The sequence below is a fragment of the Myodes glareolus genome, chromosome 9 (genome assembly GCF_982192425.1).
Source record: "Myodes glareolus chromosome 9, mMyoGla1.1, whole genome shotgun sequence".
NCBI lineage: Eukaryota > Metazoa > Chordata > Mammalia > Rodentia > Cricetidae > Myodes > Myodes glareolus.
In genome coordinates, this window is record NC_142034.1 from 90,371,901 (window position 1) to 90,948,616 (window position 576,716).

Sequence of the window (576,716 nt, forward strand, 5' to 3'; positions counted from 1 at the left end):
CTGGATTCCCTGACAAGATTTATTCTTGAAAATTAAAAAATTAAAGGAGAATGAAATGGTTTCATTCTGATATCTACCCAATAGAATCGGAACCAAAATGGAGTAGGATGCGCTATTTAGCTTAAACCAATCAAGACGCGTCCCTAAGACCAGCAAAGGAACCACACCCATTCATACCAGGCTGGAAAGGAAAGGGTCACACTCCACAAAGTCTAACTACAGATGTTCCAAGGATGAACGAGGCCCTCAGAATGCACAAATAACCACTGTCGAGTGCACTAGCGAGTGTATATGCTCAGGGTTGACCAACCATTATTAGATGCACAATATGCCTGTGAAAGCAATGGACTGTACAGTAGCTGCCCCCAGAGAGCTAGGGCTGTGCCAGGAGCCGGGGCCTCTTCCTCCTCATCCAGTACTCACCCTAATGAGTATCTGGACATTTAGTGATATTGCTTCCCATCTGTGGGAAGCTTTAAGAAGACATATGGGCTGGTGTCAAAAGTTAATGAGCTTCTAGTATCTACATCACCGAACATGAAGCACAAGTTACAAAGATAGCTGTGGACTGGTGTTTGGAGAGCCATTCTTCATACTAGCCAAAGGAGAGAAGCAATCCAGGGGCCAGTTTTGTATACAAATAGATAAACAGAATATAGAGTACACATACAAGGGACTATCGTTCAGTCTTGAAGAGGAGGTCATTGGTACAGGCTACAGTGTAGAAAGAAATAAACCAGACACAGAAAAACAAATAGGTGACCCCACTGATAAGATGCACCCACAACAATCAGATCCCTAGAGACAGGAAGCAGAAGGTGGGTGCCAGGAGTTGGGCAGAGGAAGGAGAGGCGGAGTTCCAGATGAGAAGATGAGAAGGCTCTGTGCGGGGGAATGCTGACTGTCACACAAGTGAATGGACTTCAGGAGGCTGCATTTTACACCTCAAATGGTCAGAGGTGGTAAATTCTATGTTATGCATGATCCCTCCATACTGGCTAATTTATGTCACCTGGGGGACATAAGCTAGAGTTATCTAAGAGGAGGAAACCTCATTTAAGAAAACACCTCCAGAAGACTAGGCTGTACACAGAAAAATCTAAGGACATTTTCTTAATTAGTGATTGATGGGAGAGGGCCCAGCCCATTGTGGGCGGTGCTATCCCTGGGCAAGTCCTGGGTTCTATTAAAAAGCAGGCTGAGTAAACCATGGAGTACAAGCCAGTAAGCAGCACCCCTCCATGGCCTCTGCATCAGCTCCTGCATCTGGGTTCCTGCCCTGCTTGGGATCCTGCCCTGACCTCCCTCAGTGATGGACTGTGATGTAGAAGTGGGAGCAGAATCAACTCTTTCCTCCTCCAGTTGCTTTTGATCATGATGTTTCAACAACAGTAGCCTACCTAAGACACCCCACCTCTCTGTGTCCTGTGCTTCAATCTCTGTCTCTCTTACACACTCACACACACACAATGATGTACCGTCGGTGAACATGAGCCTAGCTCAGCCAGACCAAGAGCCTGTTCAGCACATCTGGATCCCAACAAGAGGGACCCTGAGAACACTGTGGTCTTAGCACATCAAACAAACCCATGTAGAAAATGGTGACCTTCATAATGGCATCCTGACTCACATACTTTGTATTATGTACTCTCACCCTGCTTCCCACCATTACCCTCTCCTGCTCCTCCTCTGACTAGTCCCCTTTCTCTCCCCAAGTATCTCCCATCTTCCTTCAGGTCATACATATGTATGTTATATGTACGGATAACCTCGTTTCTATCAGTGATAAAAAGTGCTTGATATTTGTCTGAACCTGGTTTGTCTCACTCAGCATAATGATCACCAGTTCCACCCATTTCCTGCAAATGGCATGATTTCATGCTTCTTTACGACCGAATAAAACTCCATTATGTCTATAGGCCACACTTTCTGCACCCATTCACCTGGTGAAGGACATGGAGGTAGATTTCACAGCCTGGCTCTCGTGAATCATCCTGCAGTAAACATGGATGTGCAGGAACCTCCTGTGGTGTGCTGACTCACAGGGCTTTGTGTATATTGTTAGCAGTGGTCAGCTGGGTCGGAAGGTGGCTTCAACTCACAGGGCTTTGTGTACATTGCTAGCAGTGGTCAGCTGTCAGATGGTGGCTTCGGTCTTAGAGTTTGGAGGAACTTCCATTCTGATTTCCGCGGTAGTTGTATACCACCAGTGTATACAAGGGTTCCTTCACACCGTCTTTGCCAGCATGTGTCATTTATTGCCGATTTGCATTTCTCTGGTGGCTAAGGATGTCGAATTGTTGTTGTTGTTCTTGTTGTTGTTCTTGTTCTCGTTTACCATATGTTCATTGATCATTTGACTTTATTCTTGCTGGGCAGGGGTGGCACACAACTTTAATCCCAGCACTTGGGAGGCAGAAGCAGCGAATCTCTGTGAATTTGAGGCTAGCTTCATCTACAAAGTGAGTTTCAGGACAGTCAGGGTTACACAGAGAAACCCTGTCATGAAAAGGGGGGGGGGCAAGAGGGAAAGAGAGAGAGAGAGAAAGAAAGAGAGACAGAACTTTCTCTACTTCGTTCTTGGGATGTGTCAGTTCATTTCTTCATTGGATGAAGTGTTGATGTTTAATTATTTTGAGTTGTTTAATATATTCCTGATGCTGACCCCAACAGATAAACAGCTGCCAAGGATTTTGCTCCATTCTGTAGGCTGTCTCTTCACTCTCTGTTTTTCTTTGATGGTATAAAGTTGATGGATGTTAAAATTGGTCTCACGTGTTCAGAACTGGGTTATAGAATCGGGATTTTTCTTTTCTTTATTTGGCAGTATCAGAGCTGGTATCAAATTTGCAGTGGTAAACAAAAGGGGAAGAGAGAACTTTTTCCTACAGTTTAGTTATATGCCAAACAAGAAACACCCAACCGTGGAAACCAACACCCTAGAATTACCGGGCTGAGGTTTATGTACAATACCTTGGTGAATAAGCCCTGATGGGAACTCACTGGGCTCCTCCGCCTTGACAGCTGCCTGTTGTCCCTCCCCAGAGTCTTTTGATCTTCAGGGAAGGGGAACTCCACGTAGGACCCTGGGAAAGGCAAACAAGCTTTAGAGATTTTCTAATTTAACCCTCTTGTCCTTATAAGGGACACGTGGCGGAAGTGACTGGCCCAAGGCCACATCCTTTAGTTCAGGTCACATCAGAACTTGTCTGAATCAATGTCCTAACTATCCAGCTGGACTTTCTTCTTTCCATTTCTCCAATTCAAGTCATTCTCTTAGGGATTCTGTCATCTAGACAGAATTAAGTGACCCTCCCTTCCATGTGTCCCAAAGACTTCAGTTCTATCATTCAAATTTCTAGATTTCTCTTTTGTTAACCTAAGGGTTCTGTGGCCTCATTTTCTCACATCCTCCTTTCTCATGTGTCTATGGTCACAAAACTGCAGTTTTTAAAACACAGGAGGATGAAGTGGTTGTGTGTATAAAACAGTTGTAGCTGACAAACTGTGGCCAGTGGTCCATGCCTGACCACTGCCTGCTTTTGTCAATAAAGTGTGATTGACATGCAGTCTTGCCCGTGTGTTCATGTGTCACCTATGACTGCTTTTACAATTCAGTGGCAGCATTGAGAACTGTAAGGCTGTGTGACCCACAAAGCTGAAAAAACAACCTGACTCTTCTCAAAAAATGTTTGCTGATCTGGAAGTTCAGAGAGGTGAGTGTAGGGAAAAGGGGCCAGCCCCAACCCTGAAACCAGAGCTAAAGAAACACATTTTGACCCTGGAACCATAACCAGTGAAAGAAATACACTCTGGCTTGAAGTTAGAGCCAAAAGGCTAAAAAGAGCCAGTGAAAGAAACACACTTTGGTCCTGAAACCAGAACCAAATCTATCCCTGACCAATTTAGCAGAAAATCAACCAATCCCTGAGCAGGAAAATGAACCAGTCCCTGAGGAGAAAAACCAACCAATCCCTGAGCACAATATCTAACCCATCTGAGCTCAAGAGACTGAAATCTGACCAATTCTCGCCCTGAAAATCTTCTCCTTGTCAAAACTCTGCCCCTAAGAAATCCTACATAAGCCCTGTGCTTGTTCAGTTTGGTGCTGTCTTCTACCCTGGCAGAAGCAGCTGCTCTTCTGGATTCTTCCTTCACAATAAGTCTCTTGAATGAGGTTTGGCCAAGACCATCTTTCCCTGGAATAGAGCCAGAGCAGGAGGGGAGCAGAGGGAGCAAGACTGTCAACACGTTCACCCGGAAACCATACCTTTGCACAGTGGAGTTGTTACACTCAGGGGGACTGAAGCAGAAATGTAACAACTTTACTAGGAAAACTTTCCCCTGCCTGGGCATAGCTGTTACATTGGGGAAAACTCTCTCGGGAGCAGGGTTGTAAGCTGCTAGCTTACTGTGATCTGTGGTATTCCTTGGTTCCTGATTGCCAGAATGCTTTTTCACCTGAGCTGTAACGCTTAGCATTCCTTGGCTCCCGACTGCCAGGACCCCTTTCTATCCAAGCTGCAATGTTGACATATCTGCTTTATACTTGGACCCTAAGAGGCATCCATTAATTAATTCTGAATGGAGGAGAAGGGAGAGAGAGAGAGAGAAGAAAGGAGGGAGGAATAAATGTTCCTCCAGCAGAAATGAGATTTAAAACTGAAGAAAGGATGGTGTGAAAGCAGAACAGAGCTCTGGATGCGGATTTCCAGAAAGGTGCTGCCAGGATTGGAAGCACTCGCTGTCAGGATGGAGACCATTATCAGCCCCAAGATGTAGTTCAGTCTCTGATGCTTGTCTGGTGTGATAATTAATCTGCACTATCAACGTGACTAAATTTGGAATTACCCAGGATACACATGTCTGTGAGGATGCTTCCAGAGAGGTTTAGCTGAGGAAGGAAGACACACCCTGAATAGGGCAGCACCTTCTCACATACTGGAGTCCTGAACTGAATAATAAAGGAGAAAGGCTGCTGTGTGCCAGCTTTCGGGTGTGAACAAACTCTAGTGGCCACAGCTGCTACCCACTGCTGCCAACAAGCATATACCACCATGATAGACTGTACCCTCCAAAACCAGCATCCAAAATACACCCTTCCTCTAAGTTTCTCTTAGTCAGTTATCTGGCCCAAGGATAGTTGCTAACACATCTGACCTCAAAAAGGAACTGTGTCTCCATCTAGTTAAGAAGGGAGTAATGCCTCCTCATTACCTAAAGCAGATTTGGGGAGACAATCAATTTGGGGTGGGAAAAGAAATAGAAGCTAACTTGTAGGGCCCAGAAACTCCTAATTTTTCTCTTGTCCTGGAGCACCTGGGCTTGTCTGTAACCCAGCCATGCACATATTTGTCTCCAGAGGTCTGAACCCAAGCCAGGCCTTGAGTATTCCCAGGCACTGGGAACACTGTTTAGGCTGCACCTTGAAAACACTGAAAGGTTAACCACATTGCTACACACACATTACATCGAAACCAACTCCCGCCCTGAGCCAAATTCCTGCCTCAGTCAGAATGACATGTCCCGCCCCCTTGTAGGCACAGCAAAGTAGAAAAATCTCCCTTGTCTTTCTATCCATCCCAACAGCCACTGCAGGGCTGAAAGTGTATGGTCCCCTTACAAGTGCTTGAGGGTCATCTCTGGCCTGGGTGTACCTTTCTTTAGGACCCCGACTGATCCCTTTCAGGAATCCTTCTGCCACCATTTTGGGGTCAATGAGTAAAACAAGCCAGCAAGAACTTATCAATCTATCCATCAATCTCTCTATCACATATAGTTTTAGATAGATAGATAGATAGATAGATAGATAGATAGATAGATATGCACACATATATGTATGCATATATGTGTGCGTATATATGCATATGTGTGTGCATATATATATGCACATTGTATATTATGTATGCTATGGAAATAAAAAGAAGAAGTGAGTGTTTCTTTGATGTGGAAAGTTATAGAAACCTGTCATGTTCAAAGCACTGAACTTGAAAATGGCAGATGACCACAACGGCTCTAGGCACATGCTCAGGTCTGTGAGTCATTAGCAGTCTCTAGCAGAGGTCAGAAAACTGCAGGTGTGAGCCAAAGCCTGCTCAAGGCCTGGTTGTACAAGTAAAACGTAATGAAAACGGTCTCACCTGTTCACTTGCATACAGCCTATGTCTGTTTGCATACTACAGCAGAGAGACCACAAGGCCCCAAAATCTGAACTACTTATTTTCTGGCCCTTAATAGCAAACATTACTAAACATTACTGGAACTTGATTTAGAGCCATGCAGGCAAAGTCTGACCTAAGCCAAATGTGTCCGAATGATGGGAAGCACCTGAATAAATGGTCTCTGGGTTCAGAGCATGACCAGACACCAGACAGCCTGGCCTCTAGGTTTCAGTCAACATGGTAAATCAAATAAATGCCAGCCAGAAAACTCAAGTTCAATAGAGCCACCCCATGTATTTAAGGCCACATGTAGGAAATTCCGAAGTCATGTCTGGACTGGAGCCAGCATGATCAGGCGAAATGGCCCTGTAGACCTGGGGTCAGGGAATACTGTAGAGCGGCCTGCAAGTCAGCCCTGCTGGCTGACTGGATGGCTATTAAGGTGTGGACAACTGGAAGTTGCAGCCGATTTCAAGTTGGCGACCTCAGAGAGATGTCTAGGTGTCTAGGCGAGAGACCTGAGTCGGCTGAGAGAAGTTGAATCAGGCAGCAGCTGCGTGACCTCTGCTGCGAAGGAATGTTGGGAAAGGTGACAGTAAGCATGGACCAGAAGAGAAAAAGAGAATTAACATCCAAAGGGAACTCCAAACGGCAGTAAGGAGACAGAGCATTGAAAAAAGGGAAACAAATCCTGTTTTCTCACTTGGAAGCTAAGCCTGTACTAGATAAGGCTCAGTAAGGAGACAGAGAACAAAGAGAATCCAGTTTTTCCTTTGTTTGTCAATTCATTTAGCACTCTGTATCTAATTCTGTGCTGTGCATTAAAGATGGGTGAAACTGAGCACAAGCTGTGCATGGTATAGTTTATCCTATGACAAATACTAAGAGATGTCAACACGGTGTGTGTGTGTGTGTGTGTGTGTGTGTGTGTGTGTACTAGGAAGGATCCTGAGAGTCCTGCTGGAGTTGGCCTGGCCAATAAGAGGAAGACAAAGAGTATTCCTGGCAGGAGAACAGTGTGTTGAAGGAAGGCAAAGATGTAGAAAGGAGGGATGGGGAGCTTTGAAGGGGCAGGCAATCAGCAAGTGTTCATAGCTACAGGCCCCAACACACACACACACACACATACAATACACACCCATATGCACATGCACATATGCATGCACTCATACACACACATGCACATATGCATGCACTCATACACACACACACACACACACACACACACACACACGAGATAAAAGAGAAGAAAATGACCCATCAAAGGACTTTAAGGAGGAAGGAGCTCTGCTGGGAGGGTTTCAGAAAGCTTGCTGGCAGGAGGAGAAAGAGACTGGGAGAAGCAGACAGAAGCAGGACCCCACCCATGCCTTGGGGGCCTCCCGATTATGTCACATCTTCAAAAAGACATTCTGATTTCCGCCTCTCTAACAGAACACCCCACCCCCCATCTCCCACCCTTCATTAGCTTAACATTTCTCCACCGCGTGTGTTCTTTCCCAACACTGCATCTCTGGATTTACTATGTTTATAACCTGTCTGTCTGCACTCACCAGAAGCCTTGCTTTTGCAGCTGTGACCGAAGAAGAACATCTGACACACAGGAGAATTTCAATTTTTGTTGACAAGGCAAAAAGAATAACAAAATTCCTATCTTTTTAAGAAACGGGAGCCTGGGGCTGGAGAGATGACTCAGGGGTTTAGCGCACTGATTACTCTTGCGGGGGAAACCAGGTTCGATTCCCAGCACTCACATGGTGGATCACAGTCATCAGTAACTCATGTTCCGGTGGAGCCAACACCCTCTCTGACTTCGGCAGGCACCAGACACACACATGGTGCACAGATAGACATACAGGAAAAGTACTCATATGTACAAAATAAAATCTATCTAAGCAAAAGACAAACAGTAAATAGGAAGCTTGGTGCCGGGCTGTCATTCTGAAGCGGTGAGCGGAATGGAGTTGAGCTTCTCGCAGCAAGCACTTGGGAGTCAGTGTTTAAACTTGGTGTAGCCTAGTGTAGCAGGTGGACAGAGCTCTTTTCTGGGGAGGCACGGCCAAGGGTTCGAGGGTTCACCCTCAAAAACCACTCAGTGGGCTTCCAGGTTGGTACAGCCCACCTTCATTCCCTGGCCCTGTGATTCACAGATTACATTTGGGGTTTATGGGTGATCTGTGAGGCCTGTGGTGCAGAAGGAAATAAAAAGACACCCTGGGCAGATCCCAGGGGAACACGCATGGTTTGCCAGCATTTGGTGGCATTGGTATGAAAAGCGAGTTCACCATCCGCTGGTTCTTTTTCTCTAGTCCCTTAAGTATATAGATTCAGATTATTTATGTTTGGTACTGAAGGTATTTACAGAAAGGCATATATATATACATATATATGTATATATACATATATACAATCATTATTATTAATTAGACTTAGTTGTAGCTATATAGCTCAGTGGTACCATCTCAAAGGCTGAGTTCAAATGAATTATCAAAAGGGAGAAGAAAAGTAAGAAGTAGAGGGAGATGAGGAGGAGGGAGGAAAGAAGGAAGGAATAAGCAAATAAATTAGGCAAAACTATAAATATCAAATAATACTCTACTATTGCCCAGGTTCACTTGCATAGCTTGACTACATTCATTCATTGCTTCACTGGCTCTGTAGACTGGTTGGTTGACTGGTTGGTTGGTTGGTCAGTGCTACTGGGAATTGAACCCAGAGCCTTGCCAGGCAAATGTTCTACCACTGAGATACATCCCCAGTCTTCAGCTTAATGACTCACATATGGCCAAGGGGTTAACTTCAGGATTAGAGACATACCAGTTAGTAATATCTAACCTCAAACAGCACTCAGTTTGATAATAGAGATGAGAAAGTAATAGAGATGGGCAAACCTGTGACTGTTGAGTTCAACCATTGCTGGCAGGAGCAATCGGCATATTAATAATGCAGTTGGTTCAAACCCAAAGACCAAGTTCCAGACAGTTCTGGCTGTCTCTACCCAGTCCGTAGCTGGGTGGCTGTGATCCACAAAATGAGAATAAAGAAATAAATTAGGGCTGGCAAAATGGCTAAATGGGTAAGGGCATTTGCTACCAAGCATGATGGTCTGAATTTAATTCCTGGAGCCCACATGGTGGAAAGAGGTTGTCCTCTTACCTCCACATACTCACTGTAACACACATGCCACCCTGCCCCCACACGCAAAACGAATCAAAATGTAATTTGAAAGAAGGAAACAAAGCCCACGTGCCTCGCAAAACTATGACACCACTCAAGAAAGATGATGTGTGCGGAGTGAAAGCCCTGAGAATAGCAGCGATCCATCCGAATGCACGGTATGCGGGTGAGTTCTCAGTGTTCTGAATGCATGTGGGTACCAAGTTCACAAGATACAGGCTGACTCACCCCGCCCTTTGTTTTTCTGGGACACATTCTAGGAGGGTGTGTGGCCTCGAGGAATGGGAGGTGGGTACTGAGAACTGGAACCTGTGAGCAGTCAGTCTGCATAGCTGGCCATCCTGAAATACCACTGATCTCAGGGATCCTGAGACTGGAGGTCACAGTCAGAACTAGGTGGCTATCAAGGGTTCTAGGGACCCAGGAACAAGGTTGCCTGTCTGGGACCGCTGGAAATCAATGTAATTTCCCTGCAAGCTCCACCCATTTCTTCAGTCAATCTAAAGGAAACCCAAGGTGAAGTTGACACTACGCTGAAACTTTTTTGAAACTGAAGATTAGATTTTATCTTATCACGCCCACTTTATTAACTTCAAACCGGATTTTCCTTGGCTCCCAGGTAGAATCAGTTCATTAATATACTTGCTGATTATTTTCATATACACTGCAAAACTAAGCAATGAAAGCATCAACAACCCGATTGGAAGATTGGTCATTAGACAAACGATAAGCAGATAGATAATAAATGATTAGATAACAGATAGCAGGAAGATGCTAAAGCTACATCCACAGATACATACAAACACACACAGACAGCAACACACGGGATGCAGGGGTAGATGTAAGCTTGAATGGTTAAGTGCTAAGCAGGATGGCGTTTATTGTCAATTTGATGTAACATAGAGTCACCTAGAAAGAAGGAACATCAATTGAAGGACTGCTCAGACTATATATTTGTGAGGAGCTGTCGTTATTATTGACTGATGGGAGAGAACCCAGCCCACTGTGGGTAGATCTATTCCTTAGGCAGGTGGTCCTGGGCTATACAAAAAGGGCTAGGTAGGCTAGAGAAGAAGCTTGTAAACATTGCTCCTCCAAAGTCCGTGTTCCCGCTTCCTGCTTTGGCTTCCCTCAATGGTGGACTGTGATCTGTAAACAGAGACAAACCTTTTCCTCCCCAAGTAGCTCTTGGTCATGGTGTTTACCACAGCAACAGAAGGCGAAAGAGGGCAAGCACAAACGGAGAAGGCCCGGTCAGAGAAGACGAGTTTACTGAGCACCTCATGCGCATGCGCCAGGGCTTCAGAGCCCGAGACTTTCCGATGCCGCGCCACAGTTGTCGCTGCACAGCTCTTCCTGCAACCCCGAGGATGGACTCTACTTCCCACCTAAGATGCAGCTCCAGAGAGATGAAGCAACTGGCCCAAAGCTGTACACTAGCCAGACAGGTTATTTCATCAAACCCTTGTTCCCAGTTACCCCCACTCCCACAATGTCTCCCAGCTCTGAGCTGTCTTTGTGATTCTCAGGCCTCTGGTTATGTGAGAACTTCTTAGAAGTTCTGAGAATTAGCCCCAGAACCACGGGTCATGCAGGTAGAACTTGAAATCCCTGTTCAGTCAATTCTTTTCTGGCCACCTTAAGGCTGCCAGGTGAAAGTGGGGTCACCCTGGAGATGTGAAAGGGCTTTCTCTTCAGCATCCACTCCCTCCCTGCCAGCACAGAGATATTTGGGGGGCTGGCCAGACTCCAGAGGAGCGCTAAGCAAATTGGTCAAGGGCCAAAGGTATCTATGGTACATTGTACCCTAAGATCCGCCCCTCCTGTCCACTTCCTTCTGCTTCCCGCAGCACAGCTCAGCTAGCTCCTGCACCCTGTGAACGGTCCTCCCTCTCTCTGTTTATCTTAACTTTCAGCTCCAGACTGGGCAGGGTCTGCAGAGCAGGTTGACCCAGGGTGACCTTGACTTTAACAAGAAGGAAGAAGGTACCTCTGAACATTCTGCTACACCTCAGCTCTCCCCCTGCCCCTGCCTCTGGCTCCCAGCCCTCTGAGGGTACCAGACCAACTGCCAGAGATTTCTCCCTTGAGAACAGATCCAAAAGCGATATCCTTGACCATTGGCTACAATATGGAGAGAAACTGAGGAACAGTGTGAAAACATTCATGTTCACAAGCTCAGCTGGACTTGGAAGAGGAAAACCTCGGTGGTCTCTGCAAGTTCTCTAAGCAAATTTGCTGGAGACTTAAAGGATACCCTGTAAGGATTTGGGAGACAGGAAGGGAGAGAAAAAAGCCCCGGAATGGCTCCCACCTCTTCTGAGCTTCACTTCCCCAATCTTTTGTAATTTTGTGTCTTTGCAATTGGACAGTTTGGATAGTCTCTATCAACACAGACCCGAGTCTCTGTCAATTCCAAACAAACTCAGTCAGAGCCAGGACTATGGCTTTCAGACATGAATTGAGTTGTTTTGCAGATGTGAACCTGGCAATCAGAATCAAGTGGAATGCCCAAGTCAAATAATTTCCATCCCTTTGCACCATAATGGAGGGCTGTCCTCTGAAAGCAGAGCTTGTGTAGGGGTTGGGCACCCACTGATCTCTCCAGGTGTCTTTCTTAGCTGAGGTTTGGATCATGGCTGAAACGTGAACTCAGAATCAAACTTCTGGTATCCAGTAGCAAGAGCTGGCTGATTCTCACAAACTACTGAGGACCAATCAGAGTTCCACCAAGGGAGGAGCTGGAGGAGTCCCCGCCCACCTATACCTGGTTCAGCAGCTCTGTCTTCTCCAGAGAGAGAGAGAGTCACTCCATCAGAGAGTGGATGCACACCTACATCTAAGGGGTCAGGGTTGAGATGCAAAGGACCCAGTGGACCCAAAAGAATATGCCTTGCATGAGAATCCTGCTTGGGATCCTGAAGCGCCTGCCATAACAGAGCCACAACAGCTGTCTGGTAAGTGAACTGCTGCCCCTGGTACTGGGAGAGAGGGCAGGAAGGATCTCCAGATGTGAGTCCTGATGGGATGAATAGGGGAGGGAGAGGCAGACCTGGAATTTTCTGAGCCCTAACTCTGCCTCAGGTCTTACAGTGTGATACTCTCTGTTAGAGTGCAGGAAGGAATAAAACCACCCAGGAACAAGCGAGGGACCCAGATTAGAGCTCCCCCTGCCTGGCACTGAGGCTGCCATTGTTTGCCTCTCTGCTGCCAGGTCAGACCAACAGGCACAGTGATTTTCTTGGGGAGGACCCAGGACACTATGACCTTTCCTTACCTCACGCATGCCTCCCTGCACATGACTCTTAAGCATGCTGAAGTGACTGAGGGAGAAGGAGCACTGTGATTGTGGAGGAGGCTAAGGGGTGACACACTCGGGCTTCACGGTGTTCATGGAATGGAGGTGGGAATCCCCATCAGTCTCATCTCTGCTTCTCAGAGCCAGTCCAGAAAAAATGTCATGGGCCTCCCAGGTGACACCTGAGTGGTGCCAACCAGGTCACTTTCAGGGATGGGAACAAGAGCTTCAGACAGGCATTGTTTTCATCCTGGCGATATTACCAGATCTCCAATGGGAGACATAGAACAGAGGGGCATGGGAAGCAGGGTTTATTATTTGTGTCCATCCCCCTTTGTCAGGTGAGAAAACTGAGGCTGAGAAGTTAGCTATGACTAGCTTCTGTCCAACTCCAAGGCCCAGACTCTCCTCTACAAATGGAGATGAGGTTTCAACCAGAGAGGTCCAGTTAGTGCAAGAGTACATAGGCTGTCCCAACTCAAGCAACTCCCACCCACTTCCTGGGTGCTACTGATGAAGGCTGGAGGGGGCCCTGCTCAGAAGCTCCAGCTGCCCTCTAATGGTCTATGAGCACCTCTAAGTGCAGGCTCCAGTATCTGTATTCAAGAGGAAGGCCTTAGCCTCCTCCAAGACAAGAAGACACACAGAGCAACACGAAGATTGGCTCATCAGCCACGTGGGCTAGTATCCCCCACTAGACTTTCAGCACCCCATCCCCAAAGTGGGTTTGACGTAAGGAGCAGAGTCACATGTGATCCCATTCCGTCTGGGGAACTGGGGACTTGCTTCCTCCTAAAGTGTGCCCAAGCGTGTCACACCCTAGCCTCCTTCCAACTCACTCCTGCTTTCTTGGGTTCGGTTCTTTCAGTGAATTCTGAGCTCTCTGTGTCAGGTTGACATGAGCAAAAGTGTCAGCGGTGTGCACCCTCCTCCAGAACACCATGACAGTAAAGTGGTGCCACATGTGACCGTGGTAAAGACTGAATGCTTGAGAAGTGCTGGTTCAAACAGTGCCCACTTAAATGCAGTGTGATCTAAGACAAATTTCGTTATAAATCTGAGACGCCTCTCCTGAACCAGATATGACTGGGTGACACGTGTGGCTTGTCACTGCTCTTCCATTCTATAATGAGGCATGCTCAGCCCCTAGCAGAGCCAGCAGACAGAATGTAGACACACTCAAGGCTGTGACCCTTTGATACAGTTCCTCATGTTGTGGGGACCCCCAACCGTAAAATTATTTTCATCGCTACTTTATAACTGTTTTTGAATTTTGTAATTTATGGTTACGACCATAAGGTAAATATCTTTTAGATAGATGGTTACCAAAGGGGTCACAACCCACAGGTTGAGAATCACTGCCTTAGGCCCCTGATTCCTCTGAAGAAAGGGTAGCCGCAGTTCTAGGACCTCTGCCTTGGTCATTCCTTGAAGAAGATTCAGAGGCCCGTGCTGCAAATATTGTCTTCCTAATAGAGGACTGGCCACTAGGAGATCGCTATTTCAAAGCAAGCTTGAAACCAACAACTACTTGGTTCCCAGATATACTTGATCAAAGGTGGTTTCTTATAGAAGGTAGGGGGAACAAATGAAGAATCTCCCTAAATGAGAACAGGGCCAGTTCAGGCCACACTAGGAAAAACCTGCAGATACCAAGGGCTTGGGGAAAAGGTCAAGTTCAAGTGGTTTCCAGTGGTCATGGGCAAACCTCCGTTTCTTTAACAGCTTCTAGAGGCCACAGTCTCCAAAGTCCACACTCTGCCAGAATCAAATGAATGTCTGCAATCCTCACCCTGGCCCTGCACCATCCCCTCGAGGGGAGTCGGTGACTCACTTTCTTGTTACACCAGACATTCTGCTGCCTGGACTCCTGATGTGGGTAGTGACAGGACAGGATTTATAACTTGCACGCCTCTGATGGACCTGCACGTTTTCTGCTGGCGCACCTCTATCCCCTCCAGGCAGAACCTCTGCTGGTCATGGGTTTGGCTTGTAAGAGGAGCCCATTCACCCTTTAAAATGTTTGATAAAGACATTGGAAGGTGTGTGAGCCAGTCCATGGACCCTCTTAAACTTGATACCGGGAGCATGGAGAGAAATAGGAACCAGAGAGAAACACTAGAGAAAGAACGAATATCATCACAGAAATTTAATAACATTTGATTTTTATAGCTGGCAATTTTGATGAGGGAGTAGGTTCCAATGGTCACGAACAAGCCTCCACTCCTTTATCAGCCTTTAGAGCCCCTGTCCCCAGCCTCCTACATTCCACTGTGAAAAGGAAGAAGATAGAGTCTCTAAGAACTTATCTATGCCAAAGCAGTCAGTGTCGACTTTATAGCAGCAAAAACTTGGAAATAACTTGATATTCATAGGTAGAACACATGGTGTGCCAATGTTTGTACATTCAGGGTTTGAGCCACCTTGCATCTTAAGGGCTGGGGAGGCGGGGCTACAGAAGCTGTCATGGAAAGGTGTGGCTGACAAAGAGACAAGCACATCTCATGCTGCTGTGGTTAAGGGAAGGAGTTGGGTCAGTTATTTACATTCAAGCTGACCCTAACTTGCTGTATCACTCCTTCGCAAGTGAGACTAATCTTAATTACTTCAAAGACCTGTGAGGACTGCAGAGGTGCTTATTTAGCTCAGGCAAATTAGTAGTAAGTAATCAATGGATAGCAGCTATTACACTTCTATGGGGAAAAACAATATCAAAAGAACAAAAGCACCCCAATTTCCCCTTTTAAATTTTTATGCAAAAACAATGTGTGCATTTGTAAATATAGGTATATGTGGGGATAAAAACAATTAATAATGGAGACATCTGATGTATAAGACTAATAAGAAGAAACAACAGAGGGACTAAATATTTCCTTGGTTTTTTGAAATAGTTTTTTTTAATCCACTTTATTTTTTTAAATAGCAGTTTTAGGTTTATAGTATGATTGAGCCTCCTACACATAAACAACTACCCTGACTCTCAACATCCCTCACCAAAGGGGCACATCTGTTCCCATCTATAAATCTGCACTGGGGCTGAGGTGGGGCTCAGTGGTTGAGAGCACTGACGGCTCTTCCAGAGGTCCTGGGCTACATTCCCAACACCCACATACAGCTAACAGTCAACTCCAACTCCAGTTCCGAGATGATTCCATCCCTTCTTCTGGCCTCCACAGGCACTGTGTGCCCATGGTGCATAGACACACATGAAGGCAAAACACCCCTACACATAAAACAAAAGCAAACTTCATAAAACTGTAAATCTGCACTGGCGTAGGCTGCGACATGCACTTGTGACTCAGTGAACTTCTGTCCATTTTCATTTCTCTAATAAGGGGATACTGCTTGGTAAACAGCATGTTATTTAATAAACAAATAGCTGACGCTGACCCACAGTTCTAAATTGCTTAGGTTCTAGAAAGTGGGAAGGCTCACCACGGTTAACACTAAGTAGGTAGCCCACTCTGGGAAGGGGCCTGAACTTGAGGCCACCACTCTGCCATGTCACCAGCATGGCAGGTCCGAGGCTGCTTTACTAGCTGTCCCTGACCTCTGAGAGATGTCTGACTGCAGCTCCCCCACCCGAGGAAATGAGGCCTCTGGAGCAGGCTGTCCAATAGCCCTCTTGCGAACACCGGCACAGAGAAGCTTCAGAGCTCTGTGATCGGGTGTGGGAGATGAGGAGGATGGTGAGCGTCTTCAGGCCAATGAAAGCATAAGCTGTTGCTAGTCTTGGAGGAACGAGATGAGGCAGCCAGCTCCAGCTCAAACTCACCTCTGGAGTTCACAAGTACTGTGTGCTTTCCCACAAAGTTGTTTCCTCATTATAAGACAGGGATAGGCCTGCCCAATACAGATGGGAAAGATTAGGCAAGAACACAACCTGGGCCCTGAACTAAATAGGACAATGTCTGCTTTGGTCAGCATGAATGTAGAGCTGGAGGGGTCAGGACAAGGACACAATAAGGACAGCCTGGGGCTCCTCAAATATACAGACAAATGTGCAGCCCAGACTATGGGCACTAGTTCTTCTGAAAAACCACTGTATAAACAAGGACTCTACCAATATCTGGGGTGGATTAAAAATATTAGTTCCCAAATGACAATGTACCCAGATGACGCTCGAGGAGCCGGTGCTAGAAGAAAAGAGGTACAAAGAGGCTGCTCCTCGTGCATGCTGGGAAAATACTGGGTCTGGAGACCCCCAAAGACAGTGGGACTGGAGGTAAGTGAACCTTTGGACTGTCCCCTCACCTTGCTCCTTGTCTCCCCAGGTCATTCCTCCTTCGGTCTCTCTCTGTGTGTGAATAGCTCCTTCAACATGAGCCACAACCTCTACCTGGCCTTTGTGTGTCTGAGTCTCCTCTCTCAAAGGTGAGTTGTGCTACCCTGGAACAGCCCAGTGAGGGCTACTCTGATATGGCCGTGATAGAAGGGCTTGCAGCAGTTTTTATTTAACTTATGGCAAGCCAAAACCCAGTCCCTTCATCTCCCTGAAACACCAGAACAGGGACATTTCTGTGGCTCATTCTATTTTAGAGAACAGAAGTTTCCGAAATGGTCACAGACCAGTGGACTTGGGTTTTTTGTTTGTTTGTTTGTTCTTTGACTTGGGTTTTTCATAAGACTCTTGGTGAAAGAAAGCTGGGGAAATGGCTCAGTGGTTAACAATGCTTACTGTGTAACCACAAGGACCATAGTCCCACAACTGCGAATAAATTTTGGAGCTGTCTAGTGGGAAGGAGATAAGAAGATCTATGAGGATTTCTTGAGCCCCAAGTTCAGAGAGAGACCCTGCCTCAAAGGAATAGAAAGAGAGAAACAGAGGAAGACATTTGATGCACAGGTGCACACGCCTGTGCATACACATACAACACACACAATCAATCATTCAATCAATCAATAAAAAAGAAAAGATGCTTTGAGGGTAGCCAAATTATCATGACACTTTTACCTATAGCAAGTGGGTAAGAAAATGGAAAGGCTAACTCAATAGCTAGAAAGTAAGAGATGTCTCCTTAGGAAAGCCACTGTGTGTGTGTGTGTGTGTGTGTGTGTGTGTGTGTGTGTGTGTACAACATGTACACGTGCACATACACAAACACACACACACAGGGGATGTCAATCAAATTCATGTCTAACTATAGTCATCAATTTTTGGACATAGCCACAAAAGCAATTCTCCCTTCCAGGGCGTGCATCCAGGGGAACCAGTTCAATGTCGAGGTCAGCAGAAGTGACAAGCTTTCCTTGCCTGGCTTTGAGAACCTCACCGCGGGATATAACAAATTTCTCAGGCCCAATTTTGGTGGTAGGTTCTCCTTTGTGGACAAGGACATCAGTTCAAGAGGATAGGAACAGAGGCAAAATGCAGCTTCAGGAGGCTTTGATGACTCCACCCTCGACTGGCAGTTGCTTTAGGAACCGGGAAAGATGGATAAGAACACAGGCTGGTGATTTTTTTTGTACTACCTCAGTGAAAGCCCTCTGCTTCTCCGCTTGCAGGTTAAAGTTGTTATCTCCACCACTGTGGAGTGCAGTGGTGGATGCAGGAGCCTCTGGCAACCTCTGCCACACACTCTTCCTTCTCCCTACCTCTGTGGTCACTATGCCAGGAACTCGCAGTGTGCCGTCAGCACTACTCCATTCTGCCTGTAGTCTGCCACCTACAACGGTCGCCCCTCATTTCCACCCGGATCACCTCCTGGGCCTTCTGCCTGCTCAGAACATAGGCAGGTGACCCAGTAGCCTAACCTGAAGTCCAGGCATTTCAAGCCCTTGTCAGTCCGGCCTCTGTCTGCCTGTCATTCTCACCCTTCCACAGTGTCCCACATTATGGCCCCCAAACGCCCCAGCAGCATCCTTAGCCTCTGGTTTCCGTGACAACGCAGAGGCTGCTCATCTGCCTTGAGTTACTCCACCAACTCTCCTCTCTAGGAACACAATTTCCCATCATGTCTCTGAGAAAGGCTGCCCTCCTCTGAAAGACTCTCCCTGATTTCTCCACAGCCCACCCCTGAATCATCGCATTTCCTGTAATACCATAACTAGCTAACGTTATGTCCTTGTCCTTCCTGCTTCTAGCTTGTGATGGTGACAGTCTCTAGTTAGATCTAGAACAGCGAGTTAGTACAGCTCCACTGGTGGTCAGACACCAGGCTGGGGCGCGGGGGTGGGAAACTTTGCCTTTTCAAGGTATTTATTGGACTGCAAAGAGTGAGAGCAGAGAGAGAAGTTGGAAGGGCCCTCAGGCCATGAGGTGAGGAGAGAAAGGCAAGGAAGTCTAGACAGAGGTGTCTAGACAGAAGCACTGATGGAAACATGGAAGGGAGTGCCGCTGGGGAGTCCCAGAGCAAAGTCACCCAGCAGAGGAGGCCTCTGCCTCCGCTCATTTTGGATCCCTCCTGCCGTAGCGTGCTGTTACGCGCAGGTTTCTGGGCGACTGACGTCCATACTGTCACTGATCTATAGAGCATTAGAGTAAGGCTGCTGACAGTAGCTCCCAGGACCCCCAGGCAGTCTCGCCGGCTCAGCTGAAGATCTGGGCAATGTCTGGTCCCGTGGTTAGGCTCTGTTCTTCATGTCGAGGGCCTAGCAAACCACCACAGGCTCTGGGTATCCAGGCTTTACCACACACTAGCAATAAGCACGTGACTCTGAAGAGCTTGTTTACATCCATTTGTCTTGCCTCCCAAATCTCACACAACTAAGTCAGGACATTACTCTTCAAGTTTGCACAGTGATGGGCCAACCAGAAGCAGGAATGTTGAGCAGGGAGGTTGTTCAGAGAGCAGAGCACCGAGGGTGGGATTAAGGGAGTGTGAGGCCCGGTTCTACTTTGCTTAAAAGGAGAGGAAACACAATACCGGGCCTAGTGACTTTATGCACTCCATCTCCTCAAGGAACCTGTCCTGCTGGGCACCCTGTGGGTCAGTGGATGCACCCTTGCTTCCTGTCGCGCTTTTTCTTGGCCACCGAGGTCCTTGAAAGATAAAAACCTCCATAGTATTTTCCAGGGCCTAAGCTGGGTAAAGCAAAGGTTTTCAAGTGGGCACTACAGACACTGCCCACGCCGTCTACCTTTTTCCTAGGAGAGAGGTGCCCTCTGGTGGCACAGCTCACTTGTATAGTTTCAGGACACGATAGCAAGTTCCGGTCCATAAAACAGTCAAGATCCGACTGGCTGGGCTGCACTAGATAGCGGGGAAACTAAGCAAAGCCCATGGTGGGACTACAGTTCGCGTGTGCGCTCCACTTTGCGCTCCCCAGCGAGGCAGAGCGAGGGGACCCACCGCTTCGCATGCTCTCCCACCCAGTCCTCTGTGCTGGCGCTTGTCTCAGCCTGTCTTCTGCAGCTATCACATAATGCCTGGCCCTGGGCAACCTATAACAAACCCAAACTCACGGGCTTAGAGTTCAGTATTGCTACGCCGGCACTTTGCTATGCCCCCACCACCCCGCTATCTTGTCATCACGTGGTAGAGGGGGAAGGGTTGAGGGAGATAAGGGAGGGCTGGACTCGCCTTTTCCTAGCTGCACCCACCTGGCTCATGAGGCTGGAACCCTCATGGCCTAGTCCCTTCTGAAAGCCCCCACCTCTTAGTACTGTCACATCTATTTCCACATGAGTTTGGGAGGGCACAGACATTGGGAATTGTGACAGCGGGTTGCACACCATTTAACACGGGAGGAAGCAGCACAGAGAAGTTTAGCAATGAACTTGAGGTCACACCGCTGCATGACATGCAACCATCACTCTCTGACTCCAGACTCTTCTCGCAGCCACCTAGCACCATGCCCTTCCACTCTGTCCTCAAAGATTTCCCACCAACCATTAACTCTTACCTTTCCTTCGCACTGTCTCGAAAATGCCATTCCCAATTTCCTCCCTACATTCTGTAGCTTGGTTTCCCTGGATTACCAACCCTTTAATTGTTAGGTTGCTTTGACTAATTCTGACCAATCAGATGATTAGATATTTTTCTAATTTCTTTAGAATTCCATCTCTTCTCTTCCTGGTTCATTGCCACAGTTCCCTGAGGCTATCTCAGCTCTTTAATGCAAGTGAGACCTGCTTTATCCATCACACTGGTGAGCAAAATTGTTCCTTCCCCCAACATTAGCTAGGATCACGGAAGAGAGTGAGGAAGAATGGGGACCCTATGGATGGGGCATGTGCCAAAGCACGGCGGGTATGATACCGGAAGCGGTGTGCAGGGAACCATCTCTGAGATTCTCAGAAGGAATAGGTGGGCACTTTGCATACTTTCCCTCTTGCTGCCCCTGGCACCTCTAATGTCGCTGAGCCTCCGTCTCGATTCCATAATTTATCCCTGATGACAGAGCGAGGGGAGTTCAGAGCTGAGATCTGAATTCACAGGGCTCACACTCCAGATCCCTTCTTCCCCATCTCCAGTCTAAAGAGATGGGCCTGGCCTGGTTGGGTTCTGAAAATAATGGCCCTTACACTCCAGTCTTCAGAACAAAACACGATTCATGGAATCTTTCAAACTCCAGGACTGAGGCTTACGTAAGATCAACCATGGTGACACGCTTCTGACATTGTAAAACTTTAGAGTTCCAAAGAGTAAAGGAAGAAAGTGTCTGGGGTCAGCAGGAGCTTGGCCGCCCTCAGTCTTTGATGTCATCTTTTGGTAAATTTCCTTAATCAATGAAAAAGGAAAGTAAATTGTGTACAATCATGTGAGCAAATCTTTGCCCACCCTACACAATTAGCCCCCTGCAGGCCCCACAGGAAGAACCTCCCACATAAGAATGGACAGGTGCTTTGCCAATCAGCCTCTTTAAAATACACATTATGGGCCAGGGAGATGGCTCAGCAGGGAAAAGTTCTTGCCACACACAGCCTGACTATCTGAGTTCTGTTCCTTGACTCAACATAAAAGCTGGATCTAGTGACACCCACCTGCAATCCTAGCATTTCTATGGCAAGATGGGAGGTGGAGGTAGACGAATGCGCAGGAACCCTCAGACCAGACAGCCTTAAAAGCAGAGATGAGCACCAATTCCCACAGAGTGGGTGGCACACGTCTCCCCCTCTCTCTCTCCCTCCCTCTCTCTTTCTCTCTCTCTTCCTCTCTCCCTTCCTCTCTGTCTTTCTCTCTCTCTCCCTCTCTCTCCTGGGCTCTCTCTCTCTCTCTTTCTCTCTTTCTCACACACACCAAAATAAGTAAATTAATCTTAAAATATTTTTAAATACCCATTAATTAATAACCGTGTGGCCTCTCTTATGAATCATGATGTCCCTGTGTATTCATGTATATTTTTCATACTGAATGGTTGCTCCTGGGAAGATAAAATTAATTTTCTTATTTTTATAGTTCAGATTATTTAAATATTTCTAATACATGAATATTGCTTTTATAATTTTTAATAGTTTTGTTTCCAACCTACGAAGTAGGGCAGGGGGTGGAAACGGGTGGTTGGAAGGGGGATTTGTGTTTGTGTTTCTATGTAAGTTTCTCTGGTTTTTCTTCATTCTCAGGTGACCCAGTTCGGATAGCACTGACTCTGGACATCGCAAGCATCTCTAGCATTTCAGAGAGTAACATGGTAATTGTTACCCAGTGGCATCCCACCATGGGCCCTCTCCTTGCTTTCAATGATGATGTCCTATCTATCAAATTGCTCAGAAACAGAGTGGCAGATGCCAGAGTTCTGACTCCTAAGTGGAGACAGCAGAAGACGTTTCTCCCATGGGTATTCTGGGTATCAGGAAGGAAACAGACTCAAAGGCTAGAAAGAGAGAAAATAGAAAAAGAAGTGAATGCATTTACTGAGAAAGAAAAATTGAGGAACAGAAGAGAAAACATGGTTCAGAGACCTGGCCTTCACATGGTCTTTCAGAGAAAGGACGACTGCTGAAAACCAATGATCTAATGGCCACCTTGAGAGGACCAGAAAGATGAAGCCAGGAGGAAGGCAGTTTTCCAAGAGGGCTCTCAACGCATGATGGGTAAATCCTGGGTAACCCAGGCATTTTGCCCAACAAAACCTTCATTAGTTCAAGGCAACTGTGTTCTTAGGCAGTGTGATCTTTTATGTCAATTAGGCCAAAGCCCTGAAAGTGGGCTTTGGCAGTAGGAGTTATTATCTAAAATACATAATGCACTTGGTTCTTTCATTGCTGAGGATAAGTACCATACCAATAATCTAAATACACACACACACACACATACATACATACATACATACTATCATATAAGTGAGAGAAGGGAGTAAAACTTAACACCCTTTCTTCTGTTTTTTGGGGGGGGTCTTCCTTCCTGCTTCTCTCCTGCCTATCATTTCCATTTCTGGCTTTCTTCTTAGGACTACACAGCCACCATATACCTACGGCAGCGCTGGACAGACCCACGGCTGGTGTTCGAAGGCAACAAGAGCTTCACTCTAGATGCCCGGCTTGTGGAGTTCCTCTGGGTACCGGACACTTACATTGTGGAGTCCAAGAAGTCCTTCCTCCATGAAGTCACGGTGGGAAACAGGCTCATCCGCCTCTTCTCCAATGGCACGGTCCTGTATGCACTCAGGTGAGCAAGCATCTGGGACCCTGGGGTTGGAGGAAAAGACACATATATCCTGGGTACTTCGGACCAGTACTAAAGGGTCAGTCTGAGCCCCTATTCATTGCAAATTCCTCTGTTTTAAACCCCACAACCATTCAGAAGGGCTTCTCTCAGTATAGCCTGGTACTCGTCACATCTTCTGAGCAACTGCTGCATGCCAGGTCTCACGCAGTATGCTAAGAAAAACTGAGCAAGCTCCCAGGTTCAATGAGAGACCAAGTCTCAAAAGAAAAGACTAATAGGATGAGGTCCAATGGCTTCCTGAAGAAAAGGCTTGCTGCCCAGGTGTAAAGATTAGAGTTCTAAGCCCTACCACTCACTAACGCAGGGAGAGCATGGCAGCCCGCCTGTGCATTTGGCCTTTGAGAGATGGACATCTCCAGGGAAAGATGTCTGGCTACACTACCCAACCCCATGAAGACCAGGTTCACTAAGAGACCCCGCCTCAATGTTTAAGGTGGAGAGTGATTGAAGAAGTCGCTCCACCTCTGGCCTTTATGTGTACACAGCACATACAGGTGCCTGCACACCCTCACACATGTGCACCCACACATGTGAATATAAACACAAACAAATAGACAGATACATATAGACAAATAAATAAGGTGGAAAAGTCACCGAGGAAGGTATCCCAATACTAGCCCCTGGTCTCCACACTAATCAGATGGGCAAGGACACCTGGCATGCACACAAACACACATACCACACACGCACACACACACAAACACGGGGGGGGGGGAGGAAGGAGAAGAGGAGGAAAGGAGGACAAGGAAGAGTAAAGACATGAACAAACAAAGATCTATGTAAGGAATTTGTCTTTCACGGGGCTCAGTGGAGCAGGGCTATCTCTACATCTCTGTTTGTCTGAGACATGTTTCTACAAACAGGCAAGGCATGTGTCCCAAAGACTACCTGCAGCTACAAGCCACCACCCCAAATTGCCAGGGCCTAAAGTTCCTTCTGTTTCATGCAGTCCTCTCAGTGATTGGAAAGGAAGGGAGATTCCTGAGTGCTGGGTAAGGCAGCCTACATGGAGGTTTACCCTGTGCAAGGGCTGTGCACACTTGAGCTCCCTGAGTGCTGCATGAGGCAGCCTACACAGAGGTTTTTTTTTTTTCCTGTGTAAGGGCTGTGCACACTTGGACTCCCTGAGTCCAAGATCAACTCCCAGGTCAACTAGTAAATATGATTAGACTAACCTTTCATCATAAGAAAGGCCTGAAGTTATAAAGCAAGAACTGAACCAACCAATAAATTGCATTTCTGGGCATGCCTCTGCAACACTAAGTTTTACTGAGACCAGTACAAATCCTAACTCCTCTTTTAAGAAATCTAACTCTCCGTTGATTCCCATTCTGCATATTTCCATGCTTCCATGGGAACCTGTTCACACAGGTGTGTTCATGTACACTTGTGTACCTGGGGGTGTGCATCTATTCTGTGTTACAGCATGCAGTGCCATCAGCCTGGGTAAGAATGTAAGAATTACCAATGAATCATAGTTTATGAATAATTTGCCACTAAGCTCCTTTTTATTATTGTTTTGTTTTGTTTTTCAAGACAGGGCTTCTCTGTGTTCATTCTAATTCATTTTTTTTTCATACACTCTATTGTATGACAGCCCTGGCTATCCTGGAACTCTATCTGTAGACCAGGCTGGCCTCAAACTCACAGAGATCCACCTGCTTCTGCCTCCCAGGTGCTGGGATTAAAGGGGTGCGCCATCACCACCATCTGCTACTAGACTCTTGTCCTAAACAGTTCTGTGAACTTGAGCAAGTTACTAGACCCTCTGAGCCTCAGTTTCCTCAAAAACAAAATAAAAATAGTAGAAGTTCTTATATCACAGAGCTATTCAAAGGGTTAATGTATGTGACATCCTTAGCGCAGAAACTGATTTGCAGTAAGCAACCAGCAACCAGTAAGAGGTTGTTTTTCTCTGTCTCCCTTAAGGAGATGTAAAGCTCTGTTAAGTTGGACACTATGCCATGAACAAACACATCTCCCTCCTAGGTGTACCCAGCACTGTACTTCATAAATGAGGGACGTAGTAAAAAATGTGTGAATGTAAGAAAGAAAGATAAAGGCCTGGCTTTTAAAATCTTTACTGTGAGGACTTCACTGATATCTTGTTGAGCATCCTTGGGTGAACCCAAGAGCTGTGTGAGTTGTAGTACCTGGTACCCTCTGCGTTCTCTACATCCTGAGCCCAGGACACCTGTACCAACTGTGCCGCTCAGGGCCTTGTGAACCTAAGCAAGTCCAGGGATCACTGTTCCAGGCCTACAAGGGGTGGTCACTGAAAACCTAAGTGCAAAAGCATCTCCAGAAAGAGGAAGTGGGCACAAAGTCCCACCCCTAACCAGGGTGCTGTTTGTGATTGATAGCTGCTGGAGGGGGGAAAATCACTTTTCTCTAAATGAAGTGACATTATATCAGCCATATTCAGGAATAGCTGGCCCATACAAAACAGGTTCCATGGGTTTTTGTTTTGTTTTGTTCTGCATGCTTTGCTATTGTTATTTTGGTTTGGGATTTGGGCATTTGTTTATTTGTGAGATTTTTTTTGAGAGAGAGAACGTGAAGTTGAGTGGGTAGGAAGTAAGGATTGTCTGGGAACAGTTGGGGTAAAGGAAAGAATATGATCAAAATAAATTGCATGAAAAATGAATTATAATTTTTAAAAAGCATCTCCAGAGGCTGGAGAGATGACTCAGCTCTTAAGAGTACTTGCTGCTCTTGCAGAGGACCTGGGTTTGGTTCCCAGCACCCAAATGGTAACTCACAACCATTCCTGACTCCAGTTCCAAAGGACCCAATGCCCTTAAACACTTAAAAGAAGTTGAATGAAGTTTAAAATATGTTTCTAAGACGTCTTCAACACACTGGAGAATGCGTCTGTTCTGTAATAATGTGGATGTTTGCCTCTGAGGTGCCAGCATTCCAGCTTCTTCCAACTGGATCCAGCTTTAACTGGGTCTGATGAGTGTCACTGAGCCCAGAAAACCTCAGGAATGCTTGGGTGGAGGCTACAAGCCACACGTACCCATAAGAGTCTGAGAAAAAGTCCTCTTGGAGCAGTCCTCGGGAAGAAATGCCATCTCTTCCTCACAGCACTCTTTCTGAGTCCATTTCTTTTCTCCCACCGCCCCCCCCCCCCCCGCCTTTTCTTTTTAGGATCACGACAACTGTTACATGTAACATGGACCTGTCCAAATACCCCATGGACACACAGACCTGCAAGCTGCAGCTCGAGAGCTGTGAGTACACATCTTCAGGGGCCCCGGTGACTTTTCTGGAAGACCTCCATCTTTTTTTGCAGAGTACCCCATGTCCTCGGACCCTTCTTCCTTTATGTTGATTCACAATAGATCCACAATGGGTTGAGCTATTCAGCCTAACTTCCAGATAGATTCAGCTGCTTCTCAAGGGCAAACTGTGTAACATTGTATTTTTGGGGAAGGACCATTCTACATTAGCACCAAATACCTTCACCCATGCGCAGAGAGATGGCTGAAGAAAATACTTTAACACAGCTGATGTCTAGACTATGGCCAGCAAACCACATTTATCTGCCAAGTCTGGCCCATCATCCGTTTCTGGAAGCAGTGATGTTATAGCAGAGTGACGGCCACTCACTTGCAGATTGTCTATGGTTATACTGTAATAACAGGATGGAGTATTTATGATTGAGACTGTATTGTCCACACAGCCTAAAATAATAACATTCTCCATTGCTACAAACTTTTAGGAGCCTCCAAGAGCTGATTCCATAAATTCCAAGGAGTGTATCCTTTCCCAGACTTATATAACCATGGAATCTTGCTTCATGAGTATTTCTGGTTTATAGAAAACATCTTGACGAAAGTAGACGTAAGCTAGCTCCTGATTCTTAGAACTTAACGTATTTTCTTTATGCCGGCTCTTGGGCTCCTCATCCTCAGGGGTCTGTGATTCCAGATGAGCTCTTGGTAATCATTCTATGGCTATGACCTTTATCCACCCATCCACTCTTGCTCTACCAAAACCAAATCAACCCCAGATGCAAACAGCCTGGGCTTGATCAACCCCACTTCCATTTGTTACTAAACATGCCTCAGGCTACCCTCTGAAGCCCAGAAGTCCTCAAAAGGTTTCTTTTTCTTTTCCTAATAGAAATGCACTGGCTTCTAGCCAAACCTTGCTATGCAACTACAGAGGAAGGAGGGAAGCTTGTTGGAAAATGACTATAGGAGGGGCAGTGAACAATATGATCTCAATCTGCCTTTGCCGTGGTCACCTTGCCCAAACCATTTTTCCACTGGCAACCATGAAAATAATAATTAATAGTAAAGCTCTTTTCTAATAAATAGTGTTGCATCCATGTACCACACTCTCAGAGACCTTCCAAACAACCCATAAATGTTGTTCTCCCCACCTTATGATGATAGAAATTGAGGTTCATTGCAATTTAGCATTTTTCTAAAGGGACCTGGGAAGCAGGAGCAGTGGAACTGGAGCCCAGGAAGAGGGGCCAACAGTTCCAAGAGCTCTTTCACTGGCCAGGAGGCCCATGAAGATTCCCCCCCCCCAAGTGGCTTGCTTGTATGTGGTCTGGGCTATCCATTTCTCCCTAGCATACTATAATAAGGTTTTAAGCAAGTGTATGGGATTTCTAGATTCTCTAGCATCAACTGATATTCACCACTTTTCCCCAAACCGAGAGACCACATCATGCTTGTGGGATTCCCAAATCCTGCCAAATGTTAAGCCGAAATCCAGCACGACTATCAGGCGGCAGTCTGAAGCTTCTTTCATGCCAGCTCCTTTCGGTTACTTAGGAGCAAGGCCAGTGTTTTTCCTTTCCCCTGCGTCTTAAGGAAAATATTTTGACTTAGTCTAATACTTCAGTTCTACATATTTTCCCCCCAAAGCCTCCAGCTAGTCTGGCTGGCTGGTTGGGTTCCATCTGCCTACCCCTCCGTCAGTTCACCCATTCAACAACTACAAGCCTGTTCTGTTAGACGCTGTGGCAAATGTTTGCACTGCAAAAATAAAACGATTTGCCAGTCTTCAAGAGGTGTCCCACCTAACAGAGAGCACAGGACTTAAAACAATTATGAAAGAATAAAAGACAAGCAATAAAAAGTATTGGCACCATGAAAGCCTGTTAGGGGGTCAGGGGTGTCCAGAGGGAATTGCCGCCTGAAATCAGAGGAGGGACCGGTTCCAATTGGCTAAGTGGACAAAAAAAAGCAGGGCACAGTACCACAGAAACAAGAAGGAACAGAGCAAAGGTTAAAGGTTAGTAAGGAGCAATGGGGGAGGGGGCGTGTGGTGGGTGGGGAGTACACAATGCTTGCCCAGCATGGGAAAGGCCTTGGATACTCAAATCGCTCACTGCTGTTTATGATGCAGCTGCCTCCAACACATAAAGGATCTTATTTGGTATACGGAAAGCTCCATATAGTGCTGTGGGTAACCGAGGATCTAAATTATAACCTGGGAATTTCCTAGGATGGAAAATGAGGGTTCGCTCTAAATGGATGTAGGTCAAATCAGTTCCTTGGGATGGTTAAACAATCTCCCATTGTTCCTTGGTATGCATCTCTGAACATCTCCAAATTTGGGCACCTGTGATAGGGAAATAATGCCACAGATATGAGTCATTATGGCATCAAAGTGGAAAATAACTATAGACAAGCCTTGGGGACCACTGGGGACTCTATACTTAAGGGCACAAGTGGGCAAAGCCAGGAGAGAGGAACCATTGTGAGGAGAAGCCATTTTTAGAAGTACACATTTAGTTACAGACTTAAGCAGATTAATTATCCTATTGATTCAGTGCATGCAAATCCTTCTTGAAGCAATGCAGCTGTTTGGTAGCAGAATGCAACTTGGGGTTATCAAACAGAGAAGCAATTCGAGTGTAGCACAACAGAAATAATTGCCCTACGTGTGTCATGGCTGGGCTCATCCCAAATCCCAGGAGCAAGATTCACCAAGAAACTTCAGCACTCTGTATGCACAGACACCATCCCCAAGGGGCAGAGGGAGCTTCCACAGAATGCTTATTAGCAGGCATTCAGGTAATAAAACCCCACTAAGGTTTGGGTTTTTTCCAAATATGAATTAAAATATCATTAAAAAGGAATTGATATTATCTTAATCACCCACATTCACCCAGGGACAGGGGACAGTAGCAAATAAAAACTGTGAGCCAGCCTCTACTAGGGCTGAAACCAAGTACCCAGGTAGAAACTTGCTCTCCTCATTTTCATAGAGATGTCTTCTTTACTAGTTTCGATGGCCGACTTCCACTCACTTTTGAAGGATTCCAAAGGAACACCCACAGCGTTATCTGAAGCTCAAGAAGCTCAGGAATCATAAGATGAAGCCTACTAGATATTGGCTTCCATAATTATGCTTCATAGCACAATATCGGTCCTAACATCAGCACCACAGTCTCAGCAACCTCTGAAGCAGTGAGAAGATTACGCCCACAGGGGCTGGAATCATGTGGCAACATCACTATCTGGATGACTTTGGCTAACAAACCTCTCTGAGTCTCAGTTTCCTACCCCTTGAAATGGAAAAAGTAACCATACCAGGCTCAATGAGCTGCCTTCTCTATAAGTTGGGTTTATTGAGCTATAGTGTATGAACCAGAAAATTCATCCATTTTTAAGTATGTGTTTCAATGGTGTTTGTAGCCATTGTCAGGTTGTATTGTTGGAATATTCCCATCACCTCCCCCCAAAGAGATCCCCTGTGCTTATGGTCATCACCCCAGTTTCCTGCCACAAACTCCCAGGTGCCCCTAACTTCCTTTCTGCCGCTGTAAATTTGTCTCTCCCGAACATTTTATGTAAGAAAGATCAATATGATCTGTTCCCTTCTGCATCTGGCTTTTTCCACAGAACACTGTGGCATGTTATCAGGACTTCATTCCTTCTGATTGTTCAGGACTATTCTTTCCAGCTTTTCTGAAAGGTTAATGGGCTTTTGGTTTAGCTTCTCGTCTGGCCACTGTACATAAAGCTGCTGCGGGTATTTCTATACAAGTCTTTCTGTGACTAGCGCTCATTCCTCTTAAGTAAATACCTCGGCATAGAATTCTGATTCAAATGATACATTTATTATTTAGATTTTTAGTTAGTCATTTTGGTTCCAAACGTGGTTGTATATTAGCATTCCCACCAGTGAAGTTCCAGTTTGTCAATATCTTTATTGTTTTTCTCATCTCGTCCTTATTATTACTATCTTAACAAGTATGAAGTAGTGTGTGGTTTTGCTTTGCATTTTCCTAGTGACTGATGAAACTGTATCTGTTGCCTGGGCTTATTAACTATGAACACATCGTCTCTGAAAAGATTGGAGGGGATGATGTTGTAAGGCACTTAGAAATTGCCTACTAAGTAATAGATGCTCCATTATTATCAACACCATTCACAAGCTTTGAGATTAAATTTTCCAGAGAGAGGCACAGGGCAGACTTTTGTCTCTTGCTTACCTAAAACCTGAGATGGTTAAGAAACCCTTTAGAATCTCAGGGTTTTCACATATAATGGGCAAATAATTCCTCAAGTCTAAGGTACAGTACCTAGTGAATAAGCACATTTTAGAGGAAAATGCTACTTCACCTATGTAAATCAATGGTGAGATCCATCACAATTTCAGAAATGTAAAGACAAAAGTCAACCTTAAAATCGAAGAAACACAGAAATGTCTACTTCCTAGGCCTATGAGAGCATTAGAGATATGTATTGTGTAAAGGACAACATAAAAGGTTCATAAAAGGTCATTGTTTTTTGTTTTTTTTTTAATTTTTAAAATTTACTTAAAGCCTACAGTACCCGGTATTCCCAGGCGGTCTCCCATCCAAGTACTAACCAGGCCCGACCCTGCTTAGCTTCCGAGATCAGACGAGATTGGGCATGTTCAGGATGGTATGGCTGTAGACGTAAAAGGTCATTGTTATCACTACCTTCAACTGATATTAGTAAAGCTAATGTTTATCAAAAGCACATATTGACAGAAAGTCATAAAGAGGCTAGTTAAAGGATTTTTTATTTTTGCATTTACACCAATGAGAAATATGAATAGATCCCTTCCAAAATCTCAGACAACATCATCCAAGCTTAGACTGCTTGGAAAAACATAATCCGGCATGGGGCCCTTTGTGGCAGCATACTTAATAAATGCCATTCAGTAGTGAAGAAAGCCATTTTTATCATCTATCAGGCTTGGACAATGCTTAGCATAGAACTACTTCTCAACCAGTCAAACCTGGTCCTAGCAAAAGATTTCATTCTGCTGCACTTGAGAAACCTAGCCAACTTTTGCGTGGCGTACCTCTTTAGGCTTAATACCATCAGGATAGAGCCCTTGCTGCGCTCTGTAACATTTCCCAAACCAGCTACGTCTGCAATATCCTTGCACTGACCAAGACTCGCTTTCGTTTGCCAGGGGGATACGATGGCAATGATGTGGAGTTCACCTGGCTGAGAGGAAACGATTCTGTACGTGGGCTTGAAAGCCTGCGCCTTGCTCAGTACACCATCCAACAGTATTTCACCTTGGTAACCGTATCCCAGCAGGAGACAGGTAACTCTTGTGACCCATCCCACAGAATAAAAATACTTAAAGGAAAGGTCGCAACCTGAATCATAAGCAGCATGGCCTCCACCTCTACTCCCGTGGAGTGCAAGCATTCTGTAGTGGTGTGGAGTAGGGGAAGGGAGACAGGCACAGAACCTGGGCTTCTATGCACTCTGCACTCAGGTGGACATGGTCAGCTGGAAAGCAACCCTCTGGGCCAACCACTGAATCTTAGTTGGTCCCTTCCGGGGTTCGCTAATGACTGTTCAAATGCAGCACTCTCTTGTGCACGAAAAGCCACTCATGTTTCTAGTGAGCACAGTGGTGGAAGAATGAAGTTTAAAAGATGCTCACAGGTAAAGAAGACAGTAGCAATACTACATGATCACCTTGTTAATGAAATTATCCAATTGTCATGTACAGAGCTAGATCTCTGGGAGCTGGTGGTTTTAAACTGTTTTAAGGTTTTGTTGTTATGTTGGTTTGGTTTTGGTGTTTCAAGATAGGGTTTCTCTGTATAGCCTTGGCTGACCTGGAATTTGCTCTGTAGACAAGCTGGCCTCAAATTCATGTAGATCTGTCCACCTCTGCCTTCTTAGTGTTGGGACTAAAGGTGTGTGCCACCATGCCTGGCTTAAATAGACATTTCCAAAACGGCATGATTTTACATACAAACAATGATATTTCCTTCTCAGTTCCTTATGACCAAGTTAAGAATGCTTCATCTCATCAAAATTTAAACTCTTTAAAACCTTCTCATGTAGTTTAGTTGAATCTGGATGACTTTAAAATATTAAGTGTATACCTAGGAAAAAAGAAAGAAGATGACAGCTTTCTCTTGTTGATATGCCCCATAGATAACATGTGTGCTTGGGGAATTCCCTAAGCATGATCCTGAAGTGATACCTCTGAAATCAACAATAAATAAACTATTGAACCTGAATGGATAACTCAGTCAATAAAATGTTTATCTTGTGAGCATGAGGACTTGGCTTCAATCCCCAGAACTCATCGGGAGAAAAAAAAATCGGGGCATGCCACTTGTAATTCCAGTGCCAGAAAGGCAAACAGAGTGGAACTCTGAGGCTCTTTGGTCAGCACCTAGCCTACTTCGCAAGCTCCAAGCCAGTAAGAAATCCTGTCTCAAACAAAAAGGTAGATGAGTCCTGAACAACCACTTCTAAGACTGCACTCTGGTCCCCACAAACATTTGCACACAAGTACAGAAATACACACACACACACACACACACACACACACACACACACACACATGCATATACACAAAAATTAAATTACATTAAATAGGCCTATTCTACAGTAATCTTGAAAACAATGGGCTGTCTTGAGCAATCTTTATTAGATGGGTATTTATTAACAGCTTACTGTGTGAGTGCAAGATTGAGAGACACAGATTTTGCCCCCTTGTGGTTCACAGTTTGGCGAGCTAGAGTTTCAGAATACTGGTGGTCACAACACTGAAGCAATGCCTTGATAAAGGAAGGCATAAAAAGAAAACACGAGTGTGGGGCTTAGGTAAGAGCACCCCTGTGTATCCCATGCTAGGCAACACTGAGGTAACTCTGTGGTAACCAGAGTGCAGATCATAGCTGACTAAAGTATGTAACAGAAGGCTTAACATGATTGTGGTTCATGGGGCAACTCCTCTCCTGTGTGAGCAGACAGTTTCTTACCTCATGTTTGCACTCTCAGGAAACTATACACGACTGGTTTTGCAATTTGAGCTTCGGAGGAACGTCCTGTATTTCATTCTGGAAACCTACGTTCCTTCCACCTTCCTGGTGGTGTTATCCTGGGTTTCGTTTTGGATCTCTCTTGATTCGGTTCCTGCGAGAACCTGCATTGGTAAGAAGCTCCCCTGGACAAGTTCTGAGAACTAGGTGTTCACTGATATTTGCAGGGTTATTGTAAGAGTTGGTATCTTGATAAATTCCTTCACACAGAGAGAGAAGTGGGTGCAGAGACGGAGAGAAAGATAGCATCAGAAGGACTGTATTTTTTTTTAATTGGTTTTATGGTGACAGATGAGGTGAGCTTGTGTAAACAGTCCACTGCCCATGACTTTATTACTCACTGTCCATCTCTAAAAGAAGACAGAAGATGACCTATTTAGAAAACTATGTCACTTACATCTGTTGGAGATGAATAAAACAACCGTATTCCAGAAGGTCATAGCCTCTTTGAAATAGATCTGTATGTTTGTGAGTCCTGTCCTTATCTTGTGACCTCCTGAATGGAGTCACCCAGCCAGATGATAGAGAGTGATAGGGTGGGTGAGGACAGCGCATGGAACAGCTCCTGCTTGTTCCCCCAGGAGTGACAACCGTGTTGTCCATGACCACACTGATGATCGGCTCCCGCACATCCCTACCCAACACCAACTGCTTCATCAAGGCCATTGATGTGTACCTGGGGATCTGCTTCAGCTTCGTGTTTGGGGCCTTACTGGAGTATGCAGTTGCTCACTACAGCTCCTTACAGCAGATGGCAGTCAAAGATAGGGTAAGGATTTGGAGGGGTTGTCTACCATCCGTCACCTGGGCCATGCCCCACTCTGAAGAGGGGATCAGGGCTTGGTTCCCATCCCCAGAGTAATCCACTTTGTTCTAATGCATCGTACCCCTACTAAGGTGGGCATACTTGGAAGTCATGGTGCCCCTTAGCCAGTGCTGTTCTTTTCACCGGATAAAACAGAATATCAAAATTGAATTTTCTAGCAAAAAAAAAAAAACTATTGTTCATCTGCAACATGAAGGTGTAATCATAAGAACAAGCATCTAAGAAAAAGGCCAATGTCAAACTAGACAGGCTTAGCTGTTCACACAGTTCAGATTAATTTGTGGTTATTACTTAATTTTGATGCAATTTTATATTCTTAAATTATACAAGTAACAATTTATCCAAAAATAATGTATAGAAAATATTAACTTGTAACAAAATCTTTGGGATTCTAACTTAAAACATTTTTGCTCGAGTGTGATGCATTGTTTTCCCTTCACACAGTCCTCTTTACAGCCCCATTGAACCCCAAGGTTATTTGAAAACTAAATTTGATGGGCATTAGCACACTGAAGCTCAAACAAACAAATGATAAGGATCTGATTCAGGAAGTGCTGCCCTAAGAGGTGTGCTGTCAGACCACAGGGACCTAATAGTGAGGAGATGGGAAACCAGAAGAGCCAGTGCCTTCATCATTGTGTTTGGTTGTTGTGGTCAATCCAAGCACTAAAGTCAAAAGAGCATGGTGTGCCAGCCAGAGGAGAATATGAATTTCATGTGTTTTCTTCCATGAAGGCTTCTCTAATAACACACACAAATTCATATTTGTTAGAATGATAGACGAGGGGGGGGCTGAAGAGATGGCTCAGAGGTTAAGAGCATTGCCTGCTCTTCCAAAGGTCCTGAGTTCAATTCCCAGCAACCACATGGTGGCTCACAACCATCTGTAATGGGGTCTGGTGCCCTCTTCTGGCCTGCAGGCATACACACAGACAGAATATTGTATACATACTAAATAAATAAATAAATATAAAAAAAATGATAGACGAGGGTTGGAGAATTCCCAAGGCCTTCTACCGAAGACTCCAGTACTCACCTCCACACCATGCACACAACGAGAGATGCACTGTGGAGTGTATGCTGTGTCCTCTACATGTCTCGGGGTACCCCAAAACTCAGTGAAATCGCGCCATCCTCCTCCTTATCTTATTTACTGAGAAATTTGCCCTCCAAGTGGTGAAGCAACTCAGCCAAGACCCCACTTTCTGTGCCATCAGCACCTTGTTGGATAGTGGAAAGTCCCTGGATCTGCAGAGAGCACAGTTCTGTTCCTATGTTTATAGCAAAGACCACACAACACAATGGGTTTTCTTAATTTATTCTCCCCGGAACAGACTAGAACTTTACTAAATATCTACTAGGTGCTTTACTCTAGTAATTTATGGCACTTAATCTTCCCCTTAGTCTCGTGAAGAAACAATTACTGTCATTACCGTGTTGCAGACAAGGAAATCAAGACAAGGGATTTAAATAACAAGTTTCCAGTAGTAACAGACCGGTCATTTGAGATCTAAGCCCAGGTCTGGTACCATCACAGCACCCTGCTCTTCACAGTATCACCCGTGGACGTTACTGTGCCCTGTCTTCCAAGCTAACTTATTTTCTATGAACCAGGGGACAGCAAAGGAACCAGAAGATGTCAATATCACCAACATCATCAACAGCTCCATCTCCAGCTTTAGACGGAAGATCAGCTTCGCCAGCATTGAAATCTCTGGTGACAACGTCAACTACAGTGACTTGACAATGAGAGCCAGTGACAAGTTCAAGTTTGTCTTCCGAGAAAAGATTGGCAGAATTATTGACTATTTCACCATTCAAAATCCCAGCAACGTGGATCGATATTCCAAACTAGTATTTCCTTTGATTTTTATGCTAGCCAATGTATTTTACTGGGCATACTACATGTATTTTTGAGATGACATTGAACTTTTGCATGCTATGTCTTTAACAGAACGACATAATAATGTTAGAGATATTCTAGGACCTGTGTACACACTTCAGCCCAGAAAGCTACAAATGGGCTAAATAGTGGTTATTCTAAGTTGTGTAGAAGTCCTAGCCTGGCAGGTTCTGCTATGGAATCATTTAAAAAGCAAACTTTTTCTTCTTCAGTTTTAGACAGACATCCCTACGGAGCTCAAGATCACAGACCTACTTAGGGCTCTCTGCTCTCCAGTTCCCTGGTCTGCATTCACTGAATAAAAATATGCATTAAGGGATGATTTTTAGAGAATTTATAGTAACATTTCTAAATCTCTGAAGATACTTATAAGATGAATGCTTGCCAATTTAGCGAACAACATTTTCTAATTTTTGTTTTTCCTTGAAATGAAATGTGGGTTTATGACAATTCACTGGTGGTCAGCATACTGCGCCAACTCAATGCCAGTATTACTTAATACCACAGAAGAATTCTCCCCAAATTCCAATAAGTCCTATTATTGAGAAATCAAATGTTAATGAATAAAATTACTGGATCAATAAACTAAGACATAAATCCTTTAGTATGGTTCCCAGGCTTGAGGGGGCTCCTGGGATTTATGCCACTGTTACACACACTGTGTTATTTTATTGTTATACACCTTTCGTCCTAAACTGTATAAAAAGCTCCTTTCCCCGGCTCTTTTCCCACGCCAGGAAAACAGGAGGCAGCTTTGGAACTTATTTTAGGATTCTCAATACAGAATGCTGCCGTGAAGACTTGCTGGGTCAAGTCTCTCTTCTGACCACCTTTGCTCATATACTGGTGAGGTGCCGAGTAGACCAGGGAGCGCTCTGTTGACCTGTCATTTGTGTTGACCTCACATCGGGGAACATTTTTGTCAGTGGCAGATCCCCTGTATCCTTCCTGGAGGAGCTCTCTTCCCCGTGCTCCAGTGACCAGGCAGGAGTGAGACCTATGAGACAATACGACCTATGAGTCATATTACCCAGATACCAGTAGCTTCTTTGCCCCAATCTTTTGAGCTGGATGTTTTTTTTTTTATTTGTTGTCCATGTATCTTTACTTGCGCATGTTCATTGTAAAGAGTCGTTGGTCTGGTTTGAGGCCTCTGGGTTCTGCTGCACTGTGGATACTGAGCCCTCACTGGGCCTCCTCTTGGATATCTTGTTGTTGCCCTGTATCATGGAGATCCTGTAGCTTTGGATCTGCAGAACCAGTTCCGACACGTGCTCCAGCAGATCACAGTCAGCCACAGATGGGGCGGATATCGGGGTGGGTCAAACCATACCCCTGGTTCTGAGCCTGGGGAGTTGCAGGGTTGGCCATCCGGCCAGCTCCTCACCCCTCAGCCAACCCCATCGCCATTACCACCAGGGTGAGCTCTCCAGTAGCTGGACTACTTAGTGGCTTATCTTGCATGCTCAGGAGACCCCTGAGTCTTGAATACTTCGAGCGATGGTAAGACGTGTTGCATAGTCCTCATGAGTTGTCCTTTCTGAGTTCAGGCAGTGATACCCTGACCTAGAAACTCATGTGTGCCTCTCCCTCTGCTCCTGGGGACTCAGCTATACCTGGTTCTGGTTCAGTCTCAATTATTCCAAAGACTCTCACCATCTTCAGCCCTTTAGCGCCCCCACCCCGCTTTCTAATGAACGTAGAGCTTTAACTGTCCTTTCTCAAACCAGAACTCCAGTTGGTCTTTCTTTCCACTTCCTGTACCCATGGGCTCTCCTTTTTATCGTCATGGTATTTCTCATGATTCAGTTCCTACAAGCTTGATTGCCTGGCCCTTAACCAATGTGTCTTCTTTAGAACTCTCTTTGCTCACTGGAATAGACTTTGAAACTATATAGCTGCACTATCAGAGTTCTTAGTAAAATTTCTTCATATCTTATACCTGTCATACACATCTTTAAGGGGAGGGGTTAGGAGACAGGAAACGTGGTTGAAGGACTCGATCATATTGGTGATTTTTTTATAAAAATGTTTAAAATATAAGTTCACTAAGGACTCATGTCAACTGTTGAATAATGACAATTGTAAATATATGAAGCTATAAAATAAATGCATCATATGAACCACAGAGTGGTAATTGATGAGTAACGTTAATGCATCCTACATACAAAAGATGTGTATTAAAGTGTTGACTCAGGAGCCTCACACTCCTCCATGGTCGTGGCCCCTTCCACCCCAGATAGCACATGTACACAGTCACACACGAGGAGAAGAATTTCTATAGTGAGTATAGTGAGGGTTCACTTTGGAAGAGAAAGAACCTTTAGATTTTAGAACCACAGTGCCCTTTGGGTAGTAGGTGACAACATTCAAATCCCTAATAAAAACTGCTAATTCCTTACTTCTGTCCCAGATATTCTGCCTGTCCTGAGTATTACCCATACAGACTTTATTCAAAATACTTAGTTTTAGATGAAAATATTAAGAAGAATTTCATCAAATATCCAGCTGAATGCTAACTAGATGGGATAATAAAATATTCTAAGTCATGGAAATACTGTCTTTTACTGTCTTGTTATGGAGACTATCAAAAGTCTCCAAGAACAATGTTCTGTAAATATAGGAAGGCATTCAATAGCAAGTAAATGCCATAAGGTTCATTTCAGATGGAGGTAGAGAGAAATGAGGACACAAGACAGCAGAACAGAGCTGGAGGATGCTGCAGACCACAAGCTGAAAAGGAGCAGCCTTGCAGGGGAGTGCAAGGAAAACAGTGTAGTGTGGGCCTTCAGTACCAGGCAAGGACTGTGACCTAGCATCAGGGACGGTTTGATGTCTAGGGTTGAGAGGTAACCTTTCTTCAATGCTGGGCATTAGTCCTTTCAGGGTTGTTCTCAGCTGCTGGTCCATAGTGAATTTCCATTAGTTCATGGTACATTTTGCTGCAAAAGATCTTTAATTCTTAAAGCATACTTGTTTTTGGAAGGGGGATTGTTTTGGTTTTTTGTTTTGTTTTGTTTGTTTGTTTGTTTGTTGAGACAGGGTTTCTCTGTGTAGCTTTGGGGCCTATCCTGGAACTCTCTCTCTCTCTGTAGACTAGACTGGCCTCAAACTCACTTGCTTCTGCCTCCAAAGTGCTGGGATTAAAGGCATGCACCACCACCACCCAGCTAAAACATACATTTTTAAAATTGACTTTTAAGGTACAGGTAACATGATTGTCTTAGTTGGGGTTTCTATTGCTGTGACCTAACACTATGACCAAAAGCAAGTTGTGGCGGGGAGGAGAGTTTACTTGACTTACTCTTCCATATTGCCACCCATCATTGAAGGAAGTCCGGGCAGGACTCTAACAGAGCAGGAACCTGGAGGCAGGAACTGATGCAGAGGTCATGGAAGGGTGCTTTTTACTGGCTAACTTCCCATGGCTTGCTCAGCCTGCCTTCTTATAGAACCCAGGACCATCAGCCCAGGGATTGCATCACCCACCATTGGCTGGTCCCTCCCTCACTGATCCCTTAATGAGAAAGTGCCTTCGAGCTGAATCTCAAGCAGGTACTTCCTCGACTAAGGCTCCTTCCTCTGATGACTCTAACTTGTGTCAAGTTGACACACAAGACCAGCCAGTACAACGATCCAACATATGGTCGATATGATTTCTGCACCATACCAAGGACTTAAAAAGAAAAACTTAAAATGAATAAGTTTCAACTATTATTAATTAAAAAATACAGATAATAAGGAGTTGGAGAGATGGTTTCTTAATTAAAAGCACTTGTTGATCTTACAGAGGATTCAGTTCCCACCGTACACATGGTGACCCACAACTGGCTGTAAATCCCAGTTCTAGGGCATCTGATGCCTTTTCCTGGCCTCCACAAGCACTATAGAAATGTGATGCACACTTACACACTCGCAAAACACCCATATACATCAAATAAAAATAATTTTAAAGCCGGAAGTAGTGGCACACGCCCTTAATCCCAGCACTCAGGAGGCAGAGATAGGCGAGTCTCTGAGTTTGAAGCCAGCCTGGTCTACAGAGTGATTTTCAGGCCAGTCAGGGCTACACAGAAAAACACTGTCTCAAAAATAATGTTTTTTTTCTATGTTGCCTTGGCTGTCCTGGAACTTTCTCTGTAGACCAGTCTGGCCTCAAACTCACAGAGAATCTGCCTGCGTCTGCCTCTGGAGTGCTGGGACTAAAGGTGTTCACCACCACCACCTGGCAATAGTAATAATTTTTTAAAATATGTATATTAGGGTCTTGAGAGATGGCTCAACTGTTAAGAGCACTTGCTGTTCTTGCAGAGGACCTAGGATTGGGTGCCAGCACCAACATGGTGCCTTTAACTGTCTGAAACTCCAGTTTCGGGGGATCTGATGCTTGCTTATGACCCCTGGAAGAACCATGCACCACGTGGTACACATGGACACATGCAGGCAAAACTCTCATACATATAAAATGAAAATAAATCTTAATAAAAACATACGCATATTAAGCCAAGCATAGTGGTGTATGCTGGATCTCAGTAAGCTGGAGGCCAACCTGGTCTATACTGCAAGTTCCATTTTAACCAGGGCCATATAATGTACATAATGAGACCCTGTCTCAAAAAATGGATATCAATTTTTTGTAAAGAATATATATATATATATATATATATAGTATGTATATGTAAAGATAATATGTATCAGATATGTTTGTGTGTGTGTGTGTTTGGTTTAAAAATCATTGAGTCCAATTCTGGCCCACACTTTTAAAAACAATGTATAGGGGCTGGAGAGATGGCTCAGTGGCTAAGAGCACTGGCTGCTCTTCCAGAGGACCCAGGTTTAATTCCCAGCATTCACATGGCAGCTCACAACTGTCTGTAACTCTAGTTCCAGGGGATCCAACATCCTCATACAGACATACATGCAGACAAAACACCAATGCACGTTAAATAAAAATAGATAATTTTTTAAGATGTATAGGACTAAGAAAAGTAAAAAAAAAAAAAGAAAGAAAGAAAGAAATGTCAGAGGTGATTAAAATTGTGAAAAGCAAGCCCGGGGACTTTGCCCCTTGAAATGCAAGGAGGAGTGGTTGTGTCTGTCATGCTTAGGTTTTCTAGAGTGGTGTTGTAAGGGACAGGCTACGCTACGGTTCACCTGAGTCAGTGAACTAGATACAAACAAATAGGCATAAATGAATGTATGAGAAAGTCTAATTGTTTAGAAGGAAGAAAACTTGCTAGTTAGATAACAAAATACTCAGACTCTCCATCTGGAAACTTCTTTGGGAATAAACAATAAATAATAATAAACAATCATCTCTTCCCTTTGACTTTGCCATCAGCCTGCCATAAGCAGATGGCTTACTCTACCAGGTAATCTTGGGAGGTTTGTAGATGCAGAAAGATACTTCTCGGTGGTGAAGATTAAAGTCTCAAAGCATGACTAACACAGAAGCAAATACTTATGAATATTCATGGCAGCCCAAGAGGTTGAGCATCACAACTCTAGTTTATTTGGGCAAGCTTCAAGTGTAGTGGCGTGGCTCACAGCTTTCAACGACCATCCATCTAGTCTATTTATAACGGTGCCTTTCCAGAAACTAGAGAAAGGACTACTCTACTTGAAAAATTGAAAAGAAAAAAAATTTTTTAAAAAAGTCTGTATAGCTGAATGTTCACCTACATCCCTATCACCATCGAGAGCATATGAATTTGTAAGCATGCTGAAGAACATATAGAAGAACAGATTCTTCTGTAAGTGAAGACAAGAAGTCTTGGAGGTTGGGAGTTCACATCTTTCTTTCGTGGCCTGCTTCCTTTTCAAATGCGGGCAGGTGGATGTTGTTTTTAAGATCCTCAAGAAGGTCTATCTAGAGAAATGTTTTACCATGCAGACATAAGGATGCATACTCAATCCCCAGAACCCCCACAAAAGGCCTGGCATGGCCACATGCTCTTACAACCCCACCTCTGTAAAGAGTAGTGTAGAAATAAGATTTCTGGAGCTACCAGCCAGCTCCTAGTTAAGTGAAAGACCGTGTTTCAAGGGACTAAGACAAAATGGCAGAGCAGGACATTACACATGCACACATGTGCACACACACATGCATACACACTATATACCATACACACATACACTACAATTACACATTGACACTCACCTACATGTACACACACACACACACACACACACACACACACACACACACACACACACACACCAAGAGGGGTGGCTGTAATCCTAGCACTGGGCAAGGGGAGACAGAAGCCAGTCTAGCTGAATCAGCAAACTCTGGGTTTGTGAGAGATCCTGTCCAGGCTCAGTGAGAGATCCTGTCTCAAAAAAAGTAAGGTCTTTGGATGGAGGGGGGAGGACCTTGGACTTCCCACAGGGCAGGGAACACTGACTGCTCTTTGGACTGGAGAGGGAGAGGGGGGATGGAAGGAAGGGGAGGAAAGTGGGAGGAGGTGAAAATTTTTAATAATAATAATAAAAATAAAAGTAAAAAAAAAGTAAGGTCTTGGAGAACAATTGAGTGAGACTCCCAACATTGACTCTCTGGCCTACACGTGTACACATGCAAACATATTTACACTCCTACACAAATGCATGCACATATACACATACAAACCAAAAAAATCCCAAAGAAATAAGATTTCATATTTCATTGCTAGAATCTCCTTCATCTAGTCTCTCTTTCTACTTTTTAAGGTTTGAATCTGAAATGTTTCCCCCAAAGGCTCATGTTTTGAACATTTTTTCCTACTTTGAGAGGCTGGGAAACCTTTAGGAAGTGGGACTTAACTGGAAGAAGTAGGGCCCTAGGGGTGGCCTTTTGAAGGTTATAATTGCCCCAATTGCAGCCTGCTATCTGATTTTTGTTTTGGAGGTTTTTTTTTAAATGTGTTTGGATGTTTTCCGTGTGTGCGCGTGTGTGTGTGTGCGTGCGTGCATGCGTGCGCGTGTGCGTGCGTGTGTGTGTGTGTGTGTGCCACAGAGGCCAGAAGAGGTCATCATATCCCCCAGAGCTGGAGTTACAGACAGGTGTGAGCTTCCACAAAGATGCTGAGAATTGAACCTAGGTCCTCTGAAGAGCAGCTAATGTTCTCTTCTGCTAAGACAGCCTCCAGCCCCTGCGCTCCACTCCTTGGTGCCCTGTTGTACTCAGAGCTCTGGCACATGCACTGATCACCATCCCCTCCGCCTCGCCTTCTTGACCATGGACCCTCTAAAACCATGAACAAAAAACAATCCTTTCCCTCTTAAATGGTTTCAGTTAGTTATTATAGACTCGGCCACACCAAAGCAACTAATATACTACCATTAGTTAACATACTTGGAAACTTTCTTTTATCTCTTTTCTATATTGCATAGAAAAAAGTGTGGCAAGTTGGCCCTGCTATCCTGAGAATGCTGTTTGTAGCCCTTGACTGACATTGGAGAATCTGGGTTTGGGGAAGTTTCCATCATCCTCTAGGTGATGATGCAGTTTAAAGAACCTAAGTCATCTGCCAAAGCCTTGAGTTGCTCTCAGGAGTCCAGAATGTTGGTGCATGGTAGGTAGAAGTGCTATGTGGCTAACATCTGGCACAAGTCAGGGACACTAAGTCTAATGAGCATCACAGGGGACACCATCTCCTAGTTGCCAGAATTCTTCACCAGAGGAATTAAGCAGGTATTGGCTGAATCTACTGGGGTGTGTGTGTGTGTGTGTGTGTGTGTGTGTGTGTGTGTGTGTGTACGTGTGTGGTATGTTCCTGTTTCCTCCAAATTGTGCTCCATGGTCCTGTATCCTTTGCTGGCTTTCCCGTGAATCCTCTTGCTTAAAAAAAAATTATATCCATGTATGCAACCATATGCTGAGTCTTATGGGTCCTCCTCGAAAATCCTTCACCCTGCAGGTGGTGTTGAGGACTTGGGCACACATGCTTTGATGCTATGCTTCCCAAATTTGACTAACTGTAAAGCCCACCAGTGCAGTTTTATATGCAACAGATCCCAGATTCTTAACCTAGACCCACTGGCTCAAGACCTATACAGTTCAAAGTTTTCAGAATGTGTGTGTGTGTGTGTGTGTGTGTGTGTGTGTGTGTGTGTGTGTGTGTGTAAACAGCTACCAAATGCCTCTGTATGAAAGGAAGGCAGCTGGAAGAGAAATATTTCCAGAGAACTTTTCAGGGAAGGATCATGCAGTCTGTCTGTTACATAGAAGCATCTAGCTGAATATATGAATAATGTATAGAGCAGGTGGGAAGCAGGGTGTTGTTTTCCTTTGTCTCACTGAATCTTCTATGTCAGTGTCAAGAAGGAGCAGGTAAATATCTGTTTCTGAAAAGGCAACAATCTGACAAAATGGCATTCAATGACAAAACTGTGTGAAGAGTGAAGCAGGTAGGTATACAGGGTGGAGCCGCTGTTCATTGCAATCTCCAGTGTTTGAGGCACTGAGATGGAAGTCAAGCGAAGGAACAGACAAACATCCCAGGTGAGCAGAAGTCAGACTCCATGCAGCCAGAGTTTGGCTCTTGCAGTGGGTGGGAACGGCAGTTAAGCAAGGATACCTTGTAGATCCCTCTTGAGGTCAAGTGTACGAGTCCAGAGCCGCCTTTGAAAAGAAAATGACAGGGGGGTTACTAACTGTGAAGAAGGAGTGTGGCTGAGAAACATGCATCCTTCAGATCTGTGACAGAAGAGGGAATCTCCAAACACTGATTCCTTTCTCATTCTTATGGCGTCTGACAGTCTAACCTCAGTTCATTCTGTACTTCACCAAAGGCAAAGGCCTCGCCATCTGGATTGTATTGTGTAGGTCACCTTGCGAACTTAGACATTTGTTTAATCTCTCAGATATCACAGGATGCTTTGAAGCTGGTCTTTGGTTGAAAACTTTCACAGACAACTTTAACAAACAAAAAGCATGGATCCGTCCTCACAACACCCAGGGCTGAGATACTGATGATGAATAAACAGATTCTAAGAGAGAGTTCTTCGAGAAGTAGGCAGATACGCCCCTGATGGATTTTGCTTTTCAATAACAAGTTATTGAACCAATTCGCCAAAATGTATCTTGAAGTATCAAAACAGCCCTCATTCATAAATCAAATCGCGTCTATGGAGCAGAACAAAGGAAGCAGAGAGGATGACAGTGGAAACTGATAACCACAGGTGTCACCAATAACAGTTAGACTCAGATGCCATGGCATTTAAAGCCACAATCTTTAGAATGCAATAATAAAGTGAATTTTCCGAACGTAAAGAAGTCCCGGGAGAAATTATCCATTTAGAAGGATATGAGATGTGTACCTTTTCTGGATTTGTACATTGCTTACATCCTAACAAAACGTTCTAATCCATTTCACAGTGGGATTCAAAGGCAAATTCTCCACAAGGGAAATAGAAGCTTGTTTTTTATCTACTGTAGTAATTTAATATAATTTATCAAGTTATTTTTTTTCCACAAAGAATTCAGCTGCGTACCCTTTCACACTTATCCCAAAAGACTAATCCAAGCTTAATTTAGTATAGAAGCCCAGAAATGAGAGTCAGGAGACCTGGACTCTGCCATTAACTTAATCTCTATTTGCCTAAGTTTCCTAATACATCAAATGAGACAAAAGCATTCCCCCGTCCTATTTCACAGGTTTGTGGTAGGGTGAAAAACGAGATTAAAAATATGAAGGTGTTTTGGAAACGTGGCATAAATCATATAAATTGGTCCTAATTAATTGAACATGTGATCACACACATTATACATCTCTAGAAAGTTAGACTTCAGAGATAGCTTGGACATCATGAAGTTCAGCTTATTGGCCATAGGAATAAACAAGGGTCTGAGGTCACAAGAAACATCCCAGATCAAACGCCACACAACCAGGTTAAGAACCAGTGTCACGTAAACCCAGAGTTCTTCCTATTAATTCCCATCACCTCCCCCAAACAATCCTGTGCATGCAACTCAGGCTCTGCCTACAAAGAACCAGGGTTGTAAGACTGGCTGCAGTATATCAGTGTGAGGAAGAGCTACAACCCCATGGAGACTGTGCAATTGTCCATTACCTGTGGCTCCACAGTCCCTCCAGATCTGCCAGAGCCATCCTACCCCAGAAACCAGAGGTATCTCTGGACTCTCTGCTATCAAACACGTCATTCTTCTTCCCAAGGGAATTTTAAAGACATTTTTCTTTCTTAGCATAGAGGAGTCAGCTTTTCACCCTTTGCCCCTAAAAGAACCTGGACAGAGATCACAAAGATATCTTAGGCCTGGCTCCAAAAACACAGTTTGCAAGAACATCCTATTTCATTACCACAGAGGGAAAAGCCCAAGAATGTTCAGCACCATGCAGGTGATTGTTTCAAAGATGTGTTTGTTGTCTACGCAACACCAGCAATGAATCGTTTGCATTCTTAAAGGTAAGTTGCATGTTCTGACACCGCAAATGCTGGCAAAGGTATTTCAAATTATCTCCCATTTGCTTACTGTATTAAACAAGAGAGCACATAAAAGGCAATAAAGTTATATCTTTATCAGAAAAAGCATATGGTGCTTTGGCAAGCCCTGTACTAACATGCCATTGTCTGCTCAAAGTTTTATAATGTTTTCCAGATAGAACACAGGCATAAAACAACCCGGATGCAGTTTGCTGAGGGAAAATATTAAGAATGATCACCATAATGCAGTCCATCAGTGGTTTCTCATTTTGCTTCTTCTCCAATATTTTAGATAGACTTGATGTTATGAGTTACATAAAACAACAGTCCAGGGTACAAAGGCACTAGTCAACAACAATTTATTAAAAGTCAACCACATACCAGATGCCTCCTCTGCCCTGCCCTATCTCTTGTTCTGACTCTAACCCCCTAAGATAGACACCATTAACCCATTTTGCAAACAAGGAAGCAGGAGCAGAAGGTTATATATGTGGGAAGTGACCATGCTGGGATTAGAACCTCGTCTGTTAGGACTAGGATTCTATCCAGCACGTTTATGTACCTAATTCTTGAGAGTTGTTAGAAGTCTCCCAAATATGCATCTGAGTTAGACAATAATAAGAATGGAAAGGAGGCAAACAATAGGAGCACATCTCCTTCTCCTCCCCCTCCTTCTTCGACATGCTCGCTGAACTTAAAGGACCCAAGCAGTAGTTCATCAGGTTGACATGGAAAAACAAAGAGACTGAGGAACTCAAGCCGTGGACTGGAGCCATTGATCTGAGTCCACTTGGGTTTAAATCCGGGTCCTGCCCTTCATCACAAAGTTATGCGGCTGATTTAACCTCTTTTAGCTTTATTTCCTTCTCTGTAAAGAAGGGGACACACCCTCATGGGCTTCAGTGATACGACGTGTCTTATGTGAAATGTTTGGGACACTCCGAGCTTGCTGCTGCTGCTCTGCGGCTCCCAGCATGCTGCTGGGTGCGGTAAATGATGGCTCTTTTATTGGGACTTTTGCTGTATAAAAATAAAAGACACATTATCGATAAAACAAAACAAAGCTCACAGGTTCCAGTTTAACTGGTTTTTTGTTGGCATCTAAGGGCTCCACTCCTCTTGATTTAAGAGCATCTTAAAAACAAAAAGTGGGTATCAAGCACCAGGTTCCTATTTTCAAAAACAGATGCTCCCTGTTTTTGAGGCTCAGCAAACACTAAAGTCAGTCTGACGACTTAAAATAAAACCCATTTGCTTTCTCTTGACAGCTGAAGTAGAAAATTAGTGCCACTCGCAGTGAGAAGAGTTCCCAGAATTTCTAATTAGCATGTCAGTCTAGAAACTGCACATCCCACGCCTTTGTATTTTTACATAATAATCTTTTAACCCTCATTCACAGCATTCCCAAACTCTTCTAAAACAAACAGATGACATCAACACCACCAACAAAAGTACTTACTAGATCTACTGAAAATAAAACACCAGCCTGGCTACGTGCAAAGTTGAAATGGGGACCAATTCACATGACCTTTTTGCCCAAGGCACTCAAGGAGACATATAACATTTCTTGTTTGATTTTTGTTTTTTAAGACAGGGTCTCTCTATGTAGTCCTGACTGTCCTAGAACTTGCTATGTAGGCCAGTCTAGGCTTAAACTCACAGAGGTCCTCCTGCCTCTGCCACACAAGTGATGGGATTAAAAACATGCTTAACTATATCTGTCCAGTTTTTCTGCTTACACCTTGCTGCAGGAGAAAAATGCAGATGTCCTTAGAAAGAATGCACTTATGTTAGTTTGTTTTTGGATTACTGTAGTAAAATACCCAAAGCAGGCAAGCATTCTGGAGAAATGAGGTTTATAATCAAGGGTTCTGGAAGTCCTCACAGCAAGGTGAGGCTCTGGCAAGGTCCCCACCTTGGATGTATCACAACGTGATAGATGGCTAAGGTGGGGGCACCTTTTAGGAACTAGATCACATTACAAAGCAGAAAGCTCCAGGCTGTGGTGGCACAGGCCTTTAATCCCAGCACTCAGGAGGCAGAGGCAGGAGGATCTCTGTGAGTTCAAGGCCAACCTGATTTACAGAGCTAGTTCCAGACAGTCAAGGCTATACAAAGAAATCCTATATCAAAACAAAACAAAGCAAAAAACAAAACAAAGCAAAACAAAAACATCAACCAAACAACAAAAACAAAGCAGTAAACAAGAGGATGACTTTGCTTGGCCTTACTCTTATTAAAACCTGTTCTCATTCCAGCATAAGACTCCTTAATAGTCTCCAAGAGCAGTTTCCCCAGTTAATCCAAGGACTTCCCGTCAGGTTCTCTTCTATGCAAAGATCCCACCTTCCAACACAGTCACGCTGAGGTCTTGCTTCCAATACATGGTCTTTATGTAGGGTCAAAGGGTCAACTGGAGCAGGGAGCCAACCAATCACTGAGCACCCTGACTCTGGACCCAGAGCCAGTGAAAGAAATACACCCTGGATCTGAGACCTGAGCCAGGGAAAGAAACATCTTTATCCCTGAACCCAGAACCAAAAACACATATCTTGACTCTGAAACCAGTGGCAAAGACACACACACTTTGTCCTTAGAATCAGAGCCAGTGAAAGAAACACACCCTAGCCCTTAAGATTAGAGTCAAAAAGGCTAAAAAAAGACCAGTGAAAGAAACACAGTTTGGCTCTGAAATCAGAGCCATCTCTGCTTCTGACCAACTAAACTAACCAATTCTTGAGCAGGGAAAACTAACCAATCCCTCTTCTCCCTGGGAAAACTCTGCCCCTAAGAGGCCCTCCATAAGCCTCTCTGTTCAGTTGGAGGTTGTCTTTTCTCCCTCTGGCAGAGGCAGCCACTCTACTGGACTCCTCCTTCCCAAATAAATCTCTTTCTCAAAAGAATCTTGGGTGACAATCTTCTCTCTATTGGCCACACTTAACCCATACACAAACCATAGCACTTTAAAATACCCTGTGTAAATAAAGAAGGGATAACATTTGGGCAGGGAGGTAGGAAAAGGAAATGAGGCTGCTGGCTGACAAGAACCAACGTAAAGTTTTGCACTGAATGTTAAAACCTGTAGTTTACAATGAGCCAAACAGAAATCGTTATGAAAGGTTTTGTTAAATATCACCCACCAAGCTGGGTCCTGAGACAATTAGTTTTTGCTCAATTTTCAGTTTTCAGGAAGACCTTTTTATATGTCCTTGCAGTTCATGTCTTCTGGTTCATAAACCACAGTGATGTAAGAGCACAAGAGAATTCTGCTAGAACCACCTTGGTACTGTATGAAACATGCTTTGGTAGTACTGAAACACAGTCTTTGCTGAAAAATGCATTTGTAACCAATCTTTTTTGAATGACTAGATGCTAAAGAAATACTGATAAGTAAGTCTTTCTTAAAATGTATTAAGACAAAAGGTACATGAAAGCTACAGTCTAACTTTAAGTCTTTAAAGTCACCTGGGGTGAGGTGCTGGACTTGGTAGCATCAGAAGATGGAGCTTGTAGGTGACCCTGATGCAGCCTGTAGAAGAATCCAAGCCCAAGACATGGTAGGGCTGGACACCTAGTTCTGCTTTGACAAGTGGTACCATGGAATGGAGAGATGCTCAGTTCCCAGCACTTACATCAGACTGCTCAGAAGCGACCTATAACTCCCATTCCAAGAAGGTCTAACTCTTCTGACCCCCATAGGCACCCGCACTCAGAGGCACATGGTGCCTCCCAACACACACATACACATTACCTAAAAATAAATCTTTCTTTAAGAGGAACCACCTGTATTTGGTGACTTGCACAGTTGTAAATTAGACTCTCCCCTTCTTCCTCCAAATGACATTGGAGTTTGCTAGCACCGCCATAACAAAGTTCCAAAAAAATAGATGGCACAAAGAATAGAAATCTATTGTCTCACAATTAGTTCATCAGTTATGATGGTTAACAATTATCAACTTGATAAGGACCTAAGATTACCTAGGAGACAAGCCTCTGGGTATGGCCCTGGGACATTTTCTGCATTAGGTTAGTCTCTGGGTCTCTGTGTGTGAGGGTTTATCCAAATGATGTGAACTGAGGCGGGAACTTCTGAATGTGGGCACAGCAGCATCTTGTGGTCTGGTCTCTAGGGTCCTGGACTAAATAAAAAGGAGAAACCCAGGAACTTCCTAGCCACAGATTGCACTATGACAGACTACCTCAAACTCTGCTTGCCTCAATTGTGAACCCAAATAAACCCTTCCTTCCTTAAGTTGGCTCTGTCAGGCATTTTGCTACATCCACAAAACAAGTGTCTAATACAGTAAGGTAGAAGTCCATGATCCAAGGTGTTGACAGGGTGGGTTTCCTCTGAAATCCCTGTTCTTGGCTTGTAGGTGATGGAGTGTGGTAGTTTGAATGTATTTGATCCTCTTATGCTCATAGGGAGTGGCACTATTGAGAGATGTGTCCTTGTTGAAGGAAGTGTGTCACTGGGGGAGGGCTTTTACTTAAGTTTCCTCAGCGTCACAGTCTCCTTCCTATTGTTCAGTGATGAAGATGTAGCCAGCACCATGTCTGCCTGTGCACTGCCATGTCCCACTATGATGATAATGGACTGAACCTCTGAACTGTAAGCCGCCGCCTCAATCAAATGTCTTCTAATAGAAACCCTAAGACACTGTCCTTTTCCTGTGTCTTCGCCCAAGCTTTTTCTTATAAATTTGTTCTATGTCTAAATTTTTTTTGGATTTGGACCCATTAGAATAGTCTCATTTCCATTTAATCAGCCCTCTGCAGGTCTTCTCTCCGAACACAGAGTCTGAGGTTGTAGTGGTCAGGACTTCAGCACCAGTTCCGAATATAACTTCTCTCAATGATCTCAAATTGGGTGAGCAGTTGCCTCTGGGTCCTGTTTAATTTTCTGTGTTACAAAAATAAGAAGGAAAACTCTTGGGCCCCCTGCTAAATTATCTGCTCCCCTTCCTACAAGCCAGGTTTTGATTTGTTTGTTTGTTGTTGTCGTTTACTGTCTGACCATTTATTTAGATCTTGCTGTGTTTTCCCCAGCTCAGAAAGTCTCTATTTCTCAGCCTTTCACACTACTCCCCTCCTTTCCAGAGAGCAACTTCTCTACAGATTCCCAGGGTCCATTTTGAAGAGTCTTTGCCCACTGAGAAACCTGCCTGACTCCATTTTGAAGGCATTAGCCATAATGATGTATTGTTAAAAATAAGTTTCTGTCTCTGTTTCATGGAACCTGACTTACCCCAACCCATGACCTTGATTTGTTTTGGGAAGCCTCCAAACCCTTCTTAACCCATAGTGATAACTGGTTTTTGGTGTTGTTGTTGTTTGTTTGTTTCTTTGGTTGGTTGGTTTTTGTTGTTATTGTTGTTTGGTTTTTGGTTTTTTGAGACAAGGTTTCTCAGTGTATCCCTGGCTGTCCTGGAACATGTTTTGTAGACCAGGCTGGCCTCGAATTCACAGAGATCTACCTACCTCTGCCTCCTAAATTCTGGGATTAAAGGCTCAGATCACCACATCTGACTGGCTGTTTTTGGTTGGTTGGTTGGTTGGTTGGTTGGTTGGTTGGTTGGTTGGTTGGTTGGTTGGTTGGTTTTGAGAAATTTTTGTTTCTTTTTTCATTTTTTTCTTACTGCCTTGTTGCTCCATTTCTTCTGCAAACTGTTTTTGCAATTACTCACAACTTTTCTCCTTAAAAAGGCCCTAAGAAATGGGCTCAGGGCTGCTTTCTTTAACCCAACTTAGAGGGCAATCACTAGTCAGCTCTCGGGGCCACTCCAATAAAAGGCAACTTGCTTCAAATTTGGCTCTAAACTGTGCTAGTGGCCGTACTCTCCCAGGTAGGATTAACACCTTTCATTAACATCTTTCGTTTTCCAGTACCAGCAGTTGCCTCTCCCATCATATTGCAGATTGAAAACCCACAGCATCCCAATACTGTTGAATAGGATAAGCTCTCAGAGCTGTAACAAAGAAGAGGCCGTTGGAAGTGAAATGGTTGTTGTGATAGTTTGAATGTAATTGGCCCTCATAATCTCATAGGGAGAGGCACTATTAGGAGGCGTGGCTTTGTTGGAGTGGGTATGACCTTGTTGGAGGAAGTGTGTCACTGTGGGGGCGGGCTTTGAGGTTTCCTCGTCTCAGGATACCGCTCAACTTTTCAGTCAACTTCCTCTTGCCTCCAAAATGTAGGACTTTCAGCTACTCCATCATACCTGCCTGCATGCCACCATGCTCCCCGCCGTGATGGCAATGGACTGAACCTCTGAAACTGTAAGTGAGCCACTCCAAAAGTGAGCCACCACAATTAAAGACTTTCTTTATAAGAGTTGCTGTGGTCATGTGTCTTTTTTTCACAGAAAAAAAAGTTCCTAGCTAAGACAAAAATGTCAGCCAATCAGGGGTCCTGAACCTTAGAAATCCCTCACCCCAACCTTTACTACTATAAAAACCCAACTCTAACTAGCTCGGGGCTCTCCGATTATTCCAGTACGTTGGGCACACAGAGAGACCAAGTTTGAAAACTTGAATAAAATAAAGGTTCTTTGCTTTTAGACACGGGACTCGGTTTCCTAGTTGGTTTTGTGGGGTACTTTATAGATCTGGACATAACAGTCCTCAGGGGTAGGGCAGTATTGATCAGCAGAGGCCTCGTACCTAACACAGCCAGGGCTATTGTCCTTAAACTATGATTAATGCACTTTGGCAGCCGCTTCCCTCGGAACTGGGTCCTAGCTGGAGGGTCCAGTAAGGCACTCAGTTTCTATGAGAAAAAGCAAGAGACTTTCCCCTGCCTTTTAAATTACCTGGTTATGGGATAGAAATCGTAAGGTTAAAAAAAGTGTGGAAAGTTGCTCTTTTATGGATCTGACCTTCTTGGAGCCTTCTTGTGTTTTAGGGACAGACAACTTCCCAATGAGACCTTTTATAATAGAGCTTTCATTGCTTTCAAAAGTATTAACTTTCACCGTCCTTCCGGGTAAATCTGAAGGACCCTGCAGTTACAGTTACAATATCCTAAAGATTTAGCTTCTCCATAATAATAGGTAAGAGTCTTAGCATTGCCATGGGCCAAAACTATATTATTTGAAATGAAAGCTCTCATAAATATCCAACTATGAAGTCACTATCTATCAACTGCTGTTATATAAACAGGATGGAGCTATGTCTCCCATGAGTCAATATTGGAGCTGCCACAAAGAATGGTTTTGTGTCCAAAACTCACAAATGAAACAAGCCCATGCTCCATCAGCCAGTTTTGGGAAGCCAAGTTTGGTTTGGATAGTCACAGAGTAAGAAGATCCAAGTAAGGAGGCCTGGTAGGACCCAAATTCTTCGCACATTTCCATTTTGCCAAAATGGTGGACCTTTGTTGGCTTCCATAGCAATAGACTAAAATCCTTCGAAAGAGCAATGCAGTATCCTGCAGCCCACTGCTTCCTTCTGCTTTCTGAGTTTTCTCCGTATACCTGGACAGAGAAAAGTCCGGGATGTCCAGGGCCAAACATGCTTGCCTTCCCTGAGCAGACTTTTTGGAGCCGCTGTCACAGCACAGACACTTCTCCGAGCACTCAGGGGCTTGGTGTAACAGCTTTGCTCAGAGCAGAAATGCCAGTTGGAGATAGGTGAAGCATTCTTCAAGGAACACTGCTCCAAGCAGCGGGAAAACACCAACAGACGCACTTCTAGGAACAATGGTTATAATAATAATAACTTCTCCCATTTCCCATTCCGGATCCTGGAACACAACAGCCATATGTGTGTGATAATCTGTGCTCAAATCATAATTTTCTTTTTTCAAGTCTGAGATTTTTAAGTAGGGAGGTACCAGGATATTGACTTTAGAAGTGAAAGCTTCTCTGTGAGTGGGAAAAAGGGGTGAAAAGGAAGAACATGATTGCTTCTAGGTATGGCGGAGGCAAAGGTTTACTGTTGATCACAACCAGGGATGACGAGGACATCCAGGAGAGTCCAGAGTGAGCACAAGCTTTAGCAAGACTGTATAGGGGCTGGACAGGGGGCGGGGCTGGGCAGGGGGCGGGGGAGAGGAGAGCCAGAAGAGTAAAGGGTAAACGATAGGGCTGGGTTACCAAAATTGCTTACAATAATGAAGAGCAACACCAGCAAGAGCAGCCCAGCCACGGGGCTGGGGAAGTTTAGGGTAGGGAGTAGGGTATTCGGGCAGCTGTACCCGGTAACTCTTACAGTGTAACAGGCAGAGACTGAAGAATACTGGGAGAACCTAGCGGTCAGATCCACTTGGATCTGTTAACTAGGCACCTCAGCTGTTTGCCCTGGGTTTGAGACCTAAGCCTCTGAAAGATATGTTACAAGACTTGCAGAAGATGCCTGGAATCATGGTTAAGGCTAAACCTATATAAACTATTTTCTTCCAATACAAACCTGTGACAAAACTGATTTTACAAGTTAAGTTTAAGAATAACAACAATAAAATGGATCATTATCGTTGGCATTGCGGCGTGGATGGAAAGGTATCCTGGCAGTCAGGAGGCAAGGCATCCTACAGTCACTGGAAGTACGCTGGCCTGGCGGAAATGCTACAGCTCTGTTGGGCCCTGGGATGGGGGATGGGTAGGATGGGGGTGGGGTGCAGGAGTGGGGGTTGTGCCTCAAGGCAACTCTGCTCAGGCCTGTTCCTCCGGGTTAGGGGAGGTTTTCCCCAGTGAAAGTGAAGAGGACAGACAGTTCATACAGAGGCAAAGGTGTGATTTGTCTTGAGCATGGCTGGACTGAGTGTGCAAGGAGTGGGGGAAGGGAGGGGCACATGGTGGAGTCTGGAAGGGGTGGGTCATTGTTCTTCAGATGTAGTCATCTTTATTTCCTTAAATGGAGGTATTATTTATTTCCTTAAGTGGATGTATCTGCCGTTATTTGGCTACATGTTCATTTTCCTATGGTTGGTCTTCTTGATGGCAAGACCTGCTCAGAGAGTCTCCAAATAAAGGAAAGGTGCCAAAATGTCCAGTTCCGAATTCTTGGTGAGTATTGCAACTTCCTCCCCTGATGCCGCCAGTCACCCAAGTCCCCTGCCTAAGCCCTCAGCTTTTGACCATACTTGGGCACAAACCCAGCTTGTGGTGGATACATCATCACCCCTCAACTACAATCTATAAAACCTTCCTGCCTTGGCTCACACAACTTCTCTGGCCTCGTTCTCTGAGACCAGTGGACCTGCCCAGGAGTTGCTTTGTTCAATAAACCGACTGTTAGACTTTTTTCAGTTCGGCTTGATCTGGCTTACTGCCTTGGCAGAGAAACTTACCTGGGGTGGGGGGCGCAGAAAAATTTATAACTCATGTGAAGAGAAGATCTAGACAAAGACCCACACAGTGGAAAGATCAAACAGAGACACAAGGAAAAGACAGTCATCTGAAAGTCGGGAAGGAAGCCTCAGAAGAGCCTTGGTCTTGGGCTCTTCAGTCTCCAGAGTTGTGACAGTGACTTTCTGTCAAGTCACCTGACCTGTGCTACATTATTAAGGCAAGCCTCGTGAGCTAATATGCTTAACATCCTCCATAAGTCTTGGTGATGGACTTCTCCCTGGGCCCAAGTCAAATAACACCTTTCTCCTTTGCATCTCTGTCCCTCTCATGTGAAGCTCAAGGCTGAGCCTCCAGTATCGCCTCAATATGTTTGCTGAATGACTGGAGGAATGAATGAACCATTTACTCCCCTCATGCAGAGGGCATCTTCTAGACATTACTTCCAGAAACTGGAAAGCAGGCTGGGACAGAGTAACTGTGCCAGGGGGAGTTTAGCGCTAGCCAAGGGAAAAGAAAGGGGAACCCATAGTACAGTTCCCTCTGCAGCAATCAGGATTTAGAAAAACTGAAGCAGTTCCCCTTAGCACGGATCTGTGGTTCTTTCAAATACATTTAATTCTGCACATGGAAAATAATGGCATCATTATTTAATCCAGAGTACAATAACCACAATAGATTGCTCATGCGGGTGCACGAGTTCCCTGCAGAGAATTTAATGTGCATGTTGCCTTTACCCACATGTACAGCCAAGACAGTGTGAGTGGGGGGCAGCCCGTTTGTGTGGCCTGCAAAGAGAATGTGGACGCCGTTGGTTGTTATAACAGCAAAAGGGGGAAACAAAGGAAGCCCAGGGGTATTGCCGTAACTCCACCTAAAATGAATGCAGACCTGTATCCTTGCCCTCTGCAATCATCCAAAGAAATATCTGATATCGCCGAAAGACTGCTGCCATCCCTGGTAGATACCCATCAATTATTATTAAGTATTGCATGGTTCAGGTCAAGATATAATATGTCTGGGAAAAACCATGGCACCTCCTTTTAATCTTGCGTAGAAAACAATTAAAGTATATAAAGCACATTATTAAAATATGTAAAATTTATAATTTAATTATAAGATTGCATGGCTTTATGATCTAATAGTTCTGCTGTATTTTGCATATTAGTGAACAATTGCTTTCTTAAAGCACACAGTAGAATCATTTACTTGATGCTGGAGAATAAGTTAATTATGGATTCCCAGTATATGACTAATGGATTTAATAATCACTTTACTGTAGAATTAACTTATACTTCCCTGTGCTTATAGCGCTAATGATGATATTCATAAAAGTTATATTTTTTTAAAATGTAAGATTGGCACAAAAAGGGAAACCAGCGTAGAACTTGGCTGTAGATGGAGCAGTTCTAAATAGGTAGTTCCGAGGCGTCAAGGCCCCCTCCTCGCCCTGACATAAATCATCCCTGTCCTCTTTACCCCTCACCCCCGCCACCAACTCTGCCTCCATTGACTTTATTAAGGGAATTTATTTTATTTAAGGGAAGACGAAATGCTTGCCAGATGCAGTCAGTGAAACTCCTGGGTGTTTTTGCAACCTCAGTTGTGAGTTGCAATGTGGATTCTTCCCTTCCGTCCCCTGTATGGCACACTAAGGAGACCCAAAGACGCCAAGAGCACATTGGGATGACCCAGGCCCTCTCTTTGTCCTAGCTTTATTGGTTGAAGTCACTCAGTCTTCTCCTTCCTCCAGAACAAATGACTCTAGTGAAAAAGAGAGCAGGAGTAGGCTTTGTTTAGGGGAGAAAGTCCCTACTCTGTCTTTCCCATCTTTTATTCTTTGTTATTGTCAGCACCCGCGGTGCCATCATTGCCCTCAGGACCACCCTTACCACCACCATAGTGCCATCATGATCCTCTGATTACTCTCCCTCACAGAACTTAGCTGATTTACTTCCTAGCTCTGCCAGCTTACTAGCTGGGTAACCTTAGGTGCGTCACTGAACCTCTCCAACCCATTTCCACACTTCTAAAATAAGAAAAATGATTCCTCCACGCCCCACCCCAGCTCTGAATAGAAGTGTCCGCTGTGAAGCTCTCATTGCAGGCATTGCTACGATGCTTTCTCCTACCCCAGAAATGGAGGAGCCTCACAGTTCCTCCATATAATATCTTACTGTCCCTGGCATTTACTTTCCCTTCAGATTTTAAAGATCCTGAAAGCAATGTAATTAAGGCTTGCATTTTGCTTTATTGCACAGGACAATTCACAAAGCACATATTTGCTAAACACAAGGTGATAGGTTGATCGAAAAGGGTAGCTTCCTAATTTTACAGCAGAAGGGTTTGTTCTTGCTGTGGGATGGCTCAGGATCAGATAGGCTTTAGCCAGGAGCTTGCTGGAAATGCACAATCGATGCTTACCTGAGCCAGGATGGGCCTTGACGGTGGCTCTTTGGGTGATGTGCATGCATGCTGTGTCTCACCTGGTTGTAGGCTATTAATAAAAAAAAAAAAAAGCTGAAGGTTGCAGAGAAGAGAAAAGGACATGAAGTTGTGTTGTCGTGGTAAAAGCTAAGGCGGTATCTGGGACACTTAGTTTGAAACTAAGAAAAATCATGCTATGCTCATACAATTTTGTAATGGAGAAAACAAATGTTTAAAACCAACATTTTCTAGTGCCAAAAAAGAATATTACTATTATGCTTTTCTCTTGAAATACCGAGACTCACCACCTCCCATTTGTCTCCACCTCTCTCCACTCCAGCCCCACATTCCCTTTGTCTGCCCAACCTGTCCCACCAGCAAAGAGCAAACTAAATGCATTTAGTGTTGCCCGACTTTCACTGCTTCTCTGACTTCTGGGTGTCTTTTGGTTTTCAAATGTGAAATAATACCTAAAATGTCTTAGATTTATACACTCCATTATGCCTTACAAAAGATTGCATGCACTTATTTCATAAAGATGAATCATGTCCTGGGAAAGAGAGAGTGAAAGAACAGGAAAAGGAGATGGACTCAGAACTGAGGTTCACCTGGGCACAAATCTTGGCTCTGCTAAGATTTCAACCACGGGCAAATGATTATTTAGCCTCTCTGCTTGTATTTCCTCATTTGTCAAATGAGGCCTTTAAACAGCCACATCGTAAGCCAGCTATTTGGGTTAGGGTTGGAGCTGTGAGGCATTGAAGGAAACTGACTAGCCAGGGCTTGGATGTCGGTGCACGTCCTCAACTGCTCCCATCCTAATTCATTCTGCACCCCAGTGTGTCACAGCTGTTCTCCAGGCTGGTCAACGGGTGGCAAGAGCAACCTCTTCCTTTCCTCCCTATCTCTGAACCTTTCAAATCCCTCTGCAAAACCTGCTACTTTTATGAAGTATGCAGTGGTATTTGATACCTAGATCCCGAGTGATCAAACAAGACATGATGCCAAATCTAAGAAAAATGACACTCACCCTCTGAAGAAAACCAAAGTCAATTCTCCTCCCTCCCGCTTCCTGAGCGTCCCTCTTTTTCTCTCTATTATCTTACCTCATCTATCACACTTAGGCAGAAATCCATATGTCTAGCTTAAATCACTGTTTCTCAGGCAACAGCTAGGCCACTTAGCAAGAGTCTAAAGCAAGCCAATATAATATTCTCAGAGTAATATTCGGCCAAAGGTTACTGGGCCAGAGTAACTTAATTATTCCAAGAGGACTCACTTTTACTATAATTATCTATTGCCATGAACTATGAAAAAAAAAGATGCTATTTATTAAGTGTCTCTAACTCCCTTAGAAGCTTTTACATATGCATCTCATTTCATCTTCATCACAACTCTGTAATCAGTTTTCTAATTTAAAGGAAATTTTAAGATCAGATTGGTGAGATTGCCTGAGGTCACCTGCTGGGGCCGTCAGAGTCACGCTTCAAACAAAGCCAGAAATGATTGTGTTTTCTTGCTATTACCGGCAGTGTAAAATTTATGTTGAACTAGGTGATGTGTGTGCTACCTGAAGGTTGTAGGTTCCAGATAGGTCAGTGTTTCCAGAGAAGGAGCCCTCACTTTGCTACTCAGGAGTTGAAACTTGACCACCTGCCTCCTGGGATTGTAGAAAGAAAATGAGGCTGAGTGGGCCCTGCTTAGGACCCTCAAACTTTTGATATATTCTGCTGAAATGGCACTTTATCCTGAAACACCTCCAACTTTTTGTTTTTCCTCCTTTTTATCTCAGGATGTGCTAGCTGCAAAAAGGGTTCTGATTTGTCTGTATTGTCATTTTCAAAACATCTACTTCGTCTCATATCATAATCCTATCTCAAGATAGTCACATCATTTTCAAGTCTTTTTATTCAGGTAAAATAATAAATCTAAACATCTGGTGTATTTATTTATCTGTCCCTTTAACAAACTGTGTGTGTGTGTGTGTGTGTGTGTGTGTGTGTGTGTGTGTGTGAGTTTATTCATCTACCTGGTAGCTTTTAGACGTCTATGGTACAGTGTGGCTGGCCTCATGGCATAGCCCTCCCAAGATTTATGCATTTGTGTGTCCCCATCCCTCCTTCTCAGCTGCTGCTTGGTTTGATGTTGCTTCCCTGTTCCAGCGCTGCGCGAGTTCTCCCATTTGCGATGGAATGGACCTGTCACCTCTTCTCTTTGTCCTTGCTAGTTTTCCTTCGGTGTCATTTTCATGGGGTTTGAGGAGAGAACAGAAAGGCATGTGTGAACTCTTTTTATCAAAATCCTAATATTTTATTGTTTAGCAGCTCACTGAGCACCATAGTGTGTTCAATAATGTCCCAGGACCTCAGACTGAACAGAGGCCAATTAGGCAGGACCATAGATAGACTCTGGTATTTCATAAGATATATTTTATATGCTAGCCTTTTGGCTAAGACAGAGGGAAGGAGGGAAGGAAGGAGGAAAAATGGAAATTCATTCCCTAAAATAATTTTTTAATCATATATGATAATAAACTTTATACTTTAAGTAATTTTACTTCATTAATATGTCCAAGGCTTCACTATTAGGTGGTAAAGCACTTCTATTCTCATACAATAACTGTCTTGGGATTTGGTTTCCAAAGCCACCCAGGAGGCAAAATTCACAATTGCACTGTCAAGAGCATAGTCTGTTTTAAACCCAAATGCTGTCCCTATGAAATTTGCATCCCAGAAGAGCGTTTGTAAATTTTTAAGTATCCGATTTTTCTTCCCGAGACTTGGAATCTGATACCAACCTTGGCTTCAGTGCAACTGTGTCAGATCTGTAAACGTGTTAGAGGGAAAGGGGGCGGCAGAAGAACACGTGTGGGAGTCTTTTTTCTCTGAGAAACGGAGATTCAGGGCTGTCATCCTTGGAAAAGAAGGCCGTGGCGAGGCAGTGGAGTTCAAAGCCTGGGGATGAGCTTTGTGAAGTCTCTGCTGCGAACACCGGCTGAGATTATTTGGGGTAGGGGTGGGGGGTGATGACTTGTAAAGTATGATTTAGAATTCTTTTCTGGCCTCCAAACTCTGTCTGAAGTGTGCTCAGGAAACATCTGTGCCCATCCTACCTCCACCAAAACAACAACAGCAGCAGCAGCAGCAGAAGCAGCAACAACAACACAAAAACCTGTGAGAACATTCGTCCCATCAAGAAAGCAGGCATGCAGGTGAACACTAGCAGGAGGATGAAACACAGAGACTCTGGGAGTCAACTACACACAGGACCCTCATCATTAAACACAAGTACAGAGATCTTTCCTATGTTCCTAACATCAACCATGAGTATTGGAGAGATAAAAGCCCACTACCAGCTGGGCTGTGGGGGAGCATACCTTTAATTCCAGCACTCGGGAGACAGACGCAGGCGGATCTCTGTGAGTTTGATGCCAGCCTGGTCTACAGAGTGAGTTCCAGGACAGCCAGAACTGTTACACAGAGAAACCCTGTCTATAAAACTAAAACCACCACCAAAAAAAAAAAAAAACAAAAAAAACCCTGAAGACATAGTATGTAATTAAATGGATGAAAGTTGGCTTTGGTGCTGATAGCTGGAAATGTATATCCTTTGAAATAAGCATGTGTATGTAGGTTGTGAATACTCTTTGCTTGATAGCATACACAGGGGAATCCCACATCAGATAAATGAGTAGAAGAGAGATCATACATCAATGAGAAATCATTTACACTAATTTGCGACCACTAAAACGTCTTAAGGAGACCAAACAAAGTTCTCCATGAGGCCAGATTTTCCTTAAAAGGATACAGAAGGGAAAGCAAACATAAACTTCAAAACTCATCAGGAAGGATGAAGAAAAACAAAGCGATTACAGCAGCAAATTTCACAGAGAGGCTTTTATAGCCCTGTTATAGTATAATTCAGTCTTCAGAACCAAGGCGCTCCAATCTGCTTCAGGTTCTCCAGTGTCCTAGCACTTACCCTGTGCCATTCTAAAGAGCTCACCAAATACTTCAGCATGGAGTTCTGGAGACAACTGGTAACAAAATGGAGCAAAGTCTACACCTGGGATCCACGGGTTATCTCTCTCTCTCTGTTCCCCCTTCCTCTTGCTCTCTCCTCTCTCCCCTCTCCTCCCCTCTCTGTGGTTTGGTGTCTCTATTTCTCTGTCTCTCTCTGCTTCTCTCTCTCCCTCCCTCCTTCCCTCCCTCTTCCCCTTCTCTGTCACTGTTGTTGTGACATTTGAATCCACTGGGAGAAACCGAAGACTTAGGTTCAATTTAAATTTAGGGCAAATGAATCATTCTGACTGTTACCAGAAGGCCATCAGTCTTAGAGCCAAAGAGCATGCCCTGCAGAAAGAGGCTTAAGGTTAGGTGTTTTTGCTCTTCCTTCCTTCCTTTCTTTCTTTCTTTCTTTCTTTCTTTCTTTCTTTCTTTCTTTCTTTCTTTCTTCCTTCCTTCCTTCCTTCCTTCCTTCCTTCCTTCCTTCCTTCTTTCTTTCCTTCTTTTCTTTTCTTTTCTTTTTTATCTTATCTTATCTTATCTTTCTTTTTTCTCTTTTTTTTTGAGACAGAGTTTCTCTTTGTAGTGGAACTCACCCTGTAGAACAGACTTGCCTGGAGTTCACAGAGATCCTCCTGTGAGGACTGGGATTAAAGGCAGGAACACCGACCAACATAATAAGCAGGTTTTATAGAAACAAAGGCAACTGCTGCTACTTCACAGTCCACTATCCTGTCCTTATCTCACCCTCAGGCCACTAGGCTCTCTCCAAGCATTCCAGAGCAAAAGGCCAGCAGTCCTTAAGGGGTGGCTGGCTCCATATTGTCTCTATAGTCATCACAGGAGACCTTCGTAAATTATTACTCAGATATGAGCACTCTAACGACTAGGATGGGCTAGAGCAGCTCATTTCTTAGCAGGCCAAAGCCCAGTGCCCTCAGGTTAGGGCTGGCGATCACATTCCTACACTCTAACAAACACATGTCTTATGACATGGTCATTTCACTTCATTTTCCAAAGTTGGCTTCATGTGCCATTTCCCCTTCTTACATTTCTTTCTGATAAGGGAACATTCAAAGTTACAAAAAGCAGATTCTCAGAACGAAATAAGACTTCATCAGCTCCCTTTCCTGAGCAGTAAGACCAGCCTATCCTAACACAGCCTCAGGACACAGGGCTCGCAGGGCGTCTCAGAGAAGGTGCTAGAAATCAAAGCTTCCAGAGAATTACATGGTTTGCATAGTTTGGGTGAGGAGAATGCTTTTGCTAGTGATCTACACGTTCAACATAAAATCTTGAATTAGCCCTAACTTGTTATTGTGAATGTGTTCTGTTGAAAGAAGCAAGAGTCACATTGTCCGCAGGGACGGAACCACAGCGACACATGTGGTTCCATGGCCCCTGACAACAGTGGCATGTTTATCACTAATGACTGCTCAGGAGGCTATGTTGTCCTTGCAGGATCCACTTTTTAATTAGTTAACTCACTAGAGTTTACCGATGAAGCTCAGCAAGTCAGTTTATGGAAATTGTCTACATTCTTCCTCTTCCTTTATCCATAACTTTTCCAGGTGACTTGTGAATTCCTCAGACTAAGAAGGGTCTGAAAGACAGCATATATGTTAATATATGTTTTATATAGATAGGGCATTTACAAAGATGCTAGTGATACCAATACAGTGGGCAGAAAGAGTGCTGAATGACAGACACCACAAGGATTCAGTTTTCCGAAGATGAAACTTAGGATGTTTGAGTAGTGTATTTATTTCTCCAAAAGATGCATTTGTCTATTGTCAAAGGAAGTAAGACCATGAGGAAAACTTGATATGAATTGAGAGAGACTTGAAAATCATCATCCAATGTAATATGTGGGCTTGCTTGGCTCTTGATTCAAACAAACCAGGTAAATATGAACTAATTGGAGAAATTTGAGCACTGCCTGCTATTAGATGATCTTGCAGAAAGTTTTAAGGCCTACAGCACAATATATATATATATATATATATATATATATATATATATATATATATGCCTTAGAAAATCCTTAACTTTTAAAAACATACATTAAAGTATTTTAAATGCCCAGGAATTGCTTGATGATAAACAAACAGTGGATAAATTTGGATGTGTTAGCTCTCAGTCACTAGGACAAAATACCTGAGGGAATAAAGAAGGAAAAGTTTATTTGGGCTCCTAGGCTAAGAGCTTTTGGTTCATGGCTGCTTTAGGCCTGTGAGGGCATAGTTCATCATGGAATGGGTATGGTCTTGAGGAAGCTGCTTACATGGAAGATGGAGGATAGAGCAATGGGGGAGAGATAGAGGGGAGGGATTAGGGTCCTAGTATCCCCTTCAAGAGGAAGGTCTCATAGAATTGAAAGACTTTCAGTGAGCTTCATTTAATAGTTCCACCCCCACCCCGAATCATGCTGATGCTCAAACATTTAACACATGCTTAAATGGATATGTCCCAACTGCACAGTCCCAAATAATCACAGAGAAACTTATAGCAATTATAAGCTGTTTGGCTTATAGTTCAGGCTTGTTACTAACTAGCTCTTTTGTCTAAATTAACCCATTTCTATTAATCTATATATTGCCACATGGCTGTAATTTTTTTCTGGTCTGTTGGCATATTGTTTCATACGTGGTTGCTCTCATCTCTCTTGTTCCTTCTCATCTGAGTCCTCAGTTTGATTGTTCCACTTAACCCTATCCTGCCTGACTATTGGTCAAACAGCTTTTATTATTAACCAATGGGAACAACACACATCTATAGTGTACAGAAGCATACCATTTTACTTCCACCTTTCTATCTAACCAAAAAGGAAAATTTTGACTTTAACATAGTAAATTACATATAACAAAACATTTAACAAGAATAACAGTTACAATATCTTATCTGTTTGTATTTGACAAAATTAGAGAAAATATTCTATCTTATCTTGTTGAGTCTAAAGCTTTAGATCTAATTTACCTCTTTATCATAACTAAGAAAAGCTATAACTATCTAACCTTCAGTTATATCCAATCCTGAGAAGGAAATAATATTACCTGAGTAAGAAGGACGTACAAGCAAGTGACTTCCAAAAATGTAAGAAATGACAGAAAGAGCTGGCTACCTGGACAGTCACCCAAGTTTCCTCTGCAATGTTGGGGCATCATCTTTGACCTATAGGCCTAGCATATCTGACAGAGTTTCCTATGAAGCAGAAAATTTTGAAGGACTTTCCTATCTTGTCTTGGCTAAGCTGGACAATCACCTTTCTTGGTGTCCTGCTGGTCCAGTCTGGGCAGTAACAGTTAGCAACTGAGGCAAGAGAGATTCTTTGTCCATGTGGCTTGCTTTCGCCATAAAGAGAACAAACTCCATATGGAGTTTCTATAATGCCTATCATCTTCTCTGGAGTACATTGGTGCTACCAGGAGCAAACATGTCTCATTGTCATGAAAGGTCTCAGTTATTGAAACATTTTAAATGTCATATTCTATAGGATTTGAAATGTTTGAAGAATACCTATCTATCTGAAATATATCTTTGTATGTCTAGAAAGCCTAACTAACATGACTATAAGTTTGACTATTACAGATGACTAATTGTATTTTTGTAAATCTATATTTCTTAATTATATATTACATTTTAATTGAGCTGTATAAACACAATATCTTAAGAGTAGAAATATACATACAGTATAACAAAGTTAACCTTAAATTTATATAAATAAACTAAAATCTATATCAATGCAAAATACTTTGAGAAAATGGATGTTTTCTAGATTAAAGTAGATCCAATAATCTACCTTTTTATCCATCATTTTTATGTCATATCCCCCCCCTTTTTTCTTTTAGAAGGAGATTAACTATGACCAAAACCAATTCATTACCAACCCCCCTTAAATGAAAACAAACATTCATATTTTTGGAATTATATTTCATTCATATTTGGGCATGGTTCTCTAGACTACTTGCAGTTTGGTGGATGCTGGTAATCTTTAAGGGACCTTGAGAAAATTTAGAATTTTTGTTAAATCTTGGCTGTAGTTGTCTGGGAGGCTGCATTATCTCAGTCAGTTGTCTTGAAGCTTTTCCAGATGTTGGATCACCTGGACCATTGCTCCCATGGGAGTGCTCTCAGGAGAGGCTCTTCCTTGATCAAGTCATATCAGACTGGAAGAAATTCACAGCTTCTCATCTTCTGAGGAAACAAAAGCAGAACCTCTTTTCCAAAGCAACATATCCTTAGACCCAAATTTCAAAGTCAAGATTTTTAAAAATATTTAGGTTGGTTTAACTTAACAGCCCCAACAATCAAATGTCTCTCAGTGGTTATCTTATTAATAGTAAAAAAAAAAAAGAGAGAAAAAAAAAACCAAAGGAAACACAATAATATACATAATTCAGATTCTCTGTGTAGTTTCCATCTCTCTGTGGCTTATTACATATTTTTTATTTCTCTGTTCCCTTACAGAGTTTACTACTTTTAAATCATTATTTTTAAAATCTGTCACTGTTTCTACCCTTTCTCCTCTTTTTCCCGAGCCTACATACATTTGAAACATACTGTGACCCATTTAGAGGCTTTTATGTCTGACTCTGTCTTTATTGTGTATTTCTAACCCTTTTTGTCTGTATGAATAAAGCAAGCTGATGCTCACAGCTCAAGTTCAAATGCAGCAGCTGAGAGAGGCTGTACCACAGCCTGTTTAAGAGTCTGCGGGAACCCGCCATGCAGTTTAGCTTAAGCTCCCATGCTCCAGCTAGGGGAAAGCATTTTTTTTGTGTCATGGATTGTTTGAGAGACATGAACTATGAAGTTACTCTTGACTTTGTTTTGGTATGAATAGAATTGCCCCTTTTAAAAGCTCTTTTAAAAAGGTCTATGTAGACCCATGCCAGATGGTGGGTGTTATGTGTAAACGAAGGTAGAGCTTTTGTGTCCCAACTGCGTGGTCCCAAATAATCACACAGAAACTTACATTAACTACAAACTGTTTGGTCTATAGTTCAGTGGTGTGGGAGGTCCTTCTGTCTATGTGCTGCTTTTATTGGTTAATTAATAAAGAACTGGCTTGGCCTATATCATGGGAGGAGGAAGGCAGAGTCAGATAGAATTCATGGAGATCCAGAGACAGACATGCTAAAACTTTGCTGATCAGTCATGACCTATTGGTGATATACATAAATTAATATTTAATTATTAAATTAATATGTAAGTGTTAGCTAATAAGAAGCTAGAGCTAATGGGTCAAGCAGTGATTTAATTAATACAGTTTCTGTGTGATTATTTCAGGTCTAAGCTAGCTGGGCGGCTGGAAAAAACAAGTGCCCCTCCCACAAATTGGTGCTCACATGGCCAACTAAAATCCACGTTAAAACTGAGAAAGCTTGAAAAGGAATTCTAGACACAAAAATACAAAGTTTAACACAGCTTCGTGCTGTTTGCTGTCAGCTTGCCACAGCTCCTTTAAGAGAAGTTTTCCTGCTTTAGTGGTAGCAATAGAAAAAGAAAGTTGTGCTATTTTGAAATGCCAGCTTTCTGGGCCTCATTGGCAGCATGACATCTGGCTCTTATGGGAGACAGAGCATTTGGATGGGGTTTGTGAGCAAACTGCTACAGCTTGCTTAATGGTGACATAGACTGGCTGTGTGCCTGAGAATGGGGCTGTATGCATGACTCTCTGAGGCGTGAGCAGCTCCATCATGCTGGACTGGATGAGCAAGCAGGACATACTGTATTATCACAGTAATGGTGCAGCTTAAGTTTTAGACTGGGCAGGCAAGCAGGAAGTACCATTTATACCATAGTAATGCCATAGCTTAGATTTTAAGAAGTGCTTAGCATTTTAAGAATGTTCCTGGACAGTAAAGAATTACAAATACACAATAAAGACAAATTCAGATGGAAAAGACCTCTAAATAGGTCACAATGTTGGATAAATGTATATAGGCTTGGGAGAAAAAAGAAAAAGAGTATAGAGAGTCATAAAAGAAAGTTAGTGATTTAAAAAAAGGTAAAGTCTTTAAAGAGACAGAGTACAGATAGTCATAGATTAAAAAGAGTAAAGAAAAATAAGCCACATAAAAATGGAAAATTCACAGTGTCTGGATTTTATTTATTATTGTGTTATATTTGAACTTTTTGACTGTGAATGAGCTAGGTACAGAGAGATATTTCATTGTATTGGCTGCTAAGTTAAACCAGGATATATATTACAAAGGTATCATGACTTCCAAATTTGGATCTAAGGCTATGTTGCTTTGGAAAAGAGGTTCTTCTCTTGTTTCCACAGAGGATGAGAACCTGTGGATTGCATCTAGACTGGTGTGGTTTGATGAAACACAACCCCCTGATAGATCGCTGTGAACACCCCCCAAAATTACTTCACCCAACTGCAGATTGAGATGAACCTAGCACATAGGATACATCATGAAAGACCTGATTAATAGTGCTCCCAAACAGCAGGAAGCAGTTTGGATAAAACTACGCTCACATTCCTAAATATTGTCTATAAATGTTTGTTTACATTTAAAGGGGAATATGCTATAGAGATTTGCATTGGTATGGATGTTGGTTTACTGATACAAATTTAAGGTCAACTTTGTTATATGTATATTTCTGCTCTTGATTAAGGTATTATGTTTGTGCAGCTCATTTAAAAATGTAATGTATAATTAAGAAATATAAGTTAATAGATGATCATCTATAATAGTCAAGCTGTAGTCATGATAGTTAGATTTTCTAGATGTATAGAGATATATTTCAGTTAGATAGATATTCTTCAAATACCTTCAGAATGCCTTCAGAATGGCATTTAAAATGTTTAAGAACTTAAGACTTTTCGTGACAGTGAGACACATCTACTCCTGGAAGCACCAATTACTTCAAGAGGAAGATGAGCCTCAAAGAAGCTCCTTATGGAGTTTGCTAGCCATTTGGGCAAGAAACTGCTCTTGCTTGGACTGCTTAACTGAACATGCAGAACCCACAGAGAAATGACTGCCAAACTTGCCTAAAGGTGAGGTGGTCCTTTGGAGTTCCTGCTACATGAGTCTGCTAGACATTCTGCAGGACACAGAAGAAAGTAACTGACAAACTTCTTCTGCTAATATAGGCAGAATTGTCTTTGAAATTTCCTTCTTCATGGAAAAGTCTGTTGGATACTATGGGCCTGTAGGCTGAAGATGGATGCCCCAACCATACTGAAGAACTTTGGGTGCCTGTTCAGGCAGTCAGATGTCTCTGTCAATTCTAGAGTTTTGAAAGTTGCTTACAATGTACTTCCTGTTTACTTAGATAATATCATATCCTTCTGGAGTCTGTGATGGAGTTGAAGAATTTACAATTATAGTTATAGTTTTCCTTAGTTATTATAAAAGATAAAGTGGATATAAATATTGTAACTGTTATTCTTATTTGATACCTGTTTTGTTATATGTAATTTTACTATGTTAAAGTCTTCCTTTTTCTTTAAACAGAAAAGGGGAAATGATGTGAGAGGTCCTTCTGTCTATGTGTTGCTTTTATTGGTTAATGAATAAAGAACTGGCTTGGTCTATAGCATGGGAAGAGGAAGGCAGAGTCAGAAAGAAGCCATGTAACTCCAGAGATAGACATGCTGAAACTTTGCTGGTAGGCCACGACCTTGTGGTGATATATAGTTTAATAGAAATGGGTTAAATTAATATGTAAGTGTTAGTCAATAAGAAGCTAGAGCTAATGGGATAAGCAGTAATTTGACTAATACAGTTTCTGTGTGGTTATTTAGGGTCTAAGCTAACTGGGTGGCCAGGGAGAACAAGCATCCTCCTCTTACAGTTCAGGCTTATTACTAACTAGCTTTTGCACCTAAATTAACTTATTTCTATTAATCTATGTATTGCTCCATAGCCATGGCTTTTACTGGACTGCTGCTGGCCTGTTGTTTCATAGACAGCTGCTTATCTTCCATTCTCTCTCTCTCTCTCTTTCTCTCTCTCTCTCTCTCTTTCTCTGTTCCATCCTTCCTCATCTGAGTCCTCATTTTGATTGTTCTGGCTAATCCTGTATTGCCTGACTATTGGTCAAGCAACTTTTATCATTAACCAATGGAAACAATACATACTTAAAGTATAGAGAAACAGTTCATAGCACACATGGACCTTTGGGTGTATTTATCCAAATAGGTCCTTAATATGTAACCAACTTACCAATTCCATTGTCAAGTCATTCCCTATAGGGACATCTCATCCTCCTTGGACCCTGAAACCCATTGTTAGAGTTTCTTCCACACAAACACCTCCTGCATGCTATAGTCTCTGAAACCCTAAGACCAGTTAGCTTCTTTTCTTTCTAGCATAGATGCTCTTCTCTTACCTATTGGGCATCAGAATTCTCTTCTACATTTTTATCCAAGTTCCTGGGCTCTGTAGGCACACTGGGTTTATACCTTGACAAGAATACCCACTAAATAGGTCAAAACACTCATTAACACTCTCTTCCCTCACTTAGCCTCTGATACCCCAAAAGGACTACACTCATGTGTAGGTATATTCCTTGCTCTGTTGAAACCTTTTTTTGAATGTTTGTGACCCAGCTCACTTAAATAGTCACGTAAATAGACGTCTCTTCTATGACTGGGCCACAAGGTGAACTTTTTCTACCACTGCTGTCGTCCTTGCTTCCTCCTATCTTGGGGCTTCAGAAGTAGCCTGAGTGAGGTGTCTATAATCCAACAACTTTACCACCAATCATGTTCTTGGTGAACAAGAAACTATATGCTCAACCCATGTATAAGCCTAACTTGGTGAGCCTTTTTAGAAAGCTTTTCAGTCAGGCAGTCCATCTTGTGAGGGGAAAACTGGGAGAAAGAAGACAAGAGAAAGAAATGCTGAGGATTTGGCTTTCTTGGGCTCTGTCTTAGTTAAGGTTTCTATTGCTATGAAGAGACACTATGGCCACAGTAACTCTTATAAAGGAAATCATTTAACTGGGGTGGATTACAGTTCAGAAACTTAGCCATTATCATCATGGTGGAAGGTGGCGGTGTGCAGGCAGGCTTGGTACTGGAGCTGAAAGCCCTACATCTTGACCTGCAGGCAACAGGACGTATTCTGAACTAGGAATAGCTTGAACATAGGATACCTCAAAGCTCACCCCATAGTCACACACTTACTACTTTCAACAAGGTCATACTTCCTAGTGGTGTCACTCCTTATGATCTTACGGGGGCGTTGATTACATTCAAAGTACCACAGGCACCCTTATTTTTCCTTATCATAAGACTTTCCTGGTTAGCTGGGTATTCTCACAGTAGATTTGAGACATCACTGCACTGGGGGAAAGTGTTGGTCTTCGTTTCTAAGAAATGTTGTATCTTTGCCTATTCAAGGACTATTGCTATGCAAAGTAATTTATTTTATATAATATATAATATAAAAATTTAGCTATTGCTATTAGGTATGTAGTTTAACATAATTAAATATATGCTTTATTTACATTAAAACAATTATTGTTGTTATGTATTGATATAATCTAAATTAATCTCATAACCTTTTAAAATAGGGACTTGTAATGTCTATTCCTAGGAGGAAACATTTGTGCATAAAAATAGGCTTTTTCTATCATAACCTTTTCTCTAAACTATTCTATCCTTGAATTTATATATTTTATGTACTCCATTTTACTTTAAAGACACATTAGTTCTTAAAAGTGTGTGTGCACGTATGCATGAGTGTGTATGTGTGCATGTATGCTATGGCTTAATCAAAACCATTGTGTAATAACAATAAGGGGTTTTGTTCATCTCTTCTGATTGGCCTTTCCCCCAGTTTCACATAGTTCCCATCTTTACTAAGACTATGAATGAGACATAATCAGATCACATGGGAAATTTTCATTACAATATGCACTTTTCTCATTATAAAAATGAATGACACTGTGCAGGCTCCATCACTTAGCTGGTTAAATTGCCTGTCATGTAAAAATGAATGACATACATTTACTGACTTTTGTTTTATGCTGTACTAGGAACTGCACCTAGGGCCTTGTGTGCAATAGGCAAATGCTGTGTGTTAAATCCCCCTCCCCTCCTTTTGATTTTGGCACGTGTACCACTATGTTATCAGGTGTTTAGCTATAGTTATGAGAAAAGTAATTAATGCATGCAGTCAGCGTGTGAATCTATCCACATTTTGGTTCTACAGTTCTGGTGCGGGAGAATTATCTGTATTCTGTCAATCATATTTTAATAAAACGCTGATTGGCCAGGCAGGCAGTATAGGCAGGAAAGCCAGACAGGAAGTAGGGGTGGAGCAAAGAGACTGGGAGTATTCTGGAAGCAGAAGCTCTCTCTCAGCCACTCCTGCGCAGACCACCGAAGAGGCAACATGTAAGCTGTCACACTGAGAAAGGTACTGAGCCCATGTGGCTAACATAGATAAGGATAATGGGGTAATATATGTTATAAGAGTTAACAAGAAGCCTGACCTAATGGGCCAATCAGTTTATAACCTTATGGAGTCCTGTGTGTAATTTTTCTTTGTTGCTTGCCGGCTGTTGGGGTACTGGGAAGGACAGAAACCCCAACAAGCCAGCCCTCATACTACATATGGCGCCCAGACGTGGATAACTAAATCCACAGAAAGCTTAAAAAAGCTTGGGAAAGAATAGAGTAAATCATGCCTTCTTGGTAACAGCAATATCTCAGGTCTGCTCTGCTTGCTAGAGGCAAGCAAGTGCTCTCATCTAAGAGAGGCTTCCTGACTCAGCTTTAGCTGCAAAACCTTGCAGCTCATTAAGAGGTCCTGCCACGAAACACTTAAATGGTGTTGGTGAAAAGCTGAATGCATGCTTTTCGGTTTTAAGCTGTAGCAGGAAAAAAGCTGTGCTGTTTTAAAATGTCGGCTTTATGGGCTGTCCTGCCAGGGCAAACTCTGACTCTTTCAGGCAGGCAGTCCAACTGAGTGTGGTCTGTGAGCAGGATGATGCTGCTTGCTTGCTAGCAAGGACCTTGAAACGTCATAGAGTTGTGGCAGTGAACCACAGCTCTGGCTGGTACCTCAGCCTTGAGGCTGAAAAGCTAAGGAATGAGCTGGATCTAGCCGTCAAAGCCACAGCTCTCCATATTGCTTAGTAAATTAAAGACTCATATGGTCAGAAAAAGAAAAATATACAGTAAAGAGAGATTCAAAGAGGAAGAAAACCTCTAAATATTTTACAGTGTGTTAAAATATATGCAGGCTAAAAGTTAAAGTTCTTAATGTAAAAAAAGGAAGAAAGAGAGTAGTTGGGTGTGGTGGTACACACCTTAAATCCCAATGCCTGGGAGGCAGAGGCATATTGACCTCTGTGACTTCAAGGGACAGAGGTAGAGATTGACCTCTGTGACTTCAAGGTGTGGTAGTACACACCTTTAATCCCAATGCCTGGGAGGCAGAGACAGACAGATCTCTGTGAGTTCAAGGTGTGGTAGCATACACCTTTAATCCCAGCACTGGGGAGGCAGAGACAGGAGGATCTCTGTGAGTTCAAGGACAGCCTGGTCTACAGAGTTATTCCAGGACAAAGATATACAAAGAGCCTGTCTCAAAAAGTAAAAGTAAAAATAAAAGAAATAGAAGTAAAATAAAGCCGCATAAAGATGGAAATTACACAGAGAATCTTGATACTGTGTGTTATTATGCTCTCTTTTAATTGTTTGAATGCTGAGGAAGGAGCAACAGTCACCAAAAGACATTTGTTTATAAATGCTGCTGAACTAACCCAAGATAGACATTTTGAAAATACCTTGGCTTCAAAACTGAAGTCAAAAGGTATGCTACTTTGGAGAAGAGATTCTGCTTTTGTTTCCACAGAAAATGAGAGGCTATGGATTTATTCAGAGTTAAGAAAAATCACCTTTGACCAAGGGAGGCCACCTGAAAAATCTCCGATAGGAACAGATGACCCAGATGACAGAGGTCTACATCCAGAACTGATCCAAGACTGCTGCCTGAGATGATCGAGACTCACAGGATACTCCAGTCATGACTTGATTATAACTCTAAATTTTCTTTAGGTCCCCTTAAGACTATCAGCGCCCCCAACCAGCAGGAAGTAGCCTGAAATACTATGCCCACATTCCCAACAAATGGATTATGGGTATTTTCCTTTGTTTAAAAAAAAAAGAGGGAAATGGTGCGGGAGAATTATCTGTATTCTGTCAATCATATTTTAATAAAACGCTGATTGGCCAGGCAGGCAGTATAGGCAGGAAAGCCAGACAGGAAGTAGGGGTGGAGCAAAGAGACTGGGAGTATTCTGGAAGCAGAAGCTCTCTCTCAGCCACTCCTGCGCAGACCACCGAAGAGGCAACATGTAAGCTGTCACACTGAGAAAGGTACTGAGCCCATGTGGCTAACATAGATAAGGATAATGGGGTAATATATGTTATAAGAGTTAACAAGAAGCCTGACCTAATGGGCCAATCAGTTTATAACCTTATGGAGTCCTGTGTGTAATTTTTCTTTGTTGCTTGCCGGCTGTTGGGGTACTGGGAAGGACAGAAACCCCAACAAGCCAGCCCTCATACTACACAGTTCCTTTTTCCAAACACTGTCCTCTACTGCTTCAATTCATGTCATCATTTACAGCAATTTGATATTGATTATTAAAGTCTTTGTATTGTAGGCTTGTCGTCTTGATCTCAGAAATAACAGGTCAGAACTTAGAGACACCGGGTGAATTTCCTAAGGGGTCAGAAGTATGCTACTCTGACAAAGTATGCTCCCTGACAGACCACCAAGATCAAAACCCACGGCTAACTTGCATAACAGAAGATAATTCTGTAATTACTAAATGTTTTAATGTTTCTCCTTTAATTGGATTTTGTGGTAGAAATGAATTATCTGACATCCTGGAACATCTTCTGTGCTAATGTTAATGGCTTCAGTGACATAATTCTACCTTAAATTTTGTGCACGACAAAAAGACACTGAGGTAAATGCGTATTTTGTTGACTGACAATCATAGAAAGGAGAGTTCATTGAAACAGTAATCTTAAGCAGTCTCTCATATTTAAAGGTAAAAAAATGATTTGGTTTCTGTTACTAGACTTTCTGGTGAACTCACAAGAGAGCCAGCACTCTCTGCTGTTTGTTTTACAAGCCTATATTTATGTCCTTTCTCCTCTGGAGATGAGAAAAAAACAGGAAATACCCCAAACTCACATAATCATTTCTCTGTGAAGGGCCGCATCCACATGCTCCATTACAAGATGGCGCTGGCATCCGGTTTCACCGCCAGGTGAACGCACATGTGCTCGGTAACTTTCCACTGCTGTCCCCGCCTACTCTCGAGGCTTCACCTGGGCTAATGGGCAGCGGGCCAATCCAAGGGTGACACGTCCGAAGCAAGGACTGTTTCCTATATAAAGGAGGGGTTCCCTCATTTAGGGGTCCCCGGCCATGTTAGCTGATGCTCTCTCTCTCAGGATGCATTAAAGCTTTTCTGCAGAAGAATCCTAGTGTCCCGCGTGGTTCTTGCTGGCGAGACGATAGCGTGGGACATTTTTTCTTCCAGAGCCTAAAACTGGAGCTGGCAGAAATATGACTTTAAACAAGAATTTTCAAAGGTGTTTGGGATCAACAAGTCAGATAGTAGATAATTAGAATGGGATATTGTATAGCTTATGTGTTAGGAAGGTAAGAAAAAAAACATTGGTGTCTGGGATATGGAGCTAAGTGTTAGAATGGGGGACTCACAGCTAAGGTTGGTATGAAAAACCTCAGACATGAACATGGAACTTAGGAAACAAAAGTAAGAGACTTGGAGAAACAAGAATGAAAACTAGAAAAAGAAAGAGGAATCTCTAGCAAGCTCATACACTGAGTTCCGAAACTCAGCAGATACTCTGAAACATGCTTCAAAAGAAAAATAGGGCAAGAAGTGACTCCTGAGAAGTTGTCCTCTGACCTACACACACACACACACACACACACACACACACACACACACACACACACACCATGGCATGTGCATGTTCTCCTTGCCACAAATAAGTCTTTAAAAAAACAGCAGAAGGATAAGCATACCAAAAATTTCAAGATTTAGAAGTGGAGTGGCAGGTATGAGGATTCATGGACCACAGGAAAACTATGTAAACCCAGGGTCAAGAGTGGATGTCGCGACAGTCTAGTAATAATGATGTGCCTTGGATTAGATCTGTCACTGAAAACAATTCCTGAAATGGGATAGTTATGCATTAGGGCAAATTGGGCATAGTTTGTTTTATATGCTAAATAGACAAATATGCACATATATTTAACAATTATAACACATCTACATGTACACATACTATACCAGATTATATTTACCTACTTAAGACACTAGGGAACCACCAATGAAAACAGAGTTTATTTGGCCACAATCTTGGAGAGAATAAATGCATCGTTCTTGTCTCTCCCCTGAGCATTATCTAAGTCGGAGCAAGAAGCAACAGAGGCAAATAGCAAGCAGTCGTGCCAATACACTAATGGTAGATAGATGTTGGAACTGGGGAACAAATGCCTCTGGGATTTGAGGCACAAAATTCTAGAGAGAAGAAAAGTGAAGAAATGTGAACTTCAAAATCTGTTTACAAAGTCCCTGCCAATCATCAGTTAACTCCCAAGACACACAAGCAAAGAAAGAGACTTCAGGAAAGCCACCGTAGTTGTAGTACCTGAAGAATGGAAGGAAGCTTTTAGCAGCTGCACAATGCTATTTCCTAAAGCGTGGGAGGAAGCTTTTAGCAATTGCTTAGTGCCTGGAGATTGATCATGTCCAGGCTCTACAAGGTAAATAGCTCACAACATTAGCTATAAGACCTGGCAAAGATCATAACCTAGGAGTAAGGACAAGGTGAAGCAACCCAGGCTCAGAATGCCTAAAAGCAAGAATTTTTAGGGAGAAGGTGAGATCTACTCTTGCCTAGTAACATAAAAACAGGAGAATGCAGCCAGGCGGTGGTGGCACACACCTTTAATCCCGGCACTCAGGAGACAAAAGAAGGTGGATCTCTGTGAATTCAAGGCCAGTCTGGTCCACAGAGCAAGTTCCAGGGCAGTCAGAACTACACAGATAAACCCTGTCTCAAAAAAAAAAAAATCAAAATAAATAAAATAGAGAAAAGCAAAAGGATTTGATCAGAGCCTTGGAACTTATTTAAAAAGTAGAAGGACCCAAAGGAAAGCTTTGGGCTTGAAAGTGTGGCCAGTGATGGTGGTAAAGGGTCACACAGGAGTTCAGGCACAGAGGGATTAAGTTTCCACCGAGGGGGCAGCAGGTCAGTAGAAAATACTAAGCTTTAAGCTTGTGTGTATACACACACACACAAGAAATACAGACAAGAGTGCAAGAGGCATGAGTAACACATCAAAATTTTTAACATACATGGACTTGAACTTACACAATGCAAGAAGGGAGAACAGGACAGTATTTAAATACTGGTCATACTGGTCAATGTTTTTCTTTTCTTCCTGAGACAGGGTTATGCTGTAGCTTTGGAGCCTGTTCTGGAACTTGATCTGTAGACCAGGCTGGCCTCAAACTCACAGAGATCTGCCCACCTCTGCTTCTTGAGTGCTGGGATTAAAGACAAACGCCACCAACCACCTCTTGGCATTTGTCAATATTTTTCAGAAGCTGATGAAAAATGTCAGATCACATGAGAAAAACCATGAAATTTTAAGCAGAATGAATATAACACATAGACTCAGTGACGAAGTCAAACTGGTTGAGAGCAAAGAGAAGGAAAAAAAAAACCTTTTAAGTATTAGAGCATATTTTATCTTCAAAGGTGTAATAATCAGATTGATGGCTGACTTCTGAACTGGAATAATGACAACCAGAAGACAATGGAAGGTCATCTTTAAAATGTCAAAAGCTTAAAAAATTAAAAGACTAACATGGGATTTTATACCCAGCAAAACTCCCTTTAAAATTGATGAGATAAAAATGCTTTCAAATTAACAAAAAGTGAGAGAATTTGTTGTCAGTATACCTAAACTGTAAGAAATATTAAAGGAAAATTTCCTCTTAAATACAAAAGGGAAGTGTTGAACTCTGGAGAAATGAAGAGTGACCAGGAATGAGTGACTCTGATCCCATCTCTATTCTAATAACCCCCCATCCCAGTGGGATAACTTGGTGTAAAATATAAGTTCATATAAAATTGTAGACGAGGCACAGGCAAGCTAGAATTTTACATTAATCCCACATGTACACTGTTAGTTTAACTCAGTAAAGTCTAAAAATTTTAAAAGAAAAAATGAGAGTTGGGCATTGAGGGACAGAAATTAAGGCAGCAGTTGTATATAGGGGTCAAAGGCTGTCATTGTATTAGAAGACGAGAATATCCGTGGAGATGTGGGACTAGGGACCCATGGATGATGTATTTTCACAGTCCTGTCAGGCAGCAAGATGGGCTGTGGTAGATTCAAGATGTAATTATATGTAAGTGGTGCAGGACTCTCCTAAACCATTTGGATCTCCACAAGCTGGAGCTGTAGGCAGAATTGTGAGCTTGTGGGTGCTCTCCACTGTTGAGCGGTCGCTTGGGTTCGGCTATGGTAGACTTAAGGGTTAGCCAAAACAAATATGGAGGTGAAGATAGCTGCAAGTTCGAAGCCAGCCTGGTCCACAATAGTTACCGACCGGGCAGGTGAGGTCGTGTGTTCAAAAGAAAAAAAAATTATGGTGGCTGCCGTGGCAGGCAGTTGGTCGTGTGGTGGGTTAAAGGGCAGAGGTCAGAGGCTCAGACCTGAGGAGGCAGCGGTTGCAACAGGAGCGCACGGGCGGTTGGGCGTGGGTGCCCCGAGGACACGCCCCCTCCGTCCCGCCGGCCCCGCCCACTGCCGCTCGGGGCTCCGAGCGGAGCGCGCCGATCACAGGGAGCGAGCAGCGTGGGGATCCCGCGGCGGTCGGGCTCGCGCGGCGCCCTCGTTCCCCCTCCCCTCGGCCCTAGGGCCGCGCGGCCCGCGCCGCTCCGAGAAGATGGCGCTGCACTTTCAGGTCAGTGCGCCGGGCTGCGGGCCTGGAGCTCCGGCGGTAGCGGGTGGTGGGGGGGTCCCAGGCCGCGACCCCGAGCGAGCACAGCCCCTTGCCCGGGGACGGCGAGTCGGCGGCGGGCTGCGCTCGCCCACCCGAGTCCGCCCTCGTCGGCGTGGGCTGCAGCGACGTCCGGACAGGTGGGAGCGGGAGCGGAGGGGCCGCCAGGCAGCCCCCACGCCCAGCCTGCGGTCGGCGCCCTCCTGGGAAGCCTGGACTCGGAGGCCGGGGCGGCGGGAGCGCGGGAGCGCGGGAGCGCGGCTAGAGGACTGTCATTGGCCGGAGGCGGGCGGGCGGGTCGGGGCCCGGCGCGGCCGGGAGCACGCAGCCTCATTGGAGGAGCCTCGGGGCAGGGCGCGGGCTGCGCTGGAGGGGTGCGTCTGCCTGGTGGCTCAGGCGCTCAGAGGGTCTTCGTCCCACCGGCGTCTACGGAGCCTCCCCACTGGTGTCTGTACGGTGGCGGAACGTTCTGGGACTGCAGGGCGACATCAGCTACCACCCTTATCCTTTTAGAGCGCGCGGTAATTACTGCACACGTGAAAACTGTTATGGTAGTATTAGTCACGGGATATCGCGGGAGCACCAAAAGCGGGCAGGCAATCGAGTCTGCAGAGTGGAGCCTCCACTTGTTACTTGGTTCCTACTGCTGGCACATATGCCTCTGAGCAAACTCCAAGGAACGCGGGGATTGTCGGAACTGTAGATGACCAGGCAAAGAGGAAAGGAAGACCACAGAGGTGGAAAGACGGTGTGGGCAAAGCAAAGAATTGTGGAAGTCCTTAACATCCTCTTAAAGCCTGTTTCTGGATCCTAAGACTAATTGGAAAAGAAAGAGCTCAGAGGAGGTTGTGCCTGGCAGATGACCTTAGAGAAGTAGGCAGAGTCTTAACTTGGTGGCAGTGTGTCTGAGTGTCACATTCCCCTTGTAGACTTATACAGATCCTCTGGTCACACAACTTAGTGCTTTATTGCTTCTTCTAAGGGGTGTTTCCAAGCCGGAAATAGACCCACACATTATGTTTTGACTTACCCTTTTTCTTTTGTTGTTTGCTTGTTTAAGTGTCCCTAGGTCAGAACTACATATTTATTATCACTTAAGTAAATATGCTCTGTGGGGAATTTTTACAGGGAGAACTAACTTACTGTGAATCATAAACAGATAATCAGATGTACATAGGGCAGGTATGTCTTAATTAAATTAAAAGGTATGGAAGAACTTTGGGACTTCTTTAAACTTGGAAAGATGGTGCCTGGTAAATTGCCAAGTCCTGGAAGCCTTCATACCCAAGTGCAATATTAGAAAAAGTTAGATGTTGATGCCCAAAGTGGTCATATGATTCCCAGAAATATACATTAAAGTGACATTTTTTAGGGCATTGCTTCAGTGTCTTTTTCACACTTGGTAATTGACATAAATGTTCGCAGGGCAATGCTGCCTGGGTGGACTGGCCATGCTGTGCTTTTAACCCTTGAATCCATGTCCTGACTTCCTGCAAGTCAGAGGAAGGCATCATTCCTACAGTCAGTTCAGTCACAAGCATCCTAGTGAGTTAGGGTGTATTCTTGTCTCCAAAGAAGAAATGGATCTGGATTATCTTTGAGGAGGAGGTCCAGGTGGGGGAGCTCAACGAGGAATGACAGAATCAGGAATAAGTAGCCTAGCAATGAATGGCGAAAGCTTAGTGGACTTGTGTGGTTTGCCCTCTGAATGGTTCTGGAATCAGAGACTGCTAGTTAGTCTTCTAATCCGCACTTCGGCTGGGGATTGACTCTAGATGTGAGTGAGGGATGCAGAGCGTTAGCGTGATGAGCAGTGGTTTCGGGAAAGCGATCATTCTCTGAAGTGTGGCAGTCGCTGGGATACGCGCCCTTCCTACCTTACCCTTCACGGTGGTTTCTGATGTTTTCTGTGTAGTTTCCCCGAGTGGTGAGACTCGGGGAAAGCTTTGATCACTCAGTAAGGGAGCTTCAGATCACAAAGCTGGTGTCCTCTGTTTACTCTGGCACTTTCCTCTCTTTCCTAAGCAGCCTCTGGAGAAGTCCAGGGCGTTGGAAGCCATATTGAAATGGTTCCTTAATTGCCCCAGTGTTTGGGTATTAGTGGAATCTTCACAGAGAAGCGGTTGGTAGAGCTGGATGAGGATAAGGAAATTGCTGTGCACCTGGAGTTGGCCAGACTGTGGTTTATGGCACAGTCCGTAAAAGTCCTCCTGGCACCACCGGCCAATTCAGGGATTTCCCACAGCCACCCAGAGGTCTGTCAGTTCCCCAGCAGGGCTCACTGAGTTCATCAAAATGATCAGTTATCAGAATTATCGAATTCATAATTGTGGTTCTTTGTAGGGAAAGAAGATTGGCTAAAGGGAGATACATAAAGGATAATCAGAAGATTCTAAAATACAACTTTTGTCCACAGGATAGGTATTCTCCTGGCATCCATGTTGTGTGTACCACTGTAAAGTGGGAAGGCTCACCTACTCTCTAGTACCCACAGTGTTTATTGAAGCTTCATTACTTAGACATGACTGATAATTTCTAGTTCCACTGGTAACCTGTGATCCCAAATCATCACCCTAAGCCAAAACCCTGAACCTGTGACTAGGTATGGTCAGTGCTTGTACTAAAAATATAACTGCTGTCATTATCTACCAGAAATTGAGGGTAAAGGCCAGATGCTTTTTGGGCAAAACTTCTGTCTTAGGGTTTCTTTTGCTGTGAAGAGACACCACGACCATGGCAACACTTATAAAGGAAAAAACATTTAATTGGGGTGGCTTACATTTTCAGAGATTTAGTCCATTATCATGGTGACATGGTGGTGTGCAGACAGACACGGTACTGGAGAAGGAGCTGAGTGTACTACTTCTTGACGTGCAGGCAACAGGAAGTGGTCTAAGATACTGGATGGTATCTTGAGCATATATGAGACCCACAGTGACACACTTCCTCCAACAAGGCCATACCTCCTAATAGTATCACTCCCTTTGGAGGACATTTCCTTTCAAACCACCACAATCACTTTTTAAAAATTTTTTTGTTCTCTCATATTCTAACTACAGTTTCCCTTCCAACCTCTCTTCCCAGTCCCCTTTCACCTTACCCACCCCCCCACCCCACCCACTCCGCTTCCATTTTCCTTCCAAAAAGGGCAGGCTTCCCAGAGATATCATCCAAACATGGGTTATCGAGTTCCAATAAGACTAGGCATGTCTCCTCATTAAGGCTGGATGAGGCCACCCAGGAGGAGGAACAGGTCCCAAAAGCAGCCTAAAGAATCAGAGACAGCCCCAGCCCCTACTCCCTCTGTTAGGAGTCCCCCAAGAACTCTAAGTTACACAACTATAACATATATGCACAGGGCCTAGGTTAGTCCCAAGCAAGCTCCCTGGCTATTGGTTCAGTCTCTGAGCCCTGATTAATTGATTTTGTGTATGTAGGTTTGTGAGTGTGTGTGTGTGTGTGTGTGTGTGTGTGTGTGTGTGTGTGTGTGTAGTCCTTGACCATCTATAATCCTTCCTCCCCATCTTCCACAGGATTCTCTGAGCTCCACCTATCTTTGGCTGTGGGCCTCTGCATCTGCTCCCATCAGTTGCTGGAGGAAGCCTCTCTGATGACGAATATGCTAGACTCTGGTCTATGAGTAGAGCAGAGTATCATTAGGAATCATTTCATTGGTTCATTCCTAGGGCTTTGGGCTATCCATCCTCTGGGTCTTGGCACTTCCCAGACAGTGTCAGGTGTGGGCTCCCTTTTGTGGCATGGATCTTAAAGCTGGACCAGTCTTTGGTTAACCACTTGTACAAGGTCTACACTGCCTTCATCCTAGCACATTTTACAGGCAGAACAAATTGTAGGTGGAAAGTATTGTGGCTGAGTTTGTGCTTCAGTCCCTCCACCTGAGGCCTTGCCTGGTTACAGAAGATGGCTGCTTCAGGCTCCATGTCTCGCATTACTAGGAATCTTAGCTAGTGTCACCCTTGTAGATTCCTGGGAGTTTACATTGCTCTAGTGGCTACCTCACCCCAATTGCAAGAGGATCAAAGGAGAGGGAAAACAGAAGATAGTATGAAGCTTGTGAATCTAGGTCCTGGCTGGAACTCCAGCACCACTGGAAAGGGACACTTGGAGTAGAAATCTGCTGGAGACATGTTTAGTTTGGTTTCTGCTGGTTGGCTGTAATTTTTAGTACCTTCCTGGAAAGTTTGTGTGTGTGTGTGTATGTGTGTGTGTATGTGTGTATATATGTGTGTGTGTGTGTGTGTGTATATATATATATATATATGTAGGTTAAAAGTAGGAATTAGACATTGGTGGCAGGTAGACAGTGACTGAAGAATGGCAGATGGTGAGGGAGGTGCCTGTTACACGTAGACTTGTCATTGACTTAGTTTTGCCTGTTTACTAAATGACTCTTGTGCAGCCTACATGCACATGCCCTCTCAACTTCAGTTTTTCTATCTGTGAGAGGCTACACTAAAATTAAGTAGTTTGTAGGAGTCTGGTTTTCAGAATTGACTTAAGAAAAGATGAGAATACTCTGGTAAACTGTGAGGCACCTAAAGAACTATTTGGTTGTTGCAGAAGTACTATAGTTTTGTGGAAATATGTCATTTGTATTCTTAACACGTGTGGTTATTTTGTAAATCATTTTAATATGCATTTCTCACTGTATGCTTTTTGCTTGTGACATTACTGTTTATTTTTGATTTATAGTATGAAAATGATGAAGACAAAAAGCAAATTTGAGTGATTTTAAAAAATTTTTAGTTGTTTATTACTGCCTTAGGGTTGCTATCGCTGTGAGAGACACCAAGACCATGGCAGCTCCTACAAAGAGGGAACATTTAATTGGGGCTGGCTTACAGTTCAGAGGTTTAGTTCATTGTTCTCACTGTAGAAAATGTTGACATGCAGATAGACATGGTGCTAGAAAAGTAGCTGAGAATTCTACATCTTGATCAGTAAACAAAAGGAAATGAACTGAGACACTGGTATGACTTGAGCATATAAGACCTCAAAGCCCGCCTCCACAGTGACATAACCCTACAAAAAGGCCACACCTTATACTATTGTCACTCCCTATGAACTTATGGGAGCACTTACATACAAACCACCACAGTTACTGTGTGTGCGCTATGGCACATGTGAGGAGGTTAAACTACAGCTTTGTGGAGTAGGAACTCTTTTTCATGAGTTCCAGCTACCTGCTAAGCCATCTTGTGAACAATTTTTTGTTCAAGTATAAAATGGCTCAATGGCAGCAGAGACAATTTCCACAGAGCATTTGACCCACAATGGTGGTTCAATATGGTTTGCAAAGGGATTGAGAGTCCTGAAGTGGAGGAGTAGTGTGTTTGGTCATCAGAAATTGACAGTGATCCACGGAAAGCAGTCATTGAAGCTGAACCTCTTTAGGAGAAGCTGCCAGAGAAGTCAGTGCGGACCATTCATGGTCATTTGACATTTGAAGCAAATTGGAAAGGCAAAAAACTTGGTAAATGGATTTCTCATGAGCTGGTTGAACATTTTTTTTAGAAAAATGTTTTGGATTGGTGCACCTCTTTTTCTTCCCAACAATGATGAACCATTGGTGAGGGAGAATTGTCTGTATTCTGTCAATCTGTTTATTTTGAATAAATGCTGATTGGCCAGGCAGGAAATATAGGTGGGTCAACCAGACAGGAAGTAGAGGTGGGGCAATGAGAACAGGAGAATGCTAGGAAGGAGGAAGCCCATTCCCCCCACTTCTGCCCAGATCACAGAAGAAGCAAGGTGTAACCTGCCCAGCTGAAAAGGTACCGAGCCATGTGACTAACGTAGATAAGAACAATGGGTTAATATAAGCTATAAGAGTTAACAAGAAGCCTGAGTTAATGGGCCAGTCAGTTTTATAACTTATGGAGATCTCTGTGTGATTTTCTTTGGGACTTGCCGGCTGTGGGGTACCAGGCGGGACAGAAACCCCAACAAGCCGGCCTCCATGTTACAAACCATTTCTTGATCAGATTGTGACATGTGACAGAAAAATGAATTAAATATGACAATTGTTGATGACCAGCTCAGTGGTTAGACTGAGGAAAATCCAAAGTACTTTCCAGAGCCAAACTTGCACCATAAGAAGGTCATGGTCAAAGTTGAGTGGTCTGCTGCTTGTCTGATCTACTACATGATCAATGAGTTCTGATCAAACCATGACATCTGAGAAGCGTGCTCAGCAAGTCCATGACATGCGTACCAAAAGGCTGCAGCACCCACAGCTGGCATTGGTCAGTGTTGATAAAGGACCCGCTTCTCCAGGACAAACCTGAACTGCATGCTGCACAATCAGTGCTCCAATAGTTGAATTCACTGGGCTTTGTACTTTTGCCTCATCTACCATGTTCACCATGTTCACCTGACCTTTTACTATCTGCCTACCAGTTCTACAAGTACCTTGACAGTGTTTAACAATGAAAAAACACTTCTATAACCCACAGAATGTGGAAATTGCTTTCTAAGAATTTGTCTAATTTCAAAGCATGGATCTAAAGGAATAAATAAAGCTATTTCTCATTAGCAAAAATATGTTGATTTTTAATACTTTGTATTTTGATTAATAAAATTGTGCTTTAAGCCTGTTATAGTTATTTAAAATTCACAATCCAAACCTGCAACTCATTTTGCACCAACGTAATATCCTACTCATTGTTGAGTTCCAAGAGGCCCAAGAATAAGCCTTCAGGGATGCTCAACTAACAGAAGAAGGGAGGGACAGTTTGTAGGAAACAAGTAACCTCAAAATGAAGGCAGTGTATATTAGTGACAGCCATGAAGTTTGATTCCAGAAGGCAGGAAAGATATAGGGAAGTACTTTAGAGTACTTTAGAAATGAACTTTAGAGTCTTGCAGTGGGATATTTGAGGTTTATCTCTTTAAAGATTATTAGCAGTTTTTTGTTTTGTTTTCTGGAGCAAAAGCTTTTTTAGTGAAATATAATGGCACTAATAATACATGTGCTTAAGCTGCAATAGGGTGAATTTTGGCATACGCATACATCTATGAAATTGTCACCAAAATATGAAAATAGCCATTGTTCATGTGTGTTTCCTTATGCTCTTATGCTTGTTTGCTGTCCTCGTTGGCTGCCGCCTTCTTCCCCTTCCTTACTCCCTTGCTGTCCCTTCCACGCAGCCAAGAAACCAGTGACCTGCTTTCTAGTAACAAAGCACCTTGAAAGCATATTTTTGTTACGTGACTTTTGCTTAGTATGCATCTGTTGATAGAGACTAGGCAAGACTTTCTATATAGAATGAAATCACATTTAAGGGCCAATAATTGCATGTCAGATACAAAGAAATAAGTCCATAAAATTGCAACGATCTTGCCTTTTTTCTTTGTTTGTTTTTTGGCTTTTTTGGGGGACAGGGTTTCACTGTTTAGCCCTGTCTGGCCTGAAATTCACAATGTAGACCAGCTGGCCTCAAGTTCAATGCCTGTCTGTCCCTGCCTTTTGAGTGCCGGAATTAAAGGCTGGTACTCCCATGCCTGGCTAGGAAGATTTGTATTTAATCTGAAGGCAAGATCCTATTATTGTCCACTAGGGTCTTACAGTGGGTCTTTCATATTTGCTAGTCACTTTTGGAGGTTTTCCTGGTCCTGTTCTTTTCATTGTACTTATTATTTACGTGTGTATCTAATGTTGACACTATACCTTAGAAACTTTAATAATCCAAACGTGTCAGTAAATTGGGACAGCATGCCTTTCTGAGCCATTCTCACCATATTCTCAGACACCAGTTTATAGAAACTAAGATGAAAATTTATCAGTCTACTGTGAAAGATAAAAGACTGTAGACAGGTTCTCTGGGAAACCAAGTGCTAGTCAGAAGATTGGTTGGTTAGCAGTGTCTGGATCATACCTTCCTACCAGAGCAAGAATTTTTGTCTGGAAAGGTTTAATGTTTAACATACCAGAATTTTTTTTAAACCATTACAGTAACAGAAAACTTGGTGTACCCTTCATATCTTTTATAAAAGTTCAAACTTTCCCCTTTTAATTTTTTACTACTTTTCATTTGTTAATTTAAAATATTGGCCAGGAGAGGTGGCTCAGTGGTTAAGAGCACTGGCTGCTCTTCCAGAGGACTTGGGCTTGATTCCTAGCACCCAGAAAGATGACTAGCTGTCTGTATCTCCAGTTCCAGGGGATCCAATGTTCTCTTCTGAAGGCAGTGCATGCATCTGATGCACAGACGTATGCAAATAAAACACCCATATACATAACAATAAATGTTAAAACACTCATAAAATAATTTAAAAGTTTTTTTAAAAAGTAATTTGAAGCATCTTTGAAAAAAGGGTGATTGATAATGTCAACTGAACACTAACTATATACCTATCTTTCTGCCTTAAAGTTTATTAAATCAGTATAGCAAGGCAAATGCGATCTGAACCTTTCCACAATGTTTCTTAATTATTCAAATAGGCTTATTTGAATAATTAGATATCATTGATTTGACTAATATTAACATTTATTTATTTTAAATATTGGTTTTCTAGATCCTTTGTAACAAGTGCCACAGTGGGGTGGCTTAAAACTCAAATTTATTCTCAGTTCTGAAGGCCAGAAGACTGGGGTAAATGGGGTTGGTTCTTTCTGAAGGTTTTACCCTAGCTTCTCACTGCTTTTGGAAGCTTTGGTACTTCCTGGCTTTAGATGTGACTTTCCAGTCTCTGCCTGTCTTCCTATGGCTCTCTCCTCTGTATCTCGCTGCATCTGAAATCTCACTCTCCCTTTCTTTTTCCATAAAATTACTCCTTTTTAAAGAGAGAGTAGTGATAATGACCATTAAAAGTATGGCCAATTTCCATGTTCATGAGAGTTACCTTTGCAAGTAGTTTTATGAGGGTGCAAATGATATTTTTTTCATTTTCAATTGCAAAAAGGTTTTATTATTCCAAGTGTTCTGTTTTTCTCTATCCTCCAATGAAAACATGTTTACAATCTGAAAAGAAGGCAATATTTTACTGACTTAATGTTTCAACATATCAATTTAGGGAAGTGAACATTGGTACCTCCAAGAACATTTGGTGTTTTGGGCCATGTCTTACTGTCACAGATCATGATGCTGTAAGAGTCCCAGGCAGGCACTCATGTGTCCCCACCTGTGTTAGTGCTTTGATAGACAGAATGTCCTAGCTTTGTGATCAATCTTTTTATTTCATACATTTCTGGGGAACGTTCTGCTATACAGTGAAGGGGTCCAAGGCCTCCCATCTATGAGAGAAGACTTTTTTATTTTGTTTGGAAATTTCCTATGAAACCCAGGATGGCCTTGAATTTTCAGTCTTCCTGTGTCAGCCTCCTGAATGCTGGGATTATAGAAATGTACAACTGTGGCCTTCCATATAAGGATGCCAGTAATTGAATTTAGAGTTAGATTTAGTGCCCACTCCATATCTAGGATGATTTCATCAAATTTCTTAACTAAAGGTTTATAAAGACCCTATTTCTAATGAAGATTTTCCTCATAGGCTCTGAGGGTTAGGAATTAGACCTGTCTTTTAGGGGTATAGTTCTTTACCCTACAGTGGTATAAAGTGTGCAATGTGTGTACATCTTGGCCTCATTTAACTCTAAGTGAAGTGATGGACATAGGGCAGTACTCCTGTCTCCTCCTAGATGGTGGGAGTACAGGTATGTGCCATTGTGTTTGGTGGGGTCCTTATTTTAGTGAATCAATATGAAACTTTAGTTTTGGAAAATTCTTGAGTCTTCGCTACTGGGTTGTGGCACAGATTGGGAAGTGGGAAATGTGAAGGATCTACAAAGAGAGAAGTGGGAACAAGGATGGGAGCCATGGTGTCTCCTTTTAGTGCTGCTTGGGTATTCGAGGGGTGGGAAGCCTACTGCAGCTGTAAGCTGGGCATACAAATTCAGGCCAGAATCCGGGCCGAGGTGGAGCACGTCTTTAATCCCAGTACTCAGGAGGTAGAGGCAGGCAGATCTCGGTGAGTTTGAGACCAGCCTGGTCTACAAGAGCTATTTCCAGGACAGCTAGGGCTGTTACACAGAGAAAGTCTGTCTCAAAATAAGAAAACAAATAAACAAACAAAAAACCAAACCAAAACAAAAAAAATTTCAGATCAGAGCAAAATTGGCATTTCTTTTGGCATAACCCATTATGTTTATTTGACTACCTGTTTTTGAAATCTCTGCCAATATTTTTTGTCAAGTATATAATTCAAGTTCCAAGTGAAACCTTTTGTTTTAGTGAACGGTTTTAACAAGATTCTTTGAAACTGAACTCACTTGGTAGTTCAGTTTCCGTGTATTCTATATCATCAGATGACATTGTGTTTGTAGACAGAATGGATTAGTCTTTGTGCTTATAAGATAAAAACCTGTGCAATAATTAGAATGTTGTTAGAAATATTGTAGGATCAAAAATTATGACCTGAAGCACTCTTGAGTTCAGAAGGTCCAGATCGGCATACATATAATTATCATTAATTCTTTTGTTACAGGTTGCAGTAGGATTGGAAACAACAGAAGAGCATAAATTAATCTTTGGGCAGCTTGTGTGTGCTCATTCTAGCCTCTAGCTTCATTGGGCATCTCCTGGCTGTTTACTGGCCACTGTTTAATGCCTTGAAATGAGTACATTAATTTTATTTCAAGACCTTGTAAATATTATTTCTTTGCCTCTACTACCTTCTAATCTTTTCTTCGTCTGGTTTGCCCTTTAAGTTTGAGGCATTCTTGGTTTTGAACGTTTTAGCATATATGTCATTCTTCTTCAGGCATAGCCTTGCTAACTCCTTAAGAAGAGAATCTTCCCTATTAAGTTGTATTGCATAACTCAGTTTTTAAATTAGTAATTTGGGAAATAGGAGATGTGCCTCTTTTTTTTTTTACTATATCTAAGTGAGTCATTGCTGCTCAATAACTATATATTGAATGAATATATGTAAGTATTATTTCTGCATCTCGTTTTCTGTGCCTAATATATTTATTTTTTTAATTTAAGTCAAATGTCTTTTTTTTTCTCCCTCTGAAGAATTTGGCTGAATTGGAAGCATTGTGTACTCAACTCTACGTAGGGACTGATCTCACAGAAAGAATAGAGGCCGAGAAAGCACTCTTGGAACTGATTGACAGCCCAGAATGTCTCAGCAAGTGTCAACTTTTATTAGAACAAGGAACAGTAAGTATGTGATAAGTGATTAACCTTGCAAGGCCAGTATTAACGGTAATAGCAAGCAGTGTTAGCAGTGATACTCACAGCTTTTGCCACATCTATTTATTATAATTTCCTGTCAGAGGGGTTAAGCAGGAAAGAAGTAGAAAGCCTGGGAAACGGCCACAAAGTAGAAGAATGTGTTGGAATAGTTTCTTGGTTCTTGACCTGCTTTTATGTCACATTTTATATGTTTATTTTCATAATGCTAGGGAATGAACGAGGACCTTTTACATGTTAAACAAGCTTTCTACTGCCAAGTTACATCTCCAGTCCTAACAATTATATTTCAGAAATAACTTAAAAAATCCAAATGTTGTAGGTAGTTATGATTAACTCTAGAAAAATCAAAGGATTGTTCAGAAGAGTGCTCACTACCTCTTTATACCTTCATTCTAGACATTCATAGCTGTCTGTCTGTCTATCTATCTATCGATCGATCGATCAATCAAGAGAAGAACACTGACTCAGCAGTCAGCACATACTGAAACATAACCAATACCATACAGCTTACTTGGCCTATTTACATGAATTAAAGTAGTTCACTGTTTAGTTAAAGAGGCACAGATCTATAAATAAAGAGGTATGAAATGATATGGAAAACACCACAGAAAGAGACTTATGTTTTACAGAAAAGGTGACAAACTTTCCATAAAGGGCCATGTAGTATTTTAGGCTTTGTGAGTCAAAATTGGCATTTCATAATTATAATAATAGAGAAAACAAATCCTCAAAGTTTTGTTGTAAAATTCAAAATATAATCACCAAATGTAGTTTTTTATGTCATGCAGGTTGACTGATAAAATATTGGGAATTAATTGGAGTTTAAAGTTGGTGTTTCCTGTTATTGGACTTGATTGCAGATGTTCATATTTCATGCAGACTTATAATGAAATGATGCATTTTTTTTTTGTTTTTTCTCAATGGGATCTCACTGTGTGAGAACCTTGGCTGACCTAGAACTCCCTCTGTAGACCAGGCAGGCCTTGAATTCACAGAAATCCACCTGCTTTTGCTTTTAAAGTGCTGGTATTCAAGGTGTATCCTGCCATGCTGGCTAAGATTGTATACCTTTGAAAATAACTTCACAAACTTAGATGCTGCCAAATGTTATACCAGCTTTGGCGTCTCATCTGCATTACGTATACTTTCACTTAGAAGGCATTTCTGTGTCTTGAAATCCTCCTGATATTTGCCATTTTGCCTGTCATTGTGTTGCAGATTAATAGTTTCCAATTAAAAATTAGGTAGAAGGTCTTCAGTTGCACAGCAAAATAGATTTTCTAATATGGAAATTTTCATTATACTTGCATACTGGGACTGTAGTTGAAAATGAGAAAACGTGTTGGGAGTGGCGCTTCCACTATGTATTTTAGCTTCTCTCGATCTGGGCTGTGTGAAGTGACCTGGCGGTCCTTGTGACGCACACAATGCTAATTGTTTCCTAGTGACTTGAGTCTCACTCATCCTGCCATCCCCTGTATAAGTGCTGCACCCTGCACATTAGGCACTAGGTTGTTCTCATTGAGAGAACAAGTTTGTTGTATGAACTAACTTCTAAAGCCATTTAATAGTGAAAAATGTTGGCTTTGCTTTATCTGTAAACTTTCACTGTCAGACCTGAGCTTAAAAAAAGAAAAAAAATCCAATTTATCTCTGACAAGCTATTAGTCTACCTTGTTGGGGGCAACTCAGGGTATTCAGCATCTTGATCTGGCAGAAATCTATGCAGTGGAAGATGAGCTCACAAAAGTAAACGAGGACTCCTGGTTCATTAAGTTAGGAGAAATTTAGATATCCACTCCAGAATAAACGCTAATAATAAAGTGAATGATTCAGACTTCAAAATTATTACTATTATAATTATTTACAAACTTTTGACCAGTCCTTTTCTGCTTCATGTACTGTTGTCACACGTGTATAGCAGATTCTACCTAAGGTTTATATTTAATTAATGCTTCCTCAGCTCCTTTGACAATATTCTGTCTGTAGTTCCACAGATTCTTTGTAAAAAGAAACAGTTCTTTAATTGCTTCCCATTCTTCCTTGACTTCTAGAATAAGAAGCTGGCAAGTGTCTGTAGCATTAATAGGATGAACAGTTATTAGTAACCTCAACCCATTCACTGAAAGCTGATGCTAATCTCTGCAGTTTACTAGCCCTGCCTGTAAACTGGCTTCTCGTATTGCTTTAGTGTCCTCCTCTGAGCGTTTGTTCTCACTGAAAGGCTAGTGAAGTTTATTTTCTCTATGCCAACTTCAGCTGCTACAGTAAGATAATGGTGACTAACTCATCATTAATAAGGAACTTCCTTTACTTGACTTAAATAATGAGCCACTTGTAAACTTTCTTTGAGGGTAGAGGGGGACAGGGTTTCTCTGTGTAGCCCTGACTGTTCTGGAACTCATTCTGTATTCTGGGCTGGCCTCGAACTCACAGAGATCTACCTGCCTTTGCCTCCTGTGTGCTGGGATTAAAGGTGTGCACCACTGCCTAGCTGTTACTTGTAAACTTAACTTTGATTTGTAACTTCATTTTTTTACATCTTTTTAAAAAAGAAACTGCTGTTCTGACATAATCTGTTTTAAATTTTAGAAAGACTACTGACTTTCTTAAGTTGAACTCTTGTTATGCCTGCTTAGTTTGAAATTGTTAACATTAATTCTTTTACTACAAGGTAGCTGTAGCACCATTAGGGAAAACTCACTGATCTGCTACTAATTGAACACTATGCCTTGACATTTAGGCATTTTCTTCTTGACATGATGGGTCTTATTTATCATACATGTACAGCTTTGGAGAACCTGACAAATTACTGTTTTTGCTTAGAAAAAATTCTTATATTTTGACTATTCTGTTTTTGTGATGATAATAAAAATTACTGTTCTTTACAGACATCCTATGCTCAGCTCCTTGCAGCAACATGTCTTTCAAAACTTGTTACCCGAATCAATCCTTTACCTGTAGAACAGAGGATAGACATCAGTAAGTGATTCATTAATTTTTTTTAACAAATTATATTTTAAAAATAAAAATTTCCTTTTAAATTTGCTGAGCTTGTATTAGTCTTGTAACTTAGTTTTATTATTATTTTAAGATTGGTAATTAAGCCTTATTCATGCAGTGATGATGACATGAAAGATAAGGCAATATGTAATTATAAAATTTTGTTAATTTAATAATTATATTGTATATGTGGTATTTGTTAAGATTTTCACCATCATATTTTATCCTCCAAATAAATTAATGAATTATCTTTGTTTTACAAATTAGTAAATTATTGATGGGTTCTGACTGGCTTAGACTTACATGGCTTACATAGAGTTGTCATTTAAATCCCCTAAATCTGCATAGAGTTCATGCTGTTACTTGATAGGCAACTGAATGCCCAGAAAGAAACCAGCTCTGTAATATTGCTCAGGTTGTTACCCCAGAGTTAGTTGGGATACATTTAAAACCAATAGCTGATTCCTACTTGCAGTAAGAACAACATTGAGTAGTTAATTGTATGTTTTGGGAGTAATACACTTTATATTTTTATATATGTGTAAGTTTGCATTTCATATGGACAAGCCTAATAATTCGGGTATGAGATTACTTTATCTTTGTAATAGAAACAGATTATTGTCTCATTTCTGCTCTTTAGATTCAATATTGTTTATATTTCTGTATTAGAAAAATGAAAATATCTGATGTGTTATGAATCTTTAAGATCAGAATTCACTGGTTAGAATCATACAGTGATGTGGTTTGCCGCATTTCCTAACAGTCTTCAGAAAGTTCTTCAGTCTCTAGAAAGTTGTACACGTAAGAGAGCATCATAAAAAACAGTGATTCAAATAGTGTAAGCATGAGTCATGAAACTTAGGACATATTTTAAATAGACTTAATTTTTTTTTAGAGCACTTCTGGGTTCTTAGAAAAACTGAACAGAAGCTATAGAGTGCCCTTATACCCCCCCACTTCCCTCATAGATAACCTCTCCTGTTACCAACATCAGGATTGTATATTCTGTAGATTTGGGCAACATACAATAACATGTGTTGCTATTATAACAGTGTATGAAGTAAGTGCACTATCCTAAAAACCCTGTGCTCTGCCAACTCTTCCCTCCTTACCTCATCTCTGGGCTCTGAATAACCTCCATTTTTCCTTCCAGATTAGCGTGTTGGGAGAATCATATAGTGTGTAGTTTTCTCAAAGTTCCTTCTTTCATTTATAATAGTAATGTGTGCTTAAGATTCTTCCATGTCTACTCTTGACTTCTTAATAATCTCATTTCTCTTTAGTTATGATTAATAATTCTTCATTGTCTGAATGTACCTAAGTGATAGTTGTTTCTAAGTTTTGAAAAATTGTAAGTTACTCTTGGCACCCATAAACAGATGTACATGGTGGCTTGTAATCCTAGCACATGGGAGCCTGGAGTAGGAGGTTCCCACATTTAAGGCCAGCCATGGTGAAATTGTGAGTTTAAGATTATCCTTTTTTGGGGTTGGGGTGGGGAAAGCGCACAAACAAACGGAACTTGAGGTAATGGAGAGAAGACCTCTTGTTCTGTTCCTGATCTCAGTGGGAGACTGTTTTAAACATCTTACTAAACATGGCATCATTGTAGATTTTACTTTCCAGTATTCCAGATCAAGTTGAGAAAGTTTCTCTTTATTCTTAGTTGAGGTTTTTCTTGTTCTTTTTTCTTCTGAGATAGGGTTTCTCCTTGTAGCATGGCCATCTTTGAACTTGCTCTGTAGATCAGGCTGGCCTCAAACTCAGAGATCTGCCATCTCTGAGTGTTGGGATTAAAGGTGTGCACCACCACTGCCCAGCTCTTGGTTGAGTTTTTTTTTTAATCATAAATGGATATTACATTTGTTAAATGTTTTTTTATATATGTTGATATTATCATGTGGTTTTCATTCTGTATGCTGTTGATGGTTTTATATGTTGAGCCAGCCTTGCATACCCAAGGTAAATCCTTCTTTGTCCTGCTCTTTAGTTCTTTATGCATCATTAGATTCCATTTGCTGAAATGCTGAGAGGTTTTACAGCTCTGTTCCTGAGAGATGATTGGTTTCTAGGTTTGTGTTCTTGAAATGTTTTCAGTTTGTACATTAAGATAATTTGGGGACAGGGCTTGTAGTTAGGGATGAAACGCTTGCCTAGCATGCACGAAGACCTGGGATGCATTTCTGGATGTATAATAAAAGAAATAAAAGATAATTTTAGACTGAAATAAGTTGGGTAGGTTTCTTTCCACTCCTTTCTTTTTTGTTTTTGTTTCTGTTTTTTGAGACAGGGTTTTTCTGTGTAGTTTTGGCTGTCTTGAAACGCACTCTGCAGATCAGGCTGGCCTCCACCTCAGAGATGTGCCCACTTCTGCCTCCCAAGTGCTGGGATTAAAGGCATGTGCCACCATCTCCCGGATGTTTGCTGTGCTCTCAACCTATTTTTATTGATAGGTATTTCCTAACTGTCTGGTACTGTTCACAGGTTGACTCATCTGGGTCTGGTGCTTTTGTTTTGAAAGATTATTGTATTATTTACTGTTGTGTTACTGTGACCACAAACATGAGAGGATGATTTAAAGGAGGGTGGCTTAATTTGACTCATGGTTTCAGAGTCTTCATTTCATGTTTGTTTGGCCCCATGTACTTTGACATAGTTGGCAGTCCGGACTGTGGCAAAGGCTGGTGCTCTTTATTTCTTTGTGGATGAGGAGGGCAGAGGAATAATGCCAACACTCACCAGGCTTTCTCCTCCCACCCCTTTTATTCTGTTAAGATCTCAGGTCCGTAGGATGAAGTTGCTGATATTCAAGGTAGTTCTTCCTATCTTGGTTAATCTCTCTAGAAACCCTGTTACAGACACATCCAGAGGTGTGTTTCACCAGTCTGAAGTGATTCCAAATCAGTCAAGTGGACAAAAAAATTGTCCAACTGTACTTAATAATTACTATACATATTTCTTTAATAGTTACAAGTATTTAGGTTATATATATGACTTATATTGTGAAAATAGAATTTTTTTAAGAGTAAGGAGTACAGATATACAGTGATTTGACTTCTGATTTTTTAATAATACTTTGATTCTATGTAAACGATACTCAAGAATATGAATTTTAATCTTGTGTTGGTGATATAAGGTATCACACTCTTGTGATACTAGACAGTGGCAATAAGCTGTAGATTTTGTTATCTACAAGGGTAAACGGTTGATATTGTATACTGTGTTGCTATACTATAATGTTTGTAGTTAGATGTAGTAAGTGCGTTTTCAACTTATGATGGTTTGCTGGACTTTTACTTTATTAAAGGTTGAGCAAGGCTGGGATGTAGTTCAGTTGGTAGAGTTTCTGCCTAGCATCAGTCACCATCACTGCACAAACTGGGCATGGTGGTGCAAGGCAGGCTGTCATCCCAGGACGTAGAAGGTAGAGAGACATGAGAATCAGAAATTTAGTTCATCCTTGACTGCATAGCAAGTTCAAGGCCAGCCTGGACACTTGGCCCTGTCTCTCTCATGTATATACAAAAAGTCTCATACACACATACAAAAAATCGAGTCACTCTTTTTTTTTTTCTTAAAAAAAAAGTGGTGAATAAAATTCGGGGAGAAAAGAAAGTGGACATGTACAAGAAAATTTCACATAAGAAATGGTGAGTTTTCTTTTAGTTTCTTTAGTTTGACTAAAGAGTTCTTGTTTCTGTCAGTAGATTAGAATTTTTGCCATGATATGATGTCTAATAGGCATGTATAATAGCAGACATGTGAGTTAAAATGAAAAATGTATAGAATGGTCTTTCCAGTCACATTGTTTTTTCAGATCAAAATAAATCCTCAGTCTTGGATGATCCACTTCTGGTAACCTCATTTTTTCCTCATAAACACCATTATCAGGTTCTGTGCCCACCACACTATTTTCTACCATTACTAACTGTTGCAATACAAAAGATTTCCACACTAGCCCAGAATGGAGTATAATAAAGGTTTATTTATTAGGGATAAACTCACAGAAAGAGAAGGGATCTGCAGTCCTCTGCGTGCTCTGGGAATTGGAACTGAATCCAGCAGCCAAAAGACTTGTGCATGCCTTTTGTCTGCAAATATAGTACATGAGACCATGCCAAAAGTGGGCCAGTATCTTAAAGCCTATTGGCTGAAGGAGTTCTCACAGCACCCTCTCTTTTGTCTAAATAAGAGTTCTAAGCCTACTACAAAACTATATAGAGTAAGAACAAATATCGGGTATAAAAATTAGAATTGCAACCAGCATAAACATCAAGTAAGAAACATATGTTAAATGCTTCAATAGTTATTCTATCTGAAAGCGTCTAAGTCTTATATTAGAAATGACTAAGTCATGAGAGGAAAATAACTACAACTATCTAGTCTTTAACTCCATCAAAGACCTAAGAAGGGAAATAATATCACTTGAGTAAACAGGAAGTGCAATCAAACAGCTTCTAAAAGGAGCAAGAAATGACAGAGACAGCTACCTACCTGGATAATCATCCAAAGTCTCATTTACAATGTTAGGGCAATCAACTTTGGCTAAGGCCTATAGTGACAGACCATTTCCAGAGGCAGGAAAATTTTCAAAACTCTCTTACCCTGTCTTGGCAAGGTTTGGCAGTCTTTTTGTTTGTATCTGGCTTGTCCAGTCTGGACACCATGCATTTTGTCAGTGGTCAAGGCATGGGCAGTTCTTTGCCCAGAGGCCAATTTTGCCAAGAAAAAAACACGCTCCAAGTGGAGTTTCTTTGGTGCCCAACATTCTCTTGGTAATAGATATGTGCTACCAGGAGCAATTGTATCTCAGTCAACAGAATCCTAAGTTATTTAAATGCCATATTCTGTAGTTCTTTGAAGTAGTTGAAGATTACCTATCTATGTGGAATACAGTCTCTGTGCATCTAAGAACCTGATTAGTTAACCATAAGTATGACAAACATGGATAACTATTGACCTATAATTCTTAATACCTATATAGCTTAAAGACTAGGCCTTCATATTAAAATATTAAACAATCTTTAAACAACTGTGCAGCAAATGAGGACAATGACCTCAAAATGTAAACAGTGTATAAGTATCTTGACAGAGGGAGAAATGTATAATACAATATGATGAATATATCCTAAAATTGCATCAATATGCAAAATATCTTAAGCAGAGATAGAAATATGCATGCATACAATATGACAAAATAACTTTGCATATGTGCACAAATATTGTACACAGAAATATGAGCATATTCAATATAACAAAGATAATTTGAATTTGTATCAATATACAAGAATCTATACCAGTATAAATTGTCTATAGATAATAGTTTACAAGTATTCTCACTATTACTCCTATTATTATTAGTGTGAGTAAGCTTACAGTAGTTTACCTATTATCCCATCCACCCCACCCCTTCTTTTAAAGAGATCCCTGAGCCTACTTAATTTCCAGCCCCAACCCTATACCACTTTTAACCAACTCATAATAGATGTCCTTGACCCTGAGGACAAACTTTGTTGGGAGAGGGGACATGTCTTTTAGAATTACTTTTAGCTGTCATGGGTGCGATGTTATTTCTATGGGATCCTGTAAACACTAAAATGATGATTAAGTTTCAAGATTACTGTCTGGTACAATTGTAGATAGCCTCTAAGTAGTCTGTTTTTTTTTTTTTTAAGTTTTTATTTGAAGTTCTGGCCAGAGCGTTGTAAGAAGGTGCACCATCTCAGCTAGCGAGGTTGGAATTATTTTGAGCAGTTTGTAACCCAAAACCGATCTTAAAGTGGTGCTATCAGCATCGTGACATCTATCAACCAAGTGGAATCGTTGTGGGGCCCCATCTTCTTCCTGGAAACTTTAAATATTAGTGCAGGAAAATTTATCGTTTGTTGTGAAAACATAAACATATTCATATAGACATATGCTTAATGAAAGGTGCCATAGAGACAAAGTAGGTATGGGGAGAAATAAAAGTTTCTCTATTTTTTTTTCCTTTTGTCCCATACCAGGTGGCTCCTGATATGAGACAGAGCTCTGAATTTTTCTATTAACAACATGCTTGGCTTTAGAGAAGGATAGCCACTGTCTAGCTCCAAAGCCAGATTTGATTTTGAAGTGAGTTGTGACTATCATTATACTGAGAAGTAGGGAGCTATGTATGTTTAGATAGCGAAATTTTACTCTCCAGAGGATATGGGTATCATAAGTCAGATTTCTCTTTGCTTGGTGATTCTTTCTGGATAGCTATCTCTTCTTCTTTAGGGATCTAGATGGCCAAGTTCTCTTGACTTTCTGAAGATGGGTGTATCCTGCAAAGGCAAGAACAGAACCCTGCCCCAACCCTTATGAGATTTCCTCACCACCTATAGGATTGTCATTTCTGTGGATGAGCTGTCATTTCTCTTTATCAAGAGGAGTCTCTTTTTCAAACTGAATCTTTATTAATTTTAATGATATCCATAGCTTTTCTTCTTCTGTGGAAACAAGAGCAAAACCTCTTTCCCAACGTAGCACTTCTCCTGGTTTCCATTCTGAGGTCAACACATCCTTGAAATATACTGGCTGGCTTAATTGAGGTTTTTTTTTTTTGTTGTTTTTTAAATTGTCCAGTGTCTCTCTGGGGCTGTTGTTCTCTCTCATTAGCATTAAGAAAATTAAGACTAATAAAGCATTATGTAATCTATTAATCTATTTCTGGTGGTATTTTCCATCCCTTTTTGTTTGTTTAACATATCCTTTGTAGTTTGATTTGATCTTTCTATATTATCTGACCTGTAGGATTATGTGACATACCTGTAATATGCTTTATATTACAATAAGCAAAAAACGGTTTCATTTTCTTAGGCACATATGCAGGACCATTGTCTCTATTTATTTGAGCAGGTATACCCATGATGGCCATAATTTCTAATAAATGCTTGATTACTGAACCAGCCTTTTCTGAACTCAAAGCAGTAGCCCATTGAAAACCTAAATAGGTGTCAGTGGTTTGGTGTACATACTTTAATTTTCCAAAATCTGCAAAGTGGAACACATCCATCTGCCAGATTTCATTCCTTTGAGTACCCTTTGGGTTACTTCCTGCGGGTAGCGGTGTTTGGTTATATTAAAAAAAACAAGTAGGACATCTTATAATCTCCTTAGCTTGTTGTCATGCAATAGAAAACTCCTTTTTTAAACCTTTGCTATTGACATGCTGGTTTTTTTTTTTTTATGAAGTTTTGAAGCCTTTAGCACATTTTCAATCAGTAATTGATCAATCTCTGCATTACCTGTGCTAAAGGGCCTGGCAGATCCATATGGGATTTGATGATGTGCGTTATCTGTATGGGACAAAGCCTATTCCTGATTATGTCTTGAACATAATGAAGTCAATTTTGTATCATCTGGTATAAGCTTAGTGGTTTTAATATGCAAAACAACTCTTTTGAATATTGCAAATCAGTAACTATAGTGAGAGGTTCTTTAAAATCCCTTAGTACCATGAGAATAGCATGTAATTTTGACTTTTGGGCAGACTTATAAGTGCTTTGTTTTATTTTACTTTATCTTAAGGACTATTTCTGTATTTTCTGTATCTTAAAGGTTATTGGCTAAAGGAATTTCCACAGCAACTAGTTTAATTAACAATAGCTTTCTGTTGATTATCAGTCAGATACCATTTGCCTAGCCTAGTTCTGAAGTATCGTCATGAGCTTGTCTGAAGAGCCATCCTTGTTTAGGCGATCTTATATTTCTGTCAGCATCATCAAGTGTCTTCTGTTAGAAGGTCTTCCTCTCATACCAACGTATTTCTGCCTCAGTACCTGCTCTTACGTGGTTTCAGTGGACTGGAATTCTATTCTTTTCATATTCAGACAAATGTGTAGTTTAGGTTTGCTTGCTTTTATAAATCAGCCCTCTTTCCTTTCTTCCCTTCTTCCTGCTTTTTATCTTAACAAAGCATATACACATTACATCATAAAAACAGTTCAGTGCTGGCAAAAAAGTCACCATGGCAGAATCACTCTGTTACAAGCCATTAGTAGAAAGCTTCATTTTAGTAAATTTATGGGTGTATAAACATTCTCTAACATTTGGTGTTAGAACATTTTCATCCCCCTAGAAAGATCCTTTGGAAGCTGTCTCTGCCCCCAACCCCTAACATGCTTTCTGCTTTCCATAAATGACTTTTTTGTAGATGTTTCACAGAAATCAGATCATAGCATATGTAGTTCTTTTGCACAAATGTGGTACCTTTCACTAAGCAAAACGGTGAGTCTCATCATGCTGTCACATCAGTATGTCATTCCTGTTTATTACATTCCTTATGTATATATGACTTTTAAAACATGGCCTTGTTGGCCATTTGAGTTTCACCTCTTTATCACCACAAGCAGTCATACTTCAAACATTCACTTATGAACCTTTGTATGGTCCAGTTTTCCTCATTTTTCTATGTAGACCCTAGGAATGAAGTTTCTGAGTTATAAGGTAAGTTTGTGCAAACATCTAAGAAGTCCTCCAACTATTTCCCCAAATGCCTGTGGTCTTAACAGTGTATAAAGATTCAGATTGTTCCTACCTCCATTTTCTTTTTTTTCCCTTTTGTGTGTTCATGTGTGCAAATATTTTAATCCAGAGCCATCTCTCCAGCCTCTATAATTCCTGATCTTTTTCTCCTTGTATTTTTACCTCCAGTAATTCCTAAGCTCCTCAAGGCAGAGGTGATCACGCATTTCTGAAGGTGTTGATGGAATTGTTTCTGCAGAAGCAATTTTAGTTGGGTAGCTTGTGATTGACTTTGCTGTGTTAACTCTTTTGTAAGCACTACTTTATTTTCATACTTTAAAAATACTTTGTTTTCTGGCTATCAATGTTATAAGCTATTATATTTTTATGTCACATGCCTAAGATCAGGTTTTAAAAATATGACTATAGACTTTTAGCCTTAAATAAGCATTTGTTTATTTGTTTCAAGCTATTGAACATTAAGCACACTGCCTCCTGCAACCACTCTACCACTGAGCCATGTCCCCGTACTTAGAGCACAAATAATAAAAACCCAGAGACAGATATTGGGGTTCAACCTGAAGTTCAGAAAAGCAAAGCAGCGATGCCACTAGAGAACTCTTACCTCTGTGAAATCTTCAGACTGAAAGAGAGCGAGTTTCTGTCTCATCCCACCTTATATTCCTCTCTAGTGCTGGGATTAAAGTCATGCACCACCACTACCAGGCCATTATTGTTAATAAATGTGACTGCTGGGATTAAAGGTGTGTGTAACCACTGCCTAGTCTGTATGGCTGACTAGTGTGACTGTTTTGTATTCTGATCTTCAGGCAAGCTTTATTTATTAAAATATAAATGAAATACCAGTATATTTCCCCTTTTTGTCTAAAATAAAAAAGCTATAACTAATATAAGAAAAACTAGATACAGTAAGTATAACTGTATACAATATATACAAGCAGTAAATACATCAACAATATCTAGTCCATTTATATTTTACAAATTCAAAGAAAAAATTCCATATCTATCCTGTCTTGATGAGTCCAAAGTCTTGTACCTAATTTACTTTCTTTTATAACTTTCTGCATCTGGAAAACAAGGAAAACAATAATTATCTAGTCTTCAACTCCCTCAGAGACCCAAGAATGAAATAATATTAACTGAATAAGCAGGAAGTGCAGGCAAGCAACTTTCAAAAAATGTGATAAATGACAGAAACAGCTAGCTGCCTGGACAGTCACCCAAAGTTCCTCTGCAACGTTAAGAACATCCATCTTCAACCTACAGGCCTGTCGTATCTGACAGACCTTTCTGTGAAGCAGGATATTCTGAAGAGCTGTCCTGCCTTGTCTTGACAGTGTTTAGCAGACACTCTCTTTTGTGTCCTGCTTGTCCAATTAGGACATATTGTTAGCAGTTGAGACACGGATGTTTTCTTGTCCAGTTACTTAATTTTGCCACAAAGGAAGTAAATTCCATGTGAAGTTTCTTCAGTTCCCATTATCTTCTCTGAAGTAGATTGGTGCTACCAGGAGCACACATGTCTCATTGTTATGAAAAAAAGAGCCTATGTTATTAAAACATCTTAAATGCCTTATTCTATAGATTGCTGAAGTGTTTGAAGATGACATGTCTATCTAAAATAAATCTGTTTGATCTTGAAAACATACCTTGTATGACTACCAGAAAGATTATAATAGATTTTAACTACTAATCTGCATTTTTTATCCTAAATAGTTGGTAATAATAATTTTTAAGGACTAGAAATTTGCATACATTGTTAAATGAGCCGTATAGGTGCAATACCTTGAACAAGAGTAAAAATATATGTAACAGTATGTTCTAATAAAACAATCTCAGATTTGTATCAATATACAAAATTTGTATACAATATACAAAAATCCAATCCAGTGTAAAACCTTTAAAACTTTTAGTTGCTATTTAAAAGGAAATTCAGTAATCTTTTTATCTATGTCCTCCCTGTTTTCTTTTCAGAGTAGATTCAATAATATACCCTTTTATCCTATCATATCTGTATCCCCCTTTTTCTTCTCAAACAAGAATCCTGAATCTAATCTCCTTTGTTCAACTCTCCTCCTGAATGTAACTAGTAACAACTGGTAATTTCCCCTACCCAAACAATGACAAATATCCATAACCCATTGAACGACCAAAACTCCCCCATCCTACTTCTCGGGAATGTGGGCATTGTATTCTTAAATTTACTTTCTGCTGTCTGAGGGTCTTCGATATCTTTAAGAGATCCTGAAAAGAAAAATTGGGTTTAATTTTCAAGTCCTGGAAGAGGTAGTTTTATCATTTGTTGTCTAATATCTGCATAATGGGAAAAGGTAAGACTTACCTCAAGTCCTGGGTAAAGTAGTCTGTGAGACTGGATCATCTCAGCTAGACACCTCAAAATTGCTCTGAGCAGTTTTTAATCCAACACTGGTGGTATTTTTCAACTTAGTGGTGTTTTCTTGGTCTTGAAGGAATCATTGTGGGGCACAGTCCTCCTTTTAGAGACTTCAAAGGTCATTGTTAGGCATCCTCATGGTTCACTGCCGAAAACTGACAGAGACTAGGCATAAACCTTTAATCCCAGCACTCGGCAGGCAGAGGCAGGTGGATCTCTGAGTTCAAGGCCAGTCTGGTCTACAAGAGCTAGTTCCAGGGTTCCAAGACAGGCTCCAAGACAGGGGAAACCCTCTCTTGAAAAAACAAACAAAAAGATAAATAAATAAAAAACTGAAAGAGACTCAGACCCGAAATCATGTACAGGAAGATAGATTTCTTAGCTGGGTGCCTTTATTCTCCTGAAAAGACAGAAACAAACCCTTCCCCAACCCTAATTTTGGGGAGATTCTCTTTTGGCAAATTATATTTGATCAAATGGAAAACATTTGTTTTATACATTAGTTTAGATTAAATGATCATGCTGTTTGATAAACTTTCCTCTCCTAATTAAGAGGTGTCTCGTGTTCAAATTGAACACTGTATGATTTTCTTTGGGTTCACCTTCTTATTTAGCTTCTCTAGGATCATGAATTATAGGCCCAATGTCCGTTATTTATGGCTAGAATCCACTAATGAGTGAGTACATACCATATTCATCTTTGTGGGTCTGGGTTATCTCACTCAGGATAGTGTTTTCTATTTCCATCCATTTGTATGCAAAATTCAAGATGTCATTGTTTTTTTACCGCTGAGTAAAACTCTAAAGTGTATATGTTCCACACCTTCTTTATCCATTCTTCTATTGAGGGGAACCTAGGTTGTTTCCAGGTTCTGGCTATTACAAATAGTGCTACTATGAACATAGTTGAACAAATGCTTTTGTAGTATGATTGGGCATCTCTTGGGTATATTCTCAAGAGTGGAGTTGCTGGATCCTGAGGTAGGTTGACTCCCAGTTTCCTGAGAAACCGCCACACTGATTTCCAAAGTGGTTGCACAAGTTTGCATTCCCACCAGCAATGGATGAGTGTTCTCCTTACTCCACATCCTCTCCAGCAAAGGCTGTCATTGGTGTTTTTGATTTTAGCTATTTTAACAGGTGTAAGATGGTATCTCAAAGTTGTTTTGATTTGCATTTCCTTGATCGCTAAGACCTTAAGTGTCTTTTGGCCATTTGAATTTCTTCTGTTGAGGATTCTCTGTTCAGTTCAGTGTCCCATTTTTTAATGGGGTTAATTAGAGTTTTAATGTCTAGTTTCTTGAGTTCTTTATATATTTTGGAGATCAGACCTTTGTCTGATGCGAGGTTGGTGAAGATCTCCCAATCAATTGGTTGCCTTTTTGTGTTAATGAGAGTGTCCTTTGCTTTACAGAAGTTTTTCAGTTTCAGGAGGTCCCATTTATTCATTGTTGCTCTTATTGTCTGTGCTACTGGGGTTCTATGTAGGAAGTGGTCTCTTGTGCCCATGTGTTGCAGACTACTTCCCGCTTTCTCTTTTATCAGGTTCAGTGTGGTCAGATTAATACTGAAGTCTTTAATCCATTTGGACTTGAGTTTTGTGCATGGTGATAGATGTGGATCTATTTTCTTTCTTCTACAGGTTGACATCCAGTTATGCCAGCACCATTTGTTAAAGATGCTTTCTTTCTTCCATTGTATAATTTTAGCTCCTTTGTCAAAAATCAGGTGTTCATAGATTTGTGGATTAATATCTTGGCCTTTGATTCGATTCCATTGGTCAACATCTCTGTTTTTGTGCCAATACCAAGCAGTTTTCATTACTGTAGCTCTGTAATAGAGCTTGAAGTCAGGGGTGGTAATGCCTCCGGAAGTACTTTTATTGTATAGGATGGTTTTGGCTATCCTGGGTTTTTTGATTTTCCATATAAAGTTGATTATTGGTCTCTCAAGGTCTGTGAAGAATTTTGTTGAGATTTTGATGGAGATTGCATTGAATCTATAGATTGCTTTTGGTAGAATTGCCATTTTTACTATGTTGATCCTCCCAATCCAAGAGCATGGGAGATCCTTCCATTTTCTGGTATCCTCTTCAATTTCTTTCTTAAAAGCCTCAAAGTTCTTGTCAAATAGATCTTTCACTTCCTTGGTTAGAATTACCCCAAGATACTTTATGCTGTTTGTGGCTATCGTGAAAGGTGATGTTTCTCTGATTTCCCTCTCTGCTTCTTTGTTCTGTGTGTTCTTCAGTTTATTTATATGATGGATTACGTTGATAGATTTTCGTATATTGAACCAGCCCTGCCTCACTGGGGTGAAGCTTACTTGATCATAATGTATACTTTTTTGGATGTGTTCTTGGATATGGTTTGCTAGAATTTTACTGGAATTTTTGCATCGATGTTCATGAATGAGATTGGTCTGTAATTCTCTTTCTTGGTTAAGTCTTTCTGTGGTTTTGGTATCAGGGTGACTGTAGGTAGCTTCATGAAAGGAGTTAGGCAATGACTCCTCTGTTTCTATTTTGTTAAACACATTAAGGAGTATAGGTATTAACTCTTCTTGAAAGTTCTGGTAGAATTCTGCATTGAAACCATTTGGTCCAGGGCTTTTTTTTATAGGGAGGTTTCTTATGACAGCTTTTATTTCCTCATGACTTACAGGTCTATTTAAACTGCTTACCTGGTCTTGACTTAATTTTGGTATATGGTATTTATCTTAAAAAGTGTCCATTTCTTTCACATTTTCCATTTTTGTGGCATACAGGCTTTTGTAATAAGATCTAATGATTCTCTGAATTTCCTCTGTGTCTGTGGTTATGTTCCCCTTTTAATTTCTGATCCTGCTAATTTGCGTGTTCTCTCTCTGGCCTTTGATTAGTTTGGATAGGTGTTCGTCAATCTTGTTGATTTTTCTCCAGGAACCAGCTTTTTGTTTCATTAATTCTTTGGATTGTTTTCTGTGTTTCAATTTTGTTGATTTCAGCCCTCAGTTTGATTATTTCCAGTCTTCTACTCCTTCTGGGTGAATCTGCTTTTTTTTTTTTCTAGAGCTTTCAGGTGTGCTGTTAAGTCTCTAATGTGTGCTTTCTCCGTTTTCTTTATGTGGGCACTTAGTGCTATGAACTTTCCTCTTAGCACTGCTTTCATACTGTCCCATAGGTTTGGGTATGTTGTGTCTTTATTTTCGTTGAATTCAAGGAAGACTTTAATTTCTTTCTTTCTTTCTTCCTTGACCTAGGGTTGGTTCAGTAGTTGACTGTTGAGTTTCCATGAGTTTCTAGGCTTTCTGGGGTTAGAATTGTCATTGAATTCTAACTTTATTTCATGGTGATCCGATAGTACACAGGTGGTTACTACAATTTCTTTGTATCTATGGATGTTTGCTTTGTTACCAATTATGTGATCAATTTTTGAGAAGGTTCCATGAGATGCTGAGAAGAAGGTATAATCTTTTCTGTTTGCGTGGAATGTTCTATAGATGACTGTTAGGTCCATTTGGTTCATTATATCTGTTAGTTCTTTTATTTTTCTGTTAAGTTTCTGTCTGATTGACCTCTCCATTGGTGAGAGAGGAGTGTTGAAATCACCCACTGTTAGAGTGTGGGGTTTGATGTATGCTTTGAGTTCTAGTAATGTTTCTTTTACAAAAGTGGGTGCTTTTATATTAGGGGCATAAATATTCAGGATTGAGACTTCCTCCTGACAAATTGTTCCTGTTGTGAGTATAAAGTGTCCAATTCCATCTCTCCCGATTGATTTTAGTTTGAAACCAATTTTGTTAGATATTAGTATAGCCACACCTGCTTGTTTCTTTGGTCCATTTGATTGGAAAACCTTTTCCCAACCCTTTACTCTGAGGTAGTGTCTGTCTTTGAGTTTGAGGTATGTTTCTGGTAAGCAGCAGAATGTTGGATCCTGATTTCGTATCCATTCTCTTAACCTGTGCCTTTTTATTGGTGAATTGAGTCCATTGATATTAAGTGATATTAATGACCAGTGGTTGTTAACTCTGGTTATTTTTTTCTGGTGGTAGTGTTTGTGTGTTTCCCTTCTTTGAGTTGTGCTGGTGGAGGGTTGTCAGATGCTTGTGTTATTATGGGTGTTGTTGGCTTCCTTGGTTTGTGATTTTCCTTCTAGTATTTTATGTAAGGCTGGGTTTGTGACTGCGTATTGTTTAAATCTGTTTTTGTCCTGAAATATCTTGTTTTCTCCATCGATGGTGAATGCAGGCTTTGCTGGGTATAATGGTCTGGGCTTTCATCCATGGTCTCTTAGTGTCTGCAGCACACCTATCCAAGACCTTCTGACTTTCATGGTTTCCATTGAGAAGTCAGGTGTAATTATGATAGGTTTCCCTTTATATGTTACTTGACCTTTTTCTCTTGCAACTCTTCATATTCATTCTTTATTCTGTATGTTTTGTGTTTTGATTATTATATGGTGAGGGGATGCTGTTTTTTTTGTTTGTTTGTTTGGTTTTTTTTTTTTTGATCCAGTCTATTTGGTGTTCTGTATGCTTCTTGTACCTTCATAGGAATATCCTTCTTTAGCTTGGGAAAGTTTTCTTCTATAAGTATGTTGAATATATTTTCTGAGCCTTTGAGCTGTAAATCTCCTTCTTCTACTCCTATTGTTCTTAGTTTTGGTCTTTTCAAGGTGTCCCAGATCTCCTGTATGTTTTGTGTCAAGAATTTGTTGGATTTGTTTTGTTCTTTAATCAGTGAGTTTATTTCCTCTATAGTATCTTCAGTGTCTCAGATTCTTTCTTCTATCTCTTGTATTCTGTTGGTAATACTTGTCTCTGTAGTTCCTGTTCATTTACCCAAATTTTCCATATACAGCCTTCCCTCGGTTTGTGTTTTCTTCATTACCTCCATTTCATTTTTTACGTCTTGAACTGTTTCCCTTACCTGTTTGATTGCTTTTTCTTGGTTTTCTTGGTTATCTTTGAGAGATTTATTCATTTCCTCTACCTTTTTGTTTGTCATCTCCATTTCTTTACGGCAGTTTTCCATCTCCTGTTTAAGTTCCTCTATTATTTTCATAAAGGTCCGTTTAAAGTCAATTTCTTGTATTTCTTATGGAGTGGGGTCTTCAGTTCTTCTTGTTGCGTGATCCCTGGATTCTGGAGATGTCATGTTGCCTTTCAGGTTGTTGGAAGAATTCTTGCATTGGCGCCTGCCCATCTCTTCCTTCAAATGCAGCCAAGAGAGTCTTGGTGTCTTGGTCCAATCTTTGCTGTTACTGACTCTCTGGGTGGAGCTCCTCAGTGCAGGTACAGGAACTGTTCCTGTCTGGATGGAACTTCTCAGCACCGAAACAGGGACTCCTGGTAGTCCAAGGACCCTGCAGACAAAGGGCGGCTGCATGGTTGGGTAGGGTCCAGTGGAACACAGAAGACCCTGCAGCGGAGGCTGAAGGTGCCCTGCACTCCCTTGCAGGGACCTTCCGGCTGCCTGACCTGCAGACACTCACTCCTCTGGGTGGGTCGCCTTAGTGCAGGAGCAGGAACTGTTCCTGGGCCAAGGACTTTGCAGACCATAGGGCAGGTTTGGGGGAGGCAGGGTCGTGTGTAACAGTGAAGCCCCTGCAGCAGGGGCTGGGGGGAGGCTGTTCTCGATTCTGGGACAGTCTGCCCCAGGGATGGCTCACACTCAGCCGTCTGGATGGAACTCCTCAGCACAGAAACAGGGATGCCTGGTAGTTCCAGGACTCCACAGCCAAATGGGCAGTCGTGGAAGGTGGGCAGGGTCGAGAGGAACACAGAAGACCCTGCAGCAGAAGCTCTATATCAGTTGTTCTAAAGCCTGAAGTTTCTCTGTTGTTAAAGGCCATTGCACAACCCATGTTTTTCTGTCAAACATGTTAAAGATAGGGCTCTTGGGGCCTTTGAAAGATCAGCTGCTGTTGTGCCTTCTTTTCTATTGTTGTTGTTGTTTCCTTTTCTTCTCTCTCTGTTTTTTTTTGTTTGATTTTTAAAGATTTATTTATTTATTAAGCATACAATGTACTACTGGCATTGAAGGCAGCAGGTCTCATCACAGATGGTTGTGAGCCACCATGTGGTTCCTGGGAATTGAACTCAGGACCTCTGGAAGAACAGCCAGTGCTCTTAACCTCTGAGCCGTCTCTCCAGCCCTGTGCCTTGTTCTTATACAATTTGAATGGTCAGTAACTGTTCTTTACAAAACATTCTAATATTTTTTTTCCAGAAACATACATTAATTTATGTTTTGTTTCCAAGATTGGGAGAATGTTAATCTAAGTATTCCGTTGCTGTAACAAATCACGACCTGAAAATTCATTGCTGTTAGCCACGTATGGTTTTAATATTCATCTCTGTCCTTCTGGCCCTGTACATTTGACTTTTCTCATTCTCTGCTTTACCTGAGGTAAAGTTCTGATCCCTAAACACTGAACATTTGCATCCTGAAGAGGCCAATTTGGATGCCAAGATTCTGATGAAATTATTTTTACATCTGCTCCCATGTCTACCAGACCTTCAATGATAACGTCATTTATTCATATTTTTAATTTTGGTCTTTGTTCATTCATAGAAGTTTGTCAGAATGCTTGATTTAGGGTTTATTCTGAATTTTTTGTTCTCTCTATAGCTGTTCTATTATCTAGAGCAGTATGGTTTCTTACAATAGGCATTAGGTTCTTTAATTGCTCCAGGAAGAAGTTTCCTCTGTGATGGCAGGAAATGACTGAACCAGAATTGGCACAGGGGCTTGCAAGAGATCCCTCAAGGAGTTTTCTGATGACAGAGGATTACCTTGAATATTCCTTGTTGACCTGCATTGCTAGTTATATGTCTGCCTTTGGTACATTTTCCTCATAATCCAGAAGGATTATTCTTTTTTAAAAAAAAAATTGTTTCTAGGAACACCCTGTCTACAGTCCCTTTTAAACTGACCTTGTTTGCCACAGTTATAACACTTGACATTTTGGTTTTTCCTCAAACCTCTGAAAATCACTTTTCCTATCCTTGTATCATCATGGTCATGAGATTCAATATTACTTGTATCTTGAATCCATTCCTCCAAAGATTTTGACCTTACTTTTAACAGCCTAATTATTTTTTTCCCAGAGGTTTAATTATTGTTTGCCTAGCTTCTGAATTTGGTATCATTCTATTTACTGCTGAAGTCAATCTATGTACAGAATCTGTAAAGACTTCCTTTGGGCCCTGTTTAACTTTTGTAAATGACTCAATTTTCTTTCCTATTTCTCCAATTCTCTTCCAAGCATCCAAAGCTGCCGTGTGGCATAAATCCAGGGTGTGGTCATCATATACAGCTTGCCTTTATGATATGACTATTATCATAATCTCCAAGAATTTGATCGGGAGATTTCCATACTTTTAGCTTTAATATGTTTTTCAATAATTGTAACCTCTTCTCTGAACCCGGTAATCCATTATAATTGTGGACCAGGCTCTAAAACACCTGTGTCCAATTCTATCCAGTCTTTAGGGATAATTCTATTACAAACTGATCATAAATTCAACATCTGCTTCACAAAAGGAGAATGCATGCTATATGAGACTATTGCTTCCTTGAATCTCCTTAAAGCTAACATTGGCACGGTAGTCCACTTAGCTGTAACAGAGTCTCTGCCCTTTGGCAGTTCCTATTAGGTTACTGGATATATTAAGGTTGGTTGTTTTAAAACCTTAGTCTGTTTCTCTCTGTTCTTACAATGCAGCACTGAAATTGGTTCTCCATTAAAGTCCTCTGTCTGTATATGAATATATCTGTGATCTGTTTTATTAGGTTTTTCTAAGATCTGTATCTTAGTACTCTTATTAACCAAGACTTTTAGTAATAAGACAAAAATGATGAAACTGATAATATTTACAGTTGACATTATATAAATCCCCATCTAAATTAGATATTCTCTCATTTTATTCTTTCATTTTCAAATTGTCTAACATATTATCATACAGAGACCCAAATTCCTCCATTGTAATTATTTTTCCCATTTTCTGACATGGATAAAAAACTCTCTTTTAAGTAATTTCTCTGTTTAAGAATTCCCAATTGTCTTATTAAATCTGCCAACGATGTTGATGAAGATGTGGGGCTTATTTCTGCTGCATAGAACAGCAAAAGCCTGACTGGATTTCAGGGCAGCTACCTTGTTTGGCAGCAGCCTGAGAGGGGGGTTCAGGGAGAGCCCACAGTCCAAGGTGGGGAGAGAGAGGGAGAGAGCACTGGCTGTCTGAAAAGCGATCGGGGATTGCTTGGAAAAAGCACCTGTGGTGGGGTACTTGCTGAAGGCAGAACCGACTAGTCTAGGGTGCATGAGTACTGTGGTGTTTTTAACCCAGGTGCTTCTGGAGTTTGAGTGGCATCTGGAGATTGTTTCAGAGCGACTACAATAGGAAAATCCCAAGAGGCTTGGGGAAAAAAGAAAAGAAAGCCTAAATTGGTGGGACTGGAGCCATCTGAGGCAGCTCCAATGGGAGCCCCACATGCAGCTCTGGCCAGTGCTGTGGCTAGAAAGCCACAAGCAAAGGGCTTTTTTTGTGATTCTTACTCCAAATGTTGGGTGCCAAAATGTAGCACAAATAATAAAAACCCAGAGACAGATATTGGAGTTCTACCTGAAGATCAGAGAAGCAAAGCAGCCAAGCCACTAGAGAACTCTTACCTCTCTGTAAAAACTACAGACTGAAAGAGAGCAAGTTCCTGTCTCATCCTGCCTTATATTCCTCTCTAGTGCAGGATTAAAGGTGTGAACCAAAAGTGCCAGGCTTATATTGCTACCAAGTGTGGCTACTTGGATATAAGATGTGTGCCACCACTGCCTAGTCTGTATGGCTGACTAGTGTGACTGTCTTGCATTCTGATCTTCAGACAAGCTTTATTTATTAAAATATACATGAAATATCACTACTCATCTTGGCCTACTTTGTTCCTCTGTAACAAGATATATATGTCTTTCTAAAAGTGACTTGCTACACAATACCACATGGGGCTTATGAGACATGAGAGATTATTGTAACAATTTTTTTCAAACAGGTTTTATTTTTTTGGATAGAATTCCAAGAAATGTCTGGTAGAGTTGTACAGACTAGAAACACCCGAGAGGTTTAGCAAATGTGTACTTTTGTCTGGAAAAGATGTGTGGTTTCTCGGACTTGTGAAAGTTGTAATTTGTGAGGTCCTGTAATGTGATGGTAGGATGGAAATTACAGTGCCAGATAAGCATGGGTGTGGGGACAACAGACAGTGCAGCCCAGTGGTTAGCAGATACCTGAGGCTTATGCGTTCCTGTGTTTTATTATCTTGTACTAATGTATTTTTGTGCCACTTAAACAGCTTGGTGCATTTTGCTTGCAGTTTTTTTGCATTTACCTATCAGGTTTTGCATGTGACATCTACAAATAGAAAACTGACAATCATATTATACTTAAATTACCCCAAGATTTATCAGAATGTAGAGGAACAAGTTCATTCCTTGTTCATTATAAAATCTAAAAACAGATTTTATAGAATCTACTGTATAGTAAGTACACATTTTGAAGGTAGGGATGAGCTCATTTATCAGAGAGCATGTCATTGCCTGCCTTTTCTTCACAAGATTCACATTACATTTCTCAGAAGTTCAAATGATCGCTGATATTGTTTTTATAGGAAACTACATTCTGAATTATGTGGCATCACAACCTAAGCTGGCTCCCTTTGCCATTCAAGCTCTTATTCAAGTCATTGCTAAAATCACTAAGCTGGGGTGGTTTGAAGTTCAGAAAGACGAGTTTGTTTTCAGAGACATAATTGCTGATGTGAAGAGATTCCTTCAGGTAAGATGGTCCTGGTTATCACCGTAATACAATGTTGCAACTTGCTTTGGTTGTGTAAAATACTGCTTAGAGCTACTTGGTTTCCTTTGTAGTGACATTCTTGTCATTTATTATTTGTCATTTGGAACCTTTATTATGTATTGTTATGAATCGTGCTGTACCAGAAGAATAAAAATAATTATTGCTTTTAAATATGTTATGTTTGTGTATACATATGCAAACAACATGTATATGTGTGTTTATATTATATAAGCATTTTATATGATATATATTTGATATATATGATATATGATATCATATAAAATGCTTGTATTATATATATGATATGTGTATCATATATATATCTGTCCTGGAACTCACTTTGTAGAGCAGGCTGGCCCTGAACTCAGAAATCCACCTGCCTCTGCTTCTTGAGGGCTGGTATTAAAGACATGTGATGCCATCGCCTGGCTTATAATGCTTATAATAATAGTTACCTGGTTCTCATAATAGTCCTAGAAAGTGGGTTTCATTGTACAAATGAAAAAAACCTGATTTTGTAAAGCATAACTGGTACTCCAACAAATCTTTTGACAGTATTTTTATTACACATCACATCAACTATAATATTTTTCTGAGGAATGTTTTCAAGTGAATCAGTAAATCATAGCACATGATGTAAATATAAGTAATAGGTAAATCATATATTTCATCCCTGTTTACACCAGTTCAGATATTTATAGTTCAAGAAAGAAGAACAAAAACCATCAGAAGACAGTTTACATCCCATTCCACATGGTAATTACAGGTTTCCAGACAATAAATGAATCAGGAATTTGTCCTTGGTTCTATTTTGCCTCATTCTTAAAATAATTTAGGTATTTAATGATACATTTTTTATACTAGTGCCATTTCTAATTGCACAGTTAATGGTTTAGTGGGTAAAAGGGCTTGATGTGCCAAGTCTGATGATTGGGGTTTGAATCTCTAGAATCCATGTAAAAGCTAGAACCCAAGTCCCTGTGATCCCAGGTGTTTAAGATGATAAAGAATGAAAAATTTCAGGCTGTCAGTTGATTAGAGAGCCACATTATACAATTTTGCAACTTTATTGAGCTAATATACACAGAGTAGCCATGATTTCAGTGAATAGGAAATTAGGAGGTCTATAAAAATTTAAAATGCATTGTTTGATGCTCCCAGAGTTAATCTTTGGTGGTTCTGAAATAATATGAACTTAATTATACCTAGAATTCAGTGTTGCTAAGTTTCTGTGCAGGTTAGAGGGATGACCAACTGTGAAATGAAGCTGTAGAAAGCACATCTGTGCATACTTTTGTATTACTGCAGTGTAATTTGATGCTACATTATTTCCACACTTTCCTGTATGATTCTGTAATAGAGTAATTTGTTAGTAATGTGAACATGAAGTCTGAATTGAAGGAAGTTTTGCAATTAAATTGGAAGCTAATTAGAAACATCATGGAAACTATACCATATTGATAGTCATATATTTACTTTGCTACATTGGATACTCTAGATGTCTTCATTAAGGTCCCTAACGACTCTGTACACGTGCACTGTTCAGTAATATTAAAAGAGCCTAAGTGATCTTTTCTGATATTAGATCAAGAGATTTAAATTAGTTTCTAAGGTACTTATTAATTATTGACTGCAGCTATCACAGTAGGCTTCAAGCAAATATCTAGAACAAAAACCATTTACCCCCATTCTTAAGATTGTATAAAAAGTACTAAATTGAATGTTATTTTGAAGCTTAGTTGTTATGAGCTGTAAATGTTGGGAAATAATATATAGAGTGGTATGCATTTCTAAGGTTCATTTTCATTCATTTTCTCCTTAACTCTATGTACCGAAATTTTTCCTTAAAAAATGAGCTCTTGTGGTTGTAGAAATAACAATACTTTTTTCTTTTTTTTTTTTTAGATACTTTTAAGGGCTATTAACTAGCCCTTAAATGTGATGCTTTGGTATTTAATTTTTAAAGGTTAAGAATTAATTGTGTCTCTACTTGGTTATTTTTCCAAAGGGTACTGTGGAACACTGCATAATAGGAGTGATAATCCTTTCTGAACTGACTCAGGAGATGAACCTGGTAAGCTTCTCCATGGAATTGGATGTGGAATTTGCTTGGGTAATATTGTTTCTTTGGTACTTTTATTTGTGGTAAAATATGTAGTTGTTTTGCAGCATGAAACTCATCATTTTTTTGTGATTGTTTTAATAGTTGGAAAATTAAATGAAAATACATTACTGAAAATCATACCATAGTATAAAACCCAAAATAAAAATAGAGGGAAATAGGATGTAGTACTTGTTCTATGGGTACTTGGAGAATTGCCTTTCCGTTCTTGTATATATGTTAAACATAAAATGAATTGTATGTAAAAGAAAGACAGACTTTTATGCGTTTATAAATAAAGGGCAAATAGTTTAGAAGATTGAGTCTTAACTATTCTTAACTATATGGCAGGACTCATCCAGGTATAGACCCTAGCTATTAGTCCTTTCTGACTTGAATTTTCACCCTGCACAAGGAGCATTTTCAGAAGCTACAGCTCCCCCAACAGGGCTTTCTAAGCCCAGCAGCCGAGGATATGTCATATGTTCCTGTTCCCCTTTGCTGTCAGCATGGTTTTCAACAGGACAGAAACAGAAGTTGTGTTCTACATAGGATCATTTTATGAAGGGGATTGTAGAGTTTGACTCGAGAAACTGGCATCTTCCTGAGTGGTGATTGTGTGTCGAATGTGAACGTGAGCATAAGGAGAGCTGATTGTGTGTATGTAATGTGAACGTGCACATGAGAGCTGGTTATGTGCATGTAATGTGAATGTGCACATGAGGAGATCTGGTTGTGTGCATATAATGTGAACGTGCACATGAGGAGATCTGGTTGTGTGCATATAATGTGAACGTGCACATAAGGAGAGCTGGTTGTGTATGGAATGTGAACATGCACATAAGGAGAGCTGATTGTGTATGGAATGTGAACGTGCACATAAGGAGAGCTGGTTGTATATGGAATGTGAACGTGCACATAAGGAGAGTGTGTATGGAATGTGAACGTGCACATAAGGAGAGCTGGTTGTGTGTATGGAATGTGAATGTGCACATGAGTAGAGCTGGTTGTATATGGAATGTGAACGTGCACATTAGGAGAGCTGGTTGTTTATGGAATGTGAATGTGCACATGAGGAGAGCTGGTTGTGTATATGGAATGTGAACGTGCACATGAGAAGAGCTGGCATCCGTCCTTTGTAGTCACAGGATTTTACAGTTGAAATAACCAATTTTATTGCTGTTCAGTGATGAATTAAAACAAATTTTATAGAATTTTCACATTTGAAAGTCACCTTCATTTCCATGTCTGTCCATTCTTTCTTCTCTTACAGAGGATGTGAGGATTATCTGCCTTGCCAGTTTTTCCTCTTCATTTCAGGAATAGCTATTTTGTTGGCAGGGATATGATGAGAGGGACCTTGACTAATCATAGTCAGACTCTGAATGACTTTAAAGAACTGGAGCTCTTGTAAAGTTTAAAAAGTAATTTTTTATGTTTTTGTAAGTTTCCTTTATGAAAGTGAGAGACTAGTATAGTAACCATAGGTACCTACTTGCTAACCTTAAAGCTGATTGAGTCATTTTCCACTTTACAACAAGAAGCAATATAGGCTACCCTGAAACGGAGGGTTCTGAGGTTTCTTTAGTTCCTAATTTCTTACTTAGTTTCTTAGTAACTTATAATGTGGATTTTTTTTTTTTAGTGGATTTTTCAGGCATGGTTTCTTTGTATATCAACTCTGAATATCCTGGAACTCACTTGACCTTGAACGCCCAGAGGTTCATCTGCCAGCCTCTGTGTCCCTAGTGCTGTGATTAAACTCTTGAGCTTTCTTCTATTGGTAATGTGTATTCTAATAAAAGTGTATCTTGGAAGGCCGGGCGGTGGTGGTGCATGCCTTAAATCCCAGCACTCGGGAGGCAGAGGCAGGTGGATCTCTGTGAGTTCGAGGCCAGCCTGGTCTACAAGAGCTAGTTCCAGGACGGACAGGCTCCAAAGCTACACAGAGAAATCCTGTGTCGAAAAAACAAAAACAAACAAAAAAAAAGTATCTTGGAGAGCAACTAAGTATCTTTTAAAATATACAAACTTTCAGTAATGTTTGGAGGGTAGGACAAAGTTCTTTTTTGCCCATTTGGTGAGTTGATGCTTCCCCCCCCACCCCATTCCTGCAGCCCCAGGGAATACTTTACATTTCCTTCTACAAAGGCATTCTTTCTTCTGGTGGTCATGATACCACCAGTGGGTTTTTTTTTTTTAATTTTTCTTTTAAAGTTATATGTTGCTATTTAGTTCTGCTTCTTTATTCAGCCCCAGCATGTCCTTAGAGCAGATGCCTGCTTAGAATCATGTCTCATGTTTGCTTCTCACATTGTATTAGTATTCTTCAGTTTGGGAGAATTAGTTAATCTCTGCACATTACAGTCTGTTTTAGTCAGGGTTGCAGTTGCTGTGATGAAATAACATGACCAAAAGCAACTTGGAAGAAAGGGTTTATTTCACTCACAGTCTATCTTCAATGCAGTGAGGGCAGGAACCCAAGCAAGGGAGGACCCTGGAGCCAGGAGCTGATACTGAGGCCTGGAGGGGGCTGCTTGCTGGCTTACTCCTCATGACTTGCTCAGTCAGCTTGCTTTCTAATAGAACCCAGGACCACCGGCACAGGGACAGTACCTCTCACAATGGGATGAGAAATTGCCATACTGATATGGCTGTACCAACTTGTACTCCCACCAGCAATGCAGAAGTGTTCCCTTTCCCTCACAACCTCTCCAGCATAAGTTGTCATCAGTGTTTTTGATCTTGGCCATTCTTACAGGTGTAAGATGGGATCTCAAAGTGGTTTTTAAAGAAAAAAAATCTAAACTAGGTTTTCCTAAAAGTTAAAAGAGATCGCAAACATTGTCCCACATTTTTAGAAGCCACTCTGCTGTTGTTGATTATATTTGTTATGCAATCATCAAGTAAACTACATACACCAGTACAGTAGGGGCATGCATATACATATCAGATACCTATGTATAGTCAGGGCATACATGTGTAATATCAGATGCATATGCCCATACAGTAGGAGCATACATGTACAATATGAAATAATTGTACAGTCTCTCTCAAAATACAGTATTTATATGAATATCCTGACTGGAATAAGCATGCAAGTTTTGAGGAAAGCACAGATAAAGGCAGATTTGTCTTTAGATCTATGAACAGTTGCGTTGTACAGATTTTTCCTTTTCAGAATTAAAAGTTTCATATAGTGTGTTTTTGATCGTGTTCATTCTTTCTTCTCCCAACTCTTCCCAGATCCACTTACCATTCCTACTTACACACAAATGTCTTATTTTTTTTTAATCCTGCATGTTTTCTTTGAAGAGAGATAATTATACCCTCTATATAGATTTTACAAAGAGTAGGTAAACTAGCCTGAAGGTGGGTGGTTGGGGCAAGCCTTTGATCCCAGACCTTGGGAGATAGAGGCGGACCGATCTCTCAGGTTCTAGGCCAGCTTCAAACAAACAAACAAGCAAAAAACTGTCAGCATAGGACCTAGTATGTAGAAGGCACTCCATCAACTTAAGTTTCTTCTCTTCATGTTATGGACAGTATACATTTTAAAGATTGTTTCAAGGAGTAAGTGGACTAATACATTAAGAATATTTTCTAAACAGGACTAGTGATGCTGTCTGCTCTTAATGATTTTTATGAAAAAGAAAGGTTTTGATGTTTTTAGCATGAGAGGATTTAAAGTCTGGTTTAGTAAGGGAAGGCTGGGGAGTTGACTCAGCGGGTATAGCATATGACAAGCAAACACAAAACCCACTTTGCATCCCCAGAACTTGTGGCAGAACTTCCTGGGTGTGCAGTCGACCCTTAATCCCAGTGTGTGGGATGCAGAAACAAGAACTCCTAGCTACCTGGCTAGATGAGTCAAAATAGTATGCTCCAGATTTCATCAGGAACCCCCATACACACATGCACACCATACGTACATGCATACATACATGCATGTACAGCATACAAACATATACACAGAGTTTGATTTACAGCAGAATGTTGCAAATGCTAATTAATGTAGCATTTAGGGATAGTCTGAATTGTACCCTGTAGTTAAGAAAGTATCAGATAATCAGTTCTTAGCTCACCTTTTTTTTTAAAAAAAATTCTTTAAACAGTAGCAGGACAAATGGTTTCCTTCTGTCTTTCAATTGTAAAAGAAATAAATAGTAAATCAATAACTTTAGGCCACTGTGTTAATGAATATTGGACTATCAGAACCTGTTTGTTCCTTTTTGATAAATGGAAATATGTAGCATATGTGTGTGTGTGTGTGTGTGTGTGTGTGTGTGTGTGTGTGTGTGTGTGTGTGCGCGTGCGTGCGTGCGAGCGGGTATGCGCTATATAGATTTGCATAGATATATTTATTAGGAGGAGTTCTGGAGATGTGCTAAGCAAGTGTTCCCAGCCCCACTGTGTAAAACCAGTTGTACATTTTAGGTTATGGACTCAAGAGCTAGTAGTCTTAGTAATTTGTTCTTAAAAACTTAATTTTATTAGCTAAAATTTCAGAGATTGCACGTTGTGTACATAGTCAAATTCTTGAGTATCATGTCTACTTTTATTTCCAGAAATTCAATTGCATAAATCAATGACATATCAAAATACTTTCATATATGATATTTTATAACTGATTCTTTTAGCTGGTTTACATATTAGAATTTGAGGAGTGTTTTAGAGGTTTCTCCTTTTATAGGTAGCGTTTAAGAGTTAGGAAAATTATTTACATTCTATACATTATAGGTTAGAGTTCAGGAGTCCGTGATCTCAGTGTCTGTTACTTTTATTATCTGTATTATTTTATTATATTGGCACTGAAAGTACAATGGATACCCTGATAGTTTTTGGGTAGGTTCTAGTACTGTCTCTGTCAGTGAGTAATCTCAAGCAGGTCACCTTGAAATCTTTTGGAAGCTCTGTATTTATGATTCTCTGATTACTACTGCCATTATATTACATAGTTAATGTTTGCCTTATTTTCCTATAGCTTTGGTTAAACTAATTCATCTTGATGTTTTAGGTTGATTATTCCAGACCTTCAGCAAAACATAGGAAGGTAGCTACCTCATTCCGTGATACTTCACTAAAAGACATCCTAGTGTTAGCATGTTCCCTCCTGAAGCAGGTAAGTCAGCAGGAGAACTATGGGAATCTTAATTTCAAATTAAATGCTTGAAATGAATTTCAAGTGGATTGTTTACCTCTGATTTTGCCTTTAAAAGACTTGTTGTGGTCAATCTTAAAAGTAGTAAATCTGTATATACTTTTTTACGCCCCAGGCTTGGAAGATGAAATCCATAGAGAATTCAGTGTTTGTGTTATAAGCAATAGTACTTTTTAACCCTCCTATTATAGATTGTTTTATGTTTTATTTTATTTATTTATTTTAGCTTAGTTTAGTTTTGTTTTTGTTTTTTGTTCTTCAAGACAGGGTTTCTCTGTGTAGCTTTGGAGCCTGTTCTGGAACTAGCTCTTGTAGACCAGGCTCTCCTTGAACTCACAGACATCCGCCTGCCTCTGCCTTCCAAGTGCTGGGGCTAAAGGCATGCTTACCACCATCCAGCCCTACTGTAGATTTTAAATTGGACAGGCTCATTGAGTTTTACTTTTTTTATATGCCTGCCCATGTTTTGATGGGGATACAGTTTCCATTTTTTCATAGTTTTCCCAGAATTATTCTAATAGTTTCTTTGGGAAATAAGAATTTCCTACTTGTTTCTTAGTGCATGGTGGAGCATGCATGATTTTGGTGTGCATGATATTCAGCTCTGTTGTATAATGAAGGGTTCCTTCACACTACTCAAACTTGTTTCTTTGGTGATGTAAAGCATTTTCCAGAACACCTCACTAAGCTCTGTTTCCTGTCTGTTCAGTTTTATAGGCTGAGTGTTTTTTATAAATATTGGGGACCAGAAGTGTCCCAGATTTTGGAGTGTTTTGAATCTTAGGATATTTTAAGTTGAAAAAATATTTATGAGTTGAAAAATTTCAAAATCTGAAATTTGAAATTTACCAAAATTCAAATTTTGAGTGCTCAAGAAGTTTTAGATTTGCAGGTCGTTTTAGATTTTAATTTTTGGATTAGAATTGTTAACTTGTGTGTTAGCATTCCAGTCAGTGTAGTAGGTCTGATTTAATGACTATTATTTTAAAGATATTCTTGTAGTGTAGAAAAAAATCATCTACAAAGGTAGATAAAATAGCAAAATTGATGGTCTTGAACTTATCAACTGATTTAGTAACCACTCACAGTTAATCTTGTTTCATGTATGTTCCTGTCTTTCTATCTGATTTCTCTTTGTATTATTCTCTGAGAAGTCTAGGCTTCTCTACAAATACTTCATAATGTCTAGGATCTACTTTTCAGACTGTGTAGGAATGGACCTTATCTAAAGACATCAGGACTGGACTCCAGAAGCTAATGTTCTATACCCAACTAGGACATATCCTAGGCCTAACAGCCACATGGCCTTTGTCAGTTGAATTCATCTCTTTTATACAAGAAGTTATCCCAGATTTTCTTGAAGAAAATTAAGTCTCAATTCAAGCTGGTGAATTCTATGCTTTCTTTATACAGTTTGCTATGTAAAGTATTTGGTCTAAAACCTCATATATTTTTCCTTTGAGACAGGGTATTACTATGTAACCCTGGCTCGCCTGAACTCACCATGTAGACAAGACTTGCCTTGAACTTACAGAGTCTTGCTTGCCTCTACCTACCACGTACTGGGATTAAAAGTGTGTGCCACTATACCTGGCCTAGGTTACCTCTTAGAACTTTAGAAGGCGATCTGCAATATGTAGTTAAGTATATTTTTTTTCTCATTTTACAAGATGAAATTTGAAAGTCATCTACTATTGTAGAAATTTGTGGACAAAGATTTTTCCTTTTTTTTTTAACTAATTTTCATTTCACACTGAAGAAGTATTTAAATTTATGAAGTTGAAACTTATTTGCTCATAATGTTTTGTTTCTAAATTTGAAGGTGTTGGCCAAACCTTTAAATCTTCAGGATCAAGATCAACAAAATCTGGTGATGCAAGTCTTAAAACTGGTCCTCAACTGCCTGAGTTTTGACTTCATTGGAAGTTCAGCAGATGAGTCCGCAGATGATCTTTGCACAGTGCAGATCCCAACAACCTGGAGAACAAGTAAGAAAAGAGATGTTTAACATGAGAGATGGTCAACATACATGGTACAGAATTAAGCAACTCAGCTGACCTGCTCATAAGTTGTTAGTTCTGCTTTTTTTAAAAATGGTCTAATAGGAGAATTGTAGTTCAGAAAAGCCACTGACAGTCAATATTGAATGCTTTGTCTAGTTCATAACTGCTATATTTTGATTTAAACAGTAGAAAATAGACTTGGGGAAATGTTAAGATTTTTGTTTGGAAACTTCTACATAAGTAGTGAGAAAGTCTAACAGTTATCCAGTGGTATTTTTCAGAATTAAAGGTGAACAGATCAGAGTAAGTGACCCAGGAGAGCAGAGTTGTGATTTACTTCCTGACGGGTACACCAAGAAGAAAACAAGGTGTCCCTCATGGAGCAGACCGTGCCACTAGGGAGCCTTAGGTGGGGAGGCTGGAGAGCCTTTGTTAAGGAGGCATTATTCTCAGTTGGGTCTTTCCCACCTGTGCAGCAGGGAGACTGGCCAACTTTGCCTCTGGTTGAATCTCTCCCTCCCGTAACTATTTTCCTTGAAATGTTAAACTAGAAAAGCTTCAGATTTGGGGATATCAGGTAGAGGATCAACATGTAAAAAAAATTTTTAATGACTTCCAACTTAGGAATCAAAGATTAATAAACAAGGTTAAATAAACATTCCACATCTTAGTTGTGGTGATGAATTTGTAAACCAACACATGCAATAGAAATGCACAGACTAAAAATATGTACACACACCTGAGTAAACATAAAACTGGACTCAGTACGACTGGGAGATTGTGTTGGACTTCCTGACTGTGGAGTTGTAGTGTTGGTTTTTATAAGAGATCCCTAGTAGGGGAAAGTGGGCAAAACATGGTATAGGTCTGTATACTGTATGTGAATCAATAATTTATTAGCTTAGAAAGTTTTAATTTTTTTAAAGAGTTGGAGAACTAATATATAAGGTGGCGAATAGAAATAAACTTTAAAAGGGTGTGGTTGACATCTCTTATTATAAAAAATATAAAAACATATAAAGAGCTATAAAAAGGGTAAAACATTCCTGTGACAAGAATGAACTCTTGCCACATAATTTAACAATTTAATAAACAACTTAGAAGAGAAAGTTAATGAAACTTACAAAGTAGAATTAAAAAAAGCAAGATGTTTTGATAGGAGAGAAAAATATCTGTAAGGAAATAAGGTGAAGCCAGGAGGTTGAGATTTGACTATTGGAAGTTCTAGAAAGGGAGACAGAAGGAAAGAACAGAAGGAAATTCGAAAACCCAGAAAGGTTCTCAGCATTAAAGGATGAGTTTGTGCATTGAAAGTTGTACCAGGAAAACAGAATGTGAGCGAAAAGATATGCACTAAGCTTCGTGTTCATGATGTCCCAGAACAAAGGCTTGCTGTGTATGAGAAAGGAAAAATAAGTCACTACTGGGTAGTGATACTGCTGCACACCTTTAATTGTAACACTCAGGGGGCAGAGGCACACAGATCTCTGAGGCCAGTCTGGTTTATAAAGCGAATTCCAGGACAGTCAGGACTACACAGAGAAACCCTGTCTTAAAAGTCAAGAATAAATTGAAGAAGAAGAAGAAAAAACCCAACTGCAGCAAGTGGCCATGTTGTATGTAGAGGTCTTGACATTCTTACTTGTGTGGTGTTTTAGTGAAAGTAATGGTGTTGGAAAAATCATCTTTTTTTCCAGTTATCCTGGAACCAGAAACATTGGATCTTTTCTTCAATTTGTATCACTCGCTCCCACCACTACTGTCTCAGTTAGTAAGTACAAGTTATCCATTATTCCTTAAAGATAAAATACCCTGATAGTTTGTTGTTACTGTTCTGTACTACTGGGGAATTGAACCTAGGGCCTCACATCTTCAGTGTCAGTGTGTAACTGGGCTGCATGTCTAGATTCTGTGTAGTGTTTTGGACAGGGTTGTGCTGTACAGCCCATACTGCCTTTAAACTTGTCTTCCATCCTCAGCCTCCTTAGTGCCAAGCTCAACCTCGAACCTGTGATTCTTTTTCTAATCTGAAGTGTAAGTAAGGGTAATGTATATTTACACTTATATTCTGAATTACTTAAGAAATTCTTCTGCATTAATTATGTTTCTCAAGTAGCTCTTTCATTTCTGAGTGTATTTTGTTACATTACCCATCAGAATTTGTTAATAGTTCATTCTGCTTTCTGATTAAGCTCAGTGCTAGTAACTTACCTTGCTCCTCCCACAGGCAGGACAGCCTGCCAACCTCTGCCTTTGTCTCACTCCCTCATCAGGGCTGACCTTGCTCAAGTTCTTCCTTCTTCTAACCTTCTGACTGTTCTTCAACCGGACTGGTTATATGTCTTACGTGTGGCAGGGAGTCTCCATCAGAAATCTCTCAGAAGCAAAGCTGACCCACTCACTTAATTTTGTTCTCCTCACTCTTACATACTCAATTTTATGTTGAAATTTTCTTTGCTACATAGAACTTTGAGACTATGAGCAACATCTTTGTTGAGTATTAAAGATCTAGCAATGTTGGGGAAAATGTAAGTTTAATAAAAATGTCTAAGGTGCTAGTAGTTGGAGACTTGTGTCTCTGGAAAAATGTTCAAGATTTAAAGTGTATTTGTTTAAATATCACATAAAAGAAAGAGTATTACCAAGTGCTCTACTGTTGAGCTTCATCTCTAACCCAACAAGTCTCTTCTTGCATCTCTAGTGTAAGGTTTAATCTGAGTGTCACAGGTGCTTATCTGTGGCTGGGTTTCATCCTTTTCTTTCAACCAGGAGAATTGCTTTTAGTTGTTAAACAAGCATGAAGTCATATGATTATATTTTAGTATAAAGCAAAAAAAGTACCCGTGATTGAAAAATGTGGGAGAAAACATCTGCTTTGTGATAAGTAGCGTGATGCCTGGTTATGTGTGCTTATCTTACGTCATCCTCATGATGACCCTGCAAGATGGATGTCACTGGCCTTGCTAGGCTGACCTGACAAACAGAAAACAGACCCAGAGTGGCTAATTGGCTCTCCCCAAGGCAGCAGAATAGACACAGATCAAAGCTCAGGTCTCTTTATCCCCCAAACTATGTATTGGTATTTGCTTTTAATACACTGATGGTTCCCAGTCCTGAGTATCAGAGTTGCCTAAGGAGGGCCGTTTTTGTTTTTTAACAATAGAGGCAGTGGGGAAACCAGAGCACGGCCCGAACAGAAAGATTCCATGCTCGTGCTTTTTTTCACCATTATCACAGACATTTTGTATGAAATCTCCTATTAGAAATATTTCAATATTGGCAGCTAATGGTGATTTTTTTTTAAGTTGGCAAGTAAATATGTGAACTCAGATAAAGCTTGCAGAGACCAGCTTGTCCGTTGGGTTAATGTGAAGACAGACTGCAGTAACTGCTGTTGAAGTTAGGAACCTAAGTGATGAAGTAGCCTGGGAATTTAGGATGATAGTTAGGTCACAGAGACCTGCTTGGGAACGTTCAGAAAGTTACTAAATGTCCCAGCAGCATTTTCCAGCCCTGTAAGATACATGAATGGTATAGGATATATTTCATAACCAAATAAATTAGTTATGTGCCCGATTCAGTCAAGGATATTTTTTTCCTCCTTTGCAGGATCCATAATATATAATTTATAACAATCTGTACTTAGAACACCAAGTTCATTGGTTCACAGACAGAATGGGTATCTTAACAGTTGGGAACCTTCTGAATGTATCCAAATCTAGTGCCTGTTTTGGCAGATTTGGCCTATAAAAAATACAAGAGAAGATATATATAATCAGAATGAGGAATCCAGGTATCCAGCAAGACAAAGAGGTGGAATAGGATGTAAATAAAATAAGAACACTGGTGTATTGACATCCTCCCCGCCCCCATGAGAACGACATAATGAAGCCCTCCTTTTTTCCTTTTTAAAATTTCTTTAGTGTGAGCTGAGTGGTGGTGGCGCATGCGTTTAAGCCCAATACTTGGAAGGTAGAGACAGGTGGATCTCTGTGAGTTTGAGGCCAGCCTGGTCTACAGAGCAAGTTCCAGGGCAGGCTCCAAAAGCTACAGAGATCCTGTCTTGAAAAAAAAATTCTTTTTTGTGCACGTGGAGTGCATGTTTATGTGTACGTGTCTGTGTGTGCGTGCACGTGTATGTGTGTATGCAGCAATGGACTAGCATGTGGAAGCCAGAAGAACTTGTTGTCTTTCTCTGTAGCTGTTAATTTTGGTCCCGTGGAACAGGTTCCTGAACCTGAAGCTTCCCTCTTTTGGCAAGCTGCTGGGGTCTGTCTCTCTCACCCCAGCACTGATGTTACAGGCATGTGTGGCTATGTCCAGCTTCATCTTCAGGTGTTTAGGAAAGTGCCATCATCCACAGAACCATCTCCCCAGCCCGCGAGTTCCCTTCCTTTGTAAAATTGAAATAAAAAACTAAACCAAAAATGTCAGGGTTTTGAAAGTCAGAGAAGAATGTAGTATCCAAGCAGAAGAGACTGAGAGTTTGAAAATAACCCAAGTGATGCCTACAGGTGCCGTTCTAGTATGGCACAGAGGCTTGTGGGAGGTCTTAAAATTGAAATGAAAAAAGAATTTTTGTTGTTTTCTTTTTTAGGCACTTTCATGCTTAGTTCAGCTTGCTTCTACAAGAAGATCCTTATTTAGCAGCCCTGAACGTGCCAAATACCTTGGTAACTTAATTAAAGGAGTAAAAAGGATACTTGAAAACCCCCAGGTATTTATGAAGTAATTTAATTCATGCTTAGCATATAGAAATTATATTTCTGCTTATTGATATGTAATAAAGTTTTTAATTTATTGTGTTTCTGGAAAAAATAGTATTGTACTCATTTTCCTGAGGTCACATTTGCTGTAGTTAGTTCTTAGAAAATATTACAATATTTTTGATGTCGACTTGGTGCTCTTTCTCTCTGGTTTAAGTGACTGAATAAAAGCCAAACGTTGTTATCACTGTACTTTTTTTCTCTGTTTGCATGTGTAAACTGCTGAAGTGGTTGAGGCTTATGTCTGCTTTTTGAAGTAGGAGACAACTTAAATTTAACTGTTAGTGTTGAAGTAAGTTGCCTCAATTATGAAATAATGTCTTTTGCCCTCTTGTGGACTCCTCAGTTTGTAGCTTTAGAAGTGGACCCCGCATTAGCTTCAGAGCTCCAGCGTCAGTGCACACTTGCAGAGGCGCTCGTGAGAGGTTTGGAGTGCTTAACAAGTAATTGTGTCACTTTTAGTTTTGTTTTTCTGGCTTATAGCATTCTGTAAAAGCATAAACAATAGCTTATAAATGATAACTTAAGAGTTTTATATATGCTTCTTGGTCACTGGCAATTTTGGAAGCATCTTTGTATAGAAGTAAAGTTTTATCATTTTACAGAGACATTTGGGTTTGTTTTTTTTTTTTCCCCTGCTCTTGAAGAGATTTTCTTGTTTGTTTGTTTGTTTGTTTGTTTTTGATTTTTCAAGACAGGTTTTCTCTGTAGCTTTGGGAGTCCTGGAACTTGCTTTGTAGACCAGGCTGGCCTCAAACTCAGAGATCTACCTGCCTCTGCCTCCTGAGTGCCAGGATCAAAGGTGTGTGCCACCATGCCCTGTGAGATTTTTTTGTTGTTGTTAATTTTAATTTTTTACAATATTTTTTATTTACTCTTAACAATTTTGTCTGTGTATATAACATATCTTGCTCATGTGTAAACCAAATACCCCTTGCTCACATCTTCTTTACCCCAGTACTTCCTGGGTGGAATCTATAACATATGCATTTGTTTTTATCTTTTTCATTTTAATTCAGGTCTTGTATTTACTCATTTTACTGATAGGTGGGCTTTTATTTTAAAATCATAAGTTATCTGTGTAGCTTACTGTTACGAGCTTTATTATGGGAGATACTTGGCCAATGTCAGCTGTTTCTCGTAAGCTGTTTTCCTTCTCATGCTAGTATTTCACTGAAAAGTCATTCTGGAATTTTAGTATGCAATGGTATATTTAATACACAAGTGTGTATTAAAAGGCCTTGTTGTAAGGTATATTTTTTGAATTTGTCCTAGATAATAGATACTATTTTTCTTTCCTAGAACCCCCATTAGTATAGATTCTTTAAGTAATATTATTGTGCCAGTTCATTTTTAAATTTATATGCCAGCGAAGGGTTTAAATATAGAGGTAACATTTGTACTGTATTCAAACCAGTCACAGTTGCCTGAAAAGGCCTTTTTTTGGTCTGTTCCTTTACCTTTCCTTCTAAAGGTCCCCTGCATGCTGTGGAGAGGTTCTGTTAAACTTTGTTCCTTTAATGCAGTTATTTGTTTGAATACCTTTTTTAGAGGCAGGAAATTAACTTGGAGCCATAGAGCCTATAGATACTCAGTAAGTGTCAAATTCAAAGAATTTTCTGTGTTTTGTGCACTTGTAGGACACACACACACACACACACATCACACCACATTGCATATTTTTTTGTGTGTAATAAGTTCCCAGACCTTTTAATTTAATCATCTTAGTGAGATGCTGCTTCTAAAAGCTCCACTTTAGATTCCTTACTGTTAATTGACACTAACACTAAATCTAGCAGGTATCATTTGTGTTCTAATATTGTTATCTACCCAACCGCCACAAAGTCAGTACCCATGAAAACCAGGGGACTTAATAAAAATACTTGGAGATTTTTTTTATCAGTTTTCTTGAAGAGCCTTTCTTTTGCATCTTAATTTAGGGTTTGTCTGATCCTGGTAATTATCATGAATTTTGTCGATTTTTGGCTCGTTTAAAGACAAACTATCAGCTGGGAGAATTAGTTTTGGTGAAGGAGTATGCTGAAGTTATTGGATTGATTGCTAATTTTACTATTACTAGCCTACAGGTAAGTACAAATGTATAATTGAGATTAAACTGTAATTGTAAAAACAATTTTACTGGTATAGGTTTGGTGGAGGTAGTTTCTTTTTAAATATTTGAGTACTTTATAATTATTCTTTACAAAGTTTTTAGGTAAAATAGTCATTGCAACACATAAAATAATAAAAATTGCTATTCTGCTTAATATCTAGTCATCGATAAGAATCTATAGTCAAATCTATATAAAGAAATAAAAGGATAGATTGCATTATGGGAGAATTGCAGATTGTATTATGGGAAAAGTTCTTTGTAAGTTAATGGGAAGCTCTGTTTCCACTTAGTTTTAGTGCTTATAAAATATTAGTGGAATTGGATCCTAAGGAAATGTGTTATTATTTTAGCAGTCATTATTGTAAGTGGCACAATGAAAGATGTTAGTTTTTGAATACTTCTTGATTTGTGAAATTTGTGTGGTCCTTAGTTATATAATCAGAATAAAAGTTAATTTTATCAGGGCCAGAGATAAATCTCAGCTGACAGAATGCTTGCCTAACATCCACGAGAACCCCAGGTTCTATCCATACCGTCATGTAAACTGGGTATGGTTGTGTGTATCTGTAACAGCAGCACTCAGGATGTGGAGAATCACAAGTTAAAGGTCCTTCTCAGATACATTATGCATTCAGGGCTAGCTGAGGCTACCACAAGGACCTTGTTCAAAACAGAAAACCACAAACTAATACTAGAACAACAACAAAAACCCAGTTAATTTTATCTGTAGTAATTTTACTCTATGATTTTTAGTCTAGAAAGTTATAATGTCATTTTGAATAACATTTGCTGTGTTTCTTTGTAGCACTGGGAGTTTGCCCCCAACAGTGTTCACTACTTACTAACTCTGTGGCAGAGAATGGTAGCATCGGTTCCTTTTGTGAAATCAGCTGAACCCCACTTGTTAGACACTTACGCACCTGAAATCACCAAGGCTTTTATCACTTCCCGTTTGGAATCTGTTGCCATTGTTGTGAGGTATTAAAATATTAAATGTCTTAATGTTTATCTATCTTGGAATTATTAAAGATTGAAGTAAAATGTTAAGGTTCACCATTGTTGGTGTAGTTTTATGAGTGCTGACAAACATGTACAGTTGTGTAACCACCACCGTACGCATGATAGTAAGCGTAGTGCCATCACCCTCGAGATACTTTTGTTCCCTTTTTAATGAGCACACAGATCTGGCAATAACTAATCTGTTTTCCTATTGTTTTTGCTATTTCTAGAATATTGTGCAGGTATAGCCATCAGTATTCGCTTTTGAAATCTGGTGTTTTTCATTTGGCACATGTGTTTGGAATCCCTCCATGTTGTATCAGGGGTTCCTTCTTTTTCATTCCGGGTAGAAGCCCATCTGTGAATGTGTCAGTGTTCCCATTGACTGTTCGTGGATACTTGGGTTGCCCACTTCTTTAGCAATGGGGAAAACTGCTGGCTTCATTCCTGTGCACAGTTTCATATGAACATAAGTTTCCATTTTGTTGTGTAAAATACCTACACAAGAGGGTTTCCTGGTAGCATGGTAAGTACATATTTTCCTTATAAAAGCTACCAAACCATTTTCCAAAGTGGCTCTCACATCTGTACATACACTTACCTACATTATATGAAAATTTGATTGCTGCCCATTGATGATTTTTTTTTTTTTTTAGTTTTATAGTGAGTCTAGTAGTTATGTAGTGGTACCTCTTTGTGGTTTTAATTTGTATTTTGTCTTTATTCTTTGTCAACTATGTTGCCGTGGGGCTGGATAGATAGCTGTGTAACTAAGCATTGGCTTCTTTTTCAGAGGACTCGGGTTCAATTCCCAGCACCCATCTGGTGGTTCACAGCCATCTGTCTCTTAACTCCAACCCTGAGAATTTAAAACTCTCTTCTGGCTTCCATGTGCACCAGGCACACACGTAGTTCACAGACATACACACAGGCGAAGCACCCATACATATAAATGAAAATGATTTAAAAAAATTTAGCTAGTTCCCTTTAAATCTGGACTATTTCCTTAAATCGAGAGTTTAGAAGTTTGTATATTCTGTTCACATTTCGTTTGTTAAAATCGTAGAGACTGTTTTCTCTCTCACTGCGTGTTATTTTCCTTTCTACTTTCTGAGTCTAGGAGATTGTACGTTTTACATTCCCTGAGCTCCTGCTTATTAGTTTTGTTCTCTGTATCTTGTTTGGTGCCCTGTCTAAGGGGTTTTTGCTTCATTCCAAGTCAGAGCTTTCCTTTGCATTTTTATAGTGTTAGGATTTTGTATACCTTTAATCCCAGCACTCAGGAGCCAAAGGCAGGTGGATCTCTGAGTTTGAGACCCAGCCTAGTCTACAGAGAGTTCCAAAACATCCAGGAATATATAGAGAAACACAAAACCAAACCCAACAAAATGTACACTTAATGTATGAAATCCATTTGCAGTTAATTTTTGTTCTGAGTGTGGAAACATGTCTACTCTGAGCACATGAAATACTGAGGCTGCATAGTTACAAGCTCAGTGTAGTGCATGGAAGGCCAGCTTGGGTTCCAAAGACAGTCTGTCTCAGAAACAAACAAACAAAAAGTAAACGAACAAAAAAGCCAGGCTTTCTATATTATATGTATAGTGTTTGTACATATGTATATTATATTAACATTGCATAAAGTCCAGGTTCTTCTGGTCTCCATCATGTTTACTTTGGATGATCAGTTAGGTACCCAGTGCAATTGTAGATAAAGACTGTCCTTTCCAATTGAATTTCATTCATACTGTTGTTAAAAATTAATCCACCGTATGTATTTGGTTTCATTTTGAGACCCTGTTCTTACTATCCACATATCTTTCCAGTGCCCTGTCTTAGTCACTATAGGTAAAACTTTGAAACCAGGCAGTATGAGTGTATTTTGGCTACTGTACCTCATTTCTTTTTCTTTTTTCCCTCCAGTTTATTCATGGTTGAGTGCTCTACCTGAATGTACACCTTTACGCCAGAAGAGAGCACCAGATACCCCTAGAGATGGTTGTGAGCCGCCACGTGGTTGCTGGGAATTGACCTCAGGTCCTCTGGAAGAGCAATCATTGCTCTTAACAGGCCATCTCCATCCCATCATTTCTTTCTTCATGTAAAATTTAGCATACATTTGGCAGTCTTTTTATTTCATTTAAAAAGTATTATTCTGTGTGGGAGAATATATGCCTAGCACCTGTGTCCAGGTCAGAGGGAAGCTTTGTGGAGTTGTCTCTGTCCTTCCTTCCGTCTCTATATACATGGTTCCAGGTGTTCAGGTCAGGTCCACAGACTTGTCAGCAAGCACTGTGCTCGTTGGTCTCTCTGACCCAGTCTGTGAATTTCTACAAGGAAATTCCTGTGTTTATGGAATGTTATTGAATCCCAGATGTTAATTTTGGAGAGGCTGAGACACTGCAGCATTATCAGATCCTTGGTCAGCAGACATGGTCCATCTGCCCTTTGGTTCCTGTAGCTGTTCGGCTTCTTCTGTCAGTACTTTGTAATTTCAGCTTTTAGATTTTAGTATACTTAAGTTAGATTTAGTTAGCATCTTTGCATTAAATTGTTATTTATTTTTGAGAACAGTGTCTTAAATTTACATCTAACTGAGGCTGGTCTTAAACTCCTGATCCTTCTGTCGTGCTTGAATTATAGGCATGTGCCCCCTCCCTAGCTTACCATGCTTTTTAAATCATATAACACTGGACACTGTTGTTTAATATTCCATTTTTATTTCTTCTTTGCCCTTGTAGAGTAGCACAACTGGTTTTGTATTTTGAGCTCATTTGTTATGATCTCGGTAAATTCACTTCTTAATTCTAGTAACTTTTTTTGTGTGGAGGATCTTTTGATAATTTGTGTGTGCATAATCATGTCAGCTTCATAAATGGGATTTTATTTTTTTTTTACCTTCTAATCCATTTGTCTTTTATTTTTTGGTTCATCATAGCACTTTTACATTACAAAATTTCAATGTTGTAATTAATATGTACCAAATTATAAGGGAATGTCCTCTGTGTTTCAGAGATAACTTAGATGACCCCCTGGATGATACTGCTACCGTGTTCCAGCAGCTGGAGCAGCTGTGCACAGTCAGCAGATGTGAATATGAAAAGACATGTACTCTTCTTGTGCAGCTGTTTGACCAAAATGCGCAGAATTATCAAAAGCTCCTGCATTCAGCTTCTGGGCTCGCTGTGGATATGGCAATTCAAGAAGGTCAGTCTGTGTCACAGTTGTGAGCAGCAGTGTGCTGTAGTGAGTATTGAGTAGAGTCAGTGTCAGAGCCTGCTGGGAGCTGGGTGGCATACCTCTTTAATACCCACACTAGGTTAGAGAGGCAGAGGCAGGCAGATCCGTGAGTTCAAGGCTAGTCTGTCCTGATGTAAATGGTTCTGTTTTCCCCAGTGTCCCTGAGTAAGCAAACCATTGATTTTATTAAAGTTATTGGGTATTTTCGTGACTTTATTTATTGTTAATATTTTTCTGAGACACAGAGGAGACAACTCAACATGGACTCTGTAGAGCTGCTGTTAATAACCCTCAAGCAGACAGTGTGATATCATTGTCTTTGCCAGTCTGTTCCCATCTTTCCTATAGTGGATTGCAAACTCGGCCAAAGTCAGCCAGTAAAAGAGACCTCATCAGATTTTACTATTATTCGGGTATCTGTCTTCACCATGTTTTTTATTTTTATGTCTCACTTTCCTTATTATTTTGTCTTTAACCTTACTGAAGGGGGGTATACTTATTTCTTTATATCTCATTAAATACTTTCAGGTAGATAGCAGGAACTTTTTTTTCAAATTTTTAAAATGCAATAGAAAGATGAAAGAATTTGTAGTTTTGCTATTTGTCAGGTTAGTATACAAAATAGTGGATTTCACTGGCATAGCTAAATGTTTGTGTTATTATACCGTTTTCTTACTCATTCCCTTTCCCCTCTTCCTCCACACACCCTCTGCTCCTCTCTGGCTGTCTCTGCTCCCTTTCTTCCTAAAGAGAGTCATTTCCTGTTTCTATATCTCATACATTCTGTGACCTCCCTTCCCCTCTCCTCCTGTGTCTAGTTTCATAACATACACACACCCACAGATTTTTTTTGATACAGACTCTAGAGCTTTCACTTCTATTTTTTTTCTCTTAGGCATTACTTTTATCACATAAATTTTGATGTTTTCGTTTCCTTTCTGTTCAAAAACATTTTCTAATCAAGGTATGTCTTTGTTAACTCTCTTTGTTAGACTGATGCTTTTCATTTATAGGTATTTGAGCTTTTCCTGGCTCAGCTTACTGCTTTCTGATTCCTCCCCAGGTCAAGTGCCACATTGTCTGATCTTACCCTTCTGAATTACTGGGACTTGTTATATGACTCCACGTGTCGTCTGTACTACTTTATATCTTTCAGTTTTTGTTTCATGTAGACATTGGTAGTGATATATCTTTTTTATTTTTATTTTTTTTATTAAAAATTTCCACCTCCTCCCCTCCTCCCACTTCCCTTCCTCTCCCCCCACCCTCCCCCTCCTTCTCAAGGCCAAAGAGCAATCAGGTTTCCCTACCCTATGGGAAGTCCAAGGTCCTACCCACTCCCCCCAGGTCCAGGAAGGTGAGCATCCAAACAGACAAGGCTCCCACAAAGCCTGTCCATGCAGTAGAATCAAAGCCCAGTACCATTGTCCTTGGCTTCTCAGTCAGCCTCCACCGTCAGCCACATTCAGAGAGTCCGGTTTGATCACATGCTCCCTCAGTCCCATTCCAGCTGGCCTTGGTGAGCTCCCATTAGATCTGTCCCACCATCTCAGTGGGTGAATGCACCCCTCGCAGTCCTGACTTCCTTGCTCATGTTCTCCCTCCTTCTGCTCCTCATTTGGACCTTGGGAGCTCAGTCTAGTGCTCCAATGTGGGTCTCTGTCTCTATATCCATCCATCACCAGATGAAGGTTCTATGGTGATATGCAAGATATTCATCAGTGTGGCTATGGGACAAGGCAAGTTCAGGCACCCTTTCCTCTGCTGCTCAAGGAACAATCTGGGGACATCTCCTTGGACACCTGGGAACCCCTCTAGAGTCAAGTCTCTTGCCAACCCTAAAATAGCTCCCTTAATTAAGATATATACTTCCCTGCTCCCACATCCACCCCTCCTTCGTCCCAACCATTCCATTCCCTCAAGCTCTCCCCATCCTCCCCTTCTCCCTTCTCTCCCCCCATCTCCCCTTATTCCCCACCTTACCCTCACCCCTGTGCTCCCAACACCTGCCTGGCAATTTTGTCAACTTCCAATATCCAGAAGGATAACTATATGTTTTCCTTTATGATAGGGGAGTTTAGCCAATCACATTCTGTTCGTGGGGCGTGTCGCCTTAAGGCAATAGTTTACCTTTAAACTTGGCAGGTGAAAGCCCCTGTGCTCTCTCTCTCCCTCTCGATCTGGCTTGGATCCAGCGTTCCAGCAGGGTGAGAGTCTGTGTAAGTTTTCCCTTCTGTTTTTATTAGAGCTGTATCTTTTGTAAGATAGTCTGGGGACTTTTCATTACTGATCGCCCTACGACATCACCTTTAGGTTCACTTTCTTATTTAGCTTCTCTAGGATCATGAATTATAGGCCTAATGCCCTTTATTTATGGCTAGAATCCATTTATGAGTGAGTACATATCATATTCCTCTCTTTGGGTCTGGGTTACCTCACTCAGTAAAGTGTTTTCTATTTCCATCCATTTGCATGCAAAATTCAAGATGCCATTGTTTTTTACCGCTGAGTAGAACTCTAAAGTGTATATGTGCCACACCTTCTTTAACCATTCTTCTATTGAGGGGCACCTAGGTTGTTTCCAGGTTCTGGCTATTACAAATAGTGCTGCTATGAACGTAGTTGAACAAAATGCTTTTGTAGTATGATAGGGCATCTCTTGGGTATATTCCCAAGAGTGGAATTGCTGGGTCCTGAGGGAGGTTGACTCCCAGTTTCCTGAGAAACTGAGAAACACTGATTTCCAAAAGTGGCTATACAAGTTTACATTCCCACCAACAGTGGATGAGTGTTCCCCTTACTCCACATCCTATCCAGCATAGGCTATCATTGGTGTTTTTGATTTTAGCTATTCTGACAGGTGTAAGATGGTATCTCAAAGTTGTTTTGATTTGCATTTCCCTGATCGCTAAGGAGGTTGAGCATGACCTTAAGTGTCTTTTGGCCATTTGAAGTTCTTCTGTTGAGAATTCTCTGTTCAGTTCAGTGTCCCATTTTTTTAATTGGGTTAATTAGAGTTTTAATGTTCAGTTTCTTGAGTTCTTTATATATTTTGGAGATCAGAGTTTTGTCTGACACGGGGTTGGTGAAGATCTTCTCCCAGTCAGTAGATTGCCTTTTTGTGTTAATGACAGTGTCCTTTGCTTTACAGAAACTTCTCAGTTTCAGGAGGTCCCATTTATTCATTGTTGCTCTTATTGTCTGTGCTATTGGGGTTCTATGTAGGAAGAGGTCTCCTGTGCCCATGTATTGTAAACTACTTCCCACTTTCTATCAGATTCAATGTGGTCAGATTAATATTGAGGTCTTTAATCCATTTGGACTTGAACTTTGTGCATGGTGATAGAAATCGATGATAAAGGTCTTGGAGAGATTAGGGTAACAAGGTTCATTCCTAAATATAATAAAAGCTATATACAGCAAGCCGACAGCTAACATTAAATTAAATGAGAGAAACTCAAAGCCATCCCACTGAAATCAGGAACAAGACAAGGCTGTCCAATCTCTCCATATTTGTTCAATATAGTGCTTGAAGTTCTAGCAATAGCAATAAGACAGCATAAGGAGATCAAGGGGATTCGAATTGGAAAGGAAGAGTCAAACTTTCGTTATTTGCAGATGACATGATAGTATACATAAGCGACCCCAAAAACTCTACCAAAGAACTCCTACAGCTGATCAACACCTTTAGCAATGTGGCAGGATACAAGATCAACTCCAAAACATCAGTTGCCCTCCTATACACAAAGAACAAACATACTGAGAGGGAAATCAGAGAAACATCACCTTTCACGATAGCCACAAATAGTATAAAGTATCTTGGGGTGACTATAACCAAGGAAGTGAAAGATCGATTTGACTAGAACTTTAAGTCTTTGAAGAACGAAATTGAAGAGGATACCAGAAAATAGAAGGATCTCCCTTGCTCTTGGATTGGGAGGATCAATATAGTAAAATTGGCAATTCTACCAAAAGCAATCTATAGATTCAATGCAATCCTCATAAAAATCTCAACAAAATTCTTCACAGACCTTGAGAGAACATTAATCAACTTTATATGGAAAAACAAAAAACCCAGGGTAACCAAAACCATCCTATACAATAAAAGTACTTCCGGAGGCATTACCATCCCTGACTTCAAACTCTATTACAGAGCTACAGTAATGAAAGCAGCTTGGTATTGGCACAAAAACAGGGATGTTGACCAATGGAATCGAATCGAGGACCCAGATATTAATCCACAAACCTATGAACACCTGATTTTCGACAAAGGAGCTAAAATTATACAATGGAAGAAAGAAAGCATCTTTAACAAATGGTGCTGGCATAACTGGATGTCAGCCTGTAGAAGAAAGAAGGTAGTGATATATCTTATTGGCTGGCATTTTCCTGTTGGATCTGTCGTATCAGTGTGACAGCTCTCTCCTGATTCCTCACATTTCCTCTCACCTCCAATCTGCTTATGGCTTTGGGTTGTTGGTGTTTTTTCTAACAGTTTTTGAAGACAGGGTTTTTCTGTGTAGCCCTGGCTGTCCTGCAATTCACTCTGTAGATCGTGCTGACCTCAAACTCAGAGATCCGCCTGCCTCTGCCTCCCTAGTGCTGAGATTAAAGACATGTACCTCCATATCCTGGCTTGTTAATGTTTTTATTTTTAAAGCATCTCTTGTAAACTGGGTGGTGGTTGCGCATGCCTGTAATCTCAGCACTCACGAGGCAGAGGCAGGGGGAGCTCTGTGAGTTTCAGGCCAGCCTGATCTATGAAGTAAGTTCCAGGACAGCAAGTTTCCTGTCTTGAAAACAAAATGAACAAATAAAAACAGAAAAAGTATCTTTTGTCAATAGTATATAGTTCTCTCTTTTTGTCTGCAGTGTTTCCCATACTAAATGGTGAGTGAGGGCATTATCAGTTTAATGTTGTCAGAATAGTTTCCTTAGAGCAAGGCTTCTTAATGTGCTAGGTGAGTAGCACTCACTGTACCATTGACCCATGTCCTCAGGGTTGGAATGAGCTTTCTCCTGTCTCTGGGGATATGTGCGTAAGCTGACTTGGGGTTGTTGCATTGTTTCCCCCTCCACCTAGCACTGAAGTTCCTTGCAGCTTTTTGTACTGCTTTCTCTGTTTGGACCAGATTTCCCCCTTAGTTTACATTTTCACTGAAGATCTCGCTCTGTGTCTGCCTTCTGCATGGAACTCTTGCTGTACCTCTCCTCTGGCCTTTAGAACTGGTTAGGTGCCTGTTGTCTCAGAACCCATGTTGTGATGTCTGGCCCACAAGTTATTTCTGACCAATGAGGCTCTGTTTTATCTTCTTGCACTCAGTAGGAGGTTGGGTGCTGTGTAAATGACAGAAAGGCCCCTCTTTGGATGCTTCAGTGCCAGGTTATATGTACCTGTGCTGAGTACAGAGTGGATTTTAGTTCCTTCGTAACTTGGACGGTTTTTCCTTTGTAGATATATGATAACCCTGTACTTAATGTGATGTAGTACTTTTGTCTGGTGACACAAAGATGACATTTTTAGTATTTTTTTTAGGAGTACATTCTGTGTATACATACTTGGACTTACAGAACAAGGTTTCTCAGCTTCTGTCTTGTCACTGTGTCTCAGCCGGTGTGTCCTTTGCTTTCCAGCTGCTGTGTGTTTTATGTTGTGTCTGGTAGCTGCTGTGTAACCCAGACTGACCTAGAGCTCTTGACAGTCCCCCTGCCTCAGTGTCCTAAGCATATAGGAATGATCCACCATGTCTGGCTAGCAAATGTTTCTTTAAAGAACAAGATAAACCAAGAGCATTTTCAGACAGATGCAAGCAGAGTGTTCTGCCTTGCGTTCCTAGCAGTGATAAACTCTTGTAAGTAATTTAGACAAGACAAGAGAGAAGTTTAAAAGACGCTGTATAGTGGAGTAAGTAGAATGATATGCTGAGTGACTGTAGCCATAGCTCAGGAAGTTCAGCACCGCAGCCTTGGATGATTGAAGCACAGGTTGAGGAACTCAGGATGCCCTTATCACTATGTGAGAGCAGTGGTGAAACCACAGCAGATCTGTATGGAGCCTTTTGGAAGAGCCCTGCAGCCATAGTCACATGACATGATTGATGAACTTGGTGGTGGGAGTAGTAACAGTTGACTTTTCTGAGTCTGATGACAAATGGCCAAAAAGCTAAGAAAACAGAGATAAAAAAAGGAACTAGAGAAGAATTTCATGTATCCAGGGAAGGATGCAGTTGTTGTGTTAGCACAGCAGACATTTGACCTGTGACGGCGAAGTGAGCAGGTGAAGAGTCGATGAAATGCTCGCTGGGTCCAGCAGCCAGGAGCGTTGACAAGCTGTACAAGTGATGACAGCAAGGGGAGAGGGGAATGGTTTGATTTCTTGTATGATCTTATCCTTTCTTTGTCATCTGTAAAAGGTTCCATACTGTCCGAAAATGTGCCTGTAGAATTAATAGAAGTTTAACCTTCTGTATTTTCTTCCCTTGTCTTTGTATACTGTATTCAAATTTTATTTTAGGAAAGTTGATCAAGTAACATGCATACAAATTACTGTGGTTTTTATCTACTGCCTTCTATGCATCTGAACTTAGGTGGAGTTTGTCAGATATGAGAAGATTTGGGCTATGCCCCCTTAAAAGTTGTTTTCTTTTGTAACTGTTAGCAGGTTGTAAAGTATGGAAATTTTACTCCATATGAACTGTGGATGGTCAGCAGTGTGTGTTTAAAAGCACCATTGCAGACCAGTCCAGTTCTGTAAGTTGGATACAGCATTCATTCCCATTGTCTTGGAGATAGATAATATAGTTAAGTAATATAATTCATCGTAAAGTTACTTAGGAGAATATTATAGAGTGATAAAAATAAACAACAGACATACTTAATGATGAATGTCAGAGGTTTGGTAAAGAGAAGTAACTCAGGAAGCTACATATAGCATGAAATCTTTAATAAAACTTTTAAATATGTGTGACAAGTGAGAAATTCATTATCTAAGAATATATGCAAAAGTGGTAAAACTGAAATGCAATAAGAATAATAAGCACCAGGTATAGGATCAAGGTCATCTCTAGGGTGAGTGGTAGCTGACAAGCATAGGAAGGGTTTGGAAGTAGACATGACAGTGTCTGAGGCCTCCTAAATTAGATATATGCCTTTTACTTAATGTATATTACATATTTGATTTGCATGAATATCAAATATTACATTAAAATGTAGCAAGTCAAGCGTAGCAAGGTGGCTCAGTGGATTAAGGTGCTTGCACAATGCCTAATGACCTGAGTTTGATCCTTTAAACTCACATGGGGAAAGGAGAGAACTCACTCCTGCAAGTTTTCCTCCACACATGTTCTGTGGTATGTGCTTGTATGCATGTGTGTACATACACACACACACACACACACACACACACACACACACTTGTAAAAATCAGATGCTTTTCTCCAGAAGAAAATTTAATGAAACTATAGCTATTCAAAGACTTGGATAAGATTAACTTAAAATGAATAATTGGTGGTTATATATATATATTAAAATATCATATTATATTAAGTCACACCCAATTCGTGATGTATACAAGTAGAACTTTTTATAGTTGGACTACTATGTAATAATATTTGAAGATATGTCTGGTACATAGAAAAATTTTAATACATGTTTGTTTTTCATTTTTGTAGTCAAAGTCAATGAAAAGAAATTTGTCTACCTTTTAAAGATACCTATAGTATGTTCAAAAGTAATTGTTACAATATTACAGAGCACACCAAGCATTGCTCTAGCTTGTACATTGTCTGCAGTAGTATTCAATTTCTTTTGTGCAGACTCAACAGTTCAGTTAATGTTGAACAAAGAAAATTATATGCTTTAGTTATGTGTGCTTTAATTTAGATGCTTAATGGCTTTTAATGTTACAAAATAAGTTTATTATTATATTATGGTCTCATTTGTATTATATTGTCTTGCTCTCTCATATCTGTGGTGATGTGGTCATGGTTTACAAAAACAATAATCCCTAAGAAATAGGTCATTAACAGTAGTTAACGATTGCTTGTGATCTGTGGTAATGACTGATTTCTTTTGGATTATTGCAGTTATAAACCATAATTACAGATTATTACAGCAATAATTATTTTGTTAAAGAAAAATGTTCTATGCTTGAACAGCTGCTTAAACAAGTGCCTTGAATATTTCAGAATAAAGAGAAAAATGGAAAATTAAAATGAAAATTTAGTCTTATAAAATGAGATTCTAAGAGATTTATAGATATGAAACTTGTGTACCAGACCTTTACTTCTAAATTCAGTTTAGATACGTTTGTTGACATGGTATTTTGAACTTCCTGATGTAGTTTTGTGGTGAAAATAATGTTTTGGTATTGTCCTTGAGGTGTCCAGCATGACGTTTTGATGGACATTTAGGTAATGAAGAGCTTGCTGTAGTCAGGAATGTTACCGTCTCCCACCTCCTTCTTTTGTGTTGTGTGCTTGTGAGCAAGAGCTGAGGACACCTGCTGCCACGCGAGGCACATGCTGTCATGTGTGTGTGTGATTGTTCTTCACTGTAGTTCCCATGTGTCTTCAGTCTTGTGTGTCATTGTCCTGTGACTACACGTTTGTACCCTTTGGCCTACTTCTTCCCATTTCTGGCCATTGATGGGTATCCACTATTCACTGTATAGAGCAAACTCTTGTTTAGATTCTGCTGATAAGTGAGAACATGCATTATTTTTCCTCCTATGTCTAGTTGACTTCTCAGTGTGACTTTTCAGTGTGTTTTTTGTTGAAGACTGAATTTTAAATAGAAGTTTGGGAGAATGGTTTGATATTTATATGAGAACTGTAATCTCATCTTTAGCTGAATGTGTCTAAGGGCTTTCTGATAGCACCTCATTGTTTCTTGCTGACATTTCCTCCTCCTCATCAACCAAAGTCCCTAGAGACTGTGACTTCTCAGTCCAGGACAGGGCACATGAGCACCTTATTTCTCAAATAAATCAGTGAACTTGCATTTAATGTTTTAGAAAAATGCCTATAACTTGTCACATGATACATATAAGTGTTATTATTTGATATCCAAGGTGTCATTTTGAGGTCATAATGAACTAAAGTAAATTTTTTGAGTGTTGAGATGTCTCATGTATGGCTTCATTAGTTTACTGTTAGACAGAAATCACCCTGGTTTAGGAAGCTGAGCCTGCTGGTTCACCTCTCAAACATAGAGTACTTCAATGCTCCCTCAGACCTTTACATACTGAGTTACACCTTCCAAAAACTTGCCAGAAACTCGTCAGTGTTTTCTGAATGTCTCTTCTTGAAGAATTTTTTTAATTGATTTTTATTGAGCTCTACATTTTTCTCTGCTCCCCTCCCTCCTTCTCCCCTTTAACCCTCCCCTAAGGTCCTCATGTTCCCAATTTACTCAGGAGATCTTGTCTTTTTCTACTTCCCATGTAGATTAATTCTATCTAAGTCTCTCTTAATGTCCTCATTGTTGTCTCAGTTCTCTGGGATTGTGGTTTGTAGGTTGGCTTTCTTTGCTTTATGTTTAAAAACCACCTATGAGTGAGTACATGTGGTAATTGTCTTTCTGTGTCTGGGTTACCTCACTCAAAATTATGTTTTCTAGATCCATCCATTTTCCTGCAAAATTCAAGCTGTCGTTATTTTTTTCTGCTATGTAGTACTCCATTGTGTAAATGTACCACATTTTCCCTATCCATTCTTTGGTCGAGGGCATTTAGGTTGTTTCCAGATTCTGGCTCTGACAAATAAAGCTGCTATGAACATAGTTGAGCACATGTCCTTGTGGCACGATTGAGCATCCTTTGGATATGTACCCAAAAGTAGTATTGCTGGGCCTTGATTAAGGTTGTTTCCTAATTTTCTGAGAAATCACCACACTGACATCCAAAGGGGCTGTACCAGCTTGCATTCCCACCAGCAATGCAGTAGTGTTTCCTTTCCCCCACAACCTCTCCAGCATAAGTTATCATCAGTGTTTTTGATCTTGGCCATTCTTACGGGTGTAAAATGGAATCTCAGAGCTGTTTTGATTTGCATTTCTCTGATGACTAAGAATTTTTTTTCAGTCTGAAATGTTTATTTTGTTTATCGTATAATCAACATTGAGGAAGTAGATGTGATCAGTTATATCTAACCTTTATGAAAGCAAAACTCTTTGTCAAAGAGGAAACAATTCAAAATTCTTAAGTAATATGTGATTTCATTTTCTGGTATGGCTTTTGAAGACAGAATAAAAATGTAAATGTTAGTATATTTTTATGGTTTTTTTTTGAGACTGATATACCGTTAAAGGGGTATTATTCAACAATAATAGTAATAATAGTCAAAACAGGCAGAGTGAGTACTTCCAACACTGCCATGTGTGCGTTATGGAAGCAGTTAAATCACTAGTGTAATAAATACCAGACATAAGACTTGAAGCTAGCCTTTGCTCTAGGCGGCTGATGTATTGCTTAGCATGCTGCTTTTTCCTGTCCCTGCCTCTCTTGAGACAGCCTCCCTATGTAGTTAATAGACCTGCATCATCATTCCTAGCAACCTCTACTTTTTTGTTGTTGGTTTTTGTTTTTGTTTTTGTTTCGAAACAGGAATTCTTTGTGTAGCTCTAGCTGTCTTAGAATTAGCCTTAGAATGTAGAGGAGGCTGACCTTGAACTCAGAGATCTGCCTGTTACCACCTTCTGACAGACTTCTGCTTTTTAAAATAAATACTTATCATTAAATGGAGAAATATGAAAATTACATACACGGAAAAAGTTTTGTCTTTTAATTAGGCTTCTTAAATAAGAACTAAGTAGCATATGGTTCAATTCACATTAGTGGAAAGCCTCCATATTCAGTTTTTAAGCAGTACTAGTATATGGTGGGGTATTTAGTCCTGCATTCTCAGCACTAAAGAGGTCGAGGCAGTAGATTGTGAATCTGAGGTCAGCTTGGCCTACATACATAATGTGTTCAAAGATTGACTACATTATGTAGTAAGACCATATCTCACACAGCATCAAGCCCCCAAGGAATAGGGACATAGTTCAGTAACACAGTGTATGCATAGCATATTTAAAAAAAGAACAACAGCAGTAATTATTATCTAAATAGTATCTAAATATCTAAAGTGACAAAGTGTGAGGGAGGTAATTGGTCATTATTTACTTTTAAATTTATGCTTTGCTGTGAGAAATAGTGTTATTCGGAGTGGGAGTGGGGCACACAGGGTCTTGCTGTGTAGCCTGATCTGGCTCCTAAACTCAAGGCAGTATTTCTGTCTTAGTCTTCTCGGGTCATGGGTCTGTAGACTGAGTTTTATAGCAGAGTGTTTTAAAATAGTAACTCCCTTAGGGCAGGTAAAATGTTACATTCAATAAAAATTATACCTGCAGTATTTCAGAATTACTTTTATTTTAGAAGTGAGTAATAATTCACACACAGTGCAACCGTTAGTCTGTTCACTGGTTGGAGTCACTGTTAAGAGCCTCATGATTGCTGGGATTCTAAGAGATACAGCTGATTCTTGTTATTTGGTGATAATGGTCTATATAATCAGAACACCATATTGACAAATATCAGATCATTGTTTCTATTGTTCCTATTGGGCTGTAGCATTTCCATCAAACATATAACCATTTTTCATGTATAAGTCTTAATAAGGGCTCTTTTTTTAAAAAAAAAATATATTGTTGATTCATTAACATTGAACGCAGACCCAACAGCACTATTGACTCATACCTGCACACAGCTTATCTAGCACATAGCATGTTACATAGAAGGTACATGTCTTAGTTACTTTTCTGTTGTCATGAAAAAAAAAATCCATGACCAAGGCAGCTTAGAGAAGGAAGCATTTAATTGGATCTTACAGTTCCTCACCATTGTGGCCATAGCACGACAGCAGGCATGGTGGTGGAATGGCAGCTGAGAGCTCATATTCCCTTTCATAAACAGAAAAGAGAGTATTGGGGATGGCTGGAGGCGCCCTCCCCAAGTGACCTTCTTCCTTATCCTTCCCAAATGGTTACCAAGTGCCTTACAGGACATTTTAGAACACTTTAGGACATAATACCCCACCCCACCCCATTCAGGAACACAACATAGCATTTCGTATAACACCTGGGCTATCTCAAGGATTGAAATCACTAATGGTGTAAAAATGGTGGGGGGGGGCAATAGAAAAAAAGAGACTAAAGAGACTAACAGAATGCTGGTTAGAGCTGAAATCGTGTACACCAGACAACCTTTAATGTTCTACAATCTATGTGAATTATGTGAGTACCAATTTAGAGTTACAAATAAGTTTTAACAAAAAGGTAAATTTAAAAAATCAGGGAATTCACTGGGCAGAGGATCTCTGAGTTCAAGGCCAGCCTGGTCCACAGAGTCAGTTTCAGGACAGTCAGGGATACACAAAGACATCCTGTCTAGGAGTGGGGGAAGGGGAAGAGTCAGGGAATCTATAAATAAGAGTTAGTTGTAGCACATCTTGTGTAGAATGTGCAACTTAAGAAGTATAATTACAGTTTATATTTATTTTTGGTGAGTGTGTGTTTCAGTGTTCAATAAATTGCAATGTTAAACCAATAAAACATGCCAGGCCATGATTTAGACTGTGAAGTTGATTAGAGAACTGAGCAGACAAAAGGACCTGTTCTCGTGCAGTTTACAGTCTGCTGGAGTTGGCAGAGATGGACCATGTTAGAAGTCCTTATGTGCTAAAATAGAAGGCTGTGAAGCGGGGGGACTGTGTTCTACATAATTGTTACCAAAGCCTCTTGATTTATCAATTAACAATTGCTTTATTATCTCAATTTTCTGAGATAATGGGCTCTTTGAGTCATTGTAGTTAGCTGATAGCCAGGGCTCGAGTTGCCTGTGTTCATCTTTCTCATCAGTCTGCTTTTTATGCTATAATTCTTGGACCTAAACATAAGAGTCAGGAAAGTCTCAGGAGAATATGTAGGTATAAATGGGTTAGGCATATCTTTCTTAGCAAACATCTTCAAACAAACAATAACAACAGTAGGTAGTTGGAGTATATCAGAAGTAAAGATTTTTCACTGAAGAACATCATCAAGAAGGTGAAAATAAAACCTAAAGACAATGCAATTAAGAACTTTTACAACTCAATAGTGACAAATCTTAAATAGCTAAAGGATTTCAATAGACTTTTCTCTATAGAAGGCATAAAAGTAGCCAGTAAACACATGAAAATATGCTAAAAACCATTAGTCATGAGGGAAAGAATTTCAAGGTAACATTAAGACACCATCTCACAACCACTAGGGTAAATGTAAAGAAAGAAGACAATTACAGGTGTTAGTAATGACATTTGTGAGCATAGGATTTCATACTTCATTAGCAGGTTTGCCAAAGGGAGAGTGATGAAAACAGTGTGAAGGCTCCTTAGCACCGGAGTGGCTCCCAGTGACACAGTAGTAGTTTCTCCTAGGTGTGTACACAGTGTCCATCACAGTGTTCTGTAATAGCCATGAGACGAAAATATCCCAACGCCCAGAAACTGAAGGAGTTTGTCCTTAAAATGCGACTTCTCCAAACAGTGGCATGCTTGTTCCTTCAGAGAGGAAACGCCACCACCACACCTATCTTTATCAAGTTTAATTTTAGCACACTTAATCATTGTGAGATTTAATTTTGTTAGTAGGAAAACACTTAAATTTTGTAGTGTTGATTGCGCAACCCTGTTTGTTTGCTTTTAAGCCTGAGTTGTTTGGTATATGAGTTTTTATTTCAGCAGACCTGAAAGTATAATAAATCCATGGATTAGGTGGTCCCTGGGAGAACACAGTATTGTCATGGTTATAGGATTTGTCTTTATCAGTATTGAAATTGGCAACTATTGTGATAAAAATATTGTTGGAAAAACTGTCAGTGAGCAAGGGTCTAGTTTTTAGAATAAGGAGAAATAACCTATAGGAAAGTATAAAAGTACATCATCCTGTCTCAAAAAAACAAACAAAATTGATGTAAGGGGTAAGGATGAGTACTTTTATGATTAAGAGAATATTCTAGAAGTAAAAATGAGTATTATGAATATTTACTCCATACTCAAGTTGCAAGATTCAACAGACTTAGTATAAAAAGCCACAATAAATGTTAGCATGCTTACCAGGGGAGATTATATGTTGTCTAGACTTTGTTGTTGAGCTGGAAACACTTTTGAAGCAGAAACATGAGTTTGGCTTCTTACATGGGCTTTGTGCTGGTATCTTTCTTAATACATGCTGTGGTACTTGTCTGTTTTGTGATGTGTTTCTTGATCACATTAGTTATTCAGCTTTAACTGGTTCATGTTGTTGATGGATAGGCCACAACATTGGCAGTTTCTGATTTGTTCAAGTTTTTGTGATAGACAAAAGAGTGTGTATTTGCCAAAATGTATTTCTTATTTATAGGGTGTTTGTATGAAGCAGGTTGAGTATCCCCTGCTCTCCAAAGGGAATGGTTTGTTGATTGCTGCAGTATAATCATGAATGCTAATATCTGCAGGAAAAGCACTGTTGAAAATGTGTTTGTTCTTCCCAAGTCCTTTAACAAGCACAAACATTTTCTTAACTACATCATATTTAAATAAATACAAAGGCCACATGACTGTTTTATTTTTTAAAGATTTGCTTTCTTTTGTGTGTATGAGTACTTTGCCTGCATGCTTGTATTTGCACCAGATGCATGTCTTGTGCCTACAGAAATCAGAAGTGGGCATTGTATCTTCTGGAACTAGAGTTATAGGCAATTGTGAGCCACTGTGTGGGTGCCTTAACCACTGAGCCATCACCCTAGCCACCATTATTTAATAAAAGAAATATAATTAATTTTGGGTGAAATAGTTTGCTTATTTTTAAAAAATCAGTTTTCAAAAATGACACACAATTTCTTTGTGAAATGACATTTTTATGTTGTTAAATATTCTTACAGATCTCAAAAGTTTTTAGAGATCTTAGTACTTGTATTGATAAATCCAGAGGCCTAACATAATATTCCTTAAAGCGCATCTAGCCAGTAATTCCATTCCTAAAGTTACTAACTTTGGCTTCTTTAAAGTAAAACTTGTGAAAACTATAGATATTTCCACTTTGGTGGATGAGTGTATGTGTGTGTGTGTTTGTGTGTGTGTGTGTGTGTGTGTGTTCATTTATGTACATGCACATATGTATATTTATGTGGAACCATAATCCAACCTCAGATGTTGCTCCTCTCTGCTGTTTGCTCTTTTGAGTCAGGATCTCACAACTAGCCGCCAGCGTTACCATGCAGGCTAGACTGCTGGCTTGCCAGGGAGCCCCAGTAGTCCGCTTATCTCTGGTTCCTGATGCTGGGCTTATCAGTGGGTGCCACCACACCCAGCTTATTTGATGTGGGTTCTGAAGACCAAACTGAGGTGCTTATGAAACAGATACTTTACTAAGTTAATTCCCTAGCTCTTTGTTCCATTATGTAAAGCAGCATAATCTTTGATATTTTTAGACATTAAGGTAACTCAATAATCAGTGAAATGCATAGAAAAAAATCTGGATTTTAAAATATGAAAAAATCTTAAGAGAGACAGTTCATTATTATCTGTATTTTATAAGCAAAGTAGTTTCAAAATGAAAATGGGTAGACAGACACCATCATAAAATTGACCATTCAGAACAGTGGTGATAAGAGGATTTGTTGTGTGTAGACTTGATATGTACCTGAGTGGCCAAGAAGTCCACTGTGAAGTGTAACCTAACTTCAAACTTGCCATCCTTATACCTGACACTTCCAAGTTTGTCATTAGTATGTATACTATCATACCCAGCCCACAAGAATACTCTTTTGGGGGCCGGAAAGGAGACAGAATGTCATTGTTGAGCCCAAGCTAGCCTGGAATTCATGGAGATCCTGCTGTCCTGCTCTAGCACCCCACTTTTCCTCAGGGCTGGATTACCTCTACTGTGACCACATAATTGTGCTTTTTTACTGGATAACAGGACTGGCCATGCACAATACATTTATTTATTTATTTTTGTTATTTGGTTTTTGGGACTGAGTCTCTATTCTGTAACTCTGTTGGAAATCACTAAGTAGACCAGGCTGGCCTCAACTCAGAGATCTACCTGCCTTTGCCTACCTACTGCTGGGATTAAAGGTGTGTATCACCATGACCAAATATGTTAAATTTAACTTTAATCACATCTTACTTTTCCCCATTTGCAAATGAAAACCTTAAGACTTAAAGAGGTAAGTAACTCATAAATTGAAACAGATTGGCAGAACTGGGATTCATACATACACTTTTTTTTTTCTTGCTGGAAGACCTGCTAATATCAGTGCTTTGATAAACATCAAAGCCCAGTGTTCTACTGTCTGTTGAAAACCAACTTTATAATAGTTAATTATTTGTTTAGAAGAGTATGATTTTGCTCATTTAGGATTTTCTGAAAAATAAACTTCTTTATAATTGATACTTCTCATCTTTTTTCTTTCTTGTAAGGACGTCTTGCATGGCTGATATACTTAGTTGGCACAGTTGTAGGGGGGAGATTAACATACACCAGTACAGATGAGCACGATGCTATGGATGGAGAATTGTCCTGCCGGTGAGTAATAGTTATTTACTATAGTTAAGAAATTTAGACTTTGAATTAGCTTTATATGGCCTGATATAAAGTGATACCCTTGGTCTTTGGGTATTAGTTCCCTTTTTCACAAAAAAAAAAAACCAACCAGCACACAGAGATTATTTGATTCTTCAACAAATAGATTCAAATTTACTTGATTTTTACCCCCTAGTGCTAGTGATCAGAGCCGTAATAAGCTATTGGATGACTCTCAACACTTCTAAATTGAGGGACATTCTTGTGAATAATGTCAACAACTTGGTTTTCCACAGATCTTTCTTGATCAAATATCATATTTTCTGCACAATCACTCAATTTTTGTTTCGTTTTGTTTTGGTTGAAGACTTAAAATTCCAATGAAAATAAAGACCATGCAAATGTTTAGAGTGCTATTGTAAAGAGCCTTTGGGTAGTGTGAATGTGTGGGGTGTGTATACTCTGCTTGTGTGTTTGCAACTGTTTTAAAAGCAGAAAATGCTCCAGCATAGTTTTGTAACAAGAGAAATGAAAACAGTATCTAATCTATGGCTGTTTAAGGCTCAGATGAGTTAACTTTCTAATGCTTAGAACAATGTCTGGTAAATATTGATGGATTACAAACACATACCTGTTTAAATAAAACACAATTTGTGGACATTTAATTTAAAAGTTAAGTAACCTGAAATATACTATGGATTTAAAGTTGATTTTCAAATTTTATGTTGATTTTCAATTTTTCTTTATTATAAATTGCCTCCAAGCAAAGATTGGTTTTTATAGCTTGAAAGAATTTCATTAGACTTAATTTCTTAAAGCTGACTAGATCATCAAAGTGTCTATAACAGTTTAAGGACTCATAGTAAGTATTACCAATTGGCCTCTGGAAGAGTTGTATTTGTCAGCATCCGTAATCTGAAAGCCTAAAATTCACAGTGCTTTAAAATATGAAACTAAATTCCAACCCAACTAGAAAATCTTCTAAAATCTAAAAGCCCTGAAATCTGAAATACTTAGATACTCATATATACCAATTTATCTTCCAAACCCAGAGCCTGTCGACGTCACCATTTCTCAAAGATTATTATAGTTTATAGGCTAGTATAACAAATACCTTAGGTTAATTTGTATGTTTGATTCTGTAAGCATTTAGCATTCTTTTTAATTCTAATTTTTATGATTTTATTTTTTATTATTGGTATTTATATGTATCATATATCTTTCTTTTTTGCATGTGTAGTATATGTATGTGTGTATGCTCATTCCTGTGAGTAGAGGCAGATGTTTGTGGCTACGGTACAGATGTGTACATGTGGAGGCCCAAAAGACATTAGGGGTCTTCTGTCACTCTCCGATTACTTACTGCAGTCAGATCTGTCATTGATTTTAGTTCATCTGGCCAGCCAGTTTGCCACAGGGATCACCATTTCCTACCTCCTGAGTGTGAGGATTACAGCTGACCACTATACCTGCTCACGTTTTTTTATGGGTTCTGGGGATTCCAACTCTAGTCTTCTCACTTGCACAACAAGCTCTTTGCTGCTAAGCCATCTCATTGGTCCCTACCTTACTTTTTTGTGATTTTCTTTTTAAACTTACTTATAATAAATCAGTTTATATTAAAGTTCTTAATATTTTACTATTCAAACTATTAACCAAGGCCACCTCCATATTTTAATGGCTTGGAATGCCACTCATACAGAATTCTTATGTCTTTTCTTAGGTCTTTCATGTTTCCCTTGATCCAGAATTAGTCTGTTGTTCCAATACTATTTATTACTCCGGTAAAATCCTTAAAAATAATATTTAGTTGTTGCATTATTTTTAAATAGATTCTCTCTCTCTTCTCTTTCTCAGTGTGTGTATGAGAGAGAGAGAGAGAGAGAGAGAGAGAGAGAGAGAGAGAGAGAGAGAGAGAGAGAAAGAGAGAGGATGGGAGTAATGTGTGGGTGTCTTAGTTAGGATTTCTGGGGCTGTGAAGAGACACCATGACTGCAACGACTCTTATAAAGGAAAGCATTTAATTGGGGTGGCTCACTTACAGTTTCACAGGTTAGTTATTTCCATCATGGTGGAACATGGCAGTGTGCAGGCAGACATGGTGTTGGAGAAGGAGCTAAGTGTCCTACATCTTGCAGTTGTCTGAAATACTAGCCAGTATCTTGAGCATATATGAGACCTCAAAGCCCCATCTCTACAGTGACACACTTCTCCAACAAGGCCACACCTACTCCAACTACAAAGCCACACCTCTTAATATTGCCATTCCCTTTTTCTTTCAAACCACCACAATGGGCAAATGTGTGTGCGTGCCTGTCAGACCAGAGGAGGTGGTTGGGAGTCTTCTGCTATATTCCACCTTATTTTTGACACAGTCTGTCATTGAACCTAAGACTCACGGTTTGATTATGCTAGCTGACCCACAAGCTTCTGGGATCTGTCTAGCTTTGCCCTGCAATTTTGGGAGTTAACAAGCATATGTGGCCATACATGGCTTTTGTGTCTTTGCTTGGGGATTTGAACTCAAGTCCTCTTGCTTGCATACCATCCACTCTTACCCGACTGAGCCATCTCATTAGCCTTAAATATGTTCTTAAGGTTTTGACAAATGTGTTGTAATTGTGAATAGAATTGTTTTCATTTCATATCCTTTCATCCTTTGTACCATCTTTTTAATAAGATTGAACCTCTAATTATATTTTAATTAAGATACATAGTTTGATTTCTTGAGACAGGGTTTTTCTGTGTAGTTTTGGAGCCTGTGCTGGACCTCACTTGGTAAACCAGGCTGGCCTCAACCACACAGAGATCCACCTGCCACCTGAGTGCTGGGATTAAAGGCGTGAGCCACTACCACCCAGCAAGATAATTTTTTTTTAAGAAAAGATAAAGCTTGAATATATAAAAATACATTTACTTTTACCAAGACTTACTATTTCTTGTAGCAATTTTAGTTGCTTGAAATGTGAATATCAACTGTTTAGGGTCTTTGTAAAATGCTCTTATAATTTTTAAGTACATAAATAAAGCCTGTATCATCTTTTAAGTAATACTGCATATTTTATAAAGTGGAAATGAGGTGCTTCTGCTGTTGTTTGTTTGATATTTTAAAGTTTTCATTATTAAGCAATACTGGCACTATTTCTAGAAAAGTAATATGTCATAGGACATAGAACAGATATCTATCTGCTAATTAGAAGAAAATCCATTTTTTATTTAAACAATGAAACTATTTAACTTTAAATAGAATTTATCTTTTTACTAACCTACATTCCCTAGAAAATTGGATTAAGTGGAACTCATGAGCTGATATTTTATAAGAATATTGTGATAAATTATATTTTTCAGAGAAGTGAGGATAGGAGAAAATAAGAGATGATACTTGTCAACTCTTACTGCTCTGGTTGCTGTTTTTTGCGACTCATCTTTATGATAAATTTGTTTATGAACATCAAATCAGTTCTCATGGAGCTTTTGGTCCAATATGCAGATGTACATAAGGGTAAAAACAAAAACAGCAAAAAGTCCTGACTTCTTGTTGCTCAGTTTCTCAGCTGAGTTTAAAAGACAGCTTCCTGCTTTCTGGTTTCCCTGCCCACAGTATAAACCCACAAGCCTTCGCGGGCTCCTCTGCCACATTTGTCGTGCGTTTGTTCTTTTTTCCTCTGCTCACCATGGCCCGACTATAGTGCTGAAGTACTGTTCAGTGTTTCTACACAAGAAGTCTGTCATGAGTCTCGGAGAAAACATGGGAACAGACACAGTCTTGTTCCTGGGAGTTCTGTGCTAACAAATTAATGATGTACATTAAGTACTATGTCTTTGAGTAGAAGTAGACAGAACAAAAAGTTAATGTGTTGACAGAATGTGACCAGAGGCTGATGGGAGCTGCCCATGTATTTCCAGTGTTCTCAATGCCTGCAGAACAACACTGCTGTAAATATGAGAACCAGCATGCACCGTAGTGTACTACTGAGCAACTTGTACATTCAGCCGCTCTTCCTCACTACTGCGGGAAGGCTTATTAAGGGCAAGCAACTTGTCTGTTGTCTTCTTTCTGTGCCCTGCTTCTTATTGGTTGAACTCTATGCCTGGGGTCTTTAACTCCCTTCCCCTCCTTTAGTGTGCTTAAAGGGGAGGTGGAGAAGTTAGAGCTTTCTGTTGATCTGACCTGTTGAGTTGCCTGAAGATACAATGAATCTTGACTTTTGTTTCCCTGGTGTGGAGTTGTAGCTTTAGGAATTATGTGACTCCCTCCTGGAACGTCAAGACAAGTAGAGGATATCAGAAGCCAAGTGAGGTCGATGGGTGTGCAAGCCAGGCAATGCATATTCAAAGTGGGTATGTATCAGGGACCTCTGAGTGCCAGCCTCAGTGTCCCCTCAGGATTCAGAAGAAGGTTCACAGCAAGTGAAGGAACTTAGAAAGATCTGAGGGCAAGATGAACTCTCCACTATGTACTTTTCTGCATCAGTTTGTTTATTCTTCTCCTGCTGTTCTCCTCAGTTAGTAAAGTTTTCAGCTTACATACACATGCAAAACAAAGGCAATTCTCTGGGCTCGGACATCCTTTTATCTTTGAAGGTCCCAAATGTGGTCTGTATGAAAGACTGCTTTCCTGAGTACATGTCCTGCCAAAATAGTTGCAGGGAGGTGACTCCTAATGTATCTCAGGGAACAGAATGGAGATAGGACCGTGGGAACCAAGGTTTCTGGCTACATGATTAGATTCTCTCATTGGAGTTCTCATCAAGTAAGCAAAAGAAGAAGGCAAGTTTTTAAATGTCCACAGTCCTTGTGCGACAAATAGATCCAGTTATAAAGCATGTCCCAGTAAATATTCTGTATATCAGAACTATATAGCTAAATGAAAAGTCTTCTACTTGACCACCCACGGATACATGTGCCCATAAGATTGAGATGCAATCATGATATTACATATACACATAACATGTGATTGCATACTGCAATGTAGATATGGGAGACACCAAGCTGCTTAAGCAAAAGTGAGAAATAGCTTTTAGAGTTGATGGTCCAGTGGACCTTGTCTCTGATGGGGTGACATCTGAACACTAATTACCACCTGCTTCTCATGGCCCATGACAGGTACATGGTAAAATTTGCATCTTGCTTGTAAACAACATTGATCTTGTATGTGCTTTAGAATATTGGGATTCTAAACTTTAAATAGTCATCTTATGTACGATTGTGAAATAACAGTTACATATGCAGAAGTTCCTGTAATTGGAAGTGGATCACCATTGTCTCTATATTGTAGGAATTTGGATATCTTCTCTTCCTCTCTGACCACCCTATCCAAATAGACCATATCCTATTTTAGCTTTTGTTGTAGTTCTTATACATGGTTGTGCGTTATACTAAAATAATGGAAGGAGTAAGTGTTAACACTTTTGTTCATTGATATATTTTTTGTTCCTCTGCTTGGCAACCCAAGAGAGTGTAGGATTGTCTCTAACTCACTGATAAAAGATACCGTGTACATTTGTAGCTTGATCACAGCAGTGCCAGCTGTGATGCCTTCTCAATGTTGCCCACAGTTTCTCGTTTCGGCAATTCTTGTCTTCCAACTTTCAAGGATCTACTAAATTGTTTATTGAGAATGCTTCACCCTGTATGTATCTGCAATTCAATGACTAGAATTAAATTTCTGTCTTCTGCCTTCTTTAGCTCTAAGTCTTCATATGTCTAATCTCTGACCACTCAGTTGCCCAAGCCTGTGTCAATCTTATCATTCCCTTCATTTTATTTTCCAACGTCCACATCCTCAAGTGCTGTCTGAGCCGCTTTGTAGTTACTCTGTTTTTGGTGCTTTTATCTTTTACCTGGACCAGTGTTATTGCCTTTAGAATGAACTGTTTGCTTCCTCTCTGCAGCCAAACAGCCATTCGAAAATCCAGACCTGATTATTTCATTCTTCTGTTTATGTTCAGGAATTAGTATTTTCCTAAGGTTTAAGATATGTTTTAATCAGGTTGATGCTGCATAACTGCTCCATTTCTCAGAGAAAAACCCTCCAAATTTAAACTATCAAGGACAAATAAAACATAGTACCTGTGCCTGTTGTAGTCTGAATGTAATTCGTCCCCATAAGCTCATAGGGAGCAGCACTTTTATTAACTGTGGCTTTTTTGGAGTAGGTGTTGCTTTGTTGGAAGAAGTGTGTCACTCTTGGGGTGGGCTTTGAGGTTTCCTATGCTCAAGATATACCCAGTGTCTCAATTCACTTCCTGTTGCCTTTGGATCATGATGTAGGACTCCTTCTCCAGCACCATGTCTGCCTGCATACCACCATGTCCTGACATGATGGTAATTGACTGAACCTTTGAAACTGTAAGCCACCCAATTAAATGTTTTCCTTTATAAGAGTTGCTGCTGTCAAGGTGCTCTTCACAGCAATAGAAACCCTAACTATGACAGTACCCAAATAACAAATGCACTATGAAGCTGTACAAGGTAGAAAAGGGTAAGAGGTACAGTTAGTATGTAGCAGCCCTGTTCCTAAAATTGTAGAAGCCTATCATGTAAAGTTGGGAAAGGTGACATAGACCTAAAAGGTCATTCTAAGTTGTCCTTAACCAAAAAAAAAAAAAGAATGCATGTTAACACAAGACATTTAAAAGGTATACTAAAATAATAGTCTGTAACAGAAAATGTCTTCCTTAAGAAATGAAGGGGTAATGTTAGTCTGGAATTTAGCATAATTGTATATGCACTTGCTGCGACCTCATAGATATTTCTTAAATTTTTATCTGAAAGTGAATGGAAGAATAGATTTGGGTCATTTGATGTTTAAGTTTTGTGGTGTGTGTTGTGTGTCTCTGGTGTTGAGGAGTGTAAGGATAAGAAAACAAAATATGATGGACAAAAACGATCAAGAGTAATACGATGAACTGAACCTGTTTTGTTATGGTTTCTCAGCTTCTTTTTTATTTTTTCAGTACCAAATGTTTTCTTCAAAGAGTAGCAATGACGAAATAATACATTAAAAAACAATAAAAACAAACAATAAACAACCAAGATCCAAGTAATAAAAGTAGAGACATAGAGAGATTACAAATTTAAATTTGCAATGTTTTAAACATTTGTCAGTCTAATAAAACATTGATACTATAATCAATTGTTCCTGGGCTTTGGCTCTATGACATTCTAAGACCATGATTGATGAATGATGCTTTTACAGTTTTGATGAAAATATGCCTTCGTGGATCTTTCAGAAGTAAAGCCTCCTTAAATCCATTTAATACTGTAGGAGTCCTTCTTCCCCCAGGTCATTCTAACAGTGGACCCAGAGACTGAATTGTTATGTTTGACTCTTCTCTTTGCTTCCAGCATACTTCCTAGAGCAGGAGAATTCTGCTAGTTCCAAAAGATCCCTCCTGAAGGCTTTGGGGAACTAATCACTACAGTTTTATTATTGGCAATGTTTGTAGCAAATTGCTCTTGCATATTCCAGGCAGGAGGAACTCCTGCTGCCCTGTTTCCTTCCTTTGCAGCAACATGGACATTCATTCCATCTGGCATCGTAGTGGTAGATTCTAGGGTGAATGACACTTCTGCAGCATCTCCCATATCTCTGTGCCCCATCCATGTTTCTTGTTCTCATGTATCAGAGGTTTGTTGACAGAGATTTCTGTCCGTCTGGGTCCTGCAGCCGTTCAGTCCCAAAGAAACACCCAGAGGTCTACATTAGTCATAAACTGATTGACCTATTAGCTCAGACTTCTTATTAACTCTTTCTTACATCTTGTATTAGCCCATTATTCTTGTCTGTTTGCCACATGATTTGGTACCTTTTTCGGTGAGGCATTCTCATCTTGCTTTCTTTGCGTCTGGGTGATGACTGCAGACTGACTCTTTCCTCTTCCCGAAATTTTCCTGTTCTTGTTGTCGCACCTCTACTTCCTGCCTGGTCACCCCACCTATACTTCCTGCCTGGCTGCTGGCCATTCAGCGTTTTATTAAAATAGAAGTGACTGGGTACAGACCATTGTCCCACAGCAGAGGTTTGCTAAAATCCATACTGCTGTGCACTACAAAATTTCTTTTTGTTCCTGTCACATTTCTTCCAAACTCTCTATTTGACCTAAACTCCAGTTGTTTGAGGTTTTTATATCTCTTTGTTGTACATCTGCTCTGTGTCGTTCTTGGAGCCACAGCAGCCTCTGTGTCATTGGCATGATCTGGTGCTCCTGATGAGCGGTCTCCATAACCACTTTTGCCTTTTATGAGCCTGTGATGTTGGGGTCCATCTGGTCTTCCTGCTGCTTCTCTGTTCAGAGTATCTTCCAGAACACAGCACACTCAGCTTCAGTAGAGCCAGATGGTAGACGTCAGAGTGACCACTCATTCAGTGATTAGCAGGAGTAGGCCTTCATGTCTGTCCAGAGCTTTTGGAGCATCTGGCTTCCCTGAGAACTCAACAGTGTCTTCCTGAGGGTCTTCTTTAGTCTTCCACAGTGACTGTAGTTGTGTCCACCTGGCCACACAAAAGCGGTTTCCTCAGATTGAGGTAGTTTGGGGCATAAGGATAAGATGTGCACTAGCATTTGGAGCACAAAGGCAGTTGCGTTCCCCAAAGTGACACGTTGTCCAGTTCCTCTTTGGCAGTCTGTCTGCTCTAGGTTTAGCATCTGTTAGTGAAAACATTTCTGCCTTTTCTGTATTCCTCTTAGCTTTGTCATTTTCTCCCTCACAGAGGGTCACAGAGGTGATTGGGTAGAGTGAAGGTCTTCTCTCCTAGTTTTCTGAAAAGTTTTATATTAGTAGCAGGCCATCACTGGTGGCTATCCATTTGCCCATTTGCAATTATTGGCAGGATTGCCGCTGATAATGCTTCCTTGGACTGTAGTTCTCGACACTAAAGGCTTTATTGCTCTGCACTTTTACACCTTCCTGCTGACAGTTCTCTCCTCAGAATAAAGGTAACCTCTGTTGCATTTCATGCTTTGGATTCTTTTCATGGATTTTTGTTATTGTTATCAACATGATTTATCTGGCTCTCCCTAACCTGATTTGACATATATGTGCTTGCTTGCCTGCCTCTTTCTCTCTTTTTCTTTTTCCTTCTTTCTTTTTTGTTTTTGGAGACAGGATTTCTCTACATAACTCTAGACTCACAAAGATTTGCCTGCCTCAGCCTCCCGAAGGCTGGGCCTAAAGGTTTGCACCACCATGCCTGACTTCCTGCCTTTCTTACTACTTTTGTCTCTTGCCTCTGATTCTTGCATACCTATATAGAACACTTTTTAAAAATTCTAGAACTTTTATTTTGTTTATGGGTGTTTTGTCTTCATACATGTGTGGTGCCTTTGGAGACCAAAAGGTGACTGACTCTCCTTGAACTGAACTTATAGGCAGTTGCTGCCACGTGGTTTCTAGAAATGGAACCTGGCTCCTCTGGAAGAGAAGTTAGTGTTTTTAACTACTGAGCCATCTTTTCAGCCTCCACTTAAAAATACTTAAATGTGCAATTTTTTGTTCTCTTTCTAAATGTTTATGCCCTCTTTTTATATTTTCTCCTTACACTGTTATATTCCAGGATAATAGGAATTCTTGTTAATTCTTTATAGCATTTCTTATATTATACAACTTGGCATTCATTATTATTATTTGTGAATTTCTGTAGGGTGGGTCTGTATCTTTCTCATTTTTATATTTAACATAGTTCGTATTGGTTTGATGGATATTTATTAATTTGGGTTCCCAAGGGAATCCATAACAATTTTCTAGAATCCATTTCTTGGAACAACTTGGATTTAAGTTTTTTAATGAATGCCTGGTGTGATAGTATATACCTTTAATCTGCACTCAAGAGGCAGAGACAAATAGATCTGTAAGTTCCAGACCATTCTGTATAGTGAGTTCCAGGCCAGCCAGGGCTACAGAGTGAGACACTATCTCAATAAAACAAAGCACTAAAAATTATTTAGTGAGGTGACTTTCTTAATGAAGTTATTTGAACTTACTTAAGTTCTTCCATACTTTTTGCTAAAATTAATTTAAAATATAATATAGGTGTAGGACAGTAAGTTGAACCTGGGGATGAATATTACATGTATCTTTGTGTAGGTGTATATGTATAAAATAAATTTTTATGTAGTCGAGTGCATTGCCTACATAGAATGAACAACATGGATCAGGGCTAGGCAAGGCCTCAATCATTTCATCTTGTAAAAATAAATATTCATATACTTTACTAGGCTGGACTTGGTGGTGAACATCTATAGTACTTGCACTGGGGAGGCTGAGGTAGGAATGCTATAAGTATAAAGCCAGTTTAGGCTATACAATGGAACCTGCCACAACCATGCCAAACCAAGTACTACCCCTCCCCTCACTGATATAATGTATTGTTGTTAATGCAAGGTACTTAAAATCTTCCACCAGGAAATTTTCATAAAATATATATAGTGTTCAAGGATGTTTTCATTCTGAGGATTATATATTATATTATAGAGAAGTAAGAGTTAAAAAATTTGCCCTAATCTTCCTTTCACTTGAAATTAGCTGATAATAATATTTAAAATAATAATGAAAATTATCATTTTTGTAATAATTAGTAATAGTTATTAATAATTTGATATTGAAAATGGTTGGAGTGGGCCTGGTAATACAGTTCTATAATCCTAGCTACTGAGGAAGGTCATAAGGTGGAGGCCTGCTTAGGCAACAGAGTGAATTCAAACCAACTTGGGCAGCTTAGTGAGACTGCTTCAAAATGCAAAGCAAAAAGGGGGACTATAGATTGTGGAATGTTTGTCTAGTGTGTGCAGAGACCTAGGTTCAAACTCTAGCACTGTATCTTTTGCTCACACAGCTTGATTTTCTTAAAAAGTTTTTATCAATATTTTCATGTTTTAGGTAAAATTTTAATGGTTCATCAATAGAGTATTGAATGTAACTTCATAGATATGATTCTCAGTTTTAAAGAATTAAGTCATTATTTTGACATGTTTAGGAATACAAAGTAAATATAAGAATACATTTAATATGCTTTTACTAAAGACACAAGAATGTTTACTTTTATGTCTGTGTGTGTGTGTATATATATATATATATATGTCATACATCTACATGTAACCTTTAGTGGATTATATACTTGCCTATAGGAGTTTCATATTCATACATAAAGACTTGGAGGCTCTAGACCAGTTGTGTCTTATAGAGGCAGGATTTCAGGCGGTTTAAGAAACATTTTCTGGACATGCTTTTATATTTTCTCACTTTTTAGAGTGATTGATTATATGTTTGTAATAAATATCTCAGTATTGTTTCTTTAAGAATTTGTATTAAAGCTTTTTTTTTTCTTCATGGAAAGCGTTTTTCAGCTTATATCTTTAATGGATACCAGATTGCCTCGCCACGCCAATGAAAAAATTGAGCTTGCGATTCTCTGGTTTTTGGATCAGTTTCGTAAAACATATGTTGGTGATCAGCTTCAAAGAACCTCAAAGGTAGGTTTTTACTATCAGAAAGCTTTAGCGTGTTATTGGGGATGAATGTGGGTGGATACACATAGCAGGTGGGAGTTGAGTGACAGATACATCCTGTGACTCTCAGCCACAGACGTGTAATTGTCAGTTAAATCCATCTGTGGAGCTGGTATTGAAACACATGAAAATTTAATTTTTTATACATTTATTATTTTCTCTAAAGGAATAATAAATATTTTTATGTGGATAGTCATGAAATACTTTGGATTAAAAAAACACCTTAATAGATAATGTCTTTTATATTTAAAGATTAGAAACAAGATTTGCTGTTTTAATAGTTCTGAGGTTTGGGAGGGGTCTAACATTTAAGTGATTTCCTATGCATTCCAGTCATTCCTTGGCATTTTTACATGTTAAATCCTGTGGACTAGGAGAGTTTATATGTATACTAAATAGACAGCAGTTAAATCACCATAATGTTGGGAGACTTCTAATATGATAATTGAAAGGTTAGCATCAGAAAGTTTTAAATAAATTGATTTAGAAACATAATAAAAATTATTGAGGGTATTTATTTGAGTCCTGAGGGAATACTTAGGAGTATACATGTCCTATATTTATAGATTCTGCATCCACAGTTCAACCAACTGTGCATTGAAAGCAACATTACATTTGTGTTAAATGTGTTTTGACTTTTTCCCTTTTCAATCTTTCCTAAAAACATGCTGAAATTGCTACAACATTTGTTGTACACATTGTATGTGATCTAAAGAAGATTTAAAATATCAGGAAAGATCTGATTATATGCAAATACAACAAAATATTTGTTTGTTGTAAAACATAGTTTTCCTCTAAGACTGTTTCATGGGGTTAGGAACATACTATAGGGGTAAAGCACTTGGCTTTGCATAGGGCTCTGGCTTCAATCCATGATACTGAATGGGGGTAGGGTAGAAAGGTGGGGAGGAGAGAGGGCAGGAAAGAAAGACTAGCTGATGATTCTTTATGTTAGCATTTCAGGTAAAATTTTTTTACCTTTTAAGGAAGTGATACAATTTGATGTTTTCTTGCTTGAATATATATGGCATTTTATTTACATTTAGATATTATTTTGGAATTCAACTATCATCAAATGACATAGGAAGAACAAAAGAGTAACTGTTTAAAGTAGTCACTAAGACAAAATGTATCTTAAGCTTAGGTGTACTGCTTTAAGATCAAATGTAAAGCAAATTTTGGTAATTGTCTCATATACTGTCCCCAAAGAATTTTTAGTTTGGTTTTGGAACAGTGGATAGTAATCACACTATTACCAGGGTCGTGTTTCTTTGGAATCATAGTGTGGAGAGGAGAAGCTTTCCAATGGTTCTCTTTTAAATGCTTAGGGGAAATTGTAAATGAAACTAATTGTTTTAGATAGATGAGATTTGAGTTTTCTTCAAAGTGTTTGCTTGAGATATAAAACTTACACATACAAACACATATACGTAAGCTTTTAATGTAATATCCTCATGAAAAGCATGAGTGATGGATTAACTTTGTTCACATGTCATCTGACTGATAAAAGGAAGCACTGCTTCTTTTCGTTTAATTTAGTATTTTTGGTACCTGCATTTTAATCTCTTTATCAGAAGCATTTAATCCTATGATGATTTTAATTCAAGGTATTTGTGTAAGGCACTTTCCAATGAAAACAGCTTCAAGAATATTTGGGCTCGTAGTTGCAGAGGTTTCAGATTTTGTGCACTGAGCCCTTTTTTTGGATCTGTTGTGAGGAGCATTGTGGCATCAAGGGAGCCTAGTAGACTCATCTTAAGAAAAGTCCAGTGTAAGCTGTTCCTTTCAGAGAATCCCCACTTTCAAAGCAACTTCTTCCAACCAGGCCTGAACCTCTAATAGTGTATTCAACTATGAATTAATAATTGTATCAATCCATTGTAAAGTTAGAAGTCTTTATGATCCTATCACCTCTCAAAAGACTATAAGCTGTCAATCAAACCCCCATATGGAAGCCTTAGAGAGACAGTTTTAGACCCAAACCAGTAAATTCCTCTTGACTAATACCAAAGTGAGGCCGAACTTCCGTGTTTCAATTTGCCTGACTTGCCGCTGATGGGTCTTGGTGAAGTTCTCAGTTTATGGCTTATGCTTCTTTTCAAAATTGTTTGCACTGTTATGCTAACAGACCAGGAAGACTTGTGCTGCTAATGCAGTAGAGCTTGTGACATTTGATAAGTGCTGTGTTTGACCAGCCCTTGATTTTCCTGACTTTTGCAGCTGAATTCAACCAATCATAGATCAGAAATTTCTAGAACAGAGCTGGGGAAATAGCTCAAAGGTAAAATTTTTTGATGAGCAAGCATAATGACCTGATTTTTGATCCTCAGCACCTCTGTAGAAACTGAGTATGACAGCATATGCTTGTCACCCTAAAAATGTAGGAAGCTTCTAAGCAGAGACAGGTAGTTCTTGGGGGCTTGCTGGCCAGGCATTCAAATCAAAATGGGCAAGCAGCTCCAGGTCCACTGAGACCCTGTCTCAGAAAAGTAAGTAGATAGATAGTGCCTTGTCTTTAAGAAGTCCCTATCTGTCACAGCAGATATCTTAGGCTTACATTACCTTCTTAGTGCCCTAATTGCAATTTTGTTTATATCTGTCTCCTATTTTAGCATTATGTTATTATGTTATGTATTTAGTATTATATACTTGCTAGCAAAATATAAACTGTAATTTGGATTAGTTCTATTTCTGCCTTAATTATTACCAGAACCCCTATGGTCTTGGCATATAACTTACATACTTTCTACTAAAATATGTTCCTTTTGTAGAATTTTACAGAATATGGGCTATAACTCAAGTCTAGTATGTTCAGGTTACAATTTTGGTATCAACAAAGGTAACAGTGTCTTCTGAGTGAAAAAGAAGCTGTAAATCAAGCTGGTCACTTATTGAACAGTTAGTTCCTCTTAGGTTCTTTGCTCAGAACCTAACAAGGGTTATCTAGTTGATTCTCATAAAGCCACTATGGAAATAGTTTTTTATTAACCGTTTTTTTATAAATATTGAAACTGAGACTTTGGATGTTTGAATAACTATGTTTTTGTGTTTGGAATCCATATTTGATGGGATGCTTTAGCCAAAGCCTGTGCTGCCATCGACTTTGTCTAGTCTGTGCTGTGCTGTCTCGCTGGGACACTAAACAGGCTCTCTCATACAGGAACTCCGTTGTAAAGCTCTCTTTGTCTTTCTAATATTTAGGAAGAATTAGACTGAGCCCAGGATGTTTCCATTGTTCTTCTTGTATTTGCTCTGCCTCCTGATTTTACTGGTTTATTTTCTGCTTTTCTCCTGCCTCTTTTCTTTCATCTGCATTGCCATTGCTTCTTACTGATTTTAAAGGATTTTTTTTTTAAATTACACTCCTTGTTTCTGTCCCCCTACCCCACTATGTTCATTATCCACACTGCTACTTTATAATCTTCATAGAAAATGAGAGGGAAATGTGGTGAACTACCCCATGCCTGTTACCCATCTTGGTTCAGTCTCAATGCTTTGTTTCCTTGGATTCATACTTCTATATTTTAAAGTAAACATTGATGACCCTGTTGCTATTTTCATTGTTATTTTTAATCACATTTTGCTCAAAAGTAACAGCTCTCATCAATTTTGTTTTATTGTCATTCATGAGTCTATTCTTTGTTCACATTTCTGTGTATTTGTATAAAAATACAATGTGATTAACTTTATATGAAAGTAGTCTGCCATTGGGATCTTTAGTAACTTGCCTGCTTTGATAAGTCTCTTTTTGAGATTTATCCACGAGCATTCAGATTTATTTATTGTACTTGAATGGTAATACAGTGCATTATTGTGACATTATATAATCATTTATTCCTGTTGATAATGTGCACCGTTTCTAGCTTTTCAATTCTGTAAAACATCCTGTAGTAAATATCCTTGTTCTTCTCTCTTCTTGCTTATATACGAGTTTAAAAAATAATGGAAGTAATTCTAGATTGTAGAATGCATATGTCTCTAGCTTTATTAGGTTGTGCAGTTGTCTTCATAAGTGTTATGACAATTTATTTGCCTCTCGCAATAAGTTAGGTATATTTCATCATTCCTCTTGCAGGCTATATAGTTTGCCAGTCTCTGGGAAATGCAATTTCCCCTATGCTTAAATTTCTTTAGTAGTTCTCACTATTTACAAGGATGAATTTCTCCAGGGGTCGAACCTTGTCCACTTTACAACCTCTTTGGACAATTTATTCAACTCTATGACATATTTTCTGCTGGTAATATTGCTGTTCTTTTTCCTTGCCTATTTATAATCAATATGAAGTAGCTACAAATACATACCCACTGTGTATTAAGGCCAAGTATATGAAGGACATTAGAATGGTCTCTTTCTTTAGTAAATTTTGTTGTTTTTGTTGTTGCTGCTGCTGCTGCAGGTGGTGGTGTGTGTGTACAGGCGTACATCCATGTGTATATGCAATCTTGTGGAAGCCAGAGATCCACCTCAGGAATCATTCCTCATTTGCTACCACCTTGCTTTTGGATACAAAGTCTATCACTTAGCCTGGAACTCACTCACTAGGTTAGATGGGCTCGCTGACTAGGCCCAGGTATCACCCTGGCACCACCTCCCCAGTGCTAGGATTACATATAAATGCACACCTTTTTTCTGTGGTTTCTGGGGATCAAAGTCAGGTCCTTTGTGTCTGTGAGGCAAACACTTGACTGAATGAACTGTTTCCCCAGTCCTTCAGTAAACTTTTAATTGAAAGAGGGTACAGGAAAGTATAATAATTATAGCATATCTGTGTATGTGTTCAAGTAGAATATAAGCAATGAACTTTCTTTTATATATTTCTAACTACTGGAAAATCCAGCATCAAGGACATAATAGCACATTCAGTAATAGAACAAAATAGCTCACTTGAATACCAGTAAAACTGTGCCAGAAGACATCTCTAGACTATTCTATTCCTACATACCAGAATAGACATTCTTCTGAAGTACCCACATGATATACTATGCCATTTAAAAAAGAAAAAATGTGTTGGGCCGTGGTGGCTCACGCCTTTAATCCCAGCACTCGGGAGACAGAGATGTGCAGAACTCTGTGAGTTCAGGGCTAGTCTGGTCTACAAGAGCTATTTCCAGGACAGGCTCCAAAGCTACAGCAAAACCCTATCTCAAAAAAAAAAAAAAAACCCAAAAGACAAACAAACAACCAAAACAAAAAAGAAGAAAAAACATTATACATTTGAAGTGACTAAAATAAACAAAGAATGTTCACCAAGCACAAAGGAATTTGTTTGTTTATGTATGTTGCTGAGGCTCAAACTCAAGGCCCGCTGTGGTTCAGCCATTAAAGAAATATCGAAAAAATACTTTCTGATGAATTCAAATGAAAATGCAACATAACAAAATGTATAAAATACAATTAAAATGGTAATGAAAACTAGTTTATAGCTGTAAGTACCTACATTAAAAAGCCAGAGCTCTAGATTTTGGAGCACACCTTTAATCCCAGTAATTGGGAGGCAGAGCCAGACAGAACCAAGCAGATAACTATGATTTCCAGATAAGCCTGATCTACTTAGCAAGTTCCAGATCAGCCATGGCTACATAGTGAGGTCCTGTCTCTATAAATGAATGAATGAATGAATGAATGAGTAAATAAATGAAATAAGTAAAAGAAAGAAATAAAAAGAAAAGAGCTGGATGTTGTGGTGAAAGTTTGTAATCCTGATTGTAGGGAACCTAAGGATACGTGGGCTAAGTTCCAGTATCTCGGAAAGAAAAGAAAGATCACAGATCTGCTGCCCTATCACATTAGGAAAAGCTAGAAGAAATTAAATTGAAAGAAGAAAGGAACTAATCAAGACAAATAAAGAAAAGAATGAAATGTATATTTTAAAACAAGAGTAAAATATTCAAAGCCCCAAATAGTAGTAGCAGCAGCAGTTTTTAGGACCAACAAACTTTCAGGTGGTTTGGCAAGAGGAAGAGAGAAAGGAGGGGCCTCAGAGCTCTGAAATGAAGAGTGAAATAGTTGCCGTCACTGCTGACCTTAAGGAAATGAGTTTATTCTGGAGGACTGTGAACAGCTGATCACAGATGAATGAAAACGCTTGGGTGACGTGTCCCAGTTCTTTAACGAGACAGATTTCTGAAGGTGACTCACGTGACAGCGACTCCTGAGACTGTGTTAGGAATCAAAGGCAGACTACAAAGAACAGTCAGATGGCCCCGTAATGAACTGTACTAAACAGTGAACTATCAAAGCTACTTTGAGGAAGAACAGTCTTGAAAAGCTCACATTCCTATATGAATGTGGAAAAAAATAGTAATTTTTTTAAAAAAATAAAATCAGGCAAAAGAATCCAACACTTTATAAGATGAAGAACAAGACCATGATGGCTTCTATTTAGACTTCTCTTAAATGTGATGCCACTTTTGGCCAGGGAAATTAAGAAATAATAGAAATAAAAGACATATGGGCTATAAAGAACTATCCCTGTTAGTAAATCGCATGTCCTTATATATTAAAAATATTCATAAGTACCTATTGAAACTAATTACACCAGTAAGCATGTGGTATATAATAATATCAGTAACTATACAAAAGAGATTTCAAGAAAAACTTGAGCCCAGCATAGTGTGCTTTTTATGCCTGTGATTCTATCTTTTAGGAGTCTGAGACAGGAGGATCACAAATTTGAGGCCAGCTTGTACTTCATAGCAAATTCTGTGTTGGACTGCACACCCAGAAAAATACTACTACCTTAGAAAGAAAAAAGTTTTCAATTTGTATATATTTATACGAACCAAAGCAAACTAAAAAGACCAAAAATCCTATTTTAAGATATCAAAACTATAATATGTGTATAACAAAAGGAGTGTAAAGTTTATAATCTGAAAACCAAAAGAATGTTAAGAATAAGTTAAAGAAGATCCATTGATCTTGAATTAGAAAACTTAATGTTGGTAAGAAGGCGCATCTACAAGCTGATCCATGCATTGAGGATATTGTATACCAAAATCACAGTTGCCTTGTTTGCAGAAATTGACATGCATAGTCTAGCATTCATGAGGTTAAAAGTATCCAGAATAACCACACCACTCCATACTTAAATTTGAAACTTTGTACAAAGCAATACTGAAGACGGTGGCTCATACACAGGAACAGGCATATATGTAAAGTGGGTGTTTATGTAAACCTCCCGGGTTTTGACAAGAATGCCAAAGACAATTAATGGAAAGAGAGTGTGAATAGGGTAGGACAGAAGAATTTCTCTTGACTTTTTTAGAAGGTTGTCAAGGGAAGGTCTGGTTCCAGAGGGAGAAAAGACAAGTTACTGGTTTATAAATTGGATGGTACCATACACTCAAAACCCATCAGAGATTTACATCCTGACACTTGCTAACATTGCTAATAGCTTCATTTTCTGTTCTCATATGTCACTCCTATTCGGAAGATAAATTATATCATCATTTTGTGTTTAGATCGCATTCATAGACAGGTTATCAGATCTTAAAATAACTCTTTTAAGACTAGGCAAGCATTCTGCTCTTTTTTGGACTCTGGTTTTTTAGTATTTGAGTAAAAACTATTTTTGTAAACATAAATTAGTGGTCAGTAAGTATATCATTATAAATCTGTGGAATAACTTAGAATTTGCATTAACAAAATAGTGCTCATTGATACAGTTTCAAATTGGCTGAAATGAAAACAGAAATCATGCTTTTTTGTGTATGGCTCTCTGAAGGGTTTGGAGCGTCGCTGTTTTCCTTGTCCGGTGTTCTACTGTTGAGTACACGTGCGGAGCAGCAGATGGCATTCTCTCCCTGCAGTTGTCAGGCCTCTCGCCCTATGCTGCCAACAGCTACTGTTAAATTGAGTAGGAAAATACTTGACTAATGAAGTAGAAAAGCACAATAGTAACATAGAGACTATTACACATGCATGCAATCCAGTGTGGAAATAGGAAATTCACTACTGTTTCTAGGTACTGTCATATAATTTGATTGTTAGTAAAATTTATGTTTCGGTTTGTCACATAATTTTTAGGAAAATAGAATTTTCATTTTTGGTTAAAAAATAAGTAGCAATTTTACAACATTTTAAACAAAAAGTATTTTAAACATTCTAGTGTAGCAAGCACACTGTGCAGATCATAGAGGCAGAGTGCCTATGACAATTAAATTACAGTTTGAAGCTTGTTATTAGCGAATAGTGCTGGATGGCTTTGGGGAACTTTTAAGTGTTTTAAAACTTAAGGTTGCTCAAATTCTTTAAATGTATTATATTATTTTTTGTATATTATCTTATCTATTAGTCTTTCCTTCTTGGTAGGTATTAGTATTTGTAATCCATTGGCTTGCTGAATTGCTTTATTCCTCAGGGATTTGTATTTCAGTAGTCATATATTCATTCCAGAACCTTCAAAATATTTAGGAAGACAAGCTAAAGGCCTACATTGTTTGTTTTTAAAATATCTTTAGTGTATAAATGGAAACTAAGTTAAACATTGAAGTATCAACTCCATAAGTGCATATAAATGTTGATCGAAGGAAGAACATTGAGCATTAGACAAGAAAGTGTAAGGAAAAAGCCCATAGTTGAAGTTTTAGAAGCCATGAGTGACTGAGATTATTAAGATGCAAATTGAAAAAACAGATTCTTTTTTATAAGTTGAATTTTACTGTTTGTAATGCCATTAAATGTGCCATCATCTGACACCCAGTGCTTTGTGAATCATATAGTCTTATCCCGTGGAAATGCTTCCACTCCAACAGATTCTGATACAATTTGGCTATTCATAATATTTTAAATCCATGTTTTGTTCTCATTTAAAATTCATTTTTAATGATTAAGGTGTAAAATATTCATAATTTTTGAGAATAATGGATAAATTATAAAAACTATATAGTATATATATGTCTGGGTGTTATATATATAAAATTTTATATTACAAATATCTTTTTGTATTCTTTCAGGTATTTAAACTTTGCTGATGGTTAATTTTTCAAAGTAAGGTAGAAATGACAATTTCTTCTGCAGTGGACCCCTAAGTGTCCTGTTTTCTATTTATCATAACTTAGGATGTTACAATTTTTTCAATGGTTCTCAGAAATTGAAGTAGTAAAAATAATAAATGAAGTATCAGATATTCTATTAACTGAGATGTATTTTTAAATCATTTTCAGCACTAAAAATCATATATATAAAAGAGATAGTTAACAAATTTTATATTCCTTAATTATTCCCCAACATTGGTTGTCGTTATTTTAAACCTTGTTTGATCGTATAGAAATTATGCTGAGGAGGACCTTTCCTTCCCTCAGTCAGATGAGATGCAGTGTGGTCTTTCCCTAAGAAAACTCCACCATTGAAATCACGTCCACAGTTCATGATCTTTCCGTTTATTTCATAGTCCTTTTGATGGGGCAGTAATAGGTACTGTCTAAAATTCAGAGACTGCTAAATACATTGTGGACCAGTTGTAAGATGGCAATAGGAAACTTTCAGTTTTGCAGTTTTGGGTTAGAGTCTGCGCTTTAAAATATTCTAGTTGCTTAATGCAACGTCAAATGAGAATTCACCTCTAGTTTTGTTTTCTCCATGATAGAGCCATAGGCAGATCTGAATACCTGCTAGAAATGTGTCCGACTATGAGTGCTGCGTCTCTGGATGTATTTGTTCTCTTTTGGTTGTAGTCCTCTCAAGTGGACCGCTGAAGAGAACCCAGGTAAGAATGGGTCCTGTGTGGCATAGACACCCTGAAGCTGCCATCTGTAAGACTCATGTCACAACTTTGTTTATTCTTTGAATCTTGAGCCCCTGATACAAATTATAATGAATTTATTCTTACTTAATTGATGAGATAAGGAAAGTTAGATTAACTATTAATTTGCAAATAATATTTTCCAAAAGGAATCTACACTTGAAGACAGCGATCACATAGTGTCAAATGTTCCCTACACACCTTAGCAAGAAGTGTTATGCATCATTTCACTTTAGATATAGTTTTTTAATAATTAGAAGCTCTGATATTAGCTACTTAATGTTTCTATACTAATGCCTGATAGTTTTGGACAGGGTGTTTGTGTGGGATACTAAGTCTGATTCATTATTCTTTGAATGATGAGCATGCTTAGTACAACAGTTTGATATTAAGTAAACATCTTAATGACGTATTTGGGGTTGTGTTTTTTTCTTCCTCAACTACATGTGATGTTTATTTCTAATTCATGCTTTTATCCAGCATACAAAAATAAAAGCTAACAAATCCAGCTTCTTGAGAGCTATGTGCGAAGATTGAGCCCAGTTGCAGGAGATTCACGTACATGTATTTGGTGGCGTTAAATGCTACAAATAATAAAAGCTAAAAGACAGTCAGGTGATAGTGCTGATTTGCTGTTTCCAGTATTAGAGCGGTGAGTTTTTCTCACATCACCCTTCTGTTATGGTCTTTTTAAAAATTTTACCTTCTACTTACGTATTTCTAGAAAATTCAGTAAAGTGCAGCTGAAATTCTAAAAGTGATTGTCTAAATCTGAAGAATTCTGACTTTGTTCAGCTGATACAATTTAATTTGCAATATGGTGGTCAGCTTATTAAATAAATTTTTAAAATATTGTCAGTATTTATTCCCCATGTATTCAATATTCAGAGTCTTACAAATGTAGCTTCTATATCACATAAATGGCTACAATGTACAGTTATTAATTCCTACTGATTTCAGGAAAATATGCTTTTTATTTCATAATATGAGCTATCTCTACATTATGAAATACTTCTTACTACTGAAGTAGCAAACCAGATAAATGCAAACTTCAGTAGAGTGAAAGAGAATACTCAATTTTTAAAGTCTGTTACATTTAATTTTCTTTTTTTTCCTGTGACTAGACTAAATTTTTGTTTTGCTTAAACAAAAGATAGATGAGCATTCTGAAAATTGTTTTTACTGTCCTAATGATTAATGATCACCGAACACTTTTGAAAGATTAGCATTTTTCAAAGCTGCTAAAAAATATACTGTTTTATTTGATTATAAGAAAGTAAAGGCTTTTCACACTGACAGGTGGTGGAAATTAGCAGGCAGTTTTGAAATTGTGCTGTGCACGAGAAATTAGATCTCATTTTAATTCTGCTTTTCTCAACTAGCAAATGAGGTTAATGCCATACATATTCAGCTGATATGGATGAAGAAATTGATATAAAGTAGATCAACATAGCTACAGGGCTAGATTAATTTATAGGTAAAGAGGCAGTGATAAATGAAAGTAATGTAGTAGTGGTCACTAAACCCCTCTGCCATGAGGGATTCAATAGCGTTAGTTCCTCATTAAAGCCGTTGTCGGGGTGCATCAAATAGAAATTTGAAAAGGAATAGCCAACTAACCCCTAATTATCAAAATACAGAAAATACTAATTATACCTTAATTAGCTTTTCTTTTAATGTACTGAAATTTGTTACTTTTTGTGTGGCACAAATGGATAGTTATATCAACAATAAATAGGTTGTTTTAATAACTTTCTTTTACCTCTGGGAAAACTACACTCCAATTTTTAATATGCAATAATGCTTCTCTCTAGCCTGTAGGAGATGAAAATTATTAAGTAGCTTTATTTTTTTGAAGATTTTACAGCAGCTTTGGGAAGAATTATTTCACCATGCATCAATTACTTTTAATTGAACTGAATATTTTTCAGATTGCACCAAATGTCTTTCATTTAAGTTTAGCAGTTAGAGTTTAGGAAAGCAGCATAATGAGGATCGCAGATAACCTCTGTCATATATTGTAATAAATAAGGATGATTATTTGTTTTGCTTGGTTGTAGAAAGAACTCAAGGTTGCAGTTGTAAAATGTAGTCAGTCACCTTATCTAGTGCTAGTCAGCGTGGAGTAATAAAGGCAATGTATTCTAGACACTTCACTTAGGAGTCTTTCTCTTACCCCAAATAAGGTAGTTTTCAACGGTCTAGTTAAGAAAGGATTTGCATATTTAAAATAAAGATTCAGTATTACAGTGGGGAAATCAGCTAGGGTTTTAGTGTGATAGACCTCAGGGTAGCTCTAAGCCCATAGTAGCTTTTGCTACTCTGGGGGAATTTATTGCTTTGCCTGCATATTCACTGCCTTGCCCATAAGTTGCAGTGATGCTTGATGTTGTGATGATTAAGTAAAATAGGGCAGGTCCCTAGCATAACATTTAGTGCAGTGCAGAAGCTCAAAAATTAAAATTTGTTGGTATTGGTAATAAGAAAAGTCTTAAGGAAATTCTGTCTCTGAAAATTTAAATTATTATGTAATTGTCTTTCAAGGGATTGAGTGTAATCTCATCTTCAGGACATTTAATATAATTATCAAATTTTGCTGAATATTATTTAACTTACCATAAAGTTTTTTCCCCTATGTTTGACAAAGAATTGGGAATAGTATGTCTTTGGGTACGGGGTGGTAGTGGAGTTCTTGTTGTCTCCCTGTGTCACATAGAATTGTGAATTAAAGCCAGATAATCATATTCTAAAGCCAAATAGAAAAAGATAGAAATGTGACTTATGACCTCATTAAATTTATAGTTTTTAGATCGGTATATCTTCTCTCTTCTTTTGACTTTTTGAGACAGGGCTTCTTTGTGTAACAGCCCTAGGTGTCCTAGAACTTGTGCTGTAGACCAAGCTGGCCTTAAACTTACAGGGATCCACCTTCTTTTGCCTCCCAAGTGCTGGGACCAGAGACTTGTGCCACCACACCCAGTCCATCTTCTCATTTTTGATGCTTAGATTTAATTTGTGTTCATCTTGTTCATCCTTTTGGCTTTTCTGATTGTTTTTTGATGGGCAGTAATGATGAAATACAGTTTTCATCAGCCGTATCTGTCAATATAACTCTCTAACTTTGTTTTCCTCATCAGTAAAATAACACTGCTATGTGTAGCTCTTCCTGGTGATTGCATTGAGTTTTGCCTCTTTTCTCTCATCAGTTTTTACAACAAAACAAACTAACATTTTGGAAGGACAAAAAAAGAAATGAGTCACTCAAAGAAGAGAGTAGGAAAGTATTTTTAATCATTGAAAACATTACTGTCTTCAAAATAATCCCTTCCCACTGCTTTCAATAAATAACTGCATGGTGGAAGAAAGTTGTAAACTAGTGTTGTGTACATCTCCATCCTGCCTTTCACCTCGTCACTAAGTTAGAGATGACCAGGTCCCTGGAATAGTTGAACACAGATTCTGATGTCCTGCTGCAGACAGATCTAGTGGCTCAGAGGGTCTGAGCGTGTGTGTTGATCATGCCAGCCACGCAGGATCCTCTGGTCTCCACTAAAGTTTGAAAACTTTTGACTCCCGTACTTGAAGACTGGTGACAGGTTCTGTCTTTTTCCTTTTGACCATCACTTGGGAGTTAGGGCTGAATATGGATTAACTGCCTCTAACCCTTTTTAGTTAGAATGTTGTAATCTTCTAACCTAAACTTTTGAAAAAGGAAGTGGAGGAAAATGCCACTTGCCTAGTACACCTAGATTCCCTAAAGGAATATTTAGGTCAGTAGGATTTGTGTTTTTCTGGCCAAGGAACTAAAATGCCTATGAGTATACAATGTGTAAATCAATAGAAATTACAATCTGAACCAATACTTGAATTCTCAAATGTTGTCTTTTCTGTTCTCAGCGTTTTATGTGTACTTCACTATATTTCAGATTCTGTAGCAAGAATCAGATTATATGGGTATTGTTAGCCATCTCATTAGCCAGGTTGTCCCAGGCTAGTGTGTAAATTACTCCAATTATTCTTTTTGTTTTGTTTTGTTTTTAAATGTAGCAAATAGCAGCGATAGTGTTAGGAAGGTTGAAGAGTCAGTGGACCTGTATGTCAGATACTTGGCACACTGCCTGACCTGCCAGTGTTGAGGGCACTAACTGTTCTGATGCTGATGACATGGCCTTTGCTTTTGTACTTCAGTTTAACCAGGGCCAGCACTGGTTTTAGGGTTACAAAATGTTAGACTAGCTCTAAATCAACATGAGCTATGCTCATATGATCTCACAGCGTGTGCATAGATCTGCACCAGGTTCTCTGCACTTATCTTATGGCTCCCCTTTTAGTGCTCTTGTGGGGTTTCTGAATGTGCAAATGATTTGGTCTCTGATTCTTGTGACTTTTCTTAGACTCCTTTCCTCCTGTTGGTTTGTCTTACCCAGCTTAAACATGACAGGTTTTGCTTTTATTATACTTTATTTATTTTTATTTGTTTGTTTTCTGAGATAGAATCTCTCTGTGTAGCCCTGGATGTCCTAGAACTCACTCTGTAGACAAGGCTGGCTTCTGCCTCCCACCACTGTGCGCCACCACTGCCTAGCTTGGTTTTTTTTTTTATTGTTATTGTGTTTTGTTTTAAATGAATGAAAGCTAGGGTAAAGATTAAGAACTGCACTGTCACTTTTTCCTATTGGGAGAGGGAAAATCATTTTTTTTTCAATAGAGTGACACTGGGCATATCAACCAACTCCAGGATAGGCCTTGTGTTCAGTAGTTGATCATCATATAATTACATTGCACAGTTTTTGTGTGTGCATTTTTACGTGGTTACAGTTTGGTGTCTTTTGTTTTTGGTTTTACTATTTGGATGTGATTTTATTTTGTTTTCTTGTTTTTGGGGGTAGAAATTATATTGGACTTTTGTTTCATTTTTGAGAAAGAAATTTAATTGGGTGGGCAGGGAGGGGAAGAGGATCTGGAGGGGTTTGGGGGAGGGGAAGAATGAGATAAAATAATTTGAATTTGAAAATTGTTTTAAATAATGAAAAAAGTAATAAACACATACACAAAAACCCTAAAAATGTTAGCCTATAACAGACTGTGGCTAGAATGTAAATAAGCATTTTCAAACTATTTACTATAGACAAGGTATCTGTGAGTAGAATTTAATAAATTTATAGTACTTTTTAAAGGTTGTTTTATTTAGATTTACTGATTTTACTTTATGTAGATGTTTTCCCTACGTGTATATATGTGCACCACATGTCTGCCTGTTGGATCCCCTGGAACTGGAGTTACAGATGGTTGTGGCAGCTGGGACTGAATCCCAGCTGCTTCTCCATAAGCAGCAAGTGCTCTAACTGCTGAGCCATCCATCCATCTCTCCAATCCCTGTTTATGAGGTTTTTTTTGTTTTTTTTTTTCCTCTCCATGAAATGAAGTTGAAAAACTAGCACTAGTATTTAGCATGTTTCTCTCTTGGAAATTTATAGAGGAAATCCTTCTTGAAATATTCTATGTCATTTCAAGATAAGATGCCAGTAATTTAAACTTAAATCTAGGTATTTTATGTCAGAAAGCATTAAAGAATTTATAACTGATATTTTGTCATCCCCCCAACCAAAATAAAACCACATCAAAAGAAGAAGAAGAAGAAGAAGAAGAAGAAGAAGAAGAAGAAGAAGAAGAAGAAGAAGAAGAAGAAGAAGAAGAAGAAGAGTTATTTATAGCTGGAAACATTTGATAGTATTTGTTAAGAATCACACACCTTTGTCACTGCTGCCTGTGTAAGTCATAGCAGTGAGGTGTTGGAGGTGTGCTCATGGCAAAGCACTTACCTAGTTCAAACAAGGGCATGGGTTCTGTCTCCATCATAGACAAAATGGCAAGGTGGGAAAATTTTTTAAATAAAATAACAGTTGTATCCGGTACATGTGATGATGTCTACTTTAAAATAAATATTGTTAATCAATGCATTTAATTACAAATCACCATTTGGGAGAAGAAACACATTCAAATGTCTACTGTCATGAAGGTTTTTTTAAAAATCTGTCATCTTTATAATTTAAACATTTCCAAAATTTACTTTATATGTAACTTTAAGTCCTTTGAATTTATGGCTAAGCTACCATTAGCCTAAAAAGCAGCTCAGTCTCTGCAGAAGTTTACTGGGGAGTGATGGAAGATTATCGTGGAGAATCAGGATTGAGGGCCATAGGCATACTTTGGGAAGTGAGGGAAAATGGGATTTGGGGATAAAAATGAGAATTATGTAAATTATTCTGAGATAACAAGAAACTTGTTTCCAGTGACTAATGAAAGAGCTGATTATGAGTTCATCAGAGGAGCTGGTATTGTCAGTGGGTGTTCTCCAGTATCAGCTACTGTGTTCCAAACTGTGGGGTGTCCTGCCAGGGTTTCCATTATCAGGTAAATTGTGCCTAGAGGCCATCATTTCATAGCCTCCTGGCTTTTTTAATTAGAGATTTACAAAGAGGAGTCCAGTTTAATGTTAGTCACTTTCATGATTGATACACGTGTTTTTCCATGTTGTCCAATAGAATGCATTCTGTAAGAATCAGGCTGAAGGGATGTTGGCATAATTTTGATTTTCAGAGTTCTACACTTTTGTTCTCCAACTTTTTTTCCAATCCTCCTTTCCTGTATGTCTTAACTGCAAAGATATCAAATGAGTCAGGGTTAAATGATCTCTCCTCAAGCATTTATTGTTTCTTTGTGGTAATAACATTAATACTCCTTTCTTACTAGTTTTACAGAAATATACAAGATTATCTGTAGTCACCGTACTATGCGGTATAACCTCAGAACTTATCACCTGTCTTAACTATACCATAGTGTTGTTAGCCAGTGCTTCCCCACCCTTCCTCCCTTGTCTATACTCCCAGCCTGTTGTGCCCCATGTCTACTGTCAGCTTCTAACACTGCCCATCTGAATGAGATTGTAAATGGTTGAGTTTCTGTGGCTGAGTAGTTTTGTTTTGAGAGTAGCTTGTTTAGCAAGTGTGACCTCTAGCAACCTAAAGATCTGGAAGACTGCTTGAACCAAGACTCGGCAGCACTTAGTTGTTACTGAATCTTAATCATGGTGAAATAATGTTTTTCTTAAAGCAAAAAATAAGACAATGAATGAGATAGTAAGGGCATCAGCTGATAGCAATATTAATGAAATAAATGATCAAAGGAATGTAAAATTGTTTCAGGAAATCTGAGATGGAGGGAGTGATTGCAATAATACTTGGGATGTACCCGAGGTGTCAGAAGTGGTCTTTTGTCATAAGCTTGCTTAATTTAGTTATTTGAAGTTGGGAATTTGGTTCTTTCAAACTCTGGTTAGCATCTTTAGATCCATGAGACTAGGTGACTGTGAAACACACTTTCTAGATAATTATTTCATCATCACAACACGCCTGGAAGTTTTCAGACATAACAGTGAAGACAGTATTTAAAAGGGTTAGTCATGTGTAGAACACTTGGTCTGTATGTGCAGCATATTTAGGTTTCTAGTCTTTGCCTAAAATCTATTTTTTTATTATGAAGATTAAAAATGTATCTAAGCTAAATTGTCAATCATGACTTTTTGTTTTGTTTTGGTTTGTTTTTTGTTTTCAAGACAGGATTTCTCTGTGTATCTTTGGTGCCTGTTTTGGAACTAGTTCCTATAGACCAGAGTAGCCTCAAACTCACAGAGATTCCCCTGCCTCTTCCTCCCGAGTGCTGGGATTAAAGGTGTGCACCACCACCCACCAAGCTCATAACTTCTTTTTAACAAAGGAGAATTCTCTAATTTTACAAAGGGAGTAAGAGTTTTATTGTATAAATAGTGAAGTAGATCACTAACTAAAAATGAAGCAGGAAAATGAATACCAAGGTGAGGGAGAGATTGTTGAATGTTGGTTTCTGTAACTCAGAAATTCTTAGAGATATAGGGAGATGAAAGTCTATATCAAAAAAGCATTGTTTTCTCTAAGTGACTGTTGAAATATACTTGAATCACGAACTCAGAAGTTCTGTCTTCCAGTTCACTTAGTAAACATCAATCAAGGCCAGCTCTATGTTTTATAAATGTATTTCTAGCTTAATTGATTAAGGTGGTTGTTTGCTTATTTAGCTGTGTACCCATTCTTTTGTTAGCTGAATATCACTTGGTTAAATGATTATTTGGCATCCATGTCATTGTACCTTTTATTCCAAGCAAACAACAAAATAAGATGTGCAGCAAACATTAACCACAATAACGTGTACATCCAAGCATGATGTGTTATACGTAGCACTGTGGATGTGAAAACAGGATAACCAGGAGTTCAAGGCCACCCTCTGCTATATAGCATATTCAAAGCCAGCCTAGCCTGCGTGGGACCTTGTCTTTTGTATCCTCTGATCCAGTGATAACAGACCAAGGAATCTCCTGCTGGGAAATTGTCACTCCTTCTTGCATTATATTTAATAGTAGTAAATCTAGTATAAACAGACTCATAGCTATCATTATGGCAATTCAGGAAATTACTTGCAAGAAGTGTTTTGATATGATGTAAATAGAAAGTAGTACACAATATTAAATATGTAGTAAGATCTCAATTATATGAAAAAAGAGCAAAGGAATCTAAGTAAATGAGCCGAAATCTTCACTTTTTTTAACCCTCAAGATAGAGTTTTCCCCCTGTGTTCTTTACTATTATTTCTCATATAAAGAACATTAATTTTAAAAAAATATGCCTTTTTAATCTTCACAGTTTGATTATTAGATGAAACTCTGAGCATTTAATATTAACTTTTAAAATCATACTTGGTTTGGTCGTATGTGGTGACATCTGTCGTGTGTGCATTTCTCACCGATTTGGTGAATTTTATTTTTATGTGCATACCTTTTCAGTTAATGACATTTTGGGTTATGATAGTTATTATGTTGGATTTATAATAGTTATGTTGGGGAAACTGCCACTTCAAATAATTAGGAACAGTCAGACTGTTTTTGGAGTTTAGATTTCTGTGAAAACACATAGAAGCTCATGTATGTAATCTTGTTTTTTAATTTTTTTTATTCTTAAGCATATATACTATATATATATATTGCCTTAATAGCTCACATTATTTAAATGTATACAATATCAAAAATATATAATCATATAAAAGTAGTACAGTGAAACTATCAGTACTTGGGAGACTGAGGCAGGAGAGTCCCAAGTTCAGGCCTACCTGGACTACAAAGTGAGTTCAAGGCCAGGATGGACAACAAAGTGAGACCCTGTCTCAAGATCTAAAACTAAAAAGAGGCCCAGAGGTAGAGCTTAGTGGTAGAGCACTTCTTAGCATGGACAAAGGCCTAGGTTTAACTCCCAGTACTGCCAAAACAAAATAATAAAAAAAAGATACTAAAATGAGAGGGTTTTGATAGCATAGATCTTTCTCACCTGATGGCCTATCTGTCTTGCTGTGTGAGGTTCCTGGGGTATTTTAACCACTACTGATTAAAACCAGTCCTAGTGATGCACCTGTTTTGCTTCACTTCAGTCTTGGGTGTCTTTCTGGATCCTCGCTGTTGAGAAAATGAAATCAGCTATTGGAATCGCAAAACAACAACACCAAAAACAAACAAAAAAACCGTGTTAAAGGGTTGCAGGTTCAGGTCTTTAATTTTAAATTTCTGTATAATAGTTTCTAAGCTAAGTCTTAGATTTTTTAAAAATCATTTATGTTTCTTCTAGACAGAAAGCTAACATTCATAAATCTAGATGAATTGGCATTTAGGTAATTTTTTTCAACCTTTTATTAATGTTATGGGCTATAATGGCATTGTGTAGTTTTGAGAGCATATCAAAAAGTCATCAGGCTTTCTGTCCCAGGCTTGGTGACTGACCCGTTGAAACCAGTTCCCATTACCCAGGACCCACCTCATGCGCAGGGTAAAAACTGCAAATTAGAAACTAGTGAACTGAGCCGGGTGACGGTGGTGCACACCTTTAACCCAGCATTTGGGAGGCCAGTTACAGGACAGGCTCCAAAGCTACAGAGAAACCCTGTCTCAAAAAACCAAAAAGAAAAAAGAAAGAAAGAAACTAGTGACCTGAATTCCTTGAATTTGGGTTCCAAGTAGAGAAAAGCCTTCGAGGTGAAGTAGTCTTACATGTCGTTACCAGGTTTCTGTGTGCCTTGCTTTAGGATCAGAGCAGCAGGGTGGTGCGTCAGATTCAGTGTTAATTACTTTGTTGCTGAGATAGGTGCTGATCTCCCATTTTACAGAGGAAGAAATAAGGGCCACATGTGATTACCACCCTATGAATAAGCCTTGTAGTAATTGATGGCACTGAAATTAGTCTCCCAAAATTTCTGTCAGCATGTTAGAGATTTTTAAGGTGTGAGTAAAGGGATTTAATGGACATTTGTGCTAGATCATTAGAATATGTTCCTACTGAAGGTGGTCAGAGAAGTTCTGTTGTAGGAAGTACAGCAGGTGCTTGTTGCCATCTCCATGATAGGACAGGTTCCTTGCTAGTGACTCTTTCTACACCCTGCGATCCAGATGACATTTAACTTGTGTGTCAGCTGCATATCTTAAGGACTTTTCTTGTGTTAATTCCAAAACGAAAAAGAAAATAAATCATCAGCTATGAAAAGGCAGTTTAAAAACATTTAAAAAGATAGAAATGTAGTTCACTCAGCAGAGTGCGTATCTAGACTCTGAAAGGCTCAGGTCTGACTCCCGGCTCTGCAAGTATTCCTTACAACAGTTACAACACAAGCACCAGAGGTCTGCCCAGAGCCTCATAGCAGAACACTCACTTCTCCTTTTCTAGTACAGTGATTTTACCTAGTTACTGTTTATTAAACCATTGCATTAATCCATTTTTCATAGATAGAACGTAATTAGCTTTCTAAGAAAATTCTATATTTGTAACTAGAAATCTGATGCAAGCTACCAGGGAATTTTTTTTTAGCCACTTTATCATTTTCACGATGAAAATTAAGCATTTGTAATAATAAATAAAAGTTTTTCAGTTGTTGTGACTGTGGTCTGGTTTTATTTCATGCTACTAATAAAATCACATTGTGTTCAAACATTGCAATTATCACTGAAGTGCACATCTATTAACTAAAACGTTAGGCTGAGTGTAATTACTGTCTAGAGCCAGTATCTCTGAAACTGTATATACAATGCTATTAAACTATAAGCAATATTGTGACTATTTAATTGAATATTTAAATGATTCAGAGTTTATACTATCTTTAACAATGAGAAAGAATAGTATATACATTGATTTGGTTGGTTTTTATGTTTTTAGAAAAATACAGAAGTTTTCAGTATGATTGAAATATGTACCTGGAGATACAGAAACTAGAATGTCATTGCTATAATATAATATTTATTAATCTTTATGAAATCATTTTTACCAGAGCATTTTACTGTGGTAAAATATAAATCATTTTTGGTTTTAGTTTTGTTTTGGTTTGTTTTTGAGACCGGGTTTAGCTGTATAGCTCTGGCTGTCCTGGACCTCACTAAGTAGATCAGACTGGACTTGAACTCACAGAGATCCACCAGCCCCTGCCTCCCATGTGCTGGGATTAAAGAGGTGCCTGACTGCCTGTCAACTTTCTTTTAAGTGTGAGAGTCTGTGAGATAAACTCACAAACTGCGGCCGTCACCCGCATTTCATTTCTAGGCACCTTCCTTTCTGTAAAGCTAAATCTGTGTAACCAGTGAACACTAACTTCAATTCTTCCTCTATCTTTGGAACCCCCGGCAGCTGCCTTACTTCTTTGTCCTCATGGTTTTATTGCTTTAGGATCTTCACATAAGTATAGTCATATAATATTTGGTGGTCTTTTCCCATCTCATAGCATATGCCACAATTCCCTTTTAAGGCAGATTGTATTCATTAACTCTAGTTGGATTGTTTCCATGGTTTGGGTATTTTTGATAATACTGATACGGACATAGATGTACAAATATCTCTTTGAGACCCTGCTTTTATTAGCCAAAAGTACATTGCTGCATCATATAGGGGGTTCTATATTCAAGGTTTTTTTGTTGTTTTTCAAGACAGGGTTTCTCCGTGTAGTCCTGTCTGTCCTGAAACTCAACTCTGTAGACCAGGCTGGCCTTGAACTTACAGGGATCCATCTGCCTCTGTCTCCTGAATGCTGGCATTAAAGACCTGTGCCACCACCTCCAGGACTGTATGTTCAAGGTTTTGGACACAGTTTGCCCATTTATGAGTTGCAATGTGACATTTCAGTATGTATATGTTGTGTTTAATGATCAAATCAGGCTATTAGGCATATCCATCAATTCAAACATTTGTTATTTCTTCATGCTGGGAGTATTTAAAATCCTCCCTACTGGCAGTTTTGAAATACACAATTAATTGTTGTCAAAATTAGGTAACCTCCTGTGCTATAGAACAGGATTTATTCCTCCTGTGCTGTTAGGATCCTCTCGCCGTCTTCCATTCTCAGCTGTCTGCAGTCTGTAAGAACCGCTGTTCTCAGCTTCCACAAGATCAGTGCTTTTGCTTTCCCATTTGTCTCTCTGTGGCTGATTTTATTTCACTTAGTATAATGACTTATGCATCTTTAGGCAAATGACAGGAATTCATACATTTTATGGGTAAATTGCATTTTATGGTACATATATACCACATTTTCTATATTTGTTCATTTGTTAATGCTTACCTAACCTTACTTTCTATCTTGGCTCTTTTAAGTTTAATATTTGAGGAAAAACTATGTTTATAGAATCTCAACAAAAATTTTGTTTTCGTTTATTGAAGTCCTTTATGCATGAAAACATACATCACATTCATGGTACATTAGAATGTTTGTAATCAACTCTTTTGACTTAGAAGGCCTCTGGGCTTTTCAGATATGGACTATCACAATTGCTTGTCTCCATAGTAGTCACATTGTGTTTCGATAGCTACTGTATGGAGATGACTTGAGGTTCCTCTAGCGTTCCTTCCTAACCTATATAACTTATGGTGCACAGTGGGTTGTCACTACTTCAGTTCTGTGGGATTGCTAACCGCATGTTTTGTGTGTGGCCAGGTAGGCATGCTCATAGCTGCAATGATGAAGATACTCGTAAGCCTCTCTGCTCCTTAGAAGCATACTGAATTTTGTTAGAGAAAACATTTTAAATTTAGAGTCAAATGGGCATGATATCAATAAGTAGGACTAGTGCCTTAGGCAATTTATTTTCCTCTGTTTTTCCAAGTAAAACCACTTCACCAATTATTTGAAGATCTAGAAGTAGTAAGAATAAAGAGCTTTATGTAGAATTAGCATTCTCTAAATGTTAGCTATTCGATTGCATTAGTTATACAACCTTGGGTAAGTTTTGACTTATCTCATGTATAATGAAAGAACTCAACTGGAATAGGAGAAATAAATCTTTGGATACTTGAAATAATATGCAGATATTTTTATTTTTTGCACATTTTGGAGAAACTATGTTGTCTTTAACAGATTTGTAAAATGACTTACTTGTCTTCAGTAAGGGTAGTCTAAGGATGGTTGTATCCAAGTTCTTTGCTAATGATAAAAGGCCATAATTATTATACTTCATCTCAATGTAGCCAGAGTTAGGAAAATTTGTTATGAAAAAAAAAGATTTTCAATATAAATGCTTACTAGTCACAAAGGTAATCATAGTTTTTTGGCTAATGGCAGTGATGGGATAGTTTGTAATCAGCATCAAATGACCATTTTTCTGGGAAAAAATGATATCTTTAGTTAAAGACATTAGCAAAATAGCTTATGTCAGTCTGTTGAAATGTATGTGGCCTCTTTTTTGAGATCCTTTTATCCCTCGTCTGTTTTTAGAATTCCTTTGTCTTCTACACCGATAGCTTTGTGAAAATGAGTTACTTTCATTAATGTTTATTTTGAAATTTCTCAGTCAATTTTAAAGAATAAAGTTGGTAGGTAAAGGTATTGAAGGGCACCACACACACACACACACACACACACACACACACACACACACACACACACACCCTGCAAAGCCTCAGAGACTCCCTCCTGGATCCCAGTTAGGCACAAACCACACCCAAACACCTGTTTTTTATAGAGAGATCTTTATTAAGCAGTGAAGAAAAGTTAAAGTGGTTGCTTTCTGACTTTGGCAGAAAACAGCAAATGACCTCACAGGTGTCATTTTTAAAAGAAGAAGGGGAGGTCTGTGTTAGAATGGACTGGGGTGCTGCGGTAAAGGAGGAGAGGAAGAGGACAAGGGAAACAGGAAAGGGGTACTTGTCCCAGAGGGACAAAGGAGACAGATGTGCCACATAGGCAAGGGGCTGTTTATGAAGATACAAGAGAAGCTCGGTGTTAGGATGAGGTGTTTAATTTTAATTGGGCATGTTAATTAGTGTGAGCCAAAGGAAACTTCTGATTGCTGGACCTTGGTAGTCATCCTCAGGAGGAGGGAGTGGCCAAATAAGGGAATAGACCTTAATGGCTAGCTTTAGGAATATAATCTAATGGTTTTTAGCAAGGCAGGGGGAATGGGGGACAAGGACAGTGCCTGCCAGAGCCTCATGCTCCAGTAGGCAAGTGTTCCTTCAGGTATAGCAGAGTTTGACAGTCATTTAATTTCAGGGCTTGAAATAATCATGCTTTCCTGTCTTTTAGGTTTTCTGTTTAGAGGTTTAATATTATGTTGATGTGTTTCTTTTTGTATGGAGCTAATATTTTTGTCATAATAATTGTTTGTTTTGTTATTAGATCAGTTAGGTGTGATTGTAAGTTCTTTCCTAGTTGTGCCTGTGTTATAGTCCAGATATCCCTGTATTCAGATGTCCATTTCTTTCTGTAGATTTGAGGGAGTTCTCTACAGTCATTCTACTGACTAGATTTTCTTTGCCTTTAGTACTTTATCTTAGCTCTTTCTTCTACCTCAGAGATTCTTAGATTTGATCTCTTGATCACATTGTTGAAAGTTGTGATTGTATTTATTTATTATTCTGTATTGATGTTTGCAGTATTTCCAACCTCATTCTCTATACCAGGTATTCTTTTTCCTGCTTGGTCTAGACTTGTTATACTTTCCTTCATTGCAGCTTTTCATTTCTAACATTCTCAGTAACTTACCTTTCAGACTTTCTCATCCATGTTGCTGATTTTCTCCTTCATGTTGTTATTGGCTTTATTCTCCAGGTCCTGAATTGACTTCTTTACTGTACTAATAATCTGCTTTTCTGTGTCTTCTTTGAAGCTATCCTTTTTGCAAGGAAGTATTTCAATTCTCTATTCACTATTTTGCTCATTTTAGTATTTTTGGATTCAGTAGTTGAGGAATTAAAATCATTTGGAGGAGTTATGAATTGTCTTAATTTGCATTTTTCTTGAAATATACTTGATTTGTCAGTTTTGAAAGATAACTAACTGCTGGGTATAACATTCTTGTTTCACTGTTATTTTTTGGTTTTGCTTTTGGTTTGTTTTTTGTTTTGTGTTGTGTTGTTTTGTTTTTCTTTCTGCTCATGAAAGGACTTGGTTATTCCGATGCTACTGTCATTTATGTGATTTGATGTCCCTGAAAAATAATTTCTTTCACGTGGACTTGTTTGATGATAATTTTTGATGTGGATTTTATTTGACTATTTCATTTTGTCAGTGTTTCAGTCTCCTTGCTGAGTGCTTCCTCCATATATTAGATTTGCCTCTCTAATTTGCTAATTGTTTCTGTTTACTTTGGAGACTCTCTTTTGAGGGCTTAGATTTTCTTAGTCCATGCATCTATTTGAATCTTCTTTGTAATAATTACTTATTTTTAAAAGTAAGACTCTGAATTCTTTCTCAGAATTTTTTGCTGTCTCTGATTTTAGGTTCCTTTTCAGGGGAATTGGTCAGTTGGGGATGAGTCAGGGATGGTGGTTGTGCCGCATTCATTGTCGTGTGTGCTCGTGTGTGTAGACGGTTTTGTCTTTCAGTTATGTCTTCCTTTCTACTGGTTTGGACGTTTTTAGGAATCTTAGATGTCTGCATGAAGTTCAGCTCTGGAGGCTGGTGAAACTTGGTGATGATCTTAAAGTATGGTAGTTGAGGTAATCCTCTCTTGGCTAAATTCCAACAGGACCAAGGGTATAGCACTGACTAGCCAGGAACTCATTATGCAGAACAGAGTGTTCTTGAATTCACAGAGATCTGCTTGCCTCTGCCTTCCAAGTGCTGTACCTAAAGGTATGTGCCAGCACACCCAGCCTAGGGAGATAATTTTTTACATTTATAAACATGTACTATTTAACAATATTCTTTGTGTGTATCTATATTTCTGTGTATTATTTTTATTGTCATTTGAAAACTTTATTTTTTTCCTTATTTATTTATTTATAAGAATTTCCACTTCCTCCCCTCTTCCCAATACCCTCCCGCTCCCCCCACTCCCTCTCCTCCTCCCTCTCCAGTCCCAAGAGCATTCAGGGTTTCCTGCCCTGTGGGAAGTCCAAGTTCCTCTTCCAGGTCCAGGAAGGTGAGCATCCAAACAGACCAGGATCCCAAAAAGCCAGTTCATGCAGACGAAACCAGACCCATTGCCATTATCAATGGCTTCTCAGTCAGCCCCCATGTCAGCCACATTCAGAGAATCTGGTTTGATCACATGCTCGTTCAGTCCCAGTCCAGCTGGCCTTGGTGAGCTCTCATTCAATGAGTCCCCTTGTATCAGTGGGTGAACGCACCCCTCGCGGTCCTGACTTCTTTTTTCATGTTCTTCATCCTTCTGCTCTTCATTTGAACCTTGGGGGCTCAGTCCAGTGCTCCAATGTGGGTCTCCCTCTCTATCTCCATCCATCGTCAGATGAAGGTTCCCTCTGGTTCTGCCTTCCTTGCTCACAGAAAACTTTCTTTAACTTACTTTGTATTACATATCTTAGAAAATTGATTCTGTCAGCTGTTTTATTTCTAGTTAAAAAGGTATTTTGTTCTTATCTTTTCATTATTTGTATAGTGGGTATAAAATTCTAGCTTTGTATTTCCTTTCTTTCAGCTATCTGAAAGGTATTCTGTTGCCTTTGGGTTGTCATGGTTAGTTCTTTCACTAACTTTCAAACCTGTGACAGTTCTGGAATTTGTTCAGGAAGTTCAAGTCTCCTAAAACTGTTGTGATGTTCCCAAATAGGTGAGAGTACTGTGCTTTCCATTGTAAAGCTGGACCATACTTCACACTCTGTTTCCCCCTCTGCAATTTCAAATGCTTGTCTCATTTTTTCAAAGGATTCCATTGCTGTACCGTAACCTATTTTCCTTGTCCTATTGTCCACTGTAGATTCATATATTTAATTGATGTTCTCATTGTGTAACTGAAAAAAAACTGGGTTTATTGCTCAAGATTAAAAAAGCAATGCATTCTTTCAGAAATGAAGGTTCATTGTGCATACTACCTTTGAGGCTGGTGATTTAAAATGAGCATTTGTACAGCCTGCATCTCTGTTTTTGTAAACTTTACATTACAAAGGAAGAAGAAATTTAATAACTAAATCAAAAAGATAATTTAAGAGATGAAGTGTGAAGATTAAATGATGGAGCAATGAGGTAAACACATTTACAGGAGCACGCAGGCCTCACAGCGGTGATAGCAGTTGGCCCGAGACTTGTTACAGGAAATAGAAGTCACAGTCTGTCTGGTGCAGCCTCCCCCATTCTTTGACATATTATCTGTAGTTGTTTTTCACAGAATTGAGTCTTTGACTTACAAGAATAATAGAATTGTCATTTGGTCTTTTTTTTCCCCCAGACTTTCTGTGTATATTTTATCTTTACATGGCTTATGTTTGTTACTCTATTACTTTTTTTTTACAAAGTTTAATATTTATTTTATTACCTTTACTCCTTTAATCAATGATTGTCTGTACTCTGACTCTTTAAAGGCCTGTTTTTTATTTTATTTATTTAGAATTTCCACCTCTTCCCCGCCTCCCTTTTCCCTCCCCCTCCCCACCTCCCCTTTCCTCTCTAGTCCTAAGAGCAGTCAGGGTTCCCCCCGTCCATCCAGGTCTATAAAGGTGAGCATCCAAAGAAACCAGGCTCCCACAAATTCAGTCCATGAAGTAGAATCCAAACCCAGTGCCATTGTCCTTGGCTTCTCAGTTAGCCTTCATTGCCAGCCACGTTCAGAGTGTCCAGTTTGATCATATTCTCCATCACTCCCAGTCCAGCTGGCCTTGGTGAGCTCCCATTAGATCAGTCCCACCATCTCAGTGAGTGGATGCACCCCTCGCAGTCCTGACTTCCTTGCTCATGTTCTCCCTCCTTCTGCTCCTCATTAGGACCTTGGGAGCTCGGTCTACTGCTCCAGTGTGGGTCTCTGTCTCTATCTCCATCCATCGCCAGATGAAGGTTCTATAGTGATATGCAAATTATTCATCAGTGTGGCTATGGGACAAGGCCAATTCAGGCACTCTCTCCTCTGCTGCCCAAGGAACAATCTGGGGACATCTCCTTGAACCTGGGAACCTCTCTAGAGTCAAGCCTCTTGCCAACCCTAAAATGGCTCCCTTAATTAAGTTATTTACTTCCCTGCTCCCATATCCACCCTTCCTCCATCCCACCTATCCCATTTCCCCAAGCTCTCCCGAATCCTTCCCTTCTCCCTACTCGCTACCCATCTCCCCCTACATCCACCCCACCCCCACCCCCGTCCACCCAACTTTTGCCTGGCAATCTTGTCTACTTCCAATATCCAGGAGGATAACTATATGATTTCTTCGAACTCACCTTCTTATTTAGCTTCTCTAGGATCACAAATTATAGGTTCAATATCCTTTAATTATGGCTAGAATTCACTTATGAGTGAGTACATACCATGTTCATCTCTTTGGGTCTGGGTTACCTCACTCAGTAAAGTGTTTTCTGTTTCCATCTGTTTGCATGCAAAATTCAAGATGTCGTTGTTTTTTACCGCTTAGTAAAATTCCAATGTGTGTATGTTCCACACCTTTAACCATTCTTCTATTGAGGGGAACCTAGGTTGTTTCCAGGTTCTGGCTATTACAAATAGTGCTGCTATGAACATGGTTGAACAAATGTTTTTGTAGTATGATTGGGCATCTCTTGGGTATATTCCCAAGAGTGGAATTGCTGGGTCCTGAGGGAGGTTGACTCCCAGTTTCCTGAGAAACCGCCACACTGATTTCCAAAGTGTCTGCACAAGTTTGAGTTCCCACCAGCAATGGATGAGTGTTCTCCTTACTCCACATCCTCTCCAGCAAAGGCTGTCATTGGTGTTTTTGATTTTAGCTATTCTGACAGGTGTAAGATGGTATCTCAAAGTTGTTTTGATTTGCATTTCCCTGATTGTTAAGGAGGTTGAGCATGACCTTAAGTGTCTTTTGACCATTTGAATTTCTTCTGTTGAGAATTCTCTGTTCAGTTCAGTACCCCATTTTTAATTGGGTTAATTAGAGTTTCAGTGTCTAGTTTCTTGAGTTCTTTATATATTTTGGAGATCAGACTGAGGAGTTGGTAAAAATCTTCTCCCAATCAGTATGTTGCCTTTTTGTGTTAATGACAGTGTCCTTTGCTTTACAGAAGCTTCTTAGTTTCAGGAGGTCCCATTTATTCATTGTTGATCTTATTGTCTGTGCTACTGGGGTTCTACTTAGGAACTGGTCTCCTGTGCCCATGTCTTGTAGACTACTTCGTACTTTCTCTTCTATCTGGTTCAGTGTGGTCAGATTAATGTTGATGTCTTTAATCCATTTGGACTTTAGTTTTGTGCATGGTGATAGATATGGATCTACTTTCATTCTTCTACAGGTTGACATCCAGTTATGCCAGCACCATTTGTTAAAGATGCTTTCTTTCTTCCATTGTATAATTTTAGCTCCTTTGTCGAAAATCAGGTGTTCATAGATTTGTGGATTAATATCTTGGCCTTTGATTCGATTCCATTGGTCAACATCTCTATTTTTGTGCCAATACCAAGCAGTTTTCATTACTGTAGCTCTGTAATAGAGTTTGAAGTCAGGGATGTTAATGCCTCCATAAGTACTTTTATTGTATAGGATTGTTTTGGTTATCCTGGGTTTTTCGTTATGCCATATAAACTTGATTATTGTTCTTTCAAGGTCTGTGAAGAAATTTGATGGGATTTTGATGGGGATTGCATTGAATCTATAGATTGCTTTTGGTAGAATTGCCATTTTTACTCTGTTGATCCTCCCAATCCAAGAGCATGGGAGATTCTTCCATTTTCTGGTAATCTCTTCAGTTTATTTCTTCAAAACCTTTAAGTTCTTGTCAAATAGGTCTTTCACTTTCTTGGTTAGAAATACCCCAAGATACTTTATGCTGTTTGTGGCTTTCGTGAAAGGTGATGTTTCTCTGATTTCCCTCTCAGTATGTTTGTTCTTTGTGTATAGGAGGGCAACTGATTTTTTTGGAGTTGATCTTGTATCCTGCCACATTACTAAAGGTGTTTATCAGCTGTAGGAGTTCTTTGGTAGAGTTTTTGGGGTCGCTTATGTACACTATCATATCATCTGCAAATAATGAACGTTTGACTTCTTCCTTTCCAATTTGAATCCCGTTAATCTCCTTATGCTGTCTTATTGCTATTGCTAGAATTTCAAGCATTATATTGAAAAGATATGGAGAGAGTGGTCAGCCTTGTCTTGTTCCTGATTTTAGTGGGATGGCTTTGAGTTTCTCTCCATTTAATTTAATGTTAGCTGTCGGCTTGTTGTATATTGCTTTTATTATATTTAGGAATGAACCTTGTATCCTTAATCTCTCCAAGACCTTTATCATAAAGGGGTGTTGAATTTTGTCAAATGCTTTTTCAGCATCTAATCATATGGTTTTTTCCCTTCAGTTTATTTATATGATGGATTATGTTGATATATTTTTGTATGTTGAACCAGCCCTGCCTCTGGGATGAAGCCTACTTGATCATAAGGTATAATTTTTTGGATGTGTTCTTGGATTCAGTTTGCCAGAATTTTATTGGAATTTTTTGCATCGATGTTCATGAGTGAGATTGGTCTGTAATTCTCTTTCTTGGTTAAGTCTTTGTGTTGTTTTGGTATCAGAGTGACTGTAGCTTCATAAAAGGAGTTAGGCAATGACTCTTCTGTTTGTGTTTTGTTAAACACATTAAGGAGTATAGGTATTAACTCTTCTTGGAAGTTCTGGTAGAATTCTGCATTGAAACCATCTGGTCTTGGGCTTTTTATGGTAGGGAGATTTCTGATGACAGCTTCTGTTTCCTCGTGACTTACAGGTCTATTTAAACTGCTCGCCTGGTCTTGACTTAAGTTTGGTATATGGTATTTATCTAAAAAAGTGTCCATTTCTTTCACATTTTCCAATTTTGTGGCATACAGGCTCTTTTTCTTTTTTTTTTTTTATTCAAGTATCTGAAAACACTCTTTCCACTTCCTCCCCTCCTCCCAATACCCTCCCGCTTCCCCCACTTCCTCTCCTCCTCCCTCACCATTCCCAAGAGCATTCAGAGTTTCCTGTCCTGTGGGGAATCCAAGTTCCTCCCCCCTCCCTCCGGGTCCAGGAAGATGGGCATCCAAACAGGCCAGGATCCCAAAAAGCCAGTCCATGCAGACGAAACAAGACCTAGTGCCATTGTCAATAGCTTCTCAGTCTTCATTTGGACCTCCGGGGCTCAGTCAGCCCCCATGTCAGCCACATTCAGAGAATCCAGTTTGATCAAATGCTCGTTCAGTCCCAGTCCAGCTGGCCTTGGTGAGCTCTCATTCGATCAGTCCCCTTGTATCAGTGGGTGAACGCACCCTTCGCGGTCCTGACTTCCAGTGCTCCAATGTGGGTCTCTGTCTCTATCTCCATCCATCGTCGGATGAAGGCCCCCTCTGATTTTGCTTTCCTTGCTCACGATCTCCCTCCCTCTGCTTCTCATTTGGACCTAGGGAGTTAAGTCCAGTGTTCCAATATGTGTCTCTGTCTCTATCTCCATCCATCGCCAGATGAAGGTTCTATGGTGATATGCAAAATATTCATCAGTATGGTTAAGAGCCAAGGCCAGTTCAGGCACCCTCTCCTTGCTGCCCAGAGTACAATCTGGGGACCTCTCCTTGGGCCTGGGAACCCCTCCAGAATCAAGTCTCTTGCAAACCCTAAAATGGCTCCCTTAGTTGAGATATAAACTTCCCTGCTCCCAGAACCATCCTTCCTCCCTCCCCCCCCATTCCCCCAAGCCATCCCCAATCCTCCCCCTCTCCCCTCTCCCTAACCATCTTCCCCTACTTCCACCCCCCTACCACCCATGCACCCGTGTTTGCCTGGCAATCTTGCCTAGTTCTAATATCCAGGAGGATAACTATATGATTTTCTTCAGTTTCACCTTCTTATTTAGCTTCTCTAGGATCACAAATTATAGACTCACAGACCTTTAACTATGGCTAGAATCCACTTATGAGTGAGTACATACCATATTCCTCTTTTTGGGTCTGGGTTACCTAACTCAGTAAAGCGTTTTCTATTTCCATCCATATGCATGCAAAATTCAAGATGTCGTTGTTTTTTTACCACTGAGTAGAACTCTAATGTGTATATGTTCCACAACTTTTTAAACCATTCTTCTTTTGAGGGGCACCTAGGTTGTTTCCAGGTTCTGGCTATTACAAATAGTGCAGCTATGAACATAGTTGAGCAAATACTTTTGTAGTATGATAGGGCATCTCTTGGGTATATTCCCAAGAGTGGAATTGCTGGGTCCTGAGGGAGGTTGACTCCCAGTTTCCTGAGAAACCGCCACACTGATTTCCACAGCGGCTGTACAAGATTGCATTCCCACCAACAATGGATGAGTGTTCCCCTCACTCCACATCCTCTCCAGCGTAGGCTATCATTGGTGTTTTTGAGTTTAGCTATTCTGACAGGTGTAGGATGGTATCTCAAAGTTGTTTTGATTTGCATTTCCCTGATCGCTAAGGAGGTTGAGCATGTCCTTAAGTGTCTTCTGGCCATTCGAAGTTCATCTGTTGTGAATTCTTTGTTCAGTTCAGTACCCCATTTTTTAATTGGGTTAATTAGAGATTTAGTGTCTAGTTTCTTGAGTTCTTTGTATATTTTGGAGATCAGACCTTTGTCTGATGAGGGGTTGGTGAAGATCTTCTCCCAGTCCGAAGGTAGCCTTTTTGTCTTACTGACAGTGTCCTTTGCTTTACAGAAGCTTCTCAGTTTCATCAGGTCCCATTTATTCATTGTTTCTCTTATTGTCTGTGCTACTGGGGTTCTACTTAGGAAGTGGCCTCCTGTGCCTATATCTTGTAGACTATTTCCCATTTTCTCTTTATCAGGTTCAGTGTGGTCAGATTAATGTTGATATCTTTAATCCATTTGTACTTGAGTTTTGTGCATGGTGATAGATATGGATCTACTTTCATTCTTCTACAGGTTGACATCCAGTTATGCCAGCACCATTTGTTAAAGATGCTTTCCTTCTTCCAGTGTATACCTTTAGCTCCCTTGTCAAATATTAGGTGCTCGTAGGTTTGTGGGTTAATATCTGGGTCTTCTATTCGATTCCATAGGTCGACTTCTCTGTTCTTATGCCAATACCAAGCTGTTTTCAATACTGTAGCTCTGTAATAGAGTTTGAAGTCAGGGTTGGTAATGCCTCCAGAAGTTCCTTTATTGTATAAGATTGTTTTGGCTATCCTGGGTTTTTTGTTTTACCATATAAACTTGATTATTGTTCTTTCAAGGTCTGTGAAGAAGTTTGATGGGATTTTGTTGGGGATTGCATTGAATCTATAGATTGCTTTTGGTAGAATTGCCATTTTTACTCTGTTGATCCTCCCAATCCAAGAGCAGGGGAGGTCTTTCCATTTTCTGGTATCCTCCTCAATTTCTTTCTTCAAAGACTTAAAGTTCTTGTCAAATACGTCTTTCACTTCCTTGGTTAGAGTAACCCCAAGATATTTTATGCTATTTGTGGCTATCGTGAAAGGTGATGTTTCTCTGATTTCCCTCTCTACTTCTTTATCCTTTGTGTATAGGAGGGCAACTGAGTTTTTGGAGTTGATCTTGTATCCTGCCACATTACTAAAGGTGTTTATCAGCTGTAGGAGTTCTTTGGTAGAGTTTTTGGGGTCGCTTATGTACACTATCATATCATCTGCAAATAATGAACGTTTGACTTCTTCCTTTCCAATTCGAATCCCCTTGATCTCCTTATGTTGTCTTATTGCTATTGCTAGAACTTCAAGCACTATATTGAAGAGTTATGGAGAGAGTGGACAGCCTTGTCGTGTTCCTGATTTTAGTGGAAAGGCTTTGAGTTTTTCTCCATTCAATTTGATGTTAGCTGTCGGCTTGCTGTATATTACTTTTATTATATTTTGGTATGATCCTTGTATCCCCAGTCTCTCCAACACCTTTATCATAAATGGGTGTTGAATCTTGTCAAATGCTTTTTTAGCATCCAATGAAATGATCATATGGTTTTTTTTCTTTCAGTTTATTTATATGATGGATTACATTGATAGATTTGCGTATGTTGAACCAGCCCTGCATCTCTGGGATGAAGCCTACTTGATCATAATGGATAATTTTTCTAATGTGTTCTTGGATTTGGTTTGCCAGTATTTTATTGAGAATTTTCGCGTCGATGTTCATGAGTGAGATTGGCCTGTAATTCTCTTTCTTGGTTGTGTCTTTGTTTGGTTTTGGTATCAGGGTAACTGTAGCTTCATAAAAGGAGTTTGGCAATGACTCTTCTGTTTTTATATTGTGGAATACATTAAGGAGTATAGGTATTAACTCTTCCTGGAAGTTCTGGTAGAATTCTGCATTGAAACCATCTGTTCCTGGGCTTTTTTTTGGTAGGGAGATTTTTGATAACAGCTTCTAGTTCTTCACAACTAACAGGTCTATTTGATTGTTCACCTGTTCTTGGTTCAACTTTGGTATATGGTACTTATCTAAAAAGATGTCCATTTCTTTTACATTTTCCAGCTTTGTGGCATATAAACTTTCATAGTAAGATCTAATGATTCTCTGAATTTCCTCTGTGTCTGTGGTTATGTCCCCTTTTTCATTTCTGATCTTATTAATTTGCATGTTCTCTCTCTGCCGTTTGATTAGTTTGGATAGGGGTTTGTCGATCTTGTTGATTTTCTCCAAGAACCAGCTTTTTGTTTGATTGATTCTTTGGATTGTTTTCTGTATTTCAATTTTGTTAATTTCTGCCCTCAGTTTGATTATTTCCAGTCTTCTACTCCTCCTGGGTGAATCAGCTTCTTTTTTTTCCCTAGAGCTTTCAAGTGTGCTGTTAAGTCTCCAATGTGTGCTTTCTCCGTTTTCTTTAATTGGGCACTCAGTGCTATGAACTTTCCTATTAGAACTGCTTTCATAGTGTCCCATAGGTTTGAGTATGTTGTGTCTTTATTTTCTTTAAATTCAAGGAAGACTTTAATTTCTCTCTTTATTTCTTCCTTGACCCAGGGGTGCTTTAATAGTTGACAGTTCAACTTCCATGAGTTTGATGGCTTCCTGGGGGTAGCATTGTTGTTGAATACTAACTTTAAACCATGGTGATCTGACAGGACACAGGTGGTTACTAATATTTTTTTGTATTTGTGAAAGTTTGCTTTGTTACCAAGTATGTGATCAATTTTTGAGAAGGTTCCATGGGCAGCAGAGAAGAAGGTATATTCTTTCCTATTTGGGTAGAATGTTCTATAGATATCTGTTAAGTCCATTTGATTCAGTACCTCCAATAATTCTCTTATTTCTTTGTTAGGTTTCTGTCTGATTGACCTGTCCATTGGTGAGAGAGGTGTGTTGAAGTCTCCTACTATTAGTGTGTATGGTTTGATGGCTGTCTTGAGTTCTAGAAGTGTTTCTTTTACATAAGTGGGTGCCTTTATATTAGGGGCACAGATATTCAGGATTGAGACTTCCTCCTGATGAATTGTTCCTGTTATGTGTATAAAGTGTCCATCTCTATCTCTTCTGATAGATTTTAGTTTGAAGTCAACTTTGTTAGATATTAGAATGGCCACACCTGCTTGTTTCTTAGATCCGTTTGCTTGGAAAACCTTTTCCCAGCCCTTTACTCTGAGTAGATGTCTATCTTTGTGGTTGAGGTGTGTTTCTTGTAAACAGCAGAATGTTGGATCCTGTTTTCGTATCCAATCTCTACGTTTGTACCTTTTTATACGTGAATTGAGTCCATTGATATTAAGTGCTATTAATGACCAGTGGTTGTTGACTCCGGTCATTTTTTGGGTAGTAGAGTGTATGTGTTTTCCTTCTTTGAGTTGTGCTTGTGAAGGGTCGCTAGATGTCTGAGTTATTGTAGGCAGTGTTGGGAATGTTGGATTCCTTGGTTTGTGATTTGCCTTCTATTACTTTCTGTAAGGCTGGATTTGTAGCTACGTATTGCTTAAATTTGTTTTTATCCTGGAATATTTTGTTTTCTCCGTTAATAGTGAACGATAGCTTGACTGGGTATAGTAGTCTGGGCTTGCATCCATGGTCTCTTAGTTTCTGCAGTACCTCTATCCAGGACCTTCTGGCATTCATGGTTTCCATAGAGAAGTCTGGTGTAAGTCTGATAGGTTTACCTTTATAAGTTACTTGATCTTTATCCTTTGCAGCTCTTAATATTCTTTCTTTAATCTGACTGTTTTGTGTTTTGATTATTATATGGCAAGGTAATGTTTTTTTTTTTTTTTGATCCAGTCTATTTGGTGTTCTGTATGCTTCTTGAACCTGCATAGGGATATCGTTCTTTAGGTTGGGGAAGTTTTCTTCTATAATTTTGTTGAGTATATTTTCTGGACCCTTGATCTGCAATTCTTCTCCTTCTTCAATTCCTATTATTCTTAGATTTGGTTTTTTTATTGTGTCCCACAGTTCCTGAATGTTTTGTGATGAGAATTTGTTGGATTTGCTGTTTTCTTTGGTCAGAGCGTTTAATTTCTCTATGGTGTCCTCAGAGTCTGAGATTCTTTCTTCTATCTCTTGTATTCTGTTGGTTATGCTTGTTTCTGAAGTCTCTGTTCGTTTACCTAGATTTTCCATAGCCAGCCGGCCCTCAGTTTGTCATTTCTTCATTGACTCCATTTCAGTTTTCAAATCTTGAACTGTTTCCATTACCTGTTTGATTGTTTTTTCTTGGTTTCCCAGAATTTCATTTACGGATTTACTCATTTCTTCAAACTTTTTGGTATATTTCTCTTCCATTACTTTACTCATTTCCTCAATCTTTTTGTTATACTTATCTTCCATTTCTTTAAGGCAGATTTTCACCTCCTGTTTAAGTTCCTTTATTATTTTCATAAAGATCCGCTTAGAGTCGATTTCTTCTATTTCTTCTGGAGTAGGGTGTTCAATTCTTCTAGTTTCATGCTCCCTGGATTCTGGAGATGTCATGTTGCCTTTCAGGTTGTTGGAGGAATTCTTGCATTGGCGCCTGCCCATCTCCTCCTCTCTGGATGAAACTCCTCAGCACTTTCTGGATAGAACTCCTCAACACTCTCTGGGTAGGACTCCTCAGCACTCTCTGGGTAGAGCTCCTCAACAGTGCAACAGGGCTAGCTGGTCTTCCCAGGACCCAGGAGACAAAAGGGCGGCAGCAGTGGGGGCAGGGAGGGGTCCCGTGGAACACTGAAGACCCTGCTGCAGAAGCTGAGACGGGGAGGGGCTGTGTTCTCTTCCTGGACAGGCTACCCAGGCGAGCACCCACTCACCTCTCTGGGTAGAACTCCTCAGCACTGCAACAGGGCTAGCTCGCATACAGGCTTTTGGAGTAAGATCTAATGATTCTCTGAATTTCCTCTGTGTCTGTGTTTATGTCCCCCTTTTCATTTCTGATATTGTTAATTTGCGTGTTCTCTCTCTGGCGTTTGATTAGTTTGGATATGGGTTTGTCAATCTTGTTGATTTTCTCCAGGAACTAGCTTTTTGTTTCATTAATTCTTTGGGTTGTTTTCTATGTTTCATTTTTGTTGATTTCAGCCCTCAGTTTGATTATTTCCCATCTTCTACTCCTCCTGGGTAAGTCTGCTTCTTTTTTCCTAGAGCTTTTAGGTGTGCTGTTAAGTCTCTAATGTGTGCTTTCTCTGTTTTCTTTATGTGGGCACTTAGTGCTATGAACTTTCCTCTTAGCACTGCTTTCATACTGTCCCATAGGTTTGGGTATGTTGTGTCTTTATTTTCGTTGAATTCGAAGAAGACATTAATTTCTCTCTTTATTTCTTCCTTGTCCCAGGGATGGTTCAGTAGCTGACTGTTCAGTTTTCATTAGTTTCTAGGCTTTTTGGGGTTAGAATTGTTGTTGAATTCTAACTTTATTCTATGGTGGTCCTATAGTACACTGGTGATTACTACAATTTCTTTATATTTATGGATGTTTGCTTTGTTACCAATTATGTGATCAATTTTTGAGAAGGTTCCATGAGATGCTGAGAAGAAGGTATATTCTTTCCTATTTGGGTGGAATGTTCTATAGATGTCTGTTAAGTTTATTTGATTCATTACCTCCGTTAGTTCCCTTATTTCTCTGTTAAATTTCTGTCTGGTTGGCCTGTCCACTGGTGAGAGAGTAGTATTGATGTGTCCTACTATTAGTGTGTAGGGTTTAATGTGTGTTTTGAGTTCTAGTAGTGTTTCTTTTACATATGTGGGTGCTTTTATATTAGGGGCATAAATATTCAGGATTGAGACTTCCTCCTGATGAATTGTTCCTGTTATGTGTATAAAGTGTCCATCGTTTATTTCCTCTATAGTATCTTCAGTGTCTGAGATTCTTCTATCTCTTGTATTCTGTTGATAATACTTGTCTTTGTAGTTCCTGTTCGTTTACCCAGATTTTCCATATCCAGCCTTCCCTCGGTTTGTGTTTTCTTCATTACTTCCTTTTCATTTTTCAAGTCTTGAACTGTTTCCCTTACCTGTTTGATTGCTTTTTCTTGTTTTTCTTGGGTATCTTTGAGAGATTTATCCATTTCCTCTACCTTTATGTTTGTCATCTCTATTTCTTTATGGCAGTTTTTCACCTCTTGTTTAAGGTCCTCTAATAGTTTCATAATGTTCCGTTTAAAGTCAGTTTCTTCTATTTCTTCTGGAGTAGGGTTTCAGTTCTTCTTGTTTCGTGATCCCTGGTTTCTGGTGATGTCATGTTGTCTTTCAGGTTGTTGGAGGAATTTTTGCATTGGAGCCTGCCTCTTCTTCCTTCAAATGCAGCCAGGAGAGTCTTGGTGTCTTGGTCCAACCTTTGCTGTGACTGACTCTGGGTGGATCTCAGGTGCAGGTGTAGGAACTGTTCCCCTGTTTTCTGGTCTGAAAGGTTGTCCTCAGCATAGGGACAGGAGTCTTGGAGGTCAAAGGATCCCACAGACAAAAGGAGGAACTCAGGGGCGCGGGGAGAGTTGTATGGAGCCAAGAAGCCCCTGCAGCAGGAGCTGGAGGTGCCTTGCACTCCCCTCCGACAGGGTGGGTGTGCACTCACCCCTATGAGTCTCATTTGGTCTCTTTAAAGAAACTTTTGCCAGTATCCTGCATAAAAGAAGCTCATTTTGCTTACTGTGTGTGCTGAAGTCACCACTGATGGCAATACCTATAAAGCTGGTGCTTGCTGTTTGTCCTTAGTAGCTCAGTTAACCTACGTTTGAAACTTGTGCTTGTTCTTGCCTTCCCCGAATCTGTGTTTTTATTTGTTTATTTTGTTTTTCCTATCTCCTTTGGTCATTCCTCTTCTATGCTAATTTTCCCAGTCTAGTCTTTATTGTTTGAATTTCTTAGGTGTAAGTCTTTTCCTTAAGTAGCCTTGTATTGTCTTTGATCACCATCTGTTTGCTCATGATTTCTGAGCATTTGTTAACTTAGACATGTCTTCTGAACTTGAATTTACTTGGCATTCACTAGGCTTTTTGAAAAGGACTCTTTGATATGTCTTGCAAAAGCTCCTTTAATATCTGATTATTATTCAAGTGAGAATGGCACTTGTTGCTTATGTTAATAACCCGTTTAGTTAATAATATCTTAATTATTCAGTTAAAAATAATAATTGAGGCCAGGCAGTGGTGGCGCGCACCTTTAATTCCAGCACTCAGAAGGTAGAGGCAGGCAGATCATGTGAGTTCAAGGCCAGCCTGGTCTACAAGAGCTAGTTCCAGGACAGACTCCAAAGCTACAGAGAAACCCTGTCTTAAAAATAATAATAATAATAATAATTCATTTAAAAATATCTTTCATCTGCTCTCCAGTGTTTCATTGTCCATAGTTCTTTGAATTGTGTTCACAGTCTGTTCTCCTTTCCATGACCTCTTAGATTGCTTCCTGTTGGTCATGTGCATCCATTATTGTACCCCACAGATGTTCATGGTTTTTCAAAAGCCATGATTATTTTAAGGCAAAAAATCGGTAACTTGCCATTGCTTTTCCTGTTAGAGTGAAATCTTTTTCATGGTTTTCAGAGTCTACTGAAGACTGCCCAGTCTCCCTGCACACTTAACCCATGCCGGTTCTCTTTATTTCCTGTCTTCCAGCATGTCTTCAGGTCTTAAATTCTCCAGATGTTTGGTTAGCGCCTTTGCATGTGTTGTTCTTTTACTTGGTTGACTCTGCTCTTTCTTCTCCCCAATTCCTCCACTGTGTCTCCAGCAGCCCGCCCGTGCTCTGTCTTCCCTAGTTTACGGGCTCCATCTATATGATGTCATGCCACTTATTTTCCGCATTTGTGATTTGTCACAGCTATAAGTGACGTAGGGTTTTTAACAAAATCATAGACTTCTTAAGGGGCAAAATTGTGTCTGTCCTGTTCACCATGGTATTCATGACATCAAGCAGTTGATAAATATTTGTGAAAAGAGGCACAGAGAGGTTGTTTCACTTTCCCAGTAAGAGGCAGAGACATGATTTAAACAGGGGCTGGTCCTTGTATTGAGACCCTGCAGTCAGAGCACTGGTGTCACAGCCTCCTCTAAGATTACAGGGAAAGTCCTATGATTCCTTACTTTATCCACGGCTTAGCAACTACGTTTCCCCCGTTGACTCCATTTAGCTGAGTTAAGATTGATCCATGTGCGTAGAACTCATGTGTTGTTTAACTACTTCCACAGTCGCTCTTAAACCCATGTGCTTTAGGTACCAGACACCCACAGAATAGTGAAGATTTGCTGAGATTTAGGGATTTGGCTTGATCTACAGATGTGCTCTAGTATGTTCATAGCTTTGTGGAAAAAAAAATCATACCTGGCTTACAAATGAACTTAGTCCATTTGATATTCAGTCTTTAATTTTTAGTAGTAACTTTTGATCCCCCCATGAGAAATTCACAAATTCAAATGAACAAATGTTTCATTTTTTTACCTGTAGAACATAAGAAAACTGGAATGGAATTTTAAGAGTTCATTTTTGAAATAAGTTTACCACATGAAATAAAGTGGAACATTGCTTTGAAAATCGACGTTTATATTAATTCTGTGAGCACTGCACTCTTAAGGAGTCAGCTCTTATAATTAGTACTGTAAAGAATTGTCTTTTCTTTCTGTAGCGATAGGTTTGCTTTTGTTACGGGCCCTCTTCTACCCTTCTAATGTTCCTGAAACACAAATAGAATTACTGCTCACCTTTTGTAGGAACAACATGGCATCCCCGTGTGAACACTGGGGTGTTTCATCTCAGTTTTTAATTCTGTGTCTCATAACTTGCTTTGTGTGTGCTTGCAGGGGTCTGTGAGACCTTTGAGCTAATCCCAGCGGCATCATGCTGTTGTTAATGATAATGATCTTACTGTCATCAGGATTCCCTTCACAATAACGATGCTGTACACTTTGGTGTCTTGTGTGCAGCTGTTTTCATTACAGAAATCACCTTCTGTATTTGCCTCTTGAACTGAGTTGAAAAAAGTAGACAGGCAGACCTAGTAGTTCCTCGTTGTTATGTAGAACGGGAAGTGAGAGCTAAATTGTGTGAGTGTTCATATGAACTGGTTAATTAGTCACCTGTGAAATTTATATGGCAGCTCTTGTCTTTTGCAGCCAGTACTTACTGAAGTATCGCTGGTAAACTCGCCGTGTCCTCTTATCATGTGATCTCGCTCACATGATGTGAAACATTTTGCTTCTTGATTTCTAAATGAAAACCGATACTCCCAAATTAAGTAATACCCATAAACTCAGAGCATTGACATGCCCAAACTTCCATATGAGGAATATAAATTAGTAAGGATTTATAATGCCATATTTATAGATCTGTGTGCAAAGGATTAAAAAGCTTAATAATTTTTTATTAAAAATGCTAAAATGAACGTATTAAGGAAGGGACAAAAGGATATTATTGAAACCTTGGAGCTTAACATATTTTATAAATTAATGTTTAAGAATATAAAGTCTAATGTTAAAGAGGACTGTCATCAGTTTTGGAGACAGCATGTTTTTAGAAATCTTAGATGGTATTCTTTTTCCACAGAGATCAGCTAGAAAAGTATATTCTTCAAAATTACCACTACAGTAGCTATAACATGTGAAGGCAATTTAATCATTTGGGCTGATACTAGATTGTGAATAGCTAAATCCAGACTTAAACATTTAAGAAATACTTTAGGACAAACTGTTGCCCATGGAAATAATACCTTGATACTGATCTTACCCAAACTGACTTTTAAGGACTTTGACAGCGGTGGTTATATTAGCATCTTGATGGCTGTGCTCTCGCTCAGAAAGTGACTTGGAACTGTGATACCTTTATGACTCCCAACATTTCCAACAGCTTTTCTTAGCCTGTGTACACAAGAGAGTTAGTAGCTAATGGGGAATATGATATCTGGCTTTTCCCTCTCCTCAAAGAAGAGACTTCATCCACTGCCACTGTACCTTTTTCTGTTCTTTTTGTCTTGCACAGAAGACTGCCATCTTCCTGTGAAGGGCTTGTGGCAAACCTATCCAACTCGAGGTTCTTCCTCCTTGAGAACGGTCTGATCCATCATCACCTGAAACCAGGGATCACAGTCTAAGGGTCCAGGTGAGGGCAAGGCAGTCAATGTGTTAAGCCAGTTTCTTTTCTGGTCAGGTAAGTCACACTCAGGCATGGTCTCTCGTTTCAGTCAGCCTTAGCTTCTTAGTGACTTCCAGGAAGAGAGACACAATTCCCACACACTCCCCCCACCGTGAGTCACCCAGTCATTCAGAAATGTACCTCAACTCCTCAGGAGTTGTTGTCATTTAAAAACTTTTGCTGCAGAGTGTGGTCATTTTCAGTGTCTGATTCTAGACATTAACAGAGTGATGCTTGAAGACAAGCGTGCACACAAATATGTGGATGTGGGAGTTAGTACTCATCCTTGTCATCGTTGGGAATGAGCTCGAAGGGTTTGCAAGTTAGACTCAGTGTAACGGGCATGACCTTGTGCCTTTATGGCTTTAATTTCTTTTACTTTTTACTTGAAAATGGATTGAAACCAGAAGGAAGTCCAGAATAATATGGCTGTACCATCATCATCAGGATCATCTTTGTTGGAGATTCTCTTATTTAATCAGAAAGGTTAGGAGGCAGGATTTCTCTGTGACATGGCAGAGAAGAAAAAACCAGGATTGCTCCCTGCAAGTGGTCTCAGCTAGTTGAAGTCTGGGTTTGCGTCTTGCTGCTGTCTTACAACTTTGGAGGTGAATTGTGGTTTATATCTTAAAGGTTGTTTTATTTTTGATTTTTTTTTATTAAAGGGGAAAAATCTACTTTTGTTTTCAGAGTTCTTCAGAATGTTCAGTTTTTTATAAGTGCTGAATTGCATATGGTAGCAAGTTTTCGGTTTGTTTCATCCTGATGACGTGTGGATAAATTGTGGGTTGGTGGGAGCATCTCTCAAATGTACTGTGGATTTGCAACTTGATGACATATAAATAAATGTAGGTTCCTTTTCTTGTATTGGCTAATTCTCCAGATGGTTCCTCAGTACCCAGCCTCTGGAAAGAAAGGATTGTCTTGCTCTAAGTGTACTTGTGTCACCCTCTATTGCTGACGTCAGAACCGAGTTTTTATTATTTAGAAATCTCTAAATTTTCAGCAAGAGTTCTTGCTTTTCTAGGCTGGAAGAACTTAGTCTTGTGTCAATCCCAGCAGGTTAATGTGGACGGACAGATCTTTTTTAAAAAATATAAATCACAGGTTTCTCCACCCACGCACAGCAGTAGCTGCTGTTAACCCTGTTTCTGTCTACTTGGTTTAGTGTAGTGTGTACAGATGGTTAGTAGACATTGGATATTTAAGGTCTTTGGACAGTGTCTTTTTTGAACAGAAAAATTCTGAGCTTCAGAATCTAATGAAAGTTATTTCCCACTAGATAACTCCTTTAAGATGATTAGATTCCTATACATACATTGTATTGAGTATGTAAACATAGCCTAACTCAATCATGTAAATATATGAAGTAATTGAAGTGCTTAGAAATTTGAGTCTTATTACTAAACTAGAGTGTTGTGCATATTTTATTGGCTATTACAACTGTGTTATGACAAACTCACCGGGCATGTTTTGGAGGCTGCACAGCAACAACACAGATGTCCCTTGTGCTCTTGAGCTAGGTAAATTGAATACATTGTTGAAAAATTGTAATTTTGAAGAAACTTAAAGCTGTTAGTGAAACATGGATTGTGTTAGACTGGCTTGGGAGTGTTTGCGCTTGAAGTGTGAAGTTGATAGTGACCTTTCCCATTTTGTCTCTGACTTTTACCTTTCATATAATCTCACTTTTGCAACCAATGCTGTTTTGAGTTGTGGGCATATGTAAGCTTTGGACATTTTCATATTTCTTTTATGAAGCCCCTGAAATAGCCATCTAATTAAGAATGAACTAGAATTTAGAGACTTCAAAGATTGCTTTATCCATGTGTGGTGATAATGCCTGCAGCCTCTGCTGCTATGTGGAGCTGACTGTGAGCACACATTTGAAAGACCTTGCTTCAACAAAGTAAAATTTAAAAAATCAGCTTTAAGTGTTTAAAATAGCAGAACCAGATGGTGTTTACATCCCCTTTCCGTGCTGTCACAGGGCACATATGTTAGAGAGGGGCAGCTGCTGTGCATGTGAAGAGCACAGACAGAACACAGCAAGAAGTGCAAGTTTGCTAAGAAAAAAATAAATAATTGATTAATTACAAATACAGTAGTTGACCATGGAAGTCTTTGATACACATTCCCAGTAGTCATTGTTTTTCCTAAGACTGTTTTGTTGAAACACCACCAGCCTGATGGCCTTCAAATATGATAAGTTGTATACAAATTGAAGTTACCAGAAAAAAGAAAAGTCATCTATCCTAAGATTCTATAAGCCCTGAACTTTTAATTATTGAGAATTAAACTTTTGCAAGCCAGAGCCAAAACATCTTGGGCTGTTTTTAGACCTTGTGAGAAGCATTCATTGTCTATGCTGTGTTTAGCCTAACATCCTTATAACTGTGAAACCCTTTCGCTGTATTTGTAGAAGACCATTGGCTTCAACCATTGTAAACCTAGGAATGTCATCAGACGCCACTGAAATCTGTAACAGCATTTCCTTACTTTACCATAACCCACCAACCCATGGTTTGCCCCAGTCTACCTAGCAAATGCTTCATTTCTGAATGTCTTTGTTCTGAAACTAATACAGTCTCAAACAGCTGCTTCTAGACAATAGCATGACTTTCCGGGCAATTTGAATTCATGTTTCTGCACCAGTGTCACTCATATTTAGCTTAAGAATAAATTAAATTCTCTCCTCTTCCCTTTGAGATGAGAGCTGTCCATTTTTTACATCAGCGTGTATGTATGTAAGGCAGAAGCTGGGCCCTGACATTACAAAGATGATTTCTTGATGGGTTCCTTCTCCTTGTTTTCTGCCCGCTCAGGATTTAATTGTATTACTGTATAAAGCATTAACATTAATGATGAGTCTCTTTTCTTCATCTGTAAAACTAGAAGAGAAAAGGGAGAGCAATGAATGGTGTTTCTTCAATGAAGCTCTATAAGTGAGTAGTTTTGAGTTGGGGTTCTCCGCTCTTGCTTTTGTTTGAACTGTGTCTTCTAGTAACTCAAAGCGCTGTCTATGCTGCTATTATTTCTAACATAATTTCCTCCCCTTGGTTGGTCTGCTTGATGGCCACTAATGTCTCAAGTTAATAACCACAGAATACTTCAAAAATGTGCTGTGTACTTCATAAAATGTATCTGTGGTTGCTAAAATATTTTTTTGCTTAGAACATCCAAATATAGTTGGCTGTAAAATTATATATTGTTAGAAAATGCTGCTTAAAACAAACAAACTGATTTACTTTCTGTTCTGAAAATATTCAGAAGGATTTGTTATCTCTTGCAGACCTTTCTGCAAACTACTAATGGGATGAACACAATATATCACTTTTATAATAGTGAGCTATTAAAGGCAAGCATAAAGCAGTCTGAAGCCCATAAGTGCTGCCAACAGCTCCTGCTTTAATGAATTCCCTTTTAGATGTCCATTAAATGCTCATGGCAAATGTACTCATAATGGAAATGGCAAATCTAAATGGGTAGATATGAATAATCCATGGAGTTTAAATTCTGTTTATGATCATCTTCACATTTAGTTTTCAAGACAACGCAGTTTAGTTTTCATTACAGTTTGGAATAAAGAGGACAGGGAGTAATTGATTGCTTCAAGCAGATTAAAATCAATGGTTTTCTTTTCAAAGAACCAGTTCAATGCAGTAATTCCAACTTTAAACATTGATTTAGGGTACTCAACACAAAATGTTTTGTGCTGTGTGAACTTTTATATAGAAAGACTCATATTAATTTTATTTCCCTATATATCTATATAGTGAAATATAGAGCTTGTTAGGAGCATGTGCATGACTTAATAGTGATCTATATTAAGTCATTTTGATATTATTGCAGTCATATAATGAATCAATGAGATTCCCGTCATCACCGTAATACTGTTTGTAACCCATTAGCACAGAGAAATTACAACCCATCATACATCATTACTGTGATTGAGGCTTTATTACCATATTCTCAAATTGCTTGCTTGCTATAAAACTAAACAGACACAAGGCAACTATAGGTGGGATATAGACGGCACATTATTGTGCTATAGTAATGGGTGTAAACTTATGTGGAAAGCACTGCTGGCAGCAATAGAAACTCAGACTTTATTACTGTAAAGGTCAAATGTATATTTCAGGTTATTATTTTTATATTTCATGAATCATATTTTAATGTTTTCTTAAGATCTTTTCCCTCTTATTGTATCCTTTCAAAGACAGGTTTTAAGTACTTTGAATGTTCTAGACTGGTGTTGAAATCTACCTTTTGCCATTTGTGAGGTTAGACATTTTACCATGAGCTTGGCATGGTGTTAAGGGTAAGGGGGTGAGTATTCTCTTGGGTCCTAGTTGATATGAGGAATAATGCAGATCTGTCCTAAATAGTGAAGGGTGAATAGGAACACCTGGGTCCAAGTGTAAGGGACTTCTAGTATTTCAATGAAGTGTTTTATCCACTTGAATTTGTGCTCTGCTGAGTCTATTGTGTGACACTGACAGCAATGCTTGGAGCGACTAGAGTCCGCTTCTGAGATGGCTCACCTCTCTGGTGGACGTAGAACTGCCTTCTGCGGAGCTGCTTCCTAATCTGTATGTTCCTACAGTTTAGAACCTAACAACATAAACATCAGACAATATACAAATTAGACATTAGGATTAGCATAAAATTTATTCATGATGATAAAGCATTTTACAAATACATTTTTAGCCAGAGAAACTCCAACTACCTGGAAAATTTTGAAAAGGCAACAGTCCAAAAAGGAACTTTATTCTCAAATCGTAATGTCCTTAGAAACAGTTTACACACTACTCTTGGGCTTATCGTAATATATTGACTACACTGTGTGTAAAGCATATTTTTAGTTTGCAACAAAGGAGTTGTGGATAGAAAACCTGAATGGTTGTAAGACTATGTCTTGATTGTAAGGAGGGTGCTACATGATGATAAAGCTCAGAACTGTTCTTGCTGAGAGGACTAGGCCGAACTCCATCTAGTACGTGCCTGGGTGTGCTCAACTGTACAAGGGCCCTTACAACCAATAGCACTCCATGCTTGCCCAAGTATGTATTCTGAATGACTTGAATTCATTTTTAACTTTCTCTTGGATCATTTCATCACTTCTATGTTAAAAACACACTGAGCACTACAAAGGCAGAGTGCAGGCATGCTGGAGAACCATCCTGAGACAACCCACCAGAAGACCCTAAAGCCGCTAAGTTGCTCTGGGCTCTGCACCCCGTGCAAGTGCTTCACAATTAAAATCACCTGTGTCCTTTAGTTTCCTCAAGACTGTTTATGGCAGGGGGAGAATAAACTATTGTTCAACTGGAGGGTGTCTAGACAGCAAGCCTGTAATCAGTGTTGACAGCTAGCTATGTGATTGCCATCAGATGCTTCTGATTTATTTGTATGGGTGTAATAAGAGGACATTTGACTGGGCCAAATTATAAGCCTCTGTCATTCTGAATGATGACTATTTATTTTACATTAGTGAAGTTGTATTCTTCTGAGACAGAAGTCTTCAGCTTGGTTGGTCCACACCTATGAAGGAATTAATCCCATTGATGAGAAAAACTAGCAAATAGCGGTTGTTAGAAATAGTCTTTTATTAAATTATTAATGAATAATTTTGACTCTTGAGACCCAAACTTATGAAAGGCAACTGAAGGTAGAAAGGATCTATTTAAATATGTTTGAATTTTAGGTTTTGGGAAACAAATTTTACATGTGTGTGCTCACAGCTGAGAACTAGAAATTGAGGTGGATTGCACTGTTCTGACCTTCTGTGTGCTCTCTGAGCAGACATGGAAGGTGGTATTTTTTTTTTCATGCTGTCTGTAAGTATTGATTTATAAGACATCTTCATTTTAATGTATTTTGTGAAATGTGTATTCTTAGAAAGATAGCCCGGTATGTGAATTCTTAGGCTTTAACAGGATGGTTCCAGTTGATGTGTAATTTAAACATTTAAAGTGACAATTGAAAAAAAATTATTTATAAGCAAAATAATACTTTATACATATATTCTTAGAATTAAGTTTTCTGATAATTTTAAGGTACCCTAAGTATAGTTTCAGCATATTAAATGTATTAGCATTAATTTTTATATTGAAATTTTGTTTTTCTTTATTAGCAACTTTTTAATTCATTATCTTATTTTCGCTTTTATGATAATACTATATTTTCTAACCATTCTAGAGAATTTTATATTTATTTGATCTCTCAGTATAATACTTGAATTGGTTTTGTTTTACTCACAAAGGTAAAAAGAATTTCAGATTTACTCATAATAAAAGTATTAGAGAAACTGTCAATAAATTTACTGTTCTAATTGAATCATATGATATCTAAATTGTTGATAATATGATCTACTCGTTAAACAGTAGTGTCTGGAGAAAATGATGGATTAATTGACTGATGGCTAAAGTTTCCCTCAAATATAATGGTTTACCCAGTTTGATTTGATTTGTGTAAAATAACTTTCTCTAATAAACAATTTGCTCAGAGGCAATAGAAGAAATGAATGGTTATCAAACCAAACTTAATTAGTCTATCCTAGATTGATATTACTTGGGGAGTCTTCATTTTAATTGTGGAGTGCTGGATACAAAGAGTTTGGTTCATTATTTTTTCCTGTATAAACACTATTGTGTAACTACCTATGGAATAATAACATGTGAATTCATTTTAATAAATGCTTGTAAAGTGGATTAGCTAATTATACCAAGCTAAAAATGATTCCTTTAATTATTTTGGATATTTAACTGGTACTTCAATTTTATTATTGTTAGTCTGTAAATGTGATTTGTATTAGCTCCGCCAAGCTAATTATAATGTATAACATAACAATTTGAACAGTTTCGTAATGCTCACAGTGCTCTCCTCTCCTATGCAAGAGAAAATGTTTCTATGCTACATGAAGATAAAGGTTTGACACAGTTTCAGACCAAAGGAATGACAAAATATTTGTAAAGGGAAAAACACCTGTCAATATCCTGCTTAATGTTTTTTTCATTATATGTATGACAAGAATAAACAGCTGCCATTTAAGAGAATCTAAAACTCCTTAATGTATCTTCAGATATGGTGCTGCCCAGCCGTGTGCTTATTATCTAAGTCTAGGACGGTGTGTGGTCTTCATTCCTTTTTCTGATGTGAAGACCTCTGTCCTTACTCTTAAGTAAAAGATTCTTAAACTTAACATTCTGGGTGTGACAATGTTCTCCTTCATCACTTTTGCTTAGCAGACTAACTCTAATTGTATTTGAATCCAAAATCAATGAAAACAAAGGCTTTAGTAATAAATAAATGGCATCTAAATTTAGTCCTAGGAGAAAAACAAATAACCTTGACAAGACTATGCAGCCTGAAACATTTTTATTTTATTAATTAGCATATAATAAAGTTAACTTTTTCTCTTTCTTTTTGTCTGTTTTAAGCTATAGCCATCAAGATTATGCCATGCCTTTGTCTTTTCTCCCCATAGCAACCACTGATAGTCATCACTGCTATCCTTGGGCCTTTTTCTAGAATGTAATATAAGTGTGATTATAAATGATTTGACCTCTCTTTTCCTCTTCAAATTCAATTTAGCAACATTAGTATCAGTTTTTTTAGTTAATATAAATGCTCTACTCTATAAGGACCCTAGTGTGTCTGAAATAGATGCTACATATGTTGTGTTAGAACTTGATTTGTATCATTATTTACTGCACATTGTTCTACTTTTTCCTCGTTGAGATGGGGTCTCCCTGTGTTGCCCTGTGTAGCATTGAGCTCATGATCCTCCTGTTTCATCCTCCTGCCTTGCTTGGAATTATAGACAATTGCCAATGTTCTGGCCCTTCTACCTCTAGTAACTAAATAATAGTTATATATATAATACCAACCATACCTTGTTTAACCTGCATGCAACATAACAAGGTTAAGGCTTTTTGAAAATACTGCATTCAGACATGCAGTAAGCACCTGTTCTGTGTATAGTATCTACCCTGTGATGCCAAGAAATGAATTTAATAGGCAAAAGATAACACACGAAAACTGTATGGATGGCAATTCTCTTTGCAAAAAGATTGAACCAGTTTGGACTTTATTTTATTCTTTTGCCTTGACTATACTTTGTAATCTTGGAAAATCTAGGTATTGACCTTTTTTGCTTCCATTTTACATTAAACACTAAACTAATACTGCTATATCACTTCTCTAATATGATCTGTATTTCAACACTATTTTATTTTTATCAATCCCAGACATTGGTGTTTTGCCGGCATGTGTATCTGTGAGTGCCAGATTCCCTGAAACTGGGGTTATAGACAGTTGTAAGCTGCCCTGTGGATGCTAAGAATTGAACCCAAGTCCTCTCGAAGAGCAGCCAGTACTCTTAACTGCTGAGCCATTTCTCCAGTCCTCCACAACACTCGTTTGTTGGAATCAGTTTGAGAGTGAGGTTTTTTCTTTGTTTGATTTTGCCATTCATTTAAAAAAATAAAAACAAAACAAAACAAAACAAAAAAAAAAAAAAAACCACTCAAAGTTCTTCCCCTATCTTTGCTGGAAAAGTTTCAGTTCAAATCCTTTACCTGTTTCTAAGTTAGGTTATTTCTTTTGCTGCTATTGGACCTTTAGATACAAATGGTTTTTTAGTCTACAGGAGCTTTCCCTTCATATTTTTTTGTCTGTGATTTGACAATGGCCATCAAACACCAAGGTTGTTCATTTGAATGAAGTTTTATTTATTAGCTTTTCTTTTATGCGTTGTACTTTTTCTGTCACATTTTCTCCTGGTGGTATATTTCGGTGTGTCTTTTGAAACACTCACTTCCCTTTATTTTGTTTTAAACTCATGTTGACATTTAATGTAGGTTTCTGATAAACAGTGCCATTAGGTCTTTAATTTTTAATCTATTTATTCAGTCTCTATCTTTTAATGTATTTTTATTATTGCATTTGATTATTGGTGTTTCATTTTAATCTACCTTCATTTATTTGCTGTTTGATACATCTAGATTTAATTTTATTTAAACTTACCTTTTCCAGATTTCTTTAGCAAAGGTTGTATATACACATTCGACTGATTTGTGGTATTGTTGTGTATTTTGAAATTTTATCAGTCTGCTTATAAATATTTTGCTAAGTATATTAAAATCTTTTATAATATCATAATCTGTGCCTTTAACTATTATATGAATTTCAAAGGAATTTCATGATTTTAAAAAGTTAAGAACAAAGGGAGTTCATTAGTAGTCATCTTTTCCTGAAACCTGCTGTGTTTTTAGGAAAGAAGCATACAAAGACATACAAAGACAGTTAGTCAGCTTTATTGCTCAATTCTGATGATTTGCTTTTAATGGTGACTTTATAATATTTCAAGTTATTCATAATCATTAAGGCTAGTTCTACCATTTTGTTGTTTTTTTATGCACATTTCATTGCTCAGCTTCTCTCATGCTACTTTCTGTTTGATTTTTCTAGCGTCAATTTTTATTCTCTCTTTAATTCCTTTTCTATAATTTTTAAAGCTAAGTTTCTTAATGGCTGCCATGGAGATTAACAGTTAGCATCCAGAATTTATAACAATCTAATTTGAATTGATACCAAGTTCACTTGTGTAGCATCTGTTTACTCTTACCTAACACCTCACCCTCTGCTGTTGTTGATTATATCAGTATACATTATTTTGTCAACAGCAGAGATTTACAATGTTTTCAGTGTTACAGAACAAGTGCACTCTGCATGGGTTGTTGTACCAGAGTGTGCTCTGGTTCTTTATGATATATGTTTCAGGTACACTGCTGTTTCTTTCTTTGCGTCTTCAAGGATTTTTATTAGCACTGCTTGTAGGGCATGTCCACTGGCTCCCAGAGCTTGCTTTCATTGTTAATATTTTTATAGTTGTTATTGTCATTAATAAATCATTAGAGGTCTGATTTTTCACTCTTTAGTTTTCAAGGAGAGTTTTACTGGATATAAAATTCCCTTTCTTCCTCCTTTTCTTTTCAGCATTTTCAATGTATTGTCTTGCTTTCCTCTGACCAACATGGTTTCTGACGAGCAGTCTGATATTTGTCTTATAAGAAGAGGTCTTTGTATGTCATCGGCCACTCATCTTTCGCTACTTTCAAAAGATTTTCTGTCTTTTGACGGTCTCACTGTTTCCTGTTGCGGCCGTTACACATAGTTATACTCACACAGATCCATATATCTTGCAAGTAGAACCTAAGATCCATGAATGAGATAAAACATTCAGTGTTTGTCTTTTTGAGCCCTGTTACCTCATTTAATGTAACGTTTTTTAGGTCATCTATTTTCTTGCAAATATGTAATTTCAGTTTTCTTTATGATCCATTGTGTATATGTATACATTTTCATTATCCTTTTATCTTCTTAGCCATCTCTCAGTGCTGGTCCCCTTTCCTATTTATCATGAAAAGGTTGGTAACATGAATGTGCTAGGAACTGTGTAGTAGGATGTTGTGTCACATGGGCATCTGCACAGACTTGGTGTAGCTGAATCATATGATATTTGTAGTTTTAGTTCTCTCAGAAGTCTGTACACTTGTGAGCGTTACCACAAGCGGTGGGCGTTACCACAGCTGTGGCAGCATTCATTGTCACTCCTCTGACATACTGGTAGTCGTTCTGACTCAAACTCACAGGAGATGGAATTGCAAGGTAGGTTTAATTTGCTTTTTTTTTTGATGGCTAGGGATTTTAAAAACTTGAAATTATTGGTCACTTGTATTATAATAAACACGTATACGCAGAGAGAGAGATAAACACGTGCACACCGTTCTGAAATATAGCTAATAAAGATTTTTCACTCATTCTGTAGGCTGGCTGACACTCTGTTATCATTTGATTTGCTGTCCAGAAACTTTTTGTTTTGTTTTGTTTTGTTTTTTGTCCAGAAACTTTTTAATGTCATATAATTGTGTTTGTCAATTGATGAAGCTGTTGCCTGTGCTACTGGAGTTGTGTTGAGAAATCTTTTATCTATATCTATATCCTGGAGGCCCTTAGTAGTTTTCCATGTTTCTGGTTTTACATTAAAGTTTTTTATCCAGTTTGAGTTGTTTGTATAGAGTGAGGGATAAGGACCTAATTTCATTTTCCTGTAGAAGGACATCCAGTTTACCAGCACCCTTTATTGAAAAGTGTGTTGTAGACAGAGATTTAACCTTTGTTTCCTGGACGCACAGACCTGAGTAATCACACAGAAACTATATTAATTATAACACTGTTTAGCCAATGGCTCAGACGTATTCTTAACTAGCTCGTATATAAAAAATCAACACATTGTTATTAATCTATGGGTCGCCATTAGGCTGTGGCGTACCGGTAAGACTCTGGTGACTTTCTCCTTCAGAAGCTAAATGGCTCTCCTTGACTTCACCTACTCTCTTTATATATCTCTGTTCAGCTTTCCTGCCTGGCTTTACTCTGCTAAGCCAGTAGCTGAAACAGCTTTATTTATCAACTAATGAAAGCAACACATATACAGAAGGGCATCCCACATCAGCTTATTTTTGTCTTGATCATGGTTTTGACACTTACTAAAAAAAAAATAGATATCTATTGGTGTCTGGATTTATCTTTGAATTGTTTCATTGATCTATGTGCTGGTTTTTGTGCCCGGATCATGTTTTCTTTGTCACTGTTGGCTCTGAAGTGTAGTTTGAGATCAGATGACAGGGCTCTTTCTGCTTAGAATTGCTTTAGGCCGTATGGTTTTTGTGTTTTCAGTGAATGTTACAATTGTTTTTTTTTTCTAGCTGTGTAAAGAATGTCTTCAGAATTTTTTTATGGAAATGTCATTGAATATGTAGATTGCTTTTGGTAATATAGTCTTTTGCATAGTATTGATTCTTCTTGTCCAGGAGCACAGAGGCTCTTTCTGGTGTTTAGTGTCTTTGATTTCTTTTTTTCAGTGTCTTACGTATTGTTTATAAAGGTCTTTTACTTCTTGGCTAAGTTCCATGATCTGGGTGCCAATATTTTCACCAGTGGGCATGTCTTGCTAGGCCTGTCATTATTGTAGCTTGCAGTGTTCACGGCTGGTAGTTTGGACAGCACAGTTTCTAAAACAGTAAAAGCAAGCCAGTAGGGAGGAAGCTTCCAGTTCTTCAGCAGCTTAATTTCACCATGTTCTGTGATTCTGGCCTTTCCTATAATTCTCTGAAGAAAAAGTCACAGATTTAGTTATGGCATTTTTTTTCCATTCCGCCATACATTTCCTGTAACTGTGCCTTCATCTAGGAACAGAAAGGGAGGGAGGGAGGGAAGGAAGGAAGGAAGGAAGGAGGGAGGGAGGGAGGGAGGGAGGGAGGGAGGGAGGGAGGGAGGGAGGGAGGAAGGATGGGCAGTAAACAGGAAGGAAAGAAACTCCCTGGTATGATAGATTTCTTTAAAACTACCTGCTGTGTCTCCTTCTTCTGTTGTCTGGACTTCCAGGTGGGGGGAAATGAATGAAAAAGTAAGGTTCTCTCCCCTCCTCTTGAGCCTAATTAGTAACAGATCTACTTCTTGACCTAACTGCAAGAACTTCTCTTGACTTCTTTTTCATGCACAGTACCTGTTACCATTGGCTAATGCTGGATACAAAAACGAAAAACCCATCACTCTTAATGTGCCTTGAATTGGGGCTTTTCCCTGTTTTAGTTACTTTTCTTTTGGCTGTGATAAAAATACCCTGACAAAAGCAATGGATGAGAAAACATGTTTCAACTCATAATTTGAGGGTATTTTCCACTACAAAACCAACATTGAGTCTTCCCCATTGCAATGGGTCTCATTACTCTAATATGTACATAAATGTTTCTTTTTTTCCAGCAAATTTTTTATTTTTTATTAAAAATTTCCACCTCCTCCCATTTTCCTCCCCCTCCCCCCACTTCTCCTCCCCCTCCCTCTCCAGTCCAAAGAGCAGTCAGGGTTCCCTGCCCTGTGGGAAGTCCAAGGTCCTCCCCCCTCCATCCAGGTCTAGGAAGGTGAGCTTCCAAACAGACTAGGCTCCCTCAAAGCCAGTTCATGCAGTAGAATCAAAACCCAGTACCATTGTCCATGGCTTCTCAGTCAGCCCTCATTGTCAGCCACGTTCAGAGAATTCGGTTTGATCACATGCTCCATCAGTCCCAGTCCAGCTGGCCTTGGTGAGCCCCCATTAGATCAGCCCCGCCTTCTCAGTGGGTGGATGCACCCCTTGTGTCCTGACTGCCTTGTTCATGTTCTCCCTCCTTCTGCTCCTCATTTGGACCTTGGGAGCTCAGTTCAGTGCTCCAATGTGAGTCTCTGTATCTATCTCCATCCAACGCCAGATGAAGGTTCTATGGTGATATGCAAGATATTCATCAGTGTGGCTATAGGATAGGGCCAGTTCGGGTGCCCTCTCCTCAGCTGCCCAAGGAACAAACTGGGAACATCTCCTTGGACACCTGGGAACCCCTCTAGAGTCAAGTCTCTTGCCAACCCTAAAATAGCTCCCTTAATTAAGATATATACTTTCCTGCTTCCATATCCACTCTTCCTCCATCCCAACAATCCCATCCCCCCAAGCTCTTCTCATCCTTCCCTTCTCACTTCTCTCTCCCCCTCTCCCCTTACTCCCACCCCACCCCCACCCGTTTTTTTTTTTTTTGCCTGACAATCTTGTCTACTTCCAGTATCCAGGAGGATAATTATGTGATTTTTGGCGGGGGGGGGGGTTCACCTTCTTATTTAGCTTCTCTAGGATCACGAATTTTAGGCTCAATGTCCTTTAATTATGGCTAGAATCCACTTATGAGTGAGTCCATACCATGTTCATCTTTTTGGGTCTGGGTTACCTCACTCAGGATAGTATTTTCTATTTTTCCATTCATTTGCGTGCAAAATTCAAGATGTTATGTACTATAAAGACTATTCATTTTAACACTATCCATTCATTTCTCCTAAAAAATGAAAAAGAAGTCTTAAGCATTTTATTAATGATAAATAATGGTAAAAACAAATCATTTCCAAATTTATGTGATCAAAATAAGGGTGATTGCTTAAGCTGTTTCCTGTGAGAAAACAGTTAAAAAAAATCTAATCAGAGAATCCATTTAATTTAATGTAGATGTATCCTAAGTTTAGAAAATATTATAACATAAAGTAGAATGCTCTTGAGTGCTAAAGAAAAATGTAATTATAAAATTTATAGTAAAATTAATAGACTTAAAATGTCTAACATTAGGCAAGGTCTCACAATCTCAGAAAGAAAAAAATACATATGCTTCCTCATGAAAAAAATCAAGTTGAAAGTATGTATGTATGTATGTATGTATACTTCATCAAGTGTACACGTAGGCGCATAGTAAAATAGACAAGAGAACAAAGAAGGCTGTGTAATAGGGAATGAGGAAGGATTGAATACAGGTGATGCTTGTGAGTTATGATGGAGAATATAAAGCTTATTGGTTTTTCTAGCTGTTGTGGAATTTTCTATTTTTAGTGGTGGATAGTGAATAAAATATGCTTTTATATATTTAATAGTGAAAATGTAAAATCCATTGTGAATCCCCACAGCTTCTGAATGGTTGTTCTAGCTGTGTAGAAGTTATTTGAGATGTATACACTTTGGGTCCATCTGGCTAATTTTGGTGTGTGATATTTTTAATTTGCAAGTATTTTATAATAAAATTGAATTTTTAAATTTTGCATGTTAAGAATGGAAGTACATGCTAAACATTGAGAAAACCAAGTATATAAAGCTATGAGTGTTTTAAGTTACATATTTAGGCATTAGTGACCATAGTAAAAACACAGGAATTTTATAATCAAAAGAGAAAAATAGTCTAGTGTTTGCCTGAGAAATGGGATTCAGTTTATACAATGTGCTATTCTACTGGTGTCATAGTTTTTAAAATTAGTTTGATCTTCAGAGTAAATTATCATATAGAATTAATTCAGATATAACAAATTGAGGTAGAGATTTACTTATGAGTCCTTGAGAATATGGCATTAAGCCCAGGCTATGCCTTTAATTTCCACTCTATTGATGTGTGAGGTTAACATTTTATTGAGCTTTTTGTCTTGTTGTGGTTTTTTATTTATTTTTTGTGTTTTTTTTAATATATATAATTTGGGTTCTGCCTTTAGTACTGCAGATCGACCACCTAGGCAGTCTAGTGAAATCCCAGCCTTTAATCTTTTAAGTACTTCTCTAGAAGACTCTTTAGAACTGAATGTATTTTTATGGTACCATTTAAATGGATACTCCTTTTTTATTTCCAGCCGCCTAGACCTGAATAATCACACAAAACTATATTAATTACAGCACTGTTTGGCCAATTGATCAGGCATATTCCTAGCTAGCTGTTATATCTTAAATTAACCCATTTCTATTAATCTGTGCATCACCACAAGGCTGTGGCTTACTAATAAGGCTCTGATGCCTTTCTCCTTTGGCAGCTACATGGTGTCTCTTGACTCTGCCTTCTTTCCTTCTTGGATTTCCAACCTTGCTATATTCTGCCCTGTCATAGGCCAAAACAACTTCTTTATTAACCAGTGGTGATAAAACATATTCACAACATGCAGAGGGAAATCCCACATTACTGCCCAGTTTTGTATAGTAACCCAGATTTGATTATTTATATAAAAGATTGATTTAGCCTTTTGTTTTTCTCTCCCCTGCCCATGGGATTATTTTAAGATATTTCATGTAGAGGTATAATTAACGTCATTTCCATTCAGGACTTCTTTTTATATGGCTAAATCCTCCATCAGTCAGTAATTTTGGGCTAAGCACTGTGCTTTAGATACTAACAAATGGTTCAAGTATGGTTGCACTCTAGAAGCTGAGGAGCCCCTGCTTACAGGCAAAGACAGCATGCAGATGCCACAGAACAGCTCTCAGCCACAGAGATAGGATTGTGCTGACTGCGTCAACCATGTCAGGTTGTCTCTTAAATTCTGAAAAGTCACAGAGGACGAATGAACATTATAGCCATAATGTGAAGCAATGTTGAAAAATGATTATGTTGCTCAGGGTTCAGAAAAAGATACAACCACAGGTAAATTTGCTGTTACACTGTTGATGAATGACAAAAGGAAGCCTTGCAACTTAGTAGGTAGGCAGCCATGATGAAAGAGATACCTTTGAAGGTAAAGCAAGTCATTACTTACTTAAAACAAAATCAGCAAGAGCTTAAATGGACCAAACCAAGGGAATGCTACTTGTTAGCGAAGACAAAAACTCAGTAAGATTTTGTAAGAGATTCTTACTTGTTGTGATGTAAATTCGACTTAATCTGGAAGCCTAGATCTTACCAATCTTTGCAGAAGATAACTTGATTACTCTGTGGTTTCTATGTGACTATTTAGCTGCCTTCCCTCCTAAATACAGAGAAATTTGTAGTAGACAGTATAGTTTTTATCCTTTGAAATGCTTTCTGTCTACAACGTGATTAAGTGTAGCATTGAAACCTTCATAAAGACCAGCTGATTGTGTTTGTGGTGGGGTGTTGTTTTTGAGACAGGTCCCACTTTGGAGCCCTAGCCTTAATGTATGAACCAGGTTGGCCTCGAACTCATAGAAATCTTCCTATCTTTGCCTTTCAAATGCTGGGATTAAAGTCATCTGGGTTTTTTCTTGTTGTTGTTTTTTGTTTTGTTTTTCAAAATTAAAACATAATTAGATCATTTCCCTTTGCCGTCCTCTCTCACATACCCCCAATTCCTCTCATGTCCTCCTTTTTCTTTAACTATTTATTGTTGCAAGTAGGTGTGTATGTATAGGTGACATTTTCTTTGGGCTGCTAACTTATCTCCCAAATAAAGACACAAGCTTATTATTAATTATGAGTACTCAACCAGCTCTTTTAACTTAACCTGTTTCTATCTCTCTACATTTTGCCTCAGGGCTTTTTACCTTTCTTTTATTCTATATGTCCTACTTTCCTGCTTCATCTTGTCTGTCCGGCCCCTGGTGTCTCCCTGATTTCTCTTTCTCTTTCTTCTTCTGAGCTGAATTTCCTTCTCCTACTTTACTCTCCCTGTCTGAAAGTCCCACCTATATATACTTCTTCCCTCACTATTGGCTGTTCAACTTTTTATTAGATCAATAAAAATTATGCAGGCAAGCTAGAACAGCAACATATCTTTACATAGTTAAATAAATGCAACACATTTTTACATAGTTAAACAAATATTCTGCAACATAAACAAATGGAACATATTTTTGCATAGTTAATAGTTGCATAGTTGCATACTCTGTAACGTGTGTGTGCACAAACATAGATACATAGATAAAACTTGCTGAGTCCATTTCGTCTTGATTGTATGTATGTGATTTCAGGAATGAATAACCAGTCAGAGATCTTCTCCTGGGGAAGACTAGTTCTCCCTTTCTAAACATTCCTTAGTTGCTGCAGTTCTTTGTCTGTGAGGGTGAGGAATACGCACATGATATTACTTCCTTCTGCATTAGAGTATCTATTTGTATCATTTTTGTTCTGGTCTTATCTAGATAGCCATATTGTTGAGGTATCATAGGTCAAGCTGTCCTGTCATGTGTAGGAGACAGAATCTCATGGCAGACTTTCTGATCCTTCGACTCCAACACTCTCTGTCTTCTTTTATGTAATGTTTCTTAAGCCTTAGGAGTGGAGGTGATGTTGTAGATGTGTCTGAGGCTGAGCATTCCCTGGTCCTTTGGTCTCTGCACTATGACTAGTTGTTTTCTGTAACGGTCTTTTTCTGCTGCAAAGAGAAGCTTATTTGATGAGTTTATATGTGGCTGTAATGGTAAGAATGTGATTAGAAATTATACTGGTCTAGCAAAGTGACTGTAGTAGATGCTCCACCAAGCCCATGACTTTACTAGCCTGAGGAGTAGCTGGCTAGGTTTCCAGTCCCAGGATTTTCTTCCTGAAGAGTAGACCTTAAGTCCAATTAGACTGTTGTTGGCCGCCCCCAAGGTAAAAGTGCCATTGCCGCACCTCTCAGGAAATTTGCCCTGCTGGTCCTAGTTGTGCTTCCTAAGCATTACAGATGGATGGAATCATTGATTGCCAGACGGGAGAATAGCAGAATATAGTGATGTGAAAAGATAAAGGGGGTTAGATTAAATTGTGGAGGAGGAAGGTACATCAATACAAAGGACAAGGAAAAGGGATAAATAAGACTTAGGTTCTTTGAAAAAAAGCCACAAGGAATTGTATTATTTTACATGTATATGATAATTCTCCCTCCAAGAGTCATAGACTATCCAGCAAAATCCTTAGTACCAAGCACTAAGGATTTTCTAGTTGTTGTTCAGTAAAGTCTAAGTGACCCTCAAACAATATAGGCTATTGTTGTTTTCCTTGTCTGTCTCCCAAAGAATGAGAATACGTCTATACTTCTGAAAACACCATGCACTTTGGACACAATGCTTTGAAGATTCAAGTTACTTTGGACCTGAAAGCCTCCTCCCTGTGGATTAGCTTTCATAGTGTCAGAAGTTGTTATGCAAGCTACCAAGGGAGGGAAGCTGTCAAAGTCAGCTTACTTGAAAGATCAAAGATCACGTTTTACATAGGATAAAATGTGTTCCCGTGTCCTACTAAGAATCACTGGCAAGGTGAATAATTTCTGAGGAATGGAAACTCACTGCTAAGGGAATCTTAAGTTATTTTTCAAAATTCAAATGCAAGTCACAGCAGGAGAAATCAGGATGGTTTGATGCATTGTCCCTAATACTAAAGTTCCTTAAGTGATATATTTCTAAACTAGATGTCATTCCAATGTCTCCCGACTCTCGACAGGAACGTAACAAAGTAGGAACTGTTTACTGTGGTATACATGATAATAGTTTCTCCTTCAGAGTTTCACTGCCACAAGACCTTATTCTTACTCTTAACTTACATATGTTGGGAGCCGGAGAGATGGTTGACATGTTAAGAGCACTGACTGGTATTCCAATGGACTCATGTTTGAGTCTAAGCACCTAAATAGCAGCTCATTCCAGCTTTAGAGGATCCAACACCCTCTTCTGACCTCTAAGAGGACAGGAACACATATGTACAAACATACATACAGGGAAAACACTCATATATATAAACAGATTTTAAAATTTTCCATTTGTGATTTTTGCCTTCTTAATGACCAATTTGTTTAAATTTTATAAAAATTGTACTTAGTTCTTACAGTAAATAATCAGAGATATTTCATTTGTAATAATTCCTAGAAATTGACTCTCTGGGTAAAAGAAAAAAAGGTAAACTGTTTCATATGAGTTATTGGTTGCCTTGCAAAATGATTGACCTGGTTTGAACCTAATCAACAAACTATACACATTTAGTGTTTTCCCAGACTTTCGACATATTTATTATCCTTATATTCTAGATGTCTAGTATTTGAGACAATCTTACTTTTGTGTTGCATTAAACATGAGGGCAATTTTGTTTTTCTTAGTTCACCCCTGTCTGACCTGTATATTCAGTGCAGTCATACTAAAAATCTCAAATCTCAACAGTTTTTTTTTTAGTATTTGACAATTTCATTCAGAAAATAACATAGAAAAGCAAACATGAAACTTCAGCAAAAAAAAAAAAAAATTCACTTTGTAAAAAAAAGAACAGGCTGAGAAGTCACATTGTCCAGTCTCATCAAAGAACTATCAATCGACCAGAGCAGCACTGGCAAGAAGGCAGACACATGCACACAGAGAGACTTTAGGGGTTGGGAAGATGGCCCTGTGACTAATGGTACACACTGATCTCATGCAAAGGACTTGAATGCAGTTCCCAAAACCCTCCTCGGTCCTGTAACTTCAGCTTCAGAGGAATCTGGCCTCCTCAGCCACCTGAACTCATATATACACCACACAAATTTTAAAACATGTTTGGCAATAGTACTTAGCAGTTATTTTTTTTTAAAAAAAAAAAAAAGTTCAAGCCAGGCATTGGTGGCACACGTCTTTAATCCCAGCACTCAGGAGGCAGAGATGAATCTCTGTGAATTCAAGGCCAGCCTGGTATATAGAGCTAGTTCCAGGACAGCTAGGTCTACTCCTGTCTCAAAAAAAAAAATAGAAAAAGAATAATCTTTTCAATAAACATTTGAATAAAAAGAAGATGATAAGGAACGTTGCTGTGTGCCAGACAGCATCTGGAACAGTTAACTCATCGTGGATCATCTAGGTGTGGAGTGTACAACATAAACCTATAATGTTGCTAGAAGAGAATGAAGAAGAAATATATCCAAAGTTTCAGCTAGGCGATGAATGTTAAAATAAACACTTTATTATAGTCTTCTAAAAACAGCTTGAAGTTGGACTTACCAAAACTTTAAACCATTGCTATGGACAAGATACTGTTGTAAGAACACCAAGACAAGCACAGAATGGGAGAGTTTTCTCGCAAAGAACTTACGTCAAAAATATACAAAGACCTTCTGTGAATTAACAGTAAATATGATAATAGGCAGAATAATGCCCATTCCCCAAACACATCTACCTCATTATTCCTTTACTCTGTGAGTGTACATTTCAGATGGAATTAAGATTGAAAACTGAACTATGGACTGGGTGGATCCCTGTGTGCCCCCAGTGTAACCACGTGGGTTCTTTCAATTGGATTGGTGCTGTAGAAGAGGAAGGCAGATGGATGCAGCATTGGGACCATGCAGTCTCTGTGGTGCTGGCTTTAAGACAGATGGAGAGGAATGTGAGTCAAGGATCACCATAGTTTTTAGAAGCAAAAAAAGACAAGAAAACAGACTTACTCTCGAACTCCCATTCCGTAGTTTCTTCTTCACTTGCTTGATTAACTAGACAGAGGGTTTTTTTTTAGTTCATGAGTTACCACTAGCCAAGTGTTGGTTTTAATTCCTGGACAAATGGAGTCTTGTTCACAAAATCTTTTCTTTCACTGATATCTTGTAGGGCACTTCCTGTGCTTCCTAGCAGCATTAGCATTATACCTGGAACTAAATTTTGTGGTAGCCAACCATGTGAGGATAGTAAAGTCATGGATCTTAGAAGAGAACCTACTGTTGCCACTTTCCAGCACAATTTCTTAACTACATTGTAAATGTTACCCTTGTACCCTTGTACTCACAGATGAGTGTATCTATAACCCTCATCAAAAAGCCTCTCGTTATAGTAATGGAGACCATAACAGAAAGCCACAACTGGATGTGATGCAAAGATCAGTGGATTATGAGTAGCCTAGCTCCAGTGGATACACATGCATCATAGCTCCTGCATCTGTGGCTCAGGGAACATCATGGAAAAGGGGGGTAGGAAGATTTTTATTTTTTCAAACAGGGTTTTGCTAGCTCTGGCTGTCCTGGAACTCACTCTGTACACTAGGCTGGCCTCAAGCTCACAGAGATCCACCTGTCTCTGCATCCCAAGTGCTAGGCCTAATGGTGTACGCCACCACTGTCCAGCAGGAATGGAAAGATTTTAAGAACCAGAATATTTGCTCTGAGACTGACTGTCTTAGAAATGGCTGCATAACAAAACATGAATAATGATAATAGCAATAATAGCAATGCAGAAGTTAAAATGGAAAGGGAACAGTCTCACAAGATCCCAATCCTAGACAAAGAACTACAGACAAGTAATTACTTCTGAGAGAGGGAGAATTAGCCTCTCCCAGGGATAAACCCCTGACTGGCTAAACATACAAATGGTCAGCTCTGAAACCATGTACACAAGCAACAAAAACGGATTCAGCAAGTTGTATTTATATATTTGTGCTTTTTTTTTTTGCGTGTGTGTGTGTGTGTATAGCAATAAAGAAAAAAACCTCAATTTGAGAGTAGGAGGGGACAGGCTAGATTAGAGGGAGGAAAGAGGAAGAAGGTAGTGATGTGATAATTTAATTAAAAATGTAAAAATACTGTTAAAAATGATTAAAACAAAGTAACATCAAAATCTCTTAACAGAAACGTCAACAAAGAAAATACATGTATGACAAAGATATGGAGAGATTGACATCATGCATAATTAAAGGATGAAGGGTTTGTTGACCTGGCACAGCCTATAAAAGTGGCCTGGTGACTGAAATCAATCCTAAGAACCCACAAAAAGCCTGAAGTTGTGTCTCTCATCTTTAATCATACCACTGCTATGGTACAGTGGGAGTCAGAGAATCACCCAGAAGCTTATGAGCCACCTTGCCTGATGTCACAGAGTTGCAGAAGCCACAAGAGAAAACTTGCCTCAATAAAGTGAAAGGAGAGACTAATTAACTCCCTGAAGTTTTTCTCTAACTGCTGCATACAGGCTGCTCCCCACTGATGATGATGATGATGATGATGATGATGATGATGATGAAAGAATAAAAACTAAAGCCATGTTGCTACATATCCGTTAGATCTACTAAAAATTAAAGCATTGACAGCACTAGATGCCAAGATCTCAATCAACAGAGGCTCTTACTTCTTTATAGTGGGGATGCAAAATGGTGTGACTGTTGGAAGACAGTTTGTTTGATGTATCATATTGGTTTTAGCTAAATGAATTAACCACCTTTGTTTCCACAAAAACCTACACTCATTTATAGCAGTTCTATTCACAATCATCAGACACTGGGAGCACAGCCCTGTGTGGTGACACACGCCTTTAATCCTAGTGCTCTAGTGGCAGAGACAGGCAGTTCTTTGTAAGTTCAATGCCATCTTGATCTCTATAGCCAGTTTCTAGGCCAGTCAGGGCTACATAGTAAGACTGCCCCACTCCATGGGGAGGGAGGGACATAAACACACTTAAGTCAGTAAATAAGATCGTTTCCCATAATTCCCATAATAAGATCATTGACCCATGGTCAAACTAAAATAACATCATCCACTTCATTTCTACTGAGTAAAGCTTTAACCAAAAGGAAGCTTATTGAGTAGTGCCGATTATGTGACAGCAGGAAAGTCAGAGCTCTTGAGGACAGAAGTCAGAGCGGTTGAATACCATAAGATGAGGGAGAGAGGAATGGGTGACTACGGAAGGACAAAATAGAGGTTTTTGAGAGATGAATCTGTTGTACTCAATCCTGGCAGAATGGGTATGCATTTGTGAAAATTTATTACAGAATGGACTTTACTCTTTTTTTTTCCTTGAAAACAGATTCTTCTCTCATCCAATATATCTGAACCACAATTTCCTGTCTCTGCTACTACCCACCTCCTCTCTTTCCCAGTTCCATTCTCCCTCGTCTCCTTTCAAAAAACAGCAGACCTCCAAGAGACAACAACCAAAGACTACAAAACAAAATACAGTAAAACAAGGTAAAAATCCCTCATACTGAAGCTAGACAAGGCAGCCCAACAGGAGGAAAAGAGTACGAAGAGCAGGCAGAAGAGTCAGAGACACACGCACTCCCACAGTTAGGAGCTTCACATAGACACCAGACTAACAGCCATAACATATGCAGAGGACCTGGGGCAGACCCCTGCAGATTCTGTACTTGCTGCTTCATTCTCGGAGCCCAAACATGGTCTGCTTAGTTGATTCAGTGAGCCGTGTACTCCTAGTGTCCTCCATCCCTCTGACTCCTATAGTCTTCCCTTGCCCTCTTCCGTGGGGTTCCCCAAGCTCTGAGGAGAGGGACCCAATCCAGTTTAGACTCACTCTTCACATAATGTCTGGCTGTGGCTATCTGTGTCTGCTCTCATCTGCTACCAGAGGAAGTCTCTCTGATGATGACTGGACAAGGCACCGAATTCATTTGTCTTTCTGGGTCTGGGTTACTTCATTCAAGATGATTTTTTTTTTCTAGTTCCATCCATTTGCCTGCAGAGTTCTTGATGTCATGTTTTTTAACCACTCAACAAATAATCCATTGCATAAATGTACCTAATTTTCTTTCTTTATCCATTTTTTAGTTGAGGGATATTTTGGTTGCTTCCAGTTTCTGTCTATTACGGATAAAGCTGTAATGAACATAGCTGAGCAAGTGTCCTTATAGGAGGATGATGTGTCCTTTGGGTATATGCCTAAGAGAGGTTTAGCTGTATCTTGAGATACATCCATTCCCAGTTTTCTGAGGAACCAACATACTGATTTCCATAGTGACTGTACACGTTTGCATTCCCAGCAGCAATGGAGGAGTGTTTTGCTAGATCCACATCCTCGATAGCAGCAAGGAGTCATTTCTGATACTGACGTTAGTAATTCTGACCGGTGTAAGAATCTCAAAGTAGTTTTGATTTACATTTCCTTGATTGCTAAGGATGTTAAACATTTCTTTAAGTGTTTCTCAGCCTTTGAAGATTCCTCTATTGAGAATTCTGTTTTAATCTATACCCCAATTTTAATTGGATTATTTAGGTTTTTGGTGTCTAGTTTCTTAAGTTTTTTATAGTTATTAACTATTAGTCCTATATCGGATGTGGAATTACTAAACATCTTTTCCTACTCTGTCAGTTACTATTTTGTCACATTGATGGTGTCCTTTGCAACATCCTTCCCCGTCTCTTTTTTATTAGTTTTTTTTTAACCTGTTTTGTTGGATATTAAGATTGCTATACCAACTTGCTCCTTAAGTTCATTTGCTTGGAATATCTTTTATTCTTGTACGCTGAGGTCTATTCTTGATGTCGATGTGGATTTTTGGATGAGCAGAAGCATGGATCCTGTTTTCAGATCCATTCTTAGTTTCTGTCTTTTTCTTGAGGAATTGAGACCATTGATATTGAGAGATATCAGTGATCAGTGGTTGATGATTTTTGTTATTTTGTTGTTGTTGTTGTTAGTGTATTAGTGGTGGTGGTGGGTGTATGTGAGATTATTTATTTATTTCCTCTTATAGTTAACCTCCTTAGGTTGGACTTTTCCTTCTGGTACCTTCTGTAGGATGGGATTTATAGATATTGTTTAAATTTGACTTTATTATGGAATATTTTGTTTTCTCCATATATGGCAATGGTTCTCAATCTGTGGGTCATGAACCCTTTGGGAGTTGCATATCAAATAGCCTGCATATCGGATATTTATATTATGATTTTTTAACAGTAGCAAAATCACAGTTACAAGATAGCAAAAAAAATTTATGCTGGGGGACAGGGTCATTGCCTCATGAGGAGCTATATTAAAGGGCCTCAGCATTAGGAGGGTTGAGAACCATTGATATATGGTGATTGAAAGTTTTGCTGGGTATAGAAGTCTGGGCTGGCATCTGTGGTGTCTTAGCACATCTGTCTAGGACTTTCTAGCTTTTAGAGTTGCCACTGAGAAGTCAGATATAATTCTGATAGTTCTGCTTTTTTATGTTACTATTCCCGTTGTAACTTTTAATAATCTTTCTTTTTCGTATATTTAGTGTTTTGATTATTATGTGGTGGTGAGGAAGCTTCCTTTTCTGATCCAATATATTTGGTGTTCCATTTACTTTTTGTACCTTTATAGGCATATTTCTTTAAGCCAGGAAATTTTTGTTAAATGATCTTGTTAAAAATATTTTCTGGGCCTTTCGCTGGGATTTTTCTTTATTCCTCTATTCCTATTATTACCAGTTTTGGTATTTTCATAGTGTTCCAGACTTCCTGGATGTTTTATGTCAGAAATTGTTTAGATTTAATGTTTCCTTCGATAAATAAATCCATTTCTTCTGTGCCTGAGACGCTCTTCCAACACTTGTATTCTGTTGGTGAAGCTTGCCCCTGTAGTTCTTCTTGAAATTCCTAAATTTCTCATTTCCAGAATTCCTTCAGTTTATATTTTCTTATTGCTTCTATTTCCATTTTCAGGTATTGAACAGTTTTATTCATTTTGGTCAACTGTTTGGTTTTTCTTGGCTTTTTTTTTTAAGGCATTTATTCATTTCCTCCAGTTGTTTGTTTATGTTTTCCTGGATTTCTTTATGAGTTTTTTTTTCATTTCCTCTTTAGGAACCTGTGTCATCTTCATTTGATTGATTTTAAAGTCTTTTTCTTGTGTTTTGCCGTGTTGGAATATTCAGGGTCTACTGTGGTTGGGATTTCTGCGCTCTGGTGGAGTCACGTTGCTCTGTCCTGTTATCCTGTCCTAATTCTGGCATCTAGCCTTCTGGGTTTAGGGTAATTATAGGTCTAGGTGCTGATTTCTTGGTTTGTCTTTAGGTGAGGGTTTTATTTCTTGCTTTCTATTTCCTCTCTGGATTTTCAGAGTGTGTGTATGACTGTGTAACCTATTTTGCTGCCTGTTAGGCTGGTGTATGCACAGGAGATACCTGCTTGTGTTGGAGGCTGAGTTGCTGGGAAGCTGCAGGCAGCTATTGATATGTTGAAGAGTTAGGGAAGAGCCTGAGACATTGGGTATGGTCCTCTGGCACCCATGGCCTGGTGTTGGGCATAGGATCTGGTATAAATTCCTAAATCAAGCAAAATATGCATAAATATTCCAGACTGGAACACAGGTTGTAAAAAATAGCTCTAAAGATATTACAAATATTACACAGCCTCAGTAATGGAGGTGGGGTCTGGGAAAGGACTGTCCTCAGGAAGATTGGAAAGTGACAGTTCAGTTTCTTAGTTGGTAAGTTTGTTTGTCAAAGTTACAGATTACCAATTTGAAAACTCCTTTGCTTGTACTTGAGTGTTGCACAAATAAACACACTTAGTTTCTAGCCAGATTTCATGTCAGTGTCAAACCACAAATAAATGGAAAACTAGTAGGAACTATCAGTCCTAGGGGAGCCTAAGCTGAGGTTCACGCTAATGTTTATGTACATATCAAGATCAAAATTGCCTGGTCGTGTGTTCATTTAGGTAACACACATAAGTCTAATTCCTTGCTGTGTCTTCTGAGAGACCAGAAGCAGTAATGCCCCAGGAGCAACTAACAACTTTCCCAAATTGTGCTTATGTATATCAATTCCTAATAAAAGAAACAAAGGCTTCTTGGATAAGTAACCAATTCTAGATCTGGGACAAGAGAATACAGTTTGAACCTGGACTATGATGTAGGACCAAAAAGTAAGGAGGTGATATCAAGAGAATGAAAACAGGCAGTTGAGACCATTTCAGTAATAAAATTAGGTAATATAGTTCCCAGTGACTATATAGATACTGGAGATGGGGCCTGACCTCATCCCTGAGTGTGAGCTAAACTTGGTGACTTGCTTCCAAAGAGTAAACTATATAAAGGCCGAAGTAGGTAGTTTTACAGGCCCTCCCCCCACCCAAAAAAACAAAAACAAAAAAAAAAATGGCATGTACCCCTGCTCAAGTGACCTTCATTAATCATGTGGTGGCACATGTATAGTTTTCTCGCTATTAGGACAAACTTCCAGCACACCCAAATTGAAGATAGTTCAACAAATACCTGACTATTACTCTCCAGAGTATCAAGGACATGAAAAACAGTCTGAACAGCTAACAAACGCTGGAGACCTAGGAGATATAACATTTAAATGAATGCCAAATCTAGAATGTGAGAAAGACATGAATGCACACACAGGTTGAGAGTCAAATAAAGTGTCAAGTACTAATGCTAATGTTTTCATTTTGACATCCTTTGATTTAAAAAGCTGCTGACATTAAAGAGACTGTGGGACTGGAGAGTTGGCCCAGTGGTTAAGAGCACTCTCTGTTCCTGCAGAGGACTGGGTTTATTCCCAGCACCCACATGGCAATGCACAACCATCTCTAAGTCCGGTTCAAGGGGGTCCAATACCATCTTCTTGTTTCCACAGTCCGTGCGTAGAAGACTACATGATAATACCCAAATGCATCAAATACACCAAAAAGAAGCTGGGTAAAGAACACATAGAAACTCGAGCTTTGCAACACTCTCATAGGTCTAAATTTATGCCAAACTAAAATACAGATGCATTTTTCACAGTATATGTATATGCAAGTGAGCATTTCTGTATTTATGTCTCATCCTTTTATAAATTGGCTCTCATAAGTTCGTATGTTTATTTGAGTAGCTGTACTTTTGAATGTTCCTGCTTCCTGTGCTTTACCGCTGCTCTGTCTTATTTTGGAGTCTTTAGAAGTTGCATCTATAATTAGAGTTATGTGTATTTTCTGTGGTATTTTTGAGATATTGGTATGCTAAGAGGAAAGATTTCTTTACACACTGTCTCATTGAACCCTCAGTACGGATCTAGAAAACTGATGCTTGGAAATTAGTTACTCTGCTGAAATTAAATCCTGCAGCCCAGCTTTAAACTCGGGTTTTACTTTAGTTTCCTGTTTCTGGAATGGTAAATTGGTTTTCTGCATTGCAGGAGAATATGAGAGGTAGTTTTTGACTACTTATAGTCAGATGGTACTTATATAAAGCATGTAGATTAAAAACTACGTCCTCAACTGGGTGATGGTGGTGCAAGCCTTTAAACCCAGCACTCGAGAGGTAGAGGCAGGTGGCAGGTGGATCTGTGAGTTCAAGGCCAGCCTAGTCTGCAAGAGCTAGTTCCAAGACAGGCTCCAAAGCTGCAGAGAAACCCTGTCTCAAAAAACCAAAAAAATAAACAAACAAACAAAAAGGCTACATCTTCTTTACCACTTAGGAACAAGCTTACCCAATTTTTTCATTTTTGTTTTAAAGAAAGCATGGATTAGAAAAGTTTTCATTTGGATTAGTTATGTAAGTAAAAGAAGCACATTTCACCGAACTAATTATTTGTAGAGGACAGGGGACTGGGAAAACTATGCTTTTGACTTTGGGCATCAATGCAGCGAAGTCACACACAACTGAATTTCGAGGATCTCAGGGTGCTTTTATATGCTTGTTTGATTTTGTGTTTTCTGCGACAAGGTCTCATTCCTTACTCTGACTAGCCTGGAACTCATTTTGTAGTAGTCCAGGCACATCTCGACCTAGAAACAATCCTTTCACCCCAAACTAGCGGAATTGAAGTTAATAGCAGCATGATCAGACATGGTCACTGTGACACAAGCCTGTAATCTCAGTACTGAGGATGTTGAGGCAGGAGGATCAGATCAAGGTCATCATTACGTATATAATGAATTGGAGGCTAGCCTGGGTTGCGTGAGAGCCTACCTCAAATACACTTCTCTGAAAAAAGATATTGAGCCTCAGTGGGTTATGATGTAGCCAAATGATCTCTAATTCTATCTCCATGTAAAAAAAGAGGTGATCTTTATAGACATCTGAAAACCCGTATTCTGAGATAGGATTTTCATGAAAGGAGAACTGCATCTAGTATAAAAAGATATTTTTGTTTTGTTTTGTGTTTTGTTTCATTTCGAGACAGGGTTTCTCTGTAACTTTGGTGCCTGTCCTGGAACTAGCTCTTGTAGACCAGGCTGGCCTTGAACTCACAGAGATCCACCTGCCTCTGCCTCCTGAGTGCTGGAATTAAAGGTGTACACCACCACAGCCCAGCTTTAGTATAAAAAGATATTAACAACTAACATAAACACATCTTAAAATTCAGTGAACATGGTGCAGAGATTATTTTTACAGCAGTATTTTTCTATTTAGGTGTGGACAAAATTCTCTTAGGTGTTTCTGATCTTAAATATCTTCTGTGGGTAGAAATGGAGCCTGCCTTCTGTAGGGTTTAGTACCTGATTCCTTGCATTAATTATTAAGAACTGATTTAAGTAATAACTTCAACTAACTTGGATAGTCTGGCATCCTTGACATCAAAGAAAACTGAAAGAAGAGGATTTGTATGTGTTGAGGATGGGAGTGTCTGGAAACCTTAATTTTGAAAGTAACAATGAAGCCTAAAAATAAGGTTGATAAATCTTTCTCTGATGAGATTGTTAAAATTAAGTGGTGTTACGGGCATTAGGTGATATAGTACATTCTTTCTTTTATTTTTTTTTCTTATTAGATGGTCAGACAAGTACAGCCATAAGAGAAGGCATTGTGGGAAGTTATACTCACAGACCCCAGAGAGTCAGCATCATTGTGTACCAAAAAGGGATTACTTTTTGAACAGGCAGGCAAGGTCAGAATCCTTGCTAAAGTGCCTTTTTTAAAGGATCTATATAGAATACATATGTAAGGAGAGTAGAGAATTTTACTAGTGGTTTAAGTTCCTTTCAGTGTCTTTCAGAAGGTGGGTAGAAGAGAAACCCCACTGTTATACTGGTGTCTGTGGTAGCCTGGGCAGGATGTTCCTGCCTGATGAGTAGATGTGGAGACAACAGGAAATAAAAGATTTTTAAATACGCAGTATACATATTCATATCCATCCTTCTGAAATGAGTGCCAGCATGGCTTTGTTTTGTATAAATCTCCATTGGCAGGACCTAATTGAGGCCTCTGGTTGGGTGTTACAGTGCTTTTAGAGAAGGGTAAAGAAGGAGAGAAAGGGGAAGCTAAAGTCAACCATAAAGATGTTTGTATTTGTAGTGAGTGACAGATAGGTTAGAGAAGGCAGAAGTGGAGAAAATACAACCCCAATTTTAGTCCTCTATTGAGGAAAAAGAACACTGGGCTAAAATTAGAGCATTGAGGAAAATGGTTCTTTAGAAACATAAGCCTGCAGGCCTGCAAAGATGGATCAGTAGTTGAAGTGATTGCTGTACGAGCATGAAGACCTAAGTTAGACCCTGGTACCTATGTAAAAGCCAGGCCCAGCAGTACGTATCCATGTCCCCAGTGCTGTGGGGAAGGAGACAGAGGGATCCCTGGAGGTTGGTAACCAGCTGACCTATCCAGCCTATGCGCTTCAGGTACAAATAAGTTAGCAATAAAGCTAGATACCCATGTTTGGCCACTGGTATTTACATACACTTACTGCACACACATAAGCATCCACACATATTTACACACACATCCATATAAAAAACTAGAAATTATCAAATATTTTTAAAAGATTGCAAGTAATAAAGAGTAGCTAAGACTCAATTGTCCTAACATTGTATGTCATAACATGAATCTTCAGTAGTAGATGTAAATTACCCTATTTGTTTTGTCAAGTAGTATGTATATAGTATATTTTTACACCTGCCTGCACAAATATTGTATGTATATCCTGTTATATATAGTGTAATTCTTCAGCCAGAAATAGTTATGCAATTGATAACGAAGTTATTTCAAACCTGTTCCTTTAGTTTCACAAGTATTTCTACAGTAAGCATCTTTGTAGTATGGCTTTGTGCTGTTTGCACTATTTAAGTACTAGAAGGTAACTTTATACGCAGAGAATTTCTGTGTCACAGAATACATATGGTTAAAATTTTGGTATGAATAGTCAAATTCTTATTCTAGAATAAGGTTGCTTTCGCATATGTTATTTCAGACACTTTGATCTGTTTATACCTTATTCGTTCAGCAGTTTCTGAAGGTTTGTGAAGGTGTCTGAGAGGTTTTATTTTCGTACAAGCTGACCAATGTTACATCATTGTCATCCTTGCGAGTCTTAAGTTAAAAATATTATCTCGTGTATTTCTATAATACAAAGAACATCTTTCCATGCCATTATTTTCCATTTGGTTTTCTTTTTTCTGTACACCTACTGGTTGTATTCTTTGCTCATTCATTATCTGGTTTTATCATTTTTCACATTGAACTGTAAGAACTCTGCCATATTACAGCTTCCCCTAATTTATTATTTGCATCCTAACTTTTTGTGGTATGCCTTTTTTATACAGAAAATGTACCATGTTTCCCTGGGGTTGTGTAAAGTATTTGTTTAACCCAAGAGAATTACTACCTAAGTAAAATTTACGATACCCAAAAGTTGAGCAGGAAAAGCATTTTTTTTTCTTAGAATTAGCAAGAAATTTTCTGGAAGTTTCTTTCTGTTATTTTGTTTGATTGTTTGTTTTTCTTTTAGTTGTGTTTTTCATTTAGCCCACATTCACCATCCAGTCCATTATTCTCCCTCCCAAGTGCTGGAATTACAGGTTGTGCCACCTTGGCAGTCTTTAGAAAATTCATCTAAGATGAATACTTCCATCAAAGATCTGTCTTTGCAAAAAGAGGATATTTAACATGCCATCAGCATTATACTATGTGAATAAAATTTATCTTCATTATAGTCCTTAAACTGCATAACTGTATGTTACATGTAAATACAAACATAAACATTTTACGTAATGGTACAAAGAGTTACTTTGGTGTCTATAGCTCTGTAGATCTGGCACTCACCTGTAATGATATTGTTCTCTGTGAGAATATATTAGGAGACTCCATCTTCTAGCCTGAGGAAAATGAAAATATGCCTGGCCAATCAGATCACTCTATTTTAACCATAATTATTGCTTTAATATAGGCATATGAACCAGCAAAGTCCAAGTTAGTGGTTCTTCACTTCTGAAGCATACTGAAACTGAATGGAAAGAGACCTGTCTTCTTCCTAAATTTGTGGTTGGGGAATGTCAAGAGTCTTCAGCAGTTTAGGGCCTTCTGTATTGAAAGGGAATTAAAGAAATGAAAAGAAACACTGAAAGATGGGCCAATAGGTCTTGATAACATGTTTTTGCTCTGTGAATTTTTTTTCACACCTGCAAGGTCTAACAAGGTCTTAGATACTGGATGAATGGCAGTCCGTCCACTCATGCAGTCCTTAAAGCAAGACTGTGCTGTCTCTACTAATGATTTAGACATAACTGATGTTAATAATGTCGTGTGTGTGTGTGTGTTTGTATGAGAGAGAGAGAGAGAGAGAGAGAGAGAGAGAGAGAGAGAGAGAGAGAGAGAAAGAGGCTTGAATTTAGCATGACACTGACTAGAAAATGGCAGTGGAGATTTTAAAAGGAAGGATGGAGTATTCTGACCTGCTGCCAAACTTTCCCCCACATTTTCAGTGCACCTGTATGTTTTAGTGATCACTGTCCCCCATCTCCACTGCACCTGTATTCTATAATAGTCACTGCATGGCCCCTACCCTCATATTTCTGGTGTATCTGTATTCTGCAATGTTTGCTGTAGTCCTTTTTTGTGTGTGAACTGTTTACATGTCTGACTTCTTGTTTGGATTTTACTTGGTGATTTGATATGAAATTTTAATGTGAAAGCACTTAGCATTAGGAGTTTGACATTTTGTCTGACCTTAATCACCAAGAGGATCATGAGAGGTTTATTCAGTGGGAAGAGAACTGTTATAGCTCTGACAGGAATGATGGGAAATAAGTAAACAGCCTTTTAAATCTTCACCAGAAATCAATAGGGTTTAAAGATGATGGACGTTGGTGTTTTTTGCTGCTTAAGGACTTCAACCTTTTACGGGAAAATATCTTCTCTACGTGTCAGCAGTTTTTCCATGCATGAAATGAATCGCTACTGCAAATAGACCATTCTGCATAGAACACTCTTTATCACTATTATAAGGGAGAAATTGTATATGACTGGCCACGGTAATATGGAGCCTTTTGGGGCATTTTTATAAGAAAAAGGAGGGCTATATCTCAGAGCTTTGCTCTAGTCCTAAGTATAATTTATACAACAAACTTTTCCCTCAACAAAACAGTACTAGTTTTCCTGTGTTGAAAACCTCTGCTGTGCTTGACATTGACTGTAAGGTGGTCATTTAGATGCTACAACTCCTTTTTAAATGGTGAAACTGACTTTCACAGGCTCTTCTACATTCATATAATTAATGACAGAAGCAAGGTCCATTTGACTTTGAAGCAATCCTTTTGCTATTATCCAAATTCTATCTCTGAGGCCATGTATTCGTGTGTTCTCATGTAGACCGTATTTCTTTAACCACAGTGTCTTTTAATGTTCTTCTTTACTCTGTTCTAGTCAGTAAAACTAACTGAAGTGACAGATCTCCACTTCATTTAATGAGAATGAGAGCTGTGCCGTAGTCATTGAATAAAAGATATGGGCTGAAAATGCTTCTCATATACTCTGCAGATTTGTTTTTTATGAATGATTTATGAGCTGTTAGGTTGATGTAGCATTTTGCAGTAAATTCACAATCAGCTGCAATCTGATACAAGTGTTCAAATATTAACCGGGTGTGTCATGCACTGCCCTTTGTTTTAAAGTGTAAAATTAAAGACTTCACTGTGAAAAAATATTCGTATAGTGAGACGTGGTAGTGCATGAATGTATTCTTAACACTTGGGAAGTAATGGTAGGAGAATCAAGAGTTCAAGCCTAGCCCTAGCTACATGGTGAATTCAAGGCTAAGCTGTGAATTCAATTGAGACCCTGTCTAAAGCAAAACAAAATCCAAAAAACTATACTTCTAAATAACAGTGCTTCTAAATTCTTTAAAGCATAGTAATTTTATTATTACTTGACTTTTTAGTTATTCAACTTATACATAGAAATAAGTTTGTATGGAAAATAAGTTTTGTTTTGTGACTTGGAAACATTCATTATAATTCACATTAAAAATATCAGCTCAATCTTGTGGTAATAAATGCTATAGCATGTTCAGGGAGAGAAAAAACTTCTCATAAGGTCTATGTGTTTGGTTTTAGGTGTGAGAGTGCTTTATACTTCGGTTAATTCATTGGGAAACTTATAAAGGAAATGCGCTCCTTACTAAATCTTGTCACCTAAATTTTGTCATCCACCATTTCTGTGTTTAAAACTGAACTAAACTAAATGATCAGAGAGTCCTTCTAGTTCTGAATCTCTATAGCTTTTTAAATTTGGAATTTGGATTGAGGCTATCTTTTTCTATTGTATTAAATGAACACATTACTAGGATTGATCTGTAGCTCAGTGCCTGAGTGGTTGCCGGGTGTATGCAAAACCCCTTGTTCAGTGTGACACTACAAAAAATGGATAAAATGAAGAATGTGCTTATAGTATTCCTAAATGTGCCGGCCTGACCTGATTTCTGTTCATCTCCCTGGTTTGGCTAGACCGTGTTGTCTAGTGGCTTGCTCTCACTTTACCGGACAGATTGGTTTGTTCTCATTTAAAGATATAAGATGATGGTGGGGTGGACACTGTTCCAGGTGCTCTAAAGACACTAGATTAAGTTGGTCTTTCTCTCACGATCTGTAGGTGCCTGAAGGTTTCAGATACGTAGTGATTTATTCTGAATTTGTCTAAAGGAATAAATTGATGGATGTAAGTAGGTAATATTTCTGTGTGTTGGAAGGACTATGAGAAATAGGTCATTTCTGATAATACTGTGACCCCATCTGCCTTAGTTCAACATTGACACTGACCCTCAACCTTTGAAAAGAATATGTAGAACTTAAGCTATCCGCTCTAGTCTTACTCACCTTCTGCTCTCCAAGTGTTGTCAATTGGAAAGTCACGAATGAAACCTTTGATGTCAGAATTTTTATATGTAAAATGTTAATAGGGTTATTGTGGGGCTTAATACAAATTTAGCATCTTTGAAAGAATTTTGTTTATTTGACTTTGTCAGTCAATAATCTATGTTTTATATATGATCTTATTCTTTTTTGTTTGCTTGCTTTTTGTTTTTTGAGATGGTTTCTCAGTGTAGCTGTGTTGGAATTCACTCTGTAGATCAGGCGACCAGGCTGGCCTCAAATTCAGAGATTCCCCTGCCTCTGCCTCCCGAGTGCTGGAATTAAAGGTGTGTGCCACCACTACCTTTCATAATCTCATATTCTTACACTGTAACTTTTAGGGTAGAACCAGATAGACCTTTTTTTTTTTTTTTTTTTTTTTAAAGAAAGGAAACCCTGAGGAAAGAGAGGTAGGATCTTCTCTGTGCGCTGTGTTGAAGCTGTGTTGATGAGGTCCTGGTTCAAATGAGAGACCCTGCGCGAATGAGGCGGAGAACGGTCAAGGAAGATGGCAGCATCACGGCCTGCCCTCAGCTGCTCCCAGCTTTCTATTTTGCATGATAAAGATTACAACATGGGCAGACAAAGAGAGGGCTTTTTAATATAGTCTGTTGCCTTAGTACAGCTCCATTTCTTATTTGTCTTTGGACTTTTAATCCCTGTTGATAAATAAGTCCCCTACTTTGCATGTTTTTCACATTGGTTACATGGATTGTGAGCTTGTCTTTTCCTCAGATATGTATGTTAAAGTATAATCCTCAGTGTGGTAGTATTTGGAAGGGGGACTTTAGGAGGCAGTGCTAGTTGGAGAGAGGAGCCTTCATGAATAACCTGAGTGTCCTTGAGAGAAAAGTTCAGAGGTTGCTTTCTCAACCATAGACAGATACCATGAAAACTTGGCAGTCAGTTTCCAGGAGGGTCTTCACTAAGCCTTGTGATGCTGACATCACTTGAAAGTCTATTTCTGCAACTATGAGAGGTAAATATGTTGTTGCGTATAAGCCACCTAATCTATGTTTTGTGTTATAGCAGTTTAAAATAGTTATGACAGATACTGTAGACTTTTATGTTTTATGTTGATGAAATATGCCTTAATGATTCCTTCTAATTACATCAGTTTAAAAAACCTGAACCTGAAAGTTTTCCTAAAGACATGTTCTAACAATAATTAAAGTTACTAGAAAATGGCAGTTTATACCATAAAAGGGAATATTTATAGCAATATTGTACTTAGTGTTAATTACTTATCACTTATGGTTTATGTATTGTTCTCACCTGAATATGTCACTTCAAAAGAAACTCCTTTTCTTGTAAAATCTACATTTGAATTTTAAAATAATTTTTATTAAATAAGTGTCATAAATCCTTAGCAAGACAGAAGTTATGTCCCCCTCCCCCACCACTGTCAGTCAGCGTTCTCTGCCATCATCCCTTCTTTGATGTGGCAGTTACTCTTGTGTACCTAACTCTCCTATTCACTAGCAGGAGCTTTTTGGCTCTGATATTCATTTACTTCCTTCTTGATTCTTCCATTTAACCTTTGGCATTTGATATTTCCCAATGATATTTTGAGTAATACTTCAGATTATGTTTAATAGCAAAAAATAGTTGCCAAATTAATCTGTGGTTCTATAGACAAATCATGTCGCAGTGATTCTTACAGCAAAAAAAAATATTTATAATTTGGGACTGTTGTCTGTGTCAAACTTATTTCTATAATAGTCATTTTTTTCAAATAGTGGTAGAATAATAAACTGAAATACAGGTAACTTACCTTGACTCTCTCCAGCCTTCAGAATAAACCGTGTATGAAACTATACCTCCAGTTACCTCTGTGGCTGTATTTCATTCCGATCTTATTTATAAAATGAGAGCTGACACTGGATTATTGCTATGGTTCTAGCTAGCTGGAAAAATTCTCAAACAAGCAAGTTTAACAGTATCTGTCACCTATATTTATTTTTCCCAAAAGATCTTTTTCATATCATAGTGATGTGCTCATTCTGAAGCCCTACTAGCTTCTATCAAAGCACAGGAAACCTAGCTGGCATTCGCCTGCCTGAGGCATCAAGGAGCCAGTCCTGCCCCTCCTAGATGTTCCCACATCCTGAGAAGAGTGGTTCAGTTTTGATCTCTAGTTCTTCAGCTCAGTAACTTTGTGTGCTGATCACCAGTGTTTAACTGGGTTCGGAAAGTCTATCCGCATAAAGCTTCCTGCCCCCAGACTTGCTCCTTCTCAGCCACTGCTGCTGTGTTTTCGGGTCCTACTGTTGTGATGAGGGGAAGAGGTAGTCGGCTTCTATTTGTAGATGACTAGATTATCTGCTTTTCTTGTCGCTCTAACAGACTTCTTGGGAACATTTAAGAGGAAGGAATGTAGGTTGTATATTCGCTCATAATTTCTAGGAGCTTAGTAAGTTCTGATCGGAAGACAGGACAGAGAAGCTCAGTTCACACCCTGACAGGCCAGGAAGTACACCTCACCAGTGATCTTCTTCCAGCTTGGAGCCATCTCCTAAGTGTCCAGACCCCGACCCCCAATAGCAGCACCATCTGTAGCCAAGCATTGCCGTTGTTAGCCTGTGGGGACATTATAGATCTTGTGTTGTGCCTGTGGTAAGCTGCTGTGGTCAGACACTTTTACTTTACAAAACTCAATCTCCCTCCCATGGTTAGTATTACTTAGCATATATTGGGTAGCCAATTACAGTTACAAAATTAAGCTAATATAAAAATACCACATACGTCATAAAAACTAAATTGTTCATGGAAAGAAATACTGTCTTAGTGAATGATTCTTCTCTGCAAGAAAAAAAAAATCACCCAGAACCCAGGTTTATGATGCAGTTATATCAAGAGGGAACTCCAGAAAATACTTGTTGATTATCACTATTATATTGTTAGGACCAGAAGATAAACTATCACAATTACTGTTATAGGAACCCTAAACAGTATTTTTTAAATGGCTATAGACATTACTTGCTGTTTAGATTTTATATAGTCTGGTAATATAATCACATTAAGTGTGTGTGTGTTGTGTTATACACTTTCTTTTTATTTGTAACAGTTAATACCCAGTCACCAGTCTAATTTAGTATTTTGGGCAATGATGACAAAGTCAAAGCTGGGTTTAAGCTACTATAATAAGATGGAAAGATTCCTGTTTTTATAATTAGGTGGATCTAAATCCCTATTAGTTGAGCGAAAACTTGTAAGACACACAATGGTAAGTTGCACCATAAATGATAGCTAAATTTTTTTTAGTTTAAAATTTACTCCATTAAAAATAATTATTAGTTCAGAAAACAGTATAAACAGAAATTTTTTTTCCTTAAAGTTACAGTTTGCTAGATTGCAGTGTACATGAACATGAATGCACTGTAGGAGGAGCTGTGGGCAGGCCTGTTTTTCATCCCGCCTGGCTCCCGCAACGCTAGCTTAGCCCCGGAAATAACACACAAATTGTATTCATTTAAACACTGCCTCGCCCATTATCTCTAGAGAGTTAGTTACTGCTAACTCTCACATCTTGATTAACCCATTTCTAATAATCTGTGTAGCACCACAAGATGGTGGCTTACTGGGAAAGATTCAGCATGTAGGAGAGTCTTAGGTATTTCTGTTGCTTTCATTAGCTAATTAATAAAGAAACTGCTTGGCCTGATAGGTCAGAACATAGGTAGGTGGAGTAGACAGAACAAAATACTTGGAAGAAGGGAAGTGAGTTAGTCACCATGACTCCTCTCCGCGACAGCCGCAGGTTAGAATCCTCCCGGTAAGCCACCACCTTGTGGTGCTACACAGATTATTAAAAATGGGTTAATCAATATGTAAGAGTTAGCCAATAAGAGGCTACAGATAATGGGCCAGGCAGTGTTTAAAAGAATACAGTTTCCGTGTAATTATTTCGGGTAAAGCTAGCTAGGTGGCGGGTGGGAATGCAGCCCGCTGTTCCTTTTACAATGCACTCTACAGAAATGTTTTACCTTAAAACTTAGGAATCTGAACCAACCATGTGTCAAAGAACCAGCCACTTTTCAAGACAGGTTTCTCTTGTGTAGCCTTGGCTATCCTGGAACTCATTTTGTAGCCCAGGCTGGCCTTGATCTCAGAGAAAGCCACCTACCTTTGCTTCTCAAGAGCTGGGTTTAAAGGCATGTGCCACCACTGCCTGGCAGTGTGTATGGTTTTTAATTGTGTTCAATGACAAGAAATTTCGTGTAAGATTCTGAGTACTGGATGAAACATGCTAAAGTTGCTTTTTTCTAGGAAAAATAGGACAAATGAGACATAAATTGTGAAGCTGTTGTAAAGAGGTAATTATGTTTGCAAAGTGCCCAGTGTCCAGCACTTTGGTAAATGTTTCTAAAAATTGAACCTTTTTTATTATCAGCATCATTTCTATCATTCTCTTCATTTTTGTGTATTGATCAGCCTTTAAAGTTGAGTTTCTCCTTTGTCGATCTTTCCAGTGTTTGTGTTTCTTACAGTCAGAACCTTTTATGTCCATAAAAGTTTCAGGTACCCCAAAGAGAAAAAGGTGTCATCAAACTCTGTAGACATGTGACTTGGCTGTTGTCATCTAAACCTGTTGTCCAACATTGATTATTTAAATTTTCAGAACTAACTTTTCTTCATGTAAAATAATTATGGAAGAAATGGTTATGCAGTAGTTATCTTTAATTTGCCCAAAGGAGCATATTCTTTTTGTGTACTCTTTCTATGGTTATCAGTTCTAAATTACTCATATTGGCAAGTTTTCAGCTTTCATACTTTCTTCTTGTCCTATAATTTCATTTTATTTTACTTCCCCTTATTTTTGCCACTTCCATTTACCCCATTATGATCAACTATGAGTTCCAAACTCATTGTCACCGAATAGTTCATAATGGTGTAGAAGTTTTTAATTTTAGTTTTATGGTAACTTAGCATTAATTCAGTTGATGAACATGAGACGCAGTGTTGAGACAGGAACAGAAACGTGCTGTAGGATTTATGTGGTTGTATGATTCTCCTGCACTGTGGTCTTAGCCTTAGCTCTAAGAGGACTTACTGGCTACATTTTTTTATTTTTTTAAGAAAGCTTGTTTCTTGCCATTCCATAATAGACTTAGAGCCTACAGGTGGAACTCAGGAAGATTTTGAGTCATCTGGTGAGCTTTAGTGGATCCTAAGCTTCTGGCCTTACTGTGGTGCAAAACAAGGTGTGCATATGAGCGTCCCTCGCCAAGATCTGAGGAAACAATGTGAAACGCTGTAACATGAGGGCCGGCTCGTTGGGATTTCTGTCCCACCCAGTACCCCACAGCTGACAAGCCCCAAAGAAAATCACACAGAGATCTCCAAAAGTTATAAAACTGATTGGCCAATTAGCTGAGACTACTGTAGCTTATATTAACCCATTATTCTTATCTATGTTAGCCACATGGCTTGGTACCTTTCTCAGCAGGGAAGCTCACATCTTGCTTCTTCAGTGATCTGGGCAGAACTGGCAGAGGGAGCTTCTCGCTTTCCAGAATACTCCTGTTCTCTTTGCTCTACCTCTACTTCCTGTCTGGTTTTCTCACCTATACTTCCTGCCTGGCCAATCAGCATTTATTTAAAACATGATTGACAGAATACAGACAATTATCCCACACCAAAATGCTTATAAAAGTTCTGCCTCTCCTTCATGTTTATTAATTTATTTATTTCTCTATTCAGGAAGGATAAAGCATAGGCCAGTAGTGAAGTCATTCAGTGGAAGGTGTTATTCATTGGAAATCGGAAAAGGAAATTGTTTTGTAAGGATGTGGAATTTGTGTGTTAGGTAGGCTGTAAGTACATTGTGAATCCTAGGTGGCATAATACCATGTAGGGCTGTAGCTGGAAGACTGATCTTTAGAATATTCCGATAATACAGAAAGAAATATTTTTAATAGAGTGCAATTTTAAGAAGTAAAGATTAGGTAGGAAATTATGTATTATTTCTGGTTTGTAATATTTTTAACTTTGAGATCTTAAGAGAATCTACAACTTACTGAAAAAGAAAACATCTAAGAAAATAAATGTAATTAAGAAAGGGCCTGTACTTCACACTTGTAAAGAAGACACAAAACACTAATTATCCTTTCTGTAGACCTTCCTCCTTGAAGGCTCGTTATTAGGGCAGAGTTGGGGGAAGAGGTGAGGCCTGACTATTTCTGAGATTCTAGGAAGAATTTCAAGAAGTGATGGAAATTTTGGAAATATACTAGTACAAATAGGATCGCTAATGGTTTTGGTAAATCATAAAATGTTGCTCATAGAACTTTAAAGTTTAGTAATTACTGACTTCATATTTTATAAACTTAGAATTTATAAAGTACTTTATTTCTATAGACACTTTAATGAAATTTCCCATTATGATTTATCAACTTTGATGCTGAAATTGATGTAAGCGATGAATAAGATATACAAAGAATTTCAAAGTAGGGAGGAAAAAAGAAGAAATCTGAGTCACTTTGACCATTCTTTAAAATGTTTGTCTTGTTAGGTTTCTCAGTTCTTCTAAATTGGTTAGATTTGAGTTCAGCATGCCCTTCTACTATTTCATTCTGTGTAATTACACTCAGTGTAAGAGAAGAAGGAAATGGCAGTCATCGTGAGCTTCTTCTATATTAGATCCTAACCTTCTAAACACCTACTAGGCCAGACTTCAGAAATACTTTCCATTTGTGACCGCTTGCTGCCTAAGAGACGTTTATGCAATTTTGGGCATGTGGGCATATAAATAGACATAGTAGACGAGAGAGATGGCTCAGCAGTTAAGAGCACCGGCTACTTCTGCAAAGAACTCCACATGGTGGCTCACAGTTGGCCATAACTCAAATTCAGGAATTTTGACACCCTCCTGTCTTTCACAGATACTGCATGCAGATGCTGTACATACATAGAGAAAGGGCAATTGTATATACAAAGTAAAAGTACATAAATCGTTTTTTAAAAAAATAAAATCAAATAGGCATGACAAACTTTTTCTGATTATATTTTGTAGACATAATTTTGCCACTTATTACAAATAAGCAATTTTGCATTTTAATGAAATGCAAATGTTTATTTTTATATGAAGTCTTGACTGAATATTTGATACCGCAAGACTTAGAACATCTTTATTCTTCAGAATAAATTGATACTCTGATTTTAAAATGGATAAGGATGCCACACACATAAATACGTAGTAAAAATAGCAGAAGAATGTCTGAGTCATTTCAGAAATTCTGTCCTGGTGCTAACCTAAAAATCATTTGACAATTTTAATGGTGAATCTCAATGTTAGCAATTCATACAGTGGTTTTTAAAATCAATACAACCTAAAGATGAACTGATTTAATACTTGCACACTGAGGAATGGCGATAGGAAAGTATTAAGTGTGTAGTTTCCATAATGAAACTGGTAGTCTCTTTAACGATAGAAAACATTGTACGTGTAGTAAAAATGCTGCTATTCATGACAGACACACTGTAGTCTTGAATCTGAGCCAACATATTTAAAGTAGCATTTATTATTATCATTATATGCTCTGAGAGCATGGTGTATGTCCAGAACCGAGGCCACAGTAAAATTTTACAGCATGAGTATGGGTGAGAGCTGCCTTGGATTCATGTTTGATTTTGAATTAATTCATTCAGATAACGCTAGGTTCAACTACTTTTTCTGTTGCCAGAGTTTTTGCAACCCCTATATCCAGTGCCACAGCGGAGCCAGGACCCACTATCTAAGAAGTTCATGTGCTAAGAGCATTATTTACTTCGAGCACAGCTTTCTGTGTTCACCATTATTATGCTGTCAGTACATCTGTACAGTTAAGTGCGTACGTGGATGAGTTAGTAAAAGAATAGCTTATGGGTAGTGTCATAGCTCCTAATAGGACCTTTCATCTCTTTGCACTTTGTAGTTATATTACCTCTGTAAACTCTGAGCTTAATTACAGCACTTAGAAATCATTCAGAAAGACAAAATGTGAATATAAGTAGTTTTGTATCTTCATTGTTTTCTTGGGGATCTGTACACATGCACATGTGTAGATCAGAGAACACCTTTTAGGATTCATGTCTCTTACAATGTGTGGGTCCTGGGAGTCACACTCAGGTCGTCAAGCTTGGTAGCTAAGTTCCTTTACCTGTTGAGTCATCTTGCCAGTCCATGTAATTAGTTTTGATGTTGAGGAAAACATAGGATCTACTGCCTTTTAATTTCTACTTTCTGCCGTATTACATCAATGATGAGTGACAACCATGCCTTGACTTCCTTCCATTAATAGCCAGATGGCTGTTAGTAGTAGAATCATTGCCTTGAAAGGTAGCGGCTGAGAGCCTGGGCTTCAAATCGGACAAAGCCCCATCTTGACTCTTACTGGGCTGTGGGTACTTTTGTTTGTTTAGTGGTTTGGATTTGGATTTTTGTTTACTTGCTTATTTGTTTTTGTTATGTTTTGAGACAAGAGTCTTGCCACGTAGCCCTGACTGGCATGGAACTTGCTATGTAGAACAGGCTTACCTCGAATATAGAACAATCTTTCCAGCTGACACCTGAAAGATGAGATTTTTGCTAGTGATGCCCATCTGATTTTTTTTCTTTATGCATGTTTTTTTAACTTTTCTCAACTAGTTTCTTGTCATAATATAGAAAAGAATAGCATCAACCTTCAGGTAATTGACTTAACACAGTGGCTAGTACCAGAAAAGTGCTCCTTGGGGATTAGTTCAGTACTGCGAGGGATGCTATCACCCACTGATACAAGGGAACGGATCTGATGAGAATTTACCAGGGCCAGTCGGACTGGGACTGAACGAGGACGTGATCTAGCCAGATTCTCGGAATTTGGCCGGATTCTCTGACTGTGGCTGGCCCGGGGTCTTTCTGAAAAGCCATTGACTATGACACTGGGACCTGTTTCCTCTGCATATGCTGGATTTTGGGGATCCAGTCTGTTTGGACGCTCGCCTTCCTGGACTTGGAGGGAGGGGGAGGGAGCTGGAGCTTCCCACAGGGCAGGAAACCCTGACTGCCCTGGGGGACGGAGGGGAAGGAGGGGGGGAGTGGGGGGAGTGGGAGGGTGTTGGGAGGGGGGGCGGAAATGGAAACTTTTATAATTTAATAAAATTTACTAAAAAAAAAAAAGAAAAAAAGAAAAAAAAGACAAAAAAAAAGAAAAATAAAAAAAATAAAAAAAAATAAAAAAAAAATAAAAATAAAAAAAAATAAAAATAGAAGAATTTGATGAGATGGCTCAGCGGGTAAGAGCGCTGACCACTCTTTCAGAGGTCCTGAATTCAATTCCCCACAACTTCATGACTCACAACCACCTGTAATGAGATATGGCGCCCTCTTCTGGCCTGCAGGCAGGATCCTGTATACATAATAAATAAATAAATCTTAAAAAAGAATTTGATGCTTCTACTACTACTATTATCGTTGTTACTATTATAGCAACATCAGAATCATCTTTGAAAATAGTAATTTCCCAATTTTCCTAAATTAAAGAAAAGTCATAGGAAAATAATATACAGGTTGTGAGTTTGTGGTTTTATAAATGATAGGCACGTGTTGTATATTATACACTAATAATATTGCTTTGTAGATGTTACAGCTTTCAACTAAATGTTTTGTGTGTTAGCTGGTGTATGTACATGCTTGTGGGTGTGTATCTAGAAGCCAGAGGTCCATATCTGTTTATCATTCTTCCTCTGCCTTTATGTTGGAGACCAGGTCTCTGGATCTGGTGCTTGTCATTTCGGCAGGAATTACCTAGCCAGACTTTCTTTTCCTCCCCAGTGCTGGGGTTATGGATGTGTACCACTGCCCCTGTTTTGTTTTGTTTTGTTTTGTTTTGTTTTGTTTTGTTTTGTTTTGTTTTAAAAAATGATGATGAGGGGCTGGAGAGATGGCTTAGTGGTTAAGAGTGCACAATAAGGTTAATAACAAGAGTATATGAAAGAGTACAGGGTAAATGCTGTAAGTGACTCCGACATGGCTGCGGATCCCTTACAAACTGTGCTTTCAGTTGGCTTGTGGAGGGCAGGATGGACAGGAGAGCAGTAAGACAGCTCCATGACAGTGACAGCTCATGACAGGGAGAGTTGGCAGGTGTCTGCAGCTGCAGGGATTGGGAGCACATTTTTCTGCTTTCAGAGAGTAATGCATTCTGGGAACTATGAAATGTGGCTCTATGGATAAGAGTTAGTAAGGGAGAGGCTTTTCTGGCACCTTTTTGTAACACAAACTAGAAGAACTGTTTTGTGGGGTGAGGCAAGAACAGTGAATTCAGGAGGGAGAGGCTGGAGATAGCGCCCACTACACTAATGGTTTGACTGGACCATTCCGTTTCAGTACATGATCTTGATACTGATTTGTTTTCACATTGGTTTGTTTCTCCTTGGCAATGTGGAAAAGTATTTTATAAACCTTATGTTGCTCTCATTACTGGATGCAACGTAATCACATGATATTGTTTTTTATCTTTGCAGGTATTTTTTATTAACTTTCAAAGAATCAAATTTTTCATTATATCATTTTTCAGACAAATTTTGTTTTTGTTCCTTCTTGCCATTTAAATTAAGTGTAAATTGCTCTTGTATGTTTTCATGAGTTCCCTCAGGAGTCAGATAATAGATGATACATAACTAGTAAAATAAATACTGGTCATCACTGATATTTGATAGTTTATATGTGTTTTTAGTATTAGTAATAAGTTAGAAAGCAGAAACATCCACCAAAAAGTGCCCATTCATAGGCTCCATCATACACTAACTATATGAAATTGTGGGGTAGACAGTAAGGACCCATCTTTTTTTAAAAGTTTAGTACATGGCATGGTTGAAAATGCCTCTGCTTTATTTTTTAAAAAAAATTTAAATGAAGTGGTGGTAGTTGTTGTTATTTTGTGTGGACAGGAACAAACTCAGGAAGGTTAAATGTTAAAAAGCCCGCAGCCAGCGCTCTGTCAGCCTCACGCTCAAGTTCGTTGCTGTTATGCCATGCCGCTCCTCTGTTCCCATCAGAGGGATGGTCGTGTTACGAGTTACTGTCATGTGATTTGTTCAGGAATCTCCTTCACTAAATTTATAACCATTTGTGTAGCTCTGTTCTAGAGCATTCCTAGTTCTAGTAGGAAATGTGTGCTGCACACCTGAGGCCCAGAATTGGTTCTGTGAGTGCAGTGCACACCTATGATCCAGCCTCACCGCCACCTTTCCTATGTTTTCACACATGGTGGCCGTGGCATGACCTATGAAGTAGAAAGCAAGCAGAAGGGAAAGATGCTGGTATTCATCCAGTGCCCTGTGTACTGGAGCAGTGAATCTGCAGGCAAACGAAAGATTTGGGTGACAAATGTAACACTTGTCATCAGGCTGATGTCTTCTTAAGTTTCTTGGGTGTTGTTAATTCAAAACATAGTTTGGATTGACTTACTGATATTGATTCCTGTACTCACTACACCTTAAAACCTTGCTTTGCAAGGGAAATACGGTTATCAGATGCTTTTGTTATCACAGAATAAAAAGACCTGGTGGGATACAGACGGGGAGAATGACAGTTAAATGGACGTGGTGAAGGTTAATGCTTGCTTCCTGCATTGATATTGGAGGTCCCAATCACTTGTCAGTATGCTCCTATAATACATGCAGTACATCTTCATTAGGAAGGCAGATAGCAATCAGTTTCAGGTTTCCAGATGAGCCTGTGGCCAGGCCATAATTAACCTTTTGAACTTGAAATTGTAACAGAATGTACTATTGGCTTAGGTTATCAATTATGGTCAGAGTCAATTGATACTCACTCAGAGAGGCTTATTGTTGATTGATATTATAATTTACTCATCTTTCCATTGTGGTGATTAAAAAGTAGCAGTGACATGACATGCTATTCCAACTTCTGTTCTGGAAAACGAACATTTTCTAAGCCTGATATCTTGCCAAACTGTTATTTAACTAAAACAATTTCTTATGGTCTCAAATTTTAATGTTTTTTTTATGGACTCCATGCAACTGCTAAGGGAACTTTTAAAATTATATAGTGTGCCCAGCTTGTGGCAGAGCACTTACAGCCTATCAGGCCACTTTAAATGTCAGTTTTTAAAAATTAAAGTTTAGACAAACTGTTCAGTTGTTATATTTTTATGTATTTCTAATGAATTTTATCCAACATTTTATTCAAATCAAGTAGTATTAGAAAAATAGCTAATATAATTTTCCTGTTTTAGAAAAACTTAATAGAAAATGGGCTAACATGGAAAATACTAGTAGTTGAAATGAAAGCAGCATTGTTGCATGTATGTGCAATGAGCAATTATGCTTGAAGGCAGCTGCTTATTCCCAAAATTTTTTGTTAATTTTAGCCTTACTAATTTTAGGAATAATTTCATTGGCATTAAATAATGTATTGTGCAAGTTATTTCTTGAAAAGACTTGCACTTATGAATTTTTGGGTTTTGCTTTGCTTTGGCTTTGGTTAATATAGGATCATGCTATGAAGCCTAGGTTATCCTCACTTACATATGACTGACTATATTATTTGAAATTATCGTCAATGAATCTTGTATGTATATATACAAGATTCTGGGTGGGGTATGTGTGCGCGCGCACGCACCAGATCTCATTACAGATGGTTGTAAGCCACCATGTAGTTGCTGAGAATGGAATTCAGGACCTTTGAAAGAGCAGACAGTGCTCTTAACCACTGAACCATCTCATCAACCCCATCAATGAATCTTTCAATGAATTTTCTTTAAATTACTTCTGAATAGAAAGGACGTTGTATTCAAATGTTTACTGAAATATTTTTATACTGCTGATATAAGGAAGTCTATAAAAGTATCAACTTAAAAGTTCGAGGAACATTATTGAAAACAGACTGGAAATGAATGTAAAAGTGGAAATGAACATGCTTATAATGTCATGGATGCTGCAGTCTTACAGTCTTTCTTCTGGTAATGTAGCATGACTAGCCTCTTGCTGACTTACTGCTTGGTACTCACCGCCCTTGACCCCTTGCATCTCTCTTCCCACTGACTACCTCAACCTGTGTGTCTCATGAGCCATCTCGGGGAGGAGAAATTTTACTTCCCCCCACTTGTGTCTTTTAGTACTGGGCTCATAAATTAGACTTCTAAAAACAAATTAACAGAAGAAAGTCATAGACGCTTTATTCAGTAATTTCCATCTATACACAAGAGCTTTTATATATAAAAAAGTAAAGGCCCAAAGAAACGGTTAGAACAAAAGCAAAGTTGGGCATGGTGTTGTAAATAGTGAAAACCTAATGGTACAAACGAGTTTGCGCCTCCTACAGATCACTATAGCAGGGTAACTAGGAAGGGCCGGTTGGACAAGATTTCTTTGTTGATATCTTTCTACTTACTTATACTGTCCCTATCTTGGTGATAATTTCTTCCTTTGACTGATATAGAAAGAATACCTTCCAGTGGGTATTCTCCTATTTGGGGAAGAAAATAAAAGTTAAGAGCACTCTTCTTGCATCTGTTTGTACAGTGTCTTTAACTCAAGATAGTTGTATGCCAAAGTGTATATTTTGTATATCATTCTGCTACCTCTTTTCAAAGAGGTCATTTCTTTTTTTTTTTTTTTTTTTACTTCCCTCCCCACGAGTAACCCGCCCCTTCAAAGAGGTCATTTCTAAGATGCAGCCCTTTAGCTGTTCCCCAGACTTTTTCCTGTCACTGTGTTAAGTATGGAAATCATTTGGACTATTCCACCCTCTTCCTAAATTGTTTTTGAAAGGTGTTGTAACTTCTTTCTTCATTTCTTCCCTCTCCTTTGTCCGCAGAGATGGGGATTAAAGCAGGGCCTCCTGTGCACTAGGCAGGCACGCTACCACCACACTGTCCCGTGAGCTCCCCATATTTGTTTTTCATCCCTACTCCCCACTTTCCTAAGAAGCTGATAAACTGTCAGATCTTGAGTGAGTCCTCATGCTCTCCTAGGAGATCTGACCCCCAGTTCCGGCTCTAAGGTGCTCGTCCGCCCAGATTGACACCTTCAGCATTTGTCATTCACCCAACCTGCTGTGGTCCTTTACAACTCTGGAATAAAATCTTTCTGTAATTTCTCTTTGCATTGTTTATTTCTCCAGCACATGAAGTCCTTACCCTTACAGGCTATGGGTTTGTCTGTTCTACTCTGTCTTTGGACAAAGTCCTTCTCACCCTTTGATCACAAGTGTGGCCTGCCTGCCGTGTACATAGAAATGAGAAACTTAGAAAGATACTGGTAGTTAGGCTGTGCTGACCGTGGTCTGCAGTGCTCACACTTCCCTTGCTGTATGCTGCTGTTTCTCTTCCAGATCTGCCGCTCTGCTTTTCATGAGTCTATGTCACTCTTTCTAAAGAGGTCACGTAATACAGTACTTTTCTGTTTCCATGGCAGTGGTCACCTTTTACTATATATTCTTTGTTTACATGATACTTTGCTTTTCCTTTAAGTACACACTTCCCTTGAATTGATTAGTATCTCCTGTCTTCCTCCTATAAATACTGATTAAAGTATTTATTTATTGCCAGGAATTGAGCAAAACTAATATAGGAAAAATTCAGGCCATTCTTGCTTTTGTTACTCCTGTGCCCATAAGTAAAGCTTATATGTTACCTGAGCCTTAATTTCCCCCTTGTAACTTGGGCTTAAAATCCTTGCTTCAGTGCCTGTCATGGAGTAGGTATTTAGTAATACTTTCCTTTTTTTATTATTTTTCTTTTGTTTTTTGATCTTTTAATTTTGAGCTATATATTTTTCTCTGTTCCTCTCCCTTTTCCCTCTCCATTTCTGCCCTTTCCCATGATCCCCATGCTCCCAGTTTACTCAGAAGATCTTGTCTTTTTCTACTTCCCATGTAAATTAGATCCATATATGTCTCTTTTAGGATCCTCTTTGTTGTCTAGGTTCTCTGGGATTGTAAATTGTAAGCTTGTTTTTCTTTGCTTTATGTCACCATTTTTATATGTGAGTACATATAATAATTGTCTTTCTGGGTCTGGGTTACCTCACTCAATATGGTGTTTTCTAGATCCATCCATTTGCCCACGAATTTCAAGATGTCATTATTTTTTTCCATTGTGTAAATGTACCACATTTTCTTTATCCATTCTTCGGTCGAGGGGCACTGATGTTGTTTCCAGGTTCTGGCTATGGCAAATAATACTGCTATGAACATAGTTAAGCACATGTCCTTGTGTTGTGATTGAGCATCGTTTGGGTATATACCCAAAAGTGGTATTACTGGGTCTTGAGGAAGATTGTTTCCTAATTTTCTGAGAAATCGCCATACTGATTTCCAAAGTGGCTGTAAAGTTTGCACTCCTACCAGCAATGGAGAAGTTTTTCCTTTATCCCACATCCTCTCCAGCATAAGTTGTCATCAGTATTCTTGATCTTGGTTATTCTGACAGGTGTAAGAAGGAATCTCAGAGTTATTTTGATTTGCATTTCTCTGATGGCTAAGGATGTTGAGCATTTCCTTAAGTGTCTTTCAGCCATTTTAGATTCCTCTGTTGAGAGTTCTCTGTTTAGGTTTGTACCCCATTTTTTATTGGATTATTTGTTCTTTTGATGACCAATTTCTTGAGTTCTTTGTATATTTTGGAGATGAGACCTCTGTCCTTTGTGGGGTTAGTAAAGATCTTTTCCCATTCTGTAGGCTGCTGTTTTGTCTTGTTGACCGTGTCCTTTGCTTTACAGAAACTTTTCCGTTTCAGGAAGTCCCATCTATTAATTGTTTTTCTCGGTGTCTGTGCTAGTGGGGTTCTATTTAGGAAGTGGTTCCCTGTGCCAATGCGTTCAAGTGTACTTCCCACTTTCTCTTCTATAAGGTTCAATGTGACTGGCTTTATGTTGAGGTCTTTGATCCATTTGGACTTGAGTTTTGTGCATGGTGATAGATATGGGTCTATTTTCATTCTTCTACATGTTGATATCCAGTTATGCCAGCACCATTTGTTGAATATGTTTTCTTTTTTCCATCTTATATTTTTGCTTCTTTGTGAAAAATCAGGTGTTCGAAGGTATGTGGATTGATATCCAGATCTTCTATTCGGTTCCTTTGGTCCTCCTGTCTGTTTTTATGCCAATACCAGACTGTTTTCAGTACTGTAGCTCTGTAGTAGAGTTTGAAGTCAGGGATTGTGATGCCTCCAGAAGTTCCTTTATTGTACAGGATTGTTTTGGCTATCTTTGGTTTTTTGCTTTTCCATATAAAGTTGAGTAGTAATATTTTCTTGCTTGTTTTTCCCTGTGATATTTGTAAAGCATAATTCTAATAGTCTAACAGAACGTCAGATTGCAGAGGAGTCTCTACCAGTCAGACTCCTCACTTCAGCAGCCTCTGCCATTTCATCTGTCCATCATGTCATTGTATGTCTCTTCTTTAGCTAGAAAACTACCAGTGAATAATTTCTTAAATTTGAGCATATCTGACAGTTATTTACCCAAGCTATTGCTATTTAGAAATGAAAGAATGATTACTATTGGTATTTTTAATTTCCCCATTGTGTGTGGCTAGCCTTTCTTCATTCACTTATTCACTAAAGTCTGAGCACGCCCTGTGCTTACATAGTCGCCTGTGCTGACATCAACTGTGCATTGATGATAACTGGTGAAGCAAGTATTAAGCAGGAAGATGCCCAGAACACTTTTCAAACAATTTATATCTTCATCTTAGCTTCTTTATTCTATACTAGGCCAAACTTTTAGATTCTGTTATCTCACTTAATTCATAGAAGAGTTCTTCCAAGCTATAATTATTGTTCTTTTCACAAGAGGGAATTAAGTTTCTGATAAGGTGAATGTTTTCCTCTGAATTATAGCTAATAGGACAGTGGAAATCAGCCTAGCCTTTCCAAATCTAGAAACTATGCTTTTAATTTCTGTGCCAACAGGCTTCAGAGTGAGTTCTAAGAACTTCTTGAGCTCCACGACCCTTTCAGGAGCTTAATAATACCAAACCTATTTTCAAAATAATTCTAGTACAATTATTTACTTTTAAAATCTCACGCGTAATTGTGCATTGGTGCTCTTGAGAGTCTGTGTGCCATGTTCTATCACAAAAGATTGAATGTAGAGGCACATATATAAAACTTCTGCACCTCTTAAGCAAGATATTAAGGTATAAAAAGGTACATGAACCAAAAAGTTTGAAAACTAGTTTTGTATACATTTATTTCATTTCACAGCCTTCCTTTTTGTACGTCTTTTGGGTATTTAAATTAAGCCTTTAGTTGCAGAAAGTCTGACCATTCAGTTTAGAACAGCATTTTTCTTTCTTATCAGTTGTTGAAGTTGTTACAGTAATACGTGAGTGTGTGACTGTGAACGCACAGTAGTTGATACTACAGCCGGAGAACAGCCTCTGTCCTGAGTTCCAGAGCTAAAATATCGGTGCTAGAAACAGATGGCAGCCAGAGGCCCTGCCAACCCTTTGTTAGAGGTACAGATTTGTACAGTGCATATCAAAATAAACATGTTAGTCTTGACCCTGCTGTCAGTAATTGTATGATTAAATTGAAGAAATTTAGTTTTTGTTTGGGTGTATGAAGTCATCAAAGATAGGCAATATGATTTGGGGGTTTGTGATGTATACTTCCCCTTTTCCCATTTTTTTCGCCCTCTTAACGCATTTCTTTGCTTTCTCTACCAGAAAGCCAGGGAACTTGGGTCTTTAAATCTTTAACCTTACAATGAAGGAGGAATGGGTAGAAATTATAATGCTGCAAGCATAGCAAACTGTATTTCCTAAACCAATCAAAACAGAAATAGTTTGCTGATCTGACAGAGACAGGTGGATCTCTGTGAGTTCAAAGCCAGAAGTACAGAGCTAGTTCTAGGACAGTCAAGGCTACACAATGAAATCCAGTCTCAAAAAAAAAATCAAAACAAAACAAAAACAGTTTTACCATTTATCTCTGGTATTATGATGTAGGCCAGTATGAATCAAATCTTGATAATTCTATAGGTACATATTTATTATAGAAATGAAATGTATAGCTTTACTGGCCTGGGTGAGATGATGTGTTTTGCTAGCTGGGTAGTGAATAAACTAAGCTCTTAGAGACTTTTAACTTAAAGGGATATTTCTACTATCTACTCACTGCATACACCAACATGTCCCTCTACTTTCTAGCTATTTGCTCAAATTGAGCCCAGAACGCCAACTCAGGCTCAGGGGAAGGTGATGTAAGCTTATTCCTATTCTAGAACATGGATCTATACCTAATGTATGTACAGCATCCTAGTTCAGGTCTAACTCGTGACCTTTACATTGAGTAGACAGAATCACCATTAGAAATGACCCTTTGTTTTTTTCTCAGAATCTTATCAGTGGGATTAGATAAGCCATCAAGTAAGATCAGAACTATAAAAACATCGGAAAGCTAGTTTGTGCAAACATAAAGAAATAAAACAAATTTTTAACAAATATATTTGGCACGGTGACTTTATTTTAGAAAAACAGTCTGGGCGGTAGTGGCACATGCCTTTAATCTCAGAACTCAGGAGGCAGAGGCAACGACAGGTGGATCTCTGTGAGTTCAAGTCCAGTCTTGTCTACAGAGCAAGTTTCAGGACAACTAAGACTACACAGAGAAACCATGTCTCAAAAAGGAAGGACGAAGGAAGGGAGGGAGGGAGGGAGGGAGGGAGGGAGGGAGGGAGGGAGGGAGGGAGGAAGGAAGGAAGGAAGGAAGGAAGGAAGGAAGGAAGGAAGGAAGGAAGGAAGGAAGGAAGGAAGGAAAAAGGAAACAAACAGTTCTGAGATATGAATAAAAATCCACAGGATTCAAGTTCAGGTTGGTTAGTATGTTTTCTAGGCATGGTAGAACTTTATCATTGTTGAAGTAGAACTTACTTGGGTTTCAACATTTTAGATAAAGCTTGCTTTGCATAATGATGTGGGATTCCCCTCTGTATGCTATGAATATATTTAATTACCATTGGTTAATAAAAAAAAAAGCTGCTTTGACCTATGGCAGGGCAGAATATAGCAAGGCAGGAAATCCAAGCAGAGATAGAGGAGGAAAGAAGGTAGAGTTAGAGAAACGCCATGTAGCTGTCCAAGAAGCAAGAATTAACAAACCATGAGCCTAAAATATAAAAAAATTTATGGTAAAATATAAAATAATAGAAATGAGTTTCTTTAAGATGTAAGAGTTAGTTAGTAAGAAACCTGAGCTAATAGGCCAAACAATATAACTTCTGTGTGGGCTTTATTTGGATCTGGGCAGCCGGAAAACAAAGAAGAGCATAAGATTATAGCTGGGCGTCGGTGGTTTAATCCCAGCACTCGGGAGCCAGAGGCAGTTGGATCTCTGTGAGTTCGAGGCCAGCCTAGTCTATAAGAGCTAGCTCCAGGACAGACTCCAAAGCCAGAGATACCCTGTCTCAAAAAACCACCTATATATATGTAAAAGTTTAGGGCTGGAGAGATGGCATACAGTATAAGAGCACTGACTGTTCTTCTAAAGGTCCTGAGTTCAATTCCCAGCACCACATGGTGGCTCACAGCCATCTATAATGAGATCTGGTCCCCTTTTCTGGTGTGCAGGTTTACATGCAGGCAGAACACTATTTACATAATAAATAAGTAAATCTTAATAAAGAAAAGATTAGATACCTTGCTCAGCCTTGGGCCTGCCTCAAAGCAGTGTGCTAGACTTTGTTGACCCCCCCCCCCATGGGAAGCCTTACCTCTCTGAGGGGTGGATGGGGGAATGAAGGATGGGGGAGGGTGAAGAGAGTGGGAAGAGGGGAGGGGTGGGAACTGGAATTGGTATGTAAAATTTCAATTAAATAATAAAATATATATATAAAGTTTTCAGCAAGGAAGGCAACTTGTATTATATTTATATTGTCTTTAAAATTGGTGGGGGGATAATGGATATAAATTGACAAATTTAGTTTCTACAGCTACTTTTTCCTGCAATAAAATGCTCCCTCATCACCACCCACCAAAACCCAACAGACCAATACTGACAATACTGACAATACTGATTGCCACCTTACCTTAGAATGGAACCCACACAGATCATAACAGTGCCTTGTCTCATTCGTCTTCACTTCTTATTAGCTGTGCCTTTATCTGTGTGAGGTGTCATCATGTTTTCCTTGTTCTTACCTTTTTAAAGCATGCTCAATTAAAATACTTTTAAAATAATTTTGTGTATAGAAATGCCATTTTGTTTTTTTAATTATATATTTTTAATAAGAACAACTTAGAAAAACACAGGGACACATCATCAAAAAGGTAGTTGGTTGCTGTTGTAGAAGTGACCTTGTGCGGTAGAGATTGAAAAGCTACTTCCAGGTGTTTCTTTGGTGTGCATGAATTAAAAGTTTGATACAATTTTACTTATATTGGAAAGACATACTTTATTAATGACATTCATTTGTGTAGTCTGTCATATTTTATATACACTTAGACTTTTGTGTCCAGAATTGTTTTGCTAATTACCAGTGATAATGATGTATTTCAGTTGTAAAGAATTGGGTTCAAACACGGCTGTTTCATTTGGCATGCTCTGGGCAGATTACTCTTAGATCCTCAGCTTGTTTTCTGGAAAGTTAGTATAAGGCCATTTAAGAACAAAGGAAATTACATATCACAAATTCAAAATACTCATTTTCTCTACAAAATATAAAGTTCCCCTTAAAAATAAGATTACAGCTCAAAGGTTTTTAGGCAGTGGAAACTGTACTTATTTGTATCTGCTCTTGTTTTTTCAAGATCTGACACCACCTTCCAAATAATGATAGTCCTCTAAATGGGGCAGTGTTAATTTGTCTAGCTCAGTGCTGCTTGTACAGCTTGTACAGCTTGAAAAAGATAGGCTGTTTTTGCAGCCTTTTCATTCAGATGACTTATGAATTAAGAGCAAGGGCCTATCATATTCTAAGATCCTGTAGTTCATTATTGCAAAACAAAGTATCCATTTATTAGCCATGGATTGCTTACAATGTCTGCAAGAGTAAACAGGCCCACTCATAAGAATAAGTGTTGCCTTCAAATTTGTACTGAAGTATGCTGAAAAACATGTATGCTGCGGCTGTGGTAATGAGCGGTACAGTAGAGAGAGGTGATTTATGATACCTGTTTCTGACAGCTATAGTGCGGAGATTCCCAGGGTATCCGATCACGGCATTAGCATGCTGACAGCTCAGCATTTAGAACATTATGGTAATTTATCCTGCCTGTGCTGTCACCTGCACTGTCAGAGTTTCTTTTTAATGATGGTATAACTATTTTGTTTGTTTGTACTGCATTCTTTTCATTTGGCTAATGCTTTCTCATTAGATTGAACCTAGTAAATGAGAGTAATTAAGTGCTTCCTATAGCTCAGATGCAATGATTAAGCTGCAGAGCTGCTACTGATTATGTTTTGTCATTTATCTCTATTAATCTGAGAATAATCCAGATGATAAACACATGTAATTTTTTGCTAATGTTCAATAGATGAAATTTATAGTTCCTCAGTGGAACCGAGCATTAAGTATATATTCATATATAAATAATAAGTTGCTACATGTGGACCTGCTTTAAGTAAACATACAAGTTACAACTAAAGTTAATGAAAAATATTCTTTTAATTTCCACGCTGAATTTACTCTTTCCTAAAATGTCCTTTTCTCCCAGCCAGAGAGAAAGAGAATGCAGGCTTGTAGAATGGGTTGTGTCTCTCACTTTCTTTAAGTCCAAGGGCAAGACTGGCTTGTTTGAATATATGTATTTGAAGCACTTTGGATCACTCTATTCTAAATCTTTCAGTTCTCAAGTACTCTGATTTTCTATTTATATTAATTTATTATTCCAAAAAATAACTATTATTATCTAATTAATAGGATTTCTCTCTTAGTAAATAAGTTAAACTGTAGAAATAATAATATAAAATTACATGTATGGTTTTTGAAAAATACTTAACCTTTTATTTGCTTATATATCACATTTGTTCTAAGATAATAGTGCCTTTAGAATTTTGACATGAATAGTATACCTTATGAATAGTCAACTAGTTTTTTTAATGTGTCTGTAAAAAGAATAACCAGCTGATACATTTTATATATAATTGAAAGGTAATATATGCCATATTCATGTGTTTTAAACTGTCAGTATGCTAAGATTTGTTCCACTTTGTGATCTATTAAGATAAAATTCCAACAGTTTTTCAAAAATATTGAAAAGATGAGATTCTTTTTCAATTACAGTATTGCAATACTATGTTAATAAATGTTTTTTATCACAAAATTGCTTAGTATCTCTTTGGGTAGGCTACCCTAAATTTTCATTTCTTGTACAGATGATAAGAAATTTGAAGGGAACCTCGTTACTGCGTTAGCTACAGTCCCTCTAAGTAATTATGAGTGTAAGAGAGCTGTACTTAATCTTTGTGTAGCTAGCTTTGAGACGGTGTATTGCATTAACAACTGCTTTCACATTTCATAGAACAAAAAGGCCTTTCGAGTATTTATACATGCAGTATTGTGCATAATTGGGTTGTTTGCTGAATTTTGCTATATTACAAATGATATCATCTAAATTAAGTACTTGAAACATTGATGCTAAGCCTGCCTCACTTAATCTTAGTGGAATATTAATTTTTAAACCTTGAATGAAATTTGATGATTTATTTATTCATTTATTTTTTGGATTCCTTTATAAAAGAATAAATTGCTGTTAAGGTAGTTTAGACTGCAGTGAACTCTTCCCTCTGTGTATAGAAATGTTTTCATGTAGATTTACTGGAGATTGAAGCAATCATAAAATTGATGGCTTTTATTGAATTCTCTGCAAGCCTTTTCAAATTGTTTATCATATAACTCACAAGATTTAAAATTTGACCTGGTGGATTTTCATCCTTTTTAGAAATCAAAACTTTAATTCTTTCCTTAAGGCTGAGTTGGAATGTGTGTTGAAATTCTCAGATTACATATTAAGAGATGGTTTGTCAGTATTAACATAGTAGAAGACTCTGCCTTTGCAGTCCTGTGAGCGCTCTGGAGAGAGAGATCCACTAACCACAGAAACAGAAGCAGAGAGCCCTGAGTTTCTGTTCAGAGATTGCTCTCTAGTGATTTCTTCATCAAAATGTTCCTTTTTCTTTTGCCTTCCAAGAAATTAGCATGTGTAGTGCCAATGTGAGGTGCAAGGCTGAGCAGTGCTGCTCGAATGTTAAACTGTAAAATGGAAGACCAAAAACAAATGTTTTAGAACTCAGGAATATTTCCTAGAACCATGACTGATTTTTTTAAGTAAAAACTGGGCAATACTTGAGGAGGGGATGTTCACTAATTAAGACTTTCTTTTCAGTGAATTAGAAGATGAAAGCTTTGGTTTTGATAGGGTGGAAGGAACATTTTGACACCGAGCCTGTTGGAATATTTTCAGTATTAAATATCATTATCTTTTTGTTTCCTTACATAGTTGTTAAATGCCCTTTCCTAAGCAGTTGTACTCTTTACCATTGTTAGTTACCCTAAGCCCACGCTCCCCTTTAAACAAAGAGCGAGTCTGAGCTGTTAATGGTGAAATCACAATATACAAGTGTTTCTTTGTTCTTAGCTTTAAAAATAATTATAAAATAAAAAAATGTTTTCTCCTTGTTGGTCAGTTCTGTAGAAGTAATTTAAAATACTGTATATTGAATTCTTTGATCATTTCTCCTGGGTGGATTGGGAGAGAAGTCAAAGCTGAGGCAATTGCTTCTGGGCTCTCTTTCTGTGTGCTGGTAAATGAAACACGAGGATCCTCTCCAAACCACATGACTAATGGCCACCTCCAGTGCCGCCTGCAATCAAAGATTAATTTGCTTTATCAAGTTTAAAGAATACCGGGTGATAAATCATGTCAAAAAGAAATAATCAGTCAAAGGCTGATTCTTTTCTACATGTGAGGACAGGTGCTACAAGGCATGCTCTTGCCATTCACAGTTAATTTCGGTTTTATGCATTTATTATGTTCATCTTAATTTGTGTTTAGTTGATACTTGATTCAAATCATTTCTGTCATTAAGACCAACTAACATTTCAACTGAATAATGATAGTATCCTCGATCCAAAATGATATTCCCCTTTACATTGTATTAAGCACATTATCATAAGTATTACAAGTAGCTGATTTTTTTTGTAAACTAAGAGTTAGCTGGTGTCAAATGGAAATGTAAGTTGTGTTTTTTGCATGTAGGAATGACCAGCATGAACTGGGTATTCATATGTGGAATAGAAGTCTGTCGTGTGTCTGTCTGTCTCTCTGTGTACCTATATTAAATAATCTTTATGCCCACATCTCACCTTTTTTTCATCTTTTAAAGTAAAAGAGAAAGAACTGGAGTCCCACTCACGATCTTTCTTGATTCATTACATGTGAATAGGTGGCCCTCCCAGTCCAGGAGCAACAGGCAAGTTTTGGACAATGTCTAGAACTAAGCTTGTACTCCATTAGCCATAGTGCTGTTTTGGAAAACAGGGCTCTTTGATGTTTTCAGCAGAGCTACTTGCTACCAGTTACAGCCTGTGAACTTTAGGACATGCCTGGAAGATGGAACTGTGTATGCACCTAGATCTTTACTAGCTTACTTCAACGTTGCTGAGAAATTAGTACTATTCCTTCTGATATGCAGAATTAAATAAACGTTTGCCATATACTCAAACCTCAGAATTGTACAAGTACCTATGTGTGCAAGCAGTTGTAGCAAACCTCATTTCTGGATTGGCTCGTTTTCTTTAGTTTCAGTCAATCTTTCTGCTTAGATTCTCGGGCCAGTTTTGTCCAGTAACTTGTTATCAGTTCGAGGAGGTTTGTGGCTGGCTTTGTTTCTGTCTTCTGTGTCTGATTCCTGCAAATTATCTTAAAATATTTATAAAGGTCCATTATTGATCTCACTAGCTTCCCAAAGAGAAAGTACCTTGTCAGATTTCGCTAGGATTTAAGGCTTCTTTTTAAACAGCTCAGGAATCTAACTTGCCTGTGCACTGTGGTTAAGAGTGTGAAATGTTCTCATAGGTTATTTGAACTTTGGGGAAGGTTGTAGACCCTCACTGAGAAAGTGGGGTCACTGAGGCTAGGTCCGAGGTGTAGCCTCACTTTTCATTTGTTCTCTGCTTCTGACTACGGAAGCAGCATAAGCAGGTGCTTCACACTGCTGCCGCCATGTGTGCCGGCCATGATGAATTAACTGTATGCTCTCAAACTTCAAGACTCCCTTAAGTTGCTTTGTATTGGTTATTTGGTCACAATAAGAGAACTAAGGTACTATATTCACATATTGTTTCAAGTGAAGGTTTTTGATGTGGTATCTTTCAGTTCTAAGTTTATGATACAGGATGATATGGTCCCTTATGTTTTGAATTTTTTAACTTTTTGATAAAACAGTGAGTCACTGACACTCATTGGCAGTTAGCATAATAGCATTTTATGCTAGGGAATTGCTAAGGTATAGACTACATAGTAAAGTAAAAATCGAGTTATATTTGAAGAGTCAGCACTTCTGCCCAAGATCTAAGTCCAGTATTTGTATAAAGACATTTAATGTCGAAGGTGTTGAAGTCTTTCTAGTGGGCCCTACAATAGTAATTCCTTAGTATTACCATTAGGATATGCTTCTGTATAATTAAATGTGTTTATCTTTCCCTACATAGATAAAGTATAACATGATCTTTCCCTTCTTACTTCGCTACATGTTGGCACTCTGAAATTGCGTGCAACCTGTATGTATTTTTTAATGACGCTTTATTGTTCTTTCTCTTCTTTCCTTATTCAACTTTTATACCTGTTCTTCATTTTTATTCATTGTTTCATTTTAATTCATTCTTTGACTTTTTGATGTCAAGATGTACTCTGTACCATTTCAGATGCTCCAGTGAGTCGGTGCATGAATACATAGAATTGGCTACGCATTATTATTCTTGTTTATAAAGTGAGGAATGAGCTATAAATCTATGCATTTCATGAGTCACATCCAGAGGTTTGCGCCTTTCTACTCAGTACTGTAGAAAGCTGTAAGGGATATCATCCCATCTCACAGCAGCAAGAATACTGGACAAACTGAAAGCTTAATGACCCTGAACAAAAGCAGAGATTCCCACATAACCAAATAGTCAAAAATTGAAAGACAGTAGTCTTAGAAAACAAGAAACAGAGTACTTCCTTAGTTTGGGGCACTTGGGACACTGGGAAGAATAACTGGCAAGAACTAAACTGGTGAGGCCAAGTACAGATTGACAGTAGCAAGAAAAGTTCCATGTAACCTCAAGTATATGAGAATTTTATAGCCACTTGCAGGCCCCACAAAGCCATTTCTCAGACTAAGGAAGGGGGATAATAAGAGCTAGACTCCTTGCCGTTAAGGAAGAGAATTGCAGATAAGGAAATTAAAAGGTTAGAATGAACTCTGATAGTCAATCAGATTAATACTGGTATTTATTCCTGGTGGGTTTTTCCTGCAAAAGTGACAGAAATAAATATAAATAAATATAATGTACCTGTGATTTAGCAAACATTCTTATGTTCCTGACTTGACCTTGGAAGAGCCCAGAGACTACAAGTAGCAATGAAATCACCTGGATTTCAGATCTTGATTTCTAAATTCAGTTTTCTAGTAAAGGTAACCCAAGCTTGCTAAAAATGGTTACTTAACAGGCTTGAGTCACAGAAAATAGATGTGATGCCGGCAGGTGAGAGTAAAGGAGGAAGTGGAGCCAGTGCTGAATTAGAGCTCATGTAGCAGGGAGCGGCCATTGGTTTTGACTGAAATGCATGTGTGTTAATTAAGTCACAACATGCAGCAAATTTTATTTAACAAACATAAATTTAAAGATAAGCAGATTTCTTTATTGGTCTCCACAAGGAATCGGGCATATTTCACAATATACTTATTAATTACAAGAGGAAAAATAGTTAACTGTGCTTAAGACTTTCCTTCTTCTTGAGATGAAGAGTAACATCATAAATTAAGATCTATGACATTTACTATCCTAGGTATTTTTGGTAAAAAATATATATCTTTAATCCAGTCAAGAGAAAATATCAGACAAATCTAAGCTAAGACACATCCTAGAAAAGAATTGCCCAGTATTTTTCAAAATTAACAGCAAGGAAAGACTGAGGAAGGATGGCAGTGTGGTAGAATCCTGGATTCAGTCGTAGGACAGAAAACTATAGCACAAAGTCCAGTGGTGGAGACCCAGCTGAAACTCAGGGAGCCTGTAGTTTGCCTTGCCTGTGCCAATGTTTTGTCAGATGCTTACATTAGGAGAAAATATCTGAGTAATTCATAAAAACCATTTTTTCCATGTATGTAGCATTATTTCATAGTTGAAGTTTGTTTTTGTTTTTATTTTGTTTCAGCCATCAGAGGGCGGGGTGTAGTTAAGTCAGTCTTCCCTTGTTGGACACAGAGTTCTGGGTTTGAAACTCAGTACTTCAAAAAGCAGATGAACGGGGGCAGGGCAACAATGCTCTCTCTTTTGGCAGTGTTTCTTTGCAAACTAGAACTCTGACACACTAAAGAAGCCCGGTGCCTACCTGAGCCAACCCTGAGCCCCTGTGCTGAAGTGATCGTGCTGCAGCCTTGGGAGTAGCTGGGACTGGAGGTCCATCCACTGCAAGGCTGAGTCCTTCCTGTTCTCCCCCAGCCACCATGTCCCTGCTTTCCTCTGACTGCCCTATTTGCCCTTGGACCTGTCTTCCTTCTGTGGTTACTCATCATGTGGTTATTTCATTGTGAGCTTTTTTCTTAGCCTTACCTTGCCTCCGAATTCTTAGTGCTTGGTCTATACTGACTACTGGTAGCATTTATTATAATAAGCCTTGTCTCCTGTGTTTCTTCTTCCTTTCTCCCTCCCTGTCACTCTCTATCTCTCTCTCACACACACACACTCTCCCCCCTCTCAAATTTACCTATTTATTTTATGTATATGAGTGCTTATCAGTATGTACGACTTTATGCCAGAAGAGGGCATCAAATCCCACTATAGATGGCTGTAAGCCACCACGTAGTTGCTGGGGATTGGACTCAGGACCTCTGAAAGAGTAACCAGTGCTCTTAACCGCTGAGACATCTCTCCAGCCCCTATATTTCTTCTCTTAACATCATCCTGGCATAAGACATACATTACCTTATAGCCATATTTTTTCTTTTTTCTCTTCTCTTTTTTTCCTTTTTTTCTTTTCTTTTTTCTTTTTTTTTCTTTTCTTTTTTCTTTTTTTTTTTTGTGATTTTTCAAGTCAGAGTTTCCCTGTAGCTTTGGAGCCTGTCCTAAAACTAGCTCGTGTAGACCAGGCTGGCCTTGAACTCAGAGATCTGCCTGCCTCGCCAAGTCAAAGCAAAGACAGTTATCGATTACTGGAAATAATACTTGGGAATGAAAGACTGTTTCAGAGGCTTTGCTTGTATAGCACCTGTTTGAGGTGAATATTGAACCAATCATAGAGTTTGAGAAAATGAAGACTCCAAATAATGAATCACAGAGCAAGAGGTGATTTGGTGATTTGGATTTGCTCAAGTCCACCAGAGCAAGGTGGACTCCTCACTGCAGAGCCATGTAAAGTTTGCTAACATACACATTTACATTTTCCTAAAGTTTTCTTAAAAGTTTATTTTTGTTTTAAATGAAATTGCAGCATGTTATAGCTGATTATAATATTTTATACCTAAAAATTAATTGTTGCCTCAGACTGTCTTCTTTTTGTTTCCAGGTTCTTTTTTATCTGATCAACTAATGGAATAAATGACTGTAGTTACTCAGAGATGTGTAGCACAGTTATTCAGACCAATTGCACTTAAGATAGTACACTATGGGAAAATATAGTTCTTACACGATAGAATAATATAGTATTCCATACTTGTTATTTTATAATTAAATCATTCTTGTACGTGTTACTTTAAAGCACTACTCAGTAATGGGATCAGAGAAGGGAATGGAAATAGATGACCCAATAATAGTCTCGTAGGCTTTTCTGAGCTCACCCTGTGGTTCAGGGCAAAAAGAGGACTTAGCGAGTTATCATCGTCATGAATGGTGTTGGGGTCCCCAATCTGCTCCTCATCCTTCCAACTAACTGTTCATTTGAGGGGTTGTTTTTTCACATACTAAAGAAGAAAAAGCTACTACTTCCTAAATTTACAGATGGCCTTAACTTTGTGTGGTAATTTTACTTTTTGGACTAGAATTTGCAGTGACGTACTTTTTTATGATTCCTTTGGTATATATTCACTGAGTATTTACTTACTATATCCCAATAGTGATGCTTAGGGTTTCTAGATTAATAGAAGAAGCAGATGTGCAAACAAAACATGGACAACACTAAATGACAAAGGAAAGTTATAAAGTGCCATATGAAAGCAATCAAGAGAAATATCCTGGGGCTAGAGAGATGGCTCAGCAGCTAAGAGTACTGGCTACTTTTCCGGAAGACCCAGGTTCAATTCCCAGCACCCACGTGGCAGCTCACAACCGTCTGTAACTCTGTTTCAGGGGATCTGGCATCCTCACACAGACAGACTTTATAGGCAAAAACACCAAGTCACATAAAAGTAATTTCTCTAAAAATCATATGAAAAATTATATTTGGACTAGTCTAAAAGATAGAGGTGATGGTTCCATGTCGAAGGAGAGGGTGGTGATTATTCCCAGCTGAGGGGAAGGGAGGCACAGAGCTATAATGATGTGATCAGCCCATGGGTGCACCATACTGATAGAGACCATGCTCAGGGGAGTATGGTCGCTGTAGTTGGGAAGAGAGATAGCAAACAAGATGAGGAAAGATTTTTTACTACATGGGAAAAATATTGATTATGTGTTAACGTGTGTGTGTGTGTGTGTGTAGAGAGAGAGAGAAAAAAAAAGTTGGTGAGCAGTGAGTAAAAGCACTTATTGCCAAATCTGACAACCTGAATTCAAGTCCCACATTCTTCTGTCTCCATCTCCTTTCATGACCCCTACTCCCTCGCAAATCTATAACCTCATCTTTTTTATTACTGTGTGTATGTGCACATTCATATATATACGACCTACTGAGTCCAGTTAGTGTTGCTCATATGTATATGTATTTACAGCTGACCATTTGGGATTGGAGAACATATCAGGAGTTTGTCTCTGCCTCCTTTTTTTTTAATTGTAGCAATAGAAATTGCATAATAAACAAAAATCAGTTATACAGCCATCATATCCATTCAAAAAGCCATATACATGATTATACATGATTCAGAGAAATTAATGTTTATATATATAGATATATAGTCTCTCCTTCAGGAACTAACAAAACATGGGGGAAATATAATTCCTTTAATTATTTCATTAGTGAAGTGGGCACTAGGTACCCATAGGACAGCATTTTTTTAGAGGAAAACCTCTCTTTTGTGTAATAGGTCACAGGAGAAGAAGTCAACATTTTTTTAATCACCTGTAACATGCAATGCCAAACGTTTTATGTTCATTTTCCCTGCTCCTTGCAACAGTTCCATAAAGTCATACCTCTAGTGATGCACCCTAAATTCACCATCTCTTTCTCCCGCTTTTCTTTTCATCTTAGGCATTTGGGTAAATTGAACAAACGGTAATTTAAGTTGGCAAATACAGATACATGTCTAGTTTATAAGGCTTGCATAAACTAGAAACTTGCATGACTGAAAGACATGGCTAATATTGACAAGTGGGCTGTGGTGGTTTGAAAGACAATGACCTCCAAAGTGAGTGGCACTATTAGGAGATGTGGCCTTGTTAGAGTAGGGGTGTGGTCTTGGAGAAAGTGTGTCACCGTGGAGACCAACTTTGAGGTCTCATATATGCTCAAGATTCCTCCCCGTATCTAAGAACACTTCCTTTTGCCTGCACAAGATGGAAAACTCTCAGCTACTTCTCCAGCACCATGTCCACCTGTATACCTCCATGTCCCAAATGATGAAAATGGACTAAATCTCTGAAAATGTTAGCCACCCCAATTAAATGTTTTCCTTTATACGAGTTGCTGTGGTCATGGTGTCTCTTCACAGCGATAGAAACCCTAACTGAGACATGGGGAAAGCCTTTTGTAGAAAAGGCAGAATGAGAAAATAGACCTTGGTGAGTGAAACAAGACCACTGCCGTGTAGATCCCTGTGCGAGTCGTCTTCCTGTGGTTCTGTGTAAGTGCTCTCACCCTCATCTCAGAGGAGAGCCTGGCATCTTGGGACAGGCATTAAACTCAGGCAGGTTCTTTCCAATACCACAAGAAGAAATGTTTGTTTGTTTGTTTGTTTTTTGTGAAAACCCACCAGCATCTTTGATCAGATCTACAAAGAAGTCTAACATCTCTACTCCCCAAAGCCTGAGTTATCTGTGCTGTACTGATCCTTCTTTAAGTTTTACTTACTTTGTGAGTATTTTTCCTGCATGTATGTCTGTGCACCATGTACTATCCGGTGTCCACAGAGGTCAGAGGAGAACATTGGGTTCCCTGGAACTTGTGTTAGGCAATTGGAATTGTGAACCACCATGTGGATGCTGGCAGCCAAACCAGGATGCTCTATAAAAGCAGCAAGTGCTCTCAATTGCTGACTTGTCTCTCCAGCCCTCTGTGTTTTAACTCTTTTGTTGGCTAGTAATACCAGGTTACACTAGTTACTTCTTTGAACTGGAAAGCCCAGCTTGGATTCTATTAGCGAATCAGCGTAGTGTGCTGGATAGAGGTGCAACTCTGCAGTGGACCTGCTGGTGCCTCGACAGCTTCTTTGCGTCAGTCCCATTCCTCCTTACACTTCCACTTTCCTCATTTGTGCCACTAGAATAATAATGGCGCTTACTTTTGATAGATATAAACATGGAATTAATGAGTTTGTTTAAATTGCTTGGTATATGCAATAGTTCTTTCCAGAGATGACTTTCCCTTTACAGAATACATTGAAGTATATTAGAAGACTTTGATTATCATTTTGCTATGGGCATCTTATAGGTAGAGACTGGGGATGCTATTAAACATTTCATAGGGATCAGCACAGGCTCCATCACTACAAGTTATCTGGCTCCAAATGTCAGTGATACTAAGTCTGAAGAACTCCAGCTTAGCACAGTTACTGACGTATGCATTGCAGAATATTTGCTATTTTCTGATGATATGTAAGAAAAGCAGAGGAATAATTAACTACTATACACTCTTCTAAGCAGCTAAAGAGAAGTATAAATTGATCTCAGGTAAGAAATTATTTTAAATATTAGGCTATCAATATGGGGACCCTATTTTTAAAAAAATGAATTTTTGATATATGAATATAAAACCATATCTGATAGCTTTTGTAAGCAGTTTTAGTATCTAATTCTGTCTAGCATTGATATACCTATATATGTGTACTTTTCAGCGCATTCATGTTCATATATGTATACATGAATAATTGGTTAAGAATGTGGCCTTTGGAGTTATTCAGAATTATTCTGACTTGGATTCTGGGTGTCATTTGCAGACTTTTTTTTTTTTTCGAGACGGGGTCTCTCTGTAGCTTTGGAGGTCTTGGAACTAGCTCTTGTAAACCAGGCTGGCCTCAAACTCACAGAGATCCTCCTGTCTCTGCCTCTCGAGTGCTGGGATTAAAGGCGTGCACCAGCACCACCCTGCTATAGACATATAATGGTTTCTCTGAAAAATGGATTCTTCAGTTGTAAAACTGTGATATGTCTACACCTGCATCATAAGAGTATCATGTTGTTAACTGATAACAAAGGCTTAAAGTGCTGAACATAATGCTTCCACTCCGTGAGCACTCAACAAACAATAGCTGCTCATGGTCCTTCATTGCTACCGTCCGTGATGCAGTCCTGTACACACAGGAAGTGGTGAAGAACTGGAGGGTTGCTTGCTGATGACTAGATGATTGCTAGTAGACTAGCTCTGGCCGTGGGTTCTTTGTTTACCATATATAGTCTATACAGCTTTACATGCTGATCTTACTAGTTGGATAAGGTTTGTTCTCCAGTGGCTCTATCAAGGTCTCCTCCTTCCTTGATTGATAACTACCAGTGTCCACTCTCAGCATCCATGACTCTTTTTGGAGACATACTGTGTCTTTTTATTGAAATGCAAGTTATACGTATTTTTTTACAAGTGCCTATTAAAGTACCAAGTTACACACTCCGTATGTGCTTATATATATGGAATTTCACCCACCTGCAAATCCCATATCACATCAAGAAGGGAATCTAAAGCAGGAAAATAGCATTTTCTGTTTTTCTGTCACATGACTAGGCACTGTATTCTTTTTGATTCTATGTTTTCAGCTTTCTTTCAATTATATCTTGAGCTCCTTTGAAATTGTCAATGTGGTTTTATCACGGATAAACTGAAAACATGAGGGGTTTTTTTGTTGTTTTCTTTTTAGAATAATATGTAGTTTGATTTTTGCATGCTGTAGGACTGGTTACTGTTGTGGTTCTGAAGGCTAATTTGTAGTAATTTCTTGTTCCATTATACTTGAATAATACAGTCTATAACCTACAGACATGGCTTAAACTTTGAGCTAATTTGTATCTATTAATGTTTTCCTTGTGCAAGACCTTAAGGTGCTCTTCTTTTGTTCTTTTTAAAATAATTATATTAAGTATAAGACTGATTCCTAATTTCAAAGAATTTTTTCACCCTTCTACAGTTAAAATAGTATGGTAAGGAGGTGCTGTTATAAAATGGTAGCAGCTTCCATGGAGGCCTCAGTAAGCTTTTAAGTTTAGGTTAGTAGTCTTCTGCATCAGTTGACTGTATCACATGATCACCAGAAAGCAGATGCAGAGACTGCAGGGGAGACGGGCCGGATGTGGAAGCTGGAACCAGCAGTGTTGGCAAACTGGCAAGTGCTTCTGCTTTGCTAAGCACCTGCTTCTCTGTATTCAGCTGGCCTAGACCATCTGCTTTTTTAGTCTCCCTATCTACTTTCTGCCGTTTTAGAACTTGAAACATCTTTAAAAGTGGCTCAGAATTAAAGAAAACAAAATTTGTTAGTAAGTGTTTTGGTATCACGATAATCTAGGAATCCACGCCACTCTTTCATGGCCTGTGATCTGGGATATTCCAGCTTAATCCCTGGGAGAATTACTTTTTAATTTAAGTGTAGTGTGTTTATGTTGTAGGGTTAAATTGTTTTTCTCTTTTTTAAACTGCTTATTCTCAGCTAATCACAATGTACTTCCCTGAGTAGATACTTAGCCACAGTGTAATATACCAAAAACAATTATTTAATATAAGTGATTTGCAGGTTCCTTCTCCTTGAGAGGAGGAAGGGAAGAAGGTAAACATCACACAATTTGGTGAAAGATCCTAATTCTTTTTAAACTTATTTTCTAGATATACCACTTTTATTCTCAATTTTCAAATTAGAATTTATAAGGTTTCTATTGTGTAATTGCTCCCATATTAGACATTTTGTTCACAGTAATAGAATGTCTGCTTCAGCCTTCTGAAGATGGGCATTATCACCTTCATCTTGTAGATGATAAAGTGCTTTTCAGACAAGTTACAGAGATTGTTCCTGAGTCACACTTGAGACTAAAGACTCAGACTCTGTTGTTTCTCTGGCTTTTCTATACTGCTTGTCAAGATGTTTGCAAGTCCAAGACATAAGTTGGTATGTTGTAGAGAGTCTCTTTAAAAGGTGTCAGAGACAGTTTATTTTACTTCAGTGGAAATGAGCTCACTTCATTGGTTTGTGAAGCTCCTGTCTTCTTTCTGTTCTTTGGTAGTCTGTGAACATTTTAGATTTTTCATTGATTGTTAAATAGTTGGTACTTGGTCGTCCATGCTTCTTCTCTTTTGGAAATTAACAAAATGTTTAATTACTTAAGGAAGAAAAGGAACATTTACAGAATGTAACTTCTTTGAATATGTATGTGTCGCACATGTGCACGTTCACATGCTGGCGCTCATGGAAACCAGAGGTCAGGGAGGGTGTCTTCTGCAGTTAAGCTCACCTTGGATTTTGAGATAGGGTCTCTCACTGAACCTGGAGCTCGCAGACAGCAAACCCAGGGATCCTGTCCCTACCGATTCAGTGCCGGGTTTACAGGTCTGCACTGCTCTGCTCAGCTGGGAACACAGTGAAGTCCTGATGCCTGCGTAGCAAACCCTTCACCAGCTGAACCCCTCCTGATCCTGATTTTCCTAAGAGTGTCTAACACTGTCACCTGTGCCCCTGTTAATGAGAAGGAACATGTAAATCAGTATGTTCTATCACTCTGTTTTTAGTGTATTATACTGTGGCTAAGTACTTTCAAGAGTCCAGTTAGAATCAAATGACTATGGTTACATACTTTAGACTGCCTAGAAATTGAGCCTATGAAAACCAGTCCCACAGATGCCATAGAGAAAGGTTCAATTTGACTTATTTCAAAGCAGTGCTAATAGATGCAGTCTATACTTACTAAGAGCAGAGCACATTTGGAAATCAGCATCATGGTTGTCTCAGGTTCCTTCAGCCTGGAAAGCTGGATACTTAAGAATAAAGGTATTTATTGTTATATTTTTTTCATTGTTCAGGGGTATTAGTAATATGAGAGAGTTTTTCTGGAATATTTAAATTTGAGTTCTTGAATCTACATTAATTTTAGAAAAAATACAAAGTTCTATTTCCCGTAATGACCAATAAAGTTTATGGATATATATTTTTTTTTCCAAACTAGTGGCACTAACTATAAAAACCGGTTAGTTGTCTGTGGACTAAAGACTCCACAACTAGAAAGTATACAAATATATGAGTTGCCTCTTTAACCTTTTGAAATTAAAAATCATGGGAAGAGAATAGTTCATTGGCACCTTACCAAGAGAACAAGACTAGGTGAGCCATTGAACTGACATGGCCTTAAATAGTTAATGTACTGACTTCTACTTTTTGGCCTTTTACCTCTTAGCCTGTCTTAGATTTTCCCTGATTCTGGGAAAGAGGCAAAAATGTCACAGTTTTCTCATTCTGGTATTTTCAATCCTACTCTTCTAAGTAATTAAGAGTCCCATTTTCACACTCAGTACCTACTTTCAAATCTTTGGATTAAGGCTCAATTTGGTACATACTTAACTGAACTCGTTTGAGTAGATGATCTGCCCCCAAGGAATAGGTAGTGGAGTGGAAAGTACCCACAGTGCAAAAATGTGGAAAGTAGAAACTTAAACTGAAAATAATACATACACACACACACACACACACACACACACACACACACACACACACACACACACACTGTAAAGGCCAGGATATCAAGGGAAAGGAACACACGGTATGGTATCAGAGACAGCAGAGAGTCCCAGAATTAAAATGATTGTCCCCTGTCTTTGGTGTGCACTGTAGATAGATAAATCTTAAACTACACTTTGATTTTAGTTTTTCACATTTAAAGAACTCCCTGCTCCCTGTTCCCCTAACACAAAACACCAGTACTCTCTGTGAGTAACGCCTTTTATAATCTAGTACCCACTGTCCAGTTTTAGTCCCCATCCTCACTTCTGCTGATTTGTTTCTTTCCATCCTCAGCTTGGACCACATTGTTCTCTCAACATACCATGCCCATTCGAGCTTTCACACTTGACAGCTGAGTCACCAGCTGAGTCATCTGTTAAAGTTCATTTAAATAATAATGGTAGTGCTGGCATTTGTTTATAGTTCATCACATGGCAAACACTTTGATAACCTTTACATCCATTAAATCTCATAAAGTGCTATTAACCCCAATTCTACAGAAAAGTACTTAGCTAAGAGTACACTTGGGAAATGGTATCACAAGATTTGACCTCAGTTGCCACCTACATAGCTCAGTAAGTTAAGGGGCTCTCTGCGCAAGCCTGACAACATGATTTGATTCCCTGAACCCATGTAAAGGTGAATGAGAGAATGAACTCTGAGTTGCTCTTTGACCTTCCCCCACCACACACACACACCATGGCACTGATGCCCATTCGCAGCATACAGACACAAACACAATAAAAATAATAAAAGATTTGACTTTAGCGCTGCCCAACTCTCTAAATTTATTAAATGATGATCTGTCATTCCTGATCTTGTACCTTAAATATTTTGTACCATGTGTCATTCTCTTGCTATGTTTAGGATTCTTTTTTTTATTAGTTTTATAATAGATTTATTTTTAAAGGGCAAAACACTCAGACAATTTAAATACAAGTCCAACAGAACCGCTGTCAGTCAGCCATGATGCAGTTGGGCGTCCTCGAGTCCTCCTGATGAGGAAGAAGGCTCTGAAACTTTATTCATATACATCCTTCTTATCTGCAATGTAGTCTACAATTTCTTGTGGACACATTAACTTCTCTGCATCTATATCAGGAATTTCAAATCCAAATTCGTCTTCCATGGCCATAATAATCTCCACTTGGTCCAAACTGTCTAAGCCCAGGTCCTTCATAAAATGAGAATTTACTGAGAGCTTTTCTGGGTCAATCTTGTCATAGAGTTTCAAGACATACAGCACTCGGTCCTTTATTCCCTCTAACGTCAAAGGGGGTGCGTCACTGTACTGGCGGCACAAGTGTGTGACCTTTCCAGGCACCTGCGTGAGGGCCAGGGCAGGCTGCAGAGTCCCGGACTTCCTCCGGGTTCCCTCAGGGCAGACAGTGATGCTGAGCGGCCGTGTCAAGGCCCGTGTGGGAAGCTGGGGCAGCGGCGCGAAGGCCGCGGGCAAGCGGCGGACACAGACGGAAAGGACACGAGCCGCCATGGCTGCGCCAACCCAGAATGCACTGCCTATGTTTAGGATTCTTGAGGGCAAGAGAAATAGCAGTGCATAACTTGGGTTTATGACTACAACTAGGACAAGGCTACCTTATCCACTGTTTTCTTTGTGACTGATTTGTTCCCAATCAGGCAGAATGTGGTGTTCAATGTTTTGAGTGGTGAGAAATTTTGTTCTGATCCTGCTTAATTAAAATAGGAATTGCTGATTCTTCAGTGTTGTGTTGGAAGATGGCGGGTTAGACCAGCTAGTACTTAGTTGTTGATAATTGTAAACTAGGAAAAGATTATGTTGGCTACGAAAGTGTTATTCTGGACAAGAAACGTGTTGCTTCTTTTTTCCTTCTATTATACATATACTGATCGCTGCAAATATATTTAGTTGCCTACAGTGTGCTAAGGGGCAGCCAGTTCTGACTAGAGAAAGCTCATCCTGCCATCATAGACTGGCAAAGAACTTAAAACCAATAGGAAATTGTTACTCAATGTGATATGTTTTGTATGTGATGTGCAAAGCAGTAGAAACCTGTCAGGATACTCATAAGTGCTGGGGAAGATTCCCTGAGGATGTTCCTCCTCTGTACAACATTAACATGTAAGGAAGTACTAGGAGTTGTATGTTGGAGCGGATGAGTCACTGCAGCTTCATGCCTTCCACTTCCCTATTCACAGAAGCAAATTGTAATGTCAATCCAGGTCATATTGTTTATCAAATGAGGGAGGTTGACAGCAACTAACATTCCATCTAAGAAGATTAGTTAAAGCAAGTGAATTCTTGCTCCTTCTCTCAATTGAAACCAGAAGCATACATTGCTTCTATTCTGTAACATAGGTGCTAAGTATATGTTAAGGTTGTTTTCCATGCACCAAATGAAATATCATCTACTAGAAAATTTTCTTAGAATTTACGGTACTACAGTAAGTGTGAGTGAACCTGTTAAGTATTTTGTTCTTTTCTTTCACTGAGAATATTAATATTTATGATCAACTATAGTATGGGAAGTGGTCATGATTTCAGTAAATACAAGCATATACTATTAGAAAGAAGCAAAAACAAGTTAAATACATTAGGGTTTTATTCATGAGTATGTATTCATATATATATACATATATATACATACATATATACATACACACATGCAAACATAGAGAAGTGTAGATTAGTAGAATATCATTATTAGTGAGAGTAATTATTACCTTCTAAATTACATGAAAAAATAAACTTACTTCATTGAACTCTTTAAAAATACTTACCAGGCCAGTAAGATGGCTCAGCAGTTAAAAGAACTTACCATACAAGCCTGATGACCTGGGTTTCCAACCTCTAGGAGCTCCCTCTTCCTCCTCATATACATTATACCCCTTGCACACCTGCTCTTACACAGATTACATGCACATACACAATAATAAATAAAAGTAAAGATTTATAAATCTTCTACACTGTCCTAATTATTGATTGTAGTAATCAGGCTGATTCAAAAAACAGGAAATGGAAAAACAGAACACTACAAAATATAAACTTTAGTTAGTCATCTTGAAGAAGAGATGAAGTGAAACTGAGTTGTTTGTACTTTGAAAATTGAAGCAGTATTCATCATACATAATTAAACAAAGTTGAAATTTTGTAGGTATGGAACAAAAAGCCAAAGCTATTATAGCTATTACAGGAAATAGAGGAGATTAATAATAAAAAACAGCACATTACCTCATAACCATATTCTTATCATGAGGTTAGAGGAGGAAAGCATTGAGCAAATACCTTTATTATCTTAACAGGTTCATCCTACAATTGGAGTGTAGATATTCTCTAACTACACAGGAGAGCCGGGCACAGGGGGCAACTTATTTTCACAAAGTAAAGTTTTAATGGCAGTTTATGTGGATATGTGAACATAATTCAAAATGTGTGTGTGTGTGAGTGTGTGTGTGTGTGTGTGTGTGAGAGAGAGAGAGAGAGAGAGAGAGAGAGAGAGAGAATAAAATGCATTTGATATGAGCACTAAGTAACCACATTTTTATAAATACAGTGTTATAAACTAAGTGGGCATTTTGTCTTAAATCCAGTAATCTCACCATTTTAAATTTGTTTTAGGTAAGTGCTAGGAGCTATAATTTTTAAAAGAATGCATTAAAAAAATATGCCTTGTTAGCTTTCAGTCACTCAGCAAAGTTAAAATTAATCCTAGTTAGAAAACCTTTAATACCTTTGGTAAAAGAAATAATATTTTTAAGTTTATTTTGGATGTGTTTTTGGAAAGTTCAAATAGCATGCATGTGTGGGTTTCATGAACAGCTTTTACTGCATGTTGTAGACATTTTTGGATCATGTTTTTTCTATCAGCTATTTGGTAAAAGTACACAATTTGCTAAGATGGTTAATAGGACACAAATATAGACATTCCGTGTGCTGTACCATGTAAATGTAAACCTTTGTAGTTACATGTTTTTGTAGCAAGAGAATTGTTTTAAAAGGCATGTAATTTATTAGCTATCGGTAGCTGCTTTATTGCCTTGCCGCGCTGCAGTAATAAATAAAAGAAAGTGAACTGATTTTACAAATGGCACACAAGGTGCACATTTTGTGGGGGAAAAGTCTTTTTTTAAAGAATTGGCATTAAATCCTTTTTTTGTGATGACAAAGAGGCTAAGAGTGCAAACTGTATTTTCTGTTTATCGAAAACAGTCTTTTTTTCTCCGGGGCATTTTTCCCTATGATCATCAAGGGATTTCAAAAGCAATAAAGTGTGGAATCATTGTTCGACTTGAGCAGTATTAAAACTTAGGTTTTAATTTCAGTGAAGTAATAAGATTTGAACCTGTCTCACATTACAGCACTGTAAGGCATTTAGCAATTGTATTTTAAAGGAGGTTTTTAAAATGCAGCTCACTTGTAAGCTAACTGTCTTTCTGTAATTAATAGTTTTTCTTCAGTCTAGGCTGTTGCAATCAGACCAAGAAATATCTGAGTTTTTATAACACATGGTAATTGTATGTCTTAACTCCTAATTAACCTAAATGTCTAATAATTTTCTGTTTGCTTCCAAAGCTGCTTAAGAGAGGGGGAAAAAAAGTGGCATTTAAAACTATAGTGTGTCTTTAGGCTTTCAGAAATACTGATGTGCATGTGTATTTCTGTGAGTTTTATACAGAGCAAAATTATATGTTAGTTGATTCATTAACCAAGCATTTTAGCCTTCAATATCATTTACGAGTTTTTAGTCACCTCATCACATACACACACACAATTAAATGCCAGATAAGTTTCTATTTGTAAAACTAAACCCAAAGTAACAATCTGGATTCTTCCATATGTAACATTGAAACTCATAGTTATGTATCAAAAAATGCTTTAAAATATGAGCATTTCTATTAGATCAGTGTGAGAACATACTTGCTGATAAAAGATTGTATTTACCATTTTGAATTGCTCTTGAAAATAATTGCCTCTACCAAAGGAAACATCTGTATGATGGCACATGGTTAAAGCTGCCATCAATTTTTAACATTTGAGGGTTGAGCTATGACCTTTTATGATGACTGTGAACAGTAACTGCCTCCATTAGCCATAAGTTTTGTTTCTTTATTTTAGTAGATGGCCTAGACTGTAAATATTAGAGAATCTAAAATAAATCAACATATTATCCTAAGGATACAAAATGTAAGAGCTATTTGTGGTGGGAACCTTTGACAGATAGTTTGGATGAAGCAGATGATTGCCTGCCTAGCGTGTCTGGTCTCCACTGCTGTGCCCGCGGGCGGTTCAGTGCTATGGCTGTGTACTGATGTCAGGGTTAGTGCTGAGTGGCTAGCAGTGACAGATGTCTATAATTACAGGCAATGCTTCCAGTAGTTCTGAAAAGCCAGCCTATGTTGAACAATTATCTTATTTCTGCCTTGCCAAAGAGCATGTTCCAATTGCTAGTATTAGCAGCGGTGGATATAGAGCTTCATCTGCTGCCTTGGGACAAATGTGGGAAAAGCACTTGGTTATGAAACATAAATGCAAAATATTTCCTCAACGTTTTTAAATTAGTTAAGTTCAGTGTTTCCTAATTTTTATCTTCCCGTAATGTTTCTGTTGAAGGAGTCTTGAAATGTAAAAACACATTTGGCATACTTATTGGGATTTTGTTTTCCCCTAGGCCTGTGTGGCTCCCCAGTGCCAGTATCCCTTGCTTTACTAAATAGATGTTAAGCAAGTTGGCTTTGAAACAAGTTCTCGCATGTAGATTGTATGTTCTGATTGATTGCCATTACAAAATTGGAAATGCATTTCCATGGAAAATTTCTCAATCCCAGTAAGTTTAGTTGGAAACTTAATGACAAAATTATAAAATGATAATCAGGCCGGGTAGGTGGCTCAGTGGTTAAGAGTGCTTGCTGTCCTTGCAGAATGCCTGGTTCATTTCTCAGAGCCCACATGGTGACTCACATTTGTCTGTACCTCCACTTCCAGGGGATCCAGTACCCTTTCTGCTTCGTGGGATCTTGCATGCAGGTGGTGTCCCTAAACTCATGCAGTCACCGACATGTACAAATAAAGAACGTGATTTTTAACAGAAACTGCTAACATATGCCATATACCTTAGTATTCTGGTGACTGCAATTGCTAAGAATTGCAGTTCTTGTTTTGTTTATTCGTTTGTGTTGCTTTTTTGTTTTTGTTATTGTTCTTTTTTGAGACAGTTTCTCTGTGTAATCCTTTCTGTCTTGGAACTCTGTAGACCAGACTGTCTCACTACCACCCAGCAAGAATTGTGATTCTTAAATTTTGTTTTAATCACCTATCCTCAAAGATTTCAGTATTTTGAACATTTCTTATCTACAAGCTTTTGTGACCACTTCCTTTCGTTGCTCCTTCTTGGCCCACTTGACTGACTCATTAGAAATGTTTTCATTCTTTGTGGTACAAATATGAGAGTGTTCATTTTATCTGGGCATTTGCATTTGTAGGCATGGACCATAATGTCACATCTACCAGTTCAACGCACTGTATAATAACACATTACTCTTGGTGTAGGTGTCAAATTCTGCATTTTTAGTTACTGGTGCCTAGGTGCTTGAGAATACAGTTTTATCTTAAGTCATATTCCAACCTGTAGAGAGTTTCTGCTCATAGCGTAAACACTTGGCTAGAAGTATTAATTTTTTCATGTAGTTCTTTTTTAACCAGATATGATTATCATCATTTTAGAGAACTAAAATTTCATGAAATCACCCTACTTCAAACCAATCCAGTTTGTTTTCCATTCTGTCATATTTCCTGTCAGTAGAGGTGGGTTTTAGGCATGAACAGTTGCAGTGTGTGCTAACTAAACCAACATTGTGACTCTCATCCCCATGTTAATTATTTCCCAAGGGAATTGTATTTCTCCAGCAACAGATTGAACCAATGGTCTTAGCTGGTCAGCAGTAATGAGAAAGCTAAACTAGATTCAGATGTTTATATAATCCATCCTAAAACAGAAAACCTGACTCAGAACCCAGAGTCTGGCATAGAGATCATTAACAGTATAATCTTATATGTAAGACAGTCCTTGTCAATTATTACTGTAATGACTGCTCCTTGGACACCCTCACAATATTTTTAAAATAATTTACAAACTTTTCATTTTATTTTGGAATCCCTTGTGTAGATGTACTGAGAAAAACTTTGACAACTAGATGGATTCACTGATCTGAATTGGAAAGACTTCAATAATTTATTGGATATGGAAATATAAATCATCCACTTGTCTAGTGTGTTGAAATTTATGATATAAGTAGGAAGTAGTAATCTACAATGACTTGTAAAATGAGGATGAGGGCTTCAGGACTGAGCACTCAGTGATTCAGATGAGCCTTCAGGTAGACATCATGGACTGCCATTCTGCTTTTTCACCATCTCCTGCCCCATGCCAATTCTTGCTGCTCCTACTACTGACCGAGTATACATTGGGTGTTGTGCTGCCTTTTTACCAGGCCTTTCTCCCCAGTATCCATCCTTATTTAACTAAAACTCGTCACATGTAACTTAGGACATGCATCTGTCTTCCAGCATTTGATCCACATAGAGCTGTCATTGCAGTGAGAATTGATAAGGACTGCCTTACACATAAGATTGCAGGGAAAGGGGATGGTCCTCTCAACACGTGCCAATAGTAGCCACAGCAGCTTATGTGAATGGGGATTTTACTGTGTCAGGACTGTCCTGCATACTCTGTATGAATTCACCATTTCAACCCTTTCACAAAGCCCCCAAATAGTAGGTCCTACATATATCCTCATCCTATAGTCTTTTAAAAACCTAAGTTTTAAAGGTTAATCAACTTACTGCAATCACTTTGTGGTTGGCTGAATCCCACGAATCTTGAACTTCAGAACCTATGCCCCAAGTATCCCTTTAGATTCCTACCTGATTAGTGATAGTATTTTTGTTTTAGATTTATTTTTGTGTAAGAGTGTTTTGCTTGCATGTATGTTTGTGCATCCCATACATGACTGGTGCCCTTAGAGATCAGAAGAAAGAATGGGTTAGATCCCTCAGAACTGGGGTTAGGTGGTTTTTGGCCACCATATGTCCTAGGAACCGAAACCAGGTCCTCTGCAAGGAGCACATACTCTTAACCACTGAGCCATCTTTCCAGCCTCACATATTATTATTTATTTTTACATTATTCTTTGTATTCTTATATAGATGAAGAATAGAGCGTGTCAAAAAGTAATTTAAAGTTATAGAATTAATTCATTAAATAAAAATGTTTTGAGTGATTATCTGCAAAGTTAATAAGTAGAAGATTCTCAACCAAAACCTCATGTGTTACATTGTGCATTATTTGTGTGTTTCCTCCTGGTTGAAATTACCTTAAAAAATATGTACTTAGTAAATGTCATTTTTGTTGTCTTACTGACAGAAGAATATGTTTCCTGAGCTCCTGTGTACTGTTTGCTATACCAATTGGGCTCTTGCATGTTTATGACTAAATTACAAAATGGAAAATTTGGACAGAAACAGGATTTAGGCTGTTGCTGCAAATATTGCCTGCTCTGAGTTAAAACCAGATCTTAGCACTTCAAGGAGTTTGAAGGTAAAAGTTTTCATCAAGTAGGCTAGTATATGAGAGCAATTGAAAATTGGGCAAAGGAACTTCTTAACTATGTGAGAGCTAGCTAAGAATGTAACTGAGTTTATGAAATGCTTGCCTAGCACAATAGAGCCCTTGACTTGATCTCCTCACACCACATAACACCAGCCATGATGGTATATATGTCTATAATCCCAGCACTCATCCCTTACCATGTTACAGATTCCCTCCCATCCGGACAGGATAAAGAATTAAGTGTGTCTTTGGAGGTCAGAAGTTACAGAGGCTGTCTTCTAATATAGGAAATGGGACGTGGTTTCAGAGAGAGGCTCCAGAAAGAAATATAGAATCATGTAAAATAGACAAAAATACTAAAAGTAGAGATTGCTTCTAAGTAACTGTATTATATTTACTACAATTACAAGTGGACATGCCTTTCTAGAGGGTTGTATAGATGTGTGTATACAGTATGTACTAAGTGTGGAAAACTGACTGGTTTACTTTCTTCTGCCCGTCTACACAACTGAGTGTGTTGGTATTAAATGTGGTTTTGGCCATCAGCTGATGACTTGGCTACTGACATCATTAGCTCCATGTGTTTGCCTAGTGTAAGTGCCTCCTGGAAACTGACAATATTAAACAATTCTTTAAATAGTTCTGCCATCATCATTTATTTGTTCCTTTTTTAGAGCTAGCCTTGAATAATTGGTTTTTGAATCCCTTTTGAATTATTCTACTGTGGCAAAGCCATTATAATTCATATAGTCACATTCAGAGTTTGAAAATGACTTCATGCCACTATAGTTTCAGAATGAAAATCAGTGTCATAAGAATTCTTTTAAGTGACAGCAAACAAGATTCAGAGCCATTTTCTTCCTGCACCTGAAATCGGGAAGGCTTAGTGCTCTTCTCTGACGGCAGGTGCCAGGTCCATAAACTCTGTGCTTTTTAGGTTGTACGCCCGAAGAACGATGTTTCCAGAGTTCCAGAGAAGGCTTGGAAAATAGTTAAGGTGAGTTGAGTACCTAGTTATGGTGACGGGATCACCAGTTTTTATGCTGGTCTCATTGCAGCCGCAGGTTCTTGTTACTGAGATGGACACATGCACACAGGGATAAGGACATGGGTGTGTTGCCTCGACTCTCTTATATACTATATAACCCTAGTGTATGGGGCTTAAAGCCAAATGGTGTTCATTAGTCAGCTAAGTAGTAGGACTCACTAAAGACTAGCTAATGTGAAAGCAGTCTAGGTTTCTTGATTATGGCATTTCTGATCCCTGAGAGGGTAAGTCATACTTACTACATTGAATAGTATCTGCTACTGGACAGTAACTAGCACACACCTGTGCCAGAATGTGTTTCTGGCTGACACCTTCAAGAAGCATGCAGAGTAAACAAAATCCTATGCTTCCTAGGTCCTCACCTCTGCCTTTATCCTCTCACAAACTTTATACAGCAACTTTGTTTTTTTGCTTTAAATCTTAATCATACCATTCTGTATGCTTGCTCTTACAAGGTTTTGTTATAACACAAAATTGTGAATAAACCCTTTAATGTTTATTTATAATGCTTCCTTCAATCCACGGTCTCAGACCTTCTAGCCAAGCCTTCTTCTTTTGCCATAACCTTGAGTTTGGAAGAATAATACCTAGGATTTTAGCATGGTTTTATCCACAGAAGACTGGTGTAACAGAAGCTTGGCTCCAGACATGGAGTGAGTTGGCAGCCAGCAAGAGCAAAGCTGTGTCAGGACAAATGTACACTCTCCATCTTCTCTGGTTGGCTCTCAGCTGGTTGCACCGCAGGAGTCTCTATGAGCTGTGTATCCTGTGACCAATAACTGGTGCACTCGACCCAGGTCCCTCTTGGCTAGGGACAGCCTGTCGGGAGGCATTAGGTTCATGCTGGTGAAGATTCTTAGCCAGGGACTCCCTGAAGAAAAATGAGGCAAACAGCCAGATTCTGTTGAACAGGTGGTAGTTAGACCTTAGCTCTGGTTGTGGGGGTGGGAAACAAAAACTCTTGAAAATTGCCAGTCTTGCTGGTTTTCACACTACCTGTGCACTTCTGTCCAATAAATGATTGTTTAGAAAGGTATTCAGAAATATTTCTGGCAGCATCTGGAGTTGTCTAACTTTTCTACCTTCCTTTAGCAGTCTGGATTTGGGCCCATGTCAGGAATGGAAACCCCACTGGGATGCAAGCAAAAGAGGAAGCATGTTCTTAGCCATGCATCAGTGGAGGCCCCTACTGGGAGAGGGGATTATCACAAGCAGCAGGCAGCCCTGCACCCCAGCCTGCTGAGCTCCTGCTCTGCCACAGGATGTGGAGCAAAGGAAATGTGAGGCCAGAGTGCTTGCTCCAAGTTTCCTTACACAATAGGTTATTCAAGCAGATCGGGAATGCTTCTTAAGAGATTTGTTAGGTGCGTGTCCCCTTACAAGATGGCCCCACAGATGGTGGGCTGAGATGTTCCTGATGCAGTACAAATGGAAGGTTTGTACTGTGCTTCCATGTGCCGGCTTCCCTTCGACAGACTCTGCTGACGGGGCAAGTAGATTGCTCAGCCATTTCCACTTAGTTTCCAACTTAAATTACAGTTTTAAATTAAATTCTGCCAAAGGATTTTTTTTGTCTTAATTTCATTCCTATATTTAGTAATTTTATTTTAAATGCTATGGAAAGCTTGGCTAAGATTAATATAGATCTATTCAACATCACTAAGTTTGCATATTTAATATGCAGCAATGAAGTTTGTACCAATAATTCTCTTGCTGTAATGTTGCTTATTATAATGGTCCTGTTTTATTGTGCTTCAAATGTCAATGAAATAGCTCAATGTCCTTCCTTCCAAATGGTTCAGCTAAGTAATGAAATGTTGCATTAGTTCATTCTTCCCCACATCAGTCTGCTACCAACTCCTTCCATCTTTAACAGGGTCCTCATCTAAAAAGAAATGAATTGACCACAAGACAAAAACAATGAAAATTGCTTTCTTACTCATAATATAGAGTTCCATGTCCAAGTCCCAAATTCTTTCCTAAGTAACAGTATCACCTTTGTCCTAAGGAAACAGTCTTGTGCGGGGCACTCTCTCCATGTGTGGCACTGTCCCCATGTAGGTGCTTTCTGAGTCAAATATTTTGAAGTTACAAGTCAAAGCCTTAACTGACAAGTCACTTCAGTAAATTAAGATAGTGCTTTGAAATTTATTTGGATATAGGTTATATTACCAATTTTATATTGTTTGATGTACGTTTGTACAAAATAAAGAGGTTCAGAGATGGTCTGTCACCCGATGGCAGACATCTTTGCTGTTGATTTCCACAGCACTGCCAATTTTATGCATTGAGCCTGTGCATAATGTGCTAAAAAAAAAAAGCCTTTGAGAAGTTATAACATCTTAAACATCTATAGAGAGCCTACGGGTATTAACTTGCCGTAATTTTCTGAAAATTCATTATCCAAAAATCTTAATTCATTATAACGGCTCTTATGAAAACCTACAGAACTGGGTTTCTCTTTTTCTCATATTTGTACACAATGAGAGATTCGTTGTTTCTAATTTGTTTCATGTGGTGCTTCTGAGTACATTTCACAGAGGGCTGTTATTGAATCTCTGTGACTGTCATTATATCCATCAACCTCTAGGAACTAACATTCTGGGTTTCCCAGTTCTGTAATCTACTTCAGATGTAAGGATTGACATAATTAGCTTCTCACAAGCTATAGCCAGAATGCAGCAGATACCTAATGCTGAGTATCGGCTTGGAGGGGGAAGGCAGTTTAAAAATTAGCACAGGGTTTACTATTATGCTTTATTAAATTTACAGTCAAATGTCTTGTTGCTATTTCTATGTTGATTCCCTTCTCTGGCTGTCTTATTTGACAACTGTACACAAGAACATTGAGGAAAGCAGAAAAATGAAAGGATAATTGAAGCTGTCTGCCATAAATAAATGTACAAGCCGCATCTGCCATGAGGTGACTTCAGAGGGCGGAGAGTGCACTGCACCACCAAAATTGTCCATTCACTGACAAACACTCTTTCCTGAAAGTTCAAAGAACCTTTGTAGTAAAATAACAGGGATTTATTCAGGTGACCTTTTTTTAGGAACATGAATTCTCAAACTGTAATGACAATTTCTGATACTTATAGAAATTCCATATATTTCGCTAGCTGTTTTAATGTGTTGGAATTAAAATGAGTATTTTGTAGCTTCTAAGGCAGCAACTGTTTAGAAGTAGAAAGAGTTGGTGTTCAGGAGACTGTATCCACAGAGGTGGTAGAGACTACTCTAACCTGAATGAGGTACTAGATTCAATTCCCAGCACCACAAAAAGGAAAAAAAGGAAGAAGAGAGAATTGATGGTTCTGTGTCATGAAATATTGACATAGTTTTTTTAATCCCTTTAACAAAGGCAATTTCTGTGACTAGAATGTGTTAATTGGTTCAACATATACATAAAGATTTCAGAATTACTAATGCAAATTTCAAAGGTTTATTGGTCTTGATGGTTATCTTTATGCTATTAAAATCTCCATGAGCACTGGAGAAATAAATGGCTTAGTAGATAAAGCACTTGCCATACAACATTTGGATCCCCAAAACCCACATAAAAGACGGGCAGGCAGGATAATCCCAGCACGCAGAGCAGGAGATAGAGAAACCCCAGGATAAGTTGACTAACAAAGATAAGCGCACTCTTTGTTCAGAAAGAGACCCTTTCTCGATAAATGATGTAGAGTGTGATCAAGGAAGGCAACTGATGCCACTCTTGGGTTGCTGCACATTCTTAGTTATGCAGTAGCACCACACACACACACACACACACACACGGTGGGGGGTGAAGGGAGGGAGAGTGGGTGTATATATGTGTCTCCAAGAGAAATTCGTCTTCCCTTTCTGTTTCTTTTGTAAGACCTTTTCTTGCAAAGGGTATTAGCTGAACATTCCAGAGTCTGCTAGGGAGAAAGGCCCATGAAAAGGGATAGTAGGAAGTAGCATTTGTAAAGTAACTTTCATTCATCCCTAAACCTATGAAAAACCTTTGTTAAGAATTATTGTTGATTATTATTTCTGTTTTACCAATAAGGAACCAATATCTAGGGCTAGAGGGATAGCTCAGTGGTTGGGAGCACTGGCTGACTGCCCTTCTAAAGGACACAGGTTCAGTTCCAGGTTTCCACATGGCAACTCACAGCTGTCTGTGGCTCCAGTTCATGGGGGGGCTGGGTGTCTGACACCCTCACACAGACAAATTTGCACATGAAATAAAATTAATAAATATTATTTAAAGTGCCTCATTTTCTTAAAAAATTCAACCCAAATGTCTTTGGAACCAAAGCCTATTCTTTCTTTAGCTAAGTTCAAGACCATATTCTAAGCACTACTGTGTTGTTGGTTACTTTTTACTCTTTACTCTTTTAGGGGGACGCCATCCAGCTCCCAAATAAATACATGGAGACGTATTCTTAGTTACAAATGCCCAACCTTAGTTTGGCTTGTTTCTTGTCTGTGTTCCTTAACTTCAGTTATCCCATCTCCCTTTGCACCTGGGCTTTTTCTTTCTCTCCTGTTACTGTCCTTTCACGCTGACTCCATGGCTGGGTGACTGTCCCCTTCTTTTCTTACTCTTTGGGTCTCTCTTGCTTTTCTTCTATTTATTCTCTCTGTCTGCCAGCCCTGCCCATCCTTTCTCCTGCCTTGCTATTCTCTGTTCAGCTCTTTATTAGACCAATCAGATGTTTTAGACAGGGAAAGTATCACAGCTTCACAGAGTTAAACAAATGTTCCACAGCATAAACAAATGTAACACATCTTAAAATAATATCCCTCAATACTGCTGAACAGACATTTCCCCTCCCCTCCAAGTGCACAGACCTAAATAAGAGGTGAAACATTTATTCACATGAAAAACTGGCACTACTAGGTCATACTTATTATATGGTATTATAAGTATCTATAATAGACTTGAAACAGTGGATGCTCCCAAATTTCCAAGGAAGAAAGTTCTTCTTACCTAATCTTAGAGTAGACTTTTTCCAGGACATACATAAGCTTTAAAACCATTCTGTTTTAAACAGCAAGAGTTTGCCAGGTCCCATGCTTAGGGAATGGGGTTTTAAATACAAGATCCTGTTTCAAAAAAAAATTTTTTTTTGAAGTAGAATTGGCAAAACTATACATTTGATCAATAAAAAGCGTTAGTAAAGTGGTGAGCACAGTGAACATAAAAGATAGTATTAGTCCTGCTAAGATAGTGTTAGTTCTGCTCTCGGGTGTGCTGAAGGCTGAAAACAAAGGAGGGCTGAAGCAGGCAAAAATGTATTTTCAGTGTCTATACCCCTGATGGAACAAAGCACAAAACCAAGGGCATGACCGTGTGTTCGTTGTCATTGTGTTACCAAAGGCCCGACCGTGTGTTCATTGTCATTGTGTTACCCAACCTTGGAAGAGCAACTGGTGACTGGGTCTCTGCTTTGGTGGTGGCGGTGGTGTTTTGAAGTAGTCTTTTTATGTAAACCAAGTTAGCCACCAATTCAAAATCTTGGCTTCTGTTTCTTGACAGCTAGGATTAGAGACATGCACTACTTTGTCTGACCTTAATCTCTTTTTCTTTGGTATTTACATGTGTCTCATTAGAAACAAATTATCTTACTAGCTTCTGAAATCAAAGGTGTGATGAAGGGAGACTTTCTCTCCTTCCAACACCATTCTTCCTGAAAAGGAATTTTATGATGTGGTTTCTTCTTCCTATCATAAAATGTTTTGGTAAAATTAATTTTAAAGTTATTTTTAATTAGCTGGACAGTGATGGCACGTGCCTTTAATCCCAGCACTCGGAAGACAGAGGCAAGTGGATCTCTGTAAGTTCGAGGCCAGCCTGTTCTATAAAAGCTAGTTCAGGACAGGCTCCAAAGCTACAGAGAAACCTTGTCTCAAAAAAAAAGAAAAAAAAGTTATTTTGAATTGATAAAAGTTGCAGAAAGTGTTCAGAACTCTAAATAGTATGTTTGAATTGTTTTTAGTGGAAATCTTTTATTAACTTGTGCTTTATGATAAGTAACTTCATAAATATTCTTCAGTGGGCAAGTTATCTCTTACCTCTTAGATAGTATCTATCACATTATTAAATTCTATATGTTAGAGGATGTTTTCATATTATCTTCATGTTCTTCAAATGGCACAAGACCTTGAAAAATGTGAGACAGTCTTTTAAGAGTAATGCTGTAATCATACATTGATTTTAAATGACCCTGTCACACGTGAAAACAAATCAGATTGTTGCTCTTAATGAGCTTTTCAATTTACTATTCAGTAGATCAGATAAGTGGATTTAAGAGGTAATGATCCCGCTTAGTGCTCAAGCTTGGCTGTCAGATCCTGGTAGAGGAGAGAAGTCCCCGAGGACAGAAACGTTGACACAGCTCTAGATGGGATAATGGGGATCAAAGCTAATGGATGCTAAAAGGAATAGTGCGCGCTACAAGGATTGTGGGTTAAAGCACTGCCTGCGTCAGTGTTCACTGTTTGCTCCTGCGTGTTATTGCTTCAGATCGGATGCTTTGAGAAACTGTTTGACAGCAAAGCACAACAGACCTGCCTGCCTAGCAAACTCTCACAACAGGAAAACTCCTGGTGGGAACCTTGTTTTTAAAGATACACTTTAGTTACTATGTTCTCACCATGGCATAGTGAAAATCAACGTTATTTCTCAGTTTTGCCAAGAAGTAGTGTTCATAAAGCCTTGAAATGTAAATTTTACTTTTATGGAAGTTCAGAGTAGTCATCCTATGATCCAAAACAAGAAAGTTAACTAGGAGTTAACAGAAAGAAGGAGGATGTGATAAAAGTACACGAGAATGGGCTGCTTGAGATCCTGCCATCGCCCTTCCGGAACCCACGCGTCTCAGCTCCGTCTGCCAGCAGTGTCCACCGCATTTATGGCACACAAGAGAAAACTAGGGCTTTGGCCTGGAGTAGAGCTCTCATGTTTTCATTCTTGGTAATCACCAGTGCTTTTAAAATCCTGGTCAGGGTGAAGAACACAGTGTGTGCCCCTGCAAGAGCAATGCGGGGGAGAGAGCAGACAGTAGGGCACCAGGTCCCCACTGTTGTCTGCTTTCATACGTTAGTCTTACATACAGGATCTCACTAGATAATCACAGATTAAAATAACTATCCAAGCAACTCTATAATACTTTTATTTTTCTTTTCATGTTTGCCCACTGAATTCAATATAGCCTCAAAAGGGGGGAGGCATATTTCATTGTTTGATTATTCACACTGTAATCCAGTCTTCATAGGTCCACCCACTGCTTTTTCTATTACTTATTAAGTACACTAGTCTAACTTGCTGAGACAATAAATAAGGTATAAGACAAAATATCAGCCCTTAAGGATTTTCCAGCAAAATGGGAGAGTTGGATAACTAAACATTACAATGGGAAAGAACCATGATAAAAGAACAGAGCACATATAGGGGGTATACAGGAAAAGGCAACTCACTCTGCCTGGGAGGGCTAATAAGGCCTTAGGAAAGATGACTTTTGAGTGATAGGAGGGGGAAAGGGCTAATGCTGAGCCAGAGAAATCCTATGGATTACTCAGTGCTTCTGGTTGAGAGAAATGGGGTGTGCTGGTGCCAAGGTATGAACAATTTGAACACCAAAATCATTTATGTCCGATATTCCAAGAGGACCGATTTGAGTCTTCCTGGCCATGGGTCATCATGGTAAATTAAAGGGAAGTTTGGGCCTTTTTAGAGCCTTTTTGTAGCTGTAGGCTTCTGATTGAGATAATTGTGATAACTAAGGTGCTTAGGTTCTCATTCCCTCCACCACAAGTATCTTAGGACCCTACAGTAAACACAGCAGCCATTGTGTAATCATCAGAATACTGTCCTGGAGGGCCTGGAGTCAACAGAAGAGACAATGGAAAGCTGAATGTTAGTTTTCTTTCCTCCCTTTCTGTTCCATCTTCTTCTCACCATCCTGTGTCTTTTAATACCTCTGCACTCCTCTGGTGTGACCCTTTAACTCTGAGTGAGTTATTGTCCTATTTGTGACCTGTGACAGTATGTAAGCTAATGTGTAAATAAAGCTAGGGTGTCATATTTGGTAAATAAACAAATTACAGACGGTGAGACTACATAATCACTGGGGATAAGATGACAGAAAAGAGATCCCATGCAGCTGGTGTCTCACAGGGACAACCTGGAATCCCACTAGAGCATAGAGGGTGTAGAGGTGTTAACTACTCTCAGCTTTGCCAGGCTACCAGGGAATGTTCCATTGGCTGATGGTATTTCCTCACTTGAAGTATGATTGTGTGTTCAAACGCATGGTGTGTCTGAATTTAAGACAGAAATGTTGTACTCCAAGCTCTGCAACCAGCTCTGCCCACTTAGAAGCTCTGGATTCTCACGTGCTGATGATCAGCCCCACCGTCAACAGCAGGACCTGTCTCTGTGTCTCTCTAAGCTAGAGAGTATTGCAGGGGGTGTCTATAGCTGATATACAATCTCATGGTTTTCTAAAAACTTTTATAATCTCCTTGAATTATCTTGAATTTTATTGGTACTTTCCTGAAATTAGAATAGGTAGAAGGTATTTCCTTAGATTCTTTGTTGAACAATATTTTCAAGTCTTTTGCATGCCTATTCCCACCTTTAAGAAAATGGTGGCTCCCAACTTTGAGGACAAAATACATAGTGTGCTGGGCAAAGAATGAGGGTGGGTCTGTTTGTGTGTCAGTATACATACATCCCAAAGGAGGAGTGCTTCCTGGGGGGAAACTGACTGCAGTCTAGAATGGCGATGTTTTCGTTTCACTTGCCCCGTACTCACTCCCTGTTTGCAGTGTGGATGCAGCACATCTTTGACTTTTACACTTGTTAGCTTTAGCAGACTTTTGAAACTGCCTATGGATGATAAAGCTTATAACACTTAATTGTTAATGCAGGTGTACGCCCGTATGTCAGAAGTCTTAGGAATAACAGATGACAACCATGTTCTAGAAACATTCATGACAAAAATGTGAGTATCTGTTTTGGTTTTTAATTGTATTCTGTGGTTTTGAGTCACATATCATCTTACTATATATGAATCCTTTTTTAGATACTAATTTTTAACTTAAAATTTTGGCGTTAAATTTTTGTGTATGCATTCTTCTGCTTACTTCAAATGCTTTCTTAACTCACCATCTAAAGGGCATTATCATTGTCAGGAAGTTCACATGGTTATAGTGAACAATATCAGAACACACTGACCTAAAAAGATTTCCAGATATTGATTCCACAGTTTACTTGGGCAGAATTGTTTTTTACTTTATAATTAAAAACAAAACACCCTACCTCAAAGACCAATGAAAAGCTTATTGCAAGCTACCGTCATAATCACCTTAAAACAGAGCATCCATTGGCTACAGCAGAGATGTGTTTATGGAGCTGCTTGGTTTGTCCTCACAGACACAGGGTAGCATGTTGAACCGACATTGGTGTGCTTCCACTTGCGTGCTGTGTGTCTCACAGACAACCCTGCTGTGCTTGCAGGATGAAGCTGGGTCAACACCAGGACCATAAGTCAGTTTTGGAGCCACCAGGTGATGCCTCATTTGGGGCAGTAACTAGTTCACCTTCACTTGACTTCTTCTGTGATGATAATTCCATTTTCATTCTGTTTGGCCTAAATTTAATGTTTCTTCTGTGAAGCACTTAACTTATAGACTGACTAACTTAGAGAATTATTTACAAAACTATTTTAAAACTTAAAGAATTCTATGCCAGTGTTCACTGTAGGTTGATCATATACAAGTTTAAATGTGTTATAAGAATAAAAAGAGTTATTGAAATTCAAACATGCTTTTCATTCTGTGATTGAAGTCACCTAACTTGCATAAAATATTTGTTTCTGTGGTTCTTCTTATTCAATACATTTTTTTTTCATATTTAGTGTTACAAACCTTAAGTACTGGGGAAGATGTGAGCCTGTAATTTCAAGGACTCTTCAGTTCCTAAATGACCTTTCAGTTGGATATCCTTTTCATTATATATGTGATGTACTAACTCAGCAGGTGCATTTATATGGCCAAGTATTTTTCCTTAATTCTAATATTCCAAAATTTCACAATAAAAAGTCTAATCTGTTTAGCCTTATCTATAAATGTGTATTTATAGTAACTGTACTATGAAGCATTTTTCAATCATAAGTGATTGAAAATATATATAATATTTTACCAATGAGAAATGGATTGTAGATGGTTGCATATGTTGTTGGCTGTAAGATACATAGATGTTATAAAAATTAAATAACCATTGGTTTAGTTAACCTGTAACATTAGCAGATATCTTAATATAGGGACAATTCTGAAATAGTTGGTGCTTTGGATGGAATCCTTTAGTGGAGTTTCATTCCAGGAATATGCTTGTATTAGTTAAGTTTAAGATTGTGTTCCTCTGTAAACCATAAAAGATTTCCAAAGTATTAGACACCCACTTTTGTGCTGGAATTTAATATGCAACTTTTTATTGGAAAATAATCGTCCTTGTCTGGCAAAATCCACCATGCAATATTTCTGTTAGTAGGTATAATGCAATAAAGACAGGGAGGGCTATTTATCACTACAAATTTTGAGGATTTCAGGATTCTTTTTATTATTTTAATATATTTCTTTGATATTAAATCAGAAAAATGATAAATTACACCTGTCCAGGCTGTTTTTCCTCTTTACTGAAAAGTGATGTACAACCCAATTCCAGTGGTCATTTTGGCTTTTTAAGATATGTATTTTTTCTTATTAAAAAAAACTCAACCTGTATTTTTTTCTAATAATGGTGCTGAAATACTCTATTTCTAACATATGAAGTGGTTGATAAGTACTTCATAGTATTGCAACCTCTCCAGCTTTTCACAGTGAATTACTGTGAAAGCATGTTATCTAAGGGAAGGCCTGTGATTCCAGAACACAGACCTATTGTTTAGATTCGCTCTGGTTTTAGTTTGAAATTGATATTTAATATAAAATTAATTTGATTTGTATTTTGGTATAATTTGCATAATGCCTAATTTATTGGTATCTATTAAGATACTCTTTCTGTTATCTAAGTACAGCTATTTTAACCTTTTATTTTCTGAGCTGTTTATTCCTTTTGAATACCTATTAAAATTAATTTTAAAAACTCTTTCTTAAAAAATTTTATTAGATAAAGGTTAAAGGTTCTCACAGATGAATTATTTCTGTGCAGGTACACTGATTTATATTTTTTAACAATTATTTCAAGTTTGCATATTTAGAAATATATATTAGTTCAATTTGATTTCGGTGCTCAGTTATTTGAATTATAAATCATTATGTCCCTTCTAGCTGATCAGTCATGAAATATCCTTGAATTCATTTACATAATGGAATATGTGCTTGGTGTATCCATTTCAATGCAGTCTCTAGTTACCTAATGTATGTTTTGTTGTTCTATCCATTTTCATTATTATATGTGTTTTTTAATCATGATCTTAAAATAATAGTTCATTTTTTGTTAAAAATACAATGGCATTCTTCAGCTGTAGGAAAGTATCACCTAATCATCTGCCTTAATAAAAAGCCTTATGTTGATATTCAAAATATTTTGAGATATTATTAACAAGTCAATAATAATCATGTTATCTTATGGGTTTTTTTCATTTTCTTTATAATGTATATCTTTGGGTACTCCTTGAGTATTTTGCTTTGTGTTTTGTTTTCTGTTTTGTGTGCTGCAGGTGGCAGTCATTCAGTGATCAAGACATTCACAGCCAATCTGTGAGATTTGGTTATTTTTCCTTAATCTGATCACTTGTTTAGAAAGATTGTTTGGAAAGAAAAAATACCAAAGTTTTGTGTGTTTTTTTTTTTTAAGAATTACAAAAAAGTCTGAAGTTCCCTTAAAGCAGTGGTAGAACTTGTTTGAGCATCAGAACATGATGTCTGTCATCACATCATTAGGCCCCCACAACCAGCACTTCCCTCTGCAAGGCTTGGGCTGCTGACTGGGGACATGTGCGAGAGTTTCTCCCTTGAAGTATTATAAAAATAGGGCTGTTGATACGTGATCCCAAACAGATCACAACCCACAAGTTAAGAACTGCTGATCTAGATAGACAAGAAATAAAAAATTATAAAGATGAGTCAGGAGACATAATTTTTATTTTAAGAAATATAAATGAACATTTCAAAGTCAGTTTGTTGTTGTTGTTGTTGTTGTTGTTGTTGTTGTTGTTGTTGATAGTGGTGGGTTTAAAACATAATTTCACCAGGTACTTATATGTTGCCCAGGCTACCTCAGCCTGTAGTGTTGTGTTTGTAGGTGTATACCACCATACCCTGCTAACCAATCTCCTGATGTAAGGATAGAACTTTTGATTTAAGCAGCTCCTAGAGGCCTTTATTTTATCACCTCAGATGAATTGTTTTTATTTTCTCAAGGCATGGTGAGAATTTTTGAATGCATGTAAATAAATAAATATGAGAACTGAAAAGTCATCTTTTCCATACATTCAACAATTGACTTATCTACTTGCCTTTGTTGTGTCTTCTTTTAAAGTAATCTAATCAAACTATGAACAGCCTTTGCATTCCTGTCTCAGTAGTGTGTATTTAAATTATAAGATCATGTAACCAGCTGGAGCAGATGTTACAGTGAACACTCGAGAACATCAGCCACTCCAGAAAATGATTCTTCTTAAGCTCTTTCTAATGTTTCAAAAAATTATAAGATTTCATTATATTCTACATAATTCGTGAATGTGAGAAGACAGAATTATCAGGAAGAAAACATGAAAAATGGGTTAGTTTGTAATATCTTTAAGTAGTGGTTTCTGTGTAGTGCACATGAATGGAACACAAGTACCCAGCATAATGGACAAGTGTCAGGAGTCTGAGGAAGGAGCCTCGGTTGGGTTTCCTGAAGAAGTTAAGACACATGAAGTAATCAAGATATACCCACGCGGCCATCAGGCAGCTGCCAAGGAAACAAGACATGTAGAAAATGAGGGAATGCCATGGTCACGTGGCAGTACTGCTCTCTCTTTATCTCTGTTCAGATTTCCCACCTGGCTTTACTCTGCTAAGCCATTGGCCAAAACAGTTTTTTATTCATCAACCAATAAAAGCAACACATATATATACAGGAGGACATCCCACACCAATAGCTTCTTGTTCTCTATCAATTCCGCTAATAGTAGTCACTTGCCAGTGCAGGACAAAGGAGCAGATTACAGACCCTGCTTTCAGAGCTCTCAATTCTAACAGAATTACCCTGATTTTAGACCTCTTTTCATATTTCTCCTCTAAGAGCAAAAAGTCAACTGTTTTACCAACATAAAACATTTTTTAATCTAACTCAAATTATATACTAATTTCTGGAAATGTATATGTTAAAAACAATGTGGGCATGTGACAATGATACCAGTGAGGTGTGATTCATGAACAAGATGGGAGTCAGGAGAAAATACAGGATGAGAGATGAAACAAAAATACAGAATAAAACAAGTAAAGTAAAACATGGAAATAAAGCTGTGTTACAGGAAATGTTTAGAAACAGGGAATAGTAATTCTTCCTTTGTGAAAGTACTAAGTTTAATGCATTGTTTTCTTTCCCTGAATAATCCTCTCTCCAAATGGTGTGAGAGAATGTTAAATAAAATGAGTTTTCACATGCATCCCTCAAGCATACTTTTATTAACATCGCTCATCAAATGTTATTATTTTCTTTGTCTATCCAACTTGAGGAAAGCCATCATTGTTTAGTTCCTCTGTCTGATAGCTTTATACAAGTCGAGTATGGGAGTCGTCTCTACTCTTGCCAACTTTATATTCTATCTTCAAAAGATCACGTTGCACAGATATTATATGGATCTGATTTTTCTCTTCCCAAAGTCCGGAATCACTTCCACTTGCTTCTCAGATAAAATTACATCAATGATTGCATTCGAGGCTTTTAATGCCTCCTGACTTACTGAGTTCCCTAACTAGTGTGCTGACCAGCTCACTCAACGGTGATTTATATTTTACCCTGGGATCAAGGACATTCATTTTTCTTTCCACCTGACCCCTTCCTTGTCCCTCACTGAATCACCAAAAATGTCATTCCTCTCCTTTGACAGGATGGTTCAACTCAGATTTTTGATTTTTCATAAAGACTTAGGAAAGCAATACCAAGATAGTTGTAATCCTTAATCCTTTAGTGCTTAGTGAACACTTAATTCTTTTCAATTTTTTTCTCATCATTTTGACTCTTCTTAATGTTCTTTTTTTCTTCCCCTCCCCTTTGGTTTTTTGAGACAGGGTTTGTCTGTATGTAGCCCTGGTTATCCTGGAACTTGCTCTGTAGGCCAGGCTAGCCTCTGACACATTTCTTAATGTTCTTAAACACAGTGTTCTTATGACTACATCTTCGGTATGGTGTAACATTATTTACTGTGCATTAGTCTTGTTTTCTACTGGATTTAATGTGATAGAGATTAAAGCTTTTAGAACATATTGTCTCCTCTCCTGTTGAGTGACTGAAGTTTAACTCCCACTCCTTCCTTGAAAAAAAAAAGGAAAAGAAAACCTGGTCCCTTTGATGCCTGGTTGAGGTTCATGAGCATTGGCTTCCTTCATATTTCTGACATATAGTGTTCTTATCCATGGACTTCCCCCCAGGCCTATTTTCAAGATCTAAATTGTCTATAAACACTGAACATATGTGGCCCTAAGAGACCTGCCTAAATCCTGTTGTTACCTACCCTGATTATGCTTAGTGAATATAGGTTATGCTACTCAATTCTGAGGCTATTTTTTTCATGTTAACTCTGTTTTTGTAAGATACAACTTTCAGTTCTTATTATTATTTAGAATCACTTTTGGGGTGCTAGTAAGATGGCTCAGGGATTAATTAATAGCACTTGCTGATCTTGCAGAGGACCTAGATCCAGTCTCCAGCACACACATGGCAGCTCACAACTGTCTGTAACTGATGGACAAGTCACTGCACACATATAGTACATTTATATCATGCAGACAGAACACTTACACATGTAACATAAAGCGAAAATAGAAGTACTTTTTCTTTCAAATAGTACATAAAAAATAATGGTTTTCTTATTTTTACAATTGGTGACATTTTAGGTTTGATAAAATGTGATAGATACTTGTGCTGGTTAATTTTATCTCAACCTGATACTAGCTAAAGCAGTCTGAGAGGAGGGAATCTCAGTCAAGAAAATACCTTCATAAGATCAGTAGACAAGCCTGTAGGTCATTTTCTTAGTTGGGGATTGGTGGGGGAGGGCCCAGCCCGGAGGACCCAGCCCATTATGGGTGGTGTCATCCGTGGGCTGGTGGTCCTGGGTTCTCTAAGAAAGCAGGCTGAGCAAGCCATGGGGAGCAAACTAGTGATCAGCACTCCTCCATGGCCTCTGCATCAGCTCCTGTCTCCAGGTTCCTGGCCTGTGTGAGTTTCTGTCCTGATTTCCTTCAATGATGAGCAGTGCTGTGAAAGTTTATACCAAATAAACCTTTTCTTTTTCAGTCATGGTATTTCATCACAGCATTAAACCCCTAACTAAGACAAGTTGATATCTGGGTTGTGGGGTATTACTGCTGTGGCAGATCTGACCACTTTTGTTATACAAGAAAAGCTATTGAATGTTCAATGCTTGGTGAGCTTTCTGTAGAAACTTGGAAGATAAGAGTGTTGAGCAGGGCCTGACTTGTGAAGTTTGAGAGGAAAGTGTAAAGGCTCCATCAGGGCCATTTGTTATTTTGAGTTAAGATTCTGTGGTTCTGGTCAGCTGGGGCTGAAGAATCAACGAAACTAATAAAGTGAAGCGTTTGCTTTGCTGGTGTACTTGATGCTGATTGTTGTATGGAGCTGAGAAATTAGTGCTTTTTAAGAAGAGATCAGAATTGTTGAGGCAAAATCTTCTTGGAAGTGTTTCCTGAGAGTCAGCATACAGAAGCTGTGTCCCAGAGATAACCAAGGTTGTACCTCATACTCTCAGCCAAACTTAGTAGTGTAAGAGTCACCCAAGTGGGTACTAGTATTGAAGACATGAAGGGGTCGTGGAGTACAAGACAGGCCATTGGAGAAGTTCAACCTCAGTGGCAGTTGATGGCCCAGGATTGAAGGAGTCATGGAGAAATTGAGACTCGGCACCATGAACAGAGTCCGTTCGTGAAAAGGCAGCCCAGTTGCAGCAGAAGACCCCGGTGTTTTGGAGATACTGGTACCATGGGATGGCCACCAAGAACAGCAACAGCAGTTGAGTGGAGCCAGCTGAAGCCTAGAAGGCAAGCCGCGTGTGTTGCAGGGGCAGAGCAAAGGAAAAAACCCAAGCTACTTGGAAGAGCCCAGACGATCATGAGTGAATCCCAGACATTAGACATTGAGACAGTCACATTTTTGGAGTTTGGTTTGGCTTTGATTTGACTGTGACTGTGCCCTCGTTCTTCCCTCTTGAGGTAGGAAATTATTTTATTTCCTTTTTATTTTACAGGAGCCTACGATTGAAAGACTTTGGATTTTAAAAGTGATTGGCTAGTTTAAAGAAACTGAATCTTTACTGTGTAAAGTCTATAGAACTTTGAAAGTTATTTATGGTTTTTAATATGAGATCTTCTGGAATGAATGATACAGGAAAGGTAGTTTAATGGTAATGTATTTGTGTGTCAAGTTGACAAGGGGTCAGTTGTGCTGAAGAAAATGCCTCCAGCTGGGCGGTGGTGGCACATGCCTTTAATCCCAGCACCCAGGGAGGCAGAGGCAGGTGAATCTCTGTGAGTCCGAGGCCGATCTGGTCTATGGATTGAGTTCCAGGACATCCAGCGATAACACAGAGAAACCCTATCTCAGAAAAAAGAAAAAGAAAAGAAGGAAAGAAGGAAGAAAAGAAAGAAGAAACTGCCTCAGTAAGTTGGGCTATAGGCAAGCCTATAGGGCATTTTCTTAATTAGTGATTGATGGGAGAGGGCCCAGCCGGTTATGTGTGGGGCCATCCTTGGGCTGCTGGTCCTGAACTCTATAAGAAAGTGGGCTGAACAAGCCATGGAGAGCTCCATGACCTCAGCTCCTGCCTCCAGGTTCCCAGAGTAGCCTATTCTAACTCCTTCTGCTGCTCAGGAGTCCTAGCACTGTTGCTGTTCCTGTTACCATGGTGTGCTCACCACTGAGCTGCAGGCCTCCAAACCTAACCTAGTACTGCCATAAGCCACCTGTCCTTCTACCCAAAATGGAGCAAATCAAAAGAAGGCTTGTCTGCTAGAGAAGAGTAAGAATAAAAGATCCTACAGATACGTCCTTTGCCTTTTTAACATTACAAATATTAAGACCATTAACTAGCTTTGAGATGAATTCCTGTACAGAAATGTAAGTATTCAGATGAATTCTCATTATTGTATTTTTTCAAATTTTTAATCATTTTTCTTGAGAATTAATTAAAAGGCAGTGGGGGCTGACCTTGGCATAAAGTGCACAGGTGCGGTTCTGTGGAAAATGTCTTTGGCAGATGTTTTTGCTGTGGATGTTCGTTTATTACTTCCATAAATATTCTGTTGTCAAAACATGCCTTACTGTTTGTTAGCAGTGCTGACAGGAAGGCTCCTCTTAATGGCAGCATTCATATTACCCATATACCCTGTCACTTTTAACTTAGCAATTTTAAGAGAATTGCCTTTGGTAATTACTTAAGATATTTCTAAGTTTATTGATCCCCACCCTTGTTTAACTGAGTGAAGTTTGAGTGACAGGTCATCTGCTCAGAGATTGATGATTTTGAAAAGTCGTCAAATCCGCATCTTTAAGTCTAAGAAAAAGCTTGCTGCTTATCAGCACTGATCTTGTCCTGTGGCTGCCAGAGATGCAGTGCACCGAGGAGAATGCACGGCTGCCAGCGCTGTCCTGGGGACACACGCGTATAACACGCCACTCTAGTGCTCACCGGGAAGCTGGACAAACTTGCATCTAAGGCATGTCAACAGCTTGTCGTTGGGAAAGTCTTCTAGTTTTGTTTAATTCATTCAGTCATTGAACAACTGGAAGTGATACTGTTCTGCCAGTTAGAGTTATAAGAATTGGCACTTTAGCTAGTGTCCTTTTGTAAGTTTTCTTCAGCCTCACGTCTTTTCCCTGATTTATAGTCAGTAAGATGTGTGCATCACCTGATCCTCAGAACAACCCGTGCAGTCACGTGGCCGTAGACTCTGTTCTCAGCTGCTGGAGAGGAACTAAGTGCGGTCGGGCTGAGTGTGTTACGTAAGCTTATCCAGGTGTCGTCAGTCCAGGAGCCCATGTTTCCTGTCTTGTGTCCCAAAGTGCTTCCCTCCCCGTGTCTAAAGTGATAATTGGACTTTTAATGTCATCATACATAGGAAATTTACAAAGCTCCGTGTTCAGAAATTATACGAAAGAAAGGAGCTGATGCTTTCATTATGACGTGAATGGAACCAAGTAAGATTGCTATAGCCTTCAAGACAGAAGGAAGTATATAGAACAACCAAGATGTCCTATAGCAGAAAGTACATGAATGTGGTGTAGGAAGAGAAGAGGAGGTGCATCCTGAGTACGCATCCCTAAAACCCAAAGTGGACTAAAAGTTATCTATGCTATGTATTCATGTTTATGATCTCTCAGTTTTATTCTCATTCAGAGTTTTCCTGTTCAGATGATTGATGTGTAACAGGAAAAAAACATGATCCTTTGAATGAAACCTTAATTCAGATGTCAACAAAGTCAACCATATCTGTGCAATCTTAGATGGACAACTTAATTTCTTTATACTTCTGTTTCTGCATCTGCAGAGCAGAAATGACAATACAGTTGTGAAGACTAGCTAACATGAAAAAATGTCTTTCCCTTAAACACTAGAGACATATTAGTTACATTAAGCTGTCTTTCAACACTTAATGGCATGAATTTTGCTATATCTTTCTAACTAGATTTTGGTTTTAAATTTCTGAGTTCATTGTTTCTTAAAATTGAATAATTTTCTCTTTCTTGATAGTCTATTATGGGTCTTTATAATAATTTTATTATGAAGTAGCATTAAGTAAAAAGAAATTCTCTAACTATACCCAAATGTAAAAAGGGTCAGTTTCAATTTTCTCCTATCAAGGCTTTAATAGTGAGGGTTCTTGTCTTAATTATAGGACTCATTCTTTCTTTCCATAACTAGAATATGTATAAGATGGAAAAGTAATTGCCTTAGTTAATAATGGATTATCATTCTTAGCAAAATGAAAGACATTCCTATAGGAGTAATCCTAGAAATATTTATTCTTCTTACATACTAAAATGCCATTTTAGTTATGTTTTGTGATTTATTACATACATTTCTCCAGATTCCTTAACATTACTACCTATATCCTTTTAAAAAAACTTGTGAAAATAGATGCTGTGAAATTCATGCTAAAAAACCACACGGTACGTCTTAATTCTTTAGTGACTCAAGTTTTCTGGATAGGTAGGTCAGACATTGGTAACTTTCCGTGCTCTTTTGCTTCCGTTAGAGTGAACACTTCCCATTTCTTGGCATCGGTGATACTTACAGTCTCAGTGACTTCAGGTGCCGAACGACTTTCTACACAGCCCTCACTCGCCTTCTGATGGTAGACCTAGGTAAGTTGATGACACCTAACAGGAGGTGAACACAGTTGTGAAAGGAGGAGTGGAGTAGTAAGTGTAGCATTTCACTTAGTACAAGTTGCTTTCTTTGACCATTTTCATAACTTTCTAAGCTTTGCAGCCAAAAGACTAATTTGTACTATTTGCCCTGATTTTTTACCTCAGAATTTTCTTTCTTTGTGTTCTTTGACCCATTAATTTTACATTTACTAATCTAGAACTGGACATGGTGGTTCAGGTGAGACAGGAGAATAGACTGTCTCAAGGGCTGCCTGGACCACAGAGTGAGTTCAAGATCAGCAGTTTGGCAGACCCTGTCTCATCTCAAATTTTCTCTTTTTTTTATTGATATTTATTGAGCTCTACATTTTTCTCTGCTCCCCTCCCTGCCTCTCCTCTCCCCTTAAACCCTCCCCCAAGGTCCTCATGTTCCCAATTTACTCAGGAGATCTTGTCTTTTTCTACTTCCCATGTAGATTAGATCTATGTATGTCTCTCTTAGTGTCCTCATTGTTGTCTAAGTTCTCTGGGATTGTGATTTCTAAGCTGGTTTTCTTTACTTTATGTTTAAAAACCACCTATGAGTGAGACATGTGATAATTGTCTTTCTGTGTCTGGGTTACCTCACTCAAAATGATTTCTCGCTCCATCCATTTTCCTGCAAAATTCAAGATGTCATTACTTTTTCTGCCGTGTAGTACTCCATTGTGTGAATGTACCACATTTTTCTTATCCATTCTTCGATCGAGGGGCATTTAGGTTGTTTCCAGGTTCTGGCTATGACAAACAAAGCTGCTATTAACATAGTTGAGCACATGTCCTTGTGGCACAACTGAACATCCTTTGGATATATACCCAAAAGTGGTATTAATGGGTCTTAAGGAAGGTTGATCCTAATTTTCTGAGAAATGGCCAGACTGACATCCAAAGGGGCTTTACCAGCTTGCATTTCCACCAGCAATGCAGAAGTGTTCCCTTTACCTCAATTTTATCTCAAAATTTTCTTTAAAAGTCAGGAATATACCTCAGCAATAAAGCACTTGTCTAATATGAACAAGACCCAAGTTTCAGTCCACACTACTGTAAAGTCAAGAGAAGAAAGTTTAGGAACAGTCTTAGGAATACTTGTAAACATTTGCCTTGTTTTGATATATTTCTTGCATTTTGTTTTATTTTTCACATGTTAAATTGTATTTATTGTGTGTATGTGTTTGTGCTCATGTACCACAACATATAATTGGGGTCAGAGGACAACTTTCAGGAGTCAATCTATTCTTCTACCATGTGGGTTCCAGTGATCAGATTTGGTTGTTGACTTTGTCCATTAAACAATCTTGCCAGCCCAACAGGAATGGTCTTTCCCCTTGTTGTTCTGAGACAGGGTCTAATGTAGTAGTGCAGGTGGGCCTCAAGCTGAGGTCGAGAATGAGCTTAAAATTCTGTACCTCCAGCTTCTACTTCTGGAGTGGCTAGGATGATAGTACAGGCCTGTGTACGTCCACTCCATTTTAGGCAGTGCTGAGAACCAAACCCACAATGTCTGATATACTAGGCCAACACTCTACCCTGACCTATATTCACAACACTTAACATTGTCTAAGTCTGCAGGGGCAAAGTTTGGGGTTTTGTTTTGTTTTGTTTTTGTTTGAGAAGGTGTCTGGAAGGGGTGGTTTTGAACTGCTCTGTAGCTGAGAATGACCTTATACTCGGGTCCTCTTCTGTCTTAACCCCAAGTGATGAGATTATAGGTGTATGCAACCCTGTCTGGTTTTATGTGGTACTAGGAATCAAATCCAGGGCTTTGTGCATACTTAGGAAATGCTCTACTGGGTCTGCAGTGCTAGCCCTGCCTTGTTGCTGCTGTTTATGTGTAGTAGTAACAGTTAAGCTCAAGAAAAAAATGGAAACTATGTGAATGTCTAATAATAGAATTAAAAGTATAGTGTATAAAATTATAGTGGCCTGTGGCACAGAAGTTGATGGCTGAAGACAATACAGTACATAAAGTTTAATGTTCTTAAGTGAAAAGGTAATACTGAGATAATAGGGCAGTTGTGTATAGTGGAGAAAAATACATCAAAAGGAGCTAAATAAAATGTAGGGCTTTTGTATGCTAAATAATTACTGTTACTGTTGTGGAAAACCATATGGAAATGCCTTAAATAATTAAAAGTAAAACCACAGCATGCTTTGGAAATCCTGCTAGTGGGATGTACACCCAGAGGGAGTGAAGTCAGTGTGCGGGAGACATCTGCACCAACGTGTTCCTTACAGCAGCAGTCACAGAAGCCAAGAGATAGAAACAACCTAAATATCCACTGGCGCATGAACGAACAAAGAAAATATCAAGCACAGTAGAGTACTCTTCAGCCATACAAATAAGAAAGTGAATCATTTGCAGCTGTATGGAGGAACCTGAGAGGGTCATGTTAAGTGAAATAAGCCAGGCACAGACAGACAAGCTACTACCTGATCTCACTCGTGCATAGGCTCTAAAAAAGGCAATCTCATAAAATTGAAGATGGTCCTTACCACGAACTATTGAAGTTGGAAGTAGTGTGAAATGATGTCCTGGCTTTGATGTGCCCTTTTAATTAGTGATGGGGATAAATAAAATTCAAGAGATATGACATGTAATTGTGGGGTGGGTGATCCTATGTCTCATGCATGCTAGAGCTCCATTCCCAGCTTATGCTTGTGATGTACTTTATCAAGGGTACGTGACATACTCTCACTGCAAAAATGGTGACTGCAGGAGATAATGCATGTGCTAATTAAAATGGTAGATATAATTATATGTTGCTGTATTTTATAATGCTAAAAAATACCTATTTCTGATTTTTAAGAATTTTATTTTTAACTGATAAATAAAACCAGGAAGGTTGTGTATATTATCAGGGTAAAGTGCAATGTTTTGATATTTATAAGCCTTGTTCAGTGTTTTATTCATGTTAAATAAGCCTTGTTTTCTTAGTTTCTGTTGTTTTTGTTTTATTTGGTTTGGGTAGTACTGAGGGTCAAATCCAAGAATCCTGTGCATGGTGGGCAGGCGGTTTACAAATGAGCTGCAATCCCAGGTCAGCGTTAAATACCTATCTCTTGTACATTTGTAATATCCTCATGTAGCTCTTTTAAATGTACAATACACCATTATTGCATCATTAGCACATAGGACTTCTAAACTACTAACGGCACTGAATGCCTATTGGTAGGCTTTTTCCCTTCCCTTCCCCTCCTCCACAGGCCTCAGCCTCTGGTAACCACTGTTACTACAACTTTTATAAAGTTCTTTCAGATATGAAGGTGTAGTTTTGTTTCCTTCTTTATTTCACTTAACATAAGGTTCTATCTGTGTTGTCACAAATGACATTTTATTTCTTTTGATGACCAAATATAATGTGCTGTGTATAAGTGCCATACTTTCCCCACGTTTCACAGATGACACTAGGCTTGGTTCTGTTTCTTGGCTGTTGTGAGTAGTGCTGCAGTGAACACGGTAGTGACGTTATCTGTTTCTTTCCTTTGGATGAGTACCTGATAGTGGAATTGGTGGACTGTGTTCTTTTTTAAGTTTTTGAGTGATCGCCACACTGATTGGTTTTTATGACGACTGTACTCACTGTTCCTGTTTGCCCGCATTGTCTTCAGCATTCATTATCTTTCCTCTTTGTGGACAGCCATTCTTAATATAATGAAATTATGTATCATTGCATTTTTTGTTTGATGTCATCCCATTTGCTTTCCTTTGATGCCTCAACTTACAGTGTTAGAGTCTTGTTTTCAAAAAAAATTTTTATCCAATTTTAATTTTTTTTTATTGAAAAGCTGTATTTAGAAAACATGTCTACAAGTAGCTGGAATCTTGACATGGGCGCATTTCTGTGTGGCTGTGCTACTCTAGAGTCCTGCATTTTCTCATACGGAAACACTCGGGGAGGTTAGTCAGCTGTGGACACAGGAGATTGTGAATAGTGGCACTGTTATCCTTAGAGAATGTAATACTAATAATATTTCAGGGAACTAGCGATTGATTGGTACATCAACATAAATAGAATTTTTAAGGTGTGATCATATAAAAGTTTTATTTTGCACATAAAATGCATTGAACCTTGAAGTAGTTAAGATGGAAAAACAACTAACCCTCTCCATAGGCATGGCCATATCGCTTTCACACATTTCAGCAGAATAAGTCACCAGAAAGACTAATAGCCAAAAATTGAGAAAATGCAGCTAGAATGATTAAGGAGCTGAGTGGAATTGATTTCTAAGGAAAGATTAAAAGAACCATGTATGTATAACTTGGCTAAGTGACAACCAGAGCTGGAGGCAAAGAAAACTGTCTATAAATATTTGACGAGTATAAACCAGGCATGCAGACCCATCTAGTGTGAGCTCCGAGTAGAAGCTGTCTACACTGAGCACCGGCCAGTCCACCTCTTGGCTGCTGCGGTGCAGAGAAGAGAGGTCGCCCTAACCCTTTCGCTGTTCTGGACAATCATTTATTTAGCAAACACACTGCTGAAGTAAGGGAAGACACACATCAGGCTTGATGGGCCCTGCCTGTTCTCAAGGAAATTGCATTTTTGTTTTCCATATGCTTAAAACACTGTATAGACGTCTTTCTTTTGATGACCTTGTTTCACAGTGAAAGAAATGGAGAAACCAATGTTAAAGAGTAATACATGTAGATTTCCTGGAGATCCTTCAGAACCTGATCATAAAAATGGGTCAGGATTTACTTTTTCAAGGCGTCCTCACACACAGTTTGACCTTGTCTGTTGTAAACAAGAGAAAAGCATGAGTCTGAATATAGTGCAGGCTATCCCAGAACACTTTCATACTTGGCTGGTTTTGGATAAGTAATATTCATATTAGTGCCAGAAGGACTCTGCGTTGCACAGTTTTTTGTTTTGTTTTGTTTCTTGAGAAAGGGTTTCTCTGTGTAACAGCCCTGGCTGTCCTGGAACTCCTCTGTAGACCAGGCTGGCCTCAAATTCACAGAGAGCCTCCTGTCTCTGCCTCCTGAGTGCTAGGATTGAAGTTGTGCACCACCACACCTGACTTGCCGTGCACACTTTTGAAGGCAGATTTACTTTTGCTTACTATTGTTTAATGTAAACTGTGACAATAAAAATTTAAGTAAACATTTATAATTTGAATAAGAGAATTTCACTTTTTCCAAGTTAGATTTCTTTTAAATATCTGTCCCATAACAGTATAAATTATGAATTTATATTTTTCAGTTCAAAGTTTAGGGAAGAAATGTAATTGTTATATTCTAGTGCTTTTTTCATACCTTTAATGAGACAGAAAGAAGCTATAATAGACATGTATGTACCTGGTACATAGTAGGTACTCAATATAAGTCAGTTGTATCTGAGTTACAGGTTAAATTTAAAACTGTAATAACTATCAGTATAGAACTTTATGCTGCTTGAAAAAAATACCCCTTCCCTACTTAACAGTAGTTTTGTAAAATAGTGCACACGTAAACATCAAGCAGTGTAACATGAGGGGCCCTGCTTGTTTGTGTTTTCTGTCCTGTCCGGCCCCCCAGCTGTTTAGTCCCAGAGAAAAATCACACACAGATGTCTGTAAGTTAAAATGCTGATTGACCCATTAGGTCAGGCTACTTATTAGCTAACTCTCACATCTTGATTAACCCATTTTTCTGATCTATTTTAGCTATATGGCTCAGTACCTTTTTCAGTGGGGCAGCTCACATCCTACTGCTTCGATGATCTGGGCAGGAGTGGGAGGAATCAGCTTCCTCCTTCCCAGAATTCTCCTGCTCTTCTTGTATCATTTCCACTTCCTGTCTGGGTTTCCCACCTACACCACCTGCCTGGCCAATCAGTGTTTATTTAAAACATGATTGACAGAATACAGACAATTCTCCCGCACCAAAACAGTGAGTTGTGGTGTAAGTAGGGTTTCTTTGCCTTGTTAAGGACCAGAGTTGTCCTTTCCAGAGGAAGCTGAAATTCTTCAGAGTACTGACTTTATATTTTCCATAACGTTTTAGCACCAGACTCACTGTAGTTACTTAACTGGGTGCTTGTTCAGTTGCAAACAACTATGCAGCAAGCAAGATCCGTTATTGTGGCTTCTGGAATCAGCCTTGCCTGCCAGGGTCTCCCTGGAAATATCTTTTATCGTTGGCTTCTCCAGAACAAAACATCAAGCAGCTGGTTGCTTCTACAACTGATGGCCATACACGGCCATTCTTGTGCTGGGTTAGTCAGCGCCTGCTCCCTTTTTACACTGTTACTGCTTCTATTTTTGTTGATGCTGTTGAACATGGTTTTGGTTATTTGAGGCCTTGTCTCACAATCTAGATTGAGGGTGCCATTGCTGTCAAAAATTTCTTATGTATACATTGATAGTTTTCTCTTTGTGTTCACTGCCATGGAAACAAGGAAGAAAAAATAGCACTCTTCTCAAGAGTAGCACAGATCGTGTGCTAAATGAAAGAAACAAAAATAATGAGGATGAGAACCATTCTCAAAAAATAATGGTAAATTTTATAGCACTGATTCAGGGAGATAAGAATCAAGTAGGAAAAAACTGCCTAACCAAACAGCTTGCAGAAAAACTGGACGTGATTCCTGGCTTGAAATACAAAGCATTCTAATTGAATCCTACAAAATGAATTGAGTATTTTTATATAAGCCATGCACACTGGAGCAGTTAGAAAGGGAGAGAAATTGGGTGTCACATTAATTGGTATTTACTTTGAAATGCATTTTGGGTTATATTCAATAATTTGCACTTTGTATGAATTTAATTAGATGCTATGTGCCCCAGGTTGTATTTCAGATGAAAATGGGGGAGTTTTTGGCAATACGCAGTTGTACTATGTTATCAAACTGTTTTAAATAAACTAGGCAAAATGCTCACTTCTATGAAGGACAGAATTGGAATCATGTCATCATTATGATGATAATGTTTCAGTGTGGAAACGATGTTAGCTGTGTGCTATTTAAGTCCTCAGAAATTAGCAGAGGAGAACAGGAAGCCCCTGTTTACATGCAAGTAAATGCACATGTAGAAAGAAATGGGTGGTCGGCCTCTGTGCTTGCATGCTACCCCTTCAGGGAACCACTCTACAGCTCCCTGGGTTGTCTTACAATTAACTTGTTGATTTAATAAGCTAAAGGAAAGAGAGAACTTCCAACAAGCTGTTCAGTGTAAAATATTTGAATAAACAAAAACTTTCTTGTTGTTTAAGTAGAAGTATAACTGAGTGGGGAAGTGTAGAAAAACCTTAAAGGTAAGCTGTTAGTTTTGTGAAGAACCAAATAGTAGTTGCAAATGTTTTGCTAAAATAAACTTGGGAGTGTTCAGTGTTAACAGTCATATCAAGTCATACGTGCAGAAATTCTGACCCTGAACCACTCAGAAGTATTTGGGTAGGATTTGTGTGAGCAGTACAATTCCTCGGGTATTTTAAATTGTAAAAACCAATATTTTTAAAGATGGTGTTTATGGATGTTAAGACAGTTCTGTCTTTAGGAGTGAGGATGACACCATGTGTGTTTTCATGATTTGTAACAGTAATTGGCACTTGAAGATACTGCTGACCTAAAGTTGAGGAATTTTATGTAACAAGTTAACTACTTGTGTAACATGGAAAGAATGCTCTACCAATAGCAGCTAGAGGTCCATTTTTAGAAACACAGAAAGGAACTTCCCTTTGTATTCCATTTTATCTGTGTGTGCTTCTGAAACCTCAAAGCCCACCCTGGTGATCCATTTTTTTTTAATAGGCCACACCTACCTCAACAAGGTCACATCTCTGAATGTGGCCTTGCTTGTGAAATGGTGGTCTGCTTGTGGAAGTCAGAGGACTCTTGGAAAAGGCAGTTTTCTTCCTCTGCCTTGTGTGCTTCAAGAGACTGAAGGCTATAGAGCTTGGTGGCAGGTTCTTTTATCTGCTTAGCCTTCTGCCTGCCCCTTCTTTATTAAAAATAGCAAACATTTATTTACAGATTTATATTTTGCAAACTACTAATCATGAAGGTGACACCCAGTTTCTTTACACGTTTCTAATTAATGTAATGTGCCTAACTTATATAAAAATAGTCATTTTGAATATGTTTTATATTTAATTCAGACTCACATTCAGTAAGCTGTTTTCATGTATCTTATCCTATTTAACCTCTCAGCAGTCTACATTAAGAATCCATCATCCCATTGTTAATAGGCTCAGAGATTTCATAACTTGCCCAAGGTAGCTATCAGCAGTCATGTTTGTACGCACTCCCATCAGATCATTCCGCAGCCCTCACCTTCTCAATCCAGGAAGAGATAAAACTTTTTCTTCTTTTTTATTTGAATCGTTTGGACCAAATGATTGATTCTTGGCTCAAGAACATGAGGGAAAAACAAGAGATTACTTTCTAGGAGTTTATGAAGTAAACAGATTCACATCTTTGGTTTTTCCTGGGTAGACAAGTATGACAATTAGTCCAGTGAAGGTCAGATGAAATTTTAGATGGTGTTCTATGTCTAATAATTGGACAAAGCGGTTTTTCTTTTCGTGGATTAAGGAACAGAAAAGTGGGCTTCTCAGGAAGACTTAGCAGGTGAGAAGATTTGATGGGAATAGCTAATGTTCTCATAGGTGAAGAATACATCACCATTTCACCTGTGCCCATGACTTGGCAGAGACTGCTTGGAAAGTAGACATGGGAGAAGGGTGGGAGAGTGGGCAGTGAGGGTAAAAAGCAGCTGGAAATACTTAGAATCCATAATGAGATAATTAAGACTAATTAGCCGGCCCTGTAGGCAGAAAGCAGCCCATTAAGTCCAGATCCAGTTTTAATAATGTACCTGGCTTTGAGGGTAGAGTCCAGAGCTCCCTGGGGAATAGAATGCTTGGGGTGAAACTTGTAGGTTAGGTCTCTTACAAAAGGAACAGCAACTCTGCACTGGATAATGTATTTTTCTTCTAGAAACTAATGTGAGTATTGTGGTTTTTTAGAACTTCAGAGAGCCTCAGTTTTCTCATCTATTAAATGGAGATACTTAGGGGATCGCCATGCAAACTGAATGCCTACTTAGTAACTATTAACTAAAACACTTATTGAAAGTCATAAGCAAACCACGACAGACCTCAAAGTGAGGCAGTTTCATTACTCTTCCTGCATCTGCTCTCCCCACTGTTGACACTTCCTTGCAATTCTAAAATACCCTGCCCTGCCTGAAGTCACAGTCATCTCAAAAGTGACCAGAGCTCCTAATCAGTTTACAAGGAAACTGGACTGGAGCCAGATTCCGTCTTGTTTGAAGGACTAACCAAGCACATTCCCTTAGCCCTCTGCTAAACAAACTTGAGAGCTGTCATCTTACAGCATTGGACTTAGCAGGACCCTTGGAGGATGTGCTGAGACCACAGATTCTGCTGGGATCACCCACAGCTACTTGCCTTTAGTGGACTATTTTCTGTACCCACTCTTGTCTTATTCTTTTCTTAATTTACCTTAGTTTGGACTACCTTAATAGGCAAGTCCATACGTACTGTGTTAAATTCTTATTACTTATACAACAAATTGCCACAACTTAGTAATTTAAACAGTATAAAGATTATTTCATAGTTCTAGATGGCAGATGTCCAAAGTGGGTCTCAGTGAGTTGAACTACGGTATTGGCCGTGCTGTGTTCTAGATAGTCTATCCTCCTGCTTCACAGCTTCTAGAGGTCCTTCCCCTACCCCCACTCCCACCCCCGAGAACATTTGGCCCGGGCTCGTGGTGCCGTCCGTATGATTCTCTCCCACTTTTAAGGACTCTTAGGACCAATTGTACTCATCTGAATAGTGCAAAATAATTTTTTTCTTAATTTTTTTTGACAGGGTCTTTTAGGTTGCTCAAGCTGGACTAGAACTCATGGTAGTCCTTCTGTCTCAGCGTCCTAAGAGCTGCGATTGAAGGTTTCTATCACCGTGCCTGGCAGATTTTCTATTTTAAAGACAGTTGATCAGTGGCTTTAATTTGTCTTTAGTAAATAACTCAAAATACTCACATGTTCAGAATTTTATCCATCATGCTGACATCACAAGTGCCAAAGCATTTCATAGTGTTTGTCATGCAGCACATACTTAGCAGCTGTTGGCTACCATCATTTATAATGACTGTAATTACTTGTTACTTGTCTCTCCTTGCCCACTTTACCAAGTCCCCAGTGATCCGGCCACTGTCTGCATTCAAATCTGAGGAACTCAAAAGATTGACAGTATGTCTGTGTATATTTCAAGGCAAGGATAGACTCGGATTTTCTGTCATGGCAGTGGTTTTCTTTTCTTTTTAGGCTGGAGTGCCATACAATTGGCTTTTTTTAAATGTACAATCCAAGGGTATTCATCATATTTAGAGTATTTGCAAGGTTGTGTAACTACCACCGTTATGTAATTCCAAAGCATCCCCAACCCACCCCTTATACTGACAGTCACTTAATTGTTTTCTGTCTCTATTTGTCCTAGAGTGAACATTGAATATAAATGGAATTATAGTCTCTGTGTCTGCCTTTAACTTAGTATAATAATTTTCAGACTTATCCATGTTTTAGCATATATTGATACTTTTCCCCTTTTGATGGTTGAATATTTCTATGTATGTACACACATACACATATCTCATCTACTCTTCAACTTAAATAAGCAGTTGGGATTTGAAATGTTCCTACCTTTGGGTTATTATGAAGGACTGCTGCTATAAACATTTAGATAGACTGTGGTTTTGTCTGATTGAGACAGGATCTTCACTGTGACCCAGATCTCCCTGGACATGGAGGTCCTCCTGCCTCTGCCTATGGAGTGCTTTGTTTACAAGTGCGCACAGTGCCATCGGCTTACAAGTTGTGGTGGGTAATAATGCCTCCAGCTGCTTGGAGTCCAGTGGCAATTCTGCAGCTCAGAAATAACTGCCAAGCCCTTGCACAGGGCCTGTCTCACCCGTGTACTGAAACCCGTGGGATTCAGTTCTTAGCTCTCAGAGCAGGAAACAACTATTTTAAACTCACCACCCCTCAAATTTGTTTTAGTGTGAGGTTGATTGCTTTGGGGAAGGTTTTGTTGGTTTAGTTTGGATTTTTAAGGCAAGGTCTCTTGGAACCCAGTCTAGCCGCAATCTCACTATGTAGCTGAGGAAATCTTAAAACTCGTTGTCTTCCTCTTAACATCTTACAGGTGTCCAAGGTTTGAAGCTGCGCCCAACAATAAATAAAATGCACTCAAAATCAAGTATTTGGCTGCCAACATATTAAGAAAGACCCTATTTTAAATGTGTTTTCTCTAAAACATATAAAATAATATGGAACATATCATTGAAATATATAAAAATACTAATTTCTCTGTTCAACCATACCCCCAGAAACCTAGGAAGGTGACTTGTTTGGTGATGTTCTAAAAGCATATATATATATATATATATATATATATATATATATATATATATTCTTTTTATGGGTGATGAAAAACTTAAAATGTGTATTAATGTAATAACTTACCTTTCATATTTGGAGATAGTTTGTTAATGAGCATTTTACCTATAAATCATATTAGTCTTGTGACCTCTGACTTACTAGAAAATATGTCAGCCTTATTATATTCATAGGGTCCTGACATGTACATTTTACATAGTAAATATATGACTACATCCTTGAATTTAAAACTACCAGACAGTTCATATTTCTTCCTTTGCATCAGAACCAATACATGGTACCTCTGTAGACAATACAGGGGAGGGAGAAATCCTTAATGGATGCTGATGCAAGTAACCAGTTTTCCAACTAAGGCAGTAAAACATGACCATGCAGTCAATGGAGACCCTACTGATGGCCTCTCTCAGCATTGGCCTAGGGATTCTACTTTCCTTACCAGCACCAAGATGTTTTTTCTCTCTTCTGATTTTTCAACTCCAAATTCAAGATTCTGTATCACTGACTTCACTCCATCCTTTTGATGCCTTCCACTCCATCAGAGATATTGGTGGAGTTCATGTTAAGATCTGAACTTAAGAGCAAAACAGACCTGATCAGAACCTCAGATCTTCACTGGTATTTATCAGCCGGAAAATATTTGGCAAGCTACATAATTCTTTTGGGCATCTCTGTTCCCATGCAAAAACAGATTGTAGGATTTCATGGAATGTGAGTTCCAACAGTTTGTTGAATATAGTAAAAGAGCCATGAGCATGTTCTTTAAATAAACTCAGTACTGAATTCATCCAGACCCTATTCTAAATACTGGAGAGACAGCTGTCATCAAAGCAGATCACGTTCCTCCCCAGAAAGGTTATGTTCTCATAAAGGAGACAAATGATAACGTGTATAAAAGGCCCCAGACAGTCATAGAAGTAACTCCAGTAAGAACAGGAAAGCAGGTTGCAGGATGACGGTGGAGGGAGTCGGTCACTTGAGACACAGTGGGCAGAAAGGCCTGTGAAGATGTTACATATAGTCGCACTGCATGTATTCCTACTGCATTCCTACTGCATTTTATTTTTTGTTTTTTACATTATGAAATCTTTGGGATTTTGTTTGTTTGTTTATTGTTTGTCAAGACAGGGTTTCTGTGTGTAGTCCTGGCTGTCCTGGAATTCTCTCTGTAGATCAGGTTGCCATCAAACTCAGATTCACCTGCCTCTGCCTCCCAAGTGCTGGGATTAAAGGCAGTCGGCCACTGTCACCCAACTGAAATCTTTGTGGTTTTTTTTAATTTTTATTAAAATTTAATTAAAATATAACTGTATCCCTTCCCATTTTCCTTTCCTTTCTCTTCAGCCCCTTTCATGTCTCCTCTCTCATGTCTCCTCTCTCAAACCCTCCTGTATTACTTCCCACTCCCTCTCAAACTGATGGCCTCTTTTTCTTTGACTGTTATTGTTAGACACATAAATACATGTATATACACAGAACCTGCTGAGCCCATTTAGTGTGGCATATGGGATATGAGTCAATGATCTTAGGGCTGACCACTTAAGGGTTCTCATCCCTATAGAAGCTAATTCTCCCTTTCTCAGTAGTTATTAGTTGCCTACGGTTTTTTGTCTAGGGCGGGACCTAGTCGAATTGAGCCCTTCGCCATTATCATGTCTATTAATATTGTCATTACTCAGGTCTTGTTTCAGCAGCCATATTATTGATGTGTCATGGGTGTACCTTCCCTGTTATTTCTGAGATTCAATCTCCCTGGTCCTCTGGCTCTTACATCTCTATGCCCCTTCTTCCTCCCTGTTTCCTGAGTCTTCTGTTCAGGAGTTGTGTTATAGATATTTAACTGAGCTCCCGTGCTCTGTTATCTCTGCATTATGCCCAGTTGTGATTTTCTGTAATGGTCTCCATTTACTGTAAAGAGGAGCCTCTTTGAACAGAGAAAGCTACACTCATCTGTGAGTACGAGGGCAAGCTTTGAAATGCAAATAGGAATTTTCCTGGTCTGGTGCATAGAATAGCAGGTTCTCTTCTAAGATCTGTGACCTCAGATTTCTAAGACAAGGGGTGGTTTCCTGCCTATTGAGTGGGCCTCAAGAATCTTGATTCGTGAAATAAATGAAATCTGCAAGACTGTTTTATCTGTAGCTCAAAATATAAAGTTGGAATGCAGAAGCTCTGAATTTATGTTTGTTGTAAGTAAACATCCCTTTGCATTGGAAAAGTCTAAGCTTTGTTGCAGAAGCTTCATTCCCAAAGGAAGGGTGTTTATTGGGAAGGCAATCGTATGGTCGCACTTTTATTTAATTATCATAATCACCTCTCTACGTCCATGTTGAACTCAAGACAACAAAAATGCTAATGGGTGTCATTTATGAAGTGCCAGCAAGGGGAGGTACAGATGCTTTGTCATTTAATCCTCACAGCTAACTTTATGAAGTAAATATTGTGTCTCTTAATTACAAATGAGGACACTAAGGCTTAGATGCCAGACAGCCAACAGTGGCAGAGCCAGGACTGAAGCTTAGTTTCGGAGCATCCACTAAAGACTGGAAAGTCAGTCCCCTTCTGCCTGCAAGGATAATTATCACAGTTTTATTTATAATCACTTCTAGAAAACACTTTATCATAGAGGAAAATTGTTTTTAAATTCAATGTACATGTATAGTATGTTCCTAGGGTCTGATAATGTTCACTTCTACTGTTTGCTAGATTGGGGTTTTGTTTTTTCCTAGAGTCTTTTTTGTGTTTGTTTTATGGTGGTAATGTTTGAACCCGTGTCTTTCATACAGGCTAGGCAATATTGCTACTCTACCACTGAGCTCCTGCCCAGGCCTTTCATTTTTATATATATATATATATATATATATATATATATATATATATATATATATATCTCAAAAAATTTTTTCATTTTGGTATAACAGGTTTTCAAGTAGCTGGGCCTAGCATTGAAATCCTGATCTCCCGCCCCTTCTTCCAAGTGCTAATCTTATAGACTTGGACCTTTAATCTGACCTGACCCAGGACTTTGGAAATTTGCTGAAACAAATGCTTTCCATTCAGACACAGTACCTCCCTAGTAACAGAAGACACTGTTTTCAGAGCTAACACTGTAATACCAGTACCACCATTGGTATATATGAAATATCTATTTTTCATGTATTTTAGCATTTAATTGTAACACAAATGAATAATAAAAACCTAGAGACCGATATTAGGGTTCAACCTAAAGATCAGAAAAGCAAAATAACCAAGCCACTAGAGAGCTCTTACCTCTAAAAACTCCTGACTGAAAAGAGAACTATTTCCTGGCTTATATTCCTCTCTAGTGCTGGGATTAAAGGCGTGCACCACTACCACCTGGCTTCTGTGGCAAAGTAGTGTGGCTACTGGGACTAGAGATGTGTTCCACCACTGCCTGCCTGTTAGACCGACCAGTGTGGCTGTTTTTCTCTCTGATTGGCAAACAAGCTTTATTTATTAAAATACAAGTAAATTTCACTACATTTAATTCACTACAGAAACCTTAAAGATAGTTCCATCCTTATTTTGTAGATGAGGAAGCTGAGATTCAGTGATTAGTAAGATACCCAAGACTAAATAATTTGTGGCAAAAGTCAGATTCCTGAATCTGTGTACTGCAGAGCACTGCATGGTCATCTGGCACCCACACCGAAGCAGCATGCCGAAGCTAAGGCCAAGATAAGTCAGTGTAGGTTAGTAGTTAATAATTGACATTATCAGTTTCTCTCCTTCAGTACAAGGAGGCCTTGATCAAACGATGATCATATCGTGTACGTGACTACAGTATTGATGGTATTATTAAATGTCTTGTTATAAGGCTTAGGAAGGGTGTGGCCACCTTTAGATGGTATCTTTGAGTGCAAGCCTTGAAAATAACTTCTTTGACAAATGGTATTGGATATGAATGAAGAATGATATGATCACAAAGCCACATGGCAGAGCAGAGATTATAAATTGTTCTGCCTTATTCTTTACCCAAGATCTTGACCCATGACTAGAACACCAGGAAAGATTCTTTAACTTTTGTCATTTTTTTTTTTTTTTTTTGCGTGTGTGTGTTCTCTATTCTGTTGGATTCTAACAAGAAATTATATAAGTCTTAAGGGGAGAAGGAATCAGGAATCATAAAAAAAAAAATGATCAGGGTCAACCAGATCAGCCACCACTGAAGAAGAGTCAAAAGACCCATCATTGATCACCTATGTGTTGGGGTGGGGGACCTTGAACTTCATCATCTGTGCCAGGATGAATACATCAGTTTCTCTAGAGTTGACAGCATCTGAGTCATGTGGAAAGCCTGCTACAACAGCTGCTGTTCCCTGCCCCAGAAATTATGAGCAGTAGAGTGGGTCTGAAGTGGAGCCTGGAAGTTGGCATCTTCTAAGCCCCAGGTAATGCTCCTGCTTCTAGAGCAAGTACCAACCATTAAGGACCACTGGTCTCTTCTCTGAGGTCATTTCCTACCAGATGCTGTATTTTAAAACCACTAATAGCACAGAAATCAGAAGATCTGAACCATATAGCTCTCTTCTAAGTGGCACCTTCAGCCAAACATCTAAGCTTTTTCTATTGGTTCATGAGCAAATGGTTTCCTGTGGCATAGGAGAAGTGAAAGTTCAATCTAATTTCAGAGAAACCAATTTTGAAAAGAATAGTATGCAAATTTTTAGTGTGTGGAGAGTCTGTTTTGACAGAATTCTTAAGGAAAACAGTCTACCTTTCTATGAGAAGTATAGAAAATATGAAAATACCTTGTTTTATTCTTGTTTGTAATGAACAGGAACATGGAGAACAGTTGAATCTAAGTAAACCATGAGGGGGCCCATCCTTTTGTCGTTTATTAATAATTTAATCTTTAAAATTTGTATTTATGTATGTGTGTGTATTTGAGGGTGTTGGATCCCATGGAACTAGAGTTACAGGCAGGTGTTAGTTGTGTGATGTCAGTGTTGGGAGCAGAACTCAGATCCTCTGTAAGAGCAGCAGGTGCACTTAAATACTAAGCTAGTTATCTCTCCAGCCCCTAGCAGTTACGTTTTTAAAGAATGTAAATAAAAAAGAATAATAACTTAGAACTATCTGAGCACTTGAGTCTGTGAGCCCTTTGGGGCCTTGGCACCAACAGAGAATAAAGGGAAAGGGGAGAGACTGTTATCTGTAAAGCCTTGAAAGCAGGGAAGCTCGGGGCTTCGAGGTGTAAAGATGGGTGGACATGCCTAAGGCATGAGTCAGTCAGAGCCAGAGTATTGTTGCTGTTTCATTTGATAGAAAGGACAGAGAAAAACCAAAATATTCAATTCAGTGAACTAAAGCGCCAATTGTGGCATGGATGGGAATGCAAGCTGACCTCTTCACAGGGCCATTTCTAAATACTCAGTGTTGAAGCTAATGGACATTAGCATACATTTTAAACCATAGTGTTCCTTTTGTTCTATAGGTGAAGATGAGGATGAATTTGAGAATTTTATGCTGCCTCTCACGGTCTCCTTTGAAACAGTTTTGCAAATATTTAACAACAACTTTAAACAAGAAGAAGTGAAGGTGAGTCTGTTTCCTCCAGTGAAGAAATACAAGCATTCTTCCTCAGTGCCTCACCCCAGCAGAGAAGGTAGCTGCCTGTCTGTCTGTTTGTGTCTATGTGTGTCTCAGGCCCACATTTCTAAGTAATACGCTTGTGAGATGTACTTTAGTAAAGTAAGCACTTTTCTAGTTTCAGATGCAAATGAGCTGTGAGGTCAGTAGTGGCTTAAGACAGTCTGTTCATGGTGAGATGGTGCAGATTTGTCTCAGTGCTGCTCGCTGTGATAGCGCAGTTCTCGTGGGCAAACCACTTTAAATACTGCTGCCTCCATCCACCCTGCTCTGTGCTCCGCATATCCTTATAGAGACATGCACACATGCTAAAACCCTACATCTCTGAAGATTTTTTAAACAAGAATTTATATAAATCAACACTTTATTAAATGGCTAGGCATATGTGTATAAATAGGAGCCGGCCTTGAAGTGTTGCATTCTTAAACTGAACAAAGTGATTAGGATAACTGATAGCTAAATAAGGCTTTATGTGCCTGTGGGAGCCATATTAGGATTGATTTGACAAGTCAGTTCAGCTGTGGCAACAGTCATAATATCTAAGACAACATTATGTTTTATTAGTAAAATCCTTAAGTGTAGCAAGCTGTTTGTGACAAAACAGCCCCATATTTTAACGTGGGGGGATGGGAAGCAGGCGCTTTGCCAAACAGAAATAGTGTCTCCCGAAATTATACCGTATCAGAGCTATATTAAATAGATTGGCACTGATTACTATTTTTAAGAATAATAAATGCACTCCAGAGAAGTAGGACCCTTGTTGGTGATGCCCTAGTCACATATTATTGTTGTTTGAAATAGGTTGAAATATTAACCATCATTTCATGGCTTCTCTTCTCTTGCTCCTTTCCCTCCTCCCTCTCTTATTCTCTCTCATATACACACGCAAATACCGTGAAACCAATTAGAAAAGAGATGGCCTTTCCTGATATTTATACAATTCTTCTGTGAAACAAAGATTACCTAAATGCTATACCTTGTAGTTTAAAATGGAGTTCTTGAACTAGATGTTTATCAGGATAACATAGTCATGAAATTTTAAAAAGTAAATAAGATCTTAATTTTTCTTTGTTTATATGGTCTTCCTGAATTCTTTGTCCGTTCCTAGCCAAACTAACTGTATTTTTTAGATGTTGTCCAAATGCTTCTGACCAACAGAATATTTGCAGCTTTTTAGTAGCCCTTGCTGCCCCTTATCAAAAAGATTTGGTGAGGTTAAAAACTGCCATCTTTATAAAAATTTTATTTGTCTCATTTGAAGATTTCATTATATTCTAAGCCTGTTTGGATGTAATTCCATCTAGTTTGATAGAAACCATCTTCCTAGAGTCATTTTTAATGGAGTTCCAGTGATATATCCCTAAACTAGCAAGTTCTTAACGACCCTGGAAAGTGACTGCTTGATTACACTTTAACGGTATTTGCAAATAAAATCACAAGTAATTAAGGGGAAATCTCCAGGCTTTTGAGCAAGTTTGATGCATGATAACTGCCTGATTCAGCTTCATCTAGAGTAATGCTGTGTAGGCAACAGCTACTGAGATCAATAGCAACGTAATGATAGTGGCAGAATTAAGTGAGTAACCTGAGAACTGTGCCTCAGAATGCATGCAGCTGCCACGAACCAAGGCCACACAGTGCACTCCGTGCTTCCGTCCTAAATGTTCATCAAAAGACGCCCTGCAGGAAAATGGAGTTAGATGCTCTTTATTGCTGATCGTGTCTCTTGCCACATTTATCAGGGAAATTGGATTAGCAGTTGGCAGCTGCAGGTAGACAAGATTCTGCAGTGATTAAATATGCAGCTTGGCTGCATTTGTTGTGACAGACCTTTAGTAAATTCTACTGTAAGCACCATCTGTCTAATTTGTATGAAGAGAACTTGATGCTTAAAGCTACCAATAAGGAGCGAAATCTGTTGCTTTATCATAAACAAACTTTTGTACTAAATGCTCTTAAATGTAATTTATTAGGTTAAGGCTGTTTTTTTCTATCATGGTGAATAAATAATACATGCAAAGGTGCTTTCAGGTACTTCATTTTACAAGTACTAGAGATGAAAACAGTTCTGTTTTGTTCTCCAATAAAGTATTTAGTATTCCAATCCACAGGAGGTGATGCTGTTAAAATATCTTTATGAAAATGCTGCAGGACTGCCAAATTCATTTAATTTGCAACCCTTACCAGGATCGTCTAAATCCCTATTTATAGATATTCTTCGAATGCAGATATTAGGACCTGTGTTGCCAAACTGAAATACTGTGAGGAAAAGAAATGCTGAAAAGCCCTTATTTATATCTTTGTTTTCTTTACTTAGTCCTAATAAAATTGAAGCGAATGTTGAATTTTTGTTTTGAGGATTTTTGTTTTGGTTTTTTTCTTTCCAAAGTCAAAGGGAAAGAAATAAACAAAAATCCTAGTACTGGAGTATTATTTCAAAATGTTTCTTGCCTCCCATCCCCCGTCTTTTTATCCATAGTAAAATATAGTGTGCTGTTACCGTGGTCCATGCATATTTCTCAATTCAGCCATGACGTCACGGGTTTTAAGAAAAATGAATGAGAACTTCTCAGAGGAAGAGGAGCAGTTAAATAGGAACCTGCTATCTTTAGTCCCTTCGTAAAAACTCCCCGATGTTAAATTATTTAAAATCCTTGATTTTCAGCATGCGCACATTAAAAGTTTTCGCACTAAGTGCCAAATGTTGCAAACAGCACTTTAACAGAATGATTTTGCTTTGATCCCTGTAGCAGTTCCTGAATAATTTATCACAGGTTATTGCCTTAATTCTGGAGAGGGATAGAGCAATAAAGGCAGATGAAAACACTCCAGTTGAAACACCTTGGGGCCTGCTCATTCCTCTGACACGGCTCTTTTGTTGGAACTATTTAGAGGTTATTAAGATGTGTCTCCAGAATTAAGAGTATGCTGTAAGGATGAAGACAGCCATCTTAATTCTAAAGACAAAGCACAATGACCCTTCACCTTCTTTTTCTTTGTTGTTATTATATAGTAGAATTATGAGGATAATATTATAGCTGCCCCAGTAGTGCCACTACAGTAAAGGGTCTGTCAGACTTCCCATTAGAAACCCTGTTTGGGGGTCAGGGTGGAAGGAGCTGCGTTTCAGCTGTTTCCCAGCCCATCCGTCTCACACTTGGCACACAGACAACTGTTCACCATGCCGCGGACTGAAGCTCTCAGCAGCTTCTTCTTGGACTCTCCAAAAAGGAGTCCATAGGATCAGATCACTAGACCTAACTGCTCCTCAAATGTACCTCAAGAAAATTATTGGAACTCATCACCTTTTAGATTTTTCGCTTCCCCAAGATTCAGGGTTATTTGCTAGCTAGTGTGAGCTTAAGGCTGCCTGTCTTGTTCCCAAGCTGAGTATTGAGAAAATTCTCCTGTAGCCTTGTTTATGTATCTGTGTAGATTCTATGCTGCCCTGAGAGGACTGCTACTTTTTTATTAATATAATGAATCTGTTTCTTACATTAACACTACACTTCACTACTAGAGTGAATCTATCTAAAACTTATGCTTAGTTTGTTAAACGCTGCCTCTGCTCTGAAGTTACATTTTCACAGAAGTAAAACATTAGTATAATTTTATGGTCACATTTTACTGTATTAAAAAGACCATACATTTGCTTAATTAGAACCTTTGTATCAACTTGGCACCTTCAAGGAAGAAAAATTCTGACCAAATAAAAATAATCTTTTGTATAATGACATTTTATAAAAAGCCCTTTCTTTGTACATAAAGTAAAATTCATGGTTCTTGTTCACTAATTTAGAATTGAATAATGGATATCTTATGTGTATATGGAAGCTTGAAATTACCTGACGAGTAGCCTGTATAAGTGTACATAATAAAAATAGAAATTTTCACAAATATTGTAATAGATAACAAAGCCAAGTAGAGTCCTTAGGCTAGCATAGATGGCAGCCGGCGTGTGAGCGTTCAGAGGGTACGCCGTAGATGACGGGTTTTCTGTTCTGGAGGCTGCAAGGAGGGAAGAAAGCTGAGGAAGACCAGGTCTGTTTGGTGAGAGAAAACAAACTGACTAGTAAGCAGTTTTTAAAAAGTAACAGTAACACATGAGGTAATCGTGAAGAGGCCTGGTGATGATAGAAAAGCAGGAGCTGGTCATGTTATGGGAAACAGCTGAGTGAGTCATTCTACACAGCAGAAGGTGAAATTAGGAGTGTTCATATTCAGAACTTCAGGTTCCCATCATCCTATAAGCGGTTAAAAATAAAAATTGAGTAATCCCCTGGACAACATCCAGGTACATTGAGTCGCCTGTTAGGTAGGAGGAGCAGGATGTCTGACTGTTCACTATGGTTTGGTTCCTTGAAATGTCCTCTGTAATGAAGACAGTCAGAACTCATTGCCTACATGATAACTTCGGTGTCTTACTAGACAGCTTTCCATTCATTACCAAGGTCAATCTGTAAAGATCCCAAGACCATTTTCTGGCTTAACATTTCTACTGAAGCAGTATATTCAGAATCACAGTTGCATATCTCAACTATCACACCTCCTTGTTGGGCAATTATGTTTATTTGTGCTCTTTGTTCTGACATTGTAGCATCTGTTCACGGGTTTTCTTTTCTCTTCCCAATCATCATCCTAAGGACAGCTTAATTAAGAGTCCAGAGTATGAGTCAGATCTTTTTTATTCATATCAAAGAGGTTTGGTTTGGCTTCCTCCTTCTGAAACCATTTGTAAACCACACTTACTGTTTTTCAGGCAATTGCTAGGCAATTTTGCACACAAACATATTTCTCACAACAGGTCTGTCGAATGGCCATAATTATAATTAGCCCCCTTGATAGATGAAGAAACTAAAACTCATGAATTGCCCTGCCTTTCAGAATTAAACAAAACTAGAGTTCAGTTTCAGAGTCTTGTGACATTAAATACAGAACTTTTTTCCTTATGTCATTCGCTAACTTGAACAATATGGCTGCCTTCCTGGGTGCATCATGGTGCAGTAGGTCCCCAGCCAGTTTCAGCTTGTCCTGAGTTATTGCAACTTTTTTTTAGGGATCTTTAAATGCCAGTGCTAGGGCAGACTAAATTGTATAGTGAGGTTGATTTTAGTCAAGCCAGTTGGTTGGTTGAAATTTGCCATTAAATAATGTCTAAACTATTTGTCTCTTGTGAAATTATGAATCCTGATTTTTTTTTCAAATTTGGCAGTATTCAGATAAAACGTATATTGAGACTCAATGTTTCTATGCTCCTGGAATTACAACTTAGCTCAGTTTATAAGAAGCAAAGTGGAATTGGTCAGCAGATTGATGGTCTGTGTATTAAAGAGGCTATGGTTTTCTATGGAAAGAGATCTGAGCGAGACATTTTAGCTAATGAATCAGAATCAGATATGTGGTCATTATTGCCTGATTATTACTCCATCTGCTCTGCGCTAACGTGAAAATCAATTACTGTGTCTCTTTCCCACTGACAGCGTATGTTGATCGGGCTGGCAAGAGATCTTCGAGGGATTGCCTTTGCACTGAACACAAAGACCAGCTACACCATGCTGTTTGACTGGATGTATCCTTATTACACTGTGACAATCCCAGCTCTGTGCACAGAGGGATGCCAGGCCCCTCTCTTTCGTTTAATAGTGTGGCACAGTAGGGAAGAGGAAACAAAGCTAAATGAACTAATGTGTAATCAGCTAAAAATTACAGCACAGCAGCAGCGGTGCAGATAACTGAGCACAGCACTGAGACCTGGCTCAAGGAGGTCACTCTTTTCATAGATACCATTAAATATTGACAACTTAAAAATCACTTCCCTCAAATGATTGTTTATGTTGGGGCTGCAGGCATCATGTAGCTAGTATCTCTACTTGTGATCAGTGATTTGAACCATGTGGTATTTTCTGAGGCGATTAGAAGTCTCTGTTCCATCTCAATTAGCAGCACTAAGAAGGTTACTTTATCTTTTTGGGATTTTATTCAAAATGCTACAGTGGGTCATCTGATGAGGATGTTAATGGTCATGGAGGCTGTGGGATAAATGGTCAGGATTTGTCATTGGCTATAAAATTTGAATTCATCATTACTAAGTCGTAGTATAGATGGGAGTAGGGGGAAGCCCTATATAGAAATGCTTCATCACATAAGAATAAAAAGAGACAGATGAGGTTTGAAATCCCAGCTCTTCATTCTATTTTGTGGCGACTTGGTGTTATCATCTAGCAAACTAAACAATCTAGTATGCTACCTTACTGTGACCACTAAGATAAGTAAGCATTCTGGCTGATGTCTGACACTTCACGATGGCCATAAACATGGATTAACGTGTTGGTAGTATGCTGAGCCGTCTTGGATCCTAACAGGAGATGACTCCTCAAAAGTATGATAGCTTCATGCCCTCTACATTAGAAACCCTTGGTACATAAAGAAAATTCTTCTTGAAAGCAAATTGATTTGTCTTATTTTATGATGTTCTTTCTTAAAACAGTATCTTGGTGTAGCCCAGGTTGGCCTCAGACTTGACATGGAGCCAATGATGGATCTCCTGGTCCCCCTGCCTCAGCCACCTAAGTATTGGGATTACAGGCTTGTCACATGCCATCTTAATTTACATTTAAGGGGTATAATTTCTTTCTTGCTTTCTTTAAGCCTTTCATATCCAAACTTTCTTACATATCCTAAAGGAAACTTCTTAAAAGCAGTGTTCGGTGACTGTGCCGTAGTTGTGACCCAAAACATAACAGATATGAACAAATTTTAGAGCGAACACTACACACAATGAAAATTTTTAAACACTAATGTTTAAAGCATTAGTGACTTATGGTGTTAGTTGCTATGGAAACCTATCTCATTTATTTTCTTAGATATCCGACAGATAAGATTTTTTTCATGGCCCTGAGGACTCAACTATATACATACTATAATGTATGTATGCAGAGGTTATAAATTTAATCATAAGAAAGTCTTAAATTAATCTACAAAGGGTAGACCAGAGACATATAAACATTTTATTTTTCAACAACCAATTCTGAAATCAAAACTTTCCATTTATTTGGAAAAATCATAAAGCTTATTTAGCTTTGTTACCAAAAAAAAAAAAAATGATTATTTGCCTGAAACCAGGCTCTAAAGCCAGCCCATCCAGCAGTTAACAGGCTTTTTTCTTGTTCACCAGTTTTAAGAAGAGCCAAGGTCAGGAACTCCCTCCTGTGTCAACAAATATAGTCTGGTTTCCATTTCAGCATTTGTCCAGCAGATGGCAGAAATGGAGAATCTTAGAACTTAGTGTTTTGTTTTGAGCTAGAAACCAGTATCTCCTCCATTTGACCACAGTTGAAGTTATTGGGGTCAGGGGCGAAGGGCGAGGTGTCAGTTATGCAGCAAGCTGTGCTACATTGCCAGACGCAGTGACTTGCTACTGGCCTTGCTTATAATAATTGAGTTTCAGTAGCAAATCAGCTTCCTTGGGAAAAGGCCAAAGGCTTTTCATAATTGTATTGACAACAAAATGAATATGATAAATGGTGTTCATTCAGTTGAGACAAGATTTATAGTTTTCCTTTGGGCAAGGGATGAAGAGCAAATATTTATAATAATAGTAAAATTTGTTTAAAAGTTACATTATTTGATCATTCAAAAAGCTTTATTAAAATATTTTGAAATACTTTTAACAGTTTCAGGTGATAAAGTACAGATTCTTTCCAAAGTATTCAGGTAATGCAAAAATGAATAAGTATATGATTTTTTAAAAATGCGGATATGAAAGTCATTTATTCTTCCTGAAATATTGATATGTCAAACCGTCAGTGATGATTCCCACATTACTGCTGGGGAAGTTTATTTGCCTTTTATCCACATAGATGTGTGTTCTTTAATTTGTTATGCAATCCTTAGCTTGCAGAAGAAATATTCCTGTAAGAGCACATGTCATCATAAAGTCAAAATACATTTTATTTATGATGATTGTTTGATAAAATGCTATTTTAGTGTTTAGCTATTTAATTCAGAAGCATCTCTGTGAACACTGACTGCATTAACGGCTACACAAGCTGCATAGCTTATCACTCCGTCCTTCCAAAACTAAATGGCCTGAAACTACATAGCAACCATCTTGATAATTTTTCTATGACTAGAGAATTCAGCAAGAAATCATTCATTTATACCTTTGCCCCTAAAGTAAGAATGCAGCAATAAGAAAACTACCTTGCAGTGAATTGAAATACATTATTTAAGCCTTTCCCAGATGATACTTAGATTAAGGTGTCAAAAGTCCAGAAAAATAAACAGATATGTTATTTCCATAGGCTCTAATTTCTGTGATGTGGGCATGAGCTCTCGCAGGCAGTCAGCACTGCTCATTACATGAGCTCTGTACGAAGACAGTCTTAAACTCCAGCCATGTCCGCACATCACAGGCCCCTGTCAGAGCTGCTGTGACGGTGTGATTACATAAAGGTCCTACTGAAATGTCTGCTTCAAAGCAGCTAGGTCACTGCTGTCATTTCTGTTCCTGAGACAGTAACCAAGGACTCACACTTGCTTACTTATTCACAAGAAAAGCAAGTGGGCTTCCGTAGCACAGAGTGCTTGGTTCCAAGAACACTGTAGGTTACTGAGACACAATTCTTACCTCAAGTGAACTTTTTAGTTCGAACAAGTCCTGTGTGTGACTGACTTACAGCAACATAGGAAGCTGTAGATGCCAGAACAAGAACAAGACAAGAAAGAGATGTCATTTATCTAAGGGCTCAGGAAAGGCCCTGGAAAGGTGGACCATGTCACCCTAACTCTTGCCAGGTCAAGTAAGATTGGACCCTGGGAGTTAAGAAGAGCAGTTTCAAGTGATCATCAGTTTGGGGGTAAGAACGATGCTTCATTAGGACACAGCTCACTTCATGGTTAGAGAAACAGGTTGTCTGGGACCCTTGACTATCAGACTCCAAAATGTATATCCATGTTCTGCAGGCAGCATGAAACCTGCAGAATACGTTCTCATCACTTTGGTTGGTCAGCATAATCAGAAGTGTATCTCAAGGCAAAAGTAATTGGCATTGTATGTGAAGCAAGTTAAACAGCAGAAGAAACTAAACCTAAACAGCCACCGTTGAGCCAGTATTCTTTGGAATGTGCGTTTTGTGTACCAGAAATACAAGAATAAAGTACTGCTTTCCAGAAGTTTGCAATTAAGTAAACATGCAAAAGGAACCCCTATTGACCAACTAATTGCACGTGTTACAACAGACACGTGTGAAGGACCACATGAACATTTGTGAAGAATTGACAAGTATTTTAAGCAAAATGAAATTTTGGGAGAAACCAAAAGTCGCAATAAGTTTGAAAAGATGGGTTACCAGCCAGGAGAGAGGAAAGGTGTCACACAGCACATGGCCCCTCATGGACACAGCACAGACGTGTCACACAGCACATGGCCTCTCATGGACACAGCGCAGATCTCACATATTCTGCATGGATACAACACCGACGTTGGCATGTTTGTGGAGTATATTCAGATAGTCTCTGAACTGCTGGGCTCTTTCTAGTCTAGACCCACGGCCTCACGCTGATTCCCCCAACAGTTTGAATGAAAAAACTCATGTTTTAGGTGTCATAATGCTTTGTCCTCTTTTCTAACTATGTTCATGTGGGTGTGTGTGCGCACACTCATGCCATGGCACACACGTGGAAATTAGAGGACAGCCTGTGGGAATTAGTTCTTCCCTTCGCCACGGGGTCCTGAGTACTGTGTTCACCTCATGAGGTGCAGCAGCCGCACCTTTACCCAGTCAGCAACCATCCTGGCCCTTTTATTTTTTTTCACACGTTTTAAAAATTACATATATCACTTTTTCTGCAATTAAATCTACAAAGAAAATAGTTGTGGTTTTTCTCTTTACTACTTTTTCTGTGGGGCAGCACCTGGAAACTACTACTAATTACTGGATGGATTAATGGGACGATGCATGGATGAAAGCAAGTTTGATGCTTGCCACTTCCTCCTGTTTGGCGTCCTGTCTGCTGGTGTCACCACCAGTGCCTTTGGTAGTCATTTGTCTGTGTAGCCCTTTGCTATTCATCGGGAAGATCTAGGGAAGAGAAATTAGATCCGTGCCCCTTCTACCTAAGGGCTCCCTTTCTCTTTCTCTGCCCAGATATATGTAGTCCTCACAAGGCCGCTGGAAAATTAAACTTGGGTTTTGATTCTCGCTCTGTAATCTGAGCCTGGCACTCTCACTGTGAAGCCCTTTAACCTCCATGCTTAGTAGACCTCTGCTCTGCTTCCCAGTAATCACTCATTTTCTCTGTGGCAGTCACCTCTGTCAGAAGCATATTAGAATTGTCACTGCTCTCATTCCACACAGAAAAGGGAGCATCCCCTTCATATCCCCTGGCCTTATCCCAGTGTGAATACAGCATGCTCTAAAAAACCATGGCGCTCTGTCCTTAGAGTTGCAGGTGACCTGTGTGGGCCTCCAGTGCACCTAGGTTTAGAGGTTGGTGTCTGTTCCCTGATGATCCCAGAGTTTGTGTGTAGGCTATCTCTTACCTGAACAGGAAGAGCACCCTTTACACACCTGCCACTCTGGTGAAGTATGACAAAAGAAAGCCTTGTCTTCCTATTTCTAGATTCCTGGCCCTTAACACAATTCATAGTATGTGGTGTCTGTATATTAAACAATAACAGCTTTCCTAGTACTTAGAAACAGTAAACTATCTGACAGTTCAGATCAAGTTTGCAGTCAAGTCGGGGTTTGTGTGTGTGTGTGTGTGTGTATGTGTGCGCGCGCGCACAACACTACATATTTGGGCACCAGAATACAATTCACCCCATCATGTAGGTTCTGAGAATCAAACACTAGTTTTCTCATGTGTCTCTTCACCTAAGCGTCTCCATTCACTTCCTGTCTCCACCCCCTGTTCTTTTCCTTTGTGTTATTTTATAGCATGTTTATTTAATTTACCTCCTGATTATGAGGATATAAATCCCATAAGGGAAGGCATTTTCCTAGTGCTTTTGTTCCCTGGTATCTCTGGAGACTCTAAAACAGTACATTTGAGGAGGGCTTCAGCAAATACTTGCTACGGGAGCCATTTTGGGAATGCAGCCTGAGCCTGTCTCTCCTGGGGAACTGCTGCCTTTCTACTTTGTAGGGGCCCAGCACACTGCAGGCCTGGGAGGGCTTGTTTTCACTATTATAGAAGTGATTTCTTAAAGCCCAGCATGATCCACTTCTATCCATGTAGGCTCTGCCGCTTCTGTAGGTTTACAACATCTAATACTGGGATCTATATTGTACTGAGCCTGTTCATAGTAGGCAGCCCAGGTTTCTGCACTCATAGGGCTTCGAATGCAGAGATAAGTTCTGTAGTGGGCCAGCACAGTCATATATGGGCCTTCTCCCAGCCCAGGTGGCCTAGCAGGTAGAGTGATGCTAGGAAGGGCTTTCAGGAGTCATTGACAGCTGCAGTGGAATGTGAGGGTGGAGATGGTAGTGAAGCGTGGATCTCGGCCCTTTCACTGCTCGTGGAGCAGCGGGTGGTGCACACGGCCAGCCCTGCTGCTCAGAGAGAAATCAAGAAGACATCCCAGAGACGTGGAGCATGAGCTGGGTGTTGGCAGATGGGATGAGGCGGAAGGAGGCAGCATATGGGAAACTGGGCACTAGATTAGATTGGAGGCCCCATGGTTTGCAGGGAGTTGGGATAAGCCAAACTGTGTGTAGAGCAGAAATGGTGAGTTTGAAGACACAGCAGTCTTCATGCCTTGACGAGGAACCTGGCGGGGGTCTGGGGGGAAGTGGGCAGGGGGTGTTGAGGTTTTTCACCATGGAGCTCACTCTGCCCAAACCACACAGGAAGAGCAGGTGATCCAGCTGAGCGCTTAGACCGGGAAAGAGATGTGGGAACCTAGCGAAACAGAAAGTGATGCCCATGCCACCAAGTATTCATGCTCTAGTTTGAGGCTTTAATCCTTTGTTTATTGTCTATTTTCCAAGAAGGAGGTCAAGTGAAACCAGCAGAGATGAGTCAGCTGTTGATACTGTGCATTCCTGGCTAGGCTCATCAGAGCAATGCTCCCTTTGTATTAACAAGGATGCTTTGCAGGCCAACCTCAGGAAGCAGAAGCAGGTGAATCTCTGTTGAGTTCAAGGCCAGCTTGGCCTACCTAATGAGTTCCAGGACAGCCAGAGCTATACAATGGGAAGCTCACAGAGAGAGACAGAGAGACTGCATGGACGCTGTACTACCCTTAGCAATCATTGAGCAGGTTAGAGCTACCCCCACCATATAGCGCTAACAAGTGATGTGGTGCCCAGAAGATGGAGCATTAATAGCAGGTCAGACCTTTTATACAGAGTAACGAACAACCCAGATGTTTCTTGGAATTCCAGTGGTACCAAAGTAGAGAAGTCATCAACTTAATTTAAGCTGGGGTAGATCTGTAATGTTTATTGTTACTGTTACTCTATGCTTTTTTGGTTTTTTAGCTTTTCATAATAAGTCTTTTTCTTGATGTAATACTCAGAAGCCCCAAAAATAATGACTCATATATTTTTATTCCTCTTTAGCTAAATTTAGTTTTCTTTCCTATAACATTAAGCATAATTCTTTAAGCATGTATTTACTTGCTATTTAAAAGTATATTTTTGACTTATGCCTGATACCTGGAATAAAACAACTTAATTTACAGAGACAAATTCAAACTTTGTAGCTACTCCAAAAGTATAGCTGTATAGTTAGAGTAATTTATATAGTACCATTGTCCAGGGAGCAAAAGAAATGTGGATTTCTGTTTGTTTGCTTCCTTGTTTTAAAATCCCATTAATTTTCAGCAGTATATTTTTTTGTTTTATTGTTATTTGGGGGAATGGTATCCAGGACTTTGTACATGTTAGTCGGTTTTCCATTACTAAGAGACCTTTCAAGTTCTTTGCCCCTAAATTCTTTAACAGACTTTATCAAAGGTATCCAGCCTATCTTCCAGTTCTTCAGAGAGCTATTGAGCGATGGTATGGAGAACCAGCATGTACTACTCCTATCTTAAAACTTTTAGCAGAATTGATGCAAAACAGGTAAGCAGCTGTGCACAGTCTAGGTATTGTCACAGGTTAGCAAGAATACAATAGACATGAGCTTTGGAAGGAAGAAAGTTCCAGTATACTGTAGGAGTGTGGGGCTGAGAGAGACCACAGCCACTGTTATTAAAAATATGCAGACATGGAAAAAGAAGAGCAGTTATTTTAACTACTTCTTTGCTTAGATAACAATTCTGTAGGATTTTAAATAAGGAAATGTGATCTCTGAGTTGAGAGGGTTCACTTTATGAATAAGGAAACTGAGTCTCAGAGCAGTTTACGTGCAGGTGTTGTTTGCCCAGGAGCTGCGAGGGTGTCTCTGTTGACCCTGAGCATCCTGTTTTAGGTGCATGTGTTTGCAGCTGCACCATTCTGAGCCCTTACGTCTGTGCAGAGCAGCAGGGATACTGGTGCTCTGCTTACAATCGCTGACCAATTCGGCAAAGGGGTGGGGCAGATACAGCAACCTCCTTGTTTGCCTCTTTAAAATGTGTCACTGTGGATGTGGCCCACCAACAACTGCCTGTCACTTAGCCATCCTGTTGCATCATTGCCTCTCTGCAGATAGCCAGGCAGGGAAGGAACATGGATTGCAGCTCAGCTTTACTCTGTTGCTGAGTTGTTCACAGCAATAATTAGGTTTTTTTTACCCTTAAATGAGAGATGGAAGATTTATAAAAGAATTTTTTTTAAAGCTCTTAAGTGTTGTTGTTTTTTTTTTAAGTTTTCTCAAGTATCTTAAATGAATACATGGGCTTTATATTTAATATTAGAAATGTGAATTATTTATAATTAAAATTGTTAATTAGACATGCAATGCCAAAATGGCATTTAATAGAAAAAATAATGTTCTATGTTATTAAGCATTTTGTGTCTTCCATAGCAGGTAACTCATAGCACAAATGACTCAATAATTGCCATATAAAAATTTATATTTCATGAAACACTGTATAAATTTAGTATTTAGTGTGAATTATATATTTGCATTTTTCTAATCAGAGTTATTATTATGGTACTTAACAGTAAACTAATTTTGAAAAGCAGCAATTTCTTTAGAAAACAAGACATTAGCAATGATTGGCCTGTGGTTTGGGGGGTAGTTTTTTTGGTTTGTTGGACAATTAGTTGGTGTTTTGTCTTGTTTGTTTCTTGCAACATTGTTTAAATACATTCCGTTGTATCTTGAAAGTATAGAGGAATGGCATGCCAGAGCCAAATGAGGCCATGGAGGGAGCTAAAAAGCAGATATTACATCAGAAGATTTGTCAGTCCCTTAACTCTGTTCAAAGTGCTCTCCACCTGTGGGGAGAACTTGTAGAATTTGTGTGTGTGTGCAGTGGAAACTATGGTCTGTAATTGTGTAGTGTATTTGTGTGTGTGTGTGTGCAGTGGAGACTATGGTCTGTAATTGTGTAGTGTATTTGTGTGTGTGTGCAGTGAAGACTATGGTCTGTAATTGTGTAGTGTATTTGTGTGTGTGTGTGCAGTGGAGACTATGGTCTGTAATTGTGTAGTGTATATGAAATGTGTTCCATTCGTGAAACAACTCAGTTCACATTGTGCATTACTAAAAGACCTTGTGTTTCTTGTCACTCTAGAATTTTTTTTTAACTTTATGACTCATACTTGGGAGATAACAAGTATGTAACTTATGGTTTTTAAACAGTTATCCATCAGCCACTTTGCGAGAAAGGAGAAGAGATAGAAGATCTGTGATATAAAGTATCAGGTTATTCTTTTGATAAATTAAAAAATGAACCCTTTGAATCAACAAATAGTGAATAAATTATTATATGTATTTTATCAGTAGCCGTTCAATTAGAGTCGCTCTTTTAAGGATAATTGTTACTGAACTGTTCCTTGTAAATGCAATTGCTAGTCTTGTTGATATTTTGTCTTTTTATCTTCAGGAATAGTCTGATTTTTGCTATATTTCTTAGGTCTCAGCGTTTGAATTTTGATGTATCCTCTCCTAATGGAATTCTTCTCTTCAGAGAAGCAAGCAAAATGATTTGCACTTATGGTAAATACCTTTCTCCACATTGGTCTCTGCAGTATGCCCTAACCTGTTTCTGGAAGGAAAGAGGCTCATTGTTTCATTCTTTTGAACCTCCATATCTGTGTGAATTTGTGAGCTGGGTAATAGTGCAGGAAGTAGGACCCTTGCCTGAATAACATCAGGCAGGAGAGGTAATGACATCCTAGCCAACCTGATACATTTCTTTGGGATAAAATAAAATGTCAGTAGTAAAAAATACAGTAGACTTTTTAAAGTTATAGTATGTTCAGAATTTTTCAAATTTTTTTATCAAGGAATTTGCTGTCTTGGGAGACCGCTTTGTCAGGAAATGCCCTGGCAAATGGCAGTGTTTTACTACAATATTACAGGGAATGTTATATTTTGATTCTGTACTCATAGAAGTAGAGTTCCCAAGTCACGATTGTTCTAGTCAATCACATTAAAATTTTTTACAATTTATTTAGTAGTTTAAGCCTAAGAACTACCATTATCCCCAATACTTGCCAATGAAAACAACTTCATTAATTTTCTTCTGAAAACTTTTCTGAGTTGTAAGCATTTGTTTTGTTATTTAACAATTTCAGACCTGCATTTACTCTATTCTAGTAACTCTGTTTCCAGACCCTCCCTACTTCCCTGACAGCCCCTTCCTTTTAGTTCTGTTTTCCATGTTTGTTAGTTTTTATTTTGTTTGTATCCTGTGGAAGCAGTGTGATGCTGGATAGGGAACTAAGCTTCAGAGCTTGTGGGCATTGTACCTACCAGTGGGATACAGTTAAATGCTGCTCTATCCCCTAGAATCAGTGCAGTAAGTGGTGGCTTCATGAGCCTCTTCCGTACCCATAGCTGACTGCTCAGAGGGTCTCACTTGTGGACCCAGCACCAGGACACAGCTGCCGTGAGTTGATGATTTTGCCATTGTAGTGAGGGGCTGCGGGCAGGCCTGCTTTTCATCCCGCCTGGCTCCAGCACGGCTAGCTTAGCCCCGGAAATAACAACACACAAATTGTATTCATTTAAACACTGCCTGGCCCATTATTTCTAGAGAGTTAGTTACTGGCTAACTCTCACATCTTGATTAACCCATTTCTAATAATCTTTGTAGCACCACGAGGTGGTGGCTTACCAGAAAGGATTCAGCATGTCTGACCTGGTGGCTGGCTCCATGGCGTCTGCCTCATAGCCCTCTTCCCAGCATTCTGTTCTGTTTACTCCGCCTACCTAATTTTCTGTCCTATCAAGGGGCCAAGGCAGTCTCTTTATTGACCAATGAAAATAACACAATAGACAGATAACCCTCCTCCATCATGCCATGATTGTGTCATACTTCAAAGATGGCACTTTGCAGCCCTTCTCCCTACCGTCCAGCTCTTTGGTTCTTTCTTCATCCTCTTCCACAGTGTTCCCTGAGCCTGCAGGGGGTGGTGCAGATGTCTTATTTTCTGTGGAGCCTTCAACTACCTTGTATCTTCAGCATCTTTTGAAGTCAATGGATCTTTGCAGCCACTTCAACCACTGTAGCGAGAGGCTGCTCTGATTGGTCAGTAGCTATTGTCTGCAGGTGTAAACATGGTATCTAGAAAGATGACCTAGTACTGTATTGGTTCAGCAAAGTAGCAGTATCAGGTTTCATTGTAGGGCCTGAGACCTGTTCAGTCATAGATTTGGTACTGAATGTATAGTACTAGACATGGATTCCCTCCTGTGGAGTAGACCACAAACCTTTTTTTTTTAATTCAACATCCTTAGCCATAAGGTAAATGCAAATAAAATTACATTAAGATTCTGTCTCAGTCCAGTCAGAAGGATCATCATCAAATACGCAAATACAACAAATGCTGTATTAGATCATTGCCATGCATTCCTCAAGTCTCACTCAGCATAGGTATGATCGTGGGAATGTTTGAGTTTGTAATAAAGAATTGAGTCAGATACTGTCTTGAAAGGCCTTAAATCAGTTAGCCAGTATAATTACTGTGGCGATTTGAATAGGTATGGTCCCCAAAGACTCTGGTACTATTTGGAGATGTGACCTTGTTTGAGGAAGTGTGTTACTGTAGGGGCAAGCTTTGAGGGAGGTCTTATATGCTCAAGCAATGCCCATTGTGGCAGTCTCTTCTTGTGTTACCTGTGGATCAAGACATCCAGCACCATGTCTGCCCGCACCATGTTTCCTGCCGTGATGGTAATGAACTGAACCTCTGAAACTGTAAGCCAACCCCAGTTAATGTTGTCCTTTATAAGAGTTGTTGTGATGATGGTGTCTATTCATAGAAATAGAAACCCTAAGACAATTACTGTAATTACCATAACTACCCACTGTGATTACTATAACAAGAACTGAAATTGAATCTGTTGGCATTAAGAAGCTTGCCAGGTACTATGTAACTGTCAGCTGGTTGGATTAGAATTTCACCGGAAGTCGGTGTGACTGTAGATCATAATTTTTCCATATCCCTTCCTGCTTCCTGAGAAGATTTAGGAAGTTTATGACAAACACTATTTGTTTTAGTGATTTGCATCCTAAAACTTGAAGGAAACCAAAGGTACAAGTGGGAAAATATCCTCCAACTGTGTTACCAGTGACTTTAATACATACACTTCGCATAGAATAATACAAGACCATCGCCCATCCTCGGTGGAATCCCATGCTGGCTTCCAGCCTTCTGTGATCTGGAATATTTTCTTACCATGCTTTTTCTCTGGAGAGTCTGGCATGTTTGTTTGAGGAAGATCATGTGTTTGCAGTCTAGGAGTTCAGAAGACAAAAGAGTAACAGCAAGGCTGAGCTTAGTGTGAAATACTTATTTCTTTGGGTTATCCAAGGTGAACGACAAGGAAACCTAAAGGGCCCTTCTGTCCCCATCCTCACTGAGTTTCCTTGTAGCTCACCTCTCCTGGATAATGTTGGGGTATTCAGGTAGGGTGGTACTAGAAAGGACTCATTGCTTAATACACCTGATTTATTACACATTTTGTAGACCATCTCTTCTTCACTGCTCTGTGAGACTGGCAGAAAAATAATACTTTTGGTATGCTGTTTTATTTATCTACATTCTGTCATGATATACTTTGATGTAAGTTTTTAATTTTGCTTCAGCTCTCAGCTGCTCTCGCTGTTACAGCTCAGGGTCAGCACTGAGGTTAGCCACAGTAGCACAAAACAATTTCCTGTTTGTACAGCCCAGGTAACATTTGGGTGAGGATTAAATTTTACCACATTTTCTACTAGCCCTAGCCTATTATTTCTAATGAGTTTTAAATTGCTTCAAGAACATGTATTTCAAAACTTAGCGCAATGATCCTTCAGCCTGAGCAACTTAATAAAAGAAATTTCTTTCTCTAAATTTTTGGTTAAAATGTTGCATGCAGTGTAATAAATGTTATTACTCTGGAAACCTACTTCTCACTTTTAAGAAGTGGGTGTTTTTATGCTCAATTTCCATTTGTTTAATCTTTTCTTCCTATTGCCTCTGGGTACTGGTATCTTTAGTGACAACTGTTGGTTGAAGAGTGCACAGAGGGAAGAAATACTGCTTGTCTTCTTGAGACTGGCCAACATGGGATTGCTTGTGTTCCTTCCTTTGGTAGCTGATTTCTGGAACCTTTGCTTGTAAAAATTTAAACTTTAAAAATAGATAGCACAAACTATGATTATTCTCTTCACTGAAAAATGTACATCTTGAACTGAGAGATGGCTCAGCAGAGGACCTGGGTTTAATTCTCAGCACTCACATGGCCACTCAAAATTGTTTGTAACTCCAGTCCCAGGCAATCGAGTGCCCTCTTCTGGCCCCCACTGGCACTAGACACACATGTAGTGCATAAACATACATGTAGGCAAAACACTCATACACATGGATAGATGAATGAATGAGCGGACTGATGGATGAATGGAGAGACAGATAACATCTCAAAATAAATCTTTTAAGAATTTTTATCTTTGAAGCAACATATGCTTCTTTAACACTCATAAATTGAGTTTATAAAGTTTAATAGAAACCATTGCTACTCCTCATGACCAAGCTAACAAGCCAGTGGTTTACTCAATGGGATTTACAGAGTCCTAGAAGTCTGTTATAGTACCATAGAAGCTCTTCAGGGGGAAAAAGAAACAGAAGAGGGGATCTAGCCAGAAATACCCAGCTATATAGTTGTACAAACTGATTTGTTTATTTAAAAAAGTCTCTTGTTAAGAAAATAATTCCTGGAATACAACATTAGAAATGGTCATATATTTACATTAAAATGATAACAGGAAGATAGATGAGGGCTGCACTGGTCTTGAAATACTTAGAGATTTTGTAAAATATCAACAGGAAATAACAGTTGTTAGAAACAGACTATCCAGGGCTATGCACAATAAATAGCCTTTGTGTAAATGGAAGTTTCTGTCCCGCTGGGTCTCACAGCTGGTCAGTCCCAAAGAAACACACAGAGACTTATATTAATTATAAAATATTTGGCTTATTAGCTCAGGCTTATTATTAACTAACTCTTAAATCTTAAATTTATCCATTTATATTAGTCTATGTATTGCCATGTAACTGTGGCACTACCTCATGAGGAAACGTGTCTTGTTTCCTCAGCGTCTGATGGAAATCTGACTCTGCTTTTTCTCTTCTCAGAATTTTCTTAGTCTGGTTGCCCCACCTATACTTCCTGCCTGGCTACTGGCCAATCAGCGTTTTATTAAACAAATATGAATTACAAATCTTTACTGGGTACAAGAGCATTTCCCACAGCACCTTTGCTTTGTGTATAGCATGTATATAATACAACTTCCAAAAGTCTTGTGCAGGCAATAGGATGGTTATGCCTTGAGGACCCCAAGCCCATCTCAGTAACTTACCAAAAGGAAGGCCTTAAAGATTACTCAATGATGAGTGTAAGAAACTATAAGTGCTAAACAAAACCTCCTATGGACACAAGAAAACCAAAATGCTAATGTCTTCCTTTATCCATGCTGCTAATGTTTATTGAGCATGTACTGTGTGATACTGTAAATTACAAGCTGGGAGGGATAACACAGATTCTTTTTTTAAAAAAAAAAAACTTAAGGCTGGCGGGAGATTCAGACAGATAAATGAAGAATTACAGTACACTGTGCTCTGTGTTATGCATGAAAAGTATTCAGAGTGCTCTAGAAGCCTAGAAGAGATTTCTCCTTCAGACCCAAGGGTGACAGAAGGCAGAATTTTTGGAAGAAATAAGAATAGAACCCCAAGGGACTATAGAGAGATGGCTTAGTAATTAAGAGCACTTGCTGCTCTTCCAGAAGGCAGGACTTTGATTCCCAGCACCTACATCGAGTAGTTTACAACTACCTGTAATCCCAATTGAGGGACTCCAACACCCTCTTCTGGTCTCCATAGGCATGGGGCACCCATGTGTAGACACACACAGACATACATATATTTTTTTGGTTCACAAATATGTGGGCAGCACAAATTGGACTTGATGGATGAAAATAAAAGGACATAAAGTTGAGCCTGGAACAAGCCTAAGAGATGAATGTGACCAAAACGCATTGTATGAAATTTTGAAAAAACTAATAAAATTTTTTTTATTAAAAATTTCCACCTCCTCATATCCTCCCATTTCCTTCCTCCTCCCCACTCTCCCCCTCCCCCTATCTCTCCAGTCCTAAGAGCAGTCAGGGCTCCATGCCCTGTAGGAAGTCCAAGGTCATCCCCCCTCCATCCAGGTCTAGGAAGGTGAGCTTCCAAACAGACTAGGCTCCCACAAAGCCAGTTCATGCAGTAGAATCAAAACCCAGTGCCATTGTCCTTGGCTTCTCAGTCAGCCCTCATTGTCAGCCACATTCAGAGAGTTCGGTTTGATCACATGTTCCATCAGTCCCAGTCCAGCTGGCCTTGGTGAGCTCCCATTAGATCAGCCCCGCTGTCTCAGTGGGTGGGCGCACCCCTCGTGTCCTGACCCCAAAAACTCTACCAAAGAACTCCTACAGCTGATAAACACCTTTAGTAATGTGGCAGGATACAAGATCAACTCCAAAAAATCAGTTGCCCTTCTATACACAAAGAACAAAGATACAGAGAGGGAAATCAGAGAAACATCACCTTTCACGATAGCCACAAATAGCATAAAGTATCTTGGGGTAACTCTAACCAAGGAAGTGAAAGATCTATTTGACAAGAACTTTAAGTCTTTGAAGAAAGAAATTGAAGAGGATACCAGAAAATGGAAGGATCTCCCATGCTCTTGGATTGGGAGGATCAACATAGTAAAAAATGGTAATTCTACCAAAAGCAATCTATAGATTCAATGTAATCCCCATCAAAATCCCAACAAAATTCTTCACAGACCTTGAGAGAACAATAATCAACTTTATATGGAAAAACAAAAAACCCAGGATAGCCAAAATCATCCTGTACTTCTGGAGGCATTACCATCCCTGACTTCAAACTCTATTACAGAATTACAATAATGAAAACAGCTTGGTATTGGCACAAAAATAGAGATGTTGGCCAATGGAATCAAATCGAAGACCCAGATATTAATCCACAAACCTATGAACACCTGATTTTCGACAAAGGAGCTAAATCTATACAATGGAAGAAAGAAAGCATCTTTAACAAATGGTGCTGGCTTTAACTGGATGTCAACCTATAGAAGAAAGAAAATAGATCCATATCTATCACCATGCACAAAACTCAAGTCCAAATGGATTAAAGACCTCAGTATTAATCTGACCACACTGAACCTGATAGAAGAGAAAGTGGGAAGTAGTCAACAAGACATGTGCACAGGAGACCACTTCCTAGGTAGAACCCCAGTAGCACAAACAACAAGAGCAACACTTAATAAATGGGACCTCCTGAAACTGAGAAGCTTCTGTAAAGCAAAGGACACTGTCATTAAGACAAAACGGCAACCTATTAATTGGGAGAAGATCTTCACCAACCCCGCAACAGACAAAGGTCTGATCTCCAAAATATATAAAGAACTCAAGAAACTGGACTTTAAAATGCTAATTAACCCAATTAAAAAATGGGACGCTGAATTGAGCAGAGAATTCTCAACAGAAGAAGTTCAAATGGCCAAAAGACACTTAAGGTCATGCTCAACCTCCTTAGCAATCAGGGAAATGCAAATCAAAACAACTTTGAATGGCTAGAATCAAAAACACCAATGATAGCCATTGCTGGTGGGAATGCAAACTTGTGCAACCACTTTGGAAATCAGTGTGGCGGTTTCTCAGGAAATTCGGGATCAACCTACCACAGGATCCAGCAATACCACTCTTGGGAATATACCCAAGAGATGCCCTATCATACTACAAAAGCATTTTGTTCAACTATGTTCATAGCAGCTTTATTTGTATAGCCAGAACCTGGAAACAACCTAGGTGCCCCTCAATGGAAGAATGGATAAAGAAAGTGTGGAATATATACACATTAGAGTATTATTCAGCGGTAAAAAAAACAATGACATCTTGAATTTTGCAGGCAAATGGATGGAAATAGAAAACACTTTCCTGAATCAGGTAACCCAGACCTAAAACTAATAAAATTTTTAAAGAAAAAACTTTTAATTAAGAAAAGAAATAGATATGTAACAGGAAAACTGCCAATCTCAAAATTGCTAGAGTCTCAAGTGAAAGTAACTTACCTATTTCTATTGTTTATGGATGTGTATGCAAATATACCATTCTGTGTGTTTGTCTGTCTGTCTGTCTGTGGAGGTCAAAGAACAACTTTCAGGACTTGTTTCTCTTCCACTGTATGAGGTCCAGGAATTAAACTCAGGTCATCAGGCAGCAGACATTCCCTAAATCATCTCACCAGCTCCAACTTTGCCCTTTTAAAACAAACTTGATTGGGTATGTTTAAGGAATGTAACATAATGTTATGTGATGGCTACAGACAATAGGAAATGTTTCTATATAGAAGAAGCAAATCAACATGTTAACCCTATTGTTTCCTATGTGCTTACATGGCAGGAGTAGCTAAGACCTACTCATTTTGCATGAAACACAAATACAGTTGTTACTGTTTTTATTCCACCTGCAAGCTGGGTCATGCAGGATTCTTCTTTCTATGTTTGGCTTGTTTCACTTAACAGAATACATTACCCTCCAGACTCTCCAGCCTATGATATAAGGCAAGATCTTGGGCTCTTTAGGACTGAATGATGTAGTGTGTGTGTGTGTGTGTGTGTGTGTGTGTGTGTGTGTGTGTGTGTGTGTGTGCTCCTCTCTTCATCTGTCCATCAACATTTTCATTGTACTACCCTGACTATTGAGCATGCCCATGCCTGTAGATGTTATTAGCATATGGTAAGTCTGTATTTGATTTCATCAGAAACCTTATCCTGATTTTCTTGATGGCTGTGCCAACACTATACAAGGGTTCTCTGTCTTCTCCATCTCTGCCAGAAGTTGTCATCTCTTAATATTTTGGTGAAGCACCATCCTAGAAGGTATAAGACAGTTTCTGACAGTGGATTTGAGTTTCCTGTCTTCTGTGATTGATGATGCTGAACATCTTTTCCTGATGCTGTTGACTGTTTTCTATCAGAGTGATTTTCCATGGTGGAGTTCCATGAGTTCTTAGGGTATCTTGACTATTGACTCCTTATCAGGCACAGGCTTGCAGGTGTTTTTCACTATGGAAGCCACCTTTTCACTTTCTTAACTGTGCAGAAACTTTTTAGATTAATGTAGTCAGTCCCGTTTGTTTTTGCTTTTATGGCCGAAGCTTTTGGAGTGACACCCAAAAATTCTGTGAGAAAGCCAGTGTCCATATTGTCCGCTAGGAATAGCAGTTTCATCTCTGAATTTAGGTCTTTTATCCCTTTGACTTGGTCTTTGTATAAGCTGTGAGTACAGGATGTGTGTGTGCACATGTCTGTTATTGTTTCTGTCTCTCTACTCCCTTACTCCTTACTTTCCCTCCCCTGGGTGTTGTTTTTGCTTGTAGTAAGCCACTTGTTGGCGACTGTCCTTTCTCCATTGTGTGCTCTTGTAACTAGAGGTTTCTCTCTGTCCCACCACTCTGAGTCATAATATTAATTACAAACTGTTTGACCTGTTAGCTCAGGCTTATTATTAAGTAGCTTTTACAACTTAATCCATTTCTTTTATTCTACATTTTACCATGAAACTCGTGGTTTATTACCTCACATCTTGTTTCCACAGCAGCTACTGGTGTCCCCCTGATTCCACCTTCTTTCTCCCTGTCTCTCTGCTTAGATTTCCTGCCTAGCTATATTCTACCCGGCTGTGAGCAAACAAAGTAATGGTAGAGTAACCGGTAACCATGAGCTTTGAATGACGGTGGTATGCCATGGGTGCTATGGGTTCGTCAGAGCGTGCAATTGTATTCCTCTAGTGGGGAATCTTAAAGCTGAGAGAAGAGATGCCCATGTCGGGGACATGGAATGTATGACAAACTTTGTATCTTTCTGTTGACCTCTGTGAAATCCTAGAACTGCTCTTTTAAATATATATCTTTGGGCCAGGTCTGATAGTGGCACACACCTTTAATCCCAGCACCAGGGAGGCAGAGGCAGATGGATCTCTGTAAGTTCGAGACCAGCCGGGTCTACAAGAGCTAGTTCCAGAACAGGCTCCAAAGCTACAGAGAAACCCTGTCTCAAAAAACTTTGTGTGTGTGTGTGTGTGTGTGTGTGTGTGTGTGTGTGTGTGTGTGTGTGTGTGTGTGTGTGTGTAAAATATCTTGTTACATTACTAGAGTGCAAGAAGTAGGCCAAGCTGGAAAGATGATGTTTAACTGGTATTCCTGTAAAGAAGAGCTAATCAGGAGGGTGCCTTAGGGAAGAGTGTTCCAGAATGAAGGAAGTAGACTCAGGGTCCTGAGGCAGGAATGTATCAGACATGTCTGAGGAGCTACAAAGGAGGTCAATAGCCAGAGCAGAGCAGAATGCGCCAGCAGAGGAGTGGTGAGAGATGAGCCCCGAAGGCCTGCCCCGTTCTGCTGAAGTTTAGCTCCCAGCTACAAGGGCCTGAAGAATGGGTCAGATGTTGTTGTTGTTGTTGTTGTTATTGTTGTTGTTGTTTGGTGCTTTGGTTTAGTTGGTTGTTTTTTTGTTGTTTTGGTTTTCATTTTGTTGTTTTAGGGTTTAGGTTTTTTGTTTTTTATTTTTGAGATAGGGTCTTACTTTGTATCTCTAGAACTCACTGTGTAGAGAAAACTGACCGCAAACTCAAAGTGCTGGTATTAAAGGCATACACCACCATGCCCAGTCCTGTATAACATTTTGAACAGAGGAATGACAGTCCGCTGGCCGCCTTATTATGATAGAAAATAAAACTGCACGCAGGAGGTGAACGAAGGCTATTGTGGCAATGCAAGCACTAAGGTGATGGTAGTGAGAAATGGTGGAGCAAAGTTAGATTCTGAAGCTGGGGCGAATCAGCTGTGTCAGTTGGGTGGAGAAACAGTGTATGGAAAGAACATAGATAAGGGGATGTAGCAAATCATCAGGAACAAGGGAGCTGCTGCTGAGATGCAGAAGCTGAAGCAGGTGGACTAGCTCAGTAGCTCCACAATGACTGAGTTTGAAATGTTGGTGTCATCCAAGTACAGATGCTGAATGTAAATATGGCGTGTGAATCTGGAGTCTGGAAGGTAGTTCCAGACTAGAGAAATGAGTGTGGGTGAGGCGTTTAAAGTTACAGAACTCAGTAAGGTAGCTGGTGGAGGCAGGAGAAGGGGGTGTAATAAATATAGGAAACTTGGGGATTAGCCTAGTGTAGGAGGGAAGGCAAAGAGGAAGGATCTGCACAGAGAGTGCTTGCACCCTCACTGACTACGGGAGGTCAGCGCCAGTGTCCAGAGCTCATCGGTGAGATGAGAAGAGGTGAAGACACTGCCATTATTTTGTAAGGAGTTTGGTTGCAAAAGGAGCAAATTCTAACTTTGTGTTGCTTTTCTTTTGAAATGAAATAAATCTTAGCATGTTTTATACAATTGTAATGATCTAATAGCAAAAAAGAAATGACCTCACAGGAGGGAAAGAAGCACAGAAGAGTAGGATTGATTGAATTAGCCGGGGGACTGACTTGCTAAGGAGTGTGCAGCAGCGTGAGTTCAGGTGCCTGCAGAAGGACGACAGTGAAAGTTTAGAATTCAGGATGTCTTCCCAGATCATATATTTTTACTAGACATTAGCAGTCCTCTCTAAAAATCACTGTAGTAATTTTAAGATCCTAACAATTTGCTTAATTTTCCATATCCTTAACAATGCTACATTCCCCTCTTGTAATTTGGAAGGGAAAAATTATATTCCCTTTCCAGCCTTCACATGTTAATTCCCCTGCAGCCCTCTTCTGTCTGGGGATGCTGGCTGGTCTGCAGAGGCAAGAGTGGGTCCTGTGATCTGAGCACTGGAAATGAGCATCCTGAAGTTCTCTTCCCACAGCTCTTCTGCTCCATCATCTGATTGCATGCTCTCTTCTCATTGTTCATCCAAGCCACTAGGAAAGACTTCAACTTGTAGAGCTGTCTGCTAAATATTAAATTTGCTATAAAGATGAAAGGAGAAAAAGAAAAGATGAATCAATGTACTGGATTGTTTTCTAAGGCAGGAAGCAAGGTTGTGCATACTGATAAATGGTATTAGTGTGATATATCTTACTTACTCCTTGTGTCTTCCTTAAACCCACCATTGCCCCACTCCACACTCTACTCCCAACCCTGGCACAAAGAACTAGTAGGACATGAGCAGACAGATAAGCTGTAAACCCTTCCAGCTGATTGTGTAGTGAAGGACCAGAGAACAGGCAAATGATACAGCATGGGCTTTACCATGAATTATGTAAATGGAAGGGATTAGTGGGAAGTAACATTTCCTGTATCGTGCATATCTAACTCTGCCTTTTCTCTCCCAGACCGAAGTTCCTCTGGGCTCTTGGACAGAGAGCAAGTAAACTGTGATATCATACATTGCATATATTGGACACTGTCCCACTTACTGTTGGTATAAGTGCATTGCATATGCTGTCTCCTTTACTCTACATAAGAGCCTTGGAATTTCTAAGTATTATTATCTTCATCTTATTGATAAGGAAACAGTGACTTACAGCAGTTAATAATGTGCCCAAATAACCAGATAGTAAGCTTTTAGGTGAGCTAGCCTTTCAGTTTGTGGATTCTCTTTTCCTGAGGCCCTATAGAACTTTGACATCAGCCATATCCAGGTGCTGTGTTAGGACAGGGGCTTTGCCCCTACTGCTAAGTAAGACAGATGCTGTCAATGAGACAGTGTAGTTAGGGGGTTTTGCTTTGTTTCTAGGCTTGGAAAGTCCTTCTATAAAGATAAGTCTCCTTCCTTTGGTGCTACTGCAATAGTGGCAAAGAATCAACTGTTACTGGCGTCTATGGCTGCCCACTCGACAGCCATTGCCTCTCACCACTGTAGTGCTGTGGTGTGGATCCCTCTTAGGAGGAAGTGCAGGGAACAAAGGGTTGAAAGGACTGGAACTATACAGGTTTGGGGAATAGCAGGCAAGGTATAAACAATATCTGAGAGACAGAATTATGTACACACACAGAATATGTATAGTAAGGTGAGTCTACTTGTGAGACTTTTAGACTTTTCAAGGCACAGTCTCCAATTTTGAAAAATATTACTGAGTAATACAACCTGGAGAGAGCTAAATTCAGTGAAAAAATAATGGCTTAGCAAGCCTTCTCTTTCATAGTCTTTAATAGCAACCATAGAATGCTAGGATACTTGTGTAACATGAGGTAGTTTCCTAACCCAGACATACTAATCATGCTTTTGTAAAGCCATAATAGTAAATTAATGAATTAATTCAGATGTGTTTGACGTAGTCCAAAAGGCAAGTGTGCCAACATTGTAATTTTAGCCTAGCAGAAAAGATTAGGATCCGGAATAACCTGGATGGTAGATAATCTAGTGCATTACATTCAGAACTGTCCATCAAAGTGTCTAGGCTGTCTGCTAAGCCTTTGCTGCAAAGTGCATGGAGATGTTAGGAAAGTGGAAGAGACCAGTTCTGCTGAGGGAAGAGGAGAGTGGGGAAGGCTTCGCAGACTGACCCAGGTGGCCAAGAAATACACATAGCTCTTTACTTCTTGTCTAAAGATGGCAGTATAAAATAAGCCCTCGAGTTTCTTTCCTTTGTCTCTGCCCCCTAGCAAACACAATATGTGAGCCCTTTCTTGCCTCCAGAATTACTCTAATTCTTTCCATCATCTGTCTATAGTGTTCTTTTTCAGAAAAGGAAGAGTGACGATATGACCTTAATTTATATTTCTTTGAGAAAATTACCCTACTGTCTTAGTTAGGGTTTTTGTCGCTGTGAAGAGACACCATGGAAAAGTAACTGAGAGTCCTACATCTTGCCTTGTAGGCAACAGGAAGTGAAGTTGAATGAAGCTTGAGTAAAGGAGACCTCAAAGCCCACCCCACAGTGACGCACTTCCTTCAACATAGCCACACCTCCTAATAGTGCTACTCCCTATGAGCTTTTGCACTTAATCTACCTAAAACATATCACATCTTCCAAGGCTCTCTGGGATACTGCAATTGGCCCTTCGAGCATAGCCTGTTCTATGAAGCCTTTCCTACTGTCTTCTACCTAAACAAAGTTTGTTTCTTCTGTTGCCATAGCCCTGTTACTCACTGCTCTGGTTGTATTTGTCACATTTTATGGAGTTAATCACAGATCTCTTCACCCAGCCACAGTGAACTACAGAGCAGAAATTGTTTGTGTTCGTGTGTTTATCCCAGCACCTCACAGATAGTAGCTGTTAGATAAATACTGTCATATTGTATTCCATCTTCATGGAGATAAGGCCTCTGTGTTCAAGGTAAGTTAGAATGAGGATGTGTTACTGAGTACCTTCCAAGGTAGACTTCAGCTTTCCAGACAAAGCTTTTGTTTCTCAGATGTCTCAATTATAAACAAATCACATGGATGTTCAACCACGTAACAAAGCAATGGCAGTATTTTAGCAACAGATCCAGAAGGGGAAACTTTTCCCTGACTAGTTGTATTTTATGCTATACTAGAACTATTGGTCCTTTTTAATCTCTAAGTACACATGTGATTACTATGATACACCTATCACGTGTGAGCTGGCAGAGTGCTTACCTAGGATGCTCAAAGTCCAGGATTTGATCTTCAGCATCTCTTAAATTGAATGTGGAAGTGAACAGACCTGTGGTCCCAGGATGCAGAGACTGAAGTGAGGAGAGTTAGAAGTTAAAGGAAAGGAACACTGCTGGGCACTAGTGGCGCACATCCTTAATCCCAGCATGTGGGAGGCAGAGGCAGACGGATCTCTCTGAGTTCAAAACCAGCCTGGTCTACAAGAGCTAGTTCCAGGACAGACTCCAAAGCCACAGAGAAACCCTGTCTCAAAAAACCAAAAGGAAAGAAGGAAGGAAGGAAGGAAGGAAGGAAGGAAGGAAGGAAGGAAGGAAGGAAGGACAACACTATGATATTTTTAGAATAGAACTTTTGTTTTTCCCCTTTCATCTTTAAAACTTAAAGTTTTCAGAACAAAAAAAAATTCTAAAAGTGTATTCTAATTTAGTTTAAATTGATTTAAAATGTATTAAAATTTAGAATAATTTTAGGTAGTATATCTTATACACCCATGGATAGGTCAAGGGTGGGAAGACCACTGACTAGCCGTCTTGAAATAATGGCGTGTGTGAGCATGTCGGACCATTAAGAAAGTGTAAACATTAGGCACTATGAAGCTGAAGCAGGGTCTAAAGAGGTGAGGTGTGAGAAGAAACTGATGATGTGGTGTGAAAAACTGTTGCCTCTGCCAGGCAACTGGTGGCAGGCTTGAGGTCCTTAGCAGAGTTGGTGGTTATGAGCAAAAACAAAAGGAAGGGAGAGAGGGAGGGAGGGAGGGAGGGAGGGAGGGAGGGAGGAAGACCAAGTGGAGCCTCGCAATAGGTCTATACCATGGCTCTCACCACTTCAGAAAGCCTAGCAGTTGTTCCTCTTCTACCTCCTTGAGCTCACCGATTGCTCTTAGGGCCACTTTTACCCACAAACATATCTGTTGTTTAAAGAATTCCTGGATAGTGCTTAGCTGCACACTTTCAGAACACATTTCAGACACAGAAATCGTTGATTATAAATACTAAGTAGTACTGAAATATTAATTATGTAAACAGTTCTTTGTCTTGTACATGACTAGCATATGTATTAGTCAGGGTTCTCTAAAGGAACAAAACTGTAGGGCATGGTGCACATGCTTTGGAAAGCAGAGACAAGTGAATCTCCCTGAGTTCAAGGCCAGCCAACCTCGGTGACATACTAACATACCAAGTTCTGCATAGAGAGACCCTGTCTCAACAGACAGAACATGGTAGCCCATGCTTTACTCCCACGTACAGGGAGCAGAAGTAGGTGGATCTCTGGGTTTGAGACCAGCCCAGTCTATATAGTGAGTTTCAGGACATACACCCTATCTCAAAAAATAAATAAAAGTAAGGAACAGAACTGATAGAATAATATAAATTAAAAGGGATTTATTAGAATGGTTTCCAGACTAGTCCAACAGCGACTAGTTTACAGTGGGTTTGTCAGGACTCTGTCCACAAGACTAGATAGATGTCTCCACTCTTCTAATCTGGACCAGAGAGCTGCTGGTGCTCAGTCTGTGTTGGAGCCTTGAAGATGGAGGTTCTAATACCAGTGAAAGTCTGTCCCAGTTAGGGGTAAATGAACTTACTCACGTGAGTGGTAGCAGGCAGGCCACCGGAGAAAGCAAAGACTTTCTTCTTCCATGTCCCTTTATGCTGAGACTAGGAGATATGACCCAGACTTAGGGCAGGTCTTCCACCTTAAATGATCCAATCTAGAAAATCCATCACCGGTATGCCCGACTGCTTGGGTTTTAGTTGATTTCAGATATGGTCAAATTGACAACCAACGTTAGCCATTGCAGCCTAGAACTTTGGTAGAGATTTTAAACTAATCATCTCAAGATCTTCAAAGACCTAAAAAAAAAAAATAAGAAACCACAATTATTTTGTATAATGCCAGTAATCTCTTTTTTTATTTTTAAAACAATCTTATTATATATACCAATCCGAGTTCCAGCTCCCTCTCGCTCTCCCACTCCCCCCACCTTCTCTCTACCCCCCCCCATTCACTCCTCAGAGAGTGGGAAGCCTCCCATGAGGAGTCAACAAAGTCTCTCACATCACTTGAAGCAGGACCAAGGCCCTACCCACTGCATCTAGGCTAAGCAAAGTATCCCTCCTTAGAGAATGGGCTCTAAAGAGCCAGTTCACACACTAAATACTGATACCACTGCTAGTGGCCCCACAGACTGCCCAAGCCACACAACTGCCACCCACATTCAGAGGGCCTAGTTCTGTCTTATACAGGTTCCCCAGCCATAGTGGGGTCAGTGAGCTCCCACTAGCTCAGGTCAGCTTTTTCTATTGGTTTCCCCATCATGGTCTTGATCCCTTTTCTCATAATATCACTCCTCCCTTTCTATGACTGAGTTTGACCCAGTGCTTAGCTGTGGATCTCTGCATCTGCTTCCATCAGTCACTGGATGAAGGTTCTATGATGACAATTAAGGTCGTCATCAATCTGTTTACTAGGGAAGGATTAAGATACCCTCTCCACTATTGCTTAAATTCTTAGCTAGGGTCATCCTTGTGGGTTCCTGGGAATTTCCCTAGTGCCTGGTTTCTTACTAACCCCATAATGGCTCCCTTTTTCAAAGTATCTCTTTCCTTGCTCTCCCTGTCCCAATTTGACCTTCCCAATCCCTCATGTTCTCCTCTCCGCTCCCCTACCACCCTCCACCCACCCCCCACGCTGCCAATTTACTAAGGAGATCTTGTGTACTTCCCCTTCCGGGGAGGGGCAGGGATCCATGTATGTCTCTCTTAGGGTTCTCCTTGTTTCCTGCCTTCTTTGGGGTTGTGGACTGTAAACTGGTTATCCTTTGTTTTATGTCGGATATACACTTATGAGTGAGTACCTACTGTGTTTGTCTTTCTGGGTCTGAGTTACCTCACTCGGGATGTTTTTATCTAGTCCCATCCATTTGCCTGCAATTTTCAAGATGGCATTATTTTTTACCGCTGAGTAATACTCCATTGTATAAATGTATCACATTTTCTTTATCCATTCTTCAGTTGAGGGGCATCTAGGTTGTTTCCAGGTTCTGTGCCAGTAATTTCTATGTTACATCTAATTCCAAATCTATGAGGCTCCTAGAAATAAAGTAACTCAAGATTAAATAAATTCACATAGGAAATTAAAACTTCACCCAGAGTTTAGAATCATTTACATTTTAGCATTTCTTTTTTCTGACTTAGCTGGTGAATTTTAGTAATATTTGTAATAATTCTTGGAGAATTTCATATAGTATATTTTGAACATATTCAGCCCCTCAACTCCCATTACCACCCTCCCATCTCTTCACACTCAAGTTGAGATTTCTTCTTCTTTGAATACAGCTTTTGTTGCTAGGCGCTCTCCAGAACAGGACCTGAACTGGCATGTGGTTGGCCTACTAGGGCTTTTCACAGTGAAGAAAACTGACACTCCCTTTCCCAGAAGCTCTCAAATGCTCTATCTTCTCAGCTAGTGCTGGGATTTGCTTAACTTGTAATTTTATCCTATCTCTTTTTTTAAATATATATATAATACATATATTATATATATATAACTCTGTTTTTCTCTTTTTTCTTAACATTTATGTATTTATTATGCATTTCTGTGTGTGTGTATTCATGTGTGCACATGAGCCACAAAGCATGTGTGAAAGTCAAAGGCAATCTAGTCTCCTTCCTCCACCATGCAGAGATGGATTTCAGGCCATCAGGCTAGGCAGCAGGTGTCCTTAACCACTGTGATACCTTACCACCCTTATCCTTTCTTTTTTTAGTTAAAACTTTTATTTAAGGGCTAACAATTCATTTGCATTAAAGTAGACAAACTAATCTGAAGAGTGTGTGTCTCATGGTTTTCTTCATGTCTATGCATATATATACATATACATATATATATATATACATCAGTGTGATCGCCATCCAAATAAAAACACTGACTTTCCATAGTAGCCTTGACTGATTTTTTTCCTTCTGCTCTTCATTCCTCCCAAGTAAATGATCTTGTATATTTATTTTTTGTACAATGGGTGATTCAGTTTGGAGGACATGCTAGGGGAAAGTTAACAGTAACTGCAAAGTGAAGATGATCGCTGTGTCTTGCAACAGCTTTGAATTACATCTCCTTATTACTTTCTTTCTGCTTTTACCCCACAACAGGAAATCAGATCCTGTCTCTTGGGAGTCTCTCAAAAGATCAGATTTATCCAATGAAACTCAAGGGCATATCCATCTGCTATTCAGCTCTCAAATCTGCCTTGTGTGGAAATTATGTCAGCTTTGGCGTCTTCAAGTTGTATGGGGACAATCATTTTGACAATGTACTCCAGGCCTTCGTGAAAATGCTGCTGTCAGTGTCCCACAGTGACTTGCTGGTAAGCCTGCTGTGCCCTGGGGGTCTTCATGGGAAACTGGAGTACCAGCACCCCAACCTAGAATTGTTACAAAGCTGGGGAATCCAAATACCACCACATTCTATGTTTCAAGATAGCATGCTTGCTCCAGACTTAGTAAACCTGGACAGCCCTAGTGCTTATCTGTAGAATCAACACACAGGCTGAAACGTCTCAGCTGTCACTTCTAACCACTTGTCATCCAAAGCATTGTAGCCTCTTCATATGAAAATAGACTTAGGAATGTCAGTGAATTGCTTTCAGCTATATTTATTATTCACAAAAGGAAATACATGATTGGATGCAGAATTTTCCCTTCCATCCGTCCTACCTTTTAGCTTCTTCCTGTTTGACCTTCCTTTGTATTAAAATTTGGGTATGGCAGACAGCGGTAAGCTGCATGTTGAGCTACCTGATATATGGACTGTTATTCCTTTGGTTATTTACCCTGTGTTAGTCACCTTGCTAATTCTCTAGGCCGCACTTTTTCAATGAGTGCATTGAAGCCCCTTTTATACTTATGACATTTAGCTTCTGTGGTAGATGTCAGTGATCTTTAGACTTTGGAACGTTTCAGAAACGTCTGGGATGCTTGCTGGAAATGCAAATTTCTATACTTCGGACTTGTGTCATAAACAGATTTTCTTTAAAACATTTCAGCCAATTTATACAGGAGCCACTGTGTGCTTGATGTATTTTCTGTAAGTACTTGTTAAAATAGCCAAATTCAGCATTGGGTTAACCGAGACTTTCCCACCTGCTCCCAGAAGTTCCATAAATGATCTGGAGAGCTTATGGGAGAAGTGTTCCCAGTGTAAGTGTTCCCATCTTACAGTGGACCAGTGCACAGCACACCTCATGCCAGGGTGTGACGCCTCCTTACGGTAAAGCAAAGTGATCCATGAGCACGGAATCTGTGTGACAGAAATTACAAAGCAGCCTCACTGAAGGGACTTTTCACCGCCATTGTGCTCCACCAAGAAAGCTGATTGCACTCCAGGCAAACCGTCAGTACTTCTCCAGCCTGAATGTACATCAGACTGTGTTTGTGACGCTGTGAGGAGAAAGGCTGATTTCAAGACCATGCTTCAGAACTCTTTACTGAGTCTGGAGTGGGGGTCAGAAAGCTACATCTTGAATCAGCGTGCTGAGAGGTGTTGGACCTCACTGGATGCTGTGCCACTCTAGGTTATATTTGCCATGGGTGTTACACCGTGATGCTGGTTTGTGTTGCATTTGAGATTTCCCAGGCATTTTCTCATACACTTGCCTCTGGTCTTTAGAATGTGATAAATAATAAACATTTATCAACTGATAATTTAACTAAATGGGTTGGCCTTGTACAAATATAGCAGACTGAGATGCCATATCCACGTGGCTTACATTTACTCTATCTCTTTATATAGCAATATCGGAAACTGAGCCAGTCTTACTATCCCCTCCTGGAATGTCTCACCCAGGACCACATGAGCTTCGTCACCAACTTGGAGCCCCCTGTGCTCCTGTACGTTCTCACATCTCTCTCAGAGGGACTCACCACTCTTGGTAAGGATCGTGAAAAACACTGTTCTCCACAGAAAGGACTTGACTTCATTCTCCTGATGTATGTGCTTGTTCACTGAGATTTTTGTACAATGAAGAGAAAAGAAATGTTGTCAGCCCAACTGAAAGATGGTTTTACAGCTATTACTTGCAAATGGGAAAATGTACGTTTAATATTTTGTTAATTTTTTATCAGTTTTGAGATATAGTTTAAATACCACCAAAGCCCAAAAAGTTCTAACAGATTCATACACAATGATGGTCACAGCAGTGCGTGGTGTTTGCGTCAGGACCCCCCAGCACGTCCTCATCAGACCTGTTTCCCGCCCTTAGCCCTGCTCCAAGGAAACTATCTTTCTAGATTTTCATATAAATGAACGCTTAAAGCTAGAAATTATTTGTGTCTTATTTCTTTCATTTAACATAATGCCTTTAATAATTATGTTTTTTAAATCAGTTCATTACTCCTTCCCTTTGCCAGGTGTTACTGCATCACAAAGATCACCACACTTGGTGTGTGCACAGATCTTCTGATGGAAGTTAGGATTGCTTTCATTTCTTGACTGTGTGCACAAAGTCACTATGAGCATTCACAAGTCTGTCTGTGAAATTCTTTGTATTTCCCTCGGATAGATACCTAGAGTAGGATTTCTGGGCTATGTCTGTCAGTTACTGTGCCGAGATGCTGTTTCCCGACGTGGCTATAGAGTTTCACCCCAACAGTGTAGAAAGGTTTCAGCTGTTCCCCATCCTTACACTTGCAGTGATTCTTCTCAGGCTGAGCTGTCAGTGTCTATGACGTATAATCTTTGTGGCTTTAATTTCCATATTACCAATGTATACTCTGAGGATATTACCATGCTTATTTGTTTTATCTTGTGTTGTGCTTTATTCTATGCTGTGACAAAAATACTTGAGAAAAGTCAACATACAGAAAGATGGGTTAATATTTTGGTTCACGATTTCAGATATTTTAGTTTGTAGTCCTTTATTCTCCTCATTTTAGGCCTAAGGCAAGGCTAAAGATTATGGCAGGATGCAATTGACAGAGCAAAGTTTCTAACCTCATGGTGAGCAAGGAGCAGAGAGAGCAAGAAAGCAGATTTGAAGTCAGATGACATACTTGAGAGACATGCCTCAGTAGCCTACTTGCTTCAACCATCCCCTACCCCCTGTTATTGTACTTGGTATGAACTCATCAGTGACTAACCAACCCATTGATGAAGTTTGCACCCTCATGATCCAGCCAGTCACCTTTCAATCCACCAGCAGCTGGGAACAGAGCCACGAGATACAAACAGTAACCTACATTTTCTTGGTGATGTGTTTGTTCATATCTTTTACACTGGTTTTTTTTTTTTTTTGCTTCATTTTGTTTAACTTTGGTTTGTGTTGTTGGTGATTTGTAAGCTGTTATATATTCTGGATACAGATTCTTTGGTTTTTCAAGACAAAGTTTCTCTGTGTAGCCTTGATATCCTGGAACTCGCTCTGTAGACCAGGCTGGCATTGAACTCACAGAGATCCGCCTGCCTCTGCCTCCAGATGCTGGAATTAAATGCATGTGCACCCCACCACTCCGCTTGGATACAGATTTTGTTTGTTTGTTTGTTTGTTTGTTTGTGGTTGTTGATGGCAAGCAGGGTTTCTCTGTAACAGCTCTGGCTGTCCTGGAACTTTTGTAGAATTTATAGACAAGGCTGGCCTCAAACTCAGAGACCTGCCTGCCTTCATCTCCTGAGTGTTGGGATTAAAGGTGTATGCCACCACCTTGGGTTTGAATACAGATTCCTAATCAGATATGTTTTGCAGATAATTTCAGACCATGACATTTCTTTGTGTCTTCCTAACAATATCATCTGAAAAGGAAAAGTTTCTATTTTGAGAAAATCCAATACTTCTTTAGCCTACAGCCATAAAGATTTCCCATTTTCTTCCTAAAGTATCAGCAGTTTGTCCCTCCTGTTTAAATCTATGACGCATTTCAATTTAACTGTTACCTATGTTCTAGAAATCAAACATAAATTCTTTTTAAAACATAAGTATTTGATTTTTCTAGAACCTTTCATCTTTTACTTACTTACCTTTTACTAACTACATCTTCTAATTCCATACTTGGTCTTAAATGCTGTGATATAGTTCTTTAATATTTTTCTCTTAAAAATTACTATAACATGAATTCTTTGCCTTTTCATAGACATTTTAGAATTAACCTGTCAGTTTCTTGTGTTTCCCCACCCCCACCATAACAAAAGACCAGGGGAATTTTGCTTAGGACTGAATTGAATCCTGCAGTTCCTTTTGGAGATGACAGGCATATTAGCTATTTTCAAGACCAATTCTGGAAAATTTTCCCCCATTCTTCTTCTCACTAATGTCTTCCTTAATTAGAGCTTTGACTCTGAGTTTTGTATATATTTTGTTTGATTTATAACCAAATATTACAGGTTTTGTGCCTCTTAAATGGTATTCTTAAATTTCCTTTCTTTGCTACCTAATAGAAATGGTTTTTTAATGTGTTGACCTTTCTAAACTTACTAATTGTGCTAATTTATCATAGATTTCTTAAATTTTCTATGTAGCTATATCAGCTGAAGCTTTAATTTATCTTATATACTAGCTAGAACCTATAAAACAGTAGTGGGTTAGGCTGGGGTTAGGGAAAACAGTGTTGAATAGAGATGATTCTACCAAATACCATTTGTCATCTTCAGGATGGAGGAAGCACTGAGACTCAGCAGTCATATGATGTTAGGTTTCTCATTCGATGCTGTTATCCTGTCTAGGAAATTTGAACAGTTTCCCAATGTGACTAAAGCATTTTGCTCCAGCCATATAGAAAGTTCCAGGTCCTCCTTATCCTAATAATTAGGAGTCTTTAAAGAATAAATGTTCTGATATTATTGTCATGAATAATATTGAATTGACTTTATCAAATATTTTTCTATATACTTGTGCTATTTAGTTTCTCCTCAGTTTGACATAATCTAGTGCCATCTGAGAAGACAGAGCCACAACTGAGAAAACACCTCCATCAGATCGGCCTGTGAGCAAGCCGATAGGATGTTTTCTTGATTAGTGATTGGTATGGGAGGGCCCAGGGAGGGCCCAACCCATGTAGGTAGTGTAGCCCATGTAGGTGGTCCTAAAAGGTAGAAGAAAGATAGCTAAATGTGAGCTGGAGAGCAAGCCAGTGATCAGCATCCCTTCTATGGTCTCTATTTTAGTTCCTGCCCTGACATTCTTCAGTGACCGAGTGTAGCCTGAGACTTGAAAGATAACAAACCTTTCCTTCCAAGTTGCTTTTGGTCATGGACTTTACCAAAGTAATAAAACAATACTAGTAAGACTATACAGGGTGTTTTAATGCTAATATATTGCATTAATATTGATGATCATGCTCAGAGATTAAACCAACCCTGCTTTCCTGGATTCAGGGTGATGGGATTTTGATACAGATTTTTACACCTTTATTTGTATCAGATATTGGTGTATTCCTCTAAATTAATATATACTCCTATAGTTCTTACATACTGTTCTGTTTTCATAACCCTGCCATTTGTTAGTCTTTGTCTTGTGCCTGCATAATATGAGCTCAAAAGTATTCCTTCTTCTGCTGTCTCAGGTTTGCATAGACTTGAACAGGGTTTGTTTAATGTTGACTAGAATTCTCTAATTCAGCTCTCTCACTTAGATTTTTCTTTGGGAAGTTTTCAATCACAAACTAAATTTCTTCTGTGGCTGTTCCAGTTATCTAATATCATCAGAGCATTTAGTTGCTATTGTCTTTAGAATTTGCCCTTTTTATCTTAAGTTCCTCTTACATCATTGCCATAAGATTGTTCATAGTATCACTGCTATCCGGTGTATCCGTCCGTAGTGCCTGTCTGTGATAGCCTGCCTGTTGGTCTGTCTGTAATATCTGCCTGCTCGTTGCTGTGTCTGTAGTCTCTACAGTGATACCCTAATGCTGGTCATTGCGCCCTCTCTTCTTTTCTCTCCTCATCATTCTAGCTATAGTTACCAGTTTTGTTTGCAAAGCTTTCATTTTATTGATTTTTCTGATTTTTATTTTACTAAGCACAATCTTTTATTTTCTTCAATTCACTTTGCATTCTCTTTCCTATTCTTGTTTTCAGATGAACATATAGCTCATTGATCTTAGACCTTTAGACCTTCTTTTGTAATGTGTACATATACTACATCAGCACTACTATGAGCATATCTCGAAGATTAAATGAGTTCTGATTTTCTGTTTTTCAATTTTTTAAAAAAAAAATTGAAATAGGGTTTCTCTGTGTAGCCTTGGCTGTCCTAGAACACCTTCTGTAGACCAAGCTGACTTCAAACTCAAGGAGATCGCCTGCCTCTGCCTTCCAAATGCTGGCGTTAAAGGTTAATAATATTTTATTTATTCTTTGAGGATCTCATAGCATGTATATACAGTATATTTCTGTGTCCACTCCCTACTCACCCACACCTTTGCTCAAACCCCACCCAACCTGTCCCCTCACAACTTGATGTCCTCTTTTTCTTACTCTGCTGAGTGAGGCCTAAGCCAATCCGTGCTGCCTGCCCACATGCTCACTGGTGGGAGCCATCTACTAGAGCTTGGACTCTGCCAAAAGAATAACCTCTCTGTCTGCCCCAGCAGCCATCAGCTGCCAATAGCTCATTAGAAGTCTCACTCCAGTCTTTGCTTGAGTTTTGGCTGTTTTATTCTTGTGCAGGTAGCCACAGTTCATGAGTCTGTTGGCCATGTCTTATCCAGGAGACAGCATTTCACAAGGCTCCTCTGTATCTTCCAGCTCTTCCTTCTTCCTGCCCTCTCTTCTCAGATGTTCCTTGGCTCTTGGGGATTGAGGACTGGATACAGAGGTCCCAGTTAGGGAGAAGCACCCAGTCTTTTATTCTCAGCACTTTGATCAGTTTTGACCTCTGCATTAACCACTCCCATGACAGAAAAGATTCTTTAACCAAAGTTAAGAACAGTTCAGATCTGTGGATATAGACATGAGTATGACCTCAAAACTGTCTTTATTGTTCTGCTGATTTTCATTTGGACAATAAGTGGTTAGTTTTCAAGTATGCGAAGATGTTCTTCACTCTGTAATTGGGTGTAGTCTGTTTGTTTTTGTTGAGACAGGGTTTCTCTGTGTAGCCCTGTCTGTAGACCAGACTGGCCTCGGAGACCCACCTGCCTCTGCCTTGCGGGCTGGGATAAAGGAGTGCACCCCCACGTGGGCCCAGCAGTTCAGTTTTTAGCCCTTTAAATTCATTAGGACTGTAATGGTACAAACTGTCATGAACTTTACACAGGTACTCGTAATGAGTTTGTGTTTCATTGTTGCGAAGAGAGAGCATTTCTAAGTGTCAGGTCTTATTGGTTGATGGCATTCCAATAATCTATATTCGTACTGTTTGGTTGTATAATTTCTTCTATATACTTGTTCTGAGAATTAGCAAGAGAAAACTATTACAGTCTGACTACAGTTATAGCTTTGTCCTGTTCAGTCCTTATCAATATGTATACTAAATATTTCAGAGTTCCTGTCAGGTGCATAAGTATTTGAAATTACAGTAGTCCTTTGAATTTACCTTTTTTATTATCACAAAATGACCCTCATGATTTGTTGTAATGTTTTTTTCTCTGAAAGTTCTGTCTGATGATATCTTGAGCTTTCTTATGCCATATATTTATTTGGGGATAAGGTGCGTGTACCTTCGTATTTCTGTGGAGGTCAGAAGACAAGATTCAAGGATCAGTTCTTCTCCTTCCACTGTGGAGGTCCTAGGGATCAAACTTAGGTCATCAAGCTTGGCATAAGTACCTTTACCCACTGAGCCACCTCACCACCCTAGCATTCTTTTATTATGTTATAAAAATGCCTTTATTATTTAAAATTGATTATTCCTAGAGTGTACACATTTCTTATTTCTGCTATAACTATCAGAAACTTGATACCTTAAAACATAGTGTATTCCCTTACAGTTTTAGAAATTACATGTCTGGCATAAGTTCGAGTTAAAATCAGGATGTCAGCAAGGATTCGTGTCTTGAGAGCTACAGATGTCTATAGTCCCTAGTTTGTGGCCCATTGTCTCCACCATCAAAGGCAGCAGCATTTTATCTCTCAGAATTGTACAAAGAAGTCTTCTGACTGACCAGTTCTAAGGACACTTAGGTTTACACTGGGTCTCACTTGGATAATAGCAGCCTTAGTTCCCCACTGTGGATCCTGACATGTTCACAGTCTCTGGGAACTAGGCTTTCTCCAGTGTACAGCAGAAAGCGGGGATTGGGCCTGTGTGTCAGCGCTGATTTTTTCTGCCCTTTATATAGAAATAGAGTTTCAGGGGTTTAGTATAACTACCTGTACATTTTGGGTCTGAGTTTGCAATCTTCATGTGTGTTTTCCTACCCAATCTTTGTTTTTATTTGTCTTTTTATTCCATCTTTTTGTTTAGATTGAAGCCTATACTTATTTAATTGGTTGGGTTTAGATCAGTAAAGGGGGTTTTTGGTTGGTCTCTTGTTTGGTTAGTTGTTTTTTCAGACAACAGTGTATAATCCATTCTGGCCTTGAATTTACATTCTTTCTGCCCTTGCCTCTGAGTAGCTGGGATTGCAGGCATGTCACAGCTACCCAGTCTTTAAGTATGCCAGCATCTCTTGAATAGATGGACCAGGGTACTGCACGCCTTGCTAGTTTAATGAATCTTGGAATGAGTTCTTCACTGAATCAACAAGGAGCTCATAGCGCACTGTCTTCTGCTAGGACTTCTTCCCATAATTTGCAGTCTATATCTAACATTGGAAGTAGAAGTCCACTCCCTTTGTCTTCTCAGCACCATGGAGACCGCGACAGTAATGCAGACCAGGCCAGTAATATTTTGACCAGCTTTGGTCTGTCTGCTAGAGACTTAGATGAACTGAGTCATTATCCAGAGTACAAAATTACTCCTGAGAACTTGCCCAAATCCTTCTACAGCTTAAAAGGAGGAAAACTGAAGAAGGCCCTACATTGAGTTATGGTAGTGATGTCAGATCTGCTACACGGGCACCACCATACAGAGTACCTAGGGATGATTGGGAAGAAAAAAGGCACTTTAGAAGAGATAGTTTTGATGGTCGTGGTTCTAGTCTCAACCCAGTGCTTGATTATGACCATGGAGTCATTCTCAAGAATCTGGTTATTATGACAGAATGGATTATGAAGATGACAAATTAAGAGATGGAGAAAGGTGTAGGAATGATTCTTTTTTTGGTGAGACCTCGCATAACTATCATAAATTTGACAGTGAGTATGAAAGAATGGGATGTGATCCTGGCCCCTTACAAGAGAGATCTCTCTGAGAAAAAGAGGGGCGCTCCTCCGAGTAGCAATAGTGAGGACTTCCATGGACTCTTACCGCAGGGTTATCCCCATCTGTGCTCATATGTGATTTGCCAGTTCATTCTAATAAGGAGTGGAGTCAACAAATCAATGGAGCTGCTGTGGATGAGGAAGAAGCTGCAGCTCTCCTAGAAAGTGGTGGTTCGGTGTGCGGTGAGACAGTCTTGCTAATTTAGGGGTTGGATCATCTGATGGGGAAAAGGAGCCTTCAGATAAAGCTGTGAGAAAGGATGCAAGTGCTTCAGCAGCATCCAAGAAAAAACTTTAAAAGGTGGACAAGATGGAGGATCTTGATCAAGAAAATGAAGCTGCATTGGAGAATGAGATTAAAAATGAGGAAAATAGAGAACCAGGTTCTGAATCTGCTGAGAATGCTGATGATCCAAACAAAGATACAAGTGAGAATGCAGATGGCCAGAATGACAAGAACAAGGAGGACTATGCAATTCCAGATGAGCATAGAATTGGACCGTATCAACCTAATGTTCCTGTTGGTACAGACTATGTGGTCCGTAAAACAGGGTTTTACTGTAAGCTGTGTTCACTCTTTTATACAAATGAAGAAGTTGCAAAGAATACTCATTGCTGCAGCCTTCCTCATTATCCAAAATTAAAGAAGTTTCTGAATAAATTGGCAGAAGAATGGAGACAGAAGAAAGAAACTTAAGATGTACAAGAAGCTTAATTTTTTCACAAGAAAACAATGGTTCTTTGATTTTAATGTTAACCTTTTTTAAACACAATACTGATAGTTAGAAAACTATTGTACTCTTTTGCTTTAGTGGAAAAATAATAGACGTCTGTTCGTGTGTTTAAGTGTTATAACAGAAAGTACACATACGGTTAACATAATGGAAAAATTTTTGTTTATTCAGAATGGCCACAGACAAAAGTACTTCGTAGAGATTGACTGTTGTAAACTTACGGAAAACAACTTGCACCAATAAGAGAAAGATAACATAGAACCATTCAGAAAAATGGAATTTAGTAGTTCGTAGCTTCAAAGAAATGTCAACTTTTGATTCCACTCAATAAAGAACAAAACCAATTGTATTTCTTATTACTTTTCATCTGAAACATTCCACATTTTAATCTGAGCCTTGCAGACTTCGTTTGACTTTGGAAGCTGTTTTGGTTGTGTTTCCTTTTTAGAGAACTTCATGCATGTGAGATTGGCAATTTGAGTGCAGGTGCCGTTTTCTTTAATGTCATGCTGTGTAGATGATAAGAAATTAAGTAATTGGCCTTAGATTTGTAATTTTTCCCCCTGAGTTCCTGCTAGGTTTCGTACTCTAGTAGTCGAATGTTATTTCAGTGAAATGTAAAAATATTCCCGTTCTCTTTGACCAGTATTAATTTCTTGAGAACCTATTGCTTGTCACTTGAATCCTGTAGCTGTCATACATCTCTGGTATAAGCAACATTCAATTTTTGAAGTGTATCAACCATCTCTATATTTTCAGAATGTGATTTTACATTTCTGCATTTTAAAAACAGTTTAGCGGGCTGGAGAGATGGCTCAACGGTAAAGAGCACTGACTCTTCTTCCAGAGGTTCTGAGTTCAATTCCCAGCAACCACATGGTGGCTCACAACATCTATGATGAGATCTGGTGCCCTCTTCTGGGGTGCAGGTACACGTGCAGGCAGAATACTGTATACATAATAAATAAATAAATCTTAAAAAAAAAAACAGTTTTGCCATAATTCTAGACTCACGCTTCTAATTCATGTACCTGCACATGTGACCTTCGTGAGCAGAACTTTGCATGTATAATCTGTGTTTACTTGTAACTATCTAGTTATATACTGCTTATAATGGATTCAATGTACTGAAGTGAATACCAAGATTAGAAATTAAAAGTTAAAAAATTATTAAAAAAAAAAAAGAAGAAGAAGAAGAAATACTTTGGCCTTCGGCTTTGCAGCTTTGGTGAGCTCATGTTTGCAAGAAAGACACCAGAGAGTCTCCCTTTGTGATCCCCGCACTCTGGTACTTTATGCACAGCTGTAGCTGCCGCTTGTCTTCCATGTCTCAGTCCTATTACTCTTAGCTCGGTGAGACCACTTGGCTGTAGTTGGGTTGCCCTTCCTGTCCTGCTGTCTAGACTGCTTTGGGCCGTGAGCTACAGCAATTGTAGGTATTTCCTCATTCGTTTCCCTCTCCTCGGGTTTAATAGTCCTATACTTGTTGTTGTGCAGTAATTGAAAACTGTGTTTCATATATTTTGTCCTGTTTCTGGTTGTTTATGACAGGAGGGGAGATCCTCATAGCAGTTAATCCTTTGTGAAAAGAAGCAGGAGTCTTGTCTTTTGTTATTACAGTTTAGCTTAACGTTCTGTTATCTTACATCATAATAGCACTATGGGCTTTGAATCAGTTGCAAGCAGATGTCAGTCTCAAAGTGCAATATTCCCAGGCCTGGGATCCATAGTGTTCTGAAGGGTGCTGAACGCTACCTGCCATTGCTGCTGTGTGCACAGTGGCAGTGGACACAGACTGCGCCTGGCTCTGTCATGGGGCTCTGTGTTCCATCATCTCATTCTCATGAACATCTCTTATACCAGAGTATTCTAGCACAGCCCTCTCTTCCTGCTGGATCATCTGAAGGCAGGAGTAGTGTTCCATTTTTTATGTTTTCTTTCTTCTTTGAGAACCTCACACAATATATTTTGGTCATATTCTTATACTTCCCCCAAGTCTTCTTCCCAGATCCTCCCACCTCTCCCTACCCACTCAACTTCATGTTCTGTCTCTTCTATTACAAAATCAACACACATACACAAAACAAAACAAAAACAAAAACCAGTGTCTGTTCTGTGTTGGCCAGCTACTCCTGGGCGTGAGGTCTTCACCGGAGTGTGGTTGATATACGCAGTATTACTCCATTGAAGAAAACCAGTTTTCCCTCTTCCAGCAACTTCCAATTGTGAATAGCTTCTTGGGACTTCTGTGGGACTTTGTGCCTGTTTCCTCTCCTCCATGCTGTGATTTTGTCTGCGTTAAGCTTGTGCTGGTCTTGTGCATGCTGTCACAGTCTGTTCATATGTGGATCTGTTGTTTTGTGTCTGGAAAACACCTTTCCAGACATCATCATCCACCCCTTTTTCTGCGTAGATCTCTGAGCTCTGGAGAGATTGTGTGATGATGCCATCCCATTTAGGACTGAGCCCTCCTCCAAAGAGTCTGTCTCTGTCTCTGTCTCTGTCTCTGTCTCTCTCTCTCTCTCTCTCTCCATATTGTCCAGTTATGGATTCCTGTATCCATCTGCAGATCTACAGGAAGAAGAAACCCTGATGAGGATTGAACACTATGGGTATAGAAAAGTGTTGTTAGGTGTCATTTTGTTGCTGTGTTCACCAAACAAATAGTAGATTTTCCCTTAGGACCATAACCATCTCAGGTTCTTCTTCATTAACTGTTTCAGGTATGGATTCCATCTCATAGAGCAGTCCTTAAATCCAGTTTTTAAAAGTAGCTGGATATTCTCATAACATGCATACCACATTGCACCAGTAGGCCTATCTTGCAAGCAGGTCATTATTGTAGTTCAAAGGGTTCATAGCTGGGTTCAGATTGGTGATTACTTTTCTCTTCTGGTAGCATGCACAAAACTTTCTGACACTATGAACAGTAGTCAGTAGCGACAGTGCTTCCGGTTGAGCACCAGCTAGATTTCTGATAAGGATTTCAGAATTCCCATAACAGATTTTTTTGTTCTATGCTGTAAGTATGTGGTATCTTCAATAATAATGTCTTACTGTCAAGCTGTGGAATGTAACCAGTAGCATTAGGAATACCCAACAATATTTGGGGGAGGGTGTCTGGCTAATAAAGGAGCAGAGTCTTGATCACTACTTTATTCCTGGGCCCTGTATAGTAAGTGCTTGCTAAATACTTACTGGAAGGATTAATTAGGTAGTATTTTAGTATACACATGAGTACATTATTGCTCAGAAAGTGTCTAAGAAAGAGTCTTTGCCTTTTATTGCGGGGTGACACACACCTTTAATCCCAGCATTTAGGAGGCAGAGGTAGGCAATCCTGTGAGTTCAAGGACAGCTAAGGCTACACAGAGAAACCCTGTCTCAAAAAAGAAGAAAAAAAGAAAAACAAAGTCTTTCCCATTTCTCCTCCTCACACCCTCCTGCTAGATCTACCTGGTAAAGGCTGCAGCTTTGACAACTGGGCACCTGGTAAAAGGCGTTATGTGTGCATTTACGATTTTACCTTCAACCTCTTACATTTTCACAGCTTAGGTGACTGGCAGATGAATTAGACCCTGTGCCTTCACTAAAAATTGAATGTTGAAAGTAGCCAGTTGGATTTTTTTTTCCTCTCTTTCTCTATCACCAAGGTATGATATACAAGCAAAGATCTTTTACAAGTATAGAGCAAGTCCAAAGCTTACAAAAAGTTGCACTTAATGATTCTCAACTCATTTCTTCAATAATTAGCACTCATGCAAATGCTGTGTACCAAGTAGCTTTTTAGACCTTGGCAGTACTGAGGGAAAGAAGACATGAAGCTTGTGTTTTAATGATGAATGACAAACAGTAAGTGAAGAAACACTCATACAAGAAAATATCAAGTCATAACTACTAAATAAATAATTAAGTGAGGTGATAATTTCTGAAGCAGTAATGAGAGAAGATCCTGGGGACCAGCTATGTGGTAGGGGTAAAGGATAGCAGAGTGCTGAGTCAGGCAGTGGTGGCGCACGCCTTTAATCCCAGTACTCAGGAGGCAGAGGCAGGCGGATCTCTGAGTTCAGGGCCAGCCTGGTCTACAGAGTGAGTTACAGGACAGCCAGAGAAACCCTATCTCGGGGAGGAAAAAAGAGGATAGCCAAAGTGCTAAACATGGACCGTCTGGGCTGGCCAGGAGTGGCTGAGGGGCATAAGTACTTGCCTAGGAAAAGTGAGAGCTAGCAAAAAAATACAGTCAACTACACAAACCAGACCTGTTTATTATCAATAAAGTGCATGTGAATGTCAAGGTATGTATGTTGCCATTTGTAATGCTCCTAAGTGGAGTGTTCGGTATTGATTGTTATTACAGGCGAAACACGGAAGAAAGACTGTAGAGAAGAAAGACATTAGTCTTTCCCACCGCAGATAGGGCTAAAGAGAAGACAACCGTGGATTAGTTTAGTAGCTAGACTTTGTGTTTAAGGAATTGAAGACTGGGAAATGCCTTACAGGGGAGAACTGTCACAGTCTGTCCGTGCTGTGTGTCCTAGTGAAGCTTTCCACAGTACAAATATGTCTATATACTATGGACGGACAGACAAGAAGTCAGTCTGCTTGCCATTCCAGAGCTAGTCCTCCCCAGGGGTCCTTATGTCTTGGAAATTGCCTTTCAGACGAGTCTTCCCAAGACCCTAGTCCTCCCTTGTGCTGTGATGAGTTTTGAGCTGAAGTCAGATTTCAGCTGGGCCCCGTTATCTTCTTGGCTCTGTTGTGTGGCTCTTGTGCTCAGTTAACTTTTCCGAGCAGCTTTCCATGGCGGCCTTACTAAGCAGGAGAGCTGTTAATGAAGCGTGTGCTTCCTGTGGAGACCACTTGCAGGAGAGCCAGAGCACTTGGCTGTCTCAGTGCCAACAGTAAGTTGCTAGAGAGGACAGAGGGCCTAATAGGTGTCAGAACAGACTTTACAGATGTAATCTTTTTCAAATTATTCTAAAAACCAAGAAGTAGCATAAAATTTAAAAACCCCTGATGTCTGCCCACTCTTTGAGAAGTCATTATCAGAGTCTCACAATAGCTTCCTCTACAGATTAAAAAAAAAAAAAAGGTAATGCGAATGTGTTGTCTTCAGTACTGTTCATCCTGTTTTGACCAAATGCCCGTGATCCTTGTGATTCCACACATTTAAAACTACCTAGAAATAACATTTATCTTTTTCAAAGTCCCAACCATAAATCAACCATAATGGAAACCCTCGCTTTTATTGCAAAGCTGTGTGCTCCAACCTTTGAGTCTAAAGTGTTTACCTGGCTTTTCTGCAGCTGACTCAGTGGATTAGTCCCTTTTAATGCAACTTGCATGGCAGTGTGGTCACCAAATTATGTGACGACTTTAAATTTCGTGCATGATTGATAGCTTATTGCTTTCTACTTAAATCTGTTTACTTTTATGATCAAGGCTTCAAATATAAAAAAATGAAGGTGAAAAAACAAGGAAAACAACTCAAGAAATGAGTGCTTGGTTCCTAGGCTGCCTCCCAGAGTTAGCAAAGGACAGGGTGTCTTCCTCCAGAGCAGCCTTGGGTGTGGGGCATGATGAAGAGTGAGTTAAGCAGTACATAAATTCCACAGTTTCGAGATGCCAGGGAACGTTCTTTCCTTAAAACATTTCTTGCCAGTGTTGGAGGTGCACACCTTTAATTCCAGTACTCAGGAGACAGAGGCAGGCAGATCTCTGTGAGTTTGAGGCCAGCTTGGTCTATGGAGTGAGTTCCAAGGCAGCTAGAACTGTTAGACAGGAAAACCCTATCTCCAAAAACAAAAGGATATCTTACCCCAGTGATTTACAAAACTACTGTCCATACCTATCTGTCTTTAGACCTTCATTCAACCTCTAATTCCTCAGGACCCTGTATGGGCAGCCATCATCCTGTCTGTGTCTCAGAAGCCCACAGCCCTCCTTTCTGTTTCCAGGAAGTTTTCAAGCTGGGCGTTATTTCATTGCTAAGTAGTACTAAGCATGGGTTACCTCTTCTCTTGAACAATCTCTCAGGTTAGTTTAGCGCCTCCCACCCATTCTTTTTTTTTTTTTTTTTTTTTGCTTGGTTGTTTGTTTGTTTTTTCGAGACAGGGTTTTTCAGTGTAGCCTTGGCTGTCCTGGAACTCACTCTGTAGACCAGGCTGGCCTTGAACTCACAGAGATCCTCCTGCCTCTGCCTCCCAAGTGTTGAAATTGAAGCCATGCACTACCACCACCTGGCAGCTCCCCGTTCTTGAAGTCACTGTTTGACCTGTGATCTATCAGACGTTCATGTCTCCATCATAAGATGAATAAGAAGCTCTTTCTCAGCTTGCACTCCCCCCAATTTCTTTTTGTTCCTGTTCAGTTTGACTCGGGTTTTGGTTTTTTGAGACGAGATCTCATATAACCTAGGTTGGTAAAACTGCTGATCTTCCTGCCTCCACCTCCCAAGTATAGGAATAACAGGCATGTGCTACCATGCCTGGGCTCTCAGTTTGTTTCTCTTCTGAGGCTACTATATTTGCTATTTCTGTTTCTCTTAATCAGAAATTGCCAGGGATTGTGTCAACATGTCATCATTAACAAAAAATTATGGGTAGTATCATACTAACCATATTATGGTCATGTTATGATTCTAAATCACTGAAATGGGTAAACTAGGGAATGTTGGGATTTTAGCTCCCGCTCCCTTTCTGCTTCCCTCCCTCCCCTCACTCCAGGCCTTAAGCATGCTAGACACATACTGTGGCCCAGAGCTGCATCCACGGCCTTTTCTCATTTAAAAATGCAGACGACGTTGGATATACTCAGTAGTTGTTAGATAGAAGTTAGATGAGGGCTAGGAGTGTGGCTCAGTTGCAGAGTTCTTAACTAGGATGCATGGTGGCTTGGGCATATCAATCTTAGCGCCCCCACTAAGAAGGTAGATGTAGGAGGAACAGAAGTTCAAGGTCAGAAGACAGCCTGGGATATGCAAGATCCTGTCTCCAAAGAAAAAACTTAAAGAGTTGATACTTTTAGTGTACAAAGAAAATTATAAATGGTAATATAACGAGTACTTTCTTAGAAAACTTTCAATAACACCCCTGTTGACTTTCAAATTAAACATGAATGTTTCTGCCCATTTTCGGATGCTCGCACTGTAGCAACCCAACCTACTTTGGTAACTCTCTTTGATGATTCCCTACACATTCTTGCATGCAAACCCATTTACTGTGAGTGATAGCCCAGTAGCAACTGCAATTTGAGTTCTGATTGTGGGCTTGGTTTGGTTTTGTTTTGTTTTGTTTTGTATTGTGGGTGTGAAGGATCAAACCCCTAGGACCTCGTTTACTATAGAAGTACTCTGCTACCACAGAGCCAGCACCACCCCATTGTTTTAAAAACGCTTGATGCTTGTGTATACTTTTGCTTAATACTTGATTTTAATATAGTTATTGACAGTATACATGAAATAACTCCTTATCTACTGCCCAACCTGATCGTAGAGTCCTTGGACAAGTCACTTAAATCTCTAAGCTTCGCCTATAAAATGAGGATAGCTATTACAGGACTGATAAAGATTAAAAGCAATAATCCATATAAAATGTTTAACTCTGTCCCTAACATGTAGTCAGTCCTCCATCCGTGTCAGATACTTACTGATGAAGCCTTTTTTCCTCATTCAGCTCTGCAGAGTATTTTACAAATGATGAGGGAAGAAGACCCTTCCAAAGTAATAGTGCAGTGGTGAAAAGATGGGCACTGGAACCAGACTGTCCAGCTCCAAAATCCAGGGTTCTTAACTCTTGTTGTTCTCTACCTGAAAAACTTCTTCCTTGCAGCTCACAGAAACAACCTTTCCAAGCTCTCTCAAACCATGTCTGACATCCAGCTCACTTTGATCACCATTAAAATGCAGCAGTTAGGGCTGGGGGAGGGGGACAGTTCAGCTGGTGAAGTACTCAGTTGGTGAGCGCAGGTCCCAGCTACCATGTAAGAAGCCAGGCATTCTTACTGTAGCTGTAGTCCCAGCTTTGAAGATGGAAATGGAAAGATCCCTGGGGTTTTGATAACCAAAACAGTAAACTTCAGGTTCAGTGAGAAGATCTTGCCCCCAAAATAAGATAGCATATGATTAAGACATTGAACATCAACCTCTAGTCTCCATGTGTGCGTGCACACACCCACCCACACACACACACACACACACACACACACACACACACACTTCCCAGCAGCAGTATGTGACTGTGTGATTCTTTCATATACCACTGTATGCTGCAGTGACCTCTGTGGAAAGCCGTGAGCTCTTTGACACCGGGGCAGGGTTTGCACCTATTTTCCCTTTGGAGCCATTACCCTGAAATACTTTTCACTAAATAGATGCTTAATAACCAGTCAAGTTGAGCAGAGTTGTTCAAGTCCCAAATGAGGAATTCTGTCCAGTTCAGACCAGGAATCATTTTCTGACTAGTGTTTCTCTATGCCAGGCCTTGTAATAGACACAGAACTTAAAGAGAAAGAAGCCAAACCTCTTCTCTCAAGGATTTAGAGTTTCACTGAAGTGTTTTGAAATCCTAACTCTTTTTAATGGAGCCAATAATCGAGTGAACAAATAGTTCAGTAATGGGAATGAATTGTTATTTATTGTTGGTACAGATACAGTCATCTCCTCCAGCTGCTGTACAAGTTTAGACTACATGGTCACCTACCTCTTCAAGCACATAGCAAAGGAAGGCAAGAAGCCGCTTCGATGCAGAGAGTCTGTGCAGGCTGGCCAGAGGCTGCTACACTTTATGCAGCAAAATCCAGATGTGCTACAGCAGGTAACATCGCTTTAAGTGTTTCCCAAAAGCCAGTCTAGCCCCTGAACTTATATAAATGTTTGCCAGGATCTTTAGCAGTTTCTCCTTCATACTTTCCCCTGACAATGGAGAGTACACTGGCGTCAGTATTACCCGCCCATAAAAATCCAGTGCTGTTCAGGTCACAGCAGAATTCAGAAGGTGTGGTTCTTCTGAGGCCTGAGAAAAGTGCAGCAGAACTCAGACTTCTGCGTGGGCCCTTGGGCAGCTCTGCTGAAGTGTGCATTAAATATGGCTTCTGGGGCAATCGTGCTAACTCCTGCTCTGTGCAGACAACTTGCCAGGAACTGTCCATTCATGAGAGTTCAGTGTAAGATTAGGAGTCACACAGTTCAGACATTAGGCAGTGTTCCCAAACATTCAATTAATATGTGATAATGCAACAATTTGTTTTTAGTTGTGATTTTTCAAAAAGATTTATTTATTTGTATATTTTATGTATTTGAGTGCATTGTCTACATGTATACCTAAATGCCAGAAGAGGGAATTGGATCCCATTATAGATGGTTCTGAGTCACCATGTGGTTGCTAGAATTCAACTCAGGACCTCTGGAAGAAAGGCCAGTACTCGTAACAGCTGAGCTGTCTCTCCAGCCCCCAGTTGTGTTTTCTAACTAGCTAACACAGGCTAAGTTCAAGTTTATGATTGTTTTAAATAACTCACTTCTGCTGATCTAAGAAACAACATACATAAGAAATGAAGATACATGCCTGACTATTCCAAAGAGAATAAAGCCATTTCACAGATATACCATCACTATGATTGATGTTTCTACTTCCACAAAATTTGGGAAATGTGTGTCTACTGTTTGCAGTTTTCCCTTGCCCAGGGTGCATCCATAATAGTGTGATTTGCAAAGGTAAAGACCTCAACTGATTGTGTTGTCATTACTGAGCAGTGTCGTCTGAGCCAGTAGACTAGATCACTGCACATGAACATGCTGAAAATAGAATGGGAAGTTCATGGGAGAGGTTTCCGTCCTGGCTGTAATGGTTTTACTAGGATCAAAATGAAATTATAAAAGTCTTATTTGTGGTGACATTTCCGTTAACTGGTTGCATTCCAAGAACAGATGACATGGGTGTAGTTCATTCCTGTTTTGAGTAACTAGAAAAGGGCGAATTACTACAAGCCTGCAACTCTTTGCTGTGACCCAGAACTATTCAACTCATTAGTAGTGCAAATAATGAAGAGAACTCACTGAGGACCTTTTCACTGTGATTTATAGCTCATCCAGGAGTATCTTCAGTGATGGCATGCTCTAAGTCAGTGAGCCTCAGCCTTCTCCATGCAGAGCTCACGAGGGCCATAGCACACTCCAGCCTGTACCAGGAGTGACTGACTTTGGGTGGGACTAGAGATGTGGAGCTTTTCAGGATATGAACAGTCTGTTTCATTTATTGTGTGCAAAATGCAAGACCAAGTAAGATTTGTAAAGATGCAATTAATCAGTTATGTTAACATAGTAATAATGGAGACGGGCACAGAAGGGGAGGACTGTTAAAGTCTTATTTAGACTTCACAGCAGTCTAGAAATGTGGCTGTCATCATCCCCAGTTTTACACATCAATTCACTAGAAAGTAACAGAATTGGAATTTGAACCAAGGTCTGTTTAGTTCCAAAGCCCACATCCTTAAAACTCACACCACTGCTTCTCAAGGTATCTCAGAGTCACTTGGATTCAAAATGCACATCCTGCCATGGTTAGAATGCACTTCTCTCAAACACTTCCACCTGGAAGTCACTGCTGGTACGGGTGTAAGTGCATGGAGGAGGCTTACAGCATGTCATCACTGAAGATAGCAAATATCCATGCATACACTAGAAATCAGGCTCCACCTACCAGGACAGAGGACAAGTCTACCACCAACTCCTTCCTGCTAGCAGTCATTCATCATCACAGTTTGTCCCATCTGCTTTGGGCAGTCACTTCTAAGTTGGTTGAAATTTTTAGTAAAAATCAATAGGCTACAAGCTAGTAGTAAGACTGCAGGAGATCAGCCAGTGTGTCTTTACTCAGAATCCCCATGCATTTGTTGGTTTAAGTCATTTCTGTGTGTTAATAGACTTGGTAATCTTTCACTTTATAGCATATGACTAAGTAGTGATATATCTTTATTAAGCAGTGGAATGCATTCTATTTATTTGGGATGTAAGCTTTCAGATAACATTTTAAATATTAATGACTGGTCTCTAGTAGTCAGCATAAATATGATTTGCATTAGCACTAGGTTGTATCATCTTGAGTGCCTCTGATGTCAACTATTGGGTATAGTAATATCTGACATCATCTCCTTAGGTCACTGACAACTTTGACCTCTATTCTTATGCACAGTTTCTGTCGTCTCAAAAGCTCTTTTGAATTGATTTGAAATTTTGACTCTTCCCTTTATGAGGCAGTAAAATTGATAATTATTCAGATGGGAACTGAGCACTGAGTGAAAAATCAATTCCACCCGCTCTCTGCTGCGTATAAAATTACTTCTGAGTCTGCTGGACTGAACGGATGGCCAGAGTAAAAGCAGCAGGCAGGAGCAGTGGGAAGAATTAGCTGGACAGAGCTAATAGCCTGAAGGGATGGTCCTGGAAAAGAGGGAGTGGGCCAGTTGGGGGTTATTATGACCAGGGATGGGCCCATTGATCATCTGTTTACATCAGCTTTCCAAGACCTTATAAATCAGCCCTGAAGAGTGGCAGAATGAAGATTCAGACTCTTACCAGAGGGATTTGTATTAGATTATTCTCATTTTCACACTCAGATGAAAAGTGAGCCATTGATTATTCATTGGTTGCCCATTAAATGCTGTTTTTATAGATGATTTGCCTATCACAGAAGGTAATGAACAAGGTTGCTGCTTCATAACTTGAGGTTTCAGTTTTCAAGGCATCTGTGTCGTTAAGTAATGCCTAACCCTATTAAGAGGAATGGGTTACAAATTGCTTAACAGTGCTGAAAAACTAGACCCTAATGACTAATTGTGCCTGGAGTTTAGAGAGGGCTTGTCAGCTCTTTAAACTAAACTGATGCAATGATACTGCAATTATTTACTGGTTTGAACTGTTTTCCTTCCACCCTGGACATATTTGGCTAGAAGCATAATTGCATGGAGAGTGTCAATTCCAAACTGCAAACGTGATCTCAAGCTTCTGCAGAAAAGCCTAACGGTGGGTGAAGGGTTTCCAGCACCTTCACGGGCCTTGCCATTTGTGTGCCACAACCCAGGAAAGGCATTTATGTGCCTCTCGTCTGGATCTATAGTCTTGTGACCATAGATCTTCCACAGTTTGTAAGCAGATGTAACTTTCAAAGATTAAAATTTACCCCATGTGAAGAGTCATTAAATTCAAGTGAGTCTGTGTGAGGTAAGAAATGCTGGCTCTGTAGTATTCCTTTAACTTAACATCTGAGAAAAACCCCGTTTGCATAAGTTAGGGAAGAAGAATTCCCCAAGTATCCTTATATCACTAGGACAATGAACTAAAAACTTAAGTGATCCGCAGTAGCAGTGGGCAGATTGCTGGTCACCATTGGTTAGTAGTGGGGGAGAGTGATGTGCTGCAGGAATTTGGCGATAGTATTTGTATATGAATTTTTTCGGTTTCATTACTGGACATGTTAAATATTTGCATTCATAACCAGCAGATCAGCATTCCTTCAGATATATGAAAAGACAAAAGTTGTGCCCAAATTAGGTGAGTGTTGACATAATTGAGGGGCCATTTTAGAGACACAATAAATTCTTTTTGTAATAAGGGCACTGGTGCAGAATCTCCTCTGCCTGAGAACCTCCTTCAGTGTTCTAGGAAAAGTAGCACCTTGTGCAGAAGAGGAGCAGTATCTATGGACTGCCTCTGTCACTGAGCGGGCTGTACACTTAGCATGTTGAAGAGGTGGTTGCAGTCATAGTCATGCCCAAATACAGTGCATAAGAAAACCAGGGCAACTCTGACCCAGCCTAATGTAGCTAGCTATTTGGCTCAAGTCAGTTCTATTGAAAATACAGAGAAATTCTAATTAAGATTTTCTTTCCCTTCCTCTCTTCTTTTTTATTTCATTTATTTGTTTGTTTGTTAGGTAGCGTGCCATTTGACTAGAAATTGTAAAGAGCTGTCAGGAGCTATAAGAATCATACTTCAGTAGGAATGTAAGCTGAAAGAACATTACCCCTTTTCCTCAATCAGTCAGTCAATCAATGAAAATTGCTTTTGTATAGTGCTCTTCATGACATGCATCCCAACGTGAATTGCAGCAAAAGGGGAATCGTCTGCACTTTTTTCATCTCTGTATTTAGACTGAAATGATATTGCTCAACATTTTGACATGCTACACAAAACATCTTTCATACTTAAGATTCCATTCCTTAATACTAAGTAGGCGAAAGTGCCAACACATACGTAAGTGATGTTGAGGCTTTGGCCTGTGGAACCTTAGCAAGAGTCTAAAGGCAGAAAACACTTAACCAAATGAAATACATTCATATTTCTTATTTAACTCTTGAAAAAGTAATTAGCCATATTTTCTAATATTGATGAAATAACTTCTCATGATCCTTAAATTTAAAAGGAGGCCTTTCGTTTGACCAACTAGTTTGGATGGTTGATTTATAACTTTATTACTGAAAACATGACAGTAGACTGATATCAAAACAGACTGAAAGAACATGCATAATTGGCCAAAGAACTTAAAGAAAGCCAAGGGTATGTCATTAGATACAAAAAGTGGAAAACAGTCACTCAGATTTTGTGACAGTTGTTCTCACTCAAGTTGCCATAATATCATGTGTCTTCTGCTCTTTTTCCTCTCCCACTGCTCCCCTTTCTGAAGAACTAAAATTTTAACAAAATCTGTTTAAGTCCAGAGTTCATGTACTTACCCCCAAAGCTACCTGCTCCCTCATTTGGAGGCTTCTAATCTAGGGAAGTATATTATATAGTATTTTGAACCAAATAATATGGCAAGTTGGACATTGTAAGTTCCACTGGGTCATCTCAAGGTAGAATGATTTAGAATGCTCATCCTTTAAAAAAAAATTAGGTGTGTGTGTGTGTGTGTGTGTGTGTGTGTGTGTGTGTGTGTGTATACATTTACACATGATGCAGTGCCGGTAGAGGCCACAAGAGTGCACTGGATCCTGGAGCAGAGTTATGGATAGTTCTGAGCCACTGACATGGGTGCTAGAGACAGAATTCAGGTAACCCCCATCTCGTGTCTGAGACAGAGCTGAGTTTCCTCTCCCTTCTATTGTACACCCATCCCCACTCAGTAATTCTATAGCTAGGTGATGAGGGAGGGTGTAACATTTAGAAGGACACCTTGAGGAAATCAGTCTGATAGTGTGATTACCTAATGATGTTCTCTGTGACTTTTCCCTAAGCATCATGAGGCTGTTTTTAAAGTTTCCTTTTTTTCCTTAATCTTTTTTATTTTTATGCATATAGGCATTTTTGCCTTCATATATGCCTGTGTACCATTTGTATGCCTGGTGCCCATGAAGGTCAGGAGAAGGTATGAGATCCCTTGGAACTGGAGTTACAGAAAGTTGTGAGCTGCCAGGTGGGTGTTGATAATCAAGCCTGGACCCTCTGGAAGAGCAGTCATTGTTCTTGACCACTGAGCTGTCTCTCCAACCTGCTTTTTGATGTTTCCTTTAACCTGGTGTTTCTAGGAGGCTGTCCAGATGGCTGCTGCTCACAAAGGCAAATGTGGTTTGTAACACTCCCCACCGCGTCACATCTCTGGCTCATCCTTAATCTCAAATGGAATCATGGATGTAGAATGCCAGTTTCCACTTCTTTCTAATAAAACCTTTCTTCTCAAGGAACTTTTGACCAATGATACCATTAGTCATATTTAAACTCTGGATCTGATACCTGGTTGCCTTGAGTCTCTGTATACCATTTCTGGCTATTACCAAGTAGATCTCTCTAGATCAGTGGTTCTCAACCTGTGGGGTTATACCCTTTTGGCGCGGGTAGGGTGTCACTCAAAACCACTGGGACCTACAGATGTTTACATACAGTTCATAACAGTAGCAAAATTACAGTGATGAAGTAGCAATAAAAATAATTTTATGGTTGGGGTCACCACAATATGTGTGGTGTGTGTGTGTGTGTGTGTGTGTGTGTGTGGTGGTGGTGGTGGTGATTTTGGTTGGTTGGTTGGTTGGTTGGTTGTTTTTGGTTTTTCTCTGTCCTGACTGTCCTTGAACTCACAGAGATCCGCCTGCCTCTGCCTCCTGAGAGCTGGGATTAAAGGTTTACGCCACCACCTAGCTGAATCTATGTATGTTAAGAGGATTTATTAGAGTGGTTTACAGGTTGTGGTACAACCTTGTCCAACAATGAATGTCTCCCTACAGAAAGGCCCAGAATCCAATAGTTCTTCAGTCTGTGAGGCAGAATATCTTAGCTGGTCTGTAACACATGTTGAAACCCCAAAGAAGGAATGCCTCGGCGACAAGATAGATGGGAATTCCAGCGAGAAAGAGGGCAAGCAGGCAAACAGCGAAAGTTTCCTTCTTCCCTGTCATTGTATACACACAGCCAGAAGGTGTGACCCAGACCTATGGCAGGTCTTCAGGCCTCAAATGATCAATTAAGAAAATCCCTCACAGATATGTCCAGCTGTTTGGGTTTTAGTTGATCCAGATATAGTCAGGTTGACAGTCAAGATCAGCTGTCACTCCGAGCATCACAGGCTAGGATACCTGCCAGGCCAAGCAGGAAATATTAATAATGAAGACAGGAAAGAAACTTACCATTGAGAACACATTCCTGTCTAAAGTGGGTGACCTCACTGCAACTCCAAAACAAACAAACAAAAAACAGATAACCATTGTCTTGCCAGACACGTTGAAATTTTATTTTATTTCATTTTATTTTATTTATTTATTTTTGGTTTTTCGAGACAGGGTTTCTCTATGTAGCACTGACTATCCTGGAACTTGCTCTGTAGACCAGGCTGCCCTCAAACTCATAGAGATCATCTGCCTCTGCCTACCAAGTGCTGGGACTAAAGGTGTATACCGCCACTGCCCAGCTCAGACACATTGAAATTTGTCCTAAAGCAATTCAGAAATTTAGATATTTTTTATTTTTTTTATCTTGAAGGGTGGCTTTTATTTAAAATTTATTTTCATTCCAGAAAAAAGAAACTGGTGATAGTAAGGGATGGGCTTAGGATTCAAACATGGGAAATATCAGGGAGGACCCAGTCTCTATAAATGGTCTTCTGAAATATTAGGCAATATAATGAGAGGAAACCAAAAGAAAGGCTTTCTTGTTGTCCTTTGGATGACAAAAGTATGTCAGTTTCTGTTGAATGGAGTTTTTGGTGGCTTAAAGAAATCCCACACTAGCTCAGAATTGAGTATAATAGAGGGTTATTGGGCGAAACTCATAGATCACAATCCTCTGTTGGAATGGGGAACAGCAACCAAATCCCGCAGCCGGAAAAGAACTGGATGTGTGCTTTACATAGGCATATATACTATAAAAGGCCATGCCCAAGTGGGTAGGTAACTTAGAAGGTTACTGATGGTAGGAATTACTACAGCACCTCCCCCTTTTGTTTAACTAAGAAAGTTCTAAGCCTAATACAAAGTTATACAAAGTTATATACAATAAGAACAAATACCAGGTATAAATTATAGCCTAAATGCTATCAAGCAAGAAACATGTAATAAATATTTTAATAATTATTTTATTTTAATGAGTTTAAGTCTTGTATAATAAATAACTTGGCCAAGTCATGAGAGGAAAGAAAGTTGCCCACTGACTACAAATTAAAAACAACATCAGAACAGTGAGCAGACCCTGTGTGTGAGTGTGGCTCTCGGTTTCTTGTCTGTTGAGGTATGTGACCCTAAGGAGTTACAGGGCCGAGACCTCCAGTGTGGGGCTCCTGTCACTCACAGCTCCAGCCTGTAGTCTGTAGTGCTACTTTTGATGGCATTTTCATCTGATTTTTTAAGCTAATTTTTGTTTGTTGTTTTATAATATAGTTATTTTGGTTTTCCTTATCTTATTTTGCTTTTTTGAATTTTTAAAAAATAACCAGGTTTGTTTGAGGCAAAAATCAAGGTGTGTGTGTGTAACAGAAAGAGAAATCTAACTGCTAAGGAAGAAGTAAAGATATGTAAGACCAGGTCTAAACCAAAATATCTAGGGAACAGCAAGGCAGTAAAGTTCAAGAGGGAGGCTGGAGAAATGGCTGAGTTTAAGAGCGCTAACTGTTTTTCCAGAGGACCTGGCACCCTCATGACTGCTCACAGCAATCTGTAACTCTGGTTCCAGAGATTCTTCTGGCCTCTGGATATCGCGTGTACATGGTACACAGACACATATGCAGGCAAAACACCTATGTGTACTAAAATAATAAAATAATTGTTTCAGTTCATGAGGGAATAAACCTCTTAAGAATAAAAAACTCGGGCTGGAGAGATGTCTCAGTCAGTAAAGTACTTGTAATGCCACGATTGGAAGAGAAAGACAGGTAAGTCCCTGGAGCTCACTGTCCTACCAACCTAACCTATATCCCCGGTTCCAAGCCAATGAAAGACCCTGTCCCAAAAGGCACGCTGGTTAGCACCTCAGTAATAATACCCAAGGTTGACCACTGGCTTATGCACACATGCACATGCGCATACGCACACACATACATACACACACAGAGAGAGACAGACAGAGAGAGAGAGAGAGAGAGAGAGAGAGAGAGAGAATATTGTATTACCCCCTACCCCCAGGGATAAGTTATTAAAGTCCATGTTTTTAATTTTGAAAATAGAAAAGTAGAGGCCTCATGAGATGGCTCAGGGGGTAAAGGTGCTTACCACTGTGCCTGTTCTTTGATCCCTAGGACCCACATGTTGGGAGGAAAGAACCAACTTCCACAATTGTCTTCTGATCTTCACATGTGTACTGTGGTGTGCGTGTGTGTGCATGAACAAATGGAAGGGTGGGTGGATGGATGGATGGATGGATGGATGGATGGATGGATGGATAGATAGATAGATAGATAGATAGATAGATAGATAGAATTTCTAAAATGATTTTATTAAATTGGTATTTTAGAAACAAATCATGTTCTTTTAGAAGAAAGGCTATTGTCTTAATCTTTTTCTTTTTTAATTTACTTCTATTTTATTTGCTTCTATTTTGCCATGGGTGGGTGTCTGGTCCCCTGAAACTGGAGTTACAGACAGCTGTGAGCTGCCATATGGTTGCTGGGAATTGAACCCAGGTCCTCTGGAAGAGCAGTCAGTGCTCTTAACCACTGAGCCATCTCTGCAGCCCCATCTTAATCTTTTTCTTAAGTATGTCAGCTGCTTTGATTTTTGTTGTCGGTATATTTGTTGGATGACAATTTGCTACAACACAGACATCATATTAATGGAACTTATATAGTGCATTTTCATGATATACCTTCTTTCCTCTCAGAGATCTTGGCACTTGTCCAGGCCTTAGCATAGCCTGATTCCTTGCAGTGGTCTGTGGATGTCTGTAAAGTAAATACTCAAAATATTAATTTTCAAAATCATAGCCTATAGACATGGTTTAGCTCTACACCTATTATAGTCATACACCGCTACTATAGAATAAGCCAAGTGGTAATGCTAAGATTGTATCTCAATATAAAATGGCCCTTCTGAAATACCAGGAAAAATGTCTAGTCTACACATGGATCAGAGAAAGAAAAAGCTCTGCCAATATTGTTCATGTTAACAGAACAGAAAAGATTCCCACACCATGAGGATGTGTGTTCTCACCTCTAAGCACAGTGGAAGGATACAATCCATTGCTAGCATGACTTGCCTTATTAATTGAAAGGATGGAATCCACCAGATGTAGCCCAAGCCAGCAGAGAGTTGGGTGACTAAGCAACAGCAAAGAGACCATATTGAGCGAGCCAGAATCCAGTCTCCAAGTCATTTATTTCAGCCAGTGACAGTACATGTAAACTCCTGTGTCTCCACAGTGATTGATGGTTTAATATCATATATAATTTTTTTAATGAAGGAAAACCATTTAAATATGTTACCATTTGCACTGGTATTCTCCTATGTACATAACTGCATTTAATCATTATGGGGATTGTTTTTATACTTGTGTAATTTGTATCCACGAAATAACTGTCAAAACCATCTCATGCTGTTGCTGGAAATGGTACAGTGTGCTTCATACTCAAATAGATTCATTCTTCCCTGCACATAATTAAGAGTGTTGGAGCTTTCAGTGCCACCACATAGGAATTCCGTGTTTACATTTCAGAGAATGAAAAATAAGCCACAGTGTGTTTGCAGGTTCCTGTTTTCTGAGGCAATGATATTTAAGTGCCTTAGTTTTGTACCAGTATATGATTTGAAGAGTTTGATTTTAAGACTTTTAATATTAAAATACATAATAAAATTTTATTATCTAATTACAAGAGGGTTTAGCCTCTTATTAAAGTTGCTAAATCAGGCCTATATTAGCATTATAATGGCACAGTTTGACATGGAATACTCAAAAGTCAAGTTCAAAAGGCGGGGTGGGTTGTTGGGGGTTCTTTTTCCCTTACCCCTCACAAAATAACAAGGGTGAAATGCATGTGTGGAAGCAAACAAGGAACAATTTGGGATGCTGGAGAAGGAGTAGAGGTGTCAGCCCAGGATGGTACCCTTAGGCAAGGCAGCTGGTATATGTAGCCTTTTGTTTATCTGCTACTGGTTTATGTAGCCTTTAGGCCGGCACCAGAAACAATCACTCCTACAGGGTCAGCTGCTGGTCAGAAGCAAAGTAAGAAAAGATTTTGCTTCCAAACACAGCAGCCATAATTTCTGTACAGCTGGCACCTGCTACTGGTGCACAGCGTGAAGGTGAAAGGTCAAAGAGGCAGTTGTTCAAAACTCAAGAATGGCTTAAAGGGACTTGTAGATTAATCTGCTTTATTAACTTCTGTATATTAGATAACTATTGCTGTGAATGACAGTACATCTTTTTGAATAAGTCACATCTCTTTCTCTTTTAAATTAGCTTTTGAGTAATGAATATTAAATAGAAAGCATTTCAAGAGTAATTAAATGAAAACAGAATGATGTCATTCTGCAGTTTTATTTGTGTGTTTATAGACTAGGGAAATTATGCTTTCCAAGAATTGTGCTTTGTAGCCCTTTTTAAAAATAAAAAGGAAGGAAGGAAAAAGAAGAAGAGTTAGCTTTTATAAAGAAGGAATTGGAATTAACAGGACAGCCACATGTTCGTTAGCCTTTGTCTTTAAACCGAGAAAAGATGATGTCTCTTGTGCCTTAGCATGAAGTCATTGGGTGCCAGTGGCTGGCTTTGACATTCCCAGGGGCGCCAAATGTTTTCTTTATGAATTAAAGTGACTCAATCTGTCATCGTTCTTTTATCTGCAGTTTAGCACAGTCAGTTCTGCTATCAGTCTGCAGCAAATGTTCTCAGAATAGTACAGGAGTTGTGAGAAGTCGACAACAGACATTCCTTTTCTTTCACACTCATATAAAGCAGATAGAGAATATTTTGTAAGGGGAGACACAGCTTTATACAGGCTTAGCTCAGTAATAATTAGCAAGCTCTCTAATAGCCTCTCACTATTGTGGCGAGTGAGGTGGCTTTTATCCTCTTCATTGATAGGGATGTGCATAATTGGCTATCTGTGAGTTAAAACAGAAAGAACTCAGCAACTGTATTCTTCTTTAAAACCTCTGCAAAAAAGAAGTCACTGTGGAGATTTCCACAGGTTAAGTGCTGATACAAACTCCAGAAAGGTTTTAAACAAACTCTTCAAAAGGGATAGCTCTGTCTGTTGACTGACAGTGATTTTTTCATCTTTGTTGTTTGTTTTAAGGCTTCTCGTAAAATGAAAGTACTGTCGAGAACATGTGTGTTTCGCGATAAGAGCACAAATAGCAGCATTCATATATATTTCACACAGAAAACTGTGTACCGAGTTTTTATACGAGTGTAGTCTTCCCACTCTGAGCAATGTTTCTCTGAGTACAAAGGTTGTACCTAAAATCATCTCCTTACTCCACAGTGCATCACCCAAAGTAGAGCCTTCTTACCAGGTCCTTGCTTGAGGACCTGGCCTTGTTATTGCCCTGCCAGAACCCTGATAGGTTCAACATATGCTTGCTGGGACCTAAAAAGTCACTGTGGAAAGAGTTTTAGACTCTTCTGATTCTGTACTGAATGTGAGTCAGGCATACACAGATGCTGGGTACATGTATTAAAATGTGGGTTTGTGCAGGGCTGTGGTGGCGCACACCTTTAACCCTAGCACTGGGGAGGCGGAGACAGGTGAATCTCTGAGTTTGAAGCCCCCTGGTGTACAGAATGAGTTTCAGAACAGGCAGGACTATTGCATAGAAAAACCCTGTCTCATAAAACCAAAAAGAAAAAAAATGTGGGTTTGCAAACATGCTTCCATTTAAACCTCCTAACACTGAAGTACTTTATAACTAATTTATAGTCTAAATATTGTCATTGAGACTGAAGTTAGATGGTCGTTCAGGATCTGCAACTAACAAACAGCAGAGCCTGTGCTCTCACTGTAGAAACACAGCACCATCCCCAACTGACCTGAGGACTCCTTTCTTTGTGTTTGTTTGTTTTGTGTTTTTTGAAACAAGGTTTATCTTTGTAGCCCTAGCTGTCATGAAACTCACTCTATAAACCAAGCTGACCTAGAACTCACAGAGGTCTGCCTGCCTCCTGAGTGTTGGGATTAAAGATGATCAGCATAAAGTATCAACACTTGACTCAACCTACGTACTTAACGTCTTTACTGGGTTTAGTTGTTTTGTTTGCATTGCTAGAATCAAACCCAGAGCCTCCTACATGCTAGGCAAGTTCTCTATTACTGAGCTCCATCCCCAATTCTTCCTTTATAGATTAAGAAGCCAGCATTTAGATGATAGCCAAACTTTTAAGTCTCCATTTACAAAAAAAGCCAAGGCACCCATTCCTTGCAATATGCTTAGAGCAGTAGCTGGTCTGCAAGGAGAGAAAAATGAAGCAGATACCCTAAGAGGTTCTCAAATGAAAGACCAAACAGCTGTGGTAGGACAGCAATGGAGAGAGATCCCAGTGGATGCCTTGTCTTATCTTGAGACCTGGCTTTTTTGCCTACTCAGAAAGCAATACGTTGTAGACCTTTTACTTAGAAAGCAATACATTGAATCTTTCAGATATCTCTATCTTTACATATTGAACTTTCTTGACTTAGATGGAGACTTTTGAGGACCCAATGAGCCAATTACCGTTGACTCACCTAATACAAGATATTCAACAAATAATGTGACTTCATGTTTGATGCCCAGCTACCACTAACCTTGGTTTGATGTTACTGCTTGCCTTTGAGAAAAACCCTGCTATTTATAAACATCCTTTCTGTGTGCGTTTAAGCCTGAGACTTCTTTATAAGAGCATTTTATTTTGAAGTCTATGACGTGAGGCAGATTATCAAGGGCTGCAGGTATACTTTGCACTTTGCCCTCTTAGAGTTTTCTGTGATAAGCGTTCTCCAAGTCATGCTCACTGGAATGAGTGAAGGGATGGGATGGTATAGGTTTGATTCTTGGCCCAAAGAACTCTTTTCTTCACTTTTTCCTCCTCCATATTTTAGGCATCTCCTTTTAGCGGCAAGAACTAAAGAAATACCATAACCTTGCTCACTAATATACTACCATCACATTTAAAATCTGTTGGAATCCTCATAGCAACAAAGATGGGTGTGGATTCGTTAAACCTGAAAGTTCTGGCACACGAAGAGTAAGCTGTGGGGTGATGTGCAGAGACTCGGACCTGAAATGACTTGTTCAGAGTTGCACCACTGTGCTGGTGCCTGATGCCGTGGGATGTTTGTGTCTCCACACAAGCTTGTGTGCTTAGAAACTTGGTTTCAAGGCAGGAATAATGAACGAGGGTCTTTAGATCATCTGGCCCATGAAGAAATTTGGAGGAAGTGTGGTCCTCCCTCTCTGCTGTCTGCTTGAGATGTGCTCCCTCTTCTGTGTGTGCCTACTACCATCCACTATTTGACTTCCACCAGAGACTGTAAACCTCCTAAACAATAAGTCAATAAGCCCATTTTCTTTTTAAGTAGCTTCCTTAGGTATTTTATTAAAATGATAAATATAAATCACTGGTTCTCAACCTGTGACTCTCGACCCCTCTGGAGGATCAAATGGCTCGTTCTCAGGGGTCAAATAAGACCATTGGAAAACACAGATATTTACATTGCAATTCATAACAGTGGGAAAATTGCATTTATAAAGTAAGAACAAAAGTAGTTTTATGGTTGCGGTCACCACAGCATGAGGAACTGTATTAAAGGGTTGCAGCATCAGGAGAGTTGAGGACACTGGTCTAAATGTTATGTAGAATTCCTTGTTCCTAGATTCCACCCAGTTTGCCCACACAAGCTTCCCAGGGCCTTAGCCTACCATTCCTTACCAGCGTTTTTTCTTACCCATCCACCCTTGTCCAAGGGAGACAGACAAGATTTCTCTTGCCTTTACTTCTGAGTGGCAATTTGAAAAGGAACAGAAGTTGGATGATAGCAGAATTGTGGGAATATGAGGGGTGACAGTGGTGACATATTTGTTTTGCAGTGATTACCGATTTTCAGACACCTGAAGGTTTTTCTGTGATTCCCAAAGCATATTTTGCTGTGGCAAAATGTGAAGTTAACCTTTATATTCATTTGCCTGTTAACTCTGAGGCAGTCCAACCAGCAGCAGCCATTGATAGAGCCAACTTCATAGCGTCTATAAAGGAAGGTTTGTTTGTCTGCAGTCTGACCACCTTTCGTGAATTCATCCTGTCCTAAGTGCTCATGCAACCCCTAAGAACTCTTGGCATGAATTCTATTTGCCGTGTCATGCCTGCGGGATATACTAAATGGTCTTGGGTTCCTGAAATTTCATCTTCACTAAATGCATTTCTTTGAAAATGCTCTATTTAGTGAGGACTTGTATACAGTGTGTTCTTGTAATCATTTACATCTTTGAGAGTCACATCACCCTCCAGAGGAGAATAGGGTAATTGAATTGGCTTCTAGGGTCAGTTGGCCAATCCACTCATGGCCTAGGCTTCCCAGGACTCATAATCTTAGAGTCTTTCCCATCCCATCCGTTCCCTCAGTGTCCTCCATCACCAAAGACAAGAAAACACCTCGGCATATACTTCCTGATGACCCTGTGAATCAGGAATGTGGAATAATACACCACCATGAGAGACAGCAATAGAAAGTGCCAGGCTTAAAGAGAAGTGGCTTGGGCCTTGAGGCAGATCACCATAGGGAACACCCAAAGCAGGAGCTCTGTTAATGCCCATACTTAATGTGGCCTCTCAGTTCAGATGGACACAGCAGTTCCACTCAGCAGCAATTAGGGATAAGTGCATTCAGGATGATTTCTCCAAGATTAGAAGGAACAGCTTGATGGGTGGATGGTAAGAGATTAATAAATACATGAGCTCCTCAAGACCTGTTATGGTTGACTATGAAATGGCCTCCACAGGGCCATATGCTCACTTCTTATTCTCAAATGTTGGCACTATTTTAGGGATTCTTGGAAATCTTGCAGGTAAGACCTAACTCCAGGAAATAGGTCACGAGCAGCTGGTCCTCGGGTGTGTCTTATGCCCAGCCCAGCCCTGTCTCTCTGTTTCCTGACCACTGGGAGATAGGAACCTACTGAACCACATGGTGTTCTGCTCAGGCCCTAATGCCATGACACCATCACCTGAACCCTCTGGAGCCATGAGCCAAAATAAACCATTGCTCCTTCAAATTATTTGTACAGAGCAGTTTAGTCACAGGGATAGGAGGCAGCTAAGAAAGACCACATTTGATTCAGCTCTGACCAGAAGTGAGGCCAGTAGTTCTCCGAGCAGTGGTTAAGTGTGGGAAGGAAAAAGGGAAGGAAAAAGAAGAAAAATTCTGTAAACAATACCTGGTATATTGCAGGTACACAGTGTGTGCTGCATGTGTTCATCAAACATTAAAAAGAGAGAAATTAAATAGTGATAACGTGTGTGCTGGTGGCAGCCTTGTAGCGATGAAGGAGCCATCATCCCTACAGAGACCCAGGCTGTTTTGGAAACTGTACAAGTTCCATTCCAGGTGCATAATGTGCTCTTACCCCACAGAGGAAGAGAGCCTCCACTCCCCACCCCGCATTGCTTTCCTCGGCTCCCCTGCATTAGAGAGAGGCAGGAGACAAATTGACAGAAATCTGGAGGGAAGTAACTCAAGTGATTTAGGAGAATGGAAGGGCTGGCTTATGGGGCCGGATTAAAGAAGCTAAATATGTATAGCTTGCCTAAGTGACAACTAAATGGGGCATTTGATAAGTCTATAAATACTTGGAAGATGTAAATGCCAGGGGGAAAGGGAATTACTTAGCATGGCACAATGGAGTATTGGCATAATGGGATAATATTAAGAAAGGGAAGATGAAGGTTGAACATCAATAAAAAGCTTCCTGACAAGAAGAACCATTCCTGACAGGGGACACTATTAGGTTATGCACTGTGGGCCAAGGGAAATAATGTCAGTGCCCTTTCTCAGAGACTGGCAGTGTCCTAACTGGGGCACAGAAGCCAAGCAAGTGACCCTTCTCCAGCTGTGGCCTCCCTATCTCAGGAAGAAAGCAGCAGCAGTGGCTGTGCCAGTGGGTCATACATCACTGCCAGAGAGATTATCCTTCCCTTGTAATGACACTCACTTTCCTGCAGGGTGGAAGTCTACTTTCTCTTGCAAATACCACTAGGCCCTTTCCCAGATGCACCCCGCCTCGGTTAGCAGCATCCTGTGACTCCCTGCACAGCCCCAGAGTGCCATCATCTCCTGCACACCTTTGCTCTCATTCTCCCTTCTCTGTGGACAGCCTGTCAGGGTGCTCGTTCTCTCCGGCAGATCACATGGTCCCTTCTCTGAAGCCCCCTCCCTGACCCTGCCCTACCCCATCTGAGTTGGGAATCCTCCTGTGTGGGCTTGTTTGCAGCACTTAATGTACTGTACTGTGAATCTCCTCCCCTACTGGGCTGCAAGTTGTAGTAAGACAAGCGGTGGGCTCTGTCCCGTCGCCCAGGTAACTTAGTCCTGAAATAGCCACACAGAAATTGTATTAATTAAAACACTGCCTGGCCCATTAGCTCTAGCCTCTTATTGGCTAACTCTCACATCTTGATTAACCCATTTCTATTAATCTGTGTCCACCACGAGGTCATGGCTTACCGGCATGAGTCTTGGGCAGGAGAAGCATGACGTCTGCCACACTTCCCTTCTTTGCAGCATTCTGTTCTGTTTACTATGCCCACCTAAGGGCTGCCCTATCAAAAGGCCAAGGCAGTTTTCTTTATTCAACCAATGAAAGCAACACATGGAAAGAAGACTCTCCTATACCACAAATCTTTGAACTGACACTGGCCTGTTCACCTCTATCCCTACGACCTGTCTCAGAGCCTGGTCATGCTATGGTGTCAGCAAATGCTGGAGTAAATCAAGGAAGGAAGTTCTGTCCCCACTCTTGTTTTCTCTCATGCGTTTATTGAGGGAAAAGAGCTTCTAGCTCTTAGCACCTTAGAGTAGTCTCTCAGGAGTCTCTTGGCTAGTACATTCAAGGTCATTAGACAATTCTAGAGAAAATTCCTCCTTGTTCATGCCTTGTTTAGGAAGCCATGTTGTTGAGACTTTGAGGATGTAGCTTCCTTGACATTTCTGGGAAATGCAGGATGACACCAACCAGTACACGTACTGACATGGAAGCTGAAATCTCTCGGGGACCCAATCCTAGACTAAGAACGAGGACTGCTGAGAGCAGAAGACAGAGTCTCCCTCGAGGAAGCGCACCAGCTGGTCGTCCAGGACCAAGTGGTTAGTCCTGAAAGCATATACATACAAGTAACATTATATGGACTGGGAAGGTTGTATGTATATGTTTAGGTAGGGGTGTGGGATGTGTGTGTGTGTGTACAAAGAAAAGGCATCCATGAATTTGTGATAGAGCAACAGGGAGACTACATGGGAGACGTTGGAGGAAGGAAAGGAAAAGGAGAAAATATATAAATAATTGCATTTTAATTACAAAATATAAATAATTTGGGGGGACCTCAATTCCAAAAAAGCAGAATGTCCCCACTGTGGTTTCCATGTAAATACTAGACTATTAGTGGGAAAATGCCTTTAAAAAAATTTTACCACGTGGAAGCATTTTTAAAATAAGTGACAGTTCCTCACTGGTGACTGAAAATCTCACCCAGCCCCTTCAGGAAATGGGGAGAATGTGCCATAAGATGGGGTGCAATGGAATTCTGAGCCTCCTCCTTCGGGGAGACGGATCCTTGATAACTACAGAGAGGCCCTCCCTCAGCCATGTGCACGTGTTGTTCTGTTGTGAAACGTGATGCTCCCTGGGTAACGCCCTTTTCTCACGCCCTCTGCTTCTGCCATTGCCTAGGCTCAGGGTCCCAGTTAGTGCTTTGTGGGGTTGAACCACAGAGCGTTTCAGTCATTGTTTGGCAACCACGTCTCTCTGGTGAGAGTCTTGAATCTGGGCACCTGTTCTTATCCATCTGTGGTTTGGGGCCCCACTTTTCTCCTACAAGGAATGCTTTGACCAGGAAGAACATGAGTTGAGGATCCTAGCCATCCTGCTTCTGTTTCGGTCTTGTTCATCTTCACTGCCTCTCTGCTGAGCTCTCGCAGAAGCTAAGCTCACTGCCTGGCCTCTCCCTGCCCTAGTCGCTTCTCCACAGCCTGTCATTACTGCTCTGACGGCATAGCCTGCCTGAGAGCCGCCCTCTGTGCTATCCCAAACTCGTATCTATTTCTCATGGCTCACAGGCTCTTAAGTCGCCTGGGCCAGGATCTCCTCCTCACCCTCAACTCTACTCTGTACAAGGGCTATTCATTCCTCAAACATGCTGAGCACCTGCTGTGTTCTGGAGGTTTTCTCATTTCATGTCTTCTCCCTCATGTGTCTGTGTTTCTAGGTGAGGCTGATGCAGCTGTGCTCAGCGGCCTCTGTTCTGTACACAAGGACTGGGCTCTGTAGTCAGTTATGGCGTGTGTTCCTTCTCTGGCCTCTCAAGTTGCTGTAGATGTCATTGTTGAGAGGCTGGTATAGGCCATTAGAGCTTCTCAAAGGTGGTTCTGTGTTCATCATCCAGGTGCTACTATGAAGTAGAAGTGTCACTTGAAGGAAAATAAGGGGAAGGACATAGATCGTCCCAACATTCCTACCCACAGGGAGTTTAAAGTGTGCTTTTGACAGGTAATGTTCAATTTTAACATCAAATTGAAACAATTTTACTTGATGTTGGCAAGGGGTGTGTGTGTGTGTGTGTGTGTGTGTGTGTGTGTGTGTGTGTGAGAGAGAGAGAGAGAGAGAGAGAGAGAGAGAGAGAGAGAGAGAACAAATAGTGCTGAGTGGCAAGCCCTGCAGCCTTCAGTACCCTCCCCAGGTTTTCTGGTTTAATGTAGCAAGCTGCTTTATGAGATCTGCAGCCACTTGAAATATGATTTACTCCATGTAAAAAGTTTCAGATGGATAATGAAGATTCAGGATTGAGACTCACAGTGTAGTGTAGTCAATTTTCTTGCTGTTGCTCTCCAGTACATCTCTGCCATTGAAATGAATAATTTATTATAATTTATTTCAACCCTGGAAAATAAAACTGTTTTCCTTGGGATGTGTGCTATAGCCTTTAGAATAGACACATTGCTTGCAGTACTCTCAATTAATTAATCCTGAAGTTTCATTCTTACTTGACCTTCTCACAAGCTAGGAGACTGGCAGGTAATTCCTTCCCTCAATAAGCCATGATTAAAATGAATGTTTTGAGAAGTAGGGGTAAAGTTGGTAATAAATAAAATTGAAAGAACAGCAAAACTAGGTTGTGTTTTTCCTTAGATTTTACATTTGATGCAAGAGTTTTTAAATATTTTAGACAATTCATCACTTAGAGCAAAACTGTCCCTTACTCATGTGACCAACGCTGGCTGAACTTCCTGCACCTGTGGTGTCTTTAAATCACTTTTCCCCCAGCTTTAGGTCAAGGCTAAGGCTGAATAAAGGCCAAGGAGACAGTACTCCCAGATGGCCTCCAGAGAGACAGGCCACCCATAATTGATTGCAGGCTTGTTCTTCAGAAGAGGAGGCTCACCTCATCTTGCATTTCATTCAATTGTTTTTCATTTTAAATGCTAAATACTTCAATTATGAAGCTGTTAAAGCAGTATCGACATATAGAGATTGCTTGATACGTACAGGTATTTTAAATTTAATGTAACTTAGATGGTGGGCCTCAGTTATTCTGGAGGGGCAGAAAAAATATAACAAAATATATGCTTATTTTTCTACTATGTTCATTTTTCATAACATCTACTAATATCACAAAGGAAGATGGTAGATGAAGGGAACAATTGATTCTCCTTCCCTAAAGACGTCTAGTATCTAATTTGAGCAGGATCACATTTCAATATCTGCTGTGCATGTGGCCTTGGGAACAGCACTCAGGAATGACAGAAATTCCCTTCATTCGGCACACTGAAAACCTGGAAACATTTCCTCCTTCAGCTGTGCTCAGTCTCCCTGAGCCTGAGCCTCTGACTGGGGCAGGTGCTCTGGAGAAACTGCTGTGGGGGTGGGAGAGTTCTCTCCTTTCTCAGACCCTGTGCCTTATCCTAGCAGCTGGATAGGGCAAGGTGCTTCCCTGTTTTGTTTGTTATTTTTGTTATGGTCAGGTCAACTTCCTCTCCTCTCTCACTGTCTGACGCATTCCCCGGGCACAGGACAGGTCTTAAGAGTTGGCTGCATGTATTAGTAGTTGTTCCTCAAAACATCAGCAGTGGATTACTGCAGTCGGCTTGGGTGTAGATTCACACACAGATTGGCCTGTTCCTCACTGCTGCACCCTGTCCCACACTGCACCGTGTCCCTCGCTGCACCCTGTACTGCACTGCGCCCTGTCCCACGCTGCACCCTGATCTGCACTGCACCCTGTCCCGCGCTGCACCCTGTCCCACACTGCGCCATGTCCCTCGGTGCACCCTGGCCTGCACTGCACCCTGGCTTGTCCTTTTTTGGTCTCCCTCAGCCCTCCAGGGCTAGGACACAGGACTGCTCTTCAGGTCTCTAACCCCTTAGCCTGACTTTGCTAGCCCTCCTCTGTGCTAACCAGAGGATAAGGCCTCTTTTCCACCTGCCTCACTAGCAAGGCTGGGGACAGGGAGGAAAGAGCTGGAGTCCCCTAAGTAGACTGAGAATCTGGTTCCCTGCTGTACCAGCGCTCATCTGTCAGGTCTTGTTTTTCTGTGGGGTACAAATGGCAACAAGATGCAAATCTTAGTTTTGTTTCATTTATTCCTTACAACTTTACAGACTGTGTGTTTGTTATAGTATTCAGCATGCTCAAGTGTTGACAATGGAAACATTTACCTTTTCTGTGTGTGTGGTTTTTCGAGACAGGATTTCTCCATAGCTTTGAAACTTGTCCTGAAACTCTCTAGACCAGGCTGGCTTTGAACTCACAGAGCTCCGCCTGCCTCTGCCTCCTGAGTGTTAGGATTAAAGGTGTGCGCCGCCACCACCCGGTGGAAACATTTATTTTATAGGAAGTATTATAACCTAGAGAAAATTAGCCTAATTTACTGATTTCTATGCTGTTAATATAAATTTTGTTACTCTCGTAGGAGGAAAGTCATTATCTTCCATGAAAATGTTCAGCATATCAATTTCCAGAGATTTTCTTAAGATTGCTGGTGTTCACTTTCACAGTCTGTCATTAATAAATTTAACATTAATAAATCTGTAAACCTTTTGTGTGGGGAACAGAAAGGTTCGCTGAAAACCTTTCAGAAGCCATGCCCTGGATTCTAATCTCAGAACTCCAACGTCTCCGTGACTCGGCAGCCAGTCACAAGGGTGACATGTGCAGGACACTCGGGGTGGAAGAGTGAGTCTTTCCTGTCAGTCACTGCCAGGTGCTCTGAGCCTCAGAACAGCCCGAGGGGTGGCGGCCACAGGCTGGCACAATGAGTTCAGGCAGAGCTTTGCAGATGACCTGGGTTAGCGTTTGCATCCTTAGCAGCACCTTGACCTCTCACAAATGTGAGACAGCTAATGCTCTCCCCGGGATCAGTTGAGAATAGGAAGATACACAATGCCTGGCAGTGTGCTGAGCACCCAGCACGCCCCACAAATGAGACAACTCATCAGGCCCTGCTTACTGTTGGGTGGGAGCTGGTAAAAGTGACCATGCCTCAGACTTTGACCTGTGTAGCCTGAAAACCCCAGCCACAGCCCTTCCTGGAATCCCCTGGCTTAGAGTTCTCAGTCTGTTTTCAAAAACAAGATCCTTGAAAGTGAACTGTCTGTTAGAGTTTAGATGTTTAGATGTTATTCCATGTGTTAGCCATAAGTTAAAGCCACAAGTTCAGCTTTCTGCATGGTGCTCCTCACTTCAAGTGTGCACTCACTGGCTTAGCAGGACAGTGTCCAAGGTCAGCTCCCTTGGCTCGTCTACTTCAGCAGACAATACAACAGAAGCATGTAGCATGAGGGGAGCCGGAGCGGTCTCTTTGGTGACTCCTTTGTGGCCCGGGGGGTTAGGTTAGGATCTGCTCTGTACTTGTGTCTCACGTCCTTGTCGGGGGGCGTGAACAGAGACCATACATCATCACTTCTCACTCTGGGTCATACATTTGTAATTGTGTCCTTAGCTGTGTTTACATGATTGCAGCAGAGCGCGCTCATTCAAATCTGTGCTAATACCCCAAAGAAGCAAATGGGGTATTATCTGACTGCCTCCTGCTCAGACTGTAACCCTGCATGAAGTTAGATAACTTTGAGGAGACCATAGTGATCCCTTTCATCTCTCTAAGCAAGACGTGAGCTGCTGTTCTTCCTTGAGCCATGCCATCCATTGTCTCGGGCCAGAGGGAAGCCACAGTTGCAGTATGGGAACATTATGTCTAAGGCATACTGTGCGGCAAGCACTTTCCAGATATTTGATTTGTACATAGGAGATCATGTCTCACAGTGTCCCTTTCACATCAGCTGTCATGACCCCTGCTTTATATCTGAGGACATAAAGGAAAATGCCATGGGTTAAGTAGCAGGATCAGACTTGGACTCAGTTCTGAGTCTAATATTTGTGGCTACCACATCACTGAACAAAATTCCAGCCAAAATCTGTAAGAAGGAGGAACTAAATGAGGAATGAGGAATCAAATGAAATAATGTAGAGTATGATTTTCCTAAGTAGATAGCACCCCTTGCTTGTTAATCCCATCCCTGCATTGGCAAAACAGCTACTTAGGATAACATCAGTGGGTGACGTGTATGGTTTGGGTATTGGCCCTGGCAAATACAGCCAAAGTGGTTTTAAAGTGGCCTTCCACCTTCCCTGCAGCAGTGCTGGGAGTGAGTAGATATTGGAAAACTAGGTACCCAGCTATTACACCAAGTACTCATGTGGGCTGATAGGTACAGTCAAGATTGCTCCTTGCAGTGTTGACTCACGGTATCCTTGGAGACACCCATCTAAACCTTACACCACCTGCAAGGGAAGGGACTGCTCTTCAGCACTGCACCCAGTCTTCCTCCATAGATGGGGAGGAAAACTCGGACCCATTGGCTGGACTATTTACCACTGCTCTAAGATTATTAGAAAAAATAATTCTGGAAATTGGCTGTCACATCAATGCCATTTAAGAAGATTACTTGGTACTTTACATATTACCAGAAAAGTAAAAAAGAAAAAAAGTACCCATTTTTGCCAACTTTATTTTTAGAAAAGTATTTTATTCAAACATGCCCTTACTTATTACAGACATAAATACATGCATTCAGACAAATGAATACACGAGAGAACCGTATAAAGTAATTGGCACATCACTCCAGGATGCTTTGTCAGTTACTGGTAGAATTTGGTGCCTCTAACTTTAATCTTCTCCATTAAAATATCCATTCTGCTTCAGATTGTGAAGCCCATAATATTTTAGACTGTCTCCATGGATCTGTTAGTTTTGCTTGTCAATTTAATTTGTGCTCTATGACTTTGGGTGGCTTGCTAGATTGTTCATGGGAACTTGTGATCTACAAAGGATGCCCGGCATGGAGTTCTAATCTCTCCAGAGAGGCTGGACATGCAGTGTCTGTGTTTTTATATAGATTGGAAGACTTCATTTGTAAGCAGCCTAATCATTGTGATAGTGCAGGGAATGGCAGCTGTCGAGAGCTATAGCCGCACATCGCTGTCATGATGCACGCCTGCAGTGTCTGTAGGATGCACGCCTGCAGTGTCTGTAGGATGCACGCTTTGCCACAGTTTCAGACACTATCTCATTTAATTCTCAGCTTCCTTGAGCTATTTCCCTCTTCAGAGCTAATGAAAACAGACACAGCAAGAACAGTTCAGTTACTTGCCAGAGATCACAGGATAAATTAGATCACCACAAACTTTTGCCAGGGGCAGGGAGATGGCTCCGTACGTAAGCATTTGTGCAACCATGATGACCAGAGTTCAGATCCCATAACCTACATAAATGCATAAGTGCTGGGTGAGTGTGGAGGCGCACCTCTAATCCCAGTAATCAGGAGGCAGACACCCTGATTGGCTGAATCTGCAGTACCTTCAAGCTGTGGGTTCAGCAATAATCAGCTTATGGACTCTGTAAGTGATATGGAAAGTGTTTGAGGAAGACACCCAACTTCACCCTTACATACTACATGTAAATACACACACACACACACACACACACACACACACACACACACACTACACTTGTGTGCTTATGCAAAAAGAGAAGTTGCCAAATGCTAACACTAAATGCATTCAAAGCAAACCAAGTCTTAGGGTGTTGGAGTGGTACTTGTGAGTCTTGCCATGTGATTGCCTTTTCATCTGCCCTCCCTTGGGCAGAAGAGTGCTAGAGCCATGGGAGCAGAACCCACTTCACAGCCTGGACTGCTGTAGCAGCCTTATCCCTGCCCTCCTGCCTGTTGTGTATCTTGCCCAGGGCACACTTCACATGTCTCAGCATGGCCTTCCATTCTGGCCATGGGGTCCCTTAATATTGCAGAACCCACCCTGCTCAGTCCCACCTTCTTTTTGCCTCTTTGTCTGCTTATGATGAACTCCTTAGATGTTACCTGCCCTGTGGCATCTCCCTGACTGTCCTTGAAGAGCTTAGTCTTTCTTCCCCCACCCTCCATGGGCTGCTGCTATTTTCCTAGACCTTTTTCCACTATTTCTCTTGGTGACTTCCCTAGCAAACTTTGAGGCCCTAGGTAAGAGACTGGTAGATGCCTACATCCTATTATCTCTTCTATGTGACTTACACACTCAAAAGTTAAGAGCATGGATAAGTATATACATGTAGCATTGAGTGAGCAATTAGTAATGAAGAATGGTTTTAGAAGCAACAGCTTGAGCTGGGCGGTAGTGGTTCATGCCTTTAATCCCAGCACTCGGGAGGCAGAGGCAGGTGGATTTCAATGAGTTTGAGGCCAGCCTGATCTACAGAGTGAGTTCCAAGACAGCCAGGACTGTTACACAGAGAAACTCTGTCTCAAAAGAAGAAAAGTCTGAGCTAGCAGGAAAAGTGTTATTCCAGGGTCACATGGAAAGTGTTCCATTCCACTCACTGATGAGCTGTAGAGAGATGGTCCTTCGTGCCATGGACTGTTCCATGAGATGAGGAGCAAGACAGGAAGGTGAGCTGGGCACGTGCATGGTGCCTGGCACAGAGCAGAGCATATAAGGCTAAGGCTTGAAAAGCAGAGACTGACCCTTCTGGCTCTGACCTCCGACTTCTGCTCACCAAGAAGGTTCTCAACAAGCTTTTGGTAGGAAAGATTCTTACTTGGGGAAACGGGGTTTGCCCAGAGTTTGTGTAACCTCCTAGACTTCCAGGGTGAGAGCCAACTATCTAGGAAAAGCACTCCTGTCATTAGAAAGGTGGAAGAGTGTAAAAAGTACATAGAAAGTCTGAGATTCAGGCAAGCTCTAAGCCAAGGGTCCCAGTTTTCATGTGACTCTGTCTTCTAGATGATGTCTGTCCTTATGAACACCATTGTCTTTGAAGACTGTCGGAACCAGTGGTCAGTATCTAGGCCTCTCCTAGGTCTCATCTTGCTCAATGAGAAGGTAAGTAAGTGTGCTTTCAGGAAGGGCCACAGGAGGAGGGAGAGGCTATTAGACACTGACGACCATGGGATAGAGAGCTGGGGCCTTGACAACCCAGAAGTCCTTCCCTCAAAGGCTTCAGGTCTTCTTCAGTTAGCAGAGGCCACAGAGGCCCATGCACTACACTGTGTGTGTGGAATGCTGAGCAGTATTTCAAAATCACTCTCACTTGCCTTGCCATTCCACGGGAATTCTGAGCAGCAACAGCCCTTTTGCCTTCTCCTCCAGCCTCTCTTTATATCTGGGGACCCCAGACACAACCACATGAGATGACAGCAGCAGCCTTGAGGGACTGTACCTAGGGCCAGTACCCTTCATTCAGGGAGCACGCACCCGTGCCTCCACAGTGCTCTGACCACCAGACTGCCTCCCAGCACTCTGGCCTCTCAACAGTCAGTAGGAACAGTGCATTACTGCTTGGGAGAATGAATTGTCTATACAATAAGATAGTACTGGGAAAAGACAGTGAGATTAGAGGCAGCCGCATACATTAAAATTCAAACTAAAATCCCAGCCTTGGAAGGAAACTAATAGAAGAAGAAAATATATCAAAAAGAGAAGAGCTGTCTCATCATTCACCTGTGCTGAAGTATCCAATTTTAGCCACATTCAATAGCACTGTCATTCATCTTCCCTCGGTGTTATTGTGATTTAAATCCAAGCTCTATAAAAGAGAGCAGTTCTTTTAAAATGATTGAGAGGGAATAAGGGTAAATTCGGTGTTTAGAAAAAGCTTATGACATCACAATATTATACTTTACTGATGGAGGCAATATTTCATGGTTTAGGATGAAAAACTAATAATTTTCTATTTGGTGTGAGTCACCGCATCATTATAAAGGGAAAAATAAGTAGTTCTGTGCATTCCCAATCTTGTTCAGGAAGACACTGTGGTTTAAATATAATGCCTCTGATATATAGTATTTAAATATTAGTCTGACTACATATTAATTATGTGTGTTTTTTGATGTGAGCTGTTTTAATGTATGATGGAAATTAAATATCATACAGCTTAGGCTTGAAGAGATAAACATATGACTGGCAAAATGTTGTCTTTTGCTGAAATTCGGCTGGTTCTAGTGATTAGGAGCTCTGTTCAACATCAGAGCTTATTTTTGTATACAAGTCCACAGACCCCAACAGAAAAGGAGGGGGACTGAGCAGTTATTTGTGACCAGGTGTGCCAGCGAGTGCTCCCAGAATTAAGCAAGTCCCTCTAGTGCCTGCCTCAGCAGAACAGACCCATGTAACCCAGAAGGTCAAAGTTGGGACACAGCCCAGAGCTCTTTGAGAAGTGATCCACTGGAGCCAGGAAAGATGCTGAGATTGAAGGAGAGACCGTTGGCCTTGCCTTCAGTCACCCAAGTGCTTCCTGGGCATTAGGTTAAGTCCTCCTCGGCCTGAGGCCCTTTTTTCAGCCTTCCTGTGACAAGTAGAGCTGAGACCCCAGAAGACCAGGCTCAGTCTCCCACAGAGAAGTCAAGGACTCCGTCAGGCTAAGCAGTAACAATACAGCAGTCACAGCAAAAGACTCTTAAGAGCAGGGCTGACACTGGGAACACCTAGGATTGCTTATGCGGCTTAGGTTTTCTCTAAAGATAGAAAGTTGAGTGTGGATGCAAACCCCTGAGTATCAGGGACAAGTAGACCCCTGGCCTGGCTTCCTGCGAGGTTTGGAGTTGGAGCCCAACTGACACTGTCTCTCTCCCAACAGTATTTCAGTGAACTGAGAGCAAGCCTGATCAACAGCCAGCCCCTCCCCAAGCAGGAAGTCCTTGCCCAGTGTTTCAGGAACTTGATGGAAGGAGTGGAACAGAACCTGTCTGTCAAGAACAGAGACAGGTGAGCATTGCCCAGCGGGGGATCTCTAGAGGCATTCCAGGCTTGCTGAAAATAACTGGACTGTAGTTAACACAGATCACAGATTGTGCAGCTTTTCCATTACACCTTGTGATCTCAGACCCAGGTCAGTTCCAGTCACTACATTTTACTGGGTATTTGCTCATAGATGCCAAGATTTTAAAAAATACAGCTTTTGCCCTTAAACAATTATAATCCAACAGGAAAGAAGTGAAAAATAATTAATTGGAAAGAGCAAGTGAGGGGAACTCACATTGTCCATGGAGATGCGGAAAGCCTTCTGGCCTTTGAGCAAGCGCAGGCCTTGGGGGTGGACACCCCAGCCAGTGTTACCCCTGCTTCTGTAAGCTGTGTGACAGAAAAGCAGCAACTTGTCTGCTGAGTCTCTTCTACAGTACGGAGTCAGGGATAGCACTGATGTGGTGTTTAGACAGCAGAATGTAGTAAAGCATGGTTCTGAGGCCAGTGAGCCGTTAGGTGTTGGTTTCTTCCTCTGCGTGTTCTTTAAGAGTACCTGATGTCATTGCCCAGTGAGGTCTAGCCAAATTCATCACTACGAATGAATTCATTTATTCAGTTTATAAAACTAGAAGCATATGGAACCCATGGTAAACAAATTGTTTCGAGTTCCTGGCCTCATGGAGCTCACATCCTACTGGGTAAGACAAACCGTGGTCACCGATAAAGAAGAAGAAAATGTGCTCAGGGAAGACTTCCTCCCTGACCTTTCATCAGACACTCGAGCATTTATAGCAGACGCTGTCAGTCACCCAGGAAGCAGCGTATCCCAGGTATGAGCTGTGGTAATAAGGCAAGGTCAGCTGGGGTGCAGGCACCTTCCCTTGGCCGTTCATCAAACTCTTAAGCAGTGCTCTCACATCCAGAAAGGGGCAACCTCAGAAGCTGGAAAAGGAGAGGCGGGATGTTTAAGTAGCGTTTCTGAGCTGCCCTGTGAAATGGTACGGGCAGTCCTCTTAGTCTCGTGAAAGAACAGCTACAAGGACTGGCTGACGTCGTTGTGCCCACAGTGTGCAGAGAATGTTTTCAGGCCTTGCCTCGTTGACTTGATCAAATTCCCTCCTGCATCCCTTAAGACTGCTAATTACTCATACTAGGTACTAGGCCAGGTGGTTAGTCATTCAGGCTGCCTAGATAGTAGTGGTAAGACCAAAAGTGGGCACAGGTCGTATAACCCAGTGGGGGCTGGAGCGATGGCTCGATGGTTAAGAACACTGTCTGCTCTTCCAAAGTTCCAGAGTTCAAGTCCCAGCAACCACGTGGTGGCTCACAACCATCTGTAATGATATCTGGTGCCCTCTTGAGAAAGAGACCTGGTCAGTCATCCTCATCAACTTAGACCATGAAACCCAATATGGACAAGTTCAACAAAACCACCACATACAGGCTGCCCATGCATGCTTCAGCATTGCCAGGGCATAAATTTCGTTCATTCATTCAGTATAACCCAGTGCACCTTTTTAGGTTTTTTTTTTTTTCAAAAAAAAAAAACAAAAACAGTGTTATAGTGTTATATAGCCTAGGCTGGTCTCAAACTCACTATGTAGACAAGGCTAACTTTTTATTATTACATTTATTCAGGGGGCAGCTATCAGAGAATAGCTTGGCAGGAGTTAGTTCTCTCCTTCTACTATGTTGGTTCTCAGAGACCTAGCTCGGGTCATCAGACTTGACAACACCTCCATTAACCTGCTGAGCCTTCTCACTGACCTCCAAGGATAACTTGAAAATTCTGATCCTCCACTTCCTAAGTGCTGGTATCACAGGCATAGGCCACCATGCCTGTTTATGTAGTGCTGGGGATCAAGCTAAGGGCTTCATGCCCAGTGCGCAGGTATTCTACCAGACTGAGCGGACACACCCACCTCTGCGCGTTTGTCCTGTTTTCTAAGGTAGTTTCACCACAGAGGAGCCAGCCAGCCTCAGACTCAAACTCATGATCCTTCTACCTCTGCTGTCTGACTGCTGGCATACAAACATGAGCTTCCACTTCCCATTTTTCAATCACTAAATTCTGTTTTAGTTGAAATACTAATAATACCTACCTTTGGGAAGACGTGCAATGATTAAAGCATTCATCTGTAAGCTCAATTCAGTGTTGGAGGCAGAGTATAACAAGTTTTTAATATTTTCTATGTAGAACTTCAGATGTCCCCATCCCTAAGCTGTCCAGAGTGGGTTTGGTAGTGACTCTTTTCAGGGGAGGATAGTCTGGTAGCAAAAGCTTGGTTAGCAAAATGAGCACCCAGCACCGAGGAGCCTTCCTGCAGGATCCTCTCCTGGGGCCCGAGCTCCACGGTGCCCTCCCTCCAGCTTTCATTTGACCTGCACCTCACTGCTTCTCTTTCCACAGGTTCACACAGAACCTCTCCATCTTCAGAAGAGATGTGGCAGAGGCGCTGCGCAGTGACGGCCACGCTGAGCTCTGCACCCTGGACATGATGAGCTGACCCTGCTCCCGAGCACGTGCCGTGCAGCTTCTGTCGAGAGACTCTGGAGGTCCGCGTCTGTGATGCTGGCGCCCAGAGAATGTGTTCTCAGAACAAGCAACAAAGCCCTACATTTTTATAAGTCTGATCTAATTATAGAAATTTATAATAGTGCGCATACAGTGTAAATTCAGTATGCAAAGCAGAACATGTTTTTAGTCTGCCTGGGTTCCCACAATGCTGAGAGGTCTAGAAACTATATTTAACCAAAGAATATAATAAACAAGTCTAGCACCCAGTCATGGCTCTGAGATCAAGGTTGTCGATTTGAAGATGCAGCCCTCAGTGTGGGTCCTGGATTGAGACAATTGCCATTTGAACCTGTTGAATTGATAGTTTTTACATCTGGAAAACACTACATTAGGGACTCTGGGCTGTGGGCATTTAAAGGGAGCCTGGGTTTGCTATAAAGCCTCCCCCAGGACTGCACATAGGCCTCTCTGCCTCAGCAGCATCTGATAAAGTTGAGAGACAGTAACACAATTAAATGACTTACAAACAATGTTTGCTTTCCACTGGCATAAATCTGAAGTGGTTCAGTCTAGAAGAATTAAGCTGTGTGCTTGCTGCCTGCAGAAAGATGTCTTTAGGGCTCTGGAGGCCTCAGTAAGAAGTTCTAGGTGCTCAGGACCTGGTCCTTTTGGCCCCATTTGATCTGAAGAGGAGCTGAGGGTGGCATGTAGTGTTTGAAGCCGCTCTGCCTTCAGTTCAGGTGCTGGCTGTCAGTTCCCAGAGGACGGAGCTGCCTTCCATCTTCTTCACTCTCAACCACTGTTGGATTGTGACTTCATCCAAACACAGGAAATGGAGGCCTTTTCAGTTTGTGACCCATCATAACTAAGCTATTAATTTGAAATTGCCACTGTCAAGCAGTCTTCCTATCTTCCTGCTCTGTCTTCATGGTTCAGGCTTACAATAAACACTGTGCCCATTATTTCTGATAAGACATGAAAGGTTGGCCTCACTGTTGCAGGGAAGAAATCCACAGGCTCTTTTTGTAATCTCGTTTCTCAGACAGTGTGTCTTCAAACCTTTCTTGATAGTTACGTTTGCAACAGGCTTGTCATATAAAATTGAGTCACCTAAGTTTATCTTAAAGTGTTTGTCTTCTGTGTGCAGAAGGGAGTCAGGGGACATTATGGTCTGGATGAGACTGCTTGTGGTCTTCAATAGCAAAGAGCCTGAACCTTCTCCACCCCACTCCATTAGGAATGGAGCTTCCTAGAGAAGACAAGTCCTAGACTTTGGAACATCAGCTTTCAAAGGAGTTTGACAAGAATTTCTCTTTGGTTTTTGTTTGGTTTTTAGTTTGTTTAGTTTTGGTTTTTTGAGACAGAGCCTCGCTATGTAGCCCAGGCTAGCCTGGAACACACTGTGATTCTCCTGCTACAGCCTCTTCAGTGGAGATCGACCCGTGTGGGCTTCTTGGGTTTGGGGTGTTTGGGGCTGGGGTGTTTGGGGTGTTTGGGGCTGCACCTCATTCCACAAACGCTGATGCTAACCCAGTCCGAGCGCTGTTTATTTACAATGCCAAGGGTCAGAAACACTATATTGTTTGCATTAAAATGTTCACAAGAAAAGGATGCTTGTGCTGCCCGTTCTTTGCCACACAGCCAGCTCTCGCCTGGCAGCTGAGCAGCAGGCAGACAGCCTCTTCCAGGCTTGGCCCACCTGTGTCCTTGTGCCTCAGTTGGGCTTGACTCACAGAGCACTCTGTGGGCAGCCCACCTAGGAGAGAGTGCCTTCCTTACCCGCACTGCCTCCCCTCCCACTGTGCACACTAGGAAGTAAGGCCCAAAGGTGGCTTATAGCTTCCAACTCCTGTATGTAGATTTTCCACTTGGATCTGTCTCAAGAGAACTCCTTGCTGCTCCTGGTGGTAAATGGAAGTGTTTATAGTATTTAGGTTCGTTTCCACCTGTTTCTCAGAACTTTATTATTAACAGTAAATGACTCTAAAATTTCAATGGATTTAGGCCTGCCTGGAGATGTAAGTCGGTGGTAGAGCACTTGCCTGGTGTTAAAGTGACATTTATCTGCTCCTGAGCCATGGAGGGAGAAGTCCGGCTGGGTCCCTGGTCTAGTGTCTCTCACAGGCTACATACATTCAGTGGTTGGCCAAAGCTGAGACATTTCACAGCCTGAGTGAGGAGCCTGGCTTGTGGGAAAGAGCCAGAGACTGCAGAGATCCAAAGATAGTCTTCAGCCACCCTGCTCTAAAGGGCTTCCATCTGCTGCAGTGAAAACCCTAGTCCTGACCCACACGCTGGGGAGGAACCCACAATGACAGACTGAATGAGGGCAGGAGGTAGAGATCTTGGAAACCTTATTATTCAAAGCTGTCTGCCCCAGCCTACCTGGCCCTTGCCACACGTTTCTCCCTTAAACTAGCAAGTTTTCTAATCTTGATTTTCCTTGGACATTCTATTGTGATTCCCTCCTCAGACAGGAAAAGGAAATGGGGCCACCAGTTGTTGGAAGATCACCTTTATGGTACCACAGGCATAAGATCACCTTTTTGGTACCCAGTTTGGGACTACCAAAGCCACCAAAACCTTGGAGGCCAGCGAGAACAAAGACCAGCAGACTTGTGCAGGAGTGGCCTCTGGAGCCATTCTATCCCAAGATTAAAACTGCCATGTTAGGATACCCAGCAAACCTGCAGAGGGCATATAAAGACCGCTAGTGCAACTATTCTTTTGATCAAATAGCAGATGTAGATGTGGGCCTTGACTCAGCAATAGAAAAAACAGCACTGCCAATTCTACAGGGCTCACTGCTCGGTGAAGGCACAAGTAAGTGAGGATGTAGGATGTGTTTGCACTCAACACCATCCTAAAGAGATTCTAGTGTACAAACGCACAGTCTGGGCTCCACATCAAGCCACTGCATCCACGATCTCAAGCATGACAGCCTACACACACCTTGAGATTGGCAATAGGGCCCCTTCCAAATGTGTGGACTTTGTAGGTTGTCCACACAGTCAAGGCACATCCTAGCTCTCGCCCTCGGCAGCTGCAGGTTGTTGGTCAAGGGCCTCTCATCTCTAAGTAATTGCCCCTGAAGCCTCAGTCCTCAAGCAGAACCCATTACATGGGGCCATTTTTTCCCTCCACCTAGCAGCCTGAGCCGAGAATCAGTTAGATTTCCTGACTGTACCTGTACATTTTTTCTACTTAATCCCAAATTGGGTCCTTTGTAGCTGGTACTGCAGAGGCGGCCAAGGGACCCTTTGGACTCCACAACCCATGGGACTAGATACTTCAAGAAAAAAGCCAGTCTAATAAGACACTTTGAGCTGTCTCTGAGCTCTGCCATTAATTCATCCTCCTGCTGTACTTCATAAAATCGTTCTTGAGACTTTTTAATGTTTTATTGAGGTGCAAGTTTACGAGGAAGTGAACCTTTCCAACTACAGCAAGAGTAACCTGCCTCCTTGGCATATTAAAAAATAATGTTAGTGTCGGGTTTTACGTCCCACAGTTTGGATTGCTGATAAGAGTGCTTCCCTTGACAAGATTCTTTTTGAGGTTTACAGAAAGCGTAATAAAATATGTAAGTTACATCTCCACAAACAAAAGCTATAACATAAGTTATTTATAAGCGTGAGATACAAACAGTATCACAATAAATAAGCCATAAAGGGTACCTGCAACATCCATCTTAATGTAATTTGCCCAACAAAGGGGTTGAAACGAAGTCAAATCCAGTAGAGAAAATTTGTCAGGAAGGAAGCAAAGTTGTAGAACACAGGGTGGGGGAAATGGCTGCTGGGTGAGGGACAGAAATGGTGTGTGGTGATGCTGGGAGGTCCCTCGCGAGACTGCGGCATATGCTTGCCCAAAGGGACTGCCCCACCTCTCCCACCCCACACAGCCTGCCATCTGCACTCAGTCGCAGCTCCAGCACCCTCCGGCACCTACCGGCCTCTAGGGAAAAAAATACTCTCGTCCCTTCCCCTCCGGCCCTGTGGCCTCATGTTACCGTCAGCATTAGCTCCCCTCCAGGCTTAGCCACTCAAGGCCGTATCTGAAACTGACCAAGCCCCAGGACCTTCAGCTACACCAGTGGTTCTCAGCCTGTGGGCCATGAAAACTTCAGCAGACCTCCGTCTCCACAAACATATTTACATTACAATTCGTAAATAGTAGCAAAATTACAGTTTATGGTTGGGGGTCACCACAACGCGAAAAACTATATTAAAGCGTCGCAGCATCAGGAAGGTCGAGAACCCCTGCTCCTTTACTCATCCGCAATGAGCCAATTAATGAGACCAAGTCTCTGCCCCCATGGAGCTGGTGGGCTTTGTCTTGTCGGCAAGTCAGATGCAGCCCAGTCCAGTGAGGACCAGGGACTAGGATAGAGCAGGTCTGTGGCCAGGGTTGCTGTGGAATTGAGGGAGGTGAGAGCTGACTGGATCTCAAAGGATGCAAAGGGTCCCGCCGAGGGAAGAGCTGGGAGAGAAGCCTGAACAGAGTCTACAAATTTCCGAGCCCCAGTTCTCATCCTTGTTTTTTGTTTTTTTTTTTTCCTATTCCCTCATCTGTCCTAGCGTCACACCATAAGCGTAATGGCCCTCTAGTGAGTGAGGCCCATTGCTGAACTGGTGTCCTAAAAGAGCTCCCAGGCCAGGAGGAGAGGCCGTCCTGCTACCCCCCCCCCCCCCCGACACACACCAGCCCTCACCTCCACACCTGGCTCCTTTACCCAGGCCCGCCCCAGGTGTAGAAGAAGGGAATGAAAGGAAGAGTGGACCTCAGGGTCCACTGGGTCAAAAGATGGCCCAGCTCCAGCCCTCCCCAGGGGCATGTGCTGAAAGGCACCAGCTCTGGGGTGAGGTCTCCTGTCCACCCACCACCTAGGGCCCTTTTTCCTTCCAGCTGGCAGCCCGGAGCCTTTTCAGATCCCCCAGGTGCATTCTTCCCAGGGCCCTCCCCACGGTGGGAAGCTATGATTTCCCTGCTCCTACTGTTGGATAGAGAAAGTAAGTATAAAAGTCTGAATAGCTAGGAAATTTAAGTGCTCAGTAAATTCTTGTTGGAGAAGTTAGGTCAGTGGTCATTTTCCATCCTGAAAACTAGAGGACCCTAGGATCCTGAAGGACCCTAGAACTCCGACATAGGACGTGTAGTAAGCGGGTCGGGAGCCTGTGACGTGATACGTGTGCCGAAGCATGTGCTTATGCCTTCTATGGACGTAGACTAATATTTCCCTCAGTCTTTCAAAGAGGATAGCTGGCCCAAATACACTTAAGGGCCTTGATTCAATCCCTACTCCATTTAAAGACAGGAAAATTGAATCCCAAATCACACAGGAAGTCAGTGACTGGAGAATCTGTGCTGCCTGAGTCCAGACTCATGGACCACTTGGCAATTACAGCATCCTGACACTCATTCCCGAAGCCCCGAATATCCTATAGGACCTCTTCCCCCCAACACACACACACCCCGCAAGACCACCCTTTCTCCAACTTCACTCCCTGGGACCAGGAGATTCATGCAGCCTGGAAGTCTCTCGATCCCCCCAAGAAACCTGACCCCAGTTCCCTACCTCATAGAATCTGAATCTCCCTCCACATTTTGGTGCTGAATTAATAGCAGGTTCAAAAGAGCAACAACTTCCCAGTTTCAGGAACACCAAATACATATCAAAACATGCTAGCCAAACCAGGCTCAAAGGAGACATTATTGCCTTGAGTGCGTTTATTTAAATGCGGGGAGGTGGCAAAATAGACTTTAAGCCCAACAAAGAAGAAATGAATTTGTAAAAAGTAAGAGCAAGACAAAACATTCCTGGCAAAGCCGACTCAAACAGATAACAGGAGTGGGGGTGGGCGTGTAGCTCAGTTGGGAGAGTGCTTTTCTAGCACCCCCAAAGCCCTGGGTTCAGTTCCCTGCCCACATAAGCTGGGCATTCAAAAGGTAGAAGCAGGAAATCAGAAGTTCAAGTGTTTCTCCATTACATTGCCGTTTGAGACCAGCATGTCTCAAAAACATGAGACTCTGTCTCAAAAACAAACAAAACCGGGATAATGAGTCTGGCAGAGTGGAACATTTCTGTAAATCCTCGCACTTGAGAAATTGAGGGTTAATGAGAGTTTGCAAGTCAGCCTGGGCTCAACATAAAAGAAGATAATGAAATGAAGCTCTCCCTGTCCCCCAATCCTAAAGACTGAGCCCAGGACCTTCCCAAGGGCTCTACCACTTAGCTGTAGCCCATCAAGGACATTCTTCAAGACCAATAAAGACGACTTTGGCAAGTGTGATCCATAAGCAAGCACAAAAATGTAAGAGAGGGTAAGCAAGGGCTGTCAATCCCAACAATCAATTCCCGTGTTTATTTCCTAGTACCTCTGAACGCTAAAAGAGATGGACAGAACTGGTTTCCAAACTTGAGAGGCACCAGACTCAGTAGGTGACTTGTTGGCAGACTGCTGAACCCCACCCAGAGTTCCTGATATAGAGGGCCTCCCCAGGATCCAAGCATCCCATTTCTAATAAGCTGCCAAGTGCTGCCAACACTGCTGGTTCAGCACCGCTGGCTGTGACTTCCCCCGATTAACTGCTTTCCTGGACTTCCTAAAAAGCCCTCCTTTGTCCAAGGAAGAATGGAAGGGGGTGTGCAATCACCAGCTCAGAGCTCAGGGTACCTCAAGAGCTGGACTCAGGAGCTAGAGATCCTGAGAGGTGAAGCTGAGCCCTCACCCCTGCTGGGCACCTGGCTAATGCTTTCCACTGGACCAGTCCTTGAGTCTGGCTCTGTTCTGCTGCTGCACTAAGAAACTGAGGCAGAGAGGAGACTGAAACTGCTGAGCGAGTAAACTGAGAGGTTCCTGCATATGCCCTGGAAGCAGCGCTGGCCATGCCACCCACATCCTGCTCATCTTGTACCAAGGACGTTTTGCCACAGCCTGTTGGGCATTTCCCCAACTCCTGGAAGTGGCCAGGCCTGGAGACCAGGGCTCTGGACAGGCATAAAAGTAGATGCAGTGAAGTGGCAAGGTCAGCCCTCTCAGATCTGGACTCAAGTGATCTGGGCATCGCTTCCCTTGCTGTGTGAGTGGGTAACTAGTGCCACCCATGCCACACAGAGTTCTCAAGGACAAGAGAGTCACCTCTGTCCTTAAAGGTAGTATTATATAATCCAGAGTGTGGACTGTCGGGAGTGGAATTTCTTACAGCCACTCTACTGCTGGTATCTCATTTTGTTCTCATGGCTACCCTGGGGGTAGCTACTACCCTCTCTGTTTTACAAATAAAGCAAATGAGGCTGGAGAAGGGCAACAGGGAGCCCCAAAGCCTTCAGATCTCCGGATCTCTGGCAGCAGTGCCTGCATTAGAAGGGAGAGGCCCCCAGAGCCAGCACAATGGTATCTTTCCTTTCTAGAAGTCCTTGTCTGGGGCCAGGACATCCTGCACTCCTCAAAGCTCAGTTTCTAGGTCTCCCTGCCCCAACCCAGCACGGTGGCTCTACCAGGGCCAACAAAGCCACCCAGTGTCACACAACTGGCAGGTGATCTAACTGCCCACCAGGGCCTAAAGGAGCTACAAAGCCTGAGTCATCTGGATTGTGGAAAGCAAAATGACAGGATTTAAAAGAACCCACTGCCTCCTACCTGTACTCTGACCCCATAAGCGAAGAAATACACCTGCCCACAATACCTCTGTAAAATAAAACTCCCAACAAAATAAACAAAATAAAAATAATATAATACACCATCCATCACACTGAGTGTGGGGTTGGGAAGGGAGCTGACCGATTTGCTGCCCTGCTAAGTGCAAGGCTCTATGCTCTTAGCAGTCTCAGTTCTCTCTCACCATGCACTAACGCTAACACCATGCCTTACCCCGTTTTACAAATGAAAGCCCAAAGCCTAAAATGAAGGAGTCACTAGCTCGAGCTTACCCAGCTGGGAAGTGGCCCACCCAAATCTGCACACAACTTCTGACCAACCGCACAGAGATCGCTTGGGGTCTTTACACTCTGGGAACGAGAGAAAGAGCCCTGCCGGGAGTTCAGCGCCCAGAATTTACTACGATCAACGACTTTACGACCCGAGGCTAGGAAAAGACTCTGGGTCTCACCTAGGCGGGGAGAAAGGTGACCGCGCCCCATGTGGTACTGGCCAAGGTGCTGACTGAATGAAGTGGACAGTTGCGGAGGCGACCGCAGAACTTAGGGTGGTCAGTGCCCAATCTGAACTGGAGCCGGCAGGTGCTCGCTGCTCGAATTTTCTAAGGAAATGTCTCCATTTGCTCTAAATGGGAACCTCCCCCTCCAGTGCCACTAGCGAACTGAGGTCCCCAAACCTGCTGACACTCGGAGGGATCCCCAACCCCACGACCACAGCCCCGTCTATCCCGCAACGAATTTCGAGGGGCCGGATCCCAGCTGCCCACCAATTGACCTCGGGTCCCTAGTCCAGCCGGGCCCCGCACGCGTGGGCACCTGCGAGTCACCGCTCAGTCCTCCTGGCTGGGGCCAGGGAGCGTCTCCAAAGTGGCCGCGACGCCTCGTTGAAAGCTGGGGCGGGGGCAAATTCTTCCCACACGGGTGTCCTCGGACGCATGGAGAATGCTCCAGTGTTCTCCTTGATCCACGCGTGGACAGCTCCGAGCTTGCACCCCACGATACGACGCTTTCGTTGCTCCGGCGGAGGGCGAGCGACCCAGAGGCTTCCGCAGATTTCATAGGACTGTTCTTAGGTTGCATCTCCATTGTAACTGAAGATTCATTTTGTTTGGGGTTTGCTCAGATGAAAGAATTTAGAAGACAACGAAAACCCCCGCGGCAAAAGGCCATTTCCCTAGCAGCGCGCCTGCCCGCGGTTGAGGCGGCGGGAAGCGGCCAGGCTCGGAGCGGGGAGCGTCTGCTAATTGCAGCTTCGTTAGATTTCGGGTTTGAGAGGCTGCGGTTCGGGCGCTAATATCCGCCGCCCATTATCCCGGCTAATAAATTTGACCTATTGTTCGTTTGTTAAAATGATGTCACCTTGGAACAGTCCCTAAGCTCCTATTTCCATGAATTAGGCCTTTATTGAAAGCCGGGAGCCAATGAGAGGAGAGAGGCTTGTTGATCGCAGCCAATGGCTGCGGCGGGAGAGGAATTAGCAGCGGAAACTCCAGGTTCGGTTCAAGAAAGATGACACAGAGCCTGTCGGGCCCGCGCACTCTTGGCAAAGTTTCAGTGCGACTGGAGGCGCCGGGCGCTCCATGGCCGCGCCGTAACGGGGACCCAGCCGCCTCCCCGCCCAGCCCAACCCAGCCCTTCCACCCGCCCAGGATGGAGGCGCCCGCCAGCGCGCAGACCCCACACCCGCACGAGCCCATCAGCTTCGGCATCGACCAAATCCTCAACAGCCCGGACCAGGACAGCGCACCCGCCCCGCGGGGCCCCGACGGCGCCAGCTACCTGGGAGGGCCCCCCGGGGGCCGTCCGGGCGCCGCGTACCCGTCTCTGCCCGCCTCCTTTGCGGGCCTCGGCGCGCCCTTCGAGGACGCGGGATCTTACAGTGTCAACCTAAGCCTGGCCCCCGCCGGCGTGATCCGGGTGCCAGCGCACAGGCCGCTACCCGGGGCCGTGCCACCGCCTCTGCCTAGTGCGCTGCCCGCCATGCCCTCCGTGCCCACGGTCTCCAGCCTGGGCGGCCTCAATTTCCCCTGGATGGAGAGCAGCCGCCGCTTTGTGAAGGACCGCTTCACAGGTGAGCAGAGCGGGCCACCAGGAGTCAGGCCTCGGCCCTCCCGGGGCCAGGGGCGCCGCGCCCTGTGCACTCCTCCACTCCCAGGAACGAGTCCAGAGGCCCAGGCATGGCGGAGGCCTAGGTGCCCAGGGCTCGGGGCGGCCGTGGAGGGGAGGGGAAATCCGAGAGTTGAGGGAAAAAGAAACCAGCGTCCCAGGGAAGGGGGGGGCGTCCCTGCCTAGCTCGGCGCTGCCGGGGACGCGCGGGACGAACGAAATAGCGGAGCACTGTGTCCCCAGGGGCTCCACGTGCGGCCTGAACGGTGGTGGGGCTGGGCTTCAAGGGGCCTCATGTGTCTCTGCAGCGGCGGCCGCGCTCACGCCCTTCACCGTGACCCGGCGCATTGGCCACCCCTACCAGAACCGGACGCCGCCCAAGCGTAAGAAGCCGCGCACGTCCTTTTCCCGGGTGCAGATCTGTGAGCTGGAAAAGCGCTTCCATCGCCAAAAGTACCTGGCCTCGGCCGAGAGGGCGGCGCTCGCAAAGTCCCTCAAAATGACGGACGCGCAGGTCAAGACCTGGTTCCAAAATCGGAGGACCAAGTGGCGGTGAGAGAGGCCCGGCCCTGCCCTTCACCTGCCCCGCCCTGCGCCGCAGCCCAGCATCCTGCCCTCTCTTGTACCATCCCCTGCCCGTGCTCCCTGAACCACGCATCCCCCCTCTTTTCCAGATTTGTTGTCCTTCCTTCCCACCAACCTGTGCTCCTCTCTCCACCTCTCCTATGCCTCCGCGTCTCCATTTCCAGCCCCACCTCGCCAGTGTTTTGTTTCGCCTCTTTTGCTCGTTTGGGTTCCTCCCACCTGCCCCCCCACCACACACATCCCGGGCCTCCCACACTCTCCTCCCTCTCCCGTTCCAGCCCACCCACTCGGATTTCGGATTGATGGCCAGGGCTATACGGTCCTCACTCCAACTCTGTTTTTTGTATGAGCCTTGCTTTCATCTAACCCGTAAACGACGAAGCGACGTGTCTTAGAGAGGGCTTCAAGACAGTGTCTGGGAGAATCTTATCTAACTGACCCCATCCGGGACTGCCCAGCTAGTGGTGCACAGCCAGCCAGTCCATCCGTGGGCCCAAGTGACCCCATTGGCCGCAGGGCCGAGGCAGTTATACATTGCCCTGTCGCTGTTATCCCGCAGGGGACAACAAAACACACACACAAAAAAACAAGATTTATTGTTGGCGAAACCACAAAATCCGGTGTGCAGGTGGACGGCGGGCAAAGTGCCCTTCCAGCGCCCTCGGGGTGTACAAACAAAACCCAGCCGTCCCACCCGCCCTCCCACCCCACGGGCCTGGGGAAAGTGTGTGCGGGCGGGCAGCGGGCGGCTCCGCGCCTCGAGGGGCTAGGCTGCCCTGTTCCCGGGAGGGCTGGGGCACGCTGGTGGCCTAGCAATGCCCAGTGCGTGACAGTACTGTCCCTCTCCCTCCCTGGGTGCAGGCGGCAGACGGCAGAGGAGCGGGAGGCGGAGCGGCAGCAGGCGAGCCGGCTCATGCTGCAGCTGCAACACGACGCCTTCCAGAAGAGTCTCAACGACTCCATCCAGCCCGACCCGCTCTGTCTGCACAACTCGTCGCTCTTTGCTCTACAGAACCTGCAGCCCTGGGAGGAGGACAGTTCCAAGGTCCCCGCTGTCACCTCGCTGGTGTGAGCCACCAGCGCGCACCGTAGCTACAGATCGCTGCCCCCACCAGGCGGGGCGCCCGGGTCCCCCAGCCGGGCTGGGAAGGAAAGCTGGGCCGAGAGGGGCTGGGCGGCCCGGCTCGCGTGGGCCCTGGGGCGCGCCGCACAGTGCCGGCCGCGGAGGGGGGCTGGGCCCGGGTCCGCGCGACTGCACAATCCGAGCCCCCGCCCCGCGCCCTGTCCCGCCCCAGGCCCGGGCCTGACAAAGAAGCGCCTTACGTTACTCCGCCCCGCGCCCGCACCCCCGGGCTGGGCGCCTGTATTATACTTTGTACTTTTGCCCAAACGTGTAAATAATAAAAGTTTTGGCTTTTTTCTTTAGAAACCGGCCACCTGCTTCCCCTGCGGGGCCGCTGGAGGAGGGGCAGCCGACCCGGCGACTGGGGAAACGCCCGGGGCCGGGGGCACCCTGCGTTTAGGCTGGGTGTACGCCTCTCCTTTTCCGTTCCTTTTATTTAAGCCGTTTTATTTAATAAAAAGTTAGCTATTTCACTTAATGCCGCTTTTATTTCGTTTTCGTTCCTCGAACGCTCAGCGACCCTGGCCCATGCGCCCCACCTTTGGCGATCGCAGCCGGTGTGCGCGGTCGCGTCTAGGTCTGCGAGCTACACCGGCTTCGCCCCGGCCCGGGCCCCGCGGAGGATGCGCCGTGCAGGTCAGTTGCAGCCAGTCGCCTGAAGCCGGCGGGGTGGGAGTGGACCTGGGATCCAGTCCCGCGCTGCTGGGAAAGGAAAGTTCCGTCCTAAGCGAGTTCTGAGTCCGTCGCAGGTCAAATTCATCTAGTGGGTGGAAAAACGAGTAAAGGGGAACTTTTTGCAGCTGGAGAGGAAACGCTGGACGCTCTCATATCCAGCTTTGGCTCTTTACAGAGGCCCGGCGCCACTCGTGGACCGGACTCTAAGGGATCTGGGCGTCCTGCGAGCACAGGGCCTGGGCACAGTACGGGCTTCTAATAGATGGGGTTTTAGCAAGATCCCAGGTGGAGGAGTATGACGTTATACGACGTCACAGCGACCTTCACTACACTACTTCACTATTCCACTTGACAGGAGGGAATGGGGTGCCCCAACTCCCAGAACCCTAAACCTGAGTGTAGCAGCAGCATGGCGTTATCTCCGATTTCTAACGACTGAACTTTGGAAGTTTATAGATTGCAAAATCCAGATTAAAGGGTTCCTTCCAATCATGATAAACATGCATCCTTGTCCCTTGATTTTTCCCCCCTTTATCATTCTTGTGGTCTTTTACAAACATCTCTCCATTCTTTCTCTACCGTACTGTCTGATCTTTCAGTTTGTTTCCTGCTATCCCTACGCTGTTCTGTGTTGTCATGGTTTCTTTTCCTTTATGGTTTCACGCTTTACAATTTGCTCTCTGTTGCCTTTCATTTCTCCGAGCCCAATTCTTTTTCGTAGCCACTTTTCCTCCAGATTCTGCTCAGCCCCTTTTCCCCCACCGCCCGCTTCTCTTTTATCTTTTTGTTGTTGTTGCTACCTTCCTCCTTTCTCAGAATCTCTTCGCCTCCGTTTCAGTCTTTGTCTCTTTTTCCTGTTTTCATTCTTCCCTTCCTCCCTCCTCCAGACTCCGCTCCCCGTTAGCTCCCAGCAGCTAAACACTTTTGGGAGACTGTCCTCCCCCTACCCCAGCAGTCCCACCCCAGCCCACTGACTTTCTCAGAGCCAAGCACCGCCCTGCAGGCTGGGGCACTTGGGAATCTTCGTTGTAAGCGGGGCTGAGGTGTTGACAGCCTTTATGAGGCTGGTAGAAGGAAAGCTTTACTAAGGGGACGTCCCAATCCCAGCTCTTATCCTCACTCGAACCTTCAAGCCCTTCTAACCCTAAATCCGCGCCTCTTAGGACTTAACAGACACGGGTGGGGGGACTAAGGTGACTCAGGCTTCGGGTCTCCTTCCGAGATGTTTTCTTGAAATGCTCTCATTTACTCTGCTGAACAGCTTAAAGAGCGTGGTCAGGAGGTGGAAAAAGTTGGCCCTCTGCCTGGGGAGGAGGCTCTTCTCTGCCAGGCCATCAGCTCATCCCACAGGGCTGTGGCCTCTGTCTGGGTCCTCCAGGATTCACTCTATTGCGCCGTAATAAGGCCTACCGTTTTTGTTTCTCTCAATTATTTGTGTTGTTTTGACAGGGTCAGCCTCGATCCTTAAACCTCTGGGGGCACATGCCTTGTCTTTTTCTTCCTTGCAGGCTCTTCGTCTTGCACAAAAGGGCTCTGGCTAAGAAGCCCGAGAGTTAGGTGTCCTCTCATTCGTTGCCTTATCTAGTTCGAGGCCTCTGAGCCGCTTGCCCCAACCAAACCTTGCTGAATTAGATGACGGGTACCAGTCTGATTGAGTTAGGAGACTAAGCCAGATCTCATGCGTGTGGTCCCGCGGTGAGGCGACCATCTCTTGCCCAGCTCACCCAGAGCAGGGTGGGCTCCCCCGGCGGGGTGGGAGCGATTGCTGAGCCGCAAAGGTGTGTTGTACCTTCCACTCACTACCTGCCAAGTCCCTAAACCTTCCTTTCTGCTATGGTGCGGGGTGAGAGGCGGGATGAGAGGCCGAGGGTGAGCCGGTAAGAGACACTGCTCTCAGTCTCGTGGGCTAGGGTGGGGCCACGACCAGCGTCAGGCAAGCTTAGAGGTTGAGCCGAAGGAACAAGGGCTCCTCCTTAGTGATGCTCCCTCAGCCTTAGGCCGGCCGAGACTCCATCCGCCAACCGATGAGTGCGGCACCGGGCGCAGCGCAGGCGGAGCGGCTGCACAGCGAAAGCCGCCGCCGAGGCTGAACCGTTTGAATCCTCTTGACCCTTCTCATTGGCCTTCTTCGTTGCACCCATTTTACAGATCTGAGGCTGCCTGGCTGGCCGAACCACTGCGTAGGGCAGGATCACCCTGCGCGGGGTTTCGAGGCAGCACCTAGCGCCCACCTGGAAAAGGCATCCAGGGCCAGGGACAAGGCTTCCAGGAGCTAGATTTGATAGCTAGTGCGATGTGGGACTGAGAGACGCTAGGCTACTCCGTCACATCAGAGCCCTGCAGAGGGAGCCAGAAAAACTCCGGGTCAGTCGCCAGTGTCTGCAAGAGAAAAGGCGACTCTGCTGGCGGAGCTTGGTTAGGGTGGGTTTTACACCCTCGAAGTGTGGATGCCCTCCCCAATTTGTTGATGAAAACGCGGAGGCCCAGAGAAGTTCCGAAGTTAGCTCTGACTGGTAGGCGCAACGCCTGGACGTTCTTACCCGGAAGCAACCGCTTTGCCCAGTGCTTGGCAGGAAAGGGTACGGAGCTTAACCTGAGGGTGAGAAGGCGGTCTAGTGCAGTCACTTGAGCAGTGGACAGGGCCTGGAAGTTGAAAGAGCGTCCAGCGTCTCCAGCATCCCTGCCGAGCCTGCCGGGCCATTTTCACCGTGTATGCACAAGAGAGGAAGCCACCCCAGGATAATAGATTCAGCGACCACCCCAAGCCGGGCAGGCAGAGCGTGAGGAAGGCCCCCCCCCAAGAAGGCGACCTCACCCCACTCAGGGACAGGCCGACCTGTTTAGAAGCCACGGAGTGTGCCTTCCCAACTACCATCCACTCTCACGAACTCAGAGAAAGGCAGGCATAGCCTATATTACAGCCATGTCACCCAGAAGAGTCCTGGGAACCTTCTCCCCCACCTCCCCCCCATCCTGGTCTCAGCCTGGGCACAACTAAAGCCGAGGCGGGAGAAGACGAGCATTTAGTGTTTGCGTTTGCATTCGGTAATAGTGAGGTTTTCCGAAGGTCGCGGCGGTTTTCCATGCGCCCCCACTTTTTCAAGCAGTGCTCACTCGGTGACCAAGGTCTCAGCCCGGCGGTACTATCTAGGTTCAGAGTCACACAGAATCCTAGCGGAATCCATCCCCATTCGTACCTTCCATCGAGACACACCCAGGCACAGGGAGGCAGGGTCCTGGGTGGTCCGGCGTGAGTGACTTAGAAGTCTCAGCGCCTTGTTTACTGACTCAGTTAAAAATAGGCCAACACTGTTCAAGAAAAACAACCACAACAATGCCTTACGGTACACTCGTTAATAAATCTATCATAAAAATAAAAGCATTTTAAAATACTTTCCAGATTTAAAATAATCTAATTGAACATCTACTAATGGCATAGGGGCTTAATCAAAGTGTTGCTTGTCGGAGAAAGGGCAGACCCGGAACAGCATCCTCCCTGGCTGGCGACACTGGTGGGCACCTCGGACCTGGACAGGGGCAGGCTTGTCAGTATCCTGACATTACCCATTGCAGTGCCTCAGTGACTGTACCTGCCCCTCACTTCAGCTGAAACGGGTGTTCTCTTATCAGACAGGCTGCCCGGTATGGAAGTACTTATTAAACCCCTCTGGTATGCTCCCAGTCGGTGTGGGGAAGAAGCAGAACGGGAAAAGAAAGAATACGCAGCTGAACAGAATACTCAGCTTAAATTTTTCCTTCCTACCATCCAACCTCCCATCTCTAGCAGTCTTGTGTTCCAGTTCTACCAGTGGGGAGCTGACAGAGAAGGCAAGCTGCCGGAGAAGCTGGCTCCCTTGACTGTCTGGGCTACAGTGACCGCTTTGTGCCCCTCGGCCCCACCACCACCTCTTGATGGCTTTGGAGTCTGAACCAATGCTGTGTCCCTCCCTAGCCAACAGAACCCGGAGCTGGGAAAGCTCCTCCGCGGTGGGTTCGCTAGACAGGTTTGTGCTGATCCACACTCCCGATTTTGAGAAACCAAATCTTCACGTAAAGTGAACGTCGCTGGCTGGCTTTAACAGTTTGCGGATCTCAAGCTCTGTTGCTGGTGTCCTTTGGATGCGCAGAAACTCTTGAGCGCCTGGGACCTGGGTGGACGGCGGCACACTCTTCGCTACCTTTGTCCGCCATTCAGGAGACCCCCACACACACACGCGCACACACACACACACTTTTTGCTTCTGCCAGCAAAGGCCGCAGCAAACAAGAATGCTTAGGCTCCTGGGAAAGACAGCGAGAAGGTGGCCCGCGTGACTCCCTGCGGGCTGGGTTCCCGGGGCAGGAGAAAGGGGTGCTGGTTCCAGACCGCCTGAATATGCTAAGCAGTCGCACGTTCGCAGCTGCCGTTTGGGCACCACAGCTGGGGCACTTTTGTTCCTAGGACAGAGTGAAGCTAAGGAAGATGGGGGTGGGGAAAGCAAAAAGGAAACCCAACCCCAGGAGGACCTGTGAGCCCCCTCCACCCGCAGGGGTGGACTTTATTACCGCCTCCAGTTTCAGTTCGTTTGGGGAGGGGGGGTAAGAGGGGCTTCGAGCAAGGATGGCATAACGCCAGTCCTCAGTCCTGAGAGCCCCTTCAGAATTGCAGCCACCTGTACCCGGGCATGGCAGATCCGAAGGTGGGCTGTTGTGAATGGCCAGCAGTAGCTGCTCTGAGGGCGCCTGCGCGATCTGACAGCGCCTCAGATAGCATAGGAGGTAGGTGCATACATACAACCCCCATTTTGCAGATGAGAAACTGAGGGGCACCACAGCATTTCAGGGCCCCACTGATGCCAGGACAGTAATGGAAGCCAAATAACCCCAGTTCACCAGCTTTACGCTGGAGGGGCCTCAGACCACCTTGTTATTAAAACCGAAGTCTTTGTGTGCCTGCCAAAGGGAATTCTGGCCGCTTTGAATATCATTATCTTTCGGCAGCACAGGATATAAACCAGAAAGTGGATCTGTTTATAAACATTATCCTGGGCTAGCTTTGCTCTGGCCTCCTTAGCCGTTCCCTTTAGAGCCTCTTGAAAGAAGTTGAAGAAGCTGAGCGACCTCTACTCTCTGGTCTTACCCCAGCTAAAACCAGGCTCTAGCGGACCCTTGTGGATGTGGATGTCACGGGTGGAGGCCTCAACCCCATACTCTGCCTTGCAAGTCTCAGGAAGAGTGGTGTGGAATCGGGCAATGAAACATCGGCCCACCACACATACAGGGTTCTGGATTTGGAAGGTCAGTTTCGCTGTCCTAGAGAACAGGCTGTCTTGGTCTGATCGTTGGCCTCTTCGTCTGCAGCCAGGACAACTTAACTGTGACTGTTGTTAACCCACAGGGATTCTCACACAAGGAGACCTTCTGCTTGCTCATACACAGAAGGAAGTAAAGCCAGGGACTCACAGCCAGTTAAAACTGAGTATGTCCAGGGCTAGCACCCTCACTCACTTCAGTCTCCCCAGGAACAGGACCTTTCCAGAATTGTACTGTTGACTGACAGCTGAAAATCCAGATTATTCTGAGAGAATAGGTCCTGGTGCCTCGTGTGCCTTGTTCTTTTTGGTTGCTGTGGGTGCTTAGTAAGGCTTACTAAGCAATTAGAGTAATAGTAAATAGCATTTATAGGTTATCTACTGTGGGTCAGGCAATGGACTAAGCATTTTACTCAAGCACCTTACACATTTTACCCTTAGAGCTAGCCTGGGAACTCAGCTATTCCGTTTTGGAGAATAGGAATGTGAGGTTTAGGGATATTAAAATCTTCCTGGTGTGGAATAGAGTAGGCCGTCCGGCTGCTTTGACTGACTCCAGAGAAGAAAACTAATTTGTGCAAAGCAACTACTGTGTGCTGAGCTCTGGGCTCAAGATCCGTCTGGGTCCTTAAATAAAGGTCTAAAGCCCACTCTTTAGCTTTGCTGTGTGTTTGCCCAGGATCTGATGCTGCATCCAGCAGCGCTCCATCTCTATCCAGCTGCTGACCCTTCCAATCGGTCTCTAAGTCAGCTCTGAAGTCTTCCATCCAGTCAGACACTCTGGTAAGGAGCAACTGCAGTCATGGGGTTGGTCACACCAGAACAAGCACAGTCCTCCACAAGTGTTTCCTGGGCTCTGTCTGAGGGAGGGAGAAGGAAGTGTCTGGAGATGAGACCAGGTCAGGATGGGCAGGGGGCTGCCTAAACTGCACAGTCAGGGTCCTTGCTGCTGCCCTTTCTTGTCCCCTCACCAATTCCTCTCTCCTCTTCCTCCCTCTCTTCTTCCTCACCCCGCTGCTTCCTTTTCTTCTTCCTTTTCTCTTCCTTGCCATTTCCTCTCCTCCTCTTCTCTCTCCTTCCTTTCCCCTCTCCTCCTTTCACCCCTCGCTGCGCTTTCTGGAATCTTCCCCACCCACCTCCATCAGGGGCTTCTTTGATGAGCTCTCCAGGCCTTTTATACAAGTCATGTCCAAAGCAGAGGAAGTTGGCATCTGTGCTGCCCCGATACATCTGAGATTTTTGAGATCAAGTGAGATGGATTGCTTTGTGGGTCCTCAGATTCATCGGGTGGAGGAGCCAAAGGCCTTGAACCTGGAGTTATTAAATCCTGGGGGGCAGGGTCTAGACTGATGTCTTGGATTTCTTTCTTCCACAAAAACCAGTTTCTTCAAACCTGGCTGTGCACTGTTCCAGCCTTTTATTGGAGACTCTGTGATGTTCAGCCAAGTGCTGTGCACTTAGTGGGTGGGTCTTGGAGTCTCGGTGACGTGCCACCCAGAGTGGGAGATCCACCCGGGAGCTGGCTGCCTGCACTTGGTGAGCTGAGGTCAGGGTCAGGGTCTGCAGCTACCCTGCACGTCGGTGGTGTGTATTTCCTGGAAAGGAAGTTGGACCTGTACTGCACGCCGTTTAAAAGCAATTTGTCAGTGGCGACAATTTACAGAAATATATTCCTGTTGCAGCATCTCCCGATTGCCGGGATTTATGGCTTAATCTCTCAGCTTTGAAAGCACACTCGCATGCTCCAGCAAATGGAAAAATGTATGAACAATTTGTTGGCTTCTTTTTTTTATCAAGTTTCCCCAAATATGTAAACTCTGAGAGCGCCTTATTCTTTTTAAATGATCATTCATTTGTCTCCAGACTCTATCTTTTGGCACAATTTATTATTCTCTATTTCAAAAAACTTAAATGCATTTTGCATATTAGCACGTAACTCTTGCTCCTGTCTCCTCAGTTGTGCAAAGGGTTGGATTGCTTTTATAAAGAAAAAAATGGCTAATAAAATTGGCCTCAGCACCATTGCTCTGCAATTCTTATGAACAGTAAAGTGGTACTTACCGTCATTGATGTTAAAAGCTATTTCTAAATTATGGTGCCATTTATTATCTCCAGTGTCCAAAGTAAGTTTAAATGATGCTTATAATTCATGTTTTACCAAATTTCCTTTTCCCCCCGAGGATACCTCTGATTAACTTATGCACATTAAAGCGCTTTTTAAATTCTTCTTTTATTGCCATTATGCTCTGAAAATCTCAGCGATTCTCAAAAATGGGTAATAAACTTGAGATAAAATGCTGCAGTTTTAGATCAATGCTGACATATCACTGTGGTGATTTCTTCAGAGCTAAAGTGATAATGCCTCATATTTACGGGATATATACTAGGTTATTACTACAGTATTACCATTTTGTTCTAAGATGAAATGAGTAATTTGCCAATTTATTAAACAGTTACATTTAAGTATTGCTTAGGACATTACCACCCCAATCTGTTTACTTAGCTTGAAGAGTCACCATTAAGATACCCTGTTTATTTAGGTAAAATTTGTAATCATCATGCCTTCCATTAACCAACTTATTTTTCTGCAAGGCTAATTGTCTGGAAATGAGTTTCTTCTTATTTACTGTGCTACATTCTGCTTAGCTGGCTAAAAATGTCACCCCAGCAAGAAGTGCTAGGGAAATTAATAATACATACAGAGAACAGTTTTAATTAGTATAATACCAAATGTTAATAAAAGATTTATGACGCCTTAAGAAAGTTCTAACAGAAGAGATCTTATCAGCTTCAGGCACTGTTTGTCCAGAGGGTTCTGCAGTGGCTACACCCTCTACCGGAAGTTAGATTTGGGTGATTTCCCCCATTCTGTGAGAACTCCTGGAAGCACAGGCTAGAGATGGGCAGCTCCCCTTAAAAGGACATTTGCAGAGATCTGAATGGGGAGCACGTGCCAGGGGAGGAGGCCTCAGGGTCTGGAAGTGGGGTGCCAATGGTAGCTAGTCTTCTGCAGGGAGAGGAACCACCCAGGCCAGCTGAATGACTTTCTGGGCACTTCCTGGGGCACCAGAACTTTGAGATAGAAGCCCAGGCTATTGCTAGTTCAAAAGCCACAGAAAGCTGGGTAGATGGGCACATGGGTAATGGGTGAGTAATGGCTCTTGAGCTGTTGTCTGCACACATACACACATAGGTACACACACACACACACACACACACACACACACACACTGTTTTCCTCCCAAAGCATGGACAGTGTTTTTCCTCCTCTGGCAGCAGGAGTCAAATCCAGAAAGGTCAGTCCCAGAGCTAAGGTTGTAATCAGGGTAGTGAAAAGGGTTTGAACCAGGTGTGTGAGCCACCTGAGATGCAGCCTTGCCACCTAGCTGGCTGGCTGGCTGCAAGCCTTCTGCATCATTCTACCAAATGAGGGTCCAGATGGGGACACTGAGTCAAGTCATTGGTTCTTCGTATAGGATGGGCTGACAGTTCCCTAGCCTTTAGCTGTGTCGTTTCTTCATGCCCATGCCTTTCTTGCTGTGGAGTGATCTGAGAAGTACAGGGGCCTTTCTTGCCTTTATTAGATCAGTACGTGGCACTTAGTAGGCAGTTTTAGAAGGTTTTAAAGGAGGTGGTGGTGGTGCGTGCCTTTAATCCCAATACTCAGACAGCAGAGACAGGCGGATCTCTGTGAGTTCAAGGCCAGCCTGGTCTACAGAACAAGTTCCAGGACAGCTAGGGCTGTTACACAGAGAAACCCTGTCTTGGGGGAAAAAAAAGGGGGGGGAAACAAAAGGAAAAAATGAATGGGTGCAGCTTTGCAGTAGCTGGAACTGGGGGCCAGCACAACACACACCCCAGTGGGTGGGGTATAAGAGCTTATTTATTACTGTTGCTGGTTTCCAGCCCCCAAGGACCAGGTCTCAGGAGCAGTGGGAGTCCTTCCTACAGCGAGCTGTTTCTTTTTTAGCACACATAATAAAATCTGACCAAGCCACCGACTTTCCTAAAATTCTCTCCAATTCAAGAAACTCCATCTCAGGAGGCCCTTGCGGGCTAATGCCTCTTTTATCCACCTCTTGATTAAAAAGAAACAACAAAGCCAACAAAAGCTCTTGGAAAGAAGTCTTCCAGGTGATGCGACAAAACAACTCGGATCACTTCTAGGAACAGATGCACAATGGGGGCTGGGGCGATGGCTCAGCAGTTAAGAGCACTGACTGCTCCTTCAGAGGTCATGAGTTGAATTCCCAGCAGCTACGTGGTGGCTCACAATCATTTGTAATGATATCTGGCATGCAGGCAAGCATGCTGGCGGAACATTCTATACATAACAAATAAATCTTTAAAAAGAAAGAAAGAGGACTGGAGAGATGGCTCAGTGGTTAAGAGCATTGCCTGCTCTTCTAAAGGTCCTGAGTTCAATTCCCGGCAACCACATGGTGGCTCACAACCATTTGTAATGAGGTCTGGTGCCCTCTTCTGGCCTGCAGACATACACACAGACAGAATATTGTATACATAATAAATAGAAAGAAAGAAAGAAAGAAAGAAAGAAAGAAAAGAAGAGAAAAGAAAAGAAAAAGAAGCCACCCTGAGGAGGGCACAGGAGGCTCTCCTCTAGCACCCTGCTTTTCAGGAATAAAAAAACAAACTATAGGAGGCTGGAGAGATGACTCAGTAGTTAAGAGCACTTGCTGCTCTTTCAGAGGTCCTGAGTTCAATTTCCAGAAACCTCAAGGTAGCTCACAGCCATCTATAGTGGAATCCGACGCCCTCTTCTGGCATAAAGGTGTACATGCAGATGAAACATTCACATATAGAAAATAAATTTTTTAAAAATACTGTGGCCTGTCCTCAGCAATGGAAAGGAACATAGTACTGAGACGGGCCACAGCATGAAACGACCTTGAAATCATGACGTCGTTTGAAAGAAGGCACACATAGACGGATCCATATGGGCCTGGCAGTACTGGCGCACGCCTTAATCCCAGCATTTAGGAAGCAAAGGAAGGCAGATCTCTGTGAGTTTGAGCCCAGCCTGGTCTACAGAGCAAGTTCCAGGACAGGTCCCAAAGCTACAGAGACAAAACCTGTCTCGAAGAAAAGAAAAAAAGTGCATATGGTATGATATCACTTGTGTGAAATGTCCAGAAGAGGTAGATACATAGATGCAGATGGGGGAGTAACATTAACACAGAGAAAGGAGACGGGGAAAGGGGAATAATTACCTAACGGGGAGAGGCTCTTTTAGGTGATGAAGGTGGTGAAACTTGATACCAGCAATGGCTGCATAGCGTTACCAAGGCATGAACTGAAACATGTGTTGATTTATTAGTCCTAACCCTCCTACCTCAGCTTCCTGACTGCTGGGATTACAGGCAAGCACCTGGCCCAATGTGACATGAATTTCACCTCATTTTAAAAAACAAAGCACTGCTTAGGAACACCGGTGTCCAAAGTTACAAATTCCTACAGGCTCATCTTAGCAATGATGGCAAGAATGGGAAACCGGAGGGCTGGAGAGATGGCTCAGTGGTTAAGAGCATTGCCTGCTCTTTCAAAGGTCCTGAGTTCAGTTCCCGGCAACCACATGGTGGCTCACAACCATCTCTAATGATGTCTGGTGCCCTCTTCTGGCCTGCAGGCATACACACAGACAGACTATTGTATACATAATAAATAAATAAATACATATATATATACATAAGAATGGAAAACCGGAAGTACCCATATGCCCATCAATTTGAGGTGAGTCATTCAGAATCAGTCCTTCCAAGTCAGCTATTAAAACACTGGGAAAATGGACAGATGCACTAGACAGCGGAATGGTTTATTTACAAAACAGCATGCATGTTAAATACCATTAAAATGTACACACACTAGCTGAGTGGTGGTGGTGGCGCACACCTTTAATCCCAGCACTCGGGAGGCAGAGGCAGGTCGATCTCTGTGAGTTTAAGGCCAGCCTGGTCTACAAAGAGAGTGTTTCCAGGTCAGTTAGGGCTATACAGAGAAACCCTGTCTCAAATACACACACACACACACACACAGACACACACACAAATTGGAGAGATAGCTCAGGAGTTAAGAGCACTGACCACTCTTCCAGAGTACGCGGGTTTCATTCCCAGTATCCACATGGTAGCTCACAACTGTCTGTAACTCCAGTTCTAAGGGACCTGACACCCATGGCAAAACACCAGGGCACATAAAATGATAATAATAATCATAATCACACACATAGAGGTGCTCTGCGGGGCAAATGAGGACACACAGACCAAATCCCACAAGGAACACTGGGACAGGAGACACTCACTCCGTGAACTGGGAAAGAGTTGGGGACACTTTGAAAGCACAGGAATATATTTTTGGAGTAAATCTTCAAAGAATGTCTTTAATATTTTTAGTTATATTTATGTGCCCTGTGTCTGTGTGTGAATATATAAACAGGAGTGCTGGTACCCAATCCCTCTGGGGCTGAAGCGAAAGGCGGCTGTGAGTCACTCCGCGGGCGTGTTGAGGACCGAACCTGGGACCGACCTCTGCAGGAGCAGTACATGCTCTTAGCCACCAAGCCATTTCTCCTGCCTGGTGTGAATGAATTCTCATTAAGTCATGAGTTACAATAACGTGCAAGATGCAGATAGGTAATAAAGACAAAAGAGACACCATCCTGCCACTGAATGGTGCAGCTTTGTGTAATTCCTGGCTTTGCTATTGTTGCTTTCTGGGCAGAGACAAGGGCCTGGTGCATGTTAGGCAATCACTCAGCGTGAACTTTTTCCTAGCCATGTTGGATATTTTGGACACCAAGGTTTGTTGTGTGATGTTTTACTCTTTTGACTTTTGGGGGGGTCCCATCACTCAGCTCCCAATAAATCACACACAGAGGCTTATTCTTAGTTATGAATGCCTGGCCTTAGCTTGGCTTGTTTCTGACCAACTTGTCTTACCTTAAATTATCCTCTCTATTGTTTTGCCTCTCTGTTTCTATCTACCTCTCTTTACCTCTTTCTTCATGACTTGCTGTGTAGTTGGGTGGGTGGCTCCTGGTGTCCTCCTCTGCTTGTTCTCTTGTTCCTCTTCTTCCTCGTTTCTCCTTCTATTTATCCTCTCTACCTGCCTGCCCCTCCTATCCTTGCTCCTGACTCGCTATTGGCCATTGAACTCTTTATTAGACCATCCGATGTTTCAGACAGGCAAAGAATCAGAGCTTCACAGGGTTAAACAAATGTAACATAACCAAAAGCAACACATCTTAAAATAATATTCCCCAACAAAGGTTTGGAGTTTTTTTTCTTTATTATTACTATTACTACTACTACTACTACTAATAATAATAATAATAATAATAATAATAATAATAATTTTAAAAAGAAAATAGACAACTAAAGACAGAGTCAGGCCTTCCTGCGTCACCCTGCTGTGTCTTTTTTTTTTAAGATTTATTTATTTATTATGTATACATCATTCTGCCTCCATCTATGCCCGCATGCCAGAGGAGGGCGCCAGATCTCATTATAGATGGTTGTGAGCCACCATGTGATTGCTGGGAATTGAACTCAGGACCTCTGGAAGAGCAGTCAGTGCTCTTAACCGCTGAGCCATCTCTCCAGCACCCCCTGCTGTGTCTTATGTTGGTTGAAGGCTTGAGATCAAGAGCTTGGGACCCAACCACGGAGCTGTTTTTGTTTTTGTTTTTGTTTTGTTTTTAAAATTTTTATGATTTATTTATCTTTTATTTTATGTGCATTGGTATGAAAGTGTCAGATCCCCTGGAACTGGATTTTCAGACAGTTGTGAGCTGCCATGTGGGTGCTGGGAATTGAACCTGGGTCCTCTGGAAGAGCAGTCAGTGCTCTTAACCACTGAGCCATCTCTCCAACCCCAACCATGGAGTTTTTAAATGAACCACACTTGCCTGCGATTTTCAGAACATGGATTAGAGACTCAGAAGAGGAAATGCTCCTGAGTGAGTGGCTGTGACACTGAGCACAGTATGAGAGAGGACTCAGCCAAGCACCCAAGCTGAGCGCCTGGGGAAGCGATTGTCTCCCTGTGGAAGGTGCTTTTGCCCTGAATGATTGTCAGGATTTCCTGTCTTCATCTTGCCTTGCCTACGTCTACAGTGGCTGAAATCCAGGAAGGGGACCAATTACTTGAATTGAATGTTCTTTCAGGCCCCTAACACCAACATCTATGGTTTTGTAGCTAGTTTTTCTATGGCTTGTTCTCAAACATAGCCAGCATTTTCATCTCTGCCATTCTTTAAGTGACAGGATTCTTAGACACTAAAGGAACAGAATCAATGGGCGGTGTGGGCCCATTGATTCTTTTTTGTGCTTGTATGTTTCAGATATGTGTACTGTGCATATCTGTGCACATATACCATGATGGCCTCATGTCAAAACACTCAAGGCAGAAGAGAGCCAATGTTTCCCTTCTGTTTTCAATGTATTATTTTCTCTTGGATCTAAATAATTAATAAGGAGGCCCTTTGCCATAATTAAAATGGATGTCCCTACATGTCAACACCAATAGCTTTTCCAGTTAATGAACGCATTCCGACCCCTGTTAAGTATGGCTGCTCCTCAGCCTTGATGGCCACACTGCAGAGAGTGCTGGGGGATTGCAGTGGCCTGAGAGAGAAGCCAGATGAGCTCCGTGGAGAGAAAGCAGAAGCCTGAGAGCTGACTCCAGCTTTGACCAGATGGTGAGCCAGGCACAAAAAGGCCTTGTAGGGGTAGGCAGTTTGTGGGCTATGTTTGCCTTCCAGGGTCCTCTTTCTCCTCCAGAACCTGCAGTGAACCCTCTCCCTGAAAGGGGAAGGGGCAGAATCTGGACCCTTCTAGGTAGAGCTAGCCAGTTATAAATAACAAAGTCAGCCTGGCAGTAGTGGCACACATCTTTTAGAACAGCACTCAGGAGGCAGAGGCAGGTGGATCGCTGTGCTGTGACTTTGAGGCCAGCCTGGTCTTCAGAGTAATTTCAAGGACAGCTAGGAACCCTGTCTGATAAAACCAATAACTATATATATCAAACGCTCAGATTGCTCAGAATCAAAACACACTTCTACTAGTCTGTGATCATAAAAAACAGCCCTGCTTGAGGTCAGGGCTTTAATTCAGCGGTAGAGAACTTACCTCCAGTGCACAAGGGTCTGGTTCCATCCCCAGCCCCACGGGTGAAGGATAGGGGAACCCCATGTTCACTGCAACACACTTCCCAGGAAGCAACTTAAACATTCATGAATGGAGGCATGGTGGAGGAAATCTAGTAGACAGAGATTGTGGAATCCTGTGAGTCTTGAAGAAGAAGGCTGTCCTGTCACTTGTGAGGGCATGGGTGCACCTGAAGGGTATTGTGTTAAGTGACTAAGCCAGACCCAGGGAGACAGATGCTGGGCAGTGTTGGTTGAACTCATGGAGATAGAGTGGACTGGTGGGTACCACAGCTGGGCATGGGGAATGGGTGCATCCTGTCAGTAAAACAGCCTGGAGACCTGAGCACTAAGCGCACAGCAGGATGGCGGCTGTTGAGTTACTATGTTTACATTTCAAAATTGTGAAGAAGGGAATTTTCGGGCGTTTGGTAGCTGAGGTGATAGGCATGTAAATTCATGGTTATCATGTATGCGCATATTAAAATGGCGACTGTACCCCATAAATACACATAATTGTTATATTTCAGTTAGAATATTTGAGAGGACTGGAAATGTAGTGATAGAGGACTTACCTAGCACCCATAAAACCTTAGGTTATGGGGTCAGGGGAAGGACACAGTGGGGCTGGAGAGATGGCTCAGCCATAAACAGCACTTGCTGCTATCACAGAGAACTCAAGTTCAGTTCCTAGCACATGGCAACTCACAGCCATGTGTAACTCCAGATCCGGGCGATCCCATTCCCTCTTCTGATCTTTGCAGGTACCAGGTATACACATGGTACACACACTTGCACACATGGAGGGAAAACACTCACACACACATTGTAGTAGTCTGAATGAGAATGACCTCACATGCTTATATATTAGAACACTTGGTCCCCAGTTGGTGGAACTATTAGGAAAGGGTGAGGAAGTGTGGCCTTTATTGGAGGAGGTGTGGCCTTGTTGGAGGGGGCGTGGTCTTGTTGGAGGAGGCATGTCCCTAGGGGTGAGCTTCGAGGTTTCAAAAGCCCACAGTTGTGAGTTAGCTCTCTTGGCCTTGGGTTTGGGGATCAGAATGTAAGCGCTCAGCTTTTGCTCCAGTGCCATGATGCCTGTCTGCTGCCATGCTCCAGTCATGGTGGCCAGGGACTCACCTTCTGAATCTGTAAGCCCCATAAACTGTTTCCTCTGTAAGACCTTGGTCATGGTGTCTTGTAACGGTGGTGAAAAAGTTACTAAGACAGACGTAAATTAAAACAAGCAAATCCTTAAAAAGAAAAAAATGCACACACAGACGCACGCACACACACACACACACACACACACACACACACACACACACACCTCTGCCCTGGAGAACTTGCAGTACATCCTGGCAGATAGATGTTGATCAAGAGAACAGAATGTTCAGGGACTGGGCGCGAAGGGAAAAGATGGACAAGGAAGTTTACAGGCCAACTATGCTGGTGCCCTGGAATGGAAAGAGAGACAGGAAGTTGGAGTGGGGCAGAAACTGGGCCAGAGGGCCATGGTCAGTGGGGAGGAGGGAGCCCTCAGCAAGGGCTGATTCCTCAGTCTAGGAGCTAGGAGGGCTTCTTGTGTGCAATCCTGGTGACTGGTGAATTTTGCCGGGGAAGGGGGAATGGTGGAGGGGGAGCCGTTCAGGACATAGTATCTCTGTAGCTTTGGAGCCTGTCCTGGAACTCGCTCTGCAAACCAGGCTGGCCTCAAACTCAGAGAACAATCCGGCTGTCTTCCAAGTATAAGGATTAAAGGAGCGTACCACCACCACCACCACCGCCTGGCTGGAACATTGTTCTTTTAAAAAAACCGTTTATGGAGTGGGGAAGATGGCTCTGCCAGCGGCTAAAAGGCATTGCCACTGTTCTTCCAGAAGACCTGAGTAGTTAGTTCCAGCACATCAGGTGACTTACAAGCATCTGTTAAGTCCCAGCTTCAGGGGACCCACGGCCCTCTTTCGGCCACCGTTGGAACCAAACACAGCTACTCATACCCACATTCAGACACACTAACATAATTAAATATAAAAAGCAAACTCTAAAAATATTTACGTTGCCAGACGGTGGTGGTACATGCCCTTAGTCCCAGAACTTGGGAGGTAGAGGCAGACGGGTCTCAGTGAGTTCAAGGCCAGCCTTGTCTTCAAAGCAAGTTCCAGGACAGCTAGGACTGTTACACATAGAAATCCTGTCTTGAAACAAACAAACAAGAACAAACAAAAACTACTTTAAAATTTTACATTTGCTTTTAATCCCAGCACTCAGGAGGCAGAGGCAGGTGGATCTCTGAGTTTGAAGTCAGCCTAGTCTACAGAGGGAATTCCAGGACAACCAGGGTTACACAGAGAAATCTTGTCTAGAAAAGCCACACATACACACACACACACACAATTCTAGTGTCTAATGCTTTGAGGAAAAACTCAAAGATGGCTTACTCCCACAAAAGGGAAGGAGGTGGGAGTGGAGAAGGGGTGGGAGTGGGTGGAATAGGGAACCAATTCCCTATTTTCTGGAGGAGCCTAGTGGTACCGTAGCAGGGTAGAAGATCTAAGATGAAAGTAGCTAGCTGTCTCGGGCAATGCTTTTGCTTGGCTTAGCTTTTGGTTTCATCACAGAATTTTATTATGCAGCCCATGTTGGTCTAGAACTTGTGATTGCCAGTCATCTTGTCTCCAACCTCCTGAGTGCTAGGATTACAGATGTATACCTCTAGGCCTAGCTCAAAAAAAAAAAGAAAAAAATAACTGCTTCGAGTCAGCAGGAGGCTACAAGTGTTTTGCCTCAAAAGAGAAGCTGTAATTAAGGGGGAAACCCCACGGGCTGTACCTCCAAAGTTGTGTGTAATATATGGCCTATTTGCAAAATATTGCAAAAGAAATCTGGCAGATTGTTGGATGCCCAAGCCCTGGAGCTACCCCGCCAACACCACCACACACGCATACAAGCTGGGTCTCAGTAGGGCTCTTCCCCTCCTCAGTGCACACTGTGAAGTATTGAGAAGGCTGAAACCTAATCCACTATGGGTGGCTTTTAGAAGGGAGGATCTGGGAGGCAATTAGGGTTAGATAAGGCCAGGCAGGGAGACCCATTGATTCATACTGTCCTTTATGAGGGAGCCTAGAAGACACACGGGCACTCTAGTGCTGTCTTTTTCCCTGGGATGCCCTGTGCCACTTGGTACTCTGCTGGTAAGAAGGTCAAGACCAGATATCCCCCACCCCCCCGCATCCCGCTACCCTCACCACACACCTTGAACTAGACCTGTGAGCCGGTTGGGAGCTTTCGAAGTAACTCTACAGGTAAGGTCAGGTCTGGTCAGGTCGGTGGTAAGGCCCAGGCCGGCCTCCTGTCTCCCTGGGCCTGGGGTGCATGGATGAATCCTACCTGGGCCACACTAAAGAGCTGACTCAGCCTCCAAAGCAGCATGAGCCAGGAGATGTTTGCTTGCAAGACGGAGCACACAAGCCTGTATCCTGGGTCTGCGCTGAGGGTGCTGTCTGGAGGAATCACTTGTAGGGTGCCGATCCTTTACTTTCATCACTGTAGCGTTAGTTTAGGATGCTGGACAGCCCTCTCAATCCTCCTCCCTCCCCTATCCTGACTTCTTGCTCTCACTGGGGCCTCCTTCGCCCCCCTAGGATCCAGAGCTTCTGGTGGTGTTCCCCCACTTCTCTAGAGCCTACCCTTGGCGATCGGAGCCCCACCTCCTTTGCCCAAACACAGCGGACTGGGAGCTCCAGGGCTTTAGGAGCCGGCTGCTGCTCTTCGCCCTCTACCAAGTTAGGCGGAGAACTGGAGGATTAAATCCCACTGCCTGGCCCGGGTGGCAGGCTGTCTAGAAGCCCGCAGGAGGTTCGCGACCCAGCCGCCCCTCCACAAGGCGCTGGTCCGGGTGCCTGGCTCCCGCTTAGCAAAGGCCGATCATAGCGCTTGCACCCGGAGTTCTCTGACCCATCATATGCAGTTTAGCCACACCGAGTCAAGAGCTTGCCGTGTAGTAAGCTCTGAGGCCTCGCTCAAAATTCTGCGTGCACAAGCTCTGTGTACTGCGCTGCCCAAACAGCACATCTGCTCTCCGTGTGGTGAAGCGACAAGCTGTGGGCAAGAACGTCTTGACAATCCTCCTTTCCGCGTGTTCCTCTCGTGACGGAAGTCTCAGGCTTGTCATTTTTAATGATTCCCTGGCATTCCCTTGCTGGTTCCGCCCTGTGTGCAAGGCCAGCTCTGTGACTGCCCCCAGTGTTCAGAGACCTGTTATCATCTTGAAATCCCTAAAGGAGCAAGGGATTTCACTCTTCCATATCGCAGTGGATGCTCCCTGGCATCAAGTCCAGAGGACCCTGGCTGTAAGCATTATAAATGGAGCAGGGACAACAATCGAGAAAGGGATAAACAAAGATAACACAGCAATAACAAAAGATTACATACTGTATTGGCAAGAGGGACCAAAGCAGACACCCTCAGATACTGTTGACAGTACAGTTAATTGTTCAGCCTTCTGTAGTGCAATTCAACAGCGTCTTTCTTGATTAAAAAGCGTTCATTCTCTTTTAATGATTCCACACTCAAGTTTTTAGTGAATAAGTGCAGTTCTCTGCTTATTCAAGGAAGTGTGTACAAGGTAACTCATTACAGCAGCATTTAAAAAAGCAATTGATTATCATCGGCCTAAATGAATCTCAATAGGGACTCGTTTAATAACACAGATTACCTGTGTCATGAAATCCTTTGTTAACTATTTAAGAAAGGGTCTGATAGGAATGATCTCTAGGTCTGTGGCAAAGGGGAAAGCCAGGTACCGAATGGCACATTTACATAAAAAGGTCTCCGTGCATAGATAATGCTCAGACCAACTGGGGTGGGGCTGGGGTGAATAAAGACCTGAACCAAGAACTGGTATACTAACTGACTGATCTATTGAGGACAACAGATTTTTCACTATAGTAGCTATTAGGTTTGGTTTGGTTTGGTTGAGTCAAATCACAACCAAATCTTTTTTTTTTTTTTTTTTTTTTTCGAGACAGGGTTTCTCTGTGGCTTTGGAGCCTGTCCTGGAACTAGCTCTTGTAGACCAGGCTGGCCTCGAACTCACAGAGATCCACCGGCCTCTGTCTCCCAAGTACTGGGATTAAAGGTGTGTGCCACTACCACCCCCTGACAACCAAATCTTTTTAATGGCTGAGCCATATTTGCAACCTGATAGCTACCCTTTAAAAAAAAAAAATATCTATGAACTGACTGGGCATGGTGGTTTCAGTCAGTCTTTGATCCCAGCATATGGGAGGCAGAGCCAAATGGATCTCTGTGAATCTTTGTGAGTGCAAGGCCAGCCTGGTCTATGTAGTAAGTTCCAGGACAGCTAGGGTTAGGTAGAGAGATCTGTCTCAAGAAAGAAAAAAATGTCATTTATTTATGTGCATGGGGGTATATCTGTGTGTGTGCACATATGTGAAGATAATCCAAGAGTCCTGAAAGGGTGTCAGAGCCCCAAGAGTTACAAGTAGCTGTGAACTATCTGGGTGCTAGGACCTGAACTGTCCCCTGCAAGCATAGCAAGGACGGTTAACCAAGGAGCCATCTTTCCAGGCCAGTAGCCACTCTTTTTCCAGCATTTCAGTTATTTATAATCACCCATGGTTCAAAATATTAAAGGGGGCGGGGTAGGAGGCTGAAGAAAGAAATGGCTTGGTGGTTAAGAGCACTGGTTGCTCTTCCAGAGTATGAGGGTTCAATTCCCATCACCCACATGGCAGCTCACACATGTCTGTAACTCCAATTCCAGACTTCTGGCACACGCAGGCAAAACACCAATGAACATAAAATAAAGAAAATAAATTATTCAAAAAAAACAAAAAAGCTGGGCGGTCGTGGCACACCTTTAATCCCAGCACTCAAGAAGCAGGGAGGTAGATGGATCTCTATGAGTTCGAAGGCCAGCTTTGTCTACAGAATGAGTTCTAGGACAACCAGAGAAATCAGATACACAGAGAAATCCTGTCTTGAAAAAACAATTATTAATTATTGTTCTTTAAAAAGCCAGATGTGGGGCTGGAGAGATGGCTCAGAGGGTAAGAGCATTGTCTGCTCTTCCAAAGGTCCTGAGTTCAATTCCCAGCAACCATATGGTGGCTCACAGCCATCTGTAATGAAGTCTGGTGCCCTCTTCTGGCCTGAAGGAATGTGCTGTATACATAATAAATAAATAAATATTAAAAAAAAAAGGCAGATGTGTTCCCTGGCAGGCTTGCAGAGCAGCCGCTAGTCCAACAAGGATGGCTGTGGGTCCCTGCAAGATCTCCAGGGTGGCAGCGCCATGCGGCGGGTGAGTCACACGGGCCGGTACAGCGAATAAAAGGCTCACAGGACATAGTATTACTTAAAGAAGAGGGAGACATTTATTACTTAAAGAAGAGGGAAACAGAGAGACATGGAGAGAAACATAGGAAGAGACAGAGACACGTGTGTACACGCCAAGAGAAGGGGGACATAAGAGAAAAGAGTTAAGATGGCAGCGAGGGAGGTCAGAAGTGGCTGGGAGTGGGCGTGGTTAGTTCTTAAAGGGACCAGACCCAAAGGAATAACATTAATTATATTAACTAATATATTATTAAATGGAAATTTCTAAAAAACATTTCATAACTTGTTTTTTTTTTTTTTTCTGCTTTTGGTTTTTCCAGACAGGGTTTTTTTGTGTGGGCTTGACTTTCCTAGAACTCACTCCGTAGACCAGGCTGGCCTTGAACTCACAAAGATCCTCCTGCCTCTGCCTCCTGAGTGCTGGGTTTAAAGACGTGCGCCATCACCGCCTGCACATTACATAACTTTTAAGCTGTGCACCTTTCTAAGCATGTCATCTCATCGCCTCACTCTTAAAACGGAATCTTTACTTGCAGCGTGTCCAAGCTGCCTATGCTCCTTGGCGGCCATCTTTGTTGTTGAGTATGAGTAAGTCTGTTTGATTTGGCGACGACCTCAAAGCACAAGGGTGGCGATGCCAAGGTGGCTCCACGCGTGAAACGTGGAAAGACAGGGCACTGGGTGAAGATGATACAAAAACTTAAGTTTGAGAGTTCAGTGCTGCCCAAGGTTTGGGACATGAGCTGGTAGGACTCAGTTCTGGAGTGTGTATCACCACAGACAGTGGAGACTTCTCTATCCACACCCCTCCTAGACGTTCAGATTCCGTTTTATCTTCCTCTGTGTGCTTTTCATCAACCCCAAACACTTAATATGTAAAGATGTAGAAGTAAAAGAGGAAAAAAAAACCATGCAAACAGACTATCAGGAAAGCGAGGCTTCCCAAACAGCACTGCTGGGAACTCAGGCTTTGGTTGTGGAGTTACTAAGACTCAAGGGCAGCCTGAACTCATTTTTGGATTGCCATGATGATAAATCGACATTCCCTCTGGGGTTACCATAAGGTCACAAGGGTTGATTCTTGTTCAATTCAGAGCAAGAGGGAAACCTCTTATTGAGTCCACGTGTTCTCTGTGTTTTGAAAACAAGAGCATAAAGTGGCTGTCCCACACCCCCCCTACCCCACCAGCAGGCAAGAAACCCAGAGACAAACTCAAGCATAATTACTGGTTAGCCATGTCACCTGTATGGTGTAGGATTTGTCTGTTCCCTGGATTCAGTTTTCCGATTCTGGTACATGTTCTTTGTCCTGGCTTCCCTATTCTTATTTTACATTAGATTGATTTTGCTGTGCATGAGCTAAGATAACATTCAGGATTTTCCATGGACTTATTTTCTTCCTTGCATTTCCTTGTCTCTGCCCCCAATCCCCCCCCCATTCTCCCTCAGACAGCAAGACCAGGTGGCCTTGCCTCGGGGAAGGGGTGTCACTGTAGAAGGATGAGAAAAATCTCATGCATTTCAAAGCCCCAGCCCCAGGGGTGAGGGGCTAGAACAGCAGCTTTGAAAGAAGAGGTTCAGTCAGGCTTGAGGGGGAAGGGGAGAAAGGAAGTGGGAAGCTAGGCAAGTGCGGAAACCTAAAGCTGGTGGAACGTAGTTAGCCCAAAGCACCTGACACCAACTCTCAGAGTTCCCTGTACCATGGGTGACCCAGATGACTGCTCTGAGTCAAGGAAGAGCAGCAGGAATGGCTCAGAGCCTTGTGGTTGACAATGAGGACCAGCCAGCATCCTTTGTCTGTGGTCCAGGGCTGAGGTGATACAGGCAGTCATCACCAGATGCCAGCCATCATAGACAGTGGTGAGAACAAGTGTCTCAGGCCTAGAACTTTGATCAACCCTAAAAATCCAGCGCTCAATCCAGATGAACAAACTACCATGCTAACCAGAGGAATTGAGATGCCCTGTATAGAAATACAGATTTGATAAACCCCAAGTGTTTCTAGAGCAAAACCCTCAGTGGAGTGGAATGGACCAGAATGTAGAATTAGATCAAACAAAGAGCCTTATCCTGAAAGGGATCATTTCTGGACCCTTCTGCAAAAGGATGCTCCAAGACAGCTTGTCCCCTGGGGAGCCACGTTACTGGGCTCTGTGCTGTGGATAGCTTCTCCATACTGGAGACAGCTAGAACGGGCGCTTTCTGTCTCAGCCAGAGGGATCTGGTCCCGCACAGGGTGAGGCTTCATGATGCAGGCAAGAAGCAGCGCAAGGAGGAAGCTCTTTGGACTAGTGTCGCCATCCATAAATGTTGTTTGGAGTAACAGGTGACGGACTGGTCTGGAAGCTTCTGCTAGCTGGGCTCCAGAGCTTTCTGTCACCGAAGGAGATTGCTTTTGTCATCTGCCCCGGGTTGTCTTATCAGTCTGACCGTTTCTTTACCTGTCTTTCAAATGAGCATAAGAATAATTTCTTCGTGGGGGACTGGCGCTGAACAGATGTTCGCGAAACCCCCTCAGGATCGCCATGACAGGTCCCTCAGTAGGAATGAGATTGTGGTTATGTAATAATTTCTCCTTCTAGTTTTGATTAAAAAATGATACATGCGCATCTATGTGCACAAATGTGTCAGTGCTAATGGGGACATGCGCACTGGAACCGGGTGCGTACATACGGAGAAGGACGGTGTCCCCAGAGCAACATCTCAGAACAATCACCTCACAGCAGGAAAAATGGTCGGGAGGAATCATCCTTTTAAGAAGCTGAGACGTTTGTGACCTATGGGTGACAGAGACCTGTGGCCAGGACAATCAGAGGCCACTGAGCCGCACGGAACCCTTGAGCATGGTCATACAGCAGTCTCTAGTGCCCTCTGCCGTAATTCGGGAAACAAACGCTTCTTCAGGGAGCGGTAAACAGTGCTGCGGGGAAGGAAAGCGAATCGTGCTCTCTCCTCACAAGTTTCTACCTGGCTTGTTTCACTTACCATAATATCCTCCTCGACAGCACAGCAGGGTGACTACAATTTACAACTTATTGATTTTATAAAGAACAACAGGGAAGTGTTTGATGGCTCCCGGTGCAAGGAGGGGACAGAAATGCCAAAGACCGTCATTGCAAGCTGTGTGGGGGCATTGGATTATTCATTGAACTATGTTTTGTATATGTGAAATTACTATATGTCAATTTAGAAGTGTCTCCACGTTGACTTGATCTTGCCTTACTAATGTTTTCCGTTCTGTGTGTCCGGGGCCATTTCTCTTGTCATCACGGGGATGGAAGCCAACAGGAAATGGATCAAATACTAGCATGGACAAGGTTGGGGTCTTCTGGCGACATCTAAAAAGGAAACCAGGGTCATTTTATGTAATTCCACGCTACTGCGTTCTAGGGTTCCCTTCTAACATTTCTTTCCTTTTCATTCCTTTGCTCATCAAGCAGCAGAACGTTAGCATTTGGACCTACGTGGAGTCAGCCTCCTTAGCTGGCTTGGTCCCTCTGCCTGTGACTTCCTGTCACACCTGGGTATGGCTCAGAGATGGAGTGCTCATTTAGTCTGTAAGTGAAAAGGATATTTGCCCATTAATTTCAACTCTGGCACTCCAAGCTCCATATAAGGCAGAGTTAATATAATCTCACTTCAGATGACACTCGGAGGAACGGGAAGACAATTTGTGGGGGGAAAGGAATAAGAGGCAGCGCACATTTACCAGGAATGTTAATATTTACTCCTGCGCGCTTGGTATCTGGGAGACGGCATAGTCACTAAGTGGGGATTACATCTTCAATTAAGTAGTGGTAGCTGGGGACCCGGTGATGTTTCACAGAGGGAAACTGCCGAAATCATACTTTAAGGAGAATAATTTTTTTAAAAGCTACAAAAAAATTGAAAGAGAAGCCCTAGGGAAAAAAATAGAGGGAACATTTCTGTTTAGGGAATCCTAATATTTTGGCTGAACACATTATGTAAAATTAAATACTATTTTAAACCAAGGAGATATGATATCTAATTAAGTTTTTGTGGTTGATGAGCTGAGAGAGGATTGTGAACGTTACATTCATTGAACTGCAAGAAGTAGAAAAATTAAATAACACAGTCCTGTAGCGACTTCAGCCAGACATCCAGGCAGACTTCTGCGCTCTGCCTCCCGTCGGCTCCTCCTTACAGCTCACTGAAGACAGGGAAGACGGGAGAGTGTGTCCAGCGCGCTCATGAGATCTCAGGACAGCCCAGAGTTGTCAGTCTCATTCCCGAGGTGCGGCTGTGGACTCCAGAGACCAAGGGTCTGATCTCTCAGGTCACACCAGGGGAAGAGTATAGAAGGGACAAAACCGCAGGCGTTCAGGGTTTCTGCTGCCGCTGCCCAGGATGGGACGTTGTTTGCAGGAAGGCGCTAAGGGGAACCACGGCTGCTTCTGTGATGATCAGTCGCTAGACAGGGCTGAGGTTAAAGGCTCCTGGGAACTGTAGGCTTTCAGTGAGAGTTGTGCAAACATCAGGGGTATAGGATTAGGTTAAAAGAGATTTAAAAAAAATTTTTTTTGAGATGTTGAGTTTTTGTTGTTTTTTTTTTGTTTTGGGGGTTTTGCTTCTTGTTTTTAATTGTTTTTGTTTTGTTTTGTTTTTGAGATGGGGTTTCTTTGTGTAACAGCCCTCGCTGTCCTGGAATTCACTTTGTTAATCAGGCTGGCTTCAAACTCACAGAGATCCACCTGCCACTGCCTCCTGAGTGCTGGGATTAAAGGTGTGCACCACTACTGCCTAGCTTGAGATGTTAAAATCCATTAAAATGAATGATCACATGAATGTATGTATGCTCAGTCACTTTATACAATGACTTTTTTTTTGGTTTTTTTGGGTTTTTTGTTTTTTGGGTTTTTTTTTGGTTTTTTGAGTCAGGGTTTCTCTGTAGCTTTGGAACTAGCTTTTATAGCCCAGGCTGGCCTCAAACTCACAGAGATCCACCTGCCTCTGCCTCCCTAGTACTGGGATTAAAGGCATGCACCACCATCGCCCGGCTATACAATGACTTTTAAAGTGTAGGAAACTTTACTATTCTTGCAGAGGACCTGGGTGCAGTTCCCAGGCACCCATATGGTGGTTCATAACCATCCATTACTCCAATTCCGGACAATCCAGCTCTCTCTTCTGACCTTCTTGTGCACCAGACACATACATGTACATATACATACATGTATTCAAAATGCTCATGGACATTAAAACAAATAAATCTAAATAAAATGAAAAAAATCTTTAAGAAACAACCATGTGCCAGTCCTGGTAGGATTTGCCTGTTCTCTCAGCTACTTAGAAAACTGAGGCAGGGGGATCATTTAAGCCCAGCAGCTCAAGACCAGCCTGGGGCCCGGCATGGTGGCACACTCCTTTAATCCCAACGCCTGGGAGACAGAGCCAGGTGGATCTCTGTGAGTTTGAGGCCAGCCAGGGTTATATAGAGAGATTCTGTCTCAAAACAAAACAACAAGAAGAAAAAGACCAGAAAGAAGAAAGAGAAGAAGGGAGGGATGGGGAGAGAAAAGGAGGAAGGAAGGTACACTGGGTGCTTTTGTGTGTCAACTTGGCACAAGCTGGAGTCATCACGGAGGAAGGAGCCTCAGCTGAGAAAATGCCTCCTTGAGATTCAGCTGGAAGGCGTTTTCTCAATTAGTGACCCATAGGGGAGAACCCAGTTCATTGAGGGTGGGGGGAGGTGCCATCCCTAGGCTGGTAGTCCTAAGTTCTATAAGAAAGTAGGCTGTGCAAAGCCATTATGGGCAAGCCAGTAAACAGCACCCCTCCATGGCCTCTGCATCAGCTCCCGTCTCCAGGCTCCGGCCCTGCTTGAGTTCCTGTCCTGACTTCCTTCAGTGGTGACTAGCCATGTAGAAGTGTAAACCTAATAAACCCTTTCCTCCCAATCTGCTTTGGGTCATGGTGTTTCATCTCAGCAATAGTAACCCAACAGAGACAGAAGGGAAGAGGGGAAATAACTACATGATTTTCAGTAATTTTTACCTTGAACAGTAAACTGAACGAAACTGAAATACCAATATGCCAAGAGGATACACAGGTGAGACGAGACTCCACGGCCAAACAGTCTGTTCATGATAGTTCATTGACTTTTCCCTTTAAACTTAGCTTTTAAAGGTAAATTTGGGGGCTAGAGATGTGGCTCAGCAGCTAAGAGCACTGACTGCTCTTGCAGAGGACCAGGTTCAAATCCTAGCACCCACATGGTGGCTCATAATCATCTGTAACTCCAGTTCCAGGGAACTGATCCCCTCTTCTGACCTCCGCAGGCACCAAACACACATGTGATACAATATACACATGCAGGCAAAACACCCATACATTTTACATGAAAAGAATTGTTTAAAAAAAAAAGAAAAAGAAATTTTAGTTTCAGTATCATTTATTTGCTCCCTAGCTCATGACATAAAAATAAAATGAAATAAAATAAAATAAAAGCAGAGCCATATTGATGTTGAGGGAAGGGAGGGACAGGAGAGTCCCCAGGACATTACTCACACAGTGACAGAGATTTGGTCAGAGGGTTATGTGAAATCAGGATACCCAAATTCTGTCTTGACAATGGCAAGTTGTTTGAGCAATTACAAGCGAGGAGTGAGCTCCATGAAGCTGCTCCTTCCTGCTCCATTTTGCTCCGAAATTTGCTGTGAGTGAAAGGAACATTAAAAATAGACGGCCGGGGCAGGCAAGTGGCTCTGACAGGCACTCGGGCACTCAGAAGCAGGACTCTAGAAATGCCCCTCATTTAACAAATTGCACCGTTAAAAGTCATAATAGGTCTAAAAGCCATTCTTGAAAGAACTTACAAAGTAATTTGACCTACATAATCGCCTTGTTAAATTCATTTGATATCGTCAGACAGTTGGTGAAATATGCATAGTGCATTATATTAAAGAGAAAAGTACCCCTCAATTGGTATCTGATGTGCACTTTGCCAACGTAGCTATTAGTTGCCTATAAAACTCCTAGACATGATTTGATTTGATTTGATTACCGTGAGATCATTTTACTTTGTAACGTATAGTGGGAGGGACATTGCAGGTCTGCCCCTGCTTACTAGGAAATATTTAACAAAGAATGTTTTATTTATTAGCATAAAGAGACACTGTGGGTTACTGGGTGATTAAAGTGATGATTCAGCTGCCACACTCGTCAAAAGTACAGCTGTAATTCAATAGCGCGGCGACAGCCAGTCTCTGCCTTGATCCATGCTCCCGCGAACTGGCCCTGAGAGCAGGGCATCGCCTTTTTCAAATGATCTTCGCAGATCTCTGTAATTGAACATTATCGAAAGCAAACAGCAACAGCGCTAAATCCACAGAGTGATTTCTTAACTATGAATTTACTTTCTATCTGTGGGAGCCCAGTATTTTATCTTCGGGTTTCCCACATTCCAAATCAATAGCCAAGAATAATATTTAATGCCTCTGATCTTTGTGGACAACACAAATTTTGTTTGAAGAGGTCCAGTCGATGTGCATGAGAAGAAGTACGGATGAGCGAGATGAAGAATAGGGGTCTAGCAGGTTCAGGTCACGCTGGGCCCTGACATGAGCCTTAGGTTTAAATGAGACAAGAGCCAGAGGATTTCATAACTAAGCAGTTGGTCGAGGAGGGAAACACAGTGTTTTCCTAAGAAGCAAAGCTGAGTGGAGGGGCTGGGGCAAGGGCATTGGGCATCTGAGGCCGTGCAGGGTAACACTGCATGACCTTGTACTAGAAACCAAAACAGAACAAAAAATTAAGAAGACAATCCAATAAAGGGATCAAAGACAGTGCCTAAGTGCCTATGGTCTGTAAATAAACTGTTTGCTGCAGAAAGCTGGAAAGTGAAAAAAGGAAACGAGAAAACCTTTTTATTTATCTATTGTTTTTTGAGGACAGGGTTTCTCTGTAGCTTTGGAGCTAGCTCTTGTAGACCGGACTGGCCTCAAAGTGACAGAGCCTGCCTCTGCTTCCCGAGTGCTGAGATTAAAGGCGTGTGCCACCACTGCCCAACTAGAAGTTTAGTTTTTAAAATGCCGAATTGAGCATGATTATTATTTTGTGCTTATTATTCCTTCGGTTTGTGCCAATGTAACCTGTGTTATCAGAGTCACTTCATGTCAGCGTGAAATTTACCGTTCTTGCTTGTTAATGAAAGCATTTAGTGCAATTCCATTGTTCGTATTTTAATCTATTTTTAAGAATTTTATCACTTTGTTTGTTTGTTTGTTTGTTTGGTTTTTTGAGACAGGGTTTCTCTGTAGCTTTGGAGCCTGTCCTGGAACTAGCGCTTGTAGACCAGGCTGGCCTCGAACTCACAGAGATCCGCCTGCCTCTGCCTCCCGAGTGCTGGAATTAAAGGCGTGTGCGGACACCGCCCGCCTTGTTTGGTTTTGGTTTTGGTTTTTCCAGACAGGTTTCTCTAATAGTCCTGGTTGTCCTGGAACTCGCCCTGTAGACCAGGCTAGCCTCGAATTCTCTAAAATCCTTCTGCCTCTGCCTCCCAAATGCTGGGATTAAAGGCGTGTGCCATCACCGCCTGGCAAATTTTTTTTTAAATATATATTTATTATGTGTACAGTCTTTTGTCTGCATGTATGCCTGCAGGCCAGAAGAGGGTGCCAGATCTCATTACAGGTGGTGGTAAGTAACCATGTGGTTGCTGGGAATTGAACTCGGGACCCCTGGAAGAGCAGTCAGCGCTCTTAACCGCTGAGCCATCTCTCCAGCCCCCATCCGCCCGGCAAATTTTTATCACTTTTTTTAGAAGAGAATATTTGATGAGAATTTCGCATTGCTTACACTTAGAAACATGAACTAGCCACCCCATAAAACACCAGGCTGATCCTTTTTATAACGGGCTTATGATCATGAGCCACAAAGAAAATAGTCAATTTATTTCTTACTCTTTCATACTGTGTTCTTTGCCGTTCAAGATAAAGTTGGTGATATTTCAAGGAATAAAACATAGATTCTGCTCTACTTTAAATCCACGCCAGGATATGCCACAGACCCCCTTCTCGATAATGATGCAACCGGTTCTGCCGGTTAGCTCCACAGCGCCCTCTGCTGTGACTACAAGGCTTTGTTCCTTCTAATGATGCGGCCCGCGCAGGAGACAAAACCATCTTTCAACAAAGGGTCTCACAGGTTAAGGGCAGGCTGTCAGCTTTTAGGAAGCAGAACCTGAACGCTGACAGTGGGCCTAAATCCAAGCCAATCTGAGTATTCCCTGACTGAACCCCAGGACTTTCTATCCTGCCTTCTGGCTGCCTGTGTCCAGTCTGCACCGGGCCTTTTACATCTAAGGCTTTCAGATCTGAGCTGCCCACTTCCCCACTCCCCTCCGGGTCAGGGTTTACCTCTGGGTTGTCTCTCTCTCCATAAGGGGATGAGTCCTCATTCAATTGTTCAGACCACGCCTAGGAGCTGTGATTTCTCTTTCTCATTCGTCGAGACAGTTCAGAAACAGCCGTGGAGGACTAAAGAAGCAGGTAGAGAAGGCAGAACATACTACAGAAAATGAGAAACGCTGATGGAAAAGGGAAGTAGGTATCCTCTCCAGTGGGGAGTCCTGCGTACAGACAGGAGCTAGGACCGGTTAGTACTGTCCCTGACTCTCTTTAGGCAGGGATGGATGCCTTTTGATGGGCTCAACCTTTATCAGGCAGGGCAAAGAACAGACGACTCTGTTTTAAATGTCTCAGATGTCTGGCTCTGATTTAAAATATAAAAGACATATATTTGGGCAGCACATGTACAATTCAAAAACTGAACAAGTTGGGGTGTGCTCAGGATAAAGATCTTCTGCTCTTCGTGGGCACTGTACACACACATACAGATAGACCCGCAGGCAAGACACCCGTGCACACAAGAGAAGTAAGTATATTTTTTAATTATATGCATATGTGTGTCTGCATGTGTTTCTCTCTCTCTCTCTCTCTCTCTCTCTCTCTCTCTCTCTCTCTCTCTCTGTCTGTATGTGTGGGTGATATTTTGGCAAAGAATGTGGCTGTTTTTTTGCCCTTGTCCTAAAACTCTGCCTGAGGCCAAATTGAAGATTTTTGGATCAATGGCATGCATGACCAGAAGAGATTTCAAGGCAGCCTAGTATTAACTGTGCTGTACTGTTATTGGTAATCACTCTTTTTTACTTTTCTTCCTTTGGTTTCTCTCTGACTGTCCTGAAACTCACTTTGTGGACCAGGCTGGCCTCGAACTCACCTGCCTCTGGTACTAAAGGCTTGTGCCACCACACCCAGCTGGTAATCATTCCTACGTAGATCTCCAATGAAAAGGAACGAGCTGAAAATAATGAAAAGAAAAGTCTGAAGTTAGATGGAAGAAAGGGAATGGTGACCTCAGGGCTAAGTTTACAATTTGTGCAAAGGAGTGAAAGGAAAACTCAAGCGGGGTGGGGGGGGGGGCTGGAGAGATGGCTCAGAGGTTAAGAGCATTGCCTGCTCTTCCAAAGGTCCTAAGTTAAATTCCCAGCAGCCACATGGTGGCTCACAACCATCTGTAATGGGGTCTGGTGCCCTCTTCTGGCCTGTAGGCATACACACTGACAGAATATTGTATACATAATAAATAAATAAATAAATATTAAAAAAAAACTCAAGCAGGGAAGGGAGCCATCAACAATAGAAAGCTGATGAAGGAGGGGTTGAGTTCCAGCCCCAGTGTTCCAGTCCAGCAGCAGAACTGGACAACTTAAGCTTGATTCTGGCTTTAGAATCAAGGATACAAACCTGGAGGTGGTGGCACATGCCTTTAGTACCAGCACTCGGGAGGCAGAGACAGGTGGATCTCTGAAGTTCGAGGCCAACCTGGTCCACAAAGTGAGTCCCAGGATATCCAAGGCTGTTACACAGAGAAACTCCCTTTCGAAAAACAAAACAAGTAATAGAAAAGGGTTGTGAAATCTACCCCTGTGCCTAAAGAGAGCCACTGAGGCCAGGCATGTGTCAGGGGTGTCCCTACATGGAGACCTAGGCAAGAATAGCATGAAGTGAAGATGGAGCCTGGATTGTGTTGGGGACCCCAAGATGTTGGAAATGCCAGAGTTGTGAGACACCCACCAAGGGGAGCTGCAGACAGGGAGTGGGACCAGTCTAAGAGAAAGAAGTGTGTTATAGTTCACAAAGCTGAAAGGAGTTGGAGATCTGGAGACAGTTTTGACATCAGACATGGAGATAAAGAGTTGGCCCTGCTGGTTTTAGGTCTTGCTTTGATCCAGTTTTTCCTCATTATGATCCCTTTACCCCTTTTGGAACGGTGGTGGATATTCCAGGTCATTGTATGTTGGAAGTATGTGACCTTTTTTAAATCTTAATTTAACTTTAACGGAGGTTATGGTTAAGATTGCCACAAGTCTCAGAACTTTTTTTTTTCTTTCTTAAGAATGCCCGGCCTTAGCTTGACTTGTTTCTAGCCAGCTTTTCTTTTCTTTTTTTTTTATTTTATTGATTTTTATTGAGCTCTACATTTTTCTCTGCTCCCCTCCCTGCCTCTCCCTTCCCCGCTTCAACCCTTCCCCAAGGTCCCCATGCTCCCAATGCTCCCAATTTACTCGGGAGATATCATTCTTTTCTACTTCCCATGTAGATTAGATCTATGTAAGTCTCTCTTAGGGTCCTCATTGATGTCTAGAACTTTGGATTTTTAAACAGTGTTGAGTCTGTGATAGACTATAGGTACTTTTGAAGTTGGATTAAATACATTTTGCTTTACAGATTTGGCTGCAAGCCTATGGGGCCAGGGAGTAGATGTGGTGGTTTGAATAAGAATGGACCCCATAGCGTCATATATTTTCATGCTTAGTCATCAGGATCCCGTGCTATCTCAATAGGTGAGAAGAATCAGGAGTTGTGCTCTTATTAGAAGTGTGTCAGCAGCAGGTGGGCTGTGAGGTTTCAGAAACCCATGTCAGGCCTAGTTTCCTTACTCTTTCGGCCTGTAGGTCAGTATGGAGCTCTCAGCTACTGCTCCAGGGCATAAGTGCTGCCATGCTGATAATGGACTAAATCTCTAAAACCGTAGGCCAGCCCCCAGTTCCATGCTTTCTTTTAAAAGCATAGCCTGGGTCATGGTGTCTCTTCACAGCAGGACAACAGTGGCTAAGACAGTGTGCATGTGTATACGCATTTGTGTGCATGTGGGTGCATGTCTGGGTGCACATGTGTTGCAAATGGCTGTGAGTCCCCAACTGGAATACGAGTCATGGACTTGGGGGTGGTCCTCTTACTCCGCCTCTAGAGTGCAGGGTTAAAGGTAAATGCTGGGGGGCTGGAGAGATGGCTCAGCGGTTAAGAGCATTGCCTGCTCTTCCAAAGGTCCTGAGTTCAATTCCCAGCAACCACATGGTGTGGCTCACAACCATCTGAAATGAGATCTGATGCCCTCTTTGGCCTGCAGGCATACACACTGACAGAATATTGTATACATAATAAATAAATAAATATTTTTTTAAAAAAGGTAAATAATGTCACGTCCCTGGCTGCCTTTGAACTCTGTGTAGCTGAAGAGCCTCGAATTCCTGGACCTCTGGCCTCCTTCCCCGACACACCCACAACCCACCAAGAGCTGGAATTACAGGAGTGCACCACCAAGCCCGCACCCAGCAACTGTTTTATTTTTAACTTCTAAGGAGTTTCCACAGTTTTCTACAGTGACTCTTCTAATTTACATTCCCACTAGCAGCTTGCAAAGAAGGATTCCCTCTCACGTCTGAACAAGTGCCCCCTGCATTTTGTCTTTTTGGATGCCCCAGACAGGGAGCTCATTGAGGTTTTGATCTGTTTGTCCCTGATAAGTTGTTGAACATCTTCTCAGATGTTTTCAGCTTCTAGAAAGTATGTTTGGGAAATATCCATCCAGGTTCTTTGCACATCTGCGACTAGGATGTATATGTATATCGTACATGCACACACATATGGTATATATAGGGTATATAAATATTTCTATTGTTTAGTTTGTACTACATATAGGATATATGTTATCATTTATAAAGAGGTAGTGGGGGACCCATCCCACAAGCGGCTGCGGCAGGTCACCAAGGCCTCAGCGGGTTCCCTGGCAGGTGGCCTGAGGTTTTGGTGGAAGACAGACAGATAGAGTGAGTTTGGGCATAGAGTTTATTTAGTGGGTTGTGTAGGGGAAGGGGAAAAGGGGGGAGAGAGGGGCAGAAGTTGCCTCTCCAGAGGAAAGGCAGAGGGACAGAAAGAGAGAGGGAACTGGAGAGAGAACTAAGATGGGGCGAGGGGGGGCGGGGGGGAGGTTGGGAGTGGGCGGTTCTTGTCTTTTAAAGGGACTGCGTACTCAGGTGACAGACTATAAATATATATATATATTTATTTATTTATATATATATATTTGTAATTGTTGGCGTTTCTTATGTATCTTGCTTATCAACTCCAAAAATTGCGGTTTGAGAGTTGTTTCTTCACTGATACAAGTTTTCCTTCGCTGTGCAGGATGTTTTTAGTGTGCCGCAGTCCTGTTTATCTTCCTTGTCTGTTTCTGGAATAATACTCCCCACCCCTAACTTCACACTGCTGAGAGGCTCCCACCCCTGCTGTGGGAACTACGGATTTGGAATTCTAGATAACATAGTTTCAGTTTCACAGGTTCAGAAAGTAACAGATTGGGGCAGTGGTGGCCCACGTCTCTAATCCCAGCACTCGGGGAGGCAGAGGCAAGTAGATCTCTGTCAGTTTGAGGCCAGCCTGGTCTACAGAGCAAGTTCCAGGACAGTCAGGGTTACACAGAGAAACCCTGTCTCGAAAAACAAAAACAAAGAAAAAAAGTAAGAGATCCACCTGGTTTTAGCCCATTTTTGTTAACTGTGTTTATCCTCTAAATAAAGGCAACATTTTTTGCTTAAAATCTTGCTGATCTTCTCTATTGGAAAAGGATATGAACTGTTCACAGTGACTCACACTGTAATCTCAGCACTGGAGAAGCTAGGGTGGAAGGATGGATTCTGAGTTTGTGGTTGTCTGGATTACAAAACAATGAAGCAGAGTCCCACCTTTTAGGTTCACTTCCAGCTCAGTCCTATCCACCTCTGAGAGTCTTCAAACCTTGTCCGTTAGTTTTTGGTTAAGTTTTATCACAGGACACTGAAGAAGAAAGCTACAGTCGCAGAGAGTGGCTGCCGAGCAGACACAGTCCTTACATCCACTGTGTACCAGTGCCCCAGTTGTCCCTTGATCGCCACAGCCAGCACGGAAGCTCCCACTGTTCTGAGAGAAGCACAGAAGGAAGTGTCAATCAGTATGCAGCCGAGCTCATGAAAATGTTAGAACGGTGAAAGTAAGAAGGGACTGCTTCCTGCGGTCTTGTGAACTGCTCTGTAAATCTCAGCGGAATCAGTCCTGTCTTGGGATCCAAGAGCTCAGGACCAGTAAGGTCCAACATCCAGAGGGTGGGAATCCTGGTTATATACTGGCCATTGCTCTGGGGGGCAAATACTTCACCTTGGAGGGTGTTCCTCTAGCCCAGTGAGACCCTATCAACCAGCTAGAAGTGTAAATGAATCTTTACAAGGCCACTGCACGTTCTATGAGAGCAGGGGCCTTGGTTTGTTTCTTTATTTTGTTTTTCGAGACAGGGTTTCTCTGTGTAGCCCTGGCTGTCCTGGAGCTCGCTCTGTAAACCAGGCTGGTCTCGGACTCACAGAGAACTGCCTGCCTCTGCCTCCTGAGTGCCGAGTGCTAGGATTAAAGGTATGCACCTCCACCGCCTGGTTTCCCAAGAGTCTTGAGGGCAAGGGTGGAAGTCACTGGGGAAGGAGGCTGACTGAAGACGTCAGAGCAGGCCATCTGACCCACGTGATGACTGTGGTTCTTCTCTGCCAGTGCAGCTCTGGTAAGCAGTCACACAACGCAAGGACTTTTCCTATTCTGCATCTTTTTAGAAGGGTTTGGCACCAATTTTCTAGTCATGTGCTTTCCAGGTCCCTGCCCATTGGTCAGTTAGTTACTGTCGCGAGTCACTGTAGATCTGTGCCTCCAGTCATTACTTTTTGTTGGGAGAATGAGCATCTGCCTCAATGCTCAGAGTCCTGACACGAAAGCGTGTCTCTTCGCAAGGTCCCTCGGGGTGGTAGACAGAAGGAACAGTTATTTATTGCTAAGTAGCCACTCTAAAATTCATAGCTCAAAATAGCAATGAGGTGTTTTGCCCATGAGTTTGCTACTGGGACAAGGCCTGGCAGAGATGGCTCATCTTTGTTCTATGTGGTGGCAGCTGGAAAACTTGATCCGGATCTGAAGGATAGACTTTCAAATGGTCTCAATTATTTGGGTCATGATTTGAAGGTAGAGTCCTTCATGATAGGAAAGACTTGTGGAAAGAGAGGTTCACGGCCGTGACCACAGAAGGGAGGCTGCTTGCTCATGCTTCAGTAGACCAGGAAGCAAAGTCTGAATACACGTGAGGCTGGGGGATGAAGCCTCAGCATCACCTCCGAAGCTCACAGTTGGCAATCCCACTGCCAGAATGGGCACACCTCATTCCAGCCAGTGCAAGAGCCCAGAAAGGTTCAGCAGAAGGACTGGGATCATCTCTAGATTATTGGCGGCTTTAAATCTAACCTTCAGGGCATGACTCATAGTAAGCTAGACTCACTCCGAGCAACTTATTTATGTCTTAGAACAAAATTTAATAGCAGGAAATGGAGAGCTGACTTAGCTCTCACTGAGGACCAGGGTTTAGTTCTCAGCATTCACAAGGCCATTCATAATATTCTGTGGCTCCAATTCCAGAGAACCCAGTGCCCTCTTCCAATCTTTACAGGAACTGCATGCACGTGGTACACAATCACGCACAGCCTGAAAAACACACATCCCCATAAATACATATACAAATATGTGTAAATACATATTTAGGGGGGAAGAGATGACTCAGAGGTTAAGGGCAATGACTGTTCTTTCAGAGGTCCTGAGTTCAGTTCCCAGCAACCACATGGTGGCTCACAACCATCTGTAATGAGATCTGGTGCCCTCTTCTGGCCTGTAGACATAACACTGCATTCATAATAAAGAAATCTTTAAAATATAGACATACATAATACATATTTTTAAAAAACCTTACTAGCAGTTTTGAAACATGTGACCATTAAGAACTATTAATCTGTCATCCAACAAGCAATCTCCCACTTCCTTTTTCAGGGTCTCACACATGTTAAGTAAATGTTTTACCTCCGAACTGCAATCCTAGCCCAAGACCTCCCCCTCTCGCTTTCTCTCTTTCTCTTCTTGAGAGAAGGTCTCTCTGTGTAGCACTTGCTATCCTGAAACTCGTGGACCAGGCTGGCCTGAACTCAGAGATTAAAAGCAAGTGCCACCATGCCCAGCTCTGATCCTATCTCTTAAGAGAGAGAAAGAGACAGAGAAAGAGAGAGAGAGAGAGAGAGAGAGAGAGAGAGAGAGAGAGAGAGAGAAGAATCTCTCATGAGAGAAAACAAAAGAGAGGATAGAAACATATTTCAGATAACAATAGCTAAATTTTTCTAAAACTGATGAGACAGAATATCCAAACTCTAGGAAACTCGGTGAACCTTGAGACAAAAGAAACATGAGCAGAAGTGTACCAAAGTACATTGGAATTCACATGCTGAAAGGGCAAAGAGAGATTCTTTTCTTTCTCCCTCTCCTCTTCTCCCAGCCCCCACCCCTTTGGACAAGGTCTTGTGTAGCCCAGGCTGATTCTGAATTCTGATCCTTCTGCCCCGACTTTCTCAAGTACTGAGATTAAGGGCATGCCAACCACATTGGTCTAAGGGAAAAACCTTACATTCAGCCAGGGCCACCATGCCTGATCCCAGCACTCTAGAGGCTGAGGCAGGAGGATTGTGAGTTCAAGGCGCATGTTGTGTAAGGACACCTGTCTTGATAGCCATGGAGCAGGAGGAGGACAGGAAGGCCACACTGCATAGAGAGCAACAAGTAGACAAAAACAGGCTGGGGATGCGGGCCAGTGGGAGAGCATATGCACGCCTGACATGCGGGGGGCCTGGGGTCAATACCTGGTGCGGGAAAAACAAACCAAAACCACATCAAGCCACAAACAAAACTTCCAAATCTACAAACCAAAGCAGACTTCCTGCCTGGAAAACAAAACAAAACAAAAAAACAAACAAAAACAAAAAACCCCCCAAAATCTGGGGATAAAAGAGAAAAGTTTAAAAAAGAAAGAGGAGTTTTTTTTTGGTTTTTTTTTGGCTAAGAGATATTTGTGATGTCACATTAAAAGCATGGTCCATGTAGTTAAAAAAAAAAAAAGATAAATGGGACTTCATCAAAATTAAAAGTTTCCAAGACTAGGTGTAATGGCACAAATCTGTAGTCCCGATACTGGAGAGGCAGAGGCAAGAGGCTCCAGGATAGTCCAAGACTACACAGAGAATTCCAGGTCAGTCAGAGCTGCACACCCTGTCTCAGAACAGACAAAAGAAACCTCAAATAAAGGCTTCCATCCTTCAAAAGTTTTTGTTTGGTCATTTTTTGTTGTTATGAAGGATCTCTGTACATAGCCCTGGCTAACCAGGCTGGCCTCTAACACACAGAGAACACTGCCTCTGCCACCCGAGTGCTGGGATTAAAGGTGTGTGTCACCCTGCCTGCTTCTTCACCAATACAAACGAGAACAACAAAAGATGTTACGAGAATGAAATGACAAGTTACAGGCTGGGAGAAAGTTCTTACAAACCACAGGAATGAGGAAAGCCTGTGTCCAGAGGAGAAAGTTCCTCCCCTAAATTAGCGGAAGATGGAAAATAAAACTTAGGACTGTGGGGGCTGTAGCTCAGGGGGAAAACACATAGTCAATATTCTTTTTAAAGTGGCAAGAGCAGAGCAAAAGACTTGAACAGACTTAGCAAATATAGGGGAGGAAGCCTGGGGAGATGTCTGGTTGTGCAGGCATGAGGACCTGTGTTTGAATCCCCAGTATCCACATAAAAATTTTCAAATGCATCTGTCACCCCAGCACTGTGCAGGCGGCTCCAGGTTAGTGAGAAACCCTGTCTGAAGAGAACAAAGGGAAGGGTAAGAGAGTAGGACACCGGAAGTCCTTCTGTAGCCATATCTGTGCACATATAACACATACACACACACACAAACACATACACATATACACACACACACCACACACACACCACACACATACACACACACATACACACACCACACACATACACACACCACACACACACACACACACACCACACACATACACACACCACACACAAACACACACACACAAACACATACACACACACTACACACACCACACACATACACACACACAAACACATACACATATGCACACACACCACACACACACTACACAATACACACACCACACACATAAACACACACACAAACACATACACACACACACCACACACAAACACATACACACACACATACACACACATTACACACACCACACACATACACACACCACACACATACACACACACAAACACATACACATATACACACACACCACACACACCACACACATACACACATACACACACCACACACATACACACAAACCACACACACACCACACGCACACACGCAAACACACACACATACACACACCATACACATACAACACCACACACACACCACACGCACACACGCAAACACACACAAACACATACACACACCACACACATACAACACCACACACACACACACACACACATACACACTTTTTAGAAGAATATGATATACATAAAATATGTTCACCAGAATCAGGGATCAGGGAAACAGAAATAAAAACCTAGGATGTGCAGGGCACTGGTGGCGCAAGCCTTTAATCCCAGCAGTCGGGAGGCAGAGGCAGGTGAATCTCTGTGAGTTCGAGGCCAGCCTGGTCTACAAGAGCTAGTTCCAGGACAGGCTCCAAAGCCACAGAGAAACCCTGTCTCAAAAAAAAACAAAAACAAAACAAAACATAAAAACCCTAGGATGCAAACACACCCACTGGCCGTCCTAGGATAAGACTGTCAGCATACTGCTCTTGGATGCTGATAGGATAGGGGATAGGGGTGGGGAGACAGGCACAACTTTTCAAAACAGTTTGGTGGTTTCTTTTCTTTTTTTTTTTTTTTTTTGAATGTAGCCCAAATTTCCAGTCAAAGCAAAAATAAAAAACACATGCATGTTTTAACTACTAACTGTAAAGATATCACATTTTTCTAATATTTAAATCATATGTTCCACAATCACAGTTCAAATCAAATCATTCTGAGATTCTTAATATTTTTTTAATTTTAGTGAATTTAATTCTTTTTTTAATTCTTCTCTAATACATTATATCCTGACTGCAATTTCTCCTCTCTTCCCTCCCATCAGCCTTTGCTCCCTCCTAAATCTGCCCCACACATCCACCCTCCCTCCATCTCCCCTTAGAAAAGCAAACCTCCCAGGGACACAGAACAAACATGGTATAATATGTTACTATAAGACTAGGCACATACTATCAAACCAAGGTAGGATGAGGCAAGCCGGTAGAAAGAAAAGGATCCCATAAATAGTCAAAAGTGTTAGTGATCAATTCTGCTCTCACTGTTAGGAATCCTACTAGAACACCAAGATACTCATATATGCAAAGGACACAGGTCAGACCCCCTACAGGCTCCTGGATCACTGTGAGACCCCATGAGTTCTGGTCAATTACTTCTGTGGACCATGTTCTCATGGCATCCCTGACCCCTCTGGTTCCTCTGATCCTTTCTTCCCCTCCTCCACAAGACTCAGTGAACCCCACCTATGTTTCACTGTGGGACTCTGCCTATGCTCCCATCAGTTTCTGGATGAAGTCACTTTGGTCTTTTGATCAGGATTCTGCTAAGATATGGTCCCAAAACACTCTGCAGGCAGGACCAGCTATAGGTCAAAGGTTTTTGTGTTCCAAAAACCTTTTTTTTTAAAGTAATTTTATTAAATTATAAAAGTTTCCATTTCCACCCCTCCTCCCAACACCCTCCCACTCCCTCTCCTCCTCCCTCTCCATCCCTAAGAGCAGTCAGGGTTTCCTGCCCTGTGGGAAGTTCAAGTTCCTCCCCCCTCCCTCCAGGTCCAGGAAGGTGAGCATCCAAACAGACTGGATCCCCAAAATCCAGTATATGCAGAGGAAACAAGTCCCAGTGTCATTGTCAATGGCTTTTCAGAAAGACTCCGGGCCAGCCACATTCAGAGAATCTGGTTGGATCACGTCCTCGTTCAGTCCCAGTCCAACTGGCCAGTTTGGCGGTTTCTTGAATTTTTTTTTTTTTAATTTTCGTTTTTGAAACAGGGTTTCTCTCTGTAGCCCTGGCTATCCTGTAACTCTGTAGACCAGGCTGGCCTTGAACTCACAGAGATCCATGCACCTCCATTTCCCTAGTGCTGGGATTAAAGATGTGTGCCACCAATGCTTGGTTCTTAAACTGTTAAATGTAGATTTCTCAAATGACTTGGTCTTCCTGTTTCGAGATGTTTATCTAAGAGGAGCTGTATGCCTACATGACCATTGTCTACAGATACACCCAGAAGCTTTGAGGAAGAAACATAAGGGAAGATTATACAACTACTCATTGCACCTCAGTAGACTGTATCTTTTTCGAGGCAGGGTTTCTCTGTAGCTTTGGAGCCTGTCCTGGAACTCACTCTGTAGACCAGGCTGGCCTTGACCTCACAGAGGTCCACTGGCCTCTGCCTCCTGAACGCTGGAATTAAAGGTGTGCGTCACCACTGCCCAGTCCCTCTTCTCAATAAACTCCATACTCAAGCTCCCTCTGCAGAGCATATTCTGTCGCCACCATGGTCCTCACCCTGACCTGCCAAGTCATGCAGTATCTTAGCAACCACAGCCCAGCCAACATGATTTTTAATAGGAACAAAACGGACATAATTTTAGGCTGCTATTAGGAGAATGAGTAGTTGAATTACAGCATATTCATACTGGGTTTGAATGTGTGATAAACGTCCAGAACAGACTGGATTGTGGTAGTACAGACCTGTAGTTCTAACGCTTGAGAGGTAGTGGCAGGTTCAAGATCATCTGCCATACAGGAAGTTGGAGTCCAGCCTGTGATTCAGGAGACCTTGTTGCAACAGTCCAACCAAGAATAAAACCCTAATTAATCAGGTAAGAAAGTAAATAAACAAATAACAAAAAGCAAGCTGAATATACTCAACCACATTAAAATACACACAAAAGCCTGGCTGGCCATGGTGGTGCATGCTTTTAATCCCAGCACTTAGGAGGCAGAGATGGGAGGAGGTCTGTGAGTTCAAGGCCAGCCACTGGTCTATAGTAGAGAGAGTTCTAGGACAGCCAGAGCTGTTACACAGAGAAACCCTGTCTTGAAAGAAAAAAACAAACAAACAAAACAAGAGCTCCCAACCCTGTATTTCTTCTTTTGTTTATACACCCCCTTAAAAGCCATCTAGAAGCATCTAGACTGTGGTGCTGCATGCCTTTAATCCCAGCACATGGGAGGCAGAGGCAGGTGGATCTCTGTGAGTTTGAAGTTAGCTTGGTCTACAGAGCGAATGAGTTCCAGGACAGGCTCCAAAGCTACACAGAGAAACCCTGCCTCTCCCCCACCCCCCAAATCTGGAAGAATAATTCCATAATTATTCATTGTAGTTAACCCTACGGAATGGAAATGAAATGACAGAAAGAGGTATTTTTTTTTTCAATTTGAATAGGTCTGTAGACTTGCAATAAAAAAAAAAGACAGTAAACATTCATTAACGGTTATTTTAAAAACACAGGTTTTGTTTATTTTTCGAAGCAGGGTTTCTTTGTGTAGCCCTGGCTGTCCTGGAATTTGATTTGTAGACCAGGCTGGCTGGCCCGGACTCAAGAGATCCAACTACTTCTGCCTCCCAAGTGCTCGGATTAAAGGCTTGCAACACCATTTTAAGGCCAGCAAAAAATACACTAAAGAAAAAAGAACTACTTAAAAAGCAAAAATCAATCCTTGATTCTGATACAGTGTAGGGGTCTTGATTAGGTTTGTTTTCTTTGCCAGAGAAAGAATTGAAGGCAGGAAGAATCTTAAGTGCATCGTGTAGCGGCAGAGACCTTGAGCTCTGAGGGCAGCGGGAAGGTGTGTATGGGGGTTGGAAGCCTACACAGGCAGAGACTCACCTAGAAGAGACCTGTGTGGAGCTGGGAAAGTCAGCTTCTTCTCCAGGGCTTGGGTTAGAACCCTAGTTTAGGGTTGGTCAGTTTGAAGAAAGTTAGGACAGTTGATTGGCCAGCCTTGAGCTTGTTGAACCTGTCTGTCAGCAGCAGGCCTGGAGGGAGACAAAAGCCTACAAGGCCTTTCTGTATAGTTAGGAGCTTAAGGAAGAAGCTGGCCAAGTTATCTTGCCCTGGCCCCTCTCCCTGTCTGTTCTCCTGAGGGAGTCTGCGAAACTTCAAGTCCCTCAATTCCATGTGTTTATATTTAGACAAGATACCTGAAACGTTACAAGTGTGTTAATTGACATTAGCGATAGTTTAGTCTCTGCATGAGATGCATTTCTTTTCTTTCTTTCTTTTTGGGTTTTTGAGACAAGAGTTTCTCTGTGTAGCCCCGGCTATACTGGAACTTGCTACTACAGACCAGGCTGGCCTTGAACGCTGAAATTGGCCTGCCTGCTTCTGCCTCAGGAGTGCTGAGATTAAAGGCGTGGGCTACCACTGCCACTAAGACCCGGAATTTAAATAAGATCCAGAATCTAGGAAACAATGAAGTAGTTAACTTTGACCCTGCAATGCTCAAATAGCATCCTGCTGCACAATTCTGTTCACACGTTTTTCTCTTTTCCCCAGTCTCTCTCAGGTTGTTTACACAGACAATCCTTCCAAGTTTCAGGATTTTCTCTTGTAGTTGTAAAGTGAAATGGACCCCATTCACATATTGATGCTGTCTTTTTTTCTTACAGATTTAGGGTTTTGTTAATAATTGGTTCATGCGTATTATATATAGCTGGTCTTCCCAACTGGACCATCTCTGGAGTAAAGGGGTACCACCACTTACGTTCCTCCCAATAACCATTAAATTTGCTAGCTATGTTGAGATAAAAAGATTAGGGATGCTCTCAAATAGCACCCAATGCAGAGAGATGTTTGTCAGGATACAGTTTTAAAGACTAATTCCCAGCAAAAGCCTCACATTAAGGCTCCTGTATTTCTTAAAATTCATATGCCTTCCTTGGGAATGATGAAGATGACATGCGGGTTCTCTGTTCTGCACACTCCTGCACTTTAAGAAAGATGCTCTTTGGAGGTGACTGACTTGGGCTCCTTTTGGTCCCCAAATGACTTTGGAGATGGTGTGTCAATAAGAGGTATAAAAAGCATGGCCGACTAAGTGACAAATACAGAAGCATTCTCCTTAACGACCCTTCCACTCTGCTTTCGGCTCCTGAGGCTCTACGGGAAAAGGATTAACTGAGACCAAGCCTTCGAGCAAATCATATCCTGAGATTCTGCCTGTTGCAGGTCTAAGGGGAAGCGGAGGGCAGAGAAAAGGGAAGGGAGTCGCCATCTTTTAGGGTGGGTTGCGTAGGATCTCCGCACAGTGAACGCGTGCAGAAACCGAGAAGACGTGGAAGCGTTGGATGCCATGAGCCCGCTACAAAAGGAAAGCGCGCCTGCGCTCGGGCGACCGCGCCGGGGAGGGCGGGGCGAGGAGAGGGCGCGCGTGCGCAGCGTGAGCCCGCCAAGCACCTGGAGAGGTGGGGGGGCGAGGTAGAAAGTCACGGGGTAGGAGAGCGCTTGCGCAAGAGAGCGACGGTGCGGGAAGTGCGTGTTGGGGGGGGGGGTCGGGAACACGCTTGCGGAGGCGGGACTAGAGCGGATCTCGCGAGATCTCCTGCAGCCATATATGCGTGCAGCGAGCCCGCGTCCTTTCCTTGGCGTGATTCCGTCCTGCGTGCCTGTTCTGAGGAGCAGCAGGCAGTACCCTCCGTCCGACTTCTCTGCCACCGAAGAACGCGCCTCCACCTCATGGAAGACTCGATGGACATGGACATGAGCCCTCTAAGGCCTCAGAACTACCTTTTCGGTAACTGCCTGGCGGGAAGGGCCCGGGCAGGGCCTGGTGGCTATTGGGGGGAGGGCGGGAGGCCCGCCTAGGCCTGACGTGAGGTGAACGCGGCGTGGGAGGAGGCCGGAGGGCTTGGAGGAACGGCCGGGGCATCAGAAGGCCGCAGGCGGGCGGGAAAAGCCGAGGCCTGGAGGCTGGGAGCGACAGAAACATGGGGCGGGAGAGGCCCAGTCTCGAGCCTCGGGCGTTGAGAGCTCGGTCGGCCGAGAGGGCGGGCTTGCTTGCGGCGTGAGCAGGGCCTGCCGCGGCACATTCACATCGAGCGCGAAGATGTAATTCGTGCAAGGTGTCCGTTTTTTCAGTGATGGACTCGGGCGAGGAGGCCCAGGAAGATGGTGCTTCCAGAGTGAGGCCTGCGTGGCCGTGTTGAGACGGCACATGGGCGGGCAGTCGGATGGGCCACGGCTCCCGCACCGGGGAGCATCCGAGAGGTTCGGCCAGTAAGAAAGATGCGGCCGAGCAGGCGCCCTCCGGCGGAGGGGGCCGCAACCCTTGAACACGTGGTTGCCACGTGGTTGGGGGTAGGGAGGGGGTGTGGGCTCTACATCCGGGATCTCTTGGTGGTGTGTCTGGTCAACCCAGAGCCCTTGGGTCCTGTAGCTTAGTCGAGAGTGCTGGGCGGGAAATGCTTAAGTGGCTGGTGGCGTCCGGGTATTTGAAGGTCTTTGTTCAGATCGTTCAGCATCCACGGGGATGGTAGTGATTTTAGAGACCCTTTACTGCCTCTGCGGTAGGTGGAGTCGGCAGCACGCTGCAGATGACTGACTGGACTGATGTGTGAGAGGACCACTATCTTTTCTAGATCTGGTTTTTTTGGAGGGGGGGGGGACAGGGAAAGAGAAGTACCACGAGGGTTTAACTTAGGAACCTGGGCTTCTAGGATCGCACCTAAACCCTGCTGCCGCACACTTAGTGTATATCAGTTTTACAGAATCTTAGTTTGGTTTCAGTGACTCAAGTTTTTAGCTTATTATCTGTGTTGAGCTCTGTTAACAGCAATAAACAAACGGTAGTAACTGGTGCTTAGAAGAATGGGAATTCCCCCCACTTGAAGGGTGCGTTCAATACATGCTTAGTGTATATAAAGGGTTTATACCTAGTAGTTCTGCATAGAGACAAAAGACTGCATGACTACTGGTGATGTGTAGTCACCTGATTTGAATTTCATTCAGAACATAGGTGAATTGGGTTTCAAGATAGTAGGAAATTCTGAGTTTAACTTCAGCAACTATGTATGTAAGGGTCCAGTTTTAGGTCATTGAATCTTCTGTGAAAATGGCAATAGTGCCTCATTGGCTGGTAGATAACTATGAGAAAATAGAAATCTTAGGGAATTCATGTGTGCATAGAATGGATTGCACGGAGAACTTTAGTTAAACTAGGGGAGTTGGTAGTTTTAGGTTATGATCATATTTTTGATAGGTTCGTTTTTTTTTCCTTTACAGGTTGTGAACTAAAAGCTGACAAAGATTATCACTTTAAGGTGGATAATGATGAAAATGAGCACCAGTTATCACTAAGAACGGTATTTAAACTTTGAAACTACTTATTCATTACAAAATTTCAGCCACTAGGTTCTTACTGATGTGATTTGTCAGGACATTGTGCTTCCCTATTGCTGGAAAAAATAGTTATTATAATTTAGTATTTTCTGTGCCTCAAATACTGCACTTGACATCTTGGCCCATTTAAAAATTTTTTGTAGTCACAGTAACTGTTAAAATTGCCTAAAAAGGCTATGCAGGAATGTGAACTTAGATTTGCCAGCTTTACTGCTGATTGGTATTAGAAACAAAGTGTTGAAGACTATAAAATATGAGATGCTTAGATATTCATCAGTGAGGACAGAAATTTTAAGGGGTGTTCATAAAAATATGTGGGAATTGAAGTATCTTTCTGTTTACAGGTTAGTTTAGGTGCTGGGGCAAAAGACGAATTGCACATCGTAGAGGCAGAAGCAATGAACTATGAAGGCAGTCCAATTAAAGTAACACTGGCAACTTTGAAAATGTCTGTACAGCCAACAGTAAGTATATTTTTAAACATTGAATATCATGTTGGTCTCTAGGACTAATCTAGAATACACAAAAGACATCTCAACGAAAAGCTACATTTTCTGTGACAGATTATTTCTGCTGCTTCTAAATAGGATTAGTTATTGATTATAACTGCTGGGGATACTTGGTGTAGAACATTCTTGACAATGTTTAATGGTTGAAAATTGCTCATTTTTAGGTTTCTCTTGGGGGATTTGAAATAACACCTCCTGTGGTCTTAAGATTGAAGTGTGGTTCAGGACCTGTGCACATTAGTGGACAGCACCTAGTAGGTATGTTTTTGATTTTTTTTTTAAATCTGTGGTATTTCCTAGTTTCTGATAAGAACTGGCATTTTTAAAAGCACTTATTTGACCATGGCATACATGTCCAGGTCAAACAAGCCTTAGAGTCTATTCTTAACCACCACATGGGTCCTGGGACTCTCATGCTATCTTCCCAGATCTCCAGTTCAGACTTAGTAACCTACTAATCTGTAGTTAGAAATGTCTGATTTTTTTTTACTAAAACTGCAGTGAGTTTTTTTTTTAAAAAAATACCATGTGTTATCCAGTCCTAAGTTCTCAACAGTATAACTAATTTTTAGCTGTAGAGGAAGATGCAGAGTCAGAAGATGAAGACGAGGAGGATGTAAAGTTGTTGAGTATGTCTGGAAAACGATCTGCTCCTGGAGGTGGCAACAAGGTTCCACAGGTAAAGATGTATTTTTTTTTAAACAAGTTTTCTGACATTCAAAAAGGAATGTCTGCTCATGAATATTTATTTTTCTTTAAGAAAAAAGTAAAACTTGATGAGGATGATGATGAAGATGATGAGGATGATGAGGATGACGAAGAGTAAGTAGTATGATTTTAGAAAGTTTACATATTACATATACCATGAAGGGTGTAGGAAAATTTTGTCAGTGGACCCTGTGATTCAAAGTAAACACTTAAAATTACCTGCAAAAGATTTTCACCTGATTATTTGTAAAAGGTGGTTAAATAAGATCATTTGCTCTTGATGGTCAGGTGTATCAGAAAACAGATGAAATAATCATTACATGACAATGGGTAATCTTGAATGTGGAATTGAATGGGAATCTTGTTGTGGAATTGGTCATGTACATTGAAAGCATATTACATATGAGGGTTAAGGTAGAAAGTAAACTTGAGTTCCTAAGGCATGACATGTATCTGGTCCCATGAGACTATACTGCCTAGTGATGACTTTATTAAGAACGAAATCCTTGTAATGAGTCATTTTTAGATAATGCATGACAGTTATCTAAATACTGTGTTTGAGATTGCATGGTTATAGAAATTGGCATCTTTCTAGTTAGAGAAAGCAGTTCCACATTGGTATCTTTTTGGTTTTTGAAGACAGAATTTCACTGTAGCTTTGGGGCCTGTCCTGGAACTAGCACTTGTAGACCAGACTGACCTCAAACTCACAGATTGGCCCACCTCTGCCTCCCTAGTGCTGGGCAGTTTTATACTAAAAATTTTAATGAATTTCACCAAAAGCATTAGATTTACATGTGGCTACTAGAACGGTAATCACTGCATAAGGTTTTTGCTTTTTCAATTTAACTGACCACAGTTAGAACTTCTGGATTAAATGCAGATTGGAATGGTTAAATTAAACTTCTGCTTATATTACTTAAGGGGCAATTACTAAGTAATGTGATTAACTCCCTTATAAAAAACTAAAGAACATTTTATACTTTGCTCCTAAAGCAAGTGCCATGTGGATCATAATCTCAGAGCTAAATTGAAAGTGAGAAGCAGCTCCTTTTGATATTTGAATAACATGCAAGTAGTTGGAGATGGATTGTTAATTGCAATCTGGCATCTTAATTCTAATGGCACATATATCTTTAGGAAGAGCCAATAAATAAGCCTTGCCAAATTGCACACATTGGAATGAAGTGTAAAAGAAAAAGCTTTGATTGTCTCAACGAGAAGCATGAAGACAATAAATTTTGTACTCTGTTTATTTTCCCTACCAAAGAGACAGGGTTTTAGTGTCCTATACAGCCATGGCTATCCTGAGGCTGATTCAGTAGATTGGACTGGACATCAACTCAGATCCGCCTGGCTTTGCTTCACGGGTACTGGGATTATAGTTGTGCACCACCACTGCCTGATTCTTATCCAGTATTCCTTAAGCTGTAGTTAGCTGCAAGTGCATTTTATACATTGGCTTTTGCAAAGTACTTTACATAACAATTCTGACTGGTTTCACTGATAGTGACAATGATTGTACTCTATGGCCTGGGAAATGCTGTTGCTGTGGACATTGGTCACTGCAGCATTTGGGAGTTCTTACTAAATTACCTCTTGAAGAATAAATAGGTTCAATATGTTTGGATTACATTCCCTAGATGATTAAAATGAATGATCATGTTTACTGATTTTTAATACTTATACAGTTAAACAAGCATCTTTGCTCTTATAGGGGGCTTTCAAGTAAGTTAATTTTTAAAAGGCCTAGCTTTATTTAAGAAGCTTAAACTCGGGCCAAGTTTTGTGGCTTTATTTCCTTATCATGACCAAGTGTGAGACTTGAGTTTCTGGTGCATATATAATTTTTCTACCTTAGATTTGAATATCTGAATTAGGATAAATAACTACAAATTTGTATGTTCTGGAGAGTGCTGTCATTTTTAGCAGTATTAACTACTGATTTATTGAGGAAAGCTATTTACTACTAACAGCACAACCAAACTATTTATTTTTATTTTATTTATTATGTACACAATATTCTGTGTGCCTGTGTGTGTTGCCTGCAGGCCAGAAGAGGGCACCAGACCCCATTACAGATGACTGTGAGCCACCATGTGGTTGCTGGGTGTTTGGAAGAGCAAGCAATGCTCTTAACCGCTGAGCCATCTCTCCAGCTCCCCAAACTTTTTATAATCTGTAGTAACAATAGATATTGTGAGTAAAATACCATACTGTTTTGAATAGTTGGGTTTTTTCCTTTTTTCTTTTAGTAGTTTGTATTTCATGTGCTTCTGTGTTTTTATATGTAATGTGGGTGCTGGGAATTGAACCCGGGTCCTCTGGAAGAGCAGCCAGTGCTGTCTCAAAGACATCCTGACTTTGCTTTTTAAGTGGCTGAGTAACAAACATTGTTTTGTTCTAAACATTGTTTAGTTTTTCCAGAGAGGGTTTCTTTGTAGCAATGGCCATTATAGGAATCAACTTTGTAGGCTAGGCTGAGAGATCTGCCTTCTAGCTAGCTCTTGAATTTGTGATTAAAGGTGGGTGTCACTAGTAAAACCTGGTTAATCCTTTTTAAATACTGGTGATGTTTGGCTTGTCTATTGGAAATGTGCTACAATGTCTGAAAGGTGGCTTTTGTCAAATTGTTCTGAATGTTTTATTTCATTTATAGTGATGACGATGATGATTTTGATGATGAGGAAGCTGAAGAAAAAGTTCCAGTGAAGAAAGTAAGTATACATACCAAGACTGTCAAATATTAAGAGATAGGGGAGGAAAAAGAGCTTAGTGGATTACATACCAAAAATTGCTTGAGCTAAATAGACTAGAAACTTTCCAAAGTGAGAGATGTTATTTTCCTGTTTAGTATTGATTATAATGGCTTAATACTGGCATAGTGATTAAGGTCATTCTTTAATTGCAGTCAGTACGAGATACCCCAGCCAAAAATGCACAAAAATCAAACCAAAATGGAAAAGACTTAAAACCATCAACACCAAGATCAAAGGTAAGTACAAGACAGCACTGATGTAGTTATAGAAAGTAGTAAATTCTGCCCAAGAATTTATTCTGCCTAAAATTTGGTAGGTGTTGAAGGAACTTAATTCTGATGACAATGCTTTTGTAGTACAGTTTATTAAAATACTTAGATTGGGAAGAATGTAATGTTCTGGGATGAGCTCCATGCATCAATAGTTCTTTTTGTAAGCCTACTAAATTCTGAGCTTTGAGTTAATTTTTTGTTTTGTACAGTTTTTCTCTAGCTTTAGAGGCTGTCCTGGAACTAGCTCTTGTAGATAAGACAGGCCTTGAACTCATAGATTCACTTACATTTACCTCCCAAGTGCTGGGAATTAAAGGCGTGTTCCACCGCCCAGCTGTGTTTGCTTTTATTTATAATGTTCTGCCTACATGCCAAAAAAGGAACCACGTATTATTGGTAATGATGTGTGAGGTGCTATGTGGTTTCTGGGAATTGAACTCTTAGGACTTGAAAGAGCAGCCAGTACACATCATCTCTCAAGCCCCTTATTTCTTTCTATTAAATCATACATAATGCCCGCTGCATTCCTGTAGAATCCTGAATAACGGGTTGAGATGCTTGTCAGCCCCCACGCTCCAAGTCAGGTGGTAGTGTCATGCTCCCTTAATTTTTTTATCCGGCACTCGGGAGCACTGGTCTCGAGGAACAGTACCCACATGGCAGCTTCTTATAGCTGTCTAACTTCAATTCAAGGGTATCCACCCTCATGCAAGCAAAACACCAATGCATGTAAATGTTTTAAAATGGTGACATTTTGGTTTTCTGAGAGCCAGTTCTAGCCCAGACTGGGTTTCTTAATATAATTAATCCCTCAGACTTTTAAAGGAGATTAAAGGTTGAAATTTAAAGATTGTTTCTGGCTAGAAACAACCACAAAATTATGAAGTTATGTATAAAGCTTATATTAGCAACTTCTCCATACTGTCCAAGGATTATAAGAATCATTGAAAAGTCATAGTAATTATTACTCAGAGTCATTTTTAAATCATCTTTTTCCAGGGTCAAGAGTCCTTCAAAAAACAGGAAAAAACCCCTAAAACACCAAAAGGACCTAGTTCTGTAGAAGACATTAAGGCAAAAATGCAAGCAAGTATAGAAAAAGTAAGTAAAAAATATACCTTTTCCCACTGTATGGGGAATGACATAAACCTTTGCACATAAAAACTATGTTTACTGTATGTAGTAAGGACAGGGATGCACACTGATGTTAAAATGAGTGAGAGCATTGTCTTTCCTGGGCTTATGCTGTACAACCAGCAGAGGGCGTTTGGATTTTCAGTAAACATCTTGGAAAAAGTAAAGCTAAAAATATTTGAAATAAGTAAGAAAACAGGATCATTTTTAAGCACTTCAGCAATTTGAATAATTCCTCTGCCTTCTATCAAAACTTATGTCCATGATGTGGAATTTGTACAGCTAAATAGGCTTAGACCTAGTCTTAAACAGTCAAATTTATCCTGTGCCGTTTGGTGATACGTTTGGTATTATTATTTGGTAATACAAACCTGGGGTGGTGTAGGAAATGGAAGAAATCATTTCAAATGTTTTTTTTTTAGAATTAGAGACGAATTGTGGTTCTAACATACTAGTTATTAGGAATAAATGTGGAATGATAAGAAAAATTGCCCTCCTTTTTCCATGTTTTTCCTGTCCTTTAGGCCTAACATGGCTTCAGAAGATATTCTTCCTTTGTGCATCCACCAGTGGATTGGAAATTATTAGCACTTTAATTAGTGCAAGCACATAATATGTACACTGTAAAATTTAGCTTTCCTGGTGTCACAATTGATTTTTATCCCTTGCATACACTGCTAAAATGGTGCCCCTCCCCCCCATTTTAATGTCGTCCTATCTCCTTGGTTTAATTGCAGGCGCATTGAACATTCCTGGGCACTACTGGTAAATTAAGCCCAAAGATGGGGAAAGAGGAAAAGGAGAAACAAATATAGTCCATACTGAGTACCATCAACAATCCAGACTGAAGTCTTCTATTTAATCTCAATCCCCTTTCCTGATTGGCCATCCATTTACCCTTGCACGCTGGAAGCAATCTCTTGTTTTCCTAAAGCATTTTTCTTTCACTCTTGTGATGCAGAGAACTTTACTGCTTTCTACACTTGTGCATATGCCTCATCTCTTACCATGTTTTAATACCTTTGTATCCTTAGCTGTTCAATAAATTTTTTGAATAAACCAAATAAGGATTTATGTGACAATATTTTAAAATTACTATATTATAGTGAACTTATTTTCTGGGTGATGGAGGCAATTGATTTTTGCATTTGGAAGCTAAATGCATAAAACGGTACAAAAATAAGATTTTGGTTAAGTGATACATTAAATAAATGAAATGGGGAATGATCTGTAGTGATAATTTTTAAGCTGATAAATTATGGTATTTAGGCAATAACTAGATACCTTTAAAATAATGAATACAAAGCCTTATGTATTTATGTTACTGTGGTTCATTGCCTACATTCATAATTGGAAACAAATGCCAGATTTGTGCTACAGTTAGTAAAGGGTAGCTTGGTTTCTAGATAAATGGTATGCTATCCTACGTTCTTGGAAAATATTAAGTTCTTTATAAACAGCTTGGATGGATTACATTTACTGTTGTGTGATAGAGGTTGATAAGACTAACATGCTTCATGATATGGCTGTATTTGCATGTCTTTAGTTTAAATTGACTGTCTTGGGGAATTGGGCTTGTCAGCAGTTTGAAAGATCATGGGCCAGAGAGAGGGCTCAGTGGTTTAGGGACCCTGGCTACTTGGAGGATCTGGGTTCAATTTCCAGCATCCACATGGCAGCTCACAACTGTTAATTCCAGTTTCAGGGAACCTCACTGACACCCATGGCAAAAAATCCCAATGCATGTAATAAAAGATCATAGTCATAGTTAATGTGCTGCTTGTTACATCTTTCTGGACATCAAAAGATGTCTTTGTTATTTGAAATGAAAAAGTTTCCTAGTGGTATCTCAAATAATTCCTCTGCATGTCCTTAATGATAATCTTTTTTCCCTCAATAGGGTGGCTCTCTTCCCAAAGTGGAAGCCAAGTTCATTAATTATGTGAAGAATTGCTTCCGGATGACTGACCAGGAGGTAACTGAATTTTCTGTGGATATATAACCAAGACAAGTTTTCATTATGATTTTTTTACTTTTAGTCTCATAAGTTGGTTCCTTGTAAAAGGTCCCTAACCACAGACAGTTCTTAAATACATGGAAAGAATTTAATTGGCAGACTGAACAGATAACTTTAGTACACATTTTCCCCAGCTTTTAAATAGTTGTTAAATTATCTCTTGGTTACTTAGTTTTACTCTTAGTGTAGTGTTGGCTAAGAAAATAGGCTGATATTTTACTTTGTTCCATTTGGCTGCTTTACATAAAGTCTGAAGTTTGCCCTCTTGGGAAGTGACAGTACCTTCTCCAAGTAGTAGATGAGGTTAATTTTGGTGGTATAAGCATTTTAATGCCCTCACATGTGAGGTTTTATGTAAATATCAGAAAAGTTTTGCTTTTAATGGAGCTTAGAATTCACTTGACAATGGAAAGGGAAAACACAACCAGTGTCTTCCCAGTGGCACGGATTTTAAATTTTATCAGAGTTGTAAAGCAGGAAAAGTAAGCAGTTTAATGGGTTGTTAGATCTTTTGTTTGTACATATCCTTAAATGGATTTCATTAATGTCAAGTTTATAACGGGCTTATATACTTAACTCCTATTTTAACAATGTTTGAACATTTTTAGTCAAATTTTGAAACCTAGTATGGTTGAACCACAAGCTGAGGCAACATTGTCCAGATAGCCAGCCCTGTTTTTATACTTGGCATTTAATTAAAGAATCTTATGCTATATATCTGAGTTAAAATGCTGAACTTTTTTGGTAGAAAAATGAACTGAAGAAATGTATTGACTTATAAAGTTAATCTCTACCATTTCTTACCCTCTCCCCCTTTACAGGCTATTCAAGATCTCTGGCAGTGGAGGAAGTCTCTTTAAGAAAATGGTTTAAACAGTTTGAAATATTCCGTCTTACTTAATTTCTGTAACAGTTGATATATCTGGCTGTCCTTTTTATAATGCAAAGTGAGAACTTTCCCTACTGTGTTTGATAAATGTTGTCCAGGTTCCATTGCCAAGAATGTGTTGTCTAAAATGCCTGTTTAGTTTTCAAGGATGGAGCTCCACCCTTTACTTGGTTTTAAGTATGTATGGAATGTTATGATAGGACATAGTAATAGTGGTGGTCAGATGTGGAAATGGTAGGGAGACAAAAATATACATGTGAAATAAACTCAGTATTTTAATAAAGTAGCACTGTTTCTATTTGTTTATTTAACTGTTCCATACATGGTCTGAAGTTAAAAATGTCAGTGTGCTCAAATCTCATGTCTCCCCATTCCTGATCAGTTTGTAAATTGATTCATTGCCTTGACTAAAGTTGTTGACTCTTTGGTTTGGTTCATTAACCTGATGACATAATGAACATAATAACCACAGTGAGTCATGCATCCTGGTTTGCAGTTGTGTATTAACATGGTATTGTCACAATGCTTGGCAGAGTCCTTATATGCAAGATAACTTCTATCTTAAGTACTATCTTAAGTGTACCTCCTGTTTAGCTTTCTATATGCTTCTCTATAATTGTACAATCTATCAGCTTTATAAGTCCCCAAGAGGAGCAAGCAGTTCTGGGAATTTTCTTGGGACAATTAAGTGTCCTTGCATCCATTCTTAGGCTTTCTGTTTTCTTGATTTCTTTTATATTAAAATTTTATTTCTAACTTAGCAAATTGGTTCTTTGGAGTGATAAGAATCTGGTTGGGGATTGCGGAAATTGTCCAGAAGCTTGAGTATATGGTACTTTTGTCTTGTGGTCATTTGAGCATTTTGTAACTTAGTCAAGGGCTGCTTTGTTCCTCAGTCTTACTAGGGAAATTTTATATATACAGGTACACAGGCGTTCAATCATGACATTTTTAAATTATTTGGTTAGGTACACAATATTCATATTAGGATCAGCATGCTTGATTTTTGCATAAAGCCACTTGGCTGAGTATTTGTAAATTTAATGGTAATTATCAGCAGAATACCCGTTTCATGAATACAAATAAAAAGGCATATTTCGAAGCCTGAAACTTATAATCATAAGCAAACCTGTGTTTGTCGGATGAAACTCAACAGCATTTTATTTTTATTGATAGTTAAAAGGTCTATTAAGGCTTAACGTTTAAACCAAGCTATATAGGAGCAGAGTTTTGTCTATAGCCTCAATTCTGGTACAGGCCTATTGGGCTGGTAGGTGGTGTATGGTGTTAATGGTGTGCAGAGTGATCATTGAGGACTTCACTTTGCAGATGCCTATATTGGTGATGCATTTTACTGACCTTGCTCACTTAAATGGTTTCAGGTAGTGCCTTTTAACTGATAATTAGTGCTGACTATATTTTCAGAAGTTGGAGTCAACATTTGCCTTTTGAAGTATTAGTGGATGGAGGGGTCTGAGGTGTTTAATTTGAAACTGTTTTCTTTTGTCTGTAATTACACTGGTTGAATGGAACACAATTTTCCATCTTGAGTGAAAGCAGTTTGGTCCTTAAAAGTTTACTAGATGGTTCCCTGACTTCAGTAAAACTTTAGCTACATTAAGATGGAAGTATATAAAATATAGAATGTTTTATAAAAAATGTAAAAAGGCAAAGATGTGTTGTCTCAAGCTTGTCAAGTATGGATCTGCAACTTCTGTATATAGTAAACTATTAGAAACTGTGTGCAAGAACTACAGATTTCAGGTAAAGCAGTATTAACTGGAGTAATGGCTGTCTCACCTGCTTAGATGCACATGTCTGCATAATGTTAGTTGTATGAGGCACCAGCAATACTAGGTCATCTTTGTCTTGACAATATGGAACTGGACTACGGACTACAGGGGTGTTCCAGTCAGGTTGCCTCTTTCTGGAGACTATCTAAACATAATACATCCATACATTCCAAGTTCTGTTATGAGATGTTTTGAGAAGCAGTGTTTAACATTTCATTGTGTATGCAGAGGTGTACAAATATGTATTAATGCCAAGTGCAGTTCCACCATATACTGAAGACCTTAAGAGACTTGCATTCAACCTAGTTTCTCGTGTACTACCATTATTTAAGCCCTAGTATCCTATTTCATTCACTTAGGAGTGCCTGGTTTTGGATCTTCATTTTCAGAGCTTTTAATTATCTTGTTATGATGTTCAAATGTAGCAGTAAAACAGGATTCCAATGGAAGGAATCTTGTCCTAACTTAGCATTATTAAAGGTGTTGTTTGTGTTGGTGGGTTTCTCACCTGATGAATTAAACTCAGTATAAACTCTGAAAAGATTGTTGGCTATTTGGTTCCTTACAAGGGCCTCCTGCAGTCTTTGGTCACCTAAAGCGTACACTGACACAAGGGAACGTTCCTTTGTATGGATGGTTGCATCCTGCCTTTCCTCCCAGCCTACATGTTAAGTTCTTCGGACTATCGTTTTGCAGTTTAATTTTTCCCTTTTCAGGATACTGGTTTAAAAATATCCTGATTATTGCTCAGTTTTCCTGGGAAAAGTGGGTTTATTACTTGGATTTGGGGTGTGCGTGTGTATGTGTCTCTCTGCATGAGTGTTTAAGAGCTTTACATGGGCTTCAGGAAGTTCCATGGAGTTACTTCACTGCCACACACCTGTCCTTTTTTATTTTTCAAGACAAGGTTTCTCATGTTTGGAACCTGTTCTGGAACTAGCTCTTGTAGACCAGCTGGCCTCCAACTTAGCCTCCACCTGCCTATGCCTCCTGGGTGCTGGGATTAAAGTACGCCACCGTACTTTTTTTTTTGTGATTTATTTATCTTTCATTTTATGTGCATTGGTGTGAAAGTGTCAGATCCCCTGGAACTGGATCTTCAAACAGTTGTGAGCTGCCATGTGGGTGCTGGGAATTGAACCCGGGTCCTCTGGAAGAGCAGTCAGTGCTCTTAACCACTGAGCCATTTCTCCAGCCCCCATCTCCTTTCTTTTAAGCTAGGTACCTTGTCTCAACTAGGACTGTCAACAAGGTAGGATCTTAGCAATGGAGTAAGTTATCAGGTTAGCACATTAAGTGCCATTTTGAACATCTCAAATTTAAGTTAATATGTATGTTGGTAACAACGGTGAACCGACTTCAGTGTGAGTAGTAGAGAAGGGATCATGAGTATGAAGTCAACATTTTGATACCTCAAGTGTAAGGAATGATCTTGTCTTGTGAAGCTGAGGGATGTGTGAAGGCTGAAATTAGGGTTATTGACAGCTAAACTGGTTGTCCAGTATGTGTCAGATCTCATTATGTACTCAGTTATATTTTGTAGGCAAGGAAGTAGAATATTCCAAGTCTTGAACTTTATTTTTAAACTACCACACATGTGCAAATGTCAACACTGTTGAGCCAGCTCTTCTTCCAATGACCGAGCCTAAGCAGTAAGCCTGAGCTGATCTGCAGTTTCTACCTCTGTAGTGGCTGGGCTTAAAGGCCTTTATGTTTTTACCTCACTTTAAGAGGGATTGGGAATTGATCTGTGGGTCTCTCCACTGAGCTGCAGTGTTAGCACCAGGACTTATGATTCTTGAATTTATGTTCAGAACTCGACTGGATTTTGAGGATTTGGGACTGTCTTGAGATGAAGTCATCAAAGCATTGTAGGTAGGACAATACCCATTACAAAAGTAACGAAAAATGGTAATAGAATGCAGATAGGAAAGAATGCTTAGCCAGAAGATAAGTAAAACCCCTACACCACCTCCCAGAATGTGTTTTCATGCATGCACGATGCTTGAGAATATGTAAAACAAGGCCAAAGGCATTTGAGTTCATTACTAGTTGTGGTTGGTCATTTCACTCCATTTTAAGGATTGGTGGATTCACTTGTCTACAATTTTAAGAAATTATAAGTTCGTAAGACTAGATCTGGCAGTCCAGATAATCTACATAAAATGAATTTAGCCTCATGCAAGAACTATCTCAAAGCACAGGATTTTGCAAAGGTTTTGAGGATATGTGTTGTATGGTGTGCCCCCCCCCCCCCCCACCAAAGGGTTTCTCTGTGTAGCCTTGACTGTCCTGGAACTCAAGAGATCCACTTGCCTCTGCCTCCTGGGAGTGTAGGGATTAAAGGCCTGTGCCACTGCTGCATGGCTCAGGGTTTGTTTTGAATACTGTCTCATTAGCCTTGGCTGGCTTTGGAAAGGAACTGAAAGTAGCTATCAGGGAGGTCTGATACTTGGAACAAATACTACTATGTTTCTATAACTTCAGGAATAACAAACACTACTGAGCAGCACCCTTTTTACTGTATGCTCCAGTGAACGGGCAATAGCAACCACAGCTACCGACACAAGGCTTTAAACCAAATAATCTGAATTCCTGAGTTTTGCATTTTGAGCCTGTTCTCTAGTTTCTTGCCCACTGTGACCTGTTTGCCTTAGCATCAGTCCAAAACAGAGTTTGACTGATCCAGGTTCTAGACAGAATGAGTCAGTCCTATGACAATATCTACATTTTGGGGTTAATGGAAGGACGGAAAAAGTTCAGGGTTGATGATCAAGGGCAGGAAAACAAGCTGCTTGTTGTGTGAACCAAAGACGGCCTGGAGGTAAGCGCTGACCAGAGTCCTGGCTACTCAGGCATAAATCGCGTCAAGGCTGGGGCTACAGCGGCACTTCCGAACCGCTAGGTGGTAGCCGTGTGCTTCCAAAAACCGGGTCACCTACTAGAGAATGCAGCTGGAATCCCTAGAACCGACCTTAGAGTCCCAGAGCGGGGGAAGGGAGACGCTCCTGAGCCCTTTCCTTCTCTCATGGCAGGAACGGGAAGAGAAGGCTTCACTTAGCGTAGTCACCCCATTGTGGGGAGGGCGTGGGGTTTATCTTGCGTGTCCTCAGGTCGAGGGTAAACGCTACTCCTTTTAGTTGAGCCACCCCAGCTGGTGGGCCTCGTCTGTCCTCTCCCTGCTTCCGAGCACTAGTGAATGTGAGTGCGAACAGCAAAATTCTTTGGGAACCCCGCCTGCTCCATTCGGCCAATATTGGCGTTGTGGCGCAGTGCTCCGACGGCTCCCAGGGCTTACCAGCTCCAGCCTCGTGGGTATCTGCCCTGCTGAACGGCCAGTCCCATCGCAGACAGTCTGAGTGCCTCCCCTCCAGCCCTGAGCCGCCAGAAGGAGGAGGAGGCAGTGGAGAGGCCGTGGCAGGCAGGCAAGCAGGCAGGGCCGGCTTTGATGTGGGCGCGGCGCACCCAGCCGCGTTGAGCGCCCGTCCGGCCGCGCCCCGAGGGGGGAGCCCCCGGGCCCCGCATCCTCATTGTGCCGGCGCGGGCCCGGGCCCGCCCCCGGCCCCCCGCCCCCTCGCCGCCCGCGCGTAGAAAACGCCCCGGCAGCCGCCAGCGGTGGGAGGCGGCGATGCGCACGGCCGGAGAGACACGGAGGAGGAGACATGAGCCGGCGGGCGCCCAGACGGAGCGGCCGTGACGCGTTCGCACTGCAGCCGCGCGCCCCAGCTTCGGAGCGCTGACCCCGGCCCCGCCGGCCCTGCCAGCCTCCCGCCTTGGCCGCGGGGCCCCAGCCGCAACCCCAGCGGTGCATGCTACCCCTGGACTGAGCCGGCAGCCCGTGTCCTGCGAACGCCCAGACGGCCCTCTCGCCCGCCTCGGACCAGCTTCCCCGCACCAGTCGGGCGCCTCCCGCACCGCGGTCGCCCCGCAGCCCCCGCGCCGGCTCGGAGGGCGCAGCGCTCGGGAGGAGCCGCGCGGGGCGCTGATGCCGCAGGGCGCGCCGCGGAGCACCCCGGAGCAGCAGAGTCTGCAGCAGCAGCAGCCGGCGAGGAGAGAGCAGCAGCAGCGGCGGCGGCGGCGGCGGCGGCGGCGGAGGCGCCCGGTCCCGGCCGCGCGGAGCGGACATGTGCAGGCTGGGCTAGGAGCCGCCGCCTCCCCCCCGCCCCGCGATGTATTCAGCGCCCTCCGCCTGCACTTGCCTGTAAGCGCCCGCCTGGGGCTGCCCACCCTGCCTGGATGCCTGTCCCTGTGCGTGTGGCTCTGTTTGTCTGCCCGTCTGCTCGCATGACTTTTTGCTTGCGTGTTTATCTGTCCATCCGTGCCCCCTCTCTCGGGTCCCACTGATCACCTCTCCCTCTTTCTCTCGCAGGTGTTTACACTTTCTACTGCTGTGCTTCCAGGTTCAGGTACGTGGGCTTCAGACTGAGAGGCTCCCCCCTCCCCCGCGCGCACTCTTCCTAGAGGTTCGGGCCGACCCCCCTTCCCGGGACCGCGCCCCCTCTCGGTGCCCCACCCCTCCTGGGCAAGAAGCCCAGTGCACCTGTTCCCAGGGCGCGGAAGGGCGGCTTCGCGCGCGTCCTGAGCTGGCGGTGTTGGGCCAAGGGCTAGGAGCTGCTGCGGGGCTCTAGCCAGTGCGGGCTATCGCGGCCGTGGTCTGTAGATTTCCCAGAGCCCAAGGACTCAGCCCAAGCGATGTGCGGGACACCAATCCCCTACTGCAGCTGACGAGTGGTAGGGACCTAGGGGTTTCCTCTGCCAACTGTCCCTTTACAGCCTGCTTGTGCTTGCAGACAAAAAGGTTGTTTTCAGTTGAGTGGATTTTGAGTCCAGAGAGAGCTTTAGTTGTAAATTACTCTGTGGGTGGGAGAAGAGAGAGAGAGAGACAGAGAGAGAGAGAGAGAGAGAGAGAGAGAGAGAGAGAGAGGAGACCGAGACTGACTGTTCCCCATCCTGCTGCGCTCCGCTCCACATGTCCTTGCCCAAGGTGGTGCAGCCCAGGGCTTGTTCCCTGCCTGGTCCCCGTTCACTCTCTGTGAATCAGAAGAGGGCTTGGCGCTCAGCCTGGAAAGCACTTGCTAAAATCTGATCTGTTACTTCAGCAGCTTTCAGACTCGGGAAGGTCTTGGCACACAGACAGTTGGAATGCTCTGGCTTCCAAAGCCGTGGAAATGAAGGAAAAGAGGGGGGGGGGGGGTAGGGAGTCGACTTCAGCCCCGATTAGAACCAGACCAGGGCTGCCTCAGCGTGGTGTGTGTGCGGGGTGTGGGGGGGGGGTTAGGCAAAGGGAATAGGAAACACCAGCTGCCCAATACCTCCACCTACCTACAGCGAAAAGGGAGGAGACTTAGGATAAACTGGACACAGGCCAAAAGAGGATTATCTGTCCCCTCCCCCCTCTCCGTGAAAGGCAGGTGTCCTTGCAGGGCTAATGGGAAGATGCTTGATCGGAGCCTTCTGAGTTCTAGAGATGTCTGGAGACAGCCCTGTACGAGGGCCAGAGGTGGTTTTCTCAGTTTTCTGGTACAGGAAGCTTGTGTGTAACTGCTGCTCGATCAGTGCTTGCTGTTTGTCTCATGCATCTCTTCCCACTCTTTGGAGAAGGCTGCTCCTTGGGACCGGCATGAAGCTCAGGGCAACCAGTTGAGACTGGGGACTGGAAGGCTAGATGGATGGACAGACTGATGGCCTCTTTCCTTCTGTTGGCCAGGCTGGGGTCCCCAGTGACTCCTTGAATCAATACAACCGGAGTCAGTAACTTAACGCTGGCTGTTTGCCAAAGCAGATGTGACCCTGTGTGGCGAAGCGGGTGTGTGTGTGTGTGTGTTGGTGGGGGGGGGATGGTCGATGTTAGGGAAGAGAGCCAGTGCCATGCATGGGCTGCTAGTTTGTCTGCAGCTGAGTCCCCAAGCAGAGGGCAGGTTCCAGGGTCACTCCAGGGGGTCTGCTTGTCTGGCTGGCCGAGCCTGGGCAGGAGTTGAGGAAATGGGTGTGGAGGCCGAAAGGAACCTTTGGATCTTGCTGCCCAAACCTGCGCAGCATGCTTGCTGCCCTCCGTTCTTCTTTAAGTAGGGCCCGGGAGGGGCTGCCGGGTGGTCTTTGTGTTCTCTGATGGGAATGTGAGGGAGGGCGTCTGCCTCCCACTTCCACCTCTGGGCCAGAACTAGAGCCAGCGTCTCTAGGCAGGAGCCGGGTGGTCTGCTTGGGTTAGGCCAAGAGGCCGGATCCATGCAGGTGAGGGAACCTCCCCTCTTTCCCTCCCATCACCCTTCTTTTGCCCCTTTGTCCCCTGCAGCCACTCCACTTTTTTGAACTGCATAGGGCTGGTGTTTTTAGCCGCTGGTCTTTATCCTTGGGGCTGGCTGGGGAGTGTCCTTGAAGATAACTCAGGATAGTTATTGGTGTGTCTGGAAGAGGATTCATAGCAATCCTCCATATATATATATATATATATATATATATATATATATATATATATATATATATATATACTGTCCAGTATTCCTAAAAGGTAAATAAATACCAGAGGAAATGATTAACGGACTCATGGTCACGTTACAGTTCAGAGGCAGGGATAGAGTGGCCATTACTGGTAGAGATGAAGATGACCACGAGTGTGAGGTCCAAGCGTTGCAGAGGCAATTTTGTCCGATGCTGTCCTGGGCAGGCTGCACAGGAGCACGCGCAGAGGGAATGCCTTTGGTGTAAGTAGACCAGAAGGACTTCCTACGTGAGGAAAGGCCCCAAGGACTTGGCAATAGGTGATCTCTGCCAGAGCCCAGCTTCGTTGTGTCCTCTCCGCCCTGTCTGTGGTTCTACTGTAGGAGTTCAGTTTCATCCTTTGTGAAAAGTGGCCCTTAACCTGGAGCTCTGTGTGGCTGGGGCAGAAGAAACGTTGCAGATGGTGACCCAATCCGGGAGGCGTGTCGGCCAACTGAAGAGCTAGTGTACTTCCATCTTGACTATTTTAGGGGATTGGTAGAGTTTTAGCGATGGAATTTCTGGAGACCTCCCCTCCTCCCAGCCCCTCAGTCACCAGGCCTCAAATGGATTCCCCTAAGTTGGGTTTCCATGAACGCACTCAATGCCAGATACTGTCCTCCGCCCACCACCAGTGTGGTGAGCCCCGCCTTCACCCACTGACCACCCTGGGAAGTGGGAAGCTGGGAATTTAATAAAACCCCTTCATCCTTTCTCCACACGACTCAGGACACCGCAGATAGCTCAAATCAGAAGAATTTAAAAAATTTCCGCGGGGAGCAGGCAGCGTGACCAGTAAATTGCTTTTCTGCACTTGGCTGAGCTCTGACAATGACACCGGGCCAGGCTTTTCACGAAGCTCTGCCGGCACCTGCCCGACATTGTTCCTGCCGCCAGGCTCCACTAGGTCCTTGCCTTCCTTAGACAGGCTAGCATAAGGCAGGCCAGTGCGGGAGGTATGTGTGTGTGGGGGCTTCCTCCAGCCTCTTCCCTCCTGCTAGCCCCTTGTTCTTCCACAGGGCTACTTCCTGTCTCACCAGGAGGTGTCGGAGTTTGGAGTTCTAGTCATACCCCCCCTCCCCGCTTGGTCTGACCACCGGCACCTAGCCTCCTTTCTGAGGCTGAAAGCCTTCCTTTAGGCTGGCCAGGTTGGAGATGCTAGGGATGGCCTTTGCATCAAGAGGAAGATGGAAAGCTGTCCCATTGGATGGTGTCTATCTATCTATCTATCTATCTATCTATCTATCTATCTATCTATCTATCTATTTATTATGTATACAATATTCTGTCTACGTGGCACCAGGCCTCATTACAGATGGTTGTGAGCCACCATGTTCATGCTGGGAATTGAACTCAGGACCTTTGGAAGAGCAGGCAATGCTCTTAACCGCTGAACCGTCTCTCCAGCCCCCATGGATGGCGTTTTAAGTTATTAAAAGCAGCATTATTCATTGGTCCATTCAGCTGAATTTCCATTCAGCACTTAGCCTGCTTCTTGTTGGCCCTGGGAACCTAGACAGTCGGTCCTTGTTGAACCTAGACAATTCCTGGCCTCAAGATTCTCCCAGCCTAGAGGGGGACACTGCTGGATGTTTCAGCATTATGACGTGGTCTTCCAATTCCTGGGAAGCATCTTACCTAGGTGCAAACGGGGTTGACTGTAAGAATGTAAGGCATCTCATGTAGGGAAGCGATTTTCTTCCTCCCAGCTTTCTACGGGAAAGTCAGGTAGGATGGAGTCACATTCCTGCCTCACAGACGGAGAAAGCCAGATAGAGAACTAGCCAGGAAGGGATTTGTTCAGGGCCATGGCTACAAGCCAAGAATCTGGATTTAAGATCTTGTATTAATCCTATCTCTTCTAGAAGGAATCCTGCAGTTTACTAGTAGGGGAAAAAGTCCCAGGAAGCAGGCATGCTGGGGATCCTTAATGGGAAGGATCTCACGAGGATCGGTGACTCTAATAGAGGGCAGCTGCCTCCCTGTTCCTGACAGGGGTCTCCACTCTCCTGGGAAAGTGCTGATCTTGGAGGGCCCCAGAGCTAGATGTGGGTGCCTCCTTCCCAGGGCAGAAAGAGGGGAGGGGTGGGGCACCCTGCCAGCATTCTTGCAGTCAGGGAAGGTCACCCACTTGCTTTGAGATAAGGAGGTGGATTTTTAAAATTTCTGTGGTTGGCGCAGCCAGTGTCAGTGGACCGGGGGCAGCCTGTCAGAGTCACAGGTGTGGCCTCCTCCCTGCCCTGGGGCAGCACTGTGGTTCTCTGGGCCCCCAAAGGAAGGCTGAGAGGGAACAGGGAGGATGCATCTATCCCCAGTATGACTTTGTGGTTCTGACTTGGTCCTGTAGCAGGAAAGCCTTGTGGGGGTGCTGGCCCGCAAGGCTGCTGACAAGAGAGAGCTCCAACCCACTGTGTTCGCTGGGTACCTGGTATTGTCTTAACACTGCCGAGGTTCTAGCTCACCACCAGTTTGGGGTTAGAGAGCAAGGGTCTCAGCACTATCCAGTAACCCATCCTTGGTCACACAGCAAAAAGGAAGCAAAGCTAAGGATTCGACTCTGACTTCCTGAATCTAGGGCCCAGGTTAAAAGACAATTTGAAGGCTTTCCATTCATACAGCTTGGTTCAAGCTGTGGCTCTGTATTCTGTGTGCTGTGTGACCTTGGGGCGAGTTATTTCACCTCCCTGATGCTTAACTTCTGTGTGTGTAAAATGGCAAAAATACCATTCTCCCCTCCAAACAAACAAAAGCCCCAATAAAATAGTAGCTGTCCTCTAAGAGGATTAGATGGCAGTTCTAGGCCTGACTGCTGCGTCTCTGGTCCTAGGAGGATTCTTGCCTGCCTCTGTTGCCTGTCGTGTGTGTGTGTGTATATGTGTGTGTGTTCATCTGTTCTGATGAACTCGTGTGTGTCCTTGACTTGGCTGACCAGACTATTCACTAAAAGGGCCTGTGGCAGACCACTGGAGGAAAGAGCATGCTGACATTCCTCTGCATAGGCAGGAGGAGAGGCACATGGCCTTACCTTAGGATGAGTTTAGGCCTGCTGCCACACTTTGGGCCTGACTGGAAATTTGTTCTGGAACATTGGCGGGCAAGTGGTTCCTTAGACCGTGGGACTGGCTGACTGGTAGCTCTTATGCTCTGACATCTAAGTGACATATAAAATGTTGCCATGTTGACGATGGGGCCAGAGACACTGTACATTGGTCAGCAGAGGGCCCCAGAACAAAGACTCCAAGGTTGCAGGATCAGTCTCTGCCTTGGCTCGGTCCACCCTGGAGCCTTGCTCTGCTTGGTTCATCCAGCTGGGTAGGAGCCGGGCATTGGAAGCTTGTGAAGGCCCTGTGCACAGGCAGAGGCATCAGATTGGCCTGGGTTTTGATTCTGCAGCCCTTCAGCCCATGATCTGTGGCCTTCCACCACCTGCTCCTGTTTTCCCTATCTCTGTAAAGTGGGTTAATTAAAGTGAAGTACCTCCTTAGGGTTAGTGAGAGCTAAATGAGCTATTCTATAGAGAGCGGCCAACACTCAGCCCAATAACTGAGTGGTTGTAATTGCCTGGTCAATTGTCTGCTGTGTCCGAGGTACACCGTGTGCTGCCGCGTACTAGAGAAAGCAAAGAAGGAAATGTTCCTTGGCTGAGTGGCAGCAGGTACTCCAGTCTGTTGGGAGCAGGGATCTGAACTTAGGTCTGCATGTTAATTCCACCATTCAGGTTGCATGGCTTTGGGCAAGACCTTGAGCCTCTTGGCGTAACCGCTTCCTCATCGCTTATGAAGAGGGATTAATTATGCTATTCCCAAGGCTTTGCAGGGTGGCACTCCTCTGTAACTCAACACTGAGGAGACCGAGGCAGGATGTTGAGTCAGCCTGGGGGCATGATAGTGAGAACCTGTTTCAAAAAGTCAGAATGGGCACAGCAGAATTTTCAAGCATTTCCCAGAATCATTGGCAGGAATAATGAAGGCCATATCTTGGACCCAGCATGCAGTGGACACTCATAAACAAACTAATGAGATGAGCATTTATGGGATACCTGCGGTATTCCTGGGGCCCAAGTGGGTTTGGTCTTCAAGGCTTCTGCTTTCCCTCAGTGGACTACATGAGGAGGTCACGGGCGCTTTGGGTTGTGTCCCCTCTCCTCCTCCTTCTGCCTTGGAATCCCATGGTACTTGTCACTTTCTCTGGTCAACTGCGTTCTTTGCAGGGATAGGATAGAGTCTGGGGTCTGAACTCAGTCCACTGGTCACATCCTGCCTTGGGCTCTCACCAGCTGTGTGATGGAGAGGATTGATTGGCCCCTCTGTACTCATCACTAATGGAACACCAGGATACAGTGTCGCCCCTGGGGTTGCTGGGAAAGGGGACTGTGGTCCCTGGGGGAGCCCTTGGCATGGAGCCAGGCTCTTTTCAGATGTTAAGTGAAACAGAATTGTAGCTCTCAGCTACGGACTTCTTGAAGCCTGCTTGCCCATCAACCAGCTTGTACTTATTCCTAGAAATCCAGGGAGTTCAGACCCCTGCTGCAGGCTCTGGGCACTGGATGGACCTTCTCAGCTCAGTGAGCAGAGGAGCTTAGGGGCCTGGAGTCCCTGTGCCCACTGCCTCTGTGCTTGGTGCTGGGCCCCTAGGGGATTTTTACCTGTCTCAGCCCTCCGGTAGCAGGCCCCAGGAGTGCTATTGGAGAATGGAATTTGGACCCAGAAATCGGACGATAGCCAGAGCAGTTAGCCAGATGAAGAGCGTACTGTGAACCTGCAGGTGCATGTGTGTGAGCTTACGTAAGGTCACCGAGGCACATGGAACAGGCTACCTCGAAGAAGGGAACAACATTATGTGCTCAGTGTGCTGCAAATGCTTTGTGGCTGCTGGAGCGTCACGCTTAGGGCCGGGCTGATAGAAAGGCCCTTGTGGGCACTGAGCCCTGGAAAAAGAGCTTGTTTGTCATCTCCTGGGCATGCTGACTACCCCTGCCCATGACTTCAGGGAGGTGGAGTGACACAGACGCTGGCAGGGGATGAGAGGAGGGAAAAAGAGCTCAGTCCACACGAGTCCTATCCCTCACCAGGCTAGCTGCAGGATTGACTACCTGCCCAGTATTGACAATCTGTATGGGGAAGGCTGATTTATGGGGAGAGGGAGGCTGGACCTTGGGCCCAGCCCCCATTCTGCAGTGCCCCACCCATGCTGATGGGTTGGCCCTGCCAATCAATACATTGATAGTCCTGGGAGCTTAATGGACAGACTGGGGGTGGGGAAAAGGCCCTTTGCGGCCACACTTTCTCTCCAGGCTGCGGTGGGTGTGGGGAGCATGTTGGGAGGGGCCATAAGCTTGGGCTGTTGGGAACATGGGGCATCAAAGCGGGCTGAGAGGGGGCACCTTAGTCCCCTTTTTATGAAGCAGTGCCTGTTGGATTAAACTGACGCTTCAAAGCTGAATGTGTTCAGATCTTGCTTGGCTATGCTGCGTCCTGTGTACCTTGACAAGTCTCTTCACCTCTCTGTGCCTCCCCATGTCACAGGGAGCATGGGGTAGGGTCCTTTGCACTTGGCTCAAGTTCAGTGAGGAATGAGTGGATAGCCCCTGGGCGGCGCTTACCGTCTGCCTGGGAATTCAGAGCCACTGTGAGTGGCCGTAGCCGACTCGAGTCCAGGCTGCTCTTGAGGAGGCATTTGGAGGGCTGCCTTTTGGAGTGGAGAAGGAAGCTGACTTTACTGGGATCCATTCTTAGAAGGCCTGAAGTCTGGGGTTTGAACCCAGAATTTGAAAGAGCTATAAAAGCCGTAGGCTCCTGCTGCAGCTTGAAGCCTGTGGTTGTCTTCCTTGGGACCAGGGAGGTCTTCACTCCTGGGCGGCGATGCCTGGAGATGGAAACGGATGGCAAGAGGTCTCAAGAATCTGAGGGTCGCTGGGGGACTTCATTTTCCTCTTGCACAGGGGAATTCAAGTTTCTAGTTCCTCCATGGTCGGTTTCCTCTTCCTTAGCCATGCCGTAGGTTCCGATCCGGCTTTTTCCGGAGTGCAACTGTATCCTTGTGATACATGCGTGAGGCATGTTCAGATCGGTCAGGGATGGCTACCCCATGTACAAGCACTGAGCTGCTGAGTCTGTACACCTGAGAGCCTAGACGGCTACTAACTAATACCTCACAGGTGGGTAGCAGCTGCAGCACGGATATGTTGGTCAGAGAATGGTACGAAATGTTATCATGTTACTCATAACAGCACTGAACTAGACACATCATTGCTTAAGTCTGGAATTTTCTGTCTAATACTTTTGGTTCTTCGTTGGCCAGGGATAGCTGAAACCCAGGATGAGGGGACCCTGGTGGGAGGGAGGTGGTGAGGACAAGGGGAAATGGTAGTAGGTAGTAGATGAAGTGGCTGGCTTGCACTCTAGACGCAGGTGAAGTTGTGTTTGACTTTTGGGTTCTCTGCTCACTCTTTCCGTGACTGAGGACAAAGGATGTGACCTCCCTCAAACCTCACTTTCCCCAACTTTGACATGGGGATGCTAACCATTCCTGCTTATGACATCACTCTGGTGATTGTGTAAGATAAGTCACCCACAGTGGTGGTGACTGATCATGGCTGCTGAGCTCTGGAGCGCTGGCTCAGCAAGTAAAACGCTTTCTGTGCGAGTGAGGACCTGAGTTCAAACCCCCAGAGTGCACATAAAGTTGGGCATGGAAGTGCACACCTATAATCTCAGCTCTCCTATGGCGAGACAGGAGGTGGAGTCAGGAGGACTTCCAAAGCTTGTGGGTCAGAGGCCATGGTGTATAGAGCAGAGAACAATAACAGAAAGAGATCCTGTCTCAAACAAGGGAAGAGACAAGGACTGACATGTCCTTTGATGTCCACACATGCACCTCAGCATATAACCCCCCCTCCAAATATGCACACATACTCAGGTGCACACACAGAGATGGAAAACCCCATGGCTGTTCATAAAGCAAGACTTTTTAAAAAAATAATGTAATGGCTGTTACAGTTACTGATTTTTTTTCCCAAGGTAAATGTTATAAAAAATTCCCATTTTTGCAGACAGGAAAATGGGAGTCAGCTGTTGTGGTTGGGGCCAGGTAACCTGCAGGTCGAATGTTACCTGTTATCCTGGTGTCAGAGGTTCATGTCAGAGGTTCTGGATCTTGATGGATGTCTTCAGGAGATGGCAATGTGCATGGTCTGGGAAGAATGGGGATGCCCCCAAACATGCTTCTCAGAGTCGGGGCTGAAGCCTTCGAGGAGGATGTGTGGCAGGTGTCCCCACGGTCTCTAGAAGCTGGCAGAACTCCCTTTCGTATCGATCAGGTTATCACCAGGATGAGGGCAGTAGGCCTGGAGTGCAGGCAGGGACAGGATATTGTGCTTGGGAAGCTAGGGCCTGGCAGGTTTCTGAGCAAGAAGGAGCACCCTTCACTGAACTGAGAGTACTCTAGAGGAAGACAGGATGCAAGCTGAGGCGTGTGGGCTCTGTCTACTAAGCGCCCTGTTGACATTCCTAGGTTAAGGCTTTGGAAGAGCCCAGGATCGGAATGAGGTTTGAGCCTCTAGAGTCCTTGTTGCTCGTGTGCAGCTCCTGGACTGGGGAGCAAATATTTGGGAAAGGGAAATGGCCAGATTGGGAGTTCTTGGAGTCTTAGGCTGCATGAACAGTATCAGTCTCCCACTATGGAGAGCCTGCTTTGACCATGGATTACCTGTGGGTGTAGCATTGAGGGAGGTAGGGCCACATTGTCTATGTATTAGGTCTTCTTGCTTTCTTGTGTGTTTTATGGCTTTTTGCTCATCCCAAAGTTTTTTGACTCCTGATCATTGTGCACCTGGAGGAATATCAGGCTGGCAGACTGCTCTTAGGTACCATAGCCAAGAAAGCTGCCACTCACCCCACCAGAGAGCGGGGACAGTGACTCTCTCAAGGCAAGCTTGCATTGCATAGCTCTGGACAGCGAAGCCTGGAATTTTGTCTCCCCATTCCCAGCCCTATGGCTCTTGAGGCTGGCCTCAAGGTCCAGCTTGGGAAATGGGGTCTCCCTGGCTCCCTGATAGTCCAAAGCTCTGGAGTTGGTGGAGCTAGAACAGGGGTAAGTCTCGGGGTTTCTTAACAAGATGCCTGGAGCAAAGCGATGTGCGCGGTCCCACATAGCACCGCATCCCCTGCCTCCCTCAGCCAGGCACTTTAGGTATATGGATGGAAAGGGTAGGGCTTGCTGCTGGCCTCCAGTCATTTGGCAAGCACTGCTGATTGCTGTGGACAAGCTGATACCCAGGAACGAGACTGGTTATCCAAACTCTGGGAACAATAGCATGCCCAGACCCTGCCTTGTGAGGTGATGTTGAGGGAAACCTCTAATGCGGGCTTCTAATGGCAGGTAGAGGGGCTGGTGCCCTGGACCCTCCAGAGGCTTTGATAGGAAGTCTAGGGTATCCAGCCTTTCCAGAAGAAGGGCTCAGTCTTCTGCAGAGGCCACCCGCTACTTCCCTAGGGATTGACCTGGTCAGACTATGGCTTAAGTGGTGGAAGCAAGGCAAGATGGATTGTATCCCCACATCCTGGTGCAGGGCCACCCAATAGACCTTGCTGACCCTGGGTCACTCTGCTGTTTCTGTCCAGCAGGCCAGGAAAAAAAAATCATTAATAGAAGGACAGCTTCTGGGGTAGGAAAGCGCCCCTTGGGAACCGGCCATGAGGAGACCGGCTTGACCTCCAGTCAGTAGGGTCTCTGAGAGGAGGAGCAGTCGAGGACAGGGATCCTGTGCCTACTTTTGGGGGAGGGGATAGGACTAAGATGACTCCAGGAATCATTCCAGAAAGGTCAATGGCCCCAAGTGTGGGGTCTTCCCGAAAAATGTCCTCCATGTGTGGGCCTCCATGGATGCCAGGGTGGGAGGTGAGGCTGTCCCTGGTACTACTGTGGGTGGACCGTCATGGCTGGTGGAAATGGAGGGAGGCGTATAGTAGTTGCAGAATGGACATTTGTGAACCTCGATTTCCGCTTCGCCGAGCTTCACTTGGAGTCTTGTCCAACGTTCTGGTGCTTGCTCAGATGTGGAAGTAACTGCCATGTTGCTTTTTGTATTTGGTCTTTCTAGCAACCCCCGGGGGCAGGTACTGTTTGCGTCATGTTCATTGTGAGGAAACCGAGTCACAGAGATCTCCTAGTTAAGGCGATGGCTTGGGCTGCTGGGCTGCCAGGGTCCAGAGAGCTCTAGCCACGGTTGGGTGAGCAATGCTTTTCTGGGACTGGGCTCTTGTGTGCTAGCGTTGTGCCAGACTCGGTGGGATCACAGAGCAAACCCACACTTCTAACCATTACCCCAGCACGTCTTGCAGGCCGGACAAATTGCCATCATTCTAGCCCATGCTTCAGGACTTGTTCTGATTTCTAAGATGGGATGGGCCGCCCAGCTAGCTAGCAGGTACAGGTGGATGTAACTTACTTCTTAACGTCTGTTCATTCATTCATTCGTTCATGCATTTGTTGGAACAAGTGCTTGTGTGTCTGTGCTGGGGCTCTTGGGACAGTGGCCCAGGAGAGAGAGCGAGAACTCTGGCTTTCATGGTGCGGTCAGTGTCGTCAGAGCAGACAGACGGAAGCTGAGTAGGTAAACAGTGTGTTGAGTTGCGGGTGCCAGGAGGGATCTCATAGCAGGGAGGCATGGAGAATGGCAGGGATAGGGCCACCTGAGGAGGCCTGTTTGCCGGAGAGCAGGTGCAAAGGACCTGAGTTGGTGTGTGCTAAGTATTAGGAGGGTTTCAGAGACTTTCAAGCTAAGGTGGTAGGGACTGGCCTGGAAGGAGTAAGAGAAGAGACAGGGAAGCATGGGGGCTGCCTGTTGGCTTGTAAGCCCCTGGGAGGACCTCTGAGGGTGAGAAAGCCCCGAGGAGTGTGGACAGGGAGGATTCTACTGCAGGGTTGTGTTTGGAAGAGGATGGGTTATCAACAGGACACAATTGGACTGGGCTGAGGAGGAGAGGGGGTGCATACTGTTGAGGGGAGGGGCTGTATTCTTGAAGGTGGATGGGAGCAGAGATTGTGGGTGCAACCCAAGAAGGCTTTCTGGAGGGTGTGGCTTGATGAGAACTGAGTGGAAAGAGTGTTTGCATGGGGGATATAAATTCGGGGCCTGGGACATGGACCAGTACCGTGGAGTTGAGTGTGAAGATTCCCGTGGAGATCCAGGGATGTAGCAATGCTGGATTCTGGTGCAGTGGCCAGTACTTGCGATTGCTTGTGCTGATCCTTCCCTGCCATGTGTCCTTCCAACTTCTCCCTGAAGCCCTGTGGACATTGGTTCTCTTCGCAGTTGCTCAGGCGCTCCTCGTAGTTCCAGATACCTTTGAGAGAGGGGGCTCTGTACTAAAAGGAGATCGGAGCAGAGCAACCTGCATGCCAAGGTCACAGGGAACACCACGTGCCAGCAGGTGGGACGATCTAGATACCCAGGCCCGATTCTCAGCTTTATTATTTCCCAGTTGCCTCAGTTGCCTTGTCTGTGAAATGGGGCCTGGCCAGAGAGGGGTGTAGCGGACAGACTCACCATTGGCTCCTCCCCTTGCGTAGGTGTTGGCGGCCGAGGAGAACGTGGACTTCCGCATCCATGTGGAGAACCAGACGCGGGCTCGCGATGATGTGAGCCGGAAGCAGCTGCGCTTGTACCAGCTCTACAGCAGGACCAGTGGGAAGCACATTCAAGTCTTGGGCCGTAGGATCAGTGCCCGTGGCGAGGACGGGGACAAGTATGGTATGTGTCAGACCCTACCCACACGCCTTGCACATGTTCTCGCCAGACTTGGAGAGTTCCCATTCAAATCCTGGCTCTGTATTGTGCTGGATGCGTAGTCTGGGACCTAGTGTTAGCTCTCCTGGGCCTCAGTTTCTCAGTCTATAAAATGGGGAGGCATTAGTGAGCCCTTAAGAAGCTCATTGAATAAATGAATAAAAGCACCCCTTCCACGGTGGCTTGGACGGGAATGCCCAAATGTCAGTGTCCGTTCCCTGCACCACTGCTCCCTCCTGCCCAGGTTCAGCTTCTGGGAAGGGCGAAAGCCTCTAGTTCTGCTCTCTGGTGGTCATGGAAGTCATCTTCATGTGTGCTTATGGGAATGTGTGTCTGTGTGTATGCAAATGTGCATGTGTGTATTAAGCTTGACCTTGTACACCCATAAGACATGGGTACTCACAACACAACAACGTGGGTCATGGTCCCTGTGACCTTCTTTTGGTCCCTGAGCAGCTCAGTTCTCCTGGGGGAGGGGCTGCTGAGGGACACTTGCAGCCTTCCTCTGCTGCAGAAGTCAGAAGAGGAACACTGGGACTTTTTCTCTTCCCTAGCCCCCAGCACATGCAACAGAGCAGACATAACTCTACCTCTTTAGCGCTCTGGAGAGGATTCAGCCAAGACAGATGCTGGGCAAATATTAAACATGCAGATATTTTATTTGAAGTTGCTAGACAGGGTTTGGCAGTAGTAGTGCATGCCTTTAATCCCAACACTTGGAAGGCAGAGATGGGCGAATCGCTGAGTTTGAGGCCAGCCTGGTCTACAAAGTGAGTTTTAGGACAGCCAGGGCTACGCAGAGAAATTCTGTCTGAGGGAGAAAAGAAACAAAGCAAAACCCAAAACAACTTCTTTAAAATTGCTTGACAGAAAGTCCTGGGACTGCCAGGAGGCTTCCTGGTCCTTACCCATCTCTGGGATGCAAGTCCCCAGCCTTCTGTCTCCTTGGGCCCAGGTTCTAGAGCTAGTGGCTGGGGGCAGGGTCCTGCACGTGTGCTGAGCCTGCCAGTTTCGCCTTTCTGGGATGGTGCCCTATCGGCCCCTGCCCATTGCCATCAGGACATGACAACAAGACGAATAATTTCTTGGACCTTTTATCTTGGACACCATTTATTTTCCCACAGCCCCAGGGCAGTACTGACCTCATGGTACGGCCCCGAGTGAGGCAGCTGCACCATACTGGGGGCTGGGCCAGGCTGGGCAGCATGGGCTGGTCCCGGGCCCCAGCACCTCCAGGCCAGCTGCCTCCTCCGCTTCCTGCATAGTCATTCTTCATGGCTCCCTCCTTCTCTCCTCTTCCTGTTTCATGCCCCTTTCCCTCTTTGTTTTGCTCCATCTCTGTTCCTCCCTCCTCATGGTCTCCGTCCTTCCTTGCTCTGACCACAGCTTTCCCTTCTTGCAGGTTTCAGGCCTTCTGGTTCCTGTGGGGGGCACCCCCAGATGCTGGGCCGTGCAGGGCAGACCCAGGTGGTAGTTTTCCCTGGGATCCTCTGCCCAGTGCTGCCAGGGAAGGGGCAGCTGGCTGGCCAAGCGGGAGGAGGTGCCCTCCTGGGGTGTCCCCGGAGCTCACTCTGGCCCCTCCAGGCTGGAGAATACAAGGGGAGGGGGTCAGACCCTGGTTGAGCCATCTGTCCACACCCTGGGAAGGGAGGCAGGGACTGGGGAGGGAGAGGAGCCCAAAGTGGCCCACACTCTCTGCAGAGACTGCTGGCCTGCTGGCCAGTTCAATTGGGCCACTCTGTGACCTCCACCGAGCACTTTGCCTTCTCTGTCCCCATTTCTCATTTGTACAGTGCCATTAACATGCACGTGGCTCTGAGGGAGGGATCTAGTCAAAATGTCCTCAGTGAACCGTGGGTTGGAGTGTGCACTGGGCCTGCCTCCACTCTGACCAGCATCCAGGTGGTTCTGACAGAATCCCGCTTTGATTCTAGAACTGGCCTGGCTTGCTGCTCTTCTTAGGCTTCATCCTCTCTCTCTCAAGGAACATGTTTACATGATCTTCCAGCCCCCCCAACACCCAGGGCAACGGGGGCCTTGCGGGCTGTCGCTGTTCCATTTGAATGTCCCATTAGAAACGCAGATGAGGCTGGGAGACCCCATCTGTGAGCCCTGGGAGAGGAAGTGAGACAATGGAGCCCACGGAGGCTTCCAATCTAGATGATCAATACAAATATTATTGGGAGGGTGATTTATGTGACCACGCAGGGCAGGAGGGTGGGCCGCCTTGCCTCTCTGCATCAGGAGCTGCCTTGCTGGGGGAGGGGCAGTGGGGTGCAGGGCACTTCAGAACCTGCTCTGTCTTCTCAGGGCTGGGTCTGGACACCAGAGTCTTGTGATATCCATTTGGCTTCCCGGCCTTGTGTCATCTGCTGAACCGGAAGTACAGCAGATGTCAAGTGAACACCTAGAATCCTCAGCTTCGGGTCTGTCGTCCAAGGCCTGGCCTCTGTGCTGGGTACAGAGGTCTGTGGACCCTCTGATCTTGCTGCTTCTTCATTCTAGTACTTTCTGGAAGGTGGTTGGAGTCAAGAACAAGATTCTTTAGGACCAGCCGTGGCTGAGGCTGCAGGCTCCTGTTTTTCTAGTCCTATAGTCTCTGAGTCTGATCCCATGGTCCATTTTCAGTCCACCAGTCCAAGGTGCCACTCTATTGCTTAAAGACTCATGCCACTTAGAATCCAAGTCCTTGGGTCACCCAGGGGCCTGGGATGGTTCTGCTCACGGGACCCTCCCATCCCCCCACAATCTCAGGCTGTATTACTGCTCTTGTGTACTGCAGCAGGCATGGTGCCTTGGTCAGGCCAAGCACATTTCACCTAACACCTAAGATGCTCTCTATCCACACATTCCTGAGACCTGCCCCTCACTTCACTGCCCTCCTATCAGGGTCCCCACCCCTACCCTTTTGCTGCTGTACTTTTCCTCTCACGGTCTGGCATCCTGTTCTCTGCTTCTCCACTCTGTCTCTCAGGAGATGCCAGGCTTCTGGGGCTGTGTGCTGCCTCATCCCCAGCCCTCAGCGCCAGCCACAGAGATGTGATCAGCATTGCCTGAATGCAGGGACACATGCAGCGTACATCTAAGACCAGGGACAAGGTTGTCACCCCAGTACATCGGGGCAAAAACCTCCTTCCACGCTCAGGAGGCACCTGCCCCGGTGCTCAGGCAGACCCTTCTCCCTTCCTCCCACTGTTTTTGCCTTGAGAATACAAATATGAACAGACATGTCTTCCCCTAGAAATTCTCTCATCTAGCATGTTACCTCTCAGCTTAAGCCTCCTACCCTCTGGCCTTGTCCTCAGGGAGCAGCGGCCACCCACGCCTTGTGGATCCCCTGTGGAAAGGGCTGTGTTAGCACTACAGCCAGGATCCAATATAGTTTCCGATCAATCCAATTGATTTTTTCCCCCCCTCTTCCTTTCTGGTTGAGTGTGTGTGGCCTGCAAACCTCCTCAGGGACTTGCAGAGAAGGGGAACTCTGGGCACCTGAGCATGTGTGTGTAACAATAACAGGGTAAGAGCTCCAGACTCCAGCCCCACCTCTCTCTTTTCCCCTGGCCCACCTTCAGGGGAAAGGGAGAGCTGACTGCTGACCTCTTGGTGCTTTTGGTGGCAACGACCTTTCTTCGTGGGAGGATATTGTCTGGGGAGGCCGATAGCTCTGTGGTGTGGTAATGTGTCAACCAGTCCCTTAAGCACGTGGGTCTGTCCAACCTCTTTCCAGTGTGTGTGTGCCTACAGGGGGAGAGGGCCAGGGAGCAACAGGTTCTGAGGATTTCCCTGGGTACAGGGAGCTCTAACCCGTCCTGGCTTTGTTCTCTGAATTGCCTCTCACTAAAGCAGGCTTCCAACTCTTTCTGACTCCATTGCCTCTGTATTCCCTTCCCATTTCCCGCCCTTCAAACCCAGAGTCTAAAGGCGGAGGCCCTGAGTTGCTTTTGGGAAGGCCAGCCGGGGACCTATGCATCAGTCTGCCTATTCCTCAGGGCCTTTCTTGCCCTTTGCGGTCCACACTGTGCGCCCAAGCTCTGTCCATGCAGCTCAGGTTCGATCCCTGCCTGTCGCAGCGAACTCTGGAGAGCTGCAGTCTGTCTTCATGTTTCTTCCTTACAGTGTGTCTCTGGGCAAGTGACTCAGCCGCTCTGCTGGCTGCAGGGCCTCAGGCTCCCCATGTGTAAACTGCCGTCATGGCCCCTGCCTCACAGTGCTGTGAGCCGGTAAGACATTCCATGGCTTGGACTCCCAACCCACATATGGGATACACATTACAGGGAGTGGCTGTTGTTATCAGTCTCTCTTTTGAGTTCAGGCGGGCCTTGAACTTATGATCTTCCTGCCTCAGCCTTCCAGTCTGGTGTCATGTTTATTCGTCTTCAGGCATATCAGAGAAGCAGAGGGGGAAAGACAATGTAAAGCTTCACAGAAGGCGTTTCCATCACCCTTTGTCCCGCCTTCTTGGAGGGTTTGGGGAGCCCTTCTTCTTTTCTACCTGTGACCTGAGTCTAGCCCTCCAAGCTCCCATAGGCTTTTCCATCCCCCATGTTGACTCCAGGTGTCCTCTTTAGGGTGACCTGGGGACTCCTCCCATTTCAAGGTTATCCGGAAGTGAAGCTGGGAAAAGAATGAATCCCCCCTGTATTCTGTCCCAGGAAAGCAAGGCCAGAGGGAGGAGCCCAGTTGCCCTAGCCAGGGCTTACTCACCTGGGCAAAAGTCCAAGTGGGGAAAGGTGGAGTGGGCAGGTTAAGACCAAGACTTTGGGGCCAGCCTGCCCCGGGTTTGATTTAGCCTCATTATGCAAGCTGTTGGAACCCAGTTTCTACCCCCGTGAGATGGGGGCAGTGACAGCTGTGCTGACCTCAGAGGATGTCTGCAAGGGTTGAATGAAGTAGTGACCGTGGCCCGGGACATCAGGAGCCTGACAGAGTGTGAGTGACTATCTTTTCCTAAAGGGCCCGAAACAGAGGTGGCCTCAGGGTCACGGATTCCTGACCCACGTACTTCTTTTGTTGCAAGGGATTTTTCTCTGTCACTGTGACTGGGGCTGTGTGGGTCGGAGTCTAGAGTTCTAACAAGGCCTGGACAGTGTAAGGAGTCCCAGCAGTAGGGACTGGAGCGATGAAAGACATTGAATCAGAGGCTAATGAGGCTTGTCATCACCTGCTCTGCGCTCTGTAACCTGTCGCCTCACCGCCCTGCGTCTTCCCTTAGCTCTCGAATCATGTTAGTCGCTGCTGACATCACAAGGGTATCCATGCACTTACTGTCATTTAATTAGTGGCCGCTTACTAGGAGTCAGGCGTGGGCTGGGGTGCTCCAAAAAAGCCTTGGGAGTAAGGGCAGCTGTCCTGTCTGTGTGGGGCTTACCTGCTGGTGAGGAAGGACACGCAGCGGAAATGGTGGCAAATTGTGTTAACTTACTATTATTGTTATTTGTTTTTATTTTTGTTTTGAGACAGGGTTTCTCTGTGTAGCCTTGGCTGTCCTAGAACTCACTCTGTAGACCTGGTTGGCCTTGAACTCACAGAGATCCACCTGCTCCTGCCTCCCTGGTGCTGGGTTTAAAGGTGTGCACCACCAAGGCCTGGCAGTTTGCTTTCATTGTAACAAAATATCTGCGGTGGTCAAGTTAAGAAAAAGTAAGGTTTATTTTGACTCGGTTTTGGAGGCTCAGTCCATGATTCGTTAGCCCCTTGTTTCTGGGCCTGTGGTAAGTCAGAATGTTGTGGCTTGTGCAGGAGAGGAAGCTTGTCTCCGGATGACTGGGAAGTAGAAAGAGAGACAGCAGCAAGAGAGGCAAGAAGGGGCATGTTACCTAACGCCCTCTATGGATCTCACATCTGAAAGGGCCTAGTAATGCTGGAAGCAGACAACTAAACCTTCCCCACATTTAAGACTGAAACAATATCAATAGGCAGTTTTAACGTGCTGGAAGAGTGGACTGCAGAGATGGCTCAACTGTTAAAGGCATGGCTGCTCTTCCAGAGGACCCGAGTTCAGTCCCCAGCACTCATAAAGGTTGCTCACAACTGTCTGTTCCTCCTGTTCCAGGGTTTCCAACACCTTCACATAGACAGAATAATAATGCACAGAAGAAATAAGTAGAGTGCTGAAGTGTGGCATGGGAACTGGCACGTGCTGGGCTGGGGAGGGTGGTGCCAGCATCAAACAGTACAGTCAGGGAAGGCAGCTTAGTAACTGTTCTCCTTGGTGAAGAGACACCATGGCCATGGCAGCTCTTATAAATAAAACATTTGACTGGGGGCTTGCTTGCAGTTTCAGAGGTTTAGTTCGTGGTCAGCATGGCAGCAGGCAGGGCAGGTATGGTGCTGGAGAAGTTGAGAGATACATCCTGATCTGACTGAAGGATGGGAGGGAAGGAGGGAGAGAGGGAGAGAGAGTCTCTGAGAGACTGGGCCTGGCATGGACTTCTGCAACCTCAAAGCCCACTCACAGTGACACACTTCCTCCAACAAGGCCACAGTATTCTCACAAGGTCGCATCTCTCAGTCCTTCTAATCCTTTCAGATAGCGCCACTCCCTAGAGACTGATCATTCAAATGTGGGGATCATTCTTGGTCAAACCATAGCATCTCTAAGGAGATGACTGTTGGCCATCTGGGGGGAGGGATAAGGCTCAACCATGGGAAAGCTTGGGCAAAGCAGCCTCTAGGTAGAAGGGTGGCAAGAACAAAGGGCCTGCAGCAGGAGCCAGGTGTGCTGGAGAGAGAGCAAGGGAGCCAGTGCGCTTGGGAGGGCTGGAAGGAGGGACAGCAGGGACCAGATGATGTGGGTCCTACTGGCGAGCTTGGGTTTTCCCTAAGTTGTTTGAGGATCCTGGGAGGTTTTTCAACAGGGAAGAGATATAATTGTTGTGAGTGTGTGTGTGTGTAGATAGGGATCAGCTTCATGTCTCCTTTCAATCCCTCTCTATCTTTAACTTTGAGAAGCAGTTTTTTACTGAGCCTGGAGGTCACTGGTTGGCTGGACTGTCTGACCTGTGAGCTCTGTGAGTCTCCCCATCTCTGCTTCCCCAACAGTAGGGTTTGTAGATGTTCACCGCCATGCCTGGCTTTTACATGGGTTGCCAGGGATCCAAATTCAGGTCCTCACGCTACGTGGCAGGTTCTTTACCGACAGGGGCACCTTCTCAGCCTCATCGGTCTTTTTGAAGAACATTTTCAGCTGACGTGTGGAGGGAAGACCAGTGAGGGCCAGAGTGGCAGAGGAAGGTGGCTGTTGAGCTGTGTGGGATGGTGGGGGAGGGGTGGCAAGACAGTGTCATTCCCCCAGGCCAGCTGCAGGCCCTGTCCATGGAACTGAGCCAGGGTGAGGGGCCTGCTCATAAGAGCTGCATCTTTGGAGCTTGGCTCTCAGAAGCGGGTGGAGGATGAGGAGAGGAGGACCAGGGAGGCTCTGGAGCAGACCTAGCTTGGGTGGAGTGTCTGTTCCTCTTTCTCTCCTGCCGCTGCCGCTGCTGCCGCCGCCGCCGCTGCTGCTGCTGGTCTATTACTCCCCAAAGACTTTACATAATTCTGGCCTGACTCCCGCCTCATTATGTCATTCTCTGAGTGGAGTCTAGGTCACTCTCCTGCGTGCTGTGGTCAGGGTGGGTAGAAAGAACAGACTGCGAGCGGCTCGCTCAGACCCTGCCCCGGCTGAATGGGGGTGGTCTGGCCTGTGGAGGGCGGAGTTGAACTGCAGCCCTAACCTCTCTGCCCCCAGACCCTTTGGATGTCTGTACCCACCCCCAGGATGCGGTGGGATAGGGTGGGGGATGGCCAGGGTCCTTGTTGCTGAGAGGTGGGGCGATGTTAGGAGTGGCTTTCAGAGCCAGCCAACCCTGCAGTTAGTCCTCCTGCCTGGCTGTCGCTGGACACCTCACTTACCCTGAGCAATGAGGACCAGGATGGCTTACTTCATGTGGATGTGGGGGAGCTTTAATTGTATCCCACGGAAGCAGATCTTGTCCATAGAGGACATATTTGGGGGGGGGGGTGAGAACGGTGTCCTGGGCCCTGTCCCCATTCTTCCATTAATGACAATCTCCCTACTCCCAGTAGAGTCTGCTCTTCTTCTAGGTTTGACGCCAGGGTTCCAGAAAGAACTAGAATGGGGCTGAACTGCACACCGCCTTGCACCAGGGAGGAAACTGAGGCTCAGACAGGGGTGTGGTGATCTATCTGCTTAGGATTCAGTGCGGGATGGCAACAGACCTGCGGGTGTTTTTGGATGCCCTGTCTGGTGTGGGCTGCCTGTGCCTGGGGAAGACTGAGCAGGTTCAGAGCGGGGACAGGGCCTCGGGAAGCAGGCTCCCTTCCACTTTCAGGAAGCGCGGGCTTGGCCTCTGGGCACCCTTTTCTTCCAGGAAAAGTTCAGCTTTGCAGCTTTTAGGTTAGTGAGCTTCCCCTCTGGACCTCTAGAACAGGGCTACACACTACAGGCCTCCTGGGCCCTGTTGAGGGGTCAGAACAATTCTCCCCAGTTCACTGGCAAAGACCCTGTGGCCCAGGGCCACACAGAAGTCAAGTGGGGGGGTGTCAAGTCCATATTTAGGCATACCAGACCCTTGCCTTCTCCATATACATGCAGGCCCCATCGAAGCTTCTAGAACTTTCTCACTTTGGGAGGACTGAGATTTGCCGGGAGACAGGAGAAGGCTGGGGAGCTACTGTGACTTTCCCTCTGGGACCCCAGTAAGAGGAGAAGAGGGCAAGGGGTTTGAATGAGGGCAAGCAGGGTACATCAAGGCCTTGTTCATATTCCTAACTCAATGTTTACTGGGGGTGGGGGAAGGCGGAAAGAAGAATGTGCCCCACCTTGCTCCCAGAATTACAAAATTCTTGTTAGGTCTTTAAATTTTATGTAAATTCTTTTTTTAAGGTGGGAATCATATTTTAATTAGAAGTGGTGTCAAAGGAGGGCTAGATTAATTATAGAAACCCTAAGTTCCAGGTGGTTTCAATTTTCACAGCAGGGCACTAGGGCCTATATTTGTAAATGTTTTTTATTAAAATCATACCTAGTGTATTTTAGGGGCACCGAGGTACACTCCTTGTGACTCCATAGATACCGTACTCAGGAATTTGGGGCTACGGTTATGGAGAAGCAGTCCCTTGTCACTGAAATGAAACTTTCGTAGCTGAGGGAGGGGCAGGTGCTGGAAGGGAAGGGTTACAGCCAAAGAAAACAGCTGTGGGGGAGGGGAGTGGTGAAGGAGACTAGGTCATGGGGGTTCAAGACGAGGGACAGGTGAGAGCTCACCCCAAGTCACACTGGATCCTACAGGGGGAAATGTGGACTGACTAAAAAGAACATCACTGGTGCCTTTGTCTGCCAGGGGTTTAGGGGAGCAGTGTGGACCCCTCCATCCTGATGCTGAGGCATGGGTGGGCTCTGGTCCTGGGGGTGGGATAATTGGGTCCTGACCAGACCTCTGTGTTCTTGAAAGTAGTTACCCAGCAGTTTTGATGACCTCAGTCAGCGGAAGGGAGATTCTGAACATAGACTCTTTCCCAGGGGTGTGGCACCTTCACCTCCGTGTCTTCCTGTGTCAAGTGGCCAGGTCAAAGGTGCCAAAACTGCATTAGACTGCATTAGTAGGGAGCCAGATGTTTGCCCTTGGGGGAAAGGACATCTGACCTAACTTTTGACGGAAACAGCATGAGGTCCCAAAGGCTGGCTTGGCGTGCACGAGCTCTCTCTCTCTTTCTCTCTCTCTCTGTCTCTCTGTCTCTTTCTCTCTTTCTCTCTCTCTCTCTCTCTCTCTCTCTCTCTCTCTCTCTCTCTGTGTGTGTGTGTGTGTGTGTATGTGTGTGTATTTGTGTATATTCTCTTGGTTATTTTGGGTATTCTTTGTGACTGTTGGTCCCACTTTGGAGAGTGGAATTGACGGGCTCGTAGGTGTACGGGGGTGGGGTGGGGAGGGGCCACAGACAAAGTCCTTTCAGACTAGATCGTAGGGGACGTGGCAGCAGATCCCCCCTCCCTGCCCCGTCCCCGTCCCCCGGTCCCAGAGTCAGGGTGTGCTCATGGAACCAACCAGAATCCTCTTATGTTTGACTTTGGGAAAGTGAGGGACCAGGGGGGGAAGGTCAAGGAGCATGTTGCTGGGTCTTTAGATTATACCATTGCCTCTGGTTCAAAAGTTTGTCTTATTCTTCTTCTGCCTTTCGAAGCCCAGCTCCTAGTGGAGACAGATACCTTCGGGAGTCAAGTCCGGATCAAGGGCAAGGAGACTGAGTTCTACCTGTGCATGAACCGAAAAGGCAAGCTCGTGGGGAAGGTAAGTGATGCGACCCTGGGTACTTGGGGCTCTGTTCAGCCAGCTCTGGAGACGGGGCAAAGCATAGCCGTGGTCCTGTTAGCCTTACCTGGAGTGCAGGTCTGGACGAGAGAGATCAGCACCTGTTGGCATCTCTTCCTGTGGCCATGGTTTTTGTTTTGGTGTCTGCAGCAGCCAGGTTGGGATATTTATGGCTGCCTCTTGGTGCCACGAAGCCCTAGACTCTGCTGGAAAAGGATGTGGAGTTCTGGTTTGTTCTATAGGGAGGAACCCTTGGGGGCAGCCAGCTCTTTTGCTCCTGGTGTCTGGGAACGGGGAACCTGCAGCCCATGGGCTGGGCCTGCAGGGATCATCTCAACAATCCTCAGGGGTTGGCAGCAGCAGAAGTCTCCGGAAGCAGTCACTGCTCAGAGCTGTTCTTTCAGTTTAGGAAGATTTTATTACTTTGGAACAGGCCAGAGAACCGCAAGTGTTGAATTAGCGCACATGTATGTGGGACGTGTGCACCCACTTGCTGGACTTGGATGCTCCTGGAAGACTACCCTTCATCTCTCCGCTTTACATTCACGCGCTTCTTTGCGAGGGTCCTGGGCTTGTTTCTTCCAGAGGCTCAAGAGGAAGATGGCACCCACGGTAGCTCTTTAGTGAAGTCACCTGTCTCTTCTCTGCTCTCTTCGGGGACTTTCCCTGCTTCTAAGCTGTCTGGACTGGTGTCATGGAAGGTGGGCTTCTGCTTAGGAACAAGGTCCTGGGGGAAATTAGTTCCATTATACCTTGTCAGCATAAGGGGAGAATGATCAGTCTTGTTGAAGTAATATTTGATTTCTTGAGCCTTTAGTTCTTCCCCCTGTCCCCTTTTCCCTGGGTCAAGGACCAAGGTTGACACAGGGATAATGACAGCTTCTTTTAGATTGAACACCTGCTGTCTCCCAGGCATTGGGCAAAAAAATACTTGCAGATAATTTTGGTAGTTTGGCACCACTATCATTCCCATTTCACAGATGGGAAAGCTGAGGGCTGTCTACATCCCTGGGCGCTTGTGCCAAGTCCCACACTAGCCCTAGGCGGGATTCAAAGCTGGGTTGGAAAGGGAAAGATTCCAGCCACACACCCATACCAACCCAAACTGCAAAATAATAGTAATCCGAAGAGCGTTGGGATGCCGAGGAGTGGTTTCAATTAGTGATTCAGTTTCCGCCGTCGCAGGCCGGCCGGCGAGGGGGTCCCTCAGCGGCTGGGGCGTCAGGCAGGGGCGGGTGCCGGGTCCCCTGGCCCAGCCTGTCGCGTCTTGGCCGGCAGTTTCCTGCGGCGGCGGCGGCCCAGCCGGGCGTCAGGCGCTTTGTTCTGCTGCCCGCCTGGGCCTCCTCCCAGACCAACCTGCTTTGGGTTTGAACCTCGGTTGGTTTTCCCCTTCGCTCTGCTCTCTCTGTGCCCAGTGCCTGCACAGCCCAGTGCTGCCTCCCCTCCTGCCTTCGGTCTTCCCGGCATCCTGACCCCCAGGAGTGCCATCATGGGGTCAAGGAGAATGACAGGCCCCCTCGGGCTGCAGCCCTGCCGTCTGCCTCCTGCCGGCTGGCCGCTGAGTCACCGCTTCCACAGGAGCCGGTTCCGATTTCCTGCCCCCTTGCCCTCACTCCCGTCATTAATATTGGTGAGGGTTCAGCTGGCTCAATGCACAACAGCGAAGCAGGCTGGGTCTCCCTGTCTCCACCTCTGCACCCTGCTGGCCAAACTGCGTCCACCACCCTTCTGGGCCCAGGGGTTTGGTGCCCCCCTCCCACCTGTGCTGGGTGGGGTGGGAATCACGCTTTTGGAAGGCTGTCTGTGGCATCCTCCCTGCTCACTCAGACCGGGTCCTGGAGGGGAGAGTCCCCTCTTTAATGACTGGGTGTGTCTCCCTCCTCCTCACAGTCTCTGTGCTCTCCAGATATTGCTGCCCCAACCTTTATTGCCTTGCTTGGGAAACTTCAGGCCCCAGCCGAACTTCCCCTCCTCCGCTAGACCAGCTTAGGGCTCCGCTGAGCTTCTCCATATTCCTGGAAACCTATGCCCCAGGCTCTCTGAACTGTTCACACCCATTCCTGGACGCGGATTTAGGGCTCCATACGTGAGCCTTCCCAGCGCTATCCTTGCTTCACGGACCTGGCTCTTCTTCCTGACTCACCTTCTAGGGTCTCTATTCTTCCCCGCCCCCCTCGCTCAGCTGTCCGTGCCTCCACTCGTTCACCTGGAGGTCACTCCTTGTCCTCGGGTCTGTGTTCTCCTCCAGGGCTGGAGCCCATGCAGTGCCTGAGGGGCACAGACACAACACAGAAGCGGGAATTTGCCTCTCGCTTTCTGAGATGACTCAGCCACCTGCAAGAATGGTGCCCACCAGGTCAGGGAGCCTGGTGCCCTGACCCACTATGTTCTGGCCCACTGATCCTTGGATCCTTTCCTGTAAGGGGGACTCATGCAGTCATTTAAGCAGGCAGTGCCCGAGTGTTAGTCTCTTCCTCCTTCCCCTTTCAAAGACAGGTTTATTTTATTTTAGTTTAATTATTTATTTATTTATTTGAGACATGGTCTCCTCCCTCGTGGGCTGTTCTGGAACTCTGGAATTCCCTGTGTGACTAAGGCTGGCCATGGACTTTTGGTCCTCCTGCCTCTACCTCCTGAGTGCAGACATTGGAAGCATGCATAACGACCCCTGATTCATGGGGAGCTGAGAATGCACCCCGGGTTCTGTGTGTGCCAGGCAGGTACTGTGTGGACAGAACTACGCCCCCAGCCCGAAGCCAGGCCTTGGCATCATTTTGGCACCCATGGGACCTCTGGCCTCTGCTGCCTTGGAGTGCCTTAGCAGTGTGCTTTCCTCCTTCCTGTGGCTTATAGGTACCAGCCTTGCACATCTGGCCAGGGCAGGGGTCATGCACTGAGCCCTGAAAACAGCTGTTTTAGATGCACTAGCCGTTGACTGTGGTCATTCCCTATATTTGTCTCGGAGCCTGCATGCTCTGGTAGCCTGCTCCTGGCCACCTCTCTGAGCCTACCCAGCATCTCCTATCATGGCTAATCAGCACTCCTTCATCTGCCCCTCATCCCTGCTTGTCCTTGTGGGAGTAAGACCTCAGAGTCTTTCAGGGCAGGGGATTAAGGCCACTTTGGTTCTAAGTCACTGAAACACTGTTTTCAACAGAAGGGGATTCCCTGCCCCCCCCCCGCCCCAGTAGATCTAAAATCTGTAGCGTTAGGTGAGGTGTGATTGCGTGATGTCATCAGGATTCAGGTCACATAGAAGGACTGTGAGCATCAGTGAAGTCAGGGGATGGGAAGTGGGGCTGGAGGAGAAGGGGGAGGGCTGGTCTGCACTAACCTCCCAAGACTCCCAGGTGCTAAGGTTACTCTAAAAGCTAGTGCCCCTGCTTGCCTTAGCCAGCAGAGTCCGAAGTTCTGAGGTTCTGCCCAAGCTTTGATTATTATCTATCTGTCTGTCTGTCTATCTATCTATCTATCTATCTATCTATCTATCTATCATGTCAGTATAAGTGACTTATGGTCACAGAAGGGGTCAGAAACAGAGGCAATGGTCAAACTCAGGTGCAGCCTGCTGTCAGCCTCTGGGCCCTTCTGGCTGAGCCCATGGTGGAGAACCTGTGCCTCTCATTGGTTCCTACTCGTTCCCAAGAGCCCCTCTGTGCCTGTGGTGGTAGGACCAGTCCAGAACCCAGCTTCTCAGCCCTCTGAACACAGTGAACATAGACATGTACTGAGCATACATGCCTGCTCTGTGCTAGACTATTGCACCCCAACATTTTACTTTGTGCCCATGTTTTACTGTGTGCCCCATGTGGCTCCATGGGAGGTGAGGAGTGTTGGTGGCCATCACCGGCTCTGCCTCTTCTCTCCTCCCCCAGGGACTTCTCCAGGACTAGACGTGAGACAAGTACGCCAGGGGCCATTTTTCCAGCGCCATGACCTTGGGCAAGCCCCTTTGCCTCTTGGAGCTGTTTCCTTTCTCTAGGCAGAGCCAGTCTCAATGACTTAAGAGGGTGAGATGACATAATGGATGTGGGAATGTCTGGCCTGTGGTCAGCGATCAATACGTGCTGAATGAATGAGTAGGGAGAGCAAGTGAGCCAGGAGGGCTCTCAAACCCTCAGCTCGCTCTGTCTCCTTGACTCTCCTTGAGAGTCCTTCTGGAAGGATGTCTGAGAGACACTACAAGGGATTCGAAAGTAGATTCTCTTTCAGGCTCTTTCATGTGATATTCACTCACCACAATCCATCTTGGTAAGGCTCTCCTTTGTTTGACTATAAACCCCATCTTGGCCTAAGGCCTGTGCTCAGCTCCTAGAGTCAGTCAGAAGCAATCCCTGGTCTCAGGGAGCTCTTGGACTAAGGAGGAGGCAGGTGGATGCAGTACTCCATTGGTGGGTACCCAGGAACTTCCAAAGATGGAGCATGTGAACTGGTAGGATTCTAAGTGCAGATGCTTAGTACATGTCTTAATTTACTTCAAAGGACTGGAGGGGCTGGGCTCTGGGCTGGTTCCAACACCACAGGGCACAGAGTGGCTCTTGGAACTGGTGGTGGAACCAACAATGAGCAGATTCTCCACTGTGGACTTGCAAGAAAGGCTAAGAGGCTAACAGTAGGTTGCACCTGAGTTTGACCATTGCCTCTTGGGGGAAGGGGAGGCAATGCCTGGAGAGTGAAGCTGCAATCAAGGAATGCTCCATAGGTGGCAATTAGAGCCGGGCATTAAAGTACAGAAATAGGATGGTGTTGCCTAGGTGTTGTTCTGGTTGCTGTAACTTTGGTGAAGGTCATGTAAAGAGCTGGATGAGGAGCTTCTAGACCTTTCCATGAGAGACTGAGAGCCAAGAGATCACTGGCCTCAACCTGCCTTATACGGGTTTTTCTGCCCTCCTTTACTTACTGTCTTACTATCTTACCCAGGCTGTCCTGGGTATCACGTGTGTCTTGAGCCTCCCCACTGTCTGTTCTGAAGCCGGCTTGGAAACAGCATTTCCCAGAGTTTCCCTACCCAGCGTTTCTGCAGAGTTCAGCACTCTGTCTACAGGGACTAGGCTTGCCCTCCTCTCAAAGGTGAATGTCCCTGGAAGCTCCGGCCAGTTTTCCACTTCAAACAAAAGGCTGGAACCCGCACCTCAGTCTCCACACACAGCCAGACCGCTGGGCTTCCAACTTGGCGGAGCAGCCGTCCGGAACGAGGAGTGGGCCCGGCCTAAATTTGGAGATGTTAGCTGGAAACTTGTGCTACTAAGTTAGCCCGTCCAAGTTTGCGTTTCCCACTCTCTCCCATCGAGCAGCGGCTGCTCCAGACGGGCCCCCGCAAGGTCTTTTGTTCCAAGCGATCCCAGCAGAGCCACCTGCCCTTCAGGAACAACCTGGAGAGCCCCTTTGTGTGTCAGACTCATTTACACGTGTCCTTCCTCCCAGAATGTCATTGTACTCTTTTGTCTGTTGAGGGATCTGAGGTTTGGAGGAAGGACTTGGCCACCCTGAGGTCACCGGATGTGCTAGGGTTCATTTGGCTTTTGGCTCCTAAGTCAGCGCTCTTTGCCCCGGCGTATCTAGTCTCTCCAGACTTAGAGATCCCAGAGCCCCCTCACGCAGCCTGTGGAGTTTGGCCATGCTACGTCTTATTTTTGGATGGTTTCTAGCTTGCTTCATACCAAGTAGTAAAGTGCACCGCATCCCACATCGAGTGTAGTTTGTGTTGAACTGTGTCGCGGAAGAGTTGACCGGCCGCCCGACTCAGCGTCAGATTTGGTGCAGATCTGCCAGGACCCATTTCTCCTACAAATGATAGGCTAAAAAAACATCAGCTGAGTTAAAGGAAATGAGACATTGTTGGCCCACATGCTAGTGAGGTAATGTGACCTGCAGAAGCAGCTGGGTCCAGAGCCCGAATGTAGTGACCAGGGCTCTGTGGTTTCTTCATTCTCCTGCTTGACCTTGCTTCCTCGGGGCTGGCATCGCTGCCCAGCAGGATTTCCGTTTTATGTTGGTAAAATGGCTGCCCTCATTTCAGCCTTACAAATACCTCAAGTTTAAACCCATCTTTTTTTGGGGGGGGGGGGCTTGGCGGTTGAACCCACACAGTACTCTGATTGGTGGGGCAGGGTCACGTGTCAGCAAGGGGCTACGATTTATTTGGTTAGTCTAGGTCTGTTGCTCAAGTAGGGATGATATGGAGCCTACGTATCTGAGGTGTGGGTTTCTGCAAGACAGTGGGAAGGATGGAAGACTTAGGAAGATGTGAGGGCCCTGTAACAAAGTACATTTGCATATAAGGATGTGGAGATGAGGCCCTTTGTGCTGCGCTGTCCCAACCCTTGCCCCATCCCTAGGCCGGGCCTAGAACTTCTTGCCCTCAACTAACTAACTAACTTTCTGTCTGTCTGTCTGTCTGTCTCTCTTCCTTCCTTTCTTCCTTTTTTTCTATCTCTCTTCCCCCCTCCCTCCTTCCTTTTCTTTTCTTCTTCTTTTTGTTTGTTTGCTTTTTTTTTTCAAGACAGTCTCTGTGAAACAGTCCTGGCTGTCCTGGAACTCACTCTGTAGACCAGGCTGGCCTCGAACTCATAGAGATCCTCCTGCCTCTACCTCCCAAGTGCCGGAATTAAAGACACTGCACCCCCACTGCCTCCACTTTCTTTTCCCCTTTGTTTTCTCCTCCAGGCAAAGGCTTCCTGCTGGGCTTTAGTCTGGCTCCCCAATCTTCTCCTAGGCCCATCCCTAGAATGCTTGTGAAGCCTAGTTTTAAGCAGAGGCCTTCTTGGTATCTGATCACCTACCATGTTCACAAGGCGTGTGTGCTCACGCCTGTGTTCAGCCGCTTCTCTTGAGGCTACACTTGCTGGTGCTGTGAGCCTGGGGGCTGAGCGAAGCCCATCTTTAGATCCCCATGGAGGGATCGAGGTGCAGTGGGCCCCGGTACTCACTGTCATCCCTGTGACTGTGTGTAATGTCTACTGTAGCGCACTTACCAGGGATCCTTGACTCTCCTTTCTTTGACGCTCCTTCTCTCTCTCTCCTGCAGCCTGATGGTACTAGCAAGGAATGTGTGTTCATTGAGAAGGTTCTGGAAAACAACTACACGGCCCTGATGTCAGCCAAGTACACAGGCTGGTACGTGGGCTTCACCAAGAAGGGGAGGCCTCGCAAGGGTCCCAAGACCCGGGAGAACCAGCAGGATGTGCACTTCATGAAGCGTTACCCCAAGGGGCAGGCCGAACTGCAGAAGCCCTTCAAGTACACCACCGTCACCAAGCGTTCCCGGCGGATCCGCCCTACTCACCCCGGCTAGGTCCGGCCACACTCATCCCTAGAGAACTACATCAGAGGAATATTTTTACACGAAAAATAAGGAAGAATTTCTATTTTTGTACATTGTGTTTAAAAGAAGACAAAAACTGAACCTAAAGTCTTGGGGGGGCCGGGGCGATAGGATTCTACCATTGACCTGAACCCCATGACAAAGGACTCACGAAAGGGGACTGCTGTCAACCCACAGGTGCTTGCCTCTCTCTAGGGCGTGACAACTCAAAACTCATCCCCAGAGGAGGACTCGAATGAGAAAACTGACGCAGCGAGAAACCAAAGTCCTTTTCCCCAAAGGTTCTGAAAGAAAAAAAAAAAAAAAAAAGCAGAAAGGAAAAAAAAAAAACAAAAGAAAGAAAAAGAAACGTAGTGCCCCCCCTCTCACCTCAGCCCCCCTCCCTGACCCTCCCCCAGCCCTAGACTCCAACAAGAATCGCTCTCTGGTTTGCAGTCGTTTATTTATTGTCCACTGCAAGCTGTCCCGCGACACCGCGCAGGGAAGGCGCCCCTGAGAATTCTCCGCGCCTCGACCTTCCGACGACAGACGCCTCGTCCAATCATGGTGGCCTGCCTTGCCCGCAGTTCTGGAGGATGCTGCTATGGACCTTCCGTGACTCACGTGACCTAGTACACCAATGATAAGGGAATATTTTAAAACCAGCTATATTATATATATTATATATATAAGCTATTTATTTCACCTCTCTGTATATTGCAGTTTCATGAACCAAGTATTACTGCCTCAACAATTAAAAACAACCCACAAATTATTTAAAAAAAAACAAAACCGGTGAGGCGTGTGGTGGTTGGGGGCAAAGCTCCGGCGGGGCGGTCTCTTGGGGCTGAGGGCTGGATGGTGAGCATTCGTGCACCACCAGGGTTGTGTGCTGGAGGCACTGTTCTAGGCACTGAGCCTGCCACCTCAGGGCAGATGGGAATCTCTTTCAGGTTCAGAGAAATCAGTTCTTCAGTGTCCTCGATATTGTGATCAACTCAGACCCTTGTTCCTAGGCGTTGACATGGCCTCCACTCTAGTTTGGGCCCTGGGGATTTACCCAGCCCATGGGAAACTTTTCCTTTAGTAATTCAGATTCATGGCTTCATTGATGTGTTCGTCTATTTATCATTGATTAACCACTTTTGCTAAGTGTTGTGAATCCATCAAAGAAGAGTTTGTGAATTAATTCCACAGTGTTTGGTCAAGCTCTGGCTGGATTGGAGGTCAGTTCTATCCTTGGAGTTTCTCTCCTACGCTGTGACTCCAGGGAGCCCTTTTCCTGAGGCTTGGAGTGAGGTGTGTAGCCACACCCTTTTCCTCCTGCTGCGTCCAGTCCTGGCCACTTCCTTGGGTAACTAGCGAGGTGGAAGGGGACCCTGAGCCTTCCTGTCCCCCTCCTCCTTTGGAACTCCTGCAGAGATTGACGAGAGGGGTCCTATGTCGGGCAGAGATTCGAGGAGAGAAGTTCTGTGGCCAGGGAGGGCTTTGGGTGGCTTCTGAAAAGTTGCCCTGAACTCTGGACAGGGCGTTATGACATGCCCATCATCCCGGCTCCTGCCCCTTGGTTTTCCCTCCTGCTGTGTCTTTGAAACTCTGGGAGGCCCTCTAGGTGCCCAGTGGGGTGGGAGTTCTGTGATTCTTCCATTTGTAGATGTTGAACCGAGGCTAAGAAGCATGAAACTACTTGGCTAAGATCACTGAATAAGACAGAGGCAGGGCAGGCACCTTCTGATGCCCTCTGCCTTCTTCCATATTTGACAGGTAGATAGATACCCCCAGGCTCAACAAAACCATCGACTTGTTCGAGGCCTCAGCGAAATCCTTGGTGAGAACCCTAATGTGTGGGGCCATGGACAACACAAGGAAAGTGTGTGGCAGGTCACAACTGCTCTCGTGGTCACATCATAGTCAGGAAGAAAAAAAGGGCAAAGGGAAGAGGCCTGTAATCCTCTGATCCCTTTCCAGGATGCACCTCTGGGGGCCTCCCACGAGGCTCCATCTCTTTCCAGTAATGCTGCCCCGAGGACCAAACTTATCACACAACTTTTGGGAGACCCTTATTCAAGCCATAGTGCCTAACTGCCAGGCACCTTCTGTTCCTGTCCCCTCCCCTCTACTCTTATTCTTTAGAAAAATAACCACAAGGAATGGGTGCCTAGACCCAGGTGTCAGTCATCCAGCCATTCATTCATGCAGAAGACACCCTGTTCACTCCTGCTGGCCACGGCTGTACCAGGGGCTGCTCTGCTGACTACAATGATCTGAGCAGTCTCTAGGGATGAGCAAATGGCTCATGGGTGAAGAGTTTGCTGGCACAAGCGTGAGGACCTGAGTTCAAATGAAAACCCAAATAAATGCTGGACATGCAGCACTGGGGAGGGGAGCAGAGACAGACTGACTCCAGAGCCCACAGTAGAGCTGGACTGCGAGATCCAGGTTCAGTGAAAGGTACTGTCTCAAAAAGTAAGGGGGAGAGAGCCAGGTGGTGGTGGCATACGCCTTTATCCCAGCACTTGGGAAGCAGAGACAGGCGGATCTCAGTGAGTTCGAGGCCAGCCTGATCAACAAGGGCTAGTTTCAAGACAGACTCTAAAGCTACAGAGAAACCCTGTCTCAAAAAAAAAGAAAAACAACAAAAAACAAAACAAAACAAAAAACAAAACAAAACAAACACATACACACACAAAACAAATACCCAAAACAACAAAAAAATGTAAAGTGGAAAATGACAGGAGAAGACACCTGACACTGACCTCTGGTCTCCTTATGAACACACCTGGGTATGCACCCACACACATATGTCCATGTATAACGCACACACAAGCACACATATACAAGCAAGTCAGTGTGGGCTATGATGTCCGGTAGTGAGGAAACCGTAGGGAAAACGAGAAGGGGAGGGGGATGGAGTAGGGCTGCAGTTTCAGAGTGGGCAGAGGGGGCCTCTGGAAGGGATCTGATCAGGTCTGAAGGACAAGAAGCTGCATATCCACACCAAGGGAAAGGGCGTTCCTGGCAGAGGGAGCAGAGTGTGTGAAGGCAGGTGTCCTGTCGTGGAATAAGAAGGCAATGGAGTCAGGATCTGGAGGCAGCCAGACTCCACCCAAAGCTTCTGTTTGGAGTGAGACAGGCAAGGACCTTTAGCTTTACAGAGGAGAATGGCAGATTCCAGCCTGAGGCTGTCCCGGAGTAACCTGGGCTCCCAGAGACTTGGTCTGCCCAGAAATAGCATCCCTGAGATGACTCAGGCCTCCGAGCTTGGCCCCCAGGGTGTACTGCTTCCATATCAGGGTCACTGGGCCCGAGATGGAAGATGCAGCAGATGTGGCCCAGCTTTTGGCTCGAAACAGCACTTTCTGCGCATTTCCTGAGTTTGGAAAAATACGTGAATGACAGGCATAGCGGGCTGGCGAGAAGACGTCCCTGCCGTGGATGACGTCTTCTTAGGAACGCTCACTCTAGGGAGGAGGTCAGGAAGGGCTCCCACAGTCCAGCTGTGCAGGGAACCTCAAGAATCCCAGTCCCCATGTTCAGAATTCATGCTGTGCACCAGGACCCACCACAGGCAGCTTCTTCAGTGGTCATTGGTAATGATACTTCATAGATCTGGATCAGAGAGGAGGATCAGAGCTCGAGGTCACGCAGCAGGAAACAGAGAAGCTAGTTTGAGTCCAGTCCTGCCCACCTCTAATGCCATGGCTTGACTCCAAGCCGTGGATGCTTGGAGCTGTCTATGTCAGAGTCCCAGTGTCTTCACAGCTTCGGGTCCCCATTTCAGCTTTTGTGGGGAGCAGAGGAAGCCCTGAGTGTGTGAAATCCTCAAGTGGATGTGTGTTGTTGACAGAAACCAGTCATGTCAAGGATCAAAGCCTCAGCCTCATGGCAAAATGACAAAGCCTTCCTCCTAGGTGAGGCTCGGCGGGATGGCAGCATCTTCCTTTGGTGTGTGGGCGGATGTTGACAGGGTGTACCAAAATGCCCACTGCGGCTTTCTCGCCTTGGATGTTTATGATCTGAAGACCGCCTCTACAGAGATTGGCTAAACTTGCCTCCTAGTTCAACTGTACATAGTAAACCCGCGGAGCTTCAAGGCTGCCACAGCCTCATCCAAGAGCCCAGATCCCCTGATACCAGCTTTTCCAGTGCATCTGTGTATTTGTCATCTTCATCCCTTGCCACCCCAGCTAAGTCCATCCCTGGAGCCCTGAAGGCTACCGTAAGCCTTGGGGCTCATTATGTCCCCTGCCACTGGATGGAGCAAAGAGGTGCAGACCCCGTGTCCAGCTTCCCCGTGTTCACTATTGCTTTTCCTACTCTCTAGACAGGACCTACAACCAGAGCGTGTTTTTGACTCATCACACCCTTTCTGGAATGGTTTCTTTCATGTCCCAACTGTTTTGATCTCATGGGACTGACGTCTCTTTCTAGAGACAACAGGGGATTTTACCATCGGGCAGGAGCAGGGAAGCTTTGTTTCCCGGTCTCTTTAGAGATGAGGCAACCCAGACCTGGAGAGGAGCAGAGACTCTCTAGGCCTTCCAGTGACTTCTTCCAGACCCAGTCTGCTTGATAGTAACCGTCTCAGGGACCGTGACAAAGGAAGCAGTGAGAGTCCTTGTAGTGCGTGAGGGCGTCAGGATGATGAGGTCATTGGACAGCCAGGCCTACTAGCACCCTCCTTAATCTGTTTCTGTGATCTGAAGTGGGAGATGGGGGAAGGGATGCTGGGGCGGGGGTGGGGACACTGGTTCTTTGCCCTATGCTCACAGTGGGGATGTGTGCCTGGGCATTGGGCAGGGGTCCAAAGGGGTCTGGGCATCCTGTTTCAAGATGGTGGCAGGGATGGTACTGAGAACCACCACCTTTGGGATAGTCTGAGAAAAAGGTCCTTCCTACATCCTCCCAGGGGTGCTGTCTAGACAGAGACTCCCTGCCGGTTTTGCTGCAGCACATGCCTGATTCTGACTTGGGGTTCCGGCAGGGCTCTTGGTATCTTAGCTGTTCTCATACTGAGCATGTGTCACACCATCTCCTTTGTAGATAGGAAAACAGACCAGAGGTGAATGGTATTGCTTCCAGGACCCATGTCAGAAAGCAGCAGAGCTGAGATTTGAACTCAGGTCCCTGATCCCATGTCTTACATCCTGGGTTTCTTCCCATCCTCCACTTTTGCTGCAGGTGGAGTGGGGGATGGAGCCAAGGCCTGGGGCAGGCGGCTGGTCTGGTACGGGGACAACTTAGGGCTTGAGCTGGAAACCAAGGATGCCCTCCTGGCCATGCGGCCAGCTGGAACTTTGCCAGATCAGACCAGGATTCTATGGGCTTGAAAATCCCTGTAAACAGGCATGTCTCTCCCGGGCAGGCGGGGAATGGTCTTCCAGAGAAACAGTAGTGAATTAGGTGCTAAAGATGTCCAGGCAGCGCCCCAACCAGGCAATTAGCTCAAGGTCTGTTACAGACATTAGGCGGAATTGGGGACCAGATGGCTGCCAGGCTCAACTTTGCTTGCTGCCCTGGGACAGGACTTGCCTGGCCTTCTGGCTGGGGTTTCCAGCTCTGGCCAGGAGGGAAGGTGGCAGGTAGCTTTGGGTATGGCCCCCTGCTGGGAAAGCCAGTTATTAAGCCGGCATTCCCCTTCTCTGGGCAGTGTGCAGGCCTAATTAGCACTTTGAGAATTTCTGTCTGCTGCACTGCGGAGGGGGGCTCCCATCACCGTCTGCAGCTGAAGGCTTGTGCGTTTCACCCCACGCAGGCTGAGGTGTCACCACGGAGCAGCAGCAGCGTGTGACCCTCTCGGACTTTTCTCATTTCTTTCTTTCCAGTTCTCCAAGTTGCTTCTTCCCAATCAAGAAACCGAGGCACACGGCGGGAAGCATGCTAGCTGGAGGTCATTTATTTGACCTGCGTATGTGTTTAAGACAGGGAGAAGTCTCCCTCTCTTCCCACCACAGCAAGCTGGTGATTTTCCTGGTTGCCCAGAGTCACACAGTTGCTAAGTGAAAAAGTCAGGATTTGAGCTTCTGTCTACTCAGTTAAAGAGCCTCATCTCTGTCCCCGTCTCCAGTTCTGTCCCTATGATGGTTGCGATTCTTTGGGCTACAGGTGTGAGACACACAGGAAACCAAAGTCCAGAAAGAACCTTGTTACTATGCATGGCAGAAAAGTGAGCTGGCAGCTGGCTTCAGCTGAAGCTGGGTCCGGAAGCTCAGTGTCTTTGTACTCCATCCTGCTGGCTTTCCTCTGATTCTCAGGAAGAGGTTTCTTGTCCTTCCCACCTTTCATCCAACCAGATTAAATACGTCATCATTCTCAAAGGCTCCAGGCAAAATCCTGCTGATTCCGACCCGATGAACCCCTCTCTTGCATGTTTTTACACCAGTCACTGGGGCCACAGAAGCTGATGTAGTTAGGACTAGATCCAGGCCCAGCCCATGGATCTAGGTTGGAATGGGGAAAAACCAGGTTCCGTTGAGCTATATTCTCTGAAAATGGAACCGACGGGTCACGACATGCTATGCCAGGTGAAAAGTCAATCCCTGCCTGGGGTCCTCGTCTCAGAACACATTGCAAGCCCAGAGACACATGGTTGCTGGGACCCACTCACCAGGTTCACCTTCAGATGCCTGGGGGCTGCTCTCAGATTTATGCTGCTGGCAGGTTTGGAGGTTCCTGCTACTCAAGTTACCATTCTTCTCCTCTTGTGTTCTGACCTTCAGTCATGCTCCTGTGCCATGTGGGCATGTGCCCATGCCAGGCTTTCAGCTTGGGATGCACTCAGCTCAAGGTATGCAATGCTTTCCAAGAGGCTCAAGGACACAGGAATCTCACGGGAGCATGCACGGATCTTCAGCCTCCCTCAACACTTTGTCCTAGCTTGGCCTTCCGCACATGTCTCAGGCACCAACAAGAGCTTCTTCCCTCCCCTTCCCACAGTGGCCCTTCTCCACTTCACTGGAGAAACCAGCAGCTCTAACCACAATGCATTGCTCTTTGGGTCTTTCCCTGATCTGTGGAAAATTCTAGAGCATGGAATCCAAGGTCATGGTGCCTTCATCTTGTGGGAGGGACCCCTACCTTCCCTGCCTGGTATCTACCAACTCTAGAGAAATAAAACATGGCTTTTGTCATGACATAATTGGGCTGTTCTGAGCTCAGGCACAACTGGGTGGTAAGAGTGGTAACAGCTTGGTTTGCTACCTTGTCTCTCCTGTTCTCCAAATCTTGCCTTGTATTGTACTGGGTGGTAACAGAGGGTTCCTCATAGGGAGAGAAATAGCGATGCTTGATTCTGGAAACACAGACTCGGGCTAATACTCAGTCCATTTGCCCACCAATACTTCTACCTTCTTATGTATCTGTCCATGCATTGGTTCATCTACTTTTGACCATCTATCCACCTGTCTATCCATGCATTCATGCATTTTCCATCTGTTCATTCCTCCATCTACCCACCCACTCATCATTCATCCATCCTTCCATTCATCCATCCTTCCATCCATCCACCCACCCACTATCCATCCACCCATCCTTCCATCCATCCACCCACCCACCCACCCATTATCCATCTGCCTTTCCGTCCGTCCATCTGTCTGTCCATCCGCCTGTCTGTCCATCCATCCATCTGTCCATCCCACCACCCACTGGCACACTCGCATACCTATCTACCTACATACTGGCCAGATCATCTCGAAACTACCACATGTAAGATTTGGAAAAGGCAAATCCCGGCTGGGGAGCCATGCCACTTTCCTGTCCACTCCTGTCGTATTCTATGTCTCTGTGAATTTTATCTCTCTCTCTCGGGTTCAAAGCAGGAGTGAAATGCTCCAAGCTTATCTAATTTTTAGAATTGCATCTATTTACTGTGTGTGTGAGTGCCACCGTACATGTGGAGGTCAGATGACTGCTGTGGCTCTCAGCTCTCTCCTCCCACTATGTGGGTCCCCAGGATCAAACTCAGGCTTGGTGGCAGATGCCTTTCCTTGCCGAGCCATCTCGCCAGTCCCAAACTCCCTTTCTACAGATTGTCCCATGTAAAATACCATGTGCTTGTGGAAAACGGGTGCTTGTATTCTCACTTAATTTTCATACAAAGATTACTAGATTCTAAAATACTCTTGTAGATGGAAGTTTCTGTCCCGCACAGTCCTGCAGCTGTTCAGTCCCCAGGAAACACGCAGAGGCATATATTAATTATAAACTGTTTGGCCTATTAGCTCAGGTTTATTATTAACTAACTCTTACAATTTAAATTGACCCATAATTCTTGTCTGTGTTTAGTCACGTGGCTTGGTACCTTTTCTCAGTGCAGCATTCTCATCTTGCTTCCTCTGCGTCTTGCTGGTGACTGACTCTGCCTTCCCTCTTTCCAGAATTCTCTTAGTTTGGTTGTCCTGCCTATACTTCCTGCCTGGTTACTGGCCAATCAGCATTTTATTAAACTAATACAAGTGACAATTCTTTACAATGTACAAAAACCTTATCCAACAACATACACTTTTTTTTTTTTTTGAGACAGAGTCTTATTCCAGGTTGGCCCAGGCTTCTCTTGAATTCCTGATCCTCCTGCCTCCTCTTCCTGAATGCTAAATTACAGATATGCATCACTCTGCTCAGCACCCCTTCTTTTTCTTCTCACCCGCGGGCACATCTTTCATTTTCTGTCACTTGTCATTGACATGTATTTATTCAAGATCTAAATGAACTTGACTGTGTGAGATATAGCTTCTACAGAATATCTGTGCTTTTCAAAGTTACTGACAGGGTCTCATAAACAAAGTTGGTCACATACATAGATAGGCTGTCTCAATTGTGAACTTTCTTCTCTCCACTGGCTGCTTGCCTGCTTTCCACATACTCCCTTAGGAGGACATCGTAGGGAAAGGCTGGGCACACACCAGTTTATAAAGTTTGGGTCTGCCTCCCTGCCTTCCTCCTTTTTCTCTGTTTGCAATGTTTTCTGAGGTCTTACTGTATACTGGATTCCTTGGAACCCAAAAGCAAGTGTCACACATGAGACTGAGAAGCAACGCAGTCAATAGCAACCATAGTGTGGTAAGTGCCAGCATGGTAAGGGCTGCACAGATGCAGTCAGAGATGAGCCGGCTTGAATCCCAGAGCAAATCCAGCCCATGGACAGGGCTGACGTGTTAGTGACTAAGTCAAGCTCACAAGAGGGTTGATTATTACATTTTGTAGTGGAGTGTGGCTTGGCAGTGGAGTGCTTGCCTGGGGTCCTAGAGGCCCTGGGTACTTGTCCCAGTATTTAAAAAAAAATATGTATTTGATATAAGTGTAAAGTAATCCAATGAGACTAGACAAGGCACACGCGCGCACACACACACACACACACACACACACACACACACCCGGGAGCCGGGAGGGGAGCGGGGTTTGATGCATTAGAGGATACAAGGGGAAACAGATGAGATGTTTCAACCATTGTCCCTGAAGCTCCCATTGCTCAGGGGGCTTTACCCAGTTCCCTGAAGGTTGATTCCAGTAGGGGAAGTGCTGGGGTGAATAGGGTTGACTTCTCAGCACAGACTTGTGAGTTCTGAGCGCACAATGGGGAAGGGGACCTCAGAAAGGCTACCCCCACCTGAATCTGTGCCATGAGTCTAGACTCCCCACACCCACCGTGTCAACTGTATTCCCTGTGCCAGTAACTGACTTCAGCAGGGTCATGTGACTCCACTCTGGCCAATGAGTTACAGAGGCAGGTCATCTTTTCTACAAGACTTCTTAACTCTTAGACAAAAAGAAGCGTAGTGGCACACCCTGTAATCTTAGCACTTGGAGACCGAAGACAGAAGGACTGTGAGTCCAAGGTCAACCATGTCTGTATAGGAAGATCCTTTCTCAAAACAACAATAATGAAGGTGTAGTAAAGTCATGACTCTTTTCCATGAGTTTGGGGTTTTTGTGAGGATGTAAGCCATTTTGCAACCATAAAGAAAGGACATCACGGTGCTGAGGCTAGCAGAGCAGAGGGAGAGAAAGAACGAAGTCATGTGGTGTCTTCTCAGCAGGGGTGCTGGGCTTTCCTTGGATCTATTTCTCAGCTGGGTTTTATGGTTTGTGCTGCTGAAAACCCAACGGACAGAGAGGAGTCCTGAAGAAAAGGGAGGGCGCTTCAGGAAGGGGACAGAGCCCACAACAGTCTGACAGGTGGGAAGGGCAGCTAGTCAGCAGGTCTCTGAGGCCAGGCTGCACAGCGCTCAGCCAGACAAAGCAGTAGCCCCGAGCCTTGTCCTCCACTACTCTTGCAGGGCTCCCTTTCCTCAGCTGCCCCCTCTCCAGACCTACCTGGGAGTGACATGCTGGCAGGAGTCACCCAGGCCTGGGTGCATAAGGTTTTGTGAGTCTCATTCTGTGGGGGCCCTGAATTGGGTTGAAAGGGTAAACTGTGTTTTCCCCTGCACCGAGCTCCCAGACTGGGAGCAAACCTGCTGTAAACACACGCTCAGCCTTCAGAGGGAGGGCTGCAGCTGGCTCCAGGACTAACATTTGCTTTCTATTTTAATGTTGTGAGTATATTTTGATGATCAATTTCTATATATGGAAGAAACATAAATTTCCCTTTTAAGTCCATATGAGCAAGGGCAGAAAGAGTTAATTTAAGGAACACCAGTTGGTAATGTTACAGGTGGCATGTGACTGTGCAGAAACACATGCAATAAGACTTTAACAGATGTACAACCTCACGCATATGTGTGCATATTTGCAAATGTGTGTTACATAAATGTGGGTATGTGTGTGTGTTGTAGTATGAGGGGGCCAGCTTGTTGGGGTTTCTGTCCCGCCCGGTACCCCACAACTGGCAAATCCCAAAGAGAAAATCACACACAGGACTCCATAAGGTTATAAACTGATTGGCCCATTAGGTCAGGCTTCTTGTTAACTCTTATAACTTATATTAACCCATTATTCTCATCTATGTTAGCCATAATGGCTCCATACCTTTCTCAGCTGGGCAAGTTACATGCTGCCTCTTCGGTGGTCTGCGCAGGAGTGGCAGAGGGACCTTCTTCCTCCATAGCCTTATTCTATTCTCATTGCTCCGCCTCTACTTCCTGTCTGGTTGACCCGCCTATACTTCCTGCCTGGCCAATCAGCATTTTATTAAAATACATGATTGACAGAATACAGATAATTCTCCTGCACCAGTGTGTATTCATGTGTGAGAATGCATGCATGCATGTGTATCAAGAGCGTATGAATGTGTGAATGTGCATGTGTGTATATATGTGTGCATGTGTGCATATATGTACGTGCTTGTGTATTTTGTACATACGTGTGCATGTGTGTGGGTGAGTGATGTTATTCTGCTCAGTCCTTCCCAGCCTGTGACAACAGGTTCTTTTGGAAATACTGTGTCTGAGTTTTGATATAGCTTTCCTGGGAAGTGCTATGGACATGGCCCTCTGCCCCTCTGTTGCTGGCTGGTCCTGAGTTTTAATTCAAAAAGGGCACTCCCGCCCCTGGAGGCAGGGCTGGGATGCACAGGGCTGTCTGCTCCCTACCCGACTAGGGACTTGAAGCTGCGGTGAGGAAAGCAGGATCGGCAGCTGACAAGCAGTACCTCAGGTAACAGCGAGCCTTGCTGTACGATGTCACCAGGAACGCAGTTCACGATGAGGGCATCTGTAAGCTGAGAGTCACCTCTTCATCAAATGCATTGGAAAGTAACCTTATGTTTAGCATGTTTCTTTTATTGATCTTCTTTTTGGGGGGAGGGTTGAGACAGAATTTCTCTGTGTAATAGCCCTGACTGTCCTGGAACTCTCTTTGTAGACCAGGCTGGCCTCGAACTCACAGAGCTCCACCTGCCTCTGTCTTCTGAGTGTTGGGACTAAAGTTGTGCACTACCACCACCTGACTGGCATGTTCCTTTTAAACACCTTATTTAATGCAATCATTAGCAATGGACACACGGGCATTAGATCTATAACTTCTGTTGGAAGAGAGACGTGTCCTCTCTCCCTAAGACAAAAGAATGCATTTTACTAAAGAGACAAACATTCAGACACAGAATCAATCAATCAACCAATCTATTATCTACTTATCTACCACCTCTGTCATCTGCTTATTGTCTATTTACTTACATATCTGTCTTCTACCTCCCTATCTATCCCTTCATCCGTCTCTCAGCTCAGTGGGGTATCTGTCATCCGTCAGTCACCAGCTCTATCTGTCTGCCTGCCCTGGTTTGGGTTTCAGCTTCTGTTTGGTTACAAGAGCAATTCCAAGGCCTGTCCCAAACTCACATCTTTTTCGTTGACCAATAGCCCTATGACCCCAGTCATTCTGATCTAGTATGGAAAGTACACAGAAGGTCCCCAGAAAGCTCAAGTTCCTTCCTTGAAGGATTGCAGGGCTGGCTATGGTGCCCGTGGCAGAAAGAAGCAGCGATGAGAAGGAAGACCAAGTGCTTAAAGGGAGGGAGACCCCATGATTCCAGTTTCTTTTCTTCCCTCAGCAGCAGCCAGGTTCCAGTACAGATGGAAGTCACTGGATTACAGACCAAGGCAAGCTATTTTTGGTGGGATTGTGTGTGTGTGTGTAATGTACGCACTGAGGTTCTTGGCCAGCGCCTCTGTTTGTATCTGCTGTCAGCAAATCAGAGGCGCCATCCACATTTGTCATAATTCATTACACTAATTAGCCACGTTTGAGAACTGGGCGCGGGCCAGCAGGAGCAGGAGGCCACCGCATTGCTGTGTCTCAGCCTCTGGGGTCAGGATTTCCATGGTCTGATGGGCTGCCATCTCCTGCACATGTGTCCCCTCACACGAGGACCCTGATGAAATCACCATGCTTACATCTGGGACTATTCTCTGCAGATGATGCCTGTGGCAGGAGGCCAGAGGCAAAGAGCATTCCAGAACTTGGCTCTAGAGGCCCCAGGCTGTACCCAAAGGAGTGTGGAATTACCCTGACGTCTGATACCAGGCTGAGCATCCTTCTGTGGTTTGTCCATCCCTGACTGGTCTCCTTGGCCCAGGCTTTGAGTAGGCTAAGTGGCACTGGCTGCCTCAGACCCACTGAGGCCCAGTTAGGGTAAGCTATCTTCTCCAGTCCCCCATTTCAGTGGGCACAGCCTGTGCCACTTCGGCTGTCAGGCCTGGAACCTTCGGTGGCTTTCCACTTTTGCCTCCTCCAAGTCCGATATCCTGCTGAGTCTGCTGCTTCGTGTCTCTCAATCCTCCATCCCTGTGTGGGATTCTGTCATCTCCCTCTTGAAGAACAACGGTGGCCTTGCCTTAGTCTCCTTTCTCCATCTCTGCCCTTTTCCCCTGCAGCCAGAGGCTTCTCTTAAACGCAAACAGAAGCAGCAGGCCTCTCAGGGACATTGCGGCTGTTGGCCCTCCTTGACCTGGCCCTGCCAATCACTGACTCCTGTTTCCAAGCCTTGTTTGCCAACCTCCCCATCACTTCTTCCCATGCATTTCTTTGGCTTGCGTTAGTGTAATGGATCAATCATCTTGATTTTTCACATTCAATGGATTAATAAATACCTAGGTGATCAGAAATGCACAATTCTGGGTGTGTCTGGAAGGTTATAGCTAGAGTTGATGGTTTAGATGGTTTGGCACTGACTGACAGATTCCACACCAGACAGATGGTAAGGAGAGAGTGGGACTTCCTGCTGGGTGGAAGGAAGCAAGTCCCTGGGGCTGTGTCCTTGGAGACTGTATCACAGACTGCTTAGTTTTTATGATCCCCTTTCTCACTTCCTGCCTGCCATGATGTGGACTTCTCCATGTTGCTTTCCGTCCATTGCAGATGAAGATTCTTTCCCATCACCTTCTCCCAATGCCGGGTTGTTCTGTCAAAGCCAAGGAGACAAGAAACCACGGATGGAGCACTCTGAAACTGTTAGACAGAAGAAAGAACTCTTCCTTTGAAGTTGTTTATGTCAAACATTCCTTTGGTGACAGGAATCTGACAGAAAGGGTTGGTGTCAGAATGAGCGTGCGTGTGGTCATTTCTGACTTTGCATTCTTTTTTTTTTTTTTGAAATTTTAATTTGTGTGTATATAGTTGAACTAGAGTTTGTTGATTGGCTAGGCTGGTGAGCTCCAGGGACTTGTCTCTGCCTCCCCAGTGCTGGAATTACAGACGCACCACCAGATGTTACCCGGATGCTGGGGAGGGGGGTGTCAGTGTTCCCACCCACCCCTGCCCCGCTTCCTGTCCACCATGAACTGAGCAGCTTCTATACACACTCCTGCTGCCATGATGTTCTGCTTGGCCACAGCACAGGTCCAGCATCAACAGGACCAGGACCGTGGACTGGAATCTCTCAGAAACACGGCTGTCATACTTTAAAATGAACTTGTCAGGTGTTCCATTACAGCAACAATAGCAATATGGCTTTTGCTGCTTGTGACCAAAAAACCAGATTCCTGAATGATCAAAGCCAATATTTGTTCTCCATGTCAGGTCAAGGGCAATATTCTTTATTTGTTTTGACAAAACAAAGCCCTTGGTTCTTCCCGTGTGCTCAGTGAATGGGCTGCTAATTAGTGTTTAATCACCTAGACTTTGCTGCTTAGAAACTAGGTATTTGGCGACATTTAAGCGACCAGATCAAAACCTACCTGAAGTTAATGCCCAAACTGTCCCAATGTATTGAGTCAACACATTCTCCCCACTGACTAAGCTGTTTTGAATTAGTTTTCTGGGATTTTCGAGTTAAGAAGACATTGCGTCACAAGCTGTGTTTGGACAAAGGCAACGCCTGCCTCTGCCGGCTGTGAGCTGTGGGGTGGACTTGATCTTTGAATCATCTACAGCCCTCACCGCTTCTTCCCTCCCTTGATGATAAGAACGCCCTCATTTGTAGTTTACAAAGAACTTGTGTTCCCTGTCATTTAAACCCACTGACAACCCTGAGATGTGTGTAGATTGTGTCTATTTTACACAAGAGAGAACAGAGGCTCAGAGAGGCCTGCCAGAGACCACACTGGAAAACGAGTTTGAATCCTGTTCTCTAATCCCAGGCCCTTCCATTCCCTCCCCTCCCCTCCCATCCCCTCCCTTCCTCTCCCCTCCTCTCCCCTTCCCTCCCCTCCCCTTCCCTCTCTTCCCTTTCCCTCCTCTCCCCTCCCCTCCCCTCCCCTTCCCCTCCCCTCCCTTTCCTTCCCCTTCTTATGTCTGGTGATTTGGACTCAAGTTTCTGTGTATGCTAGGCAAGCACTCTACTATTGAGCCATATACTCAGTCTTAGCATTTATAGTCATTCAATTATTTAAGAACAGGCAAACTGCCAGGCAGTGATGGTGTATGCTTTAATCCCAGAACTTGGGAGGCAGAGGCCAGCCTATAGAGTAAGTTCCGGGACAGTCAGGGATACATAGAGAAACCTTGACTCAAAAAAAAAAAAAAAGAAAAGAAAACAGACAGACAGACAGACAGACAAACAAACAAACAAAAAGCCCCAAATCAAACCAAACCAAACCAAAAAACCCCAAAAAGTCAAAAAAAAAAACCCCAAAAAATCCAGATGAGTATGTCGAATGCCTACAGTGTATATATAGACGGCTAGTGAAACTCTAGCAACACATCAGTGACCTCGGCAAGGTCTCCATCTGTCAAAGGGTTTGAGGACACAGACAGCGGCAGTGTGATGGGGAAACGTCTGTGGCAGGAGACAGGGAGGTGGCAGGAATTGCCTCTTTATTCTGAGCTTGAGCAACAAAGCTGCAAGTCACCACTGAAGTTAACCAAATGTGACCACTTCCAATCTGTGTCTCATTGCCCAAGATTCAAATTCTAGGCTTGAGTGCAGGAAAGACACAAGGGAAGGTCTGTAATGGGGACTAGGCAACTTACCGGGAGGAAGTTGGGACATCGTTAGGAAGCAGGATGGTGATAAATGTGGATTGTAGTTCAGGAAGCCCCAGCTGCGGATGGCTCTGACTGTATAGCTGGTAAGGACTTGAGTTGCTAAGAATTCTAAACGGGCTTTTATCAAATAGAAGTTTAATTTTTGTCCTTCAGGTTCTTCTGGCTAATTTAGCCCCATCTTCTGTGTCTGTTTGTAGGTGTTTTAGGAAGAAAGTAAAGATGGCCAGAGAGGCCAATCTTCATCATAACTTCCAGGAATGTGGGTGCCTATTGTGGGTTCTCTACACTGTTAATGGCACACATGACTGGTGGATTCTGGCATTCTTTCCCACTGAGCCCTAATAAATCTCTGCACACTCGCTGGCCTCCAGGCAGCCACAACCAGAGTTGACATGTGACCTGACGCCTATTGGTCAGTCCTGCTTTGGAGACATGAGGTCTTAGAACCTCAGTTGTCCCCTTTGTTAAATAATGGCCCAACGGATGTGCCAGGTGTCTGTGGGTTCTGAGCTTCCGGGGCAGGAAGGTCTTTCAGAGACTGGGTGAATGGTCAGCTCCGTGGAGTCTCTCTTTCAGGACTGGGTCACTGGTGGTGATGAGACTTCCTGGGGAGTAGGGCGTGTATTTTCCTCCCTGTCTGTCTAGGCAACTCCACTAGGGGCAGGGCCTCAAGAGTCCATCCACAATGGCCAGGATCATCACACCTATGGAGTGCCTCCTGTGCATGCCTGTCCCACTTCTCAGTCACAACTGATAAGCTTTTTTATGGATGAGGATGCTGCCCTTGAGGTGGCATCCTTACCCAGGCACCAAGAAGGAGTAAGCTCTCTCTGTCACTTCTTGTGATGTGCCAGCTGTAGCCCCCTTCAAGCCACCCTTCCCACACCTTCCAACAGGGATATAGATTGGGTCTTACCTTCTAGAAGCCTTTCAGTTCCTACAGGGTTCGTTACTTTCTCTACTGCTTCTCAGCTGTGACACACACTTGCTGGTTACCTAAGAAGACTGTCTCTTCACTTCCCAGTCTCTCTTGCAGGTCCGTGGTGGGAGGGTGGCTGATCCTGGCTAGTGGAATACAGGCAAGTGAGGTGTGCAATTTCTGGGCTAAAAATGTCTGTGTAGCACTCTGTGTTGTCACACTCTTGCTTGTTGACTGACATCCGGTAGAAGACTGCGGTAGACAGTTCTAGGGGAGCCTAGACCTCAGCGTGAGTGTGTGGAAGATAAGCCCCAACCAGTGCACTGAACCATGTGATGTCAAGCCATTGAGATTCAGGGGCTATTTGTTAAGGCAGCTCGCAGTATGCTGTGGGACAATGGTCTGTACCCTGTCACTTGTATTGTTTTAAATAAAACGCTGATTGGCCAGTAACCAGGCAGGAAGTATAGGCAGGAAGTAGAGGTGGGGCAACCAGAAGAGGAGAATTCTGGGAAGAGGAAAGACTCAGTCTTCAGTCATCCACTCAAACAGAGAGGAAGCAAGATGTGACTGCCTCCCCGGAAAAGGTACCAATCCACGTGGCTAACACAGAAAAGTATTATGGGCAAATATAAATTATAAGAGTTAATAAGAAGCCTGAGCTAATAGGCCAACTGGTTTAGAATTAATGTAGACCTCTGTGTGATTTCTTTGGGACTGAATGACTGCGGGACCTGGTGGGACAGAAACCTCTGTCAGCAGCAGGAAATCGCTGGATGACTACATCTGACACCTCACAACCCATCACGTAGCATCACCAAATATTGGTTACTCATCTTTTCATCCTGCTGTGCTAGGAGCTCCTCGGAGACAGATGGAAGCCTTCCATCTGAGTGTCTAGGCCCAGCGTAAGTAAATGTTTAGTGTTTGCTGATGAGCGTATGCACGCACTGTGAGGAACAGGCTGCTTAGCTCAACCTGTGGCAGTGGATGGATGCTTTGCTATCTCTAGTTGCCTGGGTTACTTTGGACAGTTACTTGACCTCTATGAGATTAGAGACAAGATCTGTAAGGCAGCGCAAATAGAGGCCAGTAGGTAAGATGGGGCTTGGTCAGACCTTTCCTATTCTTCTATGCTTGTGGAGGAAGTAGAAAGCATATCGATTATATTGGCTTTCCCCGCTGAAGTCCTGAGTGACAGTCACCTCTCCCTGTCACAGTGCTGACATGGGAAGTTCTAACATCCTTCGGTATAAGAAGAGGCAAAGGACCTTTGTGTCTTCCCTGGGGATAATCACACTCTTGGTTGAGAAGAGCCAGGCTACAATTGGAGGCACCATTTGACTTCCTAGGACCCTGCTGAGAGCTCTCATTGCTGGGGACAGACAGTGCCTTACAGAGCCACAAGCAGAGGAACAGTAGCCCAGCTTTTCCAGCCCCTCTCCCCCATTGTCTCTCTTCATTTTACTTCTTCAGAAAATGCTCAGCAGCTTGGAGCTGCTTTGGTGACTGTCACTTGGACGTCAAGACCTGTGACTTTGAGGACTGGCTCCTCCTGGAGGGGACTTCAGAACATTTCCAGGGCTGAGGATCAACTAAGGGTCTGCTACACACCGGGTAAGGGCTGTATCCCTGAGCTCCAGCTCGGGCCTCCAGATGAATGTTCAGGCCTGTGACCTAGCTAGAAGTGCTTGGGGTTCCTGAGGAGTGGGACAGGGCAGCGTTGGGAGGTTTCCCCAGGACTGAAGGGATAGGTAAGGAACTCTCAAAGATGGGAAGGCCCCTAGTGGATGCTGGGAAACCCCTGGGGGCGTGGCCTGGTGCAACGTTGAGGACCACACTAAAGAAGGGGTAGCTTTGGATGATATACTTCTCTCCACCCCTAAACACCCATGCTTTCCCACTACTCCTGCTGGTCTCTTTCAGCTACTTTACCAAAATCTATCCCCTCTCTATGTGGCTTCAGCAATGACTACGTGCCTCCTCCAACCTGGCGAGTTGTTCCCTCAGGGTCAATCCTGCTTTGACTGGAGGATGTCAAGAGCAGGGTCCTGGACCATGTGAGGGAATGAACGACAGAGTTCATGAGTGTGCACCAGAATGCAACGAGTCTGTCCTTGTAGGAGTCATAGCAGACTAGGGCTCTGTGTGGCGGCGGCGGCAATAGGGGAAGGGAGAGGGAGCAGCTACTGGATGGGGGTCGCCCTCTAACTGCCTGTCTTCTGGCTTCTGCTCCCTCAGCTTCCTACCCATGCTGTGATCCGAGGACCCTCCTGGCCCTGCCCTTCGGCTTTCTTGGCTGGAGTCCTTCAGAAGCTGTTTCTCTTGGATGAAGCATCCCCTCCCCAAATCCCCATAAAAGGGTCAAAGTATTTTCTTTGACTCAATAAAGCAAAGAAAGGCCAGAGATGTCTCGAGAGCTGGATTTGCATTTTCCTGGCTTGTTCAGCCTTGAGCCCTGAAGCCTTTAGGCGGTTGCTCAGGACCTTCCCTGCATTATTGGATCAACAAACACAAGGAGATGAGGGTCATTCTGCTAACCAATGGCAGGCACAGACTTGACCTTGAGTGTTCAGACTCCAGTCTTGGGGAGACTATTCTTTTCTACATGGCCTCTCTCTGCTTCATGTTGACTCCCCTCTGTGATGGTACAGGGATGGCTTGGGGTCCCAGACTTTTTCCACAGAAAAGCTACATTGTGTCTCTGTGCACACTCTGCTGGACAAAGGCATATGTAGGCAAGAAGAGGGCAGAGCAGAGGGGACGGGTTGCCCACTGCTCAGGCAGGTCAGGGATCCCTACCTAGTCTCTGCCAGAGTGGGGGTGCAGAGGAAAGTAGGCACCAACTGTGTGCAGTCTAATGCCAGGACCTCTTTACGGTCTGCACGGATCTCTTAACCTTTCATAGGGATGCCAGGTGGGTACCATCATTGCCTTCTTATGGACGAAGACACTGAGGCCAGACAGGTGACCAATGGTGGTGCCTGGACTTACACCCAACGTTTACCAACACCCCAAGCATGGGTTTGGATGCCTCCTGGCTAGGAGGAGATTTGAGGTGAGAGGCGGCTGACCCAAGCGTGGGGAAGTATCAGGTTGATAGGGAGCCAGCATGGTGCTAGCCAGGTGCAGGGCTCGCCTGGGCTTGTGGCTGTGGGTCTTCAGATGGATAGTAGGTGAAGTCTTTCTGTTCTTGTGGGGGTCTGGATTCTCCTTGGCCAGTCAGGTCTTCTGGAAGCCTAATCACTTTTTCAGTCTTCCCTGTCCATAGCTGATCTCACCTCACAATTCCCCTGGTGGGCGGGACTGGCTCCTTGGGAAAGGGGGTTCCGCTTTCGCCTGTCCAGCCCTCCGCCCTCTTTTGCACTCATTAGCCTTGGCCAGCCCCCTGGGCCCAGCTTGAGAACAGACGCTTACCCTCCTGCCAAGCACGGAGTGGGAAGGGAAGGGCTGCACAGCCCAGCCAGGAGCCCCAGCCAGGGAAAGATCAGCTGAGATGACGGTGGCTGCTGAGGGGCCAGGACCAAGGCACGGGGACTTGGGACTGGGAGAGGCAGAGGGGTGGCTGGGAGGTCAACGGGTGAGCAGAGGCTCTCTCAGCCCAGTGGGTGTCCGAGCCCTCTTTCACAGCTGCAACAGGAAGGGCACAGGGTAGGAAGTGGCCTTTCCCCTTTCTTCTTAAGGGGCCAGCTAGACCTCTGAAAGAGGTAGCTCCCGGGCTTAGTGGAGAAGTCTAACTGAGGGCCTCCCCACTAGTGAGTTATCCTGCCAGAAAGACACATGTCCAAGCCTCCTGCCTGCTACCACGGCAGCATCCAGCAGGCTTCCTCCTACTTGTGAGAACAGTGGAGCTGGGCCTCCAGCCGCTTTGTCCAGAGTGTCTAGTCTTAGTCTGTCTCAGAGGGGTACTTCAGAGGTGGATAGTGAACAGCTTGGTCAGGGATCCCATGTTCCAAGAAGAGCCCTACTCAGACTCTCCTTTCGGTTTGCCAAGCCAGGAATTTCTTCAGTCCCAACAGGTTCTGACAGGGAAGGGAGTGTCTCATTCAGTGTGTTCTGGGGCCTTGTCACCTCCCTCAGACCCAAGCTCCCGCATCAAATGCCAATAGTATGCTACTCACACGGCATGAGTTAATAGTGTGGTTTAACTAGCAGAGCCACAGGACAATCAGTGATGGGGCAAACGAGGGTTCCATGAGAGGGTGTAGCCCGAGCAACTGAACATTACCTGATCTCGAAGGGTTCAACCAACGGCAGCAGTTATTTGTTTATTTTATTTTTCATAAGTGCTTTCTGCAGAGGACGCTACCTGTCACTTCAGGAAACTGGGCCGCGGAGATGCAAATGACATGCTTAAGGTGCAGCACTCAGCACCTAGCAGAGCCGGGATTTGATCCTGCTTTCTTCCTGTTACCCAGCATTGCTTTGCCTGAGGAGCAGACAATTTAGGGCGGGGTTCTAGGTGATCCCTGAGGTGATGGCTCCCCAGAACCTGCGACCAGAGGGTGGCAGGTTTTCCTTTCTCATTTCAATAGTCTGGTTCTATGAACCACGGGGAGAACCATGGACAGTTGTGCTGGGTAGAAATGACCAAGAATCTGGAAGCCTCTCCCTTTTCAGTCTCCGCTTCATCTCCAGCTGAATTTTGGGGGTGATCGCACAAAACTGTGTCGGGTCTCCCTGTGGGACGGCTTCTAGGACACGTGGCCCTGAAAGGGGGCCTGTCTAGGGAGCGTGAACTCTCTGTCCACGCAGTTTCCAGCTTGTAGCTGCAGCCCACAGCTGCTTTGCTGCTCCTTCCAAGGTCCCCACGGGATTTCTCTGCTCAAAACTGACCCTTGCTGAGGAGGTTTCTTCTATTCCCTCACCCCTGGGTACACACACTCTGCTGGCGTGGGATGCTTTTCAGTGGTGGTGTATATGTGTGCATGGGTGAGGTTGGGGACGTCTCTCGGACTCCAAAAAGGCAGGATGCTGAGCACACACTGTGCCCCGTGCACGGAGCCCCCGTGAGTCAGCCTGGACAGGCTCAGCTGTCCTTCCCAGAGCCTCACAGTCCTCCTGGCTGCCGCTGCCTGCAGATTCCCGGCGAATGGTGCTCCTGAGACCTGCCGGGCCCAGGCTGCGTCATTCCCACCCTCCCTGAGCCCGGGGACCAGCCGGGCAAGGCTCCAGCCCCGGGAACTCCGCCTGCTGCCTTTTTTCCTTCTTCGAAACTTTACTCCGTGATTCAATGAAACATCTCGGCTTCCTGTCGCCTGCTTGGAGAAGCTGGCCTTGCGCTAGAGGGCCGGGAGCATGGAGCTGGAGCCCAGGTGCTGGCAGGTCTAGTCTGCCTCCGATGTCCTGGAAGACGATGGAAAGTCCTACGACTGCTGTGGGCCTCGGCCTGCGCAACTCAAGTGGAGAATGAGGGTTGAGGGGGTGAAGACGGAGTAGAGGAAGGAGAGTGAGACCTGCCTTGGGACCCCTCATGATTCTCCCTAGCTACACGCTTTGTTCCTTCTTGAAGAGTTCTCTAGAATTTCCAGGGGCCCGGACTGGAACTTTCTACTGTCTCTCTGGAGAACCGTGTAAAATCCTAGACTCAGCTGTTGTGGTTCTGGATCGGAATTCACTTCTTGCTCTAGGAAAGCTCGGGACGAGCTAACCTAACCTAATGTGGTCCCTGTTGAGCCCTCCCCAAGGCAGAAGGCACCACCACTGGGCGGGGCTCTACCACTAGAGGGCGCACATCCCCAATGCGACTAAAAAAACAAAGCTGCTTACCCCAGGTGAATTCAAAACACCCTTTATTGAGTACCTTTTTTTTTTTTTTTTTTTTTTATGTACCCCTGGGACATCAACAGTGCTGTTATTCCCTCTCAACACCGAGGTCCAAAGAAACAACATGACTCACTAAGGTCACCCAGCTTTCAGTGACAGAGATGGGACCGACATCCAGGCTTAGAGTTGAGGCTCAGTGGCTCCCAGAACCAGTAGTAGCATTGAGGGGTACTGCGGCTGGAATCCCTGAACTCACAGAATCAGAGGCCAAGAAACAAATGGGTGCAGATAAACACCCAGCATGCCCTTTTGGTAACTGCAGCAGCAGGGCAAGGCTGAGGTGCTCACCAAGCACTAGGTGGTATGCGCTCTGTATATATAATGTCACTTAACAGAGTGGTACCTATTGCCTTCTGATACCATATATAAAATGGCACTGTATTTGATAAGGTGTGAGCACACCCCCTCTGTACTGTCAATCATCTTTTGATGACTCCTAATGCTTATTTAGTGGGAATACTTTGTCCACAGATGCTATAGTGTATTGTTTGGGGAACACAAAACAAAACAATCATTTGTACATGCTCAGTCCAGATGGCAATTTTGTTTTTCATTTCCTGAACGTTTTAATCTACTGTTGGATGAATGTGCAAAAGCAGAGCCCTTGGGTGCAGGAGGCTGGCTGTGCCTGCAGCAACTTGATTGACGGGCCAGGCTTGATTGTAGTCTGCAGAAGGGCTCAGCAAGGCACTGCTAAGCCCCAGCTTACTCATTGGCACCCAGGCCTGTTTGTCTCCAGAGCACTGGACTCTCGATCCTAACACTATGCTGCACTCTTCTTTAGATTGCATCTGGAATCCCATATTGAAGTGGATGGAGCCACAGGTGGCATAGGCCACAGGTAGAAAACCCTGGAGCAGCTACCCGCTTCTTTGGACAGGGAAGAGCAGGGAGTTGTCGAGGGCCAGGGCTGGCGAAGGTAGAGCAGAACTGGCCCTAGGACCTGGTCGAGTGGGCCCAGTTGATGCTGGACACAAGCACTCCATGGGACCAGTGCTAAGCAAGCTCACACCAAAGCCTTACGAGGATACTGAGAGGCGTGTGCTTTTAAATAGAAGCACAGAGAGGCTGAGCAGGTGCCCATGGTGCCCATGTTCCCATAGCTGCTAAGTCAGTGTTGGGCTGTACCCTGCTCGGACAGGTGTTATCCTCGTGGAGTCCCTGGAGCAGGCTGAGACTGGTCCCAACACTCATTTAGTATTCATGCCCCGTGTGTAGATCTTATGTCGCCTCTTGTCTTGCTTTGTTCAATGGGACGTTCGCATGCCTGGTGCAATCAGAGGCTTAAAAAGTGTTCCGTTGGAAACCTTGAAAGCACAATAAAAAGGGTTCTGATTATCCTGCTAGAAGAGAGGAAGGGAATAAAAAAAGGAGCGAGCCCTCAGCTACCCACTGCCTTAACGGAGATAGCAGATATGTGAGTACAGATGCTGTTCTGTGTGTCTTAGCCTCGGCAGACACCACAGGAGCAGAACAACCACCCAGCTAACACAGCCTTGATGCTGTGCTAGGGCGCTGAGTTGTGGGTGATTTGCTATGGGGCAGCAAGAAGCCCCGAAGCAGTTCCTTCTGAGGTTGTCAGTAAGGCTGGAGGTCGGATTAGAACTCAGGATGCTTTTTAGCTTCTTTCTTTGGAAAGAAGCAAGCCAATTTTTCTTTCCAATCAAGATGCCATGTGACCATTTGCCAGGCTGTAGAATGTTGTCGTTTTATTTAAGATAAATTATAGGTGTGAATATGTTCAATTATCTTCCAAAAATGTTGACTTAGTTTATAGTTCTTGCAACAACGAGAGAGAGAAAATATGTTTATTCATACCCTTGTAGCAATCTTTTAAACATTTTCAATGAGGTGAGGCATGAAATAAAACGTTTTCTTGTTTGTTTGTTTTGAAACAGGGTTTCTCTGTGTAGCCCTAGCTATCCTGCAACTCTGTAGACCAGTCTAGCCTTGAACTCAGAGATCTGCCTGCTTCTGCCTCCTGAGTGCTGGGTTTAAAGGTGTACACCGCTACCACTTGGCTGTCTTCTTGTTTAAATATGGAATTAAAATTCTTTATATTTTTAAAGTGTACAAAAGGGTACACATACATGTGTGCTTTTGTGTGTGTGTGTGTGTACCTATTTGGAGGTCAGAGGCATTGGGTCCCCTGGAGCTGTAATTACACATAGTTGTGAGTCACCTGGCATCTGAACTTGGATCCTCTGCAATACTAGTATACACTCTTAACCACCGAGCCATTTCTCCAGCCCCTAAATGTGGGGGTTTATGGTGACTCAACAAGGTGGATCTTCCCATGTGTTCATTGCACCTGAATTCCATTTAATGTCATGGCTACACATAGATGCATGGCCTTGGAGTTGTATCGATCTCTTTTAACACCTGCTGAGAGCTCAGCATGGCTGCTAAGACAGACAAGTGAGTGAGTGAGGCAATGAGTGAGCGGTTGACCCTGCACAGTCATATGTGCTCTGAGAGGTGATAGACACCCCCCCCCCCCAATCTGATTTCGTGACGACTCAGAAGTGAGTATCTCGGGCAATAGCGTAGTTATGGTTTCTATTGCTGTGATACAACTCCACAGCCAAAAGGAATTTGGGAAGGAAAGGGTTGATATTAGCTTATAATTCTTCAGCCACACTTCCTGACTGGAGAAAGTCAGGGCAGGAATAAAGTAGGAGCCATGGAGGGGCTACTTACTGGCTTGCTTCGCGTGGTTTGCTCAGCCTGCTTTCTTATATAGCATGGACCAAGTTACCAGGGGCGGCATCACCCGTAATGAGCTGGGCTCTCCCATATTAAAAAAACAAACAAACCAAAAATTCCCCACAGGCTTGCTTACAGGGCATTTTCCCTATTGTGGGTCCCTCTGCTAAGGTAACTTTAGCTTGTGTCAAGTTGACAGAACAGACAGACAGAAACAAAAACCAACCAGGAAAATCAACACCAGGGTCAACTTGACACATAAGCACATCACTATGAAACCATCACCTTTTCTTCTTTTTGTTGTCCCCAAGTTGTCATATTAATATTAACATGACAATACAAAATATCCTGATTTTTAAAAGTTTCTATAGTCTTTAAAAATCAAAACGCTTTAAAAGTTCAGTCTCTTTAAAGCAACCAAAGTCTCTTTCAAAGTTCAAAGCCTCTCTGTAGTGTCCAGTCTCTATAAAATTCCAAAGTCTCTTAAATGTGGACTCCTATAAAATAAAAAAAAGTAAGTTAAATACTTTCTTATTCTAAGAAGGAAGAACCAGGGCACAGAAACAATCAGACCAAAGCTAAACCAAACCCAACAGTGTAAAAAGTCCAGTGCTTCCTGCCTAAGCCCCACCCACATCCTCTGGGCTCTCAAGGGAACTTGCAGCTCCGCCTGTCTTGCTTTGCAACCCGAAGCCCATGCAGCTTGTCTTGCAGACTCAGGCTAGGCCCACCCTACCGCCTTTGTATTCTTGGTCATCATTCTAAGGATCCGCACCTTTGAAATGGTGCAGTCTCAACTGTAACCGGACGGTATCTCCAGCAACATTCTCTCTCAGGTTCTCTTTAGGGACTCTGACCCTGCCACATGGTGTCAAGCTTCCGGCTTCTCTCCATGACCCTTTCAGTTCCGGGGCTTCTACTGCGAAGGAGGCTGCCCTTTCCCCAGTAGCCTCTTCCGGCTTCTCTTCTGGGACCTGAGCCCTGCCACACAGTCTCAAAACTCAGGTGCTCTCCGTGAATCCTTCATGCCTTCAAAACCCAAACCATGTAGGCGACTTACACATCGCCAAGTTTGGGTGCCAGGATGCAATGCTGCCTTGGCCGCCTCTGGGCCATATTTCTGTGTGCTGCTCCTGAGGAAACACTTCCCGGAAGATTTCTCCTCCGTGATGCTGGTCTCTTCTTAGTCACCACTTCTCAGCTCCAGCTGACCAGCACGAGCTGTTCCAGCAAAGCAAGTTTTCACTTCGTGTACACTGGTGTTCTGTCTGCAAGTATGTCTGTGGGAGGGTGCCAGATCTCCGGGAACTGCAGTTATGGACGGTTGTGAGCTGCCATGTGGGTGCTGGGAACTGAGCCTGGGTTCTCTGGAAGAGCAGCCAATGTTCATAATGGCTGAGCCATCTCTCTAGCCCCAAAAGTTTCACTTTAGTGGTCTGTTCTCTTCTTAATCATGGTTGATTTTTCGGTCTCAGGTGTCCAGAACCACAGATTCTTAATTCAAAATGTCAAATGTCCCTAATAAAGTTTTTAAGGGGCTCCAAGACTTCCCTCTGAAACTGCACAAGACAGGCCTCCATCATCTGCATTACTGCCAATATTCTTTTTTTTTTTAAAGATTTATTTATTATGTACACAGTGTTCAACTTCCATGTATGCCTGCAGGCCAGAAGAGGGCACCAGATCTCATTACAGATGGTTGTGAGCCACCATGTGGTTGCTGGGAATTGAACTCAGGACCTCCGGAAAAGCAGTCAGTGCTCTTAACCTCAGAGCCATCTCTCCAGCCCCCTACTGCCAATATTCTTATCTGGTGTGGGAGAATTGTCTGTATTCTGTCAATCATGCCAAGCCTGTACCCCGAATCCTCTGCTGCATCAACTACCACCCTCCCCTGAACAGCGCTCTCACCATTATGGTTTCGTTCACCATGAGGCCCTTACTACAGCCAAGTGGATGTTGGATTAGACTCTTGAATCTCCATAACGGTTAGCTCAATAAACCTCATTTCTTTATAATGGACCCAGCCTCCAATACTATGCTATAACAACACAACACCGATGAAGGCAACTTCATTTTACATAGCAGGTGCTACTGTGTCAGTGAGAGGTCAGAGCATAGCTCCCAGCGGGGAAGAACACAACAGAAGCAGAAATGTGAATCTCAGTCCGGCATAGAAATCACCCCTACTCCCAGACCCAGACCAAAACTCAGATCACGTAAAAATTCTACAGTTGTTCATTGGATGAGTGAGTAAGGAAGCCAGAGTCAGACCCGTGGAGGGCCATGGTGATGATGTACACGGGTACCCCACAGTGCCCAGGGCCTGAACGAGAGTACAGAGGACTGTTTCTTTTTTCTTTTTTTAACTTTTTCCAGACAGGGTTTCACTGTAGTTTTAGTGCCTGGCCTGGAACTAGCTCTTGTAGACCAGGCTGGCCTTGAACTCACAGAGATCTACCTGCCTCTGCCTCCTGATTGCTGGGATTAAAGGCGTGCGCCACCACTGGCCGGCTCAGAAGTCTGCTTCTAGTGGTAGGCCTGAGCTGAAAATTCAAAGAATGAATCACAGGACAGTGATGCCTCCCAACCTTTGCCCAGTCCCATTGCCCATTGTCATCAGAGTGGCTGGTTCAAGAATGGACAGATGGATGTGTACACACACACACACACACACGCACACACACTGTGCTTCTTTGAGAGTCTTTTTAAAAATCCTAAAGAAAGAGTTCTTTCCCTACATGCTCTTTTGCGGTTGTTGGTTTGGGCTCTCAGTCCCCAGCCCATGCTGATTGGACACCCACAGTTGCCCAGCACTGTACTGAGCCCCAGGGCATGTCTGCAGGGGCCAAGAGGATGTGCTTCCAACTAAGAAAGTGTGGAAACTTAGGTTAGGGGTGTGTGTGTTGGTGAGTCTCCGGTTAAGCGGGAACGTGTTGGCAGGTCCACCGCACTGCTGGTGGACCTGTTTGGAGAGCATGTTAGAGAAGCTCCAGGGAGCTGGCTTCAGTTCAGGCATCTTCTGGGAACACAGAAGACAGCCGTGTTTTCCTAATTATAGCAGGGGAACACTGTGATTACAGAGACGCTATGTGAAAACAGAGCTGGCTGGCTTACATGCTCCATATCTCTGGCTTGGGTTTCTGGGACTTAGGTAGGGAGTTGGTGACACCAGTACTTGGCCAAGCAGGCCCTGCCTGGAAAAGGTCTGTGTCCCCCCCACTCTGTGAGGCTGGGGTGACTGTAGGACAGCTCATATCAACCATAGCATGTTTGGGTCTCTTCAAGGAAGCACTGACTCTCCAGAGGCTCCCACGATGCTGTGGGCTTCCCCGGCCAGAGGGAATGGACTGGCCTGCCCCAAGGCTGCCAGATCACTCTTCCCTTCTTGCAGATCACAGTTAAGGTCCTGAGGTCACAGCTTTGGTCATCTGGAATGCAACCTGAGCAGATAGTTTTTCTGAATTCTCTGTCTTGTGGTTGCCCAAGCTCCTGTGAGTGGCACCTGCTTTGGGAATGAAAGGGCTGGACCCTGAACCCCATTTTCTATGTAATGGAGTATGTATACGATTCAAGCCCCACAGAGGAAGGAAAGAAGGAAGCAAGGAGGGAGGGAAGGAAGACAAGGAGTAAGCATGAAGGAAAGGCGGGAGAGAGGGAAAGGGCAAGGGAAGAGGCACGGAAGCCAGTAGTCAATGTAGGAAACCAACCAGTGTGCTAGATGCTTGCTGGACACCAGTATTGCTCACGCGGTCTTCCTTCTATTTTGCAAGGGCTTTAGAGACAGGGACCCAGTTTTTCCACAAGTCCTAGGGCCGCATTTGGCATAGGTACTCACCCATATTCTCAGTGCTTCCTTGAACAAGCTGGTAAAACTCTGAGACCAGCCATATCCCTCATAACAGACAGGTCTTCTGCGGGGCAGCTGGGGCAGTGAAACTGTGATAGCACAAGGTTCGAATCTAGCTGCATTTCATTTTGTTTTGTTTGGACAGGCTTTTGCTACGTAGACCAGGCTAGCTTTGAACTCATTCTTATCCTTCTGCCTCAGCCTCCCAAGTTCTGAACCCTACGTGAGCCATGAGCCCTACAGCCAGCTTATCTACGTTTGACTCCACAGACCACACCCTATTGCAGTTCTTGGGTACAAGTGGGCCCTCCAGTGACCACACAGCCTCTGTCGGGGAGTGGTGTTTCTGCTCCCAGTCCCTTAGTATGGGGTTGAGTTGGGCACACTGACCCCTGACCCTTCTCTCTATTTTGCCAGGCACTGTGTGCTCTCAATGTATCATCTAGTTTTCACACCCTCCCTCCACAGTTTGGAGTGGCTTTTGGTGTTCTGGATGCATCCTTGGAAGCTCAGGGAAGAAAGTGAGTTGTTCCCTCTTAGACAGCTGCTGAGGTCTGTAGTCTACAGCAGGCATAGATTCCAGCCAGAGCCCATAGGCCCCTTGGGGCTTTGATCTCTGCTTACTCCCTCAGACCCGCTTGGTAGCCAAGGGCGGAGTGCAGAGTGGGAGCCCTCCCTCTCCTGAGCGTAGACCCGTCAGCTTTTCTTAGGTCTTTTCACCACAAGGCCAAGGTTTGGCCAGGTCCTAGGGCTCAGCTCAGGACAAGCATGCGAGTCTGCACTGGGTGCTTTCAGTCCTCCCTTTCAGGGCAATGAGTGCTATGACCATGAAGCACGAGGTGCGGCTGGGCTGTGGTCTGCTGGCCCCTGTGCCCTGGCTAGCCATGCCGGTCTTTGCTGTCCGCGGTTCTTATCACCTGCTGTTATGCTTGGCCCTAGAGTCCCTCTGCAGAGCCCGGGGGCTGTCTCTAGGATGGTCTATGCTTTCCAGTCTTGCCCCGCTGGAGCTGGGAGAGACCAGCCAAGGATGTGGTGGGAGGCAGGAGCCCACCTGGTGTTTGCTTGTATTGCTCACGGCTGTTTTATTTGCTCCCATAGCAACCCAGGATGGTGTGTTTCCTTTACAGATTTTCTGGGTAAAACTAGAGCCCTAGGACTGAAGCTGCCTGTTGAGGTCACATGAGAGGTGTTAGGGGTGCAGGTCTGGGGCTTGCCCTCAGAGTGACCAGCTGAGTCTGGCTGTTTTACAGCATAAGTGCTGAACGGGTATTCGTTTAGGGCTTGCTTATTAATACTTACCACCCTGACCTTCACCTCTTCCAGGCGGCTCCAGGGTGGGAGGGAGCAGGGAGGAGCAGGGCTATCCTGGGGCAGGGAAATCCAGGCTGTGGGTTCTCCCATCTCTACTCAGCCTCAGCCTGAGTGGCTGCAAAATCCAGCCTTGCCATTAAAGGCAGGGTTCCTCAGGGACAGCAAGGCGGAACCTGCCTTTTTCAGCAAAAGTCTGGTGTGCAGTCAAGCCTCGCTGAAGCCCCCCAGCCCTGCCCGGTCCCCGTCTTCTTTCTTCTTGTGGTAAGGGGCAGTCAAACCAAATCCTAGCACCGTTCCTGTTTAACTGCCCGGGGCTTCAGAAGGAGCAACAGCAGCAAAGGTTGGCTGTGCTTCAGAGGCTTCGCAAATGCTTTCTGGGCTTTGATTTGTGCTACCGTGATTGTTCTCACCTGACAGATGAGGGGGACCAGCAAGTGGCAAAGACCAGTGGCCATGCACCATTACATTCTGTCACAGGTTAGCTGATGCAGGGACTGCTGATTTCTTCCTCAAACAACCATCATGATGCTACAACCAGGAAACAGACACCTAGGTCACAGGTCAGGGTTTGGGTGGAGAGGTAGAGGTTTGCCTGCACAGAGCTCACCAATATGGAGGAAAGCAGACCGTCCTCTGCGCTTGCTCCATGGATTGAAGGGGCCTGGGCTGGAGGGAGATGTGAGGTCAAGACTGGGAGACACTGAGGACAGAAAATGTTTATGTCCCTGACATAAAGGGAATGTCCCTATGTAGGCTAGTGAGTAGACAGGGTCCTGGCACAGAGGGGTCTCTGTCATCCCTATCAGTGAACTCCGTTACTTATTACTGTCTGGGCACCTTCATTTTCTCTCCCCCCTCTCTCTGCCTCTCCCCTCCAGCCCTCTCTTTACCTCCCCGTGTCTATGTAAGTATATATACATAAATGCTATGAGTCATCCCTTGGTACCCATGGAGGACAGGGTCCAGAATTCTCCTTGAATTCTCCAAATCTAAAGATGCTCCTTTATAGAAAATGACTTGGTATTTACCCTTAACCTACACACTCTCCTGTACACCTCTGATCATCTCTGGGCAACTATGAGAGCTGGTACAGTGTCAGAGCTGTGTGAATAGTGGCTAACTTGTATTGTTCAGGGAAAGAAGAGAAAAAGTTTGCACATGTTTAGAACAGACATGGAATATTTTCAACATGCAGATGGTTGAATCAGCAGATGTGGAATTTACAGTTAGAAAGGGACTGACTGTGTGTACCTACTACTACATCTATCTATATTCTATCTATCTATCTATATATCTATCTATCTATCTATCTATCTACCTACCTACCTACCTATCATCTGTCATCTGTCTGTGTATCTATCTACCTATCATATATTCTGTCTGTCTGTCTGTCTGCCTATCCATCCATCCATTAATCTACCTACCTATCTATCATCTGTCTGTCTATCTGTCTATCTATCTATCTATCTATCTATCATATATCTTCTGCCTGCCTGCCTGCCTGTCTGTCTGTCTATCTATCTATCTATCTATCTACTACCTATCATCTGTCTATCTGTCTATCTATCTACCTATCTATCATATATCTTGTCTATCTATCTATCTATCTATCTATCTATCTATCTATCTATCTATCTATCTATCATCTGTCTGTCTGTCTGCAGCTCAGAGAGATGAAGAGGCGGCATGGCATGCTAATACGTATTTTTCTACTGTCACACTAAAGTGTCCCCTTTCTTTACCACCAAAGTCCTCTCCACAAGCGGGGATTCTCAAAGACGATGTGCTAGGAGACACTGAACTAGACAGAAGCGGACATCCCGGTGGTGGCTAAAGCGGAACCAGGCGTTGTTGGAGTCCAGGAGTCCCTGCCTTTCAGGCCAGAGCTCTGACTCTTGGTGTTGGTCCCTGAGCAACTCATGAAGTCTACAAAGGACTGAAATGGTGGCCTGGGAGGCCAGAGGCCCTGGAGTCAGGAGGTCATCACCCTGCCCTGCCCTGCCCTCAGTTTCTCACACCAACTAAGGGGTCACGGGGGCCGGGTGGGGGCTTTATGGCCGAGGGAATTTATGGCCAAGACAACAGTTTGTACTCGGAACTGCCTGGCCTGAACCACCCATGGAGCACTTTAACACACACCCCTCCAGCCCCCAAATGGAGTTTCCAGCTGGAGCTCTGGGGCCCAGGCTTTGGCCAGAGCCTGAGGTGGCCCCCTTTCCCATCTGTGCGTGAACCTCATGGAGCAGTTTTGCTGCAGGGAACCCCCCCCCCATGAACTCCAGAAAAGAGGAAACACTGTGAAAAGACTCCTTGGTAGGGGACCCAACCCTGCGTAGAAACCAGGCTCCTTGCCACAAGAACTGGGGCTCCTCACTGCTCCCCTGAAGGAGTCTTTCCATGGCTCGAGGTCCCTCAGCTCACGGACTTCCTTCCGAGTCAAGCTTCTAACTTGGTTCTCTGGTCTTTCAGCTCCAGCTACCCAGGTGCCCTCGTGTACTTACACCTCTGCAGAGGTGGCACTGCCCAGGTGTCCCTCCTCTCCCACCCCTCGCTTTGTTCTCAGCAGTGGGAGCTCCCTGGCACCCATCTCCCGAGTCAGAAATGTGGAGGCCTGTTTGATGTCTCCCCATCTCTCAGACATCAGGGTGCTAATACTTTGAAAGCACTCATGAACCCAGAGACCTCTGCCAGTGGGGTTGTCTCCCTTTGAAGCATATATCAGGGCATGTTGTCCCCCAGATTGCCCAATGTCTCTTTGTGGTGCCAGGGTTGTCCTTCTCCGGCTGGATGTTTGATTGAGCTAAATGGTAACAAGATTCTAGGCAAACGAGTTGACTCTCCACAGGGCTAATAGAACTCAAAGAAATTCTCAAGGAAACAAATCAGCATCTTAAAGTATACAGATCTATATATTCTGTGCAGCCATATGAAAACTCCCCCAAGTTTTGATAGGAGAGCATGTGGGTTGCATGGAGAGAGTTGCTTTGCTGGGTGCACACGTGTGCATGGCTTGGGAGCTCTCTGTACAAACAGGACACTAGGGTGTGGACATAGATTCATAGGTTTATTTTAAAGATTGGGCTTACATGATTAGGAAGTTGGCAAGTTCAAAATCTGTAAGCCAGACTTGCAGGCTGTGCCCAGGGAAGAACTGACGGGACTCTGGAGGCAGAATCCCTTTATTCTGGAATAAAGGAATAAAGGAGAATTCCTTTATCCACTGGGGACTGTGGATATTGCCTCTTCCCAGACTCTCTTCTAACACCTTTTACTGATTGTTTGAGGCTCACACGCATGATGGAGGGCAATTAATTTTATTTCAAATCTATTTTTTTTCAAATTTTTATTTTTTTAAAAAAATTTTCGAGATAGGGTTTCTCCACGTAACAGTTTCAGCTGCCTTGGATCTTGCTTTGTAGACCAGGCTGGCCTCAAACTTAAAGAGATCTGCCTGCCTCTGCCTCCCAAGAACTGGAATTAAAGATGCATACAACCACCACCAAGTCAAATCTACCTTCCTTCCTTCCTTCCTTCCTTCCTTCCTTCCTTCCTTCCTTCCTTCCTTCCTTCCTCCCTCCTTTCCTCCCTCCTCCTTCTTCCTTCCTTCCTTCCTTCCTTCCGTTCTTTCTTTCTTTCTTTCTTTCTTTCTTTTTGGTTTTTGAAACAGGGTTTCTCTGTGTATATCTGGCTGTCTTGGAACTCATTCTGTAGACCAGGCTGACCTTGAACTCACAGAGATCCGTCTGCCTTTACCTCCCTGAGTGCTGGGATTAAATTGCTCTACTCAAATCTGTTTTTCTAAGTGCTAATTGTTATCAAAATAAAACAAAAAAAGAAAAAGAAAGAAAGAAAGGAAAGAAGGAAGAAAGAAAGGAAGAAAGAAAGGAAGAAAAAGAAAGTCTTAATTGCAAATCTGGACTGGTGTTGGAGCAAATACCTTAGTTCTGTGTCCTTGCCAAATTGACCCATGAAATAAACCATTCCACTATATGTGTGTTTTTGTGTATAGGGAATGTGATACCTGAATGGGTGTGTGGAGGACTGGTCTTATGGGTATGATGGAGAGTAGGTTGATATGATGATGGATTGATAGATGGATGGGTGGATAAATCCTGGAAGAACTGGTTGACTGAGTAGGTAGGTAGATAAGTTGATTGCAGATATGTGTATGGGTAGGTGATTGGTTGGTCAGTAAAAGTGGGAGTGGGTGGACCCCTGACTAAAAGGTGGGATGGGCAGTAAGTTCCCTGTTGTCTTGAGACCCGCAGCTGGATGAAGGGTTGATGACTGCCTATTTCCATGGCTGGTGGGCGGCTGGGGGAACATTTACCTGAGTGGAGCAATGGACAGTTGGATACCTAGGTGCATAATATGTAGACGGAAGCAAGGGAAGGCTGGAAGAATGAGCACCTGGGTGGGGGATTGGATGCATTGGGCATCCGTAGATCTCTGAAAAAGTGCTAAGCTGGGGCATCAAGTCAGCAAAGATTTCTTTGTGAGAAGACCTGGCAGATGAAAAGGAGCATACCATGCACTGTGTGTGTGGTTCATACCTCTTCCTCAGTTTCTCTCATTGTGTCCTTATCTCCCCACCCAGCTGCTAGGGTGCTGTGTGGCCTCAGTCAGTTAGTTGTATAGGCGAAGGCTTGCCCTGATTCCACTAAGTTCCCAGGTGTCTGTTTTCTGTGTTCTTTAGCCTTTCTTCTCCTCCTTGTATTTGAGGGATAGAGTTTGCAGTGTAAAGGTATCCTTGTACACCATCCAAGTTTGGTGTGTGTGTGTTGTATATGTTCACATGTGTTTGTCCTGTACATGTCTGTGTGCAATCACTGACGGTTGTCAGAGGTCAATTTGGATGTTTCCCTCAAATCCACCATATTTTATTAATTGATTATATGTATTTGCTTGTGTGAGCATGGGAGTGCGTGTGCCAGGGCACATAAGTGAAGGACAGGGACAGCTTCAGGAGTCAGTTCTGTCTTTATACGATGGATTCCTGCAATCAGACTCAAGTCATCGGGCTTATACAACAAATAATTTTATCCGTGGAGTCATCTCATGGGCCCCACTTTTTTCTTTATTGTTATTTTTTAAAAAAATTTTATTTTATATGCATTGACTGGTGTTTTGCCTGCATGTGTATCTGTGTGAGGGTGACAGATCCCATGGCACTGGAGTTACGAACAGTTGTAAGCCATCATATGGGTCTTGGGAATTGAACTCCGGATCTTCTGAAATAGCAGCCAATACTCTTAACCACTGAGCCATCTCTCCAGCACCCCCCCCCACCACTATTTTTTTCTAAGACAGGATCTCTTGCTGAACTTCGAGCTTGCCAGTTTGGTTAGACTCACTAGCCAGCACACCCCAGGGACCCTCCTGTCTCTGCCGCTCCAGCTCTGAGATTTTTGTGGGAGCTGGGGATCAGAACCTGGGTCTTCACAGTGTGTGGTGACCACTTTACTGACCGAGCCATCTCCACAGCCTCCCCCCACCCAGTTCCTTTTAAATATGACATCCCTGGCATTGCTGATACCCTCTTTCCAACCCCAGCCTCATACTTCAGCAAAGAGTCTCCTTCAATTTCTCTCATCCCAAAAGGGACACCCCTGGCTGAATTTCTGGCTCCAGCTGGGATAATTTCTTAGTCCTCAAGGGACCAAAGACAACATCTGGCCTGGCTACCGATTCTCCTTGAATCTTCTCATGACATTCAAACATAATGAAAAACACATTTGGTCTCTTTGGCTGTAGCAACACTTTCTCCCTGAGAGATGTGAATATGAGAGGCCTACGAGGCCACACACATGCACACACACACACACTCACACACACATGCACACACGCACACACACACACACACACACTCTCTCTCTCTCTCACACACACACACACACACACACACTCACTCACTCATACTCACATACATGTGGACAATACAGCTTCCTCATGGGTTGCTGGTGGAAAGAAGTCTGTAGTATATCTTATGAGTTTGATGAAGCGGAATTCAAATCCTGGTTCTGTCCTTTTGGGGCCAAGTGATTCTAGAGACATCTCCTGCTTCTCTGAGACTCAGTACCCTTGTCTGTGAAATGGAAAATAATATCGTCCACCTCACAGGCCTTTGTGAGAAAGAACTTAAGGTTCCTGGCATACAGTAGGCACTAAATAGAGACCAATTCCTAGCCTCACTGGAAAACTATCTAGCGGGGAAAGAAAGACTTGAAGTGTGTTAGTTAGAGTTACACCTTGAATTTGAAGACCCCCCCCCCAGTGGGAGGAGCTTCCAGGAGAGGCAGGTGAGGGCACTGATTGGTCAATTCATTCATTCATCCACTAATATCTTTCTTTTATTATCATTTTTTTTCTCGAGATGGGGTTTCTCTGTGTCACAGTTCTAACTGTCCTGGAACTCACTCTGTAGACCAGGCTGGCATCGAATTTTCAGAGATCCATCTGCCTTTGCCTCCTGAGAGCTGCAATTAAAGGTGCACCCCACCACGCTTGGTTTATTACTATTTTTTTTTAAAGTCAATAAGCTTACTGAGGTATGAGTGGTAGACCTTCAGCTGCTTCCTTTTAAAGTGCGCAGCGTGGTGACTTTTGGCCGGTGAATGAACTGTGAAACTACAGCTACAGTTAAGATCCAGGTGGTGATGGTGCACACCTTTAATCCCAGCACTTGGGGGACAGAGGCAGGCGGATCTCTGTGAGTTCGAGGCCAACCTGGTCTACAGAGCCAGTTCCAGGACAGGCTCTAAAGCTACTGAGAAGCAAACAAGTAAGCAAGCAAACAAACAAAAAACCAAGAAAAAAAAAAAAGAAAAAGGAAAAGAAAAGAAAAGAAAAAGATTTAGGAGCATGTCTATCCCTCCAGAGATTCCCAGTGCCCTTGTGTGGCCTGCCCTAAGCTCAGTCCCAGAAGACAGCCGCTGTGTATTAGTTATGACTTCTGGAATTTTGTAGAAAAGACTCACGTATACTGTGTGCCTGGCCTCTTCGCTCAGCTTACCATTTGGAGAGTCATCCCTGCCGTGGCACAGGCCAGTAAGACATTCATTCCTTTACACATCGCTGCGACACCCTTCATTTACAGCTGCCTTTGAGTGACAGCGGTGTATGCCACCACCTACTCCTCCCGCAAGCAGTTTTAGCTTACCCACTCAGCATCGCAGCGTTTACTTGCTGCAGCTGATGCCTGAAACTGAGTAGTACCAAGTTCTATTTATGCTACATTTTTCCTACCTATAACAAGTTTTAACTTATAAATTAGATAAAAAGATAAACGCCATCCACTAATAATAATAGATCAATTAGAGCAATGGATTATAGTCAAATTACTACCATTACTACTCTTGGGTTTTGCAGCCATCACTAGCTAAAAGAAGCGCTATTCTGATGCAAACACTGAGCTACTCAGCTGACCTGATTACGAAGGGAGCTCTTAGGTAAGTCGTGAGTGGCCAGCACATGCTGTGTGGATACACTGGGCAGAGGAATGAATCACACCCAAGACAGCGTGATGTGGGATGGCACGTGACTTCATCAGGTTGCTCAGAATAGCAAGCAGTTAAAAACTTATGAACTGCTTATTTCTAGAGTTTTCCATTTTGAGGGGTCTCTTGACTGTAGAGAATGGTGTTCATTAGTTTTCTGTCACCTTGACACAGCCTGAGTCATCTATTAAGAGAGACCCATGAATGAGAAGACTGTCTCCGTCAGGTTGTCCTCTGAGCGAGTCTGTGATGCACTGTCTTCGTGAATGGTTGGTGTGGGAGTGCGAGGCAGTGTGGGGCGTTCCTCCATGATCTCTGTTTCAGTTCCTTCCTCCAGATTCCTGTCTTGAGTTCCTGCCCTGATTAGCGTTCACAATGGGCTGCAAATTGTAAGACGAAGCAAACCTTCTCCTCCACAGGTTGCTTTTGGTCAGGGTCTGTATCACAGAAGCAGACTAAGGCAGTAAATAAAAACATGCACATCTTAGCCACAGATGGAGGGGGACCATCGTGTTGACTGTGTACCCAGGCAGTACCAGACACAGTATGGTACTAGATCAGATGTGTACCCAGGCAGTACCCGACACTGCCTGGCACTTGATCAGATGTGTACCCAGGCAATACCAGACACCGACTGGCACTAGGTAGGCAGTGCAGGGGAAGCATGTGAGGTAGGCTTTCACTGTACTGACAGATAACTGACACAGCATAGACAGAGGATTTGCTTTAGTTCATGGCATCATTGACTCTGTTGCTCCTGGGCTATGCATGGTGATACAAAACACCATGGCGGACCACATATGGTGGAACAACGTGACTCAGTCCATCATGGACTGGAGACACAAGGTTTTGCCCATGACATCAGAGTTTCTCCTTCCCCCCCTTTATTCCATCCGGGCTGTTGGATGGAGCTGCTCACATTCAGGGTACGCCTTTCCCCTCCTGTTGGTCTTTGGAAATGCTCTTGCGGACATACCCAGAAGTATGCTTTACTCATCTCCTAGACTCCTGTCGGTCAAATAAAACTGACGATTAAGATTAACCACAGATTTTTAAACACAAAACAAAGAAAACCAGCCTACAAATCACAATCCCAGAGAACCTAGACAACAATGAGGACTCTAAGAGAGACATACATGGATCTAATCTACACAGGAAGTAGAAAAAGACAAGCTCTCCTGAGTAAATTGGCGGCATGGGGACCTTGGGAGAAGGTTGAAGGGGAGGGGAGAGGCAGGGAGGGGAGCAGAGAAAAATGTAGAGTGCAATAAAAATCAATAAAAAAGATTAACTACAGAAATATCGTTATTAAATGCGTTGGAGCTGGGTGTGTGGCACACGCCTTTAACTCTAGCACTTGGGAGGCAGAAGCAGGTGGCTCTCCATGGGTTCCAAACCAGCCTGGTCATGTAACAGCTTATGTTAAAGGAGATAGTGATGAGGCAGATTTGAGGGACAGAGCTTTTGGATGAGTGTAATACTATCTGTAGAGAGGAGTGCGTCTGAGCCCATCCGGTGGAGGCTGGAATGGAGAAGACCAGGGGGAGAGTCTAACTAGTGTAGATGGCCATTCCCTCCCTGATTGCAGAAAGGGTCAACCAGTGCGGGGCATAGGGTGACTTGAATGCTCTCATCCTCCTTCCCCTCCCCTGACTTCAGCAGGTCTCACTTTCCTTCCATTCCTTTGGGGGCTATTTGGGAGGGTGAGTGTGGAGTAGGGAAGATGAACACGGGACATTGATTACACAACTTTCCCAATGGAAGACTAAGGTGTACCATCTTCACTACAGAATCCTCCAGTCTTAGCTCTGGGCGTTTCATATCCTGGGAAAGTCCCCAGGTGCAGGCAAACCCGGTTGGTTGGTGGGTCAGCCTTGAAAAAGCAGCTGTGCTTGAGAGAAGTCGCACAGCCTTGACTCATTCAGCTCTGGGAGAGACAGTGTGGCCGAAGAGGCACAGGGCAGGGCACAGGGTGAAGGGATGTGGTCGTAGTACTACGGCCTGGTCCCTGGGAAGACTCCATGTACATCTGGCATTCAAAGCAGCTGGGTCCCTAGGTGTGAAGCAGATGTTAGGGCGTGGCTATCAACTGCAATCAGAGAAGTATCCACTGACTGATGGAAGCTGTTCATGACTTGTAAGCCTTTGTACAAAATGCTGAGGAATCTGCCCATGCCTTGGAAGAGGGAAGGCAGAGAATGATGCCACGTTTGGGGGCTGAGAAGCAACTTAGCAGAAGAGGTGATGCTTGGGTGTCAGAGGCTGATTAGGCGTGACTTGGGCACTGAGGGAGGGACCGCCACCAGAGGGAATGATGTGTGCAAAGGCGGAGCTGTCAGTGAACCATCAAAGATACAGCCATCAAAACCACACACAGATACAGCCATCAAAGAAAGCAGGACTCTCAGGGGTAGGCGTCCTTGTCCTTGTGACTGTCAATACACACCGCCACTCAACCAATTCTGTATTCATGTCCTAAGATCAGTGCCTGGCACACTGGAGGCGCTCCAAAAGTATCTAGATCTCGTCTGCTTTGCACAGAGTTCTGTATTTCACACGCGCTTTCTCCTTCACCCGCTACTATTCCCATTTTAAAGCTGAGAAAATCAAGGCATGAAATAAAGACTTGTTGGCAAGCAGGCCAAGAAGGCATGGGGAAAGAGCTGGCATTCAAAACCAGAACCCAGACCCAGATTCGGCAGCTCACCGCTGCCTCGCATATTTCTTTAGTCTTGGCAGATGGTACCTCTGGCTACAGTTCTAAGCACAGAAGGAGGCTGGTCGAACTCGAGGATTGCTGTTTCTGCCATGGTGGGGCGGCAGCTGCCTTCAACTAGAGTCAGTCCGTAAGTCAAGGGTCTCACTGCTGCAGGAGAAGCCTCCTACTGTGGAGGCTGGGTGTGGCGGATGCAGAACTATCCTGGCTCCACGCATCCTGGCCTGGGTTCCAACAGCTTTCCTTCCCTCCACTCTAAAATGGCACTATGGCACTGTTGGGAGAATTCAGGGGGTGACGTGCAGTGTTGGGCACAGGGCAAGCACCCAGTTCCTGGGAGCCAATACTATGACAACTGTCACATTATCAATACAGCGTTCCATGCAACTGCCAGCTAGCAGAAACAGAGTAACCTCTAGACTCCTGGAGGAGCTTGGTAGATTGACAGTTGGGAAGAGGGGCCAGGCATGGGGAGTCATGGACATTTACATTAGCTGCAAGTCTCTAGGACCAGGAGGGTAGAGCTTGGAGATCAATAGGCAAATCTTTGAGAGCTCACTGTGGACCTGAAACAAAACAACCAGCTGCCCCTCAAACTAGGCAAACTGGGATCGTGGTCACCCTGCTTCTAAGGGAGACAGAAGACATAGCCAGGGGAGGGAGAGATAGGAGCGTGGGGAGCTGGGCTGTGGAGCCTACGCAGTCTGGCTATGTTTATGGAATGATACCTAGAGGACAGGCCACCCTCGGGGATGGGAGGCCTTACTCTGGGTCTTTTTGCTGGATACTTGGACCTAACTGAAGTCAGCTGAGGCCTGCAAGGGTGATCAACAGGCACAAGGAGGTGTGGTAGGCAGAGGTTGTTACAAGGAGGCTGTGGAGGGGCCTTTTGCCACCTCCTGGGTGAGAACCTGAGTCCACGGAGTGATCCCCTTGGCCATTCCCAGCTGTGTCTTGGAGGGCATCACCTTCCCTCCACCCCATGACCCCTGGGTCAGAGGCCTTCTCCTGGGGTCTGAGAGTTTGTGTCTGGCTTCTGCCAGCTGGTAGGAGGAGAGGAGGCCCCTGCAATGGCCCTTTCACACCCCAAGAAAGAACAAAGCCCTCTGCAAACTCAGAGGTGGGAGGTGGGGAGCTTGGCAAACGGGCCGGGAGGGAGGAGTGTCCCCTCCCTGCTGAGATGGTGTGGGAAGGCTGGGGTCAGCCCCATCCCTCAGCTTTAGCAGGGCTCTCCTCCAGAGGACCGTGTTTTGGGGGATGGACAGAGAAGCACCTAGAAGGCTGGGAAGCTGTGGGACACTTTGCAGCTCAGGGTGGAGACCAAACTTTGAGCAGTACTCAGTCACTGAGACTCCTGAGTGCCTGGAGTCCTTTCTTGAGGCCTCAGTTTCCCCAGATGTCCAGTTCTAGTGTCTGTGGCCTGGGATGCTCTTTCTGGCTGGCGAGGCTGTTTAGGCTTTCCTAATACGGGCGGAAGAGCCAGGCTGAGGCTGGGCACCAGGAGCGGCTCGAGTTCCATTCCTGAATATCAATGAGCAGGCCTAGGAATGTCTGCCACACAGCTGGCTGCCTGTCTGCGGGGCGGGGGAGAAGGGAAGGGATGGGAGGAAATGGCCCAGCAGGCTCTCCCAGACTCACCTGCCCAGCCACAGCAGGCAGAGCTTACAGGTAGGTCTGGCAGCCTCTGCCCACAAAACAGGTAGATGGGGATTTTTAGCAGGCATTTGGCATCAGGTGGGGAGCCAGGGAGACGTGTGCATGTGTGTGTGTGCGCGCGTGTGTGCATGTGTGCACGCATGCATGTGCGTGTGTGTCCAGCCTCCTGGAGGCCACAGTTCTCTCTACTTGCATATGTGTTTGCATCCAACCCAACTCCAGCCTACTTGTTTGCCCTGAGTGACTTAGACACTTCGGTACCTGAAAAGAGGTGGAGCTCATTCCATCCCAGGCCTCAGCTCAAGCCTATAAAAGGGTTTGGGGAGACTGTTAATGCAGATTGCCTAAGGACTGATGAGCCGAGAGAGCATCCACTCTGCAGGAAAGAGGCAGTGCCCATACCATCTAGGGCAATGGGATTCTATCTGAACAGGCAAGAGAGGTTTGAACCACAAGAGAGGACAGAATAACAGACGTGAGACCATTCTCCTTGACCGTGGTCAGCCCACAGGAGACATCTGGAAAGGTTGCAGTATCAGGGTGCTGGCCAGCACTGTCACTGTGATGTCTCCAGGAGACACAGAGCTGGAGTCCATGGTGGCCACAGATAAGGTGGCGAGAACAGATTTAGCATCTGTGGTTGTCATTTCTGACTCCTGGTCCCTTCATGGGTGACAAGGATGGGGAAGCAGACCTGCATGGACTATCTTCACTATCGGTTCCTGGGGAAGGTCAGGCACCTAGAAGCTGGCAACTGGATATATACAGGGGTCAAACTTGAGACCTTGGCCGTTGCTGCCTAGGGTTATCAAAATTCATATTCTAGCCCTGGATCCATTCATTCATTTATCCATCTATTCCTCTTCCTACCCACCATCTACTCATCCATTCCCCACCCACCTACCCCTTCATCCACCTATTCATTTCCCACCCACCCATCTACTCACCCATCCATCCGTTCATTCTTCACTTAGCCCCGCCCTGACCTTCATCCACCCATTCATTCTCTACCCTCCCACCCCTCCATCCATTTATTCATTCTCCACCCACCTACCCATTGACTCCATCTATCCATTGACTAGCTGTGTATCACATAGTCTTGGCCTTCCCAGTTTTTACAACTGTGGAACCTCTACGCTTTGTTAATTTCTCGACCTATCATGTTCAGTTATAGCAACAGAAAACGGACGATGGCAAACGATGTTCCTGCTGAGAATGGAGACCACCCATTTAGACAGCTCCTTTCCTTTCCGTGTGCCAGCGAAGCTGCTTCCCCTTTGTCAGGCTCAGTGTTCTCACCTGTGTGATGGGGTTTAATGACCACCCTCTCATTTTAAGACTACCTTTCACAAAGTCCAGTGAGATGATGAACACGAACTCCTACCCCAGCACGAAGGGCTCCCCTCTCTGAGGAGCTGTCGCTATCCCCATCATAGTACTGTCACTTCAAGCGACCTCAGCACCGGACATAGGGAGGAAAAGCGGGCAATCTGGCTATACAGAGCCTGTCACATCCCAGCTCTGCAGCCACAGGCAGCCTCTTTTGGCATCCGAGCACCTGCATTTGCAAATTAGCGAATGTAATCTCTGCCTTGCAGGGTTGGGGGTGAACATGAGAATGTGGGAGGCAGGGACGGTTTTAATATGTTGGGTTGGTAGGACCTATTAATATTAGCGGGCTTCCTTCTTCTCCGTGAAGGGTGGGCTGGGGGCATGTTAACCCCCAAGAGCTACTCAAAAACAACTGTGGGGCATCCCCAGGAGCATTGTGGCGTTGTCTGTGGTTGTCTGCAAAGTCTGTGGGTGCTTGGATGGATCATGTCTTGTCTTTCATGAAGTCCCTAGACAGGAGAATGTCAGTACGCAGAGAACTGTGTTAGTGCTCTGTGGAATAGCCCAGGGAACGGTCATAGCTGATCAGGGGCTGCTGGAGATGGGGAAAGCTGTCCTAATGAAGGTGGCTTTGGAGTTGTTCAAATGTTGCATGCCTTAGGAGAGTCTATATAGAAACTACAATGGCCCTGGGCTTGCTAAGACCTTGGAAGCCTCTCAGAAGGCCGTGCTCTCAAGGGGTTTCATGTGTGACGGGAATCTTGCAAAGTTAGATGGGGGTCAGGCCAGACAGGCAGGCTCTTTCCTGCTAGAATCGATTAATCTATTTCCCACTAGTAGAAATGGAGGACTTGGGAAGTTCAAACCACCTGCTGAGCGTCAAGCTGGCCAACTCTAGAGCTCAGGTGGGTCTCTGGGGGTCAAATCCTGTTGCAAGGCAAGGGGCAGAGCACTTGGATGCTCTGAGGCGCCCCCACCCTTGTGAGGTTTTTGTGGGGGATGGCAGGAAGGGCCCGGATGTGGAGAGAGAACATGGTGTCTGCGGGTGAGAGCCAGGCAGCAGCCTAAACACGACAGACCCCGGCCAGCCCCGTTGCCAGCACAACTGCCTGTGAGGCTGCCAAGGAGCCAGATGCCGCTGCTGGAAAAAACAGCTTCCTGGCTCGGTCCTCCTGGCTGGCCAGTCGGCCAGCCTGCCATGCAGGGGAGGGGGCTGTGGAGTGTGGGTGCAGCACCCCAGAACACACTGCCGTGCCTTTGAAGCCAGAGCAGGAAAGGGGGGGGGCGGGGAGGATTCAAGCAAAATATTTTTGCTAAAAATATTCTGATCCAGGAGAAGAGCTCCCCCCTTCCTCTTGCTGGAAAACCAAGTCTTATTAAAACAACACCAGAATATTTCATGTTGATATCAATTAGGCAAAGGAGAAGGAATCTAGAACCTTCTCTCGCTGCCAGTTTCACATAAAAGAAATATTCTCTTTGAGGCCAAAGGATGAAGGGCTTTAGTTTTTTTTTTTTTTTCCCTTTCTGCACAAAATTCCTGCAGTGTGGATGGAAAGTTTCTCCTGTCTGCGAGTTTCCTGAGAAGTCGGGGCTCTGGACCTTAAGGCCAAGTTCTCTGGGTGGAGCAGGGCAGGTGGCTGATCCCCAGAAAAGGCCCTCCAAACTGGTCAGAGAGGGAGAGAGCCAGGCCCACCTGCACCTAGGCCCAGCCAGCCCGACCTGTGCTCTTGGTCAAGGCGCGTGCCAGCTGGACCCCTCCGTGATGGCCTGGAGAACACAGATACAGACAGAGCCTTTGGCCCGGGCTGCTGGCTCCTTTCATCAAAGCTGCCGGGCAGCTTCAAAACAGCGGGTTACACCAAGGTGCCAGACCTGGCACAGGCATTTCCAAAACCACGGCAGCACCATCACTGCACACCTACTGTGTGCCAGGCTCTTTAAAACTTGTCAGTATGATCTCTCATTTGCTGTTTCCAGCGGCCGCAAGAGATGGGGGGTTGTACTATCCCCAAAGCCCCAAGAATATAAGGATTCGGTGTCGTACAGCTTAGTTGCAGCAGCAAGTGTTGAAGCTAAGGCTGATCCTAGAGTCTGGGCTCGGTCCCCTGCCTCACCCACCTCTCAGAAAAGCCATTGCCTCCGCTGACTGAGATCAGCCCAGCCCTCTGTCTAAGCCAGAGCTCCTACATGACTCCTTCAGCACGATTTTCTCTCCCATCCCGACTCCTTTTGTTTAAACATGAACTAATTATTTAGTGCATTCCTCCACACAGCCCTCCACTTGTCTGATCACCCATCTGCCCACCTCCTACCATACCTATTTATCCATTCATCCATCTATCCACCCAGTTCGCTCTCCATCTCACTGAGCACCTAATAATCCACCGACTTCCACCTGTATCTGGAGCCATCTATCCGGCCATCTGCCCACTTCCTACCTGTTTTTCAGCTCTCTGTCTGCTCACTAAGCATCTGCCTGCCCAGCTCTCCAGCCACCTGTCACTTCTCCTCACACCTCTTGTCTATCTGCCTGACCACCTTTAGGCTTCCACTCATCCACCCACCCACCCTTCTACCCACCTGATTAGGTCCCCAGGAGGCCCTCATTTACTCAGAAGTAGAAGTGGCCGGAATCCAGTTCCTGCTCAAGTCCACCCTGAAGCCGTCAGACGTTGGATGTGGTCTTAGAAAGATTGCAGTCCGTGGCGGATAGGATCTGCCTTTGTTTTCTATGAGTCAACCCTAGTTCTGGGACATCAGTGAGACTTGCTGGAAAGTTGGGCATTTGAGCAGAAGGATTAGAAACCTTGAGGTCAAACCAGACCTGAGTTCTAATCCTTCCTAATGGGAAGAACTTCCTATTGACTCCCGATTCTGCAAGGAAAGGGAAGAACTGTGTGTGAGGGTGGCGAAGCCCAAGGCCATTGTGCAGAACTTGGGCATTTATTCTGTGTACGATGGGCACTGTGGCAGGGACTGGAACAAAGACGTATACTCCAACTTAAATTTTATTGTATTGGATTTTAATTTTGATTTTTTTCGAGACAGGGTCTCTCTTTGGAGCTCTGACTGTCCTGGAACTTGCTCTGTAGACTAGGCTGCCCTTAAATTCAAAGATCTGCCTGCCTCCGCCTCCTGAGTGCTGGAATTAAAGGCGTGTGCCACCACTACCTGACTCTAATTTAAGTTTTAAAGGCCCACTCCAAGTCTTGTGTACAGAATAGCCTGTCAGAAGGATACAAACATGCCAAGTACCAGTTGGGAAACATATTTCAGTCATCCAAAGAGGAGACCATGGTGGCTTGGACCAGAGTGGAGGTGGCAAAAGCCATCAGTGTCCCATCAGTGAGTGGCTGGAAGAGAGATCTCAGGGGTGATTTTCTTGGTTAATGCTGGAGTATCCAGTAGGAGAAGATCAGAATATCATCTCCTGAAAAAGGTGGGGCTGGATGGAGTCAGTTCTAGGTACACTCGGAGTTCATGTTTGAATTGTGGCATCTGAGGATTGCTAGGGGTGATGCCATGCACTCAGGTCAATGTGGTCTCAGGTCAGCTGTGGGTCTGGGCTCAAGGTGTGGGAGCCACTGGCATACGAATGGTATTCAGACCTGAAGGATGGGTGAGGTCAGCGAGAGCAAGTATATACAGGGAAGAAAGGAAGCCCAAGGGGTAAAGTCGGGCCGTCTGTCACTAGGGTGGTCCAAGTCTGTGCTGAGTACTTGGGGTACACATGATGAAGACATGGTCACTGCCCTCCAAGAACGTGCACTCTGAAGAGACGACAGACGTGGGAGAAATTCACATTCAAGCCTGACAGCCTTTTCAAAAAGTCAGCCCCAAGTGAAGCTTTCTTTACTCAGTCCAAACCATTCATTAACCAGGCATGAGCAGTTACATTTGGTAGAAAGGGGACGAGAGGAGGGTTGTGGGGCACCAACCCAGAGTTTGGGGGGTTCATGTAATTCTCTCTGCAGCTCTCTACGATCGTACTCTTGAGACCTCCGTTTCTCAACTGAGGAATTGCCTCCATCAGATTGGCCTGTGGTTATGTTTGGAGGGCATTTTCTTCACTGCTAATTGGCAGAGGCGTGCCTAGCCCACTGCGGGCATCACTATACCTAGGCAGATAGGCCTGGGCTACTGAAGAACAGTAGAAGGTCAACTTGTGAGCAAGCTAGTAAGAGTGTTCTTTTCTGGCTTTGCTTCACGCTCCTCTCTTGGCATCCCTTGATGATGGACTATGACCTATAAAATGAAAAAAACTCCTTGCCTTTCCAAGTTGATTTTGGTATTTTTTTTTTAAATCACAGTAACAGTGAAGCAAATTAGGACACCCATTTAGAGACCAGACGCTTGGAAAGGAGAAGCCATTGGTCCTGGGCCTGACTTTAAGGCCACACACCTACCTCTAGAAAGACATAGAGAGAGAGAGAGAGAGAGAGAGAGAGAGAGAGAGAGAGAAGAAGAAGAAGAAGAAGAAGAAGAAGAAGAAGAAGAAGAAGAAGAAGAAGAAGAAGAAGAAGAAGAAGAATGTGGGTAAGAAGAGGAGATTCAGGCTCTGTACTGGGATGTGGGCTTCCCTCCCTTAGGGGCGCTCCCATCCTGGCAGTGTATACTCTCAGGCCTACCAAGGGCAGACCCGGGACATCAAGGAGGTGCTAGGGTTGGGGGTGGGGTTTGGGTGGGGAAAGCACAGCCTCCTGCATGGGGCAGCTGCTGCTCAGCGTAGCCAATAGTGGCCCTGCGGAAATGTGGGCCAGGTCTGGTTTCTAAAGAGAAGCCGGAGATCTGGATTTTTATGTGAAATTTCCCCCTTTTAAAACAGTATTGGGGCCAAATAAAACATGTGTGCATGTTGAGTTGACCTCAGGGCCACTGGCTCCAGGCTTTACGGATACTGGATTGATAGTTAAAAGTAAAGGCTTTGAGATCCCAATACTAGGTTCGAGTCCCCCACCCCTCCCCACTGACTGTGAGGTCTAGAGTGAGCTCACCTGAATCTCTGTTTCTTATCTGTCAATCATTTTGTATTTCAGAGCTGTATGAGGATTGTGGGAGACAAGGTGTCTATGAAGGACAAGTATCCTGACACACAGCACCTAGCTGGACAAAGTGTGTGTGTGTGTGTGTGTGTGTGTGTGTGCGCGCGTGCGCACGCGTGCACGCATGTATTCAGGCATGTGTGCAAGCCTGCTGGGATGAGGTGTGAGAGCGGACTGGAAATTTTCGTGGCCTTCACACTTCTATCCTGGCCTAACGTGTAGTTCAGTGGCTGTGAGAAGATCCTTTGTAGACCTGGGCTCTAGGCCAGCCTTTCCATACTTAGCCCCTCTTCCCAGCATTCCCCATGGGCCACTGGGGTGTCCTGGGCAACCATGGCCTCCATCCCCGAACAGTCCTCACCAGTCTGGCTTCCTCCTGCCAAGGAGAGCCATGGGGACCATAGATTCCTGTGGGATGTTTTCCACATTTCTGGAAACCCACTGTGGTTTGATTTTCCGTGGTACAGGACTTGGCAGGGGCTCAGCCCAGTGCAATGGCTGCTAGCTGGGAGGGGCTGGAGTCAAAAACACACTCACTGAGCACCCACCCTGAACCAGGTCCCTGGGATTCACAGATGATTAAACAGCCTAGGGCCTCCATTGTCTTGTAATAGATACAGACCTGAAATATGAGACAGTAAAAACATTTAAAATCTAACGTTCTTGTCACTCCAGGCGGTAGCTTCCCTCCCCTGGCCCACTCCTCTTCCTCTTTGGATGCTCCTGTCTAAATCCTCTAAATCTCTGGGACTTACTCATTAATTTCCACTTGCCACCCAAGCCTTGGTGTAGGGCCCTGTCTTTCCTCCCACTGATGGTGGCAGCCATCCCTGCTTCTAGCCAGCCCTTCTCAGCCCGTTCAGTCCAAGTATACCTGTGTCATTCTCCTACCTAGGGCCCTCAGTGACCCCTAAGGTCACATTCAAACCTCCTTCTGGGCTCTCATCTCTTCTACGTCTCCCCTGTACCTGTGTTTCAGCAAACTGGGCTTCGAGAAGTTAGCTGCCTGCATCTGCTATAGCTCAGCGCTGGGTCTTTGCACAGGCTCCTCTCTCTCTGCAGGTGAACATCTAGTCACCTTTCTGGTCTCTGCATGAACATCGCTTCCTGCAGGAAGTGTTGCTCACCCTCTCCCACCTTCAGGTCTCATCTATATCCCCAGTGCTTTTTGCAATGCCAATGCTAATGGCAACAGTAATATCAGCACTAACGTTAAATAAACTAACATGGATTGCAGGCACTTCTGCAGTGCACACACGTGTGCAACATGAGGGCTGGCTTGTTGGGGTTTCTGTTCCACCCAGTACCCCACAGCCTGCAAGCCCCAAAGAAAATTACACACAGGACTCCATAAGATTATAAACTGATTGGCCCATTAGGTCAGGCTTCTTATTAGTCCTTGTAACTTATATTAATCCATTATCATTATCTATGTTAGCCATACGGCTCAGTACCTTTCTCAGTGTGACAGCTCACATGTTACCTCTTCGGTGGTCTGGGCAGGAATGGCAGAGGAAGCTTCCTGCTTCTCAGAATATTCCCGTTCTCTTTACTCCACCTCTACTTCCTGTCTGGTTTTCCCGCCTATACTTCCTGCCTGGCCAATCAGCATTTATTTAAAATATAATTGACAGAATACAGACAATTCTCCCGCACCACACGTGCTAGGTGCTGTTTTCAATGCTCGATCCACAGCAGTCTGCTTTAGCTTTTCAATACACTCCCAATAGGAGCTAATGTACTCCATCCTTTGCCGGTGAGAAGACAGGTACAGAGGGGCACTGTATGTAACTATTTTCAGGTCAGGTGGAGAGACTTCTGTGATCGTTGACCAGTCTACAGACACACCACCCTGAGCATGCAGTTCACATCAAGGGAAGGTTGTGTAGATTTAAATTCTCAGAACGTTCTCTCTCTGGGGACCACATCGTGCATTGACTTTTCTCTAAATTAACTCAGAGCAATTGCATGTGTCAAATTTACATTTCTTGAATACTTCAACCCCACCTGAGATTTATTTTTGGACAGCCTTTTGGGTGACCTTTTCTGTTTTATCTACCTTTTAATGTTTCTAGATTCTCTGACTGGCGACCACGTAAGAAAGGATGTATCTCCCTTGCTTTGTGTGGATGGTGTTTCACAAGGTTAATCAAGAAGGCGCGACTTTGCAGCCTCCTCCTGTTTGATTTGTTGACCTCTATGCACCATGTAGATTTGTTAAGTGTGTTGGCTCATGCTATTGCCCTTCCAGCAGAGAGAGACAGCACCAAGTTCTGGGGAGACAGGGCAGGAGGGGACAGATGTAAATGTGTGCCTGGCTTTAATTAACCTTTTTATTTATGACATAGATACTGGGTGACATAGACACCCACAACTTTGTTCTTGGCTGTCTAGCAAAGCTGTAGGTTATTCTGGCTCCAGCTCCTTGAATTATAAGGTGTCAAGTATCTTTTGCTCACTGGGCGGTGGTACTCGGGAGGCAGAGGGAGGTGGATCTCTGTGAGTTCGAGGCCAGCCTGGTCTACAGAGTGAGTTCCAGGATGGCCAGGGTTATGCAGAGAAATCCTGTCTTGAAAATCCTCCCCCCGCAAAAGGAGTCTTTGCTGGTGACTATAAAAAAAGCCCTGTAATCACTGAGGCTCCAATCCTACCAGTCAATTCTCAGGTTTTGGGGATCTTTTTCTTATCTTTTTTTCCTGTTTAAGTTTGATTTTTACAGGGTTTGGTTTCTGATACATATTCAGTTTTACACTGCATTTCTCAATATTCTGTGACTTGCTTATGTTATTAATATTTTTACACATGTCAAATAGATGTTTGTGCCATTATTTTACATGACTATGCCATCACTGACTTACTCTTCTGAAGGCTCAAGTTGTTCCCATTTTCACTTTTCTTTCCTTCTCCTCCTCCCTTTAAGACAGCCTCCTACTATATCCCAGGCTAGCTTCAAACTCATGTTAATCCTCCTGCCTCAGTGGCATATTGTTGTAATGGTTTCATCTCATTAGTCACTGCTGTTCTCTTACAACAGGTTGTACACAGGAGAAGCACAGTGTCTCAAGGGGCTGTCACTCCCTGTAGTTGTTGGCATCCCTTGAGGGTGACGCCCTGCAGAGAATCAGAAGGTGCAGTGCATGTTGTCCTTTCTTGTTGTCCTTTCTCAAATGTGTCCAGGCTGCAGCTTCCTGTGCCTTCATAAAGCACTGCTAGAAGCCTTGAGGTTCATTGGCACGAGAGCAGAGGCTGAGGTTGGCACAGCTGTGCCTTGAGTACCAACACAGGGAGTTGCCACCCTCCAACACCATTTTCTCTCACCTTGAGTCAAGGGCTTCACCCGTGACCAAATCTCTTGATAAATGCCACATCCCACGGGAGTCAGGTCAGTGGAACTTCAGGGAAATTCCTTCGTACGCCGAACAGTGGGTTTTCCTCACATGGCTCATCCCATTCTCTCAAGTGCCCGCCATCACAGACATGTGTGATGTTGCCATCTCTTCCAGAAACGTCCGTGCGAAACTGTAGCACCAGCAGGAAGCACAGATACTTGGTCATGAGGCCTGGGAAAATGAGAAGTCTTTCTGCCCCTTCTTTTTTCTTCTCTCCCCCTTCCTTCTTTCTGCTGGGCAAATCTTGACTTAGCCTGGAGGCTTTCCACAGTGGCACAGAGCTGACTGTGGCTCCTGCCGTAGACTGGCACCAGCATCCCCAGATCAGCCAAGGCAGGGGACTTGGATCTCCACAGCCCAGCTGGAATTCCCTCCAGCTGTGCCATGACTTAATCAGCCACCCAAGGTGTCCCCCGTAGCTCAGCAGTGACCAGGATGTTAGTGTTCTCATATGAGACATAAATGACTTGGACACACCTTGGCTGTCTTACGGCTTTAAAATACCTAGTCCAGGGTCTGGAGAGAAGGCTCAGAGGTTAAGAGCACTGACTGCTCTTCCAGAGGTCCTGAGTTCAATTCCCAGCAACCACATGGTGGCTTACAACCATCTGTAATGTGATCTGGTACCCTCTTCTGGCCTGCAGGTATACATGGAGGCTGAACACTGTATACATGATAAATAAATAAATCTTAAAAATAAAATAAAATAAAATACTTAGTCCAGCTTTCTTTCCCCAGACTGACCCCATGCATGGGATCAGCTTCCCTGCAAGGCAGCTCCACTTAGCATGCGATCTCAACTGTCCTAGTGTTACGTTTACTTCAGACCTTCAATTCAGATGAAAGGCTGGGAGGCCTTTGGGTTTATTTCAACCAACTAAATGAAGTGGAAGATATTGACAACATGACAACATTTCAATCATCTTTTTGTTTCTATCAGATCTGATAGGAATGGGGAATTCAGACCCCCTCCCCTTGCAAGGGAGAGAAATACTCATTTACTGCATTCATTCATTCGACATTCATTTGTTCATTTATTCATGTGTGTGCTTTCTGGGTTTTGTGTCAGATCTTAGCTACCAAAAAAGAAACAAAGATGGCTGAGAATTAGTTCTTTTTTTTCCCAAGGTGTTGGTGAGCGGAATGAGGAGTATGGCAGCAACTCGGAGAGAAGAGGCCCCGGCTTGGGATCCTGCAATGGGCAACCATCAGAGATAGATCTAGAGGGAGGTGTCCTGTTTCCCTAACCGGAGCTGTTCACAGGGTAGCTGTGACTCTGACCCTCCTACATAAGTCCTTTGTCGATGCTAGGTTTATACACATGGCGTCCAGTAGCCCCACACCTGGAAAAAGCATTAAACATTTATGTCATCCTAGGTCCTATGATTAAGTCTATAAATGGCTGTGACTGCACTTCTCTCCTGGTCACTGGATGTCGTAAAAATGGCTGAATGCAAGTGGGGGTGGGGTGGGGAGGGGTGCATTCCCTTTAACAGCTGGGCGTTAATGACCACTGATGAATAAAGCTGAGCTGTATCTGATGTAGCTTCAGACAACAACCTGGGGGCCCTGATTTGATTGGCTGCATCTATGAGAAGGCCAGCTGATCACTGAGTGCGGAGGGAGTCTCGTCCTTCCGTATTCGGTAGAGTTCTGTTGGAAGATTCCAGGGTGCACATGAAAAGAGTTTAGGGGTTACAACCTCACCTGTTACCATGACTCTGGGGAAAGGTTCTTGATCTGGAACCTCTCAGCTTTGACACAAATCCCTGCTTCTGTCTTCTGCAGCTTGGGCAACCTTGAGCATCTCGACCTCTTGGGACCGACTGTAAAAGGGGCTGTGGTCAGGCCCTGCTGGTTGCCCATCAAATAGTTATTGCTCCCCACCAAACCCAGCCCTGGGCTCACCCATGTGCTGATGTGCCTCCCCCGGAGTGTGCCATATTCGGGCTAAGCCAGTGATTGTTTCAGGAGGTGATGTGTAAACAGATTCCGACCAACCAAATTCTGACCAGAAGTTCCGGTTGGAGGGTTATGCGAAACATTCTCATTTTCTTTATTTCCTGCTTCGAACGTCATAGTTCTAGCCGAGGCTCACAGTGACGATGCAACCAGCTTCGGCAGGAATTCCACATGCTAGGGATGAGGAAAAGATGTCACAGACAAAGCTGAACTGGTCCATCCGAAGAATCTTTGCTCTAGCGGAAAAGCTTTTGCTGGCCTTTGGGTGCTCTGCTACTTGAACCAGAAGCTTCCCTAACTGGTAAGAGGTAATGACGAGCACTTCCCAGAGCTCCCAGGGGAATCATGGGACATGTGTGTGCTGTCTGGTCACATTGCTGTCAGCTGCTTTCTTATTCTTGCTGTGTGTAGAGTGTCGGAAAACTACATAGGAAGATATACTGGTGGTAGGATATTTGCTGGGCTCCAGAAATTCCAGGTGGCCCAATGTAGCAAAACGGAATTGTCAGTATCTGCTGGAGCCCACCTCTTCCCTTACACAACTCTGAGGTGCTCACGCAGATTAAACAGAAATGGAGCACAGAGATTCTGAGAGTCGAAACTGCCCCAAGGTGGAAGGCGACAGAACGGGTTGTCTCCACTCATTCAGGCAGCCATTCCACCCACCGCTCTTACTAGTGACTGGTTTAGAAGAGGAATTCAGCAGGGGAACTTCGGAAAGTTTTCTCTCTCCTAGGAGGGAATCGCAAGAATAGTGGGTGTTTTCCTTTCTCTCCATACCGTGGTATTTGTCTGAGAGAGCCACCTGAAGCCATGGTGCCACGTGCTGCCAGGCCAAGGATGACTGGCAGAGCTGATCCGGGGAATGAGAAGGTCCTGGGCCCTACCTTGTCCCACTCCTGGAATGCTAAGTGTATCAGCTAAATATTTACTTAGGGCTTACCAGCTGGGGTTTTGAAGGGTTTTGCTGGAAACATTTTGATACTCAGAGTTGACTTAAAGATTTCAGTTTAATCAAGGAAAGCCCATGTGTCCACACAGTTTTATTGAACCAGGCTCTTGTGGGAAGTGAGGTGGGGCTTTGGGAAGGAAGGTGGCACTTAGTCAATTGCTACATATTGACGACAGGGACCCTTCAGCTGATGTTGGACGAGGGGGTTAATTTCTGTTACCAAGGTGGTTAATGCTGTCACCTTGACAAGGTCGAGGGGACAAGTCTCTGGGCATGCCTGTGCGGGAATTTCTAGATTGGTATGGGGAAGTCCACTCCATGGGCTAGGACCCGTACTAAGTTAGAGAGGGGAGGGCTTGACATCCAGCATTCACCTCCCCGCTTCTTGACTAGGTAGGGGGAAACTGGATGCTGTATGCCCTTCTCCTAGGAGTTCCCCACCATTATGGGTGGTACTCTCAACCTGTGACCCCAAGCAAACCCCTCCCTAAGTGTCTGTGCCAGGTATTTTGTTGCAGCAATGAGAATAGCAACAAAACAGAAAATTGCAAACCCAGCTATATGGGTTTATGGGAGTCATGTGGAAGAATTTGGAACACTTAGATAGAAAAGCCCTAAAATGCTATATGCAGGGCTTAGTGGGCCATTTTGGTGCAAATTTGGAGGACGGGAATTGTAAGCGACAGCGCTTACTTACCAGGCCAAGATTACCTGATACGGCCAGTGAGAAATGAATCTGTGACAAGTACAGGTCGAAGGGATCACAGCAAGACTGAGCTTGTGACACGTTTATTATAAGCAATCAGACTTTTTATATCCTTATCAGAAACAGAATATACCGGCTGCTGCCAGGATCAATACAATGGTAATTGCCAGGATACAATGATGCTTGCAAGTCATACAGGGCACACAAGATTAGTGTCTATGACTGATCGTCCGACCAAGCTCCCCGATGCTTCGGTGACTCCTAGGAAACACAGAGATACGGAGATGGGAGGTGGCCTGAATGCTTCATTGGTTTAGGGAGTGCCTTGGTTTCTGAGGAACCGGAAGGGAACACAGTGCCCCAGGAACCATGGGCTCTCACAGGAAAAACCTATGAGGCAAGCCTCTCGAGGCAGCTAGACCAGGCCAACTCCATGGTTCCTTGCACAGAGTACCAACAGAAACGTGGGTAGGAACGGCCCAGCTCGTGAGGTTAAAAAGGGGAACGGGAACTCTATCAAGACCTGGCACAGAAGCCATTTGTATTATAATCTGGCACAGAGTCTGGCTGCTGTGTGTATGTGTCTAGAGAATTTGAGCAAGATTGAATTAAAAAATCAGTAGACGAAATTGTTTGGTAAAGGTCAAGACAGGGCAGCCTGCAGGGTATGTCGTGGTTGTCTGGGGCTACTTTTATCCGGGTGTAAAGAAAGAGAGACACAAAGCCTGCTGTTTGGTGGGGGAAAGGAGGGAGTTGAAACGTACAGGCGAGGCTGGTATTGAGAAAGCATCTGTAATCGTTAAGGAGATTAGCGCCATTCCAGACAAACTTCTTATTCTGCACTGGGACAGCAGGACAGGAACCCCGAGAAAGACCCCACTTGTCACTACCCTCTGAAAACACAAATCCATTTGAAAGGAGAGAGCCTAAACCCAGAACGCTAGTGCAAAATAAAATAAAATAAACAAAAAAACCAGCAAAGCAAACTCCAGTAACAACAAACCACCCAGGGAAGTGTTTCTCCAGGGTCAATCTGGAACGCACACAGCGGCCAATACCACTGTGGTCCAAGGGGCCAGGTTACATCTTGAGCTGGCCACAGAACTTGGCAGCATGATCCACATGCTAGCAGTCTTGTGAGTATAAAACAAATGCAAGACTGAGTGGGTTCTGGAAGGTTCCAAAAGGCTATTGAGGCCGAACAGTGTGAGGAAGGGTTGCATTCCTTCGAAGGAGGTCCTGATACTGCCGCATGACTCTGTGAAGATGCAACTTGACCTGCAAGGGAGGCCAGAGAATGCTGGAGATTCTGGGACCTTTGGATGCCCACCAAGGAAAGTTTCAGGAATGAAATGGACTGGCTCAAGACAAAGGCTGTGTGTGTTTGTAGGGTCCGAGGAAACACTGAAGAAAGACCCCAGACTCAAATAATGTGTAAGAGCAAAGGGTGTTTATTACTTTGCCAGTGCATGTGGGGCCCTTCCATTTCATTCCTGTACAAAAATGGCAGTGACCCCGAGAGGAGCAGGAGGCTCCTTTTAAGCTTAGCTAGGGGAGTTTTAGGAAAGTTAGGTCATCTCAAACATGATTGGTTAAGCGATCAGCAGTTACATTAGTATACTTTTAATTGGCTGAGGTTTAGTCTCAGCACTTTTGAACATCCTTGCACAGGCTTGGGCAAGTTCTGACGCAGTGACTCAGAAAGGGGCTGCAGGATTTGTCCCTGAGACACGGTGGGGCTGACTTAGGCCTTGTATGTGCTCTCTCTCTCATCCCCGAATGCAAGGATGTTGTGGATACATGGCCCTTTGTTGAAAGAGAGACCCGCTTTAGCTTTCCGAGGAACTGAAACCTAAATTCAGCTGTGAGAGTCGGAGAGTTGAACCCCTTAACATTATAGGTAGGGAATCTCCAATCCCTTGGTGTCCAGATGATCCTATATGAGTCCAAAATGCCTGATATGGAGCAGCAGGACTTGTTTGTGCTGCTGGGTTTCAGCCTTGCTTTGGTCTGACTTTTCCTTGCTTTGGCTCTGATGCTCCCTTTGGGAATGGGAATGCTTGCTCTGAAAAATTGTACATTGGACGTATAGAGTTAATTTTATTTTGGTATGTATATGTGTTTCTGTGTATCTTAGGGTTACTATTGCTATAATAAAACACTGTGACAAAAAAAAACTTGATAGGAAAGGGTTTATTTGGCTTACATATCCTGAAGGTAGGAATTCACCTGGGTAGGAACCTAGAGGCAGGAGGCCATGGAGGAGCACTGCTTACCGACTTGGTCCTCATGGCTTGTTCAGCCTGCCTTTTTAATAGACCCCAAGACCGCAATGCGCTGGGTCCTCCCCCACCAATCACTAATTAAGCAAATGCTCTACAGTTTCGACTCCAGTCAGATCTTGTGTCTTGTGGAGACATTTTCTGAATTGAGGTTCCTTCCTCTCGGATGACTATAACTTTTTCAGGTTGACATAATACCAGCCAGCACAGTATGGATCCCTGTCTGTGTGTGCGGAGACTGAAGGTGAATGTCAAGGGTCTTCCTCACTCGCTCTCCATCTCATTTTTTAAGGTGGGCTCTCTCACTGAACCTGGAGACACTAATCGAGAGCTCTCTAGACAGGGGGTTCCAGGGATCCTCCTGTTTCAATTCCCTCCACTCTTGAATCAGGGGTACGTGCTGCATGCCCAGCTTTTTTCCATGGATGTTACAGTTCTAAAATCACATCTGTGTGCTTGCATGGTGAACACTTTAATAACTGAGCCATCTCCTTAGTCCCCGTGGTTTATTTGTGGATGCTACAGGGCTCACAATTAAGAGATTGCCTGAGTCGCAGCAAAGATTTTTATACTTACACTTCAAAAATCTTGCAGTGCTGTGTGTGTGTGTGTGTGTGTCTGCTCAGCATGCAAATATGGACAGCAAATGGGTGAAAGTACACGGAAAACATGAGAGACCCAGTCATCTGCTGCTACTATGCTGGTCCCAGGTGTCGAACTCAGGTCATTAGAGTTGGTAGGACGTTCCCTTACTTACACACAGGGCTAATCTTGCCAGTCCTTACTTAGCTTTTAATTTTTTTCCTTTTCCTTTTCCCTTTTCTTTCTTTTTTTTTATTCTTCTCTCATACCTTACATCCTAACCTCAGTTTCCCCTCCCTCTGCTCCTCCTTACCTCACCCCCACACTCCCTCTCCCCCAGATCCCCTCCTCTTCCCTTTCCCTCACAAAAAGAGCTGGTCTCCCAGGATATCAGCAGAACATGGTACAACTAGTTACAACAAGACTAGGCACAAAACCCCTCACATAAAGACGGAGGAAAAGTGTCCCAAGAGCAGGCAAAAGAGTCAGAGACATCCCCACTTTCACTGCTAACACCAAGCTACACAACCATAGCGTATATGCAGAGGACCTAGCTCAGATCCATACAGAGTCTGTGTTTGTCACTTTGGACTCTGTGAGCCCCTTTGAGCTCTGCTTAGTTGATTCTGTGGGCCGTGTTCTCCTGGTGTTCTCTACTCTTCTGGCTCCTCCCCCACCTTCTGTGGGGTTCCCCTGGCTCCTCCTAGTATTTGGCTGTGGGTCTCTGTGACTGCTGGATGACATCTCTCTGATGACAATTTGGCCTGGCACTGGTTTATGAATATAGCAGAATATCATCAGACATGATTTCACTGACTTTTTTCCTTTCCAGTCATTTTTGGTTCTATTCTGGGTCTTTGGGCCACCCTGTCTCTGGTTCCTGGCTATTCAGGCTGTGTCAGGCATGGGATCCCTCACATGGCATGGACCTCAAGTTGAATCAGTCATTGGTTGGCCAATCCCTCAAGTCCTGTACCACCATTACCCCAGCACATCTTACAGGTAGATCAGATTGTAGGTTGAATGTAGTGACTGGGTTGATGTCCCAGTTCCACTGCTGAAAGCCTTGCCTGGTTATAGATGACCGGTTCAGGTTCTGCATCCCTCACGACTAGGAGTCTTCCCTAGCGTCACTCTCATAGAGTCCAGGGGGTTTCCACATCACCCCCGCAGATATCACTCCAACTCTAGTCATCTCTCTGAGTACTCCTCCATCCCCTTTCCTCCATCCCCACCTGCCTGAGCTCTCCTGTTCCCATACCCACCCACTCCCAGTTCACCACAAAATCTATTCTATTTCCCCTTCCCAGGGAGATCCATTCATCCTCCCCTTGAGCCCTCCTTGTTACTTAGCCCCTCTGGATCTGTGGATTGTAACATAATCATCCTTTACTTAACAACTAATGTCCACTTATAAGTGAGTACATACCACGTTTGTCTTCTGGGCCTGGGTTATCTCACTCAGGATAATTTTTTAATTTCTATTCATTTGCCTGCAGATTTCATGATGGCATTGCTTATAATAGTTGAGTAATACTCCATTGTGTAAATGTACTACATTCTCTTTATCCATTCTTCAGTGGAGGGACGTCTAGACTGTTTTCAGTTTCTGGTTATTATAAATAAAGCTGCTATGAACATAGTTGAGCAAGTGTCCTTATAGTAGGATGGAGCATCCTTTGGGTGTATAGCTAAGAGTGATATAGCTGGGTCTTGAGGTAGACCAATTCCCAGTTTTCTGAGGAATCAATGCTATCCACTCTCTCCATATCTGTTCAATAACTGAAGTTCTAGTTGAGGCAATAAGACAACTGAAGGAGATCAATGGGATGCAGATTGAAAAGGAAGAAGTCAGAGTATTATTATTTGCAGATGATATGATAGTATCCATAGCGATGCCCAAAATTCTATCAAGGAGCTCCTCCAGCTGATAAACACCTTTAGTGAAGTTGGTGAACACAAGTTCAACTAAAAAAAAAATCAGTAGCTTTCCTATACACAAGTGACAAATGGGCTGAGAAAGAAATCAGGGAAACAACACCCTTCCCAATAGTCACAAATAGTATGAAATATCCTGGGGTGACTCTAATCAAGCGAGTGAAAGACCTGTATGATAAGAGCTTCAAGTCTTTGAAGAAAGTAATTAGAGAAAATAGCAGAAGATGGAAAGATCCCCGAAGCTCATGGACCGGTAGGATTAACAGTAAAAATGGCTATCTTCCCAAAAGCGACCTACAGATTCAGCTCATTCCCCATCAAAATTCCAACACAATTCTTTACAGACCTTGAAAGGAAAATGTTCAACTTCATATAGAAAACCAAAAAAAAAAACAAAAAACAAAAAACAAAAACAAAAACCAAAACCCAGGGTAGCTGAAAGAACCTTGTACAATACCTATCACCCTGCACAAAACTTAAGTGCGAGTGCATCAAAGACCCCAATGTAAAGCCACATACACTGAACTCAATAGAAGAAAAAGTGAGAAGTAGCCTTGAATGCCTTGGCACAAGAGAAAACTTCTCAAACAGAACAGCAATAGCACAGGCACTAAGAACTACTGAAAAATGGGTCCTCATGAAACTTAGAAGCTTCTGAAAGTCAAAGGATACCATCAAGTGGACAACACAGCAGCCTACAGAATGGGAAAAGACTTTACCAACTCCACATCTGATGGAGGGCTAATATCTGAAATATATAAAAAACTCAACAAGCTAGACATCAACAAACCAAATAATAATCCAAATAAAAAATGGAGTACAGGGCACAAATCTAAGCAGGGAAATCTCAATAGACGATATTTTAGGGAGTAAATTGGTGACACAGAGTTTCTCAGCAGCTATGGAGCCAGTTCTGGAACTTGCTCTGTAGACCAGGCTGGCCTTGAATTCACAGAGATTCTCCTGCCTTTGCTTCCTGAGTGCTGGGATTAAAGGTGTGCACTACCACCGTCTAGTAAGGAATCTTAAATGACTGAGAGAAACTTAAAAGAATGTTCAACATCCTTAGCTGTAACAGAGCCCCAGACCTTAGCATAACTGACTCCATGATGGAAGTGCCATTCAGGTTGTAAAACTCAGCACGTAGACAACACCACTTGCCAAAACTAAAAAAAGACCTAATTTGTCAAAATCTATATAGCTCTGGAAAAGTCTCATGATGTACTAACCCCACATTTTAGCTTCTGGCTAACTGATCTTGTTAACTGAAGTATGTCAACTCAGAACATGGTTTTTGTGCTTAAAAGCTCATCCTGAAAAAGGCTCAGAGCTAGACTGGGATCCCCCAAAGTCCCGGTGTAGTTGCCAGCTGGCTGATAAAGACTTTCTGTTGGCTTAAACCCATGCCCGAGCAGTCTTCTCTGGTGAATACCCAACAACATCGCCATGAGGGAAATGCCAATAAAAGCGGCTTTGAGATTCCATTTTACACCTGTTGGAATGGCTCAGATCAAAACCACAAGTGACAGCTTATGCTGGAGAAGATGTGGGGACCACTCCTCCATTGCTGGTTGGAGTGCAAACTTGTAGAACCACTATGGAAATTAAACATACTTATTTAGTATGAGTGTATATATATATATGTGTACATGTTTGCATGTGTGAATATGGAAGCCAGAGAAAGATGTCAGAAGTTTTCTACTGTGGTCTGCTTCATCACCTTGAGACAGGGTTTCTCACTAAACTCACAGAAACTCACTGTTAAGAGTTGGTGGCTAACACACTCCCAGAACCTCAACCTCCAATGCTGGAGTTATAGACAAGCATAGCCATGTTGGCCTTTTTATGTGGGATCCAGGGAATTTTAGCTCGAGTCTTCACGCTTGCACAGATACTGCTGGCACCTACCTAGCCATCTCCCCAGCTCTTACTTAAGTGCTGAAACTGTTAAAGACCATGGGGCCTTTTGAAGTTGGACTGATTGTATTTTCTATTATGAGATGGGCTCTGAGCCTATAGAGATAAGGGGTAGAAGTTGTGGCTAAAAACTGTAAGTTTGGGTTTCAAGTTGACAGAGGATGGACTTGTGATGGCTAATATTGATGACCAACGTGACAAGGTCTAGAATCACCTAACACATAAACTTCTGGGCATATCTGTGGGAGAGTTTCTAGACTGCGTTAATTGAAGTCCAAAGATCCACCCTGAAGTGGATGCCATTATTCCATGGTCTAAGGTCCTGGAATAACTAACTGTAAGGGCGGAAGTCAGCTGAGTACCAGCACTCACTTTCTCTGCTCCCTGACTGGATGCAACGTGACCAAGCTCCTGTGCCCTTCCTTCCTCGCCGTGATGGACTCTGCTCTTGTACTGGACTAACAATCCTTCCTTCCTTGAGTTCTTTGCCAGGTATTTGCTACCCCAATAAGGAAAATAATTAACGCATTCGGTGACAGCTGCAGGCTGATATGGGAATCACAGCGTTCTTCAATGACACTCAACCCGCAGAGGGTGACCTGTTTGAAGGAACTAGCTTGCGTGACTCTGAGGGCTCAAAATCTGTAGAGTGGGCTGGAGTTGGAGACCCAGGAGAGGGCTGGTGCTGTGGCCCGAGGTGAGGGCTGCCTGCTGCTGAGTTCACTCCTGCCTAGGGGAGGTCAGGCTTTTTGTGCCATTCTGGTCTTCTCTGGCTGGATGAGGTCCACTCCTATGAGGAGGAAGCTGTCTTTGTTTACATCCACGAATATAAATGCTAATCTCATCTGCAGACATCTTGGAGGATGTCTGACTGACCATCTACTTTGGGGCAAATGCCCTTTCCAATTTGATACCCTAAAATTAACCATCACACCTGCCCCACTGAGGGCAGAGAACTGGTTGAGAACTCAGCTTGGATGCCCAAAGATGCCCTTGGTAGAGATCCAGGATTTAAAATACCCTACCTATCACCACTGCCCCAAGAAGTTGCCATCCCATTTTACAGATGTGTAAACAGAGGCTTACTAGAGACAAGAGAGTCACCAAACATACCAGACACACTGAGGACACTTGCCAATAGGGGTTGCTGGCCTGTTCATTCAGCTGTGCCATGGTTCAGCACCCACAGTGATGGCAGCCCTTACTCTTATTTGCTCCCTGGGGAGGTTTGCCAAATCACATGAAAGAAAGAGGAAATAAAGACGGTGAACATTTTGGGACAGAAGGTGCCTTCTGCTTCATTCAACCTAGGCTTGGAACCAACGCATCACTGGGGCAACTATCTCATCTTAAGGAATGGTATTGACTGAGCTTAGATCCTTCCCAGGCTGTGTGCAGGATGTTTTGGAGGTAGTCATGGATGGGGCAGACTGTGACTCTTCTTGAGATCCAGAGTCCAGATCAAGCTGCCTCCTGACCCGGATGGAGTTGCTGCTTGGCTCTGATGGTGTAGCACCCAAGCTTGCTTGACCTGATACCTTAGGCTCTCGGTCGGAAAGGGAAGGGTAGAGGGAGGAGGAGCTGAGGGTTAACCAGTCTGAACACGAGGGAGTGGGGACCAGGAGTCGCATGAAAGAAGTGGGGGCTGAGAGAGGGCGGTGTGTTTAGAAGTTCAGGAAAGAGACAAGCCGAGTCTCCGCAGCGACCTGTTTGTAGGAGCTGCCTGATTTAGCAGAAAATCGCACACGCTGGCCCTGGCGTGGGCCTGTGGAAGGTATTTCCTCCCTAAGCCTGGGTCAAGTTTCATTCATAGGTACTGTCTAAAATTAGACCCTTGCCTTTCATTCTAGTCCAAGTTCCCTGCCTAGCGTAATATTTGGGAGAAACAGGCAACTCCATTAAAAGCGCGCCTTCCTCCCTCGGCCCCTGGCCCGAGGACTGCGCCCTGTCCCTGCTGGCGGCCGCCACGGCTCATAAACCCGGGTCTAAATTCAAAGCATCCGCTCTGACTGGTGACCCCGAGCTTCCAGGCAAACCTGGGCTGCCTTCTGTAGCTCACACCACAGGCCCAGCCAGGTCATGGCAAGACGCCCAGTTCATGCCTGTGGCCTCTGTGAGGGGAGCGCGAGGACAACTCCCCAGAGGCAAGAGGGGCCTGGCACCTGTGGGCGAAGTGCAGGTATATGTCTGGGCCAGACACCCCTCCAGGCTCGGGGGGCCTGATCACCAGCCAGACCTGCCTTACTGTTGGTTGTTATTCTCCAAATCAACACAGCCTCAGAGGTCTCAAGGAGAGGGTCATCTGCCCCATGTTTGGTCTGGAGCTCCCATTTAATTAGTATTTCCTGAGCTTAGGTATCTGGAGAGGTTTTGGGCCGTGAATTAGAGGAGGAGGGCCCTGGAAAATGCTGGCCTCGAGGAGCTGTGGAGAGTAGCACCAAGGCCTGAGCACAGAAGGGGCTTTGCCTTCATATCTTGCCTCATTTTCTCTCCCGGCAGTGGTACCCATTCTCCTCTTCCTGTTTTGGTGGCCATGGAGGAATGTGGCTGGGTGGTCCCATGGTCTCAGGGCTAGCTGTTGGTATAGAGGATGGGCTCTCCTTCCTGGGTCTAGTTCAGAAGTCTTTACAAACCGCCCCAGATGACTTAGCTTCTGTAGGCGCCTGCCTCTGAGTGTCCAGCCTCAGCAAAGGAGGAGCCTGCCCTAGGGTGGTGGTTTGGCTGAGGAATGTCCCCTGAGAGGCTTGTGTTTGAACCCTTGGTCTCCTGTGGCGGCCCTGTTTGGGGAGGTTATGGGGCCGTTAGGAGGTGGAGTTTGGTTAGACGAGGCACATCCCTGGGGCTAAACTTTGAGGATTTAGAGTTTTTGAGGACTTATGCGCCACTTCCTGTTCTTTCTCGGTTTCTTATTTGCAGATGAAAATGTGATCAGCTGGCTCCCCTCCTCCCCCCCCCCCCCCCCCCCGCTGCCTCCACCATTGCTCAGCAGGTGACAAAAGGCTTCCTGGAAGAGGTGACTCCCAGCATCACTGGTAGGTTTTCTTTGGGATCCAGAAACAAAAAGCAGAGGTTGTACAAAGACGGACACATGCAAAAACCTCAAAGCAAGACCTGGACCTGTTGGGTAGAAGCCTGGCCCAGGCCCTGAGGCTGCACTGACCTTGGCCAGGCCGTGTCTCTCTGGGCCTCAGTTTCCATGAGTACAGCTGGGAATCCTGGCCCTTCCTGCATAGACATTAGAATCAGGCTGGTAGTTCAGCACGTGTCACTGAATCCACCAATCCTGAGGGAGGTGTAACTCAAGGCAGTGATTCTCCATCAACCGGTTCCTTGTCACCTTCAGTCTCAGCTCAGGCATCTAAGGGACAACTCCAGAAAGGTCCCTCTCTGACCAGCCTTCAAAATAGGTTTCCTTTTCAGAATCTAGATTATCACTTTGTTTCCTTCCTGGGGACTTCCGTTTTATAGTTGTTTGGTTTAATTTCTTGTTTCTAGTCCACTTTAGACTAGGCCGACTGGTCCCTGACAGTGAGGAACAGGGCTTGTTCTTTCCTTTGTTCCCTCCTGTGTTCAGAACTCAGTTGGTATCTGAAGAATCAATGGGCACAGGCCTGCAGACATGCGGAAGTGAAGTCTGACAGTCTCCGGTGGGAAGGTGGATTTGTCCAGACAGACTGTGACCGAGGCCGGTGTCCAGTCACCCCTACAGAGCTCTCTCTCAGCCATCGGAAAAACCAGTTCCACTGTGGTAGAAAGCTGAGGTAAAACTACAGCTCTCCCCGTTTCCCACTGCTCCTGCAGACAGGCTGGGAAGATGGGAAAGCGATGTGCTTGGATCTGGGACCCACGCTGTTTCCCCAGCTGCTCCGGGACCTCTCGTTTTTACCCTCTCCTGCATCTTCCTCATTCTGGGAATAATGCTCCCCCAGAGTTGAGTAAAGTGTGAGGTGAGCGAGTGTTGGGAGATCTTTGTACATTGTGTGATGGTGTATTGCTGTGATTGGTGCAAGAGAAAGCTGAATGGTCAATAGTTTGACAGCAGGTAGAGGTGGGACTTCCAGAGACAGACAGGACTCTGGGAAGAAGAAAGGCGGAGTCGCCAGCCAGACACAGAGGGGAGACAGAAGGTGCAAAATGGAAGAGAGGTAATGCCATGTGGCAGAACACAGATTAAAAAATATGGGTTAATTTGAGTTCTAAGAACAGTCGAGGCAAGTTTAAGCTAAAGTCCAAGCTTTCATAATTAAAAACAAGTCTCTGGATCGTTATTTGCAGGCTGGTGGTTCAAAGGTAGTCTGGCAAGAAAGCTTGTTACAAGTGAGGAGACTAGCTTGGTTACACCAATCAGCTCTGGAGTCGTGTCCTGGTGTCAGCTCCGGCTGGACAGCTGACCTCCCTTCCCCCATCCCACCCTTCATGTTCTTCCTCCCTCACAGGTTGGAAAATTCCTAGAGTCCCTCGATCTTCCCTTTTGGTGTAGTTTGGCTTCCCAAGAGGACGTTGGAGTGAGAATGTATGACTCCAAAAAGTGCTAGCCCGAGGGAGTGGCCTGGGGGACAGGAAGTCAGTGTGGGAGCAATGACTGTGAGCTTCTCTGCTGAGTCCTACTCCTCTGTGAGAAGGTGCAGAAAGGATGCCTTGGAGGCTGCTTGTCAGGGGCTTGCAAGGGGCTGACTGCTGTAGGGCCGAGGGGCCTGTGGTATTTACTGCACAGCACTCTGGCCAGACCTGTTGTTGAGAAGCCCTCACAGACTGTGGGAATTCCCAGGGGTACCTCCTGGGTCAAGATGCAGGGGAGGGGTGAGTGCCACAGGCCTGTGGGAGGGGCCAAGCAT

General features: G+C 42.4%; 6 protein-coding genes and 2 pseudogenes across 10 annotated transcripts; 6 read left to right on the forward strand and 2 right to left on the reverse strand.

Annotated features, from left to right (window-relative positions):
* Nucleotides 1–12,117: 12,117 nt before the first annotated feature.
* Nucleotides 12,118–38,412, forward strand: Gabrp (gamma-aminobutyric acid type A receptor subunit pi). 2 transcript variants are annotated; one of them, XM_048435877.3, is made up of 10 exons: nt 12,118–12,295; nt 16,911–17,010; nt 17,829–17,947; nt 22,142–22,209; nt 22,969–23,186; nt 26,400–26,482; nt 31,671–31,808; nt 33,515–33,667; nt 34,137–34,324; nt 35,996–38,412. In XM_048435877.3, exons 2-10 carry the CDS (start codon nt 16,958–16,960, stop codon nt 36,296–36,298), a joined length of 1,323 nt encoding a protein of 440 aa, XP_048291834.1. In that variant the 5' UTR covers nt 12,118–12,295; nt 16,911–16,957; the 3' UTR covers nt 36,299–38,412. The 2 variants fall into 2 exon arrangements, with proteins under 2 accessions (XP_048291834.1, XP_085550973.1); XM_085694847.2 differs by lacking the exons at nt 12,118–12,295; nt 16,911–17,010 and adding an exon at nt 20,633–20,727.
* LOC146892873 (5S ribosomal RNA) lies at nt 31,046–31,164 on the reverse strand (annotated as a pseudogene).
* A 40,897-nt stretch (nt 38,413–79,309) lies between the features above and the next one.
* On the forward strand, nt 79,310–407,437 carry Ranbp17 (RAN binding protein 17). Of its 3 annotated transcripts, XM_085694844.2 has the most exons (29): nt 79,310–79,437; nt 90,513–90,659; nt 93,587–93,677; nt 114,248–114,414; nt 116,444–116,509; nt 121,554–121,658; nt 123,520–123,685; nt 125,398–125,471; nt 128,298–128,417; nt 130,407–130,553; nt 131,385–131,557; nt 134,592–134,785; nt 151,300–151,405; nt 162,741–162,876; nt 286,442–286,501; nt 295,460–295,533; nt 296,449–296,529; nt 305,867–305,930; nt 306,017–306,125; nt 323,029–323,132; nt 328,664–328,752; nt 336,146–336,253; nt 338,197–338,279; nt 356,556–356,770; nt 358,195–358,333; nt 375,078–375,244; nt 401,350–401,448; nt 403,202–403,329; nt 405,719–407,437. In XM_085694844.2, exons 1-29 carry the CDS (start codon nt 79,420–79,422, stop codon nt 405,813–405,815), a joined length of 3,327 nt encoding a protein of 1,108 aa, XP_085550970.1. In that variant the 5' UTR covers nt 79,310–79,419; the 3' UTR covers nt 405,816–407,437. The 3 variants fall into 3 exon arrangements, with proteins under 3 accessions (XP_085550970.1, XP_085550971.1, XP_085550972.1); XM_085694845.2 differs by lacking the exon at nt 286,442–286,501; XM_085694846.2 differs by lacking the exon at nt 93,587–93,677.
* Nucleotides 277,789–278,429, reverse strand: LOC148121018 (acyl carrier protein, mitochondrial). Its single transcript, XM_087910715.1, has one exon. It carries the CDS (start codon nt 278,409–278,411, stop codon nt 277,941–277,943), a length of 471 nt encoding a protein of 156 aa, XP_087766841.1. The 5' UTR covers nt 278,412–278,429; the 3' UTR covers nt 277,789–277,940.
* On the forward strand, nt 363,426–366,497 carry LOC146892872 (matrin-3 pseudogene; annotated as a pseudogene).
* A 7,558-nt stretch (nt 407,438–414,995) lies between the features above and the next one.
* Tlx3 (T cell leukemia homeobox 3) lies at nt 414,996–417,292 on the forward strand. Its single transcript, XM_085694304.2, has 3 exons — nt 414,996–415,557; nt 415,901–416,144; nt 417,039–417,292. The coding sequence occupies exons 1-3, from the start codon at nt 414,996–414,998 to the stop codon at nt 417,247–417,249; spliced, it is 1,017 nt and encodes a 338-aa protein (XP_085550430.2). The 3' UTR covers nt 417,250–417,292.
* A 45,414-nt stretch (nt 417,293–462,706) lies between these two features.
* On the forward strand, nt 462,707–473,055 carry Npm1 (nucleophosmin 1). 2 transcript variants are annotated; one of them, XM_048436029.2, is made up of 11 exons: nt 462,707–462,877; nt 464,365–464,444; nt 464,826–464,945; nt 465,155–465,248; nt 465,563–465,669; nt 465,751–465,812; nt 468,358–468,415; nt 468,610–468,693; nt 469,729–469,830; nt 471,764–471,838; nt 472,702–473,055. In XM_048436029.2, the coding sequence occupies exons 1-11, from the start codon at nt 462,820–462,822 to the stop codon at nt 472,738–472,740; spliced, it is 879 nt and encodes a 292-aa protein (XP_048291986.1). In that variant the 5' UTR covers nt 462,707–462,819; the 3' UTR covers nt 472,741–473,055. The 2 variants fall into 2 exon arrangements, with proteins under 2 accessions (XP_048291986.1, XP_048291987.1); XM_048436030.2 differs by lacking the exons at nt 471,764–471,838; nt 472,702–473,055 and adding an exon at nt 470,601–470,930.
* A 5,538-nt stretch (nt 473,056–478,593) lies between these two features.
* Nucleotides 478,594–510,233, forward strand: Fgf18 (fibroblast growth factor 18). The gene is made up of 5 exons (XM_048435838.3): nt 478,594–478,763; nt 478,932–478,968; nt 491,612–491,792; nt 502,008–502,114; nt 509,163–510,233. Exons 1-5 carry the CDS (start codon nt 478,732–478,734, stop codon nt 509,427–509,429), a joined length of 624 nt encoding a protein of 207 aa, XP_048291795.3. The 5' UTR covers nt 478,594–478,731; the 3' UTR covers nt 509,430–510,233.
* The last annotated feature ends 66,483 nt before the right edge of the window (nt 510,234–576,716 follow it).

Bases quoted from the DNA above. Each gene is read 5' to 3' on its own strand.
- Npm1 (XM_048436029.2), top strand. From the start codon at position 462,820: ATGGAAGACTCGATGGACATGGACATGAGCCCTCTAAGGCCTCAGAAC. The intron at 462,878-464,364 runs GTAACTGCCTGG...TTTCCTTTACAG, and splicing joins GCCTCAGAACTACCTTTTCG to GTTGTGAACTAAAAGCTGAC. The intron at 465,249-465,562 runs GTATGTTTTTGA...ACTAATTTTTAG, and splicing joins TAGTGGACAGCACCTAGTAG to CTGTAGAGGAAGATGCAGAG.
- Tlx3 (XM_085694304.2), top strand. From the start codon at position 414,996: ATGACACAGAGCCTGTCGGGCCCGCGCACTCTTGGCAAAGTTTCAGTG. The intron at 415,558-415,900 runs GTGAGCAGAGCG...GTGTCTCTGCAG, and splicing joins TGTGAAGGACCGCTTCACAG to CGGCGGCCGCGCTCACGCCC. The intron at 416,145-417,038 runs GTGAGAGAGGCC...CCCTGGGTGCAG, and splicing joins AATCGGAGGACCAAGTGGCG to GCGGCAGACGGCAGAGGAGC.
- LOC148121018 (XM_087910715.1), bottom strand. From the start codon at position 278,411: ATGGCGGCTCGTGTCCTTTCCGTCTGTGTCCGCCGCTTGCCCGCGGCC.
- Fgf18 (XM_048435838.3), top strand. From the start codon at position 478,732: ATGTATTCAGCGCCCTCCGCCTGCACTTGCCT. The intron at 491,793-502,007 runs GTATGTGTCAGA...TGCCTTTCGAAG, and splicing joins CGAGGACGGGGACAAGTATG to CCCAGCTCCTAGTGGAGACA. The intron at 502,115-509,162 runs GTAAGTGATGCG...TCTCTCCTGCAG, and splicing joins AAGGCAAGCTCGTGGGGAAG to CCTGATGGTACTAGCAAGGA.
- Ranbp17 (XM_085694844.2), top strand. The intron at 125,472-128,297 runs GTAAGTACAAGT...TTTCTTTTTTAG, and splicing joins CACCACTACTGTCTCAGTTA to GCACTTTCATGCTTAGTTCA. The intron at 305,931-306,016 runs GTACGTCTTAAT...TGCTTCCGTTAG, and splicing joins TCATGCTAAAAAACCACACG to AGTGAACACTTCCCATTTCT.
- Gabrp (XM_048435877.3), top strand. From the start codon at position 16,958: ATGAGCCACAACCTCTACCTGGCCTTTGTGTGTCTGAGTCTCCTCTCT. The intron at 31,809-33,514 runs GTAACTCTTGTG...TTGCACTCTCAG, and splicing joins CGTATCCCAGCAGGAGACAG to GAAACTATACACGACTGGTT. The intron at 34,325-35,995 runs GTAAGGATTTGG...TCTATGAACCAG, and splicing joins AGATGGCAGTCAAAGATAGG to GGGACAGCAAAGGAACCAGA.